The sequence below is a fragment of the Canis lupus genome, chromosome 10, assembly GCF_048164855.1.
Source record: "Canis lupus baileyi chromosome 10, mCanLup2.hap1, whole genome shotgun sequence".
Lineage (NCBI taxonomy): Eukaryota > Metazoa > Chordata > Mammalia > Carnivora > Canidae > Canis > Canis lupus.
This window is the reverse complement of record NC_132847.1, coordinates 68,583,907-69,042,990: the sequence shown is the minus strand read 5'-3', so window position 1 is coordinate 69,042,990 and position 459,084 is coordinate 68,583,907. Positions and strand designations below refer to the sequence as shown.

Genomic DNA, 459,084 nt, shown 5'->3' with positions numbered 1-459,084 from the left:
TCCAAGCCGCAACCAGGATCAGGGCTCCTCTAAGGAACTCAGGAGCCTCCTTCTGCACAAAGAAGGTCAAAGGGCGGCTTTCTTTCCATCCACCAAAACCGGGCCTCTGGCAAAGCTGACCAGTGGGGAAGGCCCCAGACAGAAGCCACAGCCAGACCGTGCCCTCGGCTGGGTCCGCCGGGGGTCCGAGTCAGGGGACTCCTCGGGGCGCACAGCAAACCTCAACAAGGCTCACCCCACATGCCGAGCGTGGGGAAGGCCACGCCCGCCGGTCCTGCCCGGCACCCAAAGCCCTGAACTCTTGCCGCCCCGCAGTCCCAGGAAAGTGGGGGAAGCCACAAGTGCGCGGGCGGCCGGCCTTCGGGACGCACCGGCGGGACACACGCGCCCCCCGGCCCCGCCGTCACCGGCGCTCGCCACCCGCCCCGCCCCGGCCCGGCCCGGCCCGCCCCGCAGCGAGCGCGCCCTCCGCGAAGGCTCGGGGCCGCGGGCACGGCCGCCCGGGCAGGGGCGCAGCGGGGGCGCGGCCCGGGGTCCGGAGGGAGCCCCGCCCGCCCCCGCCCCGCCCCCGCTCCCCGGCGCGCGCCCCACCTTGTCGCCGAAGCTGCGAGCCGTCAGCAGGTCCGGGCTGGGCGTGCTGTCGCCGCCCACGCCTCCTCGCTGCTGGAGCCGGCCAGCGGGGCGGCATGTCGAGCAGGGAGTGCGGCCCGGTGGACGCAGGCCCCTGGGGGCCCGCCCGACATGGCGCGCGCCGCCGCCGCTTCCTCCCGTGCCCGCCGCGCCCCGGCTCCCGGCGCCCCGCTCCCGGCGCCCCGCTCGGCCGCGCAAGGTCCGAGGCCCTGCGCCCGCCCGGCCGGGAGCCGCCGCCGCCGCCGCCGGCTCGTCTCTGCCCGCGCGGGCCCGGCTGGGCTGGGCTGGGCTGGGCTGGGCTGGGCTGGGCTGCTCCGCTCCGCACCGCGCGCCCCCGCTGCGCGCCCGAGGCCCCGCTCCGCGCCCGAGCCCGAGCCTGAGCCCGAGCCCGAGCCCGAGCCCGCCGCCGCTCGCTCGCACCTTGGCCGGGGGCGCCCAGCCCGCCCCGCCACGCCGCCACAGCCCGCCTGCGGCCCCGCCCCCGCGCGCCTCGGCTGCCAGAGGAGGAGGGGGAGGAGGAGGAGGGGGAGAGAAGAGGAGGAGGGGAGGAGGAGAGGGAGGAGGGAGGAGAAGGAGGAGGGAGAGGGAGGAGAAGGACGGGGAGGAGGGAGGGGGAGGAGGGAAGAGGGGGAGGAGGGAAGAGGGAGAAGAGGGAGGGAGGGGAGGGAGGAGGGGAGGAGGGAGAGGGAGGAGAAGGAGGAGGGAGGAAGGGGAGGGAGGAGAAGGAGGGGAGGAGGAAGAGGGGAAAGAGGGAGGAAGAGGGAGGACGGAGGGGAGGGAGGCAGGGGAGGGGGCGGAGGAGGCGCGCCCGGAGCCCCGCCCCCGCCCGCCCGCAGGAAGCGCGCCCCGAGCCCGGCCGCAGCCCTCCGCGTGGCCACCCTGGCCTCCGAGAGGCCGCCGGGGAGGGCTGCGCGCCGTCCGCGGACGAAGGTTTTAACGGAAATCAGCGGTGGAGAAAGACGTTGGAGCCTCCCGACCCGGCTGCACCCGCGCGGACCGGGGCGCCCGCGGCAGCCGCCGGGGGGCGGGAGTCGGGGTGTTCTGGCCTCGAAGACGCCCCGAAATGGAAGGAATCACACCGCGTAATCGCAGAACCGCACCAAAGGCCCCGAGGCGCGGAGGAGCGGGAGCACCGCGTGGGGCACGGAGACGGGAGGCGCGGGAGGCGGTGGGAGCCTCCCCCAGGCCTGTAGCCCACCCGGGCCAGGCCGCACCTCGCAGGAGGGAGCGTGGGAAAGGCAGGGCGCCTCAATGAGGCACGGTTCAAACTTACACCTTGACCCAACCGGCTTTTTTCATGCGCTCCTGCCTCCTTTCCAGGCCTTTGGCTGAGCTGCTGTTAGCAAAGTAGAGTCACGGAGGTCGGAGGTCGAAGCTCACCTCTTACCCCACCTTACCTGTCTCTGCAGCTTCTTTTCTCAGGACCAGGTCAGTAGAAGGCACCAGTCTGCACAGGAACAGGTGGCTTCTAGGGACGCCTGGGTGGCTCAGTCCCTTAAGCATCTGCCTTGCTCAGGTCCTGACCCCGGGTCCTGGGCTCCAGCCCCATGTGGGGCTCCCTGCCCAGGGGGAGCCTGCTTCTACCTCCCCCTCTACTGCTCCCCCCCCCCGTTTGTGCGCTCACATTCTCTCAAATAATAAAATCTTAAAAAAAAAAAAAAAAGAACAGATGGCTTCTAGCAAAGTATTGGGTAAAGTGGCTCATGGGGAAGGAAGATAGTACTTTTTCCTGAAGATTTCAACCTCTTTAGGTTTCCAGTTTCACCTGACAAACTTTGCAGTTGGAATTCACTGTGTTCTCCACACCTTTGAGAAACAAGTAATGCTTCAGCAGGAGAACCCGGCACAAAAGATCACCCAGAGACTTCAAAGACCTTCCTGTATCTTTCCTGGTGTCATTCGCTGGGCCTCAGCCCTCAAGTTATCAACTTTTCCCTCCCGCACACGGGTCTGCCTCGGTTGGTGAAGACAGGATTCAGAGGGCATTGTGAACAATTTTATTTTTTTTTAAGATTTTATTTATTCAGAGAAATGCAGAGAGAGAGAAGCAGAGACACAGGCAGAGGGAGAAGCAGGCTCCATTCAGAGAGCCTGATGTGGGACTCGATCCTGGGTCTCCAGGGTCACACCCTGGGCTGCAAGCAGCGCTAAACCGCTGCGCCACCGGGGCTGCCCTGTGAACAATTTTAAATGCTGCACCTGTGTACCTCCCTCACAAGAAGGCCAATGCCCGGTGGTCCTAGAGGTGGGGTCAAATGAATAATTTTACATTCAAGGGCTGCTTACAACTGCTACAGACTCTATTAACTGTTCTTATTAGTATCAAAGTAAATAGCATGGATAGAGCTAGAAATGAGTGTTTGGTAGATGGATAACATAGATGTTTCTTACCGAATAGCGTTAATTTATTTTAACAACCAAGCCATCTTAACGTAATAGAGATCTTATTTTATGAAGACTGGACTCAGCTTTCTCCTTAGGTCACCAGGGAAGAGTGAAAAGATTGCCACATTTGGATTCCTGTTTAGTCACTACAAGTGGGTGACCATGAGCAAGTTACCTAACCTAGAAAGAAGGAGGGAGCAGGTAATAATACTCACCTTGGTGGTAGTTGTAGAATAGCATATTTGAGATGTACCATTCCCAGCAGAATGCTGGTGTGGAAGAGACATTCCCTTCCTCTCCATCAGGTTTTCTTTACTACTGTTACAAACACTGATCATAGAGTTTTCATGACAACATGCTGCATTCCGAACTCCTCTATTTGCTTAGTTGGGTCAGAGTACCATTTTTCTGTGCTCCTTCCAAAAACAAACAACCCCCCCACCACCACCACCACCAGAGAAAACCAGAGTTCCTAAAAGGCCATATGAAAGAGTTTATTCACTTATTTCTCCAGTTTCCTGGTTGGTCAGTGGCATCTGGCCACAATGATCCGGTGAGTAGTCATCAAAACTAAAGAAAGTGAGCTTCTATGAAAAACATTTTGGTATAAAGTTTCCACCATTCAAATTTAGCCCAGGACTGCCTATTCATACTCACCACTTCCTGTTGTATTTCAGTGTTCCTTGTGGTGGGAAATTGTCCCTGAAATAACATGAAGTGTCCTATGTGACTATGCTTCTACTGAAAGCTTTCAGAGCAACACGGTGGGAAGGAAGAAATGTGAAGTTTTTATATCTGAACACGAGGTTGTAGTGTTTGTTGGAATGTATGGAGGGAAGCTTAGGATCTCTAGGGCTGAGTTGTGAAGAAGAATGCACTGGGTGTTACGTGCCTGGGGACATGGGGTGGCGGGTGGGGGGAGACGCCACCAGACCCAAGAACACAGGATGGGGCCTTCCACCATCCATACGGAATGTTAGGCACTGAGGCTGGCACCTTTCAGGAGACAGGGCCTTGGACCCCGGAATTCGCTAAGTTTGCCAAACTGGAATCCTGCAAACCTCACTAGCAAGTCTATCAGGGCTTTTCCACGAGCACCCAGACTTCAGACCTCAGAAACAAAGCAGAGTCACAACAAAGCATTCTCTCTTTCTCTTCCCTGGTACAGCATGTGCTTAGGCCTTATTCATGTTTGTGTTAGCTGCTTATCCTCTCCTGGTTTTTAATACAATCGTAGCTTTATTTTATATGGCATCCCAAGCCCTGCCTCAAAATAACACCACCACTTCTGAAGTGGACGGCTGATGAGGACAAAGAAGGTTTTCAAAGAGCATTCAGGGTGACATGTAGAAAGCCACAGAAGGCTATCTCACACAAGCACCACTGAGAAGACACTATCCCCAACACAGGCAAAACTGTGTGGACAATTTGATTCAGCCAACGAGGTCCCAGGAAAAAGCAAAACCCAGCAGGTCCACTTGAGGCCAGGATCTGAAGAGTTTTGCAAACATGAAATTGGACCTTGCCCCAGGACCAGCAGAGAGGCTTGTGGGTAAATGATAGGATGATTTTATACTTCCATGTCGAAGCTCATGGCCCCCAGAAGCACAGAGATCGTCTGGCAGTGAATAGTGCAACACAGACCATGGAGTTTTGCCCCAGATCCCCCCGTGAATTTGATAAATTGCAAGTTTTTAGACCCCACCCAAGAGATTCTGATTCTGGGGTGGGCCTGGTACTGACATCTTTCAACCCCCCTCAGGTGATGCTGATACTGATCTATAAACTATACTCTGAGAAACACTTTCTGAGCTCCACTCACTTCTCTAAACCGTAAGATGACATTCCAAACCACTTTTTGTAAATAGCGCTTTTAAGTGCTTACTTTGGAGAAATTTCCTGTTTGCTGAAAAGTTTCCTAAAAGACAAATTTCTCTTACAAAATTTCCTATGACAGGGACCTTCTGCTCTAAACTGTTTATGGTTATTTTTATGGAGCATCTACCAGGTGCTTAAAATTTGGGAGAAGAGCACAGATGAACTAAACTATCTGTTGACAGATTCATTTCATAGCTCTGCTCGTGAAATGCCTCACAACACAGTGGGTATTTCTCAGAGCCCAAAAAAGCTCTTTGGATGGCCCTGCAAGCTCCTAGTAACTGGGCTTCGTCTGGCCATAGAAATGGCATTCACCACCTTCACAAGGAAGGCTCTGGGGGGCAGGAGTGTGTATGTATTCTTTCGTGGAGGCAACCCATTAGAGATGGTGAGCTGGAGAAGATACAGAGCTGACAAGTCCTGGAATAGCCCCTGCATTGAGTCTTATTAGCAGTGAAAGGAAGGAAAACCTGTTTCCTGGCTGTGTGCTACATGATAATTTTGGGTTTCATCACTAAGAATGATCCTTAAAAGGCATTGAGGAGGTAAACACCCAGACATCCTATGACCCAGTGGTTCCACTCCCAGAACACAGCAGAAATGCATGTGTATATTCATCAAAAGATGGATTGGAGAATCTCCACGGCAGCACTATTTGTCTTAGCCAAAGCTAAAAACAATTTACATAACTGTCAACAGCGGTATAGCCACCCAAGGGAATGTTCTACAGCAATGACAGCGAAGGAACAACATGGGGAGTGGATCTCACACACACAGTTTTTAAAAAAGTAATCCCTGTGCCTAAGGGGGCAGCTCAAACTCATGATCCTGAGATCAGGAGTCACATGCTCTACTGACTGAGACAAGCACAATGGTGAATGAAAGAAGCCAGATACAAAGGAGTGTCTACTGGGGGCGCGTGGGTGGCTCCATCAGTTCAGTGTCCAACCGTTGATCTCAGCTCAAGTCTTGATCTCAGGCTCATGAGTTCAAGCCCTGCGTTGGGCCCCACATGGGGCCTGGAGCCTCCTAGAAAGAAGGGAAGGAAGGGAGGGAGGGAGGGAGGGAGGAAGGAAGGGAGGGAGGGAGGGAGGATCTACTTTATGACTCCCAACTGTCTGAAGTTCAAAAACAGGCACAACTGCAGTGCTAGAAGTCTGAATGGTGCTATCTTGTGGGGGTTTCTGGAGTACTGATAACATTGTATCTTGATCCGAGGGCTGGTGCACACAATGCACTTATGATTTGTGAGCCTTTATGTTAGGCTTCGTTAAAAGTTTACATTAAAAAAAAAATTTTTAAAGGCAATGGGTCTACGTCCCTTGCTTCATAAATGAGGAAGCTGAAGCCCAGAGATATCAAGCAACCTGTTCCAGGGCAATCAGCGAGTCCTACTGCAAAGTGCTTCCTTCCATTTGGAGGCACAGCGCTTCACACGTGGGCTGGGGCAACAAGTAGAGCCAGAGGTAAAGGAGCGGGGACAGAAAGAGGGAAAAGGAGAGCGGGGGTAGCACCTATTCTTTGCTACCTGGCTCCCTTCCCTGCTGGCTGCCCCGGTTCCCTTCCTCCCTCCCCGCGAACGCAGGCTCCAGGCCTGCCTGCAGCTGCTACAGCCACCTTGTGGCCGGGAGTGGAGACGTCCCTGTGTCGCGGACACCGCTCAGTCCCGCACCTGACTCCAGGCTTCTTCAGTAGAAAGGAAACATCCCCAATTTTTCCCACTCAGGAAAAATTAGAGGGGGAGACAAACCATGAGAGACCCCTAACTCTGGGAAACAAACAAAAGGGTTGCGAAAGGGAAGGTGGGGGGTGGGGTAGCTGGGTGACAGGCACCAAGGAAGGCACTTGATGGGATGAGCACTGGGTGTTATATGTTGACAAATCGAACTTCAATAAAAACAAATGTAAAAAGAAAGAAAGAAAAAGAAAAAGAAAAAAAGAAAAAGAAAAAGAAAAAGAAAAAGAAAAAGAAAAAGAAAGGAAATACCCCTATGGTCTCAGGCAGTTGAGTTGGGATCCCCATGACATGCAGCTGAACTCATCCTTGGGGGATTCAGAAGAACAGCAATGCAGGCAGGTAGGGGAGGGTCTCAGAAGAGAGCCCTCCTTTGGGGGCAGCCACATCTGCAGCATTCTCAAAAAGGGGCAATACCGTCCCTGAAAGGGGTAAAAATTGGTCCTTGCGGTCACAGTAGGGGAAAAAACAATCTTAGGTATCAGTTTATGGCTCTCCAAAACTAACCAACAAAATTTTATTCTTTAATGTCTAATTTTTCTTGTTTGGGGAAATGTTTTTTAAAAGATTTTTATTTATTTCTTAGAGAAAGCAAGAGAGCGCACATGAATGGGGGGAAGGGCAGAGGGAGAGGGGAAAGCAGACTGTCCGCTGAGCAGGGATGGACTCTGGGCTCGGCCTCAGGATCAGGACCTGAGCCAAAGGCAGGTGCTTCACTGAGCCACTCAAGTGCCCCTTATGTGGGCAAATCTAAACCTACTTCCCTTTTCCCCTTAAAGGCAGTGATAAGGAAAAAAGATTGAGAACCACTGCTCTCAAGAGGAATAGTTTCTGGCTTCCTAGGGCAGAGCTCTGAGCCTTCCCAAAGCCTCGGGAGGTAAGGTAACCAAGGTAAGGGTCTGAGTAGGTCACTAAAGCAAGGGGGGCAGTGGTTAAAACCAAGTGTTGGGATCCCTGGGTGGCGCAGCGGTTTAGCGCCTGCCTTTGGCCCAGGGCGCGATCCTGGAGACCCGGGATCGAGTCCCACGTCGGGCTCCCGGTGCATGGAGCCTGCTTCTCCCTCTGCCTGTGTCTCTGCCTCTCTCTCTCTCTCTCTCTCTCTGTGACTATCATAAAATAAATAAAAATTTTTAAAAAAGATTAAAAAAAACCAAGCGTTAATGGTGAAGAAAAGAATGAGGGTTCAAGAACCAGAAATAACAGGTTGGGAAAATAAGCCTTCCGGTGGTCTTGAGCAGCATCTTGGGGCAGGAGGGAGTAAGGGATATCATTGTCACCCATTGAACTTGCTGGGAGGGGAGGCAGGGAGAGGCCAGGGCAGCCAGAATCAGCTATTCTGGAAGGCTTCTCTGAGCTGGCTGGGGAATTTAGGCAAAGGAAATGACTTGTCAAAATTCAGTTCTGGCCCACCCACAAAATTTGTTCAAAGTAAGCATTAGGTTGCAGAGGCACCAAGTCTTTGGGAAAGCAGGATGCTTTCTTGGCCTACATATACTCCCTCAGGAAGGATGTGGTTAGCAAAAATATGTCCCCTCCTTTTAATTAAAAAAAAATTAGAATAATTATAGATTTACAGAACAGTCGCAAAGATAGTATGAGAGTTTTCACCTACTCTTCACTCAGTTCTTCGATGGTTAACACCTTACGTCATTATGGTACCTTTGTCATAAGGAGCCAACACTGGCACATTACTATTAACTAAGTAAATGGCATACTTTATTAGATTCTATCAGTTTTTCCCTAGTGTTCTTTTTCTGTTACAGGAGCTTAACCAGGATACCTCATTACATTTTGTAGCCATGTCTCCCAGCCTCCTCTGGTCTGTGACAGTTTCTCAGGCTTCCCTTGCTGGTTTTGAAAAATATTGATAGGGCACTTTCTAGAATGCTCCTCAATTTGGGTTTGTCTGCTGTGTTTCTCATGGTGAGACCGAGGAGGATCACAAAAGTAAAAGTGCTATTCTCATATCGTATCAAAGGTACATACTATCGAGAGGCGCCTGCGTGGCCCAGTTGGTGAAGCATCTGCCTTCCGTTCAGGTCATGATCCCGGAGTCTCAGGACTGAGCCCCACATCGGGCTCCCCAACCAGTGGTGGGGAGCCTGCTTCTCTCTTGGGCTCTCCCCTCTCTTGTGCTCTCTCTCTCTCTCACTCTCTCTCAAATAAATAAAATCTTAGAAAAAAAAAAGGTACATACAAAAAAAAAAGTACATACTATCAACATGATTTGTCATCATGATGTTAACTGTGATCACCTACTTGGTCCACATAGTATTTGTCAGGTTTCTTCATTGTGGTTCCTCCTTCTCCCCACCCCCATCCCTTCCCTTACTGTAGTCTCTAGAGACATGGTGTTAAGAGCAGTTTGGCTCCTTTTTTGACCTTCGCTGTTAGGACCCCATTTTCAACTCTTTATTTGTACAAGAAAGTTTTGTAGTCAAGGCAAGTCTCAAAGCATCACATGAGCACACACGCTCTACCCTAAGCAACCACACATGGGATGATGGGGACTCTGACTTTTGAGAGTGTCCATCGTCCTCGCTCTTGCTCTTTGCTCCTGGTCCTTAAGTGTTTGTCATCCCCTCAAGGCTGTTGAAAGAGAAGAGAAACTTCTCTCTCATTACGTACACTAATCCCTTCCCAAAATCTAGTCAACAAGTGGGATTGTACTTGATTAGTGATGAGGAAAATACTGAGAATACATTCCAAGTGAAGTAAAGACATAAACATAAAAATAAAATATTAGCTGAATGTTTAATGAACCTTGGAGAGAGTAGAGACCTTAAGCCAGGAGAAACTGGAAAGTTTAAAAGAGAGAGAGAGAGAGGGAGAGAAATATTTGACTATGGGAAAATTAAGAAAATTTGACATTAAAAATGTCATATGTCAAAAGATAAAATGTGATGGAGAGTGATAGATAAAGAGTACAGGATTTCTTTGGGGGAGTGTTTTAAAATTGATTCTGGAGATGGATGCACAACCCTGTGGACATAAAAAGAACCACTGAATTGTATACTTTCAATGGGTGAATTGATGGGTATGTTAATTAGCTTGATCATGACAATCATTTCACAATGTATGCAGATATCAAAATATCATATTGGGGCACTTGGGTGGCTCAGTCGGTTAAGCGTCTCCCTTCAGCTCAGGTCACAATCCCAGGGTTCTGGGATCAAACCCCACACTGGGCTCCCTGCTCAGGGGGGAGCCTGCTTCTTCCTCTGCCTCTGCCCCTCACTCATCTCGTGCTTGTGCTCTCCCTCTCACTCTCTCAAATAAATAAATAAAAACTTTTAAAAAATATATCGCATTGTACACTTTAAATACATACAATTTTTCAGATTTATTTAATTATTTTAGAGAGAGAGCACCCATGTGAGAGTCGGGGGAGGGGCAGAGGGAGAGAACCCCAAGCAGAATCCTTGCTGAGTGCAGAGCCCAACATGGGCTCCATCCCACAACCCTGAGACCATGATCCAAGCCAAGACCATAACCCAAGCCGAAACCAAGAGTCAGGCATTCAACCAACTGAGCCACACAGGTGCCCTTTAAATATAGACAATTTTTGTCAATTATACCACAGTAAAGCTGGAAAAAGAATATTAATCAATCAATCCATCAATGAGCGAATTGTATGAATTAGATAATTGTGTGAATTAGATCTCAATAAAGCTGTTACCAAAAAAAGACAAAGGATAATCTAGATAAAATTATCTATTTTAGATAATTAATACATGTGACCCACTAGTATTAATATCCTTAATACACAACCCACTATGACCCACTAGTATTAATATCCTTAATACACAACCCCTACAAATTAATAAGAAACAATAAAAAAAATGGACAAAAGAGGGGTGCCTGGTGGCTCAGTCGTTGGAGCACACGACTCTTGATCTCGGGGGTCAAGCCTTACATTGGGCAAAGAGCTTACTTTTTTTTGAGAGAGCCAGTGGGGGTGGGGAGGGAGAGGGAGATAGATAAGCAGGCTCCATGCTCAATGTGGAGCTAAAGGTGGGGCTCAGTCTCAGGACCCTGAGATTATGACCTGAGCCAAAATCTAGAAATCTAGAGTCAGATGCTCAACCAACAAGCCCTGATGCACCCCTAGAGCTTACTTAAAAAAAAAAAAAAGTTTTTTAAATGGACAAAAAAAAATGTCATTAGTGAGTTCAAAGAAGAAATACACATGTCCAATATACATGTAAAAAAAGGTTCAGTTTCACTAGAGATCTATGAAATGTCAATGAAAGCAAAAAGAAAAAAAAAGAAAAAAGAAAGCAAAAAGATAAAATGTTCACTTATCTTACTAGCAAACATCTTAAGACCAATAAATTATAATTAGGCGAGGATTCATGCTTTATGAGGCCTGAAATTTAAACAATTTGAGGGTCCTTTTCAAGCAAAAGAATTTAAAATTTCATTATAAACTTAGTACAAAGGTAAATATTTATTTAGAACAAGAACTCCCCACATTGAGAAATTTTATGAATCTGATTGCCAATACCACAAAAAAATTTAAGTTGCTTATTAACTGCCTGACACACCTCCACAGCACTATTTTTTTTAAGATTTATTGATTTATTTAAGAAAGTAAGTGTGTGCATAAGTGGGGGGAGGAGCAGAGGGCAAGAATCTCAAGCAAACTCTGGGCTGAGCGTGGAGCCAAATGTCGGGCTCAATCCGTTGAGCTGAGGTCATGACCCGAGCCAAAATCAAGAGTCAATGCTTAACTGACTGAGCCATGCAGACACCCCTACAATTCTATTTTTCAGTCTTTGGATGCATATGCCTCAAGAACTTCTTCATAAGACAACTATTTTATTACATTGTTTTCTATAGAAAGAAGAGAAAGATAATGAAGTCTTTCCCCTAGTATGGCTATTTGAAATTTGCTTTTTTATTGCTGATAGTTTAGAAAGTTTCTTTCAACCCCAACTTCATTGTTGGCAATGTGCTAAGATCCAATCTGATACACTGGCAGGCATAGAATATGTGGCTTACCACCAAACATACCTGCTGTTTGTAGAGCTGTTATAAATTTTTAGCCTATAGATAAATTCTTACAGGAATTCTTACTGTGTAAGTTCCAGGTGAGTTTATAATTGTAGGTACCACTTTACCAAGGATATCCCTAATAGAAAAGAAACACTTCCTTAGGGAAACACTTCCTTAGAAACACTTCTGTCACTTGGATGATGGGGAGAATTTTCTACAGGCCAGGTTCCGGCTCCATACATTTCAAACTTTGTTTCTCCTCCAGTACCCCCATACATCGGGTGCCAGGTGCCATCGGACAAGTTCATTTCACAATATAAACTCTGGCCCTGTGTCTTCACAGTAGTGAACCTGGAAGCTAATTGTACACCATGATCATCTAGCAATAACCCTACTACGCACGGAAGTGACATTGAACAATTAACCTTATATGTACATCCTGCTAAACTCAAATAGACACATCCAGCTCAACTTTTTTTTTTTTAAGTAAACTTCTACCCCTAATGTGGGACTCAAACTCACCACCAGAGATCAAGAGTTGCATGCTCTATGGGATGCCTGACTGGCTCAGTTGGAAGAGCATGCTACTCTTGATCTCAGGGTCGTGAGTTCAAGCCACACTTTGAGTGTAGAGATTATTAAAAATATAAATGAATAAACTAAAAAAAAAAAAAGTAGCATGCTTTACCAACTGAACCAGCCAGAGGCACCTCCCAGCTCAACTTTCAAAATGCCTGCAACCACTCCAAGGCCATACAACCCAAGGGGAAGTGTGAAAGGAGGGAAATATGGAGTGAAAAGGCACAGTTGTCCTAACTGGTTGTGGATAAAGTAACCTACTTTTTCAAATATTACAAAAATACACAGCCCTGTGAGCACTTTGCTAAGACTTCTCCCAAGGCCTTGGGTGAAGGTGGGGAGGGGTTGTGTAGGGACATATTCAAGCAAAGAGCCCTGAAACAAGCTTCACTTGAAATCTGCCTCCACGTCCACTACTAGTAGGGGTCCACAGAACCAACCGGGTGCCCTTGCTGTCAACACAAATTAGTGATGCTACCAAAAAAAAAAAAAAAAAAAAAAAAAAAGTACAGGTCCCTAAGGATATATGTGCAAAGATGTTTATTGCAGCACTGTTTGTAGAGGCAAGGAGAATAGAAACAACCTACATATACATCACTAGGGAAAATGTTGAACAAATTATAGCACATCCACACCATATCATGCAGCAATAAAAAATTAGAGTTTTATGAATCAGAAGGTCTATGATACATTAAATTTTAAAAAACAAGTGGTTCAATAACATGTATAGTGTGATCACCATATATGAATGTGTATATATATGTGTGTGTGTGTATACATATATGAACATACGTGTGGGGGGCTCATATAAGAATAGGAAAACGCATGACTGGGTAGGCACCAGACTGTTAAAGGTTTTTTCTTCAGGTGAGGGTGTGGCAGGGCAAGAGTAGACCAGATTATCATTTTCTTTCTACAAAGAGCATTTATTTCTTTTGTAATTTAAAAATTCTAATAAGAAATTTTTTTTTATTTCAAAGCATGAAACATCTGATTTAAACATATTTACAATGCTTCTTACTTCTTTTCCAAGGCTAAGCAATATTCTTTGTATGAGTCAACCTTTTCCTTAACCTTTCTCCACTTCCAAAGTGATATAATTACAAGAACTTTAAGATCTCTCCAATATATCCCAATTAACAGCACTTAAAAAAAATCTCTTTGGATAGGTGTCACTTTTTTTTTCTTCTAAATTTTAAGTCATCTCCACTCCCAACGTAGAGCTTGAACTTACAACCCTAAGATCAAGAGATGTATGCTCTACCCACCAAGCCAGCCAGGCACTGCAGGTACCACTTTTTAAAAATTTTTATTTTAAGTAATCTCAGTGTGGAGCCCAATGAGGAACTTCAACTCACAATCCCAAAATCAAGACCTAAGCTGAGATCAAGAGTCGGTTGCTTGACTGAGCCACCCAGGTGCACCCCCCACCCCACCAGGTATCACTATTTCTTTCTTTCTTTCTTTCTTTCTTTTTTAAAGATTTTATTTATTTACTTGAGAGAGAGCAAGCCCGAGCAGAAGGGGGAGGAGCAGAGGGAGAGGGAGAAGCAGACTCCATGCTGAGCAGGGAGCCCAATGTGGGGCTGGATCCCAAGACCCTGGGATCATGACCTGAGCCAAAGACAGAGATGCTTAACCGACTGAGCCACCTAGGCACCCACATTTTCTATTTCAAATTATATTTATATGTTACACACCAACAACAAAGAAAAATTCAGGCACAGTCCTAGATTTCCACCTTATAGCTCTCCCCCACTTTATGACCTACTCCTTTCTGACCTACCTACTTTTATCAGGTATGTCTTGGGATATGTGTTAACAAGCAAGATTGAATTCACATCATATAATCTGATGTACACTACAGAAGCATTTCCAATTTCAGAAAAACCTTCAATTTTACCTATTAAAATTATTTTAACACTTCAGAAGTACATGTCTCTTTGCTGTTCCTCCTATATAATAATGTTTTTGTTTTAATAATGTTTAATTTCATTGAAACTGGTATGTTCTCAGCGTCTCATTTGTTGTTGTTGTTTTTTTAAGATTTTATTTATTTATTCATGAGAGACAGAGAGGCAGAGACACAGGCAGAGAGAGAAGCAGGCTCCATGCAGGGAGCCTGATGTGGGACTCGATCCCAGGTCTCCAGGATCACTCTCTGGGCTGAAGGCAGCGCTAAACCACTGAACCACCCGGGCTGCCCTCAGCATCTCATTTGGATGATGATCTTAAAAGTTTTTTTTAATATTCTGGATGCTACCTATATATAAAATATAATAGCATATTCTGAATTATCTAGATGACCACTGTTGAGTTGACTAATGAAACAGATATTAGTTCCCACATTTATATTTAAGATCAAGAAACTACCAAATATTTCAACTTCTTTTTCCTTACATTAGTAACCAATGTAACACATATACACTTGTGCCTGGTCAGGTGCATCTGAGCATTCGTGGGGTCTGGGGCCACAACACAGGTGCTGGCTCTGTATGTGTAAATATCTACAAGTTATAAATCAAGCTAATAAATATGTGTAAAGCTATGCCTTTGAAATGACTGAAAGTTGGCTAAGGATCAAGACAACTAACTTGTTGGCAAATTGAATTTAAACAAATTTTTTTTAAAGATTTTATTTATTTATTCATGATAGTCACAGAGGAGAGAGAGAGAGAGGCAGAGACACAGGCAGAGGGAGAAGCAGGCTCCATGCACCGGGAGCCCGACGTGGGATTCGATCCCGGGTCTCCAGGATCGCGCCCTGGGCCAAAGGCAGGCGCCAAACCGCTGCGCCACCCAGGGATCCCCGAATTTAAACAATTTTTTAAAAAAAGACAACTATATTATTTTTCATATCTGGGTGGTCTGTTGATGTTTTATATGAGTAATAAAATAAATACATACACAGCTCAGGAACTTTACCTTGCCTTTAGAGCAGCAAAATAATTATTTATATTATGAGATTATAAGATTTTTCACATATATTATGTACTATTTGATAGTGTTTTGGGGTTTTTTTTTAATATTTTCTTTATTTATTTGATACAGAAAGAGAGCACAAGCGGGGGGAGTAGCAGAAGGAGAGGGAGAAGCAGACTCTTCACTGAGCAGGGAGCCCAATGTGGGGCTTGATCCCAGGGCCCTGGGATCATGACCAGAGCCAAAGGCAGAGACGCTTAACTGACTGAGCCACCCAGGTGCCCCCATTGACAGTGTTAATAGATAAATTGAGACATGCTTAAAAATTTAAGAGTTTGAGCAAAAAAAATCTATTCATATAGGAGCAGTGCCCAACTGCACTACCAACAGGAGCTAAGGAGAAAGTTTTATAAGAAAAGACAGAAGCAAAGCAAGGAAATTCTTGATTGGCGATCGTTTAAAGCTTAGACGGCTCTTTGTGTTGTCATTAGGTTTCAATGTCGTTACCCTGAAGCATGCACTGGCTTAAATTACATTAGAGCCACCCCAACCTAATGGCCTCCTTGTTTAATTAATTTGCCAACAGTAATGTCAAATTCGACAAACTAAACTTTCTCTAGTGATTGTAGTTCTTAGTTTTTTCTTAATTCCAACTTGGAGGAAACGTATTCTCTGTTAAGGAAACAAATTGTTTTTTTAAAGATTGTATTTATTTATTTATTTGAGAAAGCCAGAGAGAGCACAAGCAGGGGGAGGGGCAGAGAGAGAAGCAGGCTCCCCGCTGAGCAGGGAGCCCAAACGCAGGACTCAATCCCAGGACCCTGGGATTACTATGACCTGAGCCAAAGGCAGACACTTTACCAACTGAGCCGCCTGCGGGCCCCTGCCAGTTAAATTCTTAAAGTAATACTTAGATGCAGAAATGAATCACGAATTTTACATATCATTAAAACATTGAAATGTGGATGCATAAAATAAAAGAAATGTGGATGCATGATAAATTATCACAGAGTATTAGAATATCTTTTAATTTTGCCATAAATTATCACTTATATTGAAATTTTTACCATCTGTTAAAGCAATCTCTAGAGTCATAAGTAAAGAATCAGTATTATGCTTCCCTCATGATATATATAGACATATACACAAACATAAGAGGAATATCAATTGTTTAATATTGCAGAAATATAATAGCTGTTGTGAATACAACAGTAATTCATGAGTAACTCCAGAATCACAAATAAGAGTGAGAAGAAAAGCAAGAAAATGCAAAGTTCAGCACCAAAGACAAATAACTGCACCAAAGAAAATTCAGCACCAAAGTATTTATTGAATTCACATCTGATCTGAAACATAGTATTTGGAATTTTTTTTTGTCTTACCTTAATACTTCTGCTCCTGACTTATTCCCTGCACTAAGAAGCAGTGTCCATTTCTGGCCTTGTGAGATATTAGAAAAAATATACATTGGTCTCTGCCCCTTCTCCCACCTCATTCCTGGCACAGAGCTCCTGAAACCCTTCTAAATTCCTAAGTGATAAGAACACAAGAGCAATTTTGTTCTAAAACTTGGCCTGTGACCCTGGCTCCCAACACAGGGCTCCTAACCCCCTTGGAATTTCCTGGGTGACAGGAGTGTCTTTTGTTCTAATGAGATGACTGGGTGGGCTCCTGCATGGCTCCAGGAAGGGGGGCTGGTCCCTAGAAAGACCAAGCCAAGACTAGAAGCTTGGGATTTTCCATTCTCCAGAGAAAGGAGGGGGGCTAGAAATGGAGTTAATGATCGATCATGCCTCTGGGAGGAAGCCTCCATAAAATCCCAGTTGTACCGGGTTTGGAGAGTTTCCAGGTGAATACATCTATATACATGGAGAGTCATACACCTCAACTCCATGGGAAAGAAGCTCCTGAGCTTGATATATAGAGTTTTCCCTATATATCTCTTTACCTGTTTGTTCATCTGCATCCTTTATCATATCCTTTAATAAACCTGTAAATGTAAGTAAGGGTTTCCCTGACTTCTGTGAGCTGTACTAGCAAATAACCAAATCTAAAGGGGAGGAGCCTCCAATGTGTAGCCAAGTTGGACAGAATCTATGGGTAACCTGGGGACCTTCTAGTTGTGACCAGCATCTGAAGGAGGGGGAGAAGAGGGTAGTGTTGTGGGACTGAGCCCTTAACCTGAGGGGTCTGACACTATATCCAGGAAGATGGTATCAGAATTGAGTTAAATTGCAGCACACCCAGCTGGTGTTGTAGAGTTGCTTGGTGTGGCAAAAGCACACTTGCACCTGGTGTTGGAAGTGCTGTGACGGTGGTAGCAGTGAGAGTACAGGAGACCCACAAGAGGAAGACTGGGTTTTTCCCAACTCAGACCTGAATCAACCATAAATCTTCACAACTTTCTACCTCTGCCACCTTTTGATTCAAGAACACAGGGCAAGGGGCACCCAGCTGGCTCAGTTGGAGGAGCATGTGGCTTTTGATCCCGGGGCCGTGAGTTTGAGCCCGACATTGGGTATAGAGATTCCTTAAATAAATAAAAAAACTTTATTAAAAAAAAAAAAACAGGGCAAGAGATATGAAGTGTTTCCATGGGGCCTGAATAGTGTTAGTCCTAACAGCAGATGTCCAAGCTTCTAGATTATGATGGTCCAGGGCTGACCACCAGATCTCAAGTGACAGAGGTTTTTATCTGCTCTTGAACAGATGTGTGCATGTGTGTGTGCACATGTGTGTTATACAGAACCCTCTATGATGTGGCAGAAGGAGTCCCTCCTGCTCAGGTCTAGAAGTATCCCTGGGCTCAATGAAAGCCACATGGTTTCACACCACACCATAAAGGTAGATATTTTACCTTTCATTTTGTTACCGAAACCCAAGTTCGGCTGCTCACAGCTTGAAAGCCAATACTCAAGAGACAAGTGTTGGTTGGAATGGGAAGTTTGCTTTATTCAGGAAGCTGGCAACCTGGGAAGATAGTGGACTAGTGTCCAAGGTTCTGGACCAAGCAAGGACTTTTTAAGGGGGAGGCATAGGGAAGTAGTGAGGGTCAACATGCAGGGGAAGCATTCTCAAAGTGATTTCATGCAAATTTGCTGGCATCAGGGAAGGCTATTCTCTAGTGTGGTCAAGCTTGATCATCTGGGAACACCTGGTTCCTTGTTTCCCCAGGGTCAGTATTCTGTTGAGATCTCAAAGAAGCTATAATTAGTCAAGCTATAAGCTAGAAGGCACAGGTTAATGAATCAGAGGTATGTAGCCTTTAGGCTGCTTGGAACACAGCTACATTTTGAATGAAGAAAACTGGTGGGAGAGGCAAGCAAACTCAAAGAAATGCATGCTGTTGTGAAGAGCATCATCTTCACACTGTCAACAGAGATTCCAGTTTGTCAAAACATCAACTGTTACATAAAATTTAAGGTACTGATTTGAGTGTATTAGTTTTATAGTTTTGCTCATGTTTAAGTCACAAATCTGATTTCTAAATAATTCTTTTTTTATTTTTTTTAAGTTTTTATTCATTTACTCATGAGAGACAGAGAGAGAAGCAGAGGCACAGGCAGAGGGAGAAGCAGGCTTCCCCATGGGGAGCCTGATGTGGGACTTGATCCCAGGACCCCAGGATCACTACCTGAGCTGAAAGCAGATGCCCAACTGCTGAGCCACCCTGGTGTCCCTAAATAATTCTTAATTTTGACAGATATCATATTTACTTTGAAAGTCTTGCAAAGGTAAGTAATCCTCCCATGAAGGCACAGGACTTGTACTTCCAGGTGTTAAGAGATTATTGAAAACCATCATTTCTGTTGCCAATTAGGTATTAGATGGTAGACACTGAGGAGGAACCTTCCTTTAAAGCAATGGGAAAATACCCATAAGAGATTACATTTGTAGCTCTATCATCCACACTGCCCAACATGGCGATTTGCATGTAGAAAGCACTCTGTGAAAAATTCAGATAGTTTTGGAAAAAAAGACAAATTGCAAAAGATCATATGCACTTTTACTAAGTTTTAAAATAAATAATACGTTTTGGGACACAATGTTGTAAAAGTTTAAAGAAATGTATTGGAGCAATGAAAGTTACATTCAGGAAAGTGGCTTGCCTCAGAGGTGGAGAGAGAGAACAGGGCAGGAAGGGTATCTGGGAGGATTTAAATGTATTTGAAGCATTTTGTTTTGTTCTTTAGACTAAGTGGTATGTTCCAGGATGTCTATAATATTATTAGGTACATATTTTTAGAAGGCTGAAAACAGTTCACTAAAACGCAAACCAGATATTATCAACAATAGCCAAACTATGGAAAGAGCCCAAGCATCCATCAACTGATCAACTCATCTGAAGAGAGAGAGAGAGAAGAAGAGGGAGAGGGGGAGGGGGAGGGAGGGAGAGAGAGAGAAACTAAGTATATACATATAAATATAGTAACTAAGTATATACATATATATATATACATACATACACTGGAATATCACTCAGCCATCAAAAAGAATGAAATCTTGCCATTTGCAGCAATGTGGATGGAGCTACAGTGTATTATGCAAACAAAGTAAGTCAGAGAAAGACAAATGCCATATGATTTCACTCATATGTGGAATTTAGGAAACAAAACAGATGAACATGTGGGAAGAGAGAGAAAAGAGAGGAGAGGGGGGAGGCAAACCAGAAGAGACTTAATGACAGAGAACAGAGGGTTGATGGAGGGACATAGACGGGGAATGGGCTAGTTGGGCGATGGGCATTAAGGAGGGCACTTGTTGTGATGAGCACTGGGTGTCATATGTAAGTGATGAATCACGAAATTCTATTCCTGAAACCAAAACCAAAACAAAACAAAAAACTCACTTAAGGTGAGATCTGTTTTGCCCCTTATAAATATAGCGAAGGTAATGATATTTTCTAATAAAATGTGAAGATTCTCAGCTTATTCAGATACACACTAAAATAAAGAAATAATCTAAATAAAACAAAACAAAATGCAACCCAGGCAGAAAAGCCTCATCAGTACTTGTTCTCAGGCACTCTCACCTGTGTTCCTGGGAGCCACAAATAGCACTGGATTAGCTTCCTGTGGTGGCTGTAACAAGTGACCACAAACTTGGTGCCTTAAAAACAGAAATGTACCCTCTCACGGTTTTGGAGGCCCAAAGTTGGAAATTAGCGTGTGTGGACATCAAGGCCACACTCCATCCCAGGAGGGGAGAATGCCCTTTGCTCCCGAAACTGGACATGCAAGTCCCTGCAGACACCACGATGAGGACAAATGGCTCCTGGCTGCCTCTGACCCGAGTCACATAGCCCTTAGTTACTGTTCAGGAAACCTGTAAAATGCCCTCAAGAAATAACATCAAGTTGCCTCCTGAAAAGTCTGTGGCATGCTGTTTTGCCTACGGTAACAAATATAACATGCTGTGTGTGCAAGAAAAAATAATAACAGTTTGCTGCTTAGTAACAGTCACAGGATGTAGAACGTCTGCCTTTGTGCTCTTAGCGGTGACATGGCTAATGCGGCCCGCGGAGAAGGTCCTGCAGTGCCAGGCCCCTGCAGCAGAACGACAGCCTCACTAAGTCACACTGAAACCGGACAGGGTCACCAGAAGGGGCAGGAAGATAAGAAACGAATTGTTGCAGCTGGTGCAACAATCCCTAATCAATCAGCATGATCCACGATTCTGAGTCTCTTAGGCTGAATTTCCACCCCCTCTTTGAAAACCATTGCTCAGGGAGCTTGGGGGGCTCAGATGGTTTAAGCTTCTGCCTTCAGCTCAGGTCGTGATCGAGCCCCACGTCAGGATCCCGGCTCAACGCAGAGTCTGCTTCTCCCTCTGCCTTCTCCCTGCTGATTCTCTCTCTCTCTCTCTCTCTCTCTCTCTCTCTCTCTCTCTCTCTCTCAAATGAATAAATAAAAAAAGAAAGAAAAAGAAAGAACGAGAGAGAAAGAAAGAAAGACAAACCATTGCTCCTAAGCCATCTGGGAGTTCAGGACTTTGAGCACTAGCTCCCCTTTCTCCTGGGCGGTGCCACCCCAATACATAGCCTATCTTACTTCACTGCAAAAGCTCAATGTCAGATCTGTCACCAGCTTGCAGTGTCTTGGGCAGATGAACTCTTGTTTGGTTGGGTTATACTTCTTCCAGCACACCGCCTTCTCTTCTGCTTATGCCAAATTTCCCTATCTCTCACACACACACACTCTCTCTCTCTTTCTTTTTTTAAGTGGGCTTCATGCCCAACATGAGGCTTGAATCATGACCCTGAGATCAAGAGTCATACTCTACCGACTAAGCCAGCCAGATATCCCTTTCTGCCTCTTTTTTATAAGGACTTTTGTGATTGCATTTAGAGGTCATCAGGACAATCCAGGAAAACCTCCCCAACTCAAAATTCTTAATCTCACCTGTAAAGACCCTTGTTCCATATGAGGAAAACATTTACAGGTTCCAGGGATTTGGACCTGACTACAAATAGCTTTCCCTTCAGTCACAATAGGAATGCAGTCCATTCCTAAGGTTGGGGTTGAATAAAATTGGCCCACGAAAAGTAAATTAAAGGTACTAATTAATCAAAAAGGAATTTTAAGAATGCTGGGGGATTTGGAGCATACAGCATGTGGCTGGCAGTTTATCATTAATGATCTCAAATAAGAGCTCTTCGGGCAATTTATTAAATTTACAAATGGCCCCAAACCTGAGGAGCTGTTAATAATGCTAGTGTAATAGTTTAAGATGAGCAAACACCTTGAACTTTGATGAAACAGTAATCCTGAAGAGCATATTAGCTGCCACTAACAGTCCACAAAGCATCCTTCAGGATTCGTAGTCAAAAGAGTGAAAAAGCAAAAGTGGGGTTCTGGCCTGCACACTCACATTAGAGATAAGGACAGGTCATCTTTTGTACTTTCATTAAATGTTTATTGCATACATCTCTGCTTCTACTGGGTTAAAAACAAAGATTTTCCTTTTTTTAAAGATTTTATTTATTTATTCATGAGAGACATAGAGAGAGAGACACCGGCAGAGGGAGAAGCAGGCTCCATGCAGAGAGCCTGATGTGGGACTCGATCCCAGGTCCCCAGGATCAGGCCCTGGGCTGAAGGCGGTGCTAAACCACTGAGCCACCTGGGCTGCCCTGAAACAAAGATTTTAAACACACCCCATCAGTCGGTGTGTCTGCTTAGCACTCTCGTATTCTGATCATACCAAAAGGTACTGGGAACCTGGCCCCTTAGAGGTGACCAAGTTAGAGGTAGATGACGTGAAGCATTACTCTGTGCTCATGCTCCATGAGGAGCTTCATGCAATTTTGTGAGGCCAGTTCATGACGTGCTGAAACCATCACGGTTTGATCTGTTTAATAAAAGGGACAAACTAGTAGTAAAATAAAACTCATACTTTTTAAAGTCAGCCAGTGTGTTAAATAAAACATTTCCAAACGAATTTTACCCACTCATGTGGTCCTCCTCTCCTTGCCCACCTGAGGAGGTACCCCTTTGCCTCCCTCCCTGGGGAAAGAGGCAGAGTGACCCAACACCCTGGTGTCTGTGCCACATCTGCTTGCTTGGCTGGCAAACTGTGGACTTGACCTGACTCCCCGCGGGGCCTCAATCTGCACCAGCTGTGACCACACCATACACTATCACCATTGGCCATGGTTATAAACACAAGGGGTAGCTTCACCTTTACTTCTGTTAAAAAGAAAGGCTCCAAGTGGAGTCCCTTATCATAAGTCTCACCAAGACTTAATACTACATGAATTGCAGTTTCAGCCTCTCCCACAGGTGAAATTTTAAATCAATCTGTCTGGAATTTCCAGAGCAGCACTGGTGAAGAAATCTGCATGATAAGACCCCCACGCCCTCTCTTCCTAAGGGGAGGTGACACTGCCTGGAACACTCCTTTCCAAGTAGAGTCCTGGCATTATAGTAAAGATTCCAAAAGAGACTAATTATGTCTAAAGTTTCTAGAGGTTTCATTTCATGGTACACAAATTCCCCTTAATCAAATCATGGGACCATCTGTCTACCTTTGGATTTAATTGAAACCCCCTCTCCTTCAAGGGTAACTTCCCTCAGATTCCAAAAAGGTGGGAAATGCTCGAGTCCCATACAGATCATGGTGGAAAGTACTATTACCAGTCCTTTCCACAGATGAGGAAATTGAACAGTGATTGAACAGCATCAACTCTGCAAGTGGTAGAGCCAGAATCTTAATCTGGAGAGTCTGGTTCTAGAGGCTGCAATCTCGACCATTGGGCAATTCTACCCCTTTTTGTAGCTAAGAGTCTCCTGAACTAAGTTCACCCATTTTATACAGGAGCTAAAATGAGGACACTTAAAAAAAAAAGAAAAGAAAAGAAAAGAAAAGAAAAGAAAAGAAAAGAAAAGAAAAGAAAAGAAAAATCCATGTCATTTTAGTAGCCAACTTCTATGATGATTGCTACTTTTTTTTAAAGCAAACTTTTCCTTTTTTAAGATTTTATTTATTCATGAGAGACACACAGAGAGAGAGACAGAGACAGAGACAGAGACACAGGCAGAGGGATAAGCAGGCTCCATGCAGGGAGCCCAATGCAGGAATTGATCCCAAGACTCCAGGATCACGCCCTGGGCCAAAGGCAGATGCTCAACCTCAGAGCCACCCAGGCTTCCCGATGATCCTGACTTTGGACTGAATGTTTGTGTCCCCTTCAAAATCTGCATGTTGAAATCCTAGTCCTCAGTGTGCTGGTATTTGGAGGTGGGTGGAGCTTTCGGGAGGAGTGTAGGTCATAAGAGCAAAGCCCTCATAAATGGGATGAGTGCCCTACTGTTAGAGTAGGCAGTTAGTTAGGTTTTGACAGGATGCCCGGAGGCCAGCAAAGGGGGAGTCATGACCCATTATCAGGAAAGTTAGAGACCTGTCTTGGCAGCATTCCAAAAACAAAGCCACATGGAGCTGGATCAAACCAGACCAAGATAAAGAAGGCCAGAGATCCTGACCAAGTAAAGGAGTAAAAGAACAAAACCCTGAGAAATCTCCTCCTCTAATACTCCACCCCTTAGTCAACAACTGTCAATAAAGAGACCCAAACTCCCGGCCCAGCTCTCCGTAGAGCTCACTGACTCTCGCATTTTTAGAATAGACTCTTGTTTTGTTTTGTTTTTTTTTTAAGATGTATTTATTTATTTGAGAGAGAGTGAGTGTGCAGAGGGAGGAGCAGAGGGAGAGGGAGACAAGCAGACTCCCAACTGAGCAGGGAGCCTGACTTGAAGCTCGATCCCAGGACCCTGAGATCATGACCTGAGCTGAAATCAAGAGTCAGATCATTAACTGACTGAGCCACCCAGGTCCCCTTTTTAAAAAGATTTATTTATTTAAGAGTGTTACTCTTGGGAATCCCTGGGTGGCTCAGCGGTTTAGTGCCTGCCCTCGCCCCGGGCATGATGATCCTGGAGTTCCGGGATTGAGCCCCACGTCGGGCTCCCTGCATGGAGCCTGCTTCTCTCCCTCCTCCCTCCCTCTCTCTCTCTGTGTGTGTGTTTTTCATGAATAAATAAAATATTTTTTTAAAAAAAGAGTTACTCTTACTTTAATAAACTCTTCACTTGTACTGCCCAACCACTGTGTCTGGTTCGTCCTTGAATGCCCTCTTGCAGGAGACCAAGAGCCTCCAGGGACATCCAGGGATGGGCTGGGTGGAGGCCTCAGGGCCAAAGGGTCTCCCTCATCCACCAGGCAACACTACTACCATATAAGGACACTGCAGAGAGACAGCTGTCTATGAACAAGGAACCAGGCCCTCACCAGAGCCAGATCATGCTGGTGCCTTGATCTGAAACTTCCCAGCCTCCAGAACTGTGAGAAATAAAAAATTATTTATAAGCCACATAGCCTATGGTATTCTGTTATAACAACCTGAATGGACTGAGACAGTCCCCAGTGATCCCATCTCCCTGTGTTCACAGCTTGTAGCCCCTTCTGCACTGTATCAAGGTTGGCCTGTGAGCCACAGCAGACAGCAGAAGAGATGGTATGTCACTCCTAAGATCAGGGTATAAAAGACACCGTGGCTTCTGTCTTGCTCACTCTCTCTCATTATTGTATCACTTGTTCATGCCACATCATGAGGAACCCTGTGGAAAGGCCTGGAGGTTGAGGAACTGAAAGCCTGGGATCCCTGGGTGGCTCAGCGGTTTGGCGCCTGCCTTTGGCCCAGGGCTGTGATCCTGGAGTCCCGGGATCAAGTCCCACATCGGGCTCCCTACATGGAGCTTGCTTCTCCCTCTGCCTATGTCTCTCTTTCTCTCTGTGTATCTCATTAATAAATAAATAAAATCTTAAAAAAAAAAAAAAGAAAGCCTCCTGCCCTTAGCCACGTGAGTGAACTTGTAGGCAGATCCTTCCATCCAAGTGAGCTTCCAAATGATTACAACCCCAGCTAGGATCTTGGCTGCAACCTTGTGAAAGACCCTAAGCCAGAACCATCCAGCTATGCTGCCTACATTCCCTCAGAAGCTGTAAGACAGTGAACATTTGTTGTAATAAAATTCCAAGTTTGGGGGGCCCCTAAGTGGCTCAGTTGGTTAAGTGTCCACCTCTGTTTTGGCTCAGGTCATGACCTCAGGGTCATGAGATCCAGCCCCACATCGGGCTCCACACTCAGCGTGGAGTGTGCTTGGAATTCAGTCTCTCCCTTTCCCTCTGTCCCACCCCCTCCCCTGTGTACATGTGCACTCCCTCCCAAATAAATACATCTTTTTAAAAATTGCCGAGTTTAGCCTCAATTTGTTTCAAGCAATAGAGAATTAATATGGCAATAGTCTCAAACTTCTACACACTTTAAAGGCTGTCTAGCCTAATGCACTTCCCATAAATATCTAATCACAAAATAGCAAAAGAAGAGTGAAGATGGCTCCAATTGGAAATTGGGAACTATTCCCAACTCTCTACTTTGATGTTAAAAGCCCATGAAAATCATAATGCCTTCATAGACTGCTACCTGGCATTTCCGTATCAGTTCCTGGAGCCACAGGACTATCATTTGCAGTCCTCTTGTCTTGGACTTTCCCCTGGTTGATATGCAGGATGTGTGTATTTATCACACCTATCACACCTACCTATGACTGAATACCAAGATGTGCAGTAAAAGGCAGATCTCTCAGATTTGCCACAATCGCCACCAGCCATCTACAGAACTCCTTTCATCTTTTAAAACTGAAACTCTATAACCCATTAAACACCAACTCTCCATTTTCCCCTTCCCCCTACCCCTCGGCAAACACCATTCTACTTTCCATGATTTTGACGACTGTAAGTATCTCATGTAAGTGGAACCACACAGTACTTGTCCTTTTGTGACTGGTTTATTTCGCTTAGCACAGTGTCCTTAAGGTTCATGCAGGCTGCAGCATATGTCAGAATTACTTTCTACTTTAAGGCTGAATACTATTACAGTATATGCATATACCACATTTTGCTTATCCTTTCATTGGTTGATGGATAATTGGGTTGCTTCCAACTCTGGGCTACTGTGAGTAGTGCTGCTACAAATACAGGTGTGGAGATATATCTCTGAGGCCCTGCTTTCAATTATTTTGTGTTTACACCCAGAAATGGAATTGCTAAATCATATGGTAATTCTATTTTTAATTTTTTGAGTAACCATCATTGTGTTTTCCACAGTGATTGTACCATTTTACATTCCCGACAGTGAGCTAGGGTTCCAGTTTCTCTGCCAACACTTATTTTATTTTCTGTTTTGTATAGTAGCCATCCAATGGGTGTGGTTATTCATTTAACTTGTATTTCCTTTTTTATAGATGACAAAACTGAAGCACTGAAAAGTCAAATGAGGGTTCACAAACATTAAGCGTTAGAGTTAGGATCTGAACCCAAGTAAACTGACCCACTATTAACCAAGATGTCAAAATTCTTGTGAAGCAGAAGTTCCAAGACTCTCAAGGAGAAGAAAGAGGGGGTTCAAGGGCTAACACTCACCAAATAAAGGGCAAAAAAATAAACAGCAAATTAAATTTATCTTTCTCCTCATAATGTTCTCCCAATGCTTGGAGGCTGAACTTGCTAGGAAATTAGAAAATATTGGGGACCCCTGGGTGGCTCAGTGGTTTAGCGTCTGCCTTTGGCCTAGGGTGTGATCCTGGAGTCCTAGGATCGAGTCCCACGTCGGGCTCCCTGCATGGAGCCTGCCTGTGTCTCTGCCTCTCTGTGTGTGTGTGTCTCTCATGAATAAATGAATAAAATATTATTTAAAAAGAAATTACAAAATATTGTTCTGGAGGTAGAATTCTTTTTTTTTTCTTTTCTCCATTAATGAATTCCTTTCAGAATGTCCATTAGGACTTAGATGGCTAACAGACACATGAAAAGATGCTCAATCTTTTCCATTCATCATCAGGGAAATACAAATCAAAACTACAATGAGATACCACCTCACACCTGTCAGAATGCCTAAAATGAACAACACAGGAGACAACAGATGTTAGAAGGATGAGGAGAACCCTTTTGCACTGTTGGTGGGAATGCAAACTGGTACAGCCACTCTGGAAAACAGGATGGAGGTGCCTCAAAAAGTTAAAAATAGAGCAACCCTATGACCCAGCAATTGCACTACTAGGTATTTACCCAAAGGATACAAAAATGCTGATTGGAAGGGACACATGTACCCTGATATTTTATAGCAGCATTATCGACAATAGCTAAATGAGGGAAAAAGCCTAAATATCCATCAACTGATACATGGATAAAGAAGTTCTGGTGTGTGTGTGTGTGTGTGTGTGTGTGTGTGTGTGTAATGGAATATTACTCAGTCATAAAAAGAAATGAAATCTTGCCATTTGCAATGACATGGATGGAGCTAGAACATATGATGCTAAGCAAAATAAGTCTGTCAGAGGAAGATAAATACCATATGATTTCACTCATATGTGAAATTTAAGAAATAAAACAGATGAATAATGGGGGGAAAAAGAGGGGCAAAGCAGGAAACAGACTCTAAACTATAGAGAACAAACTGAGGGCTGCTGGAGGGGAGGTGTGTGTGGGCCAAACGGGTGATGGGCATTAAGGAGGGCACTTGTGATGAACACCGTGTGTTGTTATGTAAGTGATGAATCACTGAATCCTACACCCGAAACTAATATTACACTGTATGCTAACTAACTACAATTTATTTTTTTAAAGATTTTATTTATTTATTCATAGAGACACAGAGAGGCACAGACACTGGCAGAGGGAGAAGCAGGCTCCATGCAGAGAGCCCGACATGGGACTCGATCCTGGGTCTCCAGGATCATGCCCCGTGCTGCCGGCGGCGCCAAACCGCTGCGCCACCAGGGCTGCCCACTAACTGGAATTTAAACAAAAACTTGTAGGGGGAATCTCTTCTCCCTCTGCCTGTGTCTCTGCCTCAAAGAGTCTTTAAATAAATAAATAAATAAAATCTTAAAAAAAAAAAAAAAACTTGTAACAAACAAAAAGGACTTAGACTGGAGCTTTCTTATGCCCTCGTTTCCGTACCGTCTAGTCAGGCCACCTAAAACCAAAACAGTTCCCTTAAGGTTTTGTCAGCCATATACATCCCAGCTGTGTTTTTAATTAGCCCAGGACGAAAACATGCCCCCACCCTTTTTGGGTAAATATTTCATTTTTAAAATATTTTTAAATAATCTCTACACCCAACATGGGGCTCAAACTCACAACCTGGAGATCCAGAGTCCTATGTCCTTATAACTGGACCAGCCAGGCCCCCTTCACAGAGGCCTCTTAGGTCCCTGCGGACTACCCAAGTGCTCAGGTGTTACACTTTGTATTTGTATGAAGGAGGTCAACAAGATCTGGCCTCAGAGGAATTCCTTCCTCCAGAGCAGAGACAATGTGTGAGACTTAAGAACCTGGGCCTTGGCGCGATCCTGGAGACCCGGGATCGAATCCCACATCGGGCTCCCGGTGCATGGAGCCTGCTCCTCCCTCTGCCTGTGTCTCTGCCTCTCTCTCTCTCTCTCTCTCTCTCTCTCTCTCTGTGACTATCATAAATAAATAAAAAAAAAAAAAAAAAAAAAAAGAACCTGGGCCTTCGCATCTGGCAAACATTTACTCCTTTGAAACTCAGCTTGTTACTTGACATAAAGTAACTCAACATCTCTGAGTTTTATATATAAATATATAAATACAAATCCTATATAAACCGGGAAATGACAGGATCAGAGTTTATGCACAAGAAGAACCTAGCATACAGAAGGCACTCAATAAATGCTTGGGGGTGTTATTGTTTCAGTCCTAGACCCGTGCATAACAAAATTATATAACAAAATAATGTAAACATTGACCATGGAGCAAATGCTGGTTTTTAAGAATGTATGCTCAGGGGCCCCTGGGTGGCTCAGCGGTTGAGCATCTGCCTTCAGCTCAGGGCGTGATCCCGGGATTCAGGATCAAGTCCCGCATCGGGCTGCCCGCATCTCCCTCTGCCTGTGTCTCTCATGAAAAAAATAAAATATTTTTTTTAAAAAAAAGTATGTTCGAATTCTACAAAATATGCGTAACAGGGGTTGCTGACCACAGAACAGGGGACACACATCAATACATTGTTACCTTTCAAGGTAAGTATGTAGATCCGCTGCATTGGAATCAGGTCATCGGGTGAACCTACTAGAAGAGTCCTCGTGTTCTGAGCTGTGACTCAGCCATTTCTTGAACAGATTATTGCACAGTAGCAAAAATTTCTGCATGCTTAGTGTGAACTATAAACAACAACAACAAAAACCCACCTCCCTGGGATTTGTGGACGTGTGCGGGCGCACAGCCCCCTGGTGGTTGTGGAATCTGGGAAGCCCGCCCAGCGGGTGAACCCGGACCGGCCCTCCCCTCCCCCTCCTATCGCCGCAGGCCTGGCAGGGCTGTCGCCTCCTCTCCGAACCCCGCGGCCTTAACCGCAGAGCAGCTAGGGCGCTAGGGCACTAGGGCCCCAGCCGCTGTCGGCCCCGCCCCTAGCCCCGCCCCGAGCCCCGCCCCTCTCGGACCCCGCCCCCCAGCGCGCGGCCTGCATCTCCCAGGAGCCCCTTCGGCTGCCACTCTTCGGAAAGGAAGTGGCCTCGGCCGGCGGGTGGGGGGGCGGGCAGGGAAACAGCAGTTAAAGCCCGGCTCTCATTGGGCAGCGGCCGCTGGAGGCCGGCCGGAGGCGGGACTTCCGCTCGCTCGGGTGTACGTCAGGCTGGAGGCGGAAGCGCAGCGGGGGCGGGAAGGTTGTAGAGCCGCACGTTGGGCTCTGTTTGCAGGTCTCTAAGTGGTCGCGCCCCCTTTGAGAGAGCGGTCGGACGGCGCGGACCGGCCTGGGCGCTCTGGAGGCCCCGGTAAGTAGGCCCGCCCCACGGCGCCGGGGGACGGAAGTGCGCGGCCCCGGCGCTGACCTGCCGCCGCTGTCCTTGCGGCCACGGGGCAGCGGCCTCCTCGGCTTCCTCGCTGCCCCGCGCCCAGCCTGGCCTCCACGCCCGCCTGCAAGGACCCCTTGGGGCGCTGGTGCCGCCCTGTCGCCCCCCTGCCGCCCCCCTGCAGAACCTTCCCCCTCACTAGGTGGCCCTGTTTCCTGTCGTCGCCACCGGCTCGGCTCGCCCGGTGCTTCTGCCCCGGGAGCACCTCGGCATATTTTGTTCCAAGCCCGAGTGTGCTTGCGAGCCCTCGCGCTCTTCCCGGGTTGCCCCGAAGCCCGCCCTCGTCACGCAAGGGGACTCCGTGCCTCGCTGCTGCCGGAGCACCGTTGGCGCCTTTTAAAGAGCGCGTTGGTTGAACGTGTTAGGGTGGTCGTCCGCCCGAGGGCCCGTCTTCTCGCTGGACTGCTTGCTCCCCGAGGGCAGCAGGACGGCCTTGCCCACTCGCGATCTCCCCAAAGCCTGATACAAAACCCACGACGTTGGGAAACGAAACAGCCCAAAGTATTCGTCCTGGCTTCTGGGGCCTGGGGCACGGCTCTCCCCATCTGTAAGACGGCGATGAGTAAGATAATTTCAAGCATCTTACGCATTGTATGGTGCCGAGGATGTACTTGATAAATTCCAGGCGTTACGTTTTCTTTCTTAGCTTTCAGCATACACAGTAGCTACTGGATTTTTTAAAGATTTTATTTATTTATTCATGAGAAACACAGAGAGGCAGAGACACAGAGGGAGATTATTTATATATATATATATATATACACACACACACACACATATATATATATATATATATATATATATTTTTTTTTTAAGTTTATTTACGACAGACAAACACACACACACAGAGGCAGAGACACAGGCAGAGGGAGAAGCAGGCTCCATGCAGGGAGCCCGACGTGGGACTCGATCCCGGGTCTCTAGGATCACGCCCTGGACCCAAGGCAGGTGCTAAGCCACTGAGCCACCCAGGCCGCCCATCTGGATATATTTTTTTAAGTGCATCAGGAAGGACCATAAAGGAGTGATTTTTTTTTTCTTTCTTCCTAGCATCGATCATATTAATGTTCTCGATTGGCTGATTCATTTGGTAGTGTGTGGTGAATACGGCGTAATGCTGTACGTTGAAGACAGTAATGCTAAATGTTGGTATCAACATCTCAACATCGTCTGCAAAAGTCAACATTTAACCTTAACGTTCTAATGAAATACTTGAAGGGCTTGCAGAATCTAAATTTGTGACTTAAGTCTGTGCCACTTTTCAGGTGTGTATTTCTGAAGCGATGAAGGAACGGAAAACGTTTTATTGTAGGGAGGCTAGCTGTTCCTGACAACTTATAGTTTGTTGTTAAATATGATGCATTTTATATATGTGTACATATATATATATATATATTTTTTTTTTTTTTTTTAACAGGTAATTGTAAAGTGCTGACCAGTTGCCATTGAACATAGTTGAAACAAAATAGAAGATAATGGCAGCAAACCCTTCAGGACAAGGTAATGCATGCTGGAACTTGTTATTACTAGGATTTTTCCCCCCTTTTAATAAACGTGTTTTGATAGAAAAGTTAGGATAGGGCAGCTACTGTAGTCAATAAAAAATGAATAGCAAAGTAAAAACCCAGTATTTGAAGTCCAACATTGTATCAGATATATAACATTCTTAATAGCTATTAATCCTATGTTTTACCCTGTGTTAAGATTATTCACATTGTAAACCTTAGGTCCTCCTCTGACATCTGTGTTCTCTTCTACTTGAAATCAGAGCCACTTTTAAGGTTATATTGTCACCAGGCAGTATCCATGCCTTTGCCTTCATTTGCCCTAGAAACTTTTGTACACATCACCTCTGTTTAGAAGCTCTCTAAAGCAAAGCAAATCAGACGCATCCTAGAGAAGTCTTTATTTAAAAACAAATTTTAAAAAATAAAATTTAATCTCTGGAAAGTATTAAATCCCATTCTCTAAGTTGTGTCCTGCTTCAAAACTTGAAGCAAACCTCTTTTTTTCCTTTCCCTGTCAACTCTGAACTATTGTTTGACCCGTATTTTTATTATTTCTGTTCTGATTTTTTTTTGGCCTTAGTTTTGTCTTAATTTTGTCTTCGTATAAATGTAACCATAAAGCATGTTCTTGTGTCCAGCTCCTTCACTCACTAAAGTGTGAGTATCATCCATGTTGTGTCATGTGTCAGGAGTTCATTCTGTTTATCATGGAGTTCTCTTCTACTGTATGTATTTACCACCATTTTTTTTTTAATTGGTTCTCCTGTTTAGGGGCTTTGGGGGTTGTCTCAGTGTGGGCCATTGTGAGTGGAGCTGCTTTGAATATTTGTTTATGTCTTTTTGTAGATATTTGGATTAATAGCTGAGTTTATTATTAACTTTTTGAAAAACTGCCAAACCTTTTCCCACACTGGCTATACCAATTTACATTCCCTCTGGCAATGTGTGAAAATTCTGGGTACTCTCTATATAATGTTCTAGGTCTTCTAATTTTAGCCATCTTGGAGGATGTGAAGCGACATCTCATTGTATTAACTTGCATCTCCCAGATGACAGATGTTGAGCTCTTCTTTGTAACTACTTGCCGTCATAAATTTTCTTTTCTTATTTTTTAAATTGTTCATTTTTTAAAAATTGGCTTATTTTTATCATTAGGTTTTCTTCTTTTTAGAATCTAGATCCAGGTCCTTTGTCACTGCTAATTGCATCATCTGAATCATCTTGGAGTTGGTTTCTGTTGACTGCTTTTTTTTTTTTTTTTTTTGGAGTGTAGGTCACATTTTCTTTTTACTTACTATACTTAGTGATTTGTTATTGGATACTGGATATTATGACTAAGACACTGTGGAGACTCTGGCTTCTTTTGTATTGCTCTGACATGTAATTTTTGTTCTAGCAAATGCAAGCCCTCAACTCAGAGTTGTCTTCCGTGTGATGGGCAGTAGCTGAAATCTGTGCTCAGTCTTTTTAGCTTCTAGCTGCTGCTTTATTGCTGGATCCTTCTGGGGTCTCCATATGTGTAGTTTAGTCAGGAAGCAAAAACTTTGCTTTACTCCTTCTGCCTTTCCCTCTGGGGTTTCTCCACGCTGCCAGCCCTGAACTGTCTGTCCTCTGATACCTCAAAGCCAGTAAGGTCAGACTATCCAAGCTGTTTGTGAATTGAACAAAAGATCACAAATTTCCAAATATCAATAGGTGCAGTTTCTGCTTGATTTTGGTCAGTTTCTAGTGCTTTCAAATAATGAATTTTTAATCTTTTGTCTGGAATTTATTTTTTACTTATTTAAGATTTTATTTATTCATGAGAGACACAGAGAGAGAAGCAGAGACATAGGCAGAGGGAGAAGCAGGCTCCCTATGGGGAGCCCAATGTGGGACTTGATCCCAGGACCCCAGGATCACAACCTGAGCCAAAGGCAGATGCTCAATCACTGAGACAACCAGGTGCCCTTTGTCCAGAATTTATAATTAAACTGTGGCAGGGTTAGTGTAACCAAACTACCTGCTACTACTAGAAGTTGGAAGTCTGCTGTTTCATTGTATATAAATCTCGTTTAGTGTATTAGTTGCATTGAGGGCACACTAAAGGTTGCATAAGTTTTATAGAAGTGTACTATTGTAAAAAGCTAGCCTTGGTGACAGTTGTAACTACCTAATACTATTCTGTTCTCTAAAATAACCACATTTGTGTGCTCTATGCATTAATTACAGGCCAACACTGACTTCTGATCTTTGATCTCTTCTTTTCATCAAAGTTACCAGGTGAAAAATAATTTGATTTAAGCCAAAATGAAAACAAAGAGATGTCTATTTTGGAAGACAAATATGGCTGCTAAAAATCCCACAGTTCAGTCTAGGCAAAACTAAATTTAAAATTATCCATTTGTTCTAATAGCACAATAATTGAGATTTGCAATTTGCTGGTTATTTATTTTTATAGCATTTGCAATAAAATGCGGTCATTTTTAGGGTTGCCTTTGATTGATATCATATTTGCTGTGAAACATCCTCTAATCTAAATAGAAATGAATTTAGATTAGCCTTTTGGCTTTTGTTCTTTTGTCAGTGATTTTGTTGGTGTCCTGAGCTGCTCTTGGGCACCAGCAGAGGGAGTCCATATCCTGCTCTGTAGACTCCTAGTGAAAAATTTTAAAATTCTTACCTATTTGGATCTATTGCATTTTATTTTCTATATTAAATTATTTCTTTACTCTTTACGTGTATAGGAACTACTTAGTACAGAGACTGAATGCCAAGTGGTGTAATTATCTTAACAATGATAACTGAAAGAACCATGACTTAGGAAAAAAAATCCTGATCTGTACATTGCAATTAATTAATGTCTCTGGTGTAGGAGACAGAATCCCATTGTGTTCACTGAGCCCTTGAGCAGATCTAGTCTGTCATAGTGTGGTAGCAGTCAGGACTGCTAAATGCCATAAGCTCTTGGCACACAGTCACTGAAGTCTCCTTAGCTTCCATCGTACTATGGAAGATTTGGTTGGTTCTTAATGGCTACTTGATTGCTAAGTCATGTTCTGAGAATTTTATTTTATTTTATTTTATTTTATTTTATTTTATTATTTTATTTAGATTTTATTTATTTATTCATGAGAGAGAGAGGCAGAGACACAGGCAGAGGGAGAAGCAGGCTCCATGCAGGCTCCATGCAGGGAGCCTGACACGGGACTCCATCCCGGGTCTCCAGGATCAGGCCCTGGGCTGAAGGCGGCACTAAACCACTGAGCCACCGGGGTTGCCCTGTTCTGAGAATTTTAATATGTAGAGGCAGATTGTCAAACTGGAATTTGGCCAGGGTACAATGTAAAGAATCTTTCATTATTGGTAAATACTAAGGTCCTATGATCATGTGGTGGCAGTTGGATTGGTCCAACCTCATTTCAAACACACAGAAACCTGGTAAAATACTAAGAACTGTGAATTTTTTTCTTTGATTCTCTTCTTTTCTAGTTATCTTTCAATGTTTATAGTAATAACTACAAGCCCTGCAGATCAGGTGATGGAAAGTATTGATTTGGAGTTATTCTGGATTCTCTTAGTTGTGATTTCAGGGTGCTAGGTAGGAGTGGGGTGGGAGGTCTCTTGCTTGATCTCAGGCCCAAATACAAGTCTTACCCCAAACCATCTATGGTCAGGATGAAAAGCAAGGAATGCTACCTCTCAAGATGTAAATTAAAATTTGCACTGATGTGTAAAAATAATTAAAAATTCTTGTGTTTGTACCTTTTTAAAGAGGAAAATGTGGATGCAAAGATGCAATTTGCAGTAGGTTTTTAAAGCTGGCTTTCTTTTCATGTCATTTTTAACAGCAAAGGCAAAGAGTACAGTATTTTTCTGATGTTCTAGGAATGATCTGTAAGCCTCAGGTTGAAATAGGGATGAAACGAGGTTGATGTAGAATAGGTTATTAAGTAGCTTCAGATCGTGTATATAGTTGGGAGAGAGTTTGAGATCCCTAGGCCCATTCTGACTGGCCTTGGGAGGCCTGTCATGTGAGTGTAGCCTAGAAAGCCGCATGCTAATCAGTTGTATTCTTTGTAATGAAAAACTCTGCACTGAGAGTGAATTGTCAGAATGGGGCTGAGAAGCATCTAGCAATGTTAACTAATACAGAATGCTAGATAATGACAATAATTGGTATTTATTAAGCAATTGCCACACAGCACGCTATATGCTAGGTATTTTACTTCTATTTTCTGTTTTTAAGCAGAAAATCCTTGTTGTGAAATGGGTGTAGGAATTTATCGGTAAGAGGAAAAGAAAAATGAGTGATGAGGGAAAGTTGGTTCAAAAGGAAGGTAAAGATGATTCATCATGTTGTTTAGCTAGCTCTGAAATGGGGAGAGAAAGTGGCAGTATCTTACAAGAACTAAGTCCTTGAGGACTGAGTGAGAACTTGAAAATGGGGAGGTCACCTGAATAGACATTAAGATCCATTCCTTTCCTTTGATGTGTGTTTTCAGTAAAGTCCAAAAAGTAGCTAAGAGTTGAATAATTTTTCTGATCTTACTAGATATAAGAAGTGTTTGCCATCAACTAGATACCAAAAGGACTAATTATTGATACTAATCAACTCACATTAACTTAATAATGTTATATTCTTTCGTTCTGCTATGACTTAGACATCAAGCAGTCCCCCCTAGATGAGGTTTGAGCTTTAGCCACTGAATACATTATATATATCATTAAGAAGTGTGGTAGGCAAAATGATCCCCCCACTTCATAATCCCCAGAACCCGTGACTATGTTACCTTCTCTGGCAAAAGAACTCAGCACATGTGATGAAGGTTAAGGGCCTTGAAATGGGAAGATTATCCTGGATTATCCAGGTGGGCCCATATTAATCACATGAATCCTGAAAAGCAGCAATTTTTTTTTCCTAGCTGTGGTCAGAGAGAGAAATGAAGAAGGGTCAGAGGGATACAGTGTTGCTGGGTTTGAAGGCAGAGAAAGAATACCAGGATCCAAGGAACTCAGGCAGCTTCTAGAAACTGGAAAAGGCAAGGAAACAGATTCTTCACCAGAGGCTCCAGAAAGAAATGGAGCCCTGGATGTTAGTCCAGTAAGATCCCAAAACTGCAGAACCGTGAGATAATAGATTTGTGTTGTTTTAAGCGACTACATTTATAGTAATTTGTTACGGCAGCAATAGAAAAATAGGATAATTCACCATTTAACTATATGAGCCGAAAATCTAGGAGCCATCCATGACTACTTCTTCATCATTCTTTACTTCATATTTACTCTTTCAGTGTCCTGTTGATTTAACTTCCTAAATAGCTCTTGGATCTGTTCCAATCTTTCCATTTCCCTGGCCCATAACAACTTTTGTCATCTCCAGTTTGTTCCACTGTCATAGTCTCCTGTTTCCTTTTGTCTAGCCTATTCTCAACACTGCAACCACTGCTCTTTTTATAGGGGAAAGTGTTATTTTCCCCCAATCCCTAATGAGCTTACTTATTTGTCCTTTAGATTTCAGTTCAAGCATTACTTTTTCTGGAAGCCTTTACTGCTCCCCCTACTCCCAGTCTAGATCAAGTTTATTCAACATTGATTCCCACAGTAATATTGTTATAAATGCTTACAGAATTTTCTTTCTTTATTTCAGACTACTCATCTTAGATTCTAAGTATACATTCATTGGTGTAATTATTTGATCATCTCTATCCTCACTGGACTGTTTGAGAACCATGAGAGCTAGAATCATGTCAAGTTTTGGCTCATCATTGTATCCTTAGAACCTATCTAGTGCCTGTATACGATGGATACACAGTAAATATATGTTGATTCAATAAATAACTTAAAACATGTTAAACTAATAGTGCCATAGTGACTTTCCTTTAATACTAAACGGGTATCTTAAGTATGATACATTGATTTAATGTATAGTTGTGAAGAGTATATAGCCTGTAGGATAGCCACTTGAAAAGATTTGAATAATATATTAAATGTCTTTTAAAATATTGTTGTGAAAGCAATTTATCAACTGTAATTGGAAAGCAGATTATCCATAACCCCACTGATCAAACAAAATAATTTTCATTCTTTTAGAATATTTTTTCCAATAAAAAGAATTCCAGTTAGTGCTTATTTAACTGTGGTAGAGCTATTCATGTAAAGTGATAATCAGCTGGTAGGTTTTAAATACGATTTGATGTGATGCTTGTTCCTCAGGAATGTTTTTAGTGACAAAAAAAAAAGTGTGGGAGTTATATGTTTCTATGAACGAACGTAGAAGTGAGAATATATATGATTGTGAAAGGAGATAGGGTTATAGTTCTAAAAGTAGAAATATTTTTGAGTGTGCTGCTTTATTATAAGATAATTTTATTAGGAGAAGGTTAATTATAAAGGAATATTAAGTACTGTACATGAGATAAATATTTTTAACACTCTCATGCTTCTAAGAACGTAAAAGTTACATGTAACTATGATATGTGCAAAAGAATGTAAAAGTAAAATGTTAAATTATGGCAAGCGATGGGTGTGTGTTTAAAAAAAAAAACTCATGTAGTGAGTGTAATAAAAGTTAGTTAAATGTTACCTATTGATGTGGTAGTTAGAGTTCATTGGTATAAACCCTGAAGGTGGGAGAGTCTTACTATAGAACATTATACTTCAAATAACCAGATAGATTACCTAGTTTGTGCCTTAAGTTTCAAATTTGAAATAAGCTATTATTATTCCCTAAGTGCTGTCTGTTGACTTTTATAGTTTTATAATAAGTATTTTGTGCAAAACAGACATGTAACATAATACTATATTGTTTTTTTAAAAAAAATCAAGAAGGAAGCATAGGTTTCAGGACCTTTAGACAAGATCAGAAATAAAAGCCTAAGAGATCTTACCATACCCTTTCTCTGTAAAGTAGCCTTTATGGCTCTCAGCCTCATGTAGATACACATTAAGATCTAGAAAATTATGCAAAATATAATTTTGCTTGATTAGACTGGAAAAGGAATTGAGAAGGGAAGTTATTTTAGAGACTTGAGGATGTAAAATTTGTTGGACTAGGTGACTTGTTAAATGTGAGTAGTAAGAGGGAGAGATTATAAGGATAAAACTTGGGCTTCTGGGTGGGAGTATGGAGCACTAAATGACATAACAGTGATAAAGCATTTTCCCATCTTCACCAGGGAGGGAAGGCTATGGGCTCGCCCACTCCAGTGACCCCGTGTTTAAATACTTTAGTGAGTTCTTTAAAGTACGTGGAATCCATGATCTTGTACATGGAAAAAAATACTCCTCACTGCTCATAATTTAATTAAAGGTGTATTAAACCTACACTCATCTAACACAGTAACTTCAAAACTGAAAATTTTTAAACATTTAGAATTGTTTATAGCTTAAACAAGTTAAATTCTCCTTTATAGTTTAAATTAGAATTATAATTAATGTGACTGTAATACTTCATGATTGCAAAATTTAGTACACTTAAATCTATTTTAAAATATTAACCCATTGGTTTAATTAATTTACTCTTTCTGTACTTGTTTTTTGTATCTTCCTGGGATTATAGTGATCTTCCCAGATTCTTATTTCTGTGCTTTCCAGGATTATAGTAATCTTTCTATACCTTCCTAGGGTTACAGTAATTTTACCACTACCAAAACAAAACAAAATTTCAGGTAAGTCAAGATTTAGCGTTTTTTGATTAAGTTTGATTCTCAGCCAAAACACAAGATTTGGTTATGCCTTAGATGATTTAAAAGCTGTGTTGGTGTGCACTGAGTCCCTTCTATATTAAACTTTACCTGCTGGGTTAATGGGATTTTTTTTTTAAGCTCATGCCTGTCTCATAGATTTTTAGTTTCTTGCAACCTGGAGTTGTCCTTAAGTGAAATACTCCCATGTTCTGTTTTCATTATGAATTGTCCTTTTCTGGTAGCTTTATTACCATGATTTAATACATTTCATCTCCCAAGAGGTCAGGGATCATTAGGTCTGTACAGTTAGCTCTTTTTAGGAATTTCACTAATTCATCCAGTTAGAGCTAACAGTTTCTGCTTGGTCATTGTGTGACGTGGATGCTCATCACAACTGGGTCTCCTTTTTAAATGGTGTGTGTGTGTGTGTGTGTGTGTGTGTGTGTGTGAGAGAGAGAGAGAGAGAGAGAGAGAACCTGTGCTGAACCCACCTTTCTTGTGGATTCTTGGTCCCTATCCTGCTCTTCTGGAACTATTTGGCTTAGCCCCCAGTTCCCTGTATCTACCCCTTCCTCCATGTACCTAAGCAAAAAAGTATACAGCTATACTTCAGAAACAGACATGTACTTAATAGGAGAAACAAACCTCTAAATGTTAATGCTAACCTATTAACTGTAATTACTACAAATGACCTAATTATTATAATAACTTATTTTCACCCTTCTTTACAACTATATTTTTATGTATTTTTAACTTTTCCTTTTGTATCTTATTATGAAGCCATGGCGTATCATAGATTCAATATGTTCCATTCAGCTATAATTATTATTCTCTTTTTAATGTTCCAATTGTGACAGCCTGGCTAACCTCAAATTGGCTTCTTTGTTCTTTCAGCACTACCCTGGATGTTTTAAAAAAAAAAAAAACTTCTTGCTCTCTGACAAGATGTTCCAGGCCCATCTCTTGATTTTTTTTTTTTTCTACCCTAAGACATGCAACTAGTACTCTGCTCAGAACTCTGGTTCCTTTTCACAGAGGATAGACAATTGGAAATAACATATGTAAGCTTAAACACATTGAAGAGCACTGAAAAGCTCAATTGTGCTTGTATTTATCTGAACATTATTGATCAAATTATCTTCATGTAGTCTTTTTAATGCTTTGTACATACAATTTCTATGTATATACAGTTTCTTTTTTTTTAATTTTTTTAATTTTTTTATTTATTTATGATAGTCACAGAGAGAGAAAGAGAGGCAGAGACACAGGCAGAGAGAAGCAGGCTCTATGCACCGGGAGCCCGACGTGGGAATCGATCCTGGGTCTCCAGGATCGCGCCCTAGGCCAAAGGCAGGCGCCAAACCTCTGCGCCACCCAGGGATCCCTATATACAGTTTCTTTACTGATACCCTAAAATATTACTTGCAAACAAATTAATCTTGAGAGTAATGTTTCTGTAAACAGCACATCAGTACTTTCAAGTGTGGTTATTTATTTTGCTCACCACATAATTTAGACACTATCAGATTTTTAAATTTACTTTTCAGGACTTTTTATATTTACAGTATCTCTAAATTTTTACAAAGATGGAACTATTTAATTATCTTCTAAGAATGCATTGGCCTCTTCTGAGAAGTGGGAAAAAGTCTTGTCCTAGAGTTAGAAACACACCTAATGGTGTGACTTGCTTTAAATATATACAACTTTGGGGACACCTGGGTGGCTCAGTCAGTTATGCATCTGCTTTTTGGCTCAGGTCATGATCTCAGGTCCTGGGACCAAGCCCCACATCAGGCTCTTTGCTCAGTGAGGAGTCTTCCTCTCCCTCTGCCCCTCCCCCTGCTGATACACACACACACACACTCTCTCTCTCTCTCTCAAATAAATAAACAAAATCTTTAAAAAATATAAATAAAATGGAGAGTATGGATTGATGGGGAGAAGCCGAGAGAAGGTGAAAAATGTATGGCAAAGAAATAGGAAGCTATTGCAGTGAACCAGGTAAGAGAGGAGAGTGTCTTAGACTAAAGTAGCATCAGTGGGGATTTGAGAGCCATATATTTTTAATTTTTATTTTGAAATAGGCAAGAAGTTGCAAAGACAGTCTAGAGAGGTCTCAGGTACTTTTTACCAAGTTTCCCTCAATGGTTGCATCTCCTATAATATGATATAAAAAGCTAGAGTTTGATATTGGATACACAGTACATGTATATCCTTCCGTGTTATTTTACCCCACAGGAACCCTGCTTCTCCCTCTCCCTCTCTCTCTGCCACTCCCCCTGCTTGTCTTCTCTCAAATAAATTAATAAAGTCTTTAAAAATATGTGTGCAAATCCATATATACAAATAGGAGAGTGCTACTTTTCTCTGGAAAGCATTCTTCATTTTACAGAGAACTCACCTTGTGGTTCATTTTCCAGTCTTTTATCTTTCCATTTGTTTTCTTCTAAATTAGGGATCCAACTCAAATGCCCACAGGCATATAAACAAGTCTAATAAGGACTATAATAAGCTAGGGAGTGCCGATGTCTTTGTAATGTGAGGAAATAGTAATGATCATTTCTTCATTCTAGTTAATTTTTACTATGGAGGTACCCAAGATCCCTTCTTGCCAGTGCTTGAGATATATCAAGAGAAGCAAGAAATTTGAGGATTTTGTTTACATTCTCTCAGTGTTTACATCTTGACATTTAATTCCGATTTGATTTGATTTGATTGATTTTAGAGAGAGTGGGCACAGGGGAGAGGGTGGGGAGGGGCAGAGGGAGAGACTCTGAAGCAGACTCCCCACTGAGCGTGGAGTCAGACATGTGGGGCTCAATCTCCTGACCCTGAGATTATGACATGAGCTGAAACCAAGAGTCGGACACCTACAACTAAGCCACCCAGGTGCCCCTAATTCAGATTTTAAAAACCTAGTTGGATACTAGTCCTTGGCCAGGACTTTGCACCTTAGACTTATGTAATTTGAAGATCAGAATCAAGCCCCATATTAAGTAGTTGATAAAGGACACACCTTTTGCACCCCGTCTGTTACAATCCATTTCTCTCTCAGCATTGCTGGATGTAGTCAGTTGCAGTTCTTTGGTCTTTGAAAGACTGTGTGTCATTTCGGAATGAAAGCAGTTGAGAAAAAGAAATATTGTTTGGATCTGAGTATGTCTGTTGCTGTTTTCCTCCTGAAAACCTTGGTAATTACAGTTCCTTCCAAATCCTCAGTCCATATCTTACTTTGCCTCCATCCTGGGACTGTGCTGGGAAAGTTGCAGGGAAGCAGTAGGAGGTCGGTTTCACCATCTAGGGGGCTACTCTCTAGTGGGTTCTTTATCTTCTTAGAGAATAGAATTTGCTGTCTGGGTTTCTAGATGGCCTAGGTTTCTAAAAATAGCTCTAAAATGTTGTTTTTATTTCTCTCTCTGTGTGTCTCTCTTCCCCCTACCCCTGGTTTTTAGGTTTTCAAAACAAAAACAGAGTTGCAATCTTGGCAGAACTGGACAAAGAGAAAAGAAAATTACTAATGCAGAACCAGTCTTCAACTAATCATCCTGGAGCGAGGTATTGAAGAATAATGTGGTTTTTATATTTAGTGATATAAAAAATGTCTTGGACAAAATACTTCATGTGGGTTGGCAGACATTTGTCTCTCTCACATTGGAATTTACACGTTATGTTTTGTTTCCTAGTTAGATTTGAAAAAATTAGATGAATTGATTAGATCTTAAATAATTAAATTCTAACCAGAATATTTAATGTTCCCCACAGCCTACTTTAAAAAAAAACGAAAAGGGTTTTGTGTGGTTTTGGTTTGTTACTGATATAATTGTCAACATCCCACTTTTTAAGCGTTCTGCAAAGCAGGGAACGTTTAGGTGGCTTAATCTTTATCGTGTTTGGTTTCTGCCTTCTTACATGATATTTAGCCACCACCCTGCCTTTCCTTTTTTTTTTTTTATTAAAGATTTTACTTACTTATTCATGAGAGACACAAAGAGAGGCAGAGACACAGGCAGAGAGAGAAGCAGGCTCCCTGTGGGGAGCCAGATGCAGGACTTGATCCCAGGACCCCGGGATCATGCCCTGAGCCGAAGGCAAATGCTCAACCACTGAGCCACCCAGGCAGTCACTTTTCCTAAGAACAGGTGCTCACCTCAGTCCCTTGTAATCTCATTGTAGCTAAAATCTGGTAGACCAAGATCCTTCCCTTATTAGATATCTGAGCACTGTTTGACACCACTGATCACTCCCTCCTTCCTAAAATACTCTTTCCTTGGCTTCCACTCATTCACTGTCACACAATTGTGATTTCTTTTGTAGACGTTTCTCCACTCTTATCTCATGAATGTCAGTGCCCCTCAGAGCTCAGTTTTCCATCCAGTTTGTCTTCTCACATCTTTTCACCAGTTGCATCACTTTCATCTAGTCTTTTCTCCAAGTCCCAAATCGCCTCTTGGACATCTCCATCCCTCTGTCCTCTAGGCATTTCAAACTTCATATGGCCCAAGCTGAACTCATCTTCCCTTCCCAAGCTCTGACTAACCACCTACTATTCTTGGGCTTCTTGTCTCAGTGAATGGCACAGATCTCGAAGTCAGAAGCATGGACTTTGTTTATTATTCCATTTCATTTCCATCTCCAAGCATTTGCCATTCTCTTATGTTTATACTTTGAAATGTGTCTCAAATCTGCCTATTTTTCTTCATTGCTACTGATGCCACCCAGCCCTGATGCCTGCTACTCCCGTTTCTTGCCTCAATTACTATAGCTGCTTCCTCTGTATTTCCCGTAGTCTTCAGTCCTCCTGAATATATTATCAGTTGTGTCATGTTTTAATCTGGAAATCGAGAAAGTTGGGATAAGCATTAGGATGTATATGAACCAGGAGTGTGACGGGCAGGTGCTTCCAGAGTGGCTTCATACAGGTGAGATGGTTCCAGTGCAGCTTCATGCAGCAGCTCAGTATGTGAGCAGTGCTCTGGACTCCCTCCAATTCTTCTTTCTGTCTTTCCCTGGGGGTCGGCAGCTCCCTAGTGGTCAAAATATGACTGCAGTAGTCTCTGCCTCACCCTACACTGAGCCACCTATCGAGACCAAAGCCAGAAAGGTTCCTGTCCTATGTTTCTTTTGTAAGAGGCTAGAGAATGTCCTCAGAAGCCTTCCAGCAGACGACCCATTGAGTCTAGTTGCCCAGAATTGTGTATCTTTCTCTTGCCTAAACCAGAAACCAGCAGGGGGAATGGCATTGTCTTATACCAATCAAAGTTCATCCCCTGAGGGATGAGCCTGGCCAGCCCTGAGGCATGGGATCAGCAATAATTGAACTAAGTTTGGATTCCATTAGCAAGACAGTAGGGAGAAAAATTGTTATTGAGGAGGTGACCAGCACTGTGTGCCTAGCAGTGGTCTTCCTGAGCCATCATGTGGTACTTGTGACCATGTCACTCCTCTGCTTATTATACTCTTTGGGTATCTCTTTTTACTGTGAGGATAAGGTCTGTATTTCTTAATTTATTTTCACAAGGCTCTTCATACCCTGTACCTGCCTTTTACCCCAATGTCATTTTTTGCCAACCCTCTTCATCTCCTTTCAACCCTGACCTCCGGTCCTGTTGAGCTCTTAATTTCTTCAGATACACCAAGGTCTTTTGCCCTGGGCTTTCGTGTGCTGTACCTTCTGCTTGAAACATTCAGTGCTTCTGTTTTCATCATAAATGTAGCCTTATGATAAGCTGGAGTACCTCGAATCAGTCTGAAAGTAGGGGACCATAAATCATCAAAAAAATAATAAAAAATAGAGGTAATTTGGAGCCCCAGTAAATAACATAGGCTTTTGTCATATAAATTAAACAGTGGGAGAAGGAAAAAAAAAGACTTCTTTTGGAAGGCCTTTTTCTATCCCTATAAAGAATATATAATGAAAAATGTAATTCAGAAGTAAGGAAGTTTCTACCTTCAACAGCCAAATAACTAAGATTCCCATTTTAGCATTGCACTCTCCAGACCCTCTCTTAATAAGGACTTCCGGGATCATGCTGAGCAGCAGCATATTGCAGCCCAACAAAAGGCAGCTTTGCAGGTGAGCAAAGTGTAACTGACAGTCTTGTGTTGGAGATTTCCTGGGCCTTGGAAGCCAGCACAATTCCTATTTTGTATTTCAGTGGAGCAGTATCAATAAAAACGTTCCACACATAATTGCAATGGTTTTCTGATGTTCAGTCATGCCCAAAGGATTTGAAGGACCAATACAGCAGTGATGAAAGTGACTTTTATGGTTTTGACACAGTCATGATTGATTCTATGCTGTACCTGGCAAGAGACTGCTTTGTGTACAAAAGAGTTTAGGATATTGGGATGGACAGAATGATCTTAAAAGCTGAACTGGCCGGTTTACACTTTTTTTTTTTTTTTTTTTAATTTGTCATGCTGTCATACCCCTTGATAATCTTACTGGTTTATTGTTGTTTGGCTTCTTTTTCAATGGTCAGCATACCACGTTGCCCAGGAAATGCTTAAAGACTAACTCCTTCCATAGGAATATGATAATCCATCTGCTTAAAAAAATATTGTTCTTCATAGAATGAACAACAGTTTTAGTATTAGAGTGATCTTGGATAGTTTTAACTAACATTCCCAGAGCCCTTGAACAAGCCATCATTACCTGTGCTTTTAAACCTTAGAATCTCAGAATTGGAAGAGACATAAAAGATCATCTCACTTAAGGCAACCTAAAAACAGTCTTCCTTTCTGTAGTGACAGAGGGAGGTCACTGGTGGTTTTCTGTTACTTACATTCCAACAGTCTCTACCAAATATTGGTTATCTTCATCACCAGTAATCAGCTCCCTTCCCCACCCCACTCCATTCCCCTTCTTTCTTAAGCTCCTACTTTGTTGATCAAGAGCAGATTTGGGGGATCTTTGCTGCAAAGTTCTCCCCACTCCAAGGAACAAAGTAATTCATGCCTTTGACTCGTTATTGACTTTAGAGAATCACAGAGGACAGAGTGGGTCTGATAAATGAGTGCCTGGTACAGCTTGTTAATAAAAATACTTTATTACTGTCCATCTCCTGTGTATTTAAAACAAAATTAAGCAGCAACAGAACAAAATTAAGCAGCAACAGAACTGATTTTTATATCTTAAATTTACCTAATTTGGTCGTAAGCACTCAAAAAGGATAAGTAATTTGAATACCTTGGTTGAAAAATTGTGATTTTTAATAGCTTAATTGCCTTTTTTTTTTTTTTTTAAACTCTTGCCTAGCATGCACATGCACACTCATCTGGATACTTCATAACTCAAGACTCTGCATTTGGGAATCTTATTCTTCCCGTCTTACCTCGCCTTGACCCAGAATGAAGAAAATATTTGTAACAAAAGTAACCCTAATATCGGATGCCAAAGCTACTATCATTTAGTGCTATACAAACTATGACTTTCAGAATTTTGGTGAACTTTTATACTTTTTGCTTCTTTAAAAGAAAGGCATGCGTAAGTCAAAGCAGAAAAGGAGAGTCACCAGAAGGATGAGAGTTTTGGGAGCTATGTTACCTGAGGAACTGATGATGCTACTTGTGACTGTTCTGGAACACAGTTTGATTTTTGACTCTAAATCAGACTCTGAATTGGATGGTCACATAAATTCACTCCCCACCCCCATTGGACTAAATATATCATTGTCCACAGTAGACTTTCACGAACATTAATAGTACTTCACCTTAAAGAAATGAGGGTGCTTTTAAAAAAGTGAACCAATAGGCTTAAATAAGTTACATTCCTATTTGCTGTTTGTAGAATTTATATTCAACACGTCAGCCTGAAATATTCTCTGACTCGTAACTCCCTTCTTCTCCATTTTCAAAAAAAATCTAAGACAAGACTAAGTTACCAACCAGTCTTAAAAATCTTTTATAAACCCATGCTACTATAAATTATGTGACTAAATGATATTAAAAATAATTATAAGAAATATGGTGGCTTTAAAATTTGTACGTGCTTTTATTATTTAGTGTTAATCCACATATGGTGTCCCATGTTTTATTGTCCATTTTTGTTCTAATTAAAAAACATCCTCATTAAAAAGGGGCAAGCTGAGCCCCTTTTTAATTACTCTAAGGAGTTAGGTTAAGTTTCTCAACATGACACATCTTTAAGAGAATCTGGGCTGCTTAGTTAAGTATGCAGTCCTCCCACCTTACTGTAGTCCTAGAGAATTACAATCTCTAATTCAAGACAAAGTCTGAAAACCATGGGTAGGGAACTCAATTTTCCTTATATCTATATATCATAGATATATAAACTTATAGGTTTCTATGCCCTTGAAACTTAGCTAAAATTAGCTAAAATCTACGTCTTTTTTTTTTTTACCTTTAATAGGATTGAAATTATATTTTATACTGTATCACAGTTGCAGTATTTAATATAACTACTTGTAATTGACCTTGTATTAACCTTGAGTCCCCATCATCTCTGGTGGTAGGATGAAATTTAAACTTAAAATTCCAGTTTGGGTCAATATTTAATTGAAGTTCATCTCCCTTTTCAAAGAGTTTCTTTCCTTCTTCCCTAGATATTTGCACTTACCACATAGCGGTTGGGTTAACGGCGTGTTAACCCAAACTAATTAAAGCAGGAGTGGAGAATTCTGGACTTGGCTGTGCCATTTAGATTCTTCCTCTTGAGAATTTGAACTGATTTTCTACGTTTGGGTGAGGCGACAGCTGTTCCCATTGTAATGATCACTGTCACAGCAAAGGCACCCTTACTCCCCACTGCTGAGGAGGTCCCCAGCTGCCTCTGCTCCTGTCCTGCCTCAGGTCCATCCCGCTCTTCTTGAGCCTTCTACAGGACCCCTCATTTTCTTGAATTGTTTTGACAGTGACTGTTCTGTGCAACCCATGACCTACCGACTGGCATGGTTCTAAATCTATCTACTGATGCTAAGGAGTTTAAAAATTTTTGGATTGTGTACTTTTTATGCTGTTGAAGCCTCAACCTAATGTGTGACTTTTATAACCTAGGTAAAGATGTTTTTTTCAGTGGTATCTTTTCTAATCTCTCCGCCTTTTAAATAGATGCTGTTAAATCCTGTAGCCCTAGTGCTGGTAAGCACTTCCTCCACCCCCTCTCCTGCAAGTCCTTTACAAATTCAGGTCCATTCCATATGCATTTTGTTTTTAAGATTTTATTCATTCATGAGAGACACCGAGAGAGAGGCAGAGACACAAGCAGAGGGAGAAGCAGGCTCTCTGCTGGGAGGCTGATGTGGGACTCGATCCCGGGACCCCAGGATCACAACCTGAACCAAGGAAGACCCTCAACCACTGAGACACTCAGGCGCCCCACTGTCATATGGGGGGGAGTTGGGGAAGATGAGAAAGCTGAGACCTGCGCCTAAGGAGGTCACAGTGGAAGGAGCCTGCTGTTGTGAGGCAGAAAGGATGAAGGAAGCCAGAGCACAGAGCGCTGCACAAGAGGCACCCAGAGCACACAGCAGTCTAGACAGGCCTGCAAGTTGCAAGTATTGGTACGATTTTACCTGGAAGGGCAGGAAGAGCTGCTCCAGGCAAAGGTGAGCCTCTTCCAAAAAGTAGTGACTAAGACCCTTGGGAAGACTGCAGAGGTTGATGGGGAAAGCCGTGGGCTATCTGAAACCCTGAGGTGATGCTTCCGTATTGCTGCCCCACCCCCCTCCCCGCAACTGGGTGACTCATTTCCCCGCTCTTGGCCTGTCACTCTGTCTCACCCGTGAAGTAGGAACAGCACACACTCTGCCTACCTTATAAATTGTCTAGACCAGTGTGCAGGCTTCAACCTGTTACTGAAATGAGAAGCCGACTTAATGGCTTAATGGAATGTGACCAGCATTTATTTTTTTTTCTTTGAAAAATATGAAGCATGAGAGTACATGACGTGTTGTAATAACATGGTTTTGTTTCACTAACCTTCTGTTTCTGGTATTTGTGTGTGTTTTACTTTGTTATATGTTGTACCAGTAGGTAAGGTCTTTGAGGCAAGGATTTGTGTTTCCTTCCCTCCCTTCCTCTTGGTTCATGGCTGTATTCTGCTTAGGCTAGTATTTGGCATATAGTAGGAGACCAGGACCTGCTTATTGAAGGAATGAATGAATGAACATATATGAGTTAGGTCATGATGGAAAGGGTTTTTGTTTTTGTTTTTTTTTACTGTGAGTCATGGCAAAAAAAGGTTGTGAAAGCCAGTGCTCAATAATCCAGATGATAGAGGGTGCCTGGGGGCTCAATCTGACTCTTGGTTTTGGCTCAGGTCATGATCTCAGGGTTGTGAGATCGAGCCCCATATCGGGCCCTGCGCTCAGCATGGAATCTGCTTGACGTTCTCTCGGTCTTCTCTAAAATAAACGAATCATTATCATAATACAAATGATAGTGCTTTGTATGATTCTGGAATTTAAACTGAAATGACTTCATAATTTCAAAGAGATTTTTTCCCCCCTGAACAATCTATAAAATGTCTTATTAAGTTATCTCTGGTCTTTCCTCCACTTTGGCAGTAGAAACTCAGCCTTTCTGGGAGTTTAAGGCCCACCAAGGCAAGGGTTTTGGCAAATATGGTTACACTGAGAATAGAAGATAAACCTAGAGAATGTCAAGTCATTGGTGCAGATGCCCCCACTACGAGCATCCCTCCAGCCCGCATGAGTCCCGTTCAGCATCAGCTCAGCCCATGTTTACTGAATGCTGTTCTTCACCTCTGTATGCACAGTGGACACAATTCTTTTTAAATGAGCAAATGCAGAATGAGGAGGAGGAGGAGAACTTCACTGTCCTCAACCTGAGAATCTAGAGCGGGTGAGACCAGCACGCTAGGAGGTAACATTGATTGCACCTTCCTAGTGAGAGGATGAACCTGGCTAGGCCACGGAAGCCTACATCGGGATAAGCATTTGGGGGGTGCCTGGCCGGCCCAGTCGGTGGAGCATATGACCCTCGATCATTGGGGTCATAAGTTCGAGCCCCACATTGGGTATAGAGATTGCTTCAGTAAGTGGATCTTTATTTAAAAAGAAGAAGCATTTGAACTTGGCTTTTGAAAGAAGAGACTTTCAGCCAGGAAAGATAGGAGAGCAACCATGAAAGCAAAGGAAGAGCCTGCACAAAAGCAGAGCAGACATAGGGGCCATCTTGAAGCACCAAAAGTCCAATTTGGCTGGTCTTGTGTAGATAGATTTGGACAAATTTGTATACTGTGATAATCAGAAGTGAGGCCAAAGGCGCTGTGGGACTCGTTCTTCCAGAGAAGCTAAGGCCGCACTGGGGTGAGGCCCTCACTTCATCCAGCGACTGGCACCAGCCCCGGGCCCAGCAGCACTTGCCCGCACCATGGCCTCCATCTCAGAGCTCGCCTGCACCTACTTGGCCCTCATCCCGCACAATGATGAGCTGATGGTCACTAAAGATAAGATCAGTGCCCTCGTTAAAGCAGCGGGTGTAAATGCTGACCCTCTCCAGCTGGACTTGCTGGCAAAGGTCGCGGCCAGTGTCTACATGGGGAGGGAGCCTCATCTGCAATGCAGGGGCTGGTGGACCTGCCCCAGCAGGACATCCCCCCCCACCACCACCACTACCACCCCACTGAGGAGAAGAGAGTGGAAGCAGGAATCGAGGAGTCGGATGATGACGTGGGCTTTGGTCTTTTTTGACTAACCCTCTTCTGTAACCCATTCAATAAAAAGCTGAACCACCTTTTTTTTTTTTGATATATTTCAAACATTCATTCAACTAATCTCTACACCCAATGTAGGGCTCATTTTTTTAAAGGGGGAGGGGACATGCTGATCCGGGTCATTTTTGCCACAGCCAGTGTACAGCACGTGGCATTTTACAGACCACAGGAATTAGTTCAGGATTGGACACGTTAACCAAATTCAACCCAAATGAGACTCCAGGAGAGATTTGCTGGGCTGATGGAAAAGACACGTTTTCACCTTTGAGAATGCTAACAAAAGGGAGTCTTTCTCTCTAGATGTGTAAAAGGAAATACACACCTGTATGTTTATAGATAATTTATATTTACGTAGTGACCATAGTGACCGTGAGATGGAACAAGTCTCAGAATGAAGCCACTGCCATATAAGGGGCGGCAGAGAGAAAGCAGCTGGGTCCTTGATGCCATCGTTGAGTTGCCGAGTCAAACAATCCCTAAAATATGCAACCTTCCTCTGGGATTTCCAGTCATGGGAGGTAATCCTTATTTTTATTTGCACTGACTCAGCCGCACGCCACACCGCTAGGCAGGGGGGAAGCAGAACTGGAACCCGAATCTCACACCCGCACCTCCTCCTGCAGTCTTCCGTGTCACCACAGTTAGTCACCTGTGCCCTCCCTCCCCTGCACTTAGTTGCCTGCCCGGCACCTGCGGACCTCAACCCATCCACGCCATGTCCCTTCCCAATCACCCTACCGTGAGCTCTGGAATTTGTTTCAACCACCAAAATAGGTCTCTGCCTTCCATCTTTTCCTCAGTCCCACCTTTGTCTCCCTCCCTGCATTGTTGATACCTGGCTTTCTCTTGGGGCCTTCTGGCGTCTTCTGCCTTAGGAGGAAGCAGCTCAGGGCTTCACGCCTGGGCTCTAGGCTCATTCGTTGTTAGAACTCCAGAATATTGTTTTAACTTAATTTAAAAATTCACTTCTTAAAAAAAATTAAAATTCACTTCTTAAAACCAAGAAACAGACTCTTAACTACAGAGGACAAACTACTAATCACCCGAAAGAAGGTGAAACAGGTAATGGGGATCAAGGAGAGCACCCATCGTGATGAGCACCAGGTGATGGGTGTGTGGAGGGGCTGAATCACTACACTGCACACCTGGGACTAATATTACACTGTGTTAACTGGAATTTAAGTGAAAACTTAAATTCACTTCTTAAAAATGCATGTCCCTGCCCGACCTTAAAAAAGTCATGCCATGCCAGTGTCCTTGACAGTATGTCTGGGATTCCAAGTCCCCAACGACCTTGAGTCCTACTTCTCAGTCTTCATCCCCTCTCAGCTGTTACCCCGAGGACATCAACAGCCTCCTCAGGATGAGCCAACCCTCGTCCACCTGGTCAAATCCAGTTGTCAGCCTTCTTCCCCAGTCTCACTTGAACTCTCAGCAGCATTTTCCACAACTGATCACACCCTCATTCTTAAAAATGCTAACTGCATTCTGTCTTCAGCCACACCTCACTCCCCTGTGTTTTCCAACTACTTATTAGTTGTTTATTCTCAGTCTCATTGGCTGGCTTCACCTCCTTCCAAGTGCAAAATGTTGGACTACCCTGGAGATCAGCGTTTCCATCTCTTTCCTACCACCTAGAGTCATTCATTGCCTGGGTGGGTAATCCTACCCAGTACCATGGCTTAAACAGTGATTATCTTCTGATTACTTTCAAACTTCTATCACCAGCCCTGACCTCTCCCTTTGTGGTGTTTAGTCTCCAAAGATGACGGCCACTGATTCCTCCCATCCCCGTAGGCACAGGCCACTGTTCTCATCAAAGGTAGCATCTGTTTCCTCTCCCCTTGCACATGAGCCGGCCCAGTGACTTGTTTTGACAAACAGGATATAGTAGAAGAGACGGTATGTCAGTTTGGACCTATTCTTTAAGAGGCCTGATGGTTGTACTCCAGAAACCAATATTGCACTGTATGCTTACTAAAATTTTTTAAAAAGAAAAAAAAAGGGTCTTGACAGCTTCTGCTCTAATCCTCCCTGGAGAAGCCAGCCACTGGATAAGAAGTCTGTTCCCTGTGACCACCATGCTATGCTGCAAGCTAACCACACAGAGAGGCCACATGGTAGACCTGAGGTGCAGGCAGTCAGTGAAATCACAGGACAGTCCTGCTCTGGCCTGCCACCAGCTGAAGCAGCCGAGTGACTGACCCCAACTGATGCCACATAGAGCAGAACTGTCCAGCGTAGCACAGTCAACCCACAGAATTGTTAAAAAAATAATATATTGTTGCTGTTTCAAATTTCTATGTTTTAGGGTATTTTATTAGCAGCAACAGATAATTGAAATACCCTTGGTCTCCAAACTCTCATATCCATTGTCAACATGACATCTCCACTTGAAAGTCTAATAGGCATCCAAACTTAACATGCCCCAAATCAGTCTCTTGACACCTCATCTACCCCACATACTCTTCCCCCAGTGTCCCCCATCTCAGTAAATAGCCATTTGCACAGCCACAAATATAGGAGTCATTCTAGACTCCTTTTCACACTCCTCTTGGAATCTCAACAGCTCTCACCTGGAATCTACCCAGAATCCCATGATTTCTTACCAGTTCCACTGCCATCACCTTGTTCCAAGCTGCCATTGTGATTTACCTAGACAAGTGCAATAGCCTTCTAACTGGTCTTCCTCTTTCCACATTTGCCTCCTGCCTTCCACCTCACCCCATAGCTAAGAACATTCAGTACAGCAGCCAGAGTGATGCTTGTAAAATGTTAAGTGCGGCACATGAAAAGATGCTCAGCATCACTCATTAGGGAAATACAAATCAAAACCCACAGCCACACCCATTAGGATGGCTACTATCAAAAAAGCAAGGATTGGTGAGGATGTGGAGAAACTGGAACCCTTGTGCACTCTTGGTAGGAACGTAAAATACTGCAGCTGCCACGGAAAACAGTATAAGCGGTACTTCAAAAAATCAAATACAGAATTACCATTTGCTAAGCAATTCCTCTTCTGGGCATATACCCCAAAGAACTGAAAGCAGGGACCCAAACAGATGTTTGTACACCCATGTTCATAGCAGCATCATTCACAGCAGCTAAAAAAGATGGAAACTCCCTTTCATGAAGATGGCACCGAAGGTGAAGAAGGAAGCCCCTGCCCCTCCCAAAGCCAAAGCCAAAGCAAAGGCTTTGAAAGCTAAGAAAGTGGTGCTGAAAGGCGTGCAGTCACAAAAAAAAGATCCATACGTACGTCACCTACATTCCGACGACCCAAGACCCTGCGTCTCCCAGCCCAAATATCCTCGAAGGCGCCCCCAGGAGAAACAAGCTTGATCACTCTGCCATCATCAAGTTCCCCCTGACTACTGAGTCAGCCACGAAGAAAATAGAAGACAACAACACACTTGTGTTCATTGTGGATGTCAAGGCCAATAAGCACCAGATCAAACAGGCTGTGAAGAAGCTCTATGGGGTCAACACCTTGATTAGGCCTGATGGAGAGAAGAAAGCATATGTTCGACTGGCTTTTGACTATGATGCTTTGGGTATTGCCAACAAAATTGGAATCATCTAAACGGAGTCCAGCCGGCTATAAATCTAAATATAAAATTTTTCACCATAAAAAAAAGGTGGAAACTACCCAAATGTTCATCAGTGAGTGAACGGATAAACAAAATATGTCAAATACCCACCATTTGCTTTGATGTGGATGGACCTGGAGGGTATTATGCTGAGTGAAATAAGTCAATTGGAAAAGGACAAACATTATATAGTCTCATTCATTTGGGGAATATAAAAATTAGTAAGGGGAATAAAGGGAAAGGAGAGAAAATGAGTGAAAATATCAGTGAGGTGACAAAACATGAGACTCCTAACTCTGGGAAATGAACAAGGGGTAGTGGAAGGGGAGGTGGGCGAGGGGTTGGGGTGACTGGGGCACTGAGGGAGACACTTGGCAGGATGAGCACTGGGTGTTATGCTATATGTTGGCAAATTGAACTCCAATAAAAAAATTTTTTTTAAAGGAAAAAAATGTGTCATATATATATACATATAATGGGATATTATGTGACCTTTAAAAAGAATGAAAGTCTGGTACATGCTACTGCATAGATGAACCTTGAAGCTATTAAGCTAAGTGAAATAAGCCAGACACAAAAGGACAAATGTATGATTCCACTAATATAAGGTACCTAGAGTATCAAATTCATAGACACAGAAAGCAAAACGGTGGCTACCAGGGGCTGGGAGGGAGGGGGAAACGATGAGTTCTTGTCTGATGGGTACAGAGTTACAGAACAGAGAATGACAAAGTTCTGGAAGTGGATAGCTGTGACGGTTGCACAACAATGTGAATGTACTTAATGTTACTAAACTCTGACACTTAAAAATGTTGAAAATGGTTGATTTTATGTATATTTTACCACAATAAAATTTCCAGAAATATAAGTAGGATCATGAAATGTTTCTTCTCTGATGAGTTTCCATTTCACTAAAAGTCAAAATCTTTACAATGAATTACAAATATACAAAATATTGTCAAATGAGTCTAGCTGTTGGAACAAAAAGAATTTAGCTGAAAACAAGGTGAAGTCTTCCTCTTGAATCTTAATGTACTCTCACTTTCCCCCTTGGAGTTATTAAGTACTTCTTCTGAGAGGCCATCTATTGAAAATGGCCAATGATCAAAATGACAATTGGAATTTGAACCAAACGTATATATGTGTCTATCCCATAGGAGGGCTGGCAGGGCTGAATGATAATGAAGGTCCGTCCCTGATCCAGAGCAATATCCTTGTTCTGTGCATCTTCGGTGAGGCAAACTAGCCTGGGCCATCAAACAAAAACTGGTTTGACCTGAGACGCTCAGCCTTTCCACTCTTCTGGAAGGTGATGATGTATTCTTAGACCCTCCTGTCTGCCTTAATGTCAAGCAAAAGCAACTCTGAAGAGAGAGTCCTGTGGATGCCTCTGGGACTTCAGGGCCATTGCACTTGCTGTGCCTTCTACCTGGCATGCCCTGCTCCCTTATGCCCACGTGGCTGGCTCCCTCAACAGCTCCAGTCTTTAAGTGTCATCTTTTCAATGATGCCTTCTTAACCTCTCTCTCCCCAGTGCAACCTGGCTTAATTCTTCTCTGTGGCTCTTGGCACCTTATAAAATAGAATGTAACTTACTTCCTCAATTTGTTGCCTGCCTTATCCTACTAGGATATAAGGGTCACAGGGGCAGATGCTTTTATGTGGGTGTTTTTTTCCCCCATAATCCCTAGTCCTTAGGACAGTGCCTGATATATCATGACAAGTGTTCGAATATTTTATTTTATTTTAAATATTTATTTATTTGAGAGAGAGCGAGCGAGCGAGCTGGGGGCAGGGATAGAGGGAGACAGAATCTCAAGCAGACTCCCTGCTGAGTGCGGAGCCCACTATGGGACTGGACCTCACAATCCTGTGATTATGACCTGAGCCGAAACCAAGAGTTGGGTGCTCAACCAACTGTGCCACCCAGATGCCCCCCTCCACCGTGTTCAAGGATTTTAATGGATGGGTAAATTCATCCAAAGGGAACAACTGTATCTCAGTCCTCAGCGGTGGACCCTCTCTGCAAGTGAAATGTACACATGAACATATACAAAAAACCTATCATTTTGGGAGGGGGGCGGTTCCTAGACTCCCTGCAGCCCTGCCATGAGTGTCCGGTTAAAAATTCTTTGATCACAAGTAATTTAGCTGAGATGCCTGGGTGGCACAGTTAGGCGTCTGACTCTTGGTTTCTGTTTCAGTTGTGATCTCAGGGTTGTGATCTCAGGGTCGTGATCTTCTCGGGGTCATGATCTTAGGGTCATGAGATGGGGCCCATGTTGGGCTCTGCACCAAGCACCGAGTCTGCTTGAGACTCTGTCCCTCTCCCCCCTGCCCCTTCCCCTCACACTCACTCTCTAAATAAAATAAATAAAATATATTTTTAAAAAAAAGTAATTCAGGGGCACCTGAGGGGCTCAGTCAGTTGAGCGTCTGCCTTCAGCTCGGGTCAAGATCTCGGAGTCCTGGGATCCAGCCCTGCGTTGGGCTCCCTGCTCAGCGGGGAGTCTGCTTCTCCCTCTCCCTCTCCCTCTGCTCATGCTCTGTCTCCTTCAAATCAAATAAATAAATTTTTTTAGAAAAGTAATTTAGCTGCTATACATCTTTGGCTGACTCTCCAATGCAGCCTTTTGGAAACATCCATGCCACAGATGTGATTACTACTGGGAGCTCCCAGGAGACTCAGAGCCTTGCAAGACTAGCGAATACAGCAAAGCTGGCAGCCACAGCTCTGCTAAGAAAACAAGAGACTGTGCCAGCCCGTCATTTCTCATAACTGAGCTATTAATTCAACTTATCTTAGGACATCATCCAACAGCAAAAGTACAGGCTCCGAGCCGCCACAAACCGGGGCGCTGCCCTCCTTCTCCAGAGGCGCAGACCTTCATTTGAAAACTGATCTTCTCCAAGTTTAACCATTTTGTGAGTCAAATGCTCACAGCTGCTCCCCCCGAGTACACTTGGCTCCCTAGAACAGGAGACGGCGCAGGGGGACTCTCATCTGCGTGGAGGTTCTGCTCAACGTTGCCAACTTCTGAGACAGCAGAACCGAGAGGACTGACTGCCCCTCAGAGGAGGAGCTCACAGGTACAACATGCCAGATAAAGACTGAGAAGTAAGAATTTTGCAGAAGAAGGGGGTGATGGCAGGGGAGTGGGTAAAAGGGGGAGGTTACCCCGAGCAGAAGGTGAGCAGGGAGAGGAATGACAGGGAGGGAGCGGACGGTATAACAGAATGACCAGCAATGCATGTGGAGGGTTTGGAGCTTATCAGAAAGGCTTTGGAGAGCCAGCAGAGGGATTAAGACGGAATAAGATTTATATTTAGTGAGATTTTCCCAAGAAGCAGTGGTGGGTAGACTGGTGAGAACAAGGAGACTACAGGTTGCTTTTAAACAATCATGGGGCAAAGTGGTATGGACTGCCCAAGGTGCTGGCGGTGAGGAGAATGGAAGGGAAGAGAGTCAAAGGATATTAAGCTAGAGAGAATTATCCACTAGTGGAAAATGATTATGGAGGATGACAGAGGATTGGGGAGAGGACAGAGCGAGGTTCCAGAATAACTGTACAGTTTCTGGCTTGCACAACAAGGTGGATACGGGTGCCATTTCCTTAGGAAGAAATATAGGGTTAAGGGGGGCTCCTGGGTGGCTCAGTGGTTGAGTGGCTGCCTTTGGCTCAGGTCATGACTCCGGGGTCCTGGGATGAGGTCCTTCATTGCGCTCCCCACAGGGAGCCTGCTTCTCCCTCTCTTGTGTCTCTGCCTCTCTCTGTGTGTCTCTCATGAATAAAAAAATAATCTTAAAAAAATATATAGGGTGGGGACTTGGGGTTGGGGAGCCTTTCTCAACTGGAGCTCCACTAGAGAAGTAAGCCTTAATGCCCTAAGGCCTCTATTGTCTGGGATGAATTCACATCTCTACCCTGCATCCAGAACTTGTTTCTGAGCAATGATTTTAGCTCTTGTACATATAGAACAAAGCCCTAGTTATGTATTTGAGTACTGGTAGAGTACTAGTTAGGTACTTGAGTCATTTTCTGCATTCTGTGGTTCAGAGGAAGGACCCCAGTTGAGAAAGGTTTAGATAATGCAGGTCTCCTTATGCTAAGTCCATGGGAGTGGATGAAATTGCCCGAAGAAAGTATATAAGATTGAATCAGTATGAATGAGAGGGTCAAGGGATGAGGAGCTCAGCAAAGAATCTAAAGACATGACGGAAAAACCAGAAGACTGGGACACCTTAAATTCTCATGGAAGCCAATAAGAAGATAATCTCAGAAAGGATGGGGGGTGGGGGCAGTGGTCAAGCTCTTTTCTAAAGTGTGGTTATTGTGTCACTGATGGTGATAGAGATGATTCTTGGAGTTTATATGGGCAAACGTCTTAAATTGCAATAGTTCTATGTTTATTTCATGTAATAGAGCCTTTATGTTATACACAATAAACATATCTGTTCCTTAGTTTTTGACGGTTACTGTGTACCAGGCATTGTTCTAAGTGTTTCATATGTGTTAATGTTCTTACTTAATCCTCACCACAACCTTATAAGATAAGATATTGTTGTCCCTCCCTTAAAAATGAAGAAATTGAGGCCCAGAGAGGTCAAATAACTTGCGGAAAGTCACAGAACTAGTAAGAAGCAGAGCTGGAATTTGAACCCAATATGTTTGAGAAACTCTGCTTAAAAGAAAGCTACTAGGGGATCCCTGGGTGGCTCAGCAGTTTAGCACCTGCCTTTGGCCCAGGGCGTGGTCCTGGAGTCCAGGGATCGAGTCCCGCTTAGGCTCCCTGCATGGAGCCTGCTTCTCCCTCTGCCTGTGTCTCTGCCTCTCTCTCTGTCTCTCATGAATAAATAAATACAATATATTTTTTTAAAAGTTACTACTATTATTTGCTTTAAAATAAATTCCAGTAAAAAATAAATGAATCAATTTAAAGAAAATATCAAATAAATAACAGACCAAGTGGACTCAGCTATCACAGCAATTGTGGAAGAAGTAAATGAATGGCGAACCCTTGGGGAACAGTGCTCTGGCTGGAGAGTTACAGCGAGAAATCATGAGTGACGTGAGCAAGCGAGAGAAATACGTGACAGGGAACCAAACCAAACATAGTCGACACATGTCCTGAGAATACAGTGCAAAAGGAAACATCTGGATCATACTGTTCCCTGCCTAGGGGGAGGTCACACTGCATCCTTTCAATTCTGGGTCATGATCTTTGGGACAGACAATAACAACAAACCACAACTACAATATTCACTACTAACTATCACAAGTGCACTTGTTATTGTGAGGGTGAGATTCCTTAATAACATCTTGAAGGATTCACTGGGTTTTTAAAATTTGGCCAAACTCTTCAACATCATGGCCATAGTTAAATGTATTAGAAATGTGCTAAATTACTTCCTTGATTGCATTTTGAACATTTCAACAGCTGAGTACATTGTAAATACTCCAGCAGGAATTTTTATTTCTCATCATTATTTCTTTGGGATCCCGTGAGAAATACAAGAATCTTGTTTATTGCTGAAATATATCTTGTTTAATATCTTTCGTGGCTGTCCCTAGTGTCTTACCAGCAAAAAACGGTAGTGAAAATGCTCCTAGGCAGGGGGAGAACTGATATAGGGCAACAGAAAGGAAGAAAAGGAAAAGAAAATGCATTGGGGAAGGAAGACGGGATTGTACACCTTCTGGGGCTCCAGGTCGTAATCTGGGAGAAGGCAAGAAAAAAAGAGATGAAACAAGTTGAATGAGCCAAGCATACTGGTCACGGAGACCCTCCTCTAGGCACTGGAAACTAATGTCTTGGCACCTAAGTGAGAGTGAGGGCAGCCCAGGCCACTGGCACATTTGCCCACACTCCACATCCCTTGCTGGTGCTCGCCTGCACTTTCTTTGGTCCTTTCAAGGTCTTGGTAGCACATTGTTTCCATGGCAACCCCTGGGCGTGTTTGTCCTTGAGGCCTAGAGAGCCATGTGGTACCCCGGACCCCTGGACCTCCAGGCTGGGTGTGCAACCTTCCCAGCACCCTCAGCGGGACTGGGTCATGTCTCCATCTGTACCTCATGACTACAGCTCTCTTGCAGCTGCCGGAATCAGGCCCCTCAAGATTTCCACAGATCTACTTTCTGCAGTAAAGGGAGAGAACAGAAATATGTCCCATCTGGCAGGTGCAAATGAGGTAGTGTTACTAGTAACAATTCAAATGTCACCAATTCTTGCCAGTCCTTCTCCAACCCAGCATTCTGGCCTGAAAATCGACCCCAAGGTGTTGTGTGGGTGTCTTACCTGGTTTTGCCAGCATCCTTACTCTAATCTCTTCTCGGGTCCTTCCTCTCAGCTGGAAGATTCTGTGATTCTATGGGGTCCGTGAGAAGGGTGGTAGGATTTCCAGGCACTTGTTGATGTTTTAAACTCTTCCTTATAGGAAATTTCAAGCACGTACAAAAGAACAGAGGAGAGTATAACAAACCCTCATGTACCCCTTGCTCCAACAGTGACCTACTCTAAGCCAATTTGTGTATCATCTACATTTGCGTTGACACTACCCGCCTCTGGATTATGCTGAAGCAAATCCTTCAGTCTTTCAGACTAGATCGCAAAAAAGCTCCTAAAAAATAAAACTGAATGCAAGAGTATTTAAGCCTGGGTTTCTGTGTATAAAATGCTGCGTCCATATATGCATTTTCCTAAGAAAATGGTCAATATCTTCTGTTAAATTTTTAAACTGGTCCAGAAGTTTAAAATTTAAAAAGCACTGCTCTAAGTGGGACAATGAGACGACAGCCAGTCTGCCCGAGGGTCAATAATTCCCAATGAAACATCTCATCTTTTCACCATTATGGCCATTATACCCATTTGGAAAGCTTTTTCAGAATGTTCTTTTTTTTTTAGCAATGATGTAGAGCCGTAAATGTCTATTTTAAAGGTTTTCAGGATTAAATATACTCTTCCAAAACCAAAAATGATAATTTAGAGAGCAGAGAAACATTAGTTAGGGGCATGTATACCATGGACAACATACAGTCACCTACAAGGGCTTCCCAAATGGGCTCCCAGCCGCCCAGTGAAGAAATCCAAGCTGGAGAACCAGAGGGAGGGGCAGCCAGAACAATTTCACTCAGAGCATCAGCTCAGGAGTGTAGTATATGAGCAAAGCACTGCTCAAAATGTTCTTATGTTGTAAACTACAAAGGAGAACATCACTTCCAGGAATGTGATATGAAAATAAAAAACATTCAGAGGCCGCCTGGGTGGCTCAGTCGGTTAAGCATCTGCCCTCAGCTCAGGTCATGATCTCAGGGTCCTGGGATGGAGCTCCCAGTAGGGCTCCCTGCTCAGCGGGGAGCTTGCTTCTCCCTCTTCCTCTGCGCCTCTCACGCCCCACCTTGTGCACACACACACTCTTTTTCTCGCTCTATCTCAAATAAATAAAATCTTGAAAAGAAAAAATTCAGAAACCATACATACTGCTGATTAAGTTTAAATAACTAAGTTATTTTAATAAAACAGACAAAATATACATTAATTTTTTTTATTTCCAAAAATCTGGGTTAAACAGTCAAGCTGCACATACATAAACCAAACAACAACTAAAAAAAAAAAAAAAAAAAAAAAAAAAAAGCCCCCAAAACCCAGAACCTTGCAAATCGTCAACAGACTCTAATAGACTATCAACTAGAGAGCTGGACTAGATGAACAAGAAAATCCCTTCCACCTCTGACACTACGACAGAATACAGATGCCACATGTGCTTTCCCACACATATGCCCCCACCTGCACATGTGCACGTGTGTACACGCACAGGCATCAGTGGGGGGAGAAAGAAAAAGTTGAAAATGGTACATTAAAATCGTTCAAGTTACTTATCATTTCTTATATTATTCAGAGTGATGTTTCCAGTGTTAGGGAATGATAGATACCCTCCTCTACACCAAAACAAAACAAAACAAAACAAAAAACCAAACAAACCCCAACATACCCAGAACAGTGACAACATTAGGACACAGCTTTGTTGCCATCATTTGGAACATATAGCCACACAGAAAATATTTAAAATTTTAAATAAAAGCATCGCGTTTCTCATCTAAATAGTTACAGTGAACAGACTTTTGTCATTCACGGCCAAGCAATAGGGGACCCTGGAAAAAAAGGTTACCCTGGGAACCCATCCAGAAGAGACTCTCTCCATCTGGAAGAGGTTTGCTGTGCTTCAGAATGAAAAACGAAGCGAACGCAAAGCAACCTGTTAACTCTTCTATTGCTGAATTTAAAGCAAACATGCTGGTTGTGTCGAAAATTGAGAGTTTAAATCGCAAAGAAACTCGGAGCACAGATAAACCTTTATAGTGCCATGAAGTATAGCATTAAGGCCAGTGATACTCAACATTCCTGGGTCTTTTCAAGTCCCTCCAGGGCAAGCAAATGAGAAACCAAACAAAACGACCCAGCTTCAGTTATAACGCTGACAGGAGACTCCAGAAGTAATTAATTAGGTTTGTTGGGGTTTTTGTTCTTGTTTTTGTTTTCGCTGCTTCAATTCCCTTAATATCAGAATTTAAAACTTCGAGTACAGCTAAGGAAAGCACTGTCACTGCCCCAGGCCAGCTTCCTGCTGTTGAGACTGAACTTTTTTTGATATTCTAAAACAAGGTCTGTTTTCCCTGGTTCTCTTTCTAAAACAAGGATCATGGAGATTCCATGGTTTTCTAGTTTGGCACATGTTATTAGTTCTGAGGAGGAGCGGGGACAGCAGGTGGGATGACCCCAACAAGCTCCAGGCCAGGCTCCCAGATCCCTTGCCTGGGCTCGCTTGACAGCAAGGGAACCTCTCCGCCTTGTGTTCTGAGTGGGAGCAGAGGAACCTGCGGGCAATTTAAATTTTATTTGTAAGGGATGTATCTGAATTCTTTATTTATACGGTCATGACGATGCATTACTTCAGTGATAAAAATGAAGGAACACGATGCTGTGATACGGCAATTATTTTCAGGTACATTTTCTTGCGTTAGGGAAGCCCATTCATGTGAGGATGGGCACATTTAGATACGTGCCTTCCAGCCATCCTACCTATTTAAAAGCCCCCATATCCTTCATCTAGTGGGTAAATGATCTGGTGTGTAATACCCCCAGAGTCCCTTGAGATTATATTAAGTAAAAATTGCTTTTTTTAAAAAAAACATTGTAGGTTACAGTACAATTTGTTAGAATAATATCGTAGATGGTTTATTTCCTGAATGCTTGTCATAACTAAAAATCCTTTTGTATCTTAACATGGATCAAATTCCAGAATTCCACAATGTTTCCCCTTAAAATTCCCTATTGTTTCCTGGCATTTGGTGCTATAGAGCAGAAGGCTGAAGCCAGAAAGCTCTTTTGTTTTCTGATAGGCAACGTGTTAACTTTCTGACTAGATGCCCACAGCATTTTTTCATTCTATATCCTTGGTAGTTAAAATTTTTGTCAGGAAATGCTTGGGTACAAGTCTCTTTTCCCCCTTTTTTGGGGGGGGGGTAGGTGGGTAGAGCTGGAATGCAGTGAGTCTTTTCATCCTAAAAACATAGACTTTCATTCTGTTCAGGAAAGATTTCATTTTTATAGTCTGATGATATATATATATATATATATATATATATATTTTTTTTTTTTTTTTTTTCAATAAAGTGTTTCCAACAGGAAAGCAAACCTCAGGAATGTTAGCTAATGCTCTGTCTTCCAAATCCATTACCTTTCCCCATTGCTTTCATCCATTTCTTTTGAAAGAACATGAGGAAGAAAATCTCAAGTCTGGCTCTGGCCTTCACATTACTGATTTCAGGGTTTCTAAGCTCAGTAGTGTTCTTTTCAGCTTCACTGTGGATTTTGTAATCTGTTGTGCTTCTAGCTTCCTTGCAATTCTTCTTTCTGATCTCTCTTCTTTTTCATTTTATTCTAGCACCTTTTTCTCTAAATCCACTTCCATTCTTAGATAACTATTGCTTCACGGAAGCAATTCTTCTGTTCTTTCAGTTACAACCAGAAGAATAGTACCATTTTCTTGTTTCTCATAGTAGACTGCTTTCATTTACAAATGCTCTTGGAAGCTGTTTATTTTCCTTGGTTCATTTTTTTATATGCCCTTTTTTGCTTTTTTTTTTTTTTTCTCTATACTCATCCTCAACTATGGTCCTCTCTTCCTAGATCCACTATTTGCCCCTGGCTGTGCTATCTGTCCACGTGCGTTTGTCAACTCTCTTTTGTGGGTATACGGATGGCATGGTGGCTAAGGAGGTGCACATATTTCCAAGTCCAATTTCAAGGTTAATGCTTTTCTACTGAAGTGTCTTCCTAGTCCTTCCTATTGTTTTCTGGATCCCTGAACCAATATCATACGTGAAAAATCACAGTATTTGCATATCCTGCTACTTAGCTGTGTCTGTCCTCACCTACAGGACATTTTTCACAGAATGCACCATGCCTCTAATAGATCTTTTGGCTTTCTGCTCACATTTTAGCCCAAGGTTTTGGGAGTCTTGGGCTGAATGAAGAGAAGGTGCAGGGAGAAGGCAGAGAGGGTGGGATAGAGAATCTTCATGGTCTGCCACCTGGTTAGGAGGTAGGATCAGTCCATTATTTCTCTGGCTCAGGAGATCTGATCCAGAGTAAGCAGGCAGACACGGTTGGTGAAGAAAATATGTTATTAAGTATCTTTCACATTTTTTATTTCTCAGCATGTCCATGTCATGACATGAAGCCAGAGAAAATAGTGAGCTACAACCTGGAGGACTTTGCCTCAATCCACTACTGCATGCCTCATCACTTGCACCAATTCCTTCTAGATTCTAGAACTGAGACTTAGCCTTCTTTGGGATTTTTATGAGTGTTTCTTTAGGAAGTTGGGAGTTCAATGGGGACTCCTGCTAGCCAGATGTCATTCTGCCAAATGCAATTCAATAATTAGTTTTTAAAAATCCAAATCTCCCCAGCTATGGTATAGAGGAAAGAGTTCTGGATTAATTTTAGTCCTGAATCTACTTCCTGTCTTGTTAACCTTGGATGGCCCCTTAAATATCTCTGGGCTTCAATTTCCTTATTGGTAAAATGAGGGAATTTGACTCCATGATCTCAGAGTTACTTATAACCTATTGTTTTTTAAGTCTCAAAGCAGAAAATAAACATCCCCTGATAAAGGAAAGAGGAATAGAAAACACAACACATGACTACGGTAAGTATATTTTGCTATGAGAGTGCTTTAGCCTAAAGATTACAAAAGTCCCTTGACATCAAAATTAAAAAGCAGAAGTAAAACACATGAGCATATCATTGTGACATTTTAGCAATGATACGAATGTTGAAACAGGTGCAGTTAGTAAACTACTTGACTTTTATTAGAATAAATTGTGGTGTGACCGTCTGCCCATTAGGGTAGATAATAAGTAATACAGGTTATTTATTGGATAAAGACAGAAAGTTTTCAATACGTAGAATGTTCACAGAAAACCATCAGGCTTTCCATCATACCAAGTGACCAATCAATTAGTAAGAGAGAACATATAAGGTGTGCCACCATATGACTTAAGAAATGAAGTATTTCCCAAACAGAAATTGTTTTTTTTTTAACTTTTGTGATAAATGGACCCTCTGTGCCCCTGAAAGATTTTGCCTCATGAACGGAGCACTGGATTGGGAGTCAGAAGACCTGGGTTCAAACTTAAGTTCTCCCACTTATAAGCTCGGTGAGATTTCGGGAAATTTACTTAACTTCTCTGAGCCTTGGTTTCTTGATAAGTAACATGGAAATAATTAGACCTACCTTGCGGAGTTGTTGTGAGATTAGGTGAGAATATGAGGCAACTGTGAGAAAGCACTTACCACAGTGTTGGTCAAATGTGAACCTTCTAGAAACTTTTTTGAACTGTAACAATAACTACAGTTAAATGCAAATTAATCAATCAATTATTTTGACCATAAAACACTTAGGAACTCATTCTCATCTCATTGTGGGGGAAGGATCTAGCTAATTGCTTTTAACAGTAATGGAAGCAATATGCATCCAATATAACCCAGTGATCTTTTTTTGGCTTTAATAAATATTTCCTGAAATTACTAACTTCCATATCAGTTGCATTAGATTAATAAAGCACTATAATTGAACATAGAAATCTGATTCTGATTAACAACTAAACATGAGAAACATCTCTGGATTTCTTGGACTGTGAAGAACTAGAAGCCTGTAAAATTGTAATAATTGGCAGACTTTGCCAGAAGGATGGGCAGCCTCTGTCAAAGGAGTTTTGGGAAATTCTGTGATGTCAGATTTATGGACACAGAATACATAGGAATTCCCGGAGGTAAGTTAATCACCCCACATGGCCTCCTCTTTTCTCAGGAAAGGAACGTGTCCTTAGGTCACCACAAATCTCTCCCTCCACTCACATTTCTATGAAGGTAATTAATTCATATGGGGGAAAAGCAACAAAGATTTTTAAGAACATTGACTAAACAACTGAATGTTTTTCTTTTAATACGGAGTATTAAAAATTCAACCCCAAAGCAAAAACATTTAAAGATATATGTGAATTTGAAACTTTTAATATATTCTTCTATTCAGGACTGTTAACCGTTTCTAAATGTGCATGGGGCCTAACTTAGACAAAATTGGATCTCATGTAGAGCAAATGAGGTAACTTTGAGGTCTTTGTTGTTTGCATTTATTGATGCCTAAAGGTACCTGGTTACTAGCTCAAAGGGGGGTTAGCAACCCAGGTTTCAGTAAAAGCAACGAAGTGATGGATGTTCATAAACACAATATTTAAACATCCTGTTTACTTAACTAATTAAAATTATATCATTAGCCTAAACTGAGAAAAGTAATCAACATTTTGCTGCCTAGAGACAGCACAAAAATAATTTGAAAAGTTGTGAAACCTGAAAATTCAAGAAAACTATTTTTTCAAAAGACAGTGTTCCAGTGTAGTAAGGAGCTCTCAAAATTAAGGAGATTCACCGTATGATGTTGAGGAACTGGGAATTTTGCTTCTGAGTTTTGCCGCTTCCTAACTATATGGGCTTCAGGAATTGTAATACAACCGTTCACGTTGCAGATGATCCATTCCAATGATCCCATTTTATCATGGACGAGACTGAGCCCAGAACTGCCGAGTAGGGAAGGAGCTCCCGGTCAGATTCTCTTTCTAGTAGAGCAAGAGGCTTCAGCTTCCACATGAAGGTTAATTTGTCCAGATTCTCCCAGTGACTGTCAATGAACATGCTGGGATGCAGTGCTTGATGCTTTTAATCGGGTCGAATTTAAATAAAAAATCCAAGTAATAGAATTTCACATTTCTTCAAACACCATTTATCAGTCAGGGCAAGCTATTAATACAGCACATAATCCAAGGAGAGCTGGAAAATGCCACACAACCAAGGAGACCATTTCTTCCAAGACTTTGGTTAGGTTCTTCCATAAATACTCCCCTTTGCAGACACACTAAACAATGCAAAAGCTTTCTCATAAAGCCTCTTAAGGCATCTCCGTTCTTCACATGTTTTTGCTTACAGCTGAGGTATCAGGGCTTGGCTGTGTTGGAGGTAGAATTTATGGGCAGACTTGTGACCAGGTTATCGGGTTTGGTTTCCTCTTCAAGTTTAACAGTTTAAAGGAGGGAGAATCTCCACAATGGAAGAAATAAGAATGATGTGATGCAGATTAGTTGAATAATGTTAATTATTACTATTACCAAGAGTTGTAGCTAAAATAGCCAACATGTATTGCGTGCTTACTACGCGCCCAGGCCAGGGTTAAACTAACCTTTACCTTTAATGGGCTCACACCCTTCCAAGCTGACCCCCCATCACCTCTGCCGGAATAAACTCCCCAGGGGACACTGCTGGGTTCTGGAGAGGAGGAACTAGGCCAGCAGGGCTCCTGTCAGAGCAGATGCAGAAGGTGCCTGGGCAAGAGCTCCCCAAAGCACTGCACAGCACCCCCCCGCCCCCCAAATACCTGTAGCTCCACGGTTTCTGATGCGGAGCCAGTGGCAACTTGTGCTTAAGTGAGCTCGTGAGTTCCTGACAGTTGTTCCCACTTTTGAGTGAAATAAATAAACAAAGGTAAGTGGAGTAAATGCCCTTAATCTCTCCCCTCTCCCTTCTCTGGAGATTCTCCTTTCTCCTGGCTCTGGGGAGAGTGGAAGAGCATGGAGTGCCCCAGCGGGCGGGCGGGCGGGTGGCCGGCAGGGCCCAATGGCCACCCCAACTAGCTACTCTGTCCTGCCTCAGATCCTCTGAGGACGGACGTGATCATGTAGCTGAGGTGGCGCTTTGCCACGTTAGCAGGGTTACCAGGCGTCCCCATGTGTAAAGTGTGCGTTGCACACACACACACCTAACACAGTGCCTCGCCCAATGGGTGGTGCGGAGTAGCACCTGATAAATGCGTCTTCTTTCTCGCTCCCACTCCCCAGGGGAGGCATGAAATGCGTGGTATTTAGGATGCTGAGATTACAGTTCTTTCATTCTATCAGGTATCACTGAAGATTCCACCTCCTGATTTTTTTTATTATAATCATTCACCTCAGAATTCTGGGGATTTATAGCACATCAAGTAGTGATAAGCAACAAATGTGAGGCGGGGGTGGTTATTATTCAGCTGACGAAAAGCCCCTGTCAACAGAAGGATGACAACCTCTGGATCAGTTATTGCTACTTATGGGAAGGTTAAAATCTGAAAAGATCCCAGTGATTCCTAATGGCAGTTTCCTCTTGAATCTATTTAAAATAAAAATGGAGGTTTTATATAATTAGGCTGCACGCTCTGTCTGCCCAGTAGTCCACATGGGTTATATTTCTATTTCAGTGCAGAACTGACAGGAAAAATGACCATCTGCTTTCCACAACACAAAATATCCTTTGGATGTTTAGCAAACTAAAGGAAACTGAACCTAATGCTTCGTGTCTCTTTTTTAAGCAAAATCCTAAAACCACTATCGGAAATCACAGTAGCATAGTATACAATATCAAATCATTACACTGATTATTAAATATTACCTGTTATTTACATACACATGGAGACATACCAAAATTAATCCATATTCAGGAAAGATCTACTGGTAAGCAAAATTATAAACGTGCAGTTTAACCAAAAAGGGAACAACATTTAACCTTAAGGCAGCATTGGCTGAGTCTTTTCTGGTAAAGGAAGGATTATATATTTCAACGACTGGTGAATGATTTTGAAGAACAATTAATTAAATACTAAAATAATGTTTTGAAAAAGAACTAGGACTGATTTTAGGCCTCCTGCAACATGAGTTTAGATTGGAATTTTAATTTTGGATTAGAAAGCACACACAGGAACATAAAGTTGTAGCAGTCTTTCCTCAAATACAACCTAAAGATTCCTGGACGTTATTATTACTGATTAGCACTCTTTGGGCTCCTTTCTTCACTTCTCATTCAGAGTGGTTATCAGAAAATTCTGCTAACATTTCAATAACATGTGGTCAGGTTGCAGTTTACCTGAGTGCATCGATAACCTATCATCATGCTCTGCTTTTTACAACTATATCCTAAATGCTGAGTCTGCTTACCTGGGAGGCTGCCTACATCATCATGTCCCAAGCACTGGTGCCCAGCCAAAGGGATGACATCTATGGTGGCTGAGAAAGTCATACTCTGATCAACATATTTCAAAGTTCGTTAAGAAAGCACATTGTGGGATTTGTTTTCTTTGCAGCTTGCTTTGTTGGATTTTCCTGGTTAAGCCTGAAAATCACCTTTCGCCGTTTTACAGATCTGGTGCTAGATGCTTAACCAATAACTGTATGACACGAAGAAGAGATTGTTAAAATTAAAAAAAAATGTTCAAATGAAAATAGCTTTCACGTGGTGCTGAGAAATAAAACATAGGCACTTCTGCGTCAGGAGGTTTTCATATTTTGATCACAGATCGCTCTTCCAAGCCACTTCTTTTTCACTACTGGAAATTCCCTCACGGTACAAACCATCTAGTTCACTGGAAACCTTGCCCTCCCAAACATCTTCTGGTGCGCTCATCTTTCTTCGTAAAACGAAAATGGTCTCTGTGGGTGCAGAGATCACGTCGCTCCCGGTGCTGAGAGCAGGACTATCAGCACTACTGAGTGCAGCCCCACCAGCTTCCATCAAGCAGAGCTGCTTGCTCTGCGGAACCAAGTTATCCATCAGCAAAATAGAGAGGGGAGTGTCAAGTGCAATTTTTCTCCTGGAAATAGCTAACATGTCTATCTCTCTCCTTCCAGTTGCTTGTTGTGAGTGTGAGTCAACAAACTATATAAAGTCTTCATAACATTCTAAAGCTACTAGGCTACTGGGAGTTTTTTTTAATGACTACTTAAACAGTCTCTTTTTCTTCCTTTTTTTTTTTTTTTTTAAGAAAATCTGTGCTAAAAAGGCACTAGATAAAATGAACTTTCTCACTCTTGTTGTATGTAATGATGACACATGGTGTTAGATTCTATAATTTAACAAAGGTGACACACGTTTGGATAAAATACCCTAATTTTTCAGACTCATCTACTTTCAGGTAAAAAATAAACCCCAAGTCAAAGAAATAGCAGGTCACACTGACAGAAACTAGCCTGACCTTGAAGTCACCGGCATTCCCTGCCACCTCAGAGCTCCAGCCTTGGTTGCCCGAGGGAGCTCTTGCCCCTCAGGGTAAGCAGGGCAGTGGCCTGGACCCAGGGGAGACTCACTGACAGCAAGTGTGGGAGCCAAGCCTCCTGGACACCTGAGTAAATGAGACAAAGGTGAAGTTCTCACAGTTTTCCAGCTTGACCTTCTTGGCTAAGTTTGGGACGATTCCCCGGAGAGACCGCAGTCCCATCCTCTGCTCCTCATACCATACGCTGCCCATGTCCGTGGCCTCCTTCCTGGCCGTAAGGTAGAAAGGCGACTTGGCCTCCATTTGGGTGGGTGGCCGGTGGATGTACATGTACTTGTAGAGAAGGCAGTAAGGGCACTGTTTGTGTCCCCTGGAATGCTCATGGTAGATTTTCCCATGACATACTCTAGTGGAACCACTCCGGCTCTCCCGCTTGACACTGTCTGTCCGGGCAAAATAGGGCTGGTTTTGGGGGTCTTTGAGCAGCTCGATGTCACCATACATCAGATCGGCATGTTCCTGCAGTGTCCGCATATTCAGGTACTGGCTGTTGTACTTGACCACAGTGGACAGGAGAGTGATAGGGCTGTCGTCCCCTAGACACCCTGCCTGCCACATCTCCTCCTCATCAGAAAGAGAGAAGTAGACAATATTGCGAGAACGAGCACCCGACATGCCTGCCTTACTCAGCACCCACAGCTTCTCCTTGAGTTTCTTGGTGGATGAACTGAAGGTGCTGCTCGTGATGGAAAAGCCCACACCTGCATTCTTCAGGATGCGGTCCAGGCCTCGGCGAATGGCATGGAGCGAGGTGGCCAGGAAGTCGGAGCCGTCGCTCTTCTTAACGGTGACATAAAAATTCTCGAGCAGCTCATTCAACTTCGCTGCAGGGATCTCAAATGAGACAAACACTGAGGTTACACATTTGAGGAAACCCAAATAGCCAGACCCTAATCCTTCTCCTAATCCTCACAGGGGGCTGTATTGTGGACAAAATATTTTGTAGGCCTCTAGAGGGTTGATTCCTAGCATGATACAGTGAAAGAACTTCAAGCAGAAGATCTCGATTCCATACATGGAACTACAGTGTTTCAAACAGTAAAATGGGACACAATAATCAAGATCTTCTCTGGGTACCTGGGTGGCTCAGTCAGTTAAGCAATTGCCTTCAACTCAGGTCATGATCTCTGGGTCCTGAGATTGAGCCCCACATCAGGCTCCCTGCTTAGTGGGGAGCCTGCTTCCCCCTCTCCTTCTCTCTCTGTGCTCTCCCTCCCTCTCGCTCAAATAAATAAATAAAATCTTAAAAAAAATAAAGACCTTCTCAAAGGGTTATTGTAATGCTTAAATAAAGTAGGGGATGCGAAAAGGTTTGTAAATAGTGAAGAACACACATACATGTATATACTCATTATGATTATTGGCCTTTCACTATTCTACTTCTCTCTGGAAAGCCTTTCTTTTCTTTTCTAGCAAATCATTCCCTTCTTTCTCCTTCAGTGAAATTCAACCATTCTCTCTAAAGAATTTGTGAACTAAATTTACAAATTCTGAATCATTCCAGTATTGATTTCCTTGAAATCTGCACATACTATTGGGTCCTGTTGGCACTAAATACAGTGCCATTAGGGAAAGATGACAGATATGTCTGGGTTGCAGAGCAAGTTAACGACCTTAGTTCTTCACTTGAATATATCCAAATAGGCCCTGAAATATCACTGGCTTAATGATCCATAGGGTTGCAATATCAATAATTTTTCAAAAAATACGGAAAGTTTAATGACTGCACTGACAATTAGAGAGAGATCCTCGCTTGGACATGGTGGGAGGAAAAGAAGAGCATTAAGAGAGCTTTATTTTCAAGAGGGAGCTAAAAAGAGAAAACTAGACTTTGCTCATAGTCATTTCAGGTCAAGTACACATTCTAGGACAAAAGAAAGTCTCAACGGACAACCTATCAAAAGTAGAAATTATACAGGTTAACATTCATTCTTCTAACTGCCCTTGGGCCAAAGAGAAGATAAAAACTGACTTAGAGTTAAAAATGAATCAAACTGAAAATATTCCATGTCAAAATGCATGAGATTTGCTAAATACACTCTCATAACATCATAGTCTTGAATGACTTTTTTAGAAAATTGTATTGAAAATAAGCAAACTGATTATTCAGCTCAAAAAGCTAGAGAAGGAAACGAAATTCAAAAATAATAGAATGAATTGATAAAACATAATGACCTAGAAAAGATAAATTTGGATTAAAAAAATGAAAATATGTAATCTTTGAAAAGATCTATGAAGTTGATAAACTTCTAGGAGGGTTGACAAAAAGAGAGAAAGAAGAGGAAAGGAAATACCCATTTAAACAATATTAGGAATGAGAAAGACAGTAACTATAGAAAATGAATCAATAATATGAAAGAACATTATATACATTATATTTATGAATTTGAAAATCAAGGTAACCTGAACAATTTTCTAGCAAAATATAAATCACCAATGTTGGTTCAATAAGAAGTAAAAGATCTGAAGAGGCCCAAAATAGAGTGAAATGATTGTCAGAAATGTATATCACTCCTAAGGAGATGGCTTTATGGAGTCTATTCAGCTTTTGTATTTAAACAGTTTTGGAGCATAGGAAAGGGAAAGGATCTTCATTTTTCTCTAATCCAAATCTGACAGATACACCAAAAAAAAGTATATGAATATAAACAGGCAATTTTCGTTTTGCACAGTGCCAGGCTAAATAAGACATGTGCATGTTATATAATCTTGCAAAACAAGGACCAGGCTCTGATACACAGCTCTGATATGCATGAGTAGCAATTAACAGGGCACCATGCAAAGCACGGACTGCCCATATTATCAAATCAAGAGATAGGGAAGCAATACTACATCAAGACAAGTGAGGACTGTTGCAGAGTGTAAGGATGACTCAATCTTAATAAATATGTTAATATAATTGACTTATAGAGAAAGTAGTATGAACTTGCTAATTACTGAAAAATTACTTCAAAGTCTGATATCCATTTCAAATTTTAAAAAATTCAAATTAAATTTAGATTGCAAGAAAAAAAGTCTTCTTACTCTGACGAGAGTATTTTACAGACAAGAACTATAAAAATTATACCTAAGATGGAAACATTAGAAATTTTTTTTTTATAAAGTCAGGAATAGGATGAGCTTGCTGCATATCATTATATAACATTATATAACATTATTCTGCAGGTTCTACAAACCAGGCAAGACAAGAAAAAAAATTACACACACACACACACACACACACACACACACACACACACATATGTATATAAACTAAAGGAAAAAGATAAAATATAATTGTTTTCTGATAATCTGATTCTTGGTGTAGGAAACTCCCAAGCGATTCAGCTGAAAAACCATCAGTAGGGTAGCTACATACAAAATATGAAAAGCAACAGTTTTCTTATATACCAGTAAAAAACAGTCAAAATAATCATGAGTCTCAAACTCAACTGGTTTCAGAGTTTTATGTTGTCACTTGCACCTCCCCACTTGTAGGTGTTAACCTCTTTGTGTCAGTTGGGATTCATTTGGTCCCAAGAGCTGATAAGCCACATGTGAAAAGCCTAGGCAAAGAGAGATGTCCGATTTATCGGCCTCCAAGACCATCAGGGCTCTGTCTCTCACCTCTGCCTCTCTGTGCAGAGTGGCTTTCTTTACACAGCCCCAAACATAACTCCCTGGCACTCTCTAAGGTTTGCATCTGACAGCCTCAGGTACTGGCAATGTTCAACTCTCATTTATAGTAGAAAAATAATCTAAAGAAAGGATTCTGGTTGGCCCATTCCTGACCCAAACAATTGATCCAAAGGTAGGCCTGTACTTAACATGATGGCTTCTTCAGTAACCAAGTGGACTGTAGGAGAGGAAGGGTTCCTTAATAAGGGATGTTGAGCAAAAAGTCTTATTACCATAGTACTTCAAAACAAAGCAAGCCACAACACACACACACACACACACACACACACAACCTTTGAGGGACACCTGGGTGGCTCAGTCAGTTAGGTGGCCGACTCTTGATCTCGGCTCAGGTCACGATCTGAGTCTGGCTCCTCACTCAGTGGGAAGCCTGCTTGAGGATTCTCTCTCCCTTCCTCTTCCTCTGCCCCTCCCTAATCCCCTCCTCTCTCTCTCTCTCTCTCTCTCTCTCTCTCTCTCCCTATAGTAAGAAAATCTTTAAAACAAGGACAACAACTCTGATAGCTCCTGTTGCCCTTAGGATAAATTTCAAACTGTTCACCCTGTAGGCAGGACTTTACAATTTGCTTTCACCACCCTCTACGTTGTTTGCAAAGACAGCCACAACACCTGCCCCCTCCCTGTTCCTAGGCCCCTCTGCAGTGTGATTTTGCTGCTCCTCCCACTGCGAGGTGGGATCTATTTTCCCACCCTTGGAATCTGGACTGGCCAGGACTTATCTTGACCAAAGAGTATGGCATGAAGCATATGCCTGAATTACAATGTGTGAATTCCAAGCCTTAGGGCTGGAGATGCTGCTTCCATCTGCTTTGGTCTTACAGGTTCTAGCAGGTTCTGCTTTCATCATCCTTGTTGATGTTGCTACGTGGGGAAGCCCAGTCAGACCACGTGAAGCAGAGACAAGTTGCACCCATGTGATGGATACCCCGAGTGAGACCAGTAGAGAACCCAGCTGAGAACAACCCATAGAATCGTGAGCAAATTAAATGAATGTTGCTTTAAGCCACTAAGTGTTTGGGTGGTTTGTTCTGCAGCAAGAGTTAACTGGTACACACACTATTTCTCTAGCCTAATCTGCCGTTCTCTTTGTACTTTATTTTCCAGCCTCCTTGAACTCTGTGCCATTCACGAGAACCACCAAGTCTTATTTATTTATTTATTTATTTATTTATTTATTTATTTATTTATTTATTTATTTATGATAGTCACACAGAGAGAGAGAGGCAGAGACACAGGCAGAGGGAGAAGCAGGCTCCATGCACCGGGAGCCCGATGTGGGATTCGATCCCGGGTCTCCAGGATCGCGCCCTGGGCCAAAGTCAGGCCCTAAACCACTGCGCCACCCAGGGATCCCACCAAGTCCTCTTATGCTTCTAAGTCTTTAGGCAAGCTACGTCCTATAACCAGAATGCTTTTTCTTCTAAACCTTCTCTATGTGGGAAGTCTCTGTTCATTATTTCAGATCTAGCTCAAATTCTGCTGTCTACAATAAAGGCTCTTCCAGCTTCCCTAAGCAAAGTTACTTTCTCACCTAGGATCCCACAACACCTAAGTTAAATTTTTTTATTATGGCCCTCTCCATATGGCACAGCGTCTTATCTATTTATATGTTATGTATCTGCCTCCCTGCAGGGACTGAGAGCTCCCTGAAGGCAAGAACTACATCTCATAGGCAACGGGGTCTTCAACACACAGCAGAAGGCCTGCAGCACCTCAGTGATCCACAATGAACTATAAATGTGGATTAAGCCAATGAATTAACTTTGTAGTCAGGAGAACCACGCTGACTTAAGATGCAGAATATTTTTCTCGATTTGTATAGAATATCATAGGTTTCAAAGTAAAGCCACAACAAAAGCAATTCCTGGAGAAATGTCAAGTCACGAAATTTATGCTGTTTGCACACAAGAAATCATTCATTCTGGCCCACATGGGCAGCCTCCTCAGTTTTCTCAGACTGAGATTTGGTTGGTGGTTATTTGCCAAGGTTACCAAGGTCTTCAATTTGTTATAAAGATGTTGCACAAAACTATTTTTCTTCAGTAAAAACTCTATAGGGATTTACGATGTCAAAATTTACCATGGATTGTAAACTTGGTCTCCTTGATGTAAAAATGACCAGAGGAGTAAGACCTTGGTCATGGGGCAGATGACTCCAGAGAAAGTGGATTTGTGTGGCAAATTCCAAAGTTCCAGAACTACACCATAATCTTTGGCACTTGAAAGAGTTAAGACAAGTAAAACCAAGAGATACTTCTGGGGAAAGCCTCAAATCCCTCGGTGGATAATCTTACCTAAGGGGATGAAGAAAGTGGAGAAATGCTTATGAACTGCAAGTACTCTTCTAGGAGAATAAAACGAATCTTGATGTAACCTTTGCTGACAACAAAAATGGCTTCATTTTTGCAATTACCAAATTTTACTTTATTCAGAAAGATAGGTGTGGACTTCAAGATGCTCTGTTTTCAAGAGTGAGTCTAAGTCAGTGGGGGTAGCAGCCTTGAGGGAGATGGGTCAGTGAGGATCAGATCACACTTGGGAAAATAACCTGTAGGAAAAATACTATGTGGAACTCACATAGTAGATGACAGAGTGAGGGTGGCAGTGTACACCTGCTCATTTAGATGACATTTTGAAGTCTGATTTGACTCCTTCCTTTCTCCCTTGAACAAATAACTAAATGTAAGGCTCACCAGCTACCAAACCATGATCAAGAGCTGTTACCTACCTTGTCTGCTGCCAGCTATATCTATCTTTTTTATTTTTATTTTTTTTAAAGTCAGTTCCATGCCCAATGTGGAGCTTGAACTCACGAGATGAAGAGTTGCAGGCTCTACCGATTGAGACGGGCAGGTGCCCCTTCATCAATTTTTTAAAAATGTTTATTTATTTATTTATTTATGATAGTCACACACAGAGAGAGAGAGAGGCAGAGACACAGGCAGAGGGAGAAGCAGGCTCCATGCACCGGGAGCCCGATGTGGGACCTGATCCCGGGTCTCCAGGATCACACCCAGGGCCAAAGGCAGGCGCTAAACCGCTGCGCCACCCAGGGATCCCCCCCTTCATCAATTTTTAAAGACACTTCCATATTAAAAATATCTTAAAATGAGACCAAGAAAATGAGACTAAAGAATACAGGCTTTGATTTCACAAATCCTTCATTTTACTACATACCAGCTAATCCTCTAAGATACTAGCCTCTTTCTTAAGAATTTATTATTAAAAATGTTTAATTTGGGGCATCTGGGTGATTCAGTCAGATAAGCATCTGCCTTTGGCCCAGGGTCTTGGGATTGAGCCCCACGTTAGGCTCCCTGCTCAGCGAGGAGCCTGCTTCTCCCTCTCCCTCTGCCTCTCTGCCTGCTTGTACACACATTATCTCTCAAACAAATAAATAAAATCTTTTAAAAAATGTTTGAGTGGCCTATGTGAATAGATTACAGAAGACTGAAATATATCTTCTTTCTCACCCGTTATTCTTCCAGCCAACATAGGGGAAACTAAGAAATACTAATGCAGTTGAAAGGTATACTCTTTGGGAGAGCTGGGACATTTTCTCTACCCGAGATGCAGAATTCATCTAAACCTCGGAGAGTGAGGAGAAATTAGGTTCTTTTTGGGTATTCCTGCCTGGGAACATAAAGGTTCCCAGTAATTGTCAACTGCAAAGTCTGAAAGACAAGACCCTCAGGCCTAGAAAAGGTTAAGGTTAATGGGGATGAAGATGGTGCTAGGGGTTTGTGAGAACAGGTGAATTTTAAAATTATTAATAAAGGTGAAATACATTTTTTGCTGTTTTATTTGGTTTCTTTAAATTGCGGTAAAAGATATATAACTTTTACCATCTTAACCATCTGTAAGTATACAATTCGGTGGCTTTAAGTACATTTATAACATTGCACAACCACCATCACTATTCACTTCCAGAACTTTTTCATCATTCCATACAGAAACTGTCTTCATTCCACAATAGCTCCACTTTTCCTCCTCCTCCCAGCCCCTCATAACCTCTCTCATACTTCCTGTCTTTACGACCCTGCCTATTCTAGATATCTTACATAAATGGAATAATACATAGGTGTCCTTTTGTTTCTGACTTATTTCACTTAGTATAATGTTTTCTAGGTTCATTCATGCTGTAAGCATCTATCAGTACTTCATTTCTCTTGATTGCCAAATAATACTCCATTGTATGAATATGCCACATTTGATCTATTTGCCTGCCTGTGGGCATTTGGGTTGTTTCTATGTTTTGGCTATTGTGATAAGGCTACAACATATATTTATGTACAACTTTGTGTACAAATATATGTTTTTAATAACCTGGGTATATGTGTAGGAGTAGAATTGCTGGGTGAAAGAGTAACCCTATGTTTAACTTGTGGGGAGATGCCAGACTTTCCAAAGCAGCTACATCATTTTATATTCCCAAAAGAAGTGTACTAGGGTTCCATTTTCTCTATGTTCTCATCAACATTTATTATTATCTTTTTATTTTATGATTTTATTTATTTATTCCTGAGAGACACAGAGAGAGAGGCAGAGACACAGGCAGAGGGAGTAGCAGGCCCCCTGCAGGGATGCAGGACTAAATTCCAGGACCCCAGGATCACAACCTGAGCCAAAGGCAGATGTTCAGTCACTGAGCCACCCAGGTGCTCCTGTTATTATCTATTTAAAAAATTATTATTATTGCAGTCTTCCTATTGAGTATGAAGTAGAATCTCATGTGGTTTTGATTTGCATTTCCCTGATGTCTAATGAAGTTGAGCATTTTCTCATGTGCTCATTGGCCATTTATTTACCTTCTTTATAATAACTGTTTAATGTCTTGCCTGCTAATTCTAAAATCTTTGTTAGATCTGGGCTGGAATGATTGGTTCATTCTTTAAGGGGTATGTGCTTGCTTCTTTGCATGTCTAATAATTTTTGTTTAGTTGCTAGACATTATGAATTTTATTTCTTTGGTTTTTACGACACAATGATTCAATATTTGGATGTATTGCAAAATGATTATTATCAGAGTCTAGCTAACATCCGTCATCACACATAGTTAAATTTTTTTTCTTGTGATGAGAACTTTTAAGATCTACTCTCTTAGTAACTTTCAAATATACAATGCAATATCATTAACTATAGTCATCAAGCTGTACATCACATCGCCATGACTTAATTTACTTTATTGCTGGAGGGCAGCCCGGGTGGCTCAGTGGTTTAGCGCCACCTTCAGCCCAGGGCATAACCCTGGAGACCAGGGATCAAGTCCCACGTCAGGCTCCCTGCATGGAGCCTGCTTCTCCCTCTGCATGTGTCTCTGCTGCGCTGTCTCTGCCTCTCATTAAAAAAAAAATATTAATATTTTATTACTGGAAGTTTGAACCTTTTGGTCACCTTCATCCATTTTACTCTCCTTCACACCCTCACACCCCTACACCTCTAGCAACCATTTATCTTTTCTCTTTTTCTACGAGTTCAGTTTAGGTTGTTGTTGTTTTGTTGTTGTTGTTGTTTTGTTTTGCTTTTATATTCCACATATAAGTTAGATCATATGGTATTTGTCTTTCTCTGTCTGACTTATTTCACTTAGCATAATGCCCTCAAGGTCCATTCATGTTGCTGCAAATGGCAGGATTTCCTTCTATTACATTGTATGTATATGCACCACATTTTCTTTATCCATTCATCCCTCATGGACACTTAGGTTGCTTCCATGTCTTGGCTACTGTCCGAGGACCCTAAATAAGGGTGCAATGAACATGAGGGTGCATAAATCTTTTCATTTCCTTCAGACAAATACCCAGACGTAGAATTGCAGGATCACATGGTAGTTCTATTTTTCAGTCTTCTGAGGAACCTCTATTGTATTTCCCATAATGGCGGCACTAATTTACATTCCCACCAACAGGGCACAGGGTTCCCTTTTCTCTACATTCCTTGCTAACACTTATTATTTCTTGTCCTTTTGATACTAGCCATTCTGACAGGTGTGAGGTGATATCTCATTGTAGTTTTGATTTGCATTTCCCTGATTAGTGATATTAGCATCTTTTCATGTGCATGGGTTTAGCTTTTAAGATGTGTTGGGTGGGATCAGAGCAGAGCTCAGTTTAGAGCTAACTATTCTCCACATCTGATGAAAGACTTTTCTCAGTACTCTCATTTGTTACCTTCCTCTAAGGGATCAAGTCCTATGCTGTCTGTTCTGTCTGAGAACAGTTGTTGTACATATTGTGCTCAGTTTTCTAGTTGTTACAGAAGCAGGGTAATTTTGGATCCGTTTGTCCCTGTGGCCACAAGTGGAAGTTTTTCTTTATTTTCAAATCTGTTGGATTATTTTGATTACTATATTGTTGCTTGCTCAATTTTATGATTCTTTTCATTTCTATAAATATTTCATAATATTAGTCTATCTAAAGTCCTTGGTGTCTAAATGTATTGATTGTTGTGTCTATGCAACCTCATTCATGGTGACCTATTTCCTTGAGCAGCTAGTGTTTTGGGTTGAACATGTTTCTGTTTTTTTTTTGTTTTTTGTTTTTTGTTTTTATTTGTGTTTTAATGGGCGCATATTTAGTTGATTTTAATCTGCAAAAAACTTAAGTTCCTTCCTTTTGGGTGTTCCTCTTCAAATATTATTAGCATATGACTCTGTGAGGAGCCAGAACCTAGAACCTCTTTAGGCTCCTTTCAGGGTTCTCTACTAAATCAAGGATTCTTCTGTGCATTTGTCTCTTCCCTTCTTTAATAACGTTATCAATATATGCCCTCAGGGTGAACCCTGCCCTTTGTGTTACTGCTCACTGCTCCAGTTTCAGCTGTCTTTTGTGTGTGTGTGTGTGTGTGTGTGTATGCGCGCGCGCGCGCCATGGATGTTTCCCTTCCTTTCCACAAGTAGAACAGAGAGGCCCCTCACAGTATCTAGAGCACCATGCTGTCAGAAGTAGAAACCTGGATTTCTTATTTCATCTATTTTTGGTGCCCTAAACACATCACCCAAACCTGGAGATGTCACCTGCTTTGAGCTTCACTTATGACTTCTTTGTGCAAGGTATTTAAGTCTATGCTTCCAGCTTTAACATTTCTCCCATTTTTGTTTGTTTTATATTTTTATTTTTAAAATTTTTAAAGATTTATCTATTTATTCATGGAGACACTGACAGAGAGAGAGGCAAAGACACAGATAGAGGGAGAAGCAGGCTCCCCACAGGGAGCCCGATGCGGGACTCGATCCTGGACCCCGGGATCACAATGTGAGCCAAAGGCTGGCACCCAACCACAGAGCCACCCAGGCATCCCTATATATATATATATTTTTTTTTTTTAATAAGCTGTAGGCCCAATGTGGAGCTTGAACTCATGGCCTTGAGATCAAGAGTCACATACTTTACTGATTGAGCCAGACAGATGCCCCTTTTACTTCCATGTTTTAAATCCCACATTCCCAACTGTTTACTGGACATGTCCATCTGGACATCTGTCTGCTTTAGACTCAGTATATCCAAATCAAAATATGCCTTTCTTTTTTTTTTTTTTTAAAGATTTTATTTATTTCTCTGAGAGAGAGAGAGAGAGCGCGACAGAGAGCACAAGTGGAAAGCAGGCTCCCCCTGAGCAGGGAGGCTAGTGTGGGGCTCAATCCCAGGACCCTAGGATCATGACCTGAGTCAAAGGCAGATGCCCAACTGACTGAGCCACCCAGGCACCCCTAAAATATGTCTTTCTGTTCTGTCTCTACATGTCCAAAAGTATTTCCTTTCCATTGAGCAACTTCAAACATTTCAAGTTGGAAGACATTTTAAGAGTTCATGTTACAACTGGAGAAATTGAGGATGAAGGATACTAAATAAACTTTTGTTCATCACTTCCAATTAATTTTTCCAAATATCTCTTTCACTATATTCCTTCCTGTTAAAGAAACTTCAGTGGTTTCCCCCTTCCCTGACTCTTTAGGTCTTATAGTCAGAGCATTCTCCCTATTTTGACAATCCCTTCCCTGATGCCAATGCAATAATCCTTCAGAGAAAGTCTTTCTTTACAAACAAAAACAAAAGAAAACTTCAACATCTTCCTAGTATTCACAAGATTTTAGTTTGCATTTAGTTTATCAACATCTGGTTTTATAGTCTACTATTCCTATATCTGAAGTCTCTGCTGCAGGCAAGTGAATCTATCCCTCCAAATCTTATTCTTCAGGTCACTTAGCCTAGAAGACTCCTGTCTTCATCCAATTCTACTGAAATTCTAACTCTCCTTTAAAACACAATTTTTCTTTTGATTTCATGTTCTTTCAAAGTTTTCTCTGTTCTGTGTTCCTAATAATGCTTAACACAATGCCTAGCACTTAGAAGCTGTGAAGGTGGCTGAAAGAAGAAGTAAACTCAGGAGTTTCTTACCTTGGTGATGTCCGTATGATCTTTGAGCCCGTTGGTCACACACCAATATCGCCACACATTCAGGGCATATCGCGTGGCTTTGGTAGTATTTGGGCTTACTGCACTGGTACACAGATCATTCAAGTCATCATTAATATTAAACACAGGAAATTTGTTGAGCTTAGTAGAATAGGCTAGAAACAAAAACAATAAAAGGCATTAAAATAATTTGCCATTCCCTTCTTTAGAGAATTGTATCTTGGGATCATGTTAAGTAACAGAAATCTCCTAAGACCTAACACTTTAAAAAATGAAATGTCTATCAAGTATACATATATTAGAAGAAATAAAGTAGGGAAAATATTTCTAGCATGGAATCAATGCAGTAACCTTGCGTTTGATTCCAGTATTTTTGCTATATATATCAACTGATGCGCTAATGCAGGCATTCCAGTAACAGAATGGGAAAAATGAATGCAGAAAAACAAAGAATGTTCTGTCCAAAAATTTTCACTGGAAATAAAAGGCATTCATATGAACAACAGCAACAATAAAAATAGAAGGAAATAGGGAAGATGAGTTACACATCCTTTCTCGTTGCCCCCAGTGTATGCAGAGCTGTCATTTCTCTGTAATGTAGTGCCTTATCTGCCATCCTGGACAGCCTTGTATTAAATGGTGCTGGCATATTTCTTTAATTCTTTTCACAAATGAACAAAGCGATATTTAAACCCCAACTCCCAGCCCATCAGCTCACTTAGAATCAGAATGGAAGGTAAAGTGAAAATAATTTTAGGGGAAAGAAGGAAGAACATGCCAGAGGGGCTCGCATCATCTCAGAGGAGAAGGAACAGATTTTAAATTGCAATTGCCAAACCAAGTCAGGTGAAAAGTGGTCTTCCCTCAAGGTGTCCACTTTAATTGTTGGATACAGAAGAGATAATCAAGTCCATAATTATTAGGCCTTTCTTTTTACTCTGTGATCTACTAAAATCAAGCTTAAACTGTTTAAATTGTTGTCTTTGGATAGGAAAAAGAAAACCAACAACAATAAGGTGGACCACTTTAAAATGAAAATAATGCCAACCTCTAGTTTACCAAATGGTCCTGATCCTCTCTGGAATGTTTCTATGTTCAAATAAGGCATTAAGAGGCTGAGAAATAGCAGAATGGAAAGTTGGTGCAATTACCAAGGTGATCTGCAAATTGGTTCCACTTTGCCTAACTCATCTCACCTCCCACTGACCCCACTGAGGAACTCCCAACCACTAGCTCCTGCTGTCCCCAGCATCCACTTTGCTCAGAACACCACATCAACCTTCCCCACCTGTTGCCTGAAAAATCTCCCCATGATCTTTGTACCAAATAGTGTCTTTTTTCCCATTTCCAATTCCAAACTCACTTTTATACAACCTTCCCCACGCGAAACAAGCTCCCTTATTCTCCACAGTATGTGTCTCATATTTGCTTTATTATTCCTTAAAGCTGTGATGTAATCGTGTCCAGAAAATCTCCAGTTGGTATGTATTGCTTCTTAAGACTGTGTCTTTACCCTTTAAGTTTGCTGTTGAACCATTAAGCACATAATCTGCTTTAATAAATGCTTATAGCAAAAGAGAGACAATGCTAGAAAGGCTATCCGACTGTGTCATGTGAGTCCATTCTTCTCATCACCCTCATAAAACTGAGATAACTCATATTGTTTCTGGGACTTCCTTGATATTAATGAAAGGATTCTAGTATAAAATTGATCACTAATTCAATTTAGTTAATTGAATGGTTACTATATGCCAAGAGTTATCTGTAATTGCTAAGCAACTGTGTTGTTATACTTATTTTACAGATAAGGAAATTGAGCCTCATACATTTAGTAACTTCATACATCACTCATCCAATATTTACCAAGGTGCCCTCTCTGTGCCAGGCACTGGGCTGTGTCCCAAGTCATAGAATTAGCAAGTGATAGAGCTAGGGTTTGGACTTGGGTCCCACTGACTCTATGCTCACAGCAAAGGAATCATGTACTACATGAATAAAGTTTCAGTATGGAATACAATTTAGATATTAGCCACTTATGAAAAGTATATCCTGGCCCCCAACATTTACTTGTATTAACCTCCAGTAAGGAGAACTAAGTCTGATTTATTTACATAACCGCGACGGTTTCACTGTGTTTGTTTTTAAACAATCACAACAAAAGACTTATTTGCAACACAGCCCAGTCTCCATCGTCTCAGTACAGCATAGGAGTAGAAAAAAGTCACACTGCAAAATAGGATATTTAAGTTTAATTATTACATGAAACAATTACATGGCCTTAAATAATTTCATTTTTATCCTAGGACAGAGACTGTACACCAAAAATGGAAAACAAAATCCTAGAACACAGAGAAACAGGTAAAGAATGCTTGTATGCTTTCATAATGGGAAAGAAATTGCATGGAAATGATTGACACATATAGTTCTTTCATAATTCTATTTAAATATTAAATTAAATATACATAATAAATTGCTTTTTAAAAATTGTCAGTAAAAGTTGTAGAGCTATGGTGCCGAGGAAATTTTTAGGAGACTCTACTGATGGAGAAACAAACAGAAGTGAGGACTTAGAAGTGAATATAGGAGAAAGAGGGGACTACTAAAGAAAGACGTGCATTTTTCTTCCATTAGAGGACAGGCAAACTGCAAGCTCAAAGTTCAGAAAAGCTGGCCATGGGAGCAGGAGTGACCATGGAGTCATGTACTCACTCTAAGGACGGCTAGATCTGAACAATTCCTCTGCTCTCAATGCATGGTTCGCACTTACATCATTTACAGCACAGGTGTTGGCAAGTACAGTGTGAAAAGTGAGGGAAATTACTGTGAAAAGCTACCCTCGAGTCAGGGAGAGAAGGGGCATTGCCTCAGGAAATTCTAGCTAGCCCCACTGGACACAGGGAAGGGAAAACAAAAAACAGCTGCAAAAAGCAAAAAATGGCTGAATGCATGCCCTCTGTCAGATAACACTTCTCCTGTGTCTACATTTGAGAGGTCCCACCTTCCCAGATTGTTTCCCGCTTATATACCCTGAAAAGAAGCCTATTTGTGGATATTTCTATGTGCACTGATTACAGCTGGGTGAAGACCACTTGCAAAACCCTGCTCAACTATACCTGGAGCTCTGTCCAGATATATCAAACAAGAGTCTTTAATAATATCTAAGGAAATCCCTGTAAGTTAGAGTAATGACAAATCTAGTCTTTCATTTTAAAATGTGAGCACACAGGGGGTGCCTGAGTGGCTCAGTTGGTTAAGTGTCAGACTCTTGGTTTCAGCTCAGGTTGTGATCTCAGGGTTGTGAGATCAAGACTTGCGTCAGGCTCCACATTCAGCGGGGAATCTGCTTGAGATTCTCTCTCCCGTCTCCCTCTGCTCCTCCACCTGTTCTCCCTCTTTCTCTAATAAACAAATAAATCTTTTTTTTTAAAGTGTGTGCACACAAACCAAGCATCATTTGGCACCTGGGGAAAACCAGGAGCATGGAAGTTACCAAGTTACACAAGCAGAGCAACTAACTTCACATTGTACTCTCCCATAGAATTAATTCAGAAAACCAAAGAAAAAAGTCAAAGATCATGAATGTATCATTTCATAGACTTGAGAGCATAATGCATCCTTAAAACAAGAACACCTTTCATTGGAAAAGGAAAATTCAGGAAAACAAGAAAGACCCTGGAAATTTAAAATGATTTTAAAAACGCATTTAAAAAATACTTAATAGAAAAACTGAGTATTAAAATGAAAATGGCTAAAAGACAAATTAGTGACATGGAAGGAATTTTCTCAGAAGGGCAAGCAAAGTCATAACAGTTTTTAAATTTCAAGGGTGAAGTTAAGAGGCAGAGAAGACTGAGGAAGGAGATTCAAAATCTAGCTTGTAAGGATTCAAAAGAAAAAATTATGAGAGGATAGAATAAATAGTGAAAGAAATAATATGAGAAAAGTTTCATTAATCAAAGAGATTTTAATCTTTAGGGTGTAAGGCTCATAACTGTCAATTATACATACTGAAGAAGACATATTTTCTTATAAAAGATATATATAAACATATGTTGGTGAAATTTCCAAGGTCTATGAACAAAAAGAAAATTCAATAATCTTTATCTGGTAAGAGGGAAAAAGTCTTTAATATAGTAACAAGAATCAGATTTCTCATCTGTGACACCACATGTTAAAAAATGACTCTGTCTTCTCAGAGTTCTAAGGGAAAAAGCCTATAAAATGAAGAATTCTATTACCTACTTAAGGTATCATTCAAGTGCTAGGGCAAAATAAAGACATTTTCAATCACGAAAGACACAGCATCCAAAAACAAGTTAATAAAAGAAATGAAAACTTAAAAACTTAAAAATGATGGCAAGAGGACTTAGGACTATAAGGAAGGGGCTGGTATTGTACTATCTTTCCTGCTGGAAATAAAGCTAGATTAAATGCATGGGGAAACAAAAGTAAGTGGACTCAAGGAGCAAAACTCCTGGAGAGTAGGGAAACACATAGAAGTGAGTCCTGCATTGATCCCTGTGTTCCTCTTCAATCATTTGAAGAGTTGCAGTGCAGATCACAGAGCCCAAACAGAAACAAGCAGCCTGAAGTCTACAGCAATCTCAGTGAAACAAGTATACAAATATTCATGTACAGGACTAATAAGCAGCCAGTACTTGATAGTCAGAGATCCTGGAAGAAGGGAACTATGGAAAAGTGAGTCGACATTCTGCGTGCAATTTTCCTTCCTGGAATTGCTGATTCCTGAGTTACATATGAAGAGGCAAGACACAGAGAAACCAAGCAGAAAGGAGATATCACTAAGAGAAAACTTCATGGCACTGAGGAATCAAGAATAGTAATCCAGGGCCTTCTAAGGAGAAGAAGAACAACCCTGGCTTTCATTTGAGACCCAGGAAGGGCTTAACTATAAGAATAAGAGAAACTGGAAATATAGATGGTCCCTGACTCATGATTTCTCAGCCATATAATGATACAAAAGTGATAGGCATTCAGTAGAAATTGTAATTCAAAATTTGAATTTTAAGCTTTTCCTGGGCTAAGTGATATGTGGTAGGATGCTCTCCTGTGATGCTGGGCAATGGTAGCCAGCTGCAATTCCCAGACTCATGATCATAAGGATAAACAACTGATAGACTCACAACCATTCTGTGTTCACATGACTATTCTGCTTTGCATTTTCAGCACCATATTCAAGAGACTATGTGAGATATTCAACACTTTATTATAAAATAGGCTTTGTGTTAGATGATTTTGCCCAACTGTAGGCTAACGTCAGTATTCTGAGCACATGTAAGATAGGCTAGCCCGAGATCCCGAGATGTTCAGTAGGTTGGGCATATTAAATGCATTTACTACCTGAAACATTTTAACTTATGATGGGATTATCAAGATATAACCCCACTGTAAGTCAAGGAAGATCTGCAGAACAGTCTCACTTGGATGAAGGTGATCTGCTTACCCTATTTGCTAGCTTGCAGAAATTTAAATCCTCTCTGGAGGAAGGATAACATCTTCAACAAGTTTTCATACACAGTGGCCAGCAATCAATAACAAGTTAACAGACATACTATAAGACCAAATGAATGAAAAACAACAGAAAAATCAGATAAAATAATTATCTGCATTATTGCAGTTGTCAGACATGGATTTTAAAATAATTTTAATATGTTCAAGGAAATAAGGAAAAGATGGAGAATTTTACTAGAGCATTAGAATCTATTAACAAAATGACAATTATAGAATTCTCTTCCTTCATTCTCTTCTTCCCTTCCTCTGCTTTTCCTCTTTTCTTCCAAAACTATTCAGTTTCAAAGTTGTTGGTAGGGTGGAGCAAAGTAGGCATCTGTTTTCCTGGAGTATGTGTGTGTTGAAGGAGCTGTGGGGGCTTAGAGTGAGGCATGAAGTCTGCCCAGTGAGGGGAATAGGAATCTGACTGGGGCAAGAAATATGTTTCAGCAGGAGGCAACAAAGCCTGAACTTGGAGAAAACAAAACATCCCATGCAGGGGTATCCAGGTATGTGGGGTGACTGCCTGAGCAGTGCAAGGAGGACACTCACACAGAAGTGGGAGACATGGGAAGAAGCCCTATGTGAAAAGTCAGAGTCCTACTGGAGTCTTACTGGAGTGAGTTGGGCTTCACTGCACGGGGAGTGGCTGGGTGCCAGTATTACAGCTCAAGAAGTGTGATGAGGGCTTCCATGGAGGAGGGCTTCCTAGCATGGGATGTCAGAGCTTGGGCAGAGTGAGAAAAGTATCTGTGGTTGGGAGGATGGCCCAGTGCAAGGTGTTATAATTTGAGTAGATAAAAGACAAGGAGAAAATCTTAAAAGAAACTGTAGGAAAAATACAAATTACCTTCAATGAAGCAACAACAAATTGATTTTTCAGCTGATATGATGGAAGCCAGAAGACAGATGATTATCTTTAACGTGCTGAAAGAAAATTGCTACGAGTGTGGAATTCATATGAAGCAAAGCATCCTTCAAAAATAAAGGTGAAGTACAGGGGAAGTCATACAAAATAATGAACGTATTTGTTATCAGCAGTCAAGTATTAAGTGATAATAAAGGGAGTTTTTCAAGTAAAGGAAATGATCCAGGATGGAAGCACATTGACAGAGCAAAAAAATAAAGAATACTGGAAAGACTGAATATGTAGGTGAATCTAAATGAACACAGCTGTTTAAAACAATACTAATGGTGTCTGGTGGGGCTTTAAATGCATGTAGAATTAATATTCATTACAATAGCACAAAAGAAGGTAACTGGAGCTAGTGTTGAAAAGGTCTTTGCATTATCCAGAAAATGATGAAAACACTAATTTAAAGTAGACTTTAACAGTGCAAGGATGCATATTTTAATCTCCATGGTAACTACCACAAGAATATTGAAAGAATGTATAAGTTGATAGAGGAGGAAAATGGAATAAGAAAGACTTGCTTATCAAAAACAAGGCACAAAGAATAGATGGAACAAAGCAAAAGTATGTAGGATTATAGGTTTAAACCTAAATGTACCAATTATTCCAGGATCAATATTCAATTAAAAGATAAGTGATGTCAGGGCACCTGGGTAGCTCAGTTGGTTGAGTGTCTGACTCCTGTTTTTGGCTCAGATCATGATCTCAGGGTCATGAGACTGAGCCCCATGTCAGGCTCCACATTCATCAGAGAGTCTGCTTGAGATTCTCTCTCTCTCCCTCTCCCTCTGCCCCTTCCCCTGCTAGTGATCTCTCTCTTTTTCAAATAAATAAATCTTTAAAAATAAAAAAGGTAAGTGATGCTAGTCTGGATAAAGAAACAAAACTCAGCTAAGTGCTCCTTATACATAGGAATAAATAGGGTAAAGTTGAAAGCAAAAGGATGATTAAAAAAAGGTACATTATGTAAACAAGAAAGAAAAGAACACTGGTATAGCTATATATCAGATAAAACAGACTTTAAGGAAGGATGTATTACTATAAATAAAGAGAAATGTTTTAAAATTCAACAGAAAGAACAATCATAAATTTCTATCTAAGTCTCAAAATATAAAAAGCAGAAGTTGCAAGAATTTTAAAAACTGGCAAATCTACCCCTAAGATTTTAATATATCATTTTCTATATAACCAACAGAACAAGCACATACAGAAAATCGTATGTAGAAGACTGAAACATGCAAACATCAAACTGTACTTAACTGATACACAAAGAACGGCGTGTATAACTACCGCACAAGACACATTCTTTTCAAAGACACATGGCTCTTTTACCAAAATAGAAATGCGAGGACATAAAAGCAAACTTCAACATTTCAAAGGATTAAATCATTCAGAGCATCAGCAGAATTAAAAATTATAAATCAATTACAAGAAGGTCACTTTCGGCCATTAAGCAATAATATGCTTCTAAATAAATCCCTGATGAAGGGGGGGAAAAAAACCAATGGGAATTAGAATATATTTCAAACTGAATAATAGCAATATACATGTCAAAGTTGTGGGATACACATATTGCAGTATCTATAGAGAAAATTATAGCGTTGAATGCAGAGATCAGGAAAGAAAGGCTGAATATCAACTGTACCAGGAAATGAGAAAAAGAACAACATATATACTTTAAAAAGTAGAAAGGAAACAATACACAAAACAGAAATCAATGAAATAGTAAATTTACAACTAAAAAAAGTAATGGCAAAAAGATGAATTTGAAAAGACTAACAGAATTAATAAACTGGTAAGAAAAACGAGAGAAGGTAGAAATTGCAATATCGAGAACGAAACCAGGGTTATCACTACATATCCTACAGATATTAAAAATACAGAAAAAAGATATTATGAACAACTTGATGCCAATACACTTGGCATACACTTGGAAATTTGGATAAAATGGACAAACATATAAAAAAGCCACAACTTCGGGGATCCCTGGGTGGCTCAGAGGTTTGGCACCTGCCTTTGGCCCAGGGCATGATCCTGGAGTCCTGTGATCAAGTCCCAGGTCAGGCTCCTTACATGGGGCCTGTCCTCTGCCTGTGTCTCTGCCTCTCTCTCTCTCTCTCTTTCTGTGTCTCTCATGAATAAATGAATAAAATCTTTAAAAAAAACACAACTTAACTAAAACTGAACAAGTATAAAATTTAAATAGTCCTACACGCATTAAAGAAATCAAACCTACAATTTAAAATATCACAAAACAGGGACGCTTGGGTGGCTCAGTGGTTGAGTGTCTGCCTTTGACTAGGGTCATAATCCCAGGGTCCTGGGATCAAGTCCTGCATCAGGCTCCCCCTGGGGAGCCTGATTCTCCCTCTGCCTATGTCTCTGTCTCTCTCTCTGTGTCTCTCATGAATAAATAAATAAAATCTTAAACAAAATCTTAACAAATCTTAAACAAACAAATAAAATATCACAAAATACCCTTCAGGTTCAGATGGATTTCACTAGCAGATTCTTTTAACATTTAAGGAACAAATAATGCCAAACCTAAAAACTCTGCTAATAAATAGAAAAAGAGAATAATACCCATTTTCCTTTTTAGGGTAGCATAACTTTTCTATTAAAAAAATGACAAGAATAATACAATAAAAAATTACAAGCCAACACAACTCATAAACAGATGCAAAAATCCCTAACACAACATGAGCAAAATGAATGCCTACCTTACACCACAAACAACTAAAAGACCCCAATTTCAAATGGATCATAACCTAAATGTAAATGGTAAAACAGTAAAGCTTCTAGAGGAAAATATAGATCATCTTTATGACCTTGGGGTAGCTGCACATTTTTAATAGAAAATCATTATTATTACCTCAAAAGTAAAAGATGTGATAAAAAATGAATTTCTTTAAGATTAAAAAGGCATTTATTAAAAGGCACCATTTATAGGGTGCAAAGGCAAGCCACATAGTGAGAGAAGATATCTGAAATGTATACATCTAATAAAACAATTAGAAGGCAGCTAGTTCAATTAAAAATGGGCAAACTTGAATGGGTACTGTATAACATAAGAAATACTATTAGTATTTTAGGAAATAAAAATTAAAATATATCCGCCAAAATGTCTAAAATAAAAACAAAATCTACAAATATCAAGCATTGGTGAGGATGTGAAGCCACAGAACGCTCCTACTCAGCCAGTAGGAATGTCAGTTTGCACACTCACTTTGGAAACTAATTGGTATTATCTTACAAAGTTGAACATACAAATATTCTACGATCCAGCAATCTTACACCAGGGTATATATATACCCAACAGAAACATGTACATACTTACTGAAAGGCATGTGACGTGAATATTCACAAAAGTATAATTAATAACAGAAAACCCCAAACTGGAAATATCCATATGTCCATAAACAATAGAATGCATATGAAATTGCAAAATGTTTATACAATATATTATTACACAATAATGACAAAAGATGGATTACTAGAATCAACTAACATGAAAAATATGGATGAACCCCACAAACACAATGTTAAACAGAAGAGGCCAGACACAATAGAGTGTGTTGAAATAGTCCACTTATGTAATTAAAAAACAGATAAAATGACTGTCTGGTGAAAAAACAAAGTGGTTGCCTGAGGGAGGTAACTAAGGGAGGGCACAGGAGGGAAATTTCTGGAGTTTGGGTAATATTCTATGTCTTTCTCTAGGTAGTGTTTTCAGCAATATGCTTTCTTCATAAAAATTAACCAAACTGTACATTATTTGTGCCCTTTTATATCTGTAAAATTCAGTAACAAAACTTTCAAAAAATTCTTTTTTTAATTATAAGATTATTTATCTATTTATTTATTTAGAGAGCATGAGCAAGGGAAGGGGGAGAGGGCGAGAGAGATAGAATCTTAAGCAGACTCCATCTGAGTGCAGAACCTGATGGAGGGCTTGATCTCATGACCCTGAGATCATGACCTGAGCTGCAACCAAGAATCAGATATTTAATTGACTGAGCCACCAGGCGCTCCTCAAAAAATTCTTAAAATTAAAAATGTATATATAAAACCTAATATATAAAGAGCTATACCAGGTACCTGGATGAGAAGGCTCAATATCATAAGAATGTGTAATTTCTTCAAATAATCTTTAATGTGGTGTAATTCTAATTAAAATCCCCCCTTTTCGGTTTTACTGGTCAAGTTGATTCTAAAGTTTATCTAGGAGAGTAAATGCATAAGAAAAGGAAGGCAATTTTGAAAATAATAATTGGGAGGTTTTGCCCTGAAAGATATAAATGTACTGTAACACTGCAATGATTTGAAGTGTAAGTTCTGGAGAAGAAAGAGAGAAATATCAGTGCAACAGAACAAAGTCCAGAAAAGGTCTGTGTAAATATGCAAATTGAGTATATAAGAAAGGCTCCAATTCAAATTGCTGGGGAAAGGATGGACTCTTCAATAAATGCTTTGAGAAAATAAATAAATAAATAAATGCTTTGAGATAATAAGCTACTGAGTTAGAGAAAACAAAAACAAGCAAATTTAGATTCCTATGTCATACCACACACAGCACATTTCCAAATGGATCTTTTTTCAAAAGGCTGTTTCCAAAAAGAAGACAATTTTCATGATTTTGGGAGTAAGAAAAGCCTTTCTCAGCATGATACAACCCAGAGCTATAAAAAACACAGATTAACAAATCAGATGACATAAAAATTCAAAAGTTCTGCATTGAATAAATTTAAAAAACAATAAACAGACCTGGAGAAAATACTTATAACACATAAAGTGACAAAATGCATATGAAAATCTCCTTTAAATCAATTGGAAAAAGATAACTCACTAGAATATGGGCCTAGGATATGACAGGCAATTATTCATAGTAGAAATACAAATAACAAAAGCATTAATAATAATAAGATAGTATAATCAAAAGAAGATGTATTTCATTTATCAGACTGGCAAAAACACAACGGTCCCTATCTAAATAGTGGCTAGCATCAGGGGAATTTGTACTAGTTTAGAAAAAAATTTGGACACATTGGTTAGTATTTACCTCTGTGTGACTTTTAAGCTTTGCAATATGAATATATTATTTTTTTTAAGTTATAAAAATGACTAGGATTTTGGAAATGTATATGTAGGAAAAATAAATGTTTTTTATTTGGCTCAGGAATTTCTCTTGTAGAAATTTATGCTAAACATTTAATCATAGATACATACAAAAATCTACGCTCAAGGATATTCTTGAAGGCAAATTTATGGAAGTGAAAAACTGGATACAAATCCAATCCAACAAAACCATCCAAAAACAAAACATAGTATTACTGCTATGTAATGGAAAATTATGTAACCATATAATAATCACACTTTCAAAGGCTAAAGATCTTTTTAAAATGTACAAAACAGTAAATACAGCTTGACTACAATTTTTGAAGTACATCTATGCATAAGAATTGTAAAGTAAAACACCAAAACATTAGTTGAATTGCTTTTATGGCTAGTAAAATTCCTGTGATTTTTATTTCCTTTTATTATATTTATTAGTATTTGTCAAATTTTTCACAATGAATATTTACTGCCTTAACATTTTAAAAGCACTACAAATTTTAATAAAGAAAATGCTCTTTTAAAAAACAATAGTTGGGTCTGAAAATGTTTGCCACCAATTCAATGTTTGCTTTTAATATAATCTTTTCAGAGGCTATATCACCAACATGAAGTATTTCGTACATATTAGACATTTTAGTTACTTGATATCTTCTTAGAAAATATAATTATGAAAAAATTAAATAAATAAAACTTTTTGTAAAAGAAAACATTTTCTGAGGTGTAGGCTAAATATTATTCAACTTGAATTCTAATGTTCTTCCCCTATTGGGGAAATAAAATTTCTCATGTTTTATTTATTTATTTAGTCATGCCTTAGATGTATAACTTGTAATCAAATTTAAAGGTGAATTCCTTGTTTCTTAAAATACCAGGAAAACATAAATTGTAACTATTTATAAAGTAACTTTAATTTAAAATACTATCATATGAAACTACAGTTGTTGCTTGTATTTGCGATATTCAGCTGTGAGAAAAGACTGGTGGATTATTTGTAGATATGAAAGAAATACATTTGCATTTCTGCAAGATAAATCACTGTGGTAAAGAACATTGTATTTTCTGGTGTTTTAATGCTTTTCTTTATTAAAAACTTTTAGTGACACAACAAAGATGTCTGAAGTTAATACTTAATTGGAAACATTTTGAATAACCATTCCTATTCTGCTCAAAGAATATTATCAAATATGCTAAATGCAACAAATGGCACATGGGGAATTGTATCTGACCAAAAAGATTTTCCTAAAAATGAGGAGTCAGGAACCTGACATCTACTTAGCTTGGTATAACTTACAATTGGCCGCAGAGCCCATAGAGTCTGTAGTGGAGCCTTCTGTTCCATTAATAGGATTTTTGGACTGGAGGCTCCAGGAAGCATACGATTAATTCAGCTGTCCTAAAGTGTTTTCCCTACCCTATGGACTACGTGTCAACATACTTATGTAGAAATGTTTCTCCTTCCATGATTTCCCCCTCCTTCGTGGTTAGAAACCACCTGATATGGAATAGTCTGTTCAATATGCATTGACCATATCCTGGACAGTAACCAGGACAATTTTTTTTTTTTCAAAATGTGGTTTGTTTTTAAAGTTGTTTGCTGTGGCTACACAAATCAGTCAGTTTTGCAGAAAACTATTTATTAAATGAAGGAAGACTGTTCATATCCAAATATAGACAAAATACTGTGATTAAAGCATGTTCTCCTCATTGCTGATGCTTGTTAGCTAATTTTATTAGATTTTCTTTTGCTTTTTTTTTTTTAAGATTTTATTTATTTATTCATGAGAGCACAGAGAGAGAGGCAGAGACCCAGGCAGAGGGAGAAGCAGGCTCCATGCAGGGAGCCTGACATGGGACTCAATCCTGGATCTCCAGGATCACACCCTGGGCTGAAGGCGGCGCTAAATCGCTGAGCCACTCCCAGGCTGCCCTTTTTTTTAAAAAAAGAAAAAAAACAGAGAGAGAGAGAGAGAGAGAGAGAGAGAGTGTGCACGGGCTCTGTGAGGTGGGGAAAAGGAGGGAGAGAGAGAGAGAGAATCCGAAGCAGGCTCTATGCCCAGTGCAGAGACTGATGCAGGGCTCGATGTCAAGACCCTGAGATTATGACCTAAGCCCAAATCAAGAGTCAGATACTTAACTGACTGAGCCATCCAGGCTCCCCATTGGATTTTTTTCTTATGTCCTTAAGTTTTAGTCTATACTAACAGATACAGAAAACAATAGAGAATTACACGACGTTAGAGACAAATATTATAAACGCAATGGAATAAGCCACTGGGACATAAAACTAGAATTTTATTTAGCGCACAAGTACACAGACAAATATGAAGCAAAAACAGTGAGCTGAAAAAAATGAAAACACTTTAGTGTGAAAAGCAGTGAGCAGCAAAATAAAAATGAAGCCAATAGTATATTCTTATTAACAAAAAAGTTCTATCATATTAATACAAATATCAACTGGCAGAGGATTAATTAACCAAGAGCATCACAGTCACACATCGTAATGTTGTATTAACAGAAACTTCCCTCCATTTCAATTCACCTTTCTCCTCTTTCACAAATTATAATTGTAGCAGTTTAAAAAGAGAATTTTAAAATATGATTAGAGTGAACATCAGGCACAAATGTGTTTTCACATAAATCAGTTAAAAGCCAAGTGGCCAGAAAATATATAAAAAATGACAGTTTACCAAACAAATGGGGGTGGGGGTGGGGGCAAGTGAATGCATCTTCAAAGAACAGTACCATTTTTTCATAGAAGTTTTCTAAGTATTAAGTGTAGTGGTTATATTTGTTTTAAACAAATGCCTGGTGCTAAATTATACTGAATAAACTGATAAATCTACCTTTTAATTCCCAATTAACTTGTAAGTGGTAGAGTAAAAGAAATCTTAAAATTATTCTTATAATTCATAAGATGGAAGACCTTGTTTAAGTTGAATATAGATTCATTCTACTAAACAACCAAAGTTCTTCATTTTAACAGACAAGAGAGTCATTTAAGTGATTCCGTTGAATCCAAAATGTTTCCAGTCATTCTCTTACCAGGTTTCAGGCCTATGGGGTTACAGTTACGTTTCCAGATTACAACGAAAAAGGTACGAGCTATGGCTCATCATGGGGCTAATCTGACAAATCTATGTCTAATTTTAGCAGTGAAAAAAGTTTAAAGTCATGATGGAAATAAACTCTATAAATTAGAAACCTAACAAATATATATGCATTATTTAATATAAAAGTTACCTTGGGCATAACGGCCTCAGGACAGACATAGAAAACGTACAGAAGAACCAAAGTGGGTAAAAAAAAAATTCAAGAGCAGGATTCAAATAAATGTGCCCACAGCTATCTAATAGAAACTGTTAATCATCAGGATATATCATGCCATAATCTTTGGTGTCCAAAATACAGAAGAAATTCTACGTATAAAGGCTTTGCTTGAAAACCCCCAATGCAGGAATCAAGAAATACTTTAGTGTCGCTCTGGAGGCCACTGGACAAGAGCAGAACTTCTTTAGAACGTACATAATTGAGTTTCCTTTTATTGCTTTATCACCTTCATTGAGGGGTAAATGTTTAAAGCATATTTTGGAGAAAAGGCTCACAATTAAAATCTGCCTTTCTTTTCCTTTAAGCAAAGAAGTAGCAGGGGCCTTGATGAATTAGTTTTAATATTCTTAGAATTAAATCAGCAATTTCAGCAGCAATGTTTCCAAATACAGCATTGGCTGTCGCCATGTATCTGACAGTCACACAAAAAGCCTCTCTATAATTCAGGGGATTATCCCTTTATTAAAGGAATCTCATAATTATAAACCCATTGGACAGACAGAATGAAACCCTGCACTAAGCAAGGAATTTTGGTGTGTCAATATTCAAACACTCTTAATGAAGTAGCCTTCTTTTCTTAACATTTTAAGATAGCTTCCCTTCCATTTTAAGAGTATAAATGTATAATGATATTTCTTCCATGTGGAATTTTAACAAAATATAGAATTCATTCACTGAAATAATTTTTCTTTACTTTCAGAGTGCGTTTCAAATTGCTGAGGCAAGATGGAAGTACCAGGAACCAAACTAAAGACAGGTGGGTATGGAAAAATTGATGGTCATAAGGCAAATAAATGTTAAAAAAAGCCCATGTGAATGCTGAATATAAAAATTAATATTTGGGAACTCTGAGGTTTCTACAGTCCCTAATAAATTTAAAAAGATAAATATTCTTATAAAATGCACTTTAAACAAGTCATGATAACCAACAAAAATAATGTAGGTACCTCACAGTCCTGTTATTACATCATTTACCTGGATACAGATAACCAGATAAAGGTAATTATGCTGCTACATTGTCATTCTATTGGATTTCCTTGTAAGGTGTTCAAGTATCAGGAGAACAAAAAACAACACACAAAAAAAAGATTTGAACTGGGGGGAGTACTGGAAAAGTTAAGAATTCTTGCTTTCTCTTTTTGCAAACATTTCCTTTCAAAGAGTTGGGGAAAGTATGGAAGAAAATCTGACCTGGAATTACACATGTGAAATGAGATTCTGAAGTTGGCACCACTTGACAACTACAATATTTCCTTCTGTAGAGGCCACTAAGTGCTGGCTCAAAATATTAAACAACTAAGTACATACTTTCACAAGTTACACATACAAATGTTGACTGGCACAGCCTCTTAGCACAGTTTTTCAGTTTAACTACAATAAGTGATAGCAGCAATGGTTAACAACTCCACATAAACACCACAAACACAGATATGAAACAGCACCTACACCAACATGCAAGTCTCAACAGTGACATCACTGAATATTACACAATGCATAGAAATTGTAATGGTTTTTGGCAAGATGGTTTTTTTTTTTTGTAACAAATACTTTTATAAAACAAAAGTTCTTTTGTTATAAATGCTATTTAAAAAGTTGTAATATAATGAATTGTAGATATAAAAATTCAGTTAGATAAAGTTAATCTGAGTGGATTAATACTAAAATGGACCTGCTACTTCACCCAGTATAAATAATCAATTATAAATTAATTTCTAGTGGAAGTATACTAAGGTATTTGATTTATAAAATGTAAGAATTACAGAAAGTAAACAGGCATAAAAATCACTTAAATATAGTATGCACAACTACTGTTCGGATTCTATATTGCTGATGTCTTCCTAATTCTACTTACCACAAATAAATAAACTATGCCAAAGCATTTTCAAAGCTCTTTGAAATGAATGTACTATGGTAAAAATACTCTCTAGTTCCAGTGTAATACAAAGAACATCAGAAGTCTACCAAAATTCAACATTGCATTCAAAAGACAATTCCACCATACTTTAAAAAAAATCCTAGAATTTCATCTTTTTTCCCTTCAACTATAATCTGGTAAATATAATTTGTAAAATAAAAATTTGTGAAAACTTTTCATATTTATGCTTGAATTCCCCTTCAGAAGACCAAGCAGGATAACAGAATTTACAAATACTTTGTATTTCAACATCTTCCATTAGTTCCCATTTTCTTTTTCCTCCCTATAACTAAGTTCACTTCAGAAACATCTCAATTATGTTGATACAAGTTTGATCCTTTGATTAAAGATATGTCCCAAACCCCTTTAATATGATATTTTAACCCTTCCATAGAGTAAAAAAGGATACTATAGACTCCACTCAAAACTAGTAATATAAATACTATGTAGCTGGATACACAAATGAATACCACACTCAACAAAAAGTTACTTTTTAGTTCATAATCTACAACTGGAATTCATATCCTTGAAAGCCTTAGTTTTCCCTCTGTAAATGAAAACTAACTATGAATGGGGTAAGCTGAGAGATGTTCTTTCAAAAAGGCAAATGATTATATTTAGAGATTATTCCATCAAATTTAAAAGGAGAAGTTGCTAAAATCAAGATGTTAACAGTATACAATGAAAAGCAAAAATTCTACATGCAAAAATAACCTATTTGGAAACTGGCAGCTTGAGTCTATTCCTAGTAGAAACCTGATTGAGGGCTTAAAAAACAACAATTTTGAAAACAAAAAAAGCATACCCTAACTCAATGGAAATGTAGGGTTGTTTCACCTCCCTCAGCTCTGACCTGGGGACTAGAAGTCAGGGTGCTTGGGTTCTAGTTCTGGTTCAGACTCTAACGAGGTATGTGTACCTGAGCGCTCATTAATGTCTCTGAGGCGGTTTCTCTCTTCTATAAAAAAAAGGGGTGGGTTAGATGTTTCCAATCTTATTTTCCAACCTCCATGTGTAGGATGTGTCATAGAGGTTCATTCAATCAGCTGACTTTCAAAGAAGGTAGGACATAGGGGACATGAGAATTCCTGGGGAATCAGTACTTGAGGATTCCCTTAGCAATCTCTATCTCTTTGCCCTCCTTGCTCCCTACCCGCAAGAAGACATGGTGACTCTTATTCCTCATAGCACTGAAGAGCATTGGGCTAGAGGATCTCTTGGGTCCTTTCCAGGTCAGTCTCTATGATTATAATTCAGCAAAGATGATGGTTTACATTAATATTCTGACCTAATTAATATTCTGATCAAATTAGCACTGACTTAATTAATACTGAGTGTAATTCAACAAAGTCATGGTTTATATAACAACTCAATTTAAATGTATTAAAATGCTGTCTTTTAAAAAATAATGCAATCTTTAATACCAAATCAGGTGTTCCCCTCAACTCTGGCAGGCCCAATCGATCAATTTACAAATAGGATGAAGCATGAGAAATTTTAATTATTTTTCTTTTCTCTAATTAGAAGTGAAATTAGAGTTGTTGGCAGTTTGCCAATATCATCACTTTTCCCATTTGCCAGTATCATCCCGTTTTTATATCAGTAGAAATATACCATGATGATATATGCAGTGTATTTCTGTGTCCCAGTTATAGTCTATGGCAAGGATCTCTTAAAATCACCCTATCTTCATAACTTTGCCTCATGAAAAGCTATACATCCATTTCATCACAGCCAGATCCAAGTGGGGAGGAGAAGCAATGTTGAATACCAGGCATTAAGGGAAAAACAAAACACAGTTGAGGGGGTCTTTGCCAATGGTGTGTTTCTTAATAAGCAACTATCTGTACCTATATATGGTAATATGCCAACATCTGATATAAAGGTAATTCTATTTGAGAAAAAAAATCTATTAAACTAATTGATAGATAACTTGTTAATTCTTTAGTATTTATAACATTTTTTCATAAAGGAACCTTTTAAAAATTAGCTTCCTGCAATAAATGATCATACACTCCCCTGGACTCCTCCTTTAGTCTTAGAAATGTATTTACTTTATCACATAGTAGAGTTTTTACTGATAGATGTTAGTATTACAGCTATATTTTGGCCAGAGAAACAAATATGCCAGGTGATGGCACTGCTCTCAATTTGGAGTTAATGAATATTGATGATTTTATTACACCAGGGATTTCATTTATAATTTATCACTTCAGAGAATCTGAAAAAAGCAGAGCAAATTACTTTGAACAAGCAGCTACAGCAGAAAAGGACGATACTTCATAGTATCTGGATCTGGTTTCAGATCCTGATGCTCTTATATATTAGCTGTGATATGGGCAACCCTTCTGACCCTGGATTTCCTCATCTATAAAGGAGAAACAGTCATACTTACCCTCAGGATTACTGTGAGAGTTAAGTGAAACAACTCACAGAAGTACTTAGTACTCCAACACATTGTAAGTATTCAGTAAATGACAGTCATTGATGACAGTCTACACCTTCTTATACATGTGTGCACCTATGTGAACACAATGGATGGTGTAGGAATGGCTTTGCCTTCATACTGATTTTAAAACAGGCCCAAAGGAAGATTCTCCTCAAAATACTCAAAGCAGCATTACATATTCCACAGCAAATCAACATACTCAATGGCTGAATAGACAAACTGCGTGAGTACAAAGTTTGGGAAAAGATGCAAAATGGTATTGGCAGATGTTTTTGAAATGAAATGAAACTTTTATTACAGCATCTTTTATAAATTCTTTGAGGGTAGGGACTATTTTATACATATTTGTATCCCAGTGTCTAGACAATAGGTGGTCAAATATTTGTTGATATCACTATAAATTCTCATCTCAGTGAAGTCATTTGATTTCATGACATCTAAAAGCTAAACCATATGACTTAGACAAATTAATGTGATGGAAGTTTCAGCTAACAATGACCTAACTGGAAAACCAAAGAGACTTCATCTACACTAGGTAATTTTCAGACTATTCTTTTGTGCATCAGGAAGTAATTTAACATAGGGAAAAGTGAATTAACATAAATTTAACACAGGGAAAATAATCTATAAAAAACCAAATATGTTAAGTAGCCGGTGTATTACAAATCATATTTAGACTACCCCTACTAACCATGATAAGATATAGAGTTTTAAGAATAAGCTCTGTTGGATAAACATCCTGAATATTTCTAACCTTTTCAGATGTTATGGGTTTTTTAAAGAAAAACTGCTACCATCCATGGCTTTCAACAGCCAGTCACTCAGAAGAAAAATTGAATTTTGCAGCTATGTCTTTCAAATGCTGACAGATGGGTTTGACATTTTTGTTGTAGACAGTTTTGTACTGCCTTCCAGAGAAACTGAGGGCGCTGTCTCTTTCTTGCATAACGTTACACTGACCTAAAAGTGTAAACTTTGCAAATACGGTTTTATTGTTTTTTGTATGAACCACACGATTGCCTGGAAAGGCAGCATATTTAGTTGTAGTAAAAACCTGCCAGACTGTGAATTTTCACTAAAATACATACGTGATATTTTGGCATGTACCACTGCCACAGTATGAACCTAATTTTTTTAAGTTAAAATAACAAATAATAAAAATGGCATCTGGCAGTAGCATATCTTCAGTATTGTTTATATAAAAACACAAAATTTAGAGGTAGTTGCAGATAATTTTTCGTAATTTCATTAATCCAAAGAGATACTACAATTCAGCTAAACTTTTACCAAGTTGTTCTTCAGAAAAGTTTTCTAAATCTAGCTTACAATGTTCCTATTTGGTCTGTGTTATCAAAGCAAAATATAAATAAATAAAAAGTAATTCACATTCTCAATTTAACTGTGTTCTTCTGAATGAAGATGCAATAGGATGAAATCAGAGAGAGACTCATTTTAGTAGTATCTCAACAAACACAACAGGGATGCAAAATCTCCTAGTTCAGCTTTCTTGGTACATGCTGACTGCCCTTCTTCCTCATGACAATCTTACTTTGCTGTCAAAAACATATTAAGAATTTAAAAAAGTATGTCAATGCAAAAATTAAATGCACAATCGCACTTTAAGTGTTTCACAGAAAACCTTTTTTTTAAACATGAGAGGTAACCCATTAAAAACAACCTTATTTTTTAAAAAAGAATTCTTTTACAGTAGGCTGTCCTATGCACTTACAAACCAAGTATAGAATAAGGAGAGTTTTGTAAAGAGAGTGTGGAGAAAGAGGCCCTGTCGTTCAAAATGAACAGAAGAGGGGGCACTAGGGCACACAGTGTGCCATCATGAATGATCACTCAGCATTCCTTTTAATCAGACAGGAGAGATGGGAAGACACTGTGTCCCCATCCTGGCTCAAATCACTGGAAACAGACTAGGAGTTGGAAACAAGGAAGATAAATAGAAAAAGACTCCGCAGTCAGATGACAGTACCATTTCCTTAGCTATAATCCAACTGATTTGCCTTGATCTCAACATAAAATGGAGATAACTAATCTCTTCGAGGATGGAAAGGATTAAAGATAATATAGAGAGAAATAAATATGTATGTATTGAAATGTCTGAAGAAATATTTACCAAAATAGTAACAGTGGCTATTTCGGCCAGCAGAATTAGGAGTATATATTTCATTTTCCTTATGCTTATCTGAATTTACTAATTTTCATACAGTTAGTAACTATTACATAAATGGTGCATGTAATTAAGTCACTTGGCACAGTGCTGGCACACACACTAGCTCAGAAAATGGTGGCTATCATCATTATTAATACAAAAAAATAAAGCAAGATATCTTCCACCCTTTTGTCTTGTTTCTGGATGCCTCCCCATGGAGGAAAAGTCCTGAAGTACAAAGTAGATTCCACCACACAAAGTCCATGGCAGACTTTCTATTCCTGAGCCAAAGGAAAGGTCACAGTTTAGAAGAACGGGTCTTTATGACTTAGTGTTGGGAAAAGCTGCCTAGCCATGGAAAGCTCAGCTAATGTGATGAGTTAAGCAAAGCAAATCAAAATGAAGTTTGAAAAACAAAAAATGAAGTTTGTCCTGATCATACAATAAATTAATACACAAAATATCACCTACCCTCCCAGCTAATGTGAATCATCAGGTTGCCTTGAAGAACAAATACTTCCCAATAGAATCCAATAAAGCAATTAAGATTTGCAATTTTTAATGTGTCAATGATTCTACAGGATAGGAACCTAGCTCAACTTTATTGTCATCTTAATGTCTAAATTTGTGTTGTTATCGAAGGATCTTAACTAAAAATACACCACAGGCTTCAAGACTTGAAAATAAAGACCTTGGAAAAACCACCACAAAGAGTTGCTTAACCAAAATTATTATTATTATAATTGCAGGGTATCGTAGATAAATTTATATTTACTGTAAAAGAAACTCTGCACATTTTCAAGAATGCTTTGAATTCAGCTAAATCTGGTAACAAAATGTTGTTACCCAAAATGAGTGTCAATATTCTTTTGATCTCAACTACAGAGTCAAGTAATCTCCTAGGGAAAAGAGACCGAAGTTTAATGCTTATAAATAAATAATTCAGGGGATTTGGGCTTTGAAGAGTAGGACTCTTTTGTTGTCTTGAGTAGAGCTTCTGGATTTTTAATAAGACTCTCCCACTCTCTACTCTCTCCTTATGTCTGATATACAATCTAATGCTTGGGAACATTTTCAAAGCTTTGGTAGTTTTGTAAATCTGAAAATCACACTTCATTTTAACTGATTTCTTAGGGAACAAAAAAAATATTCTATCCAGGTTCAAGCACAACAGTAAAAATGAGCCATTAACAGTCTCTTTTGCCACAATATTGGACTTTGCATATTACTTAAAAATTGTATTATCTTCCAAAAAGAATTGCACCTTTATTGCCCCCAAAAGAAAAGATGTTAGCTAAACATCTAGATTTTCAGACATTACAAAAAATGAGGCACAGGAGCTAAAATTCTAATTCAGCTAAAAAAACGTATGTAAATAATTTGCTGAGCTTATATCAACACTTTCATATTCTGGATCTGACTGAATGCAATTCTGTGTAAGCAGTAGAGTTAATATTGTCTCCTCCTGATTAATATAAACTTTTAAAAATTAAAAAAATAAAGCCATTTATTAACTAGACTAAAAATGAGAGGTGGGGTGGGACGGAAAGCGGGAGTTGAGGACACAAGTGTCTAGGATGACTTTCAGTTACTTTTCTGACAGTTCTTTAAAAAACGGAATTCCTTCTCTACTTTGTGTTGCCTGAGAACCACTGTGGTTTTGTAGTCTGTATGTAACAGCAATTACATCTAATCACCCACAAGTACATTTGTGTTAAGCCTATAAATACTATGTTAGCGATACTAAACTATCTCCATTGGCTTATTTGTAAAAAAAAAATATATTATATATTTATATTTTTATAAAGTTAATACTGAGGGCAGAGGAAAGGGAACGAGAAGCAGTGTATAATCACAGTTTCTCTGGACACAGTAACCAGACTGGGGTCTTGCTCAAGCCACCTGGTCAAGCAGTGTCTGAGGAGGAGTCATAGGAGGCAGAGACGATGAAATTGCCACTGTTGGAGTGGCCGGCCACTGACTGGGCGGCCTGCTGGCTCAGGTTGTTACAGATAAGCACCAGCTGGTTGCTCTGGGCCTCGGACAAGGTGCTGCAGCTCTGATACACACTGAAGTTGGTTTTCCTGCCGGGGATGTTGCCCTTCTCACACATGGTCTTCACCATCTTGGCCAGCTTGTTCTTGCCGAGGGCTTGGCAGTTGTACCAGTGCAGAGCTGCCAAGTTCACGACTGGCTTGATGGACAGGTAGAACGGCGCATCCTCGTAGCGCATGGCAGGAGGCCGCCGCTGGGCGTACTCCTTGTAGTCCTGGACGGGGCAGGTCTGGGGGGCGTGCTGGGTGGCATACACACGAGAGTCCGTCCCCCCTCGCTTGGTTTTGGCATTGAGGTCACCGGTGTCTTGGCCCATCCACTCTAAGTACTCCAGCCCTGTCTCAGTTACCCGGAGCCGGATATCACCCCACTTCAAGGTAGATCCGTGGAAGCCTGTGCAGTGCCCGAAAGCTTTTGTGTTGTTGAGCCAGACGAGGTTGAGAAGACCCTCGGGATTATAGCGGCTTAAGAGTCCTCTTTTCCGCAGGATGAGCTCATCAGCGAAGGTGAGCTTCATGGACTTGTGTGGCTTATTTCCTTTTCCTTTGCAGCGGAGTTCGATCTGTTTCTGCTTCAGGGCCTCTTGGGAACGCTTGAATTCCTTATCCCTGGTGATACTGTAGCCGTATCTGTGTTCTTTTAGGTACCGTTCAAGTCCGCACTGGTAATTGGCCAGGCTGTTGGGTTCATATTCGGACCCATCCTTCTGCCTGGCATCCACAAAGAAAGAGGCCAGGTAGGCATCCAACTCCTTGCAAGGGATGACATAAATCTCTCTGGTTTCAGAAGGATACTTGGAGATGAGGAACTCCCGGAAATTGCGGAGCGCGGTCTGCGTGCTCCGGATGGTTTTCTCATTCTGCTCCCTGCTGAGCTCAGCTGCTCTTTCATCCTGGTCTGCAACAAATTGGGGAGGGGAGGGATAGAGAGGGTGTTGATGAGTTCAGACAATGCACTTTCTACTCTGAAATAAAGTTTCCTCTTATCATGAAAAGGGAAAGAAGGGATCCATTTCATAGAGACCACTCATAAATGCTATTTACATACCTGCTGCATTCTAATAGTGAACTTCAGTTTCGCAAATGATGTACTAGACAAGAGTGTGGCCCGTTACAATCAAAATGAGCTTCTCGTGTCACTGACACACAAGTTTTGTGCATGAAGGTTTGTGGGAAGAGAGATCAGAGCCAGCCTTTGTTTTAGGAAGAATGTGAGACAGAAATGTACTATTCACCCTACTGCAGTGTGCAAGGGCCCCACTAAAGCTGACACACTCATTCTGAATCGCTTCATTTGTGAAACCAGAGGTTTTACTGGTTCCACTGTATTGAACTAAAATATTCAAACTTGTTATCTAGCACATCACCAGAGATCTATATTTTAAATAAAGTTACTAAACAGATCATTTGTAATAGTTAATTCAACACTCTATGGCAATTTAGGTAAATACAGTTTACAATATTCTGTATGTAATTGCAGGGCAGTTTGTAATAAGTGATAAAATATTTGGTATTTTGTAAAGTAATGAGGATAAAACTTCATAGCCATAAAGATAGGACAGGGAAACTTGAATCAGGCTACTATAAATCCAGATTTAAAGAGAGGGGTCTATCTCTAGGAAAAATAATTTTATTTTGATAATTTATTATTTACAGTCTTCCACCAAGGACTAGAGCTGTCTCTTTCCATTATGGATCACCCACAATTAAGGGATGTTGCTCTAGAGTAGCAGTTCTCACACTTTAGTCTACTTCTGAATTACTCAGGATGCCTGATCAGTATCAGATTCCTCAGTAGCAGGAATCCATCCACGCTCAGGATGAGGTTTGAGAAACACTTCCTTAAGAAACTAAGTTCCAGTGCTTATGCCCAAGGGAACTCTATTTTTACTGTTGTTTTTTTTTTAATTAAGTTAATGATATCATTTAAATGGTTTCCTTTCAGTAATTTAAATTTGAACTCTTTTAACAATAAAAATATTTTGTTGAAATTCACTACTGTTATGTCAGGATATGGGTATAACTCAAAAAGAGAAGTTCTAAAAATGAAAGTACACAATAGAAAGCTGGGCTGATTGTTGAGAGGCAAGTATCAAGCTTAATTTAAAACAACATAAAAATGTAATTTCTGATTCTATAGTATAAGGTAAAATCTTTTGTTTATCCTGATTATATTACTATACACATTTATGAATAAGAATGTTATTATTTTTAAATGACAGCTCTAATGTAAAACTGCCAAAATCCTCATAACTTTATAAAATGAAATGAACTAAAATTCACTAATTAGGTATTTTTATAAGCACATTTTTGAAAGATCATATTTCTAAAATTCAATATACAAAAATATATTTATGCCTCATTAGATTTAACTTTTGATTACACCATTTTCTTCCAGTTAAAATAGTTTTTATATGTACAATAAAGTTATGTATCTTTCCATCAAAGAGATGGAAGGCATACTTTGTGTGTAAAAACCTTTTACCGTATTGACTTCCTTGGTTGTTTACATGTAAAGCTAATGAAGCCAGCATATTCTGTTCATTTTGGCTGTTTAAATAAATATCTATCACAGTGGACTTCAAACTTCAAAGATTTTCTAAGAAATAAATATTCATAGACAACTTCAGGGGGAAAAAATTCTAGTTTCTCAAGTTTCATGTAGAATCTTTTATAAACTTATTGTCTGAGATGAAAACTGAGTTTGCACATACTGCCATCTCAAAGCTACTATGGCACATATTCTGGGGTGTAGAAGACTGCAGAGGCAAACAAAATTATAAATTGATGATTAAATCCATAGCATGTCTTGTCCTTTGTTTTTATATATATTCTGATATGGGTGAAATTTGCCATCAGAAAGAGATGGGTATTGGGGTGAATTTTGGACTTCTGAGGGGACTACAGGTTAGTGACGTTGGTTCTTTTCACTAGAAATAGAATATTCTGCAGGACTATCAAGATGTTCAAGATAGAGGCTTAAAACTATTCAGTTCTTTCAGACTCCGCATGCTTTTTGTTCGTAAGATGTTTGATAACTATCACCAAATACGTAAAATATTAATTCTACTTACAGTCAATCCTCCATTTTCACTTTATAAAATATTCAATATTTTCTACCTCCTTATTACAAAAATAAACTGTTGAAAACCTTTTAGTGCCCATTTAAATATCAGTGAGTGGTACTTTTTTTTCAAAGTTCTTTTGAAGGATATATGAATAAAAAAGTTTAAGTCTATTGAACTTAGTTAAGCAGCCTTAGTCTGTATACTGTTCAGAGGAACTGATGAGGAAGACGACTATGGAAGGGTCTGGAGTCATTCATCTGCAAATGTTCTGGGTGAGGCAGTCAGCTATTTCACTTCTACATCTCCTCCATTCACATTTTTTAACCGCCTGCTAACACGCTTACTGCTGACCAACACATTAGCACTGCTTCAACATCTTCAGCCCAGTTTTGTTTCAAGTCTTTCTCCATTTTCTACATCACCTCAATCTTAGTGAAGAGCCATTACATCCATAGAAAAATAAAACTAAAAAAGCCTTTGCTGAGAGCCTGGAATGTGCCACAAGAGGAGGTAGAAGAGTAGAGAAGCCCTCATTCATTTTGCATGAATAAGAGGAAGTAAATGGTTTTAAAGGCAAGTAATAGTTTTTCAGCTAATTACACAACCAAATATGACCAGGGAAGATTGATAATAAAATATAAAACTGTTACATTTATCTTGTTTTTATCTCTAATTTTAGAAAAACTTCTGATCCACTTCCTTTTAAAAACTTTTTATTAGATATAACATACATACAAGAAAGTAGACTAGTCATCAAATGCATGCAATTAGTTTTGACAAATTGAATCCAGTATCCAGATCAAGAAAAAGAATACCACTAGTCCCCGGAGTCTTTCTCATGTCTCCTCCTTCCATTTATTCCCTCCCACAGCTATCCTAATGAAACATAATACAATTGTCTGGTCTATTATTATAAACTAATCTGAATGGAATCTAAGAGGATGAACTCTTTTGTGCCTGGCTTCTTTATTTCAACATAATATTTGTAAGTTTCATCCATTGTTTTGTAGTTGTAGATAATTTACCTTTATTGCTGTGTAATATTCCATTGTGTGACTATAACACAATTTATGTTTCCATTCTATCAGGCATTTGGGTAGTTTTCAGTTTTGAGCTATTTCCAACGAAATTGTTATGAACATTCTATGAAATGATCATGTTGGGTGTTTACTTAGAAGTGGAACTACTAGACCAGAGGAAATCATAGGTTCCAGTAGCTTTAACAGATACTGACAAATAATTTTCCAAAATGCTTACACCAATTTACTTTCACAAACAGGAGTGTGTGAGAGTTCAGGTTGCTCCGTATCTTCGGCAACACTAAGTAGTCTTTTTTATTTTAGCCATTCTGCTGGGTGTGGGATGGTACTGCACCATTAAAACTGTAGTTTTAATTTTCACTTCCCTGATAACTAAAGAAGTCAAATACCTCTTTATATGGCCATTTGAATATTCTCTCTGTGAAGTACCTGTTCAAGTCATTTTTTCTGTTGGATGGTCTGTCCTTTTCTTACTGTTTGCAGGTTTTAACATATTCTGTTTGAATCTTTATCAGATATACATATTGCAAATATCTTCTTCCAGTCTGTGGCTTGCCTTTTCACTTTCCTAATGGTGTTTTTAATGAATTGGGATTAGGATTAAGCTCTTAATCCTAATATAGCCCAAATAACATTTTTTTTCCTTTATGGTTCATGCTTTTTGCATCTTGCTTAAGAAATCTTGCTTATTCCAAAGTAATGGAAGATCTATTTCTTCCAAGAGCTTTACAGCTTTATTTTTCACATTTCCATCTGCCATCCACTAGAACATCCACCTGTATGTCCTTAGATAAAAATTATGATTATTTTTTTTCAATATGGACCATGATCCATTTGATTTTAATAATAAACTTTCAACAGGCAATACAGCATCTAGTACAGTATCTAAAAGTTACAAATGGGTATAGAGTGAAAGTAAGTCACCCTTCCAGACCATCTCCTTGTTCCCACATTTCCCTCTGCATGACAACCAATATTACCAATTTATTTGGTATAGTTTTTTAGATTTTCCTATATACATGCAATTACTTTTTGTCAAAAAGGGGGGTGGAATAAATATACTATACATTCTATTCTGCACTGTTTTTTACCATTACAATGTATTACAATGTAGCTCCATATCATCACATGCATAGTTGCCCCAATCTAATGTAAAGTATGTATATGGATATACCATAATACATTTATCTAATCCCCTAATTCTCTGACAGACATTTGCATTATTTCCATCCTTTTACTATTCCAAACTGCTGCAGTGAGTATCCTTATATATGTGACATTTCCCATATATGGGCATGTATATACACATAATTAATTTCCAAAGTGACATTGCTAAATTGGTACTACCCTATATATATATATTATATACTACCCCATATATATGTATATATATATAGTATTAATTTATACTTTCATGATAAGGTATAAGAGTAACTGTTTAATCACACCTTCCTATATATAATGTATTATTATGGGATTGAATTTATCTCTCTACTAAATGTTTTTTATATTTTGTGATAGACTTAGAGATGTTTTTCCAACTATGAAACCATAAAACAATTCTTACGTTTTCTTCTAAAACACTTTTTATTTCATTTACCATTTTCATTGTATTTCATTAAACTTTCATTTTGGTGTAAAAAGGTAGGCAACCAACTTGATATTTTTCTAGATGGTCATCCTGTTATTAATAATACTGGTGATTGTGGCTCATTATTCACACTTGACCTTTAAGTTATTTTTTTACACTAAATTCCTATATTGCAGTAGTGTGTCATTATTTATTAGCAGTCTATCATGTCTTTTAAACTATTTAAGTATTTTTATTAGAATTATTTTGTCTGGTAGTGATCTGATTACAAAGTTGCATAGTCTTTGAGTGTTCTGTCCCAAAGCTGTGTCATTTTTTAGTGTACCATTTTCAAAATGGTTTTCAGAAATGCAGGTATTCTTTGATGACAGTAACATCTGAATGGGATATCATTGGGTTTTGGTTTGTGATCCATTTTTAGAGTCAACGTGGAGTTTATCTCATTTCTTTGTTTTAACAATAGCTGTGTTACTTTGCATACTACACATTAATGTATAGACTTTTCCCCAGTTTTATTGAGAAATAATCAACACATATCACTGTGTAAGTTTATACATTACAGCATATGGTTTGAATTACAAATATTGTAAAATGATTACCACAATAGGTTTAGTTAAAATCCATCATCTCATATAGATACAGTAAAAAGAAAAGAAAAAAAAATTTCTCATCCACATGCAGAAGAATGAAACTAGACCACTCTCTTTCACCATACACAAAGATAAACTCAAAATGGATAAAAGATCTAAATGTGAGACAGGATTCCATCAAAATCCTAGAGGAGAACACAGGCAACACCCTTTTTGAACTCGGCCACAGTAACTTCTTGCAAGATACATCCTCGAAACCAAAAGAAACAAAAGCAAAAATGAACTATTGGGACTTCATCAAGATAAGAAGCTTTTGCACGGCAAAGGATACAGTCAACAAAACTAAAAGACAACCTACAGGATGGGAGAAGATATTTGCAAATGACATATCAGATAAAGGGCTAGTATCCAAGATCTATAAAGAACTTATTAAACCCAACACCAAAGAAACAAACAATCCAATCATGAAATGGGCAAAAGACATGAACAGAAATTTCACAGAGGAAGACATAGACATGGCCAACACGCACATGAGAAAATGCTCTGCATCATTTGCCATCAGGGAAATACAAATCAAAACCACAATGAGATACCACCTCACACCAGTGAGAATGGGGAAAATTAACAAGGCAGGAAACAACAAATGTTGGAGGGGATGCAGAGAAAAGGGAACCCTCCTGCACTGTTGGTGGGAATGTGAACTGGTGCAGCCACTCTGGAAAACTGTGTGGAGGTTCCTCAAAGAGTTAAAACTAGACCTGCCCTAGGACCCAGCAATTGCACTGCTGGGGATTTACCCCAAAGATACAGATGCAGTGAAACAGCAGGACACCTGCACCCCGATGTTTCTAGTAGCAATGTCCACAATAGCCAAACTGTGGAAGGAGCCTCGGTGTCCATCGAAAGATGAATGGGTAAAGAAGCTGTGGTCTATGTATACAATGGAATATTCCTCAGCCATTAGAAACGACAAATACCCACCATTTGCTTCAACGTGGATGGAACTGGAGGGTATTATGCTGAGTGAAGTAAGTCAGTCGGAGAAGGACAAACATTATATGTTCTCATTCATTTGGGGAATATAAATAATAGTGAAAGGGAATATAAGGGAAGGGGGAAGAAATGAGTGGGAAATATCAGAAAGGGAGACAGAACATGAAGACTCCTAACTCTGGGAAATGAACTAGGGGTGGTGGAAGGGGAGGAGGGCGGGGGGTGGGGGTCAATGGGTGACGGGCACTGAGGGGGGCACTTGATGGGATGAGCACTGGGTGTTATTCTGTAAGTTGGCAAATTGAACACCAATAAAAAATTAATTTATTAAAAAAAATTTCTCCTCATGGCGAGAACTTTTAGGATACTTTCTCTCAACAACTTTTTCATTTCTATTTGTTTCATTTAATCTTAGTTCTTGTCAACATAATGTATGTCAGGCTCCCTGTTTTTACTGTTGTATCCAGACTCTTCCTCAGCTCCTCTTTCTCTTGGCTGAACCCTCTTTCTTGTGTTGGCTTCAGCCACAAGCAGGATAACAACAGCCAGAGGCTGAAAAGGGACCATCTATTCTCATAATCTCCCTTTAGGAGTAAAAAACCTTTTTCAGTTTATGTTCTCTTGCTAATTTTTCTAGTGGTTATCATTATTTTGATAACTGCATATCTATTTTTATGCAACATATATTGATACCTCACTATAAGCAATGTCAAAATTAATATACCATACACTTACAGTTCTTCCTCCAACTAACCATTTTTAATTTCCTCATTTTATTGGTCCTTATCATTGTTATATTTTATTTTACTGTTTGATTTAGTTCTCCTAGTACTCCTTTATATCTTCAGTATCTGAATGCCCTATTACTCAAAATGTTAGCTTTAAGTAATATTTTTTGAATCCTGGTTTATACTGTTTCCCACATTTCTCTCTCCCGTGCCCTCCCAATTACACATTTCAGGGCACCTGGATGGCTCAGTGGTTGAGCGTCTGTCTTTGGCTCAGTTTGTGATCCTAGGGTCCTGGGATCGAGTTCTGCATCAGGCCCTGCAGGGAGCCTGTTTCTACCTCTGCTTATGTCTCTGCCTCTGTCTCTCATGAATAAATAAAATTTTAAAAATTGTTGTGGTTTATGATATTTACTATAGTTATCAGATAATTTATAATATTTTTTAATGATAATTTCCACATTTTGGTCTCAGTCTTGCAGTTAAATAGATGAAATCAATGCTTACCCACCAGTGTTTTGCCAGTCTCCTCTCAGCTAAAGCTTGTCCTCCAATAGTTTATCCAGAAAGTATTTATAAAAACTATGTTTACCTGAGGTCTTGAATTTTTGAGCATGTCTTTAAGCTTTATACTGTTTTTATAACTGAACAACAGTTTGCCTAGGTATAAGATTCTCCATTCATACTCCCCACTCCTCCTACACATCCTAGACAATAGTGGCATTGCTCAATTATCTTCTAGAATCCAATGCTGGTGTAGGAAGGTCAATGGTCAGCGTAGTCTCTTGGTTGTTTTTTGGGCAGAGACCTGGATATCTAAATGATTATTTCTTTATTTGTGAAGGGTAGTGAGGTTACTAGACTGTATCTCAGTTGATCACTGTGCACCCATCTTTTTTTCTGGTACAGCATGCCCTTTCAAGCCATAAACTCCAGCATATTTCCAGCAGTTTATCACACGGGCAGACCACCTCCCACAAAGATGGAAAGTGTGTGTGTGTGTGTGTGTGTGTGTGTGTGTGTGTGTGTTTCTTGCCTCAGTCCTGCTTCCTCTGTTATTCTCTGGTGTGAAACCGGGCCCAGAGGGAGAAGCTCTCAGGACCAACCCAGGCGCCCCTGCTCCAGGTCTTCAGAAGTGATGGTTAGCACATACCATCCTCAGTGGAGAACTGAGTGCTCACACCTCCATCTGTGACCTACGGTCACAGGTCTCCTGGTGTCACATCCAAATTCCCAACTGATCACTGCATCTGGCACTTTCTTCACACACTGTAGTTCTAGCAGAAGACTGCTAGTTTAAGAGAATGTTTGTTTCTGTTTCTCTTTCTTATTTTGAAGTGATTTTAAAGAGAAGCCAGAATTCAGATCCAGTTCTTCACATGTGAAGAGATGGCTACAACTTTTAGTCCCTAATCAGGGATCCCGTTAATGTTCTTTGAACGTGTTCTTATCACATGATGTCTACTTGGTGAACAAGGGTTGCGTTGCTCAAGATTGTGTCATTCATCAAACTCAACAGCCCAATTTCATTAAATTTTGACTGAATGTATACAGTAAGAAATATCACCTGGATTCTAAGTAGTTCTATTGTTTATCTAATGCTAATGGTAAGTGTTTTCAACACAAACAAAAGATATTCTATAAAGATCACTTTCAGTTTTCTTAAGAGAAGTGTATATATCATTCAGCACACTTAATGAGTCACTGTTATTGATGGAAAAAAAAACATATGAATTGAGATGAGCAAAACGGTCTTTTTACATATAGGCAGTTGTGATTAAATAACAGATTTTAAAAAACTATAATGTGGATAAAATCCCAAAGACCTAGAAAACTGAATGGAGAAGACAAGGTAGCAGCCAACAAATTATTTCTGTCTAACAGATCAGGTATTTAACAATTAGAAATGCAGGTATCAGAATCCTGTCCCTATGGCTCCCATGAACTTAACACACCTAATAGCCTAATCATTATGTGTCCAGACCTAAAATGTTACCTTTGGCTCTGTTCCCACAAATCTGCTCTTCCACCTAGTTGGGGCCTCCACCACCTATTTGCCCAAGCTTGAAACCTGAGCACCACCCTTGACACTGGTGACCCGTTCCTTCTACAGCTAATCCATCAATCCCTGTAGAGCCACCTCATCATTCAAGCACACTTAATGAGTGAATGACACCTATTAGGAATTAAGTAGGCTGATTCTACACTATAAGGAAACAGTGAGTATAAGTGAGTATAATAGAAACGGTCCTTGCTTTTGTGGAATCTACCACAGAGTGAGTGAAAACAGACAACACAAATATGCACATCTTGGACAAACTGACATAAATACTATGAAGAAAACAGAGTATTGTGAAAAAAAAAATAAATGACCAACTTAAAGATGGATGTTCTAGGAAGGAGTCTCTAAGAAGACCTTTTAGTTGAGACCTGAAAATGAGAAGTCAATCACATAAACTGTAGAAGGAGGAAGAACAGAGGCAACAGCACATGAGAGGTTCCTATAATGGCAACTAAGTTTGAGAAACTGAAAGAGTATCAGTGTGCCTGGAGCCATCAAAAGGGAGAGTGGTACAAGGAGGGTCTGAAAGCCCATCCCCTGCAGTGATCACACCAGGCCTTGCCGGCCTGATTAATAACTTTGTGTTTTATCCTAAGAAAACTAGTTGGTCAGAAGACTACATGGTCAGGTTCACATTGCTCTTTTAAGATATAAATAATAGTGAAAGGGAATATAAGGGAAGGGAGAAGAAATGTGTAGGAAATATCAGAAAGGGAGACAGAACGTAAAGACTGCGAACTCTGGGAAAGGAACTAGGGGTGGTAGAAGGGGAGGAGGGCGGGGGGTGGGAGTGAATGGGTGACGGGCACTGGGGGTTATTCTGTATGTTAGTAAATTGAACACCAATAAAAATAAATTTAAAAAAAAGAAGAAAAAAAAGATATAAATCTATCTATAAGTTTGTAAACCTATCTCTTTCCATGCTAAGAAATTTTCAATAAACTTTGCTTGTATAAATAGAGCTAAGTTCACATCTGAATGACCTGGTGCAAAACATTCCCAGATAGTGAAATGATGTATAAACTACTCTGGTAGGGTCACCTGAGCGGCTCAGTGGTTGAGCATCTGCCTTTGGCTCAGGTCATGATCCTGGGGTCCTGGGATCGAGTCCCACATCGGGCTCCCTGCAGGGAACCTGCTTCTCCCTCTGCCTATGTCTCTGCCTCTCTCTTTCTGTCTCTCTCATGAATAAATAAATAAAATCTTAAAAAAAAAATCTACCTCTGTGGAAGAAGACAGAGAAAACAAAAGAGACCACTACACCTCACTTTTCTCCCTCTCCCAACCCCCCAAAAAGTAGGAAAGGTATTAGAGTTTGTAAAAATTGTAAGATTGAGTTAATAGATATGAGCTACTTTTACTGAGATCTTAAAGGACCAAGAGACACCAGATGATAAATGGATTATGCTTCCATTATCCTGCCCTATTTATTTCATTCCATGCCACATCTCTGTTAAGTTGTGACCTCCTTGAGTAGAAAGCAATGCTCAGAGACAGTTTCAGTAAAAATCTTTTTTTTTTTTTAAGGATTTATTTTTAAGTATTCTCCACACCCAACATGGGGCTTGAACCTACCCACCAACTGAGCCAGCCAGGTAACCCAGTATTAGTAAAATTTTTAAGCAACAGCCCTTCTATCCTTATAGTGTCCATACCCCATTCATTACATTATTTTTCATGTGTTCATCAAATCTATGAATCCTGAGTATCCAGCATATGTTCCAGCATTCCAAAGCTACCTAATCAAAGTATGAAGACTGACTGAATAAACATATGAACTGTTAAAATAATTTTATTTATTTAAAGATTTCATTTTTTAAAAAGATCTATTTGAGAGAGATAGAGATAGTGAGAGAGGGCAGGAATGGGGAGGAGAGGGAAAAGCAGGCTTGTCACTGAACAGGGAGCCTGATGCAGGGCTCCATCCCAGCACTGAGCGAAACGCAGACAATTAACTGACCGAGCCACCCAGGTGCCCCCAAAGATTTTATTTTTAAATAATCTCACAACCCTGAGATCTTTGAACTCACAACCCTGAGATCAAGAGTCACACGCTCCGCTGACTGAGCCAGCTAGGTGCCCCAAAGAATTTTAAATCTGCAGATCCTACACATACATTTCTAATGACTGAACATCTCAAGCTCTGACTTGAGGATGATAGGAAAGGGAGAACTACTGGACATGTGTGGCTTTCAAAAATGCATTTTTAAAATGTCTGTCTTTCCTCTGGACCTTTAATTTATATTAGCTCCCTTGTACCCATACCCAATTCGCTGCTGGACTACTATTTTAGGAGGTCCTTGTTGTCACTAGTATGCATCACTAGGATAGTTGTGGTTATAAGTAGGGTGGGGGAAGACTCTTCGGGTAGAGGTATGAGTGTCCTTGGTTCTTGGAATGAACAGTCACTTATTATAGCATACCCAAGAGCTGTAACACTTATCACTTAAACTTACTCTTAAAAGGAGAAGCCATATCATAAAACCTAGTACAGTGAAATGGGTCTTCTATAAATGTAGCCAAGAGATGGGAAATTTTAGGTTACTGTCTTCCAAGAGTTCTGTGACCTGGAATGGGACCCTAGGAAGAGCCTCAGCATTGGCACAGGAACTCTTACCAAAAGCCTGAGTAAAATTTTTACACACACAGCTTTTCTGTACTTATTTACATAGACTCCATGCCCCATTAATCCAATTATTTCCTCCCTTGTTAGGAGATGGCATGGAAAAACACATAATTAGTGCAGTATCTTGTGTTCTCATTTAATTTGAAGAGATTTATGTTCGGTTTAAATTCAGATCCATTTCCCTCTATTGCTGTAGCACTCAATTTAACAAAAAATAAGCTTAGCTATCACATTCCTTTTGTGATTTTATTAAAGCAATACATCTGAAGCAATAAGACACCTTTCCTGATATTTAACTTATTATTTTTGAGTATTTTGTCTTTTTATTTGATAGAGAAATGACATCCAAATTCTTTTTATAAACCAGTAAATGTAAGTCCACAAATTTATTAAATAACAATGTATTTTTAAGTTTGAAATATAAAAAAGTAAAAAGAAATCTGGTGAGTAGATTTATACCTATGACACTGCAGTTGGGATGAATATTTAATCTACATTTGTGAGTACCTACCCTGCCCCCTAGCATTTCAAGAAGTCCTGTGGGGTGTAGTCAAAGGCAAGTCCCTGATGATTATGTAGATTACATCATAGCTAGAAGAGATGACTAACACACATAAAATTAATTAAAATGACTATACATGGCACTATGCAATTAGGCACTGTGTTTGTGGCATGACCTCTAAGTCCTATAGGAATTCAGAAACAAGAGAGAAAGGAGTCGAACAGAGTTTGAGGTATGTTGGAGCTCTGTTCCATGGGAGAACAGATACCATTTTGTAAAGAAGAACAGGAAGATAGAGCATTCTAGGAAGATACTGCATGTGTAAGGGGAATGAGATGGAAGGGAGTCTGGCTTCTGGTCATAAGGACTGTGAAACACTGATCCTGGTCTGGAGGTGGGAGAAGGGTTGGAGTAGGGAATAAAGCCAGAACAGTGGGAGAGCCACATGGAGCGTTTTATACAGTAATTATAAATATATATACCAGGAGAGGAAACTGAATATGCTGAGTGCAAAGAACTTTCAAATGCCAAACATCTGAAGAAACAGCTTTTTAAAAACAAATCAACAACACATTTCTCTACTTCTGACATTCTTTATTCTCCTTATGCTGTTATATTCTTCTGTATACCTGTCACCATCTGACATACTGTGTATTTATTTGATACCTTGTTTAGCATCTGTCTGTCCCCTGTGAGCTGTGAGTTCTGTAAGAGCAGGATTTTTGCTACTCTAAGCACAGAGTCTGGAAAAGCACTTAAGAAGTAGTAGCATTCAATAAAACATTTGTTGACTAAAATAACACCAAAGCTAAAAGGAAAGTTACTGAGATAACACTGTGTGTAATTACACAGTCGCTTCAGACCAATCATACTATTGCATTTAAAAACAAAGTCAATGGCATAAAATTAAATTGGGGGCTCACAATCAGAATCTCATAGTCACCTTTCCTTCATTAAGCCTCTTCAGAGAGTCTGTTGTAGTTGGGGCAGGGTGATTATGAAATGACTAATAAGGTCACTAGAAGCTTTTCCCAGGGCTAATTCCATGGGATAAAAGGACATATCACACAACAGGGCTCAGTAGGGAGAGCATATGACTTTTTATTTCTGGATCTCAGGGTTATGAGTTCAAGCCCCATGTTGGGCATAGAGTTAATAAAAAACAAACAAAAAACCCAAAAAAAAAAAAAAAAACCCTATCACACAAACTGCAGCAAGACAGTATTTTTATCTTACTGTCAAGATAAGGAAAAAACAAACAATACTTTAACAGAAGTCCATATTAGAATTAGTATGTCCATAAAATCAAGTGATAGCTCCTTCTCCCGCCTCCAGTCCTAAACTTCACTTTAAAAAAAGATTACACTGACATGATGATGTTTTCTATTAGGTACTTACTTCTTCCATAAATGTATTCCTTTGAAAGAAATTAAATTTTCTTAGGACTCTTTCAGATGTTCAAGGAAAATAATCTTGGTATTTAAAAAAAAATGTTCTGGTTGGTAATCTTAGGAAATAGACCAATTTTATTTGTCACCGGGGTCACAAAAAATCACTTTGCCAACATTCATGTTTCATTTCTGAAAACAGCAACAGCTCCTAACTCCTACAATTTATTTATTGGAAATAAGTAAAGTGAGCTATATTTACTTTAAAAGTGGAAATGAGGGGCGCCTGGCTGACTTAGTTGAACTTCGGACTCTTGGTTTTGGCACAGGTCATGATCTCGTGGGTCATGGGATGGAGCCCCATGTGCAGTTCCACACTTCATGGGGAGTCTGCTTGAAGATTCTCTCTCTCCTCCCCTCTCTGCACTTGAGCACTCATATGCTCACTCTCTCAAATAAATAAATAAATGTTTAAATAAACAAACAAATAAATAAAAGTGAAAAATAGGGGTGCCTAAGTGGCACAGTTGGTGCAGCAGCAACTCTTGGTCTTGGGGTTGTGAGTCAGAGCACCACACTGGGTGCAGACAGTACTTAAAAATAAAATCTTTTTAAAAAGTGGAAAATAGGGACGCCTGGGTGGCTCAGCGGTTGAGCACCTGCCTTCAGCCCAGGGCGTGATCCTGGAGTCCCAGGATCAAGTTCCGCATCGGGCTCCCTGCCTGGAGCCTGCTGCTCCCTCTGCCTGTGTCTCTGCCTCTGCCCTCCGCCCCTCTCTGTGTGTGTCTCTCGTGAATAAATAAAATCTTTTTTAAAAAAAGGGAGAGATTATTAAAAAGTGGAAAATAAATTGAGATAACCTTGGAACCACCATAAATGTATAAAAGTTAGTGTCTTTTTCTCCTTTAAACATCCAATTCTTTGCACATTTAAATTTTTTTTTATTTATTTTTTTAAGATTTTATTTATTTATTCATGAGAGACACAGAGAGAGAGGCAGAGACACAGACAGAGGGAGAAGCAGGCTCCATGCAGGGAGCCCGATGCAGGACTCGATCCCAGGACCCCAGGATCATGCCCCGAGCCAAAGGCAGATGCTCAACCGCTGAGCCACCCAGGCGACCCGCACATTTTTTTTAAAAGACTTTATTTATCCACATATTTGAAAGGGAGAGAGAATGTGAGCAGGGGGAGGAGCAGAGGGAGAGGGACAGGCAGGCTCTGTGCTAAGCACAAAGCCCAACACAGGGCTCGATTCCAGGATTTTAAGGTCATGACCTGAGCCAAAATTAAGAGTCCAACACTCAACTGACTGAGACATCCAGGTGCCCCTCCTTGCATATTTTTATGCTTTCTCCTAGAATTTTAAAACACAGGCTATTTTGTAGGATTGTTAACATCATTAATTGAAGCCAGATTTGTATGTTATTATAGCTATATGATCAGCAAATTAGTCTAATGCTGTTTATCTTTTTCAATAGTGAGAGTAAAACACATTTCTTACATATTCAGAAGCATGAAAATTTAGAACAGTACCAGTCAGTCCAGTTTGACTTTTTTCTAAAAGATTTATTTATTTAGGGGATCCCTGAGTGGCGCAGCGGTTTGGTGCCTGCCTTTGGCCCAGGGCGCGATCCTGGAGACCCGGGATCGAATCCCACATCAGGTTCCCAGTACATGGAGCCTGCTTCTCCCTCTGCCTATGTCTCTGCCTCTCTTTCTCTCTCTCTTTGTGTGACTATCATAAATAAATTTAAAAAAATTTTTTAAAAAAAGATTTATTTATTTAAGTAATCTCTACACCCAACATGGGGCTTGAACTCATGATCCCAAGATCAAGAATCACATGCTCTACCAACTAAGCCAGTCAGACTCCTCAGTCCAGTAAGATTTTTGATAGTATTTTTCACTGAAGCAGGAATCACTTAAATAATCATCTGGGCGGGCAGCCGGGCTGGCTCAGCAGTTTAGCGCCACCTTCAGCCCAGCGCCTGATCCTGAAGACCCGGGATCGAGTCCCGCATCCGGCTCCCTGAAGGGAGCCTGCTTGTCCCTCTGCCTGGGCCTCTGCCGTGTGCGCGCTCTCTCTCTCTCTCTGCCTCTCATTAATAAATAAATAAAATCTTTAAAAAATAAAAAAATAAACATCTGGTCATTTCTCTCAGTTAATCTGAGTCCAGAGCCTCTGGAAAAATTTCTCCTTAATAAATATGTAGAAAAATGGGGTGCGTAGGTGGCTCAGTCAGTTGAGCATCCAATTTGATTTCAGGTCAGGTCATGATCTCAGGGTCATGAGATTGAGCCCCACATTGGGCTCCACACTCAGTGGGGAATCTGAGATTCTCTCTCTCTCCCTCTCCCTACTTGCATGCTCTCTCTCTCTCTCTCTGGAAGGAAGGAAGGAAGGAGAGGAGAAGAGAGGGGAGAGGAAGAAAGGGAGGAAAGAAGAAAGGTTGGGTTCAAATCCCAGCTCTACTGCTTAACCAGCAATGTGAATCTGGGTAAGTTTTTTAAACTTAAGCCTTGGTTTTTTTCAATTGTAAAACAGTTGTAATACCTATCTCTTAAGAGTTGTATAAAAATTGAATAAGAAAGAAAAAGCAGCTAGGTCAGTGTTGGGCACGTAAAAATTATCTAGTTCAACTCTTTAAAAAAAAATCATTTCTTAGAAATATGTTCCAACCCACTAAATCTTACATCACTTGAATTTCTCCTCTATTGATGCTTTCATTTGTATCAAATATTTGCTTATTCTTCCAAGTTACATCTGTAAAGGCCACCAGTGTTAGGCATTTGCACATAGCTGAACATATCCAGTCACTAACATATGTAAGCAACCAGAATTGCCATCTTAGGAGACCTTCCATTCGACATTACCTAGAATACTGTGATGTGACGAGGTGACTGTGTCACCAAGTAAGAGACATTATGTGACTATGAATTCAATACAGTACTAACAAGGGTAAAATCATGGAGTTCTCGAAGAATTTTGCTTCTTTGCATTAAGAAAATGAGGGTTTCTCCTCAATTGCTCTTTCCCTTCAAAAAGAGCTGTAGCATCCCACATGTAACCTAAGAAGCCCTGGGGTCAGCACAACTAGCTAGGGACAGCTGTAGGCTAGTCACATCTGCTCAGAAGGGAGTTAAACAGGCTTCACATACAGAGGCATTGAAGGACAACTAAGATGGCACAAAAAAAAGGGGCGGGGGGGGGACCAGATGACAGAAGTGAATAAAAACCAGATGAAACTTCTCAAATCTCAAACTTAATTTCATGTCACAGGAAAGAAATTAAGCATTCCAAAGGCGAAAGAAGAGCAGAACAAGAGAATAAATATTGTACTATATTAATCACAATAAGGAGCTCTTTTGTCTTGGCCAAAATATATTCTTAAATCAACTGTAGAATGTGGCTGCATTTTCAGGCTTAGCAGCATGAAAGCCACATGACTGTAATTAATGTAATAAATCATGTTGTGGAATTTTCTACAGAATCTGACAGTACTCAGTGATATACGGCTTATTAGAGACTGCAGAGATTTCTCCTCTATTTTTTTTTTTTTTTTTTTTTTTTTTACTATTATACTGCCAGAGACACTGAATCAAGAGGACCTTCTGATGGGTCTGAAATATCTTCAGCTAGTATAATACATTAACTATAGAGTGAGCTGCTGCCTTCAGACTTTCATATATTAAACATCATATACAATTTCCCAAAAGAACCTTATTTTTTAGTTCTCACTTTGCTGAGCTTAAGGCAGCTGTAGAAGATACAGGTATTCATTACTGAAGTGATATTTACATTTTCTAGTTTTCGATCATGAAGTCACAGCTGTACACATATGGCTTTCCTTCTGAGTTTATTCTATGGTGACTCCATTAGTACATAGCACAGAATACTACTAAACAGGCATTATTTCATCAGCCTACATATGTTCTTTCATTGCTTTCAATGTCTGAGTCTTAAGTAAAATTTTATTGGATATTAAATCATTTTCAAAAGTAAAAATTACTCCTTGCACAGTTCAGGAACTCAGTCATGACTGCATATCACTTCAGTGAATTCACATATCCTTAAATATGCTTTGCATAAATTTAGGAATATCTGAAGTTTAAAAAGCAGTTGGTTTAAAGAGTATTCACATGAGAAAAAAGTTATCTTATGTATATTTCCTCTAATAAAAATGATTTTACTAGTTTTATCATGAAAGCAGTACATGTTTAATATAAAATTTTTCCCCAAAAAATAAAGGTATAAAGAAGAAAGAAAAACTGTCCATAAATCCATCATCCAAAGGTGGCCACTGGATATATTGTGGTATATATCCACCTGGTTTTAAATTTTAATTAAAAGTAGGCCTCTTTAATCACCAAGGGTTTAGGTTTAGTCTGTTCCATCTTAATTATACACTTCAGTTTTCTTTTGTGATGTATTTTTATTTTTCTCTGGAAATACTGCTTTGTCTCATGTTTAAGAGGAAAACTACTGTTAACACAGTAATGCCTGGGTAACTTACTATTTCTGACATATTCCCGTCGATCATCTGAAATTACAGATTTTAAGACTTGAATAAGAATTTGGCATTGGATTTACTATCTATGGATGACACACAATTTCTTTCTTAGCTATTGAGAATTTCCTATGTCTATTCTTGCCCCTATCCAAACTGTTCTCCACATAGCAGATTGAGTTTTCCCAAAAGAAAGCAGAAGAAATGAAAGTTACCTCTTTTTTCTTTAGCATTTGCATATTTACTGTGACACTCAACAAAAACACATTTGTACCTTAACATGGGGTAGGCATTGTTTTAGGCATGTCTGTGTATGTCTCCTCAAGTGTTTCAATACTTTGATTTTCAACCCCTCCTTTATGGAGACAGATAGTAAAAGCAGATGGAGATTGGGACTAGAAAAGAAGAGTAAAAAGTCTTGGCAATGAAGTTTTTGTAGAAATAAAGAAAACTGAAGGAAGGTTGCTGTAGGTCCTAAAAGGACTCCTAAGTGCTAAGAGAGAGAATGCTCAAATGTGCAAGAGAAGCATCAGCATGGCCAGTGACCTCGATAGTTAACAGCATGAACCTGGGAACCAGAATGACTCGGTCAGAATCCCAGCTCTCTCACCCTCTTACTCTGACCTCCAGCAAGTTCAACTTTTTTTGCCTTAGCTTCTTCACCTGTAAAATGGAGTTAATTATAGTCCTAACTTCATAGAGCTGTGAGAACTGAGTTACCACAAGTAGTCAGTGAGATAATAAGCACCCTGTAAGTATTGGCTATTTTTATTGCTATTTTGCATGTAGTAATCAAAGAGAGTTAACAGCATATAACCCTACCTATGGAGAAAAATAATCATCGCCATTTGTTAATAGCTCATCAGTATGTCAGTCAGAACGGAGTATTTGAAAAGCACTTTTCATGAGTTTGCTAAAATGTTATGGCTAAAAACAAACAAGCACAGATATTAGGTAACATCTGATGAATTTAAGAAATAAAATGCTAAACCACAATACAAATAATTATAAAAAATTTTGTTAAAAAACATTATGATTAGAAACCAGGTCTTCCTTTAAATTTATATTCAATTTATAGGCCTGCATATCTTAATTAGTAAGGCTCAAATGTGAAGGCATCTTCTACTGAAAATGAATAATAAGGTAAAAAACACAAAGGAATTATTAATCAACTTGAAACAAAAGATGTATGGCATATAATGCAAAAGAAAACAGATAACATAAAAATAGAAATGCAGAAAACTAATAAATTACCTCCTTTTTTTCTTAGTCTATTAATATTCATTAAATTCCATCCAAGAAGTAGTAATTTAATGGATAGGAGAATGCTAATTTCTCTAATTGGGTCAGTGGGTAAAAACAAAACATATTTTTGAAAACTTCATTATAAAATAAAAATTATTTTTCTACATGGATTAGCTTTCTATTACCCATTTATAAGTGTAGGAAAAACAGAAAAAATTTTTTTCTTAATGATGGCTTTTCATTACACAGAATAATAATTTAGCAGCACTAATCTTAACAGTATAAAGGTCTTAAGAAGTTAGTGATCTAGATGCGAAAAATATTATGTAAACTATAATTTTAGGCATTATTTTTAAGGAATACGTACCAAACTCGAAAGTCAAATTCACACCAACAGCACATTCTTAGATGGTAAGGATTCCTTATTTTTTCTGCTGAATGAAGTTAACAGGTGGAAAATTACATAATACTTTAAGTCAATTTTTAAAAACATTTCTGGGGGGATAGTGCCTGAGTGGCTCAGTAGCTAAGCATCTGCTTTCAGCTCAGGGTGTGATCCCAGGGTCCTGGGATCGAGTTGGGCATCCGGCTCCCCACAGAGAGCTTGCTTCTCCCTCTGCCTGTGTCTTTGCCTCTTTCCGTGTCTCTCATGAATAAAATAAATAAAATCTTTAAAAAAAAAGTTTCTGGGGGTAGGAAGGAGTAATTTCAGCAAGATGCCTGAATAAGACATCCCTTACTCATTCCTATAAACAATAATTTGGTATCCATACATGGACAAAAGTGTATTTGTGGGAGCTTAGGGACTGAGTGGGAGATTTTGAACCCAAGGACAGCCATTTTGAAAAGGCAAGTTCACAACTAGGTGGCTGCCTCACCAACCATGGTCCTGACCTGACTACAGATCCTCAAACAGCTCCATACCCCTTAAGACTCAGCTACAGCTCCATGTGGCTTTAGTTCTGTCACCAGCACCAGATGCCAAGGGACCCAGGAGAAGTCTTGCCCACATGCACTAGGTAATAGGCATACAAACCCTAGTTCAGGATGTGGACCTTGAAGTAGCCTGTAAAGCACATCCAGCCTCTTCTTGGCTATGGTCAGGAGCCTGTGGAGGTAAACCCTCCAAACTCTGTCAGACTGTAGATTCTGAAAGGCCCTGTAACCAGGAGCCAGCTGGTTCTAGTTGTAGCCTGAGAACAGTCCAGCTGACATAGGGACCTGACAGGAGACACTCCCATCTGTGCCTCTGAAAATTCCAAAAGGGTCCTATATTTGGCTCTAGCCCTCTGACAGCTGCTGTTTGCCAGCAGTCCTGCAGGTCCAAGGACATATCTGCAAATCCAGAGATTCAGAAAGGGCTCAATACTCAGCTCCAGTCTCTCAGCCAGTCTATGAATAGTACTACTGGTCCAGAGATCTGCAGGTGACACTCCTGTCTGCACCGCCAAGAGATCCTAAAACAACTCTATACTCAGCTCTAGCTCCTTTTGCCACAGACAGGGAGCAATGTAGTCTATCCAGGGACCTGGCAGGAGACATGCCCATTCGTGCCTCTACAGACCTTGACCTTACCTATGGAACTGGAAACAGCACTGGAGATCTTCTAGGCCATGGTCCAGGGTCAGTCCTGCCAACCCAAGGACCCATCCAGTGACCAGGCAGGAGTTTTTCTAGGGACCTGGTGGAAGCTACAATTGTCTGCATACCCAGTTAATAAGGCCACTGTCTTAAGACCTAACTGTGGATCCTAAAGTGGACCTTTGTCCCAGCACTACCCTACCAAACATGTATGCAAGACAGTCCCATCCACTCAGGGACCGGACAAGATTCACACCTCCTGAACCACTGGTAACATGAATACCAACTGCAACCCTACTATAACCCAGCAACAGCCTCATAACTGTTCAGTCCAGCGTGATTGTGATTCCGGAAGTAATCCTACCAGCCCAGGGAACAGGAAAAGATCTTTACTTGCTGAAATCAGTCTGTAAAAACTAGAAGAGGTGTTTGTTCCTTCAAATGTACAGACAGTGCAAAGCTACAAGATTAGGAAGAATCAGGCAAATATGACAAAGAAATTAATAAAGGAACCAAAGGAAACTAATAAAGCTCCCCAACTGGTTTAAAAAAATGAAGATCTATAATTTGCATGAGCAAAAATGCAAAATAATCATCTTAAACTCAATGCATTGCAAGAGAACACAAACAACGAAACAGGGAAACAAAGCATAAACAAAATTAAGTTTAAGAAACAAATAGAAACCATGAAAAAGAACTAATCAGGAACCCAGGAACTGAAGAGTACAGTAACAAAAGTGAAAAGTTCAATAAAGAGCTTCAAACACACTTGATCATGCAGAAGAATCAGTGATGTTGACAGATTATCTGATATTAGCCAGTTAGAAAAACAAAAAGAAAATAATGAAAAAAAATAAAGCATGTGTGAATTATGTGATACCATTAAGTGAATGAACATTGCTTCATGGGAGTTCCAGAAGGAGAAAAGAGAAAGAAGAAGAAAGCTTGTTTAAAGAAATAACAGCTGAAAATCTGCCAAATCTTGTGAGAGATATAGACATCCATGTACAGAAAGCTCAAAGGACTCCAAGCAAGATTAACCTGAAGATTATTCCAAGACCTATGATAATCAAAATGGTAAAAGTCAAAGACAAAGATGGGGTGCCTGGTTGGCTCAGTTGGTTAAGTGTCAGACTCTTGATTTTGGCTCAGGTCATGATCCGAGGGTCATGAGACAGAGCCCTGTGCAGAGCTCTCTGCTGGGTGTAGAGCCTACAAGATTCTTTCTCTCCCTCTTCCTGCCCCTACCACACCTCTTAAAAAACAAACAAAAATTTTTTTTAGTCAAAAACATTTTTTTTAAAGACAAAGAGATCTTTTATTTTTTAAAGGATTTTATTTATTTTGAGAGAGAAAGTGTGCACACGTGTGGGGGGTGTGGGCAAAGAGAGAATCTCAAGCAGACTCCATACTGAGTATGGAGCCTTACTTGGGGCTCAATACCACGACTGTGAGATCATGACCTGAGCTGAAATCAAGGGTGGGACGCTTAACTAACTGAGGCCCCCAGGTGCCCCAAGACAGAGTTTTTTAAAGTGGCAAAAGAAAAACTATGTTTAACAGCTTCCAGGTAACCACACATGGAATCCTGAGGTCCTAGAGCACACGGGGCTGCATCCAAGATAGAGGCCACTCTGTGGAACAGGCTCTGGGCTTAAGGACAACTGCAAGGGAGTGTGACAGTGAAAAGATCAGTCTCCTAACCATCCTACTGCTCCACTCTCACCTCCTTAAAAAACAAAAACAAAACAACTCCCCCTCCTCCCCCCACACAATTTTTGCTTAAGGAAATTGAACCCAATCACCCAGTTGCTGTGGGAAAGCCACAGCCTCTATTGTGCACGCTGGTGCCTGAGACTTGTCTTTGGAGGCCTTGCTGAGCAAGCACCAGCTCTCTGCCCATGCTCTGTAACTAGAGTCCTGCCAATCAATACGTCCCACATACTTTTCACTCAGGAAAAGGCCCAAAGTAAGCAAACTTATTTATACAACTGCAGAAGAAACCAACACCAGATTCCTGTCCTGTGTTCTTAAACGTGAACAATCCGACCAGGCATCAGAAGAAAACTGGAAGCAATAAAGAGAAGGATGAAGAAAAAAGAACAGAAAAACTAAAGGAAAAGATAATCCGAGGACAGAAGATAATTTTTTAAAAATTCGTAATTGAAATTCGGAGAGATTAGAGAAATTATTTTAACTATAATCCTTGTAAAAGGAACAAGTACTAAAGAAAAAGGTTTTAAAATTCATAACAGAGGAAAGGAATTTTCAGTGATTTAAAGGCTCAGAGTTTACTTCCCACTTATCCATCCTTGGGAAATTATTTGATGAACTCCAGCAAAATGAGAAAAAAGAGGGACATGTGAAATCTAAGAAACTGAGGATACAACTTAGAGAAACCTCAGGGTAGTGTTAAAACATTTAGTCCAAACTGCAGCACAGAGACTGAGGCCCAAAATGGAAATCTTGGGAGAACCACACAGATATAATAATGTCACACTGCTCTTCTGTCAAGAAATGGTACCAAAAGTTTTAAGAAAACACACACACAAAAACCCCAAAACTAGAATAATACCATATTTCACTGATTGTAAGATGCATTTCTACATTTTAATATCTGTGAAACTTGTCTCACAATTCCTGGGAATTACAGTTTCATTGGTAACATGCTTTGTCTTTCTTTGTGGAATATAAAACAATGGTATATTTTACTACCAATGACATTTCAGATGCAAGAAATACGGTAATAATAATAATAATAATAATAATAATAATGCAACACACTTATTGAGGGCTTACTCTCTGTTCCAGGAATTGTTCTAAGTCTTTTACATGTATTAAGTCATTTATGCATACAACACCCTTAGGAACATGAACATCCTCCTTTCAGTATTCCAGAGGTGGTGAAATTCATTAGGATGAAAAGAGATTCAGTTTTAGAACACTAATACCTATGAACAATATTCATACTATCAAAGTAACATAAATGCTGTTGTTGGTTCTTAATGTTTAGAATCAACCTACAAATAGAGCAGGAAAGACTTGGGCACAGGGGTTGCTCAGCCGGTTGAGTGTCTGGCTCTTGGTTTCTACTTAGATCATGATTATCTTGGGCTCCTAGAACAGAGCCCCTAGTTGGGTTTGGGGCTCAGTGAGGAGTCTGAGATTCTCTCTCTCCCTATGCCCCTCCCCCACCTCACACATACGTATCTCTCCCTTTCTAAAAAGAAATGAATCCTTTTTTTTTTTTTTAAGCCAGGAAAAGACTCAGTTATGGCCACCAAAGACAATGAAAAAAATTGACAACTTTGTCAGGTTAAGAAAATGATTAGAAGGAAGGTGACAACAATGGAAGGATAGGAACACTAAAATCTTCAGTCTTAGGTTGAGAAGGCATATTTTCTTTTTCATTATTTTTATTTTTCTGTTGATTACTTGTGTATTTTAATAGCCTAAAAATAAAATACTGAAAGGTTAATGAAAATGAGTTAAATTCTCATCAGTCATAACAAGGAGTCTGTAGGCATTTTCTCAAGTTGATAAATCAAGAAATAGAAGTATAAACAATGTGTTCAGAATTTTGGAAAGAATTGAAAATAGAAGGGCTCAAATGAAGTTTCTCTTGAAGAATGGGATTATGAGGTGATGAGAGCTAAGGTGAAAGACGGCTAATGTGTAGCAATATTTTCTTACTGACTGCCACATACATGTAATTACCTTGATAAAACTATAGAAAATTGAAAAAGGCAATAAAAAGTGTTTGCCTAAAAAATTAATCCTATAGATACAGTAAGGCTGTACTGAGCAATCACTATGTGTATCATTACTATGTGAAGACCGCAATCTAACTAAGGTACATCAATCATTAAATCAGACTTACTTGATTATAAATCTGATCACTCTTCTCAACTAAAATAAAGCTTAAAATCACCTTGTAGTCACAGAAGCATAATTTATCATTTTCACTATGTTATGTAAGTACTTTCTCTGGTTCTAATATACTCATGGGGACACAAGCCATTAGTTACATAAATGGGATCTAGATTGAGAGAGAAGTTATTCCTGGGTCTACAATGCAGGGGATCACCTGCACTCTGCCCATCCCTACTGAGACCCAAGGTAGTCAGGTAGGAAAACATTTAAGGAGACGTCAGGAGCTACTGCTTCTCTGAGAAAATCTGACGATGTTTCAATTCTGGCAACTGAAACAAAGACTTCAGTGCTCTAACATGGACTTTTCTGCACAGACGTTGTACATTATTTCTCTCTTCAAACCACAAGGAATGAATACCAAGACTGGAAAATCAAGGTCAATGCCTCTTCAATTCTGAACTTCCTAGAAGCCTTAGTCAAATCCAAATTTACTGAAAGAAAATTACACGCTGAGGTTTATAGCTATTTGCCATCTGCTGTATTTGGGTATATTTTGCATATCTGGAAGTCTCAATTATATTTGGGTGAACATTAAATACATAACAGAGCTCTTATTTCATTTGTATAATAAAAATGCCTTTATTTAAGAGAAGTAAGTCAATTGGGAAGATTTTCTTATGAATTATTAAGACAAATTATATTTTAAAAGTATGTGTAGGATACCTGGGAGGCTCAGTCAGTTAAGCATCTGCCTTCAGCTCAGGTCATGATCCTGAGGTCCTGAGATCAAACCCCATGTCACACTCCCTGCTCAACACGGAGTCTGCATCACTTTCTTCCCCTACCCCTCTATCTCGCTTGTGTTCTCTCTCTCACTTACTCTCTCTCAAATAAATAAATCTTAAAAAAAAAAAGTATGTGTAAACACTAGAAAGAAGCTGATAAAAGTGAATTTCCCAGAACATTATGCATTTGTACAAGAGAGCACTTAGGTTGAATTTTTTTTTTTTTATTCTGCCTTTTGGAAAACTAGTAAACAATTACACTTTTTTTTCCCCCCAAGATTTTATTTATGTGAGACACACACACAGAGAGAGAGAGAGAGAGAGAGGCAGAGACACAGGCAGAGGAAGAAGCAGGCTCCATGCAGGGAGCCCGACATGGGACTCGATCCCGGGTCTCCAGGATCATGCCTTAGGCTGAAGGCAGCGCTAAACCGCTGGGCCACTGGGGTTGCCCAACAATTATACTTTTAATTGTTAAAGACAGATCATTAGTTACATGAAAAAATAAGCAATAACATTATTTTTAAAAAGATTTTATTTATTCATGAGAGACACGGAGAGGCACAGACACAGGCAGAGGGAGAAGCAGGCTCCCTGTGGGGAGCCTGATGTGTGACTTGATCCTAGGACCCCAGGACCATGCCCTAAGCCCAAGGCAGACGCTCAACCACTGAGTTACCCAGCATCCCACGATATTATAATTTTAATATAACTAGGCTCATATTATGTACAGGTGTGTATAAAGTATTTTAAATAAATGATGTGGAATGGGTTGTCTGTAGTCTCTGCACTCTTTCCATCTAAGACTCACCTGTCATTTACCATAGTGGTTTAATTGTTCATTTAACCACATTTAACCATGTATCATCCTAGAAACAGCCTTCATAAATGTATTATCTAAAGGCAGCAAATTTAATCTTACAAAGTCATTTAAAGTTGAACAGCGTCTTGGTCCAGAAAATACTTTAAACAGCTTTTTTTTTTTTAATTGCTGTTTTGAGAAGGCTAGCATTAGAATCTCTCTCATTAGACTATAGGCAATATGACAACAGGAGCCATGTTTTTGCCCTGAATGTTGGTGTTCTAGTGGCACCCAACTTGAATTTGGCTTTTCATAGCCTTCCAATGGCTGAATGGACAAATGAATGGTCACGGCATGCTTCAGAACTCCAGACACTGTTTTATCCTACATGCAGAGAATTATGACTTTCACTGTAGGTGTCTGTGTTCTAAAAACTTTTAGTGTTACTAAAATAGTGCTATGCCTTTGGACAAAGAATATGAGGGTAGCATCAGAGATCTCAAGTGGCCAGACACTCAGAGTAATCAAGGTCTGTACTTTTTATCCCTGAAACATCAACCTCTGTATCTCCTCTCCAGTGCCTTTATTGTTGTATCATGAGCACTTACTGCCATCTCTCACTGGAATCACTATAATACCCTATAAAACAGCTTGTGTCCCAGCCTCTACTTCCCCACGGCCATCAGTGTAATCTTCTAAGATAATGAATTGTGTCCTCTGTTCCCCATGTAGGACATTTGTGACATCACATGTATAGCCCTTCATGGGAGGCTCCAGCCTATCTTTCCAGCAGCAACTCTCCTGACCTCTTGGAAACCTACTCTCAAGCCACACTCATATGCATGCTTCCTTAAGCAATCTGCAAATGTTCATGCCCAAATGTCTTTGCTCAGGTTGTTCTGTTTACTTGAAATATTCTTCCCTGCAAACCATAAGGCTGTGTCAACTGCTCCTCATGTGTTTTTCACTGCATTTCATTTATTTCTTTTCTATGCACTTGGAATTGAAGTTGTTGGCTTACTGGCCTCCTTCTGTAAACAATGCTATTGTGGGGACAGGGAATCTGACATTCATCTTTGTATTTTCATCACCTCTGTCATATAGTTGATCCTGAAAAAAATGTTTGATAAATACAAGTGCAAGTGACTTGGCCAGATGCTTAGCAGAAAAAGAGACCAAGACTAAGACTGGCTCCTAGTATGATGAATCCTTCTTTTTTTTTTTTTTTATTTTTTTATTTTTTTAATTGTTTTTTTGAATCCTTCTTTTAAACCCTGGTTTAAAAATGATTAAAAATGATTCTCGGGGAACATAAATTACATCTCTAAGATGTACTCCAGCAGCCTAAACTTTGAGTAAGTGATAGGCAGAACCTGAAAATGAAAAAAGGGGAAGGGGAAACAACTGGAGGTATAGGCTATTCCTATCCCAAGACAAGCAGGGGTAGGTGCACAGCAGTGACTCAAAGCCTCTGAGTTAACAACTCAGAATTGTAAGTAAGCAGTCAGCTACTTTCTTTGTGCCTATTTCCCATCAGTAAAATAACCTTATTCTCGATGGAACTCAGGTAATGTTATTTTGGATATAAAAGTGCTAACAAAAAAAAAAAAAAAGTGCTAACAGAGAGCACCTTGGGGAGGATTTTTGGATGTTTTTTATTTATTCCAATTTTTTTTCAAAAAATTGAAAAAATTCCCCATGACAGCATCCCATTATAATTGTAAGGAAGAAAGCCATAGTGTCGAAATTTGTAAGAATAACCCCGAAATTCTTTGTTCATAAACAAGTGCGCTAGAAGATAATGTTAGTCAAGTTTGCTTTCTTACAAAAAAAAAAAAAAAAGAAAACCCTTCTATACTCAGTAATAACAATAGTGTCATAATATCCTCACCTCATAAATACTCCACAATCAATTTTGTTTCATAATCTATATTTATTTTAAGATTTTATTTGAGAGAGAGAGCGTGAGAGCACAAACAGAGGGAGGGGCAAAGGGAAAAGTAGACTCACTGCTGAGGCAGGAGCCTGAGGCAGGGCTCATCCTGCCACCCTGAGATCCTGCCCTGGTCTGAAGTCGGACACTAAACCTTAAGGACTGAGCCACCTAGGTGCCCCTATAATCTATATTTGAAAAGTAATCATGTTATAAATATACAGAAAAGTATACAGAATAATATGAACGTATGTTTACCATGAATCAGAGGGCTTTGTATGGATTAACATAATCCTTATAACCAACCCTATAGAATAAATAATTTTCTTCATTTTACAGATGAAAAGGCGACACCACAAGTTAAGTAACTTGCCAAAGTCACCCAGAAAATGAGTGGCAGAGCTGGGATATGAATCCAGGCAATTGCGTGTCTGGATTTCCATAATTAAGCAGTGCACTTATGTTGTCTCTTATATAACACAATTCATGTTCCTATCATTCAGATTTAATACATGTTGTTATTTTGTCATATTTTTTACATGTTTTTGAAAGAAAATGTTACAGATACAGCTCAAGTTTCCTGTGTACCCATTCCCATCCCCATTCCTCCCCAAAAGCAATCACTATCATCTGTGTCATCTCCTTCCATGTTTCATAATTAATTATTCATGGGGGGGTTGGGGTTGTTTGTGTGTGTGCGCAAAGTATAACAATATACAGTATATTTTAAGACATGGGACTCTTATTCTGCAACTGTGTTTTCAAGATTTATCTACATTAATAAATGCAGATCTGGCTGATGCATATATTCCACTGAAAAATATATCATAATTTATTTTTCTATTGATACACTGAGGTTTTCAACTTTTTTTAAATTTGTTTTCAATTTTTTTTAAATTTGTTATCACAAAGTTGCAATGTACACCCCTGTACATCCCTCCCTCCCTCCCTCTACATACATATATACACACACATATGTATATGCATATATATGTGTGTGTGTGTGTGTGTGTGTGTGTGTATATATATATATATATATATATATATATACGTTTCTCCACTGCGAATGCCTAGAAACTGAATTCCTAGGTTGGATGATATGCATATCTTTAATTTCATTGAATATTATAAATTGCTCTCCAAATTTATATTCCCACGAGCATTTCCTCATTTTTCCATACTTCCAACACTTAGGATAGTTAAAATTAATAATTTTTGCCTTTCTGATGGTACCTCATCGTTGCCTTCTGATTACCAGTGAGATTGAGTATTTTTCTTTTTTACTTATTTATTTATTTTGGGAGGGCAGGCCAGGGGGTGAGGGAGAAAGAATCTGAAAGACTCCTTCCTCACTGAGCACAGAACCTGATGCAGGGCTCAATCCCACGACCTATCAGGTGAAACCAAGAGTCAGATGCTTAATTGACTGAGCCACCAGGTGCCCCTAGGTTAAGCATTTTTCATGTTTACTAACCACATGGGTTTCCTCTTATTAGAAGGGCTTCTTCATTTCCTTATTTCCCTACCAGACTATTTGATCTTTTTCCTACTGATTTAATATATATTGTATATGAATATTTTTGGTTATGTGCATTAAATCACCTCACAAATGATTGCTTGTCTTTTAACTTTGTTTATGATATCCCTTGTCCCAGCTAAGACTTTTACTTAGACTTTTATTTTAAGGCTGTCAGCATTTCCAATCTTTTCCTTTATGGTTTGTGCCATATTTTAAAAACTCTTCCTGACATCAAGGCTATTTTGCAAGATTTCCTTCAGATAGTTTGAAGTTTTATGATTCCACATTTAGATCTTTAAATGAGATTTATTTTCATGTCTGATGTGAGACAAAGATCTAATTTTATTTTGTTACACATGGGTGACCAAATGTCAATACCATTCATTGACTGGTCTATCCTTTTCCCACTAATTCAAGATGCCATCTCCTTCACATACAGTTCCCATTTATGTGCAGGTATGTTTCTGGGCTCTCTATCCTGTTCCATTGCTCTTCTTTTCTATCTTTATGTCAGATCATTCCATTTTAATCATTATAGCTTTATAAGATGGATGTAAATTATGTTTTGTAAGTTATAATGGATTTTCATTACTGCTTTGGCAAAACTATCTTTGTAAAAACTTAAATACTTTGAAAAGACATGAAAATATAGTTAATCCTTTTTTTTTTAACAGAATGACTGTACTTAATCATATATCTTCTCCAACTAGTTCTCCAAACCAGTGTAGAAAATAAAACTAAAAATTACTAATTTAAAACCAAATCTTTTATCTTTTCTAAGAACTACATTGCAGGAAGGAAGGAGTGTTTACCAGCCAGGGGCTAAAGACCACCAATCTCAGCTCCTTAACCTCATAACTAACAGTTTTCTACTGTGCTTGATAAAACCTAAGACAGCCCCCACCACTCCACTCTGACAACTGCCCTTTAATCAGCTGGGGAGGAAGGGCTTTGCAACTCTTAGGTAGAGGAGAAGAGATCCAGTGACACTCAGGAAAGTCCAGCGTTGCTGCTCTTCAAGTGGAGAAACAATGATACTCTGTGATACTTAGGGATGGATGTAAGGTGCCATCTAAGAGGCTAGGGGAAGGGGTGCTGATCTTACAGCTGAAAGGGTGCACAGAGTTCAGTAACACATAATTTCATCAAGGTTTCAACTTGCTCTCTCTTCTTGTGGACATGCAGTCCCATATCACAACCAGAGAGAAGGGCCTGATTTTTTCCACTGCCCAATTAGGTGACTAGAGTAATGAAACAAGGTTATTGTTTTTTAGATGAGGCTGCTAATAGCAAGCAGTGACTCCCAAAGACTCCTGGACCCAGGTACATAATTTTTCCCTAAGATATATTCTCATGGTCAAGAAATTACCAACACAATGATCACACTCATACCATGTGCAAGGCACTGGAATTAAAGAAAAGGATACTGTGTAGTTCCATTAAAGCCTTCTAAGGCAGAAAGGGAACATGAATAAATCAGGTTAAGTAACTAGTACATTAACTTTCTTCTAAGAGACCTAATGAAATAAAGCTCACTCCCCTTCACCATATCTTACAAAACTTCTGACATTACCACCACTACCAACAGCAAATCAAGGGCAAAAGTATACAAGGAGAGGGAAAAAAAAGATGGTAAGAAGGAAGAAAATAAATGAAAGGTATATAAGATTATAAAAAATGTCAATATCCAGGTTTCCTAATCTTCCTTATTTGGGCTACCTCCAGGTGATTTTGCTGTTCAATCCCTCTGTCAGAGACATCAACTTGAGAAATTGTAAAGAAATAAAATAGATCATTTCAGGAAATAGTACCATGTGAGTTCATGTGGAAAAAGATATGCCTAAGGGAAAACTAATAATTCAAAATTAACTTTTAACAAACATTTAACATAGTAGTAAGAAGTTCCAACTGGGATTTCTCTCATTTCCCAGAACTGCCTTTTAAAGTCCATAGCTGAAAGCAAAGGTCCTAAGTACCTCCTTCCCCTATGCTAGGTTCAGGGAATATGGTAACCTGTGCTCTAACCAGTCCCCACAAGGGACATATTTCAGCAAAAGCTCCCACTGGGAAGGGAGGGGAGGTTTAGTGTGGGGAGAACCTATTGCTACCCTCACCATCCTTTGGATTACTTATCAGTTTGCACAGCAAGATATCATACAATACAGGGCATCCTGGTATCAGTGGTTACTTACCAAAGGGATGTCATTAATTTTAGCTGAAAATACGACCTCAGTGACAAAAAGAAAATTATTTTATTTTTCATGCAACATCGAGGAGAGGTTAACACCTTTCCTAGGTTTAGTCGTTAAATTCTTCCAGATTCTTTGTTTAAAACAATGAAAGCCCAGTTTAGCCAGCTTAGACAGAAAAGAATTTAATAAAGGCCACAGAATTTATAGAGCACCAGTAAATCAGGTTTGGAGCTGTCCACAAACGATGCCCCGACCCAACACAGGTTTGCTCTGGTGGAGTCAACAAAGCCACCAAACTCCAAGGACAGCCTCTAAGGTTAGAACTACTGCAGGGATGCTGCTCCTGCTATCTCTAGAAATTGCAAGATTTGCAATTTGCAAAATAGATTCTTTTAGGTACTTCTGATTAGAGTCTGATGTGAGTGCATCTGATTGGTAATGCCTAAGGTCACAAGACTGTGCCCTCATTGAAATATATACTCTGAATCCAAGTTTTTGGCCTCTCCGATAGGGAAATACAGATGCACAAAGGAAGGAATTCCCACACACAGGAAGAGCGTTCAATGTTACTGGGTGGCGGGATGGAGTAACAATGTGCCCCACAATATGGGTCGTGCATTCCCTGTATCACTGCTTCTCAAGCTTCAGTGAGCATACAAGTTTTGTGGAGATCTTACTAAAGTGCAAATTCTGATTCTTTGGCTCTGGGGTAGGGCCTGAGATTCTGCATTTCTACTAAGTTTCCAGCTGATAGCGGTGATACTGTTCCATGGACCATTTTCTAGTAGATAAAGGGCTGTAACTGCATGAGATCAGAGTCTACTTCACTACTTAAAGAATATTGGGCACAGCCTAATAATGGCGACAATGAAAAAAATATTAATATTGGTGGAAACTATTATTTGCTGAATGTTTATTATATGTCAGTTACTCTTTTTAACTACATTTTTGCATTTGGTCCTCAAACAATCCTACAAGACAAGCATTATTATTACTTTACAAATGAGAAAACTGTCTCAGGAAAATGAAATCACTTAGCTAAGTTCACAAGGCTAACAGGAGGTAAGACTGGGAATCAACCTAGGCATATCTGATTTCAAATTTTGAGTGGCCAGTCTCTACTATCTCAATGCCCAGCAGTGCCTGACATATCAATCTTAAGAAAATAGATTTAGTTGGGGCATCTCGGTGGCTCAGTCAGTTGGGCATCCGACTTTTGCTTTTTGTCTCAGGTTGTGATCTTGGGGTCATGACCTTGGGGTCATAGGATCGAGCCCCATGTGGGGCTCTGCACTGAGCACAGAGTCTGCCTAAGATTCTTTCCTCTTCTCCCTTCTTTCCCCTCTGTTTCTCCTCCTACTTGTGTACACATTCCTTCTTTCTCTCTCTCTCTCTCAAATAAATAAATAAATAGAATCTTTAAAAAAAAAACAAATTTAGTCTTGTTCTAGCTTGCAAGAAGAGACATATATTTCTTGTGGAATAAACCACATATGTATATATGTATGTATATCCATACATACACAAGCATATTCATGTTTCTATCCCTTATATTATTAGAACACTGTTCTAGTATATCCTGTCCTTGAATGACATAAACATCTCTGATCTGCCCACATTAAAAAAAAAAAAAAACTTAAATGCCCAAAACAAAAACAAAAATATATATAAGTGGCAGTCGGTATCTCTGGTCTGCTGTCCCTTCCAAGATTAGGACCTAGAATGTCCTTGAAAGAACCCCTCCATCCAACCTCCAACCTCAGCTATGTAGTTTATGTAGAACTGGTCTCAATACCATTTCCAGGTTGGGGTCTAATGCCCCAAAGACTGACTCAGGGGTTAATGGGAATGTTGTGACATAAGTTCCATCTACTGTTAGACATGAATCCTAGTAGCACTTAGCAACCACCTTGAGGACCATGCAGAAATCAAGTATCTATAGAGAGAACTAATGTCCAGGAACCTAAGGTAAGAAATGGCAAGAAAGAAACTAGACCTTCTTTAATCTTTAGCTAAAAGTTTGTTTTAAGATGTTTCCTTGGACCATAAAGCAACTTATTCTTTTTTAACTTATTTTAACTCAGGTATTGTTTTTTTTTTTTTTTATTTTTATTTTATTTTTTTAATTTTTATTTATTTATGATAGTCACAGAGGGAGAGAGAGAGAGAGGCAGAGACACAGGCAGAGGGAGAAGCAGGCTCCATGCACCGGGAGCCTGACATGGGATTCGATCCCGGGTCTCCAGGATCGCGCCCTGGGCCAAAGGCAGGCGCCAAACCGCTGCGCCACCCAGGGATCCCTCAGGTATTGTTTTTGACAAGAGAAACCATTGTTTATGCATGTCAACATAGACCAAACAACTAGAAATAATACATGACTTAATCAATTTTTAAAAGCTATTGAACTCAATTTTATATGAGGTTTCAAAAACTACTGTATTAAATACTTTAAATTATACCCTTCTTTTTCTATGAATGCATTTTATTTTGTATAAAATCTAATCAAATAGCAGGATGCCAGGCTGGCTGAGTTGGAGCGTACAACTCTTGATCGTCCAGTGATGAGTTTGAGCCCCATGTTAGGTGTAGAGATTACTTTAAAAAATAATAATAATCTTTAGAAAATATATAATAATACAAAAATTAGAAAAGGAGATGAATAACAACAGAACTGAAAATCTAGAAATGGACCCAATTATAAAAATGTGATGCATAAAGCAATTCAGTAGTGACTGAGAATTATTCAATAAATGATGCTAGAACATTTAACCACCTCCAAAATCCAAATGAAGTGAGGTTCCAATCCAAAAATATATTCTGGTTTCAGAGCTAAATGTAAAAAAAAAAAAAAAAAAAAAAAAAAGAAAGAAAAAGAAAAAGGAGATGGTGGCGGGGGAGGGGCGGGGGGAGGGGAGGGGCAGTGGCGTGCAGCGGCAAGGGGAAAACCAAAAGAGAATCAGAGGAAGATATGGGTAAATAGTTATCTGATTCAAGGAAGGGAAAGGACTTCCTTAGCAAAATAACCAAATGCAGATATGATGATAGCTATCTATAAATAGAGGCTAAAAAGTATAACTTCCATAAAAATTAAGAAAATTCATCTCAAAAAATGCCATCAACAAAATTACTTTAATTACACCAAAATTATTTTAATGGTAAAGAGGGAAATATATTTCCAATATACAAAATAGAATATGAGTTAATATTTCTAATATATAAAGAATACATATAATTTATTAGAAAAACTAAAGGTGTGTATTTTCAGAAGAAAAAACATATATTACAAAACTTGATAAGCAAAAGTTGATTGCTTGCTACTATAAAACTTCTGGGGAAAAGCTGATAATAAAAGGGATCCTTGCACAAAATCATAAAGGAAGTCATGTGTATATTTCTTAAATATATAAGAAATACAAGCAAAAAACCCTGACTCACAATGCAAGAGAGATTTAAATTTATGACTAATGTCCCAAATTTACATTTAAAAACCTCAAAATTTAATGGAATCTAAGCCACTGGGGAGATAGTCAATAATTCTTTTGATAATATGTCCTCTTTACTTATTACTGCTTACTAGGATTTGGGCTAAGCAGTATAACAGGGCTGACATGAAAATTAGTAATTTTATCCATACCTTGATTAACATTTTATCACTTTGTGAGTTTTGTTTTAAACATAAATAAAGATGACTTTCCACTAGGAGAACAGAATTTAAGTGGCAATAGAAAACTAAACAAAATGAAACAATTTCTCTTTGTTTCTAGTTGACTCGTCATTTGTCAGATTATTTATTTTAAAAATGTTATTCAAAGACAGGCAGTATTTCTACAATAATTTGATAAAGACTCCAGCTTACACAACATCTGTTTTAACAAGAGTACCTGATTTTGCTTTCAGCTAGTTCTTTCAAAAGCTTCCTTCTTTGCTTAATCCAAGTACACTTTATAGATTGAGTAAGGTCCACCTGTACATATTCATTCACATACATTTGGATGTGCTGTATTCTAAATTTAAAAAAAGTCTATGTTTAGAATGAAGATTATCTACTATAATAAATGTTCAAAACAAACAATTAAAACTGTTAGAGGACAGACCCTAATTTGGGTTCTATAGAACAGGTAAATTATAAGTTAACTTTATAAAACTCCCATAAAAGAAAAATGTCAGAGTTTTGTTCCAATGATGTCCCTAGTATAGAGATATTTCTAGTAAGCTATTTGTATAAAGAAATAAAAATAGTATTTCTTTAAAGCTAATAATATCTTAGCAATATAATACCTTCCAAAGAAAAATGGATCAAAACATCAGGATGATTCCTTAGGAAATTCCCATTACCAGTGACTCATACTGTTTTCCCTTAAAGGTTCAACTCCAAGCCAAACCAATTCTCTTTGCAAGAGTAAAGCTAAATCAAAGTTTATGATTATATTCATTATGTGCTATACTTGGCCATACCTGCTTTTTATAGCTATTATAAAAAATTGCAATTTCAAAAAAAAAAAGTGCAACTTCATTGAGAAGGAAAAAACCTAAGAGAATGTAATCTATACAAAAATAAATACATTAAAATATTTCTTTTACAAATAGGCTGAATTTCTTTCCCAAAACAATTACATAATAAGATATTCATGTTTTGTTTAGTAAAGGGCCTCAATGTTTCATTCACTACCCACTAGGCAGATGCAATGAAATCTGGGGTGAGTTAGTGGACGGGGTAATAAATAGTATTACTAAGCTGCAATAAGTTAGTAGAAGGGTGCTGGGGTAAGTTCGTGGAAGGATGTGTAATATAACAGTCTTACTATAACCTGTTTTGGTATCCTGGACCACTTTGCAAAAAAATATTATTCTGAATTCTACCCTCAAATATAAAGTAAGTGAGAATATAGAAAACTCTGTCAGGGGGATCCCTGGGTGGCTCAGTGGTTTAGCGCCTGCCTTCAGCCCAGGGCATGATCCTGGAGACCCGGGATCGAGTCCCACATCAGGCTCCCTGCATGGAGCCTGCTTCTCCCTCTGCCTGTGTCTCTGCTTCTCTCTCTCTCTCTCCCTCTCTCTCTCTCTCTGTATCTGTGTGTGTGTGTCTCATGAATAAATAAAATCTTTAAAAAAAAGAAAAAGAAAAGAAAAAAAAGAAAACTCTGTCAGGCTGTCTCCTATTTTATTTAAAAAGGAGGGGGGAGTGACACACAAATAAATAAACCAGATAAAACTTTAAGTGAAAAGGTACTACTTCTATCCTATATGCATGAAGAGTCAGATTTCCTACCTCGTACAAAGACTAACCAGCCTAATAAAAAAAAAAAAGTCTAAATTATGCCGAAGACCATACTGTTAAAAAGTTCAACATCGTTAGTCACTAAAGTAATGGAAATCAAAACCACAATGAGATACTACTTCATGTACCAAACAGGATAAATACCATTTTTCTAATGGAAAATAACCAAATATTGGTCAGTATGTTAAGAAACAGGAAACTTCTTACATTGCTGGTGATTTTTAAATGGTAGAGCTACTTTGGAAAACAGTTTGGCAGCTCCTCAAAAAGGTAAACATAGAGTTATCATACACACTCAGCAATTCTACTTCTAGGTAGTTGCCCAAGTTAAATGAAAGTATATATCCACTCAAAAACTCGTATACGAGTGTTATTAGCATTACCCATGATAGCCAAAAAACAGAAAAAAACCCTCAATATCCATCAACTGATCAAAGGAAAAACAAACTACGGTATATCCATATAATGAAATATTATTTGCCAATAAAAAGAAATTCTGATACATACTACAATGTAAATTAACCTTTAAAAAAAGTATGCTGAATGCAAGAAGGCAGTCACCAAAGGCCACATGTGATTCAATTTTTATGAAATGTGCAGAATATGTAAATCCATAGAGACATAAAGTAGGTCAATGGTTGATGTGCTGGGAGGAAAAAAGAGGGACGGCTAATGGGTATGAGTTTCTTTCTGGGGTAATGACAGTGTTTTGAACTAGATAGTGGTGATGGTTGTACAATTCTGTAAATATACTAAAAACCACTGAACTGTAGTATACTTTATAAAAGAGCATATTTTATGGTATGTGAATTATATCTCAGTAAAGCCATTATTTTAAAAAGAAAGAAAAATGAATAAACTGAAAAGCATAGTTTTGAATCAGGATACGAATATTTTCATTGTATATTTTATTAATAATACCAAGACTGCATCAATAAAATCATAAATTGCATAAAGGCACAGGTACTGTCAGCTTCTAGGAAACTTTTCCCAAAATACATGACTTCCTTGAGAGGGATTAAAATGAAACAAACCAAAATGTGCCACAAATTTCTTTCTATATATTCTGTTCTGTATGTCTGTTCATTCTTGTCCATGTTTCTACTTCTGGCTTATTAGATTTGAATAATGAACCCAAATGCATGACATCGAAGCCTCTCTATATAGTAATAGCCCACATTAAATAAATAATGCATGTTAGAATTACAGAACATTAGAATGTCAAAATTAGGTAGAGACTTCATACAATTATTTTCCTCTCCTCTCAATCCATTTCAGTCAAGCCCATATATTCCAGTAATGCAAGTTATTGGACTCTTTTAATTGTGAAATAAAAGATAAAATATTTCTAGAATTATTTGTTGCTTTTTAAAACACTTGTTCTAAACTGCTGCGCCCACTAAAATAAATAGAAAGGCCAAGTTCGTTCAGACAAATATATAATAATGGAGAAACACTAGTTCTATCGTCATTGTATGCCTAACCCAACATCGTATCATTTTGGCTTCAAACAACCACCAAATGCTTTGATACTGATAGGAGAGGATAAACTTTTTTTTTCAAAGAGAACATTAATATACAAAAATTATTCAGCTTGGGGGACCTTAGTGTCTCAGTCAGTTACGTGTCCGACTCTTGGTTTTGGCTCAGGTCATGATCTCAGGGTTGTGAAATCAAGTCCTGCATCAGGCTCCGCACTCAGCACGGAGTCTATTTGAGATTCTCTCTCTCTTTCTCTCTGCCCCTACTCCCACTTGCACACTTTTTCCTCTCTAAAATAAATAAAATCTTTAAAACATCAAAAAAATGGTAATTATTCAGCTTAAGATCAGATACAGATCTTAAATCTAGCCATGCAATAGCAACAGCACAATCCTACAGCTATCCTCTCAGCCCTGGGTACACTTAACTGGATGGATGGCCTCAACTCCGATGAATTTCCTTCAGAGTATCACCTGGATGGAATAGATTTCATTATTTCTATCTTTCTGAGAGTAATAAAGGCCGGAAAGCTAGCAAAGCAAGCCAATGGTTTCAAAAGTACTGGCGGCGCAGAATTCTCTGATGTACATGGATGAGGGACCCTGTCACCTCACGTGCCATACCTGGTATGCACTGTGCTGTGGCCTCAGTGGTTATGGTTGGAGCGACTGGGGGCTGCTGCTGACTGGAACTCACTTCTGGCTCTGTGTTAACTGAGGGAGAAAGAGCTACCTCACAGGAAGAGACCTGGCTGGGCAGATGGGGCAGGAACTCTTCAGAAGCAACTTGGTCATCCTGTCCAGGCAGCTGTAGGGCAGACAAAGGGATGCTGATCTGTTTGTTAGGATGGGATGTGCTCACAGGCATCTGCATAGCCACCTGCTGATTGGTGCCATGGGCACCAGGGGGTCCTCTGTTTGGTGAAGCCAGAGATACCCTGGCAGTCTTCTGGACGATTGGTCTGGACATGACAGAGGGGGATGCAGACACACCATGTGGGTCTAGCTCTGTGCCAACGGCAGATGTTACATGGGGAATCAGCTTGGCTGACCCTATACAAGAGGGACCAGCATGAGTCTGAGGCTTGGGTTTTGCCATCTGTGTCAATGACAGGGCTGGTCCATCTACCCCTCCAGTCAGCTCTGCATTCGCCACAATATAATAATCTTCGGGAATTTCTTGTTTGATTTTCTTAATGATGACATCATTGCTGCATTCATCAACCATTTGAGCCTGGGAGCTGGAATGGAGAGAAGATGGGACTATTCCAGGCCTTTTTCGAGCAATGCTTTGAGGCCTTTGGGTTTGGGGTTCAAAGTCACTATCCTCGTCTGTAACAGAAGACTCACAAACCATGTCAAACAAGGTGTTTTCATCTTCATATTCTTCAACAGCTTCATCCAGTTCAGAGGGCTCACTGCAATAAGAGAAGTCACAAGAGTCTCTGGTCCGATTACAGTCTAGCTTCGCTTTCACTGGTCTCCCAGGGTACCTTTCAACAGGGCTAGTTTGTGTCTCTGATGGTACTCCAATTATACTGGGACTATCAGAGTTAAAACTTCTGTTATCCTGGAAACAGACCCTCTCTTGGGACCCAGCTCTGCAAGTAGCTGTCAGGGGCCAGTGATAAGCATGGCCAGCACTACAGCCCCACATTGCTGTGAGGTTCCCATGGGAACCTTCCGAAAGCAAGTGTTTCAGGTTTGGGATGAGGCTGCAAATGGTCCCATGGCTGTGGGCCCAGCTGACCAATTTGGACAGATTCTCAGATGAAGTATGAAGGCAATCCTCCATGTTACAGGATCAGCAGTGTCTTTCCTAAAGGGAAATAATCAAAATAAGAAGCCATTATTACCCAAGATAGTCCCAAACCTCCATTACTTCAATTTCCTTGAACTATGATCATGTGGCATAAAAAAGAAACATACTTCAAAACTGTTATCTAGTTGATGTCACTGCCCATGAACAGAGACTTACAGGGAAAAGTAAAAAGCAGTGATGCCTTATGGCTGTGAGACAAGATTTTTGTTAATTTTCTTTATTGTTATAATAATACTTGCCTAAAAAATACCTGCATGAGGAAAAAAAGTGGGAAAGAAATAAAAAACTATCGAGCATTAAAAAAGAGGCGAGCTTTTTCATGATATATTTTACTTCCAAAATCACAAAAGAGGGGCCTCTAAGTCAGCCCCTTAATAATATGTTGTGTGCATTATCTATATTAACCAAGGAAGTACACTTCCAACTTTACCCTCTGCAATCAGAAACTTCATTACTAAAGGCAGAAGCATGAAGGCTTAGGTCCATTCTAGGATGAGGCACAGAAGGGAAGTCAATCCTCTCCTGGGCACCAGAAAACAAATGATGTAACCGAGAGTCCAAGGAGAGAATGAAATGCTGTAGTGGGGAAGAAAAGTCTTTAGCAGGGAAGGGAGAATGGGCTAGGAGGAAAGCCACTACAGGGTACCTGCTGGGGTCAGGGGCACAAGCAGTCTGCAGACCAGAAGCAAGGGTGAGTGGGCCAGGTGCCAGGACTCTAACCAAGTGTTAGGAGCAGGCATTCTGCCTCTGTGCTGTCTGAAATTCCTGAAATAGTGCCTTTCATCTAACAATCTGGAGGTCAAAGATGTGTCTGGTTTATTCCACTTCTGAGCTTCCTGGGCACTCAAGGATAACCAGCTACCAAATAGGAGTAAACCATTTGTAATTGAGTGGAGCTCAAAAAGAATCACTTGTTATGTGTCCTTGACTGGGTAACACTGAGGACAACATGATGGGCAAAAAAAGTAAAATGGGACATGTAGAGTCTGCATATGATTAGAAAGGTCAAGGAAGTTTCTGATAAAGGGGAGATCCTGGGGAGAATTGGGTGGGGGGAGGAACGAGGATCTTGATGTATTTTTTAGTCTGTCCTGTTCATCTGTAGCTGTGAGTGACAAGTGGTGCCTCAATGTGGGTGGGCTCTGCATTAAGGTGTCAAGATCTAACATGTCAGGTGGCCGTACACAAGGGCACATCTGAACTTCCATGGCACCCCATCAGCAGTTAGGTAAACTCAAATCCTTTCACATGTTATGAGGTGTCTATGATGTGTCATGGCCGCCATCAACTCCTCAAGCCTCATTTCCTACTACTATGGGCTTTTCCCACATTTCTAATGGTCTCCTCTAAACAGTTTCTCATGCTTACTGGGCCTCTAAAAATTTGTTCTTTGGCTTGATATGCAGCCCTCTTCTTTTTTCATTTGGAAAACCCTTTCAAAACTGGACTTGGGACTGCCTCCTGTTGACGTCTTTCTAGACCTCCTTTCAACCTCAGATACTTATTTAGATTCTCTTCACTTGCACTTCTATCATCTCAAGAGATCTCCGTTTCTGTTATCATTGACATCTTTGTCTCCCAAACTTGCCTGAGAATTCCCTGAGGACAGAAACCATAATTTTTAATTTTTTTATTTATTTAAAAAATTTTAGTATAAAGGGCTATAATTTTTCATTCATCAATGAGGATCTAGTTGGGGATAGAGATATTAATATGATATGATTTGTTCCTGAGACCTTATAATCTACTGATGATGATAAATAAATGATGAATGAATAAATATATAAATACTGGCAGTGCCATCAACACTAATCAAATAAACATTTAAGACCCTCAAGTAAGAAACATGACATTTCCCTATCACTTTTACTATAATCATTGAAGGGAACAGAGGATTTTCTCCCCAGTGGTATAACCAAACCACAGCTGTCTTGTGCCTAGGACAGTAATATACGAGCTACCACATTTTATGAAGCAGCACAGTAAAAGGAAAGAACAGTAACTGGTGTAGAAGTTGGGAATTTCAATTCTAGTCCTGGAACTGATGTCTATGGCCTAAGACAAGTCTAATTACCTCTAAGCTAATATATCAGGTCTATATGATCTTCATGTTCCCTTTATACTTTAGGAATTTAGGGACGTTTATATGCCTTGCATATAACTTTAAAGTAAAAATGCAGGTAAAAGAGAAAGGCTGGTACAATTAGGACAATGAGCACTGAGTAATGTATAGAATTGGTGAATCACTATATTGTACACTTGTGTATTAAACTAATACAATACTGTAGTAGTTTCAAGCATACTGGAATTAAAATAAAAAACTTAGTTAAAAAAAAGAGGGGAGGTTTCTAATGTTTATTTTTTAAGCTTTCTTAATATATCTACTTAATTTGTATGGCAGAGACTATTTGCCTACCTAGTATCTATTCTCTCTTTTTCCTTACAGAGCGTCCCAATTTGAGGCAGCAATATGCTTACCTAAAACACATTTCCTAACTTCCCTTGAAATAGGAATCGTCACATGACACAGTTCTGGCCAACAGTATATAAATAAAAGTCACTGAGTGGGGGTTGTGAAAGCCCTCAAAAACACAGACTTGTTGAATTTTTGCCTTTTTGCCTTTGTCCTTCCCTTTCTTTCTTCCTGGAACAAGGACATGATGGCTGGAGCTCTAGAGGCCTTGTTAGGAACATGAAATAAGAACTTCAGGATAGAAGAGAAGAACCAGAGGTCCTGTCTTGGGTCCCTGTTGACATCATAGAACCACTGCATCAACTCTGAACTAACTAGGATTCTTTGTTACATAAAGAAAGATAATGCCCTGATCTTGCTAAAGCCACTGTTGTTGGCATATTTGATTACATAAAGTTGAACTCAATTACTAACTGATACACAAAAAATAATATCCATCTCTGGTTTTTGGAACCTCAGAGCAAAATCCTTCAATTTCTCTGCATCATCCCCCAAGTACAATTGTTTCTTAGATTGGACTCCACAAATAAATTACTACGAGGTCTATAATTCTATGCCAAAATGTTTGTAACTGTTTTCATTTTGATTCTAATAAAAATATGATTAATATAAGCATATAATGACTTATGTAAAAAATCACATTGCATCCAAATATTGCCTTTGTATCTATACTCACATTATTATCCATAATCACCTAAGTGACATGACTCAACTTTCAATTTGTTGGGATACCTGTTTGTGTTTTATTCTTAGCGAATATAAATACAAATCTTGTCTTTTGCATTAATAATTACCAAATGAAAGGCATCATGATTTGACATCATGAAAATGGCAGATGTAATACTGAAGCAATACAACACTTTTACGTGTCACAGGATAAATGAGAAAATAAAAAGGAGTTGAAATAAATATATTGTTCATATAAAAAATATATATATTGTGGCCCAATATTTGATGACTATGTTTTCACAGTTCAAACATGTAAAAATGTGGCAGAATCAAAATACAAAATTATATACGCACATAGAACTCCAAAGAGCTTACTGTTCAGGCAAAAGCTACATACAGTAGTAAGTAAACTAGTACCTTCGCTGAAGGTCCCACAAGCCAGAAAAAAAAATTATAATAAAAAATAAAGTAGATATAATTTTAAATTTTGTTAAAAGCTTATCTACTTAATTCTAAAACGATCACCAACCTTTAAGAATCAATACGTAGTAATCATAAGTCACTTTTATTACATTCTGAAATTCACTAGCAATCTCATGAAGAGGCTCTTAAACTTTTCCTGAGTATCATAAAATGAAAATATTTTTCCAGTATCATTATTAATATATTTCAGCCAGGCAACCAATGTTAACCAATGTAGTTGTGAGAGCATAATTGGTTGGTATTTAGGGTAATTAAATGGATTGAGTCCAAGCTGACAAGGAATAGCTACCAATATACTGCATTATATTCTAAATTTAATAGAAAATAGAATCAAGAAGGGGATCCCTGAGTGGCTCAGCAGTTTAGTGCCTGCCTTTGGCCCAGAGCGTGATGCTGGAGTCCCGGGATCAAGTCCCATGTTGGGCTCCCTGCATGGAGCCTGCTTCTCCCTCTCCCTGTGTCTCTGCACCTCTCTCTCTCTCTCTCTCTCTCTCTGTGTCTCTCATGAATAAATAAATTCTTAAAAAAAAATAGAATCAAGAAGAAGACAACTAAGATACTTCCGAACTGCTGAAAATGAAGTCAGTTCTAGAACCTACTAATTTGCTTCAACAGTCTGATGATAAGCTCTATGCTGAAAAATGCCTTTTCTAGATTTTCAAGAATTAAAATTAACTTCAGATAGTATTTTCCCATATATGATATGGGCAAAGACTGGATTAGACACTTAGCTTTAGAGTTTTCATGTGACACTTGACTAAAAACAAACTCAAAGAAGGGCACCTGGGTGGCTCAGTCAGTTAAGCCTCTGATTCTTGGTTTCAGCTCAGGTCATGATCTCCAGGTCGTGAGATTGAGCCCTGCATCAAGCCCCACATTAGCGGGAGAGTCTGCTTGGGATTCTCTCTCCTCCTCTCCCTCTGCCCCTCTCCCCTGCTCACTTGCTCTCTCTAATAAATAAATAAATCTTAAAAACAAAACTAAACTCAAAAAGCCCTGACTAGCAAGCAGAGTTTAAGTTAAGTATGAAACTTAGTTATCCTAAATTAGCAAACAAAGCTACAAATGTATTATTACCACACTGTATGATAACTTAGACAAGCAGACATTCTATATATTAGTATTTATATTATTAAAGTCAAAATCAGAAAGCCATTAAATTTAGTCAGATTTTCCACTCTATTTTTTTAAAGATTTTATTTACTTATTTGAGAAAGAGAGTGAACATGAGTGGGGGTAAGGACAGAGCAAGAGGGGAGAAGCAGGCTCTCCCCTGAGCAAGGAGCCCAATGTAGGGCTCATTCCTAGGACCCTGGGATCATGACCTGAGCCAAAGGCAGATACTTAACCAACTGAGCCACCCAGGTTGCCCCTAGGCTTTCTACTATTAAACTCAAAACTGATCATTAAGGTTTCAGTAGAATAACATAAAACTAATTATTGTTACAGCTAATATTTATTGAACATTTATTAATTATCAGATACTATTCTGGGACTTGACATACCAATAATCCTAATTATATCAGTAATTCTAGTAAGTTAAATAAATTATTTTCTTCTTCATCTTATAAATGAGTAAACTAAGTCACTTGAATAAAGCAGGAGTGGAGTCAAAATCTGAACTTCAGTCTTATTTCAGAGCCTATGCTTTTAACACACTACATTTCTTCTGAAAATGTAATGGTAGAAAGATGTTGTCTCAAATCTGGTTCCCTATCACATTAATGTTAATTGAGTTTATGTTGGTTTTATCATTTAACTTTGAATTTATGAAACTATTTTGGTTTACAGCTGTCTTATTAACATAAATTTTATGTTTATATATACTATTTTAAATAACATTATGGCAAAAAATGATTTAACACAGCACTGGGTGTAAAGAAGGTCCATGAAAATGCTTTCCTTTCAAAAGATTGAGAAAAACTTTTTAGAAAAAAAAGGCTATGAAAAAATTAGTCACTTTTCCAAAACCTGACAAAAGTGAGTTACCAGCCAAATACCAATGAATGTCTAGTTGGCTTTCACCTCACTTCAGTTACAACAATATGCCCCACAGCCCTTAAAATCCCTCTCTTTATAAGTTTCTGAAACTTTCAAAGGATTTGGTGTAGCTGTTGTTTTAATACTACTAAATCTCAATTCCTGATGGATGACAAAGATTGACACAAGAAAAAAAAAAAAAAAGAAAATCTTACTAGCCATGTATCAGCCATGTAGCCATGGCTTAGTTAGGTGTCTGCCTTCAGCTCAGGTCATGATCTCGGGGTCCTGGGATCAAGCCCCACCTTGGGCTCCCTGCTCTGTGGGGAGTCTGCTTCTTCTTCTCACTCTGCTGCTCCCCACTCCCAGCTCATGCTCACTCTCTCTCTCAATAAATAAATAAAATCTTTAAAAAAAAGAAAAAGAAAAAGAAAAAGATTTCACTGGTAAATTCTAACACACAAAGAAGAAATAATACCAAAATTATGCAAATCTTTTCCAAAAATAGAAGGGAGCACTACTCAACTTGTCTGAGGAGGCCAGCATAGCCCTACTACAAAACCTGATAAAAATCTTACAATAAAGAAAATTACATATCAACATTCTTTATTTTATGCAAAAATCCTTTACAAAACATTAGCAAAATGAATCCAACAATATATACAATGGGTAATACATCATGACCAAGTATGACTTATCCTAGGAATGGAAAGTTGGCTGACCATTTAAAAATCAACCAATATAATTCAACATATTAACATTTCACAGGAGAAAAACCATGACATCATCATCCCAACAGATGCAGACAAAGCACTTGCAAAATTAAATGTTCATGAACAATTAAAAACTCTTAATAAGCTAATAATAGTAGGACTTCCTCAAGCTGACAATGGATATCTATAAAAATTCTACAGCTAATATTAAACTTAATATTAAAAGACTGAATTATTTTCTCCCAAGATCAAGAGTAAGACAGGAATGCTCACTTGCATCACTTTTATTCAACACTGTAACACTGAAATAATGCAGTCAAAAGAAATAAAACAGAAAAATTAGAAGAAGTAAACTATTTTTACAGGTAGATGATATTGCTGTTTATGTTGAAAATTCCAAAAAATTCATGAAACTGCTAGAACTCATAAATGAATTTATTAGCAAAGTAGTCAAGTACATAATTAATATTTTTTAAAAATCTATTAATTTCTATATACTTAGCAACAAAACAGTAGAAAATTAAATTTTAAAAACTCTATTTATAGTAGTGCCAAAAGTATTAAACACCTAGGAATAGATCTAACAAAACGTATCTAAGACTTCTATACTTAAAACTACAAAACACTGTTGAGAGAAATTAAATGTGACATCAATAAATAGAGATAAGTACTATATTTAAGATTGTTAGGTTGGTATTATTCCCAACTGATCTATATATTCAACACAATTCCAATCAAAATTTCAGTTGGCTTAAAGAAGCTTAAAGAAATAGATAAATTGATTCTAAAATTTATATGGAAATGCAAAAGATCTAGACTAACCAAAACAAATATCTTTAAAGTTGGAGAACTCACTACACCCGATTTTAAGGCTTAGAATAATTTCAAGCTATAGTAATCAAGATCATGGGGTACTGACAAAAGAATAGAAATACCCACTAGAACAGAACGAGTGTCCAGAAACAGACCCACACATATCTGGTCAATTGATTTTCTTCAAAAGGCAAAGAAATTCAATAGTAAAGGAAAATCTTTTAATCTTTAAATAATGCTAAATCAATTGGACAGCCATTAAAAAAAAAACAAACACCCTTCAGTTAAACTATACATAAAAATTAATTCAAATGGATCATAGACCTAAATCTAAAACATAGGGAGTGCCTGGGTGGCTCAGTCAGTTGTGTCCAACTCTTCATCTCAGCTCAGGTCTTGATCTCAGGGTTGTGAGTTCGAGCCCCAAATTGGGCTCCACACTAGGCGTGAAGCCTACTTAAAATATAATAACAATAAATAAAATAAAATAAATCTAAAGCCTAAAACTAGAAAAATTCTGGAAGAAATCATAGGATATTATATTTTTGTCACCTTGGGGTAGGCAAAAGTTTCTTAGGATGCAAAAATCACAAGCCATAAAAAATCAGATAAACCAGACTACATCAATAGCTAATGGAATATAAATAATCCAGAGATGGTGAAGGTATCCACCAAAGGTAAACACACTCAACACTGCTACCTGCTTTTAGGAGATCCCCTATATAACCTTCAGTGCTATCTACGGAAACTCGGATATGACCTAAAAAGCAGTGATGTCTCAACTAACAGACCAGTGACTGACAAAGCCAGAAACAAAAGAAAATAAAACAAACCGTGGGAAATACGGCTCCTTTACAAAACTAGAAATAAGGTTACTGTGTTTTTCTTATTTACTGAGAATGACATACACTTCCTATTTTATTTTTCTATTAACTACAACTCTTAGAATCTAAAAAGTGTTTCAGGGCAGCCCGGGGGGCCTCAGGGGTTTAGCGCCGCCTTCGGCCCAGGGTGTGATCCTGGAGACCTGGGATTGAGTCCCCAGGATCAGGCCCTGGGCTGAAGGCGGCGCTAAACCCCTGAGCCACCCTGGGGTGCTCAGAAACAGATAAATCTGAAAGATACTTCGTACCTAGCAAATTAAAAAATCATAATAAAAAAGCTTTTAATTTTATGCCATGAATACATTACATGTATTTCATTTATATTTCAATTCAGTAAATTATCTATTAAATATCTGTTATGTGCTAAATACTTGTTACAGTCTGAATTGTTCTCTCTTCCCAACAAAAGATATGTTTTGTTAAGTCCTAAATCCCTATACCTCAGAATGTTACCTATAAGGTAACCTATAATTGCAGATGTAATTAGTTTCCATGAAGTCATACAGAGGTAGAATGGGCCCCTAATTCATATGACTGGTGTCATTATAAGGAGACAGCCACGTGAAGACAGACACAGGGAGAAAACCATGTGACAGCAAAGATAGAGACTGGAGTTATGCAGCTGCAAGCCAAGGAACACCACCAAAGATTGACAGCAAACCACTAGAATGTAGGAAGAGGAAGGAAAGATTCCCTAGAGGTTTCAAAAGGAGCATGATCTTGTCAACACCTTGACTTAGGACTTCTAGACTGCAGAACTGTGAGGCAATACATTTTTATCGTTTTAAGCCACTCAGATTGTGGTACTTGTTGGGCAGCCCTAGAAAACCTAACACACACTGTTAGGTTTTCTACAAATGCAGAGAAATAAGACCAGAGTTCTTGACTTCAAGAACTTACAGTTCACTAGTCAAATAATTAAGAGTGTGGTATAACATATGTTCCAGATATGGGGATAATAGCTAATTCTACTTTTGGGGTGGGGAATACCAAATCAGGATCTACTTCCTGAAAGAGGTGAAAGCATTCTAGATAAATGCACAATGATGTGAAACAGTATGATTTCAGCCAACTATAAGGAAATCAGTTATTACGTGATTGTGATGTATAGGAAGGGAACTATGGGAAAAGATTAAATTGGAAGAATAATGCAAGGGCAAAAGTATGATGGTCTTTGTATACCATACAAAGAGCTTGGAGTTTATGTTATGAGGGGCCTTAATCAGAAAAAAAAAAAAAACAGAAGCCAAACTTGTACTTTAGAAAGATCATTTTTGAGATAGATTATAAGGTGGCAAAGGGCAAAAGGGGCTAGCTATTTCAGGAGTCTACACTGGAGGCCTAAGAAAAGGAAGATGGCAGATTTGTTAGAAGATAATAGGCAGCAATTGGTGTGAATCACTTTTGAGGGATAAGGGCAAAGAGAGGCTAAGTCAATTCCCAGGTTTCTATCTCGAGAGCCAGGATAGGTTTGTTCTTAATCAACATAAATATTGTAAGAGAAGAGCCAATGTATAGGTTAGGAGTGATGATTTATCCAATTTTCTTTAAAAAGGCAGTGAACTCAGGAATCCTTGATTTTGAGGGCATAACATCAATAGTCTAACTTACACATAAAACCTCCCAACCTATAGACAAGCATGAGCATACCTTTCTATGAAAAGTACATCCTATCTGACCTTGGAGAATCATTTAAGATAATTTTAAAAGAATTTTTTTAGGGGCACCTGGGTGGCTCAGTCAGTTGTGTCTGACTCTTCATTTCAGCTCAGGTCTTGATCTCAGGGTCATGATTTCAAGCCCTGCATTGGGCTCCATGCTGGGCATGGAGTCTACTAAAGGGGGGGAGGAAAAAAGGAAAGAATTTTTTTTTTTTTTACTCTGCCCAGTGGAAACTATTTCAATTGACTTTCAAAGTTATTCTAGTCAAGCTTCCTGAATGAGAGTATGAAATACATGACTTCAGAGATTTTTCACTGGTTCATCTAACTTACTTCCTTGAGTCAAACATAAAATGTCACCTGTCATCCATTCTATCAATAAATATGTATTAGGCATTGTGAAGCACAGGCCTGACCCCTAGAAAGAGAAGGGTGATAAAGACAGACATTCTAATTCTCTATCATCACAGGGCTTATAGTCTAAGAAAAAAGAGAAACAATAAAATAAATAATTTCAATAAAGCATAATAAGTGCTACAACAGAGACAGAATATGGTGTTACAGGAACATAAGGCGGGGGGCATCTAACCTAGACCAGGAGGAGTCAGGGAAGGTTACCTAATAACCTAATGATGTGCAAGCTGAGAATCAAAGGATGCATGAAAGTTAGTCAGGTGAAGGACACCTGCGTGGCTCAGTCAGTGAAGTATATGCTTTCAGCCCAGGTCATAATACCAAGGTCCTGGAATCGAGTCCCACATGGGGCTCCTTGCTCAGCAGGGGGCCTGCTTCTCCCTCTGCCTGCTGCTCCTTCTGCTTTCGTGTTCTCTCACTCTCTGACAAATAAATAAATAAAATGTGTTAAAAAAAAAAAAGTCAGCACTGGGGGTCATTCTGTATGTTGGTAAATTGAACACCAATAAAAAATAAATTAAAAAAACAAAAAACAAAAAACAAAACAAAACAAAAAGTCAGGTGAGAGGTGAAAAGTAGACCTGTGTGAAGGCCCAGAAGACACAGAGTTAATGGAAGTTGTTCAGTATGGGTGAATGGAAGAACATAAGGTGAAAATGGTATAAGAGTATGTCTGAAAAAGTAGTCAAGGGCTCAATTATGATGGTCTTATAGATTATGTAAAAGACTTATGGCTTTATTACAGAGATAATATTTTTAAAACTTTATTTATTTGAGAGAGAGAAAGAGAACATGAGCAGGGGGAGGGGCAGAGGGAGAAGTAGACTCCCCACTGAACAGGGAGTCCAATGTGGGGCTTGATCCCTGGACCCTGGGATCACGACCTGAGCTGAGGGCAGATGCTTAACCAACTGACATACCCAGACACCCCTGACTTTATTGTAGAGATAATCTAAAAGTATTACATGGTTGTAAGCAAGAAGGTGACTTTAGAATCATTATTCTGATTATACTTGAAGAGACCAAGACTAGAGGCAGGAATCCAGTTAGGAGAAATAATGCAGCAATTCAGGTAAGATATAATGGTAACCTACCTTGGATAGTGGCAGAGGGATGGAAAGAAGAGAACAGATTTCAAAATCAAGTAAGAGGTAGAAGACAAAAAGATTGGATAAAGGAGGTGGGAGGAAGAAAGAAGTTCTAGATTCTGACTTGACCACTGAGAAACGGTTTGATTTTTGTCATGTTACTTTGAGGTGTTTTTAAGACACACTAAAGGAAGTATCAAATAGACAGCTGGATATATAGATCAGTATAAAGGGATTGAGAAAAGGAATGATGCACTATGAACACGAAACAGCTACGAACACTTCTGTACAATCATAACACAGAAAATAAAAACTGAATATACAAAACAACACTTACAATAGCCCTGTGAACTCTGAGCTCCAGGAGTTCGAGTTCATTTAGGGATTTACCCAAACCTGGTAGGGGGTTCCTGAGGGGATGAAAGGGTGTCTTACCTTCACAGTTCATGGCTAACCTTCCTGTATCTCAGCAGTGACAACTTTTTCCCTATGTTTCTATTTCTTTGATCATCTATATAATTAAGATGAAAGGGAATTAAATGTATGAACTTACAGTGTTAAGGGAAATTAAATGTATAAACTTAAAGACACCATTTGGCAAGTGTCAATGTTCAGGTTACCTGAGAGATGAGACTTGGTAAATCAAAACAAGATTTGTAAGAGGATGGCTACAGAAGAAAATCAGGTCACTCAGTTAGAAAGGTGAGTATCGGCAAATTCTCCACTGACTGATACAGCTTCTGAGTCTCCCAGAAGAGCCTCAACTGCTTTCCTCCAAGCCCAATCTTAATATGCATAAAACTGAAGAAATTCTGCACACAGACTATTCTGGATGAAAGACCACTTCCACTGTCCCAAGATAGGACAGTGCAGAGGTTAAGATCATAGACTCCACTGCCAGAATTCAGAATTTAAATCCTAACTCTACTTATGCAGTGTGACGTTGGGCAAGTTACTTTACCTGTCTCCATCTAATTTTCCTAATCTGTTTGAGAAGAATAACCCCAACCCTAATCTACATTATAAGGATTAAATTAATTCATACTATAAAATGCTTAGAACAATCACTCAATAATTTTTCACCTGAAATTAGAAGGTTTTCCCCATTTTGATGGTCTATAATATAACTATAGAGAGCATACAATTTGGCACGGTACACTTGTGGAAGAGTGAGACCCACAGAACACACAATACACTATGGTATACTCAGTCAAGAATAAGGCCCTCATTTAACTTTCTCAGATGCCTTAGACTAATACAGATTCATCAAAGTATACACTAAATTTAGAGCAGCATTACAGAACAAGACCTAGCTACCCAGATATCCCCAGGAATCCTGCCAATGGGCCTTAGACCAGCTATAGGATCTGTTATTCCGCAGACACCTTAAAATTTTGGTCCCAGAGTTTCTTTTAACAGAAATCACATGGACTTTTCAGTGGCATCCTTTCATTCAACAAATATTGAATGACATTAGGCTACAAGCACTAGAATACTGTCATGAACAAGACAGTCATGATCTGTGCCTATATGGAAAACTCAAGGATGCAGGGCAGGATGGGATGACTAATTATACAAGAAATAATTCTGTTGCAATTTTGACAAAAACTCTGCAAAGACAACCTACTTTATCTAGTTTATGCTAAGAGAGCATAAAACTAGAGAAACTTATTCTGTTCTGGGGGATTAGAGAAAGCTCCTCTGAGAAAGTAGTATTTAAACTAAAAGCTGAAGGATTAGCAGGAATTCACATGAAGAGGGGAAAGGGCAGGGATGCCTGGGTGGCTCAGCGGTTGAGCATCTGCCCTTGGCTCAGAGCGTGATCCCGGGATCCTGGGATCCAGTGCTGCATCAGGCTCCCCACAGGGAGCCTGCTTCTCCCTCTGCCTGTGTCTCTATGTCTCTCATAAATAAATATACAAAATCTTTTTTAAAAATGTATATATATATTTATATCATGTAAACTAATTATGCATTTGCCAAGAAAACAAATTCATTATAAAAATAATTTTAAGTGGCTCAGTTGGTCAAGCATCTGACTTTGGCTCAGGTCATGATCCTAGGGTCCTGGGATCAAGCCCTGTATCAGGTTCCCTGCTCAGTGGAGATTTTGCTTTTCCCACTCCCTCTGTCACTCCCTCTTGGCTCATGTTCTCTCTCTCAAAATAAATAAAATCATAATTAATTAATTTGATTTCATTTTTTTAAAATCCTACCTGCTTTTTTTTTCCCCCCAAAGATTTTATTTATTTATTCCTGAGAGACATAGAGCGAGGCAGAGACACAGGCAGAGGGAGAAGCAGGCTCCCTGTGGGAGCCCAATGTGGGACTTGCTCCCTGGACCGGGATCATGCCATGCCCTGAGCCAAAGGCAGATGCTCAACCACTGAGCCACCCAGGCGTCCCTAATTAATTTGACTTCAGCGTGGGTCACGATCTCAGGGTCATGGGATGGAATTCTCTCTCTTCCTTTACCCCTCCCTCTCCGCCAACCCACCTTAAAGAAAATACTTCTTTTTTTTTTAAGATTTTATTTTATTTTTTTATAATAAATTTATTTTTTATTGGTGTTCAATTTGCCAACTTACAGATTAACACCCAGTGAAGATTTTATTTATTTATGAGAGACAGTGCTTAAGCATGACAGGGGCAGACAGAGGGAGAGGGCTCAGCAGGGCTCAGAGAGGGCCTGCTGGGTGGGGGGGGGGGGGTGGTCGTGCCTTGATCCCAGGACCCTGGGATCATGACCTGAGCTGAAGGCAGACATTCAACTGACTGAGTCACCTGGGTGCCCCTAAATACAATTCTTAACAAAATCCTACAGTCATAGAAAACAAACATTAATCTTAGTCAATTTTTTTAATTAAAAAAAATTAACACATAGTGTGTTATTAGTTTCAGAGGTAGAATTTAGTGATTCATCAGTTGCATATATAACACCCAGCGCTCATTCCATCAAGTGCCCTCCTTAATGCCCAGTTACCCTATCCCCCGCTCATCTCCCCTCCAGCACTCCTCAGTTTGTTTCCTATAGTTAAGAGTCTCTTACGATTTGCCTCCCTCTCTCATTTCAATCTTAGTCAATAATTTGATACTAATATATTAAAAATGCTTTCAAAAATATTAATACATCTAGGGGGTGCATGGGTGGCTCAATCAGTTAAGCCTCTGCCTTCGGCTCAGGTCATGATCCCAAGGTCCTGGGGTTGAGCCCTATGTCACGCTCTCTACTCAGCAGGGAGTCTGCTTCTCCCTCTCCCTCTGCCACTTGCCACCTAACCCCTGCTCTCGCTCTCAAATAAATAAAGAGAATCTTTAAAAATATATATTAATGCATCTAAAATACCCATAAATACCTCAGAATCCTTAGTAACTCCCAATTATCCATGTTTTTAATTTCTGCAGTTTATACTAGGCATAAGCTTGTACTACATACTATTAGAAAAGGATTAAAATTAACTAGTGGCATTCCATTCATACAAATTGTTCCATATGTATTGACTAGTAATATTATCTAATCACATTTTAAAGTTGTTTTCCCATCAATGAGCATGATCTGACATGATGGTTCATGCCTTATACAGCCCACTCAAAGAAATATTATAAATGGAAAAACGGAAAATTGTATCTCAAAGTGAGTGATGTTAACATTTTTAGCTACCTTTAAATTTACATGCCCTCATTCTCCTGGTAGAATTTTCCAAAACTTGAGGAGCAGTGTCTTATAATGAAGACTCTGTCCTAGATGCTGGAAATACAGCCCCACTTCAGTAAATGAACTAATGGCAGGCTGATCCCTGATTTCAGAAAGCAATGTGAAAATATATATGCCACTGCATTCTCCACTGGAACTGCTCTAACCAAGATCACCAATAACCTCCACATCAAGAATTTCAATCGACAGTCCTCAAGTTCTCTTCTTTTGGCTTCTCAGCAGCTCCAATAGCTGTTCTCTGTCTTACTTGATATCCCCTTTCCTTGGCTTCCATCACACTCTACTATTTCCCAGTTTTCTTTGCTAGGGCTCATCATCCCTTTTGACCTTTAAAACTTGAGTTTATTACGGGCACCTGGGTGGCTCAATTGGCTAAGTAACTCCTGGTTTCAGCTCAGGTCATGATCGTGGGTCCCTGGGACAGAGCCCCACGTTGGGCTTCCTGTTCAGTGCAGAGTCTGCTTATCCCTGTCCCTCCTCTCCTCCCCCCATTCATGCTCTCTTCTCAATTAAATAAACAAACAAATAAAATCTTAAACACATACACACAAATTAGAATTTACCAGTGGTCCTGGCAGTCTTCTCATATTATTGTTTCACTAGATGATGTTTTGTTTTCATCTACCCCATGAATCTGGTTATCAGGTATATACCATACCCTGACAATTAATATCTGAATAAATGGCATTACTACCTCCTCAGCTGCTGAAGTCCAAATCCTGCAAGTCACCTTTGACTCCAATATATCCTTCTTGCAGAGGAATTTGTAGGGCAGGTTCAATTCTAAGAATTCATCTCTGGTTTCCAAAATTACTAAGTTTTACAAAGCTTCTTGTTTGTATTACTGCTATACTTCTAAAGTTTGTAGAAAAAATGAAACAGAGATGTACTTTATGCATAGGGGATAAACCTTAAATTAACATTTTAAATATACTAATAAGTTAATCAACATGGATAATAAGTATATGATTCTTATATATGGAAACAATTCACTAAAATATATAAATCATTGGTTCTCAGTTAAAAGGAAGAGAAGTCTTAGTATTGTGAAATATTTGCTCATGAGAATGAAATTTTGAAGTTACTATTTATATATCATATTAATACTCCTCTTCTTTGACTCTCATTTTCTAGGAATAAGCATGCTGAGTAGTGAAGTTGTACCATTGTTCCAGATAAGACAGGAGTCAGTGACATGGGTTAAGAATGTGAATAACCTAATTTTATTATAAAGAAATATTTTAGAAAATTCTAAAAGACATCAAAATGGCTTAAATTTCAGGGCACTGGTAAAAGGACTAAACCCTATAATTTGGAGCCAAAGCATTTGTATTAGAAGCCATACAAGAGTGAGGGAAGGTCCACATTTCCCTGAAAAGTACAGAGGAATTTAAAAATTGATAAGGTTTTGGTTGAGTATTATGGTCCCTTAGCAAAGACAAAAATGTCCTTTCCCATATGTATATTTCCAGAGTTTATATTCTGATTTATTGATCTATTTATCTAATTTATAATTAACACTGCATCATTTAAAATCCCTATAGCAGAATATGGTTTTACATTTAGGAAGGCAAATCCCCTCTCATCATCCTTACTTTTCAAAACTGTTTTCTAATTCCTAACTATAATGGCAAAGCTTCTGATGTTTAATTAATTGTTCTTAATAGATTTCCTTAGCTGTGTTAAAAAAACGTTGTCTGGTTTCTTAATTGTAAAGGATGTTGATTTTTTTTTTTTTAAGATTTTATTTACTTATTCATAAGAGAGACAGAGAGAGGCAGAGACACAAGCACAGAGACAGGCAGGTTCCATGCAGGGAGCCTGATGTGAGATTCAATCCCAGGACCCCAGGATCACACCCTGAGCCAAAGGCAGACTGCTCAACCACCCCTAGGATGCTGAATTCTATCAAGTATTTAGTCAAATATACATCTGATCTTTTTTCTTTTTCACATTAGAAGTTATACTTGCAGATTTCTCAGTGTTGACCTGCCTTGCATTCCTACTGCTACTTTTCAGTTTTTGTCATTGGCTCTTTTGACCTTCAAAACTGGCACTTTTCTCATGGTATTGCCTTACTAGATAATACTTTCACCTACTTCTGTGCAGCTAGTTAGCAGATATATTCCCTAATATTTCCCTAATTAATATCTCAGTAAATGGCATTACCATTCTCTGGACTGAAGCCAAATTCCAGAATTAGATTCCTAAATTTTTTTTTTAGGATTTGGGGATCTTTGTACAAGTACACTGGTCAGGGGCAAGGCAGTTATGTGTCAGCCATCCCTGTAATCCTCTATAAGCACTAAATGCAGACAGACTACTGAAGACAGAAACCTTGGCCAGCATTGTGTCTTCAGCACCTTTAACAAAGCTGACAAGGAGAAGGCATTCATAAATATTGAATGAAAATCAAATGATTATATACTGAACTCAGCTGAGTTCTCATTAATTCTCTGATTTAAAATATGCTACTCAGTTGTTCTGTCCACATATCAGCTCAACAACCCTAGCATTGTGTGTCTCCCTTGCCCCATTACTTCCTGACCAACCTAATGAGAACTCCTGTCCACACACGTACAGGGCTGCATGAAGTACAGTAGCAATTCAGTGAAGGAGACTGGGTCAACAATCCAAGTGGAATATCCAGTAGCTAAAATTCCTTTGACAAGAATACATCATCTTTAATCAAAATTATACATTATTGAAAACTGACCAGAGGGGTGCCTGGCTGCTGTCAGTCTGTAGAACATGCAACTCTTGAGTTCAGGGTTATGAGTCTGAGCCCCACCTTGAGTGTAGAGATTACTTTAAAAAAATGAAAGGAAGGAAGGAAGGAAGGAAGGAAGGAAGGGAGGGAGGGAGGGAGGGCGGGCGGGCAGAGGAAAGGAAAGGAGAGGAGAGGAGAAGAGAGGGGAGGGGAGGGGAGGGGAGGGGAGGGGAGAGGAGAGGAAGAAAGAAAATTGACCCAGAGTGCCTGCTGCAATCTTTTGCCTTGCTCACAAAAGAAGTTTAAGTGAAGAGGACTGTATAATAACAACAAATCACAACAAAACCAAAGAGAAAAGGTTTGTGAATTAGGTAAGGGTATGTAAGCGTGTATATGTTAGGTAGTAAACTTTCCAGAACTGTGTCCTGCTCCACTCCAAGGAGCTCAGCCAGAAGCTAAGTTGCCCTCCGTGTAGGGGGTGCTTAGGAAAGGCTGACAGCTGGGTCCCTCTGAGAAGTACAAATGCAGAAACTAACCGCAACCTGGGTCTTCTCAAGGGAAATCTAAGATGTCACAGATATTCCAAACTTCACCTGGGTTCCCAGAGGTCCCTATGAAGTAAGAGGATCAACACCATGATCACCTACTCAGTGTGGTATAATATCTCGGTCTTGTTTGTTCCTAACTCTCTTGTTCAGCCTCTGCTCGTGGGATCTCAGGACTGTCCGCAGTGACCAAAACGAGAAATGAGTTCACTCACTCTTAATGAGACATTCCTTCAAAATGCTGCCTGGAGATGAGCTCTAAGGTAGATGCTCTGTACCAGGAAGATGGTACCAGCAACTACAACTACCACCTGCAAGCTAAGGCTTACTGTTCCCATATTTAGGAGAATCTTCTACTCTTTTCTGGGGAAGGCCATCCACTAATTTTTCCAGGGTAGAGAGTGTGGAGATGACATTTCTTTGGCTTGTATTAGGTGCTCAGCACTAATTAGCTTTTTGGATACTCTTATCTTCTTTTCTTCTTGCAGATTATTTTTCTGGCTCTTCTTAAATTCTCTCTTTTTTGTTTGTTTTCAGGGTCCCCACAGATTTTAATATAGTTGGTATTTCATTTGGCTTTAAGAGAGAAGTAGAGAGGTGCCTGAGTGGCTCAGTTGGTTCAGTGTCTGACTCTTGTTCAGCTCATGGTCTCAGGGTCATGGGATCGGGTCCTGTATAGGACTCTGCGCTGGGTGTGGAGCCTGCTTGGGATTCTCTCTTTCCTGCTTTAAAAAAAAAGAAAAAAAAAGAGGGAGGGGGGAGATGAATAGGTCCTTTAGCTCAACTGACTGAGAGTCAATGCACAATGAGGGCTCCCAAATCAGGCTATGCACTGAAATCACCCAGGTTTCCTGATAGAAAATATAGAGCCTGTTTCTTAGCTAAAATGTAGAGCTTCTGATTCATTGACCAAGAGGTTGGGCATGGAGGTCTGCTTCTATCAGTATTTGGTGACTGTCTTGCAGCCAATATAAGAATCTCCATTTAAAAACCATGCTTCTAAATGATTTTTAGTAATGAATATACTATAATTAACTATGAAGTCTGTACTTTTAAGCATTTTACTTAGTTTCACTCCACATACTCACTAATGCAGGTGCTACAACATCTTCCTATATTAGTCTTTTAATACACCTCTATGCCGAGACATAGAGTCAAAAGCAGAGACTTTTTAATTTTTATTTATTCACCTGAGAGAGACAGAGAGAGTGAGTGAGAGTAGAGCAGGAGAGAGGGAAAGAGGAGTACACTTATCTTTTTTTTTAAGATTTTATTTGCGACAGAGATAGTGACAAAGAGCACAAGTGGGGAGAAAAGGGCAAAACCAAATACAATTCTTACTCTCACTTAATGTAGAAAGTGTCATTAACTCAATAATCAAACAAATAAACCGAGTAAATGGTACTTATCATCACTGTTAAAAGTAGTGCCACTAGACCTTATAAAGCAGAGACTGGGCCTATTCAGAAATGTCAGAGGAAACTACCCCGAGAAATGAAATTAACAATAAAATAATTAAAACACCCACCGATAGTACTTTCTAGTGCCAGGCTTTATTCTAAGCACATCAGATATATTAATGCGTTGACCTTTATGAGGAAATACTATTACTATCTCCACTTTACAGATGAGAAAACTGAGTCAGACTTGTCCAATGTCACATTCCTAGTAAGTCAAGGAGTCAGGATTCAAATCAAGTTAGTCCGCTTGAATCAATGCTAGTAAACACTACATTATACCTCTTGGGTGATGTTCCTGAACCCTGTACCTACCTACACCAGGCTCAGCATGCTCCTCTCCCCTTGCCTCATCAGAAAGGGGTCATGTGCTATACTGGTCCAAAGGAATGGCATGCAAGCTCTATGCTGATGTGAAGCTCCTGAGAGTTAGCAAAGAATTTACAAAAGATGGATAGCTCCTCCCTCTCACTTTCAGAACTGCAACTACTGCTCCACAACCCTGAGAGTATCTAACCAAGGTACCAGAGAAACAAGGGATTTTCCTTGTTTTTAAATTAGTAATCCCAAATTCACCCATGTTGATGATTTCTTGGTAATCACCTCTGTATTATAACATATTTGAACATTAAACACCACTGTTTCATGAGGATGTGGGGGGGGGGGGGTAATGCATTGATTACTGATTTTTAAGCCTCCCGAGCTAAGAGTGATTGATTGCCTCATGTAATGACCCTGCCTGACACAAGCCCGGTTCCCATAGGCTGCCAATCTATTTTTATACTCACATGTACAGTAAGCCTGTAAACACTAAAGATGGATTACTTTGAATATGGTGTAAGCAGACTAGGCATTAGAAACAAGGGAACTGAAAAGGCTTAAAACCAAAGACCCTTAATCCTCTGTCAGTCTGCCAAACTTTTTGAAAGTTTGAAGTGTGACAACTGAAAGAAGTACATTCCAGGGATTTCTGCATTCAGTCACTTCAGTCCCTGAATAAGCAAGTGAACTAAATTAAATTTTCTAACAGATCACTGAACACTCACTCACTACTCCCACAAATAAAGTACAGGAGTACTCACTATTCAGATGCTCATCAACCATGACCCTATAATTATGAGATTGTGAATAGCAAAGCTGTCATGCACAAAAATACTCACCAATGAACTGACCAGTCTCCACTTAAACTCCCCCTACCCCAAATACTAGTGTCTATTTTTGGGAACCTCTTTACCTCATTTACCTGACCACATAACATGAAGATGAATGTAAATTGAGACTACAAAATCTTCAAAAACACAGGATTTGAATAAGTTGCTGAAAAATGCTGAAGAACTGCTATCATCAAAGTAGATTCATTTTAACAGATTAATGTCTGCCAGACTTACAGCAGTTAGCAAATGCAGAGGATTCTCAAAGATGACATAACAAATACCTTAAGAAAGAAGGGATGAAATCTCCAAGAGCTAAGAGAGGCTTTTAGGAAAACTGCAGAAGCCAGAGTATTTCTGCAAAAACATACCTCTTTCTGACCTGGCTGTATGAAATGAACTTGGTGAAGGATACTGCATTATGCTCTTATATTATTTCATCAGAAAACCCTGGAAACCCTCCCCAAACGAACACTCAAGTCTTTTCTTGTTCATTCTAAGCATTAGCACAGAGTTTCAAATTATATAAACTTTGTTAAATATGAGATTTTCTAAAAACCTATCAAAATTTTTCAGTTTATGTTTTTGAGTTGGAGCCCGGGCAGTATTAAGTGTTAAAAAAGAATGAAATTCTAATATGTGGAATTCATACAATGTGGATGAATCCTGAAGACATTATGCCAAGTGAAATAAGCCAGACACAAAAGAACAATTTCTGTATGATTCCACTGCTCTGAGTTAACCAGAGAAGTCAAATTAAAAAAGACAGAAAGTGGAAGAGTGTAACCTGGGGCTGGGGGAGAGTGGGATGGAGAGTTATTGTTGAACAGGTACATTAAGTTTCCAATCTGAGATGATGAAAGGTTCTGGAGTTGTGATGGTTACACAATAATCTGCAATGTGAATACACTAACGCCAATGAACTATACACTTAAAAATGGTTAAAATGGTAAGTTTTATATTATGTATTTTACCACAATATTTTAAAATCTCATAGTAAAGCAGAAATATGTAATTTCCTTAACAAACAAACACTCATGCAGTAAAAGATTCATTCAACAGGCTGGAGTTGCTCAAATCCCTCATATTCAAAGGAAAAACAACTCCACCTTGACCAGCTCCTGAGAGATAACCCCTAAATTCAGATATCTTGCCTGGGGGGATGCCTGGGTAGCTTAGCTGTTTAGCACCTCCCTTCGGCCCAGAGCTTGATCCTGGAGTCCAGGGATCCAGTCCCACATCGAGCTCCCCGCAGGGAGCCTGCTTCTCCCTCTGCCTGTGTCTCTGCCTCTCTGTGTCTCTCATGAATAAATAAAATCTTTTAAAAATTTTAAAAAAGATATCTTGCCTGTTAAAGAGTATTTTTATATGCCCATATTGTAGTAGTTTGCTATCTTGGGGGTTGGAGACCAGGTAGACTGCAATGCTCATGTGACTGACTCTAAATAAAAACCCTGAACAGGGGGATCCCTGGGTGGCTCAGCGGTTTCGCACCTGCCTTTGGCCCAGCGCGTGATCCTGGAGTCCCGGGATCGAGTCCCGCGTTGGGCTCCCGGCCTGGAGCCTGCTTCTCCCTCTCCTCTGCCTCTCTCTCTCTCTCTCTCTCTCTATCATAAATAAATAAAAATAAATTAAAAAAAAAACTGAACACCAAGGCTCAGTTGAGTTTCCCTGGTTGGCAGTATTTTACATGTTCTATCAAATATGTGGCTGGAAAAATTAAGTGTGTCTTCACGTGACTCCACCGGGAGAATCTTACCCCTAACTTTCTTTTGCATTTCACCCACCTGCCATTTCCCCTTCTAAATCTATATTCTTTCACTGCAATAAACTGTAACTGTGTAACAGCACTCTGAGTTCTGTGAATCCTTCCAGCAAACCATTATGCCTAGGATGATCTTGGAGACTCCCAACACAGAGAGCCCCAATCAAGGCCCCTCACTAGCTACTATAAAATTTTTGTTCCTACTTTAAGTGGGTTCACTTTAAATGCCCTTTCAGTGCCAGTTATATCCAGGTAACAAGGAACTCCCTTACGTAGCCTCATCAAAGATCCTTAGTAGATAGGAAAACCAAGAGTTCAGACTTGCTAAAACGGTTTTTCTCAGCCAAAGTGCCTACCATTGGTGTCTACTGACAAACAGATTTGTTGCTAGTTACAAAGCACCGGAATGTATAAACTGTTCACCTGTCTTTACAATTACTGTCTTTTTTTTTTTTTTTTTTTTGCCTAACTAAACACCTCCTTATTCAGTCCTTACAACTTGACTTAGGGGTTTCTCATTCCTCGGCATTTGGAGCTGGATCACCCTTGTTTGAGGGGCTGTCCTGCATGTAGGATATTTTGCAATATCTCTGGCCTCTATCCACAAGATGCTGGTAGCACACTCTTCCCCCTCACGTTGTAACAACCAAAATGTCTCCAGACATTGTCAAATGCTTCCCTCTACCCCACCTCCATTTGAGAATCACTGATTTGGCCATTTCTTCAACGCTGTCCCCAGAACTCACTTAGGTACCACTCCATTTGCTCACCTGGGATCCTATGTTACCCTACATAAATGACCACCTCCACTAGAGTGTCAACTCCTTGGGCATAAAGCTTATAATTTTATTAATCATTATACTCTCAGCTCCTAGCCCAGCACCTGGCACATAATAAGGTTTCAATAAATAGTTGTGGACTAAATGGATAGATTTGGGATATACAGAGTAATGTAGGAGTTACAGGGAGAGGAGGAAATAATGCTGAAGAAAGGCAAGAAGGTGGGAAGCTCAGGGTGTACAGAAATAGCAAACATTTTTGTTTGCTTGAGAAGAGAATGGGTTAAAGAAGGTAACAGGATATGAGATAAGAAAAATAGGTTGGAATAGCACAGAGAGCTATAGAGGCCAAGCTAAAGAGCATGAACTTTACTAGGAATGAGAAATCAAGGGACTGAAACAGATGGTATTTGTTTCAGCCCCTTCTACATATGCCATTCGTAAGTTTATATGTTATCAAGCATGAGCAAAAATGAGATAGCACATCCTCTGGTGTTTGTCTGGTCAACTGCTGTTCTGTACAGCAGTACTCTGCATGTTGAAAGCCAAAGCGTGGAAATGTGTAAGTTGTAGAGTTTGGCATGCACTTAAGGAAATTAATCATTTCCACTAGCCCTTACTCTCTAGGATGGTGGGGCATATTACAAATGTCCAACTTTTAGTGTGCTGAAAAGGGATTCAACAGCTGTGAGCTGCAAGTCCCTTCACCAAGCTTGATTCATTTATTTGTTTATTCAACACCAATAACTAAACATCTATTCTTTTCCAAGAACTGTGCTCGTGCCAGAGATGCAGTATTACATAAGAGAGATGTAGTCCCTATTCCCACTGAGTTTAAGGTCTGGTTAGAAATGCTTACAATTAAACAGCTAAAAAACACTGGTGTGAGTTATAGTGAGGAAATAATTAGAACTTAAGTTCTTCCATCAGTAAAATAAATGGGCTGAATAGTGATCTCTCAGGACCTTCTCAGATCTGACATTCACTTCAAGTCTAACAGTATAGAAAAAATTTAAAACCTTTTCAAGTTGCTAAACACTTTCTTCCACTTCATAGTAAAGAAGGCCACAGATAAAAGAAAAGGGCTCGGGCAGCCCCGGTGGCGCAGCGGTTTAGTGCCGCCTGCAGCCCAGGGCGTGATCCTGGAGACCCTGGATCAAGTCCCACGTCAGGCCCCTGGATTGAGTCCCACGTCAGGCTCTCTGCATGGAGCCTGCTTCTACCTCTGCCTGTGTCTCTGCCTCTCATTCTCTCTCTGTGTCTCTATGAATAAATAAATAAATAATCTTAAAAAAAAAAAGGGCTCAAAAATGAATCCAATATACTGTGGAACTGAGGAATGGAGGGCTTTAGTGCACAAAGATTGAATACATAGACAAAAAGAGGACATCTTCATCAGAACAGTAGAGACAGAGACAAGCATTCATACCTACCTCTTTGAACTTAGTTAATGGGCAAAACAGCAATGCAAACAACGCAGGGAAAAATGTAAATACTGTAGAAGAATCTATGTTTCAATGACTTGGTATTTCAGCTAAAATCTCTTACAAATATTATGATAATGATCAATAAGAAGGTATTTCTAGAATCAATATTTCATATATCTACTTATTTAAAAATATAAAGATTAAGTATCTTCTATGTACGATAAATTGGGCCAAGTGCTATAGCACAGCAAATATATTTCAGACATGGGTAGTGACCTTAAGAAGCTCATGGTTTAGTGGTTAATGACAGAGTTAAGCATTTTACAGAATTATTTGTACAAACACCAGACAATTATCACATGCAAAACATTATATAACCAAGGTATTCACAAGATCTGGCCCACCCAGCATCTATTTATTTAATGGTTAACTGTTTACTTAGATATGTATGTGAATAACCATGGAATGTTAAGAGATTTTAATAAATTTTTTTTCCCAAAAGCTGTGCTTATAATGCTTTTTTTGGTTGCTTTGTTTGTTTTACTCAAATGGGTTGAGAAATTTGGGTTGTTGCTGGCAGGAAGCCTCTAGGTGAGCAGTGTTCAAGCTCTCCAGAGTTTCAATCCACTCAGGGTGAACACAGGCCATGAAGAATGCTTGATTTATGAGATCTCAGAGAAGCAAAATGTCTGAAGCCACAGCATTTCTTTCTGAACTACCAAAACGCGAAGGTGAGGTAAGAAACTAACAAAGCAAGCCATGTTGATTCCCAGTGTCTCTACATTTTAGGTTTAAGCTCTCTCTTTTTGCAGAGTAAATAGACTTCCTCAGGCCCCAAATACTACCAATTCAACAAAAGAAAATAGTAAACTCCAGAGTATCATTAGCTTCAGGTTTGAAAATATATTAAATTATCCTATAGCAAAAGAAAGAGATGTGCCTCCCAGGTGCAAGCTAAATATGTTCGTAATCTAATAATGTAAGTGGCACCCATTTGTTAATGTTGCTGTGAATGTTAAAAGAGAAGGTATGGGGGATCCCTGGGTGGCTCAGCAGTTTGGCGCCTGCCTTTGGCCCAGGGCGCGATCCTGGAGACCCGGGATCAAGTCCCACGTCAGGCTCCGGGCATGGAGCCTGCTTCTCCCTCTGCCTGTGTCTGTGTCTCTCTCTCTCTCTATATATATATCTATCATGAATAAAAAAAAAAAAAATCTTAAAAAAAAAAAAAGAGAAGATACGGTAAAGCACCCAATGTAATATCTGGCATTTCACTACAAAAACAAAACAAAACAAAACAAAAAACCTAAAAATAAAAAACTCTAGACCCGTAAGTGGCCTGCAAAGCCCATTCTGAAGTGACCCATTTGAACTTCTCTAGTCTATATCTAAACTAAAATCTGTTAATAAATATTAGGATGGCAGTCCTTTTAGCTATATTCATAATTATTTTGTATTTCGTTGCTAAAACTTTCATTCTAACCAGTATATTTGTCTCAAAGCAGAGTAGATATGCTGCCTAATACCTGTTAGGTATTTAATACATTATGACTGATAATCCTTTCATCAAAAAAGATATTGAGAAATGAGTATATGTGTCCACAAAAAACACAAAAATAGAACTCATAGTCTTATTCCTAATAGTCCAAAACTGGAAACAGCCCCAAATCAGAATGGGTTAAAAGTCTGTTGTATATTCATACAATGGACAGAAAGAAAAAACCATATATATACTACGGATATACACAACTCCAATGAATAAACTTCAGAGACATTGGCTCAGTGAAAGAAGCAAAACACATTAGAATACTTACTGAATATTCCATGTATATGAATTGTAAGCACAGGCAAAACAATCCATAGTGACAAGAAGTCAGAATGGTGGTTGTCTCTACAGTGTAAAAGTTAGAAAGGGGAGAAGGAAACCTTCTGGGGTAAAGGAAATATTCCACATTTTATGTTGATGTTTACACTGTTGTATACATATGTAAGAATTTATCAATCTATACACTTTTAAGAATTGTGCATCTTACTTTATGTAAATTATACCTCAATAAAAAAAAAAAAGACTTGGAAGTCTTTTGTAAGTAGTTCAACCCTAGAAACCCACTCTTTATTACTAAACTGTACAGTTTCATGAATGTGACCCCAAGGGAAACGAACAGGAACTTAAAAATAACAATGTCTGGCTACACTCACTGCCTGGCATATTAAACTCATTTACCCAAGTACTTTGCTCTTTGGATGTCATATAGGGCTTGAAGCCCTCCCTTCTAAGAGGTACCATCATTTCTGCAGTGTCATCAATCAATCTCTGAGTACTTAGGTAGCCCAGCTGTTTTCAATACCCTCTTTCTTGTTTTGGTTTTCCCAGAATAGATGCTGTAATAAATAATGGTCCTTGTTGATACAGACAGCTCTAAATTAATTTGCCAAAACCATTCAGTAGGAGCCAATTCATAAATAAGATCAATTCACTGACTATACCAAAATTTATACTCTTTTACTTTTTCATTATTTCAGTGAAATTTTAGTATTTGCTTCATAGCATTTTAAGAACATTTAATTTGCAAAAAGCAAAGAGTTGTAGAGTGGTTTAGTTTTCTTATGAATATATTTTTCATGAATATATTCAATAGATGTGAATATATTCTTTATGATTATATTCATGAATATATCCTCCTTATGCATATATTCATGAATATATTCTTCTTTGCCCTATTGGGAAAATGCTTTAATGTAGTTTAAAATTAATGAATATCAATATATTCATGAAGATTTTGTAAGTTTATATTCACATTCATGAGCTATGTTCTTGACCATATTGGGACATTTTTGAACTTGGTTTAAAATTTAATGAATATCAATATATTCACTAAGACTATATTCATATTTTTATCAGCATATATTCATATTCATGGCCTGTACTCTTAACCCATACTGGAAGATTCTGAGCTCAGTTTAAAATTTAATGACTATCAATAGATTCATTAAGAAGATATTCACAAGAATACAATCATATTCACTGCATATATTCAAGAATATATTCACAAGGCAACAGACCCATCCAATAAATTTTAACCTCTGACAAAACAAACATTCCTTAAAACAGTGCTAAGAATATATTTGTTTTAATTGGTGAACTGACATAGTGCCTTCTAAAAGGGTTTTTATCTCCAACCAAGTATATACCAGGATTTACCCTAAGAAATTCATTTGGACATGTGCCAGTGGTGTTCCAGTATTTCTCAGTTCTCACAGGCTCTGTAACATCTATGGTTTTCTTGTTTTACTCAAACCCATTGATTTGAAATATATACAGGACTAACTGAATGTTAAAACTTCTAGCAGACCCATTTGCTGATTTTCACAATCTACCTTCAGGTATCATTTCCATTCTACCTCTTAGAATGTTTTTCATCATATTTTTTTTCCATTTAATTCTCTAATTTGACTACTCTGTTTCAGTTCACTGTTTTAATGTTAAAGGAAAACATCCTTAACCCAATAAATAGTATGTATCAAAAAACATAAAATCTTAACACTAGAACAAGAGATTGACATTACAAATCAAAAATAAGGATGCCTACTCATCATTATCATTCAAAACATTCTAACTATACCAGGCCCATGCAATAAGGTAAAATGACAGACAAAAATATTGGAGAAGAATCACAAAACCAGCATTAATTCTAGATCATATGCTGGTCTACCTAGAAAAAGATTAATGAGTTTTTAATGGACTTAATAAACAGAATATAAAATTGGAAATATAACTTGGAATTTTAACTTAAAATCTTGGAAATTTAACTTAAAAATCAAAGGACTAGAAAAATAATTTTATAATTTTGGGATGTTTAAGACATTTTTCTCTTTAAGTATGATTTTAACATTTTAATATGTAAATATTACAACAATGTGATCATAGAAAACATTCTAGTAAGAGTTTTTCCAAATGTTTAATTACTGTCAAACATAGATAAAATTGACAGATCAGTGATCACCGATATAACCCCCACATAGAATCAACTATTATTAATATAATAAAACATTAGAGGGCGCCTGGGTGGCTCAGTCAGTTATGCACCTGCTTTCAGCTCAGGTCGTGATCCCAGGGTTCTCGGATCTAGCTGCATTGGGCTCCCTGCTCCGTGGGGAGTCTGCTTCTCCCTCTGCCTGCCACTCCCCCTGCTTGTGAGCTCGCTCTCTCTCTCTCTCTTTCTGTCAAATAAATAAATAAATTTTTTTAAAAATAGGTAAAGCAGGGGCACCTAGCTGGTTCACTTGGTAAAACATGCCACTCCTGATCTCACAGTTGTAAATTTGAGCCCCAAATTGGGTGTAGATTACTTAAAATCTTTTTAAAAATAAAATATTTTTTTAAAAAATGGGTAAAGCAAATATGATCAACTGTTAACACTAGTTTCTTAAAATTATGATACAGGGACGCCTGGGTGGCTCAGAGGTTGAGCGTCTGCCTTTTAGCTCAGGGTGTGATCCTGGAGTTCCGGGATCGAGTCCCAAGTCGGGCTCCCTGCATGGAGCCTGCATCTTCCTCTGCCTGTGTCTCTGCCTCTGTGTGTGTGTGTGTGTGTGTGTGTGTGTGTGTGTGTGTGTCTCATAAATAAATAAAATCTTTAAAAAAATAAAAAATAAAATAAAATTATGATACATAGTGAGTTCTTAATATTGAAACAAGTTTGTGAATAGACAGTCAAGTTTTGACACAATGATTTCTAAGGGTTACTCTGAGGGCCATTATTAAGGAAAGAGGTGTTATAATTCTGCAAGTTCTTGATTATCATTTTAATATACTGATAAATCTCATTATGAAGAATTCATGGGCATTCTACTGAAAGGCACACTTGTTTATCAAAGCACACACAAGGCAACGTTATACCAGGCACAGTGGCACACAGGCAGACTGGAGTAACTAATCCCACTAATATCATGAAACCAGGCTACTAGAATGCAAACCCAGTTTTGGACATTGCAATTCTAATTCCAGGGCTGAGTTATCAAATGCTGTAGTAATCTCACCACTGCTACATCAGAATCTTCTATTAAAATAGTGTACCCCCAGGGCAACTGGGTGCATCAGTTGGTTGAGCATCCAACTCTTGATTTTCTGCTCAGGTCATGATCTCAGGGTTGTGAGATCCAGCCCAAGATGGACTCTAAGCTCAGCAGGGAGTCCACTTGAGATTCTCTCTCTCCCTCTCCCTCTGCCCCTCCCTACCACTCGTATATAAGCTCTCTCTCAAATAAATGAATAAATTGTAAAAAACTAAAACAAAACAGTCTATCCCCACTCCTGAGGAGACAACCAGGGAAATGACCACTCCAGTCCCTATTATCTTGTATATTTCCTAGCAACAGGAGGAACAAGAGGTTAGGCACTGGCCATTAGAGACCAGGATCATATTAGGAAGAAAAAAATGGATTCCTCCAACTTCAGGACAAAAAATACAATCTCTTTGAATTTATCTATAAACATTAAGTTAAAAAGTGTGGTTTTCCTTATTTAAAATTTTATTTTAAAAAAGGCTTTACAAAAAGAAAAGATATAAAACACATCTGCCTTTAATTGTGGTACCTTTGCAAATTTTTTGAGGACTGGAACCTATTTTTTGTAAACTATAATCTTTATGACCTATCCTGTGAAACACCCAAAGACCTCAGCCTGCAAAAGACTGCAACTTCCAAGCCTCAATTCACCTCCCCCTCACCACCAGAAGCTAAAAAGAATTAAAAGCAGCTCGATAATGCTAGGTATTTTTAATCCAAAAAGGCTCCCCAAGGTATCTATTGAGGCCATCAGTCTCCAATGAGAGGAATGTGAAGCTGTGAAGCTGTCCCTCAAAACGTGGTCTGTCTGGCAGCAGTGGCAGCAGCAGCAACAGCAGTAAAACCCAGGCTTCACTGTGCAGCATGTAAGGCCCTCAGTCTCCAATTCTGTCCAATGACCAGACATTAATGAAGTCATCATGGTTTCAATATATCAACACTGAGTGTTAACCTTTATACTGTGACCCATTTATGTGTATAATTGAAGTAAAAAAAAATTCATCTGATATAGATCTTTTAAATGAAATAAGATGTGCTTAAAAACTTGTAAAGTGTTATTAGCATTATAAAAATCAGAACTGGTTCACCAGTGGAGAAAACCAACCTGAGTTATGGAATTTTTTTAAGGCCTTTTAACTTTCAGTATCTATAATGAAACAAAGAAATTAGCAACTGATAAAAATCCTTGCAGAATATGCTTTTTCCTAAATTTAAAATATGCCTTCTTGCCTCATTAAACAAGTAACATTGCCATTTTTTAAAAGTACAAAAAAATAACAGAAAACCCCGTGTCACACCACCTAAAAAGATATTCACTGTTAACATCCTGGTATTTTCCAAATGGTCTTTTGTTTATATGTGTAATCAGTTTCTTCTTAAACAAACTTATAATCAAACTAAATATTATTATTTACATCCTGTTATCCTAAGCATTCCCATGTTGCTATACAATCACTTGCTATATGTTATTCCATCAGCTATAACTCAAGAATAAGCTGAACATATATAATGGAATTACTGACAGTTTCATAACAGCCTCTGAAATATTTAGTTAGAGATAAACATACAAGGAATTTCAGGCTTCTCAAAGCTAAACTTAATTTCTGGCGAGCATGACTGGTAATTATAACCAAAAGCCAAATATTATGAAGTCCTTTTTTTAGACTAAGCAAGCTTACCACTCAGCATATATAATCACTGAAACACTTCCCGCATAATATCTGCTCAGCTACTGGCAACTGTAAATGTCTCTGAAACTTAGTGAAATGTAAAAATTCTCTTAATATGATTTGCAAAGCAAAAGTTATACCTGACAAATTGAAAGTATAAACTGATCACAATATTATTCTGAGAAGTATCTACACAATATTTATTCCAAGAAAAACATATTCTGAGAAAATTCATACTCATGTATTTTCACCTACTAAAATAGTTACATACATCATCACAAAAGCCAAAAACAATCAATATTGCAAATTTATCTACTTAATAATCCTGGGTTCATATAAGCAGATCAAATTATCTTCAAATTCTATACAGGAATTTGCAAATTCTTTGCAGGAAAATTACTTATATTTTCAAAACCACATACTTGAATACCCTTATTGTACCAAAAAATAGGGAAGTGTTCACAAAAGAAACCAAGGAAGGTATGCCAAAGTGACACAGGAGCCAACTCAAAGAGTTTCCAATGCCCAAACTAGAACAATTACAGCAATAATAAAGTAGTACTGGATTATAAACCAAAGTACAAAATAAATAGCCATGAATCCAGATTGATATAAATAAATGACTGACTAAATAAATAACTGGGAGAGAACAGACAAATCTACTGTACAGGTAGAGCATAACACCCCATTACTTTCCTTCCAAAAATTTATGTATATAGTAGAGGGGTGAATACTTTAGTGTAAGAATTGGACAAATATTACCTCAGTCAAGAGACCAAGGCATCAATAGCAATAATTCATGTTGACAACATGTACTGATATAAGAGAATGGCACTTTACTTCTATGATCTTCCCCAAGAACCCATTATCCCCATCTAATCATGAGAAAAAATCCAGACAAACCCATACTCAGAGATAGTCTCCACTCTACAGAATACACCAATATCCTTAAAACTGTCATGGCCATCAAAACAAGGAAAATCTGAAAAACTGCCACAGCTCAGAGGAGCCTAAAGGGCATGATGACTAAATGTTAAGTGGTATAAATGGGCTCCTAGACAGAAAAAGGACATTAGGTAAAAAGAGGAAATCTGAAAAAAGCATAGACTTTAGTTGATAGGAAATCTGAAAAAAGCATAGACTTTAGTTGATAGTAATGTATTTGGTTAATTAGCTGTAACAAATGTACTATACTAATGTTAAGTTAATAATATAGGAAACTGGATGTGGGGTTTCTGTAAATCTAAGAGTATTCTAGAATTAAAAATATATAAATAATGTTTGAAATGGATATATAGGTATTCACAGATTATACTCACATCTAAGGTCCAAGAGCAGAGACTTTGTTTTGTTCACTACTCCATTGTTAGAACACCTTTAGGCAATCAATAAACATTTTGAAATGAAAGATACTTGTGTGGCTCAGTCAGTTAAGCATCTGCCTTCAGCTCAACATCATAATCCCAGGGTCCTGGAATAGGGCCCTACACTGAGCTCCCTGCTCAGTAGGGAGCCTGCTTCTCCCTCTCCCTGTGTCACTACCTCTGCTTGTGCATGTTCTCTCTCTCACATAAATAATAAATTATTTAAAAATTTTTTTTGAAGTGAATAAATGGACATACATGATTTGTGACACTGGTTTTATTTTTATAATTCCATTCACAAAAAGAATATGTTGGGGATTCAAAAAGAAATAAAACATGAAATTCACAATTGCTTTTGGTTATTATGAAAGTATATATATATATATATATATATATATCAGGGTGACCTAATCTTGCATGAGATGGTAAGTGGTGAAGAATTCACATGCAAAGAAAGTTAAGCAGACCCAAAACTGATGTTTGGGGATAGAGAATATTTCTGTCTATGCAGCACTAAATGCAAGGCAAAGCATAGTGATGATGGATGGTGTCTGAAAGGCCATGAGGCATCAGACCATCTAGAGGTCTAGGGAGTCACTGAGGGTGGAATTGGGGGTTTAAGGAGCACAGTGGCATGGCAAAAGAGGTAACTTCAATAGGTCACATCTTTCTGGAGACACAGTGAAACAGAGTTTTAGCAGAGTGATTGATGTGGAGTTGTGAGAGCACAACAGGCAAAGATGGTAACCTCTAACAGTGAGGCAGAGGAGGACTGAGAACTATGTCAGAGGTAATATAGGCAGATTTGGCAATTTTTGAATATGGATCGCCATGTTTTTAACTCATTTCTCCACTTCATCCTTTGCCCTCTTCAATCCATTCCTCCACAACAGACAGAATTATCTGTTTAAAATATAAAGCAGATCATCTTACACACACACACACACACACACACACACACACTTCTTAAAACCTTCCATATGGCTTCCCATTAACATATTCTAAAACTAAACTCTTCAGTGTGGTCTCCAAAAGGCATCATAATCAAGTTCCTGTTTTCTTCTCCATCTTCATTCTGTGTTACCTTCCTCTAGCTACAATGCTTTTCTTTCAATTCCTTAAAAATGTCAAGCTCCTTCTTGTTCTAAAGCCATTTATGCCTGAAATATTATTCTTCCTAGTTGTTTCATGGATATCAACCAAAACATTAACTCCCAGGAGGCCCCCAAAAAAGGAAGTCTCTGTCTTACCACTACTAGTTATTCTCCACCACAGCATCATGTATGTTCTTTCTTTGCACTCAAGATAATTTGCAAGTAAAGCTGATTCTTGTTATCTGTAGTAATTATGTTCTTTAAAGTCACTGCCAACATTAAATGCTGGAATTCCTAGAGGAAATACAGGGTTAGGTTCCTGTGAGCCACTGGTCATAAAATCTCTGCCAAGTAGTCAACATATAACCTTGTTTTATTTGTGTTTCTGTTTAAAGATACCTATTCAATATACTGTACATTGATTCATTAACACCGAACTCATGGCCAAGAGTCCTATAACTCATACCTGAGCAAAGCTTATCTAACAAGTACTTTCTCCATGAGACATCATAACCTTTGGGATGCCTGGGTGGCTAAGCAGTTGAGCGTCTGCCTTCAGCTCAGGGTGTGATCCTGGAGCCCTGGGACCACTCTCACATTGGGCTCCCTGTGGGGAGCCTGCTTCTCCCTCTGCCTATGTCTCTGCCTCTGTGTGTGTGTGTGTGTGTCTCATGAATAAATTTAAAAATCTTTAAAAAAAAACAAAGACATCATAGCCTTCTTGTGTTCAGGAACATTAACACATTAGCACTACACTTAGGGACCATTTTAAACAGTGAAATCATCATCAAAAAGCAGAAAAAATTTTTTTAAAATTTCAAAAAAGCAGAAAAAAATGCAAAAAGTGTAGCAATACATCAAGCGCAAAAAGGACACTTGTATACAGTAAGAGAGCTAAAAGAATCAGAGCATCACCTTCTTCAACTTCAGCTGGGAACATGTACATCAATTCAAATTTTTTCCTGCTCTGTACATGTCTGCAAATGACTACAAGAGTACAGCAAGTACTGATATTGAAGTTACAAATTAATTTTAGCAAGCAAGTGGTTTCACAAATAGAGAATCCACAAATAATGAAGATCAACTGTATTTGACTACCATTATTTGCTTTATAATCTATAAATCCACAAAGACAGGGCAGAGGCCAGGGTTGTCTGTCCTCTTACCATCCAGCACACAATAAATAATTGAGAATAAATAAATGTAGGAGTGCCCAACAGGTAGGTGAATATATAAACCTGAAGATCAATCAGAGGAGAAGCTTAAGATTAAAAAAAAAAAAAAAAAGACAAGCTAAATAGTCATAGATGTGACAAATGCTGAAAAGAATTTAGATAAGGTGATATAACAGAGAATTACAGGAAAGAACTAATGAGGATCACTTTCTGAAAAAGTGATTTGTTGGGATCCCTGGGTGGCTCAGTGGTTTAGTGCCTGCCTATGGCCCAGGGCATGATCCTGGAGTCCCAGATCGAGTCCCACGTCGGGCTCCCTGCATGGAGCCTGCTTCTCCCTCTGCCTGTGTCTCTGCCTCTCTATGTCTATCATAAATAAATAAAATCTTAAAAAAAATAAAATAATAAATATAAAAAAAAGTGATTTGTTTTTTAGTAGCTAGCCTCCATACCCAGCATGGAGCCCAACAGAGAGCTTGAACTCATGACTCTGAGATTGAGACCTGAGCTAAGATCAAGAGTTGGACACTTGGGTAGCCCCGGTGGCTCAGTGGTTTAACGCCGCCTTCAGCCCAGGGCGTGATCCTGGAGATCCGGGATCGAGTCCCGCATCAGGCTCCCTGCGAGGAGCCTGCTTCTCCCTCTGCCTGTGTCTCCGCCTCTCTCTCTCTCTCTCTCTCTCTCTCTCTCTCTCGCTGTGTGTCTCTAATAAATAAATTTAAAAAAATATTTAAAAAAAAGAGTTGGACACTTAACTGACTGAGTCATTCAGGGGCCCCCTGATAAAGTGATTTTTATGCTAAGAATGGAGAAATATGAAGGAGTAAGTCATGTCAAGCGGAGGGGAAATTCTAGGAACAGAGAACACAAAGTGTAAAAGATGCTGAAGTAGAAAAGAGTCTTGGGGCGCCTGTTGGTGGAGCTCTTGATCTCAGGGTTGTGAGTTCAAGCCCTCTGTTGTGTGTAGAGATTACTTAAAAAGAAAACGAACGAACGAACGCACGCACGGAGAGGAGAGGAGAGGAGAGGAGAGGAGGGGAGAGGAGGGGAGGGGAGGGGAGGGGAGGGGAGGGGAGGGGAGGGGAGGGGAGGAGAGGAGAAGAGAAAAGAAAACAAAAGAAAACAAAAGAAAACAAAACAAATCTGTCTTAATGCCTGGACAATACTGTCTATTTAAAAGCCTTAGATGAGGGGGGGATCCCTGGGTGGCTCAGCGGTTTAGTGCCTGCCTTTGGCCCAGGGCACGATCCTGGAGTCCCGGGATCGAGTCCCACGTCGGGCTTCCTGCATGGAGCCTGCTTCTCCCTCCTCCTGTGTCTCTGCCTCTTTCTCTAGGTCTATCATAAATAAATAAATAAATCTTAAGGGGAAAAAAAAAAAAGCCTTAAGATGAAAAAAACCAATACATGAACACATTAGTGCCTGGATGAATTCATCACAAACACTTCCTGCTTCTTTATAAAGCAGCAGTAACTTCAACCTGTTTAGTACCTCCCAGAGGTGTACAAAGGGAATTCCTTTCTTTAAACCCTGTAGAACAACTTAGATAAATATGGACATCTAGGCCACTGACAGTCAATGACCTGTATGGCATCGGAAGAATTCATTGAGGGGAACACACCAGAATAAAAAACTTACATAAGAAGCCTCCCAAATTCCCCCAATCCAGGGTCTCTAATAATAGTCCCTGAATCCTTTGTCCTATTCCTTCTCTTCTATGCTCATTCAGACTCAGTAAGTTGAAGCCCTATTTATTCCTATTTTGGTTATGTAAGTAGTAAGTTTCCAGAACAGCAACAATGTGGCTTCTCTCATTCAGGAGACCTAAAACTGTGCAATTCTATGAGGACTAGAAAATTACATAAAAAGAAATATGTAATAAATTCTCCTTCATATAATAGGTACTAGGCAAAATTACTTTTATATATGAATAATTGCAACAATAAACACCAATAAAGCAGGAGTAATGGCATCATTAGGAGCAGCCAAATAATTCAGGCAATGAAGAGACCACTGGTGGTCCCCAGAATCAGTCTACTTCACCATTACTGGGAATATACCATTATAAATAAATGAAAACCACAGGATATGCTCATTTTCTTAAGATTTGTATGCTTACAGGGAGGTCAACTACTGTGGATTTCAAGAGAGAATGTATTTCTAGTGTTTATAGTCCTGAGAGGATGGGCAAGGGGTGACTAATGGGAAAGCAGAGAACAAAATAGAAAAGGAAATGTGTCAAATGTCAACTCATAGCTAGCACAGTAAAATGTTCTCTGATTTTTCAGTATATAGAGAACACATTCCCAAATATTTTCACTGATGAAATGCTCTCTGGCACACCAGTTAAAGAATCAACACGTAGTATGCTTTACACAGAATGTGCTATAATCTGCTGTGGAGGGGATTCTGGGGAAATAAAACACATGACAAGTCTCCACAAGGACACAGAGGTCCAAAAAATGGTAACTCAATAGTTTAGAATATAAATGAGAATTTTATCATAAAAACAGTGCTACACAAATTATAATTAGGTTCTCAGGCCACCCACAAAAATCTCATTTAACCCCCTCTGCTAACTAGAAACAGAGAACTATTATTGCTACATTCCACAACAACTAGAATTTTTACTATTATTTCTATGAGAAAATGCAACTTTAGTTTACCACAGATGGCAAACTCTGACTCCTTTGTAGGCATCAAAGCCCTACCTAGCAACAATCCCAAGATGCCAGGGCAGCAGCAGAGTCTTTAAATACTTACTAATTCTCTTCTACAGTGACTATTTAAACTTAAACCTAAAATAATTAAAATTAAATATAATTAAAATCTCAGTTCCTTGCTAGCCACATTCCAAGCGCTCAACAGTCACATGTGGCTAATGATATCATAGTGGGAAGTGCAGGAAGAAAACATTTCCATCACTGCCTAAAGTTCTACTGGACAGCACTCACTACTTCACATCTTTATGAATTAAGGCTTCTCACTTTCCTAACAGCATCATAAACTAAAACAGCTCTCTGAGCAATGAATGGTGGTGATGATAGCGCAACAATGTGAATGTCCTTAATACCACTGATAGTATATCTAAAAATGGTTAAGATGGTATAAGCTTTATGTTATATGTATTTTACCACAACAAAAGGGGAAAAAAGCAACTCCCTCAGTTACACTCTTTCCTTGTATTACAAGGTGTGGTACGAATTGCAGCTGGTCCCTAAACTGGACTCCCTTCAAGTATGAGACACACTAATGCCAAGAATTTGTAAGTGGTTGTGAGCACACAAAAAGGGGGCAATTCCTAGAGTCCAGTTCTACTGCCCATGCTTCAGTTTTCTGAGTTTACACATATCATTAGTTGGATCTTGGATCCATTCAGATTTTATTTCAACTAGACCCCTTCTCAAATTTCCACCACACATAATTTTGTCCTTCAGAGCTATGTTAATTCCTCAGTACTAGTATCAGTACTACCAGTGACATCTTTGTTGGCTTTGCATATGTGAAAATATAGATGGGAAATGATCGATTAACACTGAAAAAAGAGCTGAAATCAACGAGAGAAATAAGACGGGGTGCTCCCCCAGTTATGAAGTCTTATTCAAGTGTTGTCTTAAACCTTATAGGGGTTTTGCATATTATGCACACTCCCCAACTTGAGGCATATCTGATATATACAGTGACTTCCAGGAACAGAACTCCCCACATAAACAGTGCCTATTCATCCATAAGTCCCAGAATAGAAGCAAAGCCATCCAAATCAGAGCCAACTTTATCACTGTATCTCCATCTTCAGTTTTGTTTTAGCATTTCTTCTATATACAGAGAAATACTAACAACTTCATCAACCATGCTTAGGTCATATATATTAAGTTTTCTATGGTTCTGCTAAACCACCCACACTACTTTCTTAATCCCATTTGTCAGCAGTCTGTAAACATAGAACAACTGGCCTTTGAAAGAAGCCAACTCTCCTGAAACAGCATCATATGTGTGATGTGGGCTCCACTGCAACCATCTGGCAACACACTCAGATTTACTGTTGGATGGATGAACCTACTACACTACCTCTCACTCAATCCTCAAATCTTAAACCAAAGAGCCACTTGCAAATTTCCATTCAGGTCAAAGTTCCTGCTAAATCTATTAAGACATAGTTGAGCAAACTTCTAAGCTTTTTTTTTAATAGGAAAATTCAAGGAAAGTTACAGATACTCATCACCCCATGGGTCTTATCTGCTATACACAGTGGTTCAATACACTATGCACAAAGTTTCACACAAGATAGGAATGACTCAAATCTTGGCTCCATCAATTACTTAGCTGTATAACTTTGAATAATTTATTTAACCTCTGAGACACAACTTTCATATTTATAAAATGAAAATAACAGCAGCAATATTTCAGTTGTATGTCTGTAGCAAGAAAATGTATATAAAAGACTGACATCACATCCAGCAAAAAGGTTTTTTAAGAAACTTCTTTCTTGGGATCCCTGGGTGGCTCAGCAGTTTGGCACCTGCCATTGGCCTGGGGCGTGATCCTGGAGTCCCTGGATCGAGTCCCACATCAGGCTCCCTGCATGGAGCCTGCTTCTCCCTCTGCCTATGTCTCTGCTTTTCTCTCTGTATCTCTCATGAATAAATAAATAAAATCTTAAAAAAAAAAAAAGAAACTTCTTTCTGCACGACAGCCACTGTCAAATTCAGCCAACTGCCTCTCAGGTTTTGCTGTATGTTTAGCAAAACTGTATGTTAAGCACTCACCTTAGCTCACAATGTCTGTCCTTAATAAATGGTAGCTATTAGTTTTTACAATACTATACTCCTCATCCAAACCAGCTCTATCCCCTGACATCACCTCTGCTAGTCTGCAGATTCACTGACTGTATCTACTCATTAATTACAGCATCTCAGAGCACACTCTATAGCCAGCCAGTGCCCCTGCCCCTCTCCAACTGGCACTCCGGCCCCCACTGTAGCTGACCTACCAGTGCTTATTAATACTAGAGACAGTTCTGTAAAAGTATAGAGGTTATAGAACAACCTATACTAAACTGACACTAGAACATGTGCTCATATACACATCTTCCAGAAAGATTTGTGCAAGGACTCAGTTTTAATTGCTTTTAGAAAAATATTTCACTAGGAAATTCTAAACTATCTTTCCCAGGACTTTCAAAAATACAAAACAAGGTGAGGAAATTCCAGGCCAGAGACCAGATCTGATAAACGGCTTAAATTTCATATAATCCAAGGCAAAACTTCTAAAACCACATATCTACTGGTTGATGCTTTAAAATCATCACATCCAATTATGCACGTACCTGAAAAGTCTCAACATCTTACCAGGACCATCCTATCTCCACCCTTAGCATATTATTCTTATGTGAGCTCTCAAATTAGGAATCCTAAGTACAAAAAAGAACTCAATTTCTACTAGCATCACAACTAGTGGCTCTGCTATGGGTACAAAAGATACTGCCCGGTTGTCATCACACAGCCCTGTATCTTGCTAATTCAGGCCAGCCACACCTGTTAACTTGGGGATACTTCCACTTTCCACTCAGTAATACAAGCAGCCTGAGCCATGTAGATTCAAATTTCCATTCCATCTAATGTGATCAAAAGACAGATGACTGATGTTAGATTCACACAATGAGAGTTAAGTTCCTGGGGCGTCTGGGTGGCTCAGATGGTTAAGCATCTGCCTTCAGCTCAGGTCATGATCCCAGGGTCCTGGGATCAAGCCCTACGTCCAGCTCTCTGGTCATGGGGAGCCTGCTTCTCCCTCTCCCTCTGCCTGCAGCTCCCCCTGCTTGTGCTCTGTGTGTCAAATAAATAAGTAGCATCTTTACAAAAAAAAAAAAAAAGAGTTAAGTTCCTACACTGGTGTTCTGGGCAGCTATTCCAAGGACCCACTAGAGGTTGAGCCAAGTCCTGAATCAGTACATTCATTTTCTCCAGCTTTAGATTAGAGGCTGGGTAAGGAGGATAAGCTCTACGGCTACACTCAAGGATCAAGCCACAGAAAAGTGGACATGCCAAGAAGAAATAAGGAAGCTGATCCCAAGTGGATCAACAAGGACCAGGGCTCAAGGTCAAAGTAAGTAATGAGAATGACTGCACATGTCAAGCTTATCATTTCTATGGTACGGAACTAAGAAGGAGAAAATTCTGGCTTTTTCAAAAATATCAGGAGCTGAGATAGGTGTATGAAAAATAGAGACTGCATAGATATCAAATGTGACTTAGATGAAAGGAAACTAGGCCCAGAGCTACTTAGACATGGTAGAGATACTAAACAAAACACAACAGGGTTAAGACTTGGGTAGCTGTTGTTGTGGGAAAATAGTATTTTCTGTATTTGGGATGAAGTACTAAATCAAAATATGAGATACCTTACCTGTAACATGAAATTTAGAGGACAATAAAGATGATCTACAGTTTCTTAGGGAAAAACTATTTAAAATCAGAATTTTATGCCCAGCAGTGATCATTTCGACTATGTGGACAAAAATAAAGGCATTTCAGTTAGAGCAGTTAAGAGCATAATAAGCCCAAAGCACTTTTACTGGGGGGTGAGAAAAAGAGTAGAGAATGTATTCTGGTGATATGAAAAATAAAGGAACAAAGATTCAAAACAGACAATAAATCAAAAAAATACAATTAGATCTGAATAATTTTTTTCAAATAAAGAATATATTATTTTCCAATGCTGATAAAATCTTTCTCAAAAATTATCATGCAATATGCCAAAAAGAAAATCTCAAAATTCTAAAAAGCAAAAACCATAATAAGCACAATAATCAAAAGAAGAAATCTTTAATATTATTTTAAATAGTATACATTATTCAGAAATACAAAACACTGAGAAGGAACACAAAATCCAAGGAGAACAGGATTCCTAGAATCCAGGAAGATGAACTGCTTTATATGCTTTTATTAGAAAAAAAAATTTAGGATTGAAAAATAAGTTGATTAAATACTAAACTCAACAAGCTCAAAACACAACAAAAGAAACTAGAAGAAAAGGCTTACAAGTAAAGGAGAAATTAATAAAACCAAAAACAAAATGAAGGCAATCTAGCAAGTCACAATATGAGGGAAGAAAAAAAAGATCAAATGTAGACATTATTTATTGAGCATATCCTAACTCCAAGTACTGCATGACAGGTGCTAGGGACAGAATGTTGGGGAAGAAAACAACATATGCTTATCTGACCCAAACCACAGATGGTCTAGAAAGGATTCCCAGAAGAAAAACTCAGGACCTTAGCATGTCTAGTTTCCATTTTTAATCTTTATAGTTTGACTTTGTTCTTATGGAAAATAAACATTAACATTTACTTGTATTCAGAATTTTCTTGATGAACAGTAACAGTAAAAAAGAAAATCTGAGTATTTCTCACAGTGTCAATCCCTGTTCATTTCTCTGTTCCTTCAGTTTTCTTTCTTATCAGTGCTTCTCCATTCTCTATCATTCTTCCACCTCTAATTTTAAGTTTGTGGATGTTAATTTACCAAGGAAGTCCACAACTCTTACTGTAAAAATGTTAACCTAGGATTAATATGTTCACTCACCTGGACTATGGCGTATCATGTAGATGGTGGCAAGAGCATCAGGCATATGCTGTTGCTTTAACAGACATGATAAATAATGCACAACTAATGTAAAATATCAATTTCATCCTGTCTCAGGTTACTTGAGAGTATACCACATGCATTACCTTAACTACAACTGAAGGTAGTACTTCTACTCAAAGCCATTGCTAAAAACTGAATTAAATTTCCTTGGAAGTAATATAAACATAGTATGTTTATCTACCTCTGTCTTTTCTATTTCCATCCTAAGTTTTTTAAAATGTAAAAGCAATGTTATCTGCTGCTTCCTTTCTACAAACCAATCTACTCAATTAAGCCAAATGTAAAATGGCAAGTAACTGTTTTCACTTTGTCATTTTTCCCAAACATACAAACTTAAGAACTCCTTGATCTTAATTAAGATGACATATCACCAAGGGGACTGAACTACCTCTCTTCTATTACACTGGTCCACTTCCTGCAATATAGTATATAATTAGAAACAAGACACAAGATAATGTATTTATACCAGCACTTACTAAAATACAAATGAAATGCTTAATAATCCAACAATTACATGAACATAATCCAATGGGATCAAATTATCCCCATATAATTGTTTCATGAGAAACAAGTTAGTACAAAAATGTCTTTGAACTCCAAAAGGTACACCAGCATTTCTTACTATTGTGACTTGTAAAAATAGAATGTATCTGCTGGAAATGCCTCAAAGAACTGAAGGATCTGGAGCTAATTTTCGTAATACACTTTACACAATATTTGCTCATTCAATAAATAATCAGAGTACCTACTATGTACCAGGTACTAAGGAAGGCAAACTTCTATTGAAATGTTCAGAGGAATCATAAGAATAATTCAAGGCAACTAATTCCCAAAAGCCTAAAAAGTCATCTATATTTAAGTTTGATAAAGATTTTGCTACTGTGAAATTACACTTAAATACTAGAATATGTGATATCCTGACAGTAACCAATACACAAAAACTAGATCGTGAAACTTCCAAATGCATCCTGAACAGTGTAGTATGCTATGAGCACAAATTTAGACATCATAAAGGAACATCTCATTTGTTTTAAATCTCACATTAGTATGATAATAGCATAGATTAGTAAAAGCCATATGATGTTTCATAGGGCAATCAACAGAGAATTCATAAACTAAAAACAGCAAAGAATGGTATTCTGCTTTCTTTAGCAGTCATATTCTAAGAGTTTTATTTATGATCTTAGCTCTTAGATGGTGTTGCTGCTGATCCGTTTTAACTTTTCTATATATTGTATGAGGTAGAGTTCCAACTTCATTCTTTTATGTGTGGAAATACAGTTGTCACAGCACTACTTATTGAAGAGACTATTTTTTTTTCCCATTGAATGGACTTGGCACATTTGTCAAAAATCAACTGGCCCTAGATATACAGGTGTATTTCTAGACTGTCAATTCTATCCCATTAATCTATATTTCTATCTTTATGCCAACACCACACAGCTTTGATTATAATAGCTTTGTAGTAAGTTTTGAAATCAGGAAGTTCAAGCCCTCCAGCTTTGTTCTTTTTCAAAATTATTTTGACTATTCATGACTTACTTAATTCCAAATGAATTTAAGAATCGGTTTTGAAATTTCTGTACAAAAGGCTACTGGGGGGATCCCTGGGTGGCGCAGCGGTTTGGCGCCTGCCTTTGGCCCAGGGTGCGATCCTGGAGACCTGGGATCAAATCCCATGTCAGGCTCCCGGTGCATGGAGCCTGCTTCTCCCTCTGCCTGTGTCTCTGCCTCTCTCTCTCTCTCTCTCTCTCTGTGACTATCATAAAAAAAAAAGAATTAAAAAAAAAAAAAAGGCTACTGGGATTTCACTAAGAATAGCTCAGGGGAATATTGACTTATTAACAATATTAAGTCCCTATCTATGAACATGGGCTTTATTTCCATCTATTTAGGCCTTTAATTTCTTTCAGCACTGTTTTATAGTTTTCAGTGTTCAAGTCTTTCACCGCCTTGGTTGTTTATTACTAGGTATTTTATTTTCTGAGATACTATTATAAATGGAACTGCTGTCTTAATTTCCTTTGGGGATTGTTCATTGCTTGTGTATAGAAGTGACTTGTGTGTTGATCTACTACCTTGCAACTTTGCTGAATTCATTTATTACCTCTGTCAGTTTTCTTGTGGAGTCCTTGGTATTTTCTATATATAGGATCACATGCAAATAAAGATAGTTTTGCTTCTTCCTATGCACTCTATGAACTCTAGTCACCATGGCCTCTTCAGACTTCCATCCCCCACCTTCTCAACTCAGGGAAACTGGCAGCCTCCACTTGGGTTCCCTTCTCCTCACACCAAACCTAGAAACCCTTTCCAGGAAGTAAGCTGAGGAAGTCATGGGGTTTACCTTGTTTGTTTCTCATCTCTCAGAGATCACTGGTATTTCAATGCCTGATATCCAGTATTTTAAAAATCACTGTTTAATATATTTTGTCTGGTTTCTTGTTTCCGGTGGTGTGATGGTTAATTTTGTGTGTCAACTTGACAGGACACACAGTACCCAAATATTTGATTAACATTAGGCTGGGTGTGTCTGTGAAGGCGCTTCTGGATGAGATTAACATTTGAATCTGTAGACTACATAAAGCAGATTGCCCCCCCCCACCAGTGAGTGGCCTCATCCAATCAATTGAAAATTGAAGACCTTAATAAAACAAAAAAGCTGAGTAAGAAGGAATTCTTCCTGTTTGACAAATGAGCTGAGTCATCAGTCTTTTCGTGCATTCAGATTCTAAGGAAACACTGGCTCTTGGATCTTGAGCCTTCAGGCTTTCAGACTGTAAAGTACACCATTACCTTTCCTAGTGGACTGGAATTACACATTGGCTCTCCAGGGTCTCAAACTTGCAGACTGCAGAATTTGGGAGTTCTCAGCTTGCCCAATAAGTGGCTCAATTCCTTATAATAAATATATAAACATACACATCCTATTGGTTCTACTTCTCTGCAGAACCCTAAAAATACAGGTGGAATGTAAATTTACTCTCAGTTACTCTACCTTGGCCAGAAGCATAAGTCTAGTGTATTATTTTTTTTTTAGTTTAGTGTATTTTTAAGACATTTTATTACAAGGCAAGTAATAACAACAGTCATGAATACTTTTTTTCTTACTTTTCTACAAGATTCATATTTTTGTAATAGACATGGCAAGATTCTTTGCATTACATAAACAAAATACAGGATATGGAAGAGGAAGAGGTCGGTGTAGAAAACAGTAAAGGGCACTTCAGGTGCACCTGGGTGGCTCAGTTGGTTAAGCGTCTTTGGCTCAGGTCATGATCTTGGGGTCCTGGGATCAAGCCCTTTGTCAGCTCCATGCTCAGTGAGAGTCTGCTTCTCCCTCTCCCTCGGCCCCCCTCCATTCATGCTCTCTCTCCTTCTCTCAAATAAATAAAATCTTTTTTTAAAAAAAGAGATGGACTTCATATTTTATAAAACACTTTCATATACTTGTCTCATTTCATATTCTGAACTGTAAGACTAAACTATTAAGTATTTATAATTTCATCGCGCAGATACTGAAATTGATTCAGAAAATTTAAGTTAACCAAGGCCAGCTAATAAAGGCAGGACTTGAACTCAAAACTTTTGACTCAAAATTACTTGCTCTAAAAAAAAAAATTTACTTGCTCTGACATAAAAATCTCAAGTAGAAAATAGTGACTTATGAAGACATTTGACTAAAGGGAAAAATACCTGTAATTTAGAATCGATCAGATCTGTGTCAGAATTTCTTTCACTGACCAATTCTTTGATCCACTGGGACCAAAAGTCCATTGATTCTAGCATGCTTTCACTGCCCCTCATCCTCACTTCTTTCTTTATGCAGGTTAGATTTTGCAGTACATCACTTAAAACAACTCCTATACACACTCAATTCTCTCATCCCTTTCTTTCTTCAACATAACCTAATGACTATTTTCACATCAAATTTAAGATCACTAAACTCAAGTGGGTCCTCAGGGCTACCTAGTAATTATACTTAACTCTCTAGTCCAATGGCTCTCAAACACGTTTGTGCATACTAACCCAGAAAGCTTGTTAAAACACAAATTGTTTGCCCTCACCTCCAGGACAGTAGGTCTGATTCCAATTCAGTAGGTCTGGAATGAGACCCAAGAATTTGCATTTCTAACACATTTCCAGATAATCTTGGTGCTGCTGGTCCAGAGACAACACTTTGCTCAAGTCCATGCTCTCTCTACTGTCCTAATTGAACATCTCTTCAAATTTCCAATGGCTTCTGCTACATTCTTACTCTCAATGAGGAAACAGAAGCCATCAGAAGACAATTTCCAGGGCAGCCCAGGTGGCTCAGCAGTTTAGCGCTGCCTTCAGCCCAGGGCCTGATCCTAGAGTCCCACCTCTGGCTCTCTGCATGGAGCCTGCTTCTCCCTCTGCCTGTGTCTCTGCCTCTCTCTCTCTCTCTCTCTCTCTCTCTCTCTGTGTGTGTGTTTGTGTCTCATGAATAAATAAAATCTTTAAAAAAAAAAAAAAAAAAGAAGAAGACAATTTCCATATGCTCCCAATGTCAATCTACTTACCTCTCTGACATCATCCCCTTTTCAACCACTCTGTCCCATCTGCAAAACTCTCCCTGCTCTTCCTCAAATGCACCAACCCGACACCCACTACAGGGATTTTGTATTGGTTGCCTGGAATGTTCTTCTCCCCAGATATCTGTATGATTTGCTCCTTCACTTCCTTAAATCTGCTTTAGTGTCCTCTTATTAGAGACAATCCCCCCCAAAAAAGACACCTTCCAGACCACCCCACAGCCCCCCACCCTGACATGTGCCTGGCACTCCCTAACTTGAATTCTTTTTCTCCACAGCACTTATTATCATCTGATCATTTACTTAGGTGTTTGTCTATTGGGTATGTTTAATTTTGTGGAGACTGCGTAGAAGGGAGATAGCCAAATTCCCTGGGATTAAAGAGAGTTAGTAATAAAAGAAAAGATAACACTGTAATCCATTTATTTAAGAATCTGGCTATGAAGAAAAGGAAATAAGAACAAGATGTAGCAGGATCAAGCAGAGGTATCTCAGGATGCAAAGGCAGAGATAAAGGAAAGGCGGCCAGGACCAGTGCAAAGAAGTTTAAAGATGCTGAATATTGAAAAAATGTATGGGAGGGGCACCTGGATGGCTCAGTGGTTGAGCATCTGCCTTCGGCTCAGGTCATGATCCAAGTCCTGGGATGGAGTCCTGAGTCCGACATCAGGCTCCCCATAGGGAGCCTGCTTCTCCTTCTGCCTACGTCTCTGCCTCTCTCTCTCTGTGTCTCTCATGAATGAATAAATAAAATCTTAAAAAAAAAAAAAAAAAGAAAGAAGAGAAGGAATGTATGGGAGACAAAATTGCTTAACTATCTGGAAAGAATGGACTCACAGGGTACAGGATTTTTGCTTCTGTTTTAAAGCAGATATCTCCTACGAGCTTACTATAATGCAGAGCACTGCAGGAAACAGTTCATATCCACTGTCACGTCTAATTTAGTTTATCTCCACAATAACTCTAGGAAGTAGGAATTTCCATCTAGACTTCTCTGTATATAATCAGAGACCTCTTCTAACTGATTTGCCCACACAGGTAATTAACTGCTTATGCTTAAAGAATTCAGAAATCACCTTGGCTCACAGGAACCAACCTTGCCTGACTGACTCCATAGTGTCTTCGTACAATTTACCCTCAGGTGAACTCTTAGAGCTACACCAAATACTTTTTCATCACAGCTACTCTAAATCCTTTCTTCTCATTCTTCTTAGTTGCTGTTTCCCTCTTAGCTCTTCCACTTTCAGCAGGAAGCCTTCATTCACTCAAAATATGGAGGGTACCCAACAGAAAGTGTTTCAACCTCTCTGCCCTCCACTTTAAGCTTTCATCTTATTCTCAAAAATACTCTTTTCCTTTGTGCTATCACTACTCCTACAAATGGTGATCATTACATGGTTTCCTTTCCAACATCTGTAACCATTTTTCTTGCCTTATCTTAGGACTCTAACACAGTGGTGATAACAGACATCCTGATCTTGTTCCTCCTAACTTAACCCACAGGTCTTCAATGTTTTCCTCATTTGGACATACCTTTAGTGTTTCCCCACCAAGAATGGGCCTGGTTTCTCACAACAATGTTTGTTTTAAATGCTCAAGGATTGGGGATCCCTGGGTGGCTCAGCGGTTTTGCGCCTGCCTTTGGCCCAAGGCGTGATCCTGGAGTCCCGGGATCGAGTCCCACGTCAGGCTCCCGGCATGGAGCCTGCTTCTCCCTCTGCCTGTGACTCTGCCTCTCTATGTCTATCATAAATAAATAAAATATTTAAAAAAAATAATAAATGCTCAAGGATGGAACATCCATAAGGAATCAGTTCAGGCTCACACAAAACTTCCTCTCTAGGATAAAGTTTATCCATACACTATTCTAATACAGCCAGAGAAGACACTAGATGTATCCATATAACTTTGTTTTTACTTTATCTTCTTTTTAACCATATAGAGTAGCTTCCTTATCTGAGCTTTTGCTTTCCGAGATTTCAGTTACACATCAACTGGGGTCTTGAAGCAGATGATTCTCCTGACATAGTGTCAGAAGGTCAATAATAGCCTAATGCTACGTCATTCACCTCACTTCACCTCATCATGTAGGCATTTTATCACCTCACATCATCAAGAGAAGGGTAAGCACAGTACAGTAAGGTATTTTGAGAGAGATGACATTCACATAACTTTTATTACAGTGTATTATTATAACCGCTCTATTATTATTGGTTGTTAATCTCTTACTGTGTTTAACTCATAAATAGAACTTTATCATAGGTATACATCAATAAAAACTCTATGTGTGTGTGTGTGTATGTGTGTATATATATATATATATATATATATATATATATATATATGGTTTGGTATTATCTGCAATTTCAGGCATTCACGGGCGGTCTTGGAATATATCTCCCTATAGATAAGGGAGGACTACTGCATTATCTTTCTAGGCATTTTAATCATAAGTCAGCTATTTGTTGAAATGTTTATTTTAGTGTCTTCTTTATCACCAAATAATTTTCTTTCTCTAATAACAATAAATGCAGGCATTGTATGCTCATTTCACAAAAGTACCATATAGGTGACTAGCCTATAAAAGTGAAAAAATTTTAAATTGAACCATATAGTTTAACTAGTGGCCAGCAGGGCCAAATAATCTTATACAAATCTTATTAGAAAAAAGAAAATTATGGGATCCCTGGGTGGCGCAGCGGTTTGGCGCCTGCCTTTGGCCCAGGGCGCGATCCTGGAGACCCGGGATCGAATCCCACGTCGGGCTCCCGGTGCATGGAGCCTGCTTCTCCCTCTGCCTATGTCTCTGCCTCTCTCTCTCTCTCTCTCTGTGACTATCATAAATAAATAAAAATTAAAAAAAAAAAAAAAAAAAAAAAAAAAAGAAAAAAGAAAATTAGACAATCAGCTTTATGGTACAAATCAGCCATCAGAAAACTGATCTCAAAAACAATTCTCAAATGTTTAATAATGTATATTTTTATGACATGACTTTCATCTGTTGTTTCACCTTCCAGGTAGACTGAATCAGATTTTAAACACCCTTATGGCATTGTACATATGCAGGGAGCAAATGCAATCTATTGAAGTGAAGCACTATGTGCAAAAAGGGCTCAATTAAATTGTGGAATGTTTCTTGTAAATTAAAGCCCTATTGAATAATCATCTTCCATGCAAATTATCTTTCATGGGGTGTTCCAACAATGTGCCATCATCGTATGTAGCCGCTTTAATACATGCTTATTTGTAATGCTTGACATAATGAATTCTCCCTCTTTATTCCTGTAGAAATGAGAATGAGATTTTAAGCTTTTTAATTTTTCCTGCTAGACTGTCTTTGTGAATGTATCAGTAGTGAGAGACTATTTTTTCATAACCTACAGTGCAGAAGAATGATTTATCCAGATGCACTACTCGCACATTTATCAGAAACAACAGTTTAAATGGATTTCTGATGGAAAAATACCACAGTATCCCCTCCCTCAAAACACAAATCTTCTCTGGAAACCCATAAGCTTACTCTCCTAATCCTTATCTCAAACGTTTAAGGTTTCCATTCTTAAGAAAACAGAAGAAAGTCATATGCTCAAATGTAAATACACAAAATAGAGGCTGTTAGCATAAAGTATCAGGAAGATCCACCTATTTCCTAAAATTTATACAAAATTGTATGCTGTATGTGCAGGTGTGCATTTTCTGAGAAGAGAATTCAAACTTTTTATCCAATTCTCAAAGGGGTCAAAAACCTACAAAAAAAAGATTAATAATTACCAAGTAAAGCTAAGAGATACATTATCTCAGTCATACTTGATCTTACAGAAACAGAAAGTTTGATTGATATCCTAGTCGACAGGAATTTAGTTCCCCTCATGCTAATGTTACATATTTACCAAACAGAACAAAAAATTCTTACTTGAAAGAATCAAACTATTCAATCACAGTCATTTCTTAAAACCAGAAGAGAGATTCCATATGTCCTTCCTGAGTATTCAGATTAATTATGTGCCTATGATATACCAACCCAGCCCTGAAAAGAATAACAAACTCGACAAACAAGGGTGTTCAGGCGAAATCTGAGTCATATGCTACTCTTTGGACCAGAGCCTGGTGTAGCAGCAGAGGGCTGGAAAAGAAAGTCTAATTCAGTGTCACAATTTCATGTTTCATGAAGGTCTCTGTAAATGTATGGCTTCCTTCCACCCACCTCCAAATGCTTCTAAAAGTCCTTAGCTTAACTATTAACTAAATCATAAATACTGAATTACATTTTAAAGAACTTTCGCAGCTTAATATAATGGACTAGGAAAATTCCAAGGGACCTTCAGGTTCAATTAAATACCACAATTGCTACAACAGCAATGTCCTACTGAGCATATAAGTATCTGAGTCCTGTTAGGAACTCACTACCAAAACCACCAGACTTCTAGTTAAGCACAATCCCCAGGTTCTATTCAGAATTAATATGCCCACAGGAACCCTAAGTTATAATCCATGATTCTGCAAGGAAGGCAGAAAGTTTCTTATGAAGCTAGTGTGGTAGAAACACTGCTGACTACAACTGTACTCATCCAGCTATGTTAAAAAGAAAAAGGCAGCAGCATGACCAAGTAAAACTTCTGAAGAAAACAAAACCAGCACTGCAAAAAGATTCAGACTTTTCCCACTAAAAAGTAACAGAATTTTATGCAATCCCCAAATAGTCGCAAACACAAAATACATTAGGGACACAGTGTGTATATAAAATTACCCTTCACTAAGACAAATACCAGTAAGAAAAATATATCTAACTTTATTTTTACAAATTGTCAAAGTACTCTGTAAGTTAAATTTTTTTTTCCATACTTCAAAAAAATTTTTAAAGATCTATTTATTTGGGGATGGGGGAGAAAGCAGGGGGGAAGGGCAGATGGAGGAGAAGAGAGAAACTATTTTTTTTTTTTGGAGTTCAATTTGCCAACATATAGCACATCACCCAGTGCTCATCCCGCCAAGTGGAGAAGAGAGAAATTTTAAGCAGAATCCTAGCTGAGCTGAGCACAGAAGCCAACTGGGGGCTGGATCTCAGGACCATGAGATCATGACCTGAGCCGAAATCAAGAGTCCGATGTTTAACTGAGTGTGTCAACCTGGCACCCCCATACCTCAAATTTTAACAAGTTTTATTATATATTTTAAGGGGGTTTTCTAGAAAAACTTTTTTGAATGTTAATTCTTGGGACTCCTGGGTGGCTCAGCGGTTGAGCGTCTGCCTTTGGCTTGGGGCTCAGGGTGTGACCTTGGGGCCCTGGGATCGAGTCCCACATCGGGCTTCCCACAGGGAGCCTGCTTCTCCCTCTGCCTATGTCTCTGCCTCTGTGTTTCTCATGAATAAATAAACAAAATCTTTTAAAATAAATAAATAGGGTTAATTCTTAACTATCAGCTATTACATGAGTTCTGTGGTGCTCAACCTCTCTGAAGTTAAGGGCACTCAAACACTAAAATTTTGGTGGCACACTTCAAAGGACAGGTTACACCCTCCACACTCTACTTGACTCCCTTTCACCACTGTGTGTCTGTGTATATGGAGCTCTTTACTGCCCTGACCTATATCCGCATAAAACAAAGTTCTTGCATGCTCCAGTAAACAAGCAATCTTTCCTAGAGCTGGATGGACACTGTGCCAGCCAGCTTTTAGGCCAGCCAGTGGCCTTTTACCACTCATCTTGCTCTGTGTTTTGTCATATGATCCACTTACTCAGGCCATTCACCTAAGTCACAGTATTTCTGCTACTCAAATAAAAGTAAGTATTCTTTCCCCTCAGATTCGATAACCATCTGTGAAGGGTTTATAGCATAAATGCTACAACAGCAGGGTATGAAGCCACTGTGCTAATTAAGATGATCAGCTTCACAATGTTAATAAACTGCCACATGTTCTCTATGAAGTCAAAGTAGAGAGACATAAACACTTTCAACACCACAATTCAAGTATTTGCTGAACTCAGTTTTCTCTGGTACTTAGTGTTCAAATACCTTCCCTTCCTGATATTTAAGCCTCAATAATCATTTGGTCTAGGTGCCTGGCATTCTACCCACATGAATTCATTTAATTTTCACAACAGCCCTATGGGGTATATACTTAGGATCAAAGCATCTTATAAGCGGGAAACTAACATGCAGAGAGGTTATGTACTAATAAGGGCCAGAAACAAACCCAGGTAGTCTGAGCTCTACTACATCCATGGTCTTAACCAGAATGCTCGCCAAAAGAATTCATTATTAACACATATCCGCTACAGTGGTTTTCCCACTAAGAAGATTTGGACAACACAGATTTAGATTTCATTACTATCAAAGATTTTCTTTTTATGTTAAAGATTAGGTAAGTCATTAATCACAAAAATCATTAAAGTGCAAAATAACCTCAGATTAAATAATGATGGGACATTCAAACATCTAAGAAAAAGAACCGAAGGCCTGAGTTCCTTCACTTCTCCAAATCATTTCCTAACCTATAAAACATAAAATGAAGGAGTTTAAGTACATAAGCTCCACAGTTCCTTCTGACTCAAACACTGAAAAAATAATTTAAAAACCAGCAACTCCTTAGATGATTTAAGACAACGCCATCTGGGGCACCTAGGTGGCTCAGTAGGTTGAGCATCAATTTTTGGTTTTGGCTCAGGTCATGATCTCAGGGTCTTGAGATCAAGCCCTATGTCGTGCCCTGTGCTCAGTGGGGAGTCTGCTTGAGATTCTCTCTCTCCTTCTCCCTTTCCTTCTGCCCCTCCGTCCTGCCTTCACCCTTGCACACATGCAGGTACTCTTCCTTTCCCTCTCAAATAAATAAATCCTAAAAAAATAAAAATAAATAAATAAAAAAGACAGTGCTATCCACTGGCAGGCTACAATCAACTAAAAGTAACTGATTTCTAAGGTATGCAAAATCCTTCAAGTTTCTAAATATCCGTTTTATTATAGAAGACAGCCAAATTATAGCGAGTGTTGGCAAGAAGCATAATTCATAATCCCAGGACATTAAAAATGTTGGTATTCCACGGTATTTTCTTCCAGTCTTTTCCTTATTATGCATTGCTTTACATGACTGTCATTACTGAGCAGAGAGGGAGGGAGAATGGAAGTGAGAAAGAGCACTATTTTTACTTGAACAATTTATGATAGGGATTTTTCATGTTGCTATAGGTTGACCATGATGGGCCCTCACTGCCACCCCACCTCCATTACCTCCAACCTCACCCCCTGCTACTCTCCCTGTCCTTCACTCTATCACAGCCCTTCATCTTATTGCTGTTCCTAGAACAACACATCAGGCACAGTTCCAACTTTATCCCTTTGTACTTGCTTTTCCCTCTGCCTCAAATGCTCTTCTTCCAGCTACCTGTATGTCAAGCCCTTTCACTTATTTCAAGTTCTTACTCAAAAGTCATTTTCTCAGAGAAAGAAGGCAATCTAAAAACATCAAGCCCTCACCCTGAAATTTTTCGTATCTCCCTTCCCTTTTTTCTTCCATCTTACCACTAACCTCTTACATGTTATTTTATGTACTTGGCTTGTTGATTTCCTATCTCCTCCACTAAAATTTAAGTTCTATGAAGGCATGAATTCTAGTCTTTACTGATTTGCCAGCATTTAGAAAAGTACCTAACATATACCAAATGCCCAATAAATATGTACTGGATGAATAATCTGTATCACCATCATTTTAAATGGCTATATCCGATTCCATCAAGTGTTTACACCAGGATTTAGCTAGTAATTCCCCAACTGGTGGATACTAGTTATTGCTAATCTTTTACTACTCTAAATAATGCTCTAATGTAAAGGTCAGCAAACTTTTTCTGGAGAGGGTCAGATAGTAAATATTTTGTTTTGCAAGGTTTCTGAAATAACTACTAAACTTTTCCATTGTAGCACAAAAGCAGCCACAAACAACAAATGGTTGTAACTGGATTTGGGGTGCAGCTGGCCAGATTTAGCTTGTGGTCTCTGATCTCTGCTTTGCTCATGTTTTTGTGCATATCTTTCCTCATCTTTTCTATTAGTAGAATTACCAGATAAATGGGTATAGACAGATCTATGGCTCTTGATACATTCTGTCAAAATGCTTTCCAAAATGATAATCATGAAGAAGTGGAGCAACTGGGACCCTGACACACTGCTGCTGGCAGTATAAACTGATACAATCACTCTGGAAAACTGGCAGTCTCTACTAAGGCTGAGCATATATACCCTATGACTCAGCAATCATTCAGGAAGATTGGGTTAGATATGGGAGGGAGTATAAGGGGCTCCTCTAACGTGCTGATTAAGTCCAGCTTATTGCTATGAATGCTAGTCATATTTATTCAACTTGTAATAATTCATCAACTGTATATACAATATGTTCATTACTGACACGCATATTGTATTTTGGAGGGGTTCATAAGGTGCCATCCCAAAATATGGCACTTTGGCATACTATTTCAGGCTGAAAGCACACGAGAAACAGCTAATGCAGGAAGTTCTCTCTGACCTGTCTTTTTCTACCTAAAACCAGGTCACAAAATTTCCCATGAGGTAGATGCCCTCCTTATAGCAGAAAGAGAAGAACATTCTTAGCACTAGAGACTGGGAGATGATGCCAAAATGGATCTGTACAAATACACTTACTAAAATAACCCTTATCTTCCATTAGTTTCTCCCATATATTTTCTAGTTACTGTCTCACAATTTATGGCTGCTGGCTGAAACTTTGTCTAGTCACTTCTCCACAAATATATAAATTCTTTGTTAAAAATATATATAAACTCTCATTTCTAACTGCTTCTTCGGGACTTCATTTGCCTTACGAAGACTCCTGTGTGCACACAAAAATATTAAAAAACACTGTATGCTTTTCCCCTATTAATCTGTTAATTACTTAGGCCAAGTCACAGAATCTAGGAGGGTAAGGGGCGGTTTTTCCTCCCTTACACCTTCAAAGTTTCAAAAAACAAACAAACAAAAAAACAAACAAACAAAGCATTCTCTAGACCCATCAGCAATACATAGGAGAATAACTTCCTCTCTTCCTTTCCCCTCACCAGCAATGGGCAATATTTCATATTATATTTTTGCTACTTTGATAGATTTTTTTAAAAAGTAAATGGATTAAGAAACAAAACAAAGAACAGGGAAAAAAGAGACAAAAAACTAGACTCTTAAATATAGAGAACAAACTGGTGATTACCAGTGAGGAGGTGGGTGGGGGGAATGGGTGAAACAGATGAAGGCAATTAAGAGTACACTTTTGGTGAAGAGCACTGAGTAACACAGAATTGCCAAAACTAATGTACACCTGAAACTATATAACACTGTACATTAATTTTACATGAAGGCAGGCCGGCAGGCAGGCAGGCAGAGGCTCTTCCGTGGCACAAGTCTGTTAAGCCCCCAACTCTGGGTTTTGGTGGTTGTGATCTCAGGGTCATGAGAACAAGCCTGAGACAGGCTCCACACTCAGCCCAGAGTCTGCCTGGGATTCTCTCTCCCCGGATTCTATCTCCCTCTGTCCCTCCCCCTCATGCACACACCCTCTGTCTCTTTCTCTCTCTAAAATAAGTAATTAAATCTTTAAAAAAAAGAAAGAAAGAAAGAAAATTAAAAGTAAATGGATTGCTGTATTATTTTATGCTTAATTACTAATGAGGCAAATAACTGCTCTTCATTCTACCTATTTTTCCCTGAAGTTTTATTAATTCTTTTGTAAATCATTAAAATATTACAGTGCCATGAAGACCTCAACTGTCACATTGCTGCATTTTCTCCAAACTGCTGCCTTCCCTTTTCACTTTACTTTAATAAAAACTTTAAAAGTTTAAGTTTTCACATAGCCAAATTGGCTGACCTTTCACCTATGTATACTTTTCTCAAAAAACATTATACAGAATTACATTCTTCCATTTTTTTTTTTAATTTTTATTTATTTATGATAGTCACACAGAGAGAGAGAGAGAGAGAGAGAGAGAGGCAGAGACACAGGCAGAGGGAGAAGCAGGCTCCATGCACCAGGAGCCCAACATGGGATTCGATCCCGGGTCTCCAGGATCGCACCCTGGGCCAAAGGCAGGCGCCAAACTGCTGTGCCACCCAGGGATCCCACATTCTTCCATTATTAACAAAAATATTGTTTCTTATTACATAACATATAAGGATATCTTTACTTCTCAGGACAATAGTTTGCTCTTAGAAACACAAATATCTATTTGAATGATTAATAGGAAGGCATCAACTAAAAACATACTAAGGCAAATCTATAGGATGAATTTTGACTCAAAATAATTTTTAAATAAGAAAAATCCTAGGAGTAACTGGATGGCTCTGTCAGTAGACCATGCAACTCTTCATCTCAGGATCATGAATCTGAGCCCCACATGGAGGGGGGCGGGGGGCAACAAGGAGGGTATTGGTGAGATAGAGTTTATTTAAAAAAGAAAAAAACCCTAAACATTTTTTGAAAGCTAAGAGTTATATGGTGATCTAGTCTTGTAAATATTTTCTTTTTGAATATATGTAATGCAAGTAAATATATTCAATAAACAATATATATGATTATAAATAATTTGTCTATGAATATATTGTTATGAATATATTTAGTATATGTGAATATAGTCTTGATATGTAATACTCATAAATTGGGGGGGTTTGTTATTTTGCTAACTGGCTGGCTTCTTTCTGACAGATGAAAGTCTTACCTATATACCTAATATTTCTCTAATGATGTGTTTATATACTGTTAAGTTATAAAATCTATATTTTCCATTAATAAAGTAATTGCCTAAAATGTTTAGGGTCCTGGGATGGAGTTCCACATCAGTATCCCAGCAGGGAGCCTACTTCTCCCTCTGCCTATGTCTTTGCCTCTCTCTGTGTCTCTCATGAATAAATAAATAAAATCTTAAAAAAAAAAAAAAAGGACATTCCTTAAAATGCTGCTCTGAAAGTAGAATGGGAATACTTTCAACCAAAATTTCATGGAAATCTTCAAAGGCTATTCAAACAAGGTTTTGGTAAATCCGTGAATTTGATGGATTTGTCAGTTGGGGAATGGAAACTTCCTTGCATTGGTTATAGGAAACCGGTCTAATGTTGCAAAACTTCAGAGCCAGAATAGCTTAAGTGAATTTTCTAGGGCAAGAAACAAATTTCTCTCTGTTTGTGTTCATCCAGATGCCAGAAAAGAATTCTTGGCAGATTTCCAGAAGTAACTGAATTGCCACCCTTTATTTAAATTTAACCAAATGTGGGAAACATTTTCCCTAAAAATAATTAAAATTTTAAGTTTCATCAAAGAGATAAACTTTATACAAAAATCCATTAATGTAGAACCCTGTTTTCTCAAGATGCCAGATAAAGTATACTTATTATTATTGAACCATAATTGTCATGAAAATGTTAACACAAGTAATTTAGAAAAAAACTGAATTCTCTGAAACAAATACATGTCGACTTATCACTATATTATAAAGAAGATAAACTGAAAAAACTGTTTAGTAATCAAATTACTGCATATCTTACCTTTTTTTTTTTCCTAATTAGACATTTGTCCACTTTGATCAATAGGGAAAAAAAAAGTTTTCCAAGATAATGACAAAAAGATCATGCTTAAGAATGAACAAGGAGGGCAGCCCGGGTGGCTCAGCAGTTTAGCACCGCCTTCAGCCCAGGGTGTGACCCTGGAGACCCTGGATCGAGTCCCACTCAGGCTCCCTGCATGGAGCCTGCTTCTCTCTCTGCTTGTTTCTCTGCCTCTCTTTCTGTGTCTCTCATGAATAAATGAATAAAATCTTAAAAAAAAAAAAAAAAAAAAAAGGAGAGGGCAGCCTGGGTGGCTCAGCGGTTTAGCGCCGCCTTCAGCCCAGGGCATGATCCTGGAGACCCAGGATGGAGTCCCCTGTCAGGCTCTCAGTGTGGGGCCTGCTTCTTCCTCTGTGTCTCTGCCTCTCTCTCTGTGTCTCTCATGAATGAATGAATGAATGAATGAACGAACAAGGAGTTCTAAGCAAGCTGAACAGTAGCAAAGGCTTAGTTTTGGACTCTCCTCAAATCTACTCACAAAAACAGATGAAGTAAACCAAGAAATAGACGCATACATATGCTCAACCTGCCTTTTTTTTTTTTTTTTTTTTTTGCAAAGATGCAAAAGCAATTCAATGGTGGAAGGATAGCTTTCTCATCAAATGGTGCTGGAGCAACTGGACATTCATAGGCAAAATATGAACCTCAACCTAAACTTCACAGCTTAAATAAAAATTAACTCAAAATAAATCAGAGTTAACTTAAAATGTAGAAGGTGGGGCACCTGGGTTGCTCAGCTGGGTTAGGCTTCTGCCTTCAGCTGAGGTCATGATCTTGGGGTCCTGGAATCGAGCCTCATGTCAGATTCTCTGGCTCAACAGGGAGTCTGTTTCTCCCATTCCCTCTGTTCCTACCTCCCACCCTGGGGACTTCCCCCCATCAAATAAATACTAAAATCTTTAAAAAAAAATTTAAATGTAGAACTTAAAAACATGGAGAAAACATAAGAAAAAAATCTCTGAGATCTGGGGTTAGGCAAAGAGTTCTTAGATTTGATACCAAAGCATAATCCATAAAAGGACAAATTTGTAAAACTGAAATTAAAATCTTTTGCAATGTGAAAGCCCATGTGAAGAAGATTAAGACAAGGTACATACTAGAAAAAAACATTTGCAAGCCCTATCTGACAAAGAACAAAGGATTAGTAACTAGAATATACAAAGAACTCTCAAAACAGTAAAAAAATTAAAAATCCAATTAGAAAATAGGCAAATGACACACATTTCTCAGAGGAGGATATACAGATGGTAAACAAGCATATGAAAAGTTGTGCTATATTAGCCATCAGGGAAATGCAAATTAAAACCACAGTATCGGGACGCCTGGGTGGCTCAGTGGTTGAGCGTCTGCCTTGGGCTCAGAGCGTGATCCCGGGGTCCTGGGATCAAGTCCCACATCAGGCTGCCCGCAGGGAGCCTGTTTCTCCTTCTGCCTATGTCTCTGCCTCTCTGGGCCTCTCATGAATAAATAAAATCTTTTAAAAAACCCCATAATATTACTACACATACACTGGAATGGCTAAAATAAGAAATGATGACAGCAAACGCTAGCAAGGATGTGGAGGAACTGGATCACTTATATATTGTTCGTAGGAATATAAAATGGTACAATCACTCTGGAAAAGTATGGCAGTTACTTAAAAACTTGACACATAATTACCATAAAATACTGCAGTGACACTCCTTGTTATGTATCCCAGAGAGATTACAAATTACTTTCATAACAGCTTTATTTGTAAAGGTCAAGAAATGGAATCAGCTCAGATGTGCTTCAATAGATGAAGTTAAATAAACTAGGATATACTCACAGATTACTATTAGGGAATAAAAAAGAACAAACTCCTGTTATATGAAACAACCTAGATGAATCTCCATGGAAATATGCTTATTGGAAAAAACCAATCTCAGGCTCCTGGGTGGCTCATTTGGTTAGGTATCTGTCTTTAGCTCGGGTCACGATCCCAGGGTCCTGAGATCAAGCCCACATTGGGCTCCCTGCTCTGTGGGGGGGGTGGGGGTGGGTCTACTTCTCCCCTGCCCTCTGCCCCTCCTCCCTGCTTGTGTTCTCTCTCAAACAAATAGATATTTTTAAAAAAATTTTAACTGTTTGAGGAACCTCCACACAGTTTTCCAGAGTGGCTGCACCAGTTCACATTCCCACCAACAGTGTAAGAGGGTTCCCTTTTCTCCGCATCCCCTCCAACATTTGTTGTTTCCTGCCTTGTTAATTTGCCCCATTCTCACTGGTGTGAGGTGGGATCTCATTGTGGTTTTGATTTGTATTTCCCTGATGGCAAGTGATGCAGAGCATTTTCTCATATGCATGTTGGCCATGTCTATGTCTTCCTCTGTGAGATTTCTGTTCATGTCTTTTGCCCATTTCATGATTGGATTGTTTGTTTCTTTGGTGTTGAGTTTAATAAGTTCTTTATAGATCTTGGAAACTAGCCCTTTATCTGATATGTCATTTGCAAATATCTTCTCCCATTCTGTAGGTTGTCTTTGAGTTTTGTTGACTGTATCCTTTGCTGTGCAAAAGCTTCTTATCTTGATGAAGTCCCAATAGTTCATTTTTGCTTTTGTTTCTTTTGCCTTCGTGGATGTATCTTGCAAGAAGTTACTATGGCCGAGTTCAAAAAGGGTGTTGCCTGTGTTCTTCTCTAGGATTTTGATGGAATCTTGTCTCACATTTACATCTTTCATCCATTTTGAGTTTATCTTTGTGTATGGTGAAAGAGAGTGGTCTAGTTTCATTCTTCTGCATGTGGATGTCCAATTTTCCCAGCACCATTTATTGAAGAGACTGTCTTTCTTCCAATGGATAGTCTTTCCTCCTTTATCGAATATTAGTTGCCCATAAAGTTCAGGGTCCACTTCTGGATTCTCTATTCTGTTCCATTGATCTATGTGTCTGTTTTTGTGCCAGTACCACACTGTCTTGATGACCACAGCTTTGTAGTACAACCTGAAATCTGGCATTGTGATGCCCCCAGATATGGTTTTCTTTTTTAAAATTCCCCTGGCTATTCGGGGTCTTTTCTGATTCCACACAAATCTTAAAATAATTTGTTCTAACTCTCTGAAGAAAGTCCATGGTATTTTGATAGGGATTGCATTAAACGTGTAAATTGCCCTGGGTAACATTGACATTTTCACAATATTAATTCTGCCAATCCATGAGCATGGAATATTTTTCCATCTCTTTGTGTCTTCCTCAATTTCTTTCAGAAGTGTTCTATAGTTTTGAGGGTATAGATCCTTTACATCTTTGGTTAGGTTTATTCCTAGGTATCTTATGCTTTTGGGTGCAATTGTAAATGGGATTGACTCCTTAATTTCTCTTTCTTCAGTCTCATTGTTAGTGTATAGAAATGCCACTGATTTCTGGGCATTGATTTTGTATCCTGCCACGCTACCGAATTGCTGTATGAGTTCTAGCAATCTTGGGGTGGAGACTTTTGGGTTTTCTATGTAGAGTATCATGTCATCAGCGAAGAGGGAGAGTTTGACTTCTTCTTTGCCAATTTGAATGCCTTTAATGTCTTTTTGTTGTCTGATTGCTGAGGCTAGGACTTCCAGTACTATGTTGAACAGCAGTGGTGAGAGTGGACATCCCTGTCTTGTTCCTGATCTTAGGGGAAAGGCTCCCAGTGCTTCCCCATTGAGAATGATATTTGCTGTGGGCTTTTCATAGATGGCTTTTAAGATGTCGAGGAATGTTCCCTCTATCCCTACACTCTGAAGAGTTTTGATCAGGAATGGATGCTGTATTTTGTCAAATGCTTTCTCTGCATCCAATGAGAGGATCATACAGTTAAAAATATACCTGCCCACCGACCCAGCAATTGCACTGTTGGGGATTTACCCCAAAGATACAAATGCAATGAAATGCCGGGACACCTGCACCCCGATGTTTATAGCAGCAATGGCCACGATAGCCAAACTGTGGAAGGAGCCTCGGTGTCCAACGAAAGATGAATGGATAAAGAAGATGTGGTTTATGTATACAATGGAATATTACTCAGCTATTAGAAATGACAAATACCCACCATTTGCTTCAACGTGGATGGAACTGGAGGGTATTATGCTGAGTGAAGTAAGTCAGTCGGAGAAGGACAAACATTATATGTTCTCATTCATTTGGGGAATATAAATAATAGTGAAAGGGAATATAAGGGAAGGGAGAAGAAATGACTGGGAAATATCAGAAAGGGAGACAGAACGTAAAGACTGCTAACTCTGGGAAACGAACTAGGGGTGGTAGAAGGGGAGGAGGGCGGGGGGTGGGAGTCAATGGGTGACGGGCACTGGGGGTTATTCTGTATGTTAGTAAATTGAACACCAATAAAAAATAAAGAAAAAAAAAAGAAAAAAAATTTTCTCAAAGGAAAAAAGTCTATTGCAAAGGTTACATATAATGATTCCATTTATATAGTATCTTTTAAATAACAAAATTTCAGAAATGGAAGACCCATTAATGGCTGTCATAGGTTAGAAATATGCTGGCAAAAAGAAAAAAAAAAAAAAAAGAGGGATCCCTGAGTGGCTCAGCGGTTTAGCACCTGCCTTCGGCCCAGGGCATGATCCTGGAGTCCCAGGATCGAGTCCCACATTGGGCTCCCAGGATGGAGCCTGCTTCTCCCTCTGCCTGTGTCTCTGCCTCTCTCTCTCTCTCTCTCTCTTTCATGAATAAATAAATAAAATCTAAAAAAAAAAAAAAAAAAACTATGCTGGCAGGATGCGAGCAGACTAGAATGGCTGGTAGAAACAGGAACATACACAGGTGATAAAATGTACTGTGCTGATCCTTATACACACAAATGTACACTAATACACCTGACAGATTAATAATAATCTGAATATCTGTAGTGGATTGTACGAAAACCAATGTATTCATTTATTAGGGCTACCATAACAAAATACTAGATTGGGTGGCTTAAATAACAGAAATTCATTTTCTCAAGTCTGGAGGCTAGAAATCCCAAGATGAAGGTGTCAGCAGGTTTGGTTTCTTCTGCACCCTCCCCCTGGCTTCCAGATAGCCAAGTTCTCGCTGTGTCTTCACATGGTCTTTCCTCTATACATAACATCTCTGGTGTCTCTTTCTGCATACAAACGTCCTCCTCTTACAAGTACAGCAGTCAGATTGGATTAGGGCCACCCTAAAAGCCTTAACTTAATAAGCTCTTCAAAGGCCCTACCACCAAATACCACCAAATATTCTGAGGTACTGGGGGTTCAGACTTCAACATATGAATCTGGGGGTAATACAATTCAGTCCAGAACAATTAATATCCTTGTTGTGATGCTGTTAATATAGTTTTACAAAATGTTCCCATTTGAGGAAACTGGGCAAGTAGGCAAAGAATCTATTCTTTCTTGTAACTGCAAGCAAATCTACAATTATTCCAATGGAAAAACAAACACATGGATGAGAACAATAGGATAACAAAAGACAAGATGTTCAACAAAATTAGGTGATGAGGTAACCCCCTGAACCCCAGATGTGTGGGCAAAACTAAAACACACACACAAAAAAACAGAACTCAGGATCAGCAACTGGGCAGATGAGAGGAGAAAGAAGAGGCTTCTGATGTGAAGATGGTGAACAAGAAATTACCAACAATCACTCTCAAAAAGAGAAGACCCACTGGGGTGAAACTGGATCCAGAAAAGTCAAGTTTGGCTTCTAGGGAAGACAAGACCTGGTAAGAAAACTGTTGGAATTAATATCGAAATCAGCTGGCTCAGCTGGTAGAGTATATAACTCTTGATCTTGGGGTTGTAAATTTAAGCCCTACATTGGGTATAAAGATTACTTTAAAAATAAAATCTTGAAGGGTGCCTGGGTGCCTCAGTCAGTCAAATGTCTGCCTTCAGCTCAGGTCATGAGCCCAGGATCCTGGGATCAAGCCCCACATCAGGCTCTCTGCTCAGTGGGGAGTCTGCTTCTCCCTCTGCCCCTCCCTGCTCTAATGGTCACTCACTCTCTCTTGCCCTCTCTCTCTCACAAATAAATGGATAAAATCTTTTTAAAAATAAATAAATAAAATAAAATACAAATCAAACAGAGAGGCATTACTAGGGATAAATGAGAGACCCAAAGGAAGTCAATCTCAGAGAATAACAAAAAGGAGACTAAACTAAAAAAGACATTTTTCTTCCTTTTTGTTGAAATACGATATACAATCAGGGGCCTGAGTGGCTCAGTCGGTTAAGTGTTTCTTGATTTCAGCTCAGATCATGATCTCAGTGTTCTGGGATTGAGTCCCACCAGGCTCCACACTCAACAGGGAGCCTGCTTGAGGATTCTCTCTCTCTGCCTTTCTGCCTGCTTACATGTGCTCTAAAATAAATGAATGAATGAATGAATGAATGAACGAATGAATGAGAAAGAAAGACACCTAGATAGCGTGAAGAAGGAAGGAAGGAAGGAAGGAAGGAAGGAAGGAAGGAAGGAAGGAAGGAAGGAAGGAAGGAAGGAAGGAGAAAGAAGGAAAGAAGGAAAGAAAAGAAAGAAGGAAAGAAAAGAAAAAAGAAAAGAAAAGAAAAGAAAAGAAAAGAAAAGAAAGAAAGAAAGAAAGAAAGAAAGAAAGAAAGAAAGAAAGAAAGAAAGAAAGAAAGAAAAGGAAGAAGGAAAGGAAGAAGGAAAGGAAGGAAGGAAGGAAGGAAGGAAGGAAGGAAGGAAGGAAGGAAGGAAGGAAGGAAGGAAGGAAGGAAGAAAAAGAAAGAAAGAAAGAAAGAAAGAAAGAAAGAAAGAAAGAAAGAAAGAAAGAAAGAAAGAAAGAAAGAAAGAAAGAAAGAAAGAAATGCACGTACCTAAGATGGCACAATCAGCTGAGCGACCAATTCTTGGTTTTAGCTCAGGTCATGATCTCAGGGCCATGAGACTGAACTCCCAGTTAGGCTCCATGGTCAGCTCAGAGTCTGCCTGAGATTCTCTCTCCTTGTCCCTCTGCCCCTCCTACTTGTGCTTGCTTTCTCCTGCTCTCTAAAATAAATAAATCTTAAAATATATATGTATATTTATATATAACATACTATCAAAAAAAAAGGAGAAATAATAAGTGAACAACTTGTTGATATTTCACAATTTCACAAACTGGACACATATATGTAACCAGCAACCAGATCAAGGAACAGAGCATTATCAGCACCCCAGAAGCCTCTACTTTCTCCTTCTAGTCACTATTTCCTCAAGGTTCTGGCTTCTAACAGAAATTACTGATTTTGCCTGCTTGGAGATTTTATATACATGGAGGCACACAGTTCAAACTCATGCACCTGGCTTCTTTAGCTCCACATTGGTCTGTGAGATTCATATATACTATTGCATGTAGTTACAGATTGTTTATTCTCATTGCTCCACAGTATTCCACTGTATGAATATAGAACAATTTATCCATTCTGATTCAGTTTCCTACTGTTGTGTAACAACCCTAAAATTTTGTTACTTAAAATAATTGCTCATTTCTCACAATTCTGTGGGTTATCTGCCCAGTTTTTCTCCTGGCTTTACCTGGACTTGTTTATGTGGCTACTTTTGGCTGCAGGATCAAGTGAGCTTGGAGGTCAAAATGGTCTTACCTACCTGGCAATAAGTGTTGATCATTAGCTGGGGTGCCTCAATTTTTTTCCACCTGACCTCTCCTACTTGAGTTCTTTCTGTTACTGTCTCAAGGCAGTATTTCTCTCCAATGTGTATGCATTTATCAAGCCTCTTATCTGCTGCATCACACCTGCCTAATGTCCTACTGCCCCAAGTAAGGTACATGGTGAAAATCAGAATCATTGAACAAAGAGACAACACAAGGGCACAGACACCATGAGATGTCATTTACTTGAGGCCATCCATGTAACATCTATTACATATTATACTGATGGTCATTTGGGCAGACTTCAGTTTTGGGGCTATTATAAGCAGTACTATGAACATTCTAGTACATTTATTTTGGTAAGCACGTATCTTTGAGTGGAATTACTGGGCCATAAAATATGCATATGCATAGCTTTAGTAAATACTGCCAAACAGCTTTCCAAATTACTTGTATTCATTTATTTTTTTTAATATTTTATTTATCTGTTTGTTTGTTTGAGAAAGGGAGAGCAAGCAGGGAGAGGGAAGAAACAGACAGGGAGAGTGAAGGAATCTCAAACAGACTCTGCACTGAGTGCCAAGCCCAATGCAGGGCTCAATCTCACAACCCTGAGATCATGACCTGAGCCCAAACCATGAATTGGATGCTCAACCAAGTCACCCAAATGCCCCTCCATTTATATTTCTTTCTCCATTTGCACTTCCAATAGCAGTGCTTGAGAACTCCAGTTACTCTACATTCTCACCAACACCTGATATTTTTCATCTTTTTCATTTAGCCCTTCTAGTGGGTATGTAATGGTATCTCACTCTAATTTTAATTGAGTGGCAATATTTTTAATATTTCACACAAGCAACAAACGAAAAAATTTCAAACCAAGAAACTAAAAAAACTACCTTGATCTACTTCCACCTCCATCACAGAAACCTTCTCCTAAAGTATAGGTAAATCCTTCTAATTTAGGGACACCTGGGTGGCTCAGTGGTTGAGCATCTGCCTCCAGCTCAGGGTGTGGTCCTGGAGTCCCAGGAACAAGTCCTACATCAGGCTCCCCTCGAGGAGCCTGCTTCTCCCTCTGCCTACGTTTCTGCCTCTCTCTCTGTGTCTTTCATGATTAAATAAATAAAATATTTTTAAGAATCCATCTAATTTAAACATGAACAAGAGTAAAGAATGCCATCTAATCCTATGTGAGGTACTGTGAGAAAAAGATGGAAAAGAACCAAATAAGGTACCAATAGTCAATGAAGGCACATCAAAAATATGGCCATAAAGTAGATGAGAACAGTAGCACAATATTTTAATATTAAAAGAAATTAAGGGGGGGATCCCTGGATGGCTCAGCAGTTTAGCGCCTGCCTTCGGCCCAGGGCGTAGTCCTGGAGTCCCGGGATCAAATCCCACATCAGGCTCCCTGCATGGAGCCTGCTTCTCTCTCCCCACCCCCCCCTCTCTTTCTCTGTGTGTGTGTGTGTCTCATGAATAAATAACATCTTGTAAAAAAAAAAAAAGAAATTAAGAAAATGAGAGAGCTGTAAAATAAAAGTATACATCAAAAACAGAAAAGCAAAAAAAAAAAAAAAGAGAGAGAGAGAGAGACAATAGCCATACAACAAGAACTTTTACAAAGAGAAATGATAGAATTCAGGACAGACTAGGAAAGAAAAAAAAATTCAGAAAGGAAGACAAAACTGGACTTAATAGATACCATAGAAACTGCTTGATAAAGGATAAAAAGGAAAAAAATAGAAAAATAAAAGAAATATTAAAAAAGATAAAAATAATTTGAAGAAAGGTATAGATATAAAAGGCAAAGAAGATCCAACACACATGCAACAGGAGACCCTCAAGAAAATGAAAGCACTAAAACAGATTAAATACTAAAACCTTTCATTGATGAAAATATTTATGAAAAAATATTTAAGCCAACATTATAAAATCCACCTTGTATTATCTGGAAAAATTAATAGAAAATAGTCGATACATGCTCTAGGAAAATTACTAGGCTTTAAAGATGAAGAAAAAAGCCCTTTGGGCGTCTAAGAGAAAGATGGAGTCACTTTAAAAAAAGAACATCATAGTGGTATTAGACTCTGATGACAACACTTTTTATCAGAATACAATAGAGTAGGACTCAGCAAACTATGCCTTGTGCACCAAATCCAGCCCACTGTCTGGTTCTGTAAATCAAGTTTTACTAAGCACAGTCATGCTTGTTCATTTACATACTCTACATGGCTGCTTTGGACTGAAGTGGCACAGTTACATAATTGTGACAGTGACCCATGTTCCACAAAGCCTAAAATAATTACCATTTGGCCTTTCACAGAAAAGGTCTGCCAAACCCTACAACAGAGTAACATATTTAAGAGATCTGAAGAAAGAAAATGTGAGCCAAGTACTTAAATTCAGCAACACTGGCCTCCAAGTATAAAACCACAGATAAACAGTTTTAAGCATGAAAGACAGGATACATTATTCACATGAGCCATTTATGAGGATTCAAAAGAGCTTCAGAGTATCAAAAGGATTATTACAGAAGCCTTAGCACAAGGACTTGTGTTGTGCTTTGAGTAAATTCAACTACAGAACGAAGACCAATGATAGGCGTAGGTGACAGACAGTATGTGATTTGTATGGAGGCGAACAGAACTGAGAAATCTTAGGAAGTAGGAATAAAGTAGTGTAGGGCCTTCATTGTATCACACATATGGGATGAAGTATGTATGTATGTATAAAAGACAAGGAGTGGAGGAAAAGGTTTTTTCAGGGACACCTGGGTGGCTCAGTTGGTTGAACATCCAACTCCTGATTTCCACTGGGGTCATGATCTCAGGGACCTGGGATGGAGTCCCACTTCAGGCTCTGCACTTAGAAGCCAAATCGTTTTCCCTCCAAATTCATACACTTAGGTTCTAATACCCAGTACTTCAAAATGAGACAATACTTGGAGACAGGGCCTTTAAAGAGGTAATTAAGGTAAAACAAGATGTTTTGGGTGAGTTCTAAGGCTATGGATAGATATGTTATAAGAAGAGATTAGGACACAGACAGGCACAGAGTGAAAATATCTGAAGAAGACTGAAATCGAAAGTCAAGAAGAGAGGCCTTAGAAGAACCCAACTCTGCCAACATCCTGAACTGGGACTTCTAGGCTCCAGACTGTGAGAAAATTTTGTTGTTTAAGCTACCCAGTCTGTCATACTTTGTTATGACGGCCCTTGTTAACTATACAGGCTGGGGAGAGGAAGTTGTTCTGGCTGAGACAGAGTTCACAAACACTGTTAATTCTGCCCCAGAAGTATAAAGTCTCAGAAAAGTAGAGCTTTTGATATGTGGTGGTTATGCTTTAAATTATGTAATGATTTAAAAATTTTAAATAGGGGTGCCTGGCTGGCTCAGTCAGGAGAGCACATGACTCTTGATCTCAGGGTCGTAAATCAGGGTCGTGAGTACAAGCCCCATGTTGGGCATGGAGCCTTTAAAAAAAAAAAAAAAAAGGCAAAATTTAAAAAAAAAATTAAGAGTAAATATTTACAAGAGAAAACTGAAGGGGCACAATATTTGCAACTTGAAAAGGCCAGAAAAGTTTAAAATAGTGTCAGTTTTGAGAAAAACCAAGAAGAAAACCTAAACAAGATATATTCCATTCCTAATTTTTAGTAAAATTAACTAAAAGGGTAAATAAATAATCCAAAAACAATCCTGCTAAGCAAGGGAAAGTAATGGAAGCAACTCTGGATAATCTTTAGAATTCAAATTAACTTTTTTTTTTTTTAAGTAAGCTCTATGCGCAGCATGTGGCTCCAGCTCATGACCCTGAGAGCAAGAGCCACACGTTCTACCAACTAACCCAGCCAGCTGCCCCTCAAATTAACCTAAATTTTTTTTTAGGGACACCTGAGTGGCTCAGTTGGCTGAGCGTCCAACTCTTGATTTCCACGGGGGTCATGATCTCAGGGACCTGGGATGGAGTCCCACCTCAGGCTCTGCACTCAGGAGACGGTCCACCTGAAGATTCTCTCCCTCTGCCCTTCTGCCTGCACACACGATCTCTCTCTCTCCATGATCTCTCTCTGAAATAGATAAATCTTTCTTTAAAAATTTAACAGAATTCCTGATGATCAACAAACAAAAACATTTTCATGCATCAAATGAAAAAATATTTTCAATCGGAATTAATGGAATTCTGGTTCACTGTAAATTTTTTAACAAACTGGTAATAATTACTAGCAATTGCACATATATTATTTCTTGTCGTGCACCTAGAGCTATAGAGGCCATAGATTTCCAGAGGAGAGTCAGATGGAGGGGAAAGCTATTCTCCAATTTGTTGCTATGTAAGAGAGACTTGCTCCCTGGTGCTGAGCAGGCCAAAAGTCAGGCAGATCGGAGAGAAAATAGCTAGAGTACAAATGCATCATTTTACAATAAGACTTTTAATGTTTTTAAAAGTTGCTTAAATATTTTAATGTCTTTTTAAAGCTTTTAAAAGTTGTTTCTTTTTTTTACCACTTTTTTTTTTAAGTAGGCTCCAATCCCAGCACAGAGCCCAACACAGGGCCCAGACCCACGACCCTCAGATCAAGCCGAGACAAAATCAAGAGTCCAACTCTCAACCGACAGAGCCACCCAAGCACCCCTAAAAGCTGTGTTTCACATGAAGTTGCACAATTTATCTTTAGCAACGTATATGATGTTACTTTTCTTTCAATACAGAAGATCCAGTTACTGACATCCTAGACAACATCTCTTTGCTTTCTATATTAAAGTGTGATGAAGTGTTCTGAAACACATCTTCTTTGTCACTAGAACCATTGGTATTACCAATATGGAATAGTAAAAAAGCTCTCCAACTACTTAAGACTTTACAAAACACGCTTGAATATTGCTGCATAATTTGTCTTTCCCCAGAAAAGCATATTAAACTGTGTTGACATTGGATACAAAATAAAATTCAAAAATTCGCATCTCGAGTACTTTTGGTTTCTTGACCTTTATTTGAATTTGAGACTAAGCTTTACCAAACAACAGAATTTACACTGTAACTAGCCAACCACAGTCCTCATTATGGAATCTATGCAGTACATCTGTTACCTAGGAAACAGACCAGAGCACAGGCAGAGTGCAATTTCTGTAGAGCAAAAGAATTCTCCAATCATGCTGGTAAATAAAGTCCATAAATCAACTAATCAGAAGCAAAGTCAAGAAGCATCACAGAAGAGTTAAGCTCCATGGAAACTTTTTTAAAGGAAAAAAAGAAACCTGTGGGGCTTCTTCGGGCAACTATGTAGATCTCTTAAGTAAATATTATGAGCAGGTTTCTTTACAAACACAAACTGTCAGAAAATAAACTGTTCAAAATAAATGGCTTCTCTCCAATCTACAGCTTCTCTATTTTTGACAGTATTTAAGAGGAAAAGCTTCTTCAGAGCCAGCCTCGTACATCTGGTAGTAGAATATTAATCCAAGAATGAATGCCACATTTTCCAAGAGCAGCGTGAGTTTATGCTGCTCTTAAACAATGCAGGATGATAAAGGCTGGAAGAGAGGTCACTGTCCACACTTCTCACAGTCCCATCTGCTTCCACAGCAGACTATAAAAAAAACATGAAAAAGAAGGATTTGAAACTCACCAATCTATTACAAAGAATAAAATTGTTACTTTTCAGCTTTCCATTTGGTTATGACTAATAATACTAGTCCTCTGAGGGTTCCAGGTTAACCTAAAGTGGCCATTTTGAGTTTCCTTTAATGGTACCACATTGATAACAAGCAGGAAAAGTCTGCGGATTTTCAAGTCTATCAAACGTAACTGGACAGCTTAGTGTTGTTTAAAAAAAAAGAAACCAGCAAATGTCAGTTTATATTGCTCATCTATACTCAAAATCCAACTCTACTAATTCGGAATTTCTGGAAGTAACATTTGTCATATCAAAAGTATCAGAAAAAAGTCTCAACCATGAAGAGTGAAAAATAATTTATACCCCTTCCTAACCACCAACATACAAGAAGAGAAATCAGCTGAAAATATGTAAGGTTCTCTGGACTGCTTCGGGCTACACAAAAAAATACTGTTTATTATACAAAAACAAAAAAATGAATACCCATATATCACAGCCAAAAACAAAAACAAACTAGGTGTTACCTCTTAGCCTGCCCATGGGAAGACACTACACTGCCAATCCCAGAAAACTGTTAGGCATAACTACAAGTTGCCAAGCAATTCTCAACACAGACCACACTCTCTTAATATTTAATTTACACCGTGACTCTGTTAAACCTCATCCCTCTGACTGACAGATAAATACATAAACAATTCAAGTTATTAACTTATCTTTTTAAAAATTCCTAAGCACTGGGCAGCCCCGGTGGCCCAGCGGTTTAGCGCTGCCTTCAGCCCGGGGTGTGATCCTGGGGACTCGGCATCGAGTCCCACGTTGGGCTCCCGGCATGGAGCCTGCTTCTCCTTCTGCCTGTGTCTCTGCCTCTCTCGCTGTCTTTCATAAATAAATAAAATCTTTAAAAAAAAAATTCCTAAGAACTGATAAAGAGTGTGTGTAATCAAATAGCTGGAACTCCGGGAGTGTGTTCTGACTCCATCCCACCATTCCTAATAAAGCCTGAACAAATTTCAATACCTATGCTCTTTGGGCCGTCCTTACCAGAAAAGAAAGTGGAATCTTGCACAAGGGCCTACTAGTGCCTTGCACTGAACCCTATATGCCCTCTACATTCATTCAGCTAATCTAGAAAGGAAGTCAAAACAAGAATAAAATTTGATCAGTTCAAAGGGACTGGTAAGATTGTTAGATTAGATGTAGCATCTTCTAAGTTTTAAGTGTATAAAAATGTACAGCCCAGATACTTACAACGTTGGGCATGCAATAATAATAATAATCTGTTAATGTAACTAGGGCAAACATCTAGGCTAATTTTTTTCTTCTGGAAAAAAAATGACTTTTCGGCACACTGAAGCTGTCTCCGCTTCATCATGACAAAAATCATTTTGCCTAATCAAAACTGTATTAACATTGTACATTGCTTTCTGATGAATTTCTGTATCCTACTTGATGAAGATTTAAATAAATTCTTTTCCACCACAATGTTTTTCAGATGTTTAAGAAAGCTTCTGGTTTCTACATACAACTCCACATATACGACCTGAGTGCACCCAAAACTATTTTTTCAGTCTCCTTGATAACCATCAGATTTAAATTTGTCCATATGGATTCTCACACGGCAGGAAAGAGAAAAAAAAAAAAAAAGGTCTCCAGAAGTGAGCCCTAGACTGAGATTCATACAAAGATATAAATTCGTGCCTGCACTAAAAATGTGAATCTGTAAAATCAAGTTTCTGGGTGCTCATTCAACTTCATTTACAATTTGGATACCTACGAATACACATCAGCTCTTCACAAGAAGCTCAACCAGATGAATAATATAAGTCGGAAATATCACCTACGCTACTTTGCAAAAAAACTATTTCCACCATGTACGACCCAATCGTGGGGTTTTAGAGAGAGAGAGAGGGAATAGACACACAGAATAAAAGGAAAGCACACTCACGGGGGCGGGGGGGGGGGGAGAGAAAAAAAAAATCAGTTCTAACATTTATGTTCTCCTCCCTGTGCTGTGGAAGACCTCAGGCTCTAAACCAGCAAAAGATAAAGGTTTTAGCCTGCACGGGAGGCTGGATATTTACTGCATTTGCATTTAACCTCCACCGTGGAGGCTGTCAGCCAGCACCTGACTCGCTTGGTAACTGTTTACCTAACAGGTAGGAGACTGTCTTGCTAATCCTAAGGAGTCTGGGAAATAACAAAACTTTATCATCAAACTTTAAAATATGTGCATATACATATATATACATATATGCAAAAAGAAAACCAAAAGGTAAAAATCCCAGCCATGTTCATCTTCGATTTGCCTGTAAGTCCCTGCCTAACCTTAGAAGGAGGAGGAGGAGGAGGAGGAGGAGAGGCAGCACCTGAACACCGACTCGGCCCGCGAGCGCGGCTGGGGCCGGGGGCCGGGGGGCCGGGGGGCCGGGGGCCGGGGGCCAAGCTGCTCGCAGCCCGGTCGGGTCGCGGGGCCCGGGAACCCGCGCGCGTGGGCCGCGGCCTCGGCGGGGGGGTGCGGGGGGCGCGGGGGCCTCCCGGGGACGCCGCCTCCGTTGGAGACAATAAATAAGGGGCCGGAGCGCCGCTCGCCCCTGCACGGCCGCGCCTCCCGCCGGCGGAACAAGTCGGGCAGAGCCCCGAGCCGCCTCCCGCCTCCCGCCTCCCGCCTCCCTCCCCGCCAGCGCCTCAACACTTGGAAACTACGAGGGCCGACGGCTCCTTCCCCTTCCCGCCCTCCTGCCCCCTCCGGACAGACCCGGGGCGGGCGCGGGGGGGCCGGACCACGCAGCGCGGCGGCGGGGGATGCTGCGCGGCGGGGGCCCCGCTCGGAGCTCGGAGCCCGGGTCCCCCCCGCGCCCCGCGCCCCGCGCCCCCGCCGCTGCCCTCACGGGCTCCCGGCCTCCCCCCCCCGCCAGGAGACAAAAGAGGGTTCAGCCGGGTCAGCGCTCGGCGCCGTGGACCCCAGCGCGGCCGCCCCCCACACAAAGGGGCTCCCGGCCCAGGGCGCAGCGTCGGCGCGCTCGTCCCCGCCCCGCGCGGGCTCTCACCCACCTGCAGGTGTCTGTGCGTCTGTCCATAGGAACGCGGGCGGCGGCGGGGGGGGGGCCGGGGGGCCCGGGCTGGACGGGGCGGGACCGAGGGGAGGGAGGGAAGGCGGCCGGAGGCCCGGGGCGCGCAGGCAGGGAGCGCGGGGAGGGCGCCGGGCGGGCGGCGGGCGGGGGCGGGGGCGGGGGCGCGGGCCGGGGCGCCAGCCTGGCTCTGCGACCGGCGCGCGCCGCTCCGTGCGCCCCGGGCTCCGCGCGCCCGGCTCGGAGCTCGGAGCGCGGAGCGCGGCGGGCGGGGGGCGGGGCGCGGGCGGGGCGGGGCCGGCGGGCGGGCGGGGCGGGGGCTCGGACCCGGGCTCCAGCCGGCACCGGAAGCGCGCCGCGGGCCGCGAGACCCACAGGAAGTGTGTAACGACACCGCCGCGGAGCGCTCCGAGCTCGCGGCCGCCGCTGCCCGCGGACGTGCGCCCCGACCTTCCCGGCGGCGCCGGCGCGCACGGGCTCGCCCTCCGCGCCCAGGCAGGTGCGGCCGGCGCCGCGTGCGGGGGGGGGGGGGGGGGTGGGCGCCCCGGCCGGAGACCCCACGCCCCCCCCCCCCCCCCCGCCCCGAGCCCCGGGGAGCGTCCCCCAGGCGCCAGGTGCAGCCCCGGCCGGTGACCCCGAGCACCGCCCCCCCGAGCCCCGGGGAGCGTCCCCCAGGCGCCAGGTGCAGCCCCGGCCGGTGACCCTACGCGCCCCCCAGCCCCGGGGAGCGTCCCCCAGGCGCCAGCTGCAGCCCCGGCTGGTGACCCCACGCCCCCCCCCCCCCCGAGCCCCGGGGAGCGTCCCCCAGGCGCCAGCTGCAGCCCCGGCCGGACCTTGCGCCGCCCGCTGTAGCACCTGTCCTAAGGCACCGAGCGCCGGCACCTCTACATCCAGGTTCGGGAACACCTCCTGCTCGCGGGCAACCCAGTCACCGCTGCCCAGTGGAAGTTCCCAGTCCAACTACCGCACTCGCGTCCATCCCATGGCGGGGGGGGGGGGGGGGGGGCATGACACCTAAAACACACGAGGACCACCGAGGCAGGCACTGATTCCCCGCCCCCCTACGCACCTCGGGACCACAGGGGCAAGGCTGGCGCCCCCCACCTTTATTTCACGTAGCAAACGCAGCACTTACTGTATGTGAGCGTCTCTAGGTGCTTAGGGACTATGCAGCTGCTTAATCCTAAGAACTCTATGCAGTGGGTGTTAGCACTGCCCGATTATGGATGAGGAAACTGAAGCGGAGAGGAGTTAAGACACCTGCCCAGGATCACAGAGTAGCTGGAGGAACCCGGATTCGTCCCAGGCAGTTTGGCGCCAGATTCCATGCTCTTAACTTCCTTTCTATTCAGTAATAGGTAGCTCCAAAATAATAATAATAATGGCAAGTAAATAATATGTAAAGCACATCTGATTAGCCATACGTGGTGCTCACAGCCTGGCCTCACCCCACTGTGACCAGGGAACCTCAGCCCCTCTTGCCCTTGGGGTATATCAGGAGAGAGAAGAATAAGAAAAAGAGACTACTGACTTCTGAACAAAAAAAGGATTGAAAATGAGTGGGAAATATCAGAGAGGGAGACAACATGAGAGACTCCTAACTCTGGGAAACGAACAAGGGGTGGTGGAAGGGAAGGTGGGCGGGGGGAGGGGTGACTGGGTGAAGGGCACTGAGGGGGGCACTTGATGGGGTAAGCACTGGGTGTTATGCTATATGTTGGCAAATTGAACTCTAATAAAAAAATAAAAAAAGGATTCTTAACACCTTGCTCTGTCAACACTCCTGGTCTAGGCTAAATTAAAAAAAAACAACTATGTAAACATTTTTGACAAAATAATTATTGTCCAAAAAAAAGTTAATTGCCATATATTTCAAATATATAATCCTGTGGAGAAAAGTGGAACCCTCAGCAAGTTGGTGGAAATGTAAATGGTGCAGCTGCCATAGAAAACAGCATGGGGGGGGGGTCTTCAAAAATAATAAGATTATGATTCAGAAATCCCACTTCTGGGTATATATCTAGCAATTGAAGCAGGAATTTGAAGAGATATCTGCACACCCATGTTCACTGCAGCATATTCACAATGGCCAAGAGGTGGAAGCTGCCCAAATGTCCATAGATGTGATGGAGAACAGGGGGCTAGCTGAGGTCAAAACACATTGACAAGCCCCTGAAACAGGCAGAAGGACCTTCCTGGACGGACTCAGCTGCCTCGAGGGTCATACTTTGCTCAGGACAAAAGGCAATCTTAGCCTGACCCCCAGGATCCTGTGAGTCTACTTTAACATATAAAAAATTCCTTTAGAAATTTCCTTTATCTCTAACCCCCAAGACACGTGTGGGCGATCATCCCCCAAGCACGTGGCCCACGGATACACATCTGAGGGGCTCATGACTCAGGCTTTATTAGACGGTAGGAAGTGACCTTTTCCCAACAATATCAAGCCCCTCAAGGTCCTGGAAACCTTGCTTCCAGAATCCCTTAGAGAGCAGCTCCCCAAACCCCTCCGTAACCAGCCTCCTGTCACAGGCTCGGGGCAGCAGCTCTCCCTGCCCAGGGGTCCTGGCCCTGGGCTTTTAATAAAACCACCGTTTTGCACCAAAGATGCCTCAAGAATTCCTTCCTGGTCATCGGCTCCAGACCTCACCCCACCAAACCTCACCTGTGTTCCAAAACTTCATCAGATGGGTGAATGGATAAACAAAACATGGCATATACACATAAGAGAATATTATTCACACTTAAATTTCTTTCTTAAAGAAATCTTATCATATGCTACAACATGGATGAATCTTGAGGACATTCTGCTGAGTAAAGCAAACCAGTCACAAAAGGAATACTGTATGATTCCACTTACATGAAATACCTAGAGTTGTCAAAATCATGGAAACAAAGTATTATGGTGGTTGCCAGGAATGGAGGAAGGGAATATGGGGAGTTGCTCCATGAGTATAGAATTCTAGTTCTGCACAATGAAAAAGTTCTAGAGATCTGTCACACAACAGTGTAAATACAGTTAATGCCGCTAAACTATATACTTAAAAGTGGTTAAGAGGACAAATTTTATATTGTGCTTTTTCTACAAATAACTTCTTTTAAAGATCTTATTTATTTATTTATTTATTTATTTATTTAAGACACAGAGACAGAGTCAGAGACATGGGCAGAGGGAGAAGCAGGCTCCATGCAGGGAGCCCGACATGGGACTCGATCCTGGGTCTCCAGGATCCCGCCCTGGGCTGAAGGTGATGCTGAACCGCTGAAAATGAAATCCCATTTAAAGGATATATCCATCACGATCAATTTCTTTAATGATGCTGGCTTCCAGCAATGATGGGATACCTTGTTGAATAAACTACCTCTCCCACTAAGAACTAAAACTCTAAAAGTTTTATTTAAAACAATAAAACAACATAGGCTCTTTAAAACTATCGTGGAGCAACCACACCTTGAGAGTCCAAGAGCTCACCACACAGGGAAACACGAAGTGAATCCTACATTTCTTTCTTAGGGCACTGTTGATTTATATCTAAGAGTATAGAAACCGAACACTGAGAAACATCCTAGAATTTTTGACAGTCTGACTGGACTACAGATACAAAATTTGGAGGTCAAGTCTATCAAGACAGCCAGGATTTGAAAGCCCAAGATCGCAGAGAAAAGGTAATCACAGCAAGAGGAGCCATTCTACATGCCATTTATCCTCAAAGCATCTGATAATCCCTAATCTGTACACACAAGGAAACCAACCGCTAAGACAAAAAAAAAAAAAAAAAACAACACTGAGCAGTAACACTTAGCTATCTCATAGAGCTAGAAAGAATTTAAACAGGAAGGACAGTCTCCGTTGAGACCCTTGAGGAACTATATCCAGAGAGAAAAAGCAAATCAGAAATAGCACTAACAATGCCTAAAACAGCCTGAACTGTTTCGATGACTAGGTGGATCAAGGTGATCTTTCCATGTTCTATCTGCCTGCAAGAAAAAAAAGGAAATCTGGTGCACCTGGGTGGCTTAGTCGGTTAAGGGTCTGTCTTCAGCTCACTCAGGTCATGATCTCAGAGTCCTGGGATGGAGCTCATGTCAGGCCCCCTGCTCAGCGGGGAATCTGCTTCTCCTTCTGCCCTTCGCCTTCCCCCTGCTTGTGCTGTCCCTGAAATAAATACAATAAATCTTTAAAAAAAATGAAAAAAAGCAAATCTTCTTTAAAGAGACTTCATAACATTTCATATGCAATGTCTAACATTCTGTCAACAATTACCAATAGGTACACCTGGAGCTCAGTGGTTGAGCATCTGCCTTTGGCTCAGGTCATGATCTGGGATCCTGGGACCGAGTCCTGCATTGGGCTTCCCGCAGGGAGCCTGCTTCTCCCTCTACCTATCTCTGTGTCTCTCATAAATAAATAAATAAAATCTTTAAAAAAAAATACCAATACACCAAGAAAAAACTAACTGCACAAAGCCAAGAAGTAAAAAAGGCTTTAGGAACAGATGCACACATGATCCAGATACTGTAGTTATTATATACAGCCTTTAGAATAATTATGGTTAATTATGTTCAAGAACATCGATGAAAAAATGGAGAATTTCACTAGAGAGCTAGAGTCTTTAAAAAAGAATGAAATAGAGCCATCAAAGGGACACAAATCAGAACCACAGTGATGTCACTACACCCCCACTAAGATGGTTACAATGAAAAAGACAATAACAAGTGTTGGTAAGGATGTGGAGAACTGAAACCCTCACACACTGCTAAGTGATATTGTAAAATGGTGCAGGCACTTTGGAAAACAGGTGGGCATTTCTTCAAAAGGTTAAAGTTCCCATATAACTCAGCAATTCTTTTAGGTATACACCCAAGAGAAATGAAAATATATCCACATGGAGAACTTGTACATGGGTGATCATAACAATATTATTCATAATGACCAAAAAAACCAGAAACATCCCAAATGTTCACCAACCCATGAATGGATAAGTAAAAAGTGGTATATTCATACAATGGAATATTATTCAACCAAAAAAAAAGGAATGAACTACCGCCACATGCTACAACATGGATCAACCTTGAGAACATGTGAAGAAAGTCAGACGCAAAAGACCCTATATTCTATGGTTCCATTTATATGAAATGTCCAGATAGGCAAATCTAGAGACAGAAAGTAGATTAGTGGTTGCCTAGACCTGAGAGGTCTTGGGGAAGATATGGGGTAACTGCTAAAAAATAAAGGGTTTACTCCTGGAGTGATGAAAATTTTTCTAAACTTGATAGTGATGATCGTTTCAAAACTCTGTGAATATATGAAAAACCACTGGATTATACACTTCAAATGGGTGAGTTATATGGTATGTTAACTTATACCTCCAAAAAGCTGTTACGAAGTATGAAAAGAAATTTCAGAACTAGGAAGTGCACTAAAATTCTAAATCCAATAAATAGATAGGTTTAACAGTAGATTGGACACAGGATATATGAAAATTAGTAAACTGCTATAAAACACCTTATCATAGGGGATCCCTGGGTGGCTTAGTGCTTTGGCACCTGCCTTCAGCCCAGGGCATGATCCTGGAGTCACAGGATCGAGTCCCACATCGAGTCCCACATCCAGCTCCCTGCATGGAGCCTGCTTCTCTCCCTCCTCCCTCCCTCTCTCTCTCTCTCTGTTATTCTCATGAATAAATAAAATCTTTTTTAAAAAAACACCTTATCATAATTCAAATTCAGATATAATGCCACTTGATTCTAGCTTCCCCACCCTCAGCCCAGCTTCTATTCTCTAACTGGGGGGAATCAAAGTTCTCTTCTTCTAGAGGGGTAGGGAATGGCTAGGAAGTAATTTGGTGCTTTCTCAGGTAAATACATAGTCAACTGTGTATACTTTTAAGTTTAACATTGTTTTTATGGGTTTTTTTTTGCGATTAAACAATGTTTTGCATTAACCTTACAATAATGAAACCCTCAAGTTATATTATGGCAAAGTTTTATGTTATATTTTACACTTTAAAGTTTTATTAGATTCTTTTTTAAATAAAATTTTTAATTAAGTAATTTATTTTTACTAGATTACTAGTTTATTATGAAAGGCTATATAAGTCAGGAACAGCCAGATGGAAGAGATTGAAGGCATGGGGAAAGGGTGTGGGCTTCCATTCCCTCTCCAGGTGTGCCACTCTCCATGTGTTCATCAGCCCAGAAGCTCCTATAAGGCTCTTTTTAAAGTCTGTCATGTGGGTGCTCCTAGGTGGCTCAGCGGTTGATCATCGGCCTTCAGCTCAGGGCGTGATCCCAGGGTCGTGGGATCGAGTTCTGCATCAGGATCCCGGCAGGGAGCCTGCTTCTCCCTCTGCCTTTGTCTCTGCCCCTCTCTCTGTGTCTCTCATGAATAAATAAAATTTGCTATGTTTTTCAACAAATGATGCTAGAATAATTGAATATCCCTAATTAGAAAAATGAAATTTAGTCTATACCTTGCAACATATACAAAAATTAATTTGATATGTATAATAGGCTAAATGCAAACTATAAAACTTCCAGAGAAGGTTTTCAATCAGGCAAAGATTTAATGATGACACCCAAAGCATGATCCATTTTATTTTATTTTATTTTTTCATTTTAAAAAATTGATAATTTTTTAAAAGATTTTATTCTAAAAAAAAGGATTTTATTCTTTAAAGATTTTAATTTTTTTAAGATTTTATTTATTTATTCATGAGAGACACAGAGAGAGGCAGAGAGAGAGGCAGAGACACAGGCAGAGGGAGAAGCAGGCTCCACGCAGAGAGCCTGACACGGACTCGATTCCGGGTCTCCAGAATCAGGCCCTGGGCCGAGGGCGGCGCTAAACCGCTGAGCCACTCAGCCTACACCCCCCCCCCCTTTTTTTTAAAGAAGGATTTTAAATCTTTAAAAAAATAAAATACAATAGAGATACCACTACATACTTATTAGAATGACTAAAAATTAAAAGACTAAACATTTCAAGTGTTGATAAGAATGTAGAGAAATGAAATCCTATACATTGCTGATGGAATGTAATATAGTACAACCACTTTGGGAAAAAAAAGTTTGAAAATTTCTTAAGTTAAATATACACCTACCATAACACCCATTCCATACCCAAGAGAAAAAAAGGACTTGTTCATGAATGTTCACAGCAGCTTTATTCTAATAGCCAAAAGCTAGAAATAACCTGAATGTCTATAAACAGGTAAATGGATAAAGATATTTAGTATATCCATACAATGAGAAACTGCTGAGTGATAATAAAAAGGAATGCACTAGTGATATATAGAACAACATGAATAAATCTCAAAATAATTATGCAGATTGAAAGATTGAAAGCTAGAATGATGAAGAGTATATACTGTACAAATCCATTTATATAACTGGATTTTTCCAGGAAAATGCAAACGAATCTATAGTAAGGTCAGTAGTTGCTGGGAATGGACTGGAGGATAAGCATAAATAACTACAAAGGGACAGGAGGAAAACTTTTGGATATGTTTATTTTTGGATAATTGGTGATAGATATATTTCTAGTGCAAATAGTAAATACATGGGTAAATTTAAAAGACATTTCTCATTAAAAAAAAATTTTTTTAAAGATTTATTTGACAGAGAGAAAGCCCAAGTAGGCGGAGTGGTGGGCAGAGGGAGAGGGAGAAGCAGATTCCCTGCTGAGCAGGGAGCCCAATGCAGGGATCACGACCTGAGCTGAAAGCAGATGCTTAACTGATGGAGCCACCCAAGCACCCCTCTCATTTTTTAATTTTTAAAAAGATAATTCACTTGTTGAATGGAATTATTAACCAATATGTTGTACAGTTTGTAACATAGGAAATAAAATGTGTAACAAGAATAGTACAAAGAATGGAAATGGGTAAAGGAAATACCTTGTGAGATTCTTGCATTACATGAAGGGCAGAATGAAGTAGCAGGAAGCCAGAATAGAAGAACAAAGAAGAGATGGGGGAAAAGCAAGATGATAATTAATAAGCTTCCAAAACAGAAAGCACCAGGTCAAAAAGTGTTCACTGGTGAATTCTAACAAACATTTAAATGAAGAAACTACACTACTTCTCTCTAGTCCCTTTCTGAAGACAGATACAGAGAAAATATTCCTAATTCAATCTATGAAGCCAGCATTACCCTAATCCAAAACCAGAAAGACATTACAAGAAAATTATAGGCCAGCATCTCTCAAGAACCTACATACAAAAATCCTCAACAAAATATTAGTAGATTGAATCCAACAATGAATAAAAAGAACTATATGCCACAACTGTCATAGCCTGTTCAGGCTGCCATAACAAAATACAGATTTTTTTTTAAAACTTACTTTCTAAAATAAATAAATAAATAAAAAAATAAAAAAATAAAACTTACTTTCTTTTTCTTTCTTTCTTTCTTGCTTTCTTTCTTCCTTTCTTTCTTCATGAGACACAGAGAGAGGCAGAGACATAGGCAGAGGGAGAAGCAGGCTCTTTACAGGGAGCCCGATGCAGGATTCAATCCCTGGGCCCGGAGATCACGCCCTCAGCCGAAGGCAGACGCTCAACCACTGAGCCACCCAGGTATCCCATAAAATACAGATCTTCCTCAACTTACCATGGGGTTGTCGCAATAAACCCATTGTAAATTGAAAATATCATAAATTTAAAGTGCATTCAATACACATAACCTACCAAACACCCTAGCTTAGCCTAGCCTATGTTAAACATGCTCTAGAACACTTATATTAGCCTACAGTTGGGCAAAGTCATCTATCTAACACAAAGCCTATTTTATGAAAATACAGTGTTGAATATTTCATGTAATTGATTGAATACTATACTGAAAGTGAAAACCAGAATGGTTGTGAGGGTACAGACAATGGTTAAGTGTATCAGTTATTTACCCTTATGATCAAGTGGCTGCCTGGGAGCTGTGGCTAACTGCCACGGACCAGCATCATGAGAGAGTATCACACCACATCTCACTGGCCTAGGAAAACATTAAAATCCAAATTTCAAAGTGTGGTTTCTGATTAACGTGTAGTGCTTTCACACCATCATAAAGCTGAAAAATTGTGTCGAACCATCATTAAATCAGGTACCCTCTGTACCAGAGATTGGGTAGCCTGTAAACAATAAACTTTATTTCCCATAGCCCTGGAAGCTAGTAAGTCCAAGATCAAGGCACAGATAGAGTCAGTGTACGGTAAGGGCTTGATTTCTGGTCCATAGATGGCACCGTGTCACTCTGTCCTCACTTTGTAGAAGGGTCTGGCTAGCTCTCTGGGGTCTATTTTATAATGGCATGAATCCCAATCATGAGGCCCTCACCCTTAGGATCTAATCACCTCCCAAAGGCCCTGCTTCCTAATACTATCATTTTGGGGGCTAGGATTTCTACATATGAAATGTAGAGGGAGGAGGCATGAACATTCATATAACAACAACCCCATGGGATTTATTTCATGTATGCAAGGCTGGTTCAATATTCAAAAATAATTAATGTAACCTACCACGTCAAGAGACTAAAGATCATATTAATAGACGTGGAAAAAGCGTTTCACAGACTCTTAACACCGGCTCATGATAAAATCTCTCAGTAAATAAGGAATAGAGAGAATTTCCTCAACTTAAGGAGGAATATCTATAAAAACCCTACAGCTAATGGTGAGAAACTAGATACTTTCTCACTAAGATCATGAACAAGGCAAGGATGTCCCCTCTCATTAATGCTTTTCACAATCATACTGGAAGTCCTAGCTAATGCAGTAACACCACAAAAGGTAATAAAAGGTATGGAGATTATGAAGGAAGAAATAAAACTATGTTCATAGATGACATAATTGTCTGTGTAGAAAATCTGAAAAAAAATTTGACAAAAAAAAACCCTCTTGGGAACTAATAAATGATTATAGAAAGGTCGTAGGATATAAGGCTAATATATAAAAGTCAATCACTTTCCAAATACCAGTAATGAAGAACTAAAATTTGAAATTTAAAACACACACACACACACACACACACACACACACAAGAAAAACCACAGCACCCCCCAAAATACTGAGGTACAACTCCTAACAAAATCTAACAAGATCTGTATGAGAAAACCTACAAAACTCTAATGAAAGATCCTAGAACAACTTAATAAATGAAAAGATAGTTCATATTCATTGATAAGAAGACTCAATATTGTCAAGACCTCAGTTTATCCTAAACTAATATATGGATTCAATGCAATGCCAATCAAAATCCCAGTAAATTATTTTCTGGTTATCAACAAATTAATTCTAAGGGTTTTTTTTTTTAATTGAGAAATACTTGTACTTTTTTTTTGTTTTTTTATTTTTCATTTAAGTAAGCTCTACATCCACTATAGGGCTTGAACTCACAACTCTAAGATCAAGAGTCACAAGTTCCACCATCTGAGCCAGCCAGGTGACCCTGATTCTAAAGCTTATAGGGAGAGGTGAAAGACCCAGAATAGCCAACTCAATATTGAAGAAGAACAAAGTTGGAGGACTGACACTACCTGACTCCCAAGACTTACTATACAGCATAGTAACCAAGCAGTGTGGTACTGGTGAAGGAATAAACAAATAGATCAGTAGAACAGAATAGAGAGCCCAGAAATAGTCCCACGTATAGTCAACCAATCTTTTTTTTTTAATTTTTTTAAAATTTATTTATTTATGATAGTCACAGAGAGAGAGAGAAGCAGGCTCCATGCACCAGGAGCCCGATGTGGGATTTGATCCCGGATCTCCAGGATCGCGCCCTGGGCCAAAGGCAGGCACCAAACCACTGCGCCACCCAGAGATCCCTACTCAACTGATCTTTGACAAAGAAGACACTTTTTTCAACAAATGGTGCTGGGACTGGATATCCACATGCAAAAACAAAAACAAAGAATCTAAATAGTTTATTCCTTCCACAAAAATTAACTCAAAATGGATCACAGATCTAAATATAAAAATGCAAAACTATAAAACTCCTAGAAAATAACAGGAGAAAACCTAGATGCCCTCGGGTATGGTAACAACTTTTTTTTTTTTTAAGATTTATTTATTAGCAATGACTTTTTAGATACAACACCAAAAGCACAGTCTATGAAAGAAATGATTGACAAGCTAGACTTCATCAAAATGAAAAATTTGGGGTGCCTGGGCTGGCTTAGTTGGAAGACTATGCGATTCTTGATCTCAGTCAAGGTCGAGTTCGAGCCCCACACTGGGTGTAGCGATTACTTAAAAAGACTTAAGAAAATGAAAACATTCTGCTCTGCAAAAGGCGATGTCAAAAGAATAAGAAAACAAGTCACAGACTGGGAAGAAAATATTTGCAAAAGACAAATGATAAAGGACTATTTTCCAAAATACACAAAGTAATTTTAAATTGCAACAATAAGAAAATAACTATTTAAAAATGGACCAAAGACCTAACAGACACCTTACTAAAGAAGATATAGAGGCAAGTAAGCGTGTGAAAAGATATTCAACATTGCAAACTAAAAAGAGATACCACTACACACCTGTTAAAATGGCCAAAATCCACACCACCGACAATACCAAATACTGAAGAGGATGTAGAAAATCAGGAACACTAATTCATTGCTGGGGGAAATGCAAAATTTATTTATTTGACGGAGAGAGAGCACAAGCTGGGGGGTGCATAGAGGGAGAAGCAGAAGCAGACTCCCCACTGAGCAGGGAACATATGAGGCCTGAGCCTAGGACCCCTGGGGTCACGACCCAAGCTGAAGGCAGATCCTTAACCATCTGAGCCACCCAGGTGCCCCTGGAAGTTTCTTAGAAAACTAAACTTACTACCATATATTTTCCTTTGCACGATTTGCCACTTTAGAAACTCAAAGTCCTTTTCTTTTGTATTCTCTAAAAATATATTGTTCTTTTGTTAAGATGTTATATAACTCAAGTTCTAACCGCTCCTTTGAGATATTCAGACCTGAATACCCTATATTTGTGACGCACATGTTAGTAAACTTCTATTTCTTCTTTGCTTGTTAAGCTATCTTTTGCTAATCTAATTTACAGGACCCCAGCTGGAAGCTTGATTGGTAGAGGGAAAAAGAACTTTTTTCCTTCTACTTAAGAGGCTTATGTAAAAGGTACTATATAAGAGGATTTGTTGAAATATAGAATTACTAGCAACAAACCATCTTAAAAATGTCTAAATAACTTCAATCACTAAAAAGACCAAGGGCTTTGATTTCTCTCCATAACCATTTAATTTCAGAGTTAGGGCTCAATTTGCTGCTGAACAACACACAAAATAGCCTTTCAAAACTTCTGGCAAGTTCTACAACTCCAGTGCAGTGCAGTTAGTTAATGAGCAAGATCCATGGAAAGGGAACACGTGAATTCATTAAGGCATCTGGGAGGTGTTGCAAAAGGCTTCAGGAATCAAGGTGTGGCTACCTTTGACAGAACACTCCAAACTGGTGCTTCCTAGTAATATTGAGCGCAAAGGGGCTGTGGATGACCTATTCCAACTCCCTCAATTACAGATGGGAAAACTAGCCCTGTGAAAATATTTTTTCCCAATATCGCAAGGCCTCTTAGTAAGCAAGTTCATGTTTTATTTTTTTTTGTTTTTTTTTTATTCATGAGGCACAAAGAGAGGCAGAGACACAGAGGGAGATGTGGGCTCCCTGCAGAGAACCTGATGCAGGACTTGATCCCAGGACCCCAGAATCAAGACCTGAGCCAAAGGCAGACACTCAACCCTTGAGCCACCCAGGTGCCCCAGCAAGTTCGTTTTAGTTACTAGAACCCTTAATTCCTATCTCGTAATAGTTTATTTTCCCAAAGCTTTGAGACCATTTGGAGAATGCAGAGAAAAGAGAGAAGCCCTGGGGATCCCTGGGTGGCTCAGCAGTTTACCACCTGCCCTCGGCCCAGGGCATAATCCCTGGGTCCTGGGTTCAAGTTCTGCATCGACTCCTGGCATGGAGCCTGCTTCTCTGCCTGTGTCTCTCTCATGAATAAATAAAATCTTAAAGAGAGAGAGAGAGCTTTAATAAACTTCAGTAGAAAACAAGCCTGCTGGCAACACCTGACCAGGATCTTCACAGAGCTAGAAGTGACTGGCAGCTGCAAAGGGAGTTGTAAGGCTGCCACACCAAAAGCAATCCATCTGGGCTTCTTGGATGGAGAGGTAACGTCTTTATGGGTTCTATTCAAGGCTAACATCCTGGGAGGTTTTTGTTGGATAGGGATTTTATTAATTTTGGCCTTGGGCTAGTCTTTTCCCATTCTCTGATCCTGTTTCATTTGTAAAACAGACATTAAATGGTTCTAATATTATGATTCTAGGAAATGTCAGAATTAAGTGCAGTAATATTAGAGAATGGAAGATGAGAAGTAAAGGAATTACAATGAGCAAGTTTTTTTTAAGACTTTATTCATGAGAGACACAGAGAGAAAGGCAGACACAGGCAGAGGGAGAAGCAGGCTCCATGCAGGGATCCCGATGTAGGACTTGATCCCAGGACCCTGGGATTGGCTCAACCACTGAGCCACCCAGGTGTCCCGTGAGCAAGTATTTTTAACATTAAAATGAAAGGAAATGACTTTTTTAAAACTTTAGCGAAAGAAGACAGACAAACCATTGCATGAGTTTGCTGCGGCTGCCAAAACAAAATACCATACAGATTGAGTGGCTAAACCAACAGAAATCTTCCAGTTCTGGAGAAGAGGAGTCTTGGTAGATTTGGTTTCTTCTGAGGCCTCTCTCCTTGCTTTCCAGATGGACTGCCTCCTCACTGCTTCTCACATGGTCATTCCTTTGTGTGTGTATCCCTTGTGTTTTATCTCCAAATTTCCTCCTTAGAAGGATCCCAGTCAGACTGGATTAGAGCACACCCTAAAAGCCTCATTCTAACTTAACCACTTCTTTCAAGGCCTTATCTCTAAATAAGGAAAGTCGGGGGGGGGGCGGTGTTAGGATTTCATCAAATGAGTTTGGGAGGTGTACAATTCAGTGGTTAACAACCATCTATTCTGATGTTCTTTAAAAAAAAAAAAAAGATTTTATTTATTTGAGAGAGAGGCAGAGATATAGGCAGAGGGAGAAGAAGGATCCATGCAGGGAGCCTGACATGGGACTCGTTCTTAGGAATCCAGGATCATGCCCTGGGCCTGAAGCAGGCGCTAAATCGCTGAGCCACCCAGGGATTCCCCTGATGTTCTCTTTTTTAAACACTGTGACCAGGCAGCCCGCGTGGCTCAGCGGTTTAGCGCCCCCTTCTGTCCAGGCGGCGATCCTGGAGACCTGGGATGGAGTCCCACGCGGGGCTCCCTGCATGGAGCCTGCTTCTCCCTCTCCCTGTCTCTCATGAGTAAATAAATAAAATCTTTAAAAATAAAAAATAAACACTGTGACCAAGTGCATACTTCTGGGGAGAAATTATTTTATTTTAGGATATTTTTACACACTTTAACATGACAATACATACTGTAATTAGCTGAATTACATTAATAACATTTTTACTATAGGTAACATACTTGTAAAGCTCGTTAGAATGAAAAAGTTTTTGTTTCATTAGTCTTCACAAACAGTATTTATTAAGTCGTTTATGTGATTGACAATGCATTGTAGAAGATCTTTTTTTAAAACTATATAAAACTCTAAAATACCATTTAAGATTTCACTAGCATATAATCCCAAACAGAAAAATTAAAACTGGTTAACCTCCTTTTATATGCGAAGTGTTGAAAAGAGCTAATTTTACTGCTTGAACCTGATAAATTGCTCATCATACCTTTCCCACAATGAATGAAATCTATGCTCAGAGAGCAAAACTCGCAAAATACGATAGGCAGACTGTCTTAGAATTCCACTTAATGAAGCTTATGTTTGATTAATTAGCTGTTTTAATTACAATTTCAAGTCTTACAGATACAAAAATTGTATTTTTTCCCAGAACAAACATGCATATCCTTACGAGAGGAAAGAAAACAAACAGATTTTAACTGTTGAGTACTTTTATTTTTTTAGCTTAGTGATCGACATTTTTTTTTTTTTCTTTTTCCTTCACAGCTTGGCATTCATCTGATTCATTAGCTTCTCCAATTTGATTGCTAGGGCCATGTTTCCTTTAATCTTCAATTTTCCTGACATGAATGCCATTGTTGGTTTTAGTTTTCCTAAAATGAGAAAATGAGGGAAGGAGAAGCATCCATTAATGTCCTTTCGGAAATACCACTTCAAGAAGATACATTATAAAAAGAACTTCCTTGAGTTTTATAAACCTCTGAAGCACACAAATTTCTATTCCATTTTTTTATCAGTAACTTGGGAATCCCAATTCCTAGACTTAGATGTTAACAATATCTTATAATACTAGATAATGTAAAAACGACAATCAGCAAAAGATTATACCAGAAAGCTGAAGATGGGACATTCATATACTAGTTATAGCACATTAAAGGATACATGGGAAAAAAAATAAAGGATACATGGCCCTCGGATGAATTATAGTAAACAAATACTATCTTAGTTAATTTTTTCAATCAGTTATAGTTCATTAAACTTCTAACATTTCAGGTTTAGATTAAAAAAAATCAAAAGGTGTAAATGCATATAATATTCTTAAGAAATTATCATTTTTTTTTCTTTAATTTATTTATTCATGATAGTCACACAGAGAGAGAGAGAGAGGCAGAGACACAGGCAGAGGGAGAAGCAGGCTCCATGCACAGGGAGCCCGATGTGGGATTCGATCCCGGGTCTCCAGGATCGCGCCCTGGGCCAAAGGCAGGCGCCAAACCGCTGCGCCACCCAGGGATCCCCCAAGAAATTATCATTAAAAACATAGTGTGAAATGGTGCAGCCACTCTGGAAAACTGTGTGGAGGTTCCTCAAAGAGTTAAAAAACATAGTGTATGGACAAAAGTATGTGTTAGCAGCATTTTAACCACAGAAAAGCCAGGATATAAAATATGAGTATTAAAACAGAATTGCAGTTAATAAAACATAAAAGAAGCTCCATGGAAGGAGGAAACTTTATTTGCTACTCCTATTCTAGTGCTAGTACAGGGTTTGGCACATGGTGGAATTAATGAGGAAACCGAGGCTCAGACAGGATTCTGACTTGCCCAATGTCACACAGCTTGTATATGGCCGTGCTGCAATTCAAAGCCAGGTGTGTCTGAATCTTTGTTGTTTTTTTTTTTTAAGATTTTATTTATTTATTAGAGACAGAGAGAGAGAGAGAGAGAAAGAGGCAGATACACAAGCAGAGGGAGCAGACTCTGTAGGGGGAGCCCAATGTGGGACTCGATCCTGGGTCTCCAGGATCACGCCCTGGGCTGAAGGCGGTGCTAAACCACTAAGCCACGGGGGCTGCCCTCCCCCTCTTTTTAAAAATATTTTATTTATTTATTTTAGAGAGAGAGCACACATGTGAGTGGGGGAAGGGACAGAGGGAAAAGGAGAAGGAAAGAGTTTCCAGCAAACTGTGCTGGTCATGGAGCTGGAGCCCAATAGCATATAATCCCAAACAGAAAAATTAAAGAGGGGTTGATCCCATAACCCTGAGATCATGACCTGAGACGAAATCAAGAGTGGGACACTTAACAAGCTGAGCCACTCAGGTGCCCTTAATTCATATTTATAGTTTTCTGAGCTATATGATGCCAATTTATATACAGATCATACCTCCAGCAGGCACAATATTTGTCTGGTATATTAGTAAACTTCTACCCGGCCACACAGGAAAAAAAAAAGTGTGGGTTAACATATTTATATATGTTGAGATATTAAACACCTTTAAATTATTCTATGTAGGAGTTGTAACAAAGCATTATAGATTGCTTAGGGATAGAAAGAATCAAGCCCAATTCTTTAATGCATAAACTGAGCTGCACATTATTTCATGGAAATGTGATATTAATACCCAAGTTTACAAATAATAAATTAAGGGATAATTTTCATTTACATAGAAGATACTGGAAAATTTTTGTTCTTTAAAGAACAGAATAGCTCCTCCAGAAATGGATAAAACAGTGACATCTGGGTGCCCTTTTGCTGGAAAACTGGCGTTCTGTCCTTCACCCTACAGTGAAACCCACCAGTCCACAAGCCCTAAGCCCTACTCACACATACACAGCTTCCACCATCTTTATGGAGCCTTCCCTATAAAGACGAATGCACATCAAATGGAGACAAAAAAACCAAAAACATAAAAGCTATTTGGAGGAAACAAATGCAGGCACTGAAGAACGCTAAAACAAAGTGAATGAAAAAAAAAAAAGAATTCCATAGTTCATGTCCTTATCGATAAGAGAAGATAGAAAAGCAATGTATCAAGAACAGAATGCTAGAGAAAGAGGGAAGAACAGAAGCACAGGGAAGAGGGAGAAACAGAGAAGACTTAAAGGGGCAGGGGCAAGGAAATGACAGGAAGGGAGAAAAGTTGTAGGAGAAGGGGAATGGAATGGGATCCAGTGAGTGGGAAAGGGGCAGGTAAGAGAAGAAACAATGACCACAACAGTGAACTCCTGGAAATTAAAAATTTGAGAGATAATATTAAAATACAATAGGGGGATCCCTGGGTGGCGCAGCGGTTTGGCGCCTGCCTTTGGCCCAGGGCGCGATCCTGGAGACCCGGGATCGAATCCCACGTCGGGCTCCCGGTGCATGGAGCCTGCTTCTCCCTCTGCCTGTGTCTCTGCCTCTCTCTCTCTCTCTGTGTGACTATCATGAATAAAAAAAATAAATAAATAAATAAATAAAATAAAATAAAATAAAATAAAATAAAATAAAATAAAATAAAATAAAATAGGAAAGAGTCACTTGTAGATCTTCAGGTCACAGAAATCAATCTTCTCTATTGCTACTGCCCCTCTCCCACTACTGCAAAAGTCTTTCTCTATACACCACCCTCCAGAAATATCTATCTATCTATCTATCTATCTATCATCTATCTATCTTCTATCTATTTGGGGGGGGGGGGCAGAGACAGGCAGAGGGAGAAGCAGGCTCCATGCAGGGAGCCTGACATGGGACTTGATCCCAGGTCTCCAGGATCACGCCCTTGGCTGAAGGCGGGGCTAAAGCACTGAGCCACCGGGGCTGCCCCATAATACCTTTTTCAAATAAAGTTTCTCCTTACTATTAAAAAAAAAAAAAAAAGAAAGGTAAAAATAAGGCGAATCAATCTCTCAAAAAGTAAAAAAGTTTAATATAAAGAGATATGCAATAGCAGAAAGAGGTGATCAAAGATTGAATCAAAGGTTGAATGTTTTCTCCAGAAAGTGAGAACTAAGAGAACTTTCAAAGAAATAATATAGGATGTATTCCCAAGGAACCCGTCAAGTACCCAGGAAAATGAAAGAAAAAAAAACCACACTACTTTACATCATTGTGAAAATTCAAACCACTATAGAGAAAGGGAACATTCTGATTCTAAAGCTTTTGGATTAAGACAAACAATAGTAATCAAAATCTCAATAGTAATTTTAGAAGATGGAGCAATGACTTCACGATTTTTTTTTTAAGATTCTATTTATTTATTTGAGAGAGAGAGAGAGAGAACACGCACACGCGCATGTGAACAGGGAAAGGGGCTTGATCCCACAATCCTGAGATTGTGAACTGAGCCGAAATCAAGAATCGGACACTTAACCAACAAAGCCACCCAGGCACCCCTTGGCTCCACAATTCTGAAGAACAGTAACTTTCAACCCAGAAATCTCTACCCAGCCAAACAATGTGTTGGTTGAATACAAATAGTTTTATACAATCTTTTATGTATCCTTTCTCATGAAGCTACTAGAGAATGTGAGAGAATGTGTGCCACCAAAAGAGAATAAACCAAGAATGAACACGGGATACAAGAACTAAAAGACTCAGCATAGAGTTAAAAATTTCTAGGATCACAGCTGCATAGCAAGCTTAATAAGCTTATCTATCTATTATAACAAGACAAAGAGCTCCAGGAAAAAAAGTAGATTGACAAGTAATCTGACACATTTGGCAGAGTGGAAAATTGTATCAAAAAATTGTGGGAAGAGTATGGGAAGATTTCCCTTGGTTTCTTTGTACCTATTTTAGTGGAGGTGGGGCGGGGGGGGGGGCATAGGACATTTATTTAAATCCAGGAAAAAGTTCTCTGAGAGAAAACCTAGTAATAGTCTACTATTTGACTCAGTGGTAAAACTACAGCAGAATCATGATTATTTAAACATAGAGTATTGATTTAAAACAAAATGGTGATGGGTCTGCCTGGGCATGGAGTCTGTGATGGGGCGCCTGGATGGCTCAGTGGTTGAGTGTCTGCCTTTGGCTCAGGTCGCGATCCCAGGGTCCCGGGATCGAGTCCCACGTCAGGTTCCCTGCAGGGAGTCTGCTTCTCCCTCTGCCTGTGTCTCTGCCTCTCTCTTCTGTGTGTCTCTCATGAATAAATAAATAAAATCTTAAAAAAAAAAAGGTGATATAATTATATTGGAAGGGTGGGAAAGGGGGAAGTAAAGTAAAATCACGGTGCTATAAGAGAACTTAAATCTTATCTATCAGTCTTTAGTGAATCTAAACAAAACAGTGTAAGTAAACATCTAACATTGAGAAATGTGATCACATTGGAAAATATGGAGTTAAATAATGAAAGAAATACCAAAAAGACCTGAAGGACTTCACACCTCTGTGAAGTGGAAGTGGGAAAGACCAAAGAACATTTTAAAAAAATATATGCTCTGGGCAATTGGCTGGCTCAGTCAGTGGAGTGTGTAACTCTTGATCTTGGGGTTGAGATTTCGAACTCCACGTTGGGTGTAGAGATAACTTAAAAATTTTTTCAATAAAATAAAAATATGTACTCTAAAACATGAAGGGAAATTTATGACATAAAATTAACCATTTTAAAGTGAACAATTGGGGATCCCTGGGTGGCTCAGTGGTTTGGTGCCTGCCTTTGGCCCAGGTTACGATCCTGGAGACCCGGGATCGAGTTCCGCGTTGGGTTCCCAGTCATGGAGCCTGCTTCTTCCTCTGCCTGTGTCTCTGCCTCTCCCTCTCTCTATGTCTATCATGAATAAATAAATAAATAAATCTTTAAAAGAAATAAAGTGAACAATTCAGTAGCACTTAAGTGGAGTCACAATGTCATACAACTATCACCTCTGTCTAGTCCCAAAATATTTCCATCCCTGCTAAAAGGAAACCCTGTACCCATGATGCATTAACAATTTCCCTTCCTTCTAGGCCCTGGCTACTACCAATCGCTTTCTGTGTCTATGGATTTACTATTCTAGTGTTTCATATGAAAGGATTCATACAATATGGGATCTTTTGTGTCTGACTCCTTTCACTTATTAAGTTTTCCAGGTTCATCCACATTATATGATGAATCAGTACCTCATTTCTTTCTATGGCTGAATAGTATTTCATTACACACACACACAATTTGTTTATCCATTTGTTGATGGACATCTGGGTTGTTTCCACCTTTTGACTACTGTGAATAGTGCTGCTATGAGCATGTATATACACATATTTGAATATCTATTTTCTTTTGAATATAGGAGTGGAAAATGCTTGGTCATGTGGTAATTCTATATTAACTTTACCTTTATTTATGGGTTTAACAAACCCAAACATCTATGGTCAACTGATCTTTAACAAGGTTGACAAGACCATTCAATGGGAAAAGACTAATCTATTTAACAAATGGTGCTGGGATAACTGATATCCACAGACAAACAAATTAAGTTGGGCTTCTACTTCATACCATACACGAATATTAGCTTAAAATGGGTCAGAGGCCTAAATACATGAGCTAAATCTAAAAACTCTCAAAAAAAGGGGCACCAGGCTGGTTCAATCAGAAGAGCATGTGATTTCTGATATCAAGGTTATAAGTTTGAGCCCCACACTGGATATTCAGATTACTTAAAAAATAAAACCTTAAAAAAATAAAAACAGGGACACCTGGGTGGTGAAGTCAGTTAAGCGTCCAACTCTTGGTTTCAGCTCTGGTTGTGATCTTGGGGTTATGAGATCAAGCCCCACATTGGGCTCCATGCTCAGCGGAGTCTGCTTGAGTTTCTTTCCCTTTCTGCCTCTGCCCCTCTCCACTACATTCTTTTTCTAAAATAAATAAATAAACCTTAAAACAAAAACAAAAACAAAAAAATCCCAACCCTCTGGGGTGCCTGGGTGTTTCAGTTGGCTAAGTGTCTGACTCTTGATTTTGACTCCAGGTCATGATCTTCAGGGTTTTAAGATTGATTCCCAAGTCAGGGTTCTGCCTGGGCATGGAGTCTGCTTAAGAATCTCCCCTGGAGCGTCTGGGTGGTTCAGTCGGTTAAGCATCTGCCTTTGGCCCAGGTCATGATCTCAGGGTCCTGGGATCAAGCCCTGTGTCAGGCTCCTTGCTCAGCGAGGAGTCTGCTTCTCCCTCTCTCTCCGCCCGTCTCTGTGCCCCGCTTGTGCTGGCTCTCTGTGTGTGTGTCTCTCTCAAATACATAAAATCTTAAAAAAATAATAAAATAAAACAATGAAACTTCAACACACGCTAAAAGAAAAAAACTTGCCGAAAGAAGCTAGTCACAAAAAATCGCTATTATACTATTCTGTTCATATTAAAGTCCAGAGTAGGGAAATCTAGACACAAAAAGTAGATCAGTGGTTGCTCAGAGCTGAATGCAGATGGGAGATATGGGGTTAACAGCTAATGGGTATGGAGTTTCTTTTTGAGGTGATGAAAACATTCTAAAAGCAACTGTGGTGCTGGTTGCAAATATATGTGAATATGCTAACAACTATTTAACTGTACCCTTTAAATGGATGAATTGCAGGGTATGTGAATTATTCCTCAATAAAGCTGTTAAAAAATAAAAGCTATTGTTACACATAATAAGTTGAATTAATAATTTAACATTTTTCCCACAAAAAAATCCCAAGCTCAAATGGCTTCACTGGTTTTTTGCAGGATATAAAATCAATACACAAAAACTAATTGTATTTATGTATACTAGGAACAGATAATTCAAAAATAAAATTAAGGACAATAATTCCATTCACAATAGCATAAAGAAGAATGAAATACTTAGGGGAAAAAGCACAAACTATAAAAGAAAGAACTGATGGATTTGACTTTATCAAATCTAAAAAACTTTTGTTAACTCAAAAGACACCATTAAGAAAATGAAAAGAGAAGTGACAGACTGAGAGAAAATATTTGCAAATCACATGCACCTAGAATTTATAAAGAATCTTGCAATTTAATAATAAAAGAATAAGTCAATTTAAAGACAAGCAAAAGTTATGAATAGTTCATCAAATGCAAATAGCTATTAAACACATGGGAAGATGCTCAACATTAAGGAAATACAAATGGAAGTCACAATGAGATACCACCACACACTCACTAAAATGGTTCTCACATCAAACACACTGCCTGCCATTTGTGATAATATGGATGAACCTAGACGCAGAAAGACAAAGATGTGTGATCTCACTTATAGTGGAATCCAGAAGCAGAGAGTAAAATGGTGGTTGCCACGGGTTAGGAGAGAGAAATGAGACGTTGGTCAAAGGGTATAAACTTTCAGTTATAAGATGAATAGTTCCTGGGGATATAATGTACAGAATGATGACTATATTTAATAATACTGTATTGTATATTTGAAATTTGATAGGAGTAGATCTTAAAATGTTCTCACTACAAAAATAAAAAAGGTAACTATGTAGGATAAATGTATTAATTCACTGACACATTAGCTTGATTAACATTATGCATTTAACAATGTATATACATGTATCAAATCATTGTTTTATATGTCATTCTGTTTTATATGTCAATAAAGCTGTAAAAAAAAGACTAATAAGTTTTGGTGAGAATCTGGAGAAATTAAAATCTTCATATATTACTAATGAGAATGTAAAATCAGTACAGCCACTTTAGCAAATGGTTTGGTAGTTTCTCCAAATATATGGTGTATGTGTATATATACAATACACATATGGTATATATAAGACATATATATCTCACCATATGACCCACCAATTCCACTCTTAGGAATCTGAGAGAAATGAAAATATACATCCACCCAAATACACCTATGACAATACTCAAAGCAGCATTATTCATAACAGCCAAAAACCTGAAATAATGCAAATGTCCACTAGCTGGTGAGTGGATTAAATAATATGTAGTATACCCATACAGAATACTATTCAGCAATAAAAAGGAACTGAACTATTAATACATGTTACAACATGAAGGGATGAATCTCAAAGCCTTATGGTAAGTGAAAGGAGCCAGATACAAAGGACTATATACTGCTTGATTTCATTTACATAACGAGAAATCTATAGAGACAGAAAACAAAATAGTGTTTGGTTAGCCAAGGGTAAAAATGGGGAATGATTACAAAGAGACATGAGAGGGCAGCCCTGGTGGTGCAGCGGTTTGGTGCAGCCTGCAGCCTGGGGTATGATCCTGGAGACCCGGGATCGAGTCCCACATCGGGCTCCCTGCATGGAGCCTGCTTCTCCCTCTGTCTGTGTCTCTGCCTCTCTCTCTCTGTGTCTATGAATAAATAAATAAAATCTTAAAAAAAAAAAAAAAAAGGAGACATGAGAGAATTTTCTGGGGTGATGGAAATACACTGTAAGTGATGGCTATACAACTCTATATATAAATCTACCAAAAATCACGCATACTTATACTGGATAGATTTTATGCTATGTAAATTATACCTCAATACTATTGTTTAAAAAATAGCTAGTAAGCACAATAACCTATATATAATCTCTCCTCCCAATATATTAAACAGGTAACCTTTTTTTGTTTTTTTAATTCACGAGAGAGAGAGAAAGGCAGAGACACAAGCAGCAGGAGAAGCAGGCCCCATGCCGGGAGCCCAATGTGGGACTCAATCTCAGGAACCCGGGATCACACCCTGAGCCAAAGGCGGACACTCAATCACTAAGCCACAGGCATCCCTAAACAGGTAATCTTATACAATTTATTTCTTTTCTATTATAATGCTTTACCATATGGTAAAGTGGCCTCTACTGGCCAAAAGGAGATTTTGATTTAGATGATCACTAGTTGCTTAAAGTTTTTATATTTATAAAGTATCCACTATATAAATTAGGTCAGAAATGGCTATAGTTTCTTAAGAGAGAAATCATACTAGAATATAAGGTTTAAACTGTGCCCCTTCAAAGGAAAGCAGATGGGATAAAGAGTAGGAACAAAAGGACATAAAAAGCAGACGCACACTCACTGTTGCTATAAGAATACTTTTCTTCTTTTAGCTACTCATTTATCTGACTTCCCCTAATCAATCCAGGAGCACATTCACAGAAAGACATAAATAGAAAGCCCATTATTATAGGTTTATGTTACATAAATAAAATGTAAATTAAAGAAGTCATCTGACTCACCTTTGGATGGCAGAGTAGCATAATGATTAAAAGAGTATGAGCCTAAGAGCCTGGACTCAAATTTTGGCTTCAACGTTTCTTCACTATGTGACCTTGGGTTAATTACTCAATCTATCAATGCCTCAGTCTCCATTTTTTTAAAATGGAAAAGATAGGGATGCCTGGGTGGCTCAGTGGTTGAGTGGCTGCCTCCACTCAGGGCGTGATCCCAGGATCCGGGATCAAGTCCTGCACTGGGCTCCCTACAAGGAGCCTGCTTCTCCCTCTGTCTATGTCTCTACCCCCGTCTCTCTCTGTGTCTCTCATGAATAAATAAATCTTAAAAAAATTTTTTTTTTCCTCTTAAAGCATTACATGGAGTATTAACTCATAGTAATCATACAATGCATATTAGCTATAATTATTATGTCAGTTTAGAAATTGACAATTTTTATTTTAAATGATCTTTAAATTCAAAATATTACTTATTTATAAAATGTGAATTTGCCAACATTTACTGAGCATCTAGTATGTCCAAAGCACTTTAAGTTTTATGAAGCCAGAGTTGTTGGAATACTAACACACTAAAGACAATATTGAAAATGACTAGAGAGGGTGCCTGGGTGGCTCAGTCAGTTGAGCATCAGCCTTCAGCTCAGGTCCTGGGATCAGACCCCATGCTGGGCTCCCTACTCAACTGGGAGCCTGCTTCTCTCTTTCCTTCTGCCTACCACTCCCCCTGCTTGTGCTCTGTCATAGGAATAAATAAAATCTTAAAAAGAAATGACTAGAAAGATTAACTATTAACACTGTAAGATGTTATAATGTGTGAGTGAAAAAGATTACCAAACAATAGTAATGCCATAATCCTGTTTTTATAAGCATATGTGTGTATGTATATATATTCGCAGAAATATATATGACTCTACACCAAAATCAAGTGATGGTTGATATCTCGGTAGTGTGATAAAGAAGTATCTTTATTTTGATTAGGGGTGCTTGGGTGGCTTAGTCAGTTAGGTGGCATGACCTGATTTCAGCTCAGGTCATGATCTTGGGGTCCTGGGATACAGTTCTATGTCAGGCTCCGCACTTAGTGTGGAGTCTGCTAGAGATTCTCTCTGTTTCTCTCTGCCCCTCCTGCTGCTCATGCGCTCATTCTCTCTTAGAAAATAAATAAATCTTTTTTTTTTAATTTTTTTTAATTTTTATTTATTTATGATAGTCACAGAGAGAGAGAGAGAGAGAGGCAGAGACATAGGCAGAGGGAGAAGCAGGCTCCATGCACCGGGAGCCCGACGTGGGATTCGATCCCGGGTCTCCAGGATCGCGCCCTGGGCCAAAGGCCCGCGCCAAACCGCTGCGCCACCCAGGGATCCCGAAAATAAATAAATCTTAAAAAAAAAAAAGAGAAGTATTTTTATTTTGCTTTTTCTTAAGCATGCTTTCTGATTTTGTACCATGAATTATTTAATACTACTGTAAAAAAAAAAAAAACAAAAACAAAACAAAAACCAGGTGCTTGGGTGGCTAATTCGGTTAAGCATCCGGCTCTTGGTTTCAGCTCAGGTCATGATCTCAAGGGCTGTGACACGGAGACCTGTTTTGGGCTCTGCACTCAGTGGGGAGTCTGGTTGAAGATTCTGTCCCTCTACCCCTACAGCCCACTCACGGACTCTCACTCTAAAATAAATAAATCTTTAAAAAAAAAAAAAAGGAAAAGTTGAAGACTTCAATCATTAGTAACAAACACAGACTGGCTCAGATAGGCCACTAACATCCTAGATTACAACTGGAAAGTAAGATCTACAGGACACAGAGTACACACTGTTTTCTTTAATTTATGAAAATTAAAACAGAACAAAGAACGAATAACATTTATAGATCATTAAGTGAACTTTTAAATATTATAATGCTTTAAAGTGTCATTTCTAATAAATGCATGTCGCAATTACCATTTGTAGTGTTCTAAGAGTAGAAAGTAGAAAAAATTATCCTTAAAATTCTCTAGCACAGTTAGGGGTATATGGACAGAATAGAAAAGTATGCAAAAATTCTCTTGGCTAGAGACTCCACAGAAAGGAGAATCATGGGGCCGCAGGAGAGGGCCTCTGTTTCCCATTACAGTTGCAGCAAGATCAAAGCATGACATTACTCTCAGTAAATGAGGTGCAGCTGAGTCCAGCACCTCCTATGTCCCAGGTCCTATTAGAAAGGCAATCTTAGTCCAGCTAGTAGAAATAAATCCACCTAGGAGTCCTTCTGAATTATCTCTCTATTCCCAACATTATCTTATGGGCCTCTGAGTCCTGCAAAAAGGAAATCCTGACTTCTACTTCCCACTTGTTAGCTGAAGTAGAAGGGGCAGGAGAGGGAACCGTAAGATCAGGTACCAAACAATAAGAACAACCTTCTGAAGACTATGTGCTCTTTAACATCAAGAGCCACTAAGATTCTACTGCTGTAAACACAAGTCTTGATTATCTGGAAAGGAATAAAGTTAGAACTAAATTTTTCTTGAACAATCAGTAAATTAATAAAAGTGAAAACTCACCTGAAAACATTTTTACAAAATCATCAGTAGACATACTCATCACCACATCCGCCTGATTGGAGGGCTCTCCATATCCGACATTCCCACCTTTGCTTTTAAGATCAAGAAACCACGTTCCACCATCTTCACCTACGCAAAATGCAAAGATATAAGAAAAAAAAGCCAAAGAAGCCCTGTTCTTTTTTTTTTTTTTTTAAAGATTTTATTTATTCATGAGAGACACACAGAGAGAGGGGGGCAGAGACACAGGCAGAGGGAAAAACAGGCTCCACGTTGGGAGCCTGACACAGGACTCAATCCCGGGACTCCAGGACCATGCCCTGGGCCCAAGGCAGGCGCTAAACCGCTGGGCACCCGGGCCACCCCAATGCCCCCCTGTTCTTCTTAAACTTAATAGCTGCTACAATTAAAATAATTTTACATAATGCTCTTTTCTAGGCTAAGACCCTCATGCCTCTATCAAATTCAGTAGATATTTATCAAGTACTTACAAGCCAGATACTGGGCTAGGAGCTGAAGGTCCAGCAATATCATGGTTCTCACACAAGATGAAGTGGAGGGTAATGTGGAGTCAGGCAAGTCCGGTGGAAGGTGAGATTTAAAAATCAGGTAAGAATTACTAGATTTTGAGAAGAACTAAAAAAAGTGATTTAGGACTGAAGGCAGAAAGAGAATGAAGAGTGGCATGAGATGAGCTCATGAAGCAGTCCAGAGGCAGGGGGTAGTGGCCATGTGAAAGATTCACTGACTTCATCCTAAGGGATATGCCACGGAAGGAGAATGGTATAGGTTAGTATTTTAAATAGATCACCTAATAGCTATGGAGAATATACTAGAGATGATGCAAAAAGGCAGGTTAGGATGATGCTGGGGTAGTTTGGGAACTTGATGTGTGCCTGAATCAAGATTGTAGCAGTGAGAATAGGAAAAAGTAGGTATATTTGAGAGATAATTTCTTTCTTCTGTTTTGTTTTCCTTTCTTTCTTTTTAAAGAGTTTATTCATTTGAGTGAGACAGAGAGACAGAGAGAGCACAGGCAGAGGGGAGAGGTAAACCCTCCACTGAGCAGGGAGCCCAATGTGGGGCTCAATCACAGAACCTGGAGATCATGACCTGAGCCAAAGGCAGACACTTAACCATCTAAGCCACTCAGGTGCCCCTGAGAGATAATTTCAAAGCAGAAACCCAAGCCTGGGTAAGTGAATATGTTGAGGAAATGTATGGAGAGTGCATTAAAAATGATTTGTGGGCAGACCGGGTGGCTCAGCGGTTTAGCGCCACCTTCAGCCCAGGGCGTGATCCTGGAGTCCCAGGATCGAGTCCCACCATTGGCTTCCCTGCATAGAGCCTGCTTCTCTCTCTGCCTGTGTCTCTACCTCTTTCTCTCTGTGTCTCTCATGAATAAATAAATAAAATCTTTAAAATAAAAAAATAATAAAAATGATTTGCTAGTTTTTGGCTCAGGAAATTGGGTAAGTACTGATGTATTTTGTACTGAGAGGACTACTGAAGAAGAGCAGATTGAATAGGGAGTGTCTGAGGCAGGTGCTGGGAATGGGGAACTGCTTTAGATATGTTCAGATTGAGGCATCTTTGTGACAACCAAGTGAAAATGTCAAATGAAGTCTGACTAGGCTAGAAATATAGATACATAGGGATGCCTGGGTGGCTCAGCGGTTGAGCATCTGCCTTCAGCTCAGGGAGTGATCTTGGGGTCCTGGGATTGAGTACCGCATTGGGCTCCCTGCGAGGAGCCTGCTTCTCCCTCTGCCTAGGTCTCTGCCTCTCTCTGTCTCTCATGAATAAATAAATAAAACCTTAAAAGAATATATAAGTAATAATTTCCTATGGCCACTTAAGCCAGGTGAGTGATTTGAGGTTTCCTAGGGCAAGTCTGTAACTGACAAAGATGATTTCAGACAGAGGAGGAAAGCAAGGAGAGCTGCTGTCAGGGAAGCCAAGGAAGGGAGCTCTCCCAGAAGGCAAGCACAGTCAACAGCTTAAAATGCTGTAGAGAGGTGACAAGGTAATGACAAAGGCCCACTGATGGTATAGGTCACTGAGGACCTTGGTGACAGCAAATTCAGCAGAATGGAGAAATATGGTATGAGAGGAGAGTGAACTGTAGATGAAAACATGTTTGGCTCTGGGCAGCCCAGGTGGCTCAGTGGTTTAGTGCTGCCTTCAGCCCAGAGCCTGATCCTGGAGTCCTGGGATCGAGTTCCATGTCAGGCTCCCTGCATGGAGGCTGCTTCTCCCTCTGCCTGTGTCTCTGTCTCTCTCACTCTGTGTGTCTCTCATGAATAAATAAATAAAAAATATTTAAAAAAAAGAAAAGAAAAGAAAAGAAGTTTGGCTTTTTTTTTAAAAGGGAGAAGAATGGTGGGGGTAGAAGTTGGGTTAGGGGCATTGTGTTTTGTTTTAAAGATGGAATAGACTTTGAGAATGTTAAAATATCACTGGGGAGTAGGATATGCAGGTGAGAGAGAGGGCATAATTAAAAGCAAAAAGTCCCTGAGGAGGCCACAGGAAATGAGATCTAGGACTTTGCCACTCTAAGTGAGATCTGTGGACTGCAGTCCTGTCAGAAATGCAGAATTCAGACCCTGAGACATGCTGAATCAGATTATGCATTTTAGCATGATCCCAGATGATCAGTACGAACAATAAAGCATGAGATGCATAAATCTAGAGCTGAGCTTTGTTCTACTGGGAAGGAAGAAAGAATGATACTCATAATGGCTGATTTGATATCAGATGATGGGAAGCTAAAGCACTTTGTCTACAAGTTTCTATGATCACTGTGAAAGAAGAGGTGGGGTTATCTGCTGAAACTGGCAGGAAAGTGGTGACGGGAGAGATGGGAGATTTGTGGAACACTGAGAAGCTTTAAAATAGTCACTGTGGAAAATGCAGTAAGCTGACCACAGAAATACAGAATTCTGAGGTACCACTCAGATTCCAGCTGTAGAAGGGTGATGATGAATTTCTACTGCTACAGATCCACTGGGTGGTATGACTGTTTTTTTCCATTTTCCCAGGAGGACTGAGCAGCCTGGATGCAACTGCAGGGCAGCCAGATAGTGTGATTCAACCAGGATGAGGCTTCTGACAAGTGGTGACATAAGCACAAAAGGTCCAGGAAATTCAGGATACAGGTAAGAGAGTGGTTAAAGCAATGGACCATGGGCTCTAAGGTGAAAAAAGGAAGGAGAGGGGAAACAGTGGAGACAAAGGATAAAAGAACTGATAATGTCAAAGTTTGCATTCAGTGGGACTGAAGTAGTTCATTCTTAAAACTGTCATTAATATGAGTTGAGAAGAAAAATGCTGAGAAGAAAAATGTTGAGAAGAAAAATATTGAGGGGTTTGAAAACGCTGCCTACGTGCAGACAGACTTGAATAATTTCAAAGATAAAAAGGGTAAGGTGCTGTGGATGATGATATATTACTGTATTACACTGCCTGTCATGATCCATATGCCCTCCTACATAGCATTTCCTCTCACCTACATATGCCAAGAATTTATTTAACACTGGAAGTCTCTTCCTTTCCAACTAGGGCCCGGCAGAATGGCTCCCACAAAGAAGGGTGGCGAGAAGAAGAAGGGCCGTTCTGCCATCAATGAGGTAGTGACCAGAGAATACACCACCAACATTCACAAACGTATCCATGGAGTGGGTTTCAAGAAGTGTGCCCCTCGGGCACTCAAAGAGATCCGGAAATTTGCCATGAAGGAGATGGGAACTCCAGATGTGAGCATTGACACCAGGCTCAACAAAGCTGTCTGGGCCAAAGGAATAAGGAATGTTCCATACTGTATCCGTGTGCGGTTGTCCAGAAAATGTAATGAGGATGAAGATTCACCAAACAAGCTCTACACGCTGGTTACCTATGTACCTGTCACCAGTTTCAAAAATCTACAGACTGTTAATGTGGATGAGAACTAATCGCTGATTGTCAAATAAAGGTATAAAACTCTGAAAAACAAAAACAAACAAAACAAAAAACAAAAAACAAAACCCTGGAAGTCTATGTAATGAGATTTTATATTACATGTGTCCAGATGTACTCAAGAATACAAATCAGCAGTTATTTGCTATTCTTGAATGTCTACATTCTAGGGTTAAGGGTTCTGGATACATCCAACTATCAAGGTGATTGCTACTAGAGGCTGATTTTCTTCCAAGGGAAATAGCCTACTCTGTTTCATAAAAGCACCAAATTACCAAATACCATCCTTACCTGAGAGTTCAAACTGATAAACTGCTTGAGTGGCTTTAACAATGTCATCACTAAGAGAGTCCTTAACAATTCTAAATGTTTCTTCCACAGCTCCAGAACGTTGTTTTGGTGGTGGCTGTGGCTTCTCTTCTTTCAATTCCGGAATAACATCTGTAAAATATTATTGTTATAACGGCTTGAAAGCCTATGCAGTGTAAGGCTATACACAGAACTAATTAATTAACAGAAAAGACTTGCCACCAATGAGACTTGTTTGACAAAAATGACCTTAAATACATTTGGTGACATCAAAAAGCATAAGTCAAATTAATAGGATAACATCCAAACACATCAGTTATGATTATACATGTAAATGGTTTATACTCTTCAAATAAAAGGCTTACTGTCAGATTAGGTTTTAAAAAACCCCAAACCACTACTAAACTATAGTGGCTTTTTTTAAAAAAAAAAAAAACACAAAACAAACAAACAAAAAAAAACAGGCTTAAACAGACTTTTAGGAGTAATAATTAGTTATTCCTCTGTCACTCCCTCCGAGTTCTAAAACCAAATGAGAAAAGAAAACACTAGAGTCAAAATCAGGGAAATCAGAATATAAACCATGAAATCAGTGGAGCTGAAATGGAGATTATAGCTTAAATCAATAGCCAAGTGACTTCCTAATAACTTTGCCTCTATATTGAAATTAGTTCTTTCATTCCTGAATTGAATTTGCCTCCTCCCATCAGGGCTTAGAAATGCCTCTGAAAATAAAGATTGTGTGAAAACCAGGGACAACCTTCTCAGAAAACCTTCACAGGGCTCTAAACCATAGAAAGTCGTTTCCTCTTCCAGTTTCATCAGATTGGTGTCCCTCCCACCGGATGAAAAGGGAGGTCAGGCTATCGGCCTCATGAAAGCCCCCTCCCTGCTCCCTCCGTCTAGAAACAGAAGGCTAGGGGAATGGAGGTTATCCACTTAACCCACTGGCCATAACCATCCAGCATATAATGAGCCAGGGGATCTACAGTCCATAAGACAATTCCCAGAGCATGAAGCTGTCTCTCACTATCAACCTCTGTTCCTTTGATATTTATCCTCCGGGAATCACTTGTGGGTAGTCTGGCAGTTGCCCCCAGAAACAAGTGAGAACAATTCATTAATTAAATTAACTCCAAGGCCAATATGTGCTTTAGGCTAAAATTTAAATCTCCATTTACTTTCGAACTCAAATTACACCCAGCCATATTGTCCTATATAACTCATCAAAGGTTATTAAACAAAATCTAATTGATAGCATAAAGCATCATACAACAGAAGCAATATAAAAGTATCCCATTTTGCTGGGTATAAATTACCTTCCATTATGATGATTCCAGAGACAAACAAAAACAACGATAAAATCCTTATCTACTTACAAGGTAAAATCCAAACAGATCTTAAAGATGAAATCCTCAAGATCCAACGGAGCAAAGAAGAAACACACTTTTTAAAAAACTTGTAGTCAGTTTATTATTTTAAAATTCATACAGATAATGTACCCCTTTACTGCCTACACCCAGGGCAAACAACTCCGACTGCCCTGCCTTTGGCATGGCATTGCTTTTTATTGATGGGACAATATGTATAAATGATGACCATAAGTATACAGCTCAAAACGTTATCAGAAGAATTGGATGGTAGAAAGGGTAAAGGAGAGTGAGAGGTATAGGCTTTCAGTTATGGAATGATTAAGTCACAGGGATAAAAGGTACAACATAAAAAAAAAAATAAAAGTTATGACATAGGGAATATAGTCAGTGGTATTGTAATAACACTGTATGATGACACGTGGTAGCTACTCGTGGTGAACATAGCATAATGTATAGAGGTGTCAAATCACCATGTGTACACCTAAAACTAATGTAATATTCTGTGTCAACTATACTCAGTAAACTTTTTAAAAGGTTATCAGTAAGTCCCCCAGGAGCCTGTGGTGCCAAAGAGATTGCAGCAAAAACTTCAGTGTAAGGTTTCTTTTATGTAAATTGCATAATTTATCATTGGGAATATTAAGACATGGCATAATGACTTTGCACAAGAGAATAAAACTACAGGAGACCAAAAAACAAAAACAAAAACAAAAACAAAACAAAACAAGTCAGTAGTGGGACACCTGGGTGGCTCAGCAGTTGAGTGTCTGCCTTTGGCTCAGGGTTTGATCCCAGGGTCTGGGGATCTAGTCTTGCATCAGGCTCCCTGCAAGGAGCCTGCTTCTCCCTCTGCCCATGTCTCTGCCTATCTCTCTGTGTTTCTCATGAATAAATAAATAAAATCTTTAAAAAAAAGTAATTTTCTTGAAAGGTACAGTCAATAGACTACAAATATGTAAGCTTTAATGAGAAAGAGCATTTCAGTAACCAAAAAAAAAAAAAAAAAAAAAAAAAACCAGTCGCTGTCATACCCTCTCCTAACTTTACACTTAAATATGAACATGTGAACAAAATACTAAATATCACTTAGACTTACAATCTACTGTCAGAATCTAGGAAGAAATGTTCAGTAACTCTAAAGTAGACAGAATCAGCCTAAGAACATAGGACTGCCTGTGCTTTGCTTCATGAAAGAGCTCAGAGAAAGAATTGCTCTGCTCACCTAAACAAAGAAGACAGCTTTCCATATTTTTAAACCTCTGGACCAGACTCTGGGCTTGTATCAGCTAGAAGACTAGCTGTTCTATAATGCGGCCTTTTAAGAACGCCTCCATCTTTCTTCTTTTTTTTTTTTAAAGATTTTATTTATTTATTCATGAGAGATAGAGAGAGAGGCAGAGACACAGGCAGAGGGAGAAGCATGCTCCCTGCAGGGAGCCCCATGTGGGACCGGGTCCCAGGTCCCGGGATCACACCTGAGCCAAAGACAGACGCTCAACCACTGAGCCACTCAGGTGTCCCCACCTCCATCTTTCAAATCCAATTTCAAAGCTTGTAGTTCCCAAATATCAGAGGAGCAGACAGTAGGGGGAGCCTTGTAGTAATTCATCCTAGGAAGTACAAGTCCCAAAGGGTTACTGATAAAAATGGGGAGAGGAAGAACCTTGGGAGCAGGGCATGCAGGAAACAGTAGGAGGTAAAAGAAAGTCCCATGTCAATCCTGCACACTGGCACCAGCTATATGCCTAACAGGTACTACAACAGAAGCTACAGCTTTGGAAGTGAATTCCACCAGATGGACAGGGAGTGGAGCCAAAAGCAATCCATGCACCTCTGTCATTTGATTGTACTAGCTCTTGAGATAGCTCCCAATCTGGAAATGATTTAACGGGGGGGGGGGGGGGGGGATGATAACCTGATGCCTATGAAAAACAGTGTACCATTGAAGAGAAAAAAAAATCCATCTTTAAAAATAATTCACTATGAAATCCACAAGAATTCCTCCATATGAAAACTCTATGAGACAGGGGCACAAAGTCATATATAACTGGCTGGGATGAAAAGATAATGGAAAAAAATGAAAAAGGAAATAGAGCACATGAGAAACAAAAAGTACGACAGCAAAAATAAAAGAAACACTATAGGCCATAGGGACGAGATGAAAAGTGTCAACGATCTTTTTTTTTTTTTTTCAATGTAGACTCCATACCCAACGTGGGCTTCAATTCATAACCTCAAGATCAAGAGTTGTACATTTTACTCAATGAGCCAGGCAGGCACCCCGTCAAAAGTCTTATCAGCGATATACAGTACAAACTTGGAAAGGTCTCCCAGGATGCAGAAGGAAAGAACAATAAGATAGAAACAATAAAAGGTGGTGACAAATACAAAGGAAAGGAGAAGGACAGCTAGGCTAAGAGTAAGTGTTTCTGGGGAGAATCCAAAATAACTGGAACAGAAGCAGTTAAAACTATAAAGAAAAACAACAATAAACTGAACAAACAGGACTCCCTGGGCTCCCTGTGTTGCAATGAGGTGGAGCAGGGAGGAGAGGAGATCAATGAAGAAATGATAGTACTGTTTTTAATATGAGAAAAGACACACATTTAAAATTATGTGCATAGTTTACAATATACTTCATAAGCTACAAATACATTATATAAAACAAACATACACAGCACAAATAACCAGAAAAGGTACAATCAAATGTTAATAGGATTATTAACCTGAAAGGTGAGCCATTCCCCCAGTTGATGACGGAGGGATTACACGATGAGAGAGAAAGTGTGAAGTCAACATACAGTGGATGTGGATATGGACTAAAAAAAAAACATCACCTGAAAGAGATGTTAGATTCCAGGCCAGATATACTGGATGATTACCTATGTGAATATATTAATGTACCTAAAAAACTATTGAATAGAATTGCATGAACAAGGAAGAATAGAGAAAAGAGCTACAGCAGCAAATGCTCTGTCCAGCAGCATATGGGGAAGAGAAGCTTTAGCCAAGGGAATGGGAGTATTGTGACCTCAAGGATGAGGGCATCCCTCATGCGGAGATGGATATATGGAATGCAGTCAATACACCTAATATATTCTGATTCCACAAGCAAAATTGCTTCTATCAAAATTTGATGCTAACAAACATCAAATTTCAATAGAAGTGTATCTTATATTTTACTTATCTAACCTCTCTCATTCTGATTCTACAGTCATGAAACAACCTTCTGATTATAATTCTGTTCCCTATGTCATTATGACCCAAGGGAGAGAATGGGCTGTTATACCAACTACGCACTTAGTCCATGAGATGGCAACTCTTCATCATAAATTAATAAATTGGATTACTGCAGGGAAATATGCTAATTTAAAGGACATTAAGTATTTGGGAGTTAGAAAAGCAATTTAAGTTTACTGTTTATGGCTATGGGCTTTGCAATCAGAAACTACAAATTAAATCCTGGTTCTGCCACATGCATGATTTCGGATGTAAAACGAAGATAATACTTGCCTTGTAGGCTCATAAGTGTTCAATGAGATAGTGAATGCAAAGGACTTAGCATAGTGTTTGAAACATAGTAGTGCTCAATAAATATCTGTTGAAAAACAAAATGAATATATGTGATCAATAAGTAGTTCTTATTAATTTAAATTTGGAATCTAAATGAGTGCAGATCCATTATCAGGGTGATAAGCCAAAAAAAAAAAAAAAAAAAAAAAAAAAAAAAAAACCAGCATTTTGCTCTTGCCTACCTACCCTGAAGTCTAGACTCTTTTAGACTTTCATAAGCTGTATATTTTTCAAGTTTTTTATAGAAAAGTTAGATAGAAAAGTTGCCTTTAGAAAAAAAAAAGATTTTTATTTCTTCATGAAAGACAGAGAAGCAGAGACATAAGCAGAGGGAGAAGCTGGCTCCATGCAGGGAGCCCAATGTGGGACTCGTTCCCGGGACTCCAGGATAACGCCCTGGGCCGAAGGCAGGTGCCAAACCGTTGAGCCACCCAGGGATCCCCAAAGTTGCCATTTTTAAGTAGTTTTTTAAACTATCTCCAAAAATGTGGACAAAGAAAAGATAAAGATAGAAAAGAGGAAGCCAGAAAAAAGGTTGGCACTGAAATGCACTGCGGTATAAGGTTCTATAAATTTGCTACAGAAGTATACAGGAAATTTGTTCTTAAATTTCCTTGTAGCCATCTAAAGAATCTGTGATCACTTAGGAGAGTCACCATGTCTAGAAGATAAAAATAAGGTAAGAGCCCAGGAGAAGCGATTCTTGTTAATAAATCATGAGAGAACTTCTCATGGCTATTTGTTAAAGTGTGTCTTCTGACATCTTTCAGTAAGCTAGTGGCATAAAGTCAGAACACAAGGACTAAAATGTAAACTCTGGACCAATTAAAGGAAGCTATTGTTCCTAAATTACAAAAACAAAATAAGGTAAAACCAAAACCTCCTCTGAAGTTAATTTCTTCCATAAAGTAGTCATACAGCATGAACTCTGAGAATATTTGGTGTACTTTGATCGACACATTTTTCTTCAAAATAAAATAACACATCAACATGAAATACCTAAAGACAGTGCCAAGAAAAAGAACTAAAGCCTTTAAAAGGGTTTGTTTTCTTTTTAGACTTTTTTAAAAAAAACAAATGAAAAGAATGTATTAAGAACTTCTTACTCGTAGAAGGAAAATATAATCTTTGCTTGAATTAACAAAGACCATATATTACTACTTGTCTAGTTTAAATTACAAAATAGCTTAAAAGCATAAGGCAAGAATGTCCAATTTAATATTCTGAAAGATGGGCAGCCCGGGTAGCTCAGTGGTTTAGCGCTGCCTTCAGTCCAGGGCATGATCCTGGAGACCCAGGATCGAATCCCACATCAGGCTCCCTGCATGGAGCCTGCTTCTCCCTCTGCCTGTGTCTCTGCCTCTCTCTCTCTTTCTATGAATAAATAAATAAAATAAAATAAAAATATTCTGAAAGAAATAAAATAGTTAGCATCTTTATTTTCCTACATAAAATATGGTCTATACCTACCACGTGATTCCGCTTTCTTGATAATTATATCTGGGTGTTCATCTAAGAAGAAATCTGGTAACAAGGGATGGCCTGGAAATTGACCAAAAAAAAAAAAAAAATCAGGTTACTATGACAACTCCAATATATTAAGATTTTAACACCTGTTTAGTGAACATTGTATGTTTTTATTGTAATGATCATCCTAGTGCAATGGAAAAGACTCCCATGAGAACCGTCAAACTACTTGACAAAGCTAAAATACTTTTCCCATAACCAAGTTATCCTCCTTTACTATGGCAAATTTCATCTCTAAGATCCAACCAAATTATGTTGTGCCTCACAACTGCTCTCCCAGGAGGCTGTGCCCCCTTCTCACCATCCATTCTATCCAACCCTTTTGTCCTACATCTCTCCAGAGTGCCCCGGACTCACCTGGCCCCCTGGGAGAAGGGGGTTCCTCATTGAGAAGGACTTGTTTCCCATCTCTGTCCCTCTCAGAATATTAAAAAAACTGCAGGAATGCACTGGTCTTTGTTATATCCTAACATTTATCAAAATACCCATCTTAAGTTCTCAACACTTGATAGGATTTTTAACCTTAAATTTAAGACTTTGTGCACAATGACACTGTGTCTTTAAAACCTAAAGTAGTAATTACATTGTACCAGGACCCAGAAGACCTGGATCTGGTTTAAGTTCTGTCCCTTATTAGATGACTGCTCCAAGGCAAAGATTAATTTCTTTGGGCCTGTTTTTCTACTGTAAATATTAACTGCTGGATACTGTGATTGTATCATATGCCAGGCACTGTGCCAAGCACATTATACACATTACTGCATTTTTTTCTTACAAACATCCTGTGTGGAAGTTGTTATTCCCTTAACTTGACGAATAAGGAAAGTGAAGCTCAGAGAAAGTGGGTGACATGCCTGAAGTCACACAGCTAGTGAGCAGCTGAACTAGAATCTGAACCTAGGTCATCTTCTCTCAAACTCCATGCTCTTAATCCCTAAAAATACTGCTTCCCTCACAGGATTGCTGTGAAGAGCAAATAGATAATGTATATTAAATTGCTTTGTGGGACACCTGGGTGGCTCAGTGGTTGACTGTCTGCCTTTGGCTCAGGTCATGATCCCCGGGTCCTGGGATCAAGTCCCCACATCAGGCTCCCCGCAGGGAACCTGCTTCTCCCACCGCTTATGTCTCTGCCTCTCTGTGTCTCTCGTGAATAAATAAAATGTAAAAACAAAACAAAACCCCATACAACTGCTTTGTAAAACCATAAAGAGCTATTTAATCTAATTCAGTTAAACTGAAGAGACATACGGGGGGACACAAATATAAATATGCGGAAGTGCAACCTAATGAATAATATTTAAAATACACTTCAGCACAAATAAATATCTCTCACAGCTATATTGTCTCATTTAATACAGATTATGTTTTATACATAAAGATCTCATTATCACCATCATCACCTTCAATTTCAGAGAGGAAGAATGATTTTTGAACAAGGGGGCCTACTGAGAACTTCTCAAATCATAGGGCAGACTGTACAAAGGGCAGACTGTTCACTCATCTTCACCATCCAGTAAGCTAGCTGCTCTTAAGAGACTGCCCTAAAGAGAAAAATATTTGAAAGAGTCCATATTCCTAAAAAGTTTTCATAGGAGACTCACTCTCGTATCACTTATTACCACATCTTTGAATAAAGTCTTTACTTTGTGATTTTAAGACCAACATTAAAAACCAATTTTCAGTTTCAGTTTCAAGATCTGGAAATGGCTATTAGCTGATGTGTCTTCTGTATCTGTACATTACTTAAAAAGCTCTCAATTCACTTCTATTTTTCCTTTCTTTTTGAAGTTAGTATGGTCTTCCCCTTCATTAGGAGGTTGGCTTTTAAAAGAACATAGTAGTTTTGTAATCACACAAACGTGCATACAAAACAGGTAAGTGTTTCTTGAAGGCAATGTAGAAAAATACATCACTACTTTTAGAAACTGTAAGCATTACCTGGTTTAATTGCATAGATGTCAAAATTTTTTATTCCTTCTTCTCTTAAGATATTTTCATCAATAATAAAGTTTCCAGTAAAACTTTTTGGCCTTTTAAAAATGGAATAGGCAGCATCAGCAATGATCTCAACTTTTCTACACTGGCTTTCAATACCAGATCCTCCCAGCATATCCATAGCAGCGGTGTGGATGGCTGCAGAGAGAACACACATACAGAACTCCAAATCAAATAACAGGACTGTGTAAGTAACAAGACAGCTGATCTCTTTATTTCACAGGTGATGAAAACAAGGTCCAGAGAGCTTAAGGGATTTTCTGCTGACATAAGTGGGTAGAAAACACACAATCCTTACTCTACACAACACTGCCTCATAAAACAAAACGCCTTTGTGAGACTCACAGCAAAATTCAATTAGACTTCGGATTTAGAATGCTCTAGAATTTGCATTTGATTCTTGAATGTTAAGAAAGCCAAGAAGGTATAACAGAAAAAGCACCAAGAAGTCAGTCAGGTGAGCAGGACTGTTAGGCCAACTATGTTGTGGTTTTTGGCAAGTCACTTGAACCTCTATGGGCCTCGGTTTCCTGTCTCTAAATATAGAGCTCATTTCCTAAGTTTATTGTCTCACCCCTCTATTAGAATATAGAGGCTTTGATTTAAATAAAAAACTAATAATTTTTTTTTTTTTCCTAGGGGCACCTGGGTGGCTCAGTCAGTTAAGTGTCTGCCTTCAGCTCAGGTCATGATCTCTGGTTCCTGAGATCGAGCCCTGAGTCAGGCTCCCTGCTCATCGGGGAGTCTACTTCTGCTTCTGCCTCTCCCTCTGCCCTTCCTCCTTATTTGTGTTCTCTCTCACATTCTCTCTCAAATAATATCTTTAAAATTTTTTTTAAATTAAAAACTAAAAAATTATTTAAAAAAAGAATATAGAGTCTTTGTTTTTCTTGTTCATCACTGTATGCCTAGTGGCTAAAGCAATGACAAATGCATCATAAGCACTCAATAAATACTAGCTGGATTTTTTTTGTGGTCCCTTTTAAGCTCAGGTACTACTTTATTTTATTTATTTATTTATTTAAAGATTTTATTTATTTATCATAGAGACACAGGCAGAGAGAGAGGCAGGCTCCATGCAGGGAGCCTGATGTGGGACTCGATCCCGGGTCTCCAGGATCATGCCCTGGGCCGAAGGCGGCGCTAAACCACTGCGCCACCAGGGCTGCCCATCAGGTACTACTTTAATACAGGAAATACCAGAAAATAACGAGAAGCAAAGGAAGTATTTAAAAATTATCTATAATCCCCCTACTCAGAGATAATTACTATTAATATGTGCATATAATATTTACTGTTTTAGGTGCATATAACTTTTTTTAAAGACTTTATTTATTTGAGAGAGCAAGTAAGCATAAGCAGGGGGGAGGGGGAGGGGCAGAGGGAGAAGCAGACTTCCTGCTGAGCAAGGAGCCTAATGTAGTACTTGATCCCAGGACCCAGCGATCATGACCTAATTTGAAGGCAGACTCTGCTTAACCAACTGAGCCACCCAGGTGCCCCCTTGTTTTAGGTGCAATTTTTAAATTCTATGTTTTTTTTATGAGGTAACTTGAAATTCTACCCTTCAAAGTACACTATTAATTATACATACTCAAAATTGTGAACAGTAACTTATCTCAATTTACTTAAATATATTTTAGCTTATATTTCAAACAATGAAATCAGCTTGTTTAAATGTACCTTAGGTTTCAGTTTCTAGTAATTTTTTAAAGATTTTATTTGCTCATGAGAGATACAGAGAAAGAGGCAGAGACACAGGCAAAGGGAGAAGCAGGCTCCCTGCAGGGAAGCCTCATGTGGGACTTGATTCCAGGACCCTGGGATCACGCCCTGAGCCCAAGGCAAATGTTCAACCACTGAGCCACTCAGGAGTTCACAGTTTCTATTAATTTAAAAGTTCTCTCCATACCACTGTTAAACCATCATTTTAAATCATTACGTAATGGAATAATTTACATAATTCAGTCCACAAGATGAAGTTTATAGCTTTTATAGCCACTGATCTCCTTTCATTTATTCAACATATAGTGATGGAGTCAGGCACTATTGCAGGGATTGGGGACAAATGAGTTGATAGAACAGACAAAAGCTCCTACCTTCATGGTGATCACATTCTAGCACACATCCCTACTTCAAAGACAGCACAGTTAACTTGGGGAATATCCTAGAAGCACCGAGTTAGAAAATTAGTCCCTACCTTTTAACTATAGTTCCTTTACTAGGAAGAAATTTTTTATTTAACCAATAGTTCAAGAGCTCTGGTCTCTCTCTTAATGTGATACTTTATCAATAAAAAATGGCTGCTAGGGATCCCTGGGTGGCGCAGTGGTTTGGCGCCTGCCTTTGGCCCAGGGTGCGATCCCGGAGACCCGGGATCGAATCCCACGTCGGGCTCCCGGTGCATGGAGCCTGCTTCTCCCTCTGCCTGTGTCTCTGCCTCTCTCTCTCTCTCTCTCTCTCTCTGTGTGTGACTATCATAAATAAATAAAAATTAAAAAAAATGGCTGCTAATATTTATCAAGTGCATCTTATGCTAGGCATGCTGCTACATATGCTATATTAGTTATCCAAATGAATTCTATGAGGTAGGTACTGTTATTATTCCTGTTTTACAAAGGAGAGCACTCACACAGAGGAGTTAAGTAACCTGTCCAAGGTTACAGGAGCTAAAATTCAAACACCTAACAGCTTGACTTCAGAGCCAGGATCTTAACCACCATGAATCTAAAGGGTCATATGATCAATATTAACCAACATTCTTAGACTTCAGTTATCTCACTCCCATAAACTGCAGAATTTTTTTTTCTTTTCGAGAGACCGCGAAGAAATGAGCATGCAGGCAGTGGGGAAGGATGGAAGGAGAGGAAGAGAGAATCCCAAGGAGGCTCCATGCTGAATGCGGAGCCCAACACAGGGTCTAATCTCCGGACCCTGAGATCATGACCCAAGCTGAAATCAAGAGTCAGACACGTAACCAACTGAGTCACCCAGGCACCCTAACTGTAGAATTTTTCTAAAAATATTTCAATTAAAAAAAAATTCAATATAAGTGCCTGGCCAGGATAGCATGGGACTCTTGGGCTCTGGGTCATGGGTTTAAGCCCCACATTGGATGTAGAGGTTACTTAAAATAAATAAACTTTAAAAAATGTCAATATAGGGATCTCTGGGTGGCGCACCGGTTTAGCGCCTGCCTTTGGCCCAGGGCGCGATCCTGGAGACCTGGGATCGAATCCCATGTCGGGCTCCCGGTGCATGGAGCCTGCTTCTCCCTCTGCCTATGTCTCTGCTTCTCTCTCTCTCTCTCTGTGTGACTATCATAAATAAATAAAAATTAAAAAAAAAATGTCAATATAGTGCATCTTATAACTGTATGCATATGTTTATACTCTAATCTCACTGTAGACCATATGAATAAGAATTCTTAGAAACTCTAAATTAAGAATATGTCATGGATGTATACATGTTTCCTGCATGTTCATGTGTACAAATATGTACACAACTTAAGAACAATGAATGATTTTCCCAAACAACCTATCTTTACTTCAGTAATCTTTCTACAGAAGATACCAAAGAAGGCAGAGATGCTCAAAAATCAGGAAATAAGCCAGAGTTATTTTCAAGAAACATTTTGCAATGTCGTAGGCTGCCCTAATAAGTTTTAAAACTGGTAACAGAAGCAAGTTCTCAGTAGGATATATCAAATGAAATTTCTGAAAAGAAAATAAGCAAAAATTTTCATGAAACCTGTTATGCCTTGGATCACAAGAATCCTAAAGATGACCCTAGAACTTAATTATTATTAAGAAATAATTGGAGAAGTATCTAATAGTTTCCAATTGATTCTCCTGATTGCAAGCTGCTCAAAACACACAGTAACAAGAGCCTTAATATCAACCAAAGAGGGGCACCTGAGTGGCTCAGTTGGTTAAGCATCTGCCTTTGGCTCAGGTCATGATCCCAGGGTCCTGGGATAGAGCCCTGCATCAGGCTTCCTGCTCAACAAGGAGTCTGCTTCTCCTTCTTCTTCTGCCTCTCCTCATGCTCCATCTCTTCTCAAATAAATAAATAAAACCTTAAAAAAAATATTGACCAAAGATGTTCTTTCACATAAACATAGAGAGTACATAGCAGACTTAAAACATCAGCATTGCCTTTGACTCCTCCACTGGAAAGAGAGCTTGTCTCACCTCTTTAACACCTGCCAGCCCCCAAAGGCATACACATATTCTTTGTGTACTCCTGAACCAAAGATATCATTGATCATAAAGTGTACCGCTAAGAAAAAAGAACACCTGCAATTAAACTACAGTACGTCATTAATAGTAAGAGCATCCTGCTATCAAAGATGTAAAAATGTGAAAACATGGGCATCTCAGGATCAATGAAATATATATAAACTGCTATTTAAACAAGTTGGTAACCAAGTCCCTTAAAAAAACAGGAAACTAGTTTTGATTTTCAGCACCATGGAGGCCAGCTATTATCTTATTGTCCTGACCTCCCTGGTTAGCTGAGTTCCCACGTCTATTTATAATGTGGTCCAGGTGACAGAGGACTGCAGCTGTTCTGATACTTTTTTTTTAAAGATTTATTTATTTATTCATGATAGGCAGAGAGAGAGAGAGAGGCAGAGACACAGGCAGAGGGAGAAGCAGGCTCCATGCCGGGAGCCCGACTCAGGACTCAATCCCGGGACCCCAGGATCGCTCCCCGGGCCAAAGGCAGGCACCAAACCGCTGAGCCACCCAGGGATCCCTCTGATACTTCTCTTAATCTTCCTCCCTGCTGTCAGTTCTGCGATCAACAGCTGGATTCCCTGGCTCCTCACCCTAGGCCATGTGAGGTCTATTTCAAAGTGTACTTTCCTCTTCTATCACACTCATTCTGACCACTCAAGAGGTAAGAGGCAGCAGGCATTTTGAATAGCAGCCCACTTCCCTTCTCCCCACCTCACCCTCCATTTTGACACAAACTATGAAGTCAGTCTTGTAAAAAGAACAAGTAATACCTTTTTTTTTAAGATTTAAAAAATCTCTAAGAGACACAGAGAGAAGAGAGAGACATAGGCAGAGGGAGAAGCAGGCTCCCCAAAGGGAGCCCGATGTGGGACTAGATCCCAGAATTCCAGGATCACGCCCTGAGCCGAAGGCAGATGCTCAACTGCTGAGCCACCTAGGCGTCCCAAAAGTCCTAAAAGTTATACTTTTATACTTCTTAAGCTGACCTAGCTGGGGCTTGAGAGCCTCCTGTTATTTAAACTACTAAGGCCTGTTCTCTGACTCCTCTGGATGTGTTGAATTCAATGGGGTGAGAAGTTCTAAATCCAGAAGGGAAAATGTGGCCAGTGTACAGAAGGAACATGAAGCCAGAAAGGACAAAGAGTGGACTAGGGCACTGTTCTGATTATAGTTACACAGAGGTTACACTGTGTCCATTCCATTAAGTGCAAGAAGTCTTTTTTTTTTAATTTTTATTTATTTATGATAGTCACACACAGAGAGAGAGAGGCAGAGACACAGGCAGAGGGAGAAGCAGGCTCCATGCACCGGGAGCCTGACATGGGATTCGATCCCGGGTCTCCAGGATCGCGCCCTGGGCCAACGACAGGCGCCAAACTGCTGCGCCACCCAGGGATCCCTAAATCTCCTTTTCCATGAAGGGAATAATGTTGGGAGATTATTTCTGGTCCCAGTAAGCATAGAGAGGGCTGCTCTACACAGCCTTGGAAGAGAAAACATGCTTTTTTAAATAGAGGCCTCACAAACAGCCTGAGGCCTGGACACCCTCTCAAATCCATTTTCATTGTCTCAGTCATGAATAACTCAATATCCTAGCTAGCGTTTCTGCCTCCTCTATGATCTTCTAAACCATCCATTCAGATGTCAAATTAAACTTTTTTTTTTAAAGATTTTATTTATTTATTCATGAGAGACACAGAGAGGGAGGCAGAGACACAGGCAGAGGGAGAAGCAGGCTCCATGCAGGGAGCCCAACATGAGACTCGATCCCGGGTCTCCAGGATCACACCCTGGGCTGAAGGTGACACTAAGCTGAGCCACCCGGGCTGCCCCAAATTAAACTCCTTAAACTCATCAGCAACCCTATCACTCCATTTTTCCTCTGCTCTCCTGCTTCTAAAATTCTGACGTGGCTCTGTCCTGAATACAAGGTAAAATTCAAGCTCCTAAACTTGGCAATCAAGACCTGGGGCTTAGCTCATTCAGCACCCCCCTGCCCAGCCAGCACCCCTCAACCTCACACCTACCCAACATTCCAGACAACTGCTCAAGTTCAGTGGGAAAAAACCCACAGCCCATCTATCATACATACATACACCAGTATTAAATTCCTTGACAGTTCCACCACAGTATTTTCTCATACCATGGCCTTTGTTGCACCCCCTACCAGGAACACCTTGTCCAATTCTTGAAGATTACAAAATCCCCTTCAATTTCAATTGTTTACCTTTATCAGAAAATCTCCTTTCATAACCTTTTTTTTTTTTTTCCTTTCATAACCTTTAACCACAACTACATGGCCCTCTTGTTCTTTTATTTATTTTTTTAAAGATTTATTTATTTATTCATGAGAGACAGAGAGAGAGGGGCAGAGACAGGCAGAGGGAGTAGCAGGCTCCCTGTGGGGAGCCTGATGTGGGACTAAATCCCAGATCCCAAGATCACACCCTGAGCCGAAGGCAGACGCTCAACCGCTGAGGCACCCAGGTGTCCCTCTCTTGCTCTTTCAAAAGTATCCTGTACATAATTCATAATGTCATGTATTTCAAGGAATAGGACTGTAAATTCAATTTACAATGCCATTAAGTCTAGGCCCCAAGTAATATCAATGGTTCCAAGATGTACAGTAAAACTTCTAAAATGATTATCTCAGAGCTAAAGCAAAGATGCTGGCAGCGAGCTGATTTCTCATGTCAATGCTGGTAGTGTCCTCCACATTCCCTTTCATGTAATGTTCTGCTCAAAAGGTCTATTTTGGAGCTAGGCAGGAGGTAATTTTACTGTACATTCATGAATTCATCAAATAGTTACTGAATGTTTACAGTGACTATAATAAAGTGAACAAAGCAGATACTGTCTCTGCCTTCAAGAAAATATCATTCTAGCAAGAAAGACATTGATTTGGTTATAAAATCAATAGTTTAATTACAAATGTTGTTAAGTTATGTGAGGGAGATATACAGACTATTAAATCCAGGGGTCAGTCCCCATCTTATAAGAACTATCAGCAGCAGGGCAGCCAGGGTGGCTCAGTGGTTTGGCACCACCTTCAGCCCAGGGCCTGATCCTGGAGACCCAGGACTGAGTTCCACGTCGGGCTCCCTGCATGGAGCCTGCTTCTCCCTCTGCCTGTGTCTCTGCCTCTCTCTCTCTCTGTCTCTCATGAATAAATAAATAAAATCTTTAAAAAAAAAAAAAACACAAAAACCCTGCAATCTATCCTTCCAGTACCTGGGACTCCCAATTCCCCTTACTTTGTTCCATTTTTTTCTATTAGATTACCACTGTCTACATACTTTACTATTATGTTAACCATCTATTGTATCTCTCCCAATTAAACTCTAAGTTCCAAAAGGATACAGCTTGTCTGTTTTGTTCTCTGATGTATATTAAACAACTAGAACAGAGCTTGGCACATAATAGGTGTCCAATAATTATCTGTTGTATGAATAAAATCTAAAATTCTTAAGAGTCAGACTAGGCTGTTTCTAACTTTGTTAACCCAGGATCCCAAAGACCCAAAGGTTAGGGGAGTAGAGCTGAGGAGGGAAAGACTAAGTGCAGATGACGGTAACCACTCTAAATAGTAAACTTTCATTCATGTTAGTACCCCTTAATATCTTATACTCAGGTAAACAATAAATTACCCTTGGAAGCATAATGAATAAATAGTGCAGAGAACTGTGCCTGGCATATAAAGATGTTTGGAAGATGAATGAATAGAAACAGTAAGTAACATAACAGAGGTACAAAAAAATGGGAAAATATTGTTAGGACTTTGTATCTGGGAGACCTCCCTTTCTAACTGCCTGCCTGAGTCTCACTACCGACAACAGCAAAGTGCAGTGGGAGGAGGAGGAGGCTGAGAAGGGAGAGAAGCAAAGTAAGTTGAAGAAGAACAGCACAGTAAAGCGTGAGCTTTTTAAAGTTTTTAACTGTGATCCATAATCAGTAATTCTTTTTACCAATATTACTAAGAGTACATAATATCTACATAAACACTCACAAATAAATATATGTTCATTTGTATATGAAACAATACTATCAGCAATGCCCCCTAATATTTTCTATCTTATTCCATTAGAAATAAAACAACAAAATTCTGGCTGCTACCTTCTAACTCAATTTCACAATCCACAAAATTGATTTCATGACTCGCCAATGAGTCTTGACGTGTACTTTGGAAAACAGCATAGAAGCCCTTTTCCACTTTCACCTTTTGCCCCACTGCAAAGATTATCACTCCAGAAAATCTTTAAAGAACTGTGTCTACCATGGAAACATAAAGGAAATGAAAAAGCGATAAAACATGGTTCTAATTCCACAGTGGGCCAGGGAAGAAAGAAATCTCAAATAGCCGAAGAAAACAATTTTTAAAAATTTATTCTTGGAGAGGGATCCCTGGGTGGCGCAGCGGTTTGGCGCCTGCCTTTGGCCCAGGGCGCGATCCTGGGGACCCGGGATCGAATCCCACATCGGGCTCCCGGTGCATGGAGCCTGCTTCTCCCTCTGCCTGTGTCTCTGCCTCTCTCTCTCTCTGTGACTATCATGAATAAATAAATAAAATCTTTAAAAAAAAAAAAAAATTTATTCTTGGAGGGGATCCCTGGGTGGCTCAATAGTTAAGCGCCTGCCTTCGGCCCAGGGCGTGATTCTGGAGTCCCAGGATTAAGTCCCACATCGGGCTCCCTGTATGGAGCCTGCTTCTTCCTCTGCCTGTCTCTCTTATTTATTCTCTCATGAATAAATAAAATCTTTAAAAAAAAAATTGATTATTGGAGCCCTTAGAAGAAAAGTGGGGACTACAGAGGTGGTTGCAACAGCTATATTCTCCTAAAAGTTACATTAGAAACACGCCCCCATGCTCCATACATTCTCACCCACAGCCCCTCATTTCCCTGCCATCAATACTACAGGTCATTGGCCCTTTAACTTCTGCTTGAAGCTGACGAAACCCCTTCACCCCACAGACAGCAGATGGGAATAAGATAAAAAGAAATCCCTCAAATGTCCCTAAAGTAGAACTCTGGGTTAGTTTCACACTGTTATATGTCACAACTCAGTTCAAGAGTACTCCTAATACTATAAAATGCTGGATTAAATGGGTTTCATGGCCAACTCTTACCAACCTAGTCATCTATTTGTTGAAAAGGCTAAAAAAGTATCCACAATGCCTTGCACAATGTCTGCCACCTGGTAACTGTCCAATAAATATCTGTTGAGCAACAAATGAATAAACAATATTCCAGAAGGAAAAATAGGAATAAACAACATAAACATCCTTAGACAATAAAGAAACATGTTAAAAGACACAAGGGGGAAGAGATCTGGAAAACCAGAATGTTGGAAATTCTATAAATGACCTGATTTTTCAAGAAATCAGTGGCAAGGAAAAAAAATTAAAAGTGTAACTACTATAAGTGAAAAAACATACCAAACAGACGTACTGTGTTAAACTTGTTTATATCCTGATTTGAATAACCAACTGCAGAAAAAATATCTGATCACATGGATGGAGCTGGAGAATATAATGCTAAGTGAAATAAGTCAGTCAAATAAAGACAAATACCATATCATTTCACTCAAGTGGAATTAAAGAAAACAAATGAGTAAAACATGGGGAAAAAAGAGACAAACCAAGAAACACTCTTTAAAAAAAAAAAAAGATTTTTTAAAAAATTTTATTTATTTACTCATAAAAGATGCAGAGAGAGGCAGAGACATAGGCAGAGAGAGAAGCAGGCTCCGTGCACAGAGCCCCATGTAGGACTTGATCCAGGCATTCCAGGATCACGCCCTGAGCTGAAGGCAGACGCCCAACCGCTGAGCCACCCAGGCATCCCAATTTTATTTATTTATTTGACAGAACACAAGAGAGAGGGAGAGGGAGAAGCAGACTCCCCACTGAGCAGGGAGCTCGATGTGGAGCTTGGTCCCAGGACCTTGGGCTCATGACCTGAGCCCAAGGCAGATGCTTAACCATCTGAGGAACCCAAGTGCCCAAGAAACAGACTTTCAGGTATACAGAACAAACTGATTGTTAATAAAGGGGGATCTGGGTGATGGGATGGGTGAAAAGTGAAGCAGATTAAGAGTACACGAATCTAATTTTTAAAAAGATTTTATTTATTTATTTGAGAGTGACAGAGATAGTGACAGGGAGCACAAGTGGGGGAGAAGGGGGAGAAGAGGGAGAAGCTGGCTCCCTGCTCAGAGGGACTTGGGACTTGATCCCAGGACTCCAGGATCATGACCTGAGCAGAAGGCAGATGCTTTGCCAACTGAGCCACACAGGTGCCCCAAGAGAACACTTATTTTGATGAGCACTGAGTACTGTAGAAAACTATTTAGTTACTATACTGAACACCTGAAACTAATGTAATAAATGTTAACTATATTGGAAATAAAATAAAAAAACTTAATTTAAAATAAAACAGATAGGTAAGTATAGTAGTTGTCTATAACTTTAATATCCAAAAGCACTTCTATACCCTAGCCACCAACAGAAAATATAATTTTTAAAAAAACATACCATCTAGAATTGTGGTTGCCCCAAGATGAGACTTTTAAAATTATTAGAATACTTTTCCTTCCCCTATTTTCTTATGCCCTTCAGAATTCAATTGCTTCCATATTTCACCCACCTCCAACTTCTAAGTTTTAAAAACAGAGTTTCGGGGGCACCTGGGTGGTACAGTCAGTTGAGTGTCTAGTTCTTGATTTTGCCCAGGTCATGATCTCAGGGTTGTGAGATTTAGCCCCAAGTCAGGCTCCCTGCTGGGCAAGGAGCCTGCTTAAGATTCTCTCTTCCTCTCCTCCTGCCCCCGTCTCCCCACCACACTCATGCAGGCATTCATGCTGGCTTATGTGCATGCCCCCACAAGCTCGTTCTCTCAAAAAAGTTTAACCTATTAAAACTTGTTTAACTTATTTCCCCTCTATCCAAGATGTACCTCAAAAGTGTCAAGGGCAATAAACGAGAATCCAGTAACTGAATTTTTTAAGTACATACCTGTTTTAGGCCATAATGCATTGACTGCAATTTCACCCTTAAATTCTTCTGCCATCCCAAGCACACACATAGACATACCATACTTAGCAATGGTATAAGCTGAAAGAAACCACAAAGAATAGTACTTAATTAAGAAACTAAAAAAAAAAAAAAAAAAAAAAACCAAACAAACTAATTTGGGAGTATCGATAACCACTTTCTATGGCTATACTGCTAGAAAAATAAGAACAAAAAGTTGAAAATTTGTTTAACCTAGTCAATCAAAACAGGACTTCTGGTTTTGCCCTGTGGCTTTCTATTCCAATTACCTGTCCAAATTTTAGTGAATTATGTACAAAGGAGGAATATCTGATGTAACTATTTCAAAGGAGGCACCTTTATATAAATCTTGCAATTTAATGCATACTCACCTCAAATCATTAGTTTGTGGTGAAAGAAAAAGTACTTCATAGTTTCTAACCAATTTCATTGGAGAATAAGTTAAATACAATAAAACACACCCATTGGGACTTGAGGGAGCTTTCTGGAATGATGGAAATCCGTAACTTGATTTGGGTATTGGTTATACAGGTATATTCATTTGTCAAAACTTACCAAACTTAACCATTAATATCGGTGCATACTATTGAATGTAAGTTATGACCTCAATATTTTAAATTATAGGTAAAAGATTAAGAATCTAGTTTCCAATGTGCTGATTCTGCATAGAAAATTTAATGTTGAATGCTATGTAAAAATGGGATTACATTATAGATACACTGATTTAACACAAAACAAATTAACCAAACAAATCATCCCCTCAACATACCACCTACCACAGTGCTGTTTGAACCACATTGGATTTAAGTTCAGTGGTGGGCTGAGATTCAGGATATGAGCAATTTTACTCTTTTTCAAATAAGGAATGCATGCTTTAGATCTAAAAGCAAAAGAAAACACATCAAGTTAATAGCTTTCTAACAACTTCCCCACTTCAAAATTATATTCTATTTTTATTTTCAAAGATTTTATTTGAGAGAGAGTGTGCATGAGTGGAAGGGCAGAGGGAGAGGGAGAATCTCAAGTAGACTCCCTGCTGAGCACAGAGCCTGATGCAGGGGCTCCATCTCAGGACTCCAAGATCATGAGCAGAGCCAAAACCAGAAGTCAGATGCTTAACCAACTGAGCGACCCAGGTGCCCCTAAAATTATGTTTTAAAGTACTTCTACAAAGCAACTAAACGTGGTCAGGAATCTGTAGGGTACTTTTGTGTTTACTTTTCTAGAATGAAGGTAGGAAAAGCAATAATTTTCATTCTTCGAAATTCTGCTTAATGGCCTGACAAAATGATCTGATGAATAAAAATACTCAAATCCTTGGCATATTAGCCTTAAATCCAACTGAGGTTACTTTCAACTACATCTTTCCAATTCTCCTCCCAAGAGACCAATACGTGCGTGCATGTGCACTATAATTTTCAGTGAGTTAATGTCCCTGCCAACAGCATGGGCAGTACTATGGGTTCAAATCCTCTTTCTTCCCCTTCATTGGGTGATCTTAGGCAACATCTATTCTATTCTAATTCTGTTTTCTCATCAGTAAATGTTGGTAATACCTGCTACCATGTAGGACTGACCAAAGGATTAAAATGAGATGATAAACAGGAAATATTTAAAAGAGTGCATATGTTAAACATGAAATAAACAACTACTATTATTAGTATTACATATGCTGGCTTATCTCATCTTAGTAGGTGTGGTTGGTATTCCTACTATGATGGGACTGTAATTTAATAACACAACTCCTAATACATTCCCAAATTTAATTTGTACCAATATGCAATACAGTATGCCTTCGGGCATACTGCATATAAAAACTTAGCTTTTGGGGTCCCTGGGTGGCGCAGTGGTTTGGCGCCCGCCTTCGGCCCAGGGCGTGATCCTGGAGACCGGGGATCAAGTCCCACATCGGGCTCTCAGCATGGAGCCTGCCTCTCCCTCTGCCTTGTCTCTGCCTCTCTCTCTCTCTCTCTCTGGCTCTCATAAATAAATAAATAAAAATAAAATCTTAAAAAAAAAAAAAAGAAAATCTTAAAAAAAACTTAGCTTTTATGTTTAAGAAACTGTTCAAAATAGCAGGCAATTAATTTTTTTTAAAACTCAGGTTCAATATTTTTAATTAATTAATTAATTAATTTTTTAAAAGATTTTATTTATTTATGATAGAGAGAGAGAGAGAGAGAGACAGAGACAGAGACAGAGACACAGGAGGAGGGAGAAGCAGGCTCCATGCCGGGAGCCCGACGTGGGACTCGATCCCGGGACTCCAGGATCACGCCCTGGGCCAAAGGCAGGTGCCAAACCACTGAGCCACCCAGGGATCCCCTATTTTTAATTTATTAATGATTAAACTACACTGTGTTATTAAACTAGAGCATATTGTACCTTAAAAATTGTATAGCTTTAAAGTATTTGAAGTAGAAAGAGAAAAAAAGGAAAAAAATACTAGCTTTTAGTTTTATTTCACATTCAATTATTTCTAGGACTTTTTTTTTTTTTTTTTTTTTTAATTCATGATAGGCACACAGTGAGAGAGAGAGAGGCAGAGATACAGGCAGAGGGAGAAGCAAGCTCCATGCACCGGGAGCCTGACGTGGGACTCGATCCCGGGTCTCCAGGATCGCGCCCTGGGCCAAAGGCAGGCACTAAACCGCTGCGCCACCCAGGGATCCCCTATTTCTAGGACTTTGAACTAGTTGATTCTTCTCCTGTCAGTTTTTTTATTAACTAATGTACAACATTCTTACTACCATCTGCAAGGTCTTTTCAGGTCTAGAAACCAAATACAATCAACATCACTAAAGGGTTTTATATATATTGTTTTTTCTTTCCAAAAGTGTTTCACTTTCATGGGGTGAGCTGGGGAGAGGCAAACATTATTACAGCTGACATTCATTAAAACAATGAAGCTGCACCTCAAAATTTCAACAGGAAAAATCAAATCTATTCCAGGCAAAAAGACCATGACTACATTTTACATCCAAGGAAAAAGCTCATTTCATTTACATTATAAACATGGGCTTCTTCTTTGATCTATCTGACAAAACCTTCCTACCTGCACTCTGCCTGCCTGACCCTCAGCATTACTAATCCTAAGTCAGCTGCATTTTTAATAGCATCATGGCCAATTTTACATTTTAAAGACCATTAGCACCACACTTAAATACTAATAGTTTCAGCTAAATAGTTAAACTTACTGAAAATTTACTGTGGGCTAGGCACTGCACTTATTTCTATTACATAATTATTTTACTTAATTAGAGTTACAAGCTCAAATGCCTATGGGACATTTGAGTAAATGAATAAAGTGAGCTGGGTACAGGAAAAAAAAACTGTTCAGAAATACAATTAAAGTTTATTACTGAATTTCTGTTAAGTATTTAACACGATACAAACACATATAACACTAGAGGTTCTGTATTTAATTAAAACTTAAAAACACAAACTAAGGGTTTGCCTTCTACCTCATCTCTGCCTTCCAACCCTGTTTCTCTAAACCTGTGACACAAGTCACAGGGCCCCGGGTGCCAGGAATCAGGAAATAGCTCTAGATCCTTGCTGAAACCTCCCAAAAGGTCAGTTCTTTGGGCCTTTCCCCCATGCTCTCCCTGACGGTACTCCTCAAGCTTGCCTGAGAAAACAATCTATGCTTCCCTCCATGAATATATGGGTATCACCAAATAAAAACAAAATGTTTATCAATTTTCTTTTATTTTTAAAGGTATGTATGTATTTACTTATTTATTTATTTCAGAGACAGCATGAGCAGAGCCCAAGGGCAGACGCCCCTCAATTTACTCTTTAATACCTTAGAACTTTCACATAGAAACCAAAAACTGGCCACTTTTTCTTTGATCCAAAGGTCAACAGCAGGTCTTTCTTTTGGCATTGCAATATGCCTTTAACTGGGAAAAATATTTAGTTCCGGGGTAACTGGCTGTGTCAGTTGGTAGAGCATGTGACTCTTGAACTCAGGGTCATGAGTTCAAGCCCCATGTTGGGTGTGAGCCTACTTTAAAAACAACAACAGGGGGCAGCCCTTATGGCTCAGTGGTTTAGCGCCGCCTTCAGCCCAGAGTGTGATCCTGGAGACCTGGGATCAAGTCCTGCATTGGGCTCCCTGTGTGGAGACTGCTTCTCCCTCTGCCTGTGTCTCTGCCTCTCTGTCTCTCTCTCTCTGCATCTCTCATGAATAAATAAATAAAATCTTAAAAAAAAAAACTCCTAAAATTAAAAAAAAAAAAACAAAACAAAACTGTTCCTAAATATAGGAACTTTCAACAATGAATAGAATTTTTGCTTTTAAAAAGAATTTTATTTTAGGGTAACTACTCCAGAGATATTTGTAGATCTGCTACTTCAATGTACTCATATTTAGTTTTTAGTACATGAATGCCCTATGGCTTATATGTTCCATCTATAATTCTCCAACTACACAAGCAGTATTCATTGAGAAAGGTACCTGAACAAGGTTAGTTCATTTGCTCATAGTCTGAAATCAGGGTTTTTTTTTTTTTTTTGCTTTGTTTTGAACTGAACCTTCAAACCTGACAACTGCAGAAATGTAGTTTAAGCCATCAGTTTCATTCTTGGAAAACGATCATGGTACAGGAAAGGGGCCAGGTTGTTCTTGCCAAACAGGCTTTCCAAAGACAGAATTTCACAAGGAATGAGCAATGAGAATCAGACATTTGTGTTTATGTTAGTCATAATGTCAACTGAAAAAGCTAAGTCTTTGATCCAATCTTTGTATGGGAATTGAGTTGGGAATTCTCTCATGGGTGACAAAAGAGAGTTGATTTCTTTCAAATTAAAACTAAAATCTCTTCAACAATATATCATAGCCACATAATCTTATAACAGAGCAGATGATCATGTTTGTAGTCCATATCAGTAAAGCATTTAACTGTGGTTCAAACCAAAGAAATGCATTTAGTCCTTAAAATTCATAACATAGTCCATTTTTAACTTTTTATTAAGAGCAATTCCCAATGAACAATATGATGAACAAAATTATTTCTGCATCTCTGTGAAACATTTCTACATTAGTTTAGTAAGTTTAAAGCTAACACTGACCATTAGAGCTTAAAGTTAACACTGACCATTGCAATAGCGCTGTCTATAGTTATGTTACCACAATTTTGACAAATCTACATTAAACATCCTTTTTTTAAATTTTTTATTTATGGGGATCCCTGGGTGGCGCAGCGGTTTGGCGCCTGCCTTTGGCCCAGGGCGCGATCCTGGAGACCCGGGATCGAATCCCACGTCGGGCTCCCGGTGCATGGAGCCTGCTTCTCCCTCTGCCTGTGTCTCTGCCTCTCTCTCTCTCTATGTCTATCATAAATAAATAAATCTTTAAAAAAAAAAAAATAAATAAATTTTTTATTTATGATAGTCACACACAGAGAGAGAGAGAGAGAGAGAGGCAGAGACACAGGCAGAGGGAGAAGCAGGCTCCATGCACCGGGAGCCCGACGTGGGATTCGATCCCGGGTCTCCAGGATCGCGCCCTGGGCCAAAGGCAGGCGCCAAACCGCTGCGCCACCCAGGGATCCCCTACATTAAACATCCTAAGACATTTCTCAACATTTAAGAAGTCACTTCTATGCTCATGTCATGAATACTAGCCTAAAAGTGTTTTTAATCACATCAAAATTCTGCCGATACCTTAAATAAATAAAACTTGGTGAGTAGAATATTTAGATCTGTGGCTCCATCATTTAAAATCGAAATTACCTCAAATGATTTAACTTTCACAAATCATGTCCTTCTAAGCCTTAATTCAACATGCTGAGCAACAGTTAGGTTAGGTTTATATTTTTAAATGCTTGTCTAAATGAGTGTTTATATTTAATCAAAATTCTTTCACAAAGTTACCATCTGTAAAAGATTTTGAGGCCCAGACAATTTCTTCATGTAACACATGACTGCATCACAGAGCAGCACTGCTTATTTTATTTGAAAATAAACACAAATCCTATTGAAGTGTTAGTCCTTTTTCTACTTAAGTTTTTCACCACAATCTTTTCTGTATGTTTGCCATAGTTCTTAACTGTGGTTTGATTCACTGTGGTTTCCATTCAAAAACGATATATACTTTACATAACGAATTTATAAAAATATGCCCCACATCTATAAAGAAGTAAGCTCTCACTCATTTTACTTGAACATATGGCCCTCTTGGCATATGTCTCATTTTCTCACTTCAGACAGACACATGGGTATGAGAAATATTTTACTTCCCTCTTTAAGAAAAACAGAAGGACAAGCACACAAGATGAAAATGGTCTGTCCTTAGCTTCAGGTGTCTATTAATCACACTGTAACATAACAAAAGGCTAATTAATGCTAATGCCTGTAATGAGGCAGTTGATACTCTGCCACTCAGCTATAGCAGCTAACTGCTGCCACGTGGGTGTGCTGCAGCAGCCAGGTTTTCCAACATTTCAAGAAAGCCACAATTCCAGATTTTTGTGTAAATCTGATCATTTTCATATGGGCAACTAATAAAATTCTGAACTAATAAAGGAGCTAGTAAAAACACATTGTTTCACATTGTGAGGGCCCAGTTTTGCAGACCCAACAAAATAGATTTTCAGACTAACAACAAAGTTTACATTTAATCCTCATGGCCAACCCTATGACTTACTTCATCATCCCATTTTAACAAATGAGGAAACAGAATCTGCAAGAAGTTACCTGCACAAAGTCATAGATAACACATACTCAAAGGAGTCTAACTCCAAAGCCCAAGGTCCTTCAACCACCGATTCTATGTATACATGTGAAGCAAATACATAGAAGATACATACAAAGCAGACAAACAAGTTCTATGCTAATCTTTCCTTACATCCACATGAAAAAAATGACAGAACCTGAGGGTAAATAAACAGATAAAAAATGGACAAAAAAGGGGCAGCCCAGGTGGCTCAGCGGTTTAGCGCCATCTTCAGCTCAGACCGTGATCCTGGAGACCCGAAAATGGAATCCCATGCTGGGCTTCCTGCGTAGAGCCTGCTTCTCCCTCTGCCTGTGTCTCTCCCTCTCTCTCTCTGTCTCTATGAATAAATAAATAAAATCTTAAAACAAAAATTTTTTAAATGGACAAAAAAGAGTGGGCTGTCTGGAGGCATGTGGGTGGCTCAGTCAGTTAAGCATCTGTCTTTAGCTCAGGTCACAATTCTGGGGTCCTGGGATGAGCCCGGCATGGAGCTCCCTGCTCAGCGCGGAGCCTGCTTCTCCTTCTCCCTCTGCCTCTCTCCCTCTGTCTCTCATGAATAAATAAAATCTTAACAAACAAACAAACAAACAAACAAACAAACAAACAAAACAACTAGATTGTCTGATCAATCCAGAACAGATTGAGACTACATTTGGTCTCATTCTGTATTCTCTATTTCCTGATATTCCTGAAGACAGCATTAGCCTTTTGTTACATTAAAATATGATTCACAAACACTTGAAACTAACATAATACTATATGTTAACTATACAGGAATTAAAATTAAAAATAGTAAAAATGAAAAAAAAATGTGATTCATAATGAGGTTCCTGTTATTTACATAACTACAACCAGTGTTTTTCAGAGGAAGGAAAGACTACTGCTGATTTGAATAATCAGAAGAGTTGTTATGTATGTATATATTGATTCATGCAAATGTTTGAAAATGCTTGAGCTATAGGCTTTATTAAATTCATAGAGAAAAGGGACTCTGAATAAAACTATTTATTTATTTTAAGATTTTATTTATTTATTCATGAGAGATACAAAAAGACAGGCAGAGACATAGACAGAGGGAGAAGCAGGCTCCCCATGGGAAGCCTGATGTGGGACTCGATCCCAGGACCCCGGGATCACAACCTGAGCCAAATGCAGAGAGATGCTCAACCACTGATCCACCTAGGTGCCTCTGAATCAAACTACTTAAAATACCATTTACTGGGGCACCTGAGTGGCTCAGTTGGTTAAGCATCTGCCTTCAGCTTATGTCATAATCCCTGGGTCCTGGAATGGAGCCCCACAATCGGCTCCCTGCTCAGCAGGGAGTCTGCTTCTCCCTCGCTCCCAACCCCCCCTGCTGTGCACACATGCTCTCGCTCTCTAATGTATAAATTTTTTAAAAATCTTAAAAACAAAATAAAATACTATTTACTGATTTAGAGCACTTTTAGTCCTTTATAATAACTGACTAGGTTTTATTCATTCATTCATTTATTTTTAAATATTTATTTATTTGAGAGAGAGAATGCATGTATGTGTGAGAGCATGAGCTTGCGTACCCAGCAGGGAGGAGTAGAGGGAGAAGAAGTGAGAGTCTGAATCAGTCTCCATGCTGAGCACAGAGCCCATCATATGGGGCTTGATCTCATGACCCTGAGATCAGGACCTGAGCGGAAACACTTAACCGACCTTACCATCCAGGTGCTCCATAAATGACTAGGTTTTAAGCTGTATTATTATTCTGGTGCAAATCTGTTTACAACTAGTGCTCTGAGAACACACTATAAGGTTCTCCCCAACCACTCTAACTTACGTCAGATAGGTGCCTCTGGTGTTGACATTCATCATCAAATCGACTCTCTTCGTAGGTGTTTCCAATGTATTGGTCAAGCTAATAGCACTGGCATTATTCACCAAAATATCAATTCCTGTTTTCAAATAATACATTTCCTGTTAACATAATTTAAATTTTATAACAGAAGAACATTTATTCTATATAGTTGAACCCTAAGCTGGTTCGCAAATACTTCTTTTAGATAATAAGACTAACCCACCAATGCAAGACCTGATGATTTTCACTAACAAAATGGAGAAAGCCAACTACCAGAACTCCATGTGAAAATACGAGGAGGATTAATCCTTGGTAGTTTGTAGCTTCCATTTCTATTTGTTCTCTTACCTTCTGGTCTTCCCTCCTTGCCTCCAAGAACCTTAAGTTAATTGCCTTAAAACCTTCCCTCCTCCCTAGCATCTTTCCAAGGCCTTCTCTCCTTCCAAGCTTACTTCCAAGGTCTCCCTTCTCTCTAAGACCCTTATTTAAATAAAAGGGGTCCTTCCTGGCCTTGGGAACTGGGAAAAGAGAAAAGACCTAGAGTGAATTTTCAATTCTAGGCAAATCATCAAAGTTTAAGTAATTCATACACAAAATAAAATTAATCTAGAATCATTATTTATGCATATTCTGTTACAGTCTCTCTATATGTAACATATTTTGTTTAAAAGTTTGGTTACAAGTTTTGTTAAAAAATGTTAAATGAATATAGTAAAAATACAAAAGTATCTTAAACACTTCTATTTCTACATGATTCATAATTCTTTTTAAAGGGCACTTAAGGGCAGCCGGGTGGCTTAGCAGTTTAGCGCCGCCTTCAGCCCAGGGCATGATCCTGGAGACCTGGAATGGAGTCCACATCAGGCTCCCTGCATGGAGCTTGCTTCTCCCTCTGCCTGTATCTCTGCCCCTCTCTCTCTCTGTCTCTAATAAATAAAATATTTAAAATAAATAAATAAATAAATAGCATTTAATATTCCATCAAATAAAAATATGACAACTTCTGCTGGGGTTACACCATTGCAATAAACATTTTTTGTTATCCCCTTAACTTTGCCATGCCTCTCTCTCACAATATGTAGATAATCGTATAAATAAGGCTGTTATACTCACTATAACATTTTAGTCATAAGCACCCTTTCTTCATATGTAGTATTTTAAAATCTTCATCACATTTTCAGTCCCCAATTTCTATATTCTTTTGTATAAAGTCTGTGTTGCTAATATTTTAAAATGTGTCCTTCGGGGATCCCTGGGTGGCGCAGCGGTTTGGCGCCTGCCTTTGGCCCAGGGCACAATCCTGGAAACCCGGGATCGAATCCCACGTCGGGCTCCCGGTGCATGGAGCCTGCTTCTCCTTCTGCCTATGTCTCTGCCTCTCTCTCTCTCTCTCTCTCTCTCTGTGTGACTATCATAAATAAATAAAAATTAAAAAAAAAAAAATGTGTCCTTCGAATAACTTTGGATTCAACCAACTATATTACATTGTACAGCTTTGTTATAACAAAACTCAAGTAAATCACCTGTATATCTGAGATGAGTTCTAAATCCTGTGACTACCAACTCTTTAGAATGAACATAATGAAAGTTGCCTTCCCAAGTAGCAAAGACCTGTGAAAATAATTTTTAAATCCAGACTACCCATGTTTCTGAATGAAAGCTCTTTGGCTGGGATAAAACAGAGAAAGAAAATTGGAAAGCAGAAATTTCTGGGCTTTAATTCTTCCAAGATATTTCAATTTGGGTCCTTAAGTTCTCTGTGCTAACAAGAAGAAATTAATTTTTGAGATTTCAGGACGCCTGGGTGGCTCAGCAGTTTAGCACCTGCCTTCGGCCCAGGGCGTGATCTGGAGTCCCAGGATCGAGTCCCACACTGGGCTCCCTGCATGGAGCCTACTTCTCTGTCTACCTATGTCTCTGCCTCTCTCTCTGTTTCTTGTGAATAAATAAATAAAATCTTTAAAAAATAATAATTTTTGAGACTTCAATTTCTCTGTAAGAGCCCAATACTGGCAAGTGGAGGTACTTTCCATTTGGACACTCTAGCATGTTACTCGGCTTTGCCATCATGTACTATATAATGTATAACTTTCTGGTGACCCAGGATAGACAGAGTTATCAAGAATAGAATTCAAGATGGGAAGTCAGCTGAGTGAAGTAAGTCAGTCGGAGAAGGACAAACATTATATGTTCTCATTCATTTGGGGAATATAAGGGAAGGGAGAAGAAATGTGTGGGAAATATCAGAAAGGGAGACAGAACGTAAAGACTGCTAACTCTGGGAAACGAACTAGGGGTGGTAGAAGGGGAGGAGGGCGGGGGGTGGGAGTGAATGGGTGACAGGCACTGGGTGTTATTCTGTATGTTAGTAAATTGAACACCAATAAAAAAAAAAAAAGGCAGCATTTGGTAAAAAAAAAAATAAAATAAAATAAAGACTGAAGAAAGAAAAAAAAAAAAAAAAAGATGGGAAGTCAAACAGGGGGTGAATTCTAGGCCTGTATAACTTTTTTGAGTATCTTTTATGTCCTGTCTTGACCCAATTCAGAGGTTTCTTGGGACAATCCTGACAATATTTGGACTGCTCACATTCTCCAGAATTATAGGACAGAAGGAAGGATAGTAGGGCTTAGACAAAGGTGGTGGCAGCCCCTTCCCCCATAACTGATGATCTCATTCTCCTGGAAGGATAAACTTACCCTCAGTTGATGCACACAATGGATCAACAGAAAAAAATAACACTGAATGATTATAGAGAAAGGTAAAGCCCCTATCTACCCCATCTTCTTTCTCCCTTAATTCTTCCCTAGAAATGTTTAAATAAGGTCAAATCTTAATTAACACTAATTGGTCACTTTTACTAGCAGGTGAAGACATTTTAGATAAAAGGTCCTGCACATGTATGTGGCTTCCTCTCCTTTCTCTTCCACACTTGTGGTCCCATCAGTAAGAAAAAAGCAATTTTACATTCTCTCTCCTCTTCTCACATGGGCATTCACATTACTTTGTCAGCTAGGGGTAAGACTTTGGATTTTTTTTTAAAGATTTTTATTTATTTGAGAGACAGAGAAACACCTGCACATACTTGCAGAAGGGGGGGTGGCGGAGGGAGGGGGCACAAAAAGAGGGAGGAACCACTGAGCCAGGAACCAATATGGGGCTTGACCTGAGCCCACCTGAGCCACCCAGGCACTCTGAGACTTTGGATTTAAAGATAGTGGCCCCACCTGAGGCAAAACTCTGTGCTCCAGTCATTCATTCATTCATTCATTCATTCATTCATTCATTCATTCATTCATTTATTTTTCCCAGTCATTTATAACACAGCATTCTGCACCAAAGATTATAAGTACAAGCCATGCTAACAATAAAATATCTCTTTTCCCCACTGGTCACTATCTTCCACATGTACATACATATAGTCTCTGCAATATTATGGGAGGAACAGGGAAGAGTGGCAATAGTTTGGGCAGGATTTGGACACAGCCAGGTACCTTGCTATAATACCATTAAAGCTTTAGCTCAACCCCCAACACCTGCCTTGTAAAAGTTTATGAACTAATTGAGGACAAAAAATACTAAGATCTAAAGTAGTTTAACAGGGGCGCCTGGGTGGCTCAGTCAGCCAAGCATCCTACTTTTGATTTTAGCTCAGGCCAGGATCTCAGGGTTGTGAGATCAAACCCCATGTTAGGCTCCACCCTCAGTGGGGAGTCTGAGATTTTCTCTCTCTCTCTCTCTGCCCCTCCCCCTCTGTAAAATAAAACAAATCTTTTAAAAAAATAAAATAGTACAAGGATCAAAGGCATGTTTTAGGAATTCAGAGAAAGAAAAATACACTTCTGATTAGTTGGCATGGTGAGGAAATCGGCTTCATGAAGGAGATGAGATTTAACCACAGAAAGCTGGGATTTCAAAAGATAGAGAAGGGAACATTTCAGGTAGGACTGGAGATGCAGAGATGGGCACTAAAGAAGACTCAGGATGGAGAAGAGAAAAAGTTAAGAGGCAAAAACTTCAAGGCAAGGATAAGGAAGTAAACTATTTGGGGAAGAATAAAGTGTTTATATAGGGGCAGAGAAAAAAAAGGGGACCAAAAAGTGTTGAGATCAGAACATAAAATATCTTGAATGCCAGTAGGTTATCTACACTTTATCCAATAAATCTCAGAAAGTTATCAAATGATGGTTACATTAATTAAAGAGAGGCAAGAGGATGTGATCTAACCAAACTAGTTGGTTAGATATATTATTGTCAAGGGCCTAACCTTATTTTGAATGATAGATGTGTTATATTATTCAAAATAATTTTTATCAACAACAAAGTCATCAGATGGTTTTAAGCTGCATCTCTACATAAGCAAATACTCATTACCTGGTTATACTCCAAAGACTAAGGAGATTAAGACAATTTTTTAAAATGTATAGTTACAATATTCAATAATTATTTCAGAATTAAGGCACTACCTCCAAATCGCTCCACTGCTTTCTCCACTGCATTACTGATTTGCTGTTCATCTCTCACATCAACAGAACATGGCAAGGCCTTTCCTCCAGCTGCTTCAACTACAAAGGATAAACAAACAAAAAAGCACTGAGGCATTCAAATACTAAACTTTTCATTTTAATATGAATCAAATAAGCACCTTATTTTCAGAAAACCAATAAAAATAACTATGTTCTTATAACTACTAGTGACTCCACCCCACAGTAGAACAGACTAATCCATATCTAGCCTCAAACTACAGAGACCAACTCTATTTAAAAAATGAGAAAGGGATCCCTGGGTGGCGCAGCGGTTTAGTGCCTGCCTTTGGCCCAGGGTGCGATCCTGGAGACCCAGGATCGAATCCCACGTCGGGCTCCCGGTGCATGGAGCCTGCTTCTCCCTCTGCCTATGTCTCTGCCTCTCTCTCTCTCTCTGTGACTATCATAAATAAATAAAAATTTAAAAAAAAAATGAGAAAAAAGGGAGGGGAGTGTCAGGGTGGCTCTTGGTTTCAGCTTGGGTCATGATGTGATGGGTCATGGAACAAGCCCTGCTCAGAATCAATGCTCAGCAGGGAGTCTGAGGATTCTCTCTCTCTCTACCTCTTCCCCACTCTCATGAGCTCTTTCCCTAAAATAAATAAATAAATCTTTAAAAAAACAAAAAATAAAAAATAAAAAGGTAATTTTTAAAAATTCTCTTAAAAGCTAAGAAAAAAAGGAAGTTGGGACGCCCACCTGGGTGGCTCAGCGGTTGAGAGTCTGCCTTCAGCTCAGGTCATGACCCTGGAATCCCAGGATGGAGTCTCACATCGGGCTCCCTGCATGGAACCTGCTTTTCCCTCTGCCTGTGTCTCTGCCTCTGTGTGTGTGTGTCTCATGAATAAATACGTAAAATCTTAAAAAAATAATAATAATAATTGAAAAAAGAAAAAAGGAAGTTAATTTTAAAAACCTTTATCATGGGGGATCCTGGGTGGCTCAGTGGTTTCGCGTCTGCCTTTGGCCCAGGGCACGATCCTGGAGTCCCAGGATCGAGTCCCATGTCAGGCTCCCGGCACGGGCCTGCTTACCCCTCCTCCTGTGTCTCTGCCTCTCTCTCTCTACATATATGTCTATCATGAATAAATAAATCTTTAAAAAATAAACATAAAAATAAAAACCTTTATCATGAAATTTCAAGAAATATGCAAAAACATAAAGAGTATAATAAATTACCATTAATCTATCACCTATCTTCAATGATTGTCAATGCTCTGACAGTTAAGTTTTTAAAAGATTATTTATTCATTTCATTTTTTTTAAGATTTTATTTATTTATTCATGAGAGACACAGAGAGAGAGAGAGAGAGAGGCAGAGACATAGACAGAGGGAGAAGCAGGCTCCACACAGGGAGCCTGATGTGGGACTCGATCTTGGGACTTCAGGATCATGCCCTGGGCCAAAGGCAGGCACCAAACTGCTGAGCCACCCAGGGATCCCCTATTTATTCATTTCAGAGAGAGAGAGAGAGTGCACAAGAATGAGCAAGGGGAGGGGGAGAGGGAGAAGCAGACTCCCTGCTGAGCAGGAAACCTAATGTGGGACTTCATCCCAGGACCCCTGGACCATGACCCAAGCAAAGAGCAAATGCTCAACCAACTGAGCCACCCAGGGGCCCCTTGTTTAATTTTTTTTTACCCCCAATCCTGTTTTTGGCTGGTGTGTATTTTAAAACAAAACCCAGGTATCATCTTATTTATAAATACCTCATATGTGTTCCCCTAACATAACCATGATGCTATTAACATGACTAACAAAACTAGCAATATTAACTGAAGTTGAATTTTTTTTTAAAGATTTTATCTATTTATTCATAAGAGACACAGAGAAAGAGAGAGAGAGGCAGAGACACAGGCAGAAGGAGAAGCAGGCTCCATGCAGGGAGCCTGACATTGGACTCGACCCTGGGTCTCCAGAATCCACACCCAGGGCTGCAGGCGGCGCTAAACCGCTGTGCCACCAGGGCTGCCCTTGAAGTTGAATTTTAAGCCCTCCTTCCTGATACTATGCCTAGTGCACAATGCCTTGAATATAAGCACTTGATAATTATTTGTGAACCAAAAGTATTAAGACAATGAGTTTCAAATAGCACAGAATAAATAGAATGGAGAGCTTTTTCAAAGTGTTTACCTCATCCGCTTCTCATTTCCACTCCCCCTATTCCCTATTCTCTGCACAGATCCAAGAATCACTGCCCTCAAGAGACATAATTTTTAAGGGGAGTCTCTCACATCATTCAAAAATGCTGGGGGCGCCTGGGTGGCTCAGTTAGTTAAGTGTCTACCTTCAATTCATGTCATGATACCGGGGGTCCTGGGATAGAGCCCCGCATTGAGCTCCCTGCTCAGTGGGGAATCTGCTTCTCCTCTCTCTCCCTCTGTGCTTTCTCTCTCTCTCTCTCTCAAATAAATAAAAATCTTTAAAAAAAAAAAAAAAGTGCTGGGAAAAAAGTTCCTGAATCAGTGCTCTAAGGTGACAAAACTTCTTTAACCAGATAAAATTATTTTCAGAGTAGCTTTCAAATAGCTAAAATTAAACTCTCCCGCAAATTCTCTATGTATTGAAACCATGGTTAGGACATGTCACGAAATGGCATGGTCACATTCACTCACTTTCTTCAGCAGCAGTAAAGATTGTGCCTGGAAGCTTGGGGTGTGCGTGTGTAGTCTTCGCAGCAATGACAATGTTTGCTCCATCCTTTGCTGCTTTCAATGCAATAGCTTTGCCAATGCCACGGCTTGCACCTGTGATAAAAACTGTACATCCTGCTAGCTTCCTACAACAGAACAAATATGACCTCATGAGAAACCTCAAGTTTTATTTACTTATTATTATTAGTAAGAGGAAACTTCTGCATCTTTTCACATTATGTGTTTTCTCCTCTAAAACTTTCTCTAAACCACCCTCCCTCCCTGACAGCAAATAGCTCTGTAATACTGCCACTGCACAATGATTTATAAATTATTATAACTGAGGGGATCCCTGGGTGGCTCAGCGGTTTGGCACCTGCCTTTGACTCAGGGCGTGGTCCTGGAGTCCCAGGATCGAGTCCCACGTCAGGCTCCCTGCATGGAGCCTGCTTCTCCCTCTACCTATGTCTCTGCCTCTCTCTGTGTCTCTCATGAATAAATAAATAAAAGCTTTATTTATTTATTAAGTTAATTACTTAATTCCCTGATTAAGTTAATTGCTTAATTGCAGTATATCCACAAAGGAATATATTCAACAATAAAAAGAAGTACTGATCCATGCTACATGGATGAACCCTGAAAACATTATGCTAAGTGAAAGAAGCCAGTCACAAAGGACCATAGACTGTACGATTCCACTTATACGAAATGTCCAGAAAAGGTAATCTGAGTCACAGGGATGGTGGCTGCTGAGGACTAGGGGTGGAGGGGGTTGGAGTTGATAGCTAAGGAGTGTAGGGCCTTTTTCGAAGATGATGAAAAGGTTTTAAAATTGATTGTGCTGGGGCACCTGGGTGGCTCAGTCGGTTAAGCATCTGACTTTTTATCTCAGCTCAGTTCTTGATCTCAGGGTCCTAAGTTTAAGCCCCTGTTGGGCTTCATGCTGGGCATGGAGCCTACTTAAAAAACAAAAACAAAACCTTCTCTGAGGAGGGTAAATACAGTGAAAGTGACAATCATAAAGAGATAGGGGAGTATAACTACACAGACTCGTTAACCAATAAAAACATAAGGTTCCTGCCAAGATCTATAGGATTTACACCTCAGAAAAGATCAGAGGGAACATGGGGAAGGGTTTTAAAGTAAGAAATAAATGTTTTGGTAGGAAAGCCGGGGAGTGGAGAAGGGAAGAGACCAAGAGGTGGTGACTATTATTAGTGAAATACAGCAAACATACAAAAAGCATGTAAACTAATATATATATATATATAAAGAATAAAATGAGTTGTAAGAAAGAGAAACAGGAATATTACCAATTCTCCATAAGGCACTAGTCTATTCCTTTATTCCCGTTTTTTTGTTTTGTTTTTTACTATTTCTTATACCAACACCTCTATGCCTAACCTAAGGGCCAAATCTGACCCTCCATCTGTTTGTATATAGTCCTAAAACTAAGAATAGCTTTTACAGATGAACATTTATGATCAATTTGATGATAAGGAACACTAATTTTGAACCCCGATGAAGCCAAACATTACCTCCCTGCTGTGTCTTGAGTTGTACCTACCCAAAAGGATATGCTGAAGTGCTAAGCTCTAGTACCCCAGGATGTGACCTTATTTAGAAAGAGAATTGTTGCAGATGTAATTAGATAAGATGAGGACATATTGGAGTCGGGTGGGCCTTTAATTCAGTATGACTGGAAACGAGGAGAGAAGACTATGTAAAGATCCACATACAAGGGATCCCTGGGTGGCGCAGTGGTTTGGTGCCTGCCTTTGGCCCAGGGCGCGATCCTGGAGACCCGGGATCGAATCCCACATCGGGCTTCCGGTGCATGGAGCCTGCTTCTCCCTCTGCCTGTGTCTCTGCCTCTCTCTCTTTCTCTCTGTGACTATCATAAATAAATAAAAATTAAAAAAAAAAAGATCCACATACAAGAATACCATCTGATGAAGGAGGGAGAGATTGGAGTGATGCAAGGTAAGAATGCAAAGAATTGCTGGCTGTCACCAGAAGCTCTCTCACACTGTGGAAGAGGCAAGGAAGATTTCTACCCAGAATTTCAGGGGAGAATATTCTGGCTGACACCCTGATTTTAGATTTGAGACATCTAGCCTCCGGAACTGTGAGAGAATTAGTTTGCAGCCACTCAACTTGTACTTTGTTATGGCAGCCCTAGGACACTAATAAACCCTCTCTTCCTCCGCAAAAAGAATTTCATTCTTCTCATTGTATTGCCAAAAAAACTGTTCTTCTTTTGAATTTCACTAATAAAAAATATTGTGGAAATTGGTTTTCTCATTATGCATTGTCTTAGATATATATAGATACACTTATACATACATTACATACACATTTCATTGCCTACATACTACCTCCAATTTTGCCTCTCACCTATGAAGCCTAAAATATTTACTATCTGGCCCTTTTCAGGAAAAGCTTGCCTGGGGTGCCTGGCTGGTTCAATCAGTACAGCATTGTAACTCTTGATCTTGGGGTCGGGAGTTCAAGCCCCATATTGGGCACAGAGATCACTTAAAAAAAAAAAATGCTTGCCTAACCAATGTCTAAGTAATACACTTTAATTTTTTAAAAAAAGTGTCTTTTTTTTTTTAGATTTTATTTATTTATTCATGAGAGACACAAAGAGGCAGATATGATATAGGCAGAGGGAGAAGCAGGCTCCCTTCGGGAAGCCTGATGTGGGACTTGATCCCAAGACCCCAGGATTACCACATGAGCCAAAGTCAGATGCTCAACCACTGAGCCACCCAGGCATCCCAATACATTATTTAATTTTAACTGAACTTTATATAATGGATTCATACAGTATGGAACTGTAGGATTTACTTCTTTCACAAAACATTGTGTGGAGATTTATCCATGTTGGTGCAGATAACTATATTATTTTAATTAATACGTAGTATCTGCATATGAGCATACTACAAATTGTCTATTTGTTCTACTATTTATAGATTTGGGTGATGGTTTCCAGTTTTCTTTTTTTGTCTATTACAAACAATGTTGCTAAAAATATTCTTGTTCACTTTTTCCAGTCACATGTGCAAGAGTTTCTCTAGGGCATATAAACCTATTGGTGAAGCTGCTGGATTACAGGCTACTGTTGTAGATCAAGCATCGCCACAAGTCCTTTGGCATTCCTTTCATCAAGAGGAAGAATGTATTTTTCCCTTCCCCTTGAGTCTGGGTTAGCTTTTTGACTTTTTTTTGAGCAATAGAATGTAATGAAAGTGATATTCTGATTTCCAACCCCACACTGTAAGGTGGCTGGCAGTCTCCACTGTCTCTCTCCGTAGCGAGATGCTATGATACAGAGTGGAACAAATTACCAAATGATGACAGGTCAAGTGAGAGAGGCCCTGGAGGGTGAGAGGCTGTTTAGGATGTTTCAGCCCCAGCTAAGGACTCAGCTAAATGCAACTGTATCAATGACCTCAATTTAGAGTATACAGAGCAGAAAAACCCAGTTAACTCAAGAACTGTGGATAATAAAAAAAAAAATCACTGTTGTTTTAAAACATTATGTTTTATGGGGTGCCTGGGTGGCTCAGCGGTTGAACGTCTGCCTTTGACTCAGAGCGTGATCCTGGGGTCTTGGGATCAAGTCCCACATCAGGCTCCCTGGAGGGAGCCTGCTTCTCCACTCTGCCTATATCGTATCTGTCTCTCTGTGTCTCCCCTGGACTGAGTCCCACATCAGGTTTGGAGAGCCTGCTTCTCCCTCTGCCTGTGTCTCTGCCTCTCTCTCTCTCTCTCTCTCTCTGTCTCTCATGAATGGAGGAATAAAAATCTTCTAAAAAACAAATAAAAATAAACCATTACGTTTTGGAGTATTTGCTAAACAGCAACAGATAATTGAAACACTGAAGTTCAACTTTCCCAAGTAATGCCAAACCTCTTTCCAAAGCAGTTAATATTCCTACTAGCAGCATAGCTCCACATTTCCCCAACATTTAATGTCAGATATTTAAAATTTTTGCCAAAAAAAAATTTTTGCCAATTTGATAGATATGAAATGGAAATGGTATCTCAGTGTTGTTTTAATTACATTTCCCTGATTACTAATAAGGCTAATTTTTATATGTTAACAGTCATGTTCTTCTTTATAATTCCTATCAGTTTTGTTCATCTTAATATTACAAACGATTCATAAATTATATTTAAAATAAAGTGTATAGATTAATTATAAATATTTAAATGTAAATTATAAAACTATGTAAATATTCATACACTGGGGCAGTTGGCTGGCTCACTCAAGCCCCACACTGGGTATAGAGATTACTAAAAATAAACTTTACCAAAACTGTATTCATATATGTAAATGCAAAGTCATATATATCTACATATTTAAATATGCGTAGTACATGTATTTATAAATCATATGTACTTTAAAAATCTTCTCATTTGTGGCTTGCCTTTTCACTACACCTTGATAGTGTCCTTTTTTTTTTAAAGATGTATTTATTTATTCATGAGAGACACCAATAGAGGCAGAGACACAGGCAGAGGGAGAAGCACGCTCCCGCAGGAAGCCCAATGAGGAACTCGATCCTGGATCCCATGAGCCAAGGCAGATGCTCAAATGCTGAGCCACTCAGGTGTCCCTTTTTTTTAAAGATTTTATTTATTTATTGAGAGAGAGAGAATGAATGAATGAGCGGCGGAAGGGGCAGAGGGAGAGCAGACTCCCCACTGAAGAGGGTGCCCAATGACCACGATGATGACTCAACGTTCCATTTCACAACCCTGAGATCATGACCTGAGCCAAAGTCAGATGCTTAACCAACTGTGCCACTCAGGTGCCCCTATATCTTTTGACGAGTAGAAATTCTTCATTTTCATGTAGAATTTATGAATCTTTTCTTTTATAGCCAATGCTTTGTGTTTAAAACAAAAAATCCTTCCCTAACCACACTGTATTAATTTGTCTTTCAAACAATTTATGGTTTATTTTTTAAATACTAGTCTTTAACCTACCTAGAATTAACTTTTATGTATGAGTTGAGGTAGGGATCCAATTACATTCTTTTCAATGTGGACAACCAACTGTCCCAGTCTAAAAAGCCCAACTTTCCTATAGATCTTCAATTCTAGCTTTGTCAAGATGAGTCTCCATAAATAAAGAGCCATTTCTAAGGCTTTCTCTTCTGTTCCACTGGTCTACATGGATTGCACTGTCTTAACTAATAGCTTTACAAACAACTAGCTTTAAAAAAAAAACCTAGAAAAGTAAAACTCAAATCAGTCTGGTTTTTAACTTCTATTATTGTAATATGTTTTAATTCTTTGTGCAAATATTATTTATTATTCTTTATGTTTTACTAATTATTATTATAAATACACTTTAGATTTCTGTACTTAATTTACCATAATTTTTTATTTCTATTTTTTTGTTTCTTTTATTTTAGTATTTTTTATGTATTCTTGTATATCAAACCTTCCATCTGGGAACATTTCTTCTTTGAATAAATAAGGCATGAGAAAGAAAGAAACACTTTGAAATGAAAGAAATAATGCTAATATTATTATTTGTAGTTTACATGATTACATAGAAAACCAAAATAATGTGTAATTAAATTACTAGATTTAATAAGAGTTTGACAAATTTTCAAACTCAATGAAAAGTCAATGAAGAAAATTATATTTCTATACATAGGCAAAAATCTGCAATACAGTATAATAGCAATGAAAATGAGAAGTCCCAAATCCAGAATATGGACTCTCCCACAGGACAAATGATCTATATTCTTCAGCAAATAAATGGCATAAAGAAAGTGGAAGGGGGGCAGCCCTGGTGGCGCAGTGGTTTAGCACCGCCTGCAGCCCAGGGCGTGATCCTGGAGACCCTGGATCCAGTCCCACGTCAGGCTCTCTGCATGGTGCCTGCTTCTCCCTCTGCCTGTGTCTCTGCCTCTCTCTCTCTCTCTCTCTCTCTCTGTGTCTCTATGAATAAAAAAATAAAGTCTTAAAAAAAAAAGAAAAGAAAAGAAAAGAAAGTGGAAGGGAAGCTGTTACAGATCAAGAAAGACTTATAAGATCTAGCAACTAAATGCAATATGAAGTCCTTACAGGATCCTGATTTGATAAAACCAACTTAAAAAGACATCTTTGAGATAGTTATAAGACTTTGAAAATGGATAGGTAGTAGATGATATTGAGGAATTACTGTTAATTTTTTGAATTGTAATCATGAGCTACCCAGGTGTCCCATTCTTCTAGGTTCTTCTATTACTTGAGGGAATGGTAAATTTTTTTTTTTTTTTTTTTAATTTATGGTAGTCACAGAGAGAGAGAGAGAGAGAGAGAGGCAGAGACATAGGCAGAGGGAGAAGCAGGCTCCATGCACCGGGAGCCCGACGTGGGATTCGATCCCGGGTCTCCAGGATCGCGCCCTGGGCCAAAGGCAGGCGCTAAACTGCTGCACCACCCAGGGATCCCGGGAATGGTAAAATTTTATTTTCTTCACGTTGTAAGTTATTTACACATTAAAATTCCTACACTAAATGTGAAAAATAGAAATCCTATACCTTGGAGTGCCTGGGTGGCTCAGATGATTAAGCATCTGCCTTTGGCTCAGGTCAAGATGCTGATACCCTGGAGTCCTGGGATCGAGCCCCGCATGAGGCTCCCTGCTTAGACAGGAGCCTGCTTCTCCCTGTCCCTCTGCCCCCCTCTCTCAAATAAATAAATAAAATATTTAAAAAAATAATAGGGCACCTGGGTGGCTCAGTGGTTGAATGTCTGTCTTTGTCTCAGGTCATGATCCCGGAGTCCTGGGATCAAGTCCCATATTGGGCTCCCCGCAGGTAGCCTGCTTCTCCCTCTGCCTATGTGTCTCTGCCTCTCTGTCTCTCATGAATAAATAAATAAATAAAAATCTTTAAAAAATAATAAAGTTTTTTTTTAATGGAAGTATTGAGAGGAAAATGTGTCCACTATTGCTTTAAAAGCCTTATCCCTTTGCCTTTGGTCTAGCTGGATTGATTCCCAGTAGGGTAAAGGACATTTTTCTCCTTACAGAGTCTCAGGCAGTGGCAGAAATAAAGGCAAAGACGGTTTTTACCTTTAGCCTGAAACCCAGGGGCTGTGCTACAAGGAAGCCTCTCCAGCTCAAAAGCATTAGAACCAAAGGAGGCAAGAAAGAAAGAGTCCAAATTTGTCAGTACCATTGGCGGACAGCTAAAACTTGCTAATGTGGAGTTAATCTACACTACAATTTACCAAACTTCTCTGGTACCTCAAAATCAGAGCAAATGTGATAAAAATTTTTGTTAACAGTTTTAAAAAAGAAAAGCAAATCAAAACAAATACTTTTATCATCAAGCATTTTGTTGTTTGCCAACCTGGATTAGGAAACTTCATTCATCCTTTTGGATATTCAACCTCTTTGGAGCACTGAGGATATTAGCCAGTGTAAAGTTCATATACTTTTTTTTTTTTTTTTTAAGATTTTATTTATTTATTCATGAGAAACAGAGAGAGAGAGAGAGAGGCAGAGACTCAGGCAAAGGGAGAGGCAGGTTCCATGCAGGGAGCCCGATGTGGGACTCAATCCCAGGACCCCAGGATCATGCCCTGGGCTGAAGGCAGGTGCGAAACCACTGAACCACCCGGGGATCCCCGTTCATATACTTTTTTTATCCAGGAACTTCACCTCCAGGAATTTGTTATAGAGATACACTCAAAAATGTGCAAGCAGTGGATACAAGGTTAATGACTGCAGCAAACATGCAGTAACAAAAAAACTAGAAATGATCTGGTATCCAGGGATAGGTGACTGGTTTGTTTTTTTTTTTTTTAGGTGACTGTTTTAAGTAAATTATGGAACATTGACAAAATACCATGTTACCACTAAAAGAGAAAGAAGATCTGCATATACTATACCTAAAATGTATGTGTGTCCCATACTAAGTAAAAATGGCAAGGCCCAAAAGGGAGTTTTCTACTATTTGTAAAAGTGATGCCGGGACGCCTGGGTGGTTCAGTGGTTGAGTGTCCGCCTTCAGCTCAGGGTGTGATCCTGGAAAGCCATCGGAGTCCGGCATGCAGCTCCCTGCATGGAGCCTGCTTCTCCCTCTGCCTGTGTCTCTGCCTCTCTCTCTGTGTCTCTCATGAATAAATAACTAAAATCTTAAATTAAAAAAAAAAAGGCAGTGTGCGTGACTATGTGTGCCTGTGCATTTTTAGGGTGGTGTACAAATGTGTATATGCATAGCTTATCTCTGAAAACATACCAGAGAGTCACTGAGAAACCGAACATGAAGGATGGAGAAACTCACTTTTTACTCTTATACCCTTTTGAGCTTTTGTAAGTCTTTTGGCCACGTGCCTGTTTGCTTGAAGCAAATTACAAAACACACAAATCGCTGCCCTGAAGACCGGTACACTTTGCAACAACAGAAAGTAGAATGGTGGTTTGCCAGCAGCTGGAGGGAAAGGGGGGGTTGTTTAATGGGTATAGAGTTTCTTTCTTTTTGCAATTTTATTTCTTTATTCATGAGAGAGACAGAGAGAGAGGCAGAGACACAGGCAGAGGGAGAAGCAGGCTCCCCGTGGGGACTCGATCCCCGGACCCCAGGATCACGACCTGAGCTGAAGGCTGACTTCTCAACCACTGAGCCACCCAGGTGCCCCGCCTATAGAGTTTCTTTTGCAAGTTGACAAAGTTCTGGAGAACGGCTGCGGGCAATGTGAATACACTACGCTTAAAAAAGGTTAAGATGGGGCAGCCCGGGGGGGCTCAGTGGTTTAGCATCTGCCTTCGGCCCAGGGCGTGATCCTGGAGACCCGGGATCGAGTCCCACGTCGGGCTCCCTGCATGGAGCCTGCTTCTCCCTCTGCCTGTGTCTCTCATGAATAAATAAATAAAATCTTTAAAAAAAAAATGGTCAGGATGGTAGACGCTGTGTACGTGTGTTTTACCAGCATTTTTGGAAGACTTCAGTGAAGCGCCCCCGCGGAAAGGACGCCCCCATGAAGGACGAGTTTCACGTGTCACACTTGAAGATCACCTCTTCAAACAGCCCTTTGTGACGTGGGTATTCGGGGGGAGCGTCGGGGACAAGCGAGGCGCCAGCCCCGCGAGCCTTCCGGCGACCTTTCACCTCGAGCTCCAGACCCCGTCCCTCGGGGAGCGAGAGGCCCGCCCGCGCCGCCACCCCGAAGCACACGGCTCCGGCTTCCCCCCCGCGAGGCCCCGCTCTCCACACGCAGCGGGGGTCGCGCGCTCCCCCGGGCCGCCCGCTCCGCCCGGCCGCGCCTCCCGTCGTGCCCTTACCCGGTGTTGGGTAACATGGTTTCCTCAGAGCAGAGGCGGCGGCGACGGCGGCGGCGGCGAGCGGACCCGGAGACGCGGGCCTCCTCTCCTCATTTAGCCCCGGTCCCTCGAGGCCCCGCCCGGAGGCCGGCGGCGAGCGGGCGCTCCCAGGAGCGGCGGCCCTCGGAGTGCGCCTGCGCACGCAGCGGGCTCCGGCGCTCGGCGCTAGTTCCCGCCTTCCCCGCCCCCGCCCGGCCGCTGGACGCGCTCTCTCTGCGCAGGCGCTGAGGAAGAAAGGCGGCTCCGCCCCGCGCGCGTCGCGGGGCTCTGCGGGGACAATCGGCGTCCCGCCCGCCGCGGGCGTAGCGCGCGCGTCAGCCGCTACATGCGTGCGCTTTTCCCGCGCGGGTGCAGGCGCCGGCGTCCGCGCGTGGGGTGGCGGTTGCAGTCGCGCCCTCGGGACCTCATGGAGGGCGCGGGGGCCGCTTCTCTGCAGAGGCTCACCTGCGGGGTCCCTCCCCGGCCCGAGCCCGGCGCCTGGCTCCTGCGCGCGCAGCACCGAGGGCGCCGCCGTCCTCGCTTGCTCCCGAAGCCGGCCACGGTCGCATCCTCCCCCGGGCTGCGGCCTACGGCTGGCGGCCCTCACCTGTCCCTGCATCGCCCAGTGATGAGCAGCAGCTCCTGGGGCTGAGCGCTTTGCAATAGTCTGGGGGGAGCATGCATCGTTAGCAGTGGTCTTCCGGAAGAAACTCCCAAACTCAGTGCAGGAATAAGGTGAATTCTGGGATCTAGTATTGCGGGTTTTTTGGTTTTTTTTTAAGTATTTAAATTCCAGTTAACATACAGTGTGATAATAGTTTCAAGGGTACAATGTAGCGATTGGACACTTCCATGCAACACCTAGCGCTCATCACAAGTGGACCCTAGTGTGTTTTTTTAACTAATTAATTTTTTTTTTTAGGATTTTATTTATTTATTCATGACCGACACAGAGAGTCAGAGATACAGGCAGAGGAGAAGCAGGCTCCCCGCAAGGAGCCCAATGTGGGACTCGGTTCCGGATCCTGGGATCACGCCTCGAGCCAAAGGCAGACGCTCCACCGCTGAGCCACCCAGGCCTCCCGAGAAAGTGTATTTTGGGAGGGTAGAACAGGATGATGAGGTTGTTAAATGAGGACTAGTTGAACTAGTTTGGAAATAGGGTTTGTATTCCTCCGCTTACTGCAAGCCCTGAATGGTTCTGTTTATTCGTGTGTGTTGCCAGCCTCCTATAGGCATTTGAATTGGCCATCTTTGATATTGTCCTTAAAAACTACAGAATTTGTTTATTCAACACGCAGTAGCACCTAGTTCATGCTGGTCACTGGAGATACAGCAGGACAAAAAAGTGGAGGTCTGCCTGTGTGGGAGGAATGAGGAAACGCCAATGTGTTATTCAGACTGTTGTAGGTATTAGGTGTTTCAAGAAGAGTGTTGATAGGGACCATTCAATGCAAAACTTACCTTGCGCTTAAGAAAGTGAAAACAACCCACAGGGACTCCTGGGGGTCTCAGTGGTTGAGCATCTGCCTTCAGCTCCAGGTGTGACCCCAGGATCGGGGTTTGAGTCTCCCATCAGGCTCCCTGCGCGGTGCCTGCTTGTCCCTTTGCCTATGTCTCTGCCTCTCTGTGTGTGTCTCATGAATAAGTAAATCTTTTTTAAAAAAGAAAAGACAACCTACAGAATGGGATAAAATACAAACATATATCCAATAAGGTCTGGTATCCAGAATATATAGAGAACTCTTACAACACAGCAACAAAAAGATGAACACGCAGACTAAAAAGTGAACACGGGCTCCTGGGTGTCTTGGTTGGTTAAGCATCTGACTTATGATTTTGGCTCAGGTCATGATCTCAAGGTGGTGAGATGGAGCCCTAAGTAGGGCTCTTCAGGCAGGCTCAGAGTCTGCTGGGGATTCTATCCCTTTGCCTCTGCCCCTCTTCCTGCTGATGCACACATGTCCCCTCTCTCTAGCTCAGGCTAAAATAAATAAATAAAATCTTTTTAAAAAAATGAACAAAGGATCTGGATAGACATCTTTCCAAAGAATATATGCAAGTGGTCAGCAAGCACATGAAAAGATGCCCAAAGTATTAGTTACTAGGGAGCTGCAAATCAAAACTACAATGAGATTCCACTTTATACATACTAGAATAGTTATAATAGAAAATATGGAAAATAAGTTAGCCAGGATGTGGAGAAATTGGAACCCTCCTTCATTGTTGGGAATGTAAAAAGGCATAGCCACTTTGGGAAACAGTTTTGCAGCTCCTCAAAAAGTTAAAATTGCCACTTACTGGATATCCACATGCAAAAGAGCAATTCACTTTTTGATATATCCCCAAGAGAAATATAAACATGTTCAGAAGAACCACCAGATGGCACTGTTATTTTAAAATTCAAAATTGTATAAAGCAAAACGTTAATTAACAATATTGTGACATACTATTATAATCTTAGTTGGATTAAGGCAAAAATAGCATGAAATTCTCTACAGAATTCTTATAACCGGGAAATAAGAGGAGGCATATTTTATTTTTTTTTATTTATGATAGTCACACACAGAGAGAGAGAGGCAGAGACACAGGCAGAGGGAGAAGCAGGCTCCATGCACCGGGAGCCCGACGTGGGATTCGATCCTGGGTCTCCAGGATCGTGCCCTGGGCCAAAGGCAGGCGCTAAACCACTGCGCCACCCAGGGATCCCGAGGAGGCATATTTTAAATTGTAAATTCCTTAAAGAAGGGGTGCCTGGGTGACTCAGTGGTTGAACATCTTCCTTTGGCTCAGGGCGTGATCCCTGGGGTCCAGGGTTCGAGTCCCACATTGGGCTCCCTGCTCAGCAGAGTCTACGTCTCCTTCTGCCTACATCTCTGCCTCTCTCTCTGTGTCTCTCATGAATAAATAAATACAATCTTTTTTAAAAAATCCTTAAAAAACAGGATGTGATACTTTAATTCATTTTATATTATTATTTAAATTAATAATACTGCCAATACTAAAAAGTAATTTCCAAATGCATGAGAGATTAAGAATGCAGAATTAAGTTGAAATATCAGAAGATCTGACATTGAGGAGCACCTGGCTGGCTCAGTCAGAAGAGCATGTGACTCTTGATCTCAGTGTTAAGAGTTCAAGCCCAATGTTGGGTGTAGAGATTAAATAAAAAACTTTTAAAACAGTATAACATTGAGAACTTTAACCTTAAATTATCAAATAAGGACTCTTCTAACTCCATCTTGCATAAGAATATATATATATTTTTTAAAGATTAATTTTTTTAGAGAAAGAGTGTAAGCAGGGGGAGGGGCAGAAGAAGAGGGAAAGAATCCTCAAGCAGACTCCCTGCTGAGTGGGGAACCTGACACAGGGCTTAATCCCAGAACCCTGATCATGACCTGAGCTGAAAGCAAGAGCTAGATCCTTAACCAAATAAGTCACCCAGGCACCCCCAAGAATATATTTTTGAGTATATAATGCAGTAACATTCAAATGTGTTGGCCACAGCCACATAAAGAAAGAAATTTTTTTTAAGATTATTTATTTGAGAGAGAGAGAGAGGGAGGGAGGAACAGAGGGAGAGAGAATCTCAAGCAGACTCCCTACCTAGTGTGGAGACTGATGCGGGGCTTTATCTCATGACCCTGAGGTCATGACCTGAGCTAAAACTAAGAGTCAGATGCTCAACCAACTGAGCCATCCAGGTACCCCCATAAAGAAATTTTTCATCCAGACCCAGGACACACAGTTTTCTATTTTATTGAATCTATTATATTCTATCAAGTTGATCATAATATACTAAATTATTTGGATGATTCATTAATGGATTATAGCTTACTATTAGGAAAACACTGCTTTAGTGTGCTGTTATTTACCATTGTGATTTTTCGACTTGCCTTTTAAGATATCCTGGGCTTCTCCAAATATAAAATTACTAATTAATGATAGTTAGAGGCCAACAATACAATGCACATGCTTTTAATCGCTTTAGAAAAATCAGGGCTTGGGATCCCTGGGTGGCGCAGTGGTTTAGCGCCTGCCTTTGGCCCAGGGCGTGATCCTGGAGGCCCGGGATCAAATCCCATGTCGGGCTCCCAGTGCATGGAGCCTGCTTCTCCCTCTGCCTGTGTCTCTGCCTCTCTCTCTCTCTGTGTGACTATCATAAATAAATAAAAAAAAAAAAAAAAAAAAAAAAGAAAAGTCAGGGCTCTTGAAACTTTCCATTTTCTTCACCCACAAGACAGCTCACCCTGGTCCAGGTTAAATGGGGAAATCCTTGGGGTTTTGTGTATGGCAGTTCTTTCTGAAAGTGTACCAAATCTTCCCCATAGACCTGCTAGCAGTACCTTTTGTTTTTCAAAGAATTATTCCCGGTCACTGTTTTATTAGTAACTGTTATTAACCTCCATGCTGTATTTAAATGTCTTTATCTTTCTGATAATACAGGACTACAACAATCTAGAGAAAGTGAAAATTTCCATCTTAATACCATCATTCAGAGATAATTATTAACATTTTAGTATGTATCCTTTAAGTCTGAAAAAAAATTTATTTTTGGACAGATCCTGCCTCAGGTTTATTTGTACAAATAGCACAAGAGGACACCAGGCCCATGTAGACAGAAGCCCAGGGGTCATACCAGTCCTTGCGTCCTCACACTGGCAGGCAGAAGACTCTACACTGGAGCCTTTGTGGGGGCCTGGGCACCTTTGGGGGCCTGTGCTGCAGGAGTAGAAGCAGGAGCCAGAGTCAGGGCCACAGCTGCAGCCTGGGCCTTGGTTTGAGCCTTGGCCTTGGACTTTGGCCGGCAGAGCCTGAGACCTTTGGCAATGCGGGCTCGAGCACATTTCCTGAGCTTGGGATGAGCTATGTAGGCAAGTCGATTGAGCTTGCGGCTGCCGCCCTTTGGGATCTTGGGCTTGACCTCCTTGGGCTTGACAAGGGCCTCGGCACGTATAGTCATGGCCTTGGCATTGCTGGCCTGCATCTTCTTCAGGCCCTTCTTGTTGTGCTTCTTGGCAAAGCACATGTCCCTCAGGAACTTGGGGTCTAACCCCTTAAGAGATTCATATCTTTGTGACCGGGGTTTCTTGATGCCATTTCTTGCCATTTTTGTGACTGGTTGTGCATGGTGTGGTTCTTGGACTTGGCCATGTCTACATCAAAGTCCGTGCCTCCCCAAGAGCCTATGGACCAGAAGAGAAAAAGCAAATCTGAAATTTTTATCTAGGTTTTGATCATTTATAAATCATAGGGGAGATTATATATATACTATATTGTTTTGGAAACTTTTTGTTTTACTTAATGTATCATAGACATTTTTCCAAGTTTACACCTAAAAGTTTACCTTGACTATTTATTTATTTATTTATTTTTTTTTTAATTTGGAGACAGCGAGTGTGAGCCAGGTGAGGGGCAGTAGGAGAGGGAGAAAGAGAATCTCAAGCAGACTCCCCACTGAACATAGAGCCTGACAAGGGGCTGGACCCCAGGACCCCAAGATCATGACCTGAGCTGAAATCAAGTCAGATGCTTAACTGACTAAGCCACCCAGGCACCTATACCTTGACTTTTTAAAAAAAACAAGTGCATAGTTTTCTTTTATATGAATATACTGAAATTAATTTTACCATTCTCATTTGTGATGGACATTTTAGTTGTTTCCACATTGTCTCCAATAAAAACATTCGTGCATGCATCATTGTTCACTACTCATTTTTCCTCAGAATACATTCCTAGAAGTGAGACTGTTTGCTCAATGGATATACACAATACAGTTTAGCAAGGTTGTGTTAATACAGTTGACTGTATTAACTGATTTGAACTGTGTAAGTCCACATCTACATGGATTTTTTTCAATAAATGCAGTATAGTCCTGTAAATGTATTTTCTCTTATGATTTTAACATTTTATTTTCTCTGGTTTACTTTAAGAATACAGTATATAGGGACATGTGGGTGGCCCAGCCAAAGGCCCAAAGCATCTGCCTTTGGCTCAGGGCGTGATCCCGGGTCCCGGGATGGAGTCCCACATCAGGCTCCCCATGGGGAGCCTACCTCTCCCTCTGCCTCTCTCTCTGTGTCTCTCATGAATAAATAAAATCTTTTTAAAAAGAAAGAATACAGTATATAGTACATGGAACATAGAAAATATGTGTTAATAGACTGTTGATGGCAAGTCTTCTGGTCAACAGTAGACTATTAGTAGTTAAGTTTCTGGGGAGTCAGAAGTTACACATGGATTTTTTGATTATGTGGGCATCAGTGCCCCTAACCCCTGCATTGTTCAAGGGTCAACTACAACGTAGACCAGGATTTCTCAACCTTGGGGCTATTGACCCCTTGGGCTGGATAATCCTGTGTTGTAGAAGTTTGTCATGTGTACTGCAGAATGTTTAGCAACATTACTGGCCTTTCCCCCCTGGATGCTATAGCCCATATTCCCATGTATGTATGTTTAGATGCATAACTTAAATTTACCATGTTAACCATTTTCAAGTGTATAGTTCAGTGACTTGAGTACATTCACATTGTTGTGCAATCAATACCACCATCCTAGCCCTTCCAATTTTGACACTCCAGAAATTGCTGAATGTCCTCTGGAGGGCGAAATTACCCTGATTGTCTACATCATCACAGAGGTAGATGAGAAATCAAAAATGTCAATGTCATTAAGAGAAAAATGAGAGGCTGAAGAGCTGTAATAGATTAAACAAGACTGGGAAACCTGAGTGGCTCAGCAATTGGGCATTTGCCTTTGGCTCAGGGTGTGATCCTTGGGTCCCCAGATAAGAGTCCCACATCAGGCTCCCTGAATGGAGCCTGCTTCTCCCTCTGCCTGTGTTTCTGCCTCTCTCTCTGTGTCTCTCATGAATAAATAAATAAAATCTAAAAAAAAAAGATTAAGTAAGACTAAAAAAGACATTACAACTGATGCAACACACGATCCTAGACTGGATTCTATACAAAAAAAGATTTGCTCTAGCACAGTCGACAAATTGGAATGTGTATTACAGAGTAAGGTATTGCATCAATGATAAATTTCCTGAACTTGATAACTACTGGGGTAATGTAAGAGACTGTCTGTGTTCCTAGTATGAAGTATTAAGGAATAAGAGGAAATTAATATTCATCAACTCTTAAGTGTGTGTGTCTGTGTGTGTGTGTGTGTAATGGAGAAGAGGTTATGGTGAAACAAATGTAGGAAAATGTTAAAAATTGGTGATTTGGAGTAAAGATGTATGAGAATTCCTTTCTCTCTTTGTTACAACTTTCTTATAAGCTTGAAATCATTTCAAACTAAAAAGTTTTATGTTTTAAGTGAAAGAAAATGCTTAGAGATGAGATTATTTATTGCCTGCCCATGCTTTTCAATTCGTTGTCATTTCTAATTTTACTCATCCATGCTTCAGAAAAGGTAACTGTAACTACAGTTTAGAATAAAACCTTGATTAGTCTAGGTCAATGGTTCTTAAACTTTAATGTGCACTAAAATCAACAGAAGAGCTTTGTAAAACACAGATTAATAAGCCCAACCTCCAGAGTTTCTGATTAACTAGGTCTTAGACAGAGGAGTTGAAGAATTTGTAGTTCTCACAAGTTTCCAGGTAAGGCTAATGCTGTTGGTTGGGGCACGAAAAAGTGTAGGCTGGTAGTTCTCAACCTTGTTTGCAAATTGAAATCACTTGGGGATCTTTTTAAAAATCTGATGTCTGGGTCTTACTGCCAGAGATTCTAATTAGGTTGGTATGGAGTATACATAGGTGGTATTTTTTTTTTTAAAGCTCCTCACCTCAAGTGATTCAAATATGCAGCCAAGATTGAGAGTAACTGTAATTACTCTCAATTAGAGTCAGTGTAATCCCATTCCCCTTGCCCATGCCTTTAGAGGTAGACATGTTATCTAGTTCTGGCAAACGTGAGGTCTGCTGGGAAAGATTTTCTTATTTTAAGAAAGAGACCACAGGAGCACCTGGGTGGCCCAGTCTCTTGATTTTGGCCCAGGTCATGATCTCAATCTCATGAGATCGAGCCCTATGTTGGGCTCTGCCCTCAGTGGGGAGTCTGCTTGAGATTCTCTCTCTCCCTCACCCTCTGCTCCTCCCCCACTCATTCTCTCTCTCTCTCTCTCTCTCTCTCTCTCTAAAATAAATAAATCTTAGCAAGGAAGGAAGGAAGGAAGGAAGGAAGGAAGGGAGGGAAACTACAGAATAGGTTGTCTCTTTTCTTCTAGATGTTATTTCTGGATGTGATATTTGGAATAGCTCTATCTATATTGCATCATAGTAGGGATTAGTCTTCCCCTTTCCTGTGACTCCTTCAAAGGTAAGCTTTCTCCTATAAGATTCAATGAAGAAAGGTAGGATGGGGAGCAGTTGTCTCAGTACCCTCCTGAGCTTTCCACCTGGCCTTCTGATAGTCTACTGGCACACTGTGGGTTTTCCTCACTTTACAGCTGCCATCTCTTAGAATTCCAGGAAACAGTTCCCTCAGTAGACAAGTGCTCACTTGCATGAATTCAAGTAGTGAGTGGAATGGGTATGTAGATGTGTGGATCATGCCTTATGTTACTTTTTTGCCTGTTCATTTATTTACTGTACCATCTGCACACGACTCTTAACCAAAGAGTTGAGGCTTACATGAGGGAATTTCATATATATGATTACATGTATAAAACAATTAACTTTATGTTTTATAGGACAACTGCCATGTCAGAGATGATATTTCCAATACCTATTATGAATTATCCACTTTTTTTTACCAACAGTATCCAAAAATTATCCACTTTTTTTACCAACAGTTTTTTTTAAAGATTTTATTTATTTAATCATGAAAGACACAGAGAGGCACAGGTAGAGGGAGAAGCAGGCTCCCAAGACGTGGGACTTGATCCCAGGTCTCCAGGATCATGCCCTGGGCTGAAGGCAGTGTTAAACCGCTGAGCCACCAGGGCTGCCCAACAATATCTTTTTAAAAAGATTTTATCTATTTATTTGAGAGAGAGAGGGCACACAGAGGGAGAGAGAGAAGCAGACTCCCTGCTGAGCAGGGAGTTCAACATGGGGCTGGATCCCAAGACCCTGAGATCATGAGCTGAGCTGAAGGCAGATGCTTAACTGACTGAGCCACCCAGGTGTCCCCAATAGTATCTATTATTGGAGGTATCAATATGCCCAGAAAAAACCCTGCATCTCTCAGCCTGTCTTGTAACTAGGAGTGGCCATGTTACCATATTATATGGTAATATATGGGCATAAGTGGGAGATATTGCAATGGATTTCTGAGAAAGCTTCTTTAAGGAGCTTCCAGCCATTTTGTGATCTTAAGAATGAAAACCACATGCTCACGTAATAAAACAAAAGGGAGACTGGGTCACTAATGAACATGGAATGCCATAATAGTCCCGAAACTACTACTTCTAGACTCCTTTTGCAGGAGAAATTAATCTTTATCTAGTTTAAGACACTTATTTTTTTGTTTCCTGTTATGTGCATCTGTACCTAATGCTTAAATGATACCCTATCTCAAGGCAAAAGTACCAAAAGAATGCAAACCATTGCAAAGGGGGTTCCCTCTTGAGTATATCCAAATCCCTAGCTTTGCTCCTTGCCTTCATATCTGCTTTTCTCTCTAAGGGCATCAATATTGTTCAAATTTCCTCCTTTAAAACTGCTTTTAGGGGCTCCTGGGTGGCTCATTCAGTTAAGTGTTTGGCTCTTGATCTCAGCTCAGGTCTTGATCTCAGGATCATAAGTTCTTTTTTTTTTTTTTCTTTTTTTTTAAATGTTATTTATTTTATGATAGTCATCAGAGAGAGAGAGAGGCAGAGACACAGGCAGAGGGAGAAGCAGGCTCCATGCACCGGGAGCCCGATGTGGGATTCGATCCTGGGTCTCCAGGTCGCGCCCTGGGCCAAAGGCAGGCGCCAAACCGCTGCGCCACCCAGGGATCCCAGGATCATAAGTTCTTAAAAACAAAAATTGCTTTTAGTATTTCCATCCCCTTTTAGGAAATCCCATGCCCTGCTCACAGGAGTTCGTCTTTTTTTTTTTTTTTTTTAAGATTTTATTTATTTACTCATAAGAGATATATAGAGAGAGGCAGAGACATAGGCAGAGGGAGAAGCAGGCTCCCTGTGAGGAGCCTGGGATCATGCCCTGAGCCAAAGGCAGATGCTCAACTGCTGAGCCATCCAAGCACCCCTAGGAGTTGGTCTTATATCAGGATCCAACCTCTTTTCATAGGCTATACATTTTCTCAAGTCTGAATTATTCATTCTGTTTTGAATATAACTTAAGCAAGAGAGTCTGGGTTGGGTATGGGTTTTCCAAGTCCAGTTCCCGTGGAGATATTTCCACCGAATTCCTCCTTGTATCCAGTATACAACTGTTCTGTCAAACACAGCCACGTCTCCCAAAGTCAGGCATTAATTCTGTGACACAGCACTCTACTGCTAGTATAGGTATTCTTAGCAAGCTGAGAAAGAAACACTTGACTCTTCTATAATCAACATGGCTTCATCCCTGCTCACTATAAATACAGCATTTTATTTTGCAGAATAATGTCAGTTCTTTTTTTTTTTTTAAATCTAGCTTTCAAACCATGCCCTATAGACACTAAAAAAACAAAAAACAAAACAAAAAGAAAACCAAAACCATTCAAAGTTAGCATAAGAATCAGGCCCATAATTGAGCCATCTATCATTAATGGCCACAACTTTAATACACAAAGATCAAGCTTTGGAATTAACCGCATGTCTTAACTCTGTGCCAAATGAAATTCTTGTCAGTGTCATCCTACCTCCCTCTGCTAAATTAAATTTTTGATTAGGGTCTCACACTCCCACTTCCCTAGGAGAAGAAAAGCTATATGAGGACTTATTATCCTCTGATAGAAGTGATCCTCAACCCCCATGGATGGGGAAGGGGGTGGAGACATTTGCTTTTCCAGTTACCTAAATAACATATCTTCATAGAGAAGTGTTCCAGATTGTTCTTTTGTTTTGTTTTTCTGCTATTGACCTTTTGTTTGTTTGCCTGTTCAAGGTTGAACATTTCCCTGGCGCACCCCATGGGATTATCTGCAATTAAACATTTTTTTAAAAATATATTGGGGAGGGAGAACAACAGCTCTATTCAGTTGTCTGGCATCCCATGAACCTTTCCACTGACCTTATGAACTATGATCTGCTTTTTGCACAGGCTAATATTTCCATAAAAGGCAAATAAGGAAAAAGATCTAACCAATCTATTTGGCTCTTTGTTAAAGAGTTATGTCAAAAAATCTAGAGAAGGTTTGAATTAGTGGCCAGACTAAAGGGCTTGTTCTAGTTGCAAAATAAAATTTATATTTCTGATTGCGATATGTTCTCAGATGCCTAAGATGGGACTATTTTGTCCTGTATAAGAACTTTTACAATATTGTAGGCATCTATAATATGTATCAACTTCACATGTCTATAGACAAATGGAATAACAAGGCAGGAAAAGTAAATCAACTCAATATAGCAGACTAACTTCATTTCAGGGAGGAAGAGTTGGTAAGTACCTGGTTAAATGGAAAAGAAGAAAAGAAAGAGAGTTGCCTCTTTTTCTCTGCTACCCCTCTCACCCTCCCTTCTTTGAAAACTGAGGTTTTCACATGTGAACTAACCAGTGAGGGGTAGAAAAAGTAAGGGACAACATGTTAAGGGCTGGTGAAAGGAAGAGTAGAAATATTTTAATGAAAGTCATTAATAAAAAAAAAAAAACAAAAAAAAAAAAACAAAAAAAAAAAAAAAAAAAAAAGAAAGTCATTAATAATTATATAACTTCCAGGGAAGATGGAAGTCTGGGAAAGTGAACAGAAATGAACCAAAGCCAGAGAAGAAAATTTCAAGTATAATGAAACTAGGGAACTACCATAATCCTACCATTTAGACTATGAAGAATACCTTCCAATTTGTACCCAAATTAAGGAAAGCAATGAGATTTGATAAACATTTCCTCTAAATAGTAATTCAGTGCCATTTTTAGAAAGTAAATGAGATGGTCATAAAGGTCCAACAGTAACCTGAAAGCATGAGGGACATGAGTGGACCATGGAAAAATTAAGGCCATCCATTCTCAGATGGCAAGGAAGGTAGAATTGAGGAAGAGACAATTTTCCTGACTTAAAATTGAAACTGGAAAGTGAGGGGCAGTTAAAAGATTAACAGTGACATACAAGACAGATCTGCAACTGTTGATCAAAGTAAACTGAGCAGAGTAAATAAACGCTGACTATAAGATAAAAATCCTATAACATTCTAAAGTGAAACTCTCAAACTAAAAAAATCAATCATAATTCCAATAGAAATGAGAACACCTAGAAATCAGAGTTTTTAAAAAGATTTTATTTATTCATGAAAGAGAGAGAGAGAGAGAGAGAATGAGAGAGAGGCAGAGGAAGAAGCAGGCTCCATGCAGGGAGCCTGACATGGGACTCGATCCCAGGTCTCCAGGATCAGGCCCTGGGCCGAAGGTAGCGCTAAACCGCTGAGCCACCCACGCTGCCCTAGAAATTAGATTTGATATTTTTTTCTCTTTCTATTTTTAAGATTTTTAAGTAATCTCTACACCCAATGTGGGGGTTCAAACTTACAACCCCAATATTAACAGTTGTATGCTCTTCTGACTGAGCCAGCCAGCTACCCCTTAGATTTGATTTCTAATATTATACTCCAGTGAAAAGAATGAGTGTTCCTAAGAGAAATGACCAATCCTAGAGCTAGAGCAGAAAATATGCAAGATGAGCCTGAAACATTCTGTAGTGGCAGAAAATTAGGAGGTGCTGAAAAATGAAAACAACAAAAAACCCACATTGGAGGAAGTATGTCAAAGGAGCATAGAAGTCAACTGAAAGACCTCCCAATGGTCAAAGCTGGAACAATTTGGGCAACAAAATAAAGTGGTATTGAATTGCAACCAAAGTATAAAATACATATTTTGAGTCCATACTGATATAATTATATGATTGAATAAATAAATAAATGGGGAGAAATAACAAATTTCCTGGGTAGAAGAATTCCAAATAGTTTAATTCCAAACTGCGTGTTACATTGTCCAAATAGTTTAATTCCAAATAGTTAATTCTGCTGCCTTAAGAAGATGGAGAATAACTCCCCATCCTTAAGTATGGGCTGTAATAAAATGACATCTCCCAAAGAGTACAATAGGAAATAGTACAGTAGGAAAAAGGAAAAGGGGGGGGGGAATGATTTTACAATGAAGGGAGCTGAGAAACATGACCTCTGCTAGATGATTGAAGTCAATATCAACTGTGATAAGTCATGTTGATGATACTTGCCCTTTTGTTTTAAGGATTTTATTTTTTTTAATATTTTATTTATTTGAGAGAGAGAGAGAGCAAGCACACACACACACACACACACACACACACACACACACAGAAAGGGAGAGAATCCCAAGCAGACTCTGCACAGAGTGCAGAGCCTGACACGGGGCTCGATCCCACAACCTTGAGATCATGACCTGAGCTGAAACCAAGAGTCAGACGCTTAACCAACTGAGCCCCCATGTGCCCCTAAAGGTTTATTTTTAAGTAATCTCTACATCAAACGTGGGGCTCAAGCTTACAACTCTGAGATCAAGAGTTGCACGCTCCACCGACTAAGTCAGTCAGGTGCCCCAATTATACATACTTTTGATATAGCATGATGAAAATGGCATTTTATCTTTGTGGTCTCTCCCTTAAAAACCTAAAACCCTGGTCTAACCATGAAACCTCCCCCCCCCCGCCCCACACACACACCATACAAGTCCCAGTTGAAGAACATTGCACAAAATACCTGAGCAATACTCCTCAAAACTATCAAGGTCAGGGCAGCCTGGGTGGCTCAGCGGTTTAGTGCCGCCTTCAGCCCAGGGCATGATCCTGGAGTCCCGGGATCGAGTCTCATGTCAGACTCCCTGCGTGGAGTCTGCTTCTCCCTCTGCCTGTGTCTCTGCCTCTCTCTGTCTCTGTGTCTCATGAATAAATAAATAAAATCTTAAAAAAAAAAAACTATCAAGGTCATAAAAAAAAAGGAAAGTCTGAGAGACTGTCACAGCCAAGAGGATCCTCAAGGGACATGATGCCTAAATGTAATGTGGTGTCTTAGATAAAGTCCTGAAGCAGAAAAACAACATTCAGTAAAAAACTAAGGAAATTTTTTTTAAAAATTTTATTTATTTATTCGAGAAACAGATAGAGAGAAGCAGTGCTAAACCGCTGGCCGGAAAGCAGTGCTAAACCGCTGAGCCACCCGGGCTGCCCAAACTAAGGAAATCTTAATAAAATAGTGTCTTTAGTTAATAACAGTGTTATTCAATATAGGTTCATTAATTATGACTAATCTACCCTACACCGTAAGATGTTAATAACATCAAAAATTAGGTGTAGGACGTGTAAAAATTCTGCACTATCTTCACAATTTTTCTGTAAATCTAAAACTGCTCTGAAAAATAAAATTTTTCTTTAAAAAGTTTTAAAATCTTAGGGGGGGCAGCCTGGGTAGTTCAGCGGTTTAGCGCCGCCTTCAGCCCAGGGCCTGATCCTGGAGACCAGGGATCGAGTCCCACATCGGGGTCCCTGCATGGAGCCTGCTTCTCTTTCTGCTTGTGTCTCTGCCTCTCTGTCTCTGTGTGTGTCTCTCATGAATAAATAAATAAAATCTTTCAAAAAAAATCTTAGGGACACCTGGTGTCTCAGATAAGTGACTGCCTTTGGCTCAGGTCACGATCCTCGAGTCCTGGGATCAAATCTCATGTTGGGCTCCCAGCTCAACACAGAGTCTTCTCCCATTTACTATGCCCCTCCTCTCCAATGGTGCTCTCTCTCAAATAAATAAATAAATAAATAAATAAATAAATAAATAAATCTTACAACATGACATAATTTGTTTTTTAAAAAACCCATTTTAAATGATTGAATTTGTAAGAACATAAGGATAAATCTCGAAGGCAATGGTTCTAAATGGATTTTGCTAACCAGAAGACATCACATTTGGGAGGGGAGTGGTACTAGCATCTAGTCTGGGTTTCTGCTAATCATTCCACAATATACAAGATAGTACAACTCCCTTCCTCAAAAACTACCGGATCCAAAATATTAATTGTGCTGAGGTTGAGAAACTTTGCCCTAAGGAATGAGGTGTAGGGACATATATCACTGACAAAAATGGGCTAGATTTTGTGTATATGTGTGGGTAGAATAATTCAATACATCCAAAATATGTGTAATATATATAAATTATGAGATAATAATAAATATTTGTAAAACTGTAACCCAGTTAAAGGACTAGAAATGAATCATGTGCTTCTCTTGATCCTACATCACTGCCTCCTCCCCAGAAGTAACCACTATGCTGAGCTTTATTTTTATCTTTTTCTTGTCATCTTTTTTTTTTTTTTTTTAGAGATTTTGTTTATGTATTTTAGAGCAAGCGCACTAGCAGGGGGAGAAGAAGAGGGAGAATGAGAGAGAATCTGGAGCAGACTTTGCACCGAATAGAGAACATGATGTAGGGCTAGATCCCATGACCCCAGATCATGAGCCAAAACCAAGACTCAAGATGCTTAATTAACTGAGCCACCCAGGCATCCCACTCTTGTCATCTTTTATAAAATTGTGTGTGTATATGATACATTGGTCAGCTTTGTTTGTGCTTGGTTTTTAACTTTAAACAAATGGTATCCTAGTATGCATAGTTTTCTCTGATTTATTTTTTCGTTTAGTATTTTATTTAGCCGTATCATTGCCTATTGTACTTCAATGATTTTCACTGCTGTATAGTATTTGACTGTGTGACTATGCCATAATTTATTTGCCTGTTCTTCTTGTTAATGGACATTTAAGTTATTTACATATTTGATTATGAGCAGCGGTGTTATGAATATTCTTTGATATGTCTCATGTTGCATATATGCAAATTTCTCTAGGTTGTATACACCTAAGAGAATTGCTAATATGTACATATATATCTTTAACTTTATTTATTTTTTAAGATTTTATTCATTTAGGGATCCCTGGGTGGCGCAGCGGTTTGGCGCCTGCCTTTGGCCCAGGGCGTGATCCTGGAGACCCCGGATCGAATCCCACATCAGGCTCCCGGTGCATGGAGCCTGCTTCTCCCTCTGCCTGTGTCTCTGCCTCTCTCCCTCTGTGTGTCTACCATAAATGAATAAATAAAATCTTAAAAAAAAAAAAAAAAAAAAAAAAAAAAAAAAAAAAAAGATTTTATTCATTTATTCATGAGAGACACAGAGAGAGAGAGAGCCAGAGACATAGGCAGAGGGAGAAGCAGGCTCCTTGTGGGGAGCCCGTTGCGGGACTCAATCCTGGGACTCCAGGATCATGCCCTGGGCCAAAGGCAGGTGCTCAACCACTCAGCCACCCAGGTGTCCGAAGAACTCCCTTTCTATCATAAAGTCATAAAGATGGTCTCCTAAATATTCTTCTAGAAGCTTGAAAGTTTTGCCTCTCAATATTTAGTCATCTGGAGCTACTTATTGTATGTATGAGGTTGGTACTGTATTTGGAATGAGATAGGTATCAACTTTCCACTTTTTCCCTCCAATTGAACTAAATGCTTCCTGTGATGGGCACCTGGGTGGCTTAATCAGTTAAACATCTAACTTTGGCTCATCATGAGCTCGGGGTCCTGGGTTTGAGCCTTAGGTTGGGCTCTGCACTTAGCAGGAAGTCTGCTTCTCCCTTTCCCTTTGCCCCTCCCCTTGCTCACACACTCTCCCTCAAATGGATAAATAAAATCTTTTTAAAAAATCAAAAATTAAAAAAAATAAATGCTTCCTGTACCCTACATCAAATTTTCATATACGGCCAGATCTGTTCCACTAGACAACTTGCCTATCCCTTATGGCAACACATTTTTCTGGATTATTTAATTTTATAATATGCGTCTTAATACTTGGTGAAGCAAGTTCTCTTACATTGTTATTCCTCAAGATTGTCTTGGCTATTCTAGAAATCATTTCACCAAATTCCTAGGAAAATCTTTTGAGATTTTTTTTTTAATTTATATATCCTTTTGGGAAATTATATCTTTACAATTTACGATCCTCTAGTCTATAAACATGATATGTCACTTGGGTTAAACTGAGTCTTTCCTAATACAGTTTCATTTTTTCTTTCCATAAGGAATTACAGATATTTGGTTGGACATATTCCTCAGTATCTTACCTTTATTTTTATTATTATTATTTTAAATATTTTATTTATTTATTTAAAGAGACAGAGCATGAGCAGGGGGAGGAGCAGAAGGAGAGAAGAAGCAGACTCCCCATTGAGCATGGAACCTGATGCAGGGCTCAATCCCAGGACCGTGACCTCATGACCTAAGCCACAGTCAGACACTCAAGCCACTGAGCCATCTAGGTGCCCCTTTTTATTATTGTAACAAAATGTAATGGCATCTTTTTTTGCATTTTTTTGATGGTAAAATATACCTAAGATAAAATTTGTCATTTTAACCATTATAGTTCTATAGTTCTGTGGCAATGGTATTGCCATTTTTTTTTAAGATTTTATTTATTCATGATAGACACAGAGAGACAGAGAGAGAGAGAGAGAGAGAGAGAGAGAGGCAGAGACACAGGCAGAGGGAGAAGCAGGCTCCATGCAGGGAGCCTGACATGGGGCTCAATCCCGGGTCTCCAGGATCACGCCCTGGGCCGAAGGCAGCACTAAACCGCTGAGCCACCCGGGCTGCCCAGTATTGTCATTTCTAAATGATGTTTCTGAGGCATCTCTGTGGCTCAGTTGGTTGGAAAGCTGACTCTTGATCTCGGCTCTGGTTATGATCTTAGGGTCCTGGGATCAAGCCCTGCATCAGGTTCCCTGCTCCACACAGAGTCTGCTTCAGATTCTCTCTCCCTCTCCCTCTGCCCTTCCCCCCCTTGCTCATTCTCTCTCTCTCTCAAAATGAATAAATAAATCTTTTAAAAAATAAATGATATTTTCTCTTGTTGCTAGTATATAAAAATGCAATTGATTTTTACATATGCATCTTATACCTAGACTCTTATTAAACTCTCATTAATTTTAATAATTTTAACATACTTTTAGACTTTCTACATAATTATTTCAACTGCAAATAATGGCGATTTATTTTCTCCTTTCCAATCTTCCTAGCTTTTGTTTCTGTTTCTTATCTTTACTTCACAGGAACTACAGTATAATACTGAATAGAAACTTGAGCTGAAGCCCCAAACCATAAACAAAAAAAGATCAATAAATTTTACTTTGTTAAAATTAAGAGTTTCTGTTCATCAAAAGACACCATTAAGGGACGCCTAGCTGGCTCAGTGGGAAGAGCATGAGACTCTTGATCTCAGGGTCTTGAGTTCAAGCTCCACACTGAGTGTAGATATTACTTAAACAAATAAAATTTTTAAAAAACACCATAAAGAAAATGAAGAGAGAAGACAGATTCGGGAAGAAGACACCTACTGCAGATGCTAGGGACATTGTCACCAGCTAAACCCAAGACCTGACATGTATCGCTCACCTGCTTGTACCTACTGACCTTTGTCCCATGTTTTTCCTTAAGTTCTTATTTACAGCTTATCTCTTAAGTCAGGCAAAAGATCTGAGGGGTATAGCATCCCATGATGGAAACACAAACTACCCCTCAAGCAATGACTGTCCTGACAAAGAATTCCAGCAGGACCAGAATGCCCAGATCAGTTTGATCTTAACCACAGACTCACGTCAGTGCAGATGGACAATGGAGTGACCCATAGAATGACAGACAATTACTTTTACCTCATTATAATACTAAAATCTCTGTTCAAGGAGGAGCATAAGTTGCATCCACATAACATATACAATGTATGTTTAGGCATGTTTCCTTCAGGCCTGCCTCTACATAGGTGACAAGGCTCTCCTATCTAAATATTCATTCTAACTCTAATTAAAAGGAACTCTAACACTTGCTCGGGGAGTCTCAGCTTTGGAAGTTGTTCCCTGGGATCTCCTTATTTGCTGCAAATGAAGTTTCCTTTGTGTGCCAACTCCACCTGATGTAGTTTCTATCTGACTCACCAAGGAGCGAACTCATGTAAGTTCAATTCAGGTACCTGCAAACCAGTAGGTAAACAGTAATAGTCAAACAGGGAAAAAATGGGTATATAATCAGAGAATTGTCTATAAGATTGTTTCTAGAGGGACACCTGGGTGGCTCAGTGGTTGGGCATCTGCCTTCAGCTCAGGTCGTGATCCCAGGGTCTTGGGAACAAGTCCCATGTCTGGCTCCCCATAGGGAGCCTGCCTCTCCCTCTGCCTATGTCTTCGCCTCTCTCTCTCTATGTCTCTCATGAACAAATAATCTTTTTAAAATAAGATTGTTTCTAGAAAAATTAACATATTCAAAATAAGGCATATTTCTTTTTTCTTTTTAAAGATTTTATTTATTTATTCATGAGGGACACAGAGAGACAGCCAGAGGGAGAAGCAGGCTCCTTTCAGGGAGCCTGATGCAGGACTCGATCCCTGAACCAGGATCTCACCCTGAGCTGAAAACAAATGCTCAACCAGTGAGGCACCCAGGCATCTGCCTCTTTTTTTTTTTTTTTTAAGATTTTATTTATTTGTTTGTTTGTTTGTTTATTTATTTATGATAGACATACAGAGAGGCAGAGAGACAGAGAGAGAAAAATAAGGCATATTCTAAATAATTATCTAAATCTCAAAGATGAAGAAAGGTTTCTTTATGCATCTGCCTAAAGAAATAGTTCATATAGAAGACTGGCTTGGGGGTGCCCAGCTGGCTCAGGCCATGGAGCATGTGACTCTTGATCTCGGGGTTGTGGTTTTGAGCCTCAGGATGGGTGTAGAGATTACTTAAAAATAAAATATTAAGAAAAAAAACCAACCCAACAACTTTAGAAGGAAAACACTGGCTTGAATCTTTTCCATCATAGTTTTAAATGCTAGAATACGGTAGGGTTATAGCCACAGGGTTTTCTGGGAGAGGACAGTGACTCAATATTTCTTCACTGAAGTTTTAATGTAGAGAAGTTAATAGAATCATAAGGACTCAGGAAACAGATAACACATGATGTCTTTTAAAAAAGATTGTTGAAGATCTAATTCTGCTAACTGAAAGATGAATTAAGAAAAGACATAACTATCAGGACGCCTGGGTGGCTCAGTGGTTGAGTGTCTGCCTTTGGCTCAGGTGGTGGTCCTGGGGTCCTGGGGTCCAGCCCCACATCAGGCTCCCCGGGGGAGGCTTCCCTCTACCTATGTCTGTGCCTCTCATGAATAAATAAATAAAATCTTTTTTAAAAATCTAAAAAACACAAATATTGGGCAGCCTGGGTGGCTCAATGGTTTAGCGCCATCTTCAGCCCAGGGCCTAATCCTGGGGACCTAGGATCGAGTCCCATGTCAGGCTCCTTGCATAGAACCTGCTTTTCCCTCTGCCTGTGTCTCTGTGTCTCTCATAAATAAATAAACAAAACAAAACAAAAAAACACAAATATCAATGAACATTAATCCACTTAGATGTGAATATATAGTTTAATGTAACAGTTATTCTTTTTTTAAATTTTTATTTATTTATTTGAGAGAGAGATAAAGCATGAGCAGGGTGAGGGGCAGAAGGAGAAACAGATTCCTTCTGAGCAGGGAGCCTGACACAGGGCTTGATCCCAGGACTCTAGGATCATGACCTCAATTCAAGGCAGATGCTTAACTGACTGAGCCACCCAGGTACCCCAGGATAGTTATAATTCTTAACAGAAAATTTACAGAATGTGAAAATAGTAATACTCTGATGAGGCTGACCATAATGAAAGAGTCATGAGACTTAGTATGAGGGCTAACTTGTTCATTTCTCAGAGTGGAGTCAATAAATAACATTTTTGCTTCTGAGGCTAATGATTTAAGTATATTATTTAAAGTTTAAAGATAACCACTAGTGGAACTAAAACTAGATCTTCTAATTTACCAGCAGAAGTTGCCATAATTCTGATACTAAAACTGAACAGACAACAAAAACTCTAAAGCAATTTCATTTATTAATAGAGATATTAAAGGTGTAATAAAAGTATTAACAAATGAACTAATGTATTTAAAAATACATACCTCAACAAAGTACATTTTATTCTGTGAATGCAAGAATATATTGACAGAAAAATCTATGATAATTGTCTACATTAAAAGAAGAAAGGAGAGGGGCATCTGGGTGGCATGGTCAGTTAAATGTCCAACTCTTGATTTCAGCTCAGGTCTTGATCTCAGGGTCAAGAGATTGAGCCCTACATCAGGCTCAGCACTCAGTGAGAAGTCTGCTTGAGATTCTCTCACCTTCCCCTTTGCCCTTCCTCCTTGTGCTCTTTCTTGCTAAGATAATAAATAAATCTTAAAAGAAATAAATAAAAGGAAAAAGGAAAAAAACTATACGATAATCTTACAATCATATATTAGCCATCTAGATAATCTCAAAAGCCAAAATGCAACATCTACTTGTATATTAAACTTAATATCTACCTGAGGAATTTTTTAGAAAGCTGGAAACAGAAGAACATTTTCGTTTTGGTGCTAGTATGCCTTTTACACCAATACTTGTTAAAATTTTTAACCAAAAGAGAGATAGGCCTTTGGCCAAGAGCCAATTCCAATTAATAATACCTAGCTAGAACTTAATAACATTTTCTGCTTTTATTGTATCTCTTCTTATTTATGATGGCTCTTATGGCAAATGATACTGCTTTTCCATTTATGACAATGGTAACAAAATTTCCTTTTAAAAAATTAAGTAAGGGATACCTGAGTGGCTCAGCGGTTGAGCATTTGCCTTCGGCTCAGGGTGTGATCCCAGGGTCCTGGGATCGAGATCCGCATCCGGCTCCCCGCAGGCAGCCTGCTTCTCCCTCTGCCTATGTCTCTGCCTCTCTGTGTGTCTCTCATGAATAAATAAATAAAATCTTAAAAAAAAATTAAGAAATAAGTAAAAAGAGCGAGGTGATTCAAAAAAGAATGTTAAGTAAACAAAAGTAAAGATGGTTCATGGATAGAGAATCATTGACCAGGTATTGGAATGACTCAAGTTTGAGAAACTGCTCCAGGCAAATGTTTCTTAAATGGGCCTATGAACACATTCGTGGAAGTCTGAGGGTTTTCTGCGAGAATGTTTCAGTTTTACACATTTGTTGTTTATATATCTAAAATGTTATATAAGTATACTCTAGGTCATGTGGATAACTATTTTATAACAAAGTGCTGTCATGTAAATCTAGTGTTTACATTTGTAATTAACGTTTGCTTCCTCAACCATTAGTGAGGAAATTTTAAAACCATTTTAAAATCTTAAAAAACAAACAAAAATTTATATGATACAATTGAGTCATTGTCACATAGCCCATTGTAGTGAAGTTATATCATGTAAGTATTCAGCTAATATACAAAAATTTGGCCTTACTTTTTCTTTAAGGACATATATATTTTTTAAGATTTTATTTATTTATTCATGAGAGACACAGAGAGAGGCAGAGACATAGGCAGAGGGAGAAGCAGGCTCCTCACAGACAGCCAGATGAGGGACTCAATCCCTGGACCAGGATCCCGCCCTGAGCCTAAGGTAGAGGCTCAACTGCTGAGCCACCCAGGCGTCCCAAAAGTTTTCAGCTGCAAGGACATCTATTTTGAATGAGTGATACCCATTTAGTACCAGTTACTAAATATTCCGAGTATCGCCTAAGTGAAAGAAAGTGATCACCTAATGAAAGAAAACCTTATAGACACTTACTTGGGTTGTTCATGAGAAAAAGGAAAAAAGAAGCAAGAATATGAAGAGGGAGACAAGGGCAGAAATCCGTTATCCATTCTCAAGAAGTGGATAGCCCAAGGGTTAAGTCTGAAAATGTATGTTCTGTGAGCTCAGGTTAGAAAAAAAGTTACTGGGAATATTCTACCTATATGCGATTAGCAAGAAACTCATGCTTTAGGCTAATGGGTCCAATACCTGGGGTAGGGATTACAGAAAATCTCAACCCTTTACATTAAGGATTCTTAAAGTTTGCTTCTCAGGCTATCAGCAGTGTCAGTAACGTGTGGGAATCTGCTAGAAATGCACGTTTGGTCCCCACCTCTGAATCAGGAACAACCAATTTCTGTTTAACAAGCCCTCCAAATGATTCTGATGCACATTTAAGTTTGAGAATCACTGATCTACACTGATAGTTTTTAGTTTTAAAGATTATCAGTGATTTAAAATTATCAGTGATGCACATTTGAGAATCACTGATCTACACTGATAGTTTTTAGTTTTACAGATTATCAGTGATTTAAAATTATCAGTGATTAGTAGTTGGAGGTCATTAAACTACCATTTATTTGTATGTTTGAATATTTCCACAGTAAAAGTTAAAGAACAACTCTCAAATAGCATATTCATATATTCATTATATTACTCAGATGTCATCCATAAAATAAGAAAATAAAAAACTGATTTTTTTTTTTTTTTTTTAAGGATCCATAGGGGCACCTGGGTGGCTCAGGCAGTGAAGTGTCTGCCTTTGGCTCAGGTCATGATCTTGGGATCCTGGAACTGAGCCTCACAGCAGGCTCCCTGCTCAGAGGGGAGTCTGCTTCTCCCTCTGCCTCTGCTCCTCTTGTTTGGTGCTCTCTCTCTCTGTTAAATAAATAAATACAATCTTAAAAAAAAGAGAGAGAGAGAGATCCATATATCTGAGAAATAGTAGATTAGTGCCTCTTAAATTGTGGTGAAGGAGCATTTTTTCAAAAAACTTCCAATCCTTTGTGGAGTAATACTTTTGTAAAACCATGATAAAAATAACTAAGAATTGGAATAAAAAAACAAAGAATATTAATCCAATTTTTTATTATATTCAACAGAAATAATATTTCTCTGTCAAACTTCTATGAGTTCCCAGACACTTTTTCTTATTCCATTCTTTTCTTGTTAGGGACTAGTAACAGTTTACAGAGCAGCAGCATTCCACTGTTGACGCTAACTGATAAAATGATAAATAAATGATTCTCAAATTACACTCTCCAGGAATTCTGTTGCTTTGTAAGCTTGTAATAGTAATACAAAGTAATGATGATTAATGACTGTAAACATATGGGGCATTACCAGATGCTAAATACCATGTTAAGCACTTCTCTTGTATTCATTTAAACCTTCCCAAAAGTTATAAATACTATTACTATCCCCTCTTTACAGTTCAAGAAGCTGAAGCAGAGAGGTTAAGTAACTTGTCCCAGTTTATACTTTTAGCAAGTGCTGGTCTAAAACTCCTTTTTTAAATTTTTTTAAAGAGATTTTATTTTTTCATAAGAGACACAGAGAGAGGCAGAGACATAGGCAGAGGGGGAAGCAGGCTCCCTGCAGGGAGTCCAATATGGGCCTCGATCCCAGGACCCCAGGATCACCACCTGAGTTGAAGGCAGATGCTCAACCACTGAGCCACCCAGGCATCCCTGGTCTATAAACTCTTAAAAACTTAATACACAAATCAGGAGATGGCTGTTTAGGAGTGGTGGTAATGCAAAAGAGGGAAGCCATGGGGTGGGGGTTGGGGATGGGTGGCAGTAGTGTCACCTTCACTCCCACATCTGGTTTTGTCTCCCAAAGAGAGAGAGACAGGCACATTCCAGAATGGGTGGGCTTCCTCTACTGCGTCTGTTCGATGTATGATGAAATGTCTATCATGGCAGGCAGCTTGCTAATGCTGACCCCAAAGCGATCCTGCAAGGCCTTGATGATCTTGGCCTCGTTCACATCTGACACAAACATGATGGTCAAACCCATAGTGCCAAAGAGGCCTGCTCTGACCACATAACACAGGCAGGTGTTAGAATCCTCAGGCATGTCATTGTTAAAGGCAATGTTCAGGGGAACCTGGGTGGTTCAGTGGTTGAGCATCTGCCTTTGGCTCAGGTTGTGATCCCGGGGTCCTGGGATCGAGTCCCACATCAGGCTCCCTGTAGGGAGCCTGTCTATGTCTCTGCCATTCTCTCTGTATCTCTCATGTAAAAATAAAGTCTTAAAAAAAAGCAATATTCAAAAAAAAAAAAAAGCAATATTCAGTAAGTTAATGTCCATGCCTGAGCCAAATAGGTTCGTAGTCACAAGAATTCATCACTGAACATCTTTAAACTGCTGGTCCTAAGAAAGTTTCTCCTCTCAAAGCATTCCACAGCAGATGGCAATGGTTGGGAAATTCTGCTTCATGAGAAACTGGGCCAGTGCAATGCAATGCTACACAGACTTCATGAAGATCTAAGATTCTAAATGAGGTAGGCTGGCTCTAGATCACATTCTTAACCATTGCACACTGTTGTTCATTTTATTACGTAGGCAGAGGTGTTATTACGTAAACAATGTCCCTTTTCTAGTTCTTTGATAATTAAAGTTGGTGAATGGAATTCTTTTTATGGCACTAGGCATCTCAGCTTGGAAATAAATGGGAGCAAATATACTTGAGCATATCTGAAGAGGAGTGCCGACCTCTGTTTCCAGAAGATGGACTTCTAAGTGGGGTCAAGGAATCTCCTAGGTTAAGAACGCACCTTCAGGGTAGAGAGTGGTGCCCATGAGTTTTAAGGACAAAATGTTGGTGCTTTGGGGAATCATGACACTTGGAACACGGTGGTGATCATCACTCAGGTGGTTCTCTAACCTAGCCCCATAAACCCAGGTCTAAATCCTAAATGATTTTCTGTGACTAAAAATGGAAAAATGCTGTTTTATTAAAAACTTCGTAGATCTTGGATACTAGCCCTTTATCTGATACGTCATTTGCAAATATCTTCTCCCATTCTGTAGGTTGTCTTTGAGTTTTGTTGACTGTATCCTTTGCTGTGCAAAAGCTTCTTATCTTGATGAAGTCCCAATCGTTCATTTTTGCTTTTGTTTCTCTTGCCTTCATGGATGTATCTTGCAAGAAGTTACTGTGGCCAAGTTCAAAAAGGGTGTTGCCTGTGTTCTCCTCTAGGATTTTGATGGAATATTGTCTCACATTTAGATCTTTCATCCATTTTGAGTTTATCTTTGTGTATGGTGCAAGAGAGTGGTCTAGAACTTATTAAACTCAACACCAAAGAAACAAACAATCCAATCATGAAATGGGCAAAAGACATGAACAGAAATCTCACAGAGGAAGACATAGACATGACCAACATGCAGATGAGAAAAATGCTCTGCATCACTGGCCATCAGGGAAATACAAATCAAAACCACAATGAGATACCACCTCACACCAGTGAGAATGGGGAAAATTAACAAGGCAGGAAACCACAAATGTTGGAGAGGATGCGGAGAAAGGGGAACCCTCCTGCACTGTTGGTGGGAATGTGAACTGGGATAGCCACTCTGGAAAACTGTGTGGAGATTCCTCAAAGAGTTAAAAATAGATCTGCCCTATGACCCAGCAATTGCACTGTTGGGGATTTACCCCAAAGATACAGATGCAATGAAATGCCGGGACACCTGCACCCCGATGTTTATAGCAGCAATGTCCACAATAGCCAAACTATGGAAGGAGCCTTGGTGTCCATCGAAAGATAAATGGACAAAGAAGCTGTGGTCCATGTATACAATGGAATATTCCTCAGCCATTAGAAATGACAAATACCCATCATTTGCTTCGATGTGGATGGAACTGGAGGGTATTATGCTGAGTGAAATAAGTCAATCGGAGAAGGACAAACATCATATGGTCTCATTCATTTGAGGAATATGAAAAATAGTGACAAGGAATAAAGGGGAAAGGAGAAAAAATGAGTGGGAAATATCAGAAAGGGAGATAGAACATGAGAGACTCCTAACTCTGGGAAACAAACTAGGGTGGTGAAAGGGGAGGTGGGTGGGGGTTGGGGGTGACTGGGTGACGGGCACTGAGGGGGGCACTTGATGGGATGAGCACTGGGTGTTATTCTATATGTTGGCAAATTGAACACCAATAAAAAATAAATTTACAAAAAAAATCTTAAAAAAGATAAAAAAATAAAACACTTTGAGGGACAGTGGGACCCAGGTGATAGAGTATGACAAATAGGGGAAAGGAATTCCGCCTTTCAGAAAAGTGCTCTGGAAAATCCAATGCAACTTTGACATGGGTTGGCAGTTCCTACTCTAGGACAGTGATAGGTGACATGTTGCACCTTTCATGCAAACTTTGGAGTCCCCTGAACCAGGCATTGGTCATAGCAGACTTTCATGTGGAGATGATTATGTCAGGGTCAGGCACAGGTCAAGGAAAATGGACATGACACCTAGTAGGAGACGTCAGTCAGTAGGAGACATTTTCAAGCCTCCTCAGTTAGAAAGGGCTTTACTTATTTATTTTTGAGGTTTTATTTATTTATTCATGAGACACACAGAGAGAGGGAAAGACACAGGCAGAGGGAGAAGCAGGCTCCCTGTGGGGAGCCTGATGTGAGATTCGATCCCGGGACCCTGGGATCATGACCTGAGCCAAGGGCAGATGCTCAACTGCTGAGCCTCCCAGATGCCCTTAGAAAGGACTTTAAATTCAGGCTCACAGTTCAATAGATCGGGCAGTCTGTTAGACTCCGTGTGTGTAAGCTATTATAACCCAGTTTGACTACTAAGGTGATCTAGTCTGAAAAATATGAATTATACTCCCACACATTTTTCTTAAGCCTTTGAAGTTTGCTTTACTTAACTATTGAACAAATAACAAGTGTTAAGGGAACATTCTGCAAAATTTCTTTTATTTTGAAGTAACTGTAGATTCACATTAAGTTGAAAAGTCAGTACAAAGAGGTCCTGTGTACTCTCACCGTTTCCTCCAATGGTAACATCTTATCTGTAACAAAACCAGGACATTGACATCAGTAACATCCACAAATCTTTTTTATAATTTTTATCTTTTTAAAAAGATTTATTTATTCATGAGAGACACACACAGAGAGAGAGAGAGAGCAGTGGAGACCCAGGCAGAGAGGGAAGCAGGCTCTAAGCAGGGAGCCTGACATGGGACCCGATCCCAGGACCCCAGCATCACGCCCTGGGCCGAAGGCAGATGCTCAACCACTGAAACACCCAGGCATCCCAACATCCACAAATCTTATTCAGATTTTGCTAGTTTTATATGCACTTATGTGTCTAAAATTCTATGCAATTTCGTCAGGTGTACACCTGTATAACCAGTCCCACAATCAGGATGCAGAACTATTCTATTGCCACAAACATAACCTTGCTACTCTGTTACAGTCACATCCACCCGTCTTGTCTTTTTATACCCTCCCACCCCGGTTCCTAAACCCTGGAACCACTAATCTGTTCTCCATCTCTGTAGTTTTTTTCATTTTGAGAATATTATATATGAATGGTATCATATAATAATGTAACCTTTTGAATTTAGCTTTTTTCCCTCAGTACAATTCCAGATGTTTCTATTTTAAGGAACACATGTTAATGATTATAATTTTTGTATTTATCATGGGATAAAATATTATAATGTCCACTTTCCAGATTCACCTAATGGCTGATCTTATTTTTGACCTATACTAGAATCTATTACATGGATGTCTTAAGAAGCCTTACCTGTAAATACGAATAGGGTAATATTAGTTAAATGTTAACTGTCACTGCTTACTGGAATGCCATAAAGCAAATGTTCGAAGGTTACATTTTGTCCAAACATAACTGGGTGTGTGTGTGAGGGCCTCTCTTCTCAGTGAAGGTGTTTCAGGGGAATTTCTTAGACAAATTAGAACAAAAACACAAAGAAGTAAAACCTTAGAAAATACATAAACTAAGTTATCATAACTATGTTACTTTTCAAAAGTAAGGCACATTCAGCAAATAGATAACCTGTTACTCTCTTCACTATCAAAAAGCTGCTATGTAGAACATCAAGTTCTCATGACAAGATAGGTCATGTGGATGATATCCCAACATTCTGCAAACTCAGAAACTTTTGCTGAGATTGTAGAAGGCTGTAATTTTCCCATGCCATATGGACTATGGGAATAGCGAGGATTCTAAAAGTGGTCTAAGACCACCTAAATTCCATTCTGTCCACTGTTCTGAATCAGAGGGATTTACCAATTTAGGGAGCTCTATCAGCAAGTCTTTTGAATTTATGACCAAGCGGCAAGGGAAACAGCAAGGTTTACCTTGCTTCTGTTGTGAGCTGTTTTCTTCTATCTAGGCTTCTGTTGTAAAATGGGATGTTAAGTTTCTAGGAAACATCAGTTGTTCATTTTAGTCAAGGACACTATTTTTACATGGGAGACTTTGCAGTTATTGTTAGTAATAGTTTCAGATTGACTTCACATTTATTTTTTACTACTGGTATTTGTCAACTATCTTAAGGCATGGGACTAAGAAAAAGACAACTCTGTTCTTTGAAATAAAGGAAATGTAAAGTGGTAGTTTTTTTGGAATCATTTTGGCAATATTTATCAAATTTGAAAATGTTTATACCCTTTGTTCTGCAATTCTACTTCTAGGAATTTCTTCCAGGAAATAATCATGTGTGCAAAGATGCTCATACATATACAATGATCTTTGCAATATTGTTATTTCAAATAATTAGAAACAATGTAAACTTCCATTATTTTGGAAAAGGTTAAATAAATTACAGTACATGAAATTATGATATACTATGCAGTATTAAAATGAATTAAGTTGCAATGATGTGGATGGAGCTAGGGTGTATTATGCTAATCAAAATAAATCAGACAAAGACAAATATCATATGATTTCACTCATATGTGGAATTTAAGAAATAAACAGATGAACATATCAGAGAGAAAAAAGAGGGAAGGAAACAAACCATAGGAGACTTTTTTTTTTTTTAAGATTTTATTTATTTAACTGGGAGAGAGAGCAAGAGAGTAAGCAGGGTGGAGGCACAGAGGGAGAGGGAGAAGACGACTCCCTGCTGAGCAGGGAGCCTGATGCTAACGTTGTGAGGTTGCTTTGAGGCTTGATCCCAGGACCCTGAGATCATGACCTGAGCCAAAGGCAGACTACCAACTGACTCCTTAAAAGCCCCCCAAAGAGACTTTTAATGGTCGAGAACAAACCGAGGGTTGATGGTTGGAGGTGGCTGAGAGATGGGCTACGCTAGATGGGTGACGGGTATTAAGAAGGGGACTTGTTATGATGAGCACTGGATGTTGTATTTAAGTGATGAACCACTGAATTCTGCTCCTTAAACCAATATTGCACTGTATGATAACTAACGATAATTAAAATAAAAATTTGAAAAAAAATTACTTACAAAGAGAAAATAAAAAGAAATGTAAAAAACTCAAATTGAGTAGATGAAAAGTACTGCTATGAAAAAAAATCTCTAGAATTTTTAAGGAAAAAGAACAAATAAAAATGGTGAGGGTCTAGGAGCATGCTCACAGAATTTTTGCACTGGTTATCATGGGTAGGGGGTACGTTGTGAAGAAATATAACCATACATTTTTAATATTTAATACTATTTCAATTTTGCAAAAGGAGCATGTATGTTTATGTTACTTGTGTAGCTAAAAAAATATTAAAGACATTTCATCAACAGACTATATCTCCAAAACAACAATATCAAGATTGCATCAAGGACTGGTCTTGCTCATATTTTTAACAACCATCTGGCAATGTGGGGTGGCAATGTTTACAACTGCAACTTAATACTTGGATTTAACATACAAAATACATTTCGTCTTTTGGAAAGAGCGATTGGAGTAAGATACAGTTTTTTAAAAATAGGGTCCCAGAGACCTGAGCTATTTGGAAAAAAAAAATTTTTTTTTGGGCCAAGAATAAAGCGATCCAGGAATTCATTCAACCATAAAAGCTGGAAGCTGATTTTCTTGGTTATACCTGCAGTGCTTGGCACATAGTAAACACTCAATAAATAATGACTTCATGATGGATGAACCGACAGTTTTAAGTCATCTTAGTAGCACCTACTTATTTAAAAGCAGGATATATTAGCAAGGATAAAGGATGGAGCCTCTTGTTACTTTTCAAGTGAGGAGGCTGAGAGGGAGCACCCCCCCTCTTAATACCCAGGTTAGGAATTTGGTCGAGGACAGCGTTTAGTGGCTCAAGTTTTGATGATCTGTGAATTGAAAAATCTCGGAATTTTAGAACTAGACAAACTATAAAAGGGAAAACAAGCGAGTTGCCACTAGTTATATGCATAATTTTGCTCAGACGAGAGGAAGGGGCTCTAATGGCTGTGAAGTTGTGGGCACCTCAATCAGTGTCTACACTTTCATCTGAAAAAAAAAAAAAAAAGGAATACTCTCTCCCTCGTAGGATTTGCTTTTCTTTCTTTTTTTTTTAAGTAAAGATTTTATTTATTTATTCATGAGAGACACAGAGAGGGGTGGGGGGCAGAGACAGGCAGAGGGAGAAGCAGGCCCCATGCAGGGAGCCGGACGGGGGACTCGATCCCTGGTCTCCAGGGTCACGCCCCGGGCTGAAGGCCGCGCCAAACCGCTGAGCCACCCGGGCCGCCCTGTTTGTTGCTTTATACGGAGGCATATGCAAAACTATATAAAATGCTGGCAACATAGTGGCCATTGCACATTGTGCAAAGAGTGTTTCAGGTGAATTCAAACCCAGCAGCCAGCGGCTGTAAGGCTGTTCACCCCCGAGAGGTCCTCAAGTTCCGGCGGTCTCGCTCCTTTCAGTCCAACCACAGCCATCGGGCCGGTGCGGTCCCAGCAACCGACTCCCAGGATCCGGGGGGGACCCCGGCGGCCCCCGCCCGGGTCCCGAACCCGAGCCCCCCCGGGGGTTGCAGGGCCCCGGGAGCGCGCGGCCCCGCCCCCGCCAGCCCCGCCCACCAGCCCGCCGCGGTTCGGGGGTCCCGGCGGCACACGCCTACCTCCGCTCCAGGGCCGGGTCTGCAGCGCTCTCCCCGCGGCGGGACGGCGGGGTCCGAGCCCGGCGGCCGGGCAGCGGCGGCGGCGGCGGCGGCGCGGGAAAGCCGGCGGGGCCCGCGGGCGGGGCGGCGACGCGGGCAGCACAAGGCGCGCGCTCCCGTGGACGCAGGCGGGAGGCGGGGGCGGGGCGCGCGTGCGCGCGGGGGACCCGGGCCGGGAGGCGGGGCCTTCGGGCGGCGGCCTGGAGAGGGCGCCCTGGGGCCGAGCCGGAGGCCGCCGGGGGGCGGGGCGGAGGGAGGGCGTCGACGCACGGGGGCGGGGCGAGGCGAGGCGGGGACGCGCCTGCGGGGTGGGGACGCGGGGGCGCGGCGGTGGCGGGAGCGTCCCTGGTCTCCGCCCCTGTTTCCCACTCTCCTCCACCTCCCAGCCGGCGGGGCTCCGGAGAGGCGCCGCTCGCCCGTCCCCGGAGCCGCCCGGCGCCCGCCGCCTGCGCCCTCCGCTCGCGGTGAGCCCGTCCGTCCCCGCGCCGTGCGCTCCTCCGTCTGGGCCATGGATGGGTAAGTCCTCGGAGGCGCAGCGGCTGCGCCTGCCCCGCTTCCTTTCGGCTCCGCGGCCGGACGCGCGACCCCCCGGCCGAGCCCGACGGCGGGGCTTCCGGGCGCCCCGCATCGCAGGGGCGGTCCGCCGCCGCCGCCGCCTCTCCTGCCGCCCGCCCCCCCGAGGCGCCCCCGTAATGTCCGCCCCTTCACAGCCTCGCACCCGGAAGCGGAGGGAAGCCGGTGCCGCCGCCGGGCGCCGGGGTCCGCCCTCGGCGCGCGGGGTCCGGGGAGCCCGGCCCGGCCTGCCGGCACTTCCTCTCAGAAAATGGTGCGCTGCGCTGGGGGAGGCGGAGGCGGCGCTCGGGGCGGGCGAGCTCCCGCTCGGGGAGTTGCTGTTTACCGGTGAGGTGGGGCGAGCGCCGGAGCTTCCCCTGGCGGGGAGGCGAGCGCACGCGTCGGGGCACGTCTGGGCGGCGACCTGGTCGCGAAGCCGGGGGGCCCGCCGCGGGGGGGCGGCGACGGGCGGGGCGGGGCTGGGCTGCGGGAGGGGGGGCTTCGGGGGGTCCCGCCCGCCGCGGTCTCGGACCCGGGCTGCGCGCTGTGCGCACGACCTCTGTACACCGGGCGTCTGGACCTGGCGACCGTGGACTCCGCCCCCCCCACGGCCCCCCTCCCCCCCCCAAAGAAACTTCTTGAATTTCTGCAATTTTCGGGCAGCTTTCAGACGCTCTAAAAGTTAACGAGGTCCGTGATCAAAACAGATACGGGATCACTGATAGGAACATTTCCGAGGACCCAGGGATATGGCGTGGGACCTGGCATATCGTTTCATGTTGCAAGAAACGGCTGGATTAGGGTCTTGGTGGATTGAAGGTGGCATATGTATCTCAAGGTTTTTAAGACCGCTCCAGTTCTGTTAGAGCTTGCACGTCCACTTAACTTATTCTCCTTACGTATTTGAGGTTTTGTCTGGCCTTTTACTTGCTTTTTGAGGACAAGATATCTGCAAAGCCCTAGGTCGTAGGATACGTGGAACTTGCGTAAACGGTAAGAGCCGTGTGCGTGTTACCATCTAGTTGATGACTGTTGCCCTGCTGTCTGTGCAAAGACAATGGGCTCTTCCAACAGTTTTTGCCTTCGTTAGACCTCATTTATCTACTTTTGTGACATTAAATCCGTGTGGTATTTAGATCAACTCATTTGAATGCTAATTGCACGCGGCTGCGGGCGTTAGAATGCGATTGCAGCTTTCATGGAGGGTGCTGATGTTCTGTGTTTCGTTTCAAGCCAATTGAAGCTATTTTCATTCTCTAGTTGAAACTTTTCCGAGAGCGCTTGTCGAAAACTCTTTTCATTTCACGTCACCTCATTCAGTTACAGCTCAGAGGTGTGCAAAGTTGGGTGTTTTCATTATTTGTGTGATGACGCCGATATTTCAGTTCAGGGAGGCTGTGAAGTTAGTGTCTCCCTGTGTCGAAGGCGTTGTCGTTAGACGGTTGGACTCGAGCTGTGGAAGCAGTGTAGCTTTTTGTGTTGGAAAATTTATAGTGATGACAAAGAGGACTCGAGTTCTGCGTCTCGGCTGTTAAATTCTTGGGTAACTGAGAAGCGCAAACATGCTCTTTCAGATGGTGTAATAACTCTTCATCCTATATATGGTTTTAAAGCTAAGAATGAGTTTGTTGGTTTAAGTGTGTGGGGCAGTAAGACATTCTGGAAGGTAGGTTCAGGACCAATACCATCTTATTTTCTCTGCACAAACGGGTTATTTGGTACATTTAAGTTTCAGATAAATGAATTTCAAGTTTCAGAAGTTTGTAAGGAAAAATAAAAAATCGACATGGTTATTGTTCAAAGCAGTTTGCATCATTGAACAATCTAGCGTCATAAATTTGTTTACTTTTATTAAGTAATGGCATTATAGGTTATTAATATATAGAATATGGTTGGAGCTTTCTCTTAGGAGATAGGTACACTGTTACTGCAGATGATTTCTTTGGGATGAGAAAAGATAGATTTTTGTTTGGAAAGAAGTTTGTAGGAGTTTATACACCTTGGGGTTAAGGGATGTGGTTTTGAACACAGTGAATGTTTGCTTTCAGGAGGCTCGTTAACTTTCTGCATTTTCCCACAGCCTGAAAAGACCCATTTTCATTATTTTGGATAGTTAAAAAAGAAACAACAAACCACCAGTCCAGTCTGTCTTTCTAGATCTTCCTCAAATCCCAACTGTCTTTTGTGTGTGTGTGTGTGTAACGTGTTGATTTCCTCCTGAGATAATTTATACTTAAACACGGTTTTGATGTGGTGCAGTTTTTTCAAAAAGCAGATCTTTGAAAATTTTCATGTCTGAAATTTGATATTTGCATTTATTTTAGTTTTGAGAAACTATATTAGCTATATTTTGATGAGCTGTTTTGGGTGGTAGATGCAAATTTGCAAGATACCTTCTATTTCTTTAAAAGCCACTCACTAGCTTAAAATTTCACTTAAAATCTTAAACATGGCAATTGAGTTAAAGTTAAAATAATGAACTTTGGCGATTTTGAGTTTTGATTTGGATTTGTTAAATAGAGGTAAATGGATAAACACGTATTACTTATTGACACACAGCTATACTTTAATAAATACTAAAATAATTTCATTTGCTATTTGTTACTTGTAGTGAAAGCTTTGCTTTTACACTCTGCTGTTGCTAGACTGTCCCATCACTTTTCTTTGAATTAACATTTCACAACTCATCACATTCTTATTTTTATTAATTTTTATTATTATAATGCTTTTCTTTTTTCTTTAATTTTATTCTCTCTGTCTTTTAAAAACTTGTTCTCTAACTTTGTTTTCCATTTTCTCTTTTTACTTTTTCCATACAGTGTTGTTACAGATCTTATAGCAGTCGGTTTAAAGGTAGGACTCTTTTACTATCCTTTCATAAGCCTTTTAAAATCTTAGTTTCCGCATCCCCCCCCCCAGTGATGATATCATCTAACCTGTTCATAAAGTTATTCTGTTTTATTGTGTGATAATAACCTTTCATTTTTATTTAGTTTCAAAATAAGTGGATCTGTAGCTGATTTAGATTTTACACATTTATAAAGAGGGGCTATACAATATTATATACTTAAATTGTGAACAAAAAGAGTTCAGCTCCAAATTTTACATGAACTATCAGAGTTGTGTTTATTTGATTTTGTTTTGTTTTGTTTTATCAGTTAAATGTAGCAGTTTAACTGCTGCAGTTAAATGTAGCAGTTAAGTGTAGCCTAGCCTAGAACAAACCCTATCATGTTTGTTCTTATATCTCCTCTTGGATGTGCTTATGAGTAGTAAAATAATAATAGCAGCTAAAGTTTCTTCAGTTCCTAGTATGTGCCAACTGCTTTACACATATTTCACTAATTATAACAGTCCTTCAAGGTAGGTATTAATAAATTCCCATTTTAGAGATGTAAAGATAGTTTCAGAAAGTTTGTTTTCAGGGTGTGGTGCACCAGAGTTCAAACCCATGTCTTCCTGGTTCCAAAGCCTGACCTTTTTTTTTTTTTTCTTTCTTTTTTTTTTTTTTTTTTTGTAATAACTAGCTGCTAATAATAAAGGGTCTGGTCTGTCTAGAAAGAAAGTGAACAGGAGAGCTGGAAAATTAATATCTTACAGTAATAATTCTTCTAAGTTAAGTCACTTAAGTTTTATCAGTCTTCTTTATTGAATTCTAAAATATAAATCAAGTAAACAATGTTTAATCACTATGAGGCTTTTAAAATATAAACGAGTGTTTTAAAGTTTCCTTTAGCAATTTGGTATTTAATATATAGCTGAGTAGAGAATCTAGTTCTAGAGGTCACTTATAGTTTGGATTACTAGAGGGAACAAAAATAAATAATTCATGTTTATAAGTACTTTATGTGAAGTTGTTTGACCACTTTCTGTCTTCCATCTCTTCATCATCTCTTCTTGCAAGCAATTTCAGCACTTCCACATTTGCAGTTACTGGATCTGGTGGTGATGCCCATATTCTTAAAATACCTTAAATAAACATAATAGCATATGAAACTAACAATAGGATTCTGAGATTAACATAATTGGGAACTACTGCTTTTACTGTCTTTTGAAGTAGGGTGGAGTTAGCTTGTTTTGGCAAACTTTGAACATATTTCATGAATTGAAAATAAATGGAGGAACTTCTTTAGTGAGATGCTGGCCGCCGCCTTCTCCTTCTCCTCCTCCTCCTCCTCTTCCTCCTCCTCTTCCCCCTCCCCCCCCCACAGACATTTAGGTCAGTTTCTCTTTTGGGAATGACACTAAGAGATTAGAAACTGCAGGCTCCTATCTAGGATCACTTTCGGTGTCTGTAGGTACCTGTGAGGGAAAGGATATTTAAAGTGAATGTTTGGTCTTATCCAAAATGTAATTTGTGATTATAGAGTTTATCTAGCAAAAATGAATACAGGAAACATTAAAAAAAATTTTACCATTTTTGAGTTGAGAAATTATGCTTGAAGGGGTATTATGTCTTTTTTATTGTGGGGAAAATATATCTTGATAAAAAGATTAGGCATGGCATTCAGATTTGAATACATGATTTGGATTTCTGACTACCTGTTTAGCAGCAAGCACTTTGAAAACATAGATCCTACTCAGAAAAGATAAGCTGATTAGTTGTTTCACTAGGCAACCTATATTTTTGTAGAGTTAAATACTGGAAATGTCTGTAATATTACTCATTATATGGAGAATTTGTCCTAAGATTTTCTACTTCTTTTGGATCCCATCCAAAGAGTTTAGTTACCAGGTAATAGGCTAGTAAGAAGGCTCATAATTCATCTAGATTATATAAACCAAAATTAGCAAATTAAATGAGTCCCTTAAGAATGTCAGTTACTTACCTTCCTCTGTTTGCTATTTGAATATGATACAACAAATAGTTTTAGCCAGTGGGAAGAGTGGATTTCAGGTTATGCTCCATAAAGTTGGCTTTCCCGGATTCAGAAAAATAATATGAATTTCACTTTTAAAACTAGCTTTTAAAGAATTAAAAATACCCTTAAATATGAAATCCTTTATTTTAGGAAAAGAAAGCTGAATTGTTTTTAGAGATGACTGATAATGAACATGTGTCCAGAACTTTATTATATCAGATAAAACAAACTGTCAGCATTGTGGGTAACATAGCTTTTTGTGTGTATACCTAAGTGTATTTTAAATTTCCAGCTTATTTTACTAACTAGTTTATGCCAAACTCAAGTATTTCCCATATTTATGGTTATTTTTCCAAAATATGATAGTAGTTATTAAAACAAATGATTTTTGGGCACCTGGGTGGCTCAGTCCGTTGAGTCCAACTTTGTTTCAGGTTATGATCTCAGAGTCCCTGTCGGACTCCCTACTCTGCAGTGAGTCTGCTTGTCCCTCTTCCTGTGCCCCTTCCCCCGTTCATATTCTGTTTCTCTCTCATATGAGTGGAGGAAGGGGCTGAGGGAGAGAAGCAGACTCCCCATGGAGTCCAGGAGCCTGATGCTGCTGAGTCTCATGACGTCGAGATCATGACCTGAGCTGAAATCAAGAATCTGGCCTGTTAACCAACAGAGCCACCCAGGCGCCCCTAAAACATTACTTTTTAAAATGATATTCCATGCATTTTCTGTGTAGTCTTCCTATTTTAAATGATTAGATGAATATAGAAAAACTCACCTTTAGTAAGGACTGAAATTGGCTTCTAATAATTAGCATGCCTGTCAATATAAAGGAGAAAACGATATAGCATATTTAAATTAATTTTGAAGATCAATTTTTTATTTGCTTGAGTAGAGCTTAGCAAAGTACAGCCTGTGGACCAAATCCAGCTTGCCACCTGTTTTGTAAATAGTTTTGTTGGAACACAGCCATGCTAATTCCATATTGTCTGATGACTTTCACGATTAGAATGATAGAGTTGAATAATTGTAGCAGAGATCATATGACCACAAAGCCTAAAATATTTACTTTCTGGCCCTTTTCAGAAAAAGCTTTGTTTGATATATACAAAGTATAGAAGGCCTTTGCTGGACATTTTTTAAAATTGAGTTTTAATTTACATAGAGTGAAATGCACAGTTCTCAAGGATATAGTGCAATACATTTTGACAAATGTATCTACCTGAGTTTCCTACTCCCCAGTCAAGGCAATAGAACATCACTCCAAAATGTTCGTTGTTGTCTTTTTACAGACTCTTTCTAGACAATTGTTCTGATTTCTATCATCATAGATTAATTTTGTTTCTGAACTTAATGTAAATGGAATAAAACATTTGCACATCATATATACAGTGTAAGCTCTTTGATGTCTGGCTTCTTTTACTCAGCAAAATGATTTTTAGTATGTATGTATTTATTTATAGATGTATTTATTTTAGAGGGAGACAGGGTGGGTGGAAGGTAGAGAGAGTCCTCTGCAGACTTTGCACTGTCTTGGCCCCATCTCAGGACCTTGAGATCACCACCACCTGAGCCAAAACCAAGAGTCCCCTTGCTCAAGTGGTAGCTCAACTGACTGAACCAACTAGGTGCCTCTTAACAAAATGATTTTTATTTATTTATTTATATTTTATTTTATTTTATTTTATTTATTTTATTTTATTTTATTTTATTTTTTTTACAAAATGATTTTTAGATTCGGCCATGTTACCTGTATTAGTAGTTCTTTTTTTTTTTTTTTAATTTCTGAGAGTATTTTTTTTTTTTTCAGATTTATTTATTCATTCATTCAGAGAGAGTGAAGAGAGAGGCAGAGACACAGGCAGAGGGAGAAGCAGGCTCCATGCAGGGAGCCTGACATGGGGCTCGATCCCTGGTCTCCAGGATCACACCCCAGGCTGCAGGCGGCGCTAAACCACTGCGCCACCGGGGCTGCCCTTCTGAGAGTATTCTATTATGTAAATGTGTTACAGTATTTAAAAATCTATTCTCCAGTTGGTAGATGTTTGGGTTCTTTACAGATTTGGGCTATCATGAATAAAGTGGCTATAAGCATTTGTGTCTGGGTAGATGTATGTTTAATTCTACACCGTATCTGGGAGTAGAATTAGGTAATGTGTATGTTTAAATTTGAAAGAAACTGTCAGACTATTTTGTTAAATGTTATACCGCTTTATACTCTAACTAGCTTCGTATTAGAGTTTAGTTTGCCCACATCCTTGTTTACACATGATATTGCCGGTCTTCACTTTTATCCATTCTAGTGGGTGTAACCAAAATGGCTGACGAACCTTTTTGGTTTTTTTCTACCTTTTTCATGTATTTTTAGCCATTCACTTATCTTTTTATCAGTGTCTGTTAATGCTTTTATCTATTTTTTAAAAAGATTTATTTATTTGTTTATTTATTTATTTATTTAGCGGGGGGTGAGAGAGGGCATGGAGGGTAGAGGGAGAAAGAGTCTTAGGCAGACTCCGCTTTGGCACAGAGCCCCACCTAGGGCTTGATCTTGGGACCCTGAGATCATGACCTGACCCGAACTGAAACCAAGAGTGGGCTGCTTAACCGATTATATCACCCAGAAGCCCCTTTGCCAATTAAAAAAATTATTATTATATTTAAGAGGTCTTATTTATTTATTTGAGAGAGGTAGCGGAGAGAGCGCACACCAGCAGTTGGGAGGGGCAGAGGGAGAAGCAGATATCCTGCTAATTAGGGAGCCCGAGCAGGGCTCCATATCAGGACCCTGAAATCATGACCTGAGCTTAACAGACTGAGTGACCCAGGCACCCCTACCTATTTTTTTAAAAATAGATTTCTTTGTTGTGGTGCGTGGCTGGCTTTGTCAGAAAAGCCTGCAACTCTTGGTTGATCTCGGGATTGTGAGTTCCAGCTCTACATTGGGTGTAGAGGTTACTTAAATAAATAGATGAAAAACTGAAAAAAAAAAAAAGTGTTTTCTGAAGACAGCATTATGGTAAGGCCTTAAAAAGAAAAAGATTTTATTTATTTGAGAAGGTAAGCAAGCAAACAAGGATGACTGCATTTGAGGTGAAGGGGAGAGGGAAAGCAAGCTCCCCCGCTGAGCAGGGGAGCCAATGCTGGGCTGGATCCCAGAACTCTGGGATCATGACCTGAGTTGAAAGTAGATATTTAATAGGCTGAGCCACAGAGGTGCCCCTAGCAGGGTCTTTGTTTAATCCTCTCTGACAGTCTTTCTTATAATTGGTGTACGTAGACCATTCACACGTCAAGGGATGATTTACTTGGACTAATATCTACCTTGTTCATAACTGTTTTCTGTTGTTACACAAAATCAATCTGGTAAATTTGAAGATCTGTTGGATTTATTAATAAGTGATTGATGAATCAGGCAGTATCCCAACTAATAAGTAGAGGGGAGCTTTAAGGTGTTGTACAACAGAGAAGGAAGGTTTTCATAGGAAAGGAAGGTGGGGCAGGAAGTTATTAGCGAAAGAAAGGATTGTTTAGGCAAGATCACCTTCTTTATTGGGGGTCTTATTATGCAGATTACCTCATCTTCCTTTGGGAGATTGAGAGGGCTGTGGGAAGGATTACCTCGTTGATGCTGCTCAGAAAATTCCTGACTGACCGCGTTAAGACAATTCTGGGGGAGGTTGAAACTGCCATTAGGTTAGGTATTAAGTCAAGATTTGGTGATTTGTCTTAAGTGATGCCATTTTGGGGCTGCGATTTTCTTTTTAATACTGTTCATTGACTTGTTCTTTGTTTTTATTTTCTTTCTCTCATTTTTTGCCTTCTTTGGTTGTATTTATTTTTTATTTTTAAAAATTTTTTAAAAAGGATTTTATTTATTTTTTCATGAGAGACACAGAGAGAAAAGAGGCAGAGACACAGGCAGAGAGGTAGGTGCAGGCTCCACGCAGGGAGCCTGACGTGGGACTCCATCCCGGGTCTCCAGGATCACACCCTGGGCTGAAGACGGCGCTAAACCACTGAGCCACCCAGGCTGCCCACCGTCTTTGGTTTTAATTGAACAATTTGTATGATTTCATTTATCTCCTCTTAGCATATTAATTTTACTTTAAACCTTTTTTTAGTGGTTTCCCTATACATTCTAGTGCATGCCATATACATTTACAACTCCTCAAAATCCACCTTTAACACTACACTGCTTCAGTGTGCAGTTACTTTATGGCAGCATTTTCATTTATTCCTTCCTGTCTCTTATGACATTATTATCCTTCATTTCGCTTAACCAAGTGGAATAATCATCCAATACATTGTTACTGTTATGACACTTGTTTTTTAGATCAATTAGGAATAAGATGTATAAAATATTTTATTTTACCTTCATCTTTTCTTCCACAGTCTTCCTTTGCTTATGTGGGTCTGAGTTTCTGATGTGTGTAATTTTCCTTCTCTCCAAAGAACTTTTTTGAGCAGGGGAGCTTTAGGAGGGAGCCAGATGCAGGCCGTGATCTCAGGGCCCTAAGAACAGGACATGAGCAGAAGGCAGCCACTTAACTATCTGAGCCACCCAGGTGCCCCTCCAAAGAACTTCTTTTAACATTTATTGTAGAACAGGTCTACTGACAATCAATTCTTTGTTTTTGTTGGAGAAAGTCTTTATTTCTCCTTTACTTTTTCCTTTTCACAGTAGGCTCCATGCCCAGTGTGGAGCCCAGCACAGGGCTTGAACTTACATCTAGACCTGAGCTGACACCAAGAGTCAGAAACTTAATTGAATAAGCAACCCAGGTGCCCCCTCCTTTACTTTTGAGGATGTTTTTCATGTAGAAATCTAGGTTAGTGGTATTTTTTTTCCTTCCCTTGATACTTTAAATATTTCATTCTACTTTCCTGAAGCTTGCATTGTTTCTGATGAGAAAAAAACCTGTAATTCTTACCTTTATTCCTCTATATGTCTGTAAGGTGTCTTTCCCCTCTGTTTTTTCCCTGGGATCTTCAATATTTTCTTTATTTGAACTCTATTCTTTGAAGAGAGATATATTCTTTGAATATATACCTATATTCTAGGTATAAGTCCTCTTTCAGATATATGTGTTGTGAATATTTTTTCTTAGTCTGTTGCTTATCTGCTGATTTCTTAATGTTTTGATAAACAGAAAAATTTAATTTTGAAAAATTTCTTTTCTTTTTTTGGTTATAGCTTTCTGTTCTAGTCTGAGAAATCTGCTCATCCCAAGGATATAAAGATACTCTGTTTGCTTTAAGAAGCCCGTACTTTGAACTTTTTTTTTTTGAACTTTTTTTTTTATTTAAAGATTTTAAAAATTTATTCATGAGAGACGCAGAGAGAGAAAGAGAGAGAGACAGGCAGAGGGAGGACTCCAGGATCAGGCCCTGGGCTGAAGGTGGCGCTAAACCACAACCGAGGCTGTCCTGTACTTTGAACTTTTATAAAAGATTAGGTCTGAGGGGCCCCTGGGTGGCTCAGCGGTTGAGCGTCTGCCTTTGGGGTCCTGGGATTGAGTCCCACATCGGGCTCCCCGCAGGGAGCCAGCTTCTCCCTCTGCCTATGTCTCTGCCTCTGTGTCTCTCATGAATAAATAAATAAATGATCTTTTAAAAAAAGGCTAGATCTGAGATGAATCTCATATGTGCTTTTTGTGCGTGGTGTGTGGTAGATGTGGAGATTGACTTGTTTCCATGTGGTTATCTTAAGTTAGTTGGACACCTTTTGTTGAAAAGATTTTCCATTTTGTAATGAGTTGTGTTGGTACTGTTACTTGAAAATCAGCTCACTCTCTGTGAGTGCACACTGATTTTTTTAATCCATTATCTATTTATTATGTTAATATCACACTGTCTTGTTAACAATTGATTTATAGTGCATCTTAAAATCAAGTACTGTAAGTCCTTCAACTTTGTTTTTGTTTATCAATATTGTTTCAGCTATACTAAGTCATTTGCATTTTACTTAAGAATTTACAATCAGCTTGTCAGTTTCTATTTAGAAGCTGGGATAATGACTGGGATTACACAGACTACGTAGGTCAGTTAGGGAAAAATTGACATTTCAACCATTCTGAGTCTTGTATTCTGTGGAACAGAGTATCTCAGTTTTTTAGGTCTTCTGTAATTCTAGTTATGTTTTATAGTTTTCACTGTACAGGTTTACATGTATATTTTAAATGTTGCCTCTTATTTTAGTATGGTAAATTGTGTTTTCTTGTTGATATATAGAAATACTTTGCACATTTACTTTGTTACTTATGACATTGCTGTTACTGTATTTTTTTAAATTGCTTAGGATTTTTTTTTTTTTTTTTATGTACAGGATCATGTCATCTGTGATTATAGTTTTATTTCTCCCTTTCCAATCTGGATGACTTTTTCTTCCCTTAATCCAAAATTTGAGACCTTAGTATAATGCTAAGTAGAGGTGACAACATTCCTTAATCTTATTCCTGCTTATAAGGGAAAGCAGTCTATTTTTGTTAGCTGTAGGTTTTTCTTAGATTCCTTTCTCATGTTAAAAAAATTTTTCTGTTCATTGCTGTTTTTTATTAACATGAATGCATGTTGGATTTGGATCTTTGAAGGAATTTATACATTGCAGCTAAATTGTTTATGGGCATAAAATTGTTCATCTTTCCTTATCTTGTTAATCTCTAGGACCTGTAATGATTTCCATCTTTTCGTTTTTTTTTTTTTTTTTTTTAAGATTTTATTCATCTATTCATGAGAGACCCAGAGAGAGAGAGAGGCAGAGACACAGGCAGAGGGAGAAGCAGGCTGTATGGAGGGAGCCCAACATGGGACTTGATCCCGGGACTCCAGGATCAGGCCCTGGAGTGAAAGCGGCACTAAACCGCTGAGCCACCCGTGCTGCCCTCTTTTCGGTTTTAATATTAGTAATTCATGTTTTCTTTCTTTCTTTCTTTCTTTCTTTCTTTCTTTCTTTCTTTCTTTCTTTCTTTCTTCTTCTTTCTTTCTTTCTTTCTTTCTTTCTTTCTTTCTTTCTTTCTTTCTTTCTTTCTTTCTTTCTCTGTCTTTCTGTCTTTCTTTCGTTCTGTTCTGTTTGCTGATTGATGTAGGTAGAGGTTTTCAATATTACCAATCTTTTTCAAAAGGCAATTTTGGGTTTCATTTATTTTTTCCTTGGTTGGCCTTTCTATTTCATCACTTTCACTCTTTATTATTAAGATTTATTCTCATATTTTCTGTGGGTCAGGAATCTGGGTGTGGCTTAGCTGAGTACTCTAACTTTGGGGCTCTTGCATGTGACGTGTCTAGGTGTTGGTAGATGCTGCAGTCATCTTCTGTGGAAGAATCTTCTTCCAAGCTTACTCACATGTTTGACAGGAGTCAGTTTCTCCTGTGCTGTTGACTTGAGGGCCTCACTTTCTCATTTGTTGTTGGCTAAAGGCTGCCCTCAATTCCTTGCCATGTGGGTATCTCTGTAGTGCAGCTTGCCTCAGCAATTTCTTTCTCTCAAGTAACCAAGTAAAGCAGGAGTCAGTCTTTTGAAACTTCATCTGGGAGGGGGTAACCTATTTACTTTTGCTAAAGTATTCTCTTCTTAGAGTTATGTCACTAGGTGTAGCGTAGCCTACACTGAAGGGTAGGGTATTACACCTGGATGTGAACACTAGGCAGTGGGGACCAGAGGTTTGCTTACTACTTCAGAAGAGAAAAAGTAGAGTGGTGTAGGGATAATGCACATGTTCAGCTTTATTAGATAGTTCTAGATTAGTAATGGCAGTGTTTGAGAGTTACTGTTGTTACAAATTCTCACCAACACTTGGTATTTTCACCTGAGATTTTTAAATGTAATCAGTTTACTGCTATAAATTTTCCTCTAAACACAGCTTTAGCCACATCTTGAGTTTGCTTTGTTCTGTTTTCATTTTTATTGAGAGTAAATAAAACTGCAAGGAAGTAGGAGATAAGTAACTTGAATGTTCAAATTCCTTGAAGGATAGAAAATATCAGATGACCAAAGCTGACGTGAGTTAGAAAATATTCCTTTTCATAAAAAGTTTGTATAAAATATTATTTATTCCTTAATCTTTGACAAAATTCAGTGCAGCTATTTATGGGTGCATTTTTGTGTGTGTCGTAAAGTTTTTAATTATGAGTTCAGTTTTTAAAAATAGATCCTGTGTTAATTCAGTTGTTAAATTTCTTTTGCTGTATCCTACATATTTTGTCAAACTGGTGTTTTTTTTTTTTTTAAGATTTTATTTATTTATTCATGAGAGACCCACAGAGAGAGGTAGGCTCCTTGCAGGGAGTCCAAGGTGGGACTTGATTCCCAGCCCAGAATCTTGCCCTGAGCCAAAGGCAGACAGACACTCAGCCCCTGAGCTACCCAGGTGTCCCAACATACTGGTGTGCTTTAGTAGCGGGGAGGGACAGAGGGAAAGAATCTCCAAGTAGACTCTCTGCTGAGCAGGGAACCCAAGAAGTGGCTTGATCCCATGAGATCACCACCCACGCCAAAACCAAGAGTTGGACACGTAACTGACTGAGCCACCAGGCGCCCCTGATATACTGGGTTTTTATTTTCACTCAGTTTAAAATATTTTTCTTTCTTTTCTTTTTTTCTTTTCTTTTCTTTCCTTCTTTCTTATTTATAAACATTTATTTTTATTTTTTTAAAAAATATTTTCTATTTTGACTTTTCCTGTGATCCATGATTGTTTCTAAGTGTGTGGTTTAATTTCTAAATATTTTGAGTTTTTCCAGATATCTTCATGTTACTGTTTTGTTTTTTAAGATTTATTTATTCATTGATTCATGAGAGACAGAGAGGCAGAGACACAGGCAGAGAGAGGAGAAACAGGCTCCCTGTAGGGAGCCCGATGTGGGACTCATCCAAGGACTCCCAGGATCATGCACTGGGCCAAAGGCAGACGCTCAACCACTGAGCCACCCTGGTGTCCCCATGTTACTGTTTTTTAATGTTACTTTATATCATTTTAATCTCCTCCCCCCCCCTTTTTTTTTAAATTAGAGCACAAGCAGGGGAGGAAGATGACAGAGGGAGGGGGAAAAGTAGACTGCCTGCTGAGCAGGGAGCCCAATTCAGGGCTCCATCCCAGGACTAGGGGATCATGACCTGGGTGGAAGGTAGATGCTTAACCAACTGAGCCACCCAAGGTACCCCTGTATCATTTCAGTCTTTTTAGGTTTCCTGAAATTTAATGTCAAGCTTATGGTCTGTATGAATGGTCTATATTCATTTGTAGAGACTATATAGTTTATGTTTGTTGAGCGTATTGCCTTATAAATGTCAGTAAGATAAGTTGGTTGAAAATTCAAGTCTTCTGGGATGCCTTGTTGGCTCAGTCAGTAGAGCATCCAGCTTTTGATTTCAGGGTTGTGAGTTTGAACCCCGTGTTTGGTATACAGATTACTTTTAAAAGAAAATAAAATGCAAGTTTTCTGATAGACTTACTGATTTTCTTTCTTTTTGAACTGTTAATTACTGAAAGAGGAGAGAATGTTGGCATTTTCATCTGTAAATATGGGTTTTTTGTTTCTTTGTAGTTGTGTAAATTTTTGCTTTCTTATGTATTTAAGTTTACCTATTCCTTTTGTAGCTAGATTTAGGTTGTGTATTTTTGGCAGGAATACCACAGAAATGATGTTATGATCTTCTCAGTGTATTGTATCAGAAGGTAAAGGATGTTGATTTGTCCTATTACTTGTAATGTTAATTTTGATCACTTGTTTAAGGTTGTGTTTGCCAGGGTTTCTACTGTAAATTTATTGTTTTTCCATTGAAAGTTTGGTTGATCTCACTTGTAAATCTGGGTCTGGGTTGAGAGTAGAAGATGGGAGGTCTTTATTTATTAATTCAATATCTTTAATTCATATGGTTTAACTCAAGCTCTCTGTTTCCTCTCAACACTAATTTTGGAATTTTATATTTTTCTAGGAATGCATTCATTTGATTATTCATTTCATAAGTTTATTATTCTGCGGTTTATAATACGTCAATTTTTAAGCTGTAGTCTTCAGTTATTTATTTTTTTGTTCTGAATTGCTTCTTTTGTCCTTGATCTTTTATGCCAGAGGCTCAGGTATTCTTTGAAAGAACCAGCTTTGGGTTTTTATTAATCTTTAAGTTATTTTTCAGTTCTTGATTTTGTTTTCTGTTCTTTAAAATTTTTTCTTTCATGTTTGTTTGGGTTCATTCTCTTGCTCTTTTTTTTACGTTTTTGAATTGGATGTTTAACCCACTTATTTTTAAATTTCCTGTTTCAGCCGTAAATTTATCTTAAAGTATTAAAACTGGAAACTGCAAGTTTGTGTTTTCATTGTATCTTAAGTATTTTTACCTTTTTCCTATGATTTAAAAAAATGTTTTTTTTCTTTTTTTTTAAATTTTTATTTATTCATGATAGTCACAGAGAGAGAGAGAGAGAGAGAGGCAGAGACATAGGCAGAGGGAGAAGCAGGCTCCATGCACCAGGAGCCCGATGTGGGATCCGATCCCGGGTCTCCAGGATTGCGCCCCGGGCCAAAGGCAGGCGCCAAACCGCTGCGCCACCCAGGGATCCCAAAAAAATGTTCTTTTTAACTCAAGATAATGTATGTTAAAATTTTAGTTTCCAAACATTAGCTACTCTTCTGTTAATGTTTCTAATTTTATGTAGAGCCTCTGTTCAGTATATCTTTTGGATTATATATATATTGAGATTTCTTTTATGAACTAACTCAGGAATTGGCAAACTATGACCCAAGGGTTAGAGTTCATTGCCATCTGTTTTTATACATCCTGAAAGCTAAAATGCTAAAGTGTTTTTTACACTTCCAAATAGTAAAAAAAAAAAAAAAGAAAGAAAGAAATTGAAAGATTACTGTGTCTTGTGACAGGTGAAAAAAATAGATGAGATTTGAGTTTCAGTGTCTGTAAATGGTGTTTTATGGAACACAGTCACGCTCATTCATTTTTCTATTGTCTGTGGTTGCTTTTGTGTAGTTGCATTAGAGACCCTATGACCTGCAAAGCCTAAAATACTTAAATATTTGGCCCTTTACAAATAAAGTTTGCCAACCTGGTACAGTATCTTTTTGTAAGTGTATATTCTTAGCTGGATGTCTGTTTTTAGCAGTCAGTGTTTCTATTAACTCAGGTTATTGTATTATTTTTTTCTGGTCATATTTTATATGTTCTATTGGTTTGTAAGAGGCATGTATTTTGACATTTCAACTCAACTGTTGTTTTTTTCCCCTTATTATATTTCATCATAATGATGATGATCCAGAATTTTAGTTTTGGATTATACATGCTTCTCATTTCCTCTAGGACTCAGCTTTTTTTGGTTTAAGGATCTGTTTATTTTACAGAGCATGTATGAGCTGGGGGTGGGGTGGGAGGGGCAGAGGGAGTAAGAGATTGGAATCTGACTCTCAGCAGAGAGTCAGTGTGACCCTGAGATCATGACCTGAGCCAAAAAAGAGTCAGAGGCCCAACCAACTGAACCACCCAGGTGCCTCTCGACTTTATTTTTTCTAACAATATAAACTTCAGCAAGATACCTGATCAGTTTTATTTTTTATCTCTCTTACATCATCTCTTAGTTTTGCTTTTCAATTGATTTGAGTGCTTTTTTTCCAAAAAATTTGTAACATTTTGTATCTCTGTGTAACAAATTTGGTGAGGCTTTGTATCTCTGAGAGTATTTTTAGGTAAGAACAGAATTCAGAAAGCTTTCCTCCAACTTGTCCTCACACTGAGACCTTTGCATTCTCAGTTGCAGTCTGTAGCTACTCATCTGCCTTATCCCTCCCCTATGTACCAGTTCAGATTGGTCTTCAACTTTCTCAGGGTTTCTCTCATTATTTTGATTCCTGAAATCCACACATCTGTAGTTTCTCCATGTTGGTTTTGGAGATGGGAGTTAATAATTCATGCTAATTTCAGGTCTTAGACTAACATGTTTATTACCAAGTACGATGAGTACAAAGGGACCATCACCTAAGATAGTTACTGTAAAATTTTAGAATTCCATGAAGACATGACTGTGAAAGTTTTCAGGTGGGAAAAAACAAGTCATCTTCAAAGAAATGTCAGACATCTTATCAGCCACACTATGTGCTAAATGAAAATGGGATAGTGTTTATAATTTTCTTAGGACAATTTTTAACCCAGAAATTTTGTTTTTTTTTTACTAAGTCAAATGATTAATTATGAGGGTTCAGCTGTGAAGATAAGAATTTTCAGACATGCATGGATCCAGAGTTTGCCTTAGAAGTTTACCATCATTTCAGTGGTTAAGGATATACCCTGGCAAAATGATAAAGTAAACTAGGACAATGAAGACACAAGTTCAAAAAAAAAAAAAAAAGTTAAGCCAACACAGAAGAGTAAAAAAGACGACTTGGGCTAACAGCTGTTCAGAAGGCCTAGAAAGCATTCTTGGTTAAAGCAGGAGGAAGCAACAAAAAGAAAGGAAATCATGATCTAACTCTGAACCAAATTAGAATGTGGTGTGATATTAAGAGATGGAATGTAATAAAGAAACCACTTGATCTTGTTTCTAGGAATAGTTTTTTTTCAAGTGGTCCTAAGGTTATGATATTAGACTGTAGAGTAAAAAGTGAAATGTGGTAAGGATTATGTGTCCTTGAACAATATTTACATAGTTATAAAGATGCAAATACTGTTTATTGATTTTTTAGCTTTGAGTCAAACTTTGGACAGGACATGAGTCAAGGAAGCCTAGAATGCTTTTGTTGCAGGGCAGAATGTCACAACTCTAAGAATAAAAAATATATATGAAGCTGGCAGAGGAAGGGAAGGAGAAAACAGCTTACTTGGCTTAACAGCTTTGTCTTTTAAAACGGAGAATTAAGAGGTTGTCAGATTGACAAACAATAAAACTATAGTGTTTAAGATTTAAAGGTAATTTATTAAAATTTAAAATTAATAGCATATATTTCAAACATTAAGAGGGCAAGAAAATGGAAAAGTTTAAATGCTAAATTTTTAAGTTTTCGTATTAGAGTTAAGCTTGTTTATTTTTAAAGTTGATGACTCAAAAGTAGTGGTATAACCACATTATCTAGTGTAATGGGGACAACTATTAGAAAGACTGAGGACTGTTTTAAGATTAGGATTGGGGTGGAGAGATTTGCTTTATCATATAAACTTCTCTAATAGTTGATATAGAGTATATATTTGATGAAAGTAATTCATAAATGTTTAAAGAACATAAGTAATTGAACATAAAATAAATTCATGTATATGTATATATATAGAGAGAAGTGTCATTTGCAGTGTTGTCCTAATCTTTCCCCAAAGGTAGCAATTATATTAGTTTTTATTTACCTTTCCAGTATCTTTTATGCAGGTATACATATTTTTTCTTCCTCTTCTAATAAAAAGGTAGCATATTTATGTCCACTATTCTACACTTTGATTTTCTCAACAAAACAGAAGGATCTTCTCAGAGGTTCCCCCCCGACTAATATTTTTTAAAAAGATTTGTTTATTTAAATATTCATTTATTCATGAGAGAGAGAGGCAGAGATGTAGGCAGAGGGAGAAGCAGGCTCCATGCAGGGAGTGTGATGCAGGACTTGATCCCCAGACCCAGGATCACGCCTGAGCTAAAGGCGGACGCTCAACAGCTGAGCCACCTAGGCATCCCAATATTTTTATTTTTTAAACTAATCTCTGTACCCAGCATGGGGCTTGAACTCATAACCCCAGGATCAAGAGTCACATGCTTTACATACTGAGCCAGCCAGGTGCTCCCTGCTCCAATTCTAATTTTTTAACAGTTGCAAAATATTTTGTGGATATAGAAGTTAATTCATTAAGTTCTCTATTGGTGGACTCTTGTGTGTTTTTTTTTTTTTTTTTTACAATATTATACTATAATAAACAGTTCCTCGTGAATAATCTTTAGATATTTCATGTATATGCAGGTGTATCTGTGAAGTAGAGTCTAGACATGGGATTGCTATATCAGAGTTTAAATGTGTTGCAGGTAAACAGGACCAGAAACTCCATTGGGGTAGTACTATTTTGCATGACCCAGTTCTTGGTGAGATTGTGCTGTTGAACTTTTGGGTTTTTGCCTTACTGGTGAGAAACATTATCTCAGTTTAGGTTTTTAAAATTTTAAAATTTTACTATGAGTGAAGTAGAGCCTAGTTTTAATCTCTTTAAGGGTTGTTGGATCCCCGCACACCCTCCCCCTCGTTAATATTTTATATATTAAGAGAGGGTGCAGAGAGAGCACACACATGTACGTGAGCACAGGCAGGGGTAGGGAAGGAGCAGAGGGAGAGGGAGAAGCAGGCTCTTCACTGAGTAGGGAACCTGACCCGGGGCTGGATCCCAGGGCTCTGGGACCATGACCTGAGCTGAAAGCAGACACTTAACCAACTGAGCCACCCTGGTGCCCTTCCTCTTTCTTTTACTTTTTTATTTTAAGATTTTATTTATTTATTCATGAGAGAGAGAGAGAGAGAGAGAGGGAGGGAGAGAGGCAGAGACACAGGAAGAGGGGAGAAGCAGGCTCCATGCAAGGAGCCCGACTTGGGACTTGATCCCAGGTCTCAAGGTCTTGGGCTGCAGGTGGCGCTACACCGCTGAGCCCAGGCTGCCCAACCCTTCCCCTTTCTTTTGGGTGTTATTGTCCTTTACTTTTCTGTTGGCTCAATCTTTCTTTTCAATTTAGAAGCTTTTTGCAAATTACAAATAATTGAATTGCAAATATTTACTCCCAGTATGTCATTTGACCTGCTTACGGAACTTTTTGCCTATGGAGGCTTTTGACTTTTGAATAATTGAATTTTATGTATTTATTTGTTTGCTTATCTTAAGTGTAACTCTGGATTTTAAATCCTAGGACTAGGCTCTCCCTGTTCAGTGCTTATAGAGGAATTCATTTATCCATTTTTTAAAATACTAGTAAGATTATTTTTCACATTTAGATTTTTATTCATTTGGAGTTTATCCTGGTATGAGGTGGTGTGAGATACAGGGTCAACTTTATCTTTTTCCAAATGGCTATCCAGTTGTCCTGATACAATTTATTAGGAAGTACATTTTCGCTACTGTAAATTGATGATACTTTGGTACTTTAGCTGTTGCAAATGTAATATGATCGTATATGACCCTGGTTATTCTAATTGTCAGTTAACCTGAGAGAGAACAGTAGGCAGAAGGGGAGGGAAACTTCCTTATAAATGATAATTGCTACTCAGTCCTTTATTTGTATTTTTGTGTGTAATTGTCACAACACTGTGAGGAAGATGTTTTTATTTTCCTTATCTCAGATAATGGAAACCAGAACAGAGAGAATAATTGATCCTTCACTTACAAAGTAGTGGAATTAGGATTTGAATCCAGAGAGTGATTCCATAGGCCTTTGTTGTTTAACACATTTAACCCTACAACAACACTGTGTCCTGTCTCTGATTAGTGGAAGCAGCACAGAAACCTCCAGTTTCTCTCCCTTTCAAATTCATTGCTAATGCTGCTGTAGCAGCAATGGCTATGGAACTAGAACCTGAACTAAAGAAGTGTGTCTGGGTTCCAGCCTTACCAGAGAGCTGCAAGAAAAGTTAAGATTTGTGTGGCCATTTGGGATTGGCTAGTGTACAGAAAATGTAGCCAGCCGTTTGTAAGGTTGGCCCTTGGCCGGAATCCTGGGTGGTAAATAGTTCTTTACATTGATATGACTTGTCTTTAAATGATAAGAGTGTCTTATTGTTCATGAGTGTTTGTATAAATGATATGGTTTATACTTTCTATCTGGGAGTCTGGAATTTTGACACATGCTAGGCAGAGGGTATCTGTGTGACCAGCTTTCAATACTTAACCCTGAGCAGTGAATCTCTAATGACCTTCCTTGGTAGATAATATTCCACATGTATTACCACTATTCATCGATGGAGGAATTAAGTGTGTGTGGCTCCACTAGGAGAGAACTCTTGGAAGCTTGCACTTGGTGTACCTGGAGTTTGCCCCATTTTTCTTTCTTATTTACTTATTTGGTTTGTATCCTTCCGTTGTAATGAGTCTTAGCTGTGAACACAACTTTATGCCAAGTCCTGTGAGTCTTTTTAGAGAATTATTGAACCTGGTGTTGGTCTTGAGGCTAATTCTAGACATTGACGTTAAAATGTTGTTTTGAAAAATAAAATAAAATGTTTTGAGTAATAGGGGTATTTGTGTATATGTGAGAGTGGGAATTGGAGAGAGGGAGAAAATGAATGTATATAGAATTTAAGATTTTTATAACTTAAGAAGGTTAGCAGCGGCAGTAGCTGAGACTAACGCCAGAGGAGAGTTTCCTTCTTTACATACGAGGGAATACTGGCAGATTAACAGTGGTTTTTGTTCCATTATTACTGCAGACAGAACTTCATTCAGTGGCTTTATTGCTAGTGATGACATTTGGAGCAATAGCATCAACAACCAAGGAGCAATAATTGAGGAGATGTTAAAACCTATGATTTTTCTCCATTTTTGCTAGAATAAACAGATATAACATCAGCATTCTATTTACAAGTACTGCTTATGGCCCTCTCTCCCAGATTATAAAAAAAATGCATATTATTCCTATCTTGCTAGGTATCTCTATATAAGAAGTCCTTTTTTTTTTTTTAAGATTTTATTTATTTATTCATGAGAACACAAGAGAGGATTGAGAGAGAGAGGCAGAGACACAGGCAGAGGGAGAAGCAGGCTCCATGCAGGGAGCCGATGTGGGACTCTATCCTGGGTCTCCAGGATCATGACCTGGGCTGAAAGCGGCGCTAAACCGCTGAGCCACCCAGGCTGCCCATAAGAAGTCCTTTATAAAAAAAGGAACTTTGCGGGGCACCTAGGTGGTTCAGTGGTTGAGCCTTTGGCTCAGGTCATGATCCCGGGATCCTGGGATTGAGTCCCACATCGGGCTCCCTGCAGGGAGCCTGTTTCTCCCTCTACCTGTGTCTCTGCCTGTTTCTCCGTCTCTCGTGAATAAATAATAAAATCTTTTTTTTTTTTTTTTTTTTTGGTAAAGATTTTATTTATTTATTCATGAGAGACAGAGAGAGAGGCAGAGACACAGGCAGAGGGAGAAGCAGGCTCCCTGCAGGCAGCCCGAAGTGGGACTCAATCCTGGGACTCCAGGACCATGCCTCGGGCCGAATGCAGCGCTAAACCACTGAGCTACCCCAAAATCATTTTTTTAAAAGGAACTTTGCGTAATTATTGTAAAATTAGACCAGTTTTACAGAAGAGGATACCAAACCTGTGATGTTACTGTAACCTAATACCTTAGATCAAACAGGCGGTAAGTGACAGGGGCTAGATTCAAACAGGTTTGTTGGCAAAGCATATGCTCTCTTTTTTATACCCTCGTGCTCGTATTGGTTTTAAGGAAGTTAATATTCCATATAGCATTTGGTTTATAAGCAATTGGAACTTGGTTTGTTCTAGGACTAGGACAAATAAATAGTATCATTTTAAGCATATTACTATTTAAGCAGTCACTTAAGCATAGTTTCCAGTCTGCTAAGTAATAAAGTATATTTATAATTTCACTAAGATCAGAAGGAGGTTGGAACATTGCCCTATTTTTTGTGATGCTTTGGAATTCCATATGTTAGGGCTCATTACCATTCACTCTGATTTCTTAATGTTTGTTTTTAATCTAGAAAAACATGAAGACTAGCTTAAGTCCATATAGTGTGACTCTTAAAAAATTCAGAGGTGCTTGTTAGGTCACTAATGATGCAAAGAGAAATTTTATTTTATTTTATTTTTAAGAAATTTTAAGAGATTAAATAAATATTTGTTAACATTTTTGAGATGGTAACATCATAATGGTCAGTAATAGAATTGGCCAAAAATCCTCATGAAATGTATCTGATTGAAAGATCCAGTATGGAGCTTGAGACACATGTTGGCAAAATTTTTAAGTTCATTTTTCAAAATAAAAATAACCCTTTTCTCTCTGATTAATATTTACACACAACAAATAGAAAAGCCAGATATAATAATTCCTGCTAATATGTAGGTGAATTTGCTTTTAGACTTTTACATTATGCTAACGGTAAATGTACATCTTTATTATTATTTTTACAAAAATGGAAACTACATATAATAACTAACATGTGGCTTTCAAAACTAACAGTATTATGTGAATTTATATTCAGATTGATAAGTATTGTATTTCATTATTTTAATAACCTACCTAGAATTTCATTGCTTGGATATATTGTAATTTATTTAACTAATCTCTTATTATGAACATAGTATGAGTTAATGTTTTGGCAGTTCAGTGTAATGATTAAAAGCATAGACTCTGAAATTGCCCTACATGGGTTTGAATCCTATTTGTACTTTATTTGTACTCTATTTGTAGTATGATTTCTCTAAGTTATATAACTCATTTGTGCCTTAGTTTTTTCATTGCTATATTGGCGTTATCTTTCCAACACTTTGTTATGAGAAACCTAAGAAATTGTTAGGTTTTGTTTATGAATATGAGAAGAGGGAAGTTGCAGTGATTGACTTAATAAAAAACTTAAAAGTGCATATATATTTCAGAAAATAGGTATCAATATAAGTGTTACTAGTAGGGCAGTAAATTGTGACAACTAACCAAAACGCAGACCTTGTAACTTTTATGAATCCTTTGTTAGAAATAACATTTGTAAGCAGTTTCATGACCAGAGGTGTTTCTTTTTCTGTAACTATAATGAAAGAAAGAACATTTTCTCCTTGCCTGGCAATGATTTCTTTTACATGTGTTTGTTTATAAAGGCTTGTGGTTTCAAAGTTACGCACTAATACTCCTTTAGTTATCACTTTGAGGGGAAAAAAGGTAATTGAAAGAGGCTCAAAAGTTCAAAGATTTTTTTTTTTTTAATTTTTATTTATGTATGATAGTCACACACAGAGAGAGAGAGGCAGAGACATAGGCAGAGGGAGAAGCAGGCTCCATGCACTGGGAGCTCGACGTGGGATTCGATCCCGGGTCTCCAGGATCGCGCCCTGGGCCAAAGGCAGGCGCTAAACCGCCGAGCCACCCAGGGATCCCTCAAAAGTTCAAATGTGGGGGATACCTGGGTACCTCAGTCAGTTAAGTATTTAATTCTTGATTTCTGGTAAGGTCACGGTCTCATGGTCAAGAGATCAAGTACTGATTCTGCTCTGTGCTGACATGGAGCCCCTGCGTATGCACATTTGTGTTCTTTCTCCCCAAAGAAAAATAGTTAAAATGCAAAAAGGAAAAGAATAGAACTAGGTTTTGTTTGTTTGTTTGTTTGTTTTTTTAGTAAGTAAACTCAACATCCAGTGTGGGGCTCAAACTTATGACCCCAAAACCAAGAGTCGCTCTACCCACTGAGCCAGCCAAGCACTCCAGAGCTAGTATTTTTTTTTTTTAAGATATTTATTCATGAGAGACAGAGGCAGAGACAATGGCAGAGGGAGAAACAGACTCCCGTGGGGATCCCAATGTGAGACTCTTTCCCAGGACCCCAGGATCCACGACCTAAGCCAAAGGCAGACACTCAAGCACAGAGCCACTCAGGTGCCCCAGAAATAGTGTTTTTAACCAATAATATGTAAGACATAATATTTTGAACCAGTTGGTCACCATAATAATACTGAATGATACAATTTTGTGAGGATTTGATATTTCATTCTCAGGCATACCTTTTAAATATTAACATTTCTGACATCAGGGGTGCGTCCTTAAGTCAATAGTGTGTTAGTCGATAGTGCCAGTTTTTATTGCAGCAATTTTTCTTTCTAGATATTGAATAAAATTATAGGTCTTAAAATTTGAAGGCTTCTTAGATTACATGAAATATGTATGATAGAGTGCATGGAACAGTACCTAGTATTTATTAAGTAATCCGTAAATATCCTTGTTTTTATTTTGCTCTTGTAAAGGATGATTACAGGTCCCCAACTTATGATGGTTTAAGATTTTTCAGCTTTATGATTATGCAAAAACAATATGCATTCCGTAGAAACTATACCTTGAATTTTGATCTTTTCTTTGGCAAGTGATAAGCAGTGTGATACTCTTAGGATGCTTTGTAGCTGCAGCAGGAGAGCTGCAGCTCCCAGTCAGCCATTCAATCACAAGGTTAAACAGCCAGTATAGTTAAAACTATTCTGTACCCATAGCATTTTGATTTTCTTTTTTTTTTTTTTGTACATTCTGATTTTCATTTTCAGTATAGTATTCAATAAATTACATAAGTTGTTCAACTCTTTATTATAAAATAGGCTTTGTGTTAGATGATTTTGTCCAACTGTGGGCTACTATAAGCCTTCTAAGCATGTTTAGGGGAGGCTAGGCTAATAAGCTAGGATGGTAAGTAGGTTAAGTATATTAAATGCATTTTTAATTTAGGGTATTTTCAGTTTATGATGTGTTTATCAGGATGTAACCCCATTTATAAGTTGAGGAAGATCTGTATACATATTTCTATATATAGTTCTAATATAAAATGAGGTCTAGTTGTGGAATAAATGAATCATAGGATTGGCATAATATACTGAGGGGAGATTTGTTTAGTAGACTCTAGAGGGACAGGCATATAGGATGAAAAATAAACCAGGCCTAGATTTTAATTGTACCGTTTAACCTCTCCGATTCTTAGTTTTTTTGAAGGATAATTAGAGATACGTGTGTAATCCTAAAAATGTCTGTGAACTGACTATAGGACAGGAATATTTTCCTGCAATGCCTATTTGGGACAACCAGGATATCTTTGAGTTCTTTTTTTTTTTCTTCCCACTCCATATCTTTTTTTTTTTTTAATTTTTATTTATTTATGATAGGCACACAGTGAGAGAGAGAGGCAGAGACCAGGCAGAGGGAGAAGCAGGCTCCATGCACTGGGAGCCTGACGTGGGATTCAATCCCCGGTCCCCAGGATCGTGCACTGGGCCAAAGGCAGGCGCTAAACCGCTGCGCCACCCAGGGATCCCTCCCACTCCATATCTAATTCATTAGTGAGTCTTTCTATGTATATTGAGAGTCCAGCCATTCTCCACAGTAACTGCTGGTCTTGTGGCTCCTCATCTGGATTTTCATTATAGTCCCCTAACTGGAGTTAGAGTCTCTGCTTCTCTCTCTGTGTTATTACAGACTATTCTCAACACAGTAGCCAGAGAGATTCTTTAAAAAGTAAATCGGATCATGTTACTCCTCTGTTCAAAACTCCGTGTTCCTCATGTCACACAATAGCATTTTTTAGAATGGCCTTCAGTGCCACACATGCTATTACATGCCCTTTAATCTCTTTATTTCTGTTTTCCCCTTGCTCACTCCCAGTAACAGTTGCCTTCTCAGACTTTTCTAGAACATGTAAGGCATTCTATATCAATTTTCTCTGCCTACAACATTCTTCCCTCAGAGAGCTACATAGTTTTCTCCTTACTTTCTTTAAGACTTTGCCTGGGGGATCCCTGGGTGGCTCAGCGGTTTAGCACTTGCCTTTGGCCCAGGGCATGATCCTGGAGTCCCTGGATCGGGTCCCACATCAGGCTCCCTGCCTGTGTCTTCTCCCTCTGCCTGTGTCTCTCATGAATAAATAAATAAAATCTTGAAAAAAAAAAAAGACTTTGCCTAAATGTCACTTTAAGTCTTTCCTTCACTGCCTGTTTATTCTTACTTTTATTCTTTTTTAAGATTTTATTTATTTATTTATTTATTTATTTATTTATTTATTTATTTGAGACAGAGAGAGAGAGGCGTAGAGACACAGGCAGAGAAGCAGGCTCCATGCAGGGAGCCTGGCATGGGACTGGATCCTGGGACCCCAGGATCAGGCCCTGGGCTGAAGGCGGCGCTAAACCTCTGAGCCACCTGGGCTGCCCTCACTGCCTGTTTAAAATTGTAATTCTCCTTTTCACCTGTGGCTGTTCCTTATCCTACTTTTAAAAAAGCACTTATGACTTTAAAACATAGTACATAATTTAAATTTTTTTCTTATTATTTGTTTCCTTCTGCAAGATTGTAAGCTCTGTACATTACGGGAAGGTGTTTTTTTTTTTTTTTTTCCCCTCTCATTCACTGAGATTTTTCCCAGTGGTTAAAGACCTAGCTTTCAAAAAAAAAAAAAAAAAAAAAAAAAAAAAAGACCTAGCTTTCATAGTTGGGTGCTCAGTAAATATTTGTTGTATTTGTTAAATGAAAGAATTTTCTTGTTAAGGCAATCATACATATTGAATTCAATATGTATGAGCTGTGCTGTATAGTAGGAACTAAATATTCAAATGAATGGCATTTTGGTTGCATGTTATGAGTTAGGCTTTTGGAGGAATAATTTAGTCATTTAGAAAGTTAACTTTTGGAGTGCCTAGGTGGGCTCAGTTCATGATCCCAAGGTCCTGGGATGGAGCCTCACATCCAGCTACCTGTTCAGCAGGGAGTCTGCATCCATCTCTCCCTCTGCTCCTCCCCCCACTTGTGCTTGCTGGTGCCCTTGTGCAGTCTCTCACTGACTTGCTCACTCTCTCTCTCAAATAAATAAATAAACTATTTTTTTAAAAAGTTAATATTTTATTGCTGATATGCCCATATAAAATGAAGGTATTCAAGATCATTTTACTGAAACTGGTTCATAAATGAGATTTTGAAGGTTGCCACAGCTGCATGTTTGAAGAATTTGCCCCATTGTTGCCTTTTAAAATTCTCACTGTCCTAAAATCTCAACAGTGGCAGCCTTGGAAAGGAAAATATCATAAATGAACAATGTGGTAACTATTTTGGAGTGGTGGTGGTGGGAACTTTTTAAAGAAATATGTTTAGGCACAATCACACATTTAGTAGATGGAGAGTGTTAATGGGGCCACAGTGTTTGTGGGAATATGATCTCCAAGTCATTTGTAGGGATAGAGTTACCAGTAATAGCTAGTGCCTTTGGGTTCTGGATGTGCTTTGGGTAACAGGGGGCTGTGAAAGGATGAATATTAACAAAAGACTGAATTAAAAAAAAATGATTTGAGTTACTGCCTCATGGTTAATCTGAAAGCCTCACTGAATATTTAGTTTATTCCCTTCTCTGTGTAATTTTTATTCATTTTTTAAATTCATATTTTAAGCAAAAAAGTTTTGAACATAGATGCCATTTAAAATTATAGTAGGTTCTGTGGAAAAGGATATAAAGGTGAGTAATCAGAGATCATAATCAACAAGTATATAAAACATGGTGAGACTTTTACATATCACTTTTATTTCTGTGTGGAGAAACAGTTAATAGAGCATGATTAACACGTGCTTTCTGTTCTGGAAAGTGTTCACAAAGTCTAAGACTGCTAGAAATTTAATAGAGGGGGCTACTTTGGCTTTATGGGAGAACTTGGATATTAATTTTCAATATTTAAGATTCTTTTATTTAAAAAAGTACTAGGATTATAGACAATTCTGAGGTAATTTTGATAATCTATTTTTTATGGTCATACCATAAAATGTATGTGTCTTAATAGGGTAAAACAAATGATATACTAGTCTTGAATTTCATATGCATTTTAGGTATAGTCTGAAATTTAACCTTTAATTAATGGTTTATTTTCAGAATCTTCCTTACATGTTACTATTTCTCAGTTGTGTGGATTGCCTTCTATCACATTAGTAATGTTTCTTTAATGCTAACTAAAACCACTTCCCACCAAATTTGATAATGACACATTTTATTTGTGCTGCTTAATTACGATATTCCTTTCCTTTGTTGGTCCTTTGTATTTCATTATTCTTGAACAGGAGAGAACTTCAGTAATTGATAGTTGTGGCTGTGAAGCTGATTGGTGTGTTGACTTAGCCAGAGAGCTAATAAGTCCACAGAGCAACTGCTGCATTTACGTAAATTTACTGTGTGTTTCTAAGGAGACTGTTGATCCAGTGTTTTCATACAGCCCACCTCCCATGATGTCTTCTTTATTTGGCTTGTTTGAGCCTTTTTCTATAATGTTAATTTGTTTATTGGTAACACAGGAGTCTTTATCCTGCTTATTTTCCACCCATCTCTTAATCTATAATGTCATAGTAGTCAGCCCTTGTGAGAGATACTCAATTTACCTAGTTCTGCATTGCTCTTTACTTACTATATTGGAAAATTGCTTTTCAGACACTTAAGATATAAATATTAAGTAGTTTTCAGAAATTTCTTTTTGTACTGAAGTAGTCTGTAATTATAGGTGGTGATGTGTTTTCAAGAGAAAGAATTATGTCTAGGGAAGAAAAGTTGCTTTTTAAAAGAAGGGAATGTTTAAAGTAATAGAGAACTAATTGAGTTTTTCTCATCTTTTACAGAGCTTTTACAAAGTAATAAGAATTTTGGGATTTGAGCTTTGTAATATTAAACCTTTGTTTTTTGTAACTTGAAAATGAATTCTTGGGGGGGGAAGCTTAGCCAGTAGATTTTGATTATCAGAATGCTTTTTCTATGACTGCATTTTCAAATGTAAGCCCCTTTTGCTCGACTTGCCTTTTGTTTATCAATCCTGAAATTATTAGGGTCAAAATAAAGTACATATTATTTGAGAAATGTGATTTATTTTTTATAATGAATAGTCAGCCCTTTTTCTGATATAAAACAGAATTTCTAGGTATGAAATTTTAGGATCAAATCTTTTTTCTTGTGTATTAAGTATAAAAAATAAAAGTCATTCTAACACTTTACTCGATAGTGTTTGTTTTACTTATGTGTAATTTTGGACATACTTTCTTTTAAAAGCATCTCCTGTTACTCTTGAAAGATCTAGTAGAATTAACAGATTTAAATGTTTTTATTTTGCAGCCTCTGCAGTGTTCATTAATTTCTTATTATGACAGTTTATATTTCCTGTGGAAGCATTGAATGTGACAGTTCAGATGTTATATTAATTTATTTAAAATGTCATGAATTTAAATTATTCTGGTTTTTCTATACTTGAATATTTGATCATGTCTTTATTTTATTTTTTAAAAAGGTTTTATTTATTTATTCATGAGAGACATAGAGAGAGAGGCAGAGACATAGGCTGAGGAGCCCGATGTGGGACTTGATCCCGGATCTTGGGATCACACCCTGAGCTGAAGGCAGACGCTCAACTGCTGAGCCACCCAGAAATCCCACCATCATGTGTTTATTTATGTATTTATTTTAAGGATTTTTTTAAAGATTTATTTATTTATTCATGAGAGACAAAGGCAGAGACACAGGCAGAGCGAGAAGCAGGCTCCCCACAGGGAGCCCAATGTGGGACTCAATCCTGGATCCCAGAATCATGCCCTAAGCCAAAGGCAGATGCTCAACCGCTGAGCCACATAGGCATCCCAAGATATTTTATTTTTAGAGAGCGAGCATGAGTGGGGAGGAGGAGGGGCAGAGGCAGAGAGAGAAGCAGACTCCTTGATGAGTAGGGAGCTGGATACCGGGCTCCATCCCAGGACCCCACCGAAGGCAGATCCTTAACCAACTGAGCCACTCAAGTGTCCCTTGATTACATTTTAGGCTAAATTTTTCTCTTATAGTTAGAAATCCAAATAGTCATTGAGAGGTTAAGAATAAAGTTTTTAAAAATCTGTTAAATGAAGAGTTTTATTATATTTGATTGATTCATCATTTAACCATGAGAGGAATTAGGCCAACTGCGAAGTTAGGGAACATAGTCCATAGAGGACTACCCTCACTTTTGACACCAGTTTTAAGTCTCGAGGATTTCTAAAGCCCTGTGGTGAGGTCCCATAATTTGCTAGAAGGATTTATGCAGCTCACCGAAAGCTGTTGCAGTCATGGTTACTGGTTATTACAGGGAAAGGATATAGATTGAAGCCGAGAGAAGAAACACATATGGCCAAGACTGGGGAAGTACTAAGCACAGAGCATCCTTTGTCCTCTCTTTATGGCATCAGGAGTCATTATTTTTCCAGCATCAGTGTGTGGCAGCCCTTAAGTAGTATTGTCAAATACAGAAGTTCACTTGCGCTTTAGTGATTAACTATATTTTTTGTCTAGAAGCTCCTTCAAATAGTCATTATTGATTGCCTTTGAAGCTAATCTCAGTCTTCAGGCATGACCAAAAGCCAACATCCACCCTAAATCACATGTTGATTTTTGGGGGGGGGTCAGTCCCTACCCTAAGACTGGCAGTGACCTAAAGCCTCCAAGTTTAAAAAGAAAAAAAAAAAAAAGACCCTTCTTTTAGGCATGACTTTCCTGGGGTTTAGAGATTACCCCCCAGGAGGAGAAGGCAAAAGCCAGACCTCTCATTGGCAAGATTAAATTCTTTAGTACAGGAACTGTGAACCAAACTCTGAGTAATATAAAAGGAAATGGTTATGTGCTAATTCTAATAATATTTGAAAGACCCCTATAGAAATAAAAATACTTCTTACTAGTCATTTGGAGTGTAGTAATAACTTGAAGTTACTCTACATTGTTGAGTAGGAACCAGAGATTTCTTGCAGTCTTAATTTTATGCTCATAAAGGAAAAATATTTATTTCACTTCTGAATATTTATTATTTATTTTTTTAAAGATTTTATTTATTTATTCATGAGAGACACACAGAGAGAGGCAGAGACCCAGGCAAAGGGAGAAGCAGAGCCACAGGTAGAGGGAGAAGCAGACTCCATGCAGGGAGCCCGACGTGGGACTTGATCCCAGGTCCTCAAGATCATGCGCGGGGCCGAAGGCAGGCCCCAAACCGCTGAGCCACCCAGGGATCCCCTGAATATTTTGAATAGAATACAAGATACAGAAAATACTATATTCTAAATGAAGTAATGTAGCATAATTTATGGTATCAATAAATTACAGTAACACTAATATTTAATAATGGGATAAACATGCCATTATAAAGTTTTAAGAATCCATTAGAAATAATTATGAAGAATAAAAATGTAGCAAAAGCTTATCAGTTATAAAAGGATTACAGAGAGGAGCATAGATTCATATTATAACTTTGCAAAATGCACTTAAAATGAATTATAAAAATCTGGCTATTTAACATCTATAGATTTATTCTGAGATAATTGAATAAGTATGCAAAGTTGCATAAACACAGGTGGTTATCGTGAAAATTTTTACTCTTTTTTTTTTTTTTTTTTCTCTTAATAGATCTTAACAGTGCACTGCAGGAAAAGTCCTAATGCCCAGGCCGACATACACCTCTCATTCCCAGAGGTCAATCATATGGGACCTTATTAGATCTCCTATGTAATCCGATACAAAGAGGGTTTCAATTTTATTTATTAGAAATGGATATATATTATATAAGAGTTTGTTACATAAAATGCGGAAAGCATTGCTTTCAGTTTTTAAGCCTATTTTATCAAAATCAAGTCATCAGGATGCCTCAGCACCTGCCTTCAGCCCAGGGCGTGGATCCTGGGACCTCAGGATGGAGTCCTACGTCGGGCTCCTTGCATGGAGTCTGCTTCTCCCTCTGTGTATGTCTCTGCCTCTCTCTGTGTGTCTCTCATGAATAAATAAATAAAACCTATTAAAAAAGTCATCAGGGTTTTTTAATCTTTTTTTTTTTTTTTTTTTTTTTTAGAATGGGAGGTGACATTTCTTTTTAAAACTCTAGAAAGTTTTCTTTATTGAAACAATGATGCCTTTCACCTTTTGGAGATTGTTATATAATACTAATTACAGTTAATACATGTAACTTTTGAAAATGGGTAGACTGGGTAATTAATCATTTGTGTTTATTGCCAGTGTTTAAGGATACCTATGCGTAGAAATATTAATCTTCAGTGACCCGTGAGGATGGGTACCATTATGATCCTTTTTTTATAGATGAGCAAACTGAGCCTTAGGTTAAATAATACGTAGTATCATACAATGGTAAATTTAAGGTTGTGGAAGCTGTTCAAACCTAAATATGGTCTATAAGACTATTTTATTTATTTATTTATTTATTTAATTTTATTTATTTATTTATTTATGATAATCAGAGAGAGAGAGAGAGAGAGAGGCAGAGACACAGGCAGAGGGAGAAGCAGGCTCCATGCACCGGGAGCCTGACGTGGGATTCGGTACCGGGTCTCCAGGATCGTGCCCTGGGCTAAAGGCAGGCGCCAAACCGCTGCGCCACCCAGGGATCCCAAGACTATATTTTAAACCACTTTACTATTAGGTTTCTTTATTTATCACAACTTTCTTTATAGTAGTTTGCAGTTGGGTACACATCAGACCTTGGAAATATACAGGTTCTGCCTCAGCCTAGACCTATTGGTTAAGAATCTTTGGAGTGGGACCTGATAGATAGTTTTTATTTTATTTTATTTTAAGATTTATTTATTCATGAGAGAGACACAGAGAGAGGCAGAGACACAGGCAGAGGGAGAAGCAGGCTTCCTGCAGGGAGTCTAGCATGGGACTCGATCCCGGGTACTCTGGGATCACGCCCTGAGCCGAAGGCAGATGCTCAACCGCTGAGCCATCCAGGCGCCCCAAATAGTATTTATTTTATTTTATTTATTTATTTTTCTTAGTATTTATTTTAAACTAGTTATATGATTATAATGCATAACCATGGCAGAGAGCCATTACATGTAATGTACCTGACTATATGCTGTAGACTATGGGGAAATATAATCAATTGTAAGATGCAATAATTGACTTCAAAGTGGATGAAAATAAACTTTGTTTACATATTTGACAAAATGTGTGATACTGATGGTTATACGTATAGGAAGAATATATTATGCAAGTGTGCTAAAATCCTAAAACATACATTTTAATGCCACAAGACAATCAAAATTAAGTTCAACCTCTTCATTTGGGAATAGGAAAATTTTCAAGGATGTGATATTATTTATCTGTGATCAGGAGGCAAGAATGGATGTATAGTGGAGGGGTAGTGTTTGAGGTGAAGAATAGCATAAAGAGGCAAGAATAAAGATGATGTGTCTGGGGCAAATGATAAGACAGCAGCTGTGAGTAGGAGGTCCTGGTTTGAGCTTTTAATAACCACTGCAGTAAGTTTAGACTTGATTCAATAAGCAGCAGACAATAATTTCATGTTAGTGGTTGATTGATGATTTCCTGGTTAGGAAACGAGTTAACAGTTTATTGAATGAGATAGAAACAGAACCATGAGTAACTCCGTTCTCTCCCCAGATGGAAACTGAAATGGCATGTGTGCATTAAGAAGACTGCAGATAATTCTTTTGGATCTTAGCTGTCAAGCACCGTGGGGTCTGTGTTAACAGTTTGACACCTTCGCTAGACACATTTTAGGTCATCTCATGCGCCTCAAGGGAGTTCTTTCCTGAAAATTTGTCCTTTGTTAGTTTTTTCATATTGAAATTTTAGAGTAAGAGTTGGTTCCTCACAGGGAAGGTTGATTCTTCTTTGGGTGGCAGAAAGGTGTTTTGTACTTTTAGCTCACTTCCCTTTGTAGTGGCTGACTTTCATGACACTGCTTTATTCTTTTTTTCATCAATCTATCTGTTAAATCCTTTGGTAGAATTCTTACTTTCCATTCCTTTGAGCTGTTGTATCCCTTTACATTTTATTTAGGAGCAGCTGTTACATTTTCTTAATTTTTTTTCATTTTACAACACTCCTTATTTACTCATAATTTAGAGTTTTGTAATTTTTCTACTGTGTGTTGCCTTTTGATTGATCCTTTGTGGGGTTTTCTGTTTGTTTTATGTTTTTTTGAATGTTGTCTGCCTTTGAAGGTAGGCCTTTTGGATCACCACTGTATAGGCATGAACTCTTGAGAATGAACTGTAGTTAGTTGGCAGCTTGATCAATCTTTTCTTATCCCTTGAGGATTGATTCAGCATAGGTAATGGTAAGGACTATTTTAGGCTGGCAAGTCTCAAGTCAATAGGAATCCTCTGGCTCAGAATGAGCACACCCCTCTCATTGTTTTGTTTTTGTTTTTGTTTTTTAACTGTATATTTGGAAAAAATTTAGAGATGTAAAGATACTGTGGAGGGATCTTGTGTACCCTTCACAGTTTCCTCCAGTGGTTACATTTTAAGTATAGTACACTATCAAAACAAAGACTTGACATTGATACAATGCCTATTTATAATTGTTTCATTTTATTGCATGTGTCAAGTTAACACCATCAAGATACAGAATTGATCAATCATCACAAAGATCTCCCTTCTGGTACCCTTTTACAATCATGCCCATTACCTCCCCCCCAACCATTTCTGCTCCCTTGCAACCATTAGTCTCTTCCATCTCTATAATTTTGTCATTTTGAGAATGTTAAAATCATAGAATATGTGAATTTTCATTTTGAGAATACAGTCATTTGAGATTACTGTGTATATTTCATTTTTATAAAGAAATCATCAAGCTGTTCCAAGTGGCTGTACCATTCCTGTCAGCAATGTATGAGAGATCCACTTTCTTGCATATCTCCACCTACATTTGATATTGTCACTATTCCTTATTCTAATTGTTCTGATAGGTATGTGGTGATATCACAGTCTTAAATTTTATTTGAAGTGTTCTCTGTGGTTTTAAAATTTGCATTTCCTTAATGTCTAATGATGTTGAGTATCTTTTCATGTGTTTGTAGGCCATTTTGTCCATCTTTGGAGAAATGTCTTTTCAAATGCTTTTGCCTATTTTTTATTTTTATTTTTTAAAGATTTTAAATATTTATTCATGAGAGAGGCAGAGACATAGGTAGAGGGAGAAGCAGACTCTATATGGTGAGCCAGATGGGGCACTCAATTCCAGGACCCTGGGATCACGATCTGAGCCAAAGGGAGAGTCAGACACTGAGCCACCCAGGCATCCCTTGCCTGTTTTTTAATTGGGTTGTCTTTTTATTACTTAGCTTTTGCAGATATTTTCTCCCATTCTCCAGCTTGTGTTTTCATTTTTTGATGATGTCCTTTTAAGTATAATAGTTTTTTTTTTTTGCTTTTAAAGCTTTTATTTAAATTCCAATAAACAGGGGCACCTGTTAGCTCTTGGGTAAAACGGTTAGGTTAAACATCTGCCTTAGGCTCAGGTCATGATCTCAGGGTCCTGGGATTGAGCCCTGCAGACTCCCTGCTCAGCGGGGAGTCTGCTTCTCCCTCTCCCTCGGTTCCTCCTCCTCCCCCTCCTGATCTACCTGTCTTTCTTTCAAATAAATAAATCTTAAAAAAAAATAAATAAATTCCAGTTAACATACAGTGTAATACTAGTTTCAGGTATACAGCGTAGTGATTCTCTACTTTCATATATCACCCTGTGCTCAATCACAAGTGCACTGTTAATCTCTATCACCTATTTATTAAACATTCCCCTCCACCCACTTCCTTTTGTTCTGTAGCCATCCTTTTGTTCTCTATAATAAGAATCTGTTTCTTTGCTTGCCTCTCTTTCTTCCCTTTGCTCATTTGTTTCTTAAAGTCCACATATGAGTAAAATCATATTATATTTGTCTTTCTCTGCCTTACTTTGCTTTGCATAATAGTTTCTAGCTCCATCCATGTCGTTGCAAATGGCAAGATTTCCTTCTTTTTATGGCTGAATAATATTCCATTGTGTGTGTGTACACACACACACACACACACACACACCTTTGTCCCTTCATTACTTGGTGAACACTTGGGCAGTTTCCATAATTTGGCTGTTGTAGATAACACTACTGTAAATATTGGGGTGCATGTATTCCTTTAATTAGTATTTTTGTATTCTTTAGGTAAATACTCAGTGCTGTTGCTGGATTGTAGGGTACTATTTTTAACTTTTTAAAGGAACCTCTACAATGTGTTTCACAGTGATTGCACCAGTTTGCATTCCCCCTGACAGTGCAAGGATTCCCCTTTCTCCACATCCTTGCCAACACCTTTTGTTTCTCCACCTGTTGGTAAGATCTGACAAGTGTGAGATGATAACTCATTGTAGTTTTGATTTGCATTTCTCTCATGATGAGTGATGTTTTCATGTGTCTGTTAGCTCTCTGTGTTTTCTTGAGAAAATGTTCATGTCTTCTGTCCATGTTTTAATTGTATTATTTGTTTTTGGGGTGTTGAGTATTATCATTTCTTTATATATTTGGTTACTAACCCTTTACTTGATATATCATTTGCAAATATCTTCTCCTGTTCCGTAGAATGCCTTTTAATTGTGTTGATTGTTTCCTTTGGTGTACAGAAGCTTTTTATTTTGATATAGTTCCAATAGTTTATTTTTTGTCTCCCTTGATTCAGGAGACATATTTAGAAAGAAGTTGCTATGGTCGATGTCAAAGAAGTTAGGACTTTTACAGTTTTTATGATTTTATTTTTTTCAGATCTCAAATTTAGGTCTTTAATCCATTTTGACTTTATTTTTGTATTTGGTATAAGAAAGTGGTCCAGGTTCATTGTTGTCCAATGTGTAATTTAGTTTTGACCGTAGTTTTGAACTCAAGATAAATGCAGCAGTATAGTATATATTCTTTGGTGACTGACTTCTTATACTTGTGAGATTCATCTATATTATTATATGGAGCAGTAGTTCATTCTTAATACTATAAATCACTGAATTACAAAAATCTATGTATTCTCACACTGTTGATGGTGAATGCATAGCTGGTACAGCCACTCTGGAAAACAGCACAGAGGTTCCTCAAAAAATTGAAAATAGAGCTACCCTATGACCAAGCAATTGCACTACTAGATATTTTCCCCAAAGATGCAAATGTAGCGATCTGAAGGGGCACCTGCACCCCAACGTTTATAGCAGCAATGTCTACAATACACAAGCTATGGAAAGAGCCCAGGTGTCTATTGACAGATGAATAAAGATGTGTGTGTGTATATATGTGTGTGTGTGTTTATATATATGTGTGTGTGTGTGTATATGTATATATATATATACACACACACAATGGATTATTAGCCATCAAAAAATAGGAAATTTTGTCATTTGCAATGACATGGATGGAACTAGAGGATAATTATGCTAAGTGAAATAAGTCAATCAGAAAAAGACAATTTGCAATTTCACTTATGTGGAATTTAAGAAACAAAACAGGATCATAGGGGAAGGGAGGGAAAAATAAGACTAAATCACAGAGGGAAACAAATCATAAGAGACTTAAAAAAAAAAAGATTTTATTTATTTATTCATGGGAGACAGAGAGGCAGAGACCTAGGCTGACAGAGAAGCAGGCTTGCCACGGGGAGCCTGATGGCAGGACTCTGTCACAGGACCCTGGGATCATGACCTGAGCCAAAGGCAGATGCTCAGCCATGGAGCCACCCAGGTGTCCCAAGAGACTCTTAATCATAGGAAACAAACAGGGTTGCCTGAGGGGAGTAGGGGTGAGGGGTGGGATAACAGGGTAGTAGACATTAAAGAGGGCACGAGCACTGAGTGTTATATAAGACTGATAAATCACTGAACTGTACCTCTGAAACTAATAGTACACTATATGTTAATTAATTTAAATAAAAATGTTTTCATTTACTTAGGAAAAAATCTGTCCATTCTGTCATTGATAACATTTGATTATTTGCAATTTGATGAATAGAAATAATGCTGCTGAGAACATTTTTATATGTTTAGGTTCACATAAGCATGCAATCTCTTGAGTATATCCTTTGAAGTAAAATACATAAGGATTGTAGGATAGTCATATATTCAACTTCAGTATATTAGGTCAGTTTTCCAGAGTTGTGCTAACTTGCACTTTAACTAGCAACTTACTAGTTCTGATGCTTCACGTTGTTATCAACTCTTGATATTGTCAGTCTTTTTTAATATGTAGTTTTATTGTGGATTTAACTCTCATTTCTCTAATAACCAGTGAGATTAATCATCTTTTCATATGTTTATTGGATATGATATTGGTCACTTAGATATTGGTTAGAAAAAAATGTTTATTCCTGGCTCACTTACAGTGTTGGTGGCTGTTATGAAGCTATATGTGTTCTTATTCTGAAAATCAGGCTGAAAGAGCATCCTCTATTTGGAATATGCTCTTATTTCAGAGGAAAAGAGGAAAGGATTTACAGAAACTACTAATATCTTTTGAAGCTTCTGCTTGGGTTTAGTATAGGTCATGTCTATTCATATTCCACAGGCCAAGCATATCACAAAACCATGCTCAGTGTCAGTGGGTGAGGGAAGTATTCTCTCACAGGAGGCATTACAAGTCACATGACCATGGATAGGGGTGAAAAATCCTTTTACAGGAAAAGGAGAAAGTGCAAATACTTTGGAACAAAAATTAAGTCTACCACTTTGTTAGATGCCTGTTGAACTCTTTTGTCATTTTTTAAAGATTTTATTTATTTATTTGAGAGAGAGAGAGAGTGCGTGCGAATAGAGGGAGAGTAAGAAGGAGAAGCAGACAGTATGGTGATCATAGAGCCTGATGCAGGGCTTGAGCCCAGGACTCTGAGATCATGACCTAAGCCAAAGGCAGACACTTAACCCACTGAGCTATCCAGATACCCCTTTTGTCATTTTATTTTATCTTAACTTTTTCTTAGGATTAATAATGAGAATTTTTTTCCTCCTTTTTTCTTTTTCTTAGTAAGTCCTAGATATAAAACTGAGTGGCTCAGTCTGTTAAGCTACGACTCTTGGTTTTGGCTCAGGTCATGATCTCAGGGTCCTGGGATATATCTCCGCTTAGTGGCTTGAGAGTCTTTCCTCTCCCCTTCTGCTCTTTACTACTTGTGTATGCTGGCTTTCTCAAATAAATAAAATCTTTTTTAAAAAATCACAGATTTTAAAAGATTTGGTCAGCATAGAAATAAATTGCATCTTTGTGTTCAACTTAAAAAAAATGCATAGATATGAAGAAATGGGGATTCTTAGTGGGTACTACACAAATTATTTCCACATGAGTACTTAGAAATAAATACTACAAAAACTTAACATCTTAATATACTAAATCTACTTTAAAATAAATTAGAAAAACAGTTTTGTGAAGCCCCTAAATATGATTTTTGGTACTTCAAATATAACATCTGAAGATAGGGTGTGTTCAAAAAGGGTTGCAGGATTATGTCCCCATTTATGTGATAGAAATTTTTTTTTTTTAGAAAATTTTTTAATAACCTGTGGATATGCAATAATTTTTCTTCTGTAAAATTTACTTCCAACCTTTAGGTTTTGTGATTCTTAAGGACTTCTCCTTAAATGCCTTGATATTCAAAGTAATACTAGCTTTTGATAGTTCTGGTAGTAAATGTAGACTATTATCCAAGGCTTGCTTTATTAATATAATATTGCCCTTGCTTTCCAGCGGGGATCTGATGAGCTTCTTTCTTCTGGTGTTATTAACGGACCTTTTACCATGAACAATTCTACTCCTACAGGTGTGTATGGTGAGTTTTCATCTTCTCAAATTCTAAAATGTTTACTTTCCTTGAGTTAAAAAAAAAAATTTACAGTGTTCTTAGTTTGCTCATCTTATAAATAATGGCACTTCAACAAATGTTTATAACAAAAAATTTATTGCAGTAAAGTTTACATAAATGAAATTACCAGTTACAGCTCTTAAGTTTTAAGAATTAATTTGTATTTAATTTGATAGTTTTTTGATTGATGTTCTTTGTGTTACATAGTTATGATAAAACTGTCAATAAGTTGGTGACCCAGAACAATAGAGTTAAAGAGCTGGTTGTAAAAGCTTGTATTTAAAGATGATTTAGAATAATAGAAGTATTAAAACTGTAAGATCACATGATTTTTAAAAACTGGAACATAATTTACATTCCATAAGTTACCACATGATTTAAAAATGTTTTTGAAATTTCGGGACTGTAAAATGAACTGGAGGAGTGCAATACTGGAGGGGCTAGTGAGCAGTTAAGAGGTTATTGATGTATAGGGTGTCTAGTTAGGGATGATAATTTATTTGTACAAGGTGAAATTGATAGTAGTGGGTGTTTAATTCAGTGTTTAATAAGGGATTTCATCGATGATTTATTTTCAGGTTTTGGACTTGGATAATTGGATAGTTAAGTGGTGGTCCATTCATATAGAAAATATGAAATATTTTCTAATCTAATATAGAAATATTCATATAGAAAATGTAGGAAGAACAGAGTTGGACAACATGACTGGTTTAGATTTTTACGTATTGAGTTTGTGGTTTCTTTGCATCATCCAAATGGGAATGTTGGATAATCATTGGGTTCTCTGGTCTGAACATCATGAGAAATTTGGAAGTTAGTGTCATCCACAGTTGAAAAGGCATGAAGATTAGAGAGTTTCAGAAAAGGCCAGATCTTTATCCAAATGTTTTTGGAGTTACTAGGGAATGAGTGGACCTCACTTGCCAGAGCCTGAGCTACATGGTTTGAGACAGTGAATAGCTTTTATGTGAGGACTGTATAAGAGAAGTGGACTAGGTTCAGTTAAGGCAAAAGATGCAAAGAAAATTCATTGAAAAGATTAAGAATATATGGGAATTGTTTAACCACAGAACATTGCTCTATAGTACTAAATGGAAAGATTTTTATGGGTAAGACAGCAGCAGAGAATTTGTTCATGTAAAAGTGTGAACAGAGTAATATGAGCATGAAACTAAAGCAGCTCTCTCAAACTTGAGCTGACATCAGAATCACCTGGAGGGCCTGTTCCAGCATGGTTGCTGAGTCCATACCCAGATTTTCTAATAAAGCAGATCTGAGGTGGGTCCTGAGAATTTGTATTTCCACAAGTTCCCAGGTAATGGTGATGCTGCCATTTAAGGAACCATACTTTGAGAATTGGTTTATGAAGAAAATGCTAGAATCTAACATCTCTAAATCTGATTATCTTCTTGGTGTAGTAGGCTTGTAAAAAACTGTCTGCCCTTAGGGTGCCTGGGTGGCTCAGTTGGTTAAGCCCCTGACTCTTGATCTTAGCTCATACTTTGATCTCAGGATCGTGAGTTCAAGTCTCACCCAGTGTGGAGCCTACTGTAAAAGTCCATATTCCTAGAATTACAGTACAGGTAGGGTGGGGCTCATCTTGTTTGTTCTTATTTTAAAAACAGGTCACTTTGGTCACGTTTATGAACTACCAGGATGGATGACCAGAAAGATTTCATACTGGTGATTACTTAGGAAAGAAATATGAAATGGGAGTTTAGCTGGCAGCAGCAGTTTGTTGTGTTTTGCTTTTATGTTTTGAATTTCTTCTTGTATCCCATTCCATCTGTATTTAGTATTGCTCTTCTTGAAGCATAACCTCTTTTGTAGCTATTTCCACAAAGCTTTATAAATGGTAACCTCTCAGATTTTGACTAAAAATGTCTATTTCATTATCACAATTGACAGCTATCTAGAAGTTTAGGTTGGCAGTTATTTTTTTCTCAACACTTTGAAGGCACTGTTCTATTCTTTTGGCTTCTTTTGAGAAGTCTGTTGTCAGTCTTGAATAACCTACAGTTATTTGTAGGTAAAATTACTTCTCTCTCTTTTTTTTTTTTTTTTTTTAATTCATGAGACACACACAGAGGGGCACAGACACAGGCAGAGGGAGGAGTAGGCTCCACGTAGGGAAACCGATGTGGGACTCCATCCCAGGTCTCCAGGATCACGCCCTGGACTGAAGGCAGCACTAAACCGCTGAGCCACTGGGGCTGCCCTGTTTTTTGTTTTTTTGTTTTTGTTTTTGTTTTTTTAAGATTTTATGTATTCATGAGAGACATAGAGGAAAGAGAGGCAGGCTCCCTGCAGAGCAGGGTGCCTGATGCAGAACTCAGTCCCAGAACCCTGGGATCACGACCTGAGCCAAAGGTAGACAACCAACTGAGCCACCCAAATGCCCTTCTCTGGCTATTTTTAAACATTTTTCTCTTTATTTTTGTTCAGTGGTTTAACTAGCTATTTGTAGGTATGCATCACAGCTTTTCAACCCTGGATGCTCACTAAAAGAGCTTAGGAAGCTTTGAGGAAAACATAGATACCTTGACCCACCACACAACAATTCTAAAATCTTAGGGTGGAGTGGATGGGTGTGGAGGTCTAGGCACTGTTTTTTGTTTAATTTGAAAGCTTCTTAGGTGATAATCTAAGGTTCACTACTTTCATTTATCCTACTTAGGAAGTGACCCAGCTCTTCCCAGAACTGCCTCTTCTTGGAACTCCAGTTAGACATGTATAGGACCACTTGATTCAGTCCTGCATTTGTTTTAACCTCTTACATTCATTGTCATGTCTTTCTCTTTAAGGTCTTGTATTTTAGATAATTTCCTTAAAATCGTTTTCTGATTCACTCGTTCTCTATTCAGCTGTCTAATGTGCTTTTTAATCCTTCCATTAAATATTAGCTTATTGTCTAGAGCTTTTCCTTGTGTGAGTCATAATTTTTAGCTAAGTTGTTTTTTCTTCTGTTGAGAATCTCTAAGGTGTTTTGTGCTTGCTCTGCTAGACTTTCTAAGGTATCACCAGCCCCTAACATGTTCTAATGTATATGTCAATTTATTGTCTTGGAGACTCTTATACCAGGGAGGAAGAGAAAATTCAAAATCTAAACATTTGCATTTCCCCATCAGAATCTGAAAGAGATAAGAGATAGGCTTCCTTTTTAAATCCTTGCTTGCTTCCTTCCTTCCTTGATGGGAAATTTCTTTCTTTTTTTTTTTTTTTTTTTTAAGATTTTTATTTATTCATTCATGAGAGACACACAGAGAGAGGCAGAGACACAGACAGAGGGAGAAGCAGGCTCCCTGCAGGTAGCATGATGTGGGACTCCTTTCCGGAACTCCAGGATCACGCCCTGGGCCAAAGGTAGCGCTAAACCGCTGAGATACCCAGGGATCCCTGATGGGAAATTTCTAATTTTAGTTTGCTTTCACTGAGGGGCATGGCTATTGACATGACACCCATAAATTTCACTTTTGGGGGGGCTGTGAGGTCACTTAGCAAATATATTTTTGTGATATTTCATCTAATATTTGCAGATTTCTAAAAGCTTTAATATTTCATTATATTGGTGCTCTATTCCTTGACTATAATAAAGAATCCTAATTGGCTTTGAACAAATTTGGAGAGAAAGGTTTTTAGGGCTCATTTATAAAAGAGGTTTTAATCCCTGTGTAAAGTAGTTTTTCAAAGATACAAGAATTTTAAAAATCGCATTGATAATGGGTAGGTAAGAGATCAGGAATACTGCTGTATTGAAGGACCTTTTGGTATTCATTATAACCTTATCACAAAATTTTTGTGGTTCATTTAATCTACATGTGGATTTAAAATAATTTCTAAAATTTGATACTATAGTATCTCTCTATTAGTAGAATATTGCTTATACAAGGAGTTCCAATCCAGTTGCAAGTCCATGTCTGCCTCATAGGACTGTCAGAACAGTATTTTTATCATGACACTATTGCACAATACTTATATTTGTCTTATTATCTCAAAAAAAATCGATCTTTAATGCAGAACTTTTTTTTCTTTTTTTTAAGAGAGAGAGAGAGAGGGAGGAAAGAGGGTAGAGGGGGAGGGAGAGATAGAGAACCTTAAGCAGGCTTCATGCCCAGCATGGAGCCCAAGTTGGGGCTCAATCTCATGACCCTGTGATCATGACCTGAGTCAAAATCAAGAGTCAGACACTTAACTAAGCCACCCAGGTTCCTCTTTAATACAGAACTTTTAAAACTCAATTTTCATTAGTATTAGATATTTTACTTTTGGTAGAATGACTTCCCAAAAGCTTTATTTTGATCCCATCGAAATGATTGAACATTGAATCATTATTGGGTAATAACTGATTTTTAATTGTTAGCAAAAGATGATAAAACGGATATAATTTAGCTGTTGCCAAAGTTCTATTAATGAGGTCAACATATTAACACCTGTTACTTTACCCATGGAGAAGAAATTTCACAAGTTAAATTAATTCACAATTACAAATTTGTGGTTTTACTGCAAGATATGAAATAGAATTGGTGATAAGCAAAATTGTGCCTTTCCTTCTGGGATCCTGACCTGTGATTTCGTGTTTGTGGGTCTTATTTTATGTCCTTTGGTAGTTATGAAAATGTCTTGCACATTTCTTCATGAATTGTATACTTCGCTTTTTAAATTTAATCTTAGGGAAAAAATAAATTTAATCTTAGGAATTATGACAGAGACTGTTGTGTAATACTTTTCTGTTTTCTTTAGTGATAGAACCCTAATTTTTATCTGGGCAAGTTGCCTCCTAAATTAAACAGCTACTTTTCATTCTTCCTTATAGCTAGGTGGGATCATGTGATTAAGTCGTGGCTAATGAGATGTAAGTGCAAGTTATAGAAGTTACTTCTGGAGCATTTCTACATGGGTACACTTTTTCCTCTTTTATCCTACTGCCTGCAGGAGTTTCAGTTTCCATCTTAGATGAGGAGGATGAAGGCTATACCCTAACAGAAAAACAAGTAGAGCTGAGTCACTGATAACTATATGTCACCATTCCAGATTTGGAATTTCTACATTTAGACTTTTTATATGAGCAGTGATTTTTAAAAAGCAGCTATTATTTGAAATTTATTATTATTATTATAGGACTTTGATTTCAGATAAAAGTTAACAAATGAAGTCAGCCTTATAATCATGCTGGCCTTTTTTCTGGACTCTCTGTAAGGGAACCCAAGCAAACATATTAGAATTGCTGCTAAGTTAAAGGGACAGAGATCCAAGTTTGGGAAGGCTGAGGCAACCGGGGGCTAAGCAGTGTATGGGAGAGCAGAGTGCTCTGTGAGAAAAGTGCTCTGGAATCTCTCTTTGAATCTGTTGCTAAATAGTAAGCCACACGTGCCTTACCAATAAGAGTACACCAGCTCTAGCATAAAGCCTTCTCTAAACGCACTCTAATAAAGCTTAAAAACAAGCTCCAAAACAGTTGCCTGATCTGAAAGTACCATTTTTTCCAGAAAAGAATATATTAAAGGAATAAATAAATTCTAGTGCTTACAATGTTGACTGTTCAATCAAAAATTGCCAAACATGGAAAGAACCACAAAAACTGTGACCCATAACCAGTAGGAAAGTCAGTCAACAGAAAGAGACCTGGATGGGGCACCTGAGTGGCTCAGTCAGTTCAGCATCCAACTCTTGGTTTTGGTTCAGGTCATGGTCTCAGAGTCCAGAGATCAAGCCTCGTAGTGGGCTCCTCACTCAGAGTGGAGTCTGATTGGGAGTCTTTCCTTCTTCCTCTCCCTCAGTGTCTCCCTCTGTTCTTGCACTCACATGTGCATGCTCTCTCCCCATTTCCCACTAATTAAATAAATAAAACCTTAAAAAAAGAAACAGACCTAGAGAATGGCAACAAGTAATAAAATTAGCAGATTTGGACTTTGAAGTGATTATTAAAAGTATGTTTAAGGATTTAAAGGAAACTATTAGCATAATGAGAAAAATGGAATTTTTAAACATAAGACTATGTCTAAAACACACATGGCATGGCATTAATAGCACATGTTATACAGAATAAATGATCAGTGAATTTGAAGACAGCAGTAGAGGGGTGCCTGGCTAACTTAGTTGGTAGAACACCTGACTCTTGATCTCTGGGTTGAGTTCTTCAAGCCCCATATTGAGTGTAGAGATTGCTTAAAAATAAAATCTTAAAACAAAACAAAACAAGCAATACTAACTAAAGCACATAGACCAAAAAAAGATTAAGAAAGAAATGAAGAGGGTCTTTAGTAAACTATAGAACAAAAATCAGATGGTCTAACCATATATGTAATTCAGGTTCCAGAAAGAAGAAAGATAGGGGCAGGGAAGCAGATATACCTTGAAAATATTCCAAATATAGTGGAAACTATAAAGCCACGTAACTAAGAAGTTCAGTGAACTACAGCGGGATAAATACAGTGAAAACCACACCAAGGCTCATCATAATCAAATTGTTGAAAACCAGGAATGCAGAACAAATCTTAAAAGTAGCCGGAGGGACAAAAATGTCCCATTGTTTTCAAGTGGAACAAAGGTAAGAATGATAAGAATTTTTTCCTCTGAACTTTAAGTCAGAAGACAGTGAAGTAGTAACATCTTTAAAGTGCTGAAAATAAATACAGTCATCTATATCCATTTAAAATTTCAAAGATGAAGTTAAAATCAAACTTTCTTTGAGGCACACAAGAGCTGAAAGCATTGGTTAGTAACAGATGTCTGTTTCATGAAATGGTAAAGGAAGTTCTTCAGACTCAAGGAAAATGATACCAGGTGGAAACTTGGGTCTGTACAAAATGGTGAATATCCACAAAGTGGATATATGACTATTCTCCCTCCTTTTTTTTTTTTCCCCCCTTTTGGTTTGTTTTGTTTTTGTTAATTTAAGATAATTGAAGGAGGATTCTGGGAATAGTGGAGTAAGAAGCACCAGGAATCTGACTCCCTACATAGACAACAATTGCACTGACAGACTCTTTCTGTAATTTGGAAATCTGGAGTTTATTGAAAGCTTGCAAGTTGTTCCAGAGGAAGACTTAGAAGGTAAATTGTGTTTAATTTTGGTCAATTTCAGCTCTTAGCACATTAGCAGCTACCCATCCTGTGCCCCCCTCCCCCCTTTTTAAAGATTATATTTATTAGAGAGAGAAAGTGAGAGAAAGCATGAGCAGGGGAGGTGGAAGGGAGAGGGCAAAGCAGGCTCCCCACTGAGCAGGGAGCCTGATTCAGGCCTTGATTTCAGGACCCGGGCGGGGATCATGACCTGAGACGAAGGCAGATGCTTAATTGACTGAGCCACCCAGGTGCTCCCCCATCCTCTGCACTTAAGTCACATAGCAGGTAGCTATGTACATGTTTCAGGAGCAGCTTACAAATAGCTTGAGAGAGCCAGCATAGTGTCTTCTTAATTTTCTTTTCAGGAATCTGGGTTCTAATTTTTTTTTTTTAATTTTTATTTATTTATGATAGTCACAGAGAGAGAGAGAGAGAGAGGCAGAGACACAGGCAGAGGGAGAAGCAGGCTCCATGCACCGGGAGCCTGATGTGGGATTCGATCCAGGGTCTCCAGGATCGCGCCCTGGGCCAAAGGCAGGCGCCAAACCGCTGCGCCACCCAGGGATCCCTGGGTTCTAATTGTTAATTGCTGCTTCTGATCACAGAGTTGCAGACAGAGGCAGGCAACCATTGTCTTTGCATCTCTCCCCCACCCCACCCCCACCCCCATTGTAGCAAACTCCTCTCTCTCCCAGTGACTTCTAGTGATTTTAAAGGGCTGGTATTCTTTCCCTCTCCCTTCATTTTTCCACTTTTACCCGTTTTGGGAGTGAGATATTAAAGACTAACATATTAAAAAACAACTGCATCTATAGGGAAAATTAGAAAGTGACAGTACATCCTGGTAAAAGGCTCAGAAGAAACCAGAGAAGAAGACCTTTCAGTTTTATGTAAAAACCTAAGGCTTATTCTTGGTACAGAGATAGCTTACAACAATCAAAAAAAGAAAAACAGTAACAGAAACTAGAAGACCCCGAGGAAGGGGAAGAATCTGATTTCCATAGCCCTCAATTATTTTTTTAATAAAGATTGTTATTTCATTTTAAAGATTTATGTATTTCTTTTAGAGAGTGTGTGCTAAGTGTGGGGAGAAGTGGAGGGATAGAATCTTCAAGCAGACTCTCCACTTTCAGTGGGGGAGCCCCTTGTGGGGGCTCATTCCTATGACCCATGCCTGAGCCAAAACCAAGAGTCAGATGCTTAGCCAACTGAACCACCCAGGTACCCCTACAAAGTCTGCAGTTTTAAGTAATCTCTCCACCCAACATGGGGCTTAAGTGCCTGCTTTTGGCCCAGGGCATGATCCTGGAGTCCTGGGATTCAGTCCCACATTGGGCTCCCGGCATGGAGCCTGCCTGTGTCTCTGGCTCTCTTTCTCTATGTCTCTCATAATAAATAAAATCTTTAAAAAAGATGTTTTTGTTTTTTAGTTGAAATAAATTGGATTTTAAAAAAGAAATAAGATTTTTTTTAAAAAGATTTTATTCATTTATTCATGAGAGACACAGAGAGAGAGGGAGAGTCAGAGACACAGGCAGAGGGAGAAGCAGGCTCCATGCAGGGAGCCTGATGCGGTACTCGATCCCGGGTCTCCAGGATCAGGCCCTGGGCCAAAGGCAGTGCTAATCCGCTGAGCCACCCACGCTGCCCAAAATAAGATTATTTATGTGTAACACACCTGACTCTAAAGTCCAGTCGCAGATTAAGAAAAAAAAGGGCAGCCCTGGTGGCACAGTGGTTTAGCGCCGCCTGCAGCCCAGGGTGTGATCCTGGAGTCCCAGGATGGATTCCCATGTCAGGCTCCCTGCATGGAGCCTGCTTCTCCCTCTGCCTGTGTCTCTGCGCCTCTCTCTCTCTCTCTCTCTCTCTGTCTCTCATGAATAAATAAATAAAATCTTTAGAAAGAAAAAAATCTTTAGAAAGAAAAAAAAGAGAAGGCCGCCTGGCTTTCTCGATCAGTGGAATGTGTGACTCTTGATCTTGGGGTTGTGAGTCAAGCCTCATGTTGGATGTAGACATTATTAAAAAAAAAAAAAAATTCTTAAGGAGCACCTAGGTGGCTTATGTGGTTAAGCATGTGCCTTCTGCTCAAGTCATGATCCTGGGATTAAGCCCTGGGGTCCATTTCTTTAATTGGGCTCCCGGCTCAGTGGGAAGTCTGCTTCTCCCTCTCCCTCTGCCCCCCCCCACTTTCTTCTTGCCCCTCCCCCATTCATATTCTCTTTCTCACTCAAATAAATAAAATCTTAAAAAAGATGTGGTGTGTATTTTTCCCATTTAAATGGAATATTATTCAGCTATAAAAATGATAAAATCTTTCCATTTGCAGTGACATGGATGGAACTAGAGAGTAATATGCTAAGCGAAATAGAGAATGACATACCATATGATATCCCACCAATAGTGCATGAGGGTTCCCTTTTCTCTACATCCTCACCAACACCTGTTCTTCCTTGTGTTACTGATTTTAGCCATTCTCACAGGTGAGGTGATATCTTATTGTAGTTTTGATTTGCATTTCCCTGATAGTAAGTGATAATGAGCATCTTTTCATCTTTCTCTTGGCCATCTGCATGTCTTCCTTGGAGAAATGTCTGTTCATGTCTTCTACTCATTTTTAATTGGATTATTCATTTGGGGGTTTTATAAGTTCTTCATATATTTTGGATACTAACCCTTTATCAAATATGTTATTTGCAAATATATTCTCCCATTCCTTAGATTATCTTTTAGTATTGTTGATTGTTTAGATGTTTACTGTGCAGAAGCTTGATTTTGCTCTAGTACTAATAGTTTATTTTTTCTTTTGTTTCCCATGCTTCAGTAGATATATCTAGAAATAAGTTGTTACAGCTGGTATCAAAGAAGTTACTGTCTGTGTTCTCTTCTAGGATTTTTATGGTTCATTTGTTGGAGATTGCATTAAATGTGTAGATTGCTTTGGGTAGTGTAGACATTTTAACAGTATTATTCTTCTAACCTGTGAACATGGAATGTCTTTCCATTTCTTTGTGCTGCCTTCCATTCTTTCATTAGTGTTTTATAGTTTTCAAAGTACAGGTCTTTCACAAAAGAACTGCATTTTTTAAAGTATTGCTAATCTAAAAGCTAGCGTGTGACTTGTTTGTAAGCTCCACATTTTTGCTCCATGCAATTTAGGAGACTAATGCATTTAAAAGAATTATTAGTTCATGTTTTGGGGGACACATGTACAAGGATATAGGATTGTGACACAACAGAAAGAGGTGGGGACAGAAGTGTAAAGGTACAGAATTTTTGTGTGTTACTGAAGATAAACTGGCATAAATTCAGATTAGACTGTTATAACTTGAGGATATTAAATATATTTAGGTCTTTAGTCCATTTTGACTTTATTTTTGTGAGTGGTGAAAGAAAGTCATCCACTTTCATCCTTTTGTATGTTGCTGTTCCATTTTCCCAACACCATTTGTTGAAAAGATTCCCCCCCCCATTGGATATTCTTTCCTGCTTTGTCAAAGATTAATTGGTCATATAATTATGGGTTTATTTCTGGGTTTTTTCTTCTGTTGCATTGATCTATGACCCTGTTTTTGTACCAGTACCATACTGTTTGATGATTTCAGCTTAAAGTCTGGAATTGTATTGTCTCTAGCTTTACTTATCCTTTTCAAGATTGCTTTGGTTGTTTGAGATCTTTGGTGGTTCCATACCAAACTTTAGGATTATTTGTTCTAGTTCTGTGAAAACTGCTGTTGGTATTTGATAGGGATTGCATTAAATGTGTAGATTGCTTTGGGTAGTGTAGACATTTTAACAGTATTTATTCTTCTAATCTGTGAACTCCTTTTCCTGAAGTCTACTTTGTCTGTTAGTACAGCCCACTCAGCTTTATTATGATTACTGTTTACATATTTATCTTTTTCCATTCCTTTTACTTTGAACCTGAGATTTTATACTTAAAATGAATTTCTTCTGGGGCACCTGGCTGGCTCAGTCAGTAGAGCATGTAACTCTTGGTCTTGGGGTTGTGAGTTCAAACTCCACAATGGGTATAGAGATTACTTAAAAATAAAGTTTAAAAAAATGGATTTCTTCTTCACATCATATAATTGAGTCTTGCTTTTATCACACTGATAAACTGCCTTTTAACTGGAATCTTTTGCCATTTCTACTTAATTATTTGACATGGTTGGTTTTAAGTCTACCATCTTGCTATTTGTTTTCTATTTGTCCCATTTATTCTTTGTTGTTTTCTTCCTTTGTTTCCTTAGCTTTCTCTAGACCACTTTTTTTTGTTTCATTTTATTATTTATCATTTTGTGTTCCATTGTATTTATTTGTATTTCTTGTTACAGAGCTTCAAAATACATAAAATGAGGGAACCCTGGGTGGCGCAGCGGTTTGGCGCCTGCCTTTGGCCCAGGGCGCGATCCTGGAGACCTGGGATCGAATCCCACGTCGGGCTCCCGGTGCATGGAGCCTGCTTCTCTCTCTGCCTATGTCTCTGCCTCTCTCTCTCTCTCTCTCTCTGTGTAACTACCATGAATAAATAAAAAAATAAAAAAAAATACATAAAATGAAAGCTAATAGAACTAAATAGAGAAGTAGATAAATTCAGTTATAATTGGAGATTTCAAAACCTCTGTCTCAGTAATTGACAGCATAGTAAACAGAAAGTCAGGACACAGAGGTTAACAGACTCTGACATGTAAACCAAATCTGTCTTATTTGCCCATTTTTGTATTTCCTGTGACCTAAGACTGATTTTTACATTTTTAAATTGAAAAAATAACAATATTCTGAGATACATGAAGCTTATATGAAATAGAAATTTCAGTGTTCATGTATAAAACTTTATTTGAACCTAGGCACACTCCTTTATTTTACATACTTGTGGGTGCTTTCATCCAACCACTGTAAAGTTAAATAGATGCAACAGAGATTTTATAGCTCACAAAGTCTAAAATACTTATGTAGTCATTTAAGAAGTTTGTAGATCCCTTAATATAGATGTTTTCAACACTAACAACCAGCTTGTTTTAATTGACAGTGGACCAGTTTCTGCAATACTACCAGAATACACATTTTTTTCAAGTTCACAGGAAATAGTTACCAAGTAAAACAAGTCTCAATAAAAGGTGAATGCATTAAAATTATATAGAATTAGTTCTCTTCATTAAAATTATATTAGAAATCAAAAGAGCATAATCCTCAAGTATATGGGGAAAATTTTCCCAATTAATCTTTTTAAAGTAACACTTAACCTATGGATCAAATATGTCACAAAGGAAATTAGAAAATATTTTGAACTGAATTAAAATAAAAACACAATTTACTAAACTTTGAAGGGTGCAGCCAGAACTATTCTTAGAAGGAAATTTATAGTTTTGTTTATTAGAAAAGAAAAAATATAAAATGAATCACCTATGCTGCTAAGCATAGCAGAGAAAAGCAAGTTAAACTCCCAAGTAAATAGAAGGAAGAAAATATAAAATATGAGGAGCATAGGGCAGCCTGGGTGGCTCAGCGGTTTAGTGCTGCCTTCAACTCAGGTCGTGATCTTGGGGTCCCAGGATTGAGTCCCTTGTCAGGCTCCCTGCATGGAGCCTGCTTCTCCCTCTGCCCGTGTCTCTGCTTCTCTCTCTCTGTCTCTCATGAATAAATAAATAAAATCTTTTAAAAAATATGAGAAGCATGAATTAAGGTCCTAGAAAACAAGCAGTAGAGAAAAATTAGTAAAACCAATAGTTTTTAATAGGCCAGTAAAATTGATAAATCTCTAGGTAGACCAGAAACTGAGAGGAATTACCAATATCAAGAATGCTCCAAATGTTAAAAGGATGATGTTATGGACTGAATGTTTGTGTATCCCCCAAATTCATGTGTGTAAAGGCCCAAACCTCTGTGTGATGGTATGTGGAGACTGGGCCTTGGAGGTGTAGCCCTCACAATGGGATTAGAATCCTTATAAAGAGATATCAGAGAGCTTGCTCTTGCCTCCACCCCCGCCATGTGAGGACCCTTGGAAGGGTGCCTTGTCTATAAGCCAGGAAAAGAGTCCTCATTAGAAAGTGATATGCTGGCACCTTAATTTTGGACTTCCAATCTCCAGAACTATGAAAAAGTAAATTTTTATTGTTCAATCATTCTGTCTGTCATATTTTGTTCTAGTATCCTAAGCAGGCTAAGACCAATACTAAGCAAATATTATGAAGAGTTGTAAGTCAATAAAATGAACGAACAGGTATTCATTTAATTTATATGAAGTGGACAAATTCCTTGAAAAATATAAAATACCACAATTGATAGAAAATGACTAGAAAACCCAAATAACTCTATACTTATTTTAAATCAAGTTGAGAATTAAATAGTTTAAGACCTGGGGTGCCTGGGTGGCTCACTTGGTTAAGCGTCTGCCTTTGGCTCAGGTCATGATCTCTCAGTCCTGGGATTGAGACCCACATCGGGCTCCCAGCTCAGCAGGGAGCCTGCTTCTACCTCTCCTGCCCTGCGCAATTTCTCTTGAGTGTACTTGTGCATGTTTTCTCTGTTTCAAATGGATAAGATCTTAAAAAAAAAAAAAAAAAGTTTATTTAAGGAAGTGATAACACCAATGCTATGCAAACTCTTTGAGAATATAGAACACTTCCTAATTTATTTTATGAGGTTAGTATTATCTTTGATACAGGAAGGAAAACTACAGATTAATATTCCTCATGAAAATGGACCCAAAAACAATACTTAGAAGACATTAAATTCAGCTATGTATCTATGGAGAGGAGATCATATATTATGACCAAGTCAGAATTATTCCAAGAGAATACCAAGTGGTTTAGCTTTTGAAAATTAGTGCAATATACTCTATTAACAGAACAAAGAGAAGAATTTTATGATCATCTTAATATATCCTGGGATGGCATTTGAAAAATTCAGTTTTTATTCCTGATAAACAAGACCCTAAACTACCTAGGAATAGAGGGAACCTGTTTACCCCAATAAAGGTGTGAAACTCCAACATCATACTTAATGGTATAAGAGAGTCCTGTCCTTTGAAATCCACAATGATGCAAGTATGTCCAGTCTCATTATTTCTATTCAACTTTATACAAGGAGTCCTAGCCAGTTCAATAAAAGTAGAATAAGAAATAAAAGGCATACATGTTGGAGAGTAAAAAATAAAACTGTGTATGTAGAAAATTCTAAAGAATTTAGTAAGGTTGCAGGATACAGGGTCAGGAATATGTGCAAGACCATTACACTGAAAACCATACAACAATGTTAAGGGAAATTAAAGAAGACCTAAGTAAAGGCAGAGAGAAGTCATAAAGCATATGTTTTGCATGACTCAAAACTGTTAGGATGTGAATTCTCCCCCACATAAGTACTTAATTTCAAGAATTGCTATAAACGCATTCCTGTCTGGCTCCAGCGGCAAAGCATTCAACTCATGCTCTCAGGGTTGTGAGTTAAAGCTCCACTTTGGGTGTATAGATTACTAAAAAAAAATTAATAAATTTAAAAAATTGCTCTAAAACTATAGTAATCAAGATAGTATAGTAGTTTAGCTTGAGGAGGTGTTTGGAGGGAGGACTGACAAAGAAGTACTAGGAAACTTTTGAAGATGGAAATGTTCTAGATCTTGATTTTTGAGGTCATATGGGTATATATATTTGTCAAAAATTCTCAGATTGCATTTAAAATGTAGGTGGATATTATTATGTCTAAAGTATACCCTAATAAAGTTACATTTTTTAAAAGACCCGTATTTCTAGGATAGTTTTCCTGGTTGTTTCTCCATTTTTGAGATGGGAATATATGCATTTTATAAAGCCTCTTCTACTTATTTTCTTTGGAACCTAATATGTAGCAGGCATTCAGTAGTTTTCAGTATATTCAATAAAATGCAAGACTTTTACAAACTAAGTATTTTGAGTGTTGATTTTCACAGTAACAATTTTGGAAAATCTCTAATGTATTTTTTGTGCAGAGAGTAATTCCTCAAAGTTATGTATTAAATACATTAGAATTTCCTTGTTTCCTGTTGACTTTAGTAAATTTTGGCCATATGACTGCTTATATATTTTCCATTTTCAGATTATTATATTCATCAAGCCTTTGGCTATAACCTTTTCTCGGGTCATCTAGATGAGTAATTCTTAGATTTTTAGATTTTATAGAATAATAAAATTTTAATTTTGAGCAATGTCTTAAATGTAGGAAAGTTAAGCACATTAAGAGAAAAAAGCCACTGTCACCTACAATCATCATTTTAATACCAGAAAGGTAGAAAGACATTACCTGAGGTTAAACAGTCCTTCCCAAGAAAATCAAGACATTTTATTGATTACTATATGCTAAGCATTACACCTAGTTTTAAAGATGTTTTTATTTATTCATTTGAGAGAGCTAGAGTGCTAGTGAGAGCACAAGCAGGGGAAGGATCAGAGGGAGAAGGAGAAGCAGACTCACCGCTGAGCAGAGTGCCTGATGGGGATTCGATCCTAGGACTCCGGGATCAGACCTGAGTGGTAGGCAGACACTTAACTGACTCAGCCACCCAGGTGCCCCTACACCTAGTAATTAAATATGTTCTCTAATTTCATTTTGAAAATAGCCCTGTTATTCTCATTTTACTGGAAAAGAATTTGAGGCTCAGTTATGTCAGGTAACTTACTTAGGACTGGATGTCTGATGTATTAGTTCATGCTCTTAACATAGCTCAGGCAGTTTTATAATTCCGAACAATTAACAACGTAAAATGGTGTCTATAATTGCGTATTTCTTTTTTTTTTTTTTTAAGATTTTATTTATTCATGAGAGACACAGAGAGAGAGGCAGAGACACAGGCAGAGGGAGAAGCAGGCTCCATGCAGGGAGCCCGATGCGGACTTGATCATGGGAATCCAGGATTATGCCCTGGGCCGAAGGCAAGCTCTAAAACAGCTGAGCCACTGGGGATCCCCTATAATTGCATATTTCTTGATAAAAAATTGTTGCCATAAATCTTTATTTGATAGTATAACAATAAGCTTAAATAGCATGAGTAGGCATTTATTTTTACTCCTACAGGTGATTAAAATCTCTGTTAAAGAAAAAACCTTCTAAATGTTCTTTCATTTATTTTGGAGTATTCTGGGTAAGCTGATAAAATCCTCTTGCTTTTAGGAGATTTTCCAGTTTTTTAACACCTTGGGCTGGTTACGAAAGCACAAGATGGTGGTACTATTGTCTGGACATCTAGGCATACTGGGAGGGTACACCCTGTATGCCGCTTTCACTACTATCAAGAATATAATGTATGGTGTTCTAATTTAGTGATAATATTATCATTATAATCTGCATAAATCTGTACATACTTTGAAAATTTATGTCAGTGTCAAGTTGCTTTGCTTTTTTCCAGAAATGATAAGACATTTTGAGATTTTTGTGCTAAAAAATATTATCCTTAAATTTAAGTTTGAATGACACTTTTAACACTTGCTGGCTTTGTACAAAAATCATTTATTCTCTGAACCTCTGTCTCTTCATCTATTAAAATTAGTAAGATTTATCTCAGGTATATTTTTGTATGAGGCAGTATAAGTGAAAACAATGTGAAAGCTAGAAACTAAGGGACAAGGTGTTTAAAGCAGGATAATGATGTGATACGTTATTTTAGTTTGGTTAATAAGATGTTGGATCTGAGTTGGAATGGGAGGGAGTGAGGCTAGAGGAAGTAGAAGGGGAAAAGATCATAGGTGAATTTAGGGACACTGAGAGTGGGCATAAAAAATGTAATGAGTCATTTTGGAGGGAAAAATCAGTGTTTCTGGGTGATTGAGAGGAGGAAAAAGAATCTCTTGCCTCCCAGATTAATTTGCAGTAAGTATTTAACTGCCTGTTATTCACAGTCTTGGTAGCATTTGCTATATACAGGCACAGCAAGCCAGTAAGGACCGACCTATAGGAATTGCTGCATTCGTGAACAGAGAATTTGGGAGTGCTGGTTTGGGTATTAAGTCAACCTACACGCTTGTAAGCAAGTTGAGTTCTGTGCCACAGATTTGGGTACAAAGTATTGCCATATAATTTTTTTATGGTATTCATGTTATTTGTTTGCAAGGTTCCATTAATATTTGGAAAAATGATAATTTTAGGCATTTGGAAAGATTGTATTTTCCTAATAGTACTAAGTATGGTACTATTTAGCATTAAAAAAAACAGTGTAATGAAATTTAGGGCTTTCAAATAATTTGCATTCAGTCTTACATGGTGCTATATTTGGCGAAAAACATTTCTGAATCTTATGTATATAAATTTGAGTATTCATTACAGGCTTGTCAGTTCTAGTTATTGTCAGTGTTAAAAGGATTTAAATAAGATTTAGCTGTAAACTGGGCTAGTGGATTTCTTTATTGTGCAGCAGTGGTTCTCAAACTTCAGACTGTGTCAAAATCATCTGGAGGGCTTATTAAAATATGAGTTATTGGGCCCCACCCCTAGGTTCTGATTTAGTAGATATGGGGTAGGGCTGAAAATTTGTATTTCTAACAAGATAATGCTTACGTTAAGACCTACTATTACATAATAAGGAATAAGATTATTTTAGGAAACCATAATTTAGCTTCTAAAAAACACTTCATTAAAAGATTAGTAAAAAATACATAATGCCTAAGAAATAAACTTATTTTCACAGTGATACAGCTCAAATCCAAATCCCCTCAGGATGTGGTAAATACAAAATTTCTTTTATAATCCTTACTAAAAGTTATTGTTCTTATTTATTCAGCACTAGAACAAATTAGAAAAATATCTTTAAAAAATACCTTAGAGACATATAAACATTCTCTATTCACAAAAAAATAGTAATTTATTTATCCAATACTTTTCCTTGAAGTTAAAAATCAGACTTCAGGTTTGAACAAATTTAATACTTGCATTGAAAAACCAAAAACACCCATTTATTGAAGGTCGGTGGTTGGTTTTCCACTGTCCTTCTCTTCCCTGATCAACCTCATAGTTTCCTGAATTTCAAAAACTTAAAACTATTGAAGATGAAACATGACAATAGGGTTAATGTAGTATGTCAACCTAAATTAGTTTGTGTAACTTCAAAAAAATCTTATTTTTTTAGCTAATGGGAATGACAACAAGAAATTTAAAGGAGATAGACCTCCCTGTTCGCCTTCCCGTGTTCTTCATCTTCGCAAAATTCCAAGTGATGTCACCGAAGCAGAGGTCATATCATTAGGTCTACCATTTGGCAAAGTCACTAATCTTTTGATGTTGAAAGGAAAAAGCCAGGTATGTAATATTTAAAAATCGAACCACAGTGATTTCTCTGGGTATTAGTGTTAAAGATGACTTATTTTCTTGAACTGTTCCGTATTTCCTAAATTTCATTTTCTTTACATAGTTTTTTAAATAGAATTTTTTTATGTGTGACAGGAAACAACAAACAAAAATATTAATTCAGTGACTTGTCCTTTTCTTCCTTAACAAAAAACCTTTTATATTCTTAATTACAATAGAGTTCATGAAAATACCCTTTAATTATCAGAGAGGGGATATAAATTATACCTTATTTGGCAATTAAGGAATATTTGTTTTCCAATATTTATATAGAAATATGTAGTATATTTTAGTTGTAGAATTAATATATAGCTTCTTTAATAATTCAAAAGGGACTGCTAGAAATTTTTCATTTCAGAAGTTAATAGGCTTTTCTTAAGATGAATAAGGAATTATGTTGGAACAGTTGCCTGCTTTCTTGTTCCAGCTCAGACCCTACTAGGATGAATTCTTTATTGTTTCTTCCCCAGTTTTTGATTGTCCTAAAAATCTTTTATACTGAACATTGCTGGTAAGAAGAGGACAACAAATTTAGGCCCTAGACCTTGTGTAGTACGTTGTGATAAGTTCCATGTTCTTACTTAAAATTTTCATAAATAAGTTTAAGAATCATAAATACACTTATAAGTAGATGGATATGTGTTGGACATGAAAAAGACTGGATGATGTCTGATTTTGGCCCTTCAGTAAACTAAGTAAAATTCCCATTTAATTAAGATGAAGTTATTTAAAAAAAAAAAAAAAAAAAAAAAAAAAAAAAAAAGATGAAGTTATTTAAATCTGGAGAGGTTAAATAACAGGTCTTAGTATTCAGCTTTCGTTGTGTTTACACATTTATCTTACATCTTTTGGAGATAGTACATGTACTTGGATCTTTATTTTAACTCAGTTGTCACTATTGAGAATAGTATGCTTTGCGTGGTTTTAAAAGAGTCAAGGTGGGCAAGTCTAATGGCTGTCAGATGTATCATGTGCATTATCATGTTTCATGTATTGTATCCTGTACATACTGTCAAATGGTTATGAAGGGCAGCGGACAACATCACACTTTGTCTTTGTCTCTACTATTGGTTCTGAATTTATAATTTATTTATTTGTAGTGTTGTTACGTTAATTGCTTGTCTTTGGATCATAAATCCTGCTTAGAAAATATTTTGTTAGTAATATACTTTAATGAGAGAGTGTCATGTGAATCATTAGGACTACTTGTAGGTGTGATCTTTCCTATGGTACTTAGAGGTAGAGTGTTGAGGGCAGCATGGGGATATTTTCACCAGCATTTCTCTGGGCAGTGACTTTTGTTTTTTTCTCCAACCCTTATAATGAAAATAGATTTCTCTGGATACTTTGGGAAAACCTAAATAATTCCTTTACTGGGGTCTATGTGGAAAAAGTTATTTTTATGTATGAATTTTTAGGTCATATATATACTTTGAGGAAAAATTTTCTATAACAGGAATCATGTATTCCAAAGATGTTTGGCTTTTCCTTTGTGTGACTGTTAGACATTGAGTTTAGTTCTTTGCATTTATGAAGAAGTTTTCAGAAAAATACTCTTCCCGCCATATAGTGAATATTATTTGTAAATGGTATACAAGTTCTTTGTTGAAAAGATGATTAAAAACCAAATAGGAAGAAGTATTGCTATAGCTGTTTTGGTTACCTTGATCATTTTTATCCTCATAGAAAAACTAGTAGAAGTATATAACTAATACACTTGGATGGTGGTTTTAAATTGCATTGTGGATATTTATTCCTTGAAAATAGTGGAATTTTATCTTTTGTGGATTAATTAATGATATTTGATCACTGTCATGTGGCTAACATTACTACTTCATAGAATATTGTTAGTTCCGTTAAAGCATTTAATTGGTTCAGTTGTGACACTTGATTGATGTAGTTTAGCATCATATTTAACATTTGTCAAGTTAATATTTCTTTATTGAAGTATTTGCCAAATAGAAACACTTAGCAAGTAATATAATTATAAACAAATAGTTTGTTTTATAGATATTTCTCATATGCTGTGTTCAGGAAATTTGTTGTTAATAAATACATATTTTTATAAGTAAATTCTAAATGTTTTATGGATAATTTGAAGTGGTTACTGTACACTTGCTAATTGCATACATTTTGTAGTGAAAAAGAATTGTCTAGAAATTTGATTGATGTGGATCAGGGGTTCTTCTTGCATTTTAAATTTGAGATGTCCTTACAGTAGTTTTGAGAGGTGTGAGTGGTGGTTAGTAGAGTTTTGACAGTCAGAAGAAGCCATATTTATAGAGTAAGACACAAGTCCCAAGGAACTTCTTCTATCTCAGCTCTTCCTATATTATTTTTCTTTTTTTCTATATTATTTTTCAAATACCTGATATTAGTACACTGATTACAGATGTTAAAGATGAAATTCAGTTGAAATTCAAGTTTTATTGGCTGACTTTATTCAGCAACTCATGAATTGGGCAGCATCTCATCTAGCAGATAGAAAGGAGCTATGAGAGCAGTGCAAAACGAAAGACTTTTATAGGCAGAATAGGGTGGGGCAAGGAAATTACTAGTAGAGTGAATTGTTTCAGGCAAGTCACCTCTCTTTAGGGAATAGTGGGCGTCTGTCAGGCAGATGACCTCACTAGTGCTGGCCAGGTGATTCCAGATGGACTGGTTTAAGATTCCAATCTTGGGAGAGTTTGAAACTGTAATTGTTAGATATTAAGTCTTGGTTTGGGGATCCCTGGGTGGCGCAGCGGTTTAGCGCCTGCCTTTGGCCCAGGGCACGATCCTGGAGACCCAGGATCGAATCCCACGTCGGGCTCCCGGTGCATGGAGCCTGCTTCTCCCTCTGCCTATGTCTCTGTCTCTGTCTCTCTCTCTCTCTCTCTCTCTCTCTGTGACTATCATAAATAAAAATTAAAAAAAAAAAGATTTAAGTCTTGGTTTGGTGACTTTGGCTTAGTACAGGTAACTTCATTTGGGGCCTGATGTGTCTCTATTTTTTAACACAGATCTCAAAAAAAGTCACTTAAAGGACTTAATACTGACTTAATGTAGGAAGTTCTTCCATTTCCCTAATTTGAACAGTTGAGCCTTTGCACCCGAATGCTCTGTTTAATTCTATGATAAACTTTTTTTTTTTTAAAGATTTTATTTATCTCATTTTATTCATGAGAGAGACAGAGAGACATAGACACAGGCAGAGGGAGAAGCAGGCTCCCTTTGGGGAGCCCAATGCAGGACTCCATCCCAGGACTCTGGGACCACGCCCTGAGCCAAAGGCAGATGCTCAACCTCTGAGCCACCCAGGCGTTCCCAATTCTATCATAAACTTAATTGTATCATAAACAGCTGTTCAGTAAAAGGTGAAGGAGAGCAAATCATTATGCCCCCCATCTTTGAGAAGTTTTTATTTAGGAAAGAACTGTTAAATCCCAACCCCTGAAAGCATCCAATTACAATGCTGATGTTCACCTTTATTTTTGCCTTTTTAATTATTTCTAGGTTTTAGAAGAAACAGAAAAAAGAGGAAAATCAAAAGCCACATGAAATCATTCAGCTGGCAATTTCCCAGTCCCAAATCCTTTATTGAACCCAACTTTTCAAATGTGTTTTCAGTTAACATCAATGATACACTTTGAAGCAAAAGTCTTTTCATAGTTCTTAGCTGTCTTTCAAAAACATGAGCTTTCACTTTTCTTTCTTGTGTTTATTGCAGGCTTTCTTAGAAATGGCTTCTGAGGAAGCTGCTGTTACTATGGTGAATTATTACACTCCTGTTACTCCTCACCTTCGAAGCCAGCCTGTTTTTATTCAGTATTCCAATCACAGAGAACTTAAGACTGACAATCTACCTAATCAAGCTGTAAGTATTTTTTTAAGCTGTAAGTATTATAGGCATTTTAAAAATTAGTTACAAGAACACATGGTATAATACCTTAAAAATAATTTTCTGTTTTTTGGCGGGGGGGGGGATGTGATTTCCATGTTAGGATGCCTTATTAGTAAAGATTGTGTATGTAAAATCTTACCTGAAGGCTTACATTGTGCCATTTAGAAATATGTTTGACGTTATGGAGTTAGTTTTCCCTTGAAACTTTTCATGAGTAAAAGGAAAAAATTATGTTCTTATCTATCTCTTAAAATTTCAGATCTAAAAGGAAATTTTTACAAATACATAAGAAAGACATTAATAATTTGAATGAGGCTTCTATTGTGATGTTAAATAACTGAACCTAACATTTAAGATGTTAATAAGAATTTGTATAGGTACATTCATTAAATGATTTTTGACTCTTCTAGATGAATGTGGAATGTAAAATATCAACATCTCTAACCTCATTTTTTCAGTTTTTATTTTGATAGAATTCATGTTGACTGTTTTTGTGTTTCTCCAGGTTGATGTGTAGTAGCTAAAATAGTAATTTGAAGTTACTTAAGGATAGAAAAAATGATCCACAAAGCAGGAAAGAGGTTTTCTTATTATGTTAAGAGCAAGTTTGGCCCCTTTGCTCTTGCCCTAGGCAAAAGAACTCTTTCAACTCTTTGATTCTGTTGAAAGTCATTATGGTGCAAGCTACTGAATGTAAATTATAGTTTTCCACATTTTTAAAACAATAACTTTTCCTGTGCAAAATCCTTAACTTGTTCTAAGAGACATTAATGGTATATAATAGCTTATATAAACTTAGTAAATGCGATGATAGATATTTAATTTTCTAGATATTAGACTTTTTAAAATGAAAAACTGACTTAGAAATTCTAAATAGCATACACTCTTATAGTAAAACATTCAAACAATCCAGAACAGTAAAAATAATAACAAAAACCACATTGAAAAACAAAACAGTTATCCAGAGATAGCTAATTAACATTTTGCTAATCGTTTGGTGTGTAGCCCTTCTTTCTATTCAGGTGTATTATTGTCTATGTATATAATTTTACATCAGTGGAATCCTAATGTTTTGGAAGCTGTTATTTTTTCTGTATAATATATCATAGATGTTGTTTCGTGGCAGCAAAAGTAGAATAACTTCATAATTTTTAAATGAATGCGTAATACTCCTTTCTATAAAATAGCCATAATCTATCAATGTCTTGTTAATAGACACTGAAGTTGTTTCCAATTTTATTCTTTTACAAATAACATTGTAGCAACATTCTTATATCTTAGCACACTTGCAATGTTTTCTTATTAGTTTACATTTGTGGCCTCAAAATTGCTGAGACTAAGCATATGCATATTTTATATTTTGATATATGATTGCTTTTTTTAAGAATATGTTTTACTTATTAGATTGCCACTGATAATATGTGAGCAAACAGTTTTCTTGTCATCTTTGTTAATATTCTAGGTGAGAAAGTACATTTTACCACTTACTCAATATTTATTTAATAACTTACAGATCAGGATTTTAATCTGATTAAAATTTTATCAGGTTAAATAAAATTAATACAACTTTGTATTAATTGTTAATACAATTTTCCCCCCATTTTTTCCCCCATTTTTCAAACTGTGGTAAAATATATATAACATAAAACTTACATTTTAACCATTGATAAGTGTGGTTCAGCAGCATTAAGTACATTCACATTGTGTAATCCATCACTAGTATCTATATCCAGAATTCCCTCAACTTCTCCAACTGAAACTCTGTACCCTAAATGCCAATTTCTTACTCCCTCACTCCTCTAGCCTCTGGCATTCATTCTGCTTTCTGTCACTGTGAGTTTTGTTTGCTAATACACTTTTAAAACTGTTTTTATACAATAGTCAAGTCTCAAGATTATGTTAGGATTTCTGATTTTGATACCATGCTCGTAAAAAGCTAGCATAGCAATATTTAAAAACTTTTTTCACCTATTTCTTCTCATACTTTTATGTTTTAGCTGTTTTTATTTTAATTTAAATTTTTTGTTTTATTAGAAATATTTTGGAGTTGGAGAGTGAGGATAGGATTTGGTCTTTTTTTTTCTAACTCCCAGTGACCAGTTTCTCCCTTACTGTTTTTATTTATTTTTTAATAACTCATTTATTATCCACTCATGGGAAACTATCCTTTGTCATGTTGTAGTTTTCCATACACCTGCTTTTCCCTACTTATAATATGCATATATACACTTTCTAGACAGACGTTCACATTCTGCTTGCATGGCCCTGATATACCCTCATGGGTGGGCTTCTCACTTGGTATCCACTCTGCATCTAATACAGACTACTTTTTGGATTCCATTCTGTTCCATTCTTGTTTCCATTTCTGTAGGACTAATGTCTCCAGTACTGATATATTGAATAGGGCAAAGCCCTATTCTTTACTCTTTCTTTTCAGCCATTAAATAGTTACTATATTTTTAAAATTTATTTATTCATTTGTTTATTTTTTTAAGTAGGCTATACACTTAGCATGGAACCTAATGCAGGTCTTGAACTCACAGTTCTGAGATCAAAACCTGAGCCAAAATCAAGAGTTGAACATTTAACCAACTGAACCATCCAGGCACCCCCAACTAGTTCCATATATAATAGAACTTTTTTGATAACTCCTCCCCACCCCAGTAACTGAATTGGGTTTTTATAGATTAATTTGAAGATAATTAACATATTTATGTTGCTGTCTGATTCTTTGGAGGAAGAAGTTATATTTTGTTGCCTGTATTTCTTTAGAGTTTTTAATTTTCTTTCTTATAAGTCATGGAAGTTTTCTTGTTAGTTTGATTCCTAAATATGTTAGTATAAGTCTTGAAGAAGAAATAAATAATTTAATAAAACTCTTAAAGAAATGGATTATTCTGAAGGGAAACTGTGAGAAATCCCAGTTGCTTGGCAACCAGAGCCAGCTGAAATGACCTAGTTTATTCTTAGATAGCCTTGATTTCTTCCCAGTGCCCTTTCCATTTTGTTACTTTTGTGCAGTTTTTATGCACTGATGTTTGATAAATATAATTTTTATTTTATTAAAAGTTCTACACCAAAACTGAAGTCAGAATTGAAAGTACCTGTTTGCATATATAAAATATATCAAATGTCTTTTCTTCTGATAGCTCCAGGAAACTGATAAATTACTGTTTCATTATCTTTTGTTCTCTCAATAGCAAGATAACCCAAAACATGCACATAACTTCTTTTCCAGCCTATAGACATACTTGCCAGAGGGTCAGATGAATACCAAATATTTTTATCCTTTTATTTAAACTAAAATTACAGCTAAAAGATTTAGATCATATTTTGAGGGACACCATTTGAGAAATGGTTGTATTAATTATAGTTGTTACGGTATAGACAGTTTTTTTTTTTAACCTTGTGGTTGGACATTTATAAATCTGCAAAGAAATAACCATAGAAGTATTTTCCTTAAAAAGGCTGTACTAAAATATCATCAAACTGCACACTTAAGAATTGTGCATTTTATTGTATGTTCATTTCCATCTCTACTTTATTTTTTTAATCTTTTAAAGATTTTATTTATTTGTAAGAGAGAGCACCTGTGCCATGCACACAGGAGAGCAGGAGCAGAGGGGGGAGGGCAGAGTGAGAAGCAGTCTCCCCATTGAGCCCCAATGTGTGGGGCTCAATCCCAGGATCTAGGGATCCTGACCTGAGCCAAAGGCAGACGCTTAGCCAACTGAGCCACCCAGGTGCCCCTCCATCTCAATTTTAGAACTTTTTCACATTATCCAGGCATATTTAAATTTCATATGAAGTATATTTGGCCTCCCTGACCACGATAAAATATTTGTTGATTTTTCCAATCATGCTACTGCTGTTTCCTTTTTAATAATTATTACAACTATTCCAGAAAGACTGTTTGCAAAATACTTAAAAATTAGGGGCACCACTGAGCAGGGAGCCTGCTTCTCCCTTTCCTTCTGCTGCTGCTCCCCCTGCTTGTACTCCCTCTGTCAAATAATGAAGTCTTTTTTTTTTTTTTTTTTTAGACATTGAAACTGCAGAGTTACTTAAAACTCTGTCTTCTTTCCAGGTATTATTTTCTCAAATTTTTGTTGTCAAAAGCATTTCTTGTATGCCTCCTACCCAGAGACTTTTGTACTCAGTGCTCTGTGAAGTACTAATGCAGAATATATTGAGAACTCTAGAATGATTAAGGCAGTATAAACCACTTATATTTCTCCACTGTGGTATCCCACATGCCAAAGGGGAAGAGTGAAGGAAGAGAAACTACAACAAGAATAGTAATACTGGTAGCAATTAGCAGATATGTAGAATTGTATAATAAAAAGGATTAGTAGAATGATTGATGGCATAATGAAGTTAAGTCAGTGAAGTTAAGTTTATTTTTGGTTATACAGGCTTACTTTTATAAAGATTTAATCATCCTAATCTAAGAGAAAAAAGAACTGTTATTCCACTTAGAACCTCTCTATGGTGCTGTTTTTCCCTAGACAATCTAGAGTTGTGTTCAGTAGGGTAGCTGCTAGCTACATGTAGCTAAGTTTAAATACATTTAAAAAATAAAAAATGTAGGTTACCTGGCTGACTCAGTCCGAAGAGCATGTGACTCTTGATCTCAGGATTGTGAGTTCAAGTTACACATAGGGTGTGGAGATTACTAAAAACAAATAAACCTTAAAAAAAGAAAAATTCGGTGCCTCAGTTGTACATGGCCCCCTTTTTTTTTAAATTTATTTATTTATGATAGTCACAGAGAGAGAGAGAGAGAGAGAGAGGCAGAGACACAGGCAGAGGGAGAAGCAGGCTCCATGCACTGGGAGCCCGATGTGGGATTCGATCCCAGGTCTCCAGGATCGCGCCCTGGGCCAAAGGCAGGCGCCAAACCGCTGCGCCACCCAGGGATCCCGGCCCTTTTTAAGTGCTTATTAGCCACATGTGGCTAGTCATTATCTTATAGGACAGTGTAGATATTGAACATTTCCATCTTCAGAGGAAACTGTTGGGCAGCACTATTTGTTTATCTTCCATGTCTGTAATTACCTCTGTTGTGTGTATATATGTGTGAGAGACAGAGAGTTATAAAGACTACTTTAATATTCTTGGCTGCTAGTTCTAACTTCTGTATCAGTTTTCAAACTTGAAAGCATAGAACCCTTTTTCCAAATAAACTCTTCCTGGGATTCTGGTACAAAATAGATGAGATAAACTGCTGTGTTTGAAACAAGATTAGAGTGCTCAGTATTCCATATACATGACTGTTTTATAAAGAGCATAATTTTGAAAACCAATGGTATAAAAATTTCAAATTATTATTCATATATTGTTCTCAAAGGTGATTCTTTGGAAACTGGATGTTGGGCAGTTTGTATATTACCTGCTATTTAAAAATCTATATGGCCTAAAAATGCTGTTAAAAGGTATAAAAAAAGAGTTGTACAGGGGTATCTGGGTGGCTCAGTTGGTTAAAGTCTCTGCCTTTGGCTCAGGTCATGATCCTGGGGTCCTGAGATTGAGCCCCAAATCAGGCTCCCTGGTCATCAGCAAGGAGTTTGTTTCTCCCTCTCCCCCTGACCCCCCATTCATGTGTATGCACTTTCTCTCTAATAAAGTACAATCTTAAAAAAAGGTATATAAGTATAAAAATGGAAGTTAGGGATCCCTGGGTGGTGCAGCGGTTTGGCGCCTGCCTTTGGCCCAGGGCGCGATCCTGGAGACCCGGGATCGAATCCCACGTCGGGCTCCCGGTGCATGGAGCCTGCTTCTCCCTCTGCCTATGTCTCTGCCTCTCTCTCTCTCTCTCTCTCTCTCTGTGACTATCATAAATAAATAAAAAAATTTTTAAAAAAGGAAGTTAAATAACTGTAAAAGTTATTTTACAGAAAGTAAAAGCTAGCAGTTTTCAGAAAGATACTTATTTTCATGTTATTTATCATAGCATAATGGAAAACTAACTCTATTAGAGGGATGATATAATTAAGTAAAAATTTAAATCATGAAAACAGCACAAGAAATGTTAATTTAAAATAATACACACAGTACTCTGATCTTTAAAATTGGAAGTGAATACAGTATGTAAAAAAGGATTTGTTTTTTGTGGGTTTTTTTTTTTAATTTTTCATTTTGTGGCACAAGCATTTGACTATCACCATTCTTAAACAATGAGTTTAATAGAACAAGAGATTGATGAAAACTTGCTTTTAACTTCATTAAAATGCTTAATTCATTAACCATGCCTTTTCCCCTTTAATTATTCCCTTTTTCACCCACTTCATTTCTTAAATAATTGTTTTAAATTTTGAGATACAAAATTAGAAAAAAGTTGGTAGATATAATGTAAGTTTTTTATTTCTTCTGGCATTTATGAATAGGTTGCTAATCTGGTCTGTCTTCATTGTGTAATACTTTGTGTGCATTTCCTATAGTCAAGGACATTCTCCTATACAACCAAAATATAGGGGTCAAAATTAGGAAATTGGCATTGATATATTATTTCCCTTCAGGCCTCAGTCCCCAGTCAAGTTTTGCCCATCATCTCAATAATGTTTGTTAGAGCAAAACAAACATTTAGAATCCCATGTTCTGTTTAGAAGTCCTGTCTTTTAGTATTCTTTACTCTGAAACAGTTCTTCAGTTTCTCTTTGACTTTTGTGACCTTGATATGATACTTTTGATAACTATGGGCAGCCTGTCTTCTAAGACTTCCCTCAGTTTGAGTTCATCTGGTATTTCCTTGTGATTGCATTTAGTGTATATAGCATTGATAGGAACGTAATAGAAGTAATGTTCTTTTTTTCTCATTGCATCCTATCAGGTGGCACATAGTATCAATTTGTTCCATTACTGATGTGCTCTTGGATTCCATGATTAGGGTCATGTTTGGCTTCTTCACTGTAAAATTATAACTTACAAAGGGGGAAAGAGGAATATTTTGGGAGAAGGTTCTTTAAGGCAGTGTAAATATGTTACTCCTTGTCAACTGTCAATTTGTATCAGTATAGACTTAAGGTTTCTTATTTTGTTTGATGGATTATTACTTGTTAACAATCACTATTTTGATTCTCAAACTGTCCTGTATTTGGCCATTGGGAGCCCCTTCAGGCTGTCTTCTATGTCCTTTTGGCATGTTTTCATAATTCTTTGAATACATCTTTGCATTCTGATAAAAAAGAAAACTACAGAAACAAAAAAGTTTACATACTCATTTTGTGCTTTCTTTGCTCCAGCTCTAGAACTAATTATTTTTTAGGGTACTCTAGTTCCTTTTAGTGGAGCATGCTATTTAGAAACTTGTCTGCTAAATGATATCTTGCCATTTGCAACAACTTGGATGGATCTAGAGGATATTATGCTAAGTGAAATAAGTCAGAGAAAGACAAATATATTATTTACTTACATGGGGACTGTTAAAAAATAAAACATGAAAAACAAAAAACAAACTCTTAAATACAAAAAACAAACTGCTGGTTACCCCAGCGGGAGGTAGATAAGGGAATTGGTAAAATAAGTGAAGGGGGTTAAGAAGTACAAACTCCCAGTTATAAAATAAATAAGTCATGTAGATGAAAAGTACAGCATAGGGAATATAGTCAATAATACTGTACTAGTGTTGTATGGTGACAGATGGTGACTACACTTGTGGTAAGCCATCTGAAATTAATACAATATTTTGTATGTCGGCTAGACTTGAACAACAACAAAAATAACAAGAATAAAAAGAGTAGACCTTTCCAGGAGTCTTACAGAAGCAGGGTTCAGAATTGTTTCTGAGACATTTTCAGATTTCGTCAAGCAGATTGTGTTCAAGTGCACTGTTCACACTCTTCTGTGTGACTCCAGAGAAATCATGTAGCCTGAGACTGTTTTCTCATCTAAATAATGGGAATAATAATAGTATATACCTTGGGGCACTTGGGTGGCTTAGTTGGTTAAGTTCCTGACTTGGGTTCATGTCATCATGTTGGGGTCCTGGGATCAAGCCCCATGTTGGGCTCCCTGCTCAAGAGGAAGTCTGCTTCTCCCTCTACCCCTGATCCTGCACACACACACTCACTCTCTCTCTCTCTCTCTCTCTCTCAAATTAAATCTTTAAAAAAAAGTTCATATCTTACAGGTTGTGAGAACTGGAGAGATATTTGTATAGATAGTGCTTGGAATGGTGCCTGCACATAGTGCTCTGTAAATGTTTAAGTATCTTTTTGCTAAAGAAAAGAAAAGAAGCTTGTCTGCCTACCCCTGCTTGGGCTCTTACAGCCCATGCTGGGCTTCCCTGCTATTAATTTACCTCTTTACCCCCATTCAGGCCCTCATGGACCTGCTCTTCACTCTGCTTGGACTGTCTTCACTATATTAGTCCACACCATGTATACCCTTTCCGGACTCTCTGTAGGCTCTGACACTCCTACTCAGGCTGTTCTCCTCTGGTTGTCTTTCTTATCTACCTCATATTCCTCAGGTTCTGATGTCTAGCAATGAGGCACCCCCACACATAGATACCTTTTATACCTTGTTTGGGCTCAGATTCCTCTTGCCAGGCAGCCCTACCACATAGATGTTCTCCTAATATTGCTCAGGCTCTGATGCTTATGGCAGGATGTCTTTCTATAGGGATACATTCCTAACCCCCTCTGAACCACCATAGCTCCTCTCTTCCATATTTGCATCTATCATATGCCACCCAAAGGTTTTAGAACTCAGTTGTTCAGGGAGGTAAAAAAGAAGAGGGATTCGAGTGGTTTTTAAGTCATCTTTAATGTTACTTTTACATTTTTTTTCTTACTGTCATTTAAAAATTAAGAAATAAAGTGGCTCCTGGGTGACTCAGTCTGTTGAGCATCTGGCTGTTGATTTTGGTTTTGGTCATGATATCAGGGTCATGGGATCAAGCCCCATATTGGCTTTGTGCTCATTGTGGAGTCTTGCTGGGATTCTTTCTCTCCCTCTCCCTCTGGCCCCCGCCCCTTATTCCTGGGTACACTTTCTCTTCCTTTCAAATAATTAAATCTTTTTTAAAAAATTAGGAAATAAAAATCATGTCTAAATATTCCCCTTTTTGGCCATGCGTTTTTTCATTTTTTCAAATAAATTTAAGCACCTTTCTTAAATATTATGTTATTGTTATAAGAAAGCAAGTATTCTGAATCTTAACTGATTACAGATTTAGGATATGTACATCTAGAGAAAGTAGGTATGAATATTTTTATTTAACTATATTACTTCATAGTACTTTGCATCAATTGATTTTTAGGAATCATAGAATGCTGTGGTTTAACCAAAAGTTCTTATTTTGGATTGTTTTATAGAGAGCCCAAGCTGCACTGCAGGCTGTCAGTGCTGTCCAGTCGGGAAGTCTGGCCCTTCCTGGAGCTCCTACCAATGAAGGCACAATCCTACCTGGGCAGAGCCCTGTGCTCCGAATAATTATTGAAAACCTCTTTTACCCTGTTACTCTGGAAGTTCTTCATCAGGTAAAGTGGAACAACACTCTTAAGAAAAGAGGCAAATGTGACCTCCATAACTTTTAATGTTTTATTATCTTTAGGGTTTTTTTGGTTGTTGATTTTGGTTGGTATATTTATTTAAATAATAATTTTTTAAAAAGCCCTCAACATCCTGTTCTATGTAAAAAATAGTATCAATTAGAGATAATTTTTTGATAGCTTCCTTTTTCTAACTTGATTTAAAGGTGTATATAAGAAATTATTTTTTTAAATACCTAAAAATGAAAATGAACAAAGCATAGAATCCTATAAAAAGCTCTGATAATAGTCATTCCTGGAAAGCAAAATCAATATAGAAAACAATTCATTCCTATTCACTCCTTCTTACATTTGAGTATTCATTTAAAAAACTTTCAAAGAAAGGTATACTCTGGATATGTAAAATGGAAATATCATATTAAATACTGACTGATGGGCAATATAGTTTTCATAGACTATCCGGTAAAATGTCCAAACTGTTGTGATACAAGGCACTCCACCAAATCATGGCCTACAATGGCCTACATCAAATTTAAGAACTGGAAACTCTTAGTTACATAATTTTGTAGTGAATAAAATAGACTCCAATAGTTGATTAACTGAATATTATAGAGAGTAATTGAAGAGCCTTTTAGAACTCATGCCTCCTAATATGAAGTGCATTGTTTTGTATGCTCATTATATTTTAAACTAGTATTCCATCTATACATATCTTCAAAATGTACAGTTAACTTGGTAATCTGAATGCATGAACATTTGCATCTAGCCCAGAAACTTGTTAGTTTTTGTCCTCTTTTGCTACTTACTGATTCCATTTCATTATACTTGTCAACCCATATATTGAAATGTTAAAACACTAGAATATATGGTTATTTTCATATTTATATCTCATATATATTGCATAGCATGATACCAAGTCAGTCCAGAGTCATTTTTTTAGTTTTTAAGATTTTAATTTATTTCTTCATGAGAGACACACAGAGGCAGAGACATAGGCAGAGGGAAAAGCAGGCTCCCTATGGGGAGCCTGATGTGGGGCTCAGTCTCCCCAGGATCAGTCCTTGAGCGAAAGTCAGACGCTTAACCCCTGAACCACCACCCAGGCATCCCCAGTTCTGAGTCATTTACCTGTTTTCCAAACCTATGGATTTGTACTACTAAGAGTCATAGGAGGTGTATATGTACACATGTATTTAAGAATTGAAGTGCATTCCATCCTAGTCTCATATTTTATAAATAAGGAAACCGGGGTTCTTAAAATTTAAGTTACTTTCCCACAGTCATTTTCCTAATTGTCACTAAAGCTCAGATATATTTCCCAATATACTTCCTGTACCATGCATGTAAATATCAAAATATACCATTTATTAGGTCTTCTGTATTCCCTTTAATAGCATCTTGCAAGCCATCTTCTGAATATATGGTTTTGTGAAGTGTGTCTTAGGGAGGGCTGTAACAGTGTTATCCATAGCTACCCTCATTCCTTTAAAGGGTTCAGCAATTGCTTAAGTGATTGGCTTCTTTGTTCTGGTGGATTTTCTTCTGTTTATTTCTGAGTGTCATTAATACTTTGTGATCCATCAGTAGTGTTTGTTTGCTTTTATAGCCTTAACATTGAAGCTACTGCTACCTTAATGCTGTTTTACAAAAGGTGTTCTTACACCTATGTCTCAACATGGACATCAAACAGCCTTGAGCTTAGCTACCCATCATGTGGTCCTATCCCATCATTCCAGTTACTGTTTCCCTGAGAGCAGTAACAAACCTTGTTCCTCTACCAAAAGATGATGGGAGTCCTTCAGGGTGAAGAGGAGTGATTCTGAGAGTCCTCAGTAGTAACCATTGGGGTAGGATTCTCAGCCTTTGAGTTATTGTACTCTCTTGTTAAATTCTCCTTCCTATTGCTGGTGGAATAAAATCGAAGTCCTTACCTTCAGGTTCCAACATGCAGACCTCTCCCCATTACTTTAACCTCACTTCCTAATACTCTTCTGCTTATTTAGCCCCTGGCTTTTCTGGCCCTTTGACCATCCCCATCCCCACATTAATTCCTGTCTTAGGCTATTTCTATCTTCTATTTCTTAGGCCTTGAACACTCTTCACTGAGACAATCACTTAGTTGAATCTGCATCATTCAATTTTCAGGTCAAATTTACTTCCTCAGTCTTCCTCTAATTACATTAACTAAGCCCTCTTCTCTGGCACTCTATCATTAGCCAACTAAAGTATAGTATAGCATAATTAAGGATACAAGATCTGGAGCTGGTTTGAATCCTGGCTCTATCACTTAACTATCTCTATAGTCTTGGGCAAGTAACCTGCCCTCTCTGTATATTTTTCTTATTTATATAATGGGGCTGAAGATGGTGTCTGTTTTATACCTTTATTGTGAAGATTACATGAATATGCCTCCTAATATGAAGTGCAGTGGGGGCATTTAAGGCCCCCAGAAGAGTGTACATATTAAGGTATATATTTGAAAGGTACATATTAAGTGCTCAAGAAATGTTAGCTGTAATTATCAGATACTAGTAAATTGCATTGTAAGAAGCTGATCTTTGCTCTTATTGTCTTGTGGGTAAAATATATTTTCATAAGTAATAGCATAAAATGTGACGAATATTGTGATGGAGAAATACATGGAAGTGTGCGTTTCATTTCTCCTGTTATTAATTAGCAGATTATTTTATACTATTTGCTGAAGAGTTGGCATTAGCTAAACTGTTCTGTAACATCTATTAAAGCTAGTGTTTTTTTCCTTTAGCTCATCTCATGGTAAGGGGATCGAGTGACTGAGATGGGAGCAGTGATATTTCAGATGAAGAAAGTTCAGGGAGCTTTTCTGTCTGCCTGTCTGTCTGTCACCGAAACACAACGTGTCAGCTCAGGGAGCTTTTCAATATGATGACATTTGAGCAGAGACTTGAAGTATATGAGGGTATAAGTTATGTGTACATATGGTAAAATAATGATCTAGTCAGAACAGCAAGTACAAAGTCCCTAAAGTGGAAATATGCTTAATGTGTTGAGGTATCGGAAATGAGGCTATGTTATTGCAGTGTAAAAAGTCAGAAAGCCATAATAATGATAGAGTCAGAAAAGGAGTTAGGATTTAGCTGATGGGAAGCCATTAGAGGATTTTGAGTGGAGGAGGAAAATGATAGATTTGTTTCAGTGGAATCACTCTTGTTGCTATGTTGAGAATAAACTGTAGGCAAAAGTAGAGGATGTTGGCATAGTCCAGATGAGAGATGGTGGTGACCCACTTGAAGACATGGTCACATTAGTGATGATTATGGATGTATTTGGAATGATTTGCTGATAGGTTGAGTAGATATGGATTATGAAGAAAAAGAAGAGTGATCAAGAATGGCTTCCAGGATTTGGGTGTGAGCCTCTGGTAAAATACAGTGATTTTGTACTAAGTAAAGACTGAATGAAGGGAAAAAAAGGGACAGGGGTGAGAGGTAGTGTTTTGTTCATGTTAAGTTTCCTATTAGGCGTCTAAGTGGTAGATGTTGAATAGATAGTTGGGAAATAAGTCTAGACTGGGCATAAGAATTCAGGGCTGGAGATTTGGTTAGTATCAGCGTATGAGTGGGTGGTAATTTAAGCCATTGGATTGGATGACATCACCTAGAGAGTATTTTTAGATAAAGAAGGCATTGATCAGCTAATCTATCATGTAAATTCAACCCTGCATACTAAAAAATTTCTTCATGCACTGAAATAGTTCAAAACAATGTTCTTGGGATGCCTAGGTGGCTCAGTGGTTGAGCATCTGCCTTCCGCTCAGGGCGTGATCTCGAGGCCCCGGGATTGAATCCCTGCAAGGAGCCTGCTTCTCCTTCTGCCTGTGTCTCTGCTTCTCTCTGTGTGTCTCTTGTGAATAAATAAAATCTTTAAAACAAAGCCAAAAAAAACAATGTTCTCATGTAATCCATTACTTCTACTGTTATTTATGGGCCTCTTTAATGAATGTCCAGTAGATGAATGTCTTTGGAAAAAAGGACTGATCTTTTTGAATTGCAGAGCAAAGAAAAAGAGCTTGCAAAAAGCAATTATTATGGTATTAAAGGAGTCAGTGCTAGTAATATAAAATTCTGGTTCTTAAGTCATTGTTTTGTTGCGCACAAAAAAATATTGCAAAGAAATTATGGCCAGTACACTTTTTACAGGTGACTACAAATGAACTTTTTAGTTTCTGGTAAGTGCTACATTTACAAAAATCACTATGAAGATTAATTTTACCTGACTTTGATCTTTAGTATTTTCTTCATCCCATTTTCAAGTCTGAAAAAATTAAAATACACAGGAGACATCAAGAATTGAGTCTATGTGTTTATGTTCATGACAGCAAAATAAATATATATTAAGGAAATATTTGAATCAAAGAGTTAAATTATTGTAATCAGTATTAATAAATCCATATATATTAAATTTTCCTGAATGTTAATCTTATGAGACCAAATTTGTTTAAAATTTATTATTTTGGTAATTATGAAAAGATCTTAAAAATCACATTTGAGGCATTAGCTTGGATTCCCTGATGTTGGTCCACACTTAATTTATTCAAAAGTATCAGGTTGATCTTTATAGTTCCTCTCAGTAAATACAGTCCAGAAGACTCTAGATAACTATCCATGCTTAGCCAGTTCAGTCCATTTATATTCTGTTAGCATATTCAGTTAAAAAATCACACAGCCAAACCACAGCAGTCAGTAAGGATGTATAGCTTGGTGGTGTTCAAGTTAAATGAGAGAAAGAATGTAAACATTAACAACATCTGAAAGTTAAGTGAAAATTAACTAGGTTCTATGTATAATTTAGTGTAAAATTCCAAATTTGAGAATAAATTTTATGTTCTATTTCATTAATGAACTATTTTACATAAAAAGTTTATTATTTTTGAAAAACTGCATGTTGCCATAATTCTTCAATCAAATCTTCGTATAATTCTTTATCAGTTAATAATAAACATTTACTGTGTACCTACTTCTTTGCAAGAATTGTACTCAGTGATGTAGTAATGATTAAGGTAAGGTAGTCACCTTCGAGGAGCCTTCAGTCTAATTAAAGGAGACAGATATGTAAATAAATGTATAGTACAATGTAAGTAAAACAAATATTTATAAATGAAACCAAGAAGAGGGTAATACTCAGAAAAGAGAATTAATTCTGTTGATATTTGGGAGAGGCAGAGAATTTTCTGGTGGCTTACTTCCTGAGCTGAGTTTTAGAAAAGATAAAATACACTAGGTATTAGACACAGAGTTCTAAGAAAAGGCTTAGAAGTCTGACACCACTTGTTGTATTTAGAGAACTATAGACAACTGCACATTGTTGGTATAAATAGTCTGTTATAAAAAGTATCAGGATATGTGGTCAGAGAGATACACCAGGGCAAAATTATATGTGATATAATGTTGTACTTTAGAATACTGTGTGTGGGTGCAGTAAAAAGTCTATTACTTCTCCTTTAGCCAACACTCAGTTGATGCACTTAAAATATTTAGATCGGGGTAGTGTGTGTGTGACCACAGTATCACCAAAGGTAGAAATGAAGAAAATATAAGACCTTTGCTCAAGAATGCTTATATCTTAAAGAAAGATACAACATAAAATCTATATTCTTTGACAGCTGAGAATATGGTAAATTTGTTATTCTTTTTTGAAGATTTTACTATTTGAGAGAGAGGAATAGAGAGATAGCATGAGTTCGGATGGGGTAGACAGTGGAGAGAAGCAGACTCCACTATGCAGGGAGCCCAACACAAGGTTCGATCCCAGAACATTGAGATCATGACATGAGCCAAAAGCAGATGCTTAACTGACTGAGCCACTCAGGCACCCCACTTTGGTATTCTTTTATAAATTCTAAGAATGTTATCTAGGACACACAAGTGTACTGAGGAAATGCTTGTGACAGAACCAAAAGTTTCATTAAAAGTACAAAAACAAATTCCTTATGTTTTTCAAAATAGTTAAATGAGAGATTAAGATCCCAAAGTTTTAAGTATGACCATAATTAAATTAGCTACATTTTAAAGGAATTTCAATAAAGAACGCTCAGACTATCTAATTTTAAGTAATAATATTTTTTGGTCAGTCCTTCTAAGACAGACTGGTTCCACAAATCTTGTTGAATGGTGTTATCTCCTCCAAGAAGTGTGACTCTGAGCTGAGTATATGTTAAAGAAGAATATTCTGCCAAAAATGAGTATTTGGACTTTAGGATAGTTTATTTTGAGGGGTTTAATATAAATATATAAATTTTACCATTTTAACCATTTTAACCGTATGGTTTAGTGACATTAAGTACACATTGTTTTGCAGTTATCCCCAAATATATCTCTGAAAATATCTCTGAAACTTTTTTTGTCTTCCTAAACTGAAACCCATTAAACAATAATGCCCCCTTCCCCTTTTGTCTCATCCTGTCTCATCCCCTGGTAACCACCATTCTACTCACTGTCTCTGTGAATTTGACTACTCTAGGTTACTCTTAAAGTTGGAATTGTGCATAATTTTTTATTTTGTGACTGGCTTATTTCACTTAAATGTGTTCAAGGTTCATCCATGTTGTAGCATGTGTCAGAATGTCCTTCCTTTTAAAGGCTGAATAATATTCCATTGTATATATTTACCACATTTTTGTGGATGGACATTTAAGTTGCTTCCATCTTTTACAAATAAGCCTTTTGTGAATGCGGATGTACAAATAGCTCTCTGAGTCACTGCTTTCAGTTCTTTTGGGTTTATACTCAGAAATGGAATTGTTGGATCATATGGTAATTTTATTTTTAATTTCTTTGAAGAACCACCATAGTGTTTTCCATAGCAGCTATACCATTTTGCATTCCCACCAACTGTGCACAAAGGTTCTATTTTCTCCACATCCTCCCCAACACTTGATATTTCTCATCGCTTTTCCTTTTATTTTTATTCATAATACTTTTTTATGATGAGACATCATGTCTTTTACTACTGATGTTTTTTTGTGTTTTTCATAATAGCTGTCCTAATGAGTATGAAGTAGTATCTCATTGAGTTTTTGATTAGTGATGTTGAATATCTTTTCATGTGTTTATTGGCTATTTTATTGTTTTCTTTGGAGGAATATCTATTTGTTTTTTACTGATTATTAAATTGGATTTTTGTTGTTGAATTATAAGAATTCTTTATACATTCTGGATTTTAATCCTTTATGGAGTATATGATTTGCAAATATAATTTCCCATTTTGTGGGTTGCTGTTTTGCTCTGTTGATAGTGTCTTTTGAGCACAAAAGTTTTACATTTTGATGTAGTAGAATTTACCGTTTTTTTCTTTCTGTTGCCTATGCTTTAGGGTAATTACTATTTTAAAAAAAATTTTTTTTAAAGATTGATCTATATATATCATATATGAGAGAGAATCCCAAGCAGAGTACCCACTGAGTGCAGAGCCCTGTGAGGAACTCAGTCTCACAGCCTTGAGATGATGACCTACACCAAAGTCAAGAGTTTGGATGCTTAACTGACTCAGCCATCCAGGCACCCCTAGGTTATTTATTATTGATTATTCTTTGTGATAATGAAAAGGGAGGACCATTTGGCTATTAAGGACAGTCATATATAGTATGTGATAATAGCAAGTTCTTACCAGTATAGAGAATACTTATTTTTTTACTTTTAGAAGCAGAAGGATAGGTTTCTGGCTATTAAGATACAAATTTAAGACGGGATGTCAGAGGAAAACAAAATGCACTATAGTAACCTTGGCCAGGAACCTTTGTGGTGGTGGAATAGAGCAAGTTTTTTTAAGATCATTGGTAACCAGGGATCTATCAGAATATTTTCCTCACACTGTTTATTCACTCTTCTCCAAAGACTTCAGAAAGGCCTTCAACCATTCTTGCACCTTCCCAGCTTACGTGCCAATCCACTCTCATCCCTTTTCCTTTTATTTTTATTCCTAACACTTTTTTGTGATGAAACATCCTGTTATTTATGGTCTATCCTTCCTCAGGGCAGAGAGACTCTTGTTATTCACTGCTGATTTCCCAGAGCTTAGGACAGCCCTTTGTGAATATTGAATGAATTAATAGAACAGCCTCTAGAAGAAAATTTTGTAGTTTCTCTGCCTATAAAAATCTCAAGAAGTAGATGCTGATTCTCAAAGTGAAATAGTTGATTCATAGGACTATCCCACTTCCATTCAAATGCTTTATAACACCATCATCTCATAACACTAATTAATTCCTATTGTAGTGTCATGTTTTTACTATTGTGCCATTTATGACATAATATAAAATGGGTTAAATATTTGAGTGCCTATTGCATAAATAGTTGTCAGGCACTATTTTAAGCCCTGCATGAGTGTTGAAGCATTAACATGTTGGGCTTGATTTAAGTCATTTTGTACCAATAGTTTTAATAGAGGAAATGATTTTCATTTAAAAATGGAATTTACTTCAATTAAAACATGGTATTTATAAACGTATATTAGCCTAATATTTTCCTTAGATTTAACCTGATGTGAACTTTTTCCAGATATTTTCTAAATTTGGCACAGTCTTGAAGATTATCACCTTTACAAAGAATAATCAGTTTCAAGCCTTGCTTCAGTATGCTGACCCAGTGAATGCACATTATGCCAAAATGGTAATTATGATCTTTTTCATTTTTCGTTTGTTAATCAGTCACTTCAGTGATAACCAAAGAACACCATCGTGTCTTCTCCCTTGTTGCAGTTCACCATGTGTTTTTAATTGTAAAATATACATAATATAAAATTTACTGTTTTTAAATGCACTGTTCCTTATGCTTTTTAAAATAATAAGCTAAAAATTACTTTCTTCGTATGAAATGGTTTCAAATCATTTATCACTTCTCGGATCTTTGGGCCTCATTTCTGTGATACTTAGTCTAGAGAGGAGCACAGTATTCCTGATACAATCTGACTAATAAAGTAGAATTATCTTTGTCCTGTATCTTCATTTTCTTCTATTAAATCAGCCAAAGATTGGTTGATTTTTTTTGTTGTTGTTGTTGTTGAGCTCTGAATTGGTGAGGATACTATATTTTAGGAAGTTTGCTGCTTTTGGTTTATATTGTCTTTTTTTTTTTTAAGTACATGAGTGCTTGACTTTTGACAAGATATGAAATTTCATATTCATTTGGTTTCATCTCCTACTGAAGTCTATTCCTAACCCTAATTCTATCTTTTATCAGTATCTGAATTATTTCTAATTTCTTTTCAAAGATAAGGTTTAAAAGGGACTAAGGTTTTTAGTAGTTTTGTGTGTACTGTCTGCCTCTTGATTAGGAATATAGACTTCATATTTGCTGTACCCTTTGCCTGTATATATTATTTTGTACCTTTCTGATGTCCTCATGAGTAGCTGTTATTATAAGGAAGTGGTTTTTGTATATTTGCATTTTTTAATGTATTTTGGTTTCTGGTATCTATTTTTATAAATTTGAGCATTTGCAGAAGTCAAGTGGCTACAAATACCCCTGTGATAAATTTTCATTTATTGTGAAAGGAGGAATTGCTGATCTTTGGTCTTATATCGGAACCAACTGCAAAATTTCTCTCATTATTATTCAAACTATTATAAAATAAATTTACAAGAGAATAAAACAAGAGATCATAATATTTTGTATGTTGTAGTTCTGACAAGTTCCATTTAGAAAGGCTTTATTTCATCTTTACCTATACAAAGTATACTAAAAAATTAAGATGAAATACAAAATCAAATCATTTTTAAACATTTGTTGTGGACAAAATAATCATAGTGATAGCTAGTACAGTGCTCAGTAATGTATAATATTTTCCCCATCTTTTATATTTCTCTTCTTTCATTTGATCTTACCACAGACAAAATAGAGATTATTATGACATTGTGGAAAACCTGAGATTTTTTTCTCTCTTACATTCACATAGTAACAGAGGTAAAAGTAAACACAGCTTTTAGTCTATTGCTTTCTGCTTTACACCTGATTGCAATTCCGTGTCAAAATAGAGGCTACTTGATGTATCAGTGTTGTTGTCTTGCAAAATATCAGTCCCTTTCTTACATGCTTTAGGCTCTGGATGGCCAGAATATCTATAATGCATGCTGCACTCTGCGTATTGACTTCTCCAAGCTCACCAGCCTTAATGTGAAATATAATAATGACAAAAGCAGAGACTTCACTCGTTTAGACCTTCCTACTGGTGATGGCCAGCCATCCCTTGAACCCCCTATGGCTGCTGCTTTTGGTGAGTAGTTCATTTTGGGTCACAAAGCAAGTTTTGTGAAGTTATTTTTATTTATTAATCTATGTATATCAGCCTTTTTCTTCTTGGATTCTTAAAGGATTTCTAAAGAAAAGAAAAAAAGTCTTGGAACAAAATGTGTCCAGTAATTAAATCTTAATATTAGTAGATTCTTCTGTTAGTTGGCAAAACAAATGAATATCTGAAAATGAGTTAAAAATTTATTTTCTGACATTAATCTTACTCGTTGTTTTGTAAGCCACACAACCATTTGCTTCCAATTAATAATCTTACATATTAACATTGCTTTAAATGTGTTGACTTATAGCCACGAAATATTGGTATAATCTCTCTTAAGAAAAATACTTTTCTCTTTTGAAGTACTGGTATTTTAAAATAAGGTCCTGAATTAGTGGTATGTTCTTCCTCTGGTCAAAGAAGGGGATTTATTTTATTTTGTTTGGTTTTTTTAAATATCAGAACTTTCGTCTTTATCTTAAATTTGTGTGAAGTTACAGTTCATTAATAAAAATATAGCCTTCTGAATTGTCTCCATTGCTTTGAAGAGCTTTTTTTCTTTTATTTAAAATTAGTTATTAATAGATTTATACTTTTAAAACAAAAAAGCAAGAAGCAGCAGTGGATACCTCAGTTGGGTATATCACTAGGTTAATATATGCTACTTACTGGTTTTGCAACCCTCAAAAGCGTGGTTTATTATTTAGGTAAAGTATTAAATATTATTACCCTTTGTGATTGGTTTTCCTTTTCCAAATGACACCATGAGATATTGCTCATTGAGACCTTAAGTAGTATTTAGTCCATCTTTATATTACAGGTGAAAAAAAATGAATCCTTAGCCCAAATGTCCAACATTTTCTGGAAAATAGTTTGTAGCTTTATATTAAAGTAAAAGCTTTTGTTATTTGTAACTGGAAAAGCCAAGTGAGTTGTTCAGTTCGTGTTCCTAAATTGTTAAAGTTTCTATCTTGGGCTAACTAAATTTTTTGTGTTATATAGTATTTGTTACCAGCCTCTACTTAACATGTCCGATTTGGCAGATCCCAAAGTTCTTTGAATTCACAATTTCAGTAATACATCATAGGAATTGAGGTTATCATTCAAGTTTACCAAAACTTGGCTATCAACTGCAGAACTATATTTAGTCCAATAATTTTATACGGTTGATGTAATTAATGTCAGACATTGTGGGAGGGAGGACATTTAAAAATTACGATCAAGAGGGCTCAGCAATTGAGCATCTGCCTTCAGCTCAGGGCATGATCCTGGTCCCGGGATCAAGTTCTGAGTCAGGCTCCCTGTGAGGAGCCTGCTTCTCTTTTTTTCATATGTCTCTGCCTCTCTCTCTGTGTCTCTCATGAATAAATAAATAAAATCTTAAAAGAAAATACAGTCAAAAGTTTTGGTTTCTGAATATAAAATACTAGGATATTTACATCCTTTTTCATTGTTTTAGTAAATCTCATTGCAAAGTAATGTCTATATCTTAAGATAACTGATTCATCAACAGAGAGTAATAACATTTTCTTGCGTATTGTGTAAAAGTTTATTCTGCCTCTTGCTAATATTTGACACAGTTCACTATTCCTTTCTCTTGGCTTCTGTGTACCATCCTCCTGACCTTTTCCTACCTATCAGTTCTTTTTTTTTTTTTTTTTTTAAGATTCTTTATAGTAAAAAAAAAAAAAGATTCTTTATAGTTCCTAGGGTTAAGTTGTAAGTACTCTACCCATTTTTAGTGATACACATTATACCATCAGAATAGCTTCTAAGGTCCAAGCCCCTGCTCCGCTGGTCGGGTACACTTGGACCCAGGCTCCAGCTTGTTAAAAAAAAAAAAAAAAAAAAAAAAAAGAATAGCTTCTAAAATATGCAAGTATGTTTTTTAACACTCATGTAGTTATCACTCAGGTTAAGAAATAATTTATACATCCTGAAGAAGCATTCTTTGTAGCCCTCTCATTGATTATGTTCCTTCCCTCTCTGCCCCAAGATGATCGATCTGAAATTTGATGGTAATCATTCCTTTGCTTTTCTGCTTTTTCCTTGTGTTTTTCTTAACACGCATTATGCAGCACTAAGTGATAATTTAAACATTTTTCCCTCCTTTATTTAGAATTTTATGTAAATGGCATCATGCTCTTCATTTTCTTTTGTGACTTGTGATTCATCCATATTTATATATGTATATATGTGGCTATTGCTTATTCATTCTCAGTACTGTCAAGTATATAGATATCCATTGTATGAACATACCACAGTTTGTTTATTCATTCTGTTGATAGACATTTGGGTTGTTTTAGCTTGAGGCTATTATGGACAGTGCTGCTATGAGATTTTCCTGATCACCCATGAAGTTGAACATGTTTTTATTTATTGGCCATTCTCCCTTATGAAATTTTTAATTTTTTTGCCAACTTTTGTGTTTAGTTTCTTCTTTAATTTTTATATAATAAAAATGTATAATTTTTAAATCTGTATCCTACCTACTAGTCCTTTGTTGGTTATATGTATTGCAAATTGTTCCAATTTTGGGCTTATTGGTTTATTCTTGTTGTGGTATTTTTATTTAGTCAAATTTATTTGCTATTTCCTTTATATTTTTTATGTCTTGTTTAATAAATCTTTTGTTTTCCTGACATCATAAACACATATACTTATATTCTAAAGTTTATAGTATTTTAGTAATTCTGTTCTGAAGTAATTTAAGTTGTAAAAATAGTACAAAGAATTACCTTATACCCAGAATTATTCAGACTCCTTAGTTCGCATCATACCACATTTACTTCATCATCTCTCTGATTACATTGAGGGGATGAATAGTTGTTTTTTCTTTTTCCCCTGAATATTGGAGAGTAAGTTGCAGGCATGATGCCTCTTTATGAAAACTCAGTGCGTATTTTCTAAGAACAAGGACATTCTTACCTTGAAACAGTTCAGTTAATCAAAACCATGAAATTAGCATTCATACAATACTATTATCTGATCCATAAACCTTTTAAAACTTTCACCTATTGCAAAAGTAGTGTTCTTTATAAGAGAATTTTTTTCTGGTAAAGATCCAAACTAGTATCAGGCTAATTTATTTGGCATGTCATTTCCTTTAATTTGGAACATTTCCTCATTCTTTGTTTTTCATGATCCTTGCATTTGTGAAGATTTCAGTTTGGGTGTTTCATAGAATGTCTCAATAAGAGTGTCTGGTGTTTTGGCTGAAACAGTGTTGCCTCTTTTTCCACTGGTTACATCAAGGGAACATGCTAGTTTTCTAGTTCCTGGTGATAAATAACTTTGATCACTTATTAAGTTGGTTTCTGCCAAGCTTCTTCCCATTAAAATTACTCTTTTTCTCTGTAATTAATTTGTAGGGTGATACATTGAGACTATATAAATAGCCTGTTCTTTATCACTTTTCACTCTTTAATTTTATCATCCATTGCCAAAATTTGTTACTGTGATGGCTGCCTTATTGGGGATTTGTTAATTCTGTCTTTCCTTCGATGTGCATTAGCTGGGATTTTATTTTGAAGAACTTTTTCTTACCCAACCCTTCCTTTCTTCCAAATAAATTTGATACATAACAATGTATGAATTTAAGGTGTATAACATGTCACTTAGATACATTTATATATTATGATTGGTGATGTAGGGATGTATATCACATTACATAATTATAGTATAATAATGTTGTCTAGGGACGCCTGGGTGGCTCAGTGATTGAGCATCTGCCTTTGGCTCAAGGATTGTAAATTCTACATCGGGTTCCTGGTGGAGAGTCTACTTCTCCCTCTGCCTGTGTCTCTGCCCCTGTGTGTGTGGGTCCCTCATGAATTAATAATAAAATCTTTAAAATGATAGTAATAATGTCTATATTCATTATACTCTGTATTAGGTTTGTATGGCTTATTTACTGATTTGTTTTTTCATGTCAGTATGGTCTTAGGGATTATTTTATTCTATGCATTGTGTACTGTTATTTTTCATATTATGTTCAACCTCTCCCAGATTTGGGCAGTAGGAGCCCTTTCACGCTGGCTTTTGTGGCCCCTTGACATATCCCCATCACCACTGGAACACTTTGACTTTCTGGCTGAAATAGTTCAGATTTTTTTTTTTTTTTTTTTTTTTTTTTTTTTTTTAAATTTCAGATCTTTTATACTTTCCCTGTCTTAGTGCTGTAATTGGCTACTTCTCCAGTGAGGCCTGGTTCCTTTTAGTGTGAAATGGTATTTTGAAATAAAAATCCAGGTATTACATGTGCTCATTGTTAATAGGAGCATCATTACTTCTATGTATTTTGAATGAACATTTCTGGAATATGTGTGTATGTATATACTTCATAAGTATATTTCTGTTTGTGTGCTTCATAAACGTATGCCTCTGTGCGGTTAAAAACCCACAAATTTTAGCTAATACCTCCAATTCCAACCCAGCATGCTTTTCATACTGTTCTTTCTTCTTCAAGATGAGTTAGTTTCTATTAGTCTCAACATGTTTACTTATTTGCTCAATCCTGTAGTACACAAAAAATTGTCTCAAGCTTATTAATACCTACTAACTTCAGCTGAATATTTGCTTAAATAGTTTCCTGGGCCTGATTGCATGGGTCTGTTTATTAGTCTTCCCTTTTGTCATCACCACAGGGCTCAATATCTGATAGAATAAATCTTTTTACCTTATTCTTTAAGAGTATCTTAGCAATTCTTGGTCATCTTACCTATGAAATTTAGGATGAGCTTGTCAAGTCCTCAAAAAAAAAAAAAAAGCTGTTGGAGTTTCAATTGGATTACATTGACTTTTTAAATCACTTAGAAGATCATTGACATCTTTACAATAGAGTTCTCCAGTCTTTGAACATTGTGCATCCCTCCATTTTTTTGAATGTTCATTAATGTCTTTCCAGAGAGTTTGGCAACTTTTCTCCATAAATATTAACAAGCTTTGTTAGATTTATTCCTCAGAACCATATCTTTTATTTATTTTTTTAAAGATTTATGTATTTATTTATTCATGATAGAGAGAGGCAGAGACACAGGCAGAGGGAGAAGCAGGCTCCATGCCAGGATCCTGACGCGGGACTCGATCCTGGGACTCCAGGATCGTGCCCTGGGCCAAAGGCAGGCACTAAACCGCTGAGCCACCCAGGGATCCCCATAACCATACCTTTTAGATTATAATTCTAGACCTACTATTTATAATCTGTGTGGCTTTGGACAAATTGCTTAACTGCTCTCCACTTTCTTTTCTTCATATGTGAAATGAGCAGAATAATAGTACTCAACTGGTAGGCTTGTAATAAATATTAAATGTGCTAATGTACATAAAGAGTTTAGAATGGTGCCTGGAATAAATGCAATATAAGTTTCAGCAATCATTGTTATTTCACTGTTACTAATATAGAAATACAGACTTGTTTCTTGATTTTATATTTAGCAACCCTGATAAAATCATAGTAATTCCTTATTTGTTTTTCTAAGCTCTTATTTTCTTTTTCCCTACTTGAGGAAGATGCACTGAACTTCTAAAATGTATATAGAAATAGGAAAAGAAGCTATCTAGAATGGTTAAATAATTTAAAAGAATTTTTTTAATGTAAGATTTAACGTAAAGCTGCAGAAATCAAGCAGTTTGGTGGTGTAAAAAGGATAGGTAATACAGATTTACATTAATAGAGTAGAATGCAAAGTCTAGAAATAGACCCATACATATCTAATTTGTTGATTTTTCAACAGCTTAGAATTCCATAGGGAAAGAAAATTTCTCAAGTTTTTGGACAGGTAGAAATTCATATTCGAAAAAATAAACGCTTTCCCCCATTTTATACTATACTGACTAATTGCCTTAAAATGGATCCATAGGCCTTTAATGTAACTTTTAAACCTATACAACTTCTAGGAGAAAAATCTTTGCAATTTGGGATAGACAAAGGTTTCTTAGGACACAAAAAACACAAATCAAAAAAGGAAATAATTTATATATTGTTTATCAAGCATTAAAAGTTTCAGTATTTGTGATATATTCAAAGTGCTGAATAGGAAAAAATCTGCAGCAAAGAATACCCAGGAAAGCTGTCATTCAGAATAGGAGAGATAAAGAGTTTCTCAGACAAACAAAAACTAAAGGAGTTCATGACCACTAAACCACTCCTGCAAGAAATATTAAAGGGGACTTTTGAGTGGAAAGACCAAAAGTGACCATATAAATGTAGGAAACACAAAAGCAGTAAAAATAAATATTTCTTTAAAGAAACAGTCAAGGAAATGACATGCAAAAAAAGATGTAATATAAATTAACATATCTAAAACATGGGGAGGAGAGGAGGAACGAATGGGTTCAAACTTGAACTGTGAACTTAAGTATATACTGCTATGCAAGAGAGGTATATACAAATTTAATGGTAACTGGTAACCATATTATCAAAAACGTAATCCCATATAAAACCTAAAATCCATATAATCAAAAAACAAATAAATATGGAAAGAGTAAAGTGAAATCCAAGTATATCAGTAAAGAAAATCAGCAAAACATAAAAGAGCAAAACAAAGGATCAGGGAAAATTTTCAGAAACAATCATTTAAAAGGTTATAAAGTGGCATTAAACACATCTGTCAATAATTCCTTTGAATGGGGCAGCCTGGGTGGGGCAGCCTGGGTGGCTCAGCGGTTTAGCGCTGCCTTCAGCCCAGGGCCTGATCCTGGAGACCTGGGATCGAGTCCCACGTCAGGCTCCCTGAATGGAGCCTGCTTCTCCCTCTGCCTGTGTCTCTGCCTCTCTGTGTGTCTCTCATGAATAAATAAATAAAATCCTTAAAAAATAATAATAATAATTACTTTGAATGTAATTGGAGTAAATGCTTCAATCACAACATGGGCCACAGGATATATTTAAAAACAAGACCCATCTTGGGGCACCTGGGTGGCTCAGTGGTTGAGCATCTGCCTTCAGCTCAGGGCATGATCCCAGAGTCCTGGGATCGAGTCCTGCATTGGGCTCCTGACACGGTGAGCCTGCTTTTCCCTCTGCCTATGTCTCTTCTTCTCTCTCTGTCTCTCATGAATAAATAAATAAAATCTTAAAAAAAAAAAAAAAAGCGAAAACAAGACCTATCTACATACTGCCCACAGGAGACTCATTTCAGACCTAAAGACACCTGCAGATTGAAAGTAAGGGGATAGAGACACATCTGTCATGCAAATGGATGTCAAAAGAAAGCCAGAGTAGCAGTATTTATATTGAAACAGACTGTAACAGGAGACAAACGAGAACACTATATATTTAAAAAGGGGACAGTCCAAGAAGATACAAAAATTATAAATACTTATGCACCCAACATAAAGGCACCCAAATCTATAAAATAGTTAATAACAAACATAAAGGAACTAATTGATAGTAATACTTAGGGGACTTTAGCACCCCACTTACACCAATGGACGGATAATCTAAACAGAGAGCAAGGAAACAGTGGCCTTGTAGGACACATTGAAACAGTTGAATTTAACAGATATATTCAGAATATTCCACCATGAATCAGCAGAATACACATTCTTTTCAAGTGGACATGGAACATTCTCCAGAACAAACCATATATGAGGTCACAAAACAAACCGACAAATTGAAAAAGATCAAAGTCATACCTTGCATCTTTTCGGACTATAATACTATGAAACAAGTCAACCACAAGAAAAAATCTGGAAAGATCACAAATATATGGAGGTTAAATAACATGTAGTAAGTTATGAATGGGTCAACAAGGAAATAAATTTTAAAAGTACATGGAAAAAACTATAATGAAAACACAACAGCCCAAAACCTATGGGATGCAGCCAAAGTGGTTCTAAGAGTGACGTTTTTAGTAATACAGGCCTACCTGGGAAGCAAGGAAAATTTCACATAAACAACCTAATCTTACACCTAAAGAAGCTAGAAAAGAACAAAACAAACAAACAAAAAAAAAACCCTAAAACCAGCAAAAGGAAGGAAATCATAAAAGATGAGAGCAAACATATGTGATATTGAAACTAAAAACAAACAGCAGAACAGATCAATGAAACCAGGAGCTGATTCTTTGGGTAAAAAAAAAAAGGATAAAATTGATAACCCTCTAGCCAGACTTGTTAAGAAAAAAAGAGAAAGGACTCAAGATCACATATGAGAGAGGAGGAATAACCGACACACAAAACCAATTATAAGAGAATATTATGAAAAACTATATGCCAAAAAACTGGACAACTTAGAAGAAATGGGTAAATTCCTAGAAATATAAACTATGAAACCTTAAACAGAAAGAAATAGAAAATTTGAACAGACTGAAAACCAGCCAAGGAATTGATTCAGTAATAAAAACTGGCAACAAACAGAAGTCCAAGATTAGATGGCTTCACAGGTAATTTCTACCCAACATTTAAAGAAGAGTTAATACCTGTCTTTCTCAAACTATTCCAAAAAGTAAAAGGGGAAGGAAAACTTCTGTATTCATTCTGTGAGACCAATATCATCCTAATACCAAAACCGGATAAAGACACCACTAAAAAAGAGATACACAGGCTAATATGCCCCCATGAACACAGATGCAAAAATCCTCAATAAAATACTAGTGGCACCTGGGTGACACATCTAGTTACCTATCCAACTCTTGACTTCAGCTTAGGTTATGATCTCAGGATTGTGAGATCAAGCTCTGCGTCAGGTTTTGTGCACAGTGAGGATTCTGCTTGGGATCCTCTCTGCCCTTCCTGCTTGTGCACACTCTCTCTCTCTAAAATAAATAAATCTTTAAAAAAAAATCCTCAGTAGGGGTGCCTGGATAGCTCAGTCCATTAAGCTTCTGCCTTTGGGCTCAGGTCATGATCCCAGGGTCCCGGGATTGAGCCCAGTGTCAGGCTCTCTACTTAGCAGGGAGCCTGCTTGTCACTCTCCATCTTCCCCTTTCCCCTGCTCGTGCTCTTCTCTCTCTAAAAAAATAAAATCTTTAAAAATCGTTAAATCCTGACAAACCAGTTTCAGCAATCCATTAAAATAATCATTCACCACAATCAAGTGGGATTTACTCATGGTTTGAAAGGATGGTTCAGTATTCATGAATCAATCAACTTGATACATCAATAAGAGAAAGAATAAGAACCATATTATAATTTCAGTAGATGCAGGAAATGCATTTGACAAAAGCACATCCATTCGTGAGAAAAGTCGTCAACAAACTAGGTTTAAAGGGAATATACCTCACTCAACATAAGACCACGTATGAAAAACTCACAGCCAACATCATCATTAATGGGGGAAACACTGACAACTTTTTCCCCAACGGTCAAGAACAAGGATGTCTACTCTGAACACTTTTATTCAACATGGACTTATTATTCAACAAGTCCTAGCCACAGTAATGAAACAGAAAGAAATAAAAGACCTCCAAATTGGTAAGGAAGAAGTAAAACTTCTGCTATTTGCCAGATGGCATAATACTATTTATAGAAAACCCTAAAGACTCCACCAACAAAATACTAGAACTGATAAATGAATTCAGTAATGTTGCAGGATACAAATTCGATATACAGAAATCTATTGCCTTTCTATACATCAATAATGGAGCAGCAGAAAGAGAAATTAAGAAAATAATCCCATTTATAATTGTACTAAAAATAATACAGTACTTAGGAATAAACCTAAAATAAACTGAAGAGGTGAAAGACCTATATACTGGAAACTACAAAACACTGATGAAAGAAATTGAAGACAACACAAAGAAATGGAAAGACATTCCATGCTCTGGGATTGGAAGAACAATTATTTTAAAATCTCTGTACTATCCAAAGCAGTTTACATATTTAAGGCAGTTCCTATCAAAATACCAACAGCAGTTTCCACAGAATGAGAACAAACCTAAAATTTGTACAGAACCACAAAAAAACCCTATACACCCAAAGCAGTCTGGGGTGGGGGGTGGGGAAGCAAAACTGGACACATCACAATTCCAGACTAAAGGTTATATTACCAAGCTGTAGTAATCAAAACCCTAATATCCTGGCACAAAAGTAGACACATAGATCAATGGAACAGAATAGAAAACCCAGAAGTAAATGCACAATTATATGGTCAATTAATCTTAAAGTAGGAAAGAATATCCTGTGTGAAAAAGCCTCTTCAACTTATGGTGTTGGGAAAACTGGACCTCTTTCTTACACCATAAAAATAAATTCATAATAGGTTAAAGACCAAAATGTGAGACCTAAAACCAGAAGAATCCTAGAAGATAATATGGACAGCAGCTTCTTTGATATTGGCTATCACAGTTTCTTTCTAGTTATATCTCCTGAGGCAAGGGAGACAAAAGCAAAAAGAAACTACTGAGACTACATCAAAATAAAAAGCTTCCTCACAGCAAAGGAAACAATCAACAAAACTAAAAGGCGACATACAGAATGGGAGAAGATATTGTCAAAGACATATCTGATAAAGACTTACTATCCAAAATATATAAAGAACCTATAAAATTCAATACCCAATTAAAATAAATCTTTAAAAATAAATGTTTTAGGGGTGCCTAGAAGGTACAGTCCAATAAACCTCTGATTCTTGATTTCAGCTCAGGTCATGATTTTAGGGTCATGTGGTTGAGCCTGGCCTCGGGCTCCCAGCTCAGCAGGATCTGGTTGTCTCTCCCTCTGCTTTGTCCCTCTTTTCCTGTGTGTGTGCATGTGTGCCTTTCTCTCCCAAATCTTTAAAACTCAACACCCCCAAAAAAGAATAAGCCAATTAAAAAATGGGTAGAAGACATAAACAGACATTTCTACAAAGAAGACAGATGGCCAACAGACACATGAAAGATGCTCAGCATCAGTCATCGTCAGGGAAATACAAATCAAAACTATAATGAGATATCATTGACACCTATCAGAATGGCTAAAATCAGTGACAAGAAAGAACAGGTGATGTCGGGAATATGGGGAATTGGGGACCCTCATGCACTGTTGGTGGGAATGCAAACTGGTGCAGCTACGGTGGAAAAGAGTATGGAGGCCCCTCAAAAATGTAAAAATGGAACTACTGGGACTCCTGGGTGGCTCAGTGGTCCTGCATCAGGTTCCCTGCAGGGCACCTACTTCTCCCTCTGCCTCTCTCTCTCTCTGTGTTTCTCATGAATGAGTAAATAAAATCTTTAATAATAATAAATTAATTAAAAATAAAAATGCAACCTACCCTATGATCCAGTAATTACCTTACCTGGGTATTTACCCAAAGAATGCAATAACAATAATTCAAAGAGACAGACAGGGATCCCTGGGTGGCACAGAGGTTTGGCGCCTGCCTTTGGCCCAGGGCGCGATCCTGGAGACCCGGGATCGAATCCCACTTCGGGCTCCCGGTGCATGGAGCCTGCTTCTCCCTCTGCCTGTGTCTCTGCCCCCCCCCCCTCATAAATAAAAATTAAAAAAAAAAAAAAGAGACAGACACATGCATCACTAAGTTTACACAGCATTATTTACAATTGTCAAGGTATGGAAGCAGCTCTTGTCCATCGACTGATGAATGGATAAAGATCTGATACCTGTGTGTGTGTGTGTGTGTGCGCACATGCACACGATGGAATATTATTCAGCCATGGAAACGAATGAAATCTTGCCATTTGTAACAACATGGTTGAAGCTAGAGAGTATAGTGCTAAGTGAAATAAGTCAGGGAAAGGCAACTACCACATGATTTTACTCATGGAATTTAAGAAACAAATGAGCAAAGGGGAAAAATAAGACATCAAAAAACATTCATTTTTTTTTTAAGGTTATTTTATTTTTTTTAGCAATCTGTCCACCCAGTGTGGGGCTCAAACTCACAACTCCAAGATCAATCTAGTTACATGCTCTTCCAAATGAGCCAACCAGGTGCCCTGGACTCTTAATTATACATAGCAAACCAATAGTTACCAGAGTGTGGGTGGATGGGGGGATGGGTTTAATAGGTGATGGGGATTAAGGAGAACACTTGTGATGAGCACTGGGTGATGTATGGAAGCTTTGAATTACTATATTGTACACCTGAATATTAACTAACTGGAATTAAAATAGAAGCTTAAAAATTTCAGGGCTTGAAAGATACCATCAGGAAAGGCAGACTACAGACTTGAAGAAAAACCTTTGCAACACATGTGTCAGAAGGATTAGTTATATCAAGTTGTATGAGGACCACTTACAGCTCAATAAACTAAAACAGTGCACAGAAGATTTGAAGAGCTCCTTTATAAGATGGTGAAAGAAGGGCCACAAGCATATGGAAAGATGCTCATTGTCTCTAGTCATCAGGGAAATAGAAATTAAAATCACTATAGGATAATATTACATGCCCAAGCTAAATTTTATAAAGTTTACTGTACCAAGGCTGTGGACCATCCTTCACTGGTGTACAGTGGGGGCTATGTAAAATTTAGGTATGATACTTTGGAGAAAAGTTGGGCAGTTTCTTTAAAATTTAAACCTGTGCCTACATTACGACCCAGTCATTCTACCTGACCATTTACCCAAGAGGAATCAAAGTTCATATCCACACAAATATTTGTGCAGAAATGTTCATAGCAATTTTATTTGTAATGACTGAAATCTAGAAATACTCTGTTACAAGTGAATAAAGTACAGTTTATCTCCATGATGAAATACTATTTAAATACAGAAGAATAAATCAATAAGGAAAAGAGGATTTTTTAATGAAAGAAGCCAGACGAAACATTACAGTGACTGAAAGAAACCAGATTTTTAGAACACCTATTGTATGATTCTATTTATGTGTAAATCTGAAAAATGAAAATCAGTCTATGGTGACAGAAAGCAAATCAGTGGTTGCCTGGGGACAGGGTTTGGAGAGAGATGGATTTCAAAGGAGTACAAGGAAATTTTGAAATGATGAAATATTTGTTACCTAGATTGTGATGATAGTTTCACAAGTTTTAAATATATGTCAAAACTCATAGACCCCACTAAAAAGGACAATTACTGACCAATATCCCTGATAAACATGGATGCAAAAATTTTCACCAAGATACTAGTAATAGAATCTAGCAGTACATTAAAAGGATTATTCATCATGACCAAGTGGGATTTATTCCTGGGCTGCAAGGGTAGTCAACATCAATTAGTATTATATATCACATTAATAAAAGAAAGAACAAGGACCAATAGATGCAGAAAAAGCATTTGACAAAATACAGCCTCCTTTCTTGATAAAAACTCTCTGCCATGTAGGGATAGAAGGAACATACCTCAATATCATAAAAGCCATGTGCAAAAGACCCACTGCAAATATCATCCTCAGTGGGGAAAAGAGCTTTTCCATTAAGGTCAGGAACACGGACAGAGATGTCCATTCTCACTATTGTTGTTCAGCGTAGTACTGGAAGCCTAGTAGTAGTCCGACAACAAAAAGAAAAAAGACATCCAAATGGCAAGTCAAATTTTCATTCTTCACAGATGACATGATACTCTAGGAAACCCAAAAGACCCCCCTGCAAAATTGCTAGAACTGATAGAGGAATTCAGCAGTGGCAGGTTAGAAAATCAACACACAGAAGTCAGTTGCATTTCTATATACTAAAAATGAAGCAGAAGAAATCAAGGAATCAATCCCAACTGCAATATACCTAGGAATAAACCTAACTAAAGAGGCAAAGAATCTGTACTCCGAAAACTATAGAATACTCATGAAAGCAATTGAGGAAGACACAAAGAAATGGAAAAATGTTCCATGCCCATGGATAGAAAGAACAAATATTGTGAAAATCTCTATGCTACCCCCAAAGCAATCTACACATTTGGTACAATCCCTATCAAAATAACATTTTTTATAGAGCTGGAACAAACAACTGTAAAATGTGTATGGAACCAGAAAAGACCCTGAAATAACCAAAGGAATATTCAAACAGAAGACCAAAGTTGGAGGCATCACAATTTCAGACTTCAGGCTGTATTACAAAGCTATAATTGTAAAGACAGTATGGTACTGGCACAAAAACAGACACATTTTATTCAATGGAACAAAATAGAAAACCCAGCAGTGGACCTATGGTCAACTAATCTTTGACGAAGCAGAAAAGAATATACAATGGAAGAAAGTCAGTCTCTTCAACAAATGGTGTTTGGAAAATTGGACAGCCACATCCAGAAGAATGAAACTGGGCCATTTTCTCATGCCATACACAAACATAGACTTAAAATGGATGAAAGAGGAGAGCCCCGGGTGGCTCAGCAGTTTAGCGCCGCCTTCATCCCGGGCATGATCCTGGAGACTCGGGATCGAGTCCCACGTCGGGCTCCCTGCATGGAGCCTGCTTCTTCTGCCTGTGTCTCTGCCTCTCTGTCCTTCTGTGTCTCTCATGAATATAAATAAATAAAATATTTTTAAAAATGGATGAAAGACCTAAATGTGAGATAGGAATGCATGACAGTCCTAGAGGAGAACACAGGCAGCAACCTCTGAGCTTGGCTGCAGCAACTTCTTGCTAGACACATCTCCAAAGGCAAGGGAAACATATGAACATTGGGACTTCATCAAGATAAAAAGCTTTTGCACAGCAAAGGAAACAGTTGACAAAACCAAAAGACAATCTACAGAATGTGAGAAGATATTTGCAAATGACATATCAGATAAAGGGCTAGTATGAAAAATCTATACAGAACTTATCAAACTCAACACCCAAAAAAGAAATAACCCATTCAAGAAATGGGCAGAAGACATGAGCAGATGTTTCTCCAAACATGACCTACAAATGGCTAACAGACACGTGAAAAAATGTTCAACATCACCCGGCATATATTTAAATGAAAAAACCACAATGAGATACCACCTCATACCAGTCAGAATGACTAAAGTTAACAAGTCAGGAAGCAACAGATGTTGCCAAGGATGCGGACAAAGGGGAATTCTCTTACACTGTTGATGGGAATACAAACTGGTACAGCCACTCTGGAAGACAGTATGGAGATTGCTTAAAAAGTTAAAAATAAACCTACCCTACCACCCGGCAATTGCATTATAAGGTATTTATCCAGAGGACACAAACAGTGATTCAAAGGGGCACATGCACCCCAGTGTTTATAGCAGCAGAGTCTACAACAGACAAAATATGGAAAGAGCACAGATGTCCATCAACAGATGAATGGATAAAGAAGATGTATATATACACACTGGAATATTACTCAACCATCAAAAAGAATGAAATCTTGCCATTTGCAGTGATATAGATGGAACCAAAGGGTATTGTGCTAAGTGAAATAAGTCAGAGAAAGACAAATACTATAGGATTTCATTCATGTGGAATTTAAGAAACAAAACAGAAAGGGACACCTAGGTGGCCCAGTCAGTTAAGCATTTGCCTTAAGCTCAGGTCACAATCTCAGGGTCCAGGGATCAAGCCCTGCATCAGGCTCTGTGCTCAGCAAGTTGTCTGCTTGCCCCTCTCTTTCTCCCCTTGCCCTCCTGGCCTGTGCTCATGTGTGCGCTCCCTCGCTCTTTCTCTCAAATGAATAAAATCTTCAAAAGTTAAAAGAAAACAGACGAATATAGGGGAAGGGAAGAAAAAATAAGATAAAGACCGGAAGGTTGGGATGCTTGGGTGGCTCGGTTGAGTGTCTGGCTTGCGCTCAGGGTGTGGTCCCAGAGTCCCAGGATCGAGTCCCACATTGGGCTCCTTGCATGAAGCCTGCTTCTCCCTCTGCCTGTGTCTCTGCCTCTTTCTCTGTGTCTCTCATGAATAAATAAGTAAATATTAAAAAAAAAAAAAGAAAAAGAAAAACAGGAAGGTAAACTACAAGAGACTCTTAACCATAGGAAACAAACAGGGTTACTGGAGGGGAGACAATGGGGAGATGGGGTAACTGATGGGCATTAAGGAAGGCACCAATGGAGTGAGCTGTAGGTATTCTGTGCTACTGAAGAATCACTAAATTCTACCCCTGAGGGATGCCTGGGAGGCTCAGTGGTTGAGTGTCTGTCATTCAGCCCAGGGTGTGATCCCAGGATCCGGGATCAAGTCCCACATCGGGTTCCCTGCGAGGAGCCTGCTTCCCCTCTGCCTATGTCTCTGCCACTCCCTGTGTCTCTCATGAATAAATAAATAAATCTTTTAAAAAAAAATTCTTCCCCTGAAACTAATAATATAGTATATGTTAACTAAATTGAATTTTTAAAAATATTTTATTTATTTATTCATGAGAGACAGGCAGGGAGCCTTCATGTGGGACTTGATCCCAGGACTTGAGGATCACAACCTGAGCCAAAGGCAGAGATGTTCAACCACTGAGTCACCCAGGTATCCTCAACTAAATAGAATTTAAATAAAAATTTAAAAATATATTAGGTCAGAACTTCATATAACAAACAACTTTTATGTATGTATAATTTATTTGTATGTAAAATAGAAAAATAACTCCTATCAATTTCAGGGTAATGCTGACTGAAAATCCTCCAGAAAATTTCAGGGTAATGCTGACTGAAAATCCTCCAGAAGTTCTGTTTCTTCCAGAATAAATGCTCACATCCTTCCATTGGATTACAAGGCCCTGTACCATCCACTCCAGCTTTACTTTTTGAGTATCTTCTTTGATGCTTGCCCCCCACCCCATCTTTTTGTTCACCAAACTGATAGTTCCTCCAACTTATAAAACATGTTAGGTATGTTCCTACTACTAGATTATCCAATACATAATTCCCTCTGCCTTGGGAACTTTTCTCAGATACCCTCCGTTTTCTTCACCCTGCCTTCTTGGACCTACCCCAACCAGCCCTCCCTCAGTACTCCTGATTTTTCCTGTTCTGTTTTCTGTAGTATTTATCACCTTCTCTTCTGCAGTTAACGTATTTACTGTAGTTTGTGTTTATCTGTTTTAATCACTAGAAGTAAGCTTCAGCCAGGTAGGGGTTTTTGTCTTCTGTTTGGTTTACTTATGTTTGTGCCTGACAGAAAATAGACATTCACTCGAGTATTTGTTAAATTATTAGGATGCCTAGGTGGCTCAGTTGGGTAAGCATCCAACTCTTGGTTTCAGCTCAGGTCATGATCTCAGGGTCATGGGATTGAACCCCACATCCAGCTCCTTGCTCTGAAGGGTCTGTTTCTCTCGCTGTCTCTCCCCCTCTCACACATCCTGCCCCTCATTAAAATAAAAATGTTTTTAAAGATTTATTTATTTATTCATGACAGACACAGAGAGAGCGAGAGGCAGAGACACAGGCAGAGGGAGAAGCAGGCTCCATGCAGGGAGCCTGACGTGGGACTTGATCCCCGGCCCCCAAGATCACACCCGGGCTGCCCAAAATAAATCTTTTTAAAAATGTTTGTTAATGTTTGTTTATTATTGTTTTTCCTGCTATTTTTGAAGCTTAATATTGTTTTGTATTTTCATCTAGGATTTTTTAACTTTCATACTTATTTTATCAAAATCTAATGTAAACTTACGTATATAAGAACTTAGGGCACTTTAATTCCTTCCTTTTGTCCTCTTTTACCTCCTAACTCATGATACCATTGTTATGTTCTAAAACTTTTTATTTTAATCTGGCAATTTGTTAGTATTGTTTTATGTAATATTCATTTAGATCAAACCATATGTAACTGTAGACTCTTAATCCTTCTTACAACTCAGATATGCTTCTGGGTTCACTTACCTTCTGCCTGAAGGATATCCTCTAGTACTCACTTAGGGAAGTCCATGATAACATATTTGAAGTTTTCATTTGCTCAAATATATGTTTATTATGTTGTCAGTTTTATTTTATTTTTCTTTATTTTTTTAAGTTTAGATTACTAAAAAGTAATCTCTGCACCCAATGTGGGACTCAAAATCATGACCCTGAGATCAAGAGTCACCTGCTCTCCTGACTGAGCTGGCCAGGCGCCCCTGCTGTCAGTTTTTTTTATTTTAAGATTTTATTTATTTATTCATGAGAGACACACAGAAAGAGGCAGAGACATAGAGGAAGAAGCAGAGGAGCCTGATGCAAGACTCGATCCCTGGACCCGGGATCATGACCTGAGCCAAAGGTAGACCCTCAACTGCTGAGCCACCCAGGCGTCCCCCCGGCTGTTCAGTTTTAAAAGATATTTTGCCTTCCATAGAGTTCTAGGAATATATAAATATAAATATAAATATGTCTATTATTTTCATTTAGTATATTAAATCATTTGATGATATTCTGGTTTTCTTTTTTGCTCTTAGGAAGTCAGGTGTATCAGCCTAACTACTGATTTTTTCTCTCTGGCTATTCTTCAGATATTTTCTTCGTCTTTGATATCCTGTAGTTTCAGTGTGATGTATCTGTTTAAGAATTATTTTTCTGATTGGAGCTTTCTTGGGCTTCTTGATTCAGTGGATTGTTGCCTTCCATTGATTCGAGAAATTATCTTTCCACATATTTCCCTTTCTTACTGTTTTTATTTTCTTATTTTGTAGAGCTTCAGTTTGACCTATTATACCCTCTTACTCTATTCTGAGTGTCTCAAACTTTTTTTCATATTTTCTATTTCTTTATCTCTCTAAGCTACATTCTGAATAATTCCTTAGGGCCTAACTTTGATTTTACAAATGGTCTCTAATCTGTTGTTAAATTGGTCCAGTAATTTAGAGTTTAAGAATTGTGTCTTTTGTTTCGAGAAATGTTATTTTGTTTTTTTTTTTAAGTTATCTCTTGCTCAATAGATATTTTTTCGCATATCTTTTCTTTTTTTTTTTTTTTTTTTTTTATTTATGATAGTCACAGAGAGAGAGAGAGCGGCGCAGAGACACAGGCAGAGGGAGAAGCAGGCTCCATGCACCGGGAGCCCTATGTGGGATTCGATCCCAGGTCTCCAGGATTGTGCCCTGGGCCAAAGGCAGGCGCCAAACCGCTGCGCCACCCAGGGATCCCTCGCATATCTTTTATTTCTTCAAGTGTACTATTTTAAAGGATGCCTGGGTAGCTCAGTCAGTTAAGTGTCTGCCTTCTGCTCAGGTCATGATCCCAGAGTCCTAGAATTAAGTCCCACGCCAGGCTCCCTGCTCCTTGGGGAACCTGTTTCTCCATCTGTCTCTGCCTCCCTCTCTCTTCTTTCTGTCTCTCATGAATAAATAAATAAATTGTAAAACAAACAAACAAGAAATTTAAAAACATACTGTTTAAAATTTTCATCTGATAATTCCTGTGTCTGAAATCATAGCATTTGTTATTTGTCTCTCTTAGATTTTTCTTTCTTTTCTTTCATTCTTTTTTTTTTTTTTTTTTTTTAAGTCATGTATTCATTTTACCTAGAGAATGAATTACATGTGTTATTCGAGGCTTGAGATCATGGTATGCTTCTCCAGAGAGAATTTGCTTATCTGCAGCATTCAAGGGTCTGTGTTTAGGACCATTTCAGTCTAAATCCACAACATTGTTAATTTTATTTTGGACTCCTAAATTTGAGCTATAAATTAGCAGAGCTTTCTTTTGGTTAGAACTTTTCAGAAACTTTTTTGTCCCTTCTCTGCTAGGCACAAAGGCACCTTTTCTTGCAATCTTCTCTGAGGGTGAGAAGGGTAGGTTATTTGAGCATACATTTCTAGATTAATGCCATAAAGGTCACCTGTTGACTTCCTTGGGCCAATCCTGGAATTTGCATCTTGTCTACTACCCCATGAGACTTAACAAAACCAAAGCTCAGTTTTTTAGGGGTTAGGTTTTTGACCTGGTTATTCTTTATCATCTTGTAAGCTGTTTGATTTTTTTTTTAAAAGATCTTTTCACTCTTTTATCAGGCCTTATCTGCATTCAAGTTGGTCTATATTCTTTAATCCGCTACTGTATTCACATTTTTAAAAAACATTATGTTGGTGCTTTTCTTTTCTTTTTTTTTTTTTTTGTAGCATATATCCTTTGTAATATTTTAAATGGCTCTGTAGGTTGGACAGTGACTCGTGAGTTATTTAATTATTCTTCAATTTAGATATTAAGCTTTATTCTTCAGGGTTTTGCTATTATAAATATTACTGACAAACTGATTTCATTGGTAAAAATGTTAACAGTTTTTGTTGCCTTTGTTTCTTTTTGTTGATATATTTTCCAAATGTAAAGTATCTTTTGGTCATTCAAATCTTGAGCTGTATAGTCTTTTCATAAAGATACTAACTCATTGTCTAAAGGTTACTTTGCTAAAATAATTGTTTCTGTTTATTTGAGGAGTGTATATTGGAAACTATCAGTGATTCTTTGTAAAAGTTTAACAGATGTTCTTATCATATTTTACTTGGAAGAAATTACTAAAATTTATCCTTGTTAATTGTTTGCCAATTCTTTTATTCATCACTATTTAGCGTTCTGTGATATTTACCTCAAGATTTTTCCTTATTTCTCTAAAACTTAGTACAACTAGTCTTCTGCCTAATAATCTCACAGTCCCCCCATAGCCATCTGTATTAGTTTTTTTGTGTTTTAAAAATACCTCCTTTGCCCTTCCCCCATCTCAGTGGTTTACAACACTTAACATTTATTTCTTTCATACCACTGACATTTATGCAGCTGTGAATCAGTTCTTGGCAACACACTTTCACATGTGTTTGTGCTCCAGGCCTAGGCTGAAAGTGTTAATCTATTTGAGAAGTGACATTCTTGTGGCAAAGAGTAAAAAATAGGAGAGTTGGTATAAACCCATAGTGCCTCTTGAAGGTTCTATATAAAGAGGTGGTATATGTCTGTTTGTGTACTCATGATTAAGTGCAGTGGGAATTGCTTAAAATATGGCAATGGGGACGCCTCGGTGGCTCAGTCGGTTAGGCATCCAACTCTTGATTTTCAACTCAGGTCATGATCTCAGGATTGTGACATCAAGCTCTGCATGGGGCTGGAGCCTGCTTAGGATTTTCTCCCCATCTCTCTTTCTCTTTAAAAAAAAAAAAAATGTGGCACCACAAGTCACAATACTAGCCAGCATTATGTTGTGGAAGGGACAAGTAAATTCTTGCCAACAATAATATAATCTATTATATCTCTTATGTTTAACTTACTGGCATAAATTTTCATAATTATTCCTATCCATATTGAAGCCTCTTTGTGAAGTCATCCTTTATCCCTTAAATAGAGTTATTTGTTTTAAAAATGAATCATTTAAAAAAATCATTTTACCTGTGATCTTGACACACTTGCATGTTAGTTACCATTACATTCTTGTCTGCTTTGTTCATTGTTTCCTCAGCACTAGAAAAATGCTTGATTCACAATGTGCTTTCAGCAAATGTTTCCCTTCTTATTTCATCATTTATTCTGTCACTTACCTCATTTTTTTGTATCTTCATCCATTGTTTTTTCTGTAAACTCCCTAAAGTTTCTTAATGACTATATTTTCTTGAATTATTTTAATAAATCACAACTACATATTTGACAAATTCTGTTAACTTTTTTTTTTTTTAATTTTTATTTATTTATGATAGAGAGAGGCAGAGACACAGGCAGAGGGAGAAGTAGGCTCCATGCACCGGGAGCCCGACGTGGGATTCGATCCCGGGTCTCCAGGATCGCGCCCTGGGCCAAAGGCAGGCGCTAAACCGCTGCGCCACCCAGGGATCCCAAATTCTGTTAACTTTTTAATGAAGAGAATAAGTTTTGAGTTTTTAACTCCTCTGGAGAATATAGCCTACGTATTTCTTTCCATGAAATGTTCATCACTCTCATTAAAAAGAAAAAAAAAACAATTAAAAAAAAAAAAAAACCCTCCCTTTGACTCTTCTTACTATTGTTCTAAAACTGCTTTACTTTTTATATTTCTCATTCTCTTTTACGTCCTTTGATCCCCTACCCCTTTTAAATGCTATTCCTCTAGTCCCGAAGGGTAATAATTCACTGTTTTGTTTTTTCTTTCTAAGGCTGTTGTCTTTCTTAGAATTTTCTTCTTCCTTCCTCTACCACTTAAGTATGCTCATATTCCCAGGTTCTATTTTTAACTCTCACCATTTCTTGTCTTCTGTTGTGTGTATGTATTTATTTTTTAGAGAGAGTGTGTGCTCAAGTGGAAATGGGGGCAGGGAGGAGGAGCCAGAGGGAGAGGGAGAGAGAGAATCTTAAGCAGGTTCCATGCCCAGCACAGAGTCCTGATATAGGGCTGGATATCTGGACCCTGAACTAAATCACAAGTTGGACCCTTAAATAACTGAGCCACCCAGGTGCCCCATCTTTTGTCATTTTTAGTGGAACTCTCATTCATACTATTTTCACATTTGTTTCTATATAGATGATTTACAAATCTGTGTCTTAACACTAGTTTTTCTGAGTTTGCCTTATTTCCACTTGTGTCCTGCCATCATCTCAACCTTGATATGTACAAAAAAACAAATTGTTTCCTATTAGTATCGATTCCTCCTGTTGGAGTTAACTCCTGTTTTTGTTGCTGGTTCACAGTCACCAGGCTTCTGAATGGAAAGGGAAGAGTACTAGCACTTGTTTAACATCTAGTATACAGCAAGAATTGTGCTTTTCAATTACATAATGTCTATCTCAAGTTTTACCTCCTGAGAAACCTTCAAACAATAACAGAGGATCCTCTGTGATGCCTCCCTGACTACTTAACAGTACATTTCTGTTTAAGCTACTAGATCCTCAGTATATAAATCTCCTATAATTCATAGTTTTCGTTTGTAAGCCTTTCAAAAATAAGGATTTTTATTTCATACTTCTTTTCATCAGCACTGTACCCTCTAGGGACAGTACATTTTCATAAGTATTTGACAGTTTTCACAGAGAAACAGTGCTCTCAATAAGGGCATGAATCTCAACCTCAGTAACAAAACTAAATCAATGAAAATGAAATAACTGATAACTCAAAACTAAATAGCAGCTAAGCTAGACTCTTGAACCTAGCTGGAAGGGGCAGAGGCTCTTTACTTCTACATTAAGGATCACCTGTTAAACAAATCTTTACTCCATAACAATGTCTGTTTGTCAATAATATATCGTCATAAAGCCTTTTTATATTGCTTTGATAACCATATTTATAGAAGATAGAATTATTTACTTTAGCTTCTCTTCCCCATTAGGTGCACCAGGTATAATTTCTTCACCCTATGCAGGGGCTGCTGGATTTGCCCCAGCCATTGGATTTCATCAAGCTACAGGTAAGTTTTTAAAGTTGAATTTGAAACAGTTTTGTAATATCTGTATGTTCTAGTAACTTATCAAGATGAAAAATAGTGCCATATTAGAAGAATTTACAGTAAAAGCATTATGTGTATTAGCCATAGAAGTGGCTCATTGTGTGATGCACAGCTTCCTTGTCCTTACAGATAATTCCCTGCGGTTTCATTCTGAACCCCCAGGTTCCAGTATATGTTCTGCATCATTTATACTTCTTGTTGGCACAGATTACTATAGGTTGCTATATTAAGTAACTTCATATTTGCCTTTTAAATTCCTGTAGAAAATGTATGAACTGCTTTTGTCTTTGCTGATAACCTTATCAATTAATTGCATGTTGAACAGACCTGTGTCTTACTTACATTTGTGTTCTTAATGCTTTTGATGGCATTCAGTACATACAATGCAGTCAGTAAATACTTGAATTATTTTTTAAAGATTCTATTTATTTGAGACAGAGAGAGCGGAAGTGGGGGAGGGGTAGAAGGAGATGGAGAAGCAAACTCCCCATTAAGCAGGGAGCTGGATTCAGGACTCTATCTCAGGACCCTGAGATCATGACCTGAGCTGAAGGCAGACACTTAACTGCCTGAGCCACCCAGGCACCCCAAATTATTTTTTTCAAAATTTCATTCATTTATTTGAAAGAGAAAGAGCATGAGTAGGAGGAGGGGAGGGGGGAGAGGGAGAAGCTCACACCTCATTGAGCAAGGAGCCTGACTCAGGGCTCAATCCCAGGATGTTGAGACCATGACTTGAACCAAAGGCAGACGCCCAACTGACTGAACCACCAAGGTGCCCCAGTAAATATTTGAATTAATAAATACTTACTATGCAACTTTCTTTTTTTTTTTTTCTTTTTTTTCTTTTTTACTATGCAACTTTCTTATGTCACTAATAGGTCCAGAGGATTGCCACAGTGTATACATGCTGTTTATTTTAGGGGATATATACTTTTTAGCTAATAGAAATAATTAAGAGATAGCAGTTAGTTAATAGTTTGATAATGACTTTCTCACTCTTTTCCAAATAGTCAACAAAATGAATTTGATCATGATTTAAGGGAAAGAAAAAAATTACTTTGTGGTTTTCTCTCTAGTGCCTAAAGAAACACTGAGGGTGGTGTTTAGAAGAGTGACATGGTGTGCAGCCTGCTACACATAGTACATTTCCCGTTTCCACCGATTCAGGAGTGTAACTGTATTTCACATTGCAGCCCAGCTGCTTTCTGTCAATACTCTGTATCTTCTGTCCCTCCAGTTTGGGGAATTTTAACTCTTCTTTCTTTGATGGAGAGGATGACTCAGGGCTCAGTCCCAGGATGTTGAGACCATGACTTGAACCAAAGGCAGACGCCCAACTGACTGAACCACCGAGGTGCCCCAGTAAAAAAGAAAGAGTAATAAGATTGAAAGTTTTATGTTTTTGGTGGTTTTACGACCTTTTAAATCTATGTTTAATTAAATGAATATTCTCCCTATTCCACTAAAATGAAGACATTATATATAATTTTTGTTTGTTTGAAACTCCCCAGAGTTTAACTGATAAACATTTGGAAGTAGTGATATATGGTTTCTTTCATTTAGATATTAGTTCTTTTTGTCACACACTATGTGTAAATCACTGTAGATGGTAAGAGAAGAATGTACCCACAGGGCACCCCTGAGCGGGATGGGTGCACACACAGACCTATACACACAGGTGCTACACACCCCGCAGGGTAACAAAGTTGTACTATTGATACGTAATAAACCTACTGAAGTCATTCAGAAGTTACAGAGTTGGATCGGAGGGACATGGGAAGAGGCCTTATGAAGGGCCATCGAATAAATTTCACGGGACGCCTGGGTGGCTTAGCAGTTAAGCGTCTGCCCTTGGCTTCAGGACCGAGTCCCACGTTGGGCTCCCCGCATTGAGCCTGCTTCTCCCTCTGCCTGTGTCTCTGCCTCTCTCTCTCTCTCTCTCTGTGTGTCATGAAGAAAATATAAATTTCATAGAAAAGTATCCAGCCTGAGAAAGTAGACTGCAGAGTTTTAAACTCATCAGGACGATGGTAGTAGTGACCTTCCAAGATCATCAGATAGACTAGTCTGAATAAACTATATTGCTTTTAATTATGTGATTTGTGGCAAAGTGGCTAGACCCTATTATAAGGAACTTTGAGCTTAAAGAATCAATAAATATCATTAAGAAGCTGGTTCATTTTACATAAGCTAGAGATTTTACCTTAACTAAACAGAACATAAATAGTGGGACCTTCCGAAAGAGTGTACTGTTTTAAGCATAGTATGTAGTGTCAGTATTCTGGTATTACAGAACTTGAAATAATTCTGGGATACCTAAGAATAGAGAGCTCTGAAAATTCTTGCTACAGAAGAATATTGAACTCTCTAAATCAATTGTTGATGGTTATAATATTCATGTAACACTTTATAAAGTTACAAAATGCTTTTCTTACACAGAATGTTATATATTCTGCATGCTTGTTTTAGGTATACAATTCAGTAATTTTTATTAAGTTTACAGAATTGTGCAGCCATTGCCACAGTCCACTTGTAGAACATGTAATACTTCTAGTCACAAATACAACTTTTGCTGAAGGGCTTTTTTTTTTTTTTTTTTGAAACAAATGAAAAATTACATCTGCCTTACAGGGATGTGCTGGAATATATCTCTCTCAAGAAATGGATACTTATCGTTGATACACCTTCCAAAAGCCTCGGCTATAACACCAGTGAATTCATTGCTCTGCAAAATACTGTGTTAGAAATAATAGAGTATTGAGTATGATGATGTCAAAGAATAAGGAACTTGACTTCTAGATTAACTGTGTAGAGCAGGAAACTGGCCTTTGATATCCTTATGGTAGCTTTGACACGTTTTCTTCTATATTTTTACTTTCATCTTCATTTATTTACTTAAGTTATATCCAGTGTTGTAATTCCCCAGATAACCAGTACATGAAATGCTTTTGATGTTTTAAAAAGGAATATCAGTCCCAGCTGTTCCTGGAGCTCTGGGCCCTCTCACAATCACCTCCTCTGCTGTCACTGGAAGGATGGCCATTCCTGGGGCTGGTGGTTTACCAGGAAATTCTGTTCTGCTTGTCACCAATCTGAATCCTGATGTGAGTTGAAAAGTATTATTTAATTGTAGTCTTTCAGGAGAAGGTATAGTAGTTTCTGGTCTAGAGTTGTATTCAAATGAAAATGTTGATGTTTGTTTTAAGAAGTTTTATTAAAGTTCATCACTAGCATATGTAGAAAAATCTCATAAAATCAGTGCTTTAAACAAAGTCAACTGCTATATACAAATGAATTTATTTTAAATTTTTACTTAAATTAGACACTTATATTTTGTATTATCCTTTTCAAACAGCTTATCACACCACATGGGCTTTTTATCCTATTTGGTAAGTTCTTCTTTGCTGTTTTAATGTCTGATGTGGGTTAAACATATTTCATCATTCAGTAATGTTTATCGATTATTTCTATGTGCCAAGTACTGTGTTTGACACTGAGGATGGAGTAGAAAATAAAACTTAGTAAGTTATTACAGTTAAAATAAAGTCTTATAAAAGGGAAGGAGAGATTGTAATGGGAACATGGAGCTGGGAAACCTAACCTAGCTGAGGGAATCAAAGGTGGTGTACCAGTAGAAATGATAGTTAAACTGACTTGTGAAAAATGTGTAAGCATTAGCCAGACAGAAAGGAAGGGCGAATGTCCTTTCACAGATAATAGCAATGGGCAAGAAAATTCTTGGAACATGGAAAATGAAGGAAGAAGTGGTTGAGCCTCTCCCCACCCCGTGAAAGTGTAGGGGAGAAACATGTTGAAGCTGGACAGATGAATATGGGCAAGGTCATAACAAAGTTTGTAAACTAAATTAAGGAGCTTGTTTTTTGATCTAGGAACAGTGGGAAACCATTGAATAGTTTTAAGCAGGGAGGAGGCCTGATGAAATTCAGGTTTTAAATAATGAGATTCAGGTTTTGAAAGGTCTCCAGACCTTCTAATACTGTTCTTCTCTCAGTTAAAAAAATTGTTTTAGCATATACCCTTAATTTATATATGATCATTTATAAACTTTATCCATCTTTTACTGTACTCATGTACAGTATAGTATGTACAAATATAAGAGCAGTGAAATAAGTAATATTCTGCATTGTAAAAGTTTTTATTAATGATGAAAATTTTCATAAAAACTTACTTAACATTTAGTAGGAATTATGATTTAATATGCTTCATTATTTTCAAAAATCTTTCCATTTTGATTTAGTATTCCCAGATCTGATTCCATATTAGTTTTTAGTACTTGATCTTAATGGTTGTCATAACTGAAAAAGAAAGCTCATGAAGATAAGTGATTTAAGTGGAAATGTTTCATTGTCACTTTGCCTAATTAATTCTGATATTAATCTTTCAGTCTAATCCACTAATATTTTGTACTTTATCTAGAAAAGTTCCATTTTTCTTTTTTCCTAAAGATTTTATTTATTTATTCATGAGAGACACAGAGAGAGAGAGAGAGGTAGAGACACAGGCAGAGGGAGAAACAGGCTCCACGCAGGAAGCCCGACATGGGACTCGATCCTGGGTCTCCACCTGGACTGAAGGCAGTGCTAAACCGCTGAGCCACCCGGGCTGCCCGAAAAGTTCCATTTTTCATCATTAAACCAGTTGATGTTAAAAACTGTTGCATTAGAATATTTCTTTAACAAATGAGGTTAAAACTCACCGGTACTCTTTATTTGGAAGTCTGAACAGGTTAGAAAATTGTTTCAAAATTTTGAGTGGATAATAGGTTTTTTAAAACAGTCTTTTTGAGATATAATTTATAGCATACAGTTTACCTGCTTTAAGTATATAAATCATTGATTTTTAGTCAATTTACATTGTTGTACAGTCATTTATACCAGTCCAGTTTTAGAACATTTCTGTCACCCCAAAGAGATCCTTCATACTCATATGGAGTTACTGTGAAAGTTTTTTTTCATGACACATTCATGTAATTATCAATAACAAAATTAGTATCAATGATAAGTTTTCACATGTCTCTTTAATAGCTGAAGTACATTTCTTTCTAAAAGTGGCTAATTTCTTACATCTATCACCTTCAGCTTGGAGAACAAATTGTATGTGTTATTTTTTTAAAGAATATCTATTTTAGTCACTCATCATTTCTGAGAAGGACAGCAAATTTGAAATACTTATCTTTTTTTAAAAATTTTAAAAGTACCATTCAGGGACGCCTGGGTGGCTCAGCGGTTGGGCGCCTGTCTTCGGTTCAGGCCGTGATCCCAGGATCCAGGATTGAGTCCCACATCGAGCTCCCTGCATGGAGCCTGCTTCTCCCTCTGCCTATGTCTCTGCCTCTGTCTCTCACTCTGTGTCTTTTGTGAATAAATAAATAAAATCCTTAAAAAAAAGAAAAAGAAGAAGTACCATTCATCTCAAAGTTCACTTGCTCTTAGGAGCTTGCCCACAAGATAACTGGTACTCCTTTATGTACCTTAAAGATTTTCATAGTCATTCTTTCATCATATTACGAAGTATGGTCGTGGTGCTACTTATTTAAGGGTCTTATTTTTATTACATTGGTGATAACCCTCTAGCATACAAACTGCAATATTTTGATATACTGAATTTTAAAAGGAGAATACTCTTTCTACTTACTAGGTAGAAAATTCTGCCTATAATTTCATGTATATATTAAAAATTAGTAAGAATGTAGCTTTTCATATTGGCTTATGTAAACAAATCAGTATAAATATGAGCTTGATTATTTTCCCCCTACACCCCAGTGAATCATTTTGCCAGTCCTTTGGGATTTGGGATCCACTTTAGTAAAGACACGAATAGAAAATTGGTTGTATTGAGGTCATTTAGGATGCTCTTTGGATAGTCCAGGTAGGAAATGATGATGGCAGCTTTGATGGTAATGAGGGTGGGAAGAAGTAGACAAATGCAAAAGATAATTCAGGTCATAAAATCAGTGGGTGCTGGTGATTGATTGGATATAAATGTTTAAGTGTCTGGAGCAAATATGTGGATGATGGTAATATTTATTAGCAGAATTAGTGAACACTGGAAGCAGAGAGGGAGAAGGGGAGATGAATCTCTTTGGGACATACTAATTTAATAAAGTTGTTTTGTCTTTTCAATTAGGAGTGTATGGTGATGTACATCGAGTGAAGATTATGTTTAATAAGAAAGAAAATGCCTTGGTTCAGATGGCAGATGCAAATCAAGCTCAGCTAGGTACTAATGATTAATAACAGTAATGATAATCTGCTCTTTTTTGTGTAAATTTTCCTATAAAATAAATTTATAGGTAGTAGGAATATAATTTTACTGAAGAGTACCTCCTTATGCAAATTTTTCATTATTTGGACCCGCTTATAGTTTAAGATTTTAAAATATTTATTACTCTGAAGTCTGAAGTTCATTCATCTATTTGAACATATTGTTAATGTTTAAGAGCTTTAACTAGTGTTTTTCCATTAAATATAAACAAATTAATGTGACTTGTTTTGTTTCATTTAATTGTTTTATTTGCTTTTCTTCCAAATTAAGTTTTCCAGAACTATTTCATGTCTTAAAAGTTTGGGCAAACTTCATAATGATGGTACAAGAAAATGGCATTCTATGACCTATTGCTCATTGTTTCAGTGGCTATTAAAAATATTACTACTCAGATTTTTTAATTAAAAAAAATGTGTTGCCAAGGGGCACCTGGCTGGCTTTGTTAGTAGAACATGCAACTCTTGATCTTAAGGTTGTGAGTTCAAGCCCCTTATTGGGGGCTTAAAAAGGGGAAAAAATGTGTCACTTAAAATTAAACCAACTACCTTTATTCAATAACCATTTCCTAAGCACTTGTTATGTTCCATGCTCTCTGGAACTTTCTAACACTCTAAGAAGATAGTTATTTTTTTGTTTAAGATTATCTCTCTTTCATTATAGTCCAGTAAAGTCATTTAATATATTTCTGTTTGTAGGAGTTTTTGGATTTAAAACTATTTTAACCCTCAGAACTGACAATATAATTAAAATGACTAAACAAAAGGAATTTGTGATAATTTAGACAGATTTTACAGTAACTCTCTCTTAATACTTCAACTTTTCTTATTTTCTTCCTATGTGCCAGCAATGAACCACCTGAGTGGTCAGAGACTTTATGGAAAAGTACTTCGTGCTACACTGTCCAAACATCAGGCAGTTCAGCTTCCTCGAGAGGGACAAGAAGATCAAGGCCTGACTAAGGATTTTAGCAATAGTCCTTTGCATCGCTTTAAAAAACCTGGCTCTAAAAACTTCCAGAATATCTTTCCACCATCAGCTACTCTGCATCTTTCCAACATCCCGTATGTACCTAATTATTTATTATTTATTTAGATGATTAATTATGGTTTGAGAGAGAGAGAAAATTATTCTCATGTAGCAGTTGTCCTAGTCACTAATTTCTTGTGAGATAATTTATTTGCCATCATGTCTTAAGGTTGTGTCTCTAGCATACACTCCAAAAGTGAAAGGTAATAATTTCTTTCCATATAGGGATTAGCACCTAGCTAATCTTTTTGAAATAGAAGTTTGTGCAAAAATATTCCATTGGTACATACTTGTTCATCCCTTTATATAGAAGAATTAACCAACATAGCAAAAACAAATACTTTGTATCTCAAAATATGGTAAAAATGAATTCTCTAGTCTTTACAAGCTGCAAAGCCATATATATATGTTAATTACTTAAAAGCTAAAAATTACTTTATTGTGACCACTCTGTGTTAAGCAGTGTTGTAGTAGACTTGTTCTTGAATCATCTTCTAACTCAGGGATTGACAAACAATAGCCCATGAGCCAAATCCATCTGTTTTTGTATGGCCTGTGAGCTAAAATTGATTTTTACATTTTTAAATGGTCAAGGGGGAGAAAAGCAAAAGAAGTATTTGGTGATTTGAGGAAAACGATATAAAATACAAATTTCACCTTCTATTAGTAGTTTCATGGAACACAGCTACACTTATTCATTTATATAGTGTCTGGCTGCTTTTGAGCTACAACAGCAAAGCTGAATAGTTGAAACAGACACTGTGACCATCAGAGCTTAAGTTATTTACTGTGCTGCGACCCTTTGTAAAAAGTATCATGCAATCCTTGTTCTAATTCTTGAAATCCTTGGTAACCATTTTTCTGTCTCTAATTCATGTGTAGTAACCTTTGAAGTAAAGTCATTAGTATCCTTTATCAGTGAAACTGAGAGTCTCAGGTTAAGTACCTTACTCAGAGTCATATATCAATGAATGAGAAATGGAATGTGAACACAGATCTGTCTCCCTGCAGATCCAGTCATTGTTCCTCTACACCATCCTTTCTAGCCATCATGAGATGAAATACAGTCTTCTTAAGACATTATGGCAATTAAATTATCTCATAAGAAATGAGTGAAATAGGACAACTGCTATGTTAGGATAATTTAGTCAGTTGACTCTTATCTGATAGGCCACTGTATTAGTTATCTCCTGCTACATAATAGATCACCCTGAAACTTAACAGCTTAACAAAATAGTAAATGCTTTTTTTTTTTTTTTTAAGATTTTATTTATTCATGAGAGACACAGAGAAAGAGTCAGAGACACAGGCAGAGGGAGAAGCAGGCTCCACCCAGGGAGCCTGACGTGGGACTCGATCCTGGGTCTCCAGGATCAGGCCCTGGGATGAAGGCAGGGCTAAACTGGTGAGCCACCCCAGCTGCCCGTAAATGCTTATTATCTCGTACTGTTACTGGCTGGTTTTGACTCAGAGTCTCTTATAAGTTTGAAGACTTAACTGGGGCGAGAGGACCCACTTTCAAATAGTTAACTTATTTATGTGCCTAGTTGCTGACAGGCAGCCTCAGTTCCTTGCCACAGAGTTTTTGCCATATGGCTACTTGATCATCCTTGTGAAATAGTAGCTGGTTTCTTCCAAAGCTAATGACTGAAGAGAGGGCAGAGTAGGAATTGCAATGTCTCTCAGCCTTAGAAGTCAAACGTATCATTTCTATAGTATACCCTAAAGGTTACAGAGGACATTTCTTCATTATGAGAGAGGAGTATGTATCTAAGGGGCTGAATAATAGGGGGCCATCTTAGAGTCTGGCTCCCACATATGTGTATTCGGGATTACCCTAAATGCCATTGAAAATGTGGAACTCTGGTCAATAGCCAACCAACAAGTCAGAACTGGGAAGTGACTTTGGTAATATTAGAAGTAATTTTAGGGATGCCTGGGTGGCTCAGCAGTTAAGTATCTGCCTTTGGCTCAGGGCGTAATCCCAGAGTCCTGGGATTGAGTCCCACATCGGGCTCCCCACATGGAGCCTGCTTCTCCCTCTGCCCGTGTCTCTGCCTCTCTCTGTGTGTCTCTCATGAATAAATAAAATCTTTAAAAAAAAAAAAATAGAAGTAGCTTTGGAAATGCCAGAGTTAATTACTGAAGCTAGTGGCATGGGAAATACAGATGGATTTTCTTGCTCTTTATATACCTGCTCATATCTTATGCAGAAGATTTGAGACCAAATTACATTGTTTGAGGACAAATATGTGTGAACCTTGAACATCTTTCAGGGCACTTCCTTCCAAATCATGTCTTCATGTATGACCTTATTGTCTTTGAAATGTGAAATACTCTGGAGATTTGATAGTTTTAACAGTTAATCGTTGGTTCATGTGAGAATTGGGGCTAAGATAGTTGACACTGTGATGTTTTCACAGCCCTTCTGTAACAGTGGATGATCTGAAGAACCTTTTCACAGAAGCGGGATGTTCAGTGAAGGCTTTTAAATTCTTTCAGTAAGTCCATGCTTTCAAGAAATACATTGACATTATTTAATGTGGTATGCAAATTTTTAAGAGAATTCAATGAAGTCTTATAGGGTTGGGGAGAATTACAGGCAAAATTAATTCTGAATACTTTTTATTTCTTATATTATTTTCAGGAAAGATCGCAAAATGGCACTCATTCAGTTGGGTTCTGTGGAAGAAGCAATCCAGGCCCTCATTGAGCTTCATAACCATGACCTTGGAGAAAATCACCACCTCAGAGTTTCCTTCTCAAAATCTACAATCTGATTTTTTTCTGTGAATTTTTCTCCTAAGACTGGACCATAATTTCAGTAAAACCTTCAGACATAGACTGAAGCAGCTCAAGACCAATTCTGCCTCTTTCACAAAAGTAACTCTGGTTTGATATTCAAGTATATTCAGAAAATCAAGGGATGTTCTTTTTTTCCATTTTTTCCCCTTGCCAGTATGTGATCAAAGGTTTGTTTTTCCTTTGTACCATAGTTTCTATGAAAATAACCTTCAGGAAAAAAAAATCAGGAAAAGAATTTTTTTTCAATAATTTAATTCCCTATATTAAATTGGATTTCAAGAGGACAGACTTTTAGTTTGGGTCCAGATCAGCCTTATACAACATTTCTAAAATCCTTTGTACTTTGGAAAAATTTAAACATCTAGACTTTTAAAATTACCTATAACCAGATTTTTAACTTTATGGTTTAGAAGTTCAACCCCTGTAGGAAATTATGTTCACTTATAAATTATATTGATTATTTGGCATATATTGATAGGTATTATATATAAACAAATTGGGTTGAATTGGAAGAAAATTTATAAACATGCATGTTTTCCTTCAATGGTTTCTTTTTTTCACTATAAGACACTCCTTTGAATAATATGTACCTTTAATTTTTTAAGAGTATTTGGAGAAATGAAGTGTCTCAATTGTCCCCAAAGAAATTAAATGGAATCCAAGATCTATTGAGGTGTCAAAATAATTATTAATTTTATTAGTAAACATCATGGTTTCAATTTCAAAATGACACTATTTGCTGAGTAATATGATCTTGGAAATTTAAAAAGAAAAATAATCTTACTTATAAACTACTTTTTTATAATTGTTTTCAGAAAAAAAGTTTACAGTCTTAAGGAAAATATTCAGGTCTATCATATGGTTTGACAGATTTTTTAAAAGTTATTTTTGGTAAGGTCTTCTTTTAGAAAAAAATAATCTCAAGGGTTTTTTGTACCACTATAATCTCTAATACCTATTCAGAATTACTGTGTATTTACTTAATTTCTTATTATGTGCCTTATTATGTGCTTATGATACAATAGGTTAGAATTTTATCTAAGTATTTTGAAAGCTATATTGTGGGCTTGGTAAGCATTTTGTTTTTTCTTTCCCTGTTTTGGTAAGGATTTTAAAGTTTTTTCATTGCAATTTTAAGTGGTTTTCAATAAGTAATAGTTTTTATTCAAATTTTTGGTGCTTTGGTGCAGAGATGGGGTGGGGGAGGGTGAATGATTTGGGGAATAACTCCGTGCACACCTGTCGGCCTCTTCATGTTGTGACCAATAGCGGTCCTGCAGTCATTGACAGTTAAAGCATACCAGTTTGGGACTATAAGATGCAATCTCAATTTCTGGATCTTGTCTAACCTTTATCACCCATTAGAACTTGTCTCAGGATTACTTGATTTTTCTCAATACTCAAGTGAGATACTTTTATTTGTTAATATAACTTCGTTACTGAGTGCTCACATACAGGGAGTATGACAAGGTGGGGTCCTTTTTCATACTCTGTCCCTCTCTATGTCTGAGTGTGAGAATACGTTTTAATGTTGCTTCAGTGATTCTATAATGTAAAATTATTTCTTTTTAATGAGAAACTTTGCATTTGTTAATTATTTTTTTCAATGGTTGAGCAGATTTTTTAAAGAATTTGTCAAAGGGGTCACTTTTGTCCATCCCTTTTACACGTTTCAGATTCTCAGAGTAGCTCATCTCACCTTTAAAAAGAATATCTCAATCTCTTTGCTATGTTCCAGCCATTAATTTGAACGTTGGAAGATTTTTATAAAAAGTTGGAGACTACAGAAGATACAATAGGTTATTAAAAAGCAGAATTTACTCAATACTGAGCAGCAGATATAGTTTGTAGATAGGATAAGAAGGAGGACACTAAATTGAAACCTTTCAGATGAATCCATTTTAGCATTGACTGAATAGATAGGTAATCATTTATATAGTTTTTATTTTTTCACTTAATGTGATTTTACTGAAACACTTGAGTAAGGGGAGGAGGAAGAAAACCAAAAAAAAAAAAAAATTTTTTTTTTTTTTTTTTTTTTAGAAATCTCCCAAAATTTGATTCTTTTATCCTAGCCTATAGGCACTATTATAATTGTCAGTGATACATTAAGTTGGATTGTTTTGTTTGCTTTGAGTTAGGAATTACTGTGTGATTTCAATTGATGATTTTCATAACATTCAGTGTCAATGTAGCAGAAGGGAGATCATAATAGCATTGAATGTAATTTTGAAGTAGGGAATGGCCTTTAAATCTGAGAACATTTGAAACCTTTTCAGGGAGAGAGAGAGAGAGAGTGTGTGTGTGTGTGTGTGTGTGTGTAGATAAGTATATATACATACATGCACTCTTCTAATGTTGTACATACATATGCACAGTACATACATTTTAATTTATTGACAAAATCAAATTAAGATTTGGAAAAGTGAGATATTCTTATCTAAAATAGTATGCTTGAAATCATCAATTTGTGTCTGAAATTAGCTGTAGTGCATGGATATTGTCCATATTGGGTTATTTGCTGTTTGAATTATAGAGGTCTACAGTATTTGTTTTGGCATAGTTTCTGTAGAAAGATTTAAAAATATCAGGGTAGTGGAAAAACTAGATCTTTATACTTTTGTTTTGGCATGCATTTATTCAATATCTTCTGAACAATGTTTAATTTTGCTGTTGAGCTGTCATAGTATCCTATTTTTAAGTTTACTTTATTTTAAGGAGTATTGTATCACTTTTTTGAAGTGTCTTGACTTTTACACAAAGTATATATATTCAGGTCTTCAAAAAATAGCAGTACACATTCAGCAGTAGCAGTTTATGCCAAAAAGTTTTACTTTGGGATTTAAATAACTTGCATAACAATAGAATGTGTTTTGTGTGAGGTACAAATAGAAAAATGACCCAGTATCTTAATCAATAACTTTTTTTTCTTAATCGATAACTTTACTGCAGAGTATCAGAATTCCCAGTAGCTCCTGCATAATGCCATAAATTCTTTAAGACTAGATATTGTAATCAGTTATTTTTACTAATATTTCTGACTCTGTTATTAAAAGTTGCAGATCTCACAATATTTAGAGAGACAATTTCTGCCTGCTTAATTCCTTATGGGAGCAATGCCTTTTTTGTCTGCACCTAGGATGGTTATCCTTGGTTCTGTTTCAGAGGATAAAAAGTTAACTAATAAATGTCTTTGTTCATCTTCATACAAACTTTTCAAAACTTCCATGTCATTAGGCAATGAAATTTATATTGTGAATGTATTATCATATAACTTCTGTTCCCACTAAATATTTTTGGACAAACTCAAAAGTATGTGTTTTCCCCCCCCAGTGATTCACTTAAAAACTGAAGTTTGCCAAGCTGCAGTCTATCTTTTCGAAAACCTAATGTGTACTGCTATTTTTAAAACCAAAAAGACAGCATGACTATGCGTAAAAGCATTTTTCTTAGCCTTTCCTTTGTCTTGATCAGTTGTTAACAAGAATAAAACTGCCAGACTTAAAATATTCTACTATTGTGCTAAAAGAAATACAATTTAGGTTGCACAGAAGTTTTCCTTTAAAGAAAATAGAACTCAGCTGTCCTTCAGAAGAGTTATCTGTAAGACTATTTGCAGTCTTTTTTCACAGCAAATTTTAACAGTTATGAATGGTTTAAAAAGTAGAAAATTACTAAAACATTTGGGGGGTTTTATAGAGGGAGGAAAACAAAACAGGACCAAAGTTTATGTGCCTTCTTCAGTAGTCTTAATTGACCTTTTCTTCCTATTTGAGACTAAGGTAGTATCAGTATTCTGGTTTTCAGGAAATATGTACTATATCGTTTTAAAAGAATGTTATCCCACAGACTATTCATACAAGCAAAGAACTGTAACTGTATAAATGAAGTCTCAGTTACACTTTTGCCTTTATCACATAATATTCATTCTATAGCATTGTGCAGGTCCAAGAATGAGCTGCTCTACATCTTTGTGGTAGTCGTTTTAGTTTTTGTAACCTGAGGCATATGTTCCAGAGAACAGGGATATTTGTCTGGTCCAGTGACCTTGGTGATAATAGTCATGATTGAAAGCTGCTTATAGCAAGCTTAAGTCAGCACTGTAAACAGATTTTGTTGTGTTGTTTTCAGTTTTTGAATCTATGTAGTAGTTGTATTAACAAATATTTAAATAGATATTTTTGATGTCATTTAAAAAAAATGCTCTGGCCTTTTTTCCCCTTACCATTGTTACCCAGATCTTTTAAAAATTCATCCCACATCCAGAAAGTACTAATTATGGATTGCTGACCAAGCAAAGTTTTGCATCAAAATGTCACCTCATTGCTCTGACCAAAGACTTACTGTTCTGGTTTTAACTCCTCTCGTTAAGCATTTTTTCCCAAGCTCCTTTCTGAAAGAAGACCCAGTGCAAAGCGGCCTTTACTTTCTATTTCCTATTGGTGAATAGACTACTTAGAGAAAATGGGAGTATAAATGTGAACAGAGTGGATTTAGGATGACAAGGGTTTGATGGGCATTTTCAGTACTGTATTTAAGAAAAAAAAAATAGCACAGCTAGGAGCCTCTGACATTGTCTTGTGTTTTATGTGGTCTGTTCATAAAATTCCCTTCTTCAGTTTATAAGAATGTTCATCTAAAAGAAGAAGATGCTGTAAATATTTGTAACAACATTTTTTTTAACCAGGCCAAAAAAGAAAAAAAAAAAGGTTTTTGGGAACAAGTTAACATATAAAGTGGTTTTATATAAAACATCAATTGTCTTGTATATTTTGATAAGCAGCAGTACCAGCTTTCATTTGTAACACAGTTTGTGGCGTTGGAAGAAAAGGATTCTGTGATTGTTTAAGTGAATTATGTTATAAATGCAAAGAGAAGATAAAATATTAAAAAACATATTTTCTAAATGCGTAGTGCATGGTTAATTCAAGCTTCTGTACTCTACAATATATTCCATTTTCATTCAGTTTGTATATTTGCTGACTATTACTTGATATCTCTAATCTCTTTTCCTAACAAGTATAGCATTGTAGCATGCCTTTTAATAAATGTCATGACATCTGTACTCTCTTAAAATTTTTCTGTGTTCTTGTGTCTGTACTTTGGATTTCCTCTTGTCTTACCTGTAATCCTAATGATTGTCATACTTTCTTTTCTTTTTCATAGCCATCCATCTAAACTTGTCATAGTTAGAGGGAATAGCAAGCACATATTCATACTTTAAAAACTGATAAGCCCTAAGTCTGCTAACCCCTTCTCTTTTAATTAAGGAATGATTTTATTTTAGAAGCAAAGTGCTCTTCTAATCTTCCCTGCAATGCTACTTCTGTGGCGCTCTCCCTTTAGTACAAGTACGCAGTGACACGCTGTGTGAGTGTTCTCTCTCCCCCATTCTGTGTATCTGTCTTCCCCCACCCCCCATCCACACACGCAACTTGCATTCATATAAACTCACCTGCCAAACAAGAGTTGGAACACTTTTTCCAATTAAGTTTTTGGATTCCCTATCGATTAATATACATAAATTTGAAATGTGAGATGTGATATCGGACCAGATTTGTGTTCTTTTTAGTTAAAAGGTAGTTACCAGCAGCCAGATATTGCAGCTGAAAACTTAGACATACTGATTTACATAGCAGAGGACTTCTAACCATCATTGAGTCATGCAGGTTTGAAATAAATGGATCTAAGAGACCACCTACGTCAGTCAATCTCCACTTTTTAAAGATCAGGGCAGAGAAGGAAGTGACTGACCCAAGGCTATGTACAGTTAATTGCAGCGTCTGGACAAGGACCCAGGTCTCCTTGATATTACCCAGTACACAGCATTGCTCCTAGTCCTGCCTAGTAACTATTATGAGGATTGTGATCTTGAATGTCTGTACACAGAATTGAGGTACTTATATACTCTTCTGAAAACTACCAAACCAATTTGAAAACAATGCATAGTGCTGTTCGAATCTATGTAGTAGTTGTATTAACAAATACTTAAATAGTTATTTTTGATGTCATTTTTTAAAAAATGCTCTGGCCTTTATTTTTGCGGAAGGGTAAAAAATGCCCACCTGCTTCTGAAAACTTTTTAAGCTAAACATGTAATTTCAAGTTGCAAATTTAAGAGCTCTTAAAAAATATAGTTGTTAATCATACTAGCTTGCTCTAGGGCTCATGTAACAAAGTACCACAAAGTAGATGGCTTAAACAACAGAAATTTATTTTCTCACTGTTCTAGAAATGAGAAGTCCAAGATTAAGGTGTCCTGATCTCTTTCCTTGGCTTATAAATTGGCCATTCTCTTCCTATACCTTGACAGGGTCTTTCCTCTTGTTTCTTTGTCCTAATCTCTTTTTATAAGGATACCAGTCATAATTGGATTAGGCCCACTTATCTGACCTCATTTTGCCTTAATTACCTTCTTATTTTATTTTATTAAAGTTTTTATGTATTCATGAGTGAGAGAGACAGAGACACAAGCAGGCTCCATGCAGGGAGCCTGATGTGGGACTCGATTCCGGGACTCCAGGATCACGCCCTGGGCGGAAGGCAGGAGTTTAACCGCTGAGCCACCCAGGGATCCCCTGCCTAATTACCATTTTAAAGGCTCTGCCTGTCTCCAAGTTAAGTCACCTTCTGAGATATTGGGGTTTAGGATTTCAACACCAGGATTTGAGAGGGACACAATTCAGCCCATAGCAATATTTAGTAAAGATCATTCATTCAGCTCACCAAGTTCAACATCATGTTGTACACACAAAAAATACATAATATATAATTGTATTTACATCATGTCCAAAGACAGGATAGCAGTTACCTTTGGGAAGGAGGTAGTTGAGGATGTGAGAGGTTCCAGTGTTTGGTTAATGTTTAGTTTCTTAACCTTTGTACCAGTTATCCAGGAGAATTTACTTTCTTATTATTCATTGAGCTTGTCCACTTTGGATTTGTACATTTATGTGTTATATACTTCAATTAAAAGGATTTTGGAAAATAATTGTAATTGAACAAGGAGCTATAAACCATCCTCCTTGTGACTTAAATCAGCTGATAATTCTACCCAGTAAGATCTTGTTATGAAGTATTCAAGATACCATGAACTGGGTTTCACAGTGTAACCCTCCCACATATGTATGGCCTCTCTCTGACCATGGCATACCTATAGGAGAAATATTACACAAAACTGAAACAAAACAAAAAGCACAAACTGTTCGCAAGTAAATTTTACAGTTTTGAAGTTTTACACCTAAGAAGATTTCGTTAATAGTTTTGTTTTTGCAACTCTAAACCTGATCATGTGGGCTATTTAATATCCAATCCGTTAATGTATTTCTTTATTTTTTTTTTTTTAAGATTTTATTTATTCATTCATGAGAGAGGCAGAGACACAAGCAGAGGGAGAAGCAGGCTCCATGCAGGGGAGCCCGACACGGGACTCAATCCCGGGATCCGCCCGGGCCGAAGGCGGTGCTAAACCACTGAGCCACCCGGGCTGCCCCTTAAGTATTTCCATCAAGAAATGCCAGAAAGAGGGCAGCCCCGGTGGCGCAGCGGTTTAGCACCTCCTGTGGCCCAGGGTGTGATCCGGGAGACCCGGGATCAAGTCCCGCGTCCCCCGTCGGGCTCCCTGCATGAAGCCTGCTTCTCCCTCTACCTGTGTCTCTGCCTCTCTCTCTGTGTCTCTCATGAATAAATAAATAAAATCTTAAAAAAAAAAAAAAAAAGCCAGAAAGACCCCTAGATCACTAGCATCCAAAAATGTCATTAAGATTCTTCAATATATACCAATTAGTGTCATGAGTTCCCATGTACCTAATACCCACTACAACTAGTGGCCGATCTCGTTTCACCATCCTATTCCTTGGATGATTTTGAAACATCCCAGTCACCCCGTGATTTCATCTGTAAATACTTAAGTATGTGTAAGTCCGTATGTTGTAGTTGCTGATAGTCTTTCAGTACATAGCTTTCCTTTTCATTGTTTTGTTGTTCCCTTACAACTTATTCGTTGAGGAAACTGAGCTATTTTCTCTCAAAATTCAGTCTGGATTTCGCAATGTCCCCATGGTGTTACTTCTTTAATATGTTTCCCCGCCTCCAGTTTTCTGTAAATTGGCAGCTGCTAATTTGTTTACCTCATTCCTGACTCCCTCCTTTTTTTCAAGGAAGGTAAGAGTACTTCATCCATGGCATTGGACACTTAAATAATGTGATGTAGTAGCCATTAATCACGATTATGTAAATGCATTAATTTTTAAGGGTAACAAAATGTCAAAGTTCTATCATGTCTTTTGCATATATTAATTTGATTACTTTCATATAATAAGAGAAACTTCCCTTATCAACTATTTGCTTATTCTGAGGTACAATTTCTGTGGGAAAGACAAAATAAACACTTGATTCTTTCCCTTTACTTCCCCTTTTTTGAAATGATTGTTTTATTTTCTCTCCTCCAAAACTTTGTTGCTTTTTAAGACTGTGCTTTTATGGAAAATTTCAAACATTTGTAAAGTAGACTAGTATAAGAAACTTCGTGTTGCTGTCACCTAACTCGTACAATTCATATTCAGTGCTTTGTATATGCGTCCCTCCTCATTCTCTGCTTCCACTTGGAAGATTATTAGCTGTTAAACCATTTTATATAATACTTTTCAAACTGATTGGTAAAAAGTTGTTTATAGAAATCTTTTTTTGTTGTTTAAGAGAGGGAAGGGACAGAGTCCCAAGCAGGTTCCACACCCAGTACAGAGCCCAAAGTGGGGCTCGATCTCATGACCCTGAGATCATGACCTGTGCCAAAAGCAAAAGTCTGATGCTTACCTGACTGAGCCGCCTATTCACCGCAACTATAGTATTTCTTAATCTCTATTTTTTTTCTGTTCTGCCTTTTCTCTTTTTTATCCTCCATCCTCACCAGAAGTATTTTCAAAGAACTTGCTTTTCAGTTGTTTTGATCCCCCAAATAAGTGTTTCAGTGTATTAGTGTTTTATTATTTTTATACTATCTTTGAATTTATTTTGTGATTCTTTTGCAAAAGATTTTTGATATATTAATCATAGTTGCCTTGTTTAGCCTACAGATTTCCTGCATGTCCTTATAAATATGAGAGAAAGGAAACTATTTAGGAATAAAAGCTTATTTAAAAAAAAAAGGTTTAGGATTGTTTCAATGATTCTCTCACCCTCATGCCTTTTATTGCTGTACTTTCATGTAGACTGTTTCATAGATACTTGTTTGCTTGGGACAGTACAAAGTTAAAGTTACTCCAGCCATGCCATCAAGGAACATAGTAAAGGTATAAAGCACTGGCGTGTCTTTTTGTAGCATGATACTGGCTTACAAACTAGTTCTAAAGAATCTATCTGGTTTTTGCTTCTCCCCTTCTTCCTTCTTTGGGTAACAGGAATTTTTTTCTTTAAATCTCAGTATCAGGTCAGCCTTGTCCTTGCGTGGCTGGCTGGTTCTCAGATGTGAAAAATGCGATTTGTATGACTGCCAAGTCTGTGTCCTTTGTGTTGACAGAAAGCTAGTCTGCATCCACTTTCAGGTCAAATTAAGGGCCCCTTTTTGATACTAGAACAGGTTGATAAAACGATAGTTGGTTATTACTGTCCTTGCATGATCATTTGGTTAGTAGCCATTTTTTGCACTAGACCATAAGCTCCATGAAGGCAAGGTCATGGTGCTGTTTTAAAATTCATTGTGTGTCCAGAAACCACTACACTGCCCTATATACTCAATAAGTATTGGTTGAACAAGTGAATATACATATATAAAAGAATCTATCTGATTTATTGAAATCTGGTGTTTTAAAAATCTCAATATGGTCCAAGAGCAGTGACTATCAGCTCAGATTTTCCAAAATAGGCACAGTATCTGTATTTTCAGAACAGGGCTTCCAGGGGAAGCCTTCTTTTTTTTCAAAAAGAGCTACAGAATTACCTCTTTGCTTTTGTGCTTGATGTATGTCATGTTAGCTTACTTTTAGATTAATTACCCTGAATTCTACAAATAAAGCCATGAAGATTAAAGAGATTGTAGGACTCTAATAGCCCCTGTTCAGTAAGGAGCAGGTTTTCCCTAAGCAAAGCACCCATACAGAGATCACCATACAGTAGATTATTAAGACTTGCCATTTTCTTGCAGTTGGTAGGAGTTTATGGTAGAACCAGCCTAAATCCTTTCTCTTGGCAGTCCCCATCCTCCATCCCTGAAATAAAACTGCTAAGACCATTGCAGATAAAACTTGTGTGTCTGGTGACTTGCTGGACAGCAAACTGGTTACTACAGGCCAATACCTTGTCTAAACCAAGCTGCCAGCTGATCAATGAAATGTACAGAAAGCTGAGTGAATACTCAAGGAAATGGAGAGGGGGCGCCTAGATGGCTCAGTCCACTAAGCATCTGCCTTCGGCTCAGGTCATGATTCCAGAGTCCTTGGATCTAGTCCTACATCTGGCTTCCTGCTCAGCGGGGAGTCTGCTTCTCCCCCTGCCCTTCCCTTGCTCATTCACTCACTCTCAAATAAAATCGTAAAAAAAAAAAAAAAAAAAAAAAAAAGTGGGGGCCCTACCTCAGCCTACAAGAACATCTCTATTTCAGGGGTTTGGGAATTTGATGACAAACTCCCAACAGCACAGCTATCTTTTACAGTGTATATATTTGCGGATCCCAACCTTACTGAAACTATTGGTTCTGACATACACATTTTTGGGGTAGCCATAACTTCTTCCATGATCTCCCCCAAAAGCTTAGGATTTCTTACATGTGGTCAATCCTACGGAAGCCAAAATATTCTCCTGCACAATGTATTCATTTGCTAGGGCTGCCATAACAAAGTACCACAAACTGTCTGGCTTAAACAACAGAAATTTATTTCCTCAAAGCTCTGAAAATTAGGTGTCTGAGATGAAAATTTTGGTAGTTTTCAGTTTCTTTTCCCCTTGGCTTATAGATGGCTGCCTTCTGTGTCCTCACAGTTGTGTGTGTGTGTGTGTGTGTGTGTGTGTGTGTGTGTGTCCCCTAATTTCTTTATAAACACACCACTCATATTGGACTAGGGTCTACCCATTTGACCTCATTTTACCTGAATTAGCCTTTAAAGGCCCTGTCTGCAAATACAATCGCATTCTGAGGTGTTGGGGGTTAGGAC

At 38.7% G+C, this 459,084-nt stretch overlaps 6 protein-coding genes, 1 long non-coding RNA gene and 2 pseudogenes across 27 annotated transcripts in view; 4 read left to right on the top strand and 5 right to left on the bottom strand.

Annotated features, from left to right (window-relative positions):
• SNX30 (sorting nexin family member 30) overlaps positions 1-743 on the bottom strand; it is a 106,673-nt gene extending 105,930 nt beyond the window's left edge. The window contains 4 exon segments of the mRNA XM_072842372.1: positions 592-653; positions 656-682; positions 685-719; positions 721-743. Coding sequence (XP_072698473.1) covers positions 592-653; positions 656-682; positions 685-719; positions 721-743 — 147 coding nt within the window.
• Positions 744-30,422: 29,679 nt separating this feature from the next.
• Positions 30,423-47,694, top strand: INIP (INTS3 and NABP interacting protein). 2 transcript variants are annotated; one of them, XM_072842370.1, is made up of 5 exons: positions 30,423-30,477; positions 31,973-32,055; positions 43,183-43,285; positions 45,713-45,803; positions 46,989-47,694. In XM_072842370.1, the coding sequence occupies exons 2-5, from the start codon at positions 32,031-32,033 to the stop codon at positions 47,082-47,084; spliced, it is 315 nt and encodes a 104-aa protein (XP_072698471.1). In that variant the 5' UTR covers positions 30,423-30,477; positions 31,973-32,030; the 3' UTR covers positions 47,085-47,694. The 2 variants fall into 2 exon arrangements, with proteins under 2 accessions (XP_072698471.1, XP_072698470.1); XM_072842369.1 differs by lacking the exons at positions 30,423-30,477; positions 31,973-32,055 and adding exons at positions 37,719-37,856; positions 39,669-39,712.
• A 136-nt stretch (positions 47,695-47,830) lies between these two features.
• Positions 47,831-51,448, top strand: LOC140641886 (large ribosomal subunit protein P1 pseudogene; annotated as a pseudogene).
• An 11,046-nt stretch (positions 51,449-62,494) lies between these two features.
• On the bottom strand, positions 62,495-224,140 carry KIAA1958 (KIAA1958 ortholog). Of its 4 annotated transcripts, XR_012038489.1 has the most exons (6): positions 224,028-224,093; positions 147,664-148,858; positions 107,100-108,149; positions 83,786-83,958; positions 70,597-72,545; positions 62,495-68,677 (listed from the first exon to the last, which is right to left on the bottom strand). XR_012038489.1 is itself a non-coding variant. In XM_072842368.1 (4 exons), the coding sequence occupies exons 2-4, from the start codon at positions 148,832-148,834 to the stop codon at positions 71,739-71,741; spliced, it is 2,151 nt and encodes a 716-aa protein (XP_072698469.1). In that variant the 5' UTR covers positions 148,835-148,858; positions 224,028-224,140; the 3' UTR covers positions 62,495-71,738. The 4 variants fall into 4 exon arrangements, 2 of the variants coding, with proteins under 2 accessions (XP_072698469.1, XP_072698468.1); XR_012038488.1 differs by having other exon boundaries at positions 62,495-72,545; XM_072842368.1 differs by lacking the exon at positions 107,100-108,149 and having other exon boundaries at positions 62,495-72,545; positions 224,028-224,140.
• A 14,311-nt stretch (positions 224,141-238,451) lies between these two features.
• Positions 238,452-300,256, bottom strand: HSDL2 (hydroxysteroid dehydrogenase like 2). Of its 3 annotated transcripts, XR_012038485.1 has the most exons (12): positions 300,036-300,256; positions 290,717-290,880; positions 288,041-288,139; positions 283,557-283,671; positions 275,796-275,899; positions 274,981-275,079; positions 263,668-263,862; positions 261,670-261,741; positions 255,236-255,385; positions 251,482-251,745; positions 250,991-251,119; positions 238,452-239,207 (listed from the first exon to the last, which is right to left on the bottom strand). XR_012038485.1 is itself a non-coding variant. In XM_072842363.1 (11 exons), the coding sequence occupies exons 1-11, from the start codon at positions 300,050-300,052 to the stop codon at positions 239,095-239,097; spliced, it is 1,257 nt and encodes a 418-aa protein (XP_072698464.1). In that variant the 5' UTR covers positions 300,053-300,256; the 3' UTR covers positions 238,452-239,094. The 3 variants fall into 3 exon arrangements, 2 of the variants coding, with proteins under 2 accessions (XP_072698464.1, XP_072698465.1); XM_072842363.1 differs by lacking the exon at positions 251,482-251,745; XM_072842364.1 differs by lacking the exons at positions 251,482-251,745; positions 288,041-288,139.
• On the top strand, positions 254,354-255,001 carry LOC140641882 (large ribosomal subunit protein eL31-like). The gene has a single exon (XM_072842365.1). The coding sequence runs from the start codon at positions 254,563-254,565 to the stop codon at positions 254,938-254,940; it is 378 nt and encodes a 125-aa protein (XP_072698466.1). The 5' UTR covers positions 254,354-254,562; the 3' UTR covers positions 254,941-255,001.
• A 368-nt stretch (positions 300,257-300,624) lies between the features above and the next one.
• On the top strand, positions 300,625-452,844 carry PTBP3 (polypyrimidine tract binding protein 3). Of its 14 annotated transcripts, XM_072842361.1 has the most exons (16): positions 332,328-332,484; positions 335,340-335,373; positions 372,553-372,625; positions 379,566-379,720; positions 390,828-390,997; positions 394,755-394,901; positions 404,246-404,410; positions 412,957-413,067; positions 414,496-414,670; positions 437,702-437,779; positions 440,786-440,925; positions 441,177-441,210; positions 443,969-444,061; positions 444,951-445,167; positions 447,556-447,633; positions 447,780-452,844. In XM_072842361.1, the coding sequence occupies exons 5-16, from the start codon at positions 390,977-390,979 to the stop codon at positions 447,910-447,912; spliced, it is 1,392 nt and encodes a 463-aa protein (XP_072698462.1). In that variant the 5' UTR covers positions 332,328-332,484; positions 335,340-335,373; positions 372,553-372,625; positions 379,566-379,720; positions 390,828-390,976; the 3' UTR covers positions 447,913-452,844. The 14 variants fall into 14 exon arrangements, with proteins under 14 accessions (XP_072698456.1, XP_072698453.1, XP_072698455.1 ...); XM_072842355.1 differs by lacking the exons at positions 332,328-332,484; positions 379,566-379,720 and adding an exon at positions 300,625-300,788; XM_072842352.1 differs by lacking the exons at positions 332,328-332,484; positions 379,566-379,720 and adding an exon at positions 300,625-300,788 and having other exon boundaries at positions 372,553-372,634.
• Positions 304,260-305,225, bottom strand: LOC140641881 (large ribosomal subunit protein eL29 pseudogene; annotated as a pseudogene).
• On the bottom strand, positions 336,161-422,263 carry LOC140641883 (uncharacterized). 2 transcript variants are annotated; one of them, XR_012038487.1, is made up of 6 exons: positions 422,112-422,263; positions 409,419-409,491; positions 408,674-408,715; positions 341,749-341,888; positions 338,155-338,195; positions 336,161-336,489 (listed from the first exon to the last, which is right to left on the bottom strand). It is a non-coding gene; the product is annotated as an uncharacterized lncRNA (long non-coding RNA). The 2 variants fall into 2 exon arrangements; XR_012038486.1 differs by lacking the exon at positions 341,749-341,888 and having other exon boundaries at positions 336,165-336,489.
• Positions 452,845-459,084: the final 6,240 nt, after the last annotated feature.

What these genes read in the sequence shown, in the direction of transcription:
- PTBP3 (XM_072842349.1), top strand. An exon ending in TCACCAATCTGAATCCTGAT is followed by an intron (nt 440,926 to 441,176) that starts GTGAGTTGAAAA and finishes CTTTTCAAACAG; the next exon opens with CTTATCACACCACATGGGCT. An exon ending in CTGCATCTTTCCAACATCCC is followed by an intron (nt 445,168 to 447,555) that starts GTATGTACCTAA and finishes ATGTTTTCACAG; the next exon opens with CCCTTCTGTAACAGTGGATG.
- INIP (XM_072842369.1), top strand. An exon ending in ACTAATCATCCTGGAGCGAG is followed by an intron (nt 43,286 to 45,712) that starts GTATTGAAGAAT and finishes TTCCCATTTTAG; the next exon opens with CATTGCACTCTCCAGACCCT. An exon ending in AACAAAAGGCAGCTTTGCAG is followed by an intron (nt 45,804 to 46,988) that starts GTGAGCAAAGTG and finishes ACTCTTGCCTAG; the next exon opens with CATGCACATGCACACTCATC.
- KIAA1958 (XM_072842367.1), bottom strand. Translation starts at nt 148,834, where the DNA reads ATGGAGGATTGCCTTCATACTTCATCTGAGAATCTGTCCAAATTGGTC. An exon ending in CACAGCACAGTGCATACCAG is followed by an intron (nt 108,150 to 147,663) that starts GTATGGCACGTG and finishes AATTTGTTGCAG; the next exon opens with ACCAGGATGAAAGAGCAGCT.
- LOC140641882 (XM_072842365.1), top strand. Translation starts at nt 254,563, where the DNA reads ATGGCTCCCACAAAGAAGGGTGGCGAGAAGAAGAAGGGCCGTTCTGCC.
- HSDL2 (XM_072842363.1), bottom strand. An exon ending in GTGGTTCAAACAGCACTGTG is followed by an intron (nt 275,080 to 275,795) that starts GTAGGTGGTATG and finishes GGTTTCTTTCAG; the next exon opens with CTTATACCATTGCTAAGTAT. An exon ending in TTATCAGTTTGAACTCTCAG is followed by an intron (nt 251,120 to 255,235) that starts GTAAGGATGGTA and finishes CATTTTGCGTAG; the next exon opens with GTGAAGATGGTGGAACGTGG.